Source organism: Leptosomus discolor, chromosome 18 (assembly GCF_034619465.1).
Source record: "Leptosomus discolor isolate bLepDis1 chromosome 18, bLepDis1.hap2, whole genome shotgun sequence".
Taxonomy (NCBI): domain Eukaryota; kingdom Metazoa; phylum Chordata; class Aves; order Leptosomiformes; family Leptosomidae; genus Leptosomus; species Leptosomus discolor.
In genome coordinates this window covers 14,100,314-14,606,449 of record NC_141408.1, presented here as the reverse complement: position 1 = coordinate 14,606,449, position 506,136 = coordinate 14,100,314, and the positions used below count along the sequence as shown (strand labels likewise).

General features: G+C 47.9%; 7 protein-coding genes and 1 long non-coding RNA gene across 17 annotated transcripts; 3 read left to right on the top strand and 5 right to left on the bottom strand.

The window, feature by feature from the left end:
- Positions 1 to 31,369: 31,369 nt before the first annotated feature.
- On the bottom strand, positions 31,370 to 40,551 carry WSB1 (WD repeat and SOCS box containing 1). Of its 3 annotated transcripts, XM_086475214.1 has the most exons (9): positions 40,422 to 40,551; positions 39,262 to 39,430; positions 37,989 to 38,257; positions 37,275 to 37,406; positions 36,780 to 36,880; positions 34,423 to 34,595; positions 33,927 to 34,040; positions 33,040 to 33,147; positions 31,370 to 32,505 (listed from the first exon to the last, which is right to left on the bottom strand). In XM_086475214.1, the coding sequence occupies exons 1-9, from the start codon at positions 40,459 to 40,461 to the stop codon at positions 32,346 to 32,348; spliced, it is 1,266 nt and encodes a 421-aa protein (XP_086331340.1). In that variant the 5' UTR covers positions 40,462 to 40,551; the 3' UTR covers positions 31,370 to 32,345. The 3 variants fall into 3 exon arrangements, with proteins under 3 accessions (XP_086331340.1, XP_086331341.1, XP_086331342.1); XM_086475215.1 differs by lacking the exon at positions 33,927 to 34,040; XM_086475216.1 differs by lacking the exons at positions 37,989 to 38,257; positions 39,262 to 39,430.
- A 23,054-nt stretch (positions 40,552 to 63,605) lies between these two features.
- On the top strand, positions 63,606 to 156,989 carry NF1 (neurofibromin 1). Of its 3 annotated transcripts, none has more exons than XM_086475304.1 (58): positions 63,606 to 63,665; positions 71,600 to 71,743; positions 74,299 to 74,382; positions 76,648 to 76,838; positions 79,155 to 79,261; positions 79,513 to 79,580; positions 79,818 to 79,893; positions 80,416 to 80,573; positions 81,230 to 81,403; positions 81,586 to 81,708; positions 82,007 to 82,081; positions 83,207 to 83,338; positions 86,400 to 86,534; positions 87,094 to 87,207; positions 88,229 to 88,308; positions 89,629 to 89,752; positions 91,239 to 91,382; positions 92,212 to 92,458; positions 92,781 to 92,854; positions 92,966 to 93,049; positions 93,666 to 94,106; positions 94,540 to 94,679; positions 95,260 to 95,382; positions 95,824 to 95,907; positions 96,504 to 96,620; positions 97,177 to 97,358; positions 97,464 to 97,675; positions 98,301 to 98,462; positions 99,474 to 99,577; positions 100,468 to 100,603; positions 105,214 to 105,276; positions 107,224 to 107,382; positions 108,210 to 108,307; positions 108,451 to 108,597; positions 108,985 to 109,131; positions 109,456 to 109,566; positions 133,823 to 134,255; positions 134,485 to 134,825; positions 135,558 to 135,760; positions 136,800 to 136,993; positions 138,534 to 138,674; positions 138,907 to 139,186; positions 140,375 to 140,589; positions 140,808 to 140,869; positions 140,980 to 141,094; positions 141,952 to 142,053; positions 143,016 to 143,156; positions 143,536 to 143,662; positions 144,225 to 144,356; positions 144,585 to 144,720; positions 145,529 to 145,686; positions 146,583 to 146,705; positions 147,407 to 147,534; positions 148,195 to 148,295; positions 148,723 to 148,865; positions 149,093 to 149,139; positions 149,945 to 150,161; positions 156,795 to 156,989. In XM_086475304.1, exons 1-58 carry the CDS (start codon positions 63,606 to 63,608, stop codon positions 156,935 to 156,937), a joined length of 8,502 nt encoding a protein of 2,833 aa, XP_086331430.1. In that variant the 3' UTR covers positions 156,938 to 156,989. The 3 variants fall into 3 exon arrangements, with proteins under 3 accessions (XP_086331430.1, XP_086331429.1, XP_086331431.1); XM_086475303.1 differs by having other exon boundaries at positions 92,179 to 92,458; XM_086475305.1 differs by lacking the exon at positions 105,214 to 105,276.
- On the bottom strand, positions 119,932 to 121,348 carry OMG (oligodendrocyte myelin glycoprotein). Its single transcript, XM_009948475.2, has one exon. The coding sequence runs from the start codon at positions 121,346 to 121,348 to the stop codon at positions 120,029 to 120,031; it is 1,320 nt and encodes a 439-aa protein (XP_009946777.1). The 3' UTR covers positions 119,932 to 120,028.
- On the bottom strand, positions 124,144 to 126,527 carry EVI2B (ecotropic viral integration site 2B). The gene is made up of 2 exons (XM_009948476.2): positions 126,471 to 126,527; positions 124,144 to 125,236 (listed from the first exon to the last, which is right to left on the bottom strand). Exon 2 carries the CDS (start codon positions 125,204 to 125,206, stop codon positions 124,340 to 124,342), a length of 867 nt encoding a protein of 288 aa, XP_009946778.1. The 5' UTR covers positions 125,207 to 125,236; positions 126,471 to 126,527; the 3' UTR covers positions 124,144 to 124,339.
- Positions 129,192 to 130,213, bottom strand: EVI2A (ecotropic viral integration site 2A). The gene has a single exon (XM_009948474.2). The coding sequence runs from the start codon at positions 130,205 to 130,207 to the stop codon at positions 129,449 to 129,451; it is 759 nt and encodes a 252-aa protein (XP_009946776.2). The 5' UTR covers positions 130,208 to 130,213; the 3' UTR covers positions 129,192 to 129,448.
- A 3-nt stretch (positions 156,990 to 156,992) lies between the features above and the next one.
- LOC147414199 (uncharacterized) lies at positions 156,993 to 164,340 on the bottom strand. Its single transcript, XR_015183951.1, has 4 exons — positions 164,211 to 164,340; positions 161,829 to 162,150; positions 161,132 to 161,425; positions 156,993 to 161,012 (listed from the first exon to the last, which is right to left on the bottom strand). It is a non-coding gene; the product is annotated as an uncharacterized LOC147414199 (long non-coding RNA).
- Positions 164,341 to 177,544: 13,204 nt separating this feature from the next.
- Positions 177,545 to 188,119, top strand: AKAP1 (A-kinase anchoring protein 1). Its single transcript, XM_086475202.1, has 10 exons — positions 177,545 to 179,192; positions 181,153 to 181,286; positions 182,675 to 182,801; positions 183,121 to 183,251; positions 183,887 to 184,064; positions 184,759 to 184,909; positions 185,555 to 185,622; positions 187,059 to 187,132; positions 187,848 to 187,913; positions 188,060 to 188,119. The coding sequence occupies exons 1-10, from the start codon at positions 177,545 to 177,547 to the stop codon at positions 188,117 to 188,119; spliced, it is 2,637 nt and encodes an 878-aa protein (XP_086331328.1).
- A 28,686-nt stretch (positions 188,120 to 216,805) lies between these two features.
- Positions 216,806 to 474,048, top strand: MSI2 (musashi RNA binding protein 2). Of its 6 annotated transcripts, none has more exons than XM_086475062.1 (14): positions 216,806 to 216,867; positions 217,080 to 217,120; positions 217,309 to 217,390; positions 217,791 to 217,875; positions 222,100 to 222,141; positions 309,527 to 309,619; positions 378,465 to 378,513; positions 422,307 to 422,389; positions 431,254 to 431,368; positions 438,873 to 438,947; positions 453,067 to 453,090; positions 454,283 to 454,390; positions 472,020 to 472,228; positions 474,007 to 474,048. In XM_086475062.1, the coding sequence occupies exons 1-14, from the start codon at positions 216,806 to 216,808 to the stop codon at positions 474,046 to 474,048; spliced, it is 1,110 nt and encodes a 369-aa protein (XP_086331188.1). The 6 variants fall into 6 exon arrangements, with proteins under 6 accessions (XP_086331188.1, XP_086331187.1, XP_086331191.1 ...); XM_086475061.1 differs by lacking the exon at positions 453,067 to 453,090 and adding an exon at positions 439,267 to 439,313 and having other exon boundaries at positions 438,873 to 438,951; XM_086475065.1 differs by lacking the exon at positions 453,067 to 453,090 and having other exon boundaries at positions 454,283 to 454,345; positions 472,074 to 472,228.
- Positions 474,049 to 506,136: the final 32,088 nt, after the last annotated feature.

Here is a 506,136-nt window from a genome sequence, read left to right as displayed (position 1 = left end):
GTTATAAGAGTAAAAATAATAAATAAATAAATAAATAAATAAATAAATAAATAAATAAATAAATAAATAAAGTCCAGTGGCCCACAGTCTGGCAGGGAGGGGGTATATACTGTGGTGGAAAAAGCAGGCTCATATTCCACAAGAGAGCTTTGTCAAGTGTATTGCATAAGGAGATTACAGCCCTGAGTCTGAAACACGGCTGAAGGTTTTAGTTGGTTTTGCTGCTACCTCTGTCATTAGCACACTGCTGAACTGCACCACAACAGCCCCTCTTTCATCTGCATGAAAAAAGGCTCCAGCTCCATCATTACATTTTTCAGAGCTGTTACCCCACGTGGCTATTAGCTTCATTCCCCCAAGCCCTTTCCTGTTGTTTTAAATAAAGGCAAAGGAGTTGGACGGGTTAATCATCTGTTCACATTGTACGCTCTGCTCTTGGATTCATTTGATGTGACAGGCCTGTAGAAAGGACACAAGTCCAGATTCTGCTGTGCACGCTCTGTGTAAGGCTTGTCCTGCACGCGGGGGTTTGGCAACGTAGTTATGTTGGTTAGTTAAATGAGGAAAAACTACTCACCCCCATGTCCTGCACTTCTGTCAGCAAAACTCTGGCTCAGTGCCAGTTTTGCTGGCAAAAGGAGAAAACCCCCAAACTTTTCCTGATGCAGCCTCTTCTGTATGAAAAGAGACTTTGCCACCAGTTCTCACACTGGTCTGTGGGAGGCCTCATTTCCAGTTCTGCAACCCTTCTTCCACATCTATATGTGCAGTGCCTCAGAAGTGGGGTGACCGCATGCATTTCCCAAGCAATTCATTATGTCTTTCATCACATACCTAGCAAAAAGGCTGTCCTGGGATCAGCAGGGCCTGCTGGATGATCCACATCCCTTTCCATGGGAGGAGCAGGACCACAAAGACCACTAGATCCAACATCCGCATTCTTCCCAAGATTCATCTGCACATCTGATGTAGCTGCGTCCCCCCACTGTGCATGGTGGGACCTGGGAGGAGCTACTGCCATCTCCCACTTGTGAAACACCCGTGAAGTCTCTTTCCCTTCAGCATTCCGGTGCACATGTCCTGTAGCTCTGTTATGTAGTCATCGCTGGGGAAAGCCTGGAGGGACTAACATCTCTGGTTTAGAAGAGCTGCAAGAACCCCGCAGTAGATAAAAATGGAAGGAGCTGGCTTTCACAGCTTCCTAAAAGTTGAGACGCTGTAAAACAGGCTGGGCCAAATTATGTAAGTGGAGGATTAGCCCAAATGCATCTGATCGGCGTTGCCTGTTGAGTTCCTTCATAGGAGGAACAAGCAACTGCCTGTGCGTTCTGGTATTCCTCCTGGTCAGACTCTTGGAGACCAGGTCTGTGAAAAGCCTGCAGATAGTCTAAAGAAAACTTGCAACATTATTATGAATATTTAAAAAGTCAAACCTGTCCCCTGCAAAAAACTGTCTCAGCTGTAAGTCATTGCAGTGATGACAATAGAAAGGACATTTTGTTCATCTGTCAATCATTCTATCTCTTTATGTGTTGAGAATTAATCTGCAGAAGAAAAAGCAAACACAGATCTTTTGTTCCTTCCGATTCAAAGGCCTTTGAAATCAGTGTCTTCCCAGTCAGTGAGTTTTGGATTAGGTCCTCATTCCGCCTTCCTTTCCCTTGTCCCTACAGTACCATGAAAATTCAGGCTGTTTCTCTTTACTTCCTTCCTCTTCATAAAATGTCTAATAATCAGCCATCTGGTGTCCGAGATGCCTTGAGTATTAGGGCATTTCCTTTATCCAGGGGAGGCTTGCGAGAAGAAAGATAAATGTGTTCATGACCCATCCCTGCTGCTTGCTGATTAGGGTCTGGCATTTTTTCTTTGTTCGCAGTGATTACTGTAGCGCTAAGTTGTTGGGTAGGAAGCACAGTTAAAGGAAGAATCTTAGTTTCTGATCTAGCAGATTTCATGACATTACTTAACTATTCCTAACTAGAATTCTATAAAACAGTATAATACTTGTAATATATGTTGAAGACAGAGCGGGATTTTGAAGGGAAGAGGCAAAGGGAAATCTATAGAAAATACTGGGTATCCTAAAGAACTGCAGTCTGGATTCAGTCTCATTTTAATTCTAGCTCACAGTGGCACCCTATTTTTCAGAACTAGCTAAAAAACTTAACCCCTTCCTTTCATTCTGTATGGCAGACTAGCAGCCAGAGACCCAAAGCTGTGATATAAGCTGTGTGCAGGGCTCTGTTCAAGTCAGGGGCAGCCCTGGGGAACAAGGGTTTTCTGTTCCATACTGTATAAAACTGGGTTAGGTCTCAAGGTAGCCAATGGATTGAGATTCAAGTTTAAGAGGAAAATACTGAAGGGCACAGAGAACTGTGACAGAGCATCCACTGGACCATTGCGTTTTTAAAAAACAAAGCCTGGAGGGAGAGGGCAAGTCAGACTAAAATGAAAACAAAAGCAGCAGGAAGAATCTGCCATCTTAGCTCTGAAGTAGAAGACAAAGAACAGAACTACCCCTTTTATTCCGTGATGACTCGTGGGCCAAATTCTTGACATAAAGGAGGTTTTGAGTTGTGAGCCCTTAGGAGTTGCAAATTTTTTCTTGCCTTGACTATGGTGCCATGAAGAGATGCCAGTAAGGTATTGTTCATATTCACAGAATGATGCTGCTTTCCCTTTAGGGTGTGGACAGTCACTAGACATTTGTACCAGGAGTCTTCACTTGATGGTATGTTTGTAAATACTAAACAATTTTGGTCGAACAGGAGTTTGTCAGGTGAAAGAGAAGTAAGAAGAAATGTCCTTAAAATACCTTTAGGCTGTTTCTGTACACCTTAGTTGTCAGCAAACAAGTCTTTCTAACTTTTTTTTCCCTTGGAAGTCAACTTTAAGGGCATGTACTATCCAAATCCCTGCTTGAACCCTGCGTACGGTTCAGACTGTGGATGACGGTAGTTGTACCATATTTAACGTATTTAGTGCACCCATGAATTAACCGTGTGATAGCACACATTAGTGGAGTGCAAGAAGAATAAGATAGCCTAAACTTTCTGTGCAAGACTGTGCAAAACTTCCTTTAAATGGAAACATCTGTCTCAGTCAGTGCAAAGAGCCAGGGCTTCATGCATATTCTTAACTTCTCACACAGCAGATAGTCGCTGCCCAAACTACTCACCAAGCACAAATGTACGTGGGGATAAATCTTTTTCTGATGATGCTACAGAAAATAGTGAACCACATATTCTGCAGTCTACTCAAACACATTAAAAGTGTTTATAAAATCCAATGGGCATAATTTTTGCATTAACATTTGACTTAAGTTTCTCATTTTGAAAGCATACCATGGTAGAAATCCTCTCTGTTTTGGTTCTGCAGTTATAATGTAGGATATTACTAAACATGTGATCATGATAGTCAGACTAAAGTCTTGTGGAAGAGACCATTTCAGACAAATGGAGGCAATTTAAAACCATACTCCCAGAAGGCTGAGTTTTGATCCCTTTGGTGTCAAAAAGCCTTTGAGCTGTTTGTGCTGACACTTTTACTAACCTTTTCCTGCAGCAGGCACTAGCAGACACTATTAGTCCGTTATATTTATGGCTGATCATTTTAAGTGATTCAGTGCTGTGGAACATTCTGGGGAGGCAGGATGGATAAGATCTAGACAATCTGAAATCCTGGGCTGTAAAACTGAGATGCACCGTGTTGTGTTAGAGCTCCCGATACCGGCCCTGACTCAGCCAAGATTTTTAAACACAAGTTGTGGTGCTGAAGTCAGGCTTGGAGATAGGAGATACACTTGTGTGTCTTGCTGAGTCAGGGCACATACATATCAAGGTGATTTAGAAATCCAGCTCTGAGGCAATTCGCATTTTGCAGTGGTGAAATTTTGAATCCTGAGCTGCATTCTACAGCTTTGGTCTGGTGCAGGCGTGCTGCAGTCCCACTGCAATCTCAGTGCTGCAGTCCTGCTCTTCTGCCTGCTTCCCAGCAGGGAAAAGCATAGCCTGCTGGTGAGGCTCAGGCACATACTTGGGATGGGGGGCGTTGCTCTGATTTTAGAAAAGTCTCCTTAGACAGAAAGTGCTAGAAAGCACAGCCTGGCTCACTACCCTATTTCTGTCAGTAGCTGCTAGTGTGGTAGGGCTCAGCTGCCCCAGTTCTGCACAAATGCACACTCTAATCTTGCTGATAATGTCCAGAGAGAGAATGGTCATGGCCAGTTCTTGTCAGCATTTGAATTCAGTCTCTTGGTTTTCTGCTAACTCTTCTTCCTCAGTTTCCATCACAATCATCGACTTTCTCAATAACACCATCTCTGGAAATGGTTTGCACCGGAAGCAAGATAAGCAGGACATGAATGCTCGCAGGAGCTGAGCCAAAGTTTTGAAAATTCTGGCTCTCACCCCACAGCACCAAATAGGAAGCCCTTTGTATTCATGGCAGACAAATGTACAGGAAAGGACAAAGTAAACCCTTACCACTTTCCCTCATATTTGAGCTTAGTTTTAACTGATCCAGAGGCTCACACGTTTCTTTACCTCTGCTCTCACTGCAAATCAAAGAATTCAGAGAGCTGAGAAATAGTCAGCTGGCCCTGGCTGCTGCCTGCTTCTGCAGTTCACGAGGTAAAAGTCCCCATTGTTTTCTGATGGGGAATATTGCCTGACGAAAATGGGGGACTTGATCGCAATAAGGACAGAGGTCTCAGCTCAGGAAAGTGCTTTTATTCAGGACATTGCATAAGCATAGAGTTAATTTTAAGTCCATACATAAGTGCTACAGCAGTCAGTATGTCAGAAACATTTACACTGAAGTCAAGTTAGTATCTGATCCTCATTGCTACTGTAGAGGCTTTGCTAAGCACGCTTTCAGGTGCTGCCTTGGAAAGGAACACAAGCCAGCACAGGCTTACGTGAGGATTTTGCTAAATCAGAGGTTGTCGTAGTATGTTTTCTCACTCCGGATTGTCTGTCTCCATTCATGGGAGAAAGGTGGAAGAAACCCAGCTTTTGCCATTAGAATGATCCCTGTGCACCCCAAACTGTAAGTTATTTTCATTAGAAGAAAAGGCTGACTTGAAGAAGCTATCACAGAAGACTTCATGCTTCATAGGGAACTGGTCTTTTCAGTGTGTCTGTTAATAACTGTGTAGATCCAATTCAAACCAGCGGAGAAAGTCCCCTTGACTTCAGCTAGTTCATGATCAGGTTCTGAGCAGAAGCCACAAGGCTGAGTGACCTTCTTATCACTAAATAGCAGATGATTCACAGCTTCTGACTGAGAAGTCAAGAATTCTGACTGTGGGTCCTGAAATTGGTGCCACTATTTTCTGAGCATACTAACACAGGAGAGGCAAATCTGTCTGAAGGCAGAAACTTGTAAAAAAACATAGAAAATAATTGTCTTAAGAAAATAAAGCTTTTCCATCTCTCCCATGTGGTATGACCTACACTTACCTGAAGGGAGACAGGACTTTTAGTCTTAGCTTGATCATCATGAAGAGGCAGTTGGGAAGTTGGATGTCTGTACTTAGGGATGGCAACCAGTTTACACAGACCTTTGCCTCTCTGGAATGCTGTCTCTCGTCATACGCACCGATAACAAACCCCCAGTGTCAGGAAGTAATACTAGCACATCCTCTTTGCAAAGCTATCTAAAAAAACAGGGAGGAATTTGTTTCTGACTGAAGTAGAGTGACAGCAGTCCTACAATAGCCTTCCTTGTTTTTATTTTCAACTCAATGCTTCCTTCCTTGTTTTTATTCTCAACTCCTTTTATAGCCAATATTTCCAAACATGCTGCCTGAGATTCTGAGTTGCCAGCTTTTGCAGTTTCCAGTCACTTGCATTGCACTAATGCAAGTATTTGCAGCAGCCCTCCTCATGTATGATTTGCCAATACAGCTGGAGGAACCCAAAGCATGAACACTAAGCCATGAGAAGAAAGGGGCAGAGTACAAGGCATCAAATACCTGGACTAAAGAACCAGCAGATCGGCATGGTGTCTCTCACATCTCAGGTGCTAATGTTTCCACCATTCGATGCATTTTCCTGTTTGTTCTTGCTCAAATCAATCCCCCTCTTCCCTATGAATAAAATCATAGTTGTAGGGAAAGGAGATGTTGGCACAAAGCAGCGTGCTGTGTTTCTTTCCCATGGGAAAGTCCTGTACAATAAAAATTGAAAATGGCTTTCAAAAACAACAGATTCATCTTGGTAAATCTGTCTCGTCTTCAAGTCAAACTACATTTTTATGCCCTGAAGAACTAAGGGAAATGTTCTGAAACTGTATTTAGGAAGAGCAAGGGAAGAGCCCGTAACTGTAGCTAGCAGTTTATTGGGAGTACGTGTTTCCACTGCTTTGGCTTCCAGTCAGTATAATCATGATTTCAGAAACCATTTCAAGGAAGGGAATGATGACCCTGTGGTTGAGACATTGAGCCTAGACCAGTCTGGTTCAGTTCCTGGCTCTTTCAGAAAGTATAGCCATGGGCAAATCATCTAATCTGTCTGCCTCCCCCATGAAGTAGAGATGAGAATGTTTCCTCTGTCTGACATGTCTATGTAAACCATATAGAGCACTTACAATTTAAAATTGCAAGGATGAAAAGGGTAGATGTGATCCACATCTCTGCTTCCCAGAATCCTTTTCAAAAGGTCAGATTTTGCCCGTTACAATGGGCATAATAAAGAATGGTTCCATTGGTTTAGTGGAGTTACTCCACGTATTCATTGAGGTAAATGAAGTCAGAACTTACACCACTAGATCTAAGTGCTTCACGTTGTTTCTTCTTTGATGGGATTGCAGTCATAGTTATTTGAAACACAAAATCTCCAGCTCCCTTCCATCCATCAATCTCTTTTCGATTTCAATGTGTTAGCTCTGTGGTTCTGCATCATCTCTGAGATTCGCAAACTCCTCCAAGTCCAAAAGCATGATTCAGTCATATTGCCCATCTTTTACCAAAGCATGAAACAAAAAAGCTCCCCTCAAACACCAAACACTAATCTACCCAAAGCTATTCACATTTCAAATAGGAAATCTGAAATACCAAGCCCGCAAGCATTCAAGTGTTTCCATGAAGAATAATCTGGACGTTGGATTTGCTAATAATTGTATGTAGGCGTTCAAGCTATGAAAGAACCCATATGGTCCTTTTCAGTTCTGTATTTCTGTTAAAAAGTGGTATGTCTGTAGATTTTAGCAGTTGTTGGCTGTCCTAGAAATCTTCAAAATAGCAGGTGCTGTTCACCTATGCTGTGAGGCTCGGAATTTTAGTCCAGCCACTGCATCCCCCTACATCCCGACCGCTCCATACCCTTCAAACTGGGAAAGTTTCACAGTCAGAAAGGTTCGTACAGAAGTTTGCTCAGCTCTGCTTATCAGCTTTGGCCCATCTGGAAAACAGCAGAACTGGGGCTGCAAGTGTCCTTCTGCTCACATCCTTCCCCCACTCACATGCCCCAGAGCTACGCAATGGGAGAGCTGTTCAGAGTATCATAGCGGAGTTTTGCCTACAGCTCTGTGCTGAGCAGATACAGCCATCTGCAAAGAATTCACATTTCGAGACACGCCAGTTCCAATGTATCTGAAAATCACAACCAGTCAGCAGGAATGGATGCAGTCTGCATTGCTAAACGCTTGGGCGCACTCATATAATTGCATAATTCAATGTTGTGAACTCCCTCTTCTCAGACAATGTGTTTTAGATATTGACTGCACAGAAGGTCAGCTTGTGCTAGAAAAACAAACAGGCTGCTTTGCTTGGTGCAGCAGTATAGGGGAGGCTGGGAATAGGCTGTGACAGGAGACATTTAGCCTTGTTAATTGTTGTTACTGTGATGTGGTCAAAGCATTTCAACCTAGCGTTTAGCAGGCCAGACTTCATGCGCTTTTTTTTTTCATACAGTGATGTGTAGAGGGACTAATCCAGATTGGCTTCTGATTACATTAGTCATCACACAGACAGTTCTCAGTCCAAACCAGTGACTGTCTAAGCACATGAGACATGCGGGTGAGAGGTGAACTGGGCACCAGAACATGGCGCAGGGGTGCACGAACTTCTGTTCCACGTGCTGCCTGTCCTTCTGACAATACTGGATACACCAAGGCAGCTTGTGTGGCTCCCTAATAGGGTATTTATTGATTTAAAGAAAATTTCATAGAAGGGTGACAATATTAGAGATAATTAAATCCCTACATGTTTGGGGAAGATAATCTTATGATGAAAGTGTCAAGCTGTACCATGAACTCATTACTGAATGGACGCCAAAGAAAAGTTCTCATCCATGTCCTGCCCCTAAGAAACGCTGTTTGGAGCATGCACTTAACCACAAAATCCAAATTGATTTTTGCTCACAGAATTATTGGATGCATCTGAAAGGTTATGCCCAGGCAGCCCAACTAATCCTATAGGCCACACAATCATTCAGAGGTAAACTGGAAATGAGAGGCTGCCCCTCTTCTGCTCGTTACTTCAACCAAGTTATCCAGGCGCTTGCAGTCAGCACAAGCTGGCATCCCCAAACAGAGAAGCTTTGCTCCCAGGGAAGCCGTCGGGAATTACAGAGGGGAAGAAAAAGCAAGGTTATGCATTAGCAGCCGAGCTGAGGATAGAACATGGTTTTGTCTGCACCTTGAACAAGGAAAAAATAACCTTGTGGACTGCAATGATCGGGTATGCTACGGAGTTGTCTGCTGTACAGAATATTTCCAAGGGTCTAAGGTTCTAAGTATTCACGTTTCTTTTCTAAATGGATGCAGTTAGAATGACACAGCCTTCCCTCACTGGGGACACAAGAAGAGCAGAAAAAAGTGCTTAATTAAGGCATAATTTATCTTTCTCCTCTGAAGGGGCTGTTGCTATTTTGTGAGACAGATAACACAACACATCAGAAAGGCACAGCAACTGTGCTGCTAGGGAAACCTGACTTTTGTTCTTGTTTTGTTGCTGCCTTTAATCCTATGTACGGCATTCCTGCTGAGAGCAGACTGGTAGAAGCTTGTGAGTAATGGAGAGGCATAACACTTAGCAAAGTCATTGCAACGCGCATCTGCTGCACAAGTATTTTTATTTAACTCTTTCTTTTTAATAGGTGCTTCAAAGGTATATACATTGAGGCAATTACATGCAGAGAAATCAGAAAGATACCACAACAACAAGTAATAAAAACACCAGGAGATGCAGAAATAGTAAATACCTGCTATGGTTGTGGCTTTTTTTCCCCCAGGGTATCTGTTTTCTAGGATGAAGTGACAGTTATAAACATGTTAAGACAGCCTTTTTTTTTCTTCCTTTGGAGAGATGAGAAATGCTATCTAACTTGTGTGATGTAGGGAGAACACTGCCTGAGCAGTCCGTCACCTCAGCCTCCTGTAACACCATCCGTCTGGAAGATACATTTTCTTTACACACTTCTCAGGAAACACAGATGCCCTGATGAAATAAGTTAAAATATGGCAGGCAACAGAAGATACCCCAATATATTAGGTGTTTCCTTGATGGCAGGTGTGATGGTGGGGATGGAGCAGTATGGGGAAAGCAGTATGGAAAAACAGACTGAAAAGTAACAGGGCATGGAGCCCTGTGCACGTGTATCTGTGGGGGAATGAAAAAAAAGCTTTGCAAATGATGAGAATTCTCAATTCAGATGCTTACAAACCAGCTGTAATTGATTATCCTCAGTGCTCAATTAAACTGCCTGAATTGGGGGGGATGCTGGGAGAGCTTGTAGCTGGAGGTCAGTCTGATTTATTGTGGTGCTCGTTGTGAGCCCCACCAAGGTGCAAGGCAGGTTTAGTAAGTGCCGCAGTTTCTGTAGGCAAGGATGGACTAACCCCTCACAGTCAAACGCAGTTCAAGTGCTAGGACTGCCTCTTCCAGCGTGTTTTAAAGGAGCAATATCTGTACTATAGAAAGGAGAAGGAAAGAGAGGGCTCTTCTGAGAGAATGAGGCCCTGGTGATGAAGGCTGGTTTTGGAGGCAGTGCACTCTGGAGATTACAGCGTGGCAGTAGGAGAGGAATGCAGTCCTGGCTTGCCTTCTGGTTGTGTATGATATGTAGCTTTGGGCAGATCTCACAGGTAATCTTGTGATCTTGTAAACTGGGGCTGATAAAACTTACCTAGCTATCTCTTTCACAAGGTTTTGAAAAGGTTGATTATTTAATTAGGAGTAATTTATCATGATGACTCCTATTTAGAGGAACTTTTCAGAGGTCCTAATAGGCCAGGCCCTAAACTGACTTGAGAGACACGGGCTGTTCAAAGCCATGCAGGACCCAGGAAGCAAAGCTAGCTGTCTGTCTTAAGATGCAGGTTACTGGCAGAGCTGAAAGTGGACTGCAACTGTTTCATCTGGTAGCCTGGGAAATGCTCTGTAAGTGCGAAATGATAAAGGAATTGCTGGCTCTGAAAATCAGGAAATAGAGTGGACTGGCTCGTCCCGCACGTGACTGGGCGCTTGATTGTTACCTGGGACCGTGATAGCAAGGAACAGGAACATGGTCAGGGTATGGCAGGAGGCTCTGACCTGGGCTGTCCAGATGTGTGCTGGATGGTCAGAACAACTCCCTCCTGTGAAAACTTAGATGAAAAGCAGGGTGACACGCTGCAACTCCCACACAAGCTTTACGTGCCCATAGAAACAATTGTTTGTAGGTCAGCTCTTCATACCAGTTTTGTGATGTGATATTATTTGGCAAAGGGGAAAAAACCAAATGATTGAACACACATCACATCCACCTGACATGGGCTGTGGTATATATGATTCAGCTGAAAAGTTCTAAGCTCAAGAAATAATGACCCTTGGCACTCTGCTAGCATTCACCGAATCAGCTGATTCCCTGTTAGGGCAGGTAAATTAATATCAGCCTGCACTTCAGAGAGCAGGGAAGCGAGGCAGCGCAGTGACCTCCACATAGCTGAATCACAGGAATCAGAACCTGCTGGATGAATCCTGTGTTTCTGGCTAAAACTTTCTCTCCAGCTTGCAGTACTCTTCCATTCTTATAACTAAAATCGAATCCCTGTTTATCTTTGCCAAATCCTAGGCTCCCTGTTTATTTCCTTCAGCACATAGGCAGTGAAGGACTGTCTTCCCACAGAGCTTGCTGTAAGCTCACGGAATTGGTGTTTTCCAGGGCTCATACAGAGTTGGATCCATTTTCATCACGGAAGGATCCTGGTTCCCAGCTTCTGTGTCACAGACACCTTTAACAGAGACGCATTGGCCATTTAAGAATCTGCCCAGCCTTCGACCCTCTGCAGGAGTGCTGGGGAAGGGCTGAGTTGCTGCCACAGGGGGAGGTGTGCCAGCTAACGCGTGGATGTGAGACTTGTGAATTCAGGCTGGGGGTCCCAAGGGCAGTACAGACTCCACAAGCGCTTGTGGAAGCAGTTGTGATCACTGTACTTCCCCCTGCCCCCAGAGCAGCCTCAGAGAACTTTCATATAAACAGGGGGAGAAAGAAAAAGCCACTAGAAAAAAGAGACAACAAAAGCCTCCAGGAGACAGTCACCTTATCTGCAGTTCACACTCAAATAACCCAAAATGGCTGCTTATCTGTAGCAACAATGGAGCTCTTACTGATTTAAAAGTGAAAAAAAAAACAACCCCCCCCCCGAACCAAATAAAAACTGAAACAAAAACCCCAAGGCTGAAGGACTTATCAAGTTACTTAGATAATTATTCTGCAGTGATGTCAGAGAGGGAGTAAATGGTGAGGTCATAGGGAAAATGCAATCCTTTTCTGTCACTGAGAGTGAAGGATCTTGTCTGCTAAACTCGGGTGGAAGTTTGAAATAGTTTGGGAGTTCAGGGCTGAGATCTTACCTGTCTCCCACTTGCAACTGCAGTAAAAGGTTCGACAATTTTCACACAAAATAGGGCTGTTTAAAGATGCTGGGATAAAAATGTATAAACACTTCTGTACTGGAAGAAGAGCTGCAGAACAGATGCCAGCTATCTATGGAGGCTGCTGAGCATGAAGCATTGCTGTTGCAGATAAGAGTAGTGCTTATTTCCTGTTCCCTATGGGCTCCATCCACTGTCTCTTCAAGGCTTGAAAAGGCTCCCAGTTGACTTGTCTCTAAACTGTTGCTCCTTCTGCCCAAGCCAGCCATGGTTCTTTAACCCCTTCTCCTTGTATTGCATGAAGAACCCCCTCCAGTAAGCCAGAGAAAGATGTGGACTCACTGCATTTGTCAGGAGCTAAAGAATACGGTCACACCTCAAACTCCCAGCTGTTTTATACGGCTGGTTTCCCTCACACCGACCACTTAGTTCCCTGCTGGCGCGAGCACTTGCCAGCCAGGAGGAAGCAGGTCACTGTGTGATTCGTTGTCAGAAAGGTGACTGCGATGTGTCCGGAGACAGTCCTTCTCGGGCGGATTATTTTGCTTTCTTCTGCGTTCAGAGGCATGGGTAAGGTCAGGAGTCAGGACAATGTCCCCCTTTCACTGGGTCTGTAGTAAGTATACTGAAAAGCCGTGAGTATGAGCCCCTAAGCCCCTTTTACGTCTCTGCAAATGTTATGAGAGCTCTGGTGCATGGCTATAGCCAGCCCAGGGACAGAGGAGTGTCTGGGCTGGGGTGGGTTACCTCTACATCGGTGTCAGCGTTGCTGTGGAGGTGACAGCCCTTACTGCAAGCTCAGCTCTGCACGCCTGGATTCCGCCTTCCTAGGCAGGACGGCCAGAGCTTACCCGCAGCTGCCAAGGCTTCATCAGCTCTCTCAGAGATAAGCAACATACCCGACTCTTACTGACACCCCCTGTGCCTTGAGGTGACACAACAGCGAGAAAGACAACAGCTACCCAGTAACGTTGCACAATTCTGCATTTTCTCCCAGTCCAGGAAATTACTTAAGTAAGAACTGGAGCTGGTTGGGCCAATGTGTTTATTGCTACTGGTTCTGGCGTGCAGCCACTACCCGGCTGAACCGAGTCCCTCAGGGCTGTAAATCCTCCTCCCTGGCACAGCGGCACAGGCTCTCCCTGGTCCCGCAGCCTCTCCGCGCAGCCAGATGGGCCTGGAGCAGCGGCAGCGTTTCGTAACGGGATTCGGGGGGTCCCAGTAGCGCCGCACAGATCCAACAGATCCAGCTGGCAACTGCAGCCGGGGCTGCGTTCTGTCCCTTGTCCCCACTCCGTGGCTGCAGCGGGATTTCTGCCCGATGCTTTGGTGCCCTCTGCAGCCGGGCGGGCCGGGGGTGCGGGGAGCGGCTGCGGGGCGGCCGGCGGGCTCGGGGGCAGTGGCGGGAAATGAAAAGATGCCATCCTGCCGGAGGCAGCTCTTTTCGGTAGCTGTCGGCTGAACACGCTGGGGTTCCGCCTGGCAGAGGCCGCTGCCTTCGAGACAGGGAGTCGTGCAGCCACCGGGAGTTGCCGTCGTGCGTCCCCTCACGGGGCTGGAGGGTGAGGGTGAATGTTGTTCTTTCTCCCCCTTATGTTCTGTGTTTTCGCTACCCCTCTCCGTGAATTCTGTAACATCAAACCTAGACGTCCCCCACTGTGCTTTAACCGAGCCACGTGCAGGACAGATAAAGGACCTGCTTTCTTTAAATGTACAAAGCCCAAGAGCAGCCCTCTTGCAGCCTCTGGAAGAACAGCAGCATAAATACGCTCATAGTCAGGCTATTCTGCTCCCTGTCCTCTTGCCTCTTGTGTCCAAGCACTGTTCCGCACACAAGGAATACTTACAGCGTGGGCAAATGCAAGCTGCTCTCCCCACATCCAGTCCCTCTGCTTACACAAGCCTCTTGCATCTCCAGTGGACCTGTTATTTATGAACCTAAATATTCTTTTCTTCATCGTGCCATGCATTTATTCATGTTTTTGCTCTAGGAGCCTTGGTCAGGGACTGCTTCCCCACTGTTTGAGGCTAGGGAATATAGTTAGGGGCAGATTTCAAATAAGAAAACAGTTCTTGCTCCAAAACATTTACAATCTGTCTGTATGTGTGTTTATAAAATAGCAGAGGTGTGTACACTTTTTTTTATATATATATATATATATATATAAATAAACCTAAGGAGCAGGAGACTCTAGGGTGCTTAAGAGCATGGAGTAAATCAGCAGTGATCTTAACAGACTTATTGCATAAATCGTTGTTCAATCTTTCTTCTCAGCACTGCTTGTGAGAGTATACAGTCTCTCTTGTTGTGGGCATGACATAATAAGATGCATTCCAGGTGATTTGGGTCAGTCTGAAGGCAGCGGTACCTACCCCTCCACCCCTACCGATCGCTGAAGTGTGGAGGTAAATGTGAGGGGTGACCTCAAACCGTCTCCACTCTACAGCAACAATCTCTCAGAGTTACTCACTCTCATGTCCTGATGAAATGTTTTTTCAGGTGGCTGTTTTAGTGGTTTGAGTCTTATCACTGGAGTCCCATCCTGTAACATATTCTCTGTTGGAGAACTTCAGTTTCAGATCTTTCCCTTCTTTGTTTCCTGTTGTTGAAGTTATTTTTTTAAATACAGCTATTCTAAAATCATTGCTAATGTCCTGCATAAGCAATATCCCACTTTCCTCAAAGGTACAGTTGCCAATAGAAGTTGACTTTGATGTTCTTGGCACAGCTTTGCCTTCAGCCCCTGATGTGTAGGCCTTAGCATCTCTGGTCAGGAAAAGGAGCTCCTGGCTGAAGCACAGGTGTTGTGCAAGCTTGGAGGAAGAGGATGTTGGACCCCTTGGGCCCAGCTCAGAGCTTTGAAGTCATTTCAGGCTGACGGCCAGCGGTAAGCTCCCTCACGACTCAGTGGGTTCATCAGAAGTCTATTTTTAGCAGGCAGATATGTGTCATTCAGCAACTGCAATGGACATGTCTTGCGGATGGTGCCCCCGGGCACTTTTGGCATCTCTCCTTTCTTGGGGGGGTCAGGGATCTGTGGCACCCCATGGGATCCAGTAGTGTAACACCCTCTGTGTCCATGATGGGGAATCCTGATGTAAAGATTCTTCCCGAAGTCCTCAGTCTGAGCAAAACGTTCCTACTTCTTCTGTCAGAAGCATGGAGACAATTAAAATAGCTCCTGCTGCTAGCGATGATTTCATAGGAGGTAAAAATAAATAGGGAAAAACAAACAAGACACAGGAAAGGCACTTTATGATGACAACACATCCTAACACAGAGACCCTAAAATCAGGGGTGTTTATGTATGTGTGTTGAGGGAATTTCAGAAAAGTTTGGCTCCCCATGGAAGTCACTGGCTCAGCATAACTCTGGATTTGGCCTTGTGTACCCATTGAGAATTCTTTTAGATTTCTTCGAACACCGGTGAGATCTAATCTCTGCCCCAACACTGGAAGTTGGCCGCTGTGGCCAGAAACACTGTTGAATCCAAACAGCAGGGAATTAATGATGCCAACTTCATCGGGTTGGATTTTCCTGCGTGCTCAGGTGACCTTTTGGCACCCAAGAAAAAGACATATTTTCTGTAGGGCACAGCACCTGGGGCTGCATCTGTGCTCCTGAGCTCAGTAGCTAAGCAGGCACTGAGCTGTGACTGCTGGAATCCTGGAGCACATCTTCTCAGCTGGACCAAGGTCAGTAGTTAAAAGCAAAATGGCACCGTGGCAAACTCATTGCTGGGAGGGGGAACCCAGCAGTCAGCAAGAAGCCAGTATTTTATTGCAAGCTAAAACTTCAGGGCAGTTTTGCCATCCAAGAACACTGACCCTGCTTAGCCATGAGGAGATTTTGTGCCCTGTAATCCCACATTGATCTGGATTACTTTTTTATTTAAAGAAACTGACCTCCAGCAGCCACACCAGGTCTCTCTGGCCCAGCAAGCGAGTCCTGAGCATAAGTAAAGAAACAAAAGTTCTAGCTCAAAAAAAAAATGGTGGTGACCAATACTGGGCCTTAATTAAAAGGCAAAGCAAAACAGGAGAGCATTATCTTACATAGATCTTAACATTTTATTAGTAGATTTGTTTAACAAGTTTAACAATATTAATTCTGTTTCTCAATTAATAAATTGTGGGTCACCAAATAATCAGCACATTTGCTAAGAAATAAGGCATCCAGCCCCATTTCTTTTGTTTTTGAAGAAAGAATACACACCTCCACAATGCAAGTATTAACCAAAGACACAGGAAACCCATGTTTACATCTCTGATGTGTGTGTCTCTGGTTACCCAAAGTTCCCCAGCTTCTCTGTTTCAAATGTACTCCAGAACTTCTCTGCCTCCCAAAGGTATTGTGGTGTCGAAGCAGGTCATGCTTAGACACCTTGTTAATGAGGCCATGATGGTCATAGTACACGCAGAAGGAAATAAAAGGTGAGAGTATCGAAGGCACAGTAGGTGCTCAGGCACCATTTGCCGTGACTTGCAGTGCATGTCATGCAAGGCACCAAGGGCCCCTCCTCTGTAAACACCACTCTCATGCATTTTCCTAAACATTCCCCCATGCCCTTGCTAATTCTAGCCTTTATCCTCCACTGAGAAGGTCTCTGGCACCCTCAGGTATTTCATGTGACTGTGTAAACTCAGGCAGTGGTCACTTATCCATCTTTATAACAGAAACAAGTCCTAAAAGACCCACTGTTAAACTTCCAGTTTAGGCTTCTTCCTAAAAATAGTCCCTGGGTTGCATGTGGGCTGGAGACATGATTTCATACCTGCTATTCCTGGAACTTCTTTCCTGACCATGAGCACCGCCCGGTTATAACCTCTCCTAAACGCACTTCCTTAAGGAGACTTCTAAAAGATAAATGATGGGTGTGATGTTGCAAGCCTGAGGTTGCTCTGTCAACGAGGAAGGGGCTCTTTGTGTGTATGTGTGTGTGATAACCATTGAGTAAAACACAGCATTCTTGATACAGGTATTCCAAGACACCCTGCACTCCCACCACGCCTGCTTGACATTTTTCTCCTCACGCTGGCAGTGTCTCCTATTATCCTTTCTTAGCAGAGCTGTAAACGTAGTAGCCCCGTGTTGTAAGTCTGGGAAACAGCTGGTCACATCCATGCTGCCATATTGGGAAAAAATACATTTGAAAATACAGTCCTGGTGATAAATGAGAATAATTCTTCCATTCTATGCTCTGGGAGTTACAAGCGCAGTAAAGTACTTTGTAGATCGGCTGCTTGGGCTGTATAGGAGGGCAGTACCTCTGATGAGCACAAAGGCTGTGGAGATGTGATAGCTGGGAACAGAGGGTGCTCTGCTCTCTTCCTTGACCTTCTGCCATACTGCGCTGTTGGGGGGTGCCTACCAAATCTTGATCAAATCTGTGCTCAGCACAGACATTTCAGCATTAGTTCAGGTCAGAGCAGTGCCGTAGCGCCTGGTTTACTCCAGAGACCGTGTGAGAGAAGTGGTGACTACTGGTTACGAAAGAAACATCCCTTGACTTTTTTGGCTTTGATAGGAGCAAACTTCCTTGCCCCCTGTTACTGGCAGGTTGCCATTGCTCATCCCTTGAAAGTGTTTGGTGCCAATGGTAGCCTTTCAAAGGCAACAAACCCGTGACTGCTGTAGCAGCTGTTGGAAAGGTACCTCAATGGTGGGATGGTGTCTGAATGTGAGATGTCGTCCTGATCTACAGACCTTGCCTTTGTCACCTGAATGACTCAGCCCCTCATATTCATCTGCCTGGTCTCATAACTTTACAGTTAGTGTTACAGTGTTTTCACTTTAAAGCCCCATTTCCTGGAGTCACGTGGTTTCACGTAAACCTCAGCTTTCACTTTAATAACAAAAAATAAGCAAATTCTTCATGACCTCAGAAAAAAGAATAAAAGAATCTTGCAGGTGTGACTGCATGGGTCCCAGAAGAAGGCAATAAAGAACACAGTTTTTATTTTTGTTTTAAAGTTAGCTCCCTATCACTTTCCAGACGTTTGAATGCGTGTATTTAACAGGCCATACATAAGGTAATGGGACAGTGTAGGAACTGAGGCACCAGGACGTTAAGGCTGCAGGAAACAGGAAGGTGATTGCCGAGGTGGAAGTGGAATCAAGTTACCTGCACCTTAAGTCCAGCTTTCCCACAGCCGCCTTGCTGGAAAAGGAACTGTTAACTTTATAGCAGTGAAAGATGTTATTTGCAACACTTGAGTTGGGGATGGTGAGCAAAACAGAGCATTAAGATGTTGAAGTTGCAACGAAACGTCAATTCTTTAACAAAATGTCATCTATGTGTGACAGAGGGACAAAGTATGATGAAGCTGGAAGCCTATAAAGTGGTGACTGATGGCTTCATTGTGTTTGGGACAGTTTCAGCGAGCGATTCCTCAGTGCTTGCAGGAAGAGCAGTTTTTCCACTCTTCCTTAGGCCAGGAGCCAGACTGGTCTTTCCCAGAAGTGATGAAAATAAGCAGCTTTTAGCTGGAACTCTCCTGACACTTCCAGCAAAAGGCCTCTTCCAGTACAGCCCCACCAAACAAAAGCATGATTGTTCGCAGGCCCATAAAAATACTGTTTGCAGATGTCAAGTGAGCAGCTTTAAAAGAGGAAACCAAGTTTTGATAGATGCCAGTCTCTAGTCACCATCAGGCTGCCGTCATGCTCTGGTGATTCACACACAAAGTGCCTCAAGAAAGGCCTAGAAAGCTGTGCATAATGTGTGATTTCCTTCCTCTTCCTCTCCAAGGGCAGCAGTTCACATGTGGCCCGACTGACCTTTAGTCTCTGAAGGGGTGAGAGACTAGAGAGCTGACAGAGGTGTGTATTCAGGAAGATAAAGCATCGAAGCTTACGTTTCTTTGGTTTTCTGTGACTGCTTGTGTTTTGTGCATTGGTTCTTTCCAAATTAAAGCAGGGGAAACAAAAAAAGTCAGAGGTTTTTCTCCCAGCGTCGGCAGAACTCTTTTGTACTCAATGCTATGGCTTACATTGCACGCGAGCAGCTCGCCACTGACTAGAAGCCAGGACGCTAATGGGACAGAACCCCCCCCCCCAGCTCATTTTCTTTCTCTAAAGCTGACAAACCCTGTCTGCAGCAGGGTGCTGATGGCTGGTATGATGCAGAATGGAGGTGCAGCAGGAGTCTTACCTCCAAAGCCTGGCCAAAACTGCAAATCCCCTGCCAACACACCCCTGTGGTTTTAGTACCTGCTAAAGAGCTACTTTCTCCACACTGACCTCAGCGTCTCTGCCTTCGGGCATAACCGTGGGGAGGTCACCAGTGAGCTCCAGGGCCCTCTCCCAGGAGCCTGCGGTGGTGAGCAAGCACGCTTGCTTGGGGAGCCAATTCTGCAGCTGACTTCCCGGTCCCCAGCCAGAACTCCGCTGCCTCAAACTGCAGTTCGGGACAGCAGCAGTACAAAGGAGCAGCGTTAATGTTCACAGCTCTGGAGTTACTGAAAAGCCTCTGGGATAGGAGTCGCTGGCACGCTCTCGTGCTCCCACATGTCTCAGACTGCCTGACAGACTGCAGGTTTTGCCCCTTCAGCTGGTCCGTATGAGAATCCCTTTGCTGTCAGTACAGCCTCCTAATACCTTTTGATGGAGGCTGGTATTATAACCATTGCAGCTACTGAAAAGTTATGTTTTACTCCAGCAAGTAAAGCTTGTAGGGGTCGGGAATACACTCCAGGATCTGCTCCCATGGCAGCTGACACCAAGCACATCAGATGAAGAACAGCAGACGTTTGCTAACACCAGCATGCTGTTTTTTTGGCCACATTTCTCTCGTTTGCAAGAGATTTCTGCAGTTACGGAGCAGGTGGCTCCTTGGAGCTTGACAACACAGAGTTCGCCGCTTTTTTTTTCAGAACTATGAGCCAAGGGGATGTGCCTGGAAGGCAGCAGCTCCCTCCGTTTCCATCGACAAGGCTATTTCCATTTCACACTAGGTGAGCAATAGCGTGTGTCACCCAGCAGAGAGCACTGCAGACCCAGAAAGGGTTCTGGTCTGGAGGGAAGAATTCTCACAAATTGATCGTAACAATTTTTAACTGAATTTTCTTTTTTTTTCTTTCTTTTGGAAGAGTGTTTCTTCTTCCTTCCCCGTGCCTTTTTTTTCCTGGCAAATGAACACAGCAACAAGTCAAACCAATCCTAGCTTTTCAGGAGAAGTTGAACAGATCACAGCCAAGGTCATGTGTGAAAGTAAAGACTCATCAGGACACACACAAGGTCAGAGCTGGATGTAGAGCTGCCAGCCGCACTCATCTGAAGCGTGGGGGTCAGTATAAAATGCTGAGCCTATCTTTAAAGGGCATGTGGCTGTAAAAATAACATGATCCAGGTACCTGAGTACCTCTTGATTTTGATGCAGAACTAATTAGACATCATGTTCTCAAACATTTCTCTAGAAATACAACAAAATTTTACTCCTCTTGTTTTGAGAAGAGATTCAGCTCAGGTCAGTTTGCTCTGGAAATTGAGCTTTTAAGGGCATTGATGCTTTGTGAAATCGCAAGACTAGTGTTTTGAAAATCAAGGCAGCAGCAAAGCTACATCTGTGATGAGTGAAGCAGCGGTCCCTGTAGACTGATTTTAAAGAACTGTATTTCCATTTGATATTTGTTCTGAGATGTAAGATAGGTGTGTGCCAAAGGTATTTTCCTCCCACATCAGGGAGGAAAATCAGACTCTGAAGTTGGCCACGGTTTTCCTTGGAGTCCCTTTCTATGCCTCATTTATTTACCTACAAGTGATGGATTCACTTTCTGTTCACAGCTTTGTCTCTTGTCTGTTTAATTTAGGAGTTCTTTGGACTAGAGAGATTTGTTTATTACAGGCTTGGATGCTACAATATTGCACAAATGAAAATAATCCAAACATTTACAGAGTTCTGTACACGCCCTGAATGCTATTATCCTTACTTTTCTCCATATATGCTACTGCCAGTTTGCTTGAAGTATGATTTGGGATGATTGGTTACTCAAAATACTGGTTTATTTCTGAGTAATAAGAAGTTAATAACATCGCTGTTGAAGCAAAGAGCTATTATAGATCCAAGGAAAAAACGAGACTAAAAAAACCCTCAATGCCACTTTTCTTGCTAGACAGAACTGGTACTAAAAAGAGGAAACCCTTCTCTCCACATCACATTGCACAGAACACCCTCCTAGCTGATATATAAGGATCTCTGTTGAGGGGAATCTGGGGTCTGGTGCTAGCTTAGCTTTCTTGGGCAAAGAGCTCCATAGGAAAAGGGAAATTTAAGAAGTTCTACATCCACACAGATGGACATCTTGAATTCATTTCTTTTGCAGTGTGTTGCCAAAAGAGCTCATGATCTGGCCTGCGTACCCTTCTGCAGACAGTAGCAGTTTTGTTTAAATCAAGCCCTCCAGGTCTGATTATGCAGATTAGCTGCAAAGAGACCCTTCCTGCCAAGTACAAAGCTGTCTGTGCAATGTGTGTTCCAGCGCAGCAGGGAGTGTTAAGCCAGGTCGTTTTCTGGTACTGAGTGGCTCAAGCCTGTATCACAAGAGGGTCACATCAGAAGATGCACACTTGGCTTGGCTGAGTGCCATCCTGGCAGCTCCTCACCAACCACAAACCTGTAAGCAGGTCAGTCCACTTGCAGTTTCTCTAATGTCTCATGAGCCAGCGGACACAGTAAATAAACCTTGTGAAGCCAAGTGGTCTTTGTACCTTCCCCTGGGACTCCACGGTGAACACCCACACAGTTGCTGCCTCTCCAGAAACAAGATTATCGTGCCAATGACAGCACAAGTACCCAGCTTCTCCCAGGCTCGAGAAACAAACCTTGGTGGTCAGCTGGGCACCACCGTGTTCGAGTCACACAGGGACACACGTGGATGGAGGCGCTCATCCCCACCTCAGGCCGTGTTGTAGCACAATCCGTGTCTCTCACTGCCCTTTCTTTATTGCAAGTCTCTCATCGCTATGAGTGTGGCTCGTTAGGACCTGGTCATTTGTTGATCAGCTTCCTCTCATGATGTACTCTGTTCAGCTAGGTTTGGTTCATGATGTTGTGTTGGAGTATCGTCAGGAGAGGGTTCTCTAGGCAGTAGATCAAGCTCGCCTACGATAGCACTGAGATCAGAGAAATGGCATTAGCAAATGGCAGGCCAGATTAGTGCTCATTTATACAACTACAGAAGAAATGTGCCACCCACCTAATTCTTGTTTGTTCCCCTGAGCGTGCTAATTGTGGCTGCTTCGCTCGGTTAATAGACCTGAATGAACAGCGCCTTTGGAGTCGGTGTCAAGGAAATCACTTGGCACGTTAGAAACCTCCCTTTGATGGCAGGTGGCCTGTAGCCCTTCTAGGACATCTCGCTGTTTTGCAGACCTGTTGCTGCGGTCTGTAGTCATGGGGGAGAGTCTCAGCTGCCCTGGTCCTGGAGGGATCCTTATTTTAGGAAAGCCAGTGGTCTAACACAAATCAGAACGGCTCTGTGGACTGGGACAGCAGCAAACAGGTATCTCAGTCTTGTGACATGCCACATCAGGATCAAAGTTCTTCCCAAACTAAGTCTTCTCACTGCTGTTATCTGCAGTGGACCTTGGATTTTTTTTCTTTTTTTTTTTTTTTCTTTCCCCAGATGCAATTGAGGTGAAGCAATATTTCTCTTTTAAATCTTTCCTCTGGACGTGTTTCTTCTGCTGTGACCACAAGTAGCTAGTCAATAATTAATAGCGCCATCAAAACATACCCTGATGGCTCCTGTGCAGGTGCACAGGAAGATGTGAATTTACATTGCTAATGGCATACACCCGTACATTTCTTTCCATATAATTTCAATTTCATTTTTCCATCCTAGTATTTATTCTGGTACAAGATGCTTTTTTGCAATTGATGTTACATCATTTGAAAGCAGATTAAGATAGTCTTGTGCTTGTCTTCTGGAGCAGGAGGTGGTAACAGAGAAGGAAGCAGCATCAGTAAAATCTTAGTGGTTTAGTTATGCTGGTATAATTAAAATCAAAATGTGTTTCCACAGGTCATTGACCTGATGAGCTTTCTTATTTTGTCATATACACATAGCACAATGGGATTGCTGTGGCCTAACATAATTGAAATAATAGTAACAAAAAATGCCATAAAAAGAAGCAGAAAAAAATCACTTATTCTAATAGAGCAGTAAATTACACCATATATATACAATTTCTTTTGTAAGTCACCTTTAAATGATCTTTCTAGTTGCTGAATTAGTATTTAGCCATCTCTCTCTTAAACTCTGACATTTATTGACAAAATAAAAAGGTACTCAAAGCTCCTGTTGGATTGCATGACTGCTTCTCCAATTAACCTTCTCTGTAGTGAACTTCTGATCTGAGTAATAAAAATGCAGGCTTAGCGAGTGATGCTTTTAAATTGAATCGTATCCATCAGAGCAGCTATTTCTGCCCTTGTGCTTTCAAGAGATTAAGGGTGAATTCAAGGATGAGACCAGTTGGCATGGCAAAACCACCGTGTTTTTCTGCAGAGTGTACGAGACTTGGAAAGACGATAGATGGGAGAATGCACAGATAAATGGCAGCTCCGATTTTACAGGGGTGGAAAGTGAGGAAAGCTCCCTATGTCTGTCTGTCAGAGGCACAGTGACCGCTTTCCTCTCCACCCTTAAATACTGGGTTGGTTATCATTTCTGATAGGCCTCCTTGAAAGCGCTGGTTTGTACCTTGCGATGGGGGCATAGTTCTGCCCAGCATGGTGTGATTCAGAGCAGTGTAACACGCATTGGCTGGGATGACGAATGGGACCCGCAGGGCACACTTGCATGATTAATACCCGTCATTTCAGTGGGACTCAGGCCAGGTCTGCTCTCTGCCAGTGCAGCCCTCAGCCAGAGTTTCTTTCCAAAGCAACAGTTCAGCCATAACTCTCCCCTTGTGCTTTGCAATTTCAGAAATTTCTGAGCAGCAACGATGCAACACTACTCACTACTTTTCGCCTCAGCTCTCCTGCACTCTGACTCCTTCTGCATTACACAGCTCCTGTGTAGCAACTAAATTCATAGCATGGATGTGTAAGTGTCATCCAGCCTTTGTGACCTTTCTGGGTTTAAAAAGAAAAAAATTATGTATGCATTTTACCCATACCAAGCCCCTGCGATATTTGCCAGACTGAACATCGTGCTTACAACTTTGCCAGTTCAGAGGTCAGGCTGAAAAATGCATTTATTTTAGGTGCATTTTTAGAAAGCAGGTTTGAATCCCAACAGTCCTATAGTGATTCGAGTAGTTCCAGCCCTGAATGTGAACAGAGCTGTTCTTTCCTGGTTCAGTTGAGATTTTGAAACCACCACAGCTTTGAAATATTAGTTACTGCAGGTTTTAAATAATTTGTAATGCACAAAAATGCTTTCCTTTACAGGAGTGGAAATTCCTTTACGTGTGCCTGTAGAGGGAGATGCACATAGGATTTTAATAAGATTTTAAAATTACATAGGAGGATAGCTTTTTCTGGAAAATGCTGCCTTCAGGGCTTGGGGAAGATGTTAGCCCAACTTCTAAATGAATTCTGTACTTGTGCTTAGTGCAGTTTTACACTCAGAATGACTTTTATCCCCTAGATCTGTGCCTGCTCAGTGTCTTCTGGCTATAATTCATTTCCCCCACCAAGACACGCAGCGGCGATTCAGGGAAACTTCACAGACTTTACAGGAGCATGCAGAGCTTTATTGAATTGAATACTCTGCATTTGACTATCTCAGACAACCCTATGTTGCTGGATGGCAGGGAGAAGAGGAGTGTGCTTAGGACTCATTTTTGCCTTCAATTGTGTGCATTAGACAGCAAAAATATCCCAGCAGTCTCATAGCTACCCACAGTCTTGTGCTGCTGCCTTCCTTAGCTGTCATTAGAAAGCAGCTGCCATTCTGCGCTGAGTTTGGAAACACCAGGGCTGCAATAAGACGACTTCACCTGCAGGTTTTTCCACTTAGATTATCTTCTGTCCATGGGGACAGAGAACCATGCAGGCAGGAGCTGTAGTTGGTTTCCACAGGAGTGGAAAGCCGTCCTTAGCTGCCCAGACATCAGCTAAAGCTGTGTTGGCACGTAAGAAGTGTGAAGTGCTCTCTAATTACATGAGATAGGGGTGGTGGTGGGGGGTGTGCGTGTGCAAATTGAGCTCTCTCTAATGTTCTTGTAGTTCCTGTAGACTAAGAAATGAGGTCAGAGAGAGAGGGGATTATGATTTCTGTCATGTAGCCCCAGCCTAGGAACTCTAATATAAGAGCCCATAATATTTTTCTCCCTGATGCAACAAAGAACTCAGCCATCTGGAATACAAGTGAGCAGTCAGGGTCTTCTAATCTCATGTTAGAAATAAATATCTGCCCCAGAACTCGTGTCTGAATTCAACTGGTTACACAAGGCATAACCTTGCTGATAACTAATATTGTTATAATGACTTAAACAAAGTTACTGATTACTTATCTGCAGTTTACACTGGCTTTCTTTTCCTTCGGGTACATCAATAATTAAAGCTGTTCTGAAATAGTTTATTGCAGCTGTGTGGAGTGGTGTTTACAAAACAAAAAGATCCTTGTGCAGAAGCCAGCATCACCCTAAAACTCATTTGCCTCACTCAGGTGGTTCTAATCTGAAATAATTACTTGGATAAACAGCTCCTGCCTGACACCTTTACCAGATTTCCCATGGGGTCCTACATAACCTCTGTCCTTGATGAGAATATTGTAATGTGTAAGGAAAAGGGGTCATGGGATTCATCCTCCCTGTTTCTAAACTCTCCAATGGAAGACCTCCTTCAGTATTAAAAAAATAAATCATGCAAAATACTTAGCAGTGTTCTTCAGTCTCTCCCTAAGCGATTCAACTAAAATGCCGTGTATGAATGTGGAAAATAAATACTGTTTTCAGAGCATTTCCAGAGAAATAGCTTCCTCCTGACTGAAGCTACAGTTTTCTCAAGGACTTGCTTCTCTCTGATGCGGCATTTGGCAGCCACTGCAGGCCAGTGTTTTAGGCAAGGGCTAGTTTGTCCCCTGGGCTCCCAAGGCAGGCAATCTCTGGGACCAGTTTGCACATTGTTCCTGCACCTTTAGGCATTCCTTCGCCCTGCCCCTCATCAGAAGGCCCGACAGGATGGCCTGTGGGGATGGAGCTAGCAGAAAGCTATGCAGAGCTGGATTTTCAGATGAAAATCTGCTAGCTCCGTGGTATTTACACCATGAGAATCCAGCCTAATAATTTTAGGGCCTGTGTGGAAGAGACTTTGGCAGTTAAAGCACAGATTTTTCCAGGGCAGCAGAAATGCTCCTTCCTGCATCCTCTCCATAGTTGTTCTTGGTCACAGCTGCTTGTTGAGGGCTGGGCTGTTACAGCATCTGTCTGCCCAGCCTGCTGCAGCCCTCGCTGCCCTGGCCAGGGCTCCTCCGCAAAGCAGAGCGCCCACCTCAGCGCCAGTCCCTTCCTGGAACATGGGACAGGGGCCTTATTGTTGGCTCAGGTTGTCTTTTTCTTTTTTTCTTTTCCGTGGCCTTTTTTCCCTTCTTCTCCTCCTTGACAGCTGTTACTTAAGAGCAGCTGGGAGGGAATTGGTATCAGCCTGGGACAGGGTTAATTGCAGTCAAGCCCAAGGTCTGTCCTCCTGAGGAAACTCCTTCCCTATGCCTGTAATCCTTCAGCTCCTCCCTCCCAGCTTGCCATGCAGCTTCTATTTCGGTTGGTCTCAGCTAATGAGGTACGTCTTCCCTGATACACTAGCACGAGCCTCAGGAATATCTTGAGTTAGTCATGTAGTGATAGTCTAGAAAAATCCTCAGGGTACCCCTCCTTCCCACAGCTGCGAAGCGCAGCCGTGAACATCTCTAACGTTTACCCGTGCCTGGATCAAGCAGTTGAGCCCCAGCTAAGCTCCCTGGGGTGCAGTGTCCCCCTCCCTGGTTGCACCACAGAGAAGGTACTGTGCTTTGAGAAGTTATTTCTGTATCTCTGGGAGGAGCTGCATGCCTGGCCTTACTGATGGGCTCAGGTTTGTGCAATGGTCAGAACTGGAAACTCATGGAGGATATTGGGGATGAATCAGTTGTGAGCCTCACCTTGTGGTATCCCACCACAGCAGGCAGAGATTCGTAAACATTTTAAATTATTATAAATACCATCCCTAATGAGGTAATCTTGTGTACTTAGTCTAAAATTATCATGTCGTGGGAAAAAGGTTAGAAAAAACAGAATAACTGGTGCAGACAGAGAAGGAGGCTGAGACTTGGTGGAGGCGGTTTCCTTTTGGAATAGCTGCGACACAGTGTTCAGAGTCGGTGAAGGCAGGAGCAAGGCTGTTGTTTTCTTCCTCCACTTCCATGAATCACAGCTCTTAGTGAACACAACCTGAGGGGACCCTGCAATAAGCCTCTGCTATAAGACTCCCCTTATAAGTCACACTGGCTAATTCCAGGACTGGAACTGGGATCTTGCAGAAATAGACTCTCGGGAAGCCTAGCTTTTAGCTCAGTTCACATGGAGGTGCTCGAGCAAGCATGTGTCCAGCTCACGTATGCTTATAACACTTCCATGCCTTTTGAGAAAGCTCTGTAAGCCCCTGTCTGAGAGCACAAACTGTGTCTTAAAAGCTCAGCCTTGAACGTTGTGCTGACAGGCACGGCAAAATGAAAAGCACGACCTGTGTGCTGCAAAGAGGGACAGGCAAATACAAAACAAGAGTCAGCAGCAGGCCAGCCTCTACCAGTGGGTCATTCTTGATAGAGGGAACAAACAGGATTTCAATATTTCAGTTATTTTCTTGTTTGTACTGTGCCAGCCACAGGAAGTCCTGGTTATAGACCAAGACCCAAGTGTGCCAGGCGTGATACGAACATGAGGTGGAGAAGGAATCCAGAGACCATACTGCTTGAAAAGCAAAGTGTTCTAAAATGAAAAAAAAAATTTAAATCTCTCAAAGTTGGCAACATTTATGAAACAATATTTATTCTGGATCATCTTGGACTCCTGATCACCTTTTCTTAATTGTCCTACAATGCCGTGTAGTGCCTAGCGCAACAGAGCCATCATTCTTGCCTGTGCTTTCGGGGGGTGCTTCCGCAGTGTAAGCAAGCACATATGAGCCAAATTGGTATTTGGAAACAGATCTGGGCCTTTCCCTCAGCTCAGGGACACCTGAGGCTGCCCGCTGAGGGCTGGAGGTGTAGGTGTCCTAGAAAACAGAGTCAAGTATCATGGTGACACTGAGGCTTTACTGTGCTCCGGCACAGAGGAATGGAGCAGCTCAGTAAATACTCTGTGTACAACACCCTGCCCCCAACAGAAACATCTGTTCTGTATTGCTGCAGGTGATTAAATAAACAACAACAGGAAAAACCAAACCCCAACTCAACCTTTCTAATAGCAGTGCCCAGCCACAGGGTAAATTACCAAATTCCTCCTCAGTGAATTAGAAATTGCTGCTTTCCTCTTGCCTGTTTTGACTATCCCTGGCTACTACTTTTGTGTTGTTAACATGCTTTCCTTTTTAAAAGAGCTGCCGACCCAGCGATTCTCAATTATTTATTTGTGTCTTTCTGCCTTCTCTTGCTTTATTTTTCTGCTCCTGTCAGGAAATTTTGCAAGCTGTTGCCTCATCCCTTTTTCCTGTCAATTGTCTTTGCTGCCTGCCCCGACGAGGCTGTGCTTGCAATCGCCGGGTGACGCGAGCGTGTTGCAGGACTAGCTCTGCCTCTGGCCCCCTCGGCTCGGTCCCTGTCAAAACTCTGTTGACTTTAATACCCTGCGCTCGCTTTGGTACAGGATTGCAAAAGGATTTATAGACATTAATTACACTCACCACAGAAATACTTGCCGTGCAGAATATGTTTCTAGACGGCTGTGAGCAGGTCTGAAACCTGTTCTGCTCAGCCCCAGCTAGACAGCAGAGCACCACCACAAAGGTGCTACTTTGCTCAGTTCAGTTTTTCCCTATATGAGCTGGTTTTAACTAGGCCAGACTGCTTACAGCACACTTCAGTCTAAAACCAATTCCACCCGTCTTAGTAACACTCTGGAGGGGCGGTTCATTCCCTTCACTCCTGACTGTACACTGAATGGTAATGGCCCCGGCCAATTTTCTGTGTGTTGTTCCAAGGTTGTAGAATAATTATTTCCATCATCAGGCAGAGCTGTTAAGTCCATGCTTTAAAATCACAGCTGTCTGCAGCCATCTGCTTAATCTCTGCTGATACAGCAATATTGGGAACCACTTGCTTTTTGGTCTGGGGTCTCTGATGGGAAGGACTACTGCTGCCTTGGGACAAACTTCCCAGCAGAGAGTGCAGACTGGAGCACACAGTGCTCGAGCTGATCTGAGAAACTGCAATTAGAGGGAGCATGTTTATAGATTAGGAAGCTCCCTTGCAGAGATCTGCATGCCTAATTGCTACTCTTCATTCACCTCTGCATTCAAGTTGCGATGTTCTGGGGGGCACAGAGCTCACCAGTTCTTCCTTCAACTGGACAATGTATGAGAAGCCTTGTCTTAATCATACATGTATTTAGAACAAGCTAATACTTGCCTTACTTAGGTGCAATATTTTTATGAAAAATAGGAGTCATTAAGTAGCATGGTAACACATACATTTTCTGTTTCCTTACAAGCTAGGTTTTAATTCCTGAGGAAGTTCTGTCCCGTTGGCTTTGTTCTGTTGCACTCCTTGGAAAGTGGAAAGTTGATTTATGGTGTTTGGAAACAGTGTCAGGGAAAATCTTCCTGGAAGGCAGGCTTGGTGTCTGGACTGAGCTTTCTAGAAGAGATGATTGCTTGCTTGCTATGGGTGGTTGTCTCCCTTCTTTTGTGTACGTGCAAATAAACTAAGTTATTGAAAAATGGACTGAAATACCCCCTTACTTCTCTGTCACTGAACCTGATGTGCAAGCGTTGCCACCGGACAGTGCTTTAGCAACATAGACCCAGAGCAGCAGGGATGGTCCTCTCAGGCTGTGCTCGGTGCGTTCTTTCTGCCTCGCTGTGGACTTTTTGTACTTCACTCAAGAAAACAAGGACATGATCAGAAAATCCATCTGCCAGTGAGACCAGGCTGTGGGAGCAGAAAAGCACCTTTGCAATTCCGAGGCATTCTAGGCCCTTGAAATGCTAATAGCATGCCTGAGAATGAATGCATTTATTTCATTACACCTACGTAGGAGCTAAGCTGGTGGAAGGCAAGAGGGCATTTAGCATTGTCCAAAGAGTAAAAAGATGTGTTACTGGATCAGGTAGGGCTGGATGGAATCCCCTGTCCATTTTTTACCGATAAGCAGGAGCTGCACATCCTCCTTCCCCACTAACTTGGGTCTGCGATTTGCCACGTGAGAAGCTCATGCAAACCCAAAGGAAGGGAGTTACCAAGGGTTGCAAAGCTGTGTGTCATGGTCACTAGGCAGTTTTAGCTGTACTGGGCTTGATTGGGCTGTGATGATTCAGCATCTGGCCTTGTTCAGATTGACCTTGTCCTCCTGTCCAAATAAACAATACAATAAAGAAAAACCAAACATATTTGCTTTAACAGGTTTGTGCAAACAGGGCATCATCAAAAGGCTGCCTTCTCTGCACAGCACCCTTGCCAGCTTGTTTGATGGGCCACCAGCCCATAGGCAGTACTCACGAGTAACAGTTCTCGTCAGTCCCCTCTTTTCCAGTTTCACCTCTCCTCCTCGGAGCTCTTCACCAGCCACCAGTGCTGGAGCTGCTGCAAGGGCCCCCTCCTCCTAGGCAGGCACTGCTGGGCTGGGAGGAGCACAGCAGCTTTCTGCTTGTTGGAGTGGCAAGGGGAGAACCTTGTTTCTGCCCAGATGCGGGGCTCCCTGCTGCTGCCTCCCAGCCATCATCACAGGGGTGAAATCAGCCCCTCGGGAGGCGCCGGCTGCTTCCCTGGGGCTCGACGCCCAGTTACAGGAGTTACTTCTCATCCCTACACAAGCGCCTCTGTGCTCTGGGGGGATCTGCAGCCCTTCTCATACCCGTCACCACCCAGGCACTGGGGTAGGCGGCAGTTCTGCAGCTCGGTTAATTAGTTAATTAGTAATGAGCCACTGGCCCTGGGAGGGAAAGAATGTGGGTCTCCTGGTGGCAAGTTGCAACCCCCCTACCTGCCACATCATCTGAATTATGTGACACTCAAGCTGAGAAAGGGGCTCACCCAAAGGCTCTGGAAGAGCAAGGGAGCGAAGCGCCACGTTCAGCGTGTGCGGTCTGCACGGCCTGTGGCCCCCACGGACGGGGGCTGCAGTCAGAACTCCATCTCCCACCTTCTGGCCATGCGGGAGCAGGGGGACGCTTGCACCACGTACGCTGCTGACCTTTGCCCACAGGAAAGCGTCGCAGACCTTGCTGCAGCTCCCCACAGCAAGCTTCGCCAAGATCAGCGTACTGCGCTCCTGAAAAAGAAAACTAGAGCCCTGCAGCAGCAGATTCCCACTAGAACTGTTGCAGGCAGATAGCGTTGATAAATCAGTCACCAGATGCGGTATCAGGAAACTTTTATACAAGTTTTTAATAAAAAAATTCAACAAAAAAATATATATATAATCAGGCATTTTATGCAATGCATACATTCTTTATATCTGCAGGTACAGATAAATAACAGAAGGCAAAACCAAGTATTTTGCTTATCTTTGGCCATTAACCGCTAATCACCCCCGAAGAGATATTATAGGGTTAAAGAATAATAAACTGAGTCTGTAAATTTCTCTCTTTACAGACAAAGTATGAGGCAATAATACAGTAGTTAGATTTTAGAAATGTAAGGAAATCTTTCTTTAGCACTGCCCAATACTGAAATTTAACCTGGTTTGCTGCTATGGAACTTAAGGCCTTCTTTAGCTGACGTACAGACAACGTTCCCGGGTTTACATTAGACACGCGCCAACCCTTCCCTGAACCCACTTCCCTTCACCCTACATTGCCCTAAAAAGCCAAGCTCTACCTCTTCACGAACGGACTAGCAGGAACTCGTATCTGCGGGTCAGACTCCTGACCCCCAACCGAAGCACATGCAGACGGAGCAGTTAAGCTTCCTTAAGTCAATCGTTTTTCTAACTTGTGTCCCAGCATAATAGCTAACCTTCCCCTGGACAGCACGGATGAATCTGATGGCTCTACCAAAGCAATATATACATGATACACGTTAAAAATCGTAAAAGCAATTTTTAAAGGTACATTGATAACATGTAGCAGCTTATGTCTATATATGTACATGTTTTCACAGTTATATTTTAGAAAATTGAGACCACCAGGAATACCTCTACTGTGTTTTCTATAAATATTAAAAATTCACCTGTCAGGCATTTTGACAAAATAGTATTTAGGTTATCACTTTAAATAGCTCTTGAAAACCTGTAGATTTTTAAGCTTAAAGGCTGTAAAGTTTGAGGATTCTTTAAAGTGTTTAGCCAGTTTCAGCAGCTGGGCCACCTGCCAGTTTGATTTTATTATTTTTTTAAAATTCAAATCTGGTAACAAAGGAACTCCACCACTTTTGATGGGATAGGCAAGTTCTTCACTTGGCTGGTGGGCATCACTCTTCTAATTGCCATGCGACATAGATGTTGGAGACTGGAAACTTGCCTTGGAGTTGCCCAGAAGTACACGCTGCCATCCTGTGTCCTGCACAAAAAAAAGAGGAAAACAAAAAACCCAGCAGAATTATCCCACCTGAGTGATTCCAACTTAGTACCACCTCTCCCATGCGTTGCCAGTTAGGGGGAATGTGCTCTGGCCTCCCCGTTGCTTAGTCCTGCCTCTTCCAGACTCATTCACGCTCGGTGCCAGTTCTTCTTTTAAGCTGCAGCAGCTCCCCAAGCCACCTGCTGATCAGCTGTGCGACAGGCCTGAGCAGACCTTCCAACGGCTCCCCAGCACACCCCCCAACAGAGAAACTGCCCTTGATAGCTACTGCTCTTTCCCCATGTCTGGGGGTCTGTCTTTTATTTATTCTCAAAGACAAGACATGAGCTTATCAGCTTCTCAACGTCACTGCTATTCCAGGCATGTTTAAACAAATAGTACCGCAAGTAAAACCAAGTCAGAAGCATCAAGTTGCAAGTCACGCTGAAGATTTTTAGAACACTCAGCCACTGTTTTCAGCCTTGTGTGTTACCTTAATATTCTGGGAAGGAAAAAAAAAATGTATATACTTGCCCTGCAGCTAGAACACTGCCATCAGTAGAAAAAGTACAGCAGAGCCCGTTGTTCAGAGGTGCAACTTGTACAGGGTATTCTTCATCAATTCGCCAGAATCTCACCATTCTGAAAAAGGGAGCACAAAGTAGGAAGTCAGCAGAGCAGACATTTAATTCTGCACAAGAAACTAGTCTGAAGCAGAGATCAGGGCATTTTTATAAACATTTTAATATGCAGACAAGGTGTTTCACATTGGGCCTGAAATGCTGTGACTTCTTCATTCCTGATACACACCTTGATCGGTACTTCTGCAACCCTTGTAACTCTGCCACTTAAAACTGCCTTCAGCAGCAGAAAGCAATAACTAAACTATAGATTTAGACAATCTCTCTCTTAAATGTCACAGGTGCTAGGAAATCCCATCAATGCTTGTCTTAATGAAAAAAAACTACAACCCTCCTGTAGATAGTTTAATACCCTTGCTGTCATCTTGAGAAAGCATTCTTCATGTATGTTCTTAAAATATAGTTCTTCAAAGTATTAGCTGCAGTGTTAGCAGAAGTTAAATCCAAGATCACAGAGCACTTTTCTTTTTACTTTGGAATCTACCGCTACACAAAAGACTGACCTGCATTAACTCCATTTACATTTCTCACCGTTTACAACCCCACTTTTTATGTTTTCAGCTGTTACGCACTTAAGTTATTCAGATCATCTACTATGTACACTACTAATTATTTCTACATTCAGAATGAACGTTAATATAGACCAGACAACTCATTTACTTTTACCAAGACCATCAAGAGTCATTTCTCAGTTAAAAAAGAAAAGCTGACTGAGTATTTAAAAGTTCGTGTCATACAGGAATAATTAGAGAAGTCCACCAAACCTTTCCTCATACTTACTTATCATCAGCAAGGCTTGCAATATGCAGTCCATCGTGGCTAAAAGATACTGATCTGACCCATCGGTCATTGGCACCTCCAGCAAATATTGGTGTAGGAGGGGGAAAGAGATGCCTGGAGACAGAGAAATACTTAGCTAAGCCCAGTGTTGCAGAGCTACGGCAGTGTTTCCTGCAGCCAGGGCTAGCAAAGCTGAGGAAGAAAAAATGGATTGAATATGTAACTATGAAATCAGGAGTGGAGCCTGGACTACTGTCTCCTCCGTAGTGCTGAACACTTCAGCTTTGGTGAAGATGTTTACAGTAGTATGTATTGAAGTGTCAGTCCTTCAAATTCTGTCTCAGAAGAATAATCACCACTGCTCGGCCACTTTAGGATTTCCATCAGCCACTACTAAGATTTTTCCCAAGTCTAATTATCAGTGAAATACACAAACCCATTCCTTTTCAGCAGTCACCTTCACTCTAGGAGCAAGTTTCCAGATTTGACTACTTACCCAAATTCCATGAGAATCACTCCAATATATGGATCCCAGACATAGACTCGAGTATCATAAGATGCAGTAGCCAGTAAAGCTCCATCAGGAGAAAACTCACAAGCTACAACATCATTGTGATGTCCTTCAAGTTTCCGTATCATGGAGTATTTATCCATATCCCAGAGAAAAACCTGCAATTAAATAAGCTAATGTTATAGTTCTGCTCTGAGATGCCATGAAGCATTTGCCTTCTTTTTTTTTTTTTTTTAAAGTTTAGCTGCTAGTCTTATTTAGGATTATATTAAAATCAGGCATTATGAATTACTACAATTAAGAAATATGCTCAGTGTCATACTCAGATTAAAATCAAGGTTTTTTAAAAATAATTAAAGCAGACATGCAAGTTCTAAATCAAGTTTGTTAAATGTTATTAACAAAATAAGCCAAAATATAAAGGCAACATAATTTAACCATGTAGCTTACTGAAATTCATGTATTACAAAACTATTTTATTAAAATATGCAGAAATAAATAGGGTTAAACTCTACAGTCCCCTCTTTTCAGTAACTACCAAAATTTTAAGAAATATACAGACAGAAAATGTAAGGTTAACATATTGTTACTCCAGTGGCATCCCTTTCAGTTTAAGATCACTTGTTTACAATTGGCTTGGATCACCAACGTCAGCCTAGGAAGAGAAACAGATACTGCAAGCAAAAAGAATTTTCACAGCCAAAAGTCATGTCTTTGGCAAAACAACAGGGAAGTCTAACCACATTATTAGAAAGAATTTATGCATTTTAAATCAAGTCAACAGTAAAAAACAACATTAATATTATAATTTACCCGGCTAATTGCATATTGTATTATAAAAACGGATAAAAGATGATAGTATTCTGGGATTTTACATACAGTGGTACATTACATATCATCAAAATAAAGCCTGTGCAGAGTTACTTAATAGGAACGATCTACATACTGCAGCATTGTTGTATAGAAAATATAAGTCTTTAGCATAAGATGCTATGTCCCTACGAGAGCTCATTAGGGTCCTCGATTTCTCCCCTGACTCTGTTTTACTGCACAGGTTAAATACTGACATCTTGGATAAAGTTATATGCTTGACCAAAGCAAACAGAGCCTTAGTGCCTCACAGGCTTGCTAAAACCGAACCATTTTACAATCAGTTATAAACGTGTTGACCAATTCTCCAAGGAGACGCCAACATTCCATAAAACTGGAAACTAAGTTTTAGGAGTCAGTGCGTTTCACTGCTGTGAAAATTATTAAAAAAAAAAAAAAAGAAAGAAAGAAAGCAGAAAGTGGACATCAACCAGCACCTGCGTACGTACAGTACACCCTGCGGTCGAATGCAAGGTTACTTCGTCCTACGGCAAAGTTCGCCCCCAGCCTGGTAGCCAGAGATGCCACTCTTTCTGCCCAGCTAACACCATTGTGCTCCTGTGTGAGTGGTGCCAGCTTAACCTCAATCACACCAATATTGCTGCCACCACCTGTGACAGGGAAAGCAAGAAGCTTATGGAAAACACACAGCCTACAGATATCAATGTATACATCCACATCTGCTCTAGTTAAAGAGAAAACAAAACCCAGGCCTCAACTATTCTCTATCAAATCTGCACCGACATTTACGTACAAAATGCATGTGAACAGTCATCCCTGTGAAGTGGTGCCCAAGGACTGAACTGTGCTTTTCACTCGGCATCGCTAGGCTTCGGTAAACTACCTACAAAGCCCCTGCCCCTAGACTGAATTCCCCTTCCTCCTTCAGCCTAATTCTTCAGTGCCAAGAAAAGCAGCTTATGGCCTATGTGCTTTACCTGCACTGCTTTCAGTTCCCTAGCAGGGCATTACAACACGGAGGAAAACAGAACCAGCACGCTCTTCTTCATTCTACATCTTTTAGACAAGAGTGCCATTTGTACTGGGAAACATGTAGAAACATTTTTGTTCAGCGGGAGATACCATGACTGGCTCAGACTTTGAAAAGTCCTTTTCATTGAGCAGGAAATAGAAAGGATAAAATCAAGAACAAAATCGTTTTATGCATTAATCTAAGTATCTTTTAACACTGGAAGCTTTAGTCTTCTTTGGTTTTATACTACAAACATATGCAGATGTGTAGAACTATTTCTCTCAGAACGCTTACAGTTTCTTCAACTAAAAGCAGTGCAAGTTCAATTCACAGATCAGTGTCTCAATGCACCATTGGCTAGTTTAATTTCATGCACTTGTACGTCATCATAAAACATTAGAAGTTCACGACACCGAGCACAAGCTTAATATTACTTAGATTTAAAATGATTATGCACACAATTCAGTAGGTTTAAGGAACAAGAAACTCTGACACATACTGCTTTACTAGCTCCAACAGAACAGAGAATAGAAGAGTCTGGAGAGAACGCACAACCATATACCCAGTTCTGATGTCCTCTCAACACCTTCATCATATTTCCTGAAAAGATAGACATTTCTGTAAGAATGGATTAAATATGACAAATTCAAATTGAAAAGCTTTTCCAAATGACTACTTCCTTTATAAAATTTTATACTGTTTTTCCAAACACCTTGCAGAGTCCTTCTACACAGAAATAAAAACTCTGTCATGCAGCCTCTGAATCCTGTGTCCCTATTCAAAAAGGTCACTTCGTGCATTCTTTCAGCTTGACCCAGTACCAGCTTATACCTGTAGGGCACACCTGGCTAAAGGATTTCAAGAAAGCAGACAGAGTGACTAATAGAACAAAACTAATTTCTTAAGAAATCCTGACCTCACTGAGTTTATAGCAATAAAAGAGTCCATGGATCTCTCTCCTACGTATCCCAGCAGACCCACACAGAACACATACCATCATCTTTCAGGTCCCACACTCGCAGCGTTTTGTCTCTGGACGCAGACACTAAAATCAGGCTGCCATCTGGGGCAAAGGTTAAATCTCTAACAACTTCTGTGTGGTCCATCAGGTTAAGGAGGAGTTTTCCTGTTACGTGAAAACACCACAATTTAAAATGAAGGACTCTCATTCAGATCAAATGCTTTATGGACACAAATACAGAATGACAGCATGTAAAGCCAAATTTTCTTTGTAGAAATGCTCCCTGCAATAAGAAGCATGTGTCTCCTTTTAGACTCTTCTTGAGAGGCAATTTCCTGAAAAGCTCGTAAATCTGTACACTAAAACCATGTCTCAGAAACCAGGCAAGACTGGTTTTTGATAGACATCTCTGTTCTAAGCTTAATTTACAAGGTAATTCCAAGTTACTCAGTAGTCATTAGTTTCATGTTTTTAAAGCTGAGAAGTTCTCTCCCAACCTAGCAGCTGTGCTACCAGCTAAACTGAGATTCCCTAATTTCAGATTCAGTCTCTTCTGAACAATTATTTACTCTTAGAAAAAAAATAGAAGGTCCTCATCAATGTAATCCTCATGCTTTTTCCCATTACATAATTTGCATTCAAGGTTCAGTTCCCAATTAAAATCCTGTAAGCAATTCATTCTGTGTATTAATGACCTCACTGCTGCATCAAGTGACAATGAAGTGCCAACCTCCTCCCACGCTCTACCTGTATATACATCCCAGATCTTGATGCGCCCGTTGTTCAAGCCTGTTGCGAGCAGAAGCTGGTCCTGCCCGAATTTGAAACGGTGCCATTCTATATTGACACAGCGGCTCTGCTTCTCAGGCACTGAAGACCCAAAAGCAAGACTCCAGACGATATCACCACAATCTATGATATGTTCACAAGGCTTATTTTTCTGGCCGTTGTCACTGTTCTGCCTCGGAAGTCTTGTACTGATAGAATTTGCAACATTCTTTGTGCCATGCAACAAGCTGGGAAACAAACAAAAAATACAAAAAAAAAGAAAAAGCATGAAGTATCTTGAAAAATAAACAGAACAAAAAGGTCTTTAGGATGTAAGGAAATCTGTGAGTTGCCATAACATACATTTTGGAGGGCCATAATAGTGCATCTTTACTTTCGAGTTATACAAGAAGCTTTGTCTTATAACTGTCAAAACTTACTAACACCTGGAAACCTTTGTACACAATATAATACTAATACTATTTTTACCCTATTTATACTAATACATATTTTTACCTCTGTAGAGAGCAATATATTTATTGTTAATATAATAACCACTGTGAAAAACATTTTTAAAGCATTTAGAAAAAAAATTCATTACAAAAATCTCGGAGACTTTCTGTTAAATGAGCAAGATGTTCCCCATAATTCACTTATGTGTGTTAAATAATGGGAAGAGATACTGAGACCAGCATATGGCAACCAGTTAACCCACCACTAGAAAGAGGAAAAAATAAAAGGGAGGTGGGATTTGCTGGGAGGGGAAATGTACCCAGCTGCAAAAACACAACTGCTGGTTACTAACTTCGTTAAAATGCAACCTGCAAGTGAAAATAAAATGTGTCTTTTGGAACTTAACTTGCATTCTAATAGAACGAGAAGGAAAAAGGTTTGCCTTTAAGTAAATTCCTAAAATGTAAAACCAGATAGCTTTCTGATGGGAAATTTAAAACTCCAGATCTGCCCAAGTCTTTAAATTTCCTTTCATTCTAACCTTCTCTTATTCTAGAGCACCTGACTCAATGAGTAAATCACTCCTCCATGGCCTCTGTGAGGTTGCAGTACAGTCTTTTCTCTCGCTGGCCACAGCGAAGAGACAAAACAATAGCTGTTACTTTAAAGAGTGAGTTTTTCCCAAAGACATCAAAGCCTAAAAAGCCAATACATGCATTTTAACCCATTAAAAGCCATCTCCTATTTTGAAATTCTTAAGTTTTTCAGGTGAAGTAAAAGCCATATGGTTTTGTCTTACAAGTTATTAAGGCACTGAGACCAGGGGACCAGTTTCACTATGCGATGCCCTTGTGACCAAGCAAAGTAAGATCCATCGGGAGCGAATGCCACAGTCCAGTTTTCACGTCCACACTTCTTGTCAAAAGGAGAAGTTGGGGCTAAGAGTTCTCCTACCGCGCGTGATCGTGCTAAAAGGAAAACAAAGAGGAAATTCAATGTTTTAAAAAAAGACAGCAAATTTCCAACGGTTACAAGGGAGCCAGGCAATATGCTCATTATTTTGCTTTTATTTAACGACATTTAAAGTCATTCAGGAAGGTGTCTTATTGTCACTGTAATCAAAAGGCTAAGCCTCAGCTGCAAAAGAGACCGAGTCACTGAAAAGAAAGTGTTAAAACGTCCTGGTCATTGCTAAGTAATGTCACATCTTGGTATCAGAAGCAGAACTCAAACAAATCAAAAATTTACCGAAACCAGCTATTCAATTATTGTAACTATAGCTCTAGAGAGGGCAGTAGAACTATGCTCCAACTTGACCGGATACTTCAGTGTTCAGCAAAGACGCCCAGTATTTTTTTTTTAACCTTTAAAGAAAAAGGTGAGTACGCTTGCACGTCGCAACACCTTGCCTTCCTTCAGAAAAACTGAATTAAGCAACAGCCCTAGGAAACACCTACCGCCGGGCGGTCAGAGCAGATGGCTTCCCCGCCTGACGAGGCGCCCGGGTGCCCCAGCCCTGCCTGCCGCCGCGCTCCGGACACCGCACCCCTGCCGCCCGCCGCCCTTCTCAGAACGCGGGCACAAGTGACTCTCCGACCCAGGAGGACCGAGGCGGTTTTCTCCCCGCAAGGCAAGCGGCCGCGGCGACCGCGGGATCGGAGCGGGAGCGGAAGGCGCTCGCGTCCCGTCAGCGCTGCAGCCGTGCGCCCGCGCCCCGCCACGGCCCCAGCCGCTCCCCGCCCGCAGAGCCGGCGGCTCCCGCAGCCCGGCGGCCAGCGGCGCCTCCTCTGCCCCGAAGGGCCGAGCGCGGAACCAGTCCCGCTCACGGAGCCGCTGAACCCGCTCACGGACGGCGTTAACCCCACCCGCGCCCCGCAGCGGACGCCCTCCCGGCCCGGCCCGGCCCGGCCACCCCAGGCCCGAGCCGACTCCGCTCCCCCGGCCGCGCCCGTCCCTCACCGATGAGCTTCTCGTTGACACTCAGGGGAAAGCTGGCCATCTACGGGGCCGCCCTTCGGACCGGCTCGGGACCTGCAACGGAACAAGAGCGACCGCCGCTCGCCGGAGATGCAGGGACTGGGACAAAATGGCGGCGGAGGCGCGGGGTGTAGCGAGGGGCGGGGAGGGGCGGGCGGGGACGCGCCCTCCCTCGCTCCTCCCGCGGGCTGGCAGGGCCTCCGAGTGAGGGGGCCGCTGGCTGAGGCGCTTGGCCGCGGGCGTCCCCGCCGCCCATCTCCTCACCCTGCCCTTCCTTCTGCCCTGCCGCGCTTCCTCCCGCAATTTCATTTCTGCTCCGCGGCCGTACCGTTGGTCTCGTCCGGCTTTGCGATCGTCCGCCGCTCCGCTGAACGACAGCGCTCTGGTGCTCCACGCCCGGCAGCGCGGCCCTGGTGCCTCCTCCTTTCCGCCCCTGCTGGCTTCCCACAGCGCCGTGGCTCTTCCAGCCCTATGGAGCTGGGCCCTGTCCGCCCTGCAAAATCCAGCCCTACGCTCCTGGAGGCGGTGTGATAAGAACCCAGCCTTTGCTGTAAAACAGCTTTCTGGGACGTGCTTAAAATACACCCCATTCCTTTTGCGTCTGGGTGAAAAATGGGACACGGCAACGCGGTAGCAAGGCTTGGGCTGCGATGCTGCCCTGGCAGGGTCTGCACTTACAGCCGGTTTTAGCAACATCTTCCAATCCCATCTATGCCAAAAGATGAGTCACATTTTAACTATGCTGAGGGGCTAAATCTGTAGTGACCTGGCTCCCTCAGAACGTGGGGGTTCGCAGTACGGAGAAGAACCATAGGGACTCCCCCAATATTGCAATCAAAAAGCTTTTTATAGCTGCTGTTATGGGGATGTACTCGTGCATGAGGTTGGGTCGATGAACTGCAGAGTCCTCAAGTGGATAAGAAACGTTGTTATGTTGCTTGAATGCCCAGCCAGCAGCAGTTAACATTCCTGCCACAGTGAGTTAGATAGAGGTTGTCTCCATTATCTTTTAACCCAGGTTGTGACATCCTTGGTGTCTGTTTGACCATGGGACTACAAGGCAACGCGTAAAACAAAAAGTATGCGAAAGCTTTTATGGCTGCGTTGCAGAATGTTTGTAGGACGGTGACGTGTGCACTTGATTTCAACTTCCCTAACCAGGGGCTGGAAAACTCTTGGGATTTTCCGACTCTCTGATGTTTCTTTCTAAACATGTATAGTTCAGCATCTAAATCCAGCAAGATCTGGTTTGTGATAAAGTTTTGAATTTACTGTTAAAGTTAATGGAGTTGTCCGTAAATAAAGTGGAGAAAGAGACCCTGAGGCCTTTTCATTTTCTGTGTGATTTTGCATTAATGTCGGTGTATTCGCCTATCTATCTCCTTCCCTTTTCCTCTTTCTTTCTTTCTCTTTTTTCATATCTTAAGTTCTGCCCCTCTTCTAGACTAGGTGACTCTTCCTTGCTTGCTCTTTGGACTTCAGCAAAGCACATAGCAGGATAATTAATGGCAGATAATAACTATGATTTCGTCCCAAAGTAGTGGCCTAGCTGGCAGACGCACGGAAATAGCTGTATGGGTTAGCTATTCAGCTGCAGCAACGTCCAGAAATTACCCTTATGCAATGTAAGCAAGGCCAGTGAAGCATTTTTTAAGTCATGCAGTGAGACAATGTCAAAGAAAGGAGCAGGAAGAAGTTTTGAATATTTTACGTGGTCCGAGCACTAGCATGGATTAACGCTGGTTTGTATAAACTCTCTTAGCACATCATAGCTCTAATTTGACACTAATTTGCAGTAATTTGACTAATCCTGCTCCTGCTCTATCAATCTTCAGCTGCCTGCAGATGGAAAAGCCCTGAGCAGCTATCTTCCCTTAATCCCTCAAAAACTTCTTATAACAAGGCAGATTTGTAGGCAGTGAATATTGTGAAACGCTGCTCCGGAGTTACTCATAAGTTGTGAATGTTCGAACTAGGCCATCTCATAGCTGAGATGACTCACTTTGTAAGATTTCTCCTGAGGGTCTGAGCCTCACGTACAGCCAGAATAAGGGTGGGTTCGTTTGCTTACCTTGCTGGGCTGTTATGGCCGGGAAAGATAGCAGTGGAGTTACGCAGCTTTGTAGGAGTGTTACCACGTTGCTAGTTTTTTTTCTAAAGGAGCAAAGTATTTGGCAATTTATTGTTTCTTTAAGTCCCTGTATTTCTGTAAGTGCTGCTCCAATAGTTGGCGTTTCTTCCTCAGTATGCTTTCTGCTCATTAATGTAATAGATTTGAGGGCCAGAATAGACGATTAGCTCATTTAGTCTGGCCTTTGTATAACAGAGGAATATAGGTTAATCTAATTTAACGCACCTTCAAACAGTGAGGATTTCCAGCAGTTACGCTGTTGTTCAGCCTTTACAACACTGGAGTCCAAATGCCAATCTTTGAACTTCCCAGTCCATGTTTTGTGTGTTATGGACACAAAGGCAAATGGGGATATGTAAATTCCCAGGGTTTTGCAAGTTTATTAGAAATTGTTTGGTATCACAGGCTGTTCTGGAGACATTACTAGCACCTTCTATTTTCATGCCTGGCTGGAAGGGTGGTTGTGTCTGAAGCCAAAGTAGGAGAGGTGGAAAGCTGGGCTCTGCCTGCAAGCTACCAACTCAACCATTCTGGTCAGTAAAATGTCTCTTTCTAAAATTCAGTCAAAACTCGAGGAGATAAAGAATCCACAGTTTCCTTTCTCAGCACCCTTGTTATGTTTATTTTCCTCATAAGTGAACCACACTGGACGATTTTTCGGATGATTTTCACTGTTCTTCACTGGTGAGACATAGCTGTGGAATCACGGGTGGCACCAGGCTGCATACCTCACACAGTCACATGCTGCAAGGGCCTGCAAGGCTGCACGAATGACTTGAGGCTGATTTATGTGTTTTCCATTATCTTCCTTTGTGGATGCAGCTGCCAAGTCTGCACAGCGCTGTTCAGCCGGGAAGCTCATAAACTCCGTGCCATCTTTCTCCATCAAGACTTTACACACTGCAATAAGCTTTCACAAATGAAAGGACTTTTGTTGTCTGCCTGTCTTGGAAATACTTACCAAGATCCAGGTTGTGGAGCTTTTCCCCGGGCTGCTGAAGCACCAGGACCTGCTTATTTCACGTTCTTGTATTTTGACATGGTGAATCTAGTTATACCCATTTCATCTGTTTTTTCTTGTCTGATTTTTTTAACTGATTTGTGACTGTTGAAGTCTTTTTGACTCAGTCAGTCATCAGAGTGGACTAGGAAAGCTGTCTGAAATTAGTGTGTATGCCAAATAAGGGGCTTTACTGCTTTTATAGAAATGGGTTTGGGTGCTGTTTTCTCTTTGTATCCCTTTGTAATATTATCTGGGGTTTGTAAAACGAGCCTGTGTGTTTGCCTCATGCGTTTCTTCTAGCTACTTGCGAGGCTCTCAGCAGTGTGCTTGCTGTGCTTCATTTCCATTGCTGCTGGGAGGCTTCCACCACTGGAAGGCTGTTCATTCCGCTTTATGAATCCTGGTATAGCTCAGCAGTGGATTTAGATCACAGTTTCTGTCCAAGTTCTTCTTGTTGTGCTGTTCCTTATTCAGCTGGCGCGAGACAGCCCAACGAGGTTGTTCTGTTCAGGGACCGCCGAGGCTATTGGTTTCTGTTAGTTGTGGCTGTTGGGATTGTACGGCCAGAGCTCTGGAAGCTGGATCAGCGCAGTAAGTGTCAAACCCATAGCAAAGCTCTAGGAAAGCCCACGGCGCTTTTTCAGGCCCACAAGTTACGTCCCCCCTCTTCACAGCTGTCACTCTATAAAGCACTCCTGACAAATGAGAGGTGAGGGAACCATTAAGGCCAGTGACGTTAAGACCAAGGTAGCTGATCTGTGCAATAGTGCATGCATCTTGGTGGTCTGGCTGTCATTAAAAATTACGCTATTTATAGTCTACACTGTTAATAATTCACAAGCTCCTGTTTGTTTTGAGTAGCCTCCTTGGGACGGAGAAAGTTCAGCATGAGTTTGTGGAGGCAAAAGAGAAGGTGAAAGGAAAAAGCAGAGTGGAAGAAAGGAAGAGAGGGCAAAGAAGGTTGAAGAGAAGGAGGGATTGTAGTGAAGAGAATGGTGAGCAGCAGAGAAGTTAGAGAAAAAAGTGCCGTCAGAGTCCCAAAATGGATTAGCTGCCGTTATTGCCCCGGTGCACACTGGAAGACTCAACATCGAGTGACTAAGGATTCCAGGGGCTGGGGGAAGCAGCGAAAGCTTGAACGTGGCCCGTGAGAGGCTGGGCAGGCGTAGCCCTCACAGGTATCGCCGGGAGCTGCATCTGCCAACTGCCATGTTGACGGAAGGGCTACCCTGTAGGTACAGGCCTACGCTGAGAGGACAGCAGTCTGCCCTACGTGACTTCCCATTTGGCCTTTCTTACTGCAGTTGTCACTACCCCGTCCCACCTCTGGCCTCAGCCGAGTACAGGTCTCTAATGGGCTCTTACTGTGAGAGGAGGGAGCCCTGTGCTCGGCGTGTGCAGGCCTTAGTGGTAATCTTCCTTGAGAGGAAAACATTTAAAGAAGGATGGATTATTGACTTGTGAGAGAATGTAACAAGGGTCTGACTCTAACAAAAAGTTATTTTCAAAAGCACTGAGAGTTGTGTGCTCAGTGCTTACTGAATTACTAAGGGAATCGAGTGAAAGCATTCCTTTTTCTGTTGGAAAACTTTAGGCCAAAATAGCAGGTTAATGGTCCTTCCAAGCAGTGATTAAATAGCACTGAAGTTCAGCCGAAGGTGAAGGTGGTCTAAGTAAGAGCCCCACAAGCTGAAGGGTTAAAAAACCTTGACATACAAATAAAGCAACACCGCAGCTCAGCAAGAAACTGTTCCGTGTATGAGACCTTCTGTACTAGGCTTTGCAATTTCATATACTGTAAATATATTTTAAAACTCTAGGCAGTCTTTGCCCCTCTCGATCTTTCCCTGCCACCCTTGCTGGAGTGTGTTCCTTGCTGTGAAATGCTGCTGTGGGTGACTGTAAGTAATGCTGGCACAGTTCAGCTGCTTAGTGTGGGACTTCTGGTCCTGAAGAGTTTGCAGTCTAAACAGACAACACAAACATGCTCGGGAGGGGAAGCAGAGATGAGGCCACTTTCTCAGGGTCATCATGGAGCACAATCTTCTGATTTTCCCACAGGCACCTCATGCACTAGAGGAGACTGCCTCCCTTATTGGAATCCTGAGCTGTCATTTCTCTGTCCCCTTCCCCCATTGCTCTGTAGCTTATTCACCATTGCTTATTGTGAAAATTAGAATTAGTTTTCTGTAGATGGTCATAAATGGATGCACATCTGGTACCTAAGGGGTTAATCTGTAAAGGTCTGCTAAAAGAGCATGCTGTGGAAAAGTTGCACAGATGGAATAGCAGAGATAGACTAGAGTAATTTCTTCTCTGCATTCTTTTGGTCTCTTTGGGATTTTATAATTTTTGGACCACATCTTTGGGTATAATAAATAGCGCAGATGGCTTAATGTGTGTGGTGAATTCAGCACTTTCGTGATGAGTAGCTGCACTGGAATAAGGGAGACAGAGGTTTGGGGTTATTCCTTTTAGGTTCAAAACCATTCCTTCTCTGTAAGCTAGCTGTGGCTGCCTTGTAAGGGAGCTGCTTTCAGAAACATCTGCGCTAAATTTACCCGCTGCAGCTAGAAGAGCTGTTATCTCAGATGGCTGAAGGTCATGCTGAGAGTTTTGAACTTGAACTGCCCTAAGCAAGGACGGTAGAGAAGGGTCCCTGTATTACAGGGAAAGCAAGTCACCCTAATATACCTCAGCGTAATCTCAAATATCACTGACCTGTACCACACAACTACTCCACTACTTCTTTAAAAAATCCTTCCTACAACATGCTACTTTTATGTGTTCCTCTTCAGCCTGTGTTTTCCCTGAACTCAGCTCCTGGTAACTTCAATTTGTTCGAAGGCGTTCGGGCTCTTCGCAGGAGGAGCGTGATGCCTGGCAGGCGCAGGCACTCAGTCTGCAGGGTTTCCATCTGATTTGAAATGACATTCTTTTCCACTGTGCAGTGAAAAATGTTACCGAGCTGTTTTGTATGCCTTTGGCTTCAATTCCCTCACTCTGCTCTGCAATTATATCTGATTATTCACAATGGTGCAAAACACCAAGTCTCTCATTATAACCAACGTTAAAAACGTTCTAATTGGGTCGTTAAAACCAGAGAGGATACAAGGCCTTGTGGCCAACGCACGGGATGTAGAATCAGAAGCGTTAGCTTCTCTTCCTAACTTTGCTGCCTGCTTCCTACGTGAATTTGGCAAAGTCATTAAGCCCAGACTTAAACCACACTTCAATACAACCAGCTCAGTTCGGGACTGGTAACACAGTGCTCTGAGACAGATGCTCGGTCTTACGAGAACTGCAAACTGCTACAACTGAATACTGAATTTTGTGGATCAGTTTCTTTTCTACCCTGTAGATTTAGAAGCCTCCTACATCCAAACAAAATGTATCATGAGGGAATAATATAAATTAAGGCAGAGGTGTTAAACAATAGCAAATCAGGCCTGGTGACATACTGGTATGCATGCAGCGTGAGGACAGGGACAGTGCCCTTCAGCAATCACCATGTGCCATTTGACCAAATGCGGGGACACTCTGTGACACAGATTTCTGCCAATGCTCGGGAGGGTTTGAGCAAAGATCCAGTCCTGGCCTGCTTGCTGTTGAAAGCACATAAAAGAAATTCAAAGCTTTGGTATGGGCCTCTTCTCTCCTGCCATCTCACCCACCACAAAGCAGCCGAGGCAGGCGGCCCAGGAGCTGTTTGAGAGACCATGCCTCTGGGCCCCCTTGCCTGTGCCAGCCCCGCTGCAGCCTCCCGGCAGTCACGGCTTGGCTCTTGTTTGGCTGCGGAGAGCTACGCTTCAGGCCCCTCCAGTTTCGGTTCGTTTTGCAAACTTGCTCCCCTTCCTCCCCCAAGATGCCAGATTCCTAATTTGACTTTCATCTTCAGGGCACCAGGGTCTGGCTGGCAGGGCTGATCAACCAGCTCGCAGCACAGCGGTGCTGGCAGATGAGACAGACCCACCTTGTGACAACAGTCATTTCACTTTGCTGTGCAGGGGCAGGACCTATCCACATCTGATGTTCTGGTCTGCAACGAGCTCTGTCTGCCAGATTTAAAAGAACCTTTCTTGGACTGCTTATTCTTCTGTCCCGCTTTTCGTTCCCTGCTCCTGGTGAGTACAGCACAGTTAAATATTCCAGCCAGAGCCTGCTGGAGAGGAGAGGCTGGGGCAGAGGCCCCGGGCGGGCGGCAAGGCCAGGCGATGAGGAAGCAGAACGTGTCTCTGCAGCCCTCGCTTCAGCCCGCTGGCGCTTGGGGCCAGAGGCTGTTCGCTGGCTCCTCAGCCTGCGCCGTGCTGCAGGGAGAGCGCCCAGGAGCCTTTGGTACCTGCGCTGCAGGAGCTGCGTGTCCCAGAGGGCAACGAGCTGCAGCTTTCAAAGCAAAAGTGCTGCCTCCGCCAGCGCTAGGGGATGCGTGCTGTCTTCTGCCTGGGGCCATCCTGCATGAGCCAAAAAGGGCTGGGATTGGGAAGCTGAGGTGAGACCAGAGGAATGTCCAAGCAGGCGCCTAACAAGTCACAATAAGGGCTGACTCTGAGCGTACCAGGTCACAAGACGGGAGGGAGTGTTCTGAGCCGTGCCAGTCCCATGCACTGTGGTGTAAATGTGAAATAGCCACCTTTTTTTTTTTTTAAATACCTGACCTGAGGCAGAAACATACAGGGGTTTATGCTAACCTTGGGTGTAGTCAGTAATAAACTGCTGAACACGTTCACAAGAGGAAGTGTATTTTTTGCTTTTTCTGAAATTCTGAAATTTTGGCTTTGGACTAGCAGGATTATGCAGAGGGAAAATCAGTTGCATGAAGGGTGTCATTGTAAATTTCACTAAACTGTCTATAAATTTGATTTCTAGAAAAGCAAGTTGAGTTTAATAGGAAAAATGAAAGGGAGAGACTACCCACATTCTATGAAGCAATAAAATAAAAAGAACAGAAAAAGCCAGTGCGTTGGGGAATTACAGGTTGTGTCTGACAGCTCTTGCCTGGAAACAGACACGGCTGCATTCCTGCTGCGGCCGAGTTGGGAAAGAGCAGGTTGCTTATAGATAAAGAGTGTTTGCTTCCAGATCAGAGATGGGCCGGAGCTGATGTGGAACTGAGCTTGAAACTATTTGGGTGGCTGGTATCCCAGGCCTGTTGCTGCCGGAGCTGCAGAAAAGACGAAGAATTTGAGAGAAATGGAGGTTCTTTGAGCTGGAGGTTGCACAAAATAATTTCTTAAGACCTCTTCTAGCCCCCATTTTTGATGGGTTGTAAAAGTGTGGGAAATAGGTATAAGGGTGAGGGGAAAAAATGGGAACTTGCTCCATTTGCAATGGAGCCTTTTATGTTACATAGAGCGTGTGTGCTGGTGTTTGCCCAGTGTATACGAAGTAAGAGTGGTGTGAAGGAGTCTTAAGGTAAATATTAGAATATGATTTTGAATAAATAGTAGTGCAAAGACAGATATTAAGACAAACAAAAAGTAATGCCATAAGGCCAAATTGCTTTCTTAGGAAACATGTATACCTCTCATCGCTTTTAGGAAAATTCCCACAAACCCATCTGCAGCTCAGAGGGCAGAATTTCTCCAGGCAGGCGTATTCAGAATAAAATACACGTGGGTTAGTAAAGGTAACTAGTGACATGTGAGTAAAAGTCAGTATTCTCAGTTATGTCACTGCCTCAGAACTCACATTACTAATAGACACTTACAATCTTGAATCAAAGCATGACAGGGGAAGAAGAGGGAAAAAAAGTTTAGGGGAACAGGAGTTGGTCAAGATTAGAAAAACAAGATTTTGTATAAAATCTGGCAATGATTTGGGACAGTTTATTACCAAAAATGAACGTGGTATCTTATTGTAACTTTTTTGCAAGAAATTGTTACTCATTTTCACAGTAGCAGGAATGTCCAGCAGTGCGATCTCTTGGTGTCTTTGCAGTCGGAAGAGAAGGCCATCAGGAAGGGTATACTGAGGAACTGGGGTAACATCTAAACGCTGAAGAAAAAAGTAGGAAGAAGATATAAGCAGCAAAGATTTCAAGGAAATGAGCAAAGGTCCATTAATAACCAGAGGCAGAAAGTGTTTAGAAAAGGTTTATCTAGTTCCTTTCATAGGAATGGGTTAGCGGAGCTTCCTTCTCACCGTCCATTTTATCCTTTCTTGCCAACACCGCATTCTGCAGGCTACCAAGGAGCCCCTGGCCTAGAAAAAGTCAGTATGTGGTAACACCGCTTCTGCGGACACGTCGTGACGTAGTTTCAAGAGCAGCTAGCCATGTTGAGCCTTTCCGCAATGTCATCTTCAGTTCTTCCTTCCCCACCAGATCTCTGTTTGCTTTATCCGTATTTCTGGCCGTTGAGCGGTGCCATTTGGCAGCTTAGCGAGATCTGGCAAGCCCGAGTGCCAGCCTGCCGACAGTTACCTGCCGTTGTAAGGAAACCCGTCTGGGGAGCAGCAGCAGTGAAAACCCTGCAGCTGTCCTGCCAGCAGAGCTGAAATCAGGTGAGCACAGCCCGCTCCTGTAAATCCAGGGCACGGGCTGTAGCGGTACAACCGCAGCCGTCCCGTCCAACCGCTCCCACCCTGCAGCCTTCGGTCCCTTAGTTCTGTCTCTAACAGACCCGGGTACAGAGGCACCAGAGCTGTGACCGTTGTAATTCACCTCCCACATTACTCTTTCCGCCACTGAAGCATCACGTCTGGCCCTGTGATCAGCCAGGCAGGGTCGCTCCAGTGAATCTCATAGCTTTTAAGGGAGGGACCCGCTCTCTGCATTGCTGTAATTACAGGTTATTTGTGAGATTCCTTCCATTTCTTACCTCCTGAAGGCCCGGCACAGAAATCCAGCTTTAGAATTTGAGTACTAAGGAGTGGCTGGATGTAATTATGTGCCTCATTATTCCAGCAGCCGCTGTAGCACAAAAAGTAAAAGATCAGTGTTGCCATTAGTACTGAAAATACACAAGCTGGTACATAATAACTACCTTGCGCAAGCGGTGCAGTGGGCAGTGTGTACACAGGTATGACTTTGAGTTTAACTAGGGTCTATTTCGTACTGTTTATAGATGTTTCCCAAAAGAGACTGATGAGATTTCTAGTTCTGCACTTATTATATCCCTCTTGAAGTCACAGATTGCACGGAAAATGTGAAATAAATAGCAATAGGTTCCTCACTGAAGCAAAGCAGGATTTTGAGGGAGCACAAGTTACCTTTTGGTCGGATGTCATTTTGGTGACCATAACCAGGGCGAACGAGATGTACGTGCTCAGACCTACAGACAGATTGATCGGCTGCAGAACAAATGTGATTGCGGCTGAACATTCTGTCTCCCCGCAGCTGCGTGCTGCCTCTTCGGCTCTGTGAGTGGTCTGGTCACTGGTGTTTTGAACGGGAAAAGGCTGCTGTTAAGTAAAGACCCAGGAAAGAGAGAGTATTCCTGCAAGGCCTGAATTTCAGCCAATATGCAGACATGAACAGGAAGTACATGTCCTAATTCGGTAACACGCTGCACATTAAAATGATGCACTGTAGAATTTGGGCCATAAATTCTGCTTTTCAGTCGGACATCCTGTGCCATGACGGTAACAACACTTTGTGCTCCTGCAAACAGAAAATTATTACATTAAAGATTTAAGGCTCACAGTGGCTTTGAGTACGGGTTATTATTAGTGTCATTTCATAGATGAATACACAAATTCAGACTGAAGGTCAAGGATTTACCAAAGTTTGTATGGAATAGTCTATAGAAGAACTAAAACTCCTCCAGAGCCAGAGTCCAGTCCTTCAACCCAGGGACTACCTTTCCATCCCTACTGAGGCTGACGGCAGGAGCTTCACACGCGGAGTGCTGAATTGCGTGGGTTCTGGGTACTCCCAGCAGATCTCCTCAGCTCGTGCTTCACTTCAGGCCGGAATCTGTGCGTAGGGCACGCTGCTGGAGCAAAAAGCACTAGTGAAGCCGTGGCTCTCCCATGAAGGCAGCGAACACCAGCAACGTTCCTGCAACAAAGCCCCGCGTGGGGTGGCAGCTGGTAGCGCCAGCGCTGCATGGCCTTGACCAGGGTGATGCAGGTGGAAGGGGACTGTGTGTCCTCTGTCTTCTCTGGTAATGCCCAACCTTCCGAAAGGCAGGTTGGCTTCTGGCCCTCCTGCCAGCTGGGGACAGGGGGGATGTGGCAGTGGCTGTTCTGGGAGGTGGCCTGTCTGGGCAGCCCCTGTCATCTCCCCAGGTCTCCTTTTCAGCTGAGACCTTTCTGTCTGCTGCGTGGGCACCTGCTGGGTCAGGCAAAACCTCTGCCGTGTGACATGCCCAGGGTCACCTGAGAAATGGCAAAGGATCAGCTCAGCCCTGCTAAGAGCGAGGGTTTTAACCACAAGACCACAAGGCTGTCCTGCCTCTCCCTTCATGGAAATAGCAGGTGGGAATTTTAAAGAGACCCAACCAGTTCACCACCGCTGCAGATGTGCGGAAGAGCAGCCGCTGCGCGAGGAGAGGACTCTGCCATCTGCTGCTGCTTCGCTGGAAACAGAAACCAGGGCTCTGGGCGAGCGCTTTGTCCCGCAGCTCGTGTGGTAGAGCTGATGCAGGACGTAACGCCATGGCATCACGGGACAGCGCCTCGTCAGGCATCGGCGCGATGTCATGCGGTATAAACATCCTGTGCCACCAAACCCCGTGTACAGGGCAATTAGAAGGCCGAGAGCAGTGTTGGTAGGAATGCACGAGGGTGCCTTGTCAAGCAATACGGCAATACAAGGGTAGATCTTGATGATAAAGAACCTTCTGCTGCTGCAGCAGTAAATAAAAATGGCTAAACTCAGTTTTATTGCTATAGTGTCCAAATTAGAAGCTACTCCGGAGTGTTTCTCCTCACTTGTGCTGCTGAGCTCCAAGCCTACATTCGTCTAGAGACAATTCAGCTGTTCTCTGAGGAGCTGGTGAAGAGGCAGTTTTCCAGCAGGAAGGCACTGATCTGGGAGCCAGGAGACCACCACTGTCCCCAAGGCTGTGTGGCTGACTTGCTGCATGACCACTGCGCCACTCGGAGCAGCTTTCCGTGCTTCTCTTTGCCCTCTTGGCTTTTGCCTGCTTCATCTGTTAAGGTTGCAAGGAAGGGATTTCTTTTTAATCTGTATTTGTACAGCACCTAATATAAAGGGATCTGGGTTTCAGTGGGAGTCCTTACACGCTACTGCAATGCAAACAGCACATAGTAAAGAGCTGTGTTACACAACTTCGGTGTGAGGGTGATAAAGCCGCCACGTGGAGGCTGGGCAGACTTACTCGTGCTCAGTTTATGTCGTGCAGCTTCTAATCTTCAAACAGCAATTAGAATCTCTTCCATGCTGGTGTGATAAAGCCTTCTGTCTCGCAAGGCAGCCCAATCAGTGCCCTTTTGGTTGATATTTGAAGGTTGTACTACCATGACTGTACCAAGAAAGGGTGTAATTTTTTTTTTAAACTTTGCTCAATGTGCCAGTGATAGATATACAGCTAGGCAGCTGTAAAAGTGCACAGAACTGCATAGCATTTTTGCTTTTCAGAATAGAAACAGACCTCTATAGCAGTGTAACTATTTCTGTATATGGCGGGAGAAGATGAATTGACCACTTCAATTCTGCCAGTCTAACACAGCAAAGGATTTTAAGTGCAATTCCATGACAGGATCAAGCTGGGGGAAGTCAGTGTGTTTCAGAGGTGTAACCTTGTCTTTTTCTTTCCTTTCCTTTCTTTCTGAGCTAGGAAGTATTCTTCCCTCTTGCCTTCTCTCTCCTTTCCTTAGGAGCTGGCTTTTCCTGTCATACTACATACTCTTGAAAGATCTTGGCTGTTTTCCCTGCTCTTTGCAGCTTTGGAATGCTTTGTTCCTGTTTCTCAACTCTAGTTATGACTGCAAGTAAGGCAGAGGTGGGACTGCAAGTAAGGCAGAGGTAGAGTCTTTGTTTCACTGCTGCTTTTAAGTCACGTGATGGTATTTAGGAAATCTGTGGACCTGCAGTACTGCAAGATTACACCCGTAATGAAAAAAAAATTACAGAAATGCAAAATGGGTTAATGAGTGCCCAGAGGCTTAAAGGGTCAGGTTCAAGTTTAGGGCAACAATAGCTACCATTGGGCAGCAGTTTGATTCTCCAACATTTGCACTGCCTGTGTGGCCAGATAATCAAAAAAAAAAAAAGGAAAAGAAAAAAAGAAAGACTGGGCCTATGTTTGGAGACGAGCTGAGAGTACACCAGGGAAGTGCAAATGTAAACACGGTGTTCACAAGAGGGCCACGGCTCTGGGGTCCTTCACAGGCCCAGGTCTGCTGTTGCTTTAAGGATTAAAAATAATTAGATGCCCGCTGTTCTCAGAAACAAGTAACACCCCTCAACACGTCCAACAGACCCTGCCTATTACGCTTTTTCTTTGTGGCTTCGTCTGTGCAAAAGAAAGGATGGCAGAAGGTGAGAAGCCTCTGCGTTGCTTCCTAGAGTTTGGGTAAGAAAGACGTTACTGGGAGGTAGCAGGCGGGCGGTTAATTATTACTTCAGGCTGAGGTCTTGACATCAGTGCCAGCCGGGTCACGGTTTGCCATTGATAAACGCGTTGTGCAGTGCCAAGTATAGCAATGCTGCAAAGACAGCGGCAAATATGGCATCGCCGGTTGCTTAGCAAGTACCTGTAAATTTAGGAAATACCCATCGATCTACCTAGCTCTAACCCAGGTAAGGGTTTCTCCTTATGTATTTTCAAATAGTAGTACTGTTACTTTCCTGTCCTAGGAAAGCTTCATGCTCCATTTTCAGCTCCATCTGACAGCAGCTCTAAGACACTGCAGCTGAGGCCTCCGCGCTGTTCGGCATTATTTGGAAGCGCAGCAAACCAGCACGTATCGTACCCCAGGGCGGTGCCATACACCACCCGTTCAGCCCGCTTGGTGGCTATTTCAAATAAGCTTTTTTTAAATTTTATTTTAGAAAACCTTGTGTGCGCTTAAGCAGCAGTTGAAATTAAATAGGGCAGCATAAGCTAATAGCGTGACTCGTGGGAAGGAAATAGAGCAGCAGTTGGTAAAACTGTTCAGGGGCAAAGAGTGTTTCTATTCATAAATTCATACAGGCTAACATGAGCCTTATGAAAAGGTTGTTTAAGAAGCAGAAAACTAAATTTCGGTCTTGAGATTCTCCCATTTCTTAAAGACTTATCTTTCCACCAGACACTTTCCTTTCCCTCTTCAGTCCCGCTTACACACCTGATCACTTAAGGAGAGAGGAGTTAAAAAAGGCATTCTTTGGTGGAGGGGCTGGTCCAGTGGCATTTCTGCGTGCTGCACAAGTACCTGTGTTTAAAGGAAGTTAAAATAAAAGTACAGATACACCCACTGTGAATTTATGCAGCTCTTTGCTAAACCATTGACTCATACTTGTAGACGTAAATCCTATGTTTCTGATACCAGCCATTTTGTCACCGCTGAATTGAGCAGGAGTGCGGCATGAATGCCGTTGTGTCAGCAGAGCTTAGACCTTGGACGCTGCAACAAAAGACATACTTTATCGATGAGCTGATGTTACTGAATCCAAACCCTGGCTCTGAGACTATGTGATTATAATCTAAAATCAGCTGATCTAACTGAGAAATAATTCCACTGAAGTTAATGGAAATTACACAGGCTTTTATATAGTGTCCAGGGAAAAAAAAAGTATCAGGCCCAATCTTTTATTGTGCCAGTTGAGACTGGTTTTAATTTCACAGTTCATCTGAGTGATGGGCACTCATCTGTGGCTTGTTGGGTAGGTTGGTGTGGGTGTGAGTCGCCTTTGACGCAGCTAATCATGAGGCACTAGAAAGCTTTAAGAAGAAAAGCGCTCAAGCAAATACAATATGATTTTATGAAGAATCCTGCCTGGTAAAGTGAGGCTAAGGCATTACCCAGCGGGAGCATTGCTTACGGTGGAAACACGGTGCGGGTTACACCCTGCAGAAATGCAGAGCAGATGGGGATGTAAGCAAGCTGAAAGGAGAGTGAATGTGTGTCATCCAGCCAGAACCAGCCCAGAAGAGCTTACGTGTTCCCAGGTGGGCCATGCTGCAGGAGGATGTGCCCTTAGAGGGGAGCTGGCTCTGCTACCCGGTGAGAGAAGTGTGCAAATTTAACAGATTTTGCTTAAAAGGCATCAGACAATTATGCCGACAGATTTAAGGGGGATGTTCTTAGATGGATACACACAGAATGCTTGAGAACAGGAGCGTGCCTTGCATGAGTCAGTGGGTGAATTTACTAAACATGTAGGAGCATCCAGTTTCTAGGAAGGGCTGGAAGGATGCTGGATGCTCAGGCAAGAGCAATGGTCAGCAAAATACTTTATGTGAGTTTTACCATATCTGACAATCTGCATTCAGGTAATAAGACGTAGTGGATTGCTGCAGAATTCAGAGAGTTCAGCTCTAAATGGGAATGGAGCATAGGATGTCCTGAGGGATACTCACAAACAACAGGAGAGCAGTGAACAGCGAAGGCAAAGGGCTGCTGGAAAAAACCCAAAAGACCTAGGAAGGAACATGTACCATTTAGTGCTTCCTAATGAAACAAGAGTCGGGGCCTCAAACAGAGATTCACAGAGTGGAAAACCAAGACTGCTTTCCCTGGGGAGCGGTTTGTGTGGGCAGTTAAAAGGTCCCACGCCACAGACACGGTAAGGACAAAGATAACGAGTATCGTTGGTCATCACACAGATGACCATATGCTATCGCCACCCAAAGCTTTGGCTAGAGGCAGCTGTCCCACATCGCAATAGCACACAGCAACACAAGGTACAGATAAAGATTAAAAACATAGGAAGACAATTAATCACAGGATAACCAAGGTAAAAGTTTGTGTTATTTATAGTAACATCCACTATAGGGAGTTAATGGGGAGTTATCTGTCCCTTCCCCGTGACAGAGCTGCGATATCTGCAATGTTCTTGGTTTGTTATGAAGGTGAAAAACAACACTGGAGCGTTCCAGTGCCATTAGGAAGTAAAGTAGAATCACTTCACCTGGAAGACTGAATCTGATGAAAACACTTCACAGGGAAAGAGCACAGGAGGTTCATGACTGGCCTGCAGCCCTTACTGCAGTTTTCTCTCTCCTGGTCTCATCCCAGTGACTCTCCAGACCTCCAGCTTCCTTCTGCGACTAGAACTCCTGCCCTTTCTATGAGATCACCCCGAAAAGAAGCCAGAAAACATCAGCCAGTACGAAGTCACAAGGTCTACCTGGTCTTCCCCTCCTGTGAAATCTCTCCTCTTTTTGACCCCTGTTATATGATAAATGAGTAAGGAAACAGAATTTCAGGGAGAGGAAGTGATAACCTTGAATTATCCTTTGGGGCAATGTGATAGTCTAGGCTGAGCTGATTAGTCATCCAGAACAATTAAAATATTGCTTTATGGTATTGAAGTGACTTAACCTCTGCAAATGACATACACCACCCGTAATATCAGGGAAAGGCACTGCTTGGAAGAAAAAAGTAGATACAGAGAATGATCTTGTTCCTCAGAAGTTTTAGAACACAAACAGATACGCTGGGAGTGATTGTGATCAAACAAACTTCAGCTGGGATTTGACACAGCTTGTTTGTACCTCTGAGGCAAGATGGCAGGCACTAGCTTATACGGCTTTATCCACGTCTGGTGCGTGGCATGAGCCTCGGTTTCACAAAATACTCTGCTCCATTCGGTTCCTTCAGAACATCTGAGCTCTTATGACGTCTTGATAATGGACTATTTCTTTGTATCAGATCAAGTAGGAGGGATTAAACTCCTGGTGTTTTGCATCCAAATGAGAATTCTACTGGAACAGAAATATTTGCATTTAGAAATTGATTGTGTGAAACAACGTGCTGCGATTTTAATTATCCTTTCCTGATTAGACTTTCCAGGATAAAAGTTCCAGTGTGACTATTTGGTGTAGAATCTCTAATTTCTCTGAAGTATAATTCATCGTTCTGTAATTACTATTAATCTAGTCAGATCAGTTGCTTGCTCTGCTCATATTTAACAGATTCTATTGCAGTCAGGGGGGAACCGGGAGGCAGAGAATACAAAAGAAAATCCATGGCTTAATCTTTCAGAAAAAGTTTCTTCACATTTTGAAATCTGTCCAGCACATGTCAGGTCAGTCATTAAGATACGTGTCATGGAAAGAACACAAAACCACCACTCATTTGTCAAACAAAAGGAAATACGGACTATTTTCCTCTCTATTTTGTTCAAACTTCAGGGATTTTAGTGGCCTCTAATGCCCTCTAACGGGCAAATCTGTTGGAGCAACGTCCTCTTGGCGGCCGGCAAACACCCAGGTGCCTCAACGGAAAGCGCTGTAGCGCTGCCAGAGGGTCTGCCCAGTTCCCCTGGGAGCCTGCCAGCGCTCGGGTTAAACCCCGTGTTTAAGGTGTTTGTAGCTTAGAAATATTAAGTCACCTCTTACCAAAAACTTGGCAGACCCTTTCCTTCCTCCTTTCCTTCCTCAGTTACTGAAGTTTGTTTGTTTGGCTTCCCTTCAGTACGAAAGTATTTGTGACGCTGACCCCAGGTTTGGCCCGTTTCCTGCAGAATGATGGCCTGTCCATCAGGAACGGAAAGCTAACACGTGCCTTACAGAGGAATGCCTCTCTAAGGGGCAGTAGGTTTCCGGACCAAAGCTGATAAATAGAAATTAAAAGTATCACTTAGTGAATCTGAGCCGCTGCTGGGGTGTTTGATGAACGCTGATGAAAACGAGAAAGTGGGATGAGAGGAATAAAGAGAAGAAATCGAAGTATGAAAGAGACTTCAGTGAGTAGGAGAAAAAAGAGGTGGGTTAATAAATAAATAGTTTGAGTTGAAAATACAAAGTAGAGAAAAGCAAAAGAGAAAGATGTGGGAGGGGAAAATCCATATTCTCTGGCAAGAAGCCAGGAGAAGTGTCCCCTCCGAGAGCCAGTTCAGGCGGAAGAAAAAAAAGGCCCAGATCTCCTGCATAAATTGTAGGTGATATCTAGAAAATAACTGAATCTTAAAGGGTAAAGCACATCAGAAATAAAGGAACTGCTTAAGGGCTTCTGACTTTAAAGGGAATTTCATTGGAAGTCGTGTTGTTAAATGATGCTATCGAACGACGTGGGATCCACACCTTTTCTCTGGAGTAAAGCACAAAGCGAGTGAGTTGAGAATGAGTGTGGATTTCACTCCAGATCTGGCCAGGTCATTTCCTCTGGGTGCCTCGACTTTCTTAGCTGGTTCCCCATCCTCTTACTCAGGCAAAACGCAACAGTGCCGGAATACCTCCAAGGAAGTGATTCAAGTGGCCTTTTTCGGCTTGACTAGAAGCATTGGTGTCTGGAAATTTTATGAGGGGGACTGTTCCCACATAGATAAATTTCCAACTTGTCTTGTAGTGGCTTGGCTCTTCAGGTTTTAGCAGTTCCAAAGCGAAGCTGAGAAGGAACAGAGGACAGAGCAGGGACTTTCCTCTTACATGTGACTCCTACCACTAGTGCCACTTTGACAGCCACAATGGGAAATTTTTAGTGAGGAAAACCCATTGGCATTCACACTAAAGCCTGAGAAGACTTTGTGGATGCCTTAGGCTGTAATTTCTTATTTTAGTTTACATGTAAGCTTAAGGAAGTGCATTAAGAAGCTCTTAAAAAAATCCACCAAAATAACCAAGAAGCATGAGATTGTCAAGAGCTGCTAAAGAAAAGGTCCCACAACTCAGAAGTTATCTGGAGCTAGGGAACTTGGAACGATTTCTCTTCAAATAATCGCTAACTAGAGATGTAAAATGTCATGTGTCTGTCCTGTTGAAGGACAAAATCATGTGGGTTTTCATGCATCCAACAGACAGGGACGAGCACAAGAATTAACAGTAGAGATTCTGTGGTTTTTCTAGGAGAGCAGATCGCGTCTGGGATAGTGGGTCTGAGGGCACTTTGTATTGAACCTCGGAAGAAGAGGAAACAATTAGAAGGAAGCAGAGAGCACTGGGAAAGAATGATGTTGACCAAGTACTGGCTGGAATTTTCCAAAGAGTTTGGGGGAAAACACTGTGAGAATTTCCAACATCGCCATTCAACCTCTGAAGTTTCCCGCCCATCTAAAACCTGGGAATGCCACAGCAAGCCATGTTTGCTTTTAGGGAACGGATTTGCTTTGGGAAAAGCACTACGAGAAACAGGAAGGAGCACTGTTTGGTTTGTTTAGTAAATTCTGAAGGGAAGAAAGAGCGTGTCTTTTTCTACCTAAGTCAAGTGCTCCCAAGATGCTTCTCTCTCAGACAGTTGTGCCACCTCTGATGTCTTTCTGGCTTTTGAGACATGGCTTTCATAAGCATGTCAGGAAGCTGAAGCCCTTTCCTGCCCCCTACATGAATTATTGTCGTTTAGATTATGACAGAACATAGAGATCCCTTTGAAGGTTGTGGCTGTATTGCCTTAAGTGGTTGTTATTCCTGCCTGATTGCCGTGAGATACTTAGAGGTCAAATATACAAACAGCTGAAAAAGGAGATTTGACAAATTCATGGAGGAAGGGCCCTGCAGGAGCGGTTCTGCCTCCAGCAACCCCAGAACTGTTGTCTGCGGGGAATTTGGAAGGTATGTTAGCGGAGGGAGTGCTCTGCTTCCACTGCTGTGCTGCATAGGCACTGTCTTGGTGGGAAAAACAGGTAGCTGTTCTGAGGCACGCTCTCTTCCCTACCAACGAGCCAACTCCGAGCCAACTCCGTGAGGAAGGTGAGGACGAGATAAAGCTGGCTGACTTGGCCTGCGCCAAGAGCACGGAGCGTTCACGCAATCCCTCCCAGTGGCAGGAGCTGCTCAAGGACAAGCAGCGATCCCATCTCCGGCCACACCAGTGCTGGCAGAGCGCGTACCTCTGCGGCCTGCGCAGGGCCTCGCTCTGCACCGATTTGGGCTGATTTAAGGCCGCTGTTTCAGTGAGACCCCTTCCAGGCAGCGCTGGGCTGGCCACAGGCGTTCCAGTTTCCAGCTGTTGGTCACTGCCCCTCCACCAAGTGCAGCTGCTCCGACTTCTCTGCCGGCCCAAGGGGCCGTGGGAGGAGTTACTGAATACGGGAAGGGGCGAGAGCTAGTCCTTGGGGGGCTTTAATGAGAAGTTCCTAAACAATCCCAGGTAAGATCTTTGCTCCACTGGATCCATTGGGTTTTTTGTGTTCGTTTCTGCTCTCATGCTCTTTGTGACAAGTCTTTTCTGTCAGTCCAGACAGTTTCTGGATGCGTACTGGAGCAAACCAGACCCTGGGATCTTGGGGAACTCGGTGTTGGCCCTGCTCCCAGGCACCCTGAAAAACCCCTAGAAAGCCCCGAGGGGCGGGAAGTCTTGGGGAACAGACCCCTACCCTCACCCTCTTTTCCAGAATTTGAAGTAACCGTTTGCCTGGTCAAGGGAAATGTTGAGGAGAGTAACAAACACTTATAAAACGGTGCAGTGATGCAAACTGCTCTTTTGCCGATGCGGTTCTTGGCGGAGCCCTTCTGTGTGCTCAGACATACAAACACGGTTCGAGAAGGTTCCAGGGACCAGCTTCATTCGGCCTCTCAGTTAAGACTTTGGTAATTAAGCACTCATGTAGGTTTGATTTGGATATGAGTCTATATAACCAACACATTAGACGTCTTTTCTAGAACGTAAGAGGACATTTAGTTTTAAAAATCTTTTTGAAACATATTCATGCTGACCATTATAGCGCGCTCTAATGCAAAGGAATCAATAGCCTTTACCCACAGCCAGCCTGTTGTACGCAGCAAATGAATAATACAAAATTCAGTGCACTTAACAGCCCAATATGGGACTTCACAGCCTGTATAAATCAGAATGCTTTTTGCATTTCCTGAAAGATGGTACCACAAGTTGTGCAGGTAGAAACCTACTATTTATTCTTCAACCAATTAATTTTTTTTTTCTTAAATAAAATATTTGCAATTGATTTTCATCTTTTTATAAAACATCTGCCTTTTCAAATACTTCCTGTGAACCAAGTTCTGAATTTGTGGCTAGAATGCAATGGAATTGTTCATACTGTACATCTGAATTACAGGAATTCTATCCTCTGTTATTTACAGGGAAAGCGACCTGAAAATATAGTTCATTGTTGCTATTGCTGGTAATAATTAGTGTGTGCTACGGTAATAGCAGGAGTCCCCAAGCCAAATCATGGCCCCTGCTGAGAGGAGTACCAGAAAGAAAGTCCATTTTATTCTCCAGTTCTTCACTCTGCATTTGACAATTTGAAACCCTGTGTTCAAGAGTTGCACCTTTATTGTCAGAATTCTAACAACTCTAGCACGTAAGGACATTATTTTGTGCTTCTGTCTACCCAGCAGGAAAACAAGCGCACATTCCCAAGAAGGAAACTGGAAGTGGATGTTTATTTGTCTTGTTATCCACGTATCCTACTTTTCTGAGCACAAAGAGTAAGCAGCTGGCTGGGTACCGTGTAACGAGGTTGAGGAAGAATTTTTGTGGGCTACATTTCATACTTTTAGTTACTGCTAGAATTCTGCAGTAGAAGCCATGAGATGGAACAGAAGCCATTAAACTGAAATAAACTAATTTATAAAAAGGATAACCTTTTTTATTATTATTCAAAAGGTAACATACAGCTACGCATTCCCGCCTATGTATAATACCAAAATTGTAGATCATCTCCATCAAACACAGCGGTTTTGAAACGGCCACTGCCACTTGAATAAAGCCAGCAGCCGCCAACCGGCTCGTGTCTGCCAAGAGAAGGCGTCAATCGCCGTGTAAAGCCCTGCTGCACTTCAGATCAACGCACGCCTCAAGTTCGGAGGGGTGAAACGTTCCCTTGTGATCGGTGGTCAAAGGATAGAAATAATTTCTCGAATACATAATTTCAAGGGGGACTTTTAAAAGAACCTTTATTTTGAAGAGCAGTTTACGCTGTTACGGTACTTTCTACCTCGGGAGGGTTTTTCCCTCCCTCTTTCCCGGGCTCCGCAGGGTCAGCGGCGGTGAACGCCTGCACGGGCGGTGCCAGCGGGACACGGCCCCTCCCCGGCTCTCCCGGCTGCAGCCTCACGCACAAGCGTGTCTGTTCCTTCGGAAGGGAGACGAACCGCCCGGTCAGGCCCGTCCGCGCTTCGCCCAAGGGCGAGCCGGCAGGTCAGGCGGCGCCTCCTGCCAACGGGCGGGTCGGCCCCAAGATCCACCCTCCAGCCTCCTGCCCGCCGGGCACCGGCTGCGTGAGCAGCGCTCCAGGGCCGGGCTGCGGGCAGCGGCTGCCGCTCCGGCGGCGCGGGAACTCGGAGGAAGGACCGCAAGTGGCCGGTGCACCCAGAGCCGCCTCCCGGGCTCCCCTCCGGCGGCGAGACTGCCCGGGCAGACCGGCGAGCCCAGGCCCGGCCACCCCTCGCCGGGACCAGCCGCTCTCCCCACCGCCCTCAGGGGCCAGAGGCGACACCCGGCGGGTTCCCGCGCTGCGGCGGGGCGGGGCCTGCGGGGCAGGGCCTGCGGGGCGCCGGGCTCCCTCCCGCACACACCGGGGCAGGGAAAAGGCAACCCCGGGCCCGGCCGCCGCCGCCGCCGCCGCCGCGCACCCCCTGCCCTCCCAAAGCCCCGCCCCCGGCGGACAGCGCATGCGCCACGGCCCCTCGCTGCCTGCCGCTTGGCCCCTCTGCGGCGCAGGCGCAGGGGCGGTGCAAGTCGGGCGGGGGCGAGGGGCGCAGGCGCAGCGCGGCTCCTTCCCCGCGGCCGCGCAGGCGCCCTGCGTCCCCACGGCCGCGCAGGCGCCGCCCGCCGCCGCCTGTGTCTCGGCGCTCCCCCTGGCGCGGCGGCCGCGGCGCTGCTGCTCGGGCGGGCGGGGGCGGCCTGGGCTCCCGCTTCCGGTGTGGTGTCATGGCGGGCCCTGGGCGCTGATGGCTGCGGGGAGCTGAGGGCCCCGGAGCGCGCCAGGGATACGGAGACGCTCCCCTCGCCCGGCGCCTCTCCTGCCGCCTTCCCTGCGGGGATCCGCCCCCCTCCCTGGCCGGGCAGGCGGGGGGACATGGCGGCCCACAAGCCGGTGGAGTGGGTGCAGGCCGTGGTGAACCGCTTCGATGAGCAGGTAGCGGGGGCGGCTGTGAGGAGGGGCGGCGGCGCGGCTGCTCCCCCCCCCCCCCCCCCCCCGCCGCGCTGGGCCGGGGCCGGCGGGGGAGCAGGGGCGGCGCGGGGAGGGCTGGGGCGGGCCGCTGCCGGGGGCGAGGGGCCTCGGCGGGGCCGGGGGCTGGAGGCGCGGGCCGCTGCGGGCGGGAGGGGGCGAGCGGCGCGGGAGGCTGCCCCGCTCCCCGGGCCGGAGGCGGCGGGTGGGAGCGCTGCCTCCTGTCTTCTTCCCCGCCGCCGGCTTCCTGGCCGTGCCGGGGGACCGAGGGAGCTGGGCCCCCCCAGCGCCCGGCTGGGCGGCGGGTCCCCGCTCAGCCCCGGCTGGGGGGCGGCGGCTCGCTGCGCCCATTGTGCTGGGCAGGGTGGCTGGGTGGGGCCGGGTGCTGCCTGCCGGTCTGCTGTCCCTTCCCGCCGACCTGATGCTTCCTACATCTCTCTGGAGGGGGGGATCCCAGTCTCAGTGGTGGGGTGGGCTCCGCCGTGCCAGTCTGCTGAGCAGCAGTGGCGTATCAGTCAGATCTGTGCGGGGAGTGGAGGGGTGAGATGCTCGGTTCCTCTTCGCTTCTGCTCCCCCACCTCTTCCAAAAGTGTGTTTGCTTTTTGTAGACATTCCTGTGAAATTTACTTCCTCGGTTTACATCATCTTGTTCATCAGAAAGGAGGTGAAGCTTCAAGAATGAGTTTAAGGAGGACTGCGTGGAACTGCTCAGGCAGTGCTGCCTTGTTCCCCATAGCGTGACGGTGGATGTCAGGGTGAAATTTCATCCACATCGCTGGGAGCACAGTTGTGTGGGACGGAGAGGGTTTTCTAGCCAACGTTGTTACAGTGATAGATATGGACTTCTCTTCACAAAAGTCAGTGCTAGTAGTTTGCAGGAGGATTTTGTGAATGGAAAGAAGAGGGATTTGTTGGCCTTAGGCTTCGTATTTCTCTGATCCACACGCAGGAACTGCTTACTGGGATTAGGTGGCATGACTTTCTCAGTGGGGCTAAGCTTGGTGCTTAGACTCTGCATTTTGCCTCCCAAGATGCTTTCCTGGCGTGTGAGCTCGGTTTAGGCTGAACAATCCGTTTCTGGGTTGTCTCTCATTTTGCTGTGCTGTGAGTACAGCCTTTGTGCCGCCCCAGGCACAGCTCTGCGAGACCCTGCGCGGTGTGACAGCGACCAGAGACGTGAAGCTGGCTCTGTAGGTGACTTCTGTTCACCTGCTCTGGGATCATGCGACCCTCTCAGTGACGCTTGGCTTTTGACAACCCGCAGAGGGATTGTGGCCTGGTTGTGTAAAAAGAAGCCGTTCCTTTTTACATTTATATTAAAGCTGCTGTAAATGAAGCTTTTTTTTAAAAAAAAGAAAATACCAAACTTTGTCTTTTGACATTAAAATGATGCAGATTTTTCCAATACATTTTGGGCATATTTGCATAGTTAACTTATTCCCCCCCCCTTATCTTGAGTCATAGATCATTTTTTCCATAAGCTTAAAAAGCATGGTACTGATTATGCTCTCAATAATGCAAGAAAATATTTCTTTGTGTACTGGTGTTAAAGGGCCCTAGGCTTTGTCGTTGGCTTTGTTATGTATATTGTGGAACCAGGCTTGCCGACATCTGTTAGGAGTTAAGAACTTCAGCTTTTTAAGCAGAATTATTTCTCTCTATACATTTTATGGGATAATTACAGATAGGTGTATGGGAGGAATCCTGTCGTGGTAGGAAGAAGGCTGTTCCGATTTTTGAGATGCTGACACACGGGAGGCGCAGGGATAACTCACCTCAAATGCAGTGTTGGCTGTTGCAGTCGTAGCACAGCTTGCATGGTAGGTGCTCTTTACAAAATTTTGATTAGCTTGTGGCGTATTTTTGTTTAACCAGTGCAAATTTTTTTTTAACCATTGTGTCACCAGGTGAATGAAGCAGTGAAGCAAGGATGAGGCATTAATCCCCACCTTTTTGTGAGAAGTTTTCTCTCATTTATTAATTTCAACTCAGCATTCTTAATTTTGCTTGTTTGCTTTTAATACATCATTTCCTCCGCCTTTTCTAGCCTGACAGTGATCTTCACAGTGGAGAGGTGGCTGCTGTTAGCTGAGTACCCAAATGCCAAGTAGTTGTGGCACCGTCAGTCACTGCTGGTATTTAAGTGCTTCTGGTGACTCCTTAGGTCTGTGTCGCTGTTGGGGAGTCGCGTGGTTCTGGCGTTGCCTACTTGCTACACTTCAGGCTGCTTGTTTGAGCATCAGGTTCATACTTCACAAAAACATGATGAATACGTGCATGTTCTTTTAGTGGTGATAAGGAGTTCTTGAGTTGTTGGACACTATGTGTGCCCTTCGAAAGGCAGGACCTCTTGGTTCAGCACTGAGGGAGCCACTAGTTACTCTGTCATCAGTGTGTTTGAGTGAGGCGGGGAAGCTCATGTTTGTTGTGGGTTGTTCAGGGTTTTGGGTTTTTTCTGCGTGGGAGAAGACAAAATTTTTCAAGGTTTCTTCCTTCCTTTACAAAAGAGGGAAGTGTAACCATCTTTCACTGAGATTTGTAGATATAGACAGGCTTTTCATTCATTTGCTGAGTGCTTGAATTCGTTTTAAGCCAGATGAAACACAAAGTGAGAGAACGCTGATCTGTATTGAAAGAAGAAAAATCGGTGCAAACCAGCCTGTTTTTGTCTACCCTTGTTTATTGTTGTAACTGCTGCTTTAACCAAAATCTGCTTTTGTGTGTAGAGTTCTGTGGGCCTGCAATGACTGGCAAGCGTGGTTTGGTGCCTTGACCAGGGGCTGGCTCACTGAGGGCACTGCTGGAAGACGCTGCCCGTCTTGCCCAGCTGCACTGGCTCCCGAGGCTGCCCCTGCTGCAGCGCCCTCTGCTTCCAGCTCCCCTGGAGGCTGCCTGAAGGTTCCAGCTGGGGCAGAAAGAAGCTGCTGATGATACATGTGAGGCCGGGCGCGTTTCTTACACAGCACACGTGAAATCTCTTGACTGACTTTGTGGGTGGTGCTAGTTACTCTGTTTTGATAAACTTTCGGTGATGAGGATAGAAACGGGCTGCCATAGCCCGAGGAGGCTAGGCTCTGTTTTAGTGAAATTCTCGGTGGTTTCAGACATAATCAGGTCCTTGGAAAATAAAATTCTCTCTTTCCGATGGAAATGTTCACTTGCAGTTTGATGTACTGTATTTTTAAACCTGTTGCAAGCTGAAATCGTGGGAAGGCTGATGCAGTAGTGAAATAGTTCTAAGCATAGTTAGAGAAAGCTGACTGCCTAAACCATTTAAATCTAGACTGTTTAAAACTGTCAGGTATAATAAAAGGTATTAATCCTGTATAAACTTGTGGCAACTTAAGTGATTATGCTGTGCTTTAAAGAAAGAAGCCCTTTATTATGTGGATTATGGTTAGGCTCCCTGTTTGTAGTTTGAGATATGATTGCTTTCAGTTAAGACAGCTTTTGTAAAAACTGAAAGCCAGTAGGAATTTGCGATTCTTGCTCTAAATTAAAACAAATATTCCCTCCTCCTGTTGATTCTCTCTGCAGCATTTGAAATCTATACAGAATCAGAGACCTGAAAAAGCACTGGTTGCAGATACCAGCTTTGTCTTTTTCATCTTGGCTCTATTAAGAAATCAGTAGTAGCAATAAGATGTATTTTAAAGTGTTTCACATGAGTTCTGTTGAGTGTGCTCCCCACATGAAATGGCATCTTTTGCTGTGAGGTGAGGCTGGTCCCTGCAGAAGACAGAACTTTTTTCCACAGCTGCTCTGTCTGCAGCATTTCCACAGGAGCTGAGAACCGAGACAGACCGTAACACTGCTCGTAAGCACTCCGTGTGCTATTTCATCTTTCTCGGACATAAGCTTGAAGCAGCTTTGATCTTATTTTCCTGAAATAGCGTGTGTAATGTGTTCAGAACCAAGTGCTACACTGCACGCAGATGGTGTCCTAAAGAATAGGTAAGGGAATGGCCCATGTGCAGCAGATGTTACTGGAGTCCGTTAATGAGCTGCTGAAAACCACTGGGATGGTTTCATGGTCCTTCCTTATTTAACGCGGTGGTTTGTGTCAGCAGTGGGGGTAAATACAAGCTTGTGCACGGGACCAACTTTTAGTTAGCCTTTTGGAAATGGGTTGGTGGTTTTTTAGAGCAACCTATATGAAATATTTTCAGAGCTCCGTGTTCTTCTCAAGGCTTAGTCGTGAGGTTCTTTTACTAAATAATGCCTCTTCGGAAGGTGACGCAGGGCATGTTTGTAGTTGGGAGGAAGGTGCCTGTTGGTTTTTAAAGGGCTTCGTATCTGGTTCTGACAGTGCTGATGCTGAGGAACAAGGGGTGCCGTGTGTATTTTGTGTCTCTCGCCAGTACATCCATGTGTTAAGTCTGCTGAAGAAGTTCCAAGGGATTGTTTGGAAGGGAAAAGCTGGGTAGGTTGCCGTGCAGTTAAGGACAGTGCTAGGGATCTTCTTCCCCGTGTCACGTTTGTTAGCTTGTCCTGAATCGGAATCGAGGCACAAGGCTCAGGTGCGTTCAGACATCTCGAGTCGCTCACTGGAAATGATGAGCCTGTTATCAACCAGCGGAGAGTTCCCTTCCCCGAGGTGGATCCCCTGGGGTGGTCTCCCACCTTTCCCCCTCCGAAGGTGGTGTAGAGCTCGGCGCTTTTCACACGGTGGAGGCAGCGAGAGGGCTCTGCGGCCTGCTGCCACTGTCGGGTTGCATTGCAGAGTGCCTGTGCGTGGTTGGGTCTGTATGAAAGGTCTGTCAGGATAGTGGTTTCCTCAGCTGTCATTCTGAATCCTGCAGCAGACTGGGTTCATCTGTCAGATTTAGAATTCTTAAGGTTCTGCAAAGTTGTATCTTGCAAAAAAAGTTGAAATAGTGGCTTTGTTTGCGGTGATAAATCACTTGCACTTGCTCCATAACCTCTGAAAATAAGAACATTAAGTACAGTCTTTTACTGAATAGAGATAATAGAACTTTGTGTTCATTAATTATAGGTGATAAAGAAAAATCCGTGGCTTAATGTTAGCCTTTCTGCACAGACTGAGTGGAATATTTTACAGATGTCCAAGCCTGTTAGTGTCACGTTAAGTCTCTTTTTTTGATGCTTCATCTTACGGGTTTGCTTTTCTCGTTGTTTCAGCAATACCTGGCACACACGATGACTTGTGTCCTGGACTCAGGATACACTGGGGCTTGTACTGTATTATTGCAGCTGGCAGGCTCAGCTGCTTAATGGCTTTTCCTTGTCTTTTACAGCAGTGTTCTTTCTGAATTGATCTTAAAAGATTTAAAATTTGGTAGTTGGAAAGAGTCCAGATTTCATCTACCTGTTTTGTCTTTGTCTTTGCTGGGTAAAGTAAGACCAAAATGCCATTGTTCCCTGTCGCTGATGTGGCACCGTAAGGAGATGCAGTCAGACCGGGTTAGAGAGACAGGGTGTAGGGCAGCGCGCCCCCGGGGGGTTGTGCGGGCACCACCGCAGTGATAAGGTTACTGAATGTTGCTGCTTATTTCAACAGCGAGACCAGCCTGACTGGAGCAGTGGGCTATCCCTTTGCGAAACGGGGTGCATGTGGTCATGGTTTGGAGCTCCAGTTAAGTTTAAGCTTTGTGCTTTAACTTCTGTTTCCAATTCAAATAGAAGCCATACAGGGAACCATTTGTGTCAGTCCTGCTTTCTAAAAGAAAATCAAAGGCAGTGAAAGTAAAATTTTGCCTTTTTTTGCCTTTTTTTTTTTCGTTTCGTCTTTAGTAATGTTTGGATTGGTGGATATTTGTATAGAACTTGAATAGCTTCTTTTTGATCACTCAGCGCTGGCACTGCGTTTTGTTAGTGGACATGCGATGCTCCTGCGTGGCAGAGTGCACAAAGGAAATAGCTGAGAAATAAAAAAAATCCCAAAACAACACTGCTAATATTTCCTCTTTGTATGGTTTCCTATTTTAAGTGGTAGTATAAAAAGCAGTTTTACTTCTAGGTGACCTTGTTGCAGTGGCTGTTGTGGCAGGAAGCTTCAGAAGTGTGCGATGCGATGTTTCTATGGCATGGAAGCATACAGAACTAGATCTATGACACAATTTCTTTGAGAGGCACTTCTGAAGTATTTTATCACTCAGTGGTATTGAGATTTTCTGCTGTTGTCAGCACAGAGACTTGAAAATTCAAATAAAAAGTACTAGTAATGGTGAAATTTTTAATTAAATGTATCTATCTTCCACTAATGACTTCCGAAAATGTATTGTAAAAATAACATCCAAAACCAACGCTTGAGTCATAAATGCTGTTTGTTCTGCTTTTCCCGGTTTTAAAGCGAGCACATGGAAAGGCACCGTGCTGCTGGAAAGCATTGCAAGCTGAGCCCGTGCAAGAGAGTTACAAAATGAAGGGGAAATTACCTCGATTGCCCTGTAGGCCTTGTTGCTGTAGGAGGCTGTGCAGGTGAAAAGCCTCGGCCCTTCTTATGGAGGGGTGGTCCCTTCGTGGGGTTCCCTGGATGCAGCCCTTGGTCAGAGATCCCCAAGCTACTGCCTGAACTGAAAGCAGGTGTTCCTCGTGGACCGTGCTGTGGCTGTTCCGTCTTTGGTGTGCTCCAGCGTGGCAGTTCGGTCGTTCGAAGTCAGGCATTCTCTTAGGGATAAACCAGCTGATTTCCACAGTGATCTGAGCCCGTGGTACCAAAAAAACTGGTACTTAAAACCCAAAGCCAGCCGCAGTTTATACGGAGAGGGAGTTACACTCGGGCATAAGAACTACGTGGTGTCTTACAGGGTCCGTTTAAGTGTCAAGTAGCCTGCATGTCATGATTCAGTCCAAACCTGAAAAATAATGTTCCAGGTTTGGGGCTCTTTAATACAGCACCTCTAGCATTTTGCATACGGGCCTTTAAACCTTTATCAGCAAAGATGGTCACGTTAGACATGTGGCAGAGATGTTTTAAAGTACAAATCCTTGGTAAAAGGAATTTTTCCCAGGAATTGCTTCTCACCTCGTCGCGTGGGGGTTCGTAATGGGCTGACTCCAGTGAGGAGCGTGCAGGGGACGTGAGGGCCTGCTTGGGAGGTGACGGGTTTGCGACCCTTGGCGAATCTGGGTACAGCATGGAACCGAGTGCCGGGTGTGCGCACAGTGGGAGGAACATCTCGGTTTTGTGCAGGCGCTCTTATCTTCCCTGGACAAGTTGCGGTTCGGGTCTAGTTTTTACCACGGGATGTTGGGCAGGGGTGGATAACGGGGGCTCGCGGGTTGTGTTTGGCTCGCAAGTGCTTGGGGCGTGTTTGAGGCTGAGACTCCGTCGCCTGGCTGGTGGTGGGGTGTGTTTGGGCACCCCGAAGTTACCCAAGTCCTTGGGGCCTGCGGAGGCTGTCGGTGGTTGTTCCTCCTGGGACGCAGTTGTGCCTCTTGGCCAGCTCTGTCCTGTGAAGGAGCAGAGGACAGAACCACTGGTACCACCTTCCAGCTCACCTGCTTTCTGAGCTACTGTGATTTTGCCTCCTCTCAGGTTTCAAGATGCAGCTTTTTTTCCACAGCTATTGGCCTTGTGAAGAGTTTATGTATCGAATGAGCCAATTTTTGAAATAAGGAAACATTTCTTCTTAGAATTATATCTTGCATTTTTCTGCTCCTTTTGATTGCCTTGATATTTGATTTGTAGAAAATTTATCACAGATGAGAGGTTTAGTTTCAGTTCAGAAAAAGGAATAGGGGGGCTTCAGTGCTTCGTTTTCTAGATAACTAATAGAAAGGTGAAGGTAGAGAAAATGAAATAATCAATGTGTTTGTAGGTGTCTCTTGTGGAACATTTTTCAAGGTTGTTTCTGGTGTCTCAAAAGTTTTTAACCCATCTTTAAAGATATAAATTCCAATGTAAAAAAGCTCATAATACTTGTCTCTTTTTGCAGCTTCCAATAAAGGCTGGCCAGCAGAATACCCACACCAAAGTCAGTACGGAGCACAACAAGGAATGTCTCATAAACATTTCCAAGTACAAGTTTTCCCTGGTCATCAGTGGTCTCACTAATATCTTAAAAAACGTTAATAACATGGTAAGTTTCCTAATTTTGGATTGTTTGGTGATTTTTCAAAGTGATTGTTGTTTATCCATATTATACAATCTGCAGAGAGTCTCTTGAAAATAAGTCAATTGTTGCTTGCCTTTTACACTTAATTTTTGTTAATTTTCATTCTTGTGCTAAAGCACTGAGCTGTGTTACATATGAAGGCGAGGAGATAGTGGTGGCAGAGAACTCTAAAGGCAGGTTGGTGGTGAAGGGGAATCTTGTGTTAGTCCTGGGAACGGTCCGTAGCTGGGAAGGCGCGTGGCTGGCTGGGGAGGGGGTACAGGAAGGCACCTGGTGCTGCGCTGGGTCTCTGAGCGATGGTTAGATCCCAGCAGAACGCGCTGCTTGTTGGGAGGTCGGGGAGAATGTTTGCTGTCGCCTGGAAAGGTGCTTCAGTGACATGGGGGAGCAGTGCTAGCAAAGGCTTCAGAGGAGGAGCGCAGCAGGGCAGAGGAGCTGCTGAGCAGCAGCGCTAGGAAGGTTTTTTTTTTTCCCCATCATCTGTTCTGCCAGAGCATGACCTGCCAGGAATCCTTCTGGGAAGGGAAGAAGGGAAAAGGATTTAAAACTGAGGCTATTTGAATTTTCCAGGCTGTTGGGATGGTTTAGCATTTGTGTGTGTAGACTGTCTATCTGTTAACGACCAGATGAGTTTCAGACAGAACCTTGTAAGAAAAATCTTTGAAAACAGTCTTTTGTCTGATACTGCCACTATAGACTCATACCTTACTAGTCAGTAAGGAAAATGAATGAAAAATGTGTGGGAGTGATACAAATCTCTTCCGTTGATTGTTTGATATGGATTGCAGCCTCATTAAACCACTTCGTGTTGGTACTTGAGGGCAGTAGGCTGGTGTGAAGGCATGAGATTCAAGGGGCTTTTTCTATAGGTTCCTGAAGAGAAATCTTTAGAGCCAGGTGTCTTAGTAGGTGGTTTCCTTCTGCAAACTGGTTTTCTCTTCCGCTTTCAAGGGAACCATAAAATGATTCCTGAAATCCATCAAAATATTTGACTCATCAGCATCAGTAAAACCATCATTTAAAATAAACCTCAGTGGAATGAAAGAGAAGAGAAACCTAGAAAAGAAATGAATGTGAATGTCATAGGGTAGACTCTAGAAGAGTAACTGCTACCATCAAGTCGGGTAAATGGAAATTTTAGGAATCCTTTATGAGGAGAAAGTTGCAGTTTGAATTTTTTTCTTAATGGAAGGTCTGAGTTTGGGTTTTTCATGAGCAAAGGTTAGTTCATTGAGTTTTGAAGCAGTGTGATTTGTGAGCATGTGGAATCTCCACAAACAGGTAACAAACTGGCCGAACTCTAACAGTACTTTTTAAAAATGGTTTTAGTAAGGTAGTTTGCAGTGAACTCTTTTGGATGTCATTTGTATAGAGATGTGCATCTGCTGAAAGACTACAAAGGATTGATAAAATCAGAAAAAAGGTTGCCTGCTGCTGGGGATTTTAAAGCTACCTGTAATCCCTTTTGAGAGATAATTTGTTTTAATGAAACTCCATAGGCATGAAGGAATGTGTGGATGTGTAAGGTGATTGATAAATGACAAAACCATACAGTTAAAGCAGTTTTCTGTGTATGAACCGTAGATTTGGAGAGGAAAGACCTAGTTAAAAGGCAATGGAAAAAGTCAACGTTTGCTTTGCGCCGAGAAGCAAGACTTAACATTTTTTATGTTTAATGGACTGAGCTACTTATGAATCAGCAGTGTTTTTTAAGCATTTCTATAGCTGAAACAAACCGGACCGATAGACTGGCGTAATGGTCTTGGTTTAGAAAAGTCTTGAGGGTTTGCGCTCTGCTGAACCTCAGAGGGAGCTGAGCTGACCCCTCCCGTGGTTTAAAGTGCAGCTTCCTTCGGGTGACTTCTGCCTGTGTTCTGTGTGTAGGCAGAAGTACCAATATATTTTTGGCTAAATCTTTTCTACTTTATTTTGCTGTCTTAATGTTGCTGGAACTAGTCACTATTGTTGGCAGTAAAACTGGGTGCCAGCTTAAACACCCGATGGAGTTCTGCCTTCATCCTGTTTCGGAAGTGCGGCGGCATCTTGGAGGGTCTCATGTTTCTTCCCATGGTCTGTGCTAAATTCTGCAACGCTCTTGCTAAGCCTGTCGATATGGGCTTGTTGTAACGTCAGTTCTATTGAGATGTTGGCAATGAAATATGTGATTGGAAGAGTCAGCAGTAACTGATACCGAAATAGTTTCTGAAAAGATGTAACCTTCATTTCTGAGTGAATTACGGGCCTGAGGAAGGTAAGGGATGGCAGTGTACCTCCAGTCTTACTTTGTGGTACCTCTTTGTTCCTTATTAGATTTGGCATCACAGACTGGACAAAGGTATTTCTTCAGTGATAAGGTTTTAATTCCTGTTTTGATCTGATTTGTACTGGCTTTATTTCTGAACTCAAAACCAGAGCAGTAAAGGAGCCAGAACGTATTGTGCCGCTTTGCTACGTTACTTTCATGTGTTACAAGTCAAATTTCCATGTCTCAGATGAATCCATGTCCTTTCTACTTTTAGAGAATATTTGGAGAAACTGCTGAAAAGAATCTATATCTATCTCAGCTGATTATCTTGGATACACTGGAAAAATGTCTGGCAGGGGTGAGTAGGCTTGCATAAGCAATTGCTAAGCTGGAATCAAAGGAGTTAGAGAGTACAAGTCAAGTGCTTGTGTGTCTATTATTGCTGGTACTAAAGATAAAATTTGTCTGATTTAGAGCAAAGTAGGATTAACGCCATTTAAAAGGTACTAAAACTTCCTATAAATGCAAGTTATTGATAAGGATTTGTGGGGTGCTTTTTTTCTTGCCTAAAATTAGTGATCTTTACTTAAGCCCATTTAGCTGAAAAAACTTCTGAATTTGCCCTTCCCACTACTCAAATAATTTGTGGAGGTATAAATAATTATTTTCTTTTAATAATTTGTTAAAAAGGATTGCAGACAACTGGACAATTGTACTCGGAGACGAGTGTGAACTGGAGTAAGGGAGGACACGAACCCAAATGAAGAATTAGATGTGGTTACGAAGCTGTGCTAGGTTTTTATAAGCTTTGAATGCTTGTGGCATGTTCTGCTCAGTATTTTCTGAATAGATGCATCAAAACGTTTTTATCCTATAATTTAAACAGGAAAAGTAATGGGATGGTAAATCATGTTAAAAGCCGCAGATAATTCAGTACAAGAATTTCAGTTTTATGCTACTGAGTTATGCATACAGGGTTGGTTTTTCTTTAAATTTCTTAAAACTTTCACTTGTTGAAGTGTTTTTTCATGTACTTGCATATGCAGCAGAAACTTTGCTGTCACTATTCTAAAGATGACTTTTGCAGGTGTTTCCTAGATTACATTAGTTAACCACGTCCAAACTTCCACTGGGAGTCCAGTCCTGAGGTTTCCAAATAGAGCCGTGCTGCGAGGCAGCCTGCTATTGCCTTGGGGATGCGAACGGTTGTACAACTTACTGGGCTAAACTGTGTAATTGCAAAGCCAAACTTCACTGTGAGCAACATTTGCAATGGTTTATTCCTTTAACAAGAAAGGAATCTTTTTTTTAAAGCTGTATTCCTGGACGAATGTCATGAAATCAACTAAGCTCTTTGCTGTTTCGCTGCAACAGCTTTTGAAGGTTCTTTCTTTATAAGGTAATGACCTTATTATGGTTAGATTTGTCAAGCGGCCTATCTTATGTTACAGTACTAGAACATTCTGAATAATTGTGGATTCTTCTAAAGTCACAAAAGATACAGGTAAATACATTTTCCAGAAAAATTTTCAGCTTTTACAGCTGAGGTAAATATCTCTCTTTGGCACTTCTTGTGTCTTTGATGCAACAAGTCAAAACACCTGTTTTAATTTCAGAAATTAATTCTTTTAAAATATTTCTTATATGCATATTGTTTGAAATGTTAGTGCTTTTTTCCTGATAGATGACAGTATTTCAACAGCCTGGAATTGTGCTGAATGCTTCTTGCTGGGTCAGTTTGGATGAGGGCAAGCTGAGGCAGTATATGTTTAATGAGACTGAGCCAAAGTTCTATACAAAGAGCGTTGTGTTCTGCGATATCTTCAGACGTATTTCTTGCTCGCTGTTCTTGCTCAATGTTTCGTCAAGTTCTCATGGCAACAGGACTCAGGTCAACTAAGTGGGAGTCTCTGAAACTTCCCAATTCCCTATGGTAAATTCATTGGTAGAATTTTAGAAAGCTTCAATGCTGACCCTTCTGTTAAAACTAGCTCTTAGTAGAGCAAAGTTTCACTTTGAATTCTTTTGTAAATAGTTTCCTTATGTCTCATACTGTGCAAACTGGCAAAAATTAGATATTTTTTTTTTTCTTTTGCAGGAAAGTCAAGCCATTTTTTACTCTTATAGAGCAGTCCCAGGCAAGAGCAAGGGAGAAACACTTTTTTGGTTCTTTTTTTTAATATAAAATATTTGCTTTCAAATACAGTGGTTAGAATACTACTCAAAAGAGAAGCAGGGGTGGGTCTTTGCCTTTGAGCTTCCTTTCAAAGCCGAGGTAGTTAATGCTCTGCTGCTAATACTTTACACAGATCAACAGCATGCTTTCATCAGAACAGAAATGTGGTTTACTTCAAAACTAGCTTGATGACATTGATCAACTTGGTGTCCAACGTATTGTGGAGACTTAACTGAAAATGTAGGTGGTTTGAATGGTACAGGTTAATGTTCAAATGGGAAGAAGCCTTTTCTGTGTAGAGTGCTTGCGCTACGGTCAGTGGTAGCCTGCAGGCAGAATGAGGAGTTTAGGTTGCGGTCCTGTGCCTGCTAGTGGCAGATGCTTCTTTGGTTTTGCCTCCAAACCTACAAAACGGCATTTCGTGAACTACTGAATGTTTATTTTTAGCAACCAAAGGATACCATGCGACTAGACGAGACTATGCTGGTAAAACAATTGCTGCCAGAAATCTGCCACTTCATCCACACTTACCGTGAAGGGAACCAGCATGCAGCCGAACTGCGTAATTCTGCCTCCGGGGTTCTTTTTTCTCTCAGCTGCAATAACTTTAATGCTGTGTTCAGCCGCATTTCCACCAGGTAGGTGTTTTTCGGTAGCCTGGCTTAGTGTATTAGAAGATTTACTGCATACTGGTGTCTAGAACGTCTGGCATGAGTTGTGGTCCTCCTCATTTCAGACCAGCTAACTGTTTGAATGGTGTTTAACAAGACAGGTCCTAAGTGAAACTCCCTCTACCTGTCAAAATGTTACTGGAGTTTGAGGTTACAAAATCAACCTGTTTCGTATCCATTCTAAGTCACTGCCAGCGTCTTTTCTGTGAGCTGCATTTATTGCTTTTTTGATCTGCTTTTATAAGTACCAGTCAAATGCTGTCGTGGAGTGAAAATAATGGTAACTGAGCTGAACAATTGCATAAGTTCTTGTGGGTGCAAGGTGTTTAGGGAAAAAAAGGATGGTGAAGATAATGGGTTGTATCCATTTACTTATGAATTTAGAATGCAGAATTTCTGATTGTGTGCAGCTCTGTTGGAGCCCAAGGCTGTTTTTCTTCCTAATTTTTCTTGCTTGTAAACTTTTACATTAAATTTCTTATTCCTGAAGGGGACAAAACAGCTGGACTGTTAGTTGTTGGAAAAGACCCATTTGTCTTCTGACTGACTTGAGTTTCACAGCACATTTACTGAAAAAAGTAACTCTCTTTTCTGCTGTTCTAAGGGAGAAGAGAGTACAGGCCCAAAGTTTCCATCTGTTCTTTACTCTTTTTGAGTAAAAATCTGTTCTAGATCCTTCTGATGCTTCAGCATTTGCCAGTCCACTGGAGTTGTGTATTAAGCTTTTAATTACTGAAATACTTTGATGTTTTTTGAAAGTTGCTTGAAGTAGCCTAGCTCGTGTCTCACATTCTTACAGCTAACATCATCCCTGATTTATTAGAAGTGGAGCTTGGGCAGCCTTATGTGGCCGCATAGCAAGGAGTGTGCCAATTTAATTGAAACAAAGGTTTATATTTTCGTTATAGTGTAAAAACAGTTCCACTCCAGTGTTTTGGAAAATATTTGCATTTTTGCAATCCATCTAAAATTATTTAATAGTTTAAAATGTTAAGGCTCTGTATAAGTTTTTTAAATACTTCAATAACGTCTGTTTCAAGAACATAGGCTTGGCAGCTGGCATGGAGGATGTGGTTTTACTCAATAGGTTGATTATGTTTTGCTGCTTATAGAAATGGAAACAATTTCTTTTCCTCCTTTTATAGGAACTATTTTTCAGTTGAGATTTTTTGTCAGTCTTTGAATCTAGTCCATGGGTCTATGTGTGTTTGTATGTCGGTAGCATGGTTTAGATCTTGAGCTCCAAAGCCCTTCTTACCATCCCTCTGAGCTGGAGCATAGTGCTTTTTCCCTAATCTGTTCTTCATTTCAGGGTGGCTTGTACATAAACAGTTAAATATTTGACCAATTGTTGCTGATCTCCACAGGGGTCAGCTTGCCGACAGTTAGCATTGCTGATCTTTTGACCTGTGCTTCCTGTTTAGGCATATTTCTAGGCCTCGTACAGCAGCTGGGGGATTTTTGGCACGAAAAGCACAGCAGTGGGGACCTTCCCATTCCCAGCGAGGGCTGTTAAGTTTCCCTGGCGTTGAAGAAATGAAGAACTGCTTTTGTGTGTAGTACTAGAAATCACATTCCATGTCTAAAACACATCTGCAGCTTTGGAACAAGACATGGCAATCTTTAGTTTGTGAAAACATATGATTTACTTATTAGTGGCTTAGTGTCTGATGAGATGTTTAGTAGATCATCTAATACCAAAGTGTGAAGAGACACTGTTGTGTTTAAATTGGTGTGATTAAAAGTCATCCTGTTTGCCAGGCCAGGAGAACACGAACCTTCTTTAGCTGCAAAGAGGAGTTGTAGCTCACTTCAGCAGCACTAGATACCATCTGTCAGTGCTTTGCTCTTGAGAAATTAGCTGGGGCAAAACTTGGTGTAAGGAGCAGCAGTCTAAAGGTGTTGTGATTCCATGAATTTAATATGTAGTTGAAAAGATGGCAAGATCAGTGCTCAGTAGGGTAGGTAACAGAAGGATTTAGGCAAGTCTTGGGCGTAAACAGACCATCCCCAGATGGTATTGGTAGTTGTGTAAGATTCATCGCTGGTATTTCTAGAGCCATTTTCAGTATGAGGATGGAATAAAACTGTAATATTAACTCTTAATCATGCAAGATCTCTCTTTCATTTTTAAACCTGGAAAAGTTAATTTGAGGAGATTGTATTCCATGAGAAGATGGTATGATACCGCCCTGCTGTTCAGATGTATAGAACCGTAGGGGTATGCTCGTACCTGTCTGACATAATCTGATTGAGAAGTTAGTTCACTTTGCATATTTTTAGATTACAGGAACTGACTGTTTGTTCAGAAGATAATGCTGACGTTCATGATATTGAACTTTTACAGTACATCAGTGTGGATTGTTCAAAACTAAAACGACTCTTGCAAGGTATGATTTGAGCCCGTGTTTTATCTGAATGTGGCTAGTTATTGATACCATTGTGTCATCTCTATGTATATCTCTTTATTGCTGGGTTTTGCTCCAAATAGTCATATATTTACCAAAATATTTAAAAATACTTAAGTAGCATAAAGACATTGGTTGAAATGCAAAGCAATTTTTAAAACGTCTTTTATAATCTGTGTTGCTTTTTAGAACCAAATTTCTTTTCTAAATGCAGAAATGTTTTACCTTCACAGAGACTGTGTTCAAGTTTAAAGCCCTTAAGAAAGTAGCTCAGTTAGCTGTTATCAACAGTCTTGAAAAGGTAAGTATTTTAATATTTATCTTCTGTTTCATTGCTTGTTTGCAGACTTTCTCTAATTTAGGAATACTTATATTTTATAGTGAATTGTAAGGTGGTGCATCCCTTTGATGCATATATGTTTTGCAAGAAATGTGGAGTGGTTAGAAGTAAGAGTGAAGCCTCTCTTCATTGAAATACGTAATTCAGAAAAAATATTTTTAAGCTCTGGAATGTAAAGCTGTTTTGCATTATCTGCAGGCGTTTTGGAACTGGGTGGAAAACTATCCTGATGAATTCACAAAGCTGTATCAAACACCACAGACTGATATGGCTGGTAAGGCATAACGAATGACATAGTGTTCAAAAGTTCATTTCTCAGACATCCCCACATTCACTTGTGTTTTGTGCCCTCTTTGCGTCTTGTGCGGCCTCCAAATAAGAAACACGTTTCTGTCAAGCTCTGTCAGGGCAGGCAAGGATGCATTGCTTTCTCTTTTCTCTCCCGACTCACCTTCTAAAGAGATTCATTTTGTAGTTCACAACACAAAGAAATGAAACCCAAAAGATCGAAACTCTTTAAATACATATTTTTCATCTTGATACAGGAAAAAAAACTTAGAGAACATCACCTGTATTCCTCTCTAGTCAAAAAAGAGAGGAAAATTTATATTTTCAGGTAAACCATGTCTTTAACTGGGTTGAGACCATTTTATCCCCAGTAGCATGCCAGTAATGTGCCCAACAGAACTCTTTTTTTTTTCTGTGTAGGTGGAGCTATCCCTCTGCTGGTTTATATCTATTCTTTACCTTTTCATAATTAAAATTGATGTTGAACTTGGGGTTCTATTTTATGCAGATTGCGCAGAGAAGTTGTTTGACTTAGTGGATGGCTTTGCTGAAAGCACAAAACGTAAAGCAGCAGTTTGGCCACTGCAAATCATACTCCTGGTCCTGTGTCCAGAAATAATCCAAGATATAGCAAAGGATGTGGTAGAGGAAACTAAAATGAACAAGGTAAGAGAAGAAAAGTATCTGAATTCTGGTTCGCATTTCTAGAGGATACTTGGGTTTTGCTTATTCTATGTTTCAGGTTTATTTTATTTTGTTTTTCCTTCCCAAAAAACACATTACAGTTCTTCATGTGAATTTATGCACCCTTTTTAAGTTCTCACCTAACACATGTTCTTTCATTGTCCGTAATTCATACAGATAGTATGTCCCAAACAATGTTATTTCAGAACTTTTACTCCTTGGAGATTTGAATCCCTGTGTTGCGATTCCCCGTCTTCGCCGGTAGCAAACTTGGCGTTGTTCCCAGCTGCCCTGTGTGGTGCTGGTCTGGGTTTCTGCAGCGTGTGTGCTGTGTGGTCCCTAACTGCGGTACCTGGGGCAGCTGTTGAATTTGATGTGGCTGCAGACATGGTGGTTAACAGTAAACAACCGTCATCCTCGTGCCATTCCGATTGCCCTAGATCGTTCCAAATGAATGTCTTTAATAAACATAACGTTGCTCCCGAACGCTGCATCAAGTTGGCTTTTGCAATCCCAGTATCCATCGTTTCTGATCAGAAAATGCAGCGTTGTTTGGTTTTAATGTTTAAGGATCCAAGAACCCTGACCACAGATTACCAAAGCTCTGGCTGTACCTATTCCTGATTTGAATTCTGCAGAAACTGTTCCTGGACAATCTGAGGAAAGCACTTGCAGGCCACAGTGGGAGCAGACAGCTGACTGAAAGTGCTGCTATTGCTTGTGTTAAACTGTGCAAAGCATCTACCTACATCAACTGGGAAGATAATTCCGTCATTTTCCTGCTAGTGCAGTCCATGGTAGTAGATCTTAAGGTAAAAATATCTGTTTTCTAATTGCAAAGAAGAAATTTCAATTTCGAAATGCTGAAATAAACTTTTAATTTCTCCTTAATTGAACACCAGAGTGTTTTTCAGTAGAAAGTTTTGTATTGAAAGTAGGCAAGAATAATTTTGGTGTCTGATTTATATATTTATATATTTTTTTTAATATATAGAATTTGCTGTTTAATCCAAGCAAACCTTTTTCAAGAGGCAATCAAAATGCAGATGTAGACCTTATGATTGACTGCTTAGTTTCCTGCTTCCGCATAAACCCTCATAATAACCAACACTTTAAGGTAAGAACACTACTTACTGGTAAGTCATTCTCCACATACTGTTGATGATCTGTCAGTTATAGAAGATATGCTGCCAGCAGCTGGAAGCTCACAAATAAGTTCAACTGTGTAAGTATCCCTTAGTAATAAATCCCTGCATGTTTTCATAAATCTTTTCTTAGCTGATTAGACTTTCTCTTGTTTAGATTTAGCAGCTTTGTCAATTTAATATAAGGGCTCCGATACGTTATTCAGTGTGATAAGAAAGATGGCAAAGACAAAAGATGTTCTAAGTGGCTTTTATGTATTTTCATTGTAGATCTGCTTGGCACAGAATTCCCCATCGACCTTTCATTATGTACTGGTAAATTCGCTCCACCGAATAATCACAAATGTAAGTTCTCCAAGTATTTAATCAGCCCGGCAATCTGCGGCCTCTCTTCAGATCAGTGTCTCCTTAGTAAATATGACTGGAGTAGTAGCCCAAATCTTGTTGCCTGTATCCATGCAGCAGTTCCTTGCTAATAAGGAAGGACATACAAATCTTTGTTCACACTGTCCACTGGTTGGATTCCCAGTTTGAGAGCTTTTATTCCAGTGTAAAATTTCAAAACAAATATGTTTTGATACCTTCTAATGTAGGATGACAAATGAAGCTTCTGTTCTCTGGTGGTATAATAGGTACTGCTTTATTGATACCTGAAAAACACTCTCGGGACATGCATCGTCACAGCACCTTCTGCTACTTGTAGTGAATTGACATGGGGACTTAGGGCAAGAGCTGCCCTTACGGTTTTGCTCAGGGATTTGCTCCAGTATGAGTTTAAATAGTGTATTATTGTGGTAAATGCTGAGTGCCAAAAATATTTTGAAAGTTTGTGCAGTTGTTCATCTTCAATTTGTTAATGACTTTAATTTTTAGACTGGTCAGAAATACTTTCCTGATCACTACGAAAACAGAACCATTCAGTGTTGAGCAACCAGCCTTGCTTAATTTACGTAACATTTTCTGTTTCATTTGTCCCAACATCGTAATGAAAATGCTCTATTTAAAAAACAAAAGTATCGGGCACTTTGTCAAATAGTGGAGAAAGTGCTGCTGTAGATGTATCTGTGGTGGAGAAATACAGCTTTTCAGATACTACCAAGCACTTAGAATACCAGTTTTCCGTTTTGTTTAGTGCATCACAATGAATTGAGTGTTGGTTTGTTTTCAAGTATTACTTACTAGCGTTCAGTATCCTGGAATCTACCGTGGTTTCCTGCATTTATGGTTTCAGAGTTTGTTCAGAAAGAAAAGCAATGTAGTAAGCAGCTAAGTTGAAAGTATTGCTTCTGTTACGACTCCTTTAAATGTGATTTATGGTGAGAATGCAAAATTAACATCTCTGTAATACTGTGTAAAATACTCATGTGTAAAGGTGAGTTATGCTGCAGCTTTTATAGGTCTGAAATAAATCGTCATCTAACTCCTATATTACCAGTTGAACAGTTGAGCATTTCTGTGTTCTCATTGTAGTCTGCGCTAGACTGGTGGCCCAAGATCGATGCTGTGTACTGCCATTCCATGGAGCTTCGCAGCATGTTCAGTGAGACCCTTCACAAAGCTATTCAAGGCTGTGGGGCACATCCAGCAATTCGCATGACTCCGGTAAGACTTCTAAAGGAGCTGCTAGAACACAAACCCACTGTTTTTCCTGTGTCTCCATTCCATTCCAGCTTTTTTATTCATTAACTTTAGACTGGAAACTAGAGGGGGGAAGAACATTGCAATCCAAAAAGCAACAGAGAGCCATACATGCTCTGTAAACCTTGCAGGTTCTGGTGCATTGACTGTTTCTAGTCAGCGGTGTATGTTCCTCAGTTTTCATGCTGCTTTTAAACCAGCAACATAGAAGTGTTTCTTCTGTAATTGTCCTCTGTGGCTAACTGTTCATTTTAAGCTTTCTTGCTATGTGACTAGCTAGGTAACATGTCTATTCTCATTTAATCTGAAAACCAAAAGCATTCTGTATGTGAAGATGATTTCTGGAGACCGCAATGCGTTTACCATGATTGGCACGAGCATCTCTTCGTTTGTCTTGCTTTCTGTTGAGCAAGTTGACTGTTTGGTCTCGGTGACAGCAACAAAGTAAAAGATTTTTCAAGCATTATGAAAGCCAGTGTTCTTGGCTGTCTTGGAAAAAGTCTTGAGTAAATTTAAATTTGTAGTTCATCCAAATTGTTTTAGTAAGTTCACATGCAGCTGCATTGCCTTTCTTCTGAACTTTCCATTTCGGACTTCCGACGTGTCAAGTGAACTTGCTTGGTTGGTGTTTTAGAAGGCCTAAAATGATCATGAAAATTTTCCTGTTTGGCTTCTCAAATGAAAGCAAATGATCGAAATACCTTTAGTTGAAAGCTACGACATGTTTAACTTGCTTTTTACATGTATGTATTCATCTGTTGAGAAAATAGCAGGGGTTGCAACTCTGACATTGATTGGTGGTGCTTTGTCTTCTGCTTCTTATTTTCCGTTCTTATTGGCTGCTGTCGCTCACATGGTCAGATGCCAACCAGTCACTGTTTTGCATGGCAGTGGGCCTCTGTTGCTGTAAGTATGACCCCTTGTAACTACCGCAGAAAAGCCTTTCCTTGCTCTGACTTTTCTGTGCATAGTTACCGCTGCAGTCGCCTCCCGCCGTCTGGGTGCCGGAGGCAGCGCGTTTCCCGTCAGGACGTGGGGCTGGAGGAGACCTCTGCAGCGCTGCCCCTGGCCATTGCAAGGCCATCCCTTGCACAGCCAGTTGAGCTCCCTCCTAGAAGGAAAGGCTTTTTGTTGGTTCTGTGCTTTTCTTTCTGCCCCTACTTTCCCATCACGATGCTCTTCCAGAATCTCCCCACTCTGGTGGTTAGAACTGTTGTCTAATTTCCAGCCTAAACTTATTTATGTCTGACTTATCCCCATTTGTTCTTGTTCCAGTTGTCTGTTAGCCTCAGACCGGTGTTTATCCCCTCGCTGTATCTCCAGAGAGCAGTCATGTCCCTGTCTTGGTTTATCGATAGTCTTTTGTTTTGAGTGTGTGAAGTAAATAAATGGCTTCACAGAAGCGAATCGGCTCCTCTTGCTATGTGCCTCCTCTCAGAGTTCCCTTAACGGTAGCAAACTCAGGTTTAGCACAGAATTAGTTACCTCTGCCAGTGTGGTATCAATTTCTTGATCGGATGCTTTTTGTGTAGTAGACTTTATTCTGTATATTTTCACAGTAACTATTTAGCGAAATAGTGTGAGGTTCTGATTTCTCGTGGATTTAATAATATGATGTCATATCTCTTCTTCAGTTACCCTGAGGATGATTTCAAGCTTGGGTTTTTTTGTTGTTGTTCAAAACGTGTGAGTTTAGTGAAAATGAAAAACAAGTTCATCTTATTGAGATCTTTGCAAATAATAAACTAGACAAAATAGTTTAAAAGCTGAGTTTCTGAGGCGCGTTGTGTTCTGTCTTGTGTTGAGTGTCCACAACGGCAATTCTTTTTGTCCAGGTTGCTATCTCATAACTATTTTGGTAGCTATGAGCAAAAATACTATTAATCCCTGCTGATAAAATATTAAAATTAATGAAAATATAAATTCTGTAAACTTGCTGGAGAGAGATGAAAATATTTTGTCTTTGGACGTACTGGGGACCGAGCAATGCAAGTTCACGTTTCTGTAACATACGTGTTTATGTATGTGTGTGTGTATATACACATATACTCTTATACCTCTCTCTCGTATTTTTCACACTTTGGCATGTGTCCAGATTGGTTTTGCTGGGATGAAGGAACGGCAGTTGGTTGCCGTGCAGTGGGGTAGCTCACTTTGAAGGGCCGTGCACACCGTAGGATTGAAGCATAAACCCAGTTTTTGGAATCCTTACAACGAGTAGCAGCCACACACGCTTGTTTCCCAGCCAGCGCTGGGTGTGACATTGGTGTTGGTCATGTTGCTACCTGGATTCTGTGGTGTGAACAGCAGTGGTGGAACGTGATGTAGTTCCCACTGGAGTCCAACCAGATTACCTCCTGTGAACTCCCGTGCGTACCTTAAAATGTCCTCCGTTTCACGTAAGGAAGTCGCTTGGCGTACCATCGGTAGCTTACTGATTTATTTAGGTTTTTTTAGGTGAAGTTAGTTTTGGTTTTTTGTTTGTGGTTTGGTTTTTTAAGCAATGCACTGTGTGCCTTAGGAAAACGGAAAGGTTCATTTTTCAGACATCTTAGAGATGAAGATGCTATAACCTGGACTGTGATTACAGTAGAAAATAAAGAGAGTGTTTTGCCTTTGGAAAAAAAGTTCCCTACCCTCTAATGTACTGAAGCTTCCTTGGAAACATTTATTTTTATTTATTTCTCAGACCAGAGAAAACCCTTGTAAATTCTTTATGGTCCTTTTATCAATTTTTCTTTTGCCACAGTTTGTCTTATGCAAAAAATTTTCTTACATCCACATGCAGCTCACTAAAACAATTCTTAAGGAAACTTTAAAGATACAATAAAGTGATAGCATATGCATATGTAATAGGGGATTTTTAAGTAGAAGGCTACATGACTACACTGGAGTGAATTTTCTATACTTTTAAACTTTTTCATGAATTATAGATTATAAAAGCAATATACTTCATGAGATGTTTAATTGTAACTACTATGTAGACAACCTTACTGACAATGACTCTGATTTTTCCTTCCATCAGAGTCTTACATTTAAGGAGAAAATGACAAGCCTTAAATTTAAAGAAAAACCTACTGATTTGGAAACCAGAAGCTACAAGTTCTTGCTGTTATCCTTGGTAAAACTGATCCATGCTGATCCAAAGCTTTTGCTGTGTGTAAGTATATCGTACTATTCAGTCACAGTAACATTTACTTCTGAAGCTACTAAATGAATAAGGATTACAAACATAAACCTGGCATCTGGGATGCTTCCCTACTTGTTCTTTTTTGTGGTTATAATGCTTCTGTGCTTTCAAAGGAAAAGGACAAAACCAGAGAGGAACTGTAAGAAATTTTACAGAACCAGTGCAACACAATGAAAGGGAACATAAAGCTCTGTGACTCTCCAGGGGGTGGGGGGAGGAGAGGGGAATACAACAAGAAAATTAAAATAAGGGGTGGGGGAAAATTAGTCATCATTTCAATGAGTAGAAAGACAGATGCAGTCTTAGATCTTCCATTTTCTCAGGTCTGTTTATTGTTTAATTTAAAAACCTTTGAATTCTATCAAAGATATGATACGCAAGGGGTATCATAGCTTAAAAAAAAAAAAGGGTACTCAAAGGTTCAGAAATCCACCTAGTCTAACTGCAGGGATGCCCCTGTAGCGGTCAGTAACGTGGTCAGTCATGAGGAAATTTTACGACTAAACGCGTGTTCCTTTTTGCAATTTAGAATCCAAGGAAGCAAGGGCCCGAGACGCAAGGTAGCACGGCCGAATTAATTACGGGCCTTGTACAACTCGTTCCGCAGTCCAGCATGCCAGATATAGCACAAGAAGCCATGGAGGTAAGGGTTGATGTTCTCTGTCCCGAGCGATTAGTGCACAGACAAATGAAGGCTTCTGCAGAAGCTCTGAAGGGTTGATTTTCTGCGACGTTCTGTGTTGCAGAGTTTGGCCTCCATTGATCTTTTTCTAAACGTCCCCTGCAGTTTTACAAGAAAAACTTGTAAATTTTGTAAGAAAATTTAAAAAACCCCATTCACGCTGCCTCGTGTGACTGCGCTGCACCTCTTTGGTTGTTCATCCCTGGTGTTGACCAAATACCGTTTGACAGGTCCTCTGTCCCACCTTTGCAGAGAGCACCATTAACCTCGCCTAACGCAGCGGCTGGCCCCCTCTCCGTGGTGAATCGGGGGAGGCTGTATGTGGGAGGGGTGGATAGGATACTTTGAGGCTACGGAGATCTTCTTCCCGCCGGCTTTGGCTGAAGAAGCTAACAAATCACCAGAGTTGCTTCTGATTTTTAGCCTTCCGATGTAAAGTTGCCGATTCTGTGCCTTTGCCAGTTCAGTTGCAGCGTTTGTGCGTGCTTTGCACTATGGTGGGTCTCCAGAGGACTTCACCTGCAGTGAAGGGAGGTTCAGCTTCTCCTGCGTAACGGAACAGAAAGAGTTTGTTCTTGTTTCAATCCGTGGTGCCTGTTACGTTATCCCGTCTTTCGATTCCCATTCTAAAAAGCGCTCAGTAGCGCACGTGCCTCACTGACAGCTGTCATGTTTTTGGTTTTCATAGGCAGGCTGAGAAGAGGGTTAACTATACCTGTAGGCTGTTAAGGCTTTACAGAAATAGTTGAATGTTAGTAGGTGAACGAAGGCTTTTGTGTTAAACCTTGCCTCAGTAAGAATTGCCACAAATAGTGTCAATATTCTGCTACCTGTCAATATATGGAATACAGATTTCTTGATAGTTTAATGGTAGAATTCAAGAATGTTTCTTGTGTAAGAATAATCCTGTTTCTCTGCCCGTGCTCATGTACTTCATGTAAATTTCTGCCTTTTGAGTGAAACTACTTTGGTTTGAATTTAGGCCTTGCTAGTTCTTCACCAGTTAGACAGCATTGACTTGTGGAATCCTGACGCACCTATAGAAACATTCTGGGAAATTAGGTATGTAGTTACCTTCTGTAAATGAGAGAAATAGCTGTTTTGATTTATCTTCTCTTTGGAAATAGCCGTGAATGTTTTGGGAAACATTGGCATGAATCTGCAGTCAAAATTATTACGTGTATTCATGAAAAAGTTGTATCTTCCTTATACTGTGTGAATTCAACGAAAATACAAAACCCAACATTTTGCTGGCTTTCTTAATGACTCTCTTCAGCCTGATGTTAAGGTGTAGAAATGACTATTAGTGTGAAAGGTTAGAGACTTTTCCCCCTCGTTCAGATGTTTACTACTTGTTTAAATTCTGTTTTATCCTTCCGGGGCTGAGGGAGGGTAGTGCTAAGCCATTCTAGAAGTGTGGATTTGCTAAAGAAGGCAGTAGTTTGCCCTGACCTGTGATCTCCACAGGTCTTTCCTGTGAATTTAATTCATTAAAGTTATCTTCCTTTTTATAACTTCACAGCAGCTGTTGTGGTTGGTTTCTTGGAGAATATTGAGGGAAAAGAAGTTCCAAAAAAGTCAGAATTACCCAAAATGCTAAACCAAAAATTAGAAATCTGTGAACTCAGAATTCTAAAAACTGCATGAGCTACATAATTAAAAAAAAAAAAAAGGTGATCTGATGTGATTTGGTAGTGATGTTTGTTCTAGAAGAAAGGGAGCAGCGGCCCAGGAGGAGCGCTCGTACCAGCATCAGCAGCTCGGCCTGCCTGGCTGCTGAATATGGCTCACGGGGCTTGTGGCGGGATAGCTTTGGGGTGAGCCCTGCCTGGATGGGCAATAGCTGAAACTCGCTGCTGTGACTTCTAGTAGTAGAAATGAGTTCGTGGTCTGTTCGGGCTGGGGGAAAAACCCGTTACAAGTGACACTAATTTGGACCCTTTGGCAGTTTTAACAGAGAGTGTGAGGCCTGAATGGATATGAAGAAGGAACATCCCTAGATGTGTTCCTTCCAGAACAGAGTTGAGAGACGTTGTCAGAGCAGTGTAGGTAAACTTGTACTGCCGCTGTCTGTGCTGTATCTGTTCTGTGGATCAGTGGAGGACTTCTGAACCGACAGCCCTGGCGTCCGGACTTCTAACAAGTACCCAAATTGCTTGACTTCCTCTAGGGAGCGAAAAAGGCCAGCTGGGCGGTGGGAAGGGTCCGAGGGGAGCTTGTCATTCCAAGCGATATTATAGCGATTATACATCTTAAAAGTTGATGCTAGTATACGTATAGAATTTCCATGCTAATTGCCTGTTTCTGTGTAAAATGTAATAATATCTTCAAAATCTTTATTACTAGATTATAAAGCTAATGCTGAATTTCATTTTGCTGCAGTTCACAAATGCTTTTTTATATCTGCAAGAAACTAACTAGTCATCAGATGCTCAGCAGTACAGAAATCCTCAAGTGGCTGCGAGAGATTCTCATCTGTAGGAATAAATTTCTTCTAAAAAACAAAGTAAGTAAATGTTCACATCTCTGTTAGAATCATTAAAATGAATTGCTCTCTGTTCTGTCACTCTCCTTATTTACCAGGTTATTTTCATGATTGGAAGAGATTTAATAGCTACACCTACACTTGCTGTTTTCTGATTTCCTCTCTGCTTGAGAGATGGTGCTCTGTGAGGCACCCTTGGTTGGAATTGTTAACCGAAGTTAGGGTTAGGATTTTTTTATTTTTTTTTTTTTTTTACTTTATCTACACCGGTTGTTTTACTTGCCCTGAAAATGTATGTTTTGCAGAAACCTGGTGCCTGATACCTATTTGCCTAATACAAAGGGAAATAGTCCACAAGGTGAGAAAAAGGGAAAGTTAGTTATGACAAAATATACTTCTTCGTTGATGAAATAATAATTTCTTTCTGGATCTCGTGTTCATGTGAGTCCTGGAGTTCTGACTTGCTTCTTTCCAATAGTCTCAGGAGACTTTTTCCAAGCCAAACGCACATTGTAATGCTGTACTTGCTAGAATTAAAACCAGACTTGCTATATCACTTTCTGAATTAAAGATCTACTAGGAAAAAAACCAAGGGTTTCTGCTTTTTCTGTCTGACCTGGAGATAGCTGTGCTAACATAAGGAGGATACTGTCTTATGTGTGCTTAAAAAGTCCTCTTTCAGCGAAAGGATTTTTACCTTTAAATTACTTTTTTCTCTTCTCTTTTCAACTTTGGTAGCTCTGATACTGGTGGACACTACTTTGTGTTGATAGAGTAGCAGGGTTTCTCCTTTGATACCTCCAGTTTAAGATATATTTGTAAAATACAATCTCGGGTATTGCAGCTGAAGACCTTAGACATTCTGTCTTTCTGTGAATCCAGGAAGACTTTTACATTTGGCCTCTAAGTGGAATAACTGCCCTTCAAATAGAGAGTATGCCTAATATTATCGTTCTCCTTCCAGTTAAGTAGTAATTAGTTGTTTTTAAAAAATCTGTTTCCTCATAGTACTTAGAGGATATTCATTAATATCAGGACCACAAAAAGATGATAATTGTTACTAGAGCTCTGCTTCACCATCTCAGTTCCTGCTTTTTTCTGATCAAATATAAAATGTATGGAATAAAATCTACAGTACTCCTGACCTTGGCTTCTTTAGACTTAATTAAATCTAAATTATAATTCTGTTTATGTTAGTGTGTATTCTGTGGAGTAAAACCAAGAAGCCTATAGAGCTTTCAGGAGGCTCCAAGGAATGGAGGAAAAGGCATCATTTTGTGCTTACCTCATGGTGAGGTTTTTTGAAGATGATTCTCCAGATAATTTCTTAAGGGGAAATGTCATTCTAAGATACCATTAATATGAGTAACTTTATACACCCTGAGAGCACCAGTGTGAAAAGTACTGTGTAAATGCTGAAGAGCTTTTTACCTTCCCAAAATCTATCCTTTTCACCCTTTATTAAAAAAAAGTTGATTTTTAAAATTTTTCTTCCATCTCTTTATAGCAATCAGACAGGAGTTCCTGCCACTTCCTCTTCCTTTATGATGTCTCTGGAGGTGGAACTAGTCAAATTTCCCTTGACCATGAAGAGATGATACGCTGTGCTCCGGGAGCTACCCTCAGGAAAGGGAAAGGGAATTCTTCCATGGTGAGTAATATATGATTTTTTTAACACTTGGGGAGAAAAACCTGTATGCAAGTAGAAATTAAATTGCTTTGAGAGTAATTTTTAAAAATAACATTAGTTATTTCTGAGGAGGAAGACATCTGCATCCTACATAACGTAGGTATCTAATATGCTGGTTAATAATGATGTTTCGAACTTGAACAAGTCGCGCCTTTTTCAAGTTAAAATGTTGGCGACTGTTTTTTTCTTAGGGTTGCACATGGCATCCCTACACATTAATTAATTGTTAAATCTGAAATCCCACTTTTTAAAGTATCACATGCAGCTTGAATGTAGTGTGAAGGATCATAGACTCACAGAATGTACTGGGCTGGAAGGGACCTCTAAAGGCCATCTAGTCCAACCCCCCTGCAGTGAGCAGGGACATCTCTCACTGGGTCAGGTTGCTCAGAGCCCCATCGAGCCTGACCTTGAATGTCTCCCCTTTGCAGGACAGCTTTCTCAAGCCTAGTTTTACTACTAGTTTAGCTGCAGGAAAAAAATGAAGAGGACATTTAGAATGTATTTTATGAGCCAAAGCTTTCATTTTGTTTTTAAAGTACACTTTTGCAGTATCAATAACTTTTTCTGGAGTACAGGGCTATCCTGAGGGAAGGAGCAGGTTCTTAGCCACTGAGCAGGTTCTTAGCCACTGGGCAGCAGCATACATGAACTCTGATCTCATTTAGGATTGATTATTCCTACCAGAATAAAAGCAGTTTCAAAGAACAATTTGGATAAGGCTGAATTTTAATAAAATTGCCATATTCATATGCAATATTACCAAATTCGGAATTCTCTGTTTCCCAAGGAAAGCACAGCAGGATGCAGCGGAACACCGATTTGTCGCCAAGCCCAAACAAAATTGGAAGTCGCCTTGTACATGTTTCTGTGGAGCCCGGATATTGAGGCAGTCCTTGTTGCCATGTCCTGTTTCCGTCACCTCTGTGAGGAAGCAGATATCAGATGTGGAGTAGATGAAGTCTCAGTGCATAATTTTTTGCCAAACTATAATACTTTCATGGAGTTTGCATCTGTTAGCAATATGATGTCAACAGGTAAGAATCACAGATCTGTAGAATGCCTTTCTGCCTGTATAAGACGACTAGTATTTGAGTTCTTTCAGCAGGTTGCGATTCTTGATTTGATTGCTGCTCCTGCTTTCAGTGAAATACCTTGATCTTCAGAATTGCTAGACAGAGTCGGGAATTGGGGTGACTGAGTTCATGAGGATTTTAAAGTGTAACAAGAAGAATCCTTTTCTAAACGCTTTGAGGGGATATGTTCCTCTGTTAATTTAATAATTGCTTTCAAAGATCGCTTATTTGATGTAGTTGGGTTTTCAGAAAACTTGGTTCAATGTTCTGTGCTCCTTTGCAGGGAGAGCAGCTCTTCAGAAAAGGGTGATGGCGTTATTACGACGCATTGAACATCCAACTGCAGGCAACACAGAGGTAAACTTTCTTCTGACTTTATATGCTCTTTGCATGCATTTTTTTCTGAAAATAGAAAATGCTGTTGCTACAAGTAGTTTCAAAGTTAAATCTTGATATCTCTTATTTTAGGCTTGGGAGGATACACATGCAAAATGGGAACAAGCTACAAAACTGATCCTTAACTACCCAAAGACCAAAATGGAAGATGGGCAGGTGACTATGAATTTTTCCATAGGTTCAACCCTTAGAAATTCAAAATAGCTATTGAAGCTTATTTATTTTAAAGAATTGAATTTTAATCTAGAAAATGAGTCTTGTAGGCAGACTTAAGCTCTGTGAAAGTATTCCAGAAAAATAGTGATAGTCAGTTGTCTGCTGTGCTTACTAAGAGAGCAAGAAGCAATTTGACTTAAATTGCTGTAAGGGAGTTGGAGGCTGAACTTAAAAATTAAAAAGAAATTGCAAAAAAAATAGGGAAAACTCTGGAGTACTACTGGAGAAATTAGGAAATCCCTTTTGCTGGAAGTTTCTAAACAAGCTGCTGGCTATCGTGACTTAAATATGCTTAGTCCTGGTGCAGAGCAGGGCATGGACTGGGCAGCCCCCTTCAGTCCCTTTTAGCCCTGCTTTTTCACCTTCTCTGAAACGGTGCCTCCGCACAGATTTCTGTTCATACTGTCACAGAGAACTATAAAAGGTGAATCTTAGAAAATTCTTGAGACTGGACTTGTGAATGGCAGGGTGTGTTACGGAATACTTTAAAATTCTGATCTCTCTCCATTAGTTAGGTGTAATTGAAGAGATTTCATCTTCAGATGTTCCTTTTCAGGTCACTGAAAGTCTTCATAAGACAATTGTTAAGAGAAGAATGTCACATGTCAGTGGGGGAGGCTCCATAGACTTGTCTGACACAGATTCTCTTCAGGAGTGGATCAACATGACGGGGTTCTTGTGTGCCCTTGGGGGAGTGTGCCTGCAGCATCGCAGCAATGCAGGGTTAGCGACCTACAGCCCGCCGATGGGCCCTGTCAACGAGCGGAAGGGCTCCATGATATCCATGGTGTCCACCGAGGGAAACACAGAGACTCCCGTCAGCAAGTTTATTGATCGATTGTTGACCCTGATGGTCTGTAACCATGAGAAGGTGGGACTTCAGATACGGACGAATATTAAAGATCTGGTGGGGTTGGAGTTGAGCCCAGCACTTTATCCAATGCTGTTTAACAAACTGAAGAATACCATCAGCAAGTTTTTTGATTCTCAAGGACAGGTAAACTACTGATACATTCCTTCATGTTTGTGTCTTAAGAAAAAGCGTCAGTCTTGTCTTTCATGTAGGTAATTGAAATTGGTACCTGTTTGTGTTTGTACAGAAACCTGCAAGCATGGTGCTTGTATTTCACAGCGTGCGTTCATGGTGACTGTATTTGTGATTACAGGCTAGATTTAACATCAAGTAATTGAGAACATACTTGAATTCTTAGTGAACTCTGGGTACAGAATCTGTGAGAATGTTTTCCGAATCGTTATGGCTGGTAGTGTTGACATATTGAATCTTGACATGTATTGGAATTCTTTTGGCTGGGTGATAACTAGAAAAATGCTTGTCCGTTAGATTTTTGAAATGCTGCAGTATATTTGATAAATGCCCTCGTTGTGTTTCTGCACGTAGAGAATTAAGACCAGCAGTTTTCTTCCTGTAGGTTTTGTTAACTGAGACCAACACACAATTTGTAGAGCAAACCATCGCTATAATGAAGAATTTGCTTGACAATCATACAGAAGGGAGCTCAGAACACCTTGGGCAAGCCAGTATTGAGACAATGATGCTAAATCTGGTTAGGTAAGAAATCCTGCTTACCTTCCCATACAAAGTACTGCGTTTAAGGAGTCAGGTAGAGCCTTCTAGCTTGCACCCATGGAGAAGCAGCAGCTGATTCTCTGATCCTCCTCCTTATGGTTCTTGCACCTTCAGTAATCAGGGAGATGACGTATACTGTACCATAAAGTACACTGATGGAGGGTGACTTCTTTTGGTTTTGATGGTTTGGGGTTGTTTTTTGGTGGTTGTTTTTCCTTTTTTTAAAGAACTAACTGTTCCACAGGTTGGCCCTGTTCTTGTAAGCATTGCTGCTTGTTTTTCTGTACAATGGTTTTAGTGGTTAAAAACCAACAGAAGGGCAGATTTCCGTTCAGTTTTATACTAATATAAAACTTCTTTGGCCAGAAGAAATTTGGTGTCTGCAGCTGATAAAGGGGCTGCCTTATTTCGGGAGGGGGGCGAAATGGTAACCCAAACACTTGCTAAGCCATCATGCAAGTCTGCTGGGTTAGCCAGCGTGTAGAAGGCTTGTCAGATGTGTGGGCCTTGTAGTATAAAGTAGCATGAAGTGTTTAATTCAACTTTATGCCTTTTTCTTTAGGTATGTACGTGTGCTTGGAAATTTGGTACATGCAATTCAGATAAAAACTAAGCTCTGTCAGTTAGTAGAAGTAATGATGGAACGCAGAGATGACCTTTCGTTTTGCCAAGAAATGAAATTTAGGTAAGTATTGCATTGTATAACTTCTAAGATAGTGTAATGTGGACAAGTGTAATTTTGTTTGGTTGTATGTTTAAAAAAGTAAACCAAAAACTGTCTCACACCTGTATTCCTCGTATAGGGTTAGTACCCCTGTCTCTGTCTTCAGAATAATTTAGAGCCTCGTGCTGCATTAAAATTTTATTTTGATTGTGGGGAAACCAAACACAGGTAAGAATTTTGTGTGTGATACAGACAGGGGTGTTACTGGGTATAATAAAGTTAGTTCAGTTCATCTTCAGTGTGTGATGGTTCACATAGTTCTTGCACTGAGTTCGTAATAGCTCAGAATGGCGCCAACAGTAGTAGGTGTGTTGGAGGGAAGGGATATTGAACAAAACAAAGGTGAAAAAACCAACCCCTGAAAAACCCACAAAGTTGAAGCAACATATTTGTACGTAACAGGAACAAAATGGTGGAATATTTGACAGACTGGGTGATGGGAACATCTAATCAAGCAACAGATGAGGATGTGAAATGCCTGACAAGGTAAGAACGAACCCGTGTCTCAAGTTGCTAACGGTGTTCCGGGTGGCGTTTGGTATCCACAGAGGAGCTGGCTCGTGTGGACTTCCTTTACGGTAGTAATTTTAAGGAAAAGACAAAAATTGACACTTACGTTTCGGTGAGCAACAACAGAAATATATTTAATGCATTGTCTTAATTAACATGGCACTTGAGGTGTGGGGTGGGGTTTTTTACGTCTACTGGGTTTATTTAATTCTTTTAATACCTTTTCTGATTTAGCATTAGGATTGAACGTTTTATTTGCTAGAGATGTATCTTTATATGATGCATTCTGAAGAATAGAGTCATCAAACCTTGTAGTGTTGAATTTATACTTAACTGAGTTCTTTTGATGACAAATTTGGTTTGCAGTTCTTGTCCTTAGAACCTGCACCACAAAGTGTAATAGCTGTTTTCCTGATGGACTGAGCTTTACTGGAATAACTCTAAAGATTGTTTTCACCTGCAGTTAGGTAGAGAAGGAAAAGGGACTTGGTACTAGGTGAGAAAATTATCAAGGGGAAGGGGGACTAATTCTGCTGAACTGATTCACAGCTGCTTAAAATTTTATTTTTCAGAGATTTGGACCAAGCGAGTATGGAAGCAGTGGTCTCTCTTCTTGCTGGGCTTCCACTGCAGCCTGAAGAAGGAGATGGTGTTGAGTTGATGGAAGCAAAGTCTCAGTTATTCCTTAAGTAAACAGTGACTTTTAACTATTTTTTAATGCAATGACTCAAAGTAGATGTACCATATGACTTTTATTACAAACTATGTTTTTTCTTCGAACAAAATCGTTTTGTTATCCAAACAGGAATTACCTGTTACGTATCCCATTTCACAAATCTTGGCCTCCTAGGTTTATAGAAACATTTTCATTTAGAAAACAATTTAAAAATTTGGCTTTTGTGTCTGCTTAATGCAGATGAAAGCTTAATTCATGAGAGGGATTAGCTTGCTTTGATGCTGTGTTTTTATCCATGAAATTAAAATCTCTTTCAAGGCATCTCTTTGTAAAGGCACACCTGTGAAATTCACTTGCTTGGTTTGAGAAAATTTCCATACAAATTTTAGGACAGTGCCTTCTGGTTGTTACAACACGTTTGGGAGTTTGGACTGTGCTGCAGGAAAGATTACTTGGGGCAGTTACGAGGTTTTTTAGGAGACTTATTGTCTCTCTGCTGCTGTATGCAAATCTTTTCAGTTGGTTGGCTTTGCAGGATAGGTTTTACTTATCCAAGTCTTTTTCTTTAGATATTTCACACTGTTCATGAACCTCCTAAATGACTGTAGTGAAGTTGAGGATGAAAGTGCGCAAACAGGTGGCAGGAAACGTGGGATGTCTCGAAGACTGGCTTCGCTGCGGCACTGCACCGTTCTTGCTATGTCAAATTTACTCAATGCAAATGTGGACAGTGGGCTGATGCACTCGATAGGTAAAGTGGTTAGAAATAACTGTGCGTAAATGAATACATAGTGAAGACATTGGTATTTCATTTATTTTTACATCTTCCTTAGTAGTTCTGGGTTTCTTTAATCAGGCTTGGGCTATCATAAAGACCTCCAGACAAGAGCTACGTTTATGGAAGTCCTCACCAAAATTCTGCAGCAGGGAACAGAATTTGATACGTTAGCAGAAACAGTGCTAGCAGATCGGTTTGAGAGGTTGGTGGAGTTGGTTACGATGATGGGTGATCAGGGGGAGCTTCCTATTGCTATGGCTTTAGCCAACGTGGTGCCTTGTTCTCAGTGGGTAAGTGATTCCTGCATTTTATTTCCTGCATTTTTGAAAAGACTAAGACTTGAAATAAAAATTAGTGCAAACGTTAAGGGTGTAACAGCAGTCTGCCAAAGAGAGATTAGAGCTACCGTTCATGATAGCTACCCTCTCTTAGTGTATTTTTGAAAAGCGTACTGAATCTAATTGTCAGAGATCTTGATTATAAACTGCGTTTTTATTGTAAATATTCTGTTAATGTCTAGGAATAATTTATATACATTTATTTTGTAGTAAAAGCATCTGTTTGGGCTGGTTGTTTTGTGTGCTGGAATGCAGACAAATAGAACTGTATTTGCTTGTCTAGATTTTAGCAAGATGAATTGGGCTTTGTTATCCAGCAGAATAACTGCTTATTTATCTGGACTAACCATTACGAATTTGTGTGACTGGGTATCATGGGGCAGATTTTTAGACAAGCAGTAGCATAGGAAAGACTAAAAGAGAGACTGCAGATGCTTAATGTGGTGTTTGCGTGCAAGACTCCCTAGCAAATTTAAAGCATTGGTACAAACTGCTTGGTGTTTTGTTCATAATTCTTTATTTTGTACTTGCTTTGGCTCACTGCTGGTCTGATTAACTTTCCGTTGCTTCTTTTAAGGATGAGCTAGCTCGTGTCCTGGTCACGCTCTTTGATTCCCGGCACTTGCTCTACCAACTACTCTGGAATATGTTTTCAAAGGAAGTTGAACTAGCAGACTCCATGCAGACCCTCTTCCGAGGAAACAGCTTAGCCAGTAAAATAATGACTTTCTGTTTTAAGGTATATTATCTCATCTTTCTCACTGCTACAGTTCACTTCAATAACAGAAGTTTAGTAACATAAAAATACAAAACTATCAGTCTTTGACGTTAAGCACTTGAGTAACCAGATTGGGTGAAGACAGTACGGAGTTGCCTTTGGGTCTTGGTTTAAGTTAGTCTCAACTCTCACATCTGTTAGGTTTAGGGAGTTCTGCTTCTAGTGTCTTAACATTTGATGAACTAAACCTTCTAGATCTCTTACGCTGAGGTCCAACTGGAAAATACAATTCCTCCTGGAACTAACCTTTTGCCAGGACTTCATGACTCGACCAGTTAGGCTTAAGCTTGCAGTTAAGTCCTCCTGAAAGTTTCCAAGGCAATAAATGTTTCATCTTGCCTATGGTCTCTATGTTCTGCGTTGTAAAGAAGAAAACTGGTCACAGTAACAAAAATGTTTGCAAGATTTGTAGATTTCAGTAAAGGCTACTGGTGATTTAGACGACACAAACAGCTAAACATTTGTAAAAGTTGTAGTTACCTTAAAGTCCTTTCCGAAGTAATCTGCAGTCATAGGAGGGGTCTTCCAGCTTCTGGCTAGTTGAGTTGTACGAGTTAATCTGGGGCCAGTACGAGCTTGGAGACTGCACCTGGTGGTCTTTTTGTAACGGGCAGTTTAAAGATGGGAGACGAAGTCAGAGGTCTTGTTTATGGCTAGATTTCAGTTTGTAAGGCTGGGTGCAAGCAGAGATGAAGTGTTGAGTCAGTGTGCTCCTATCCCACCGGGTTTTGGTGGTTATGACAGTGACCTAGCGTCTTCTCTAAATTGGAAATGAATTGAAATGCTTGTAGAAACTGGTCACAGTTGTGTTTCAGAAGGGAGAGTGTAATACAGAAACGCCGATCTTACAGCAGTCTGGCTTACGCCAAAGCATCAGGTGTTTTCAGGCTTTTGAACGCTTACAGAATTTTGGAGTGTTCCCCGAGTTGCTCTGTTAATCTGGCCACCTCTTCTGGTTTCCCTTCTACACAGGTGTATGGTGCTACGTATTTGCAGAAGCTTTTGGAACCTTTACTAAGGACTGTGATCACCTCCTCTGAGTGGCAGCATGTTAGCTTTGAGGTGGATCCAACAAGGTTTGAGATTCAAGGGGGGGAGAGCAAATGTATTTATTTGTAAACGTGATTCCCAGTTATTGTAAATATAACAGGATTCCTTTTTTCTTGTTGCAAATATTTTTCTCATACCTTTATACTTTTCCACTCGTCAATTTATCAGACACGTTAAATGTATCTGCAGGCTTTATACCCAGGGAGGATTGTGCAGAGCTGACCAACACAGCGAGATGAGTTTTGCTGCATGTCCTCTAAGCCCTGAGCGAGTAAGGAAGATAGAGAGCTCTTGCAGGACCTCTTCTACTCGCTACTTCATACTTTTATGTTGGCCACTAATGTGGGGATTTCCAGTAGTACCAGAAAGCATCTGCTTTAGGTCATTGAATTAATTACAGCAGCAAGATGGAATGTGTGCATGTTGTGTGTGGTTTTATTTTTTTTTTTTTGCTTTAATTTCTCTTATATCACTTCAAGACTCGGAGATAGTAGCTGTTGCTCTGAATTATCTCTAACTCCTAGAAAACCTTCAAGTATTCATGTTCTACGGAGCTTACCAAAAGATAGGCCTTCTTATTAATAGTTTAACTCTCAAATATCTGTGTCTACCTCAAAAATTCCTTTCAGAGAAACCAACATCAAACTGATAATGGAATTATCCGTTGGAATTCTATATGCATGTCTGTATGGAATGGTGTGAGAGAATGCCACTTAACAGCTGTCTGTTTATTACTGAGTTTTAAATGACCTTGTATTTGTAACTTCTGTGGTTTCAAATATTGATGGAAACTTTTGTGTAAAATACTTCTGGAAGATTCCTATTTACCCTGGGAAATAAGGTTACTACCAGACATGTAAGTACAGCTAGTACCATTTATTTGATTGCTGGCCATACATTTATGGGTCTGTTTCAGGCTGGAGCCTACAGAAAGTCTTGAAGAGAACCAGCGGAATCTCTCGCAAATGACTGAAAAATTCTTTCATGCAATCATTAATTCTTCTTCGGAGTTCCCACCACAGCTTCGCAGTGTGTGCCATTGTTTATACCAGGTATGCCTGCGGTGGTTGCCTGCCCCTAAACTTCGGGTTTTGTTTCTACAATTCTGTCTGTTTGGGGCTTGGTCCAGTCGTGGGTGCGTAGTGGGCGTTTCTTAGAGGCTGTCTGTGGACGTCTGTTAAATAACAGGGATCCAAATGTAGGGACTGGATGGTGTTGTAAGACTTGGGTTGGCAATCAGGAGGAGACTAAACAGTTTTTTAAGGAGTCGAATCACAGCTAAGAACTCAGACCTAATGAGGCAGCAATGATCTCTGCTTTAGCATCTCTGTGGGAGACTAAAAGATCAACGAGGGAGGTAATGGTTATACTTGCTTTTATCAGTTTGTCATGTGGGCCTTCTGTAGGGAAAGCAGCGAAAGGGGAAGAGTAAGAAAAAAATACTGCTGAGTTGAGAGGATGCAAAACTGTTTTGAATGTAGAAACAATGTACTTGTTTACTTCTTATACACGTTCCATTAAATCAGAAATAAAGTCAGTTATCTAAAAGTCTTACGGATTATGCCTTTGATAAACCTTAACTTTGTGAATAAAATAGCTACTGACTCTAGATAGTTGTTCTTCGCATAAAAATACAGGCAATTTCTTCAAGACCGTTTCTCTCTGAAGTGAATTTTTACAAAAATTATCTGTGAAATGTGATATTCAGGTCATTGCTCCAGGAATATTATTTAGTTGTCTGTTACAGGTGGGGCACCATCTTGTACTTTCTGCCCTTGATAGAAAAGCAGGTTAAAAAGGGTGTAAGATGCTCATAAGAAAAAACCTGTGTGTAGATCAGTGGGACCACAGTAGTTACAAGTCCTGAATGTTAGAAACTGGATTGAAGCTGAGTATAATGGAACGAAATAGATGTGTAAGATGCTGTTGGCTGTGTTTGGTAGAGAAGTGTTTGATTATATCTGCTTCCCTAAAGGAGATCACTTGTGGGTGAGGTCAAGGCACTGCATCATTCAAGGCTTTGTTCTGATCACGCTCGGTGTCCTGGCTGGGAGCCACGTTCTGAACGCAGGAGTCCCTGGGTTGCTGGGGACCGCTGTAAGGAGCGCCACGAAGTTGTGCTGGGAGGGAGGTCTGCTGGTATATGAGTTGGTGAATAACATTAGCCTTGTAACTGGGGTGCTGCAGATGCTCTGTACCTCTGAGGGTGGTAGGTTCCTGTATTTGAGAGGTAGAATGACACCAGGAATACATTTCAGTCTACGAAGTAAAATACCTTCCAGCTGCTGTGGGCACCGCACTCAGGTGGAGGTGCTGTTGCTTGTCAGGTGCCTGGAGTAAGTCATTGTCTGCAAAGGGCTGCTCTGCTTCAATTAAGTGGCTGACCAAACACCGAGTATTGAGAAATGCAGCAGGTAAATAGGAGGAAGAGAACCTGGAAGAGACAGATAAATATATTTATAGAGTTATTTCAATGAGGCAGATTACTGAGACTGACTTCTGTCTGTGGCTAAAACTTCAGTGCTGTCACACAAACTTTGGAACCAAGTTACCAAACTGGGACCACCCTGTGCTCGCTTGTTTCTGGTACCATTTATAAAGGAGGCTTAAAGAGGAGAAGCTTTCCTGAGTGGCGCACTGTCCTCTGCAGAGCAGGTTCTGCTGTAGTGGTGCCCTCCTGGCCGCCTCCCAGTCGAGTACCTGCGTTCCCCGGCCTCCATCCCCGACTCCTCTGCCCTGCCCCGTTTCTGCTGCTCTCCAGAGCAGCTCCGCAGCCGGTTGCTGAGCCCAGTCAGCTTGTAGGTGTCTCTGTTGCTCTTTGTGTGTTTCTGATGGATTCAGCTGCTGCTAAAAATTCCAGTGGGGGATACTCCTGCAGCCCTCAGGGCTCAATGGAAATACAATTTCTAGTCCTGATGGAGGACTATCACAGAAGAGCTGTGCATGACAGAGCATTTGAGCTGTGGTCTCAGTTAAGTGGTCTGGAAGAGCTACTTTTGGCCTTTCAACCGTGGAGTCTGTATCTCAGGTCTAAAGCAAAGCAAGGGAAATAGAACTGAGCTGTGCAGGCTAATGATGGATAATAACAAATTCTACGCAGTGTAGTCTAGTCATATTTTTCCAGCGAGTGCTGTATTCATAAATGCAACTGCTGCCATTCTCAGAACTTGGGAGAGAGGAACAGTGAATTGTATGTTGTGACTGTTGTGGATCTTGGGTTGTTATTGTGAGCTGTGGGAATGAATTAGGTGAGCAAACGAGGTGCCTTTGTTTCTGCTCAAACAACTTGTATAACTGGCTTCCAAAGTCATCGCTTCTCTTTCTGACAGTGGTTGCATTCAGATTGGTGGGTGGGGATTTGGGGGTTGGGGTTTTTTTTTAGGTTGTTTTTTTAAATTGGGAAGTGAGGGGGACAAGTTGGTTTCCTTCGGGTTCAAATGGCCGCAGCCGGCAGGCGCTGACTGGGGGCGTGTTTGAGTGTTACTGAAAGTGTCACACGCAGCCTCGGTTGTTGCTTCCGCTGTTTAATGTTCTGTTGTCCTGTATCAGCTCCTAGAATAGCTTTTATATGCTGTTACTAGGATGTACCAGATTTGTTTCCATTTTGGGGATACGTCGCTAGAAATGCTTCTATGCAAACCGGTTTTAATTCCGACATGAAATGGAATTACTGAAATGTACTCAGCAGTGGGCATTGCCAGAGATTCTTCTGTGGAAGCATAGCAAGTCTATTCTTGCCTTTATGGGTTTTTTAAATAACAAGGGTAATTTTTTCCTGAAAGAGATGATTTACTGGCAAATATATAAGTGGTATTAACTGATACTCAGCCTCGGCATTTACTACTTTAACTGTTTCTAGTAGCACATATATTTGTGTACAAGTGTGTGTTCATCACAAATAGTGTAATAATTCATTCTGTACTTTCAAATTCCAGAGAGTTTTGAAGAGCCTGACCTTTATCTAAGAGAAAGTACAAATAAAATCTGAATTTTTGGGGGTATTAATCCATTTTTATCATAAGAACCAAATAGGTGATTTTAATAAGGTAACCTAATTTTTTTATAAGGTGAATGTGTTCCATCCCAAGCAATCACTTAAAAGGAAATGAGACAGAATCTTGTGGTGTCTCTTTGTGCTTGGGCTTTTAAGGTAAATGTGTCTGCAAAAGATACTCAGCCGGTGTGTTCAGTAAATGATTTCTAGCTAATTTTAATCAATGTAGCAACACTGTGGAAATGGTGTATTTAGTTGGATATTGGGGTCTACGCTGGCTGGCGTTTCTGTAACCGGAACAGAGCCCTAGTAAGTGTTTTCATCTGGACACCTCATACAACTAGTTGCTGGGACAGGTTCACCCTTGCTCGTTTTCAGGTAATGTATGTTCAGGAGAGGTATGTGGTCACGAACAAGCCCGATCAAGATCAAAGTAACTCATACAAAGAATTTGTGCTGGCTGTTTCATGAAAAACACAAACATACCTGATTTTGCTTAATAAGGAGAGGTGGAAATTGTACTTGCTGTAAAGGCAGTCGGAATAGAGCGTGTGTACGACTGCTGCAGAAGCTGACTGTAGAAATTACACAGAGCCAAATTTGGCAGAGGCACCATTGTTTAAATATTAATAGGTTCTGCACAAAGTAGAACTATTTAAATTTAGCTTGGTTAGCAGAATAGCTTTTACTGACTGGGTTTGGTTTGTGGAAGGTTTTGTTTTGGTTTGTAAGTTGTAGAAATTCTCTTCCAGTTCCAGTTTGTGTGGTCCTCGACAGATTATTTGCACTGTTGGTGCATGCTTGCTCTCAAACTCCTAAATATTTCTAGCTTTCTATTGATGCAGCTCCAGGTGTTGCTTCCTGTAGGGCTTCAGTGATGCTAATTTACTGTTACAGCTGACAGTGGGACGTAGGACTGAGCTCCAAGACCGAAATGTGCCTCTGTGCAGGGGAGCCGTGCGCAGGGCTGATGTGCTGTAGCTTTGCTCGAAACCTGGTGGGAAACACAGGAGAATGGGATGCTGCTTGGTGGGTCCCTTTGCATTTAAATGAAATGCAGAAATAAGCATGGTCAAGTCAGGTGTCGTGATTTGGAAGTCTATAATAAATTGATGTAGCCCCGCTGGCCTTTTTCTTCCTTTTTCCACAGAGTGTTTTGTGGCAGTGTTTAGCTATCAAAGTAGTAATAACCATGGTGATTCACAGATCTAACTAAATTGAAGGACACACAGAGAAACATTGGGAAGATTTAAACCTCTAAATTTATTTTAAAAGTAATATGTATTTCAAAGGTATAACGCTTTACTATTTTTTACTACTAAAATTATTTGGGGATGGTGAAATACATTGGAAAGCTGACTATACCACTTGATGCCAATATTGTGTATCATGAGCACATAAATGTGGTTTGACTTTTAATCTAGCCAGAAATAGTAGAAATGATTGAAACGCAACATTTGCTTGTTTTGTATTTAGTGCTTTGTAAATAAGATGTAATAAAATTGTGGAATAAAAACTCCATCATCAGTCTTTAGTTTATATATTTCATTTTCTGTTGGTTATGTTTGTTACATTTTACTGTGTAATTTACGTACAAGTCGACATTGGTTTTTTGTTGCTGTATGTAGTTGGTGCTGTGACTTGTTTGTGCTCATCTCTGTTCTGTAGGCAACTTGCCACTCTCTACTGAATAAAGCTACCGTAAAAGAAAAAAAGGAAAACAAAAAATCAGTAAGTTTGGAGACCTTTTTATTAGCCATTTCTTTCAAAGCACAACGGAAATCTTTTGCTGTTTGTTCAAAACATCTTCACTTCAGTCTATTTGACCTCACTGTAAAATCATTCTACTAATTCTGGCACAAAATAGCTTTCATTTCAATTAACACTGGAATTAAGTTATATTTAAAATATTCTCTGTGTGCCTATTTGAGTAAACAAAAGACATTTTTAACATTACTGCTTAGTATTTAATACTCTGATTCTTCTACCCTTGCCACCATCTTCAAATTAAAAGAAGTGCAGAAGAAAAATGTTTTCTTTGGTTTTGGGGAAGATCGGAGTCTGTTTAGCTGTTTAACACTCTGGCAGATAACTTGACTTCAGCTTGCATCCTGGGAGGAGGACAATTAATGTATGTGGGTTACTGAAAAGAGGCTTATATGACTTGGTTCTGATATATTTTCTTTTGTTTGCCTTGTGACTAAGCAATAAAATTTAGCACTTGTATTTATTCACTGAGAAAAGCAGATTTCCCTTTAAGTAACTTGCTGTGTTAAAGAGTTTGGATCTGTAGATAGAGTGGTGTCATTAAAAGTTAAGACTTATCCTTTTCTTTAACAGTGACCTCAAAATATAAAGTTTGATAAAACAGAGAACGGAAGTTCAGACTTTTGTTAAATACCTTCTTATTTTTTGCTGCAACCGAGTAGAATACTAATCACGTTTAAATGCAAAATCTATGCAAACTACTATTTTACAAGAAAATATAATCAGTAATTGCATCACAAGGTAACTGAATGAAGCTGCTACTGAACCAAAGTGATTCTTGCTATATGATGTCTGTACTAATGGCTTTATCTGTTTTAAGAAGCATGATTTGAGATTGCACTAGTTATGTTTTGAAATATTCTAGTAAAATGGTGTGTGTTTGTTTTTTATTTATTTTAAACAATATAACTTAAAATATGAAGCTTGCTAATTTTGTTCTGTGAAAAGGTAGAATCTGGCTTGTTTTGATTAACCGTTATTACTCGTAAGGAATTACATGTGTAGACATTGAATCTTTGTAGAACCCATGTAGCATATTTAAGAACTTCATTTTTGTCAGGGAGCTTTGACTTTTTGAAGTCAAATGACAGATATCTAGAGAACACATAGTCCTCTTAGTAATGCATGGTTCATTTCCAAAAAAAAAAAAAAAAAAAGAAAAAAAGAGGTTTTTTTAAACAACATTTTCAGATTTTTTTTTTCCTAAGTAGTAAAGAACAATATTTCAAATCTGTAGTTCTTCTAGCAAATTCCTGCTAAATGATTTCAGACAGTGCACGTGTAGGCAGAGAAGTACACTGGCCACTCAGCTCTGGCTCGTTCTGTCTTTCCTCCTTCGGCAAATTGTCAAAATGTGATGGTCTGAAGAGGATTTCTACAAATACCTCCTTCCCACAAATTTAAAATTACTCCTGAAAGCTGACAGCATAAGTCTTGCTGCTGGAGAGGCTCTTGGGATCAATAGCGAAATTATAAATACGCAAAGACCCCCTAATTTAAAAAGAATTACCTGTGTTTGATGGGAAGCCTGCGCGCACCCGAGTACGAGCACGCGGCGTTTGCCTGCTTTGCTGTTGGTGGCAGCGTCCTGGAGTTGGGTGGTCAGTACCTCTGCAATGTCCCTCCTCACCTGGGCCCGGGAGCGGCTGTAGCAATTCCACCCTAGCGAGGAGGTTGGTACAAAAGCTGAAGTGAAGCTGGCTAGTGACTGATAGCCCCCTCGCCCCTTGCTCTCGTTCCCGATGGTCCTGCGGTGCAAGACCTGTCAAGGCAAGAGAGCCCTACGCAAATGCATTGAGCTCGATTGGTATGGAAAGAGTGCTCAAAGTTGAGTTACCGTTTGAGGCTTTTCTCAGCTTGCTTTCCCTTTTCTTTGTGCAAAAACTTTCTTTATAATTCTCAACTTCGTAGGTTGTTAGTCAGCGATTTCCTCAGAACAGCATTGGCGCAGTTGGAAGTGCGATGTTCCTTCGGTTCATCAATCCTGCGATCGTCTCCCCTTACGAGGCAGGGATTTTAGATAAAAAGCCTCCACCGAGAATTGAAAGGGGATTGAAACTCATGTCAAAGGTGAATCCATTAACGTCTTTCTTTGGCCCTATTGTGTGTTCTGTCTGATTTAGTTCTGCTCTTTGACCAGCATGAGGAGATTCAGGTAAACGTGCGGTGTTTTGTAGCCCCCGTCATGTTTATTAAAGTGCTGTTTCCGTACTGTGTTTGTACCTCGGGGTGTCGATGGTAGAGCTCACAGCAGCGTAAGCGTGGGGAGCAGTCTGTGGGGAAAAACCCCACTGTGCCCCAATGGTGTGGAAGAGAACAGAATGCCTTCTGGCTCTTCACGTGAACTGATAACCTTGTTGAAAACCAGCGAAACGAGTGTGCTTTGAGCACAGTGAGGATAATGGCAGCCAGGTATTGATTAACTTCCTACTGGCACTAGAGCAGTGATTTTTTTTTTTCTATCTTTGATCTCATTTGGTATTATTTCCTGTAAAAATGATAAAAAGGTTTAATGATGGTGTACAAATTCTGTGGCCTGTGCATATTACCCATCTTAAATGTTGAGAAATTAGTTTTCTTTACATAGGCATATGCTATTGCTTTTACAGGTCTGTATGGTTTCATAAATGGTGGGTTTGCAAGGTGATTTATTTTCCTGGTCTAAACCCAGATAAAGGTCGTACATAAGGGAAGTTGTTTTCTGGTATTTAAGAGTACGTGAAAAGAGATATTTTGAAAGGGAACATATTTTGAGTTAGTTGGCTTACTGGCCTTTTTCTGTCTTGAGGTTTCACGACAAACTAAAACGAGTATTTCTGAGAGTGAAGTTACACTGACTGCTGTAACAGTTAATACATTAAACCTTTGTGTGTCTTTACCATTTTCTTCTTATTTAGATACTCCAGAGTATTGCCAACCATGTCCTGTTTACAAAAGAAGAACACATGCGGCCTTTTAATGATTTTGTAAAAAGCAATTTTGATGCAGCACGAAGGTAGGCGCTTGGGAACTTGCACAGAGTCTGTGTCATGTGTAAGGAGTAAGCGGAGAATGTTCTTACAGCCCTTTAATTTGCATTGGGTCTGCGTGGCAGATTCCCCTTACGCACTTACGGTTCTTACTGGTTTTGAACTCCAGGTTTTTCCTTGACATTGCATCTGATTGCCCAGCTAGCGACACTGTCAATCACAGCCTGTCTTTCATCAGTGATGGCAATGTGCTTGCCTTGCACCGGTTGCTGTGGAACAATCAGGAGAAGATTGGCCAGTACCTGTCCAGCAACAGGTAGGACTTCAGAAATATTATGGAGGGAGTTCCTGATGGGAAATGAGTATTTGGGAATACTTGCAGGTGCTTTTGTTGTTAGTGCTGAGAGGAATATCATGGCTGAAAAATCTTACGTTTGGAAACTTCTGTCTTATCGACCAGCCCGTACTGGGAACATCCCTAACTGCTTTGCTGCCCACCCTTTGTGCAAGCGTACGGTTGTCTTATGTTCTGTGTAATTGTTCTGTGTGTAACAAACATTCTTATTTCTCTTTAAATTTTAATCTTTTTTAAATTTTAAAAAAGAAAATCCAGCCTGTTCAGTATAAGGAAGGGTAATGGGCAAAAGAACAGGAATTGCTGAGTAAAGAAGGACTTTTCTTTGAAGTAATATGCTGTTTCTAGGGACCACAAGGCTGTTGGAAGACGACCCTTTGACAAGATGGCTACTCTTCTTGCCTATCTGGGTCCTCCTGAGCACAAACCTGTGGCAGATACCCATTGGTCCAGTTTAAATCTCACTAGTTCCAAATTTGAGGAATTTATGACAAGGTAATGGGGTTATTGGGGAGGGGACACATGTTGTGGGTTTCTAGACGTTAGGCAGTATAAGTAGTTACTAAGCCTCCACCTTTTGTTTTGAAGGGAAGTTTAAAAAAGGTGGGTCTGCACATACCTTTTAGGTTTCTGAGTAGATTTGAATTTCAAAAATTACATAGAGAACCAGAGATGGCAGTAATGTTGGGGGTTTGACAAAGGTTCAGTGTTGTGTGAACTTATTTTTTTTTAAAAAGATGCAAATAAAGAGGGTTTGGGATTTTTTTTTTTTTCTGAAAGGCAGTTGTGAAAAGTTGATGTCAATGTCCTGCTTTTTAGGCATCAAGTACATGAAAAAGAAGAGTTCAAAGCACTGAAAACATTAAATATTTTCTACCAAGCTGGGACATCAAAAGCTGGCAATCCTGTTTTCTACTACATTGCTCGGCGGTAAGGAATCTTTCACCTTCCCTGTCTGAAATAAACATGTAAAATTGTAAGTGTTGAGTGTATGTAAGAGAGGGACACCAACCTTCTAACAAACAAGAATCTGAAAATAGCTTATTTGTCAAATTTTGGTGACAGTATTTTTTAATTGAGTTGTTTTCTAAAGCAGAACTGTCATAATTTTTCCACACAGGAGTATGTGAGTATCTGTGGAAAAATACCTAAAATTTTAGATATGTATTATTAATTTTTCACTGTCTCAAGTAAACTATATCTACACCACATTACTGTTAACCCTAGATCCACGATGTTAGCGTCTTCATTTTCTGAAGTATAAAGTGAGTAACAAGCTAAAACAAGGGATAAAATTTCTCAAAATGGTCCCTTTGTCCCGTTTTAAAGAGTAATACAAATATTTAGAAGTTGCACATACAGGGAAGACCATGATGTTACTTCAGCTTCACCCTTATATTCTAAGTGACAATAATACCATGTTTTTGGAAATGATTGAGATCGGTGGAAATATCACTAAAGTCATGAGAAAAGCGGCTGTTGACGTGTGAACTTTGCAAAAGACGGTGGTTTTCCAGTAAGGCAAAAGTTTGAAAGTTTTAATTCCTCCCTACTCTGGAAGGTAGTGCTTCATAACAGGGAGTAACATATGCTGCAGTAGTGAAGAATTTGGGAAGAGTATCCCAAGATCAACGTTGGTCAGTTTGTGGTCAAATAAATCACAACCCTCTCTCTCTTAAAAAAAAAAAAAAAAAAAAAAAAAAAATCTAAAATGAAAAAATTTAAATGAACTAGTTTTATTTAAATTAATATAAAGCTGCAGCTAGATTAAGAATATAACTGGAACTTTTAACTTAATAACCGCGCTATAAAATCCACAGAGGGCAGCATGTTCAAACCAGCTTCCACAGTAGTGAGGGTTACTGCTGAGAGTCGTTCCTAAGGAAAGGAAAATCCTCGTGCTCACAACCGGGCGCGCCAAGGGCAGAACTGCGAAGACAAGCTTAGAGATTAGAGCTGTTCTGCCTCGCCCTGTGCTGCGTCGGGGGTGCCTCTGCCTTTGGTGGTGGCGTGGCTGGCAGCAGGGGGACCCTGGCGGTGGCACCGGCGGGGTGCGTGGCGGTGCTGCTGGGGTCTGTGAAGGTCTCGCCGGCGCTTGACCGTGGTAGGGAGAGCGCCGGTATCAGCGTGGCACCTGAGGGCTGCCGGCAGGTCCGGTGTGGATGTTCGTGCTCGGATTAGTGCCGGTGCGTTCTGTGCCAGTGGGGCTCTTGGTTTCGCCGCTGTTGCTGTCCAATCCAATCTGGTTTTTGCTGGTGCTGCTGGTGGTAGCTGTGTCTGTGCTGGTGGAGCTGCCTGTGGCACCGGTGCTGGTTGAGTTCTGTGGTTGCTTTGGCCCTTCCTGGTGCTTCTGTTGCTGGTGGGTGCTCGTTTGTCGTGCCAGTTGAGGGGTTGGTGCACCAGTGGGGTGCTTGCTTTGGTACCCTTGCTGCTGCTGTGCTTGTCTGGGTGTGGTTAGGAATGGTTGTGGTCCCTGGGGAGCTCCTGCTTGAGCTGCTTGTTGGGGTAAGGCTGGAAGAGAGCTTTCGGTGGTGGGGCCAGTGTTGCTGCCCGTGGTGTGCTGCGTGCTGGTGGTGGCGCAGCTACTCCTGGCGCCAGTGGTGGCAGCTCCATGGACGGTGCCACTTCCAGCAAAAAGGTATTGTCGTGATCCAAGGAGATGTCCTCAGTGGTGAACCTCCTGCAGACCTTTGGGTTCGTGTAAGAACGTGAAAACAAGCAAAGGAAACCACTTCTTTAGCAGCATCCTCTGTGTGTATTCAACAACTTAAATACACGTTTGCAAATAAGGCATTTCTTCGTATTTCTAATGAAAATCATACCCAACAGGGATGTAAGATTTTTTCAATTAATTAAAATTTTAGATCCTTAATGTTTTAATTGTTTTCAGTAGTGCTTTTTACTCTGTAGACTGAGTTACAAACTCATCTTCCTGCAAAATCTGTGCTGTGTTCTACTGTGTGTCTTTCACCATTTCCCCTCAGAAATTTTCAGAATTTCCAAATTTTCAAATAAGGCACAGATTTATTGTTTTAGCACTGGATAATAAAAATACTTTATTCAAAAATCAGGTTGGAGGCTAAAATAATGAGCAAGCTTTGAAGAACCTTTCCAAATACAACCTCTAATTTGATAGTTGAATTCTGCTGCTTAAACATGGTTTCCTAGCCAGGATGCGATTAGAGATCCAACAAATGAATGTATCTGTTCACATTTCTTTTATTATGTTTTTGATTTTCAGAGCAACAAACAAACAAAACTTCTGTTCAGTATCAATGTGAAAGGTAAAATAAATTTCAAAACTGTTTCCTCCTTCTGGAATTCTGTAGAGGCGTGCCAAAGGGGTTTTTCATGCTTCAGAAAAAGCCCCCACGAAACACTTGCTTTCAGGGTGGTCATGGAGGGGGGAGCTGCTTACATTCTCTTAAACTTGTTGCTGTGAAAGTTCTCAAACACCTGCTTTGCCGCTAGCTCGTAGGAAGGCTTTGTGTGTAGGGCAGGCCAGAGGAGGCGCAGGGTGGCTGGTGCCGCTTGGAGATGACCTTTGTGTCTGTGAGAGCAGAGTGCCCGTGCTCGTTGTCAGTTCTGCACTTAGTGAATCTGTAGGCTCATGCTAATCAAAGGAATGCTAAATAACACAAAGAAAGTCTCATTACATAGAGGTAGGTAAGAAAACAAAATTTATCTGAATTTTTTTCCAGTGATTTGTAGCTCTGAGAGGGCTGTAGAATCTGTACCGGAGAACGTTTGTCTGAGGCAGCCTTTAGCTGTCCCTTCCTTTTGCTTGGGAAATTGTTGTCCTTTCACTTGACCCCTTTTCTGCATTTTCAACACCCTTGACTCTTTGGATGGAGTGGAAGAAAACAAGATGAGTAGTGCCACTTGTCTTCTGTCCTAATTTTCTGTCTTCAAAAGCTGTACCACGCTTCTCTGCCCTCTTCGAGGTCTTTGAGTCACCTTTGAGCCTATTGTGTTGGCTGCAGTGGGCCTTTGTAAAATCTTATGTGAAACTTCAGTTTGCAGTATAAATGTTCATCTAAGTTTCTAACAGTAATTAACAATTACTAGGTTGGTTATCGTGTGTATCTTTCACATGTTACGACACTGTGGTTGAGAAGAGGGACAGCTTCTGGAAATGTTTGTTTTGGAGTGTTAGTGACCGTTGTTGAAACACAACCAAACCAATTTTGGTTTTGGTGAAACACATATCTGTGCATGTGGCGTCTACTGCTGTTTTCTGCTGGTCAGAAAACACGGAACAGCACATGACTTGTAGAGTGACTTTACTGGGAAATCTGAATGTTCCATGTAGTTCTGTACTGGGAACAAACTTACTGAATCTTAAGTTTGAGCATTGCATTTATGCTAGGCAGTAGAAGAAACATTAGTGATGTGTTAAAGATTCAAAGGGAACACAGAGGGTTGCAGTGAAGTGAGTGTATGCAGTGCTGGAGCTGGAATTAGCCTGCCTGCCTTCCGTCGGTGTGTAGGTTCGTTTTTCTGTAGAGATTCCTGACACTCAATCTGCACACAAAGTTTCAAAAGTTTAACTAAGAACACATTTTAAAATGCTGTGTTGTGGAGGGGACTAACTTATTGTGCACACTTAAATTACATATCCTTGGATTATGATTTTTGCTAAAGTTGACCTGCATAGGCTTAAAAAAGGATATGTACTCCTGGACAGCATGTACCAGCTTAAATAAATGTCTTTTAAAAAGCATGCTGAGTGTTTTAGACGGCATAACCTTATGCAGTTGAATGTCAGTAGATTTTTGAAGGATATATAAAGTATTATGTCCAGACCCCTTCTAAACTAGCTGTGCTGCTGTCACAAGGAAAGACCGATCGTGAAAATTCAGGAATAAAAATGGATGTTTGGAAACTCAGCTTTTCTCCCAGATGTGTTTATTCACTGTTGTAATGGAGTAAGTTTGAAAAAGAAGATGCCTGCATTGTTATCCTGTCCTGTTCTGACAAGAAATTAGGCATACAAATGCCGAGAATAGTGATAACCCATCTTGGAAAGTTTACTGTGCCTGGCAGTGATCCAAAGCATCTTTACGTTGTCTGTGCAGACTTGGCATGCGGTTTGTTTTCTTCATTTGCAGAGCACGAAATAGTTACTTCATCTGTAAAGAACAAATTTCTGGAAATAAATTGATTCGGAAGTGTGCAATACAGGCGTGCTGGGCCTAGATGGCCGAAAAACAAAAATAAAAGGTCCGCAGCTGGCTCACTTGATAGCAGGGTTGTATCTGTGAGGAGGTGGACAGGCACGGTGGGTAGGACCTGCTGATGAGTTCATGTGGAAGTGATCTCGGGAAAAATGTGGTGGTGTTTAAATGCTACGAGCTACCTCAGTATTTTGAGCTGAGGCCTGCAAGCTGTACATCTGGCATAACTGGAGGTGCCCTAGTGGTTGTTTTGTGCTTGTTTCAGTGTTTGAAACCTTGACATTTTACTGTTGGCTGATCCAATGCGCGGTGATATTTTAAGCGTGCTGTTAGAATGTTGGGGAGTAGAAGGAAAGTGAGTGTTGGTGCATGTTTCTCCAGGCATGCGGAGAGGTGTTACCGATACGTAGTGATTGTGACCCCTCAGCAGCACATGGTTTGCATCTCAGTTTCTGGGCAGCAGAGTACCTGAAAAGGAGCCGAAAGAGCTTCAGCCTTAAGTAGTCGCTCAAAATTCTTTCTTGTTTACTGGGGATGCCGTAGGTTGAAGGTAACATACAGCAGCTGTGTGAGATACCTGTAAATATTTCTTGGGACTACGTATGCTTAGGAAACGTATCGTTCTCACACAATCAAACGCTGGTATCAGCAGCAAGGCTGGGGAATCGATGAACCGCTCCGTGGAACTTTGTTATACACATCCAGGGATCCAAGAACGAAGCTGGTGACGTGTTTACAAAAGTATATAAGGTGACGCTGAAATAGGCTGTGGTATCATTCACTTTTAAGTCTATGTACTGCTTGCCACGTGTCATGAGTGAAGCATGCTGTGAGCTAAAAGAACAGGGGCAATACCTGTTCGTGTGGGGCTGAATTCTGCAGAATATCCAGTCAAGTGCAGGTGAATCTGCTTTTCGTAATTCTGCATGAGGGCTGTGGATAAGAACTATGAGACTTTATGACCGATATCTTCATGCCCTTTACTTGCAAATGATTCAGATTATTCTGCTTGCTTGCTTATCTGAGGAAGTGTATGATCATTAAATGCTGGTGTGGTTTGTGTATGCGATATTCCTTGGGAAAAGGTGCGAGCTCAGTGGGTGACTGTACACAGATGTTGGAGAGGAAACCTTTCCAAGTCTGGACAAGCCAGTAATGGGCCCTAATAAAGCCAGTATAGAAATGATAAAGGAGGATGCCACTTGTTTATTGTGTCAGGAGCTACGGAGTGTAACCACAGCAATCACAGTGTTGCTCTATCATGGATGTATATTGAAATTTGGCTGTGAAATACGTCCACAAGAGCATTTGCCTGTTGAGACAGCAGATGTAAACACTGAAAAAGAAAGCACTGCGAAGTACTTCTTAATTATCAACTTACTAGTAGCTGATCACGCTCTGAGATAACACAACTTTAGAAGAAAATTATAGACAAGTATTTTATCTTCTGACTTGCCCAAAATATTATCTTCACCTCTCTTGAATATTCTTGTGTTAAGTAGTAGCTGTTCAGACAGCATAAAATTCCTAGAACGGGAACTCTTTAGTTCTCTGTGTCTCTCTACTATGTATACAATTCTGTTTACATCAATATGAAACTTTAAAATACCCAATCTCTCTGTAACTCTGAATTCTAAGTTGTTTTACTTGGCAAATTAGTATGGATCGCTGTGACCTTTTATTTAGTAACTGATGCTTAAGGATTGTTGAATTCAGCAGAAAGGAGTGGGTGACTAAAAATAGAGCTTGAACGTCAGACAATAGTGGAAGTGAATCCTCTTTCGTAACTGGCCCTCTGGAAGATATTTGGAGCAAGTGTTTGTGAAAGTTCGCTGTGGCGTTTTTCTAGCGCTGCTTTATGATCTGTGTGCCCCGCCCAGCTGGTGGGTTCAAAACTCAGCAAACTGTCTGCTGCTGAGTTGTGCTTTTGGGGTGAAGAGGCTATAAATAGAAACGAGCTCCAGGATGGCCTCTGATCTCTTGCAGATCTGCTGTTCTGCAGTCTTACAAGAATGGAGATAATTTCCCTAGTTTAGTGAAACTGAACTCTACAGAGAATTCTGGTATTCTAATCATTGACCGAGTTACCTGGCAGTTTAACAATCTGAAAAGTTGTCCTCAATAAAATAACTTTGTAAACTGCGTCCCAGGGATTTTTGAATGAACACAAACCTCAGTTCCTCAAAGGAAGATGAAAAATTACTGATAAACCGTAGTGGCCATGGTACAAGTCAGATGTGCATTCCTGCATGCACAAAGGGGTGCTAAGGAGCGGATTTCTGTACAGTTTGCCCAGGTACAGGATACTTAATGGAAATGCTGTTAGACTTTGACATAAGCCTTGCTACAGGGTGGAATACTGCTTGCCTTTACCTTCCCTTTTATTGCCTGGTTTTCAGCAGCTATGCAGTTCTTCACTGTTTCTCCGTGGGGCTGCCTTTTCCAAGCTGGCAGGTGGAGCTTTGCTCTGCAGTGATGCTCTGACATCTTCTCTGCTCCTCGGGATGCGGCTCAGTGGTGCTTATTTGGGGCATTTGTCTTGTGGTTCTGAGCCGGGTGTCGTTTTTTAAGGTGTGAAATGTGGAGAGACTGTTTAGATTGAAGCTGCCAGGATGTTTGAGGGCTTGCAGCAGGCTGGGGGATATATGGTTTGCTTGGTTTTTCAGTAGTTTGAGATCTTGTTGCTAGGGCATTGTTGAGTCATTGACTGGTATATCTGGATCAGTTTATATCCTTCTTGTGCTGTGAAATTTAATTCCTTCTGTCATTTTTCTTCACATTTTGTTTCCTGGGCAACAACCTGGCTTCTGAAGCCAGTGCTCTTCTGTTTTTAATCCCTACGCTGTTACTAAAATGATCAATAAATCAATAAATACTGAAGATCCTGAAGTACTGCCATTAAGTTTTAAAGCTGATCCCAAACTAATTAATAGGAATACAAACCTCTGAGTTATTGCTTCGGACCTTTCAAAAGCAAGCACGTTGCTGTTACAGGATGTGCTAGACCTTTTTGGGTATTTTGAATGTTGTCCTGAAATGCTAAGTACTTATTTTGGAATTTAAAAGAAAAAAATAATTTATCTGAGACTAGATTGTTTTGTGTTTATCATGGACCGAACGACCAGCATGTTGGAAACACCACAAACGGCGCTGTCGTGTTCCATCCGTGCCCGTCGGTTTTATTTCGGTTTGGCTGCGCTGTTGCCAGGCGACAAGTGCACGACTCCCACGTTTGCCTGCCTACTCGCCGCTCCGTTATCAGCTCATTTGTATTCCAGAAAAATACAAGGAAACCTGAATTTTGGTCTGCTTTGCTGGAAGCAGTCTGACTAAGTCTTGCTTGCACCCACTGCAGGCCAGGTCTGGGGAGGGAGCGTAGCCCTAGCACTTGGGAGGGCCAGCGTCCTGTTGTACCCCTCTGTAATTCTTTTTGTATCCTGGCTTCCCAGTCCTGTACGTGCATCTAGAAAACCCCACAACCCCGTTTCCACTTCCAGGCTTTTATCGGCAAGCTTAAGCCTGTGAAGCCTGGGTAGCAAGTCGTTCCGGATGGGGACTTGCAGTTTGCCCCAAACAACATCTGGAAAACGGTATTTTTTTAATAGTTTCTCTTCACTGCATAGTCTCATTACGGGTGAAGCGTTCTCAGACCATTTAACGTTGATTCCACGTAGGTCTCTGGCATGTGGTAGGGTTGGGCAGCCTGTATCGACTCGTTCAGCAAAGACACCTGTAGTGTTCCATGTAATTTCCTCAGCTCAAGGCGGTTCAGTCGTAGCACCTCATTTTGTGATCTCTGTCCTACCGTGCGAGCTGAGCCGCCTTCAGCTGCGTGGGATGAAACCGTGTGGATGAGGTGATCGTAGGGAATACCTGGTTCTGAGCACGGTACGTAGGCTGGTGCTGTTTGAGCCGGTCGGTACGTAGCAAATACCTTAACTGTCCCAAGGGAGCGACAGGCAGGGGCTTCTTTTGCGTTGGTCCGAGTTAATGGAATTCACCAGTTCCTGTCAGATTATTTGACCTGGGGAAGACACAGGGAACTCGTGCAGGTGGGCAGCTCTTTCAGGCGGCTGGGAGCTGCTTTGCCTGATGAGGCACTTCTGGCCCCTGAGGGGTCTGTGCCCATAGCAGTGCTGAGCCAGGTTGTCTGAACTTTGCCTGGGATACCTAGTTCTTGTCTGCCTGAAATCTAAGTGAAGTGTCAGTCTTTGGTTTCGGGGATTTTTTAAGTTTTCTGTCCTGTTAAACGTGGAGAGTCTTTTTTTTTTTTGAGAGGGAGAAGGAGCTACCTTTTGGTGGTGGGCAGAGCTAGGCCTTAGGGGTTCACAAGTTCTGAGGGGTAGGAAGGGGAAGGGTAGATCCTATGTTATATCATCTCATCAGCTTATTAATAAACAATATTAGGGATACATCAGTATCAAAATAATGTAATTTGATAGAACCATATTTTTTCCCCCATAAGACATGAAGATTGAGCCAAATGTCTGCTTGAAATGGCTTTGTATAATGAAATACTATCTGCTCAGTGATGCTACTACACTTCCTTGAAAAGAAACACGGTCACCAATCCAATTCAATACAAACATAACTTTATTTTTACTTAAATGCCAATGAAATAACTGTACAAATTCATTGTGTAGCATTTACTGTTAGAAATTAAAACACGTTTCTGGTCATAGAAATACTGTTCACAATTGGAAAGTTGTGATTTCTCTGATACCAGTGGTTGTAAATGGTCTACAGCCCTCATTGATACCTAGGAGAAATAGGTAGAGGACTCCAGTCTCAGCAGTGAGGTTTTCTGGGTTTTGCAGCACCTTCATGCTACAATAACTGGAAATTAAATGGCCTGAAATGAATGAAAAACATCGTATAAAGATTTGTAATATTAAGCGAATAATACTTTTTCAATGAACTTGTTCTTCAGTTTTCATTTCATGCTGTTTGCAAAACTTCATCTGCAGTATGTCAGGTACCTTTGCCACATAGTTTAAGTTATTTTCCTAGAGAGGACAGAACCATGCGTGCTGCTATTTCTACTCACTGATGGTGCAGATGTCAAGGAGAATAGCATTCATGCTCGTCCTTATAAAGCAAGGATTTGGGCATGTTCAGTGCCATGGACTGAATTAGTTGGGTTTTTTTTTTAAGTCACAGGATTCAAGGATTGTTTCAATGACAGCTTGACAACTAATTGCTTAATTGATTTGTTACATAACTTGCGTTAGAAATTGGCTGATACTCAGTTTACTGGTCAAAAAGTAGTACTTTGATACATTCTGGCTGATTCGTGATATTCTTTTAAGCAGAATATATTCCCATTTCAGATTTTTGGATGTCACTTGAAATAAAGTTAAGGAGTTCCATTTCATTAATTGTGTGGGTAACTCCTTGTTGCTGGAGGGTGTCATGGCATTGAACATCTTATGTTTTCCTCTACTTTCATCTTTTTTTTTTTTTTAAATGTGGAGAGTGAGAAAAAACTTGCCTGCAGTCTTTAAGTCAAGACAGAGCAAAAAGAGGTATCAGCCCCTACCGCTTTCCCATGCTGAAGTTGGACCATGTTGCCTTCTTGGTTTTCACCCTCTTAGGAGACATCATGGCATTGTCATATTTAATTCCTAAATTCAAAACTGCTGTTCTTCATATTTAAAATACCCTAATATATATGAAGCAAACATAGATACACATGCTAGCGATTTTTCTCAGGAATAACTTCTGATTAGTGAAACAGCTAGGTTTAGTTCCTTTATTTTTTTCCCTTCCTTTTGCGCGTCGTCGTAACTTACAAAGAATCTGTGCTGCTATATTACAAGAGTTGCTCACTGGCAAGTCAAGCAAGACAATGCAGATATGATACAGGCCTTCTATTTTTTTTTTCCAGTTGTTTAATGACAAAATCATACATAAAATCAGTACTTAAAATTCTGATGTTTTATTCTGTGCAAGTAAAATTAAAAATTTAAATACAAAAGAAGCACAGTTTTAAAAACAAAATCATAGGTTAGTTTTACTCAATTAAGACATATTAAAATAAGTAGCAGCTTAGTATCAAGACGTTAGTGTGCACTCCTTTAAGAACTGTTATTTTCTTTAGATCAGAGTCAGAACTCTAAATTTCTCATATTTTGACTCATTATTTCGACTGGATGTCTTAGCTCCAGCTATGTATCACAGGAGTAAACTCAGTAATTTTCACACGATACAAGCCCTTAGCCAATAAACTTTGCCACCGCATTAAGCATTACAACATAAACCAAGTATATCTCACAGGTACTTGCTTTGGAGGGCACACGAGTATTCAAAATATTTGTCGTGGACTCCTCTTTCCTTAAGGTAGCAGTTGTGCTTTGAGGCATTTTGGAGTAGTTTGTTGGCATTCCACTGGTGATACTTAAAGTCATAGGAGTAGTGGATGATCCTGTTGAACGAGGCAGGCTTGAGTTCACCTCGGTTGAATCTTGGATGTGGATTGTGTGTGTGGCCGCTGCTTCTTGGGAGCTGACCTTCCTCGTGGTCGTGTCTTCTGGATAGAGGAGGAGGGGTCGGTCTGTGCTCGTAAACAGTACAGTTTGGCTTAAGGTGGCCAAGGTCGTAACTTCCTTAGCTTTAAACTGTTTGTGCATTTTTGTCACTTTGGTTGGTTCAGTTGCCCCTGGAGAAGTAGCTTTGTCCGCTGCCTTCATTCCTTTAATCATGAGGCTGGAGTCCATAACTGTGGGAGCCGCCGGAGCTGGTGTGGCGTTCATCCAGAGCGCGGGTCGGTCAGCGCAGGGAGCCCCTACAACGCTGGCAGCTGTCCCCTGCACCCATTTAAGCAAGTAAGGGATATTCTGTGTGTCGCTGCAGGACCATGGGTTGTTATATAGTGTTACTACTTGCAGCTGAAAGAGCTGGTCAAAAGCTTTGTCAGGAATGTATGTGAACTTGTTGTTGTGCAGGTAGAGACTCGTGAGATGTTGTAGTCTCACCAGCGTTCCTGGGAGTATCTGGGACAAGAAGTTATTGGATAGATCCACCGTCTCTATGTTGTAGGGCATATTGGTTGGAACTGTCCAAAGTTTGTTGCTGCTGAGATTGAGAAACTTGAGGCTGCTCAGGGTGTTGTTGATCAGAACAGCTCTTTCCACCATATTCCTGGAAACATCGAGCACTCTAAGATTCCACTGGTAAGCTGTATCAAGTTTCTGAAGAACCTTAATGTTGTTGTTTATGGCATATAATTCCCATAAGGACTTGGGCAGATGAGCAGGAACGTTCTTGAGCCAATTATTTGAAATATCAAGGGTCCTCAAATTGGTGAATCTCGTTAGCTGATGATCGAGATCTACAAACTGGTTAAAGGACAGATTTAAATATGTGATGTTGTCTTGCAGTCCGTGTGGCAGTATAGTTAAGTTTCTGCCTGAACAGTCCACATTCCTGTCGTTTCCTGAGCATGTACAGTTAGAAGGACAGACACCCAAAACAGTGGGTATGAAAAACAGAAGGACCAGCAGACAGGTAGCTGTATTCAATATCTGGTATTCCATTGTTGCCTGAAAATAAATATACCAAAATGACACCCTTGAAATTCATGTAATATATTTTATTTCTTTATAAGGGTTGTCTTTGCAATGACCACTGGCAGGAGAAATTAAGTAAAAATATCAATAAACCCCTTTGTGGCACGGTCCTTTTTAGAATTGTTCAAGAGAGACTTTACAAAGCATCCCTTCATAGACTGTCATGTTGTCTGGCAGAATGAGACTTGTTTTTTCATCTCCCTTTCCCCCTCAAGCTCAAATGAGGGCTTTCTTCCGAAAATGCAAGTCTCTTCCAAATGTTATACAATGTCTGCTTCTTGTTTTTAGTGATTTCAAGCCTATATTATGTTTGGAATAATGTGTTCTTTTATACAGGATGAAAAAATGGCTGTCAACTGGATCTGCTTTACAAATCTCTGCAGTCCCCCCCGTACATGCATTCTATTTGCTTAAGTAGAATTGGTTAAAACATATCTTAAATTGTTAGGAATTTAGTTTGAAACCCAAATTCCATGTTCATGCTAACATGCACATGATTATTTTTCCTTGTTATAGTGTTAATTACATTCTCAAAGCTGGTAACACATGTTTGAAAGCTGAATTAACGTTAGTAAGAAATCTCTGACACTGCAGCAAATTTCTGGTGCAAGCCTCTGTCATCAACTAATAATTCATTCTTGTTTCTGTCTCTAATTTTTTAGTAGGTTTTTGTGATTAAAATCAAAACCCGCAAACTTACCGTGATCTCTTCTGCAGTATCAGCACATCATTCCTGTGAAAGATTTAAGCTTAGAGGTCGTCTTGTTCTAGAGGGTGGCTACAGTTGCTGTCTGTGGATTGTGCTTGCCTCTTCAGCTGCATCGTATTGCTGCTAGCTGGGGCTCTGCAACCACCTGATCTGCACTACATTGGAGGACTGCAGAGCTGTCGCTGGTGCTGACTCAAATTTACTGCGAAGCGAGCATATTCAATAAAATAGTTGGGTTTTATAATTTGAATCAGTTAGCTTCTCCGTGTCTGTGTTTTATGCTGAGTTAATGCCTCAAAACGCAGCATGTCAGCTTGCCTGCATCAACAGTACCGGATGAAATCGCTGTGGGCTGTTTTAGCTGAAGCTTTGATTCCCCTTAAATGTTCCTACTTAAAAAGTCACGTTAAGTTGTGTTCTTTTTTACCTTCAATTAGCTTCTCCTCCTGTAATAAAGGTTGCTGTTAGTTTAGGCTGCCTGTCTTAAGCTTTTTTAGGCTACACTGCCAGAATATCTTTTCATAATTTTAAACTGTTCGGTTTTCTGCTCCTCAGATCAGACTATGACTGTATTGTCAGGTATAATATAGCTCAGCTTGTAGGATTTCAGATTGCTACAGGAAGTCGTTACCTGAGTTTTCCTGAACAGCATGGTAAGGCTGGATGCAGTTTACAGTGCTGTTAATTTTGATGTGGTGTAGTGCAACAAGCCTTAAAAAAAAAAAAAAATCTCAGTGTATTTGGAATGCTGTTCTTTAGGCACGCACAATCATACAGCTCATCTAACCGGTGAGGAAAAATTGTAAATATCTTTACCGAAGTCCATTGTATGCACAGCAGCCCAGAAGTGTATTTGCATAACTTATGACTTTAGTTTTTAGCAGTAATTAAAAGATTTTGAAGTCTGTTGTTACAGTATGTGCAAACATGTGCTGCATGCAACATCCACAAATATATTCTCTCCCCAATCAAACTCAAACCTACAAACTCTTTGCCATTTTGCAGAGGTGTCGTGGAAAGCTAGCTTCAGCATCTGGGGGCTTCTTTCTGTCAATCTAAGCATTGCATACTGGTTAAATAAAAATAAAAACATTTACTTCTGAGCCCACCCTCCTGCTTCCCACCAAAAAGTCAGCCTATAAAGTGTGCGGTTTTAGACAGGACGGTGAGCTTCGCTGGTGCTCAGGGCCCACAAAGGAATAGGCCAAACGCTTGGGCACCTTGAGTTAAAAGGAATTTGGCATCCCTGCAGCATTAATTTTTAAAGTTTATGTTGATAATACTGGGGGCATTCTGAAAATACTGCTTCAGAGGAGGAAATTAGTGAATGCGCACAACTGATTCTGCTGATCGTTTGTCTGGTGTTCTGCAAACTGTTTCTGTTTTATCCGTAAAACTCAGAAGTGCCTAGGTAAAAGAAAGCCTTTTTGTGCTTGTTCTTCAAGTGTTTGGAGCCGTTTCAGAGCTGTAGTGACCGCTGTGTTAACTGTTTACTTGCACCGTTCTCCGCTTTAGCAAGCAACAGTGTGAAGTGGCCGGGGGGTTCACACCGCTGCACTTTCAGGCAGTATTTGGTCTAAAGGAAATCTCACTGCTATTAGTAAAGAACAACCGGTGGCTGTTAGGAGGATTTCTTTCGGATCCCTGTAATCCGTTGCCACCAAGTTGTTACCCTGTTAGATGCAGAAAATGGGCCTTTGTATGACAGACGATAGGAATGCATGTCGAGGCATTCAGACTTTGCTCTGAATTCAGAGCTTTGTATCTAAGCCAATATTCGGTTGTGCTTTAAGTGACCAAAACATCTTTGAATCAGAAAGCTTTATTAAAATTAACTTGAATTCATTGCATTCGCTTGTACAGCCTAGCAGAACGAACAATTTCTAGAAGCCCTGAGTACCTCTAAAGCTGTGCTGTCTCTTGAAAGCTCCGTGCCTACGTGTATGTTATATATATGCAGGTACTGGCACACAAAGGTGTGTGTCCTCTGTTCTCGGTAGTCTCCAAAATCCAGAATCACTAGTTACAGATAACTAGTGGACACGATCCGTATTGTATTTTGAAAGGATTTGCTCCAGGCAGAAGCGGGTTGTTCCCTTTTGTGAAAGCTGAAGTTAAGAAACACTGGGGAAGTGCTCGTGCTGTGGTCTCGCTGTTCTTGCCTGGGCCAACTTCCCCTTTTTTCACTTATTTGAAGAATACTTCATTTAAGAAAAACGTGAAGTATGCTGGAAGCCCATTTTGGCGGTCTACAAGGGGTGTTCTGGCTGGGGCAGCTGGGGCAGTGGTTCATGAATCTCTTGGATAAGTAACTCGGGTGGTGGGGGCAGTTGTTCCTCTGATTCTGGGGGAAATTCCTGGTTCTTGCTGAGATCTGAACAGTGATCCTCGGTTGGTTCCCTGAGCCAGTCAGGTGGAGGTGGCAGATCTGGGGATTCGGGTAAAACCGCTGGCTGAGAACAGGAGTCACGTGCACAGCTTACTGCTTCCGAGGTGGGAGCTGGAGATGCCTCCGTGCTGGGGGCCGAAACGCTGGCTGCGGGGCAGCCTTGGGCCGGTGGAGGCAACGGGCTGTTCTCGTCACCGGCGGAGCAGTGGGGTGGCTTCTCTGGGGCGGGGGGATCCTGCTGTAAGTTTGTGTCTTGTTTCAATTTCCAAGGCAACATAAACAAAACCGATGAACGTTTGGTGACCTGGTCAGAGTCCATCAAGACATCTGGTGTGTCTCCATCTGCAAATGGAGAACGACCTGCCCAATTTGAATCGACTAGAACTGGCCTCTTGCAGCATTTCCACAGAATAATTACAATAATAGCCATTATCATACTAATCAAAATTATGCCAATGATCAGTGCTGCTATCCAGCTTCCATCGCTGCGTTCTGCGTACGCTTTGGGGAACTGAGGTGGTGTCGTAACAGTCAGTGCTGCTCCAGATTTGTGCAAACTGGGTCCGCTCGCTTGCAGTTGGTATAGAGGGGCTTTGTCTTCTGTTGGACTCCAGATGCTGGTGTATGCGTTTCTTCTGTTCATGGAAGCGTTTTGAGGTATGGCTGTAGAAAGTGATTTCCAGATTTCTCCGTAGAAGAGAACCAGTATTACTTGGTTGCTGGCCATTTTGAGCAGCCTCTTTAAATACGTCCTCTCCTACAGCAGGAATAAAATAGAACATACTGACTTGAAAACTGTGGTGGTTGTGCTGTTACACTTCACTGACACCAGACAGTTTTTGGTTAATACTATAGTGGTGAAAATAATATTAGACCCAGTGTTTGAAATTTCATGCCTGTTCCCGTTTGCATAACCAGCGGGTTTGTCACTGCCTGTACAAACAAGAAGTGGATTTCCAACATTTATTGCTCATTCTGACCAAGTGACTTTTTTGAACAGAATGTCTTGGTTATTATTACCTTTTTTCACCTTATCAGAAAGAGGCATCAGCACAGAAGTCCTGTCAAGAGTTTCAAAATAACAACATTTATCAATAGTATAAATAGTTCTGGACCTGGAACAAAATATGAAACGCTCGCAGCAGTATTGACAGCCAGGATTGTCATGAGTAAAGAAAATCGGCTTGCTTTGATGGGTATAAGCTGAGACTGAAGTAAAAGGCTTTTTACAGTTCTCTTAAACTTTTATTTCCTGTTCTTGCCTCTCTTCAGCAGTTAAGGGTAGAGCATAGTAATTTTTTAAAAGTTTCCAAATGCTGTAATGGAACATGTTTTTATAAATAAATTCCCGTGTGTGGAGCACTTTTTGTAATGGAGGAGATTGTGTTAATCTTCAGTTGTTGGCATGAAACAGATTTCTTTTTTTTCCTGTGCTGTTTAGAGTTCAGGTCTCTGAATGTCTCCGTATGAAATAAATGGTATAAAATACATCGACTACATCGCAGGCTTCTATCTGAAGTTACTTCCGTGCAGTTTGAGCTAATTTATTAGTTGCTATAGTGCTGGTCATGTGAAGCTGTTTCTGGGAAATTAATATGCACAAATCTTTGTGGGTTTACAATAGGCAAAATGAAATTTCAGCTGCAGCAGTGTAAACACATGAGTAATAAACTAATGCTTCTTGAGGACGTTACGATCTAATGATCCAAACTCTAAGGTTCATAACAGGTAAAAATGATTCCATTTCATTTTTCTTCTGCCCCCTCTCTTCCAAATACAGTCAAATAATACCTGGATGTAGAGTTCATGATAGCTCAGAGTAACAACATCGCATGTGTTTGAAACCCTCCCGCAGTTCAGATGCAGACACTCAACAAGAGCTTTGCATACACCCTGCAGCCGGGGCGCAGGCGGGGCCGTGCGCAGGGCAGTTCTGTTTCACACCCAATAATACAAATACGAAGCGTTTCCATCTTGAAGTTGATTCTTACCTGCGCGTTTATCTTCCATCAAGCGAGCATCGTCTTACTCTTTGGTTGAAGCCTCAGGAAGACAGACTGTGTGCTGGAAGTCAGGCAGCTTGAAATGGCTCGGTTCATGTTGAAGTAGGTCTCTGCAGCTGAGGAGGAAGTTTACCAACACTTGCTGCCGGAAGCGTCAAGAGTGGGGAGATTACTAAGAGCTTTACCTCAGAGTTCGTGTGCTTTACGAGCAAACTTTTCGGCACTGTTTCTATAAAACTCAAATTTTGTGGCTTTTGTCTGCTGTGTGCCTGTTACATAGAAATTCATAAATGCTTGTTTGCTTGTCTTTGAAAATAGTTATAGTTACTTCTGTGTGAGTCAGAAATTATGCAGGTTTGGACTGGATTTGAATCTTACTGATTTAATTTCAGTGGTGGGTTTGGTGCGCTGGTATGTTTATTAGTGGAAAAGCAACCTTAGGTTCGTTACAGTGAGTCATAGAAAGCGATCTGATCACGGGATGCTGACTTGCTTGCGCATCTTCTTTTGTGTAGTTGCATTAAAAGGCAAATAACTACAAATTTCACCCTTCTCCTGCACCCATGTTATTGTCCTGTCTGGACAGCTTTGGTAGCTGCTGCCATCGTTAACAGGGGGTTGTGCGCTCTCAGCAGCTGTTTTCCCACTGTCTGTCTTTGTCCATACCAGCACTGTAACCCAAACGACTTTTCTTTTGTCTCCTTGGGCATTTTTGCCTGGAAAGGCTGCGTGGCAAAAAGAAACCTCTCACAAATATGTGCTCCCAGCATTTTGCAAGTGTATTCTGCCAATGCCAAGCAGCTACTGCCAGATCCTTCTGCAGCTTCATCGTCTCCTGCTGTTCCTGTTGTGCCTCCCTTCTGATGGCACTAGTTCTCTTTCTCAGACTCTCCCCGCTCCTCCAGCAAACACGAATCCCGATCCCACACTTACGATGTAACTCGTAGTTTCTTGTCACATTCCTTCATCTCATCCCCATTCTCTTCAGCCCTCGTAGTCTCCGCCTGTCTTTTGCCGCAGTTCCCACCTCATTGACAGGTTGGGTTTTTTCCTTCCTTTCACCGATAGGATCACTATTCTTTCCTTTTTTGTTTGCTTATTTCATGACCCTTCTGGTTTACCCCTTTAACCTGCTGCCTGCTGGCAGCTTACTGGGCTCCTCTGTGCCGCCTGGCTAACTCTTACAGATTCATCCTCCTGGTTTAGTTCTCCCGCTTTCCTAGCTGTGAGCGGTTTTACACCAGGTTAGACTCTCAGATTCTTTTTTTAATACTTGCACGGCCTCTGCTGTGTTAGTGGTCATTTGGGGGAAGGAGAAGGTAACTGCAGTGCGACATCCCCCAGCCCTGCCCTTTAGCTCTCTTTCTGTCACCGATGTGCGATGTTCTCACTTCAGCTCCTCTAAGCCCTAGGTTGTCACACTGATCTGTTACGGTTTGCCCTTATTCTTCTCCTGGCCTTTCTCCTCGTGTTTTAGAAATGCCTGACGTCATCCCCTGTCCTCCCATTCTACTTGTGTCTTGTCTTGTACCTCCTCCTTTGAGCTCTGAGGTCTGAGTATGTGGTTTATGGCAGATTCATTGGAATTTGCCCTGTACTTGGTTTAGTTTGGTTTTTTCCTTCCATCTCCAATGAACTTATTTTCTAATGACTCCCAGTTGTGGTCTAAACTTGCAAACCCCTTCCAGCTTCACCTTCCTTGCTACACCAGCCACCTTTGACGTGGGCTGTTGCATTGTTTTTATTTTTGAGATCTTGTGCTCTCTTGGCTTCCATGACGCTGTCTTCTTGCTTCGCTATCTACTTCTTAACTTGCCCCTTCACTTAAGTATATGGGTGACGTAATGGAATATGAATTGGGGATTCAGTCTTACGGCATGGTCCTGTCATACAACCACCTCTTGTGTCAAAAACGTTTATTACAGAAGCACAGGGCGTTTAGAGCTTTGTCATTAGGCAGTTTGAGCACTTGTAACCATGGTGCAACAGATCTTCTTTAACCCGAGTAGCCTGTGAAAAGCTTCCCATGTTTCCTTAAAATAACAAAAGCTCTGCTGTAGTGAGACCAGACACGGAAATCTCCCCAGAAATATTGGAAAATCTGGTCTCTATGAGAATAAAGAAACGAAAAGTTGTGGTGGTTTTGAAGAAATTTTTGGTGTGTTCTAAGTAGTTGTATTAGGACGAAGTGGAGTGTGTTTCCGGGATGCAAGAAATCACAGCTAGTCATCAGAGAAGACCTTTACTGACCTTCAGCAAATGTTGTATGAATATCATACTCCAAAATGCCTTTCTGTGATATTTTGACTTAGAGAAATAGTATCATGTAAGGCAAGTTATTTAAAAACTGCTGTTGCTAGTTTATTGGAGGTAACAAATTGAAACAGTCCTTATATTCTAACATATACAAACTTCATATATTCATACACAATGTTAAAACACAATAAATACTCTTGAAATCTCAGTCTGGTTCAAAAGATGGTTTAAGACATTCTTGATGGAAAAACCTGAAAGGGCATTTTGAGGGGGCCTAGTTCCTGATTCAGTAATTGTGTCCAAGTTGTGACTGAATGATGTTTTTCTTAAAAAAGCAACTTGGTTATACCTTTGTAGCGTATTATGGTATGGTGTATTTGTTTGACTAACCTTTTTTTTCCCCCTAATGATCTTTGAAAAAGGGCAGACTTCTGTCCTTTTGTTTTATCCCCTTCAGCTCCGATCATCGTGATTTCTGGTCAAAGGAGTAAAACCACTCTTGGCACTACAGAAAGCTATTTAACGCAGTCTTGCTCCCTTCTAGATCTACAAGTTGCTACAGCATTCCCACCGTCATAAAAGTAAAAAAACTTAAGATCTGAATTTAGCTTTCTTATGTCAGAATTCATGTTGTTACTTGAAAGCTGAGTTTTTGCCTTATATTAATGATGTAAAAAAGGCAAAAGGTGGGTTTTTACCTGAGCATTGAACTAAATCTCAACTACAAAATTGGTTAAAATGGGTTCGTGTGACTTTGGTGCTTTGCTTTCCTGTTCGTTATCTGTTTCATTAGTGAGTTTCTCAGTAGTTCCATCTTTGGTTTTCCTTTGGATCGCAGTATCTCTCCCTGATATTAACTCTTGCATTATCAAGTCAGTTCCAGTCTCCTTAGGCATCCTCTGCCACGTTCCTGCTGTGGTTGGCCATAAGCTGTTACTTGCCAGAATATCGCCGTTGCTCCTGGGCCGGCGCTTTCCTTGCTGAGTTTTTTTGAGATACGACATTTTGTTTGCTATGACGACTGTCGACAGGAACAAGAAGGTGCAGACAAGCACAAGTACTGCTATTATAACGAAGCAAATCAGTATCAGAGACTTACTGTCTTCACATGTTTCTTTTGTGACGGTACCCTTGGGTTTGCTGGTATTCCCAGGTCCCGCTGTGGCAGAAACAGCACTCGTGGCAGGGAACAGTGTTGAATTTTGGGCCGTTGTGGAGGATAAGGGTTGGAGGGTACTTGTCTGCATTTCGAAAGTAACCGTTTTGCTGCTGAAATTGGTGCTCAGAGGAGAGCTTGTTTTGGCTTCTGGTGTGTTCTGGCTTCCATTTAGGTTTTGGCCGATAGAATTCCAGGTTGTGTTTATAACCCTCGGGTAGTCGGTGTGGTTTGCGCTTGTTCGCAAACACAAAGAAAAGATTATCGCAACAGGGAAGGCCAAGTGTGGTTTGCTGTGTCTCTTTGTCTTCATCTTCCTATTTAGTCGCCTGTAGAAATACAAATTGTGGTATTAGTTTAGCAAATGCTGGTACTTAGAGGTTTGAATCGCACTTCTCAGGAAATAGTAGGCAACAGCCTTTTTGATTAAAAAAAATACATAACTTGACCTCATTTTTAGTGGATGTAGGAGGGCGAGTTCAGGTGCTTGGTACTGTGAAAGAATAGGTTGTCCTGAACATCTGACACTTTGAGGTTTGTGGAACATATATGAAGATTAAGAAAGACCTTGGAGCAAACAGAGAAAGGAGAGTGTTTCCTACTGACTGCTCGGTGACGTAGAGGCAGACTGTGGTAGTTCCTCCTCTTTGGTAGTTCCTCCTCTTTAAAGCTGGCCATATCGCAGCTTTTAAGTTCATCGGTTCTGCTTTCACACAGCGAAAGGAGAAACCCTTGTGAAGGTTACAGGTTACTGCTTCTTGCTTTCCTGTGTTCCCCTGAATGTGGGACATGTAGCCATGCTTGTAGAGACGGTCAAGTGAGAAACTTTTTTTAATCTGAAATGTTCCTGTAAGTGACAGCAGTAGCTTATTTGCAGGGTTCGTATTTCTTAGCACAGCAGTCTGGAGTATTTCATAAATGCCTAGGAAAAATCTTTGGTCTCTAATTTTTCTGCTTTATTGTACAAAAGGCTATTTGTCACAAATGTACCTCGAGTCTTTCTGACAAACATGTTACAGATTGTGACATTTTCTTTAGAATGTCTGAGATAATTATGCAAATGATGTTACCATCAGTATGTTCTGCTTCGCATTTGTGTAGTACTCAGATTTGTACCTGTTGAATTTGTCGGGAGGGCAGGAAACTGATCTTTGGGTCAGTCTGATACTAAGGCAATAACCTTAAAATAATAGCGACAAATGAAACGAGCAGTGAACGACTTCACCACTGCTTTGTCCCGTTTGCACATGTGAGACATGTCCAGAGATTAATAAGCCTTATTATTATCCCATCCAGTGTCTCTTTCACCGATCTCTGTTGACAGAAGAAAATGTTTCCTCTGGATGTTACAGACTACATTTGGTTCAAATATAAATTCTATAGAGAATGGCCAAAAGTGACAGTGCTGTTTTTATAAATACCTCTGTTCTTGAAGCTATTGCTTTAAAGGTAACAAAGCGTATCTGTGTGTTTCTAAGATTAGGTAATTTTGAAATATTCCAGACAATGTTCACTTTTATCATAGTCAAGTTAGTGTGCCTACCAAAGAACTTAATATACTCGCTCCCAACAGTCAGAGGGGTGAACATACAAGTCCAAAGGGCAGCACTTTGAACTGCTGAAGTCCTCCAGGAGAACGAAAGAAGTGATGTGCCTGGTGTGTAACCAGGGGACAAACGATGGGTGTCTCTCCTTACGTGAAGAGGAGCAGCAAAAGACATAGGTGTCTTTTAATTTGCAGTCACCCATAACATAAAATCCATTCTGAGATGAATCCTTATGGTTAAGCTTGAACTAGAAACCATCTTGGTGATCAGCTACAGCTCAGGTAGAACTTTTATCTTTACATGTAAAGGCTGCTGGGAGGGTGCCCTGTAGCGTACTTTAAAAAAAGAAAAGAAAACAAAAACAGCAAAGCCTTTTTCTTTTTTTTGGAAACAAAACACTTCACATCAAGCTGCTGCATGACCTGCAGAACTGAGGTACATTGGCCGGTACAGACACACCCCAGCGTTTGGTGTCGCTGCCCCAGTGCTGCAGCTCCCTTTGCCTGCTGCCTCCAGGGCTGCAGCAAGGCCGGTGTTAGCGGGAGCGTTCTGCACCGCATGGGCTGCTTTTAAAAATAAACAGGCTGATGCTGTTAAGGGCTTCACCTAAAATCATGAGAGCAAAGGAACTGATCATTAAAGAGCTGGTTTTTCTTTCTTAGTTCAACCCTTTGTGCCTTGGTATTGATAGGGTCTCCTGTCAGCACGCACTGAGATCCACGATACACAGGAACAACAGCGCTGAGCAGCAGCTGTCACTGTTAATCCTTTGGAGTCCGATTGTGAACAACCTTTAACATTGCTAAAAACACAGTTGTATCAGCTTCCTTATTTCACTTGGAGATATTTCTACCCATTGTTACTATTTTTGATTTACTTAAACTTCTTTAAAAATACTTTCACATACAGTTTTCTACAACATCTAAGAAACTTTGAAGTGGAACTTAGAATAGAAGAAGGAAAATGTGTACTTACCTTGCCAAGATGTAGTCAAAAGAAAATTGGTGTTTCGGCTATTTAGTCCTTTAACAATAGAGTTTCTGTGTGCATATATCTGCTCGCGGCGTGCAAACGAACATTAATGTAAAGCAAGCAGATTTAGACAATGCTGGTATTTTTTTAAGCAAATCTGTAGCTGAAATGACATGCCGTTCAGTCTAAGTGGAGAACTAAAACCACAGAGATGACACACTTCCTTTGTGTAACAACTCTACCGTGACACGTTAGAGGGGGGAAAACACCAACGTGCCCAAATTAGCTCAGAACAACAGGAAGTAACACAGGGAAAAAAAAGTATCTGCGACAGACCAATATTGTACATTTATGAAACTGATCTCCTTGGTTATCCTGTGCTCAGGTGATTTACCTCAGATGTTACCAACAGCGGTGTCCCAGTACGCTCAAAACTACGTACCTGCTTACCGTACTTGTTAGCTCTTTCTGTAGCCTTTTGGTTTGCTTGAAGGAGTTGGCGCTAGGTTGAAACAGTGATGGGGATTGAAAAGTGCCGCAGGAGAAGTGCCGTAGGTGTTGGCGGGCTGCTGCCGAGTTTGATTTTCAGTTCATTCTTCCTGGCAGAATTCCGTCTGCTGCGCTGACCCGGAGGCTGGGCTTAGGCAGGTGCGCCGAGCCTGCGCGTCTTGCCGCGTTCAGAGCATCGTTCAATGAGAACGAAGGGTTCCTGACGTGTTCTCTGAACGGTTTTCTGGAGAGAGTTATTTCGCAGACAGATCCTATGTGCTGCTCGGAGGAGTGACCGGTCTTAGAACCGCTCCACCGCGCCTTAGTGTGTGCTGCAGGGTGTGGCCAATGAAGGGAGCTCGGGACCCTTTTAAAAAGTTGGTATGTGGATGCTTAATTGGTCTTAATTAAGACTTACGAAGAAAATGTATTTTTCCACGTACAAAAATAGATATGATTTGAGTCTTTAAGGAAGTTAAAAAGTTAGTTTGAGGAACTTGCACTTTGCTTTTGTTTTTAAAGAAACTCTGGGCCCTTTTCGTGTAGTCCAGTTTTGATCCAATGGATGCACCGTTGCTCGCCAGCATGGATTTTATTTTTTCTTTTAGCTGAATAAACGTCCTGCCTGTCTGGAGGTTCTTTGGCCGTGGCACTTCGTTTTGAAGTTAAGTCCAGAGTCCAGCATCATCATACTGGGCAGTGAACGTGGTTGGAGCGTGAGCTGTGACAGACCGGTGACAGATGCCTTTGGGCTGGAGCTGCCAGTCCAGTCTCGTTGCTTTGGCTCGGTGGTGTTTTTAGAACCGTGTGAGAGGCCAGCCTGGTTTCCTGTAGTGGTAGTATGTGTAATACACTGCTCGAATGCTTGTAACGTGGATCGAAAATGCAAACCCAGCGATGTCTGTCTTGTTTTCTTACAGATTCAAGACTGGGCAGATCAACGGAGATCTGTTGATATACCATGTACTGCTAACTCTGAAGCCATACTATGCAAAGCCATATGAAATTGTAGTGGACCTCACGCACGCTGGCCCCAGTAATCGCTTTAAAACAGACTTTCTTTCTAAATGGTTTGTAGTTTTTCCAGGCTTTGCTTATGAAAACGTCTCAGCGGTTTTTATTTATAACTGTAACTCTTGGGTCAGAGAATACACCAAATACCACGAAAGGCTCTTGACAGGTTTGAAAGGAAGCAAAAGGCTTATTTTCATAGACTCTCCAGGGAAACTGGCAGAGCACATTGAACATGACCAGCAGAAACTCCCAGCAGCTACCTTGGCTTTGGAGGAGGACTTGAAAGTGTTTCACAATGCTCTCAAACTGGCTCATAAAGACACCAAAGTTTCTATTAAAGTAAGTAATTTTAATATTCTTCCTAGTGAGTTGTTACATTTTTGTAAGGATTTGAATATGACTACTGTCTCTTAATTCTCCTCTCTTGTCTTGAGGAGAATTCACAACTTACTAGCATGCCTCTCAGGAATTATAAGATTTCATGTGTGTGTCTTTATACGTGTCAGGTGTTTCTCTCCTTGCGTTGTTAACAGCAGGTGCTGAACTGTTTTTCTGTTCTCTTTCGAAGGTCGGGTCGACAGCTGTGCAGGTGACATCAGCAGAACGAACAAGGGTCCTGGGACAAACAGTGTTTTTAAACGATATATACTATGCCTCCGAAATTGAGGAAATATGTCTTGTTGATGAGAACCAGTTTACCTTGACCATTGCCAACCAAGGCACACCACTCACCTTCATGCACCAGGAGTGCGAAGCCATCGTTAGGTCCATCATTCATATCCGGACACGGTGGGAGCTGTCACAGCCAGACTCCATCCCGCAGCACACCAAAATTCGTCCTAAGGATGTCCCTGGAACGCTACTCAACATTGCACTACTCAACCTGGGAAGCTCAGACCCCAGTTTGCGGTACGGACCTTTAAGTTAATGCCAACTGTGATTAAAAAATGTGAATTCTTTCCAAGGTTTAGCAAAACTCCCTTGAACAAAACACTTTTTCTTTCAGCACAGCTCTGTAAAATGTACTTTTTAACGTAAAGGAAGATTGTGTTTTCTGTCGGCGAAGGCAGGCGTGCGTGCTGTCAGAGTAACCCAAGGCCTGTAGGAAGCTAATTTCTCTGTATAAGGAGAAGTACTTCTGCTTTGCAATGCACGTTTGTTGGGTACAATTGATTCTCGTGGCGTTGAACTTCTTGTTGAGTAGTGCGGGAGCTGTACCTCCTAGAGCGGGCTCTCGAGTGCCGTCGGGACTGCCGCGGGCTGGCTGCTGGCTCGGTGGCAGCTCCCGGGGCCCTTGGCAGTCTCTCTCCCAGCAGCTCAGAGGCACCAGGGAGCATTTAGCGTTTCCTGGAGCTGGAGGTCCGGTACAGAGTCCTTGGGGCGTACTCTGTAACCTCGTCAGAAATGGTTCAAAGCAAGCGGAGGGGTGACTTTGTTCGTTTCTCCAAGGCAAATGTTTTTGTCTCTGAATCTTAACTGGCGCAGGGAAAAAGCTCAGGATTTAAATGTAGTCTTTTGTTATAGCAGCATTGGTTTGATTTTTAAGATGTCAGTACTACTACTGTGATGCCTTGGTGTAACGCGTGTGTTTTAAAATGTACAAGAAAACTATTACAAGTCACGTTGCTTGCTTTGTTACAGGTCTGCTGCCTATAATCTTCTATGTGCCTTAACCTGTACCTTTAATTTAAAGATTGAGGGCCAGTTACTGGAAACTTCAGGTCTGTGTATTCCTGCCAACAACACGCTATTTATTGTATCTATTAGTAAGACCCTTGCAGCTAACGAACCACACCTCACCTTAGAGTTCTTGGAAGAGTGTATTTCTGGATTTAGCAAATCTAGTAAGTAACGCTAGTATTCCTTCATGCTAACGGTGAATTTGAAAAGGTTTCGGTGGGTAGCTGTCTAGCTTAGTCAGTCCAGCTTCCCCATGTTACTGAGTCACAGTGAGTTTAAATGGCAAACGCTTCTCAGAGCTGGTCTGGCTGTTTTCAAGACTATCCGTTTATAGCTGTTTCTTAATAATCTGAAGCCAGGCATTTTTACAAACTGGAATGGCATCTGTTGGAACAAAAACATTACTTTTCACATTTGAATGTGCCCTTTCCTTTCTCATGAAGTAGATTTAAAAAAAAAAAGAAAAAAAGGCAACTGCCTTTTAAACTTGAAATGAATGTTAAACCAAGTTCTGCTAGACGTCTCGTGCATTGAGAGGATTAAGCTGGTTCAGAGAGATCACAATCCAAATGGTTTGTTTCCTGTCGCTGTTGATAGTTTGGTACAGTGAGTACTTGGGATGGATTTCTGTCAGGCTGTGACTAGTTCAGCAGAAGTGGAGAATATTGCAGAACAGAAATCAAAATTTGATGTCCATGGTAGCGAAGGTTTGACCCCTGGACTGTACATGCACAGAAGAGTTACAGGGTTCTCCAGTCACATCGAAGTTAATCTTTTCAGATGGATTATATCTCTCAATTGTACGTCTGGTTCTGTTGCGCTGCTTCTGTCATCCTTGCCTCGCAGGCGCGATACAGCTCTGGCTTTGCTGTTGGAAGCTGTTTAGAATGTGTTCTGAAGATTAAAAGAAATTAATCTGAAGTAGTCCCACTTAACGCGGAATGTACGCATCTTTGTCACATCTCCTGAAAGATATTAAGATGTCAACAGCTCCTTGCCAGATTCCTGCAGATGTTTCGTGGATGTCATTATTAGATTCTGTTTCTTTTTGAAGCTTGTGTGTTTGCCCAGTAGTAGTTGCTCGGCTCTGATAGTAATTATTTTAGGCAATAAGGCTGAAAAGAAAAATGCTCACAAATAAATATTTACTTACAAATAGAGACCAGTGCTGATTCTGTGTTACAGAGTGAATTTTTATTTCAGGTATTGAACTGAAACACCTTTGTCTGGAGTATATGACTCCCTGGCTGTCTAATCTGGTCCGATTCTGTAAACACAACGATGATGCCAAGCGCCAGCGAGTCACTGCTATCCTGGATAAGCTTATAACAATGACAATAAATGAAAAGCAGATGTATCCTTCCATTCAAGCTAAGATATGGGGAAGTCTTGGACAGGTACAGATCCTGCGTAATTCATGGCAGTTTGTTTATAAGCTGATTATAGAGTTTTGAACCACTGAAATGTTAATGCAGAGAGAGAAAACAGATCTCGACATGACCTGAGCGTGTTAGCTGTGTGGAGTCGGGGTCAAGTTCTTCTGAAGGTTCTGTTCTATAAAATACTTCATAAAATCATTAACGAGCTCTGGCTTCTTGGAATGCGTTCCTGGCCCTCACTGGGAATTGAAAATTAAGTCTTTGGTGTTAGTAGTAATTGTTCTGTCACACCCCCTGAAGGTGGGGGTACTGAATGGAAAGAACCAAGTACGAGCGTTCAGAGGCGTATTAGGCACGGGGCATTGGAAGAACTTTTTTTTTTTTTTTTCTTCTGTTTGCCTGTTTGAAACAGACACGTTTTGATCACAATTAATAGAATATCAGTCCTTCTGTTGATCATTAGCTTAACTCAGCCAAATTCTGTCCTCATCCTCCCTGCAAAGTAAAGAAAATTTAAAGAACCCAAAGCTGATGTCAGATACGCCGTTCGTGAAGGAGGTGTCTAGTCAAACGGGACCAGGCTTACCTGCCGTGACCAGGCTTGCTCACAAGCTTTGTACCAACTTCCTCATTGTCATCCTATTTTTATTTCTTTTTAACGGTCGTTCAGACTGATGCAGCCCAGCATCACAAAGCTGCTCTTGGAGAACGTGGGAGAACTGTCAAATGGCTGCATGAGTGCATTCTCTTGCTTGGTCCAGTTGGCCAAAAACCCCCCAAACAACCCAAAAAGCAATGTATTTTGAAAGCTTAAATGACATTGAGAGCAATAGGACCGTTCAGTCCGGTATGAAAGTCTGTTAACAGGTAAATACGGAGAACGCACAATTGAAAGATTAAATGTTCCACAGCAGTCGGTGGAAATTTTATCATTGACTTAGTTGACCCATGATTGCAACCGATTTTCATAATATAATGAGCTGAATTTGAACCGTTGCTGAAATGGCATTAATCTTAGCCTGCCCGTTGCGTTTGAGTTCTCTGTGCACTCGGACAGATTCGCTTCTTACCTGCAGGTACCGAGTGTCTGTCTGTTGGGGGGTGTTAACATGAGAACCACCTTGTTTTACTGGTAGCTGTATTCATGCACGGCTAGTGCTCTAAGCAGAATCGTTGACAGATGAGATCTTGCTTATTTTCTCGGAAATATGTTTTTCCTCCACTTCAAATGCAGTTTCTTCTTATTAGGCTCAGCGTTTTATGAATAGTTATACTTTAAAATGGAAAATAGAAGTAATGAAAACTAAATTAGAGCTTCCCCATGGGTCTGAAGCTCTTCAATCTGGAGTAAAACCTGATGGAATTCAGCTTTACACTTGTGAAACCTGCAGTAGGCTTTTTTCCAAAAGGGTAACAAATCACTAAAGCTGATGCTTCGGTGGATGGTAGCTGTGCATCATCAAGTTAAAAATGAACGATTGCTGATTTAAAAGGTGGTTTGCTGTGGGAAAATAAAGTTAATCTGACTGCTAAAAAAGAACTTGTGTTTCTCTAACAGATAACAGATCTCCTTGACGTAGTGCTGGACAGTTTCATCAAAACCAGTGCCACAGGGGGCTTAGGATCCATAAAAGCTGAGGTTATGGCGGACACAGCTGTAGCGCTTGCTTCTGGGAATGTGAAATTGGTTTCAAGCAAAGTGAGTTCCCTCTTTGCCTTGATTTCCTTTTATATAATAATTTAAACTTATGTAATAATAACGTGACCCTGAGATGCTTTCGGATTGCTCGGTACAGGCAGTAATGCAATAAACATCATAAAATAGGTTCCAAGCAAGAGGATAATTCCGATGTTAAATTGTAATGGGGTTTGCTGAAATTTTGAGCTGCGCTCTTCGATGGAGTAAGATAAAATGGTTGCTCTCTTCTCAGGTGATTGGAAGGATGTGTAAAATAATCGACAAGACTTGTCTGTCTCCAACTCCTACGCTGGAACAGCACCTGATGTGGGACGATATTGCCATTCTAGCGCGTTACATGCTGATGCTCTCCTTTAACAACTCTCTGGATGTGGCAGCACATCTTCCCTACCTCTTTCATGTAGTTACTTTATTGGTGGCCACTGGTCCCCTTTCTCTCAGAGCTTCCACTCACGGGCTTGTCATCAACATCATTCATTCTCTTTGCACTTGTTCCCAGCTTCACTTTAGTGGTAAGTTGGGTTTTTTTTTCCACATTTCCAATTAAACTGATTGCTCCTCAGTTGGGTTAAAAAATACTCAAGTGTCTTTCTCTCTTTAAACTATTTTGAGGGTTTGAAAATACCATGTTGCAGTTGAGCTTGCCTCCAAGTCAGAATGAGGATATGATCTGCAACACATGAGGATGGAATTAAAAAACCTACTCTCTGGTTTAGAGCAGGTGCATAATGTAAATTGTTTGTGTAACGAGTTTTAGAAAAAGAGAAGAAAGTACCAGCCAGTTCCGGTAGTGCAGAGAAAGGAGAAAATACGTCTGTGCTAAAACTGGCTGATGTGCATCTTTTGAGTGGTTGCGTAATGTGGTAACAAAAATATCAATTACATAAGGGAATTGTGAAACTATACTGTTAAAACAGGTATTTTGCATACTGCTGTATTTTGGCAGTCCTAAAATAATTGGTATTAGCAAATATGTAGCTGTCACTTCTTACCACAGAAGTACAGTACAAAACTAGGCTGCATTTTGTGCAGAAAAAAATCGAAAGTTTATGTAATCTTGTCTCTTTTTTTAAGTATCTGAGAGCTCATTTTATATCTATATATATCAACAGAGTGTGTGCGAATGCACACACACACACGCACGTTCATGTGTAGGTCTAAAGAAAAGCTTTGCTTTGAGGCACAGAGAGAAAGGCGAGCCTTCCTGGTAAGCAGTGAATTTGAAGTACACTGCAATGAGCTGGAAGTTCAGAACTGTAAAAGTACTCTGTGCTAGTGGCAGGGCTGTCATTTTCTTCTGATTGAAGTGGCGGTCGGCATTTTGGTGCCAGAGCCGAAAGCAGAACCCGATTGCAGTTTGAACTTCCAGTACTGTTGGTATTTCAAAGCCGGAACTCTTCAGGTTTCCATTTTCTGAATCCACACGAGGAGAATTCTCACAGAACCACGTCTGTAAACGAGTTTCTTCCTACCTGTTTTTCAAATCTTCCTGGGGACTGGTTTCGGCAGTCTGTGCAACACACCGCGGGTGGTGAGGCATCCTCTGGGAGAAGCAGCAAGGAAAGCAGTGTTGGAATGAGCAAAGGGACGTGCAGGATGACTGTCTGCTTTGTATTCATGGGAGGGTGAGCCTCAGGGGGTCTAAAACACGGACTGAATTTCAGTGCTTTAAATGTAATATGTAAAAATTCATTCAACAGAGGAGACCAAGCAAGTTTTAAGGCTGAGCTTGACCGAGTTCTCTCTGCCCAAGTTTTATTTGCTGTTTGGCATCAGCAAAGTGAAATCCGCCGCAGTGATAGCGTTCCGATCCAGCTATCGAGACAGGTCGTTCTCACCCGGGTCCTATGAACGGGAGACTTTTGCACTGACTTCGTTGGAAACTGTTACTGAGGCTTTGTTGGAGATCATGGAGGTACGTGGCTCAAAGCAGCAGAAGTGATCCGGAAGGGAAGGCGGCACAGCGTGCGCCCCGCAGAGGGGAGCGGCGCAGTGCGCTGAGCCTCCCGTGGCGCGTGTGGCAATGACTAGTCGCGTAGCTGGCTCCTGAGAGCTAGACTGACCGCACGTTCTGAATGTTAAAAATACTTTTTCTTCATGTTACGTATATTCAAACTATGTAATTCTTTTCAGGCTTGTATGAGGGATATCCCAACGTGCAAGTGGCTGGACCAGTGGACTGAACTAGCTCAAAAGTATGTCCTAGATCTCCCAACATAACCCGCGCCTGCCTGCGTAGAATCCTCGACTTTTCCTTGTACAGCCTGTCTGTCTGTCTAATACAGTGTGCTCTGTTTCTTCACAGGTTTGCATTCCAGTATAACCCATCCCTGCAGCCAAGAGCACTCGTTGTCTTCGGCTGTATCAGTAAGCGTGTGTCTCATGGACAAATAAAACAAATAATCCGAATTCTTAGCAAGGTAGATGGGTCTATGTCTGTTTGCCTTTGTGACTCATAAAATAGCGATTTGAGCCATTTTTAGCTTTATCTTCCTGCCAAATATAGAACTCGGCATCATTTGAGGATAAATATTTTTTCCAGGCCTATTCTTGTATAGAACTAACTGATTGGAAAGTCACTTTTTGTAGGCCAGGCTTTTAATTTCAAATTACCTTGGTGGCAGTACGTTTCATCACTGCTGCGACTTCTAGAGTGACAATTGCTTTCAATAGTGAGTGTAAAATTTAAGACACTGAGATTGATCCAGAAATCACTATTTAAATAAATGAGAAATTCTCTGTTAAGGCATTTAGCTGCGTACATGTGATGAACAACTTTCTGGTTTTAAGGACGTTAATAACCTAATGTGTTGTAAATAAATGCAATAAAGAGCGGGACATTCCTGTAAGAGAACTTCGGAACAGCCTGCCCAGTTTGGAGTGACGTTCTGTATTTCTAAAGAAAGTTGTTGTTCCATAGCAAGTAAACAGCATGCTAAATATGTTTGCTTTAAGCATTTTGTTAGTTTTATGGACATAAACTTTAATTGAAGAGCACCTGAATTGTCAAAGAGCCACTCTCTTAATTCTTCACCTTGTCCTGCTCCCTTACTCTTTTAAAACAGATCGTGCAGTTGCTTTCAGCAGCACGTGTGTCACTTCCGTGTAAATCTCCATTTGTAAAAGTTCTTGAGAATTGGTTTAAAATGAGCTCAAGCTTTGTAATCTAATTGAGAGCAACGATTATTGCTTACAGCTTTGATCTTTTTACAAAGCAAAATCTAATTATGGTTGTATTTTTAATTACTCTTTTTTTTGTTTGTTTTCCTACAAAAAGGGACTTGAGAGCTGTTTAAAAGGCCCCGATAATTACAATAGCCAAGTTCTAATAGAAGCTACAGTTATAGCACTCACCAAGCTGCAGCCTCTTCTTAATAAGGTAAACTGGCTTTTTAGAGAAAACAGAGAACGTAGGTTGTAAACGAAAGTTACAACTACAGGTATAATCTCAAAAATCTGTGTGCTGTGGTGTCTGAACTCACACTTCCCTGCAATGGCTCACGCTCGGCAGTGCTACGTCTGGGGAGTGTGTCAGGTGTTGTCTGAGACCTGTGCCAAGGCTTGCAGACGCCTTAGAGCGTGCTGCCATGCTGCGGCCGGCGGGGCCAGAGGCAGAGGCCGTACCACAGGCTGTCGTATTTCTTCCCAAAGGATTTTCAGTCCTGGCTTTCCAATGTCAGGTTGCTAATACATGCCTTGCAGGTCGTGGCTTGTGATAAACGCTAGTCTTGCCCGATTTGCTCTTAATTTGGCCATCTGTGTGTTACTGTCAAATTCGTGATTTGAGCAGCACGCCAGTAGGTACCACCAGTCATGAGGAGCCTCGGGTACCTGCTGTTCACACACAAAACTTGTTCCTAGAAAAATCCGCTGCTTAAGAGACGTGGGATTCATTGGATGCCAGTTCCTCCTCCGTGCTCTTTTGGTTTGGAGAAGAAATTGCCTGGCCGGTCACACGGGCAGCGTTGCAGCCCGCTTTCGGCGTGTGCTCTCCAGTTGCTAACCAGAGACGTGCTGCTGTTCAGTCTGGCGCGGGGCAGCGTCTGCCTGACGTGTTTGTGAGCAACGGGAGGAGTATGAGAGAGGAGGAATGGGGTTGGGGGCGGGGCGGGGAGGGGAAGGCTTGAAATCAGTTTGCTTTCTACCATTCGCCTGTTGAGCGCATGAAGGCCACGAGTTCATGTGAGCATCTTGTGTGGCTGGAATGGATGTGGCTGAGGAGAGGACGTGCTGCCAGGAGGACAGCAGTGCGTGTCCAAACCCGGGCGTCAGTCCGGTCTGTCGTTCCTGTGCAGGAGCTGACTGGAAAGTGAAATCGCGGCTTTTTCGTTTTCCTTCTAGGACTCTCCTATGCACAAGGCCCTCTTTTGGGTGGCCATGGCAGTGCTGCAGCTGGACGAAGTGAACCTGTACTCGGCAGGTACAGCACTGCTCGAGCAGAACCTGCACACCTTGGACAGCCTGCGAGTGTTCAATGACAAGGTAAGCCGTGCGCAGTCAGCCGTGGCTGGCCCTTCGTTTGCATAAGCAGTTAGAGCTGTTAAAAAGGAAAAATCCCCTCCTTGTCCTCAGGGACACTAGTTAAGCCACTAAAACTGAAATGTGCCGTAGAACTTGTTTCACTTGGGTAATACCAACAGTAAAACGAAGATGGGGAGATGAAGCTCTGCTTACTCTGTTCTAAACTGGAACAGAGATGTACGGATGTGCTCTGTTCAAGTGTGTGTTTGATACTTTCATGTAAGCTCTTAAAATTACTGTTTTGTCACTTTTAAAAAACAAACAACCAAACAAACAACCTTGAGGTATGATGTGTCACTTTTTAACAAGGTTCTCTTGTGTTGTATTTTTTCTGGGTCAGAGCCCAGAAGAGGTGTTTATGGAGATCAGGAGACCACTCGAATGGCACTGCAAGCAGATGGATCATTTTGTTGGGCTAAATTTCAACTCCAACTTCAACTTTGCACTAGTGGGACACCTCCTGAAAGGTAAGAATACGTATTGCTGTTCGCTTTAGATGAACACCCTTAGTTCAGAAGTAAAAGCAAGTCCGAGGATAAAGGGGAAAAAGTGGGTGGTGGATTTTAAGTAACTTGTATTACAGAATAGATACAGAATTCAATGTTCTTTGACCAAAGGTCTTTGCTAGGTTTCCTGTGTACGTGTCCTGTGAGGGTCTTTAGTGCTAATGATACAAATTCCGAACTGTCACAGGACGTGTGGCTTCATTTGCTGCAGATCTTTACTTCTTCCTCCAAGAATGCTGGCTGTCTGTGTGTTTGCCCGTGTTCGGGCTCACTGTTTCTGTTAGGAGACTGATTTCTGAGGTAATCGGTATAATACATGCACAGACATTTGAAGTGATGTGATTGGGGGCGGGACCAGAAAGAACTAGTCTTGAACGGGCCATTCCTGCTAGCATTCTGCCTCCTTACCCTTTATATGAGAGAACATGCTGAAAAATACTTGTAAAGATTTTCAAAATATTAGGGCTCCATAAAGACACATTCAAACATTAACTACAATATATTTCTTAACCTCATTTCTTAGGGTACAGGCATCCTTCTCCTACCACCGTAGCAAGAACAGTAAGGATTCTACATACACTACTAGCTCTGGTTAACAAACACAGGAACTGTGACAAGTTTGAGGTGAACACCCAGAGCGTGGCTTACCTAGCAGGTAAAACCAACCAAACAAACGTTCTTTTGGATTTGTGCTGACTGGGTGGGGAATATCATTCTTTTTAAACGCCCCGCGTCTAATCGGTGCGTCCCAGTAGGGTGTAACAGCATCTCGGTGGTCGTCCTTGTACTAAGTAAAAAATTTAAATTGGTGGAGTATTGCTGACGTTCTTCAATCCATTCCTACTGTGTGGAAAACTTACGCTAGCTTTCTTTGAATTTCTAGCTTTGCTGACAGTATCTGAGGAAGTTCGAAGTCGTTGCAGCCTAAAACATAGGAAGTCTCTCTTGTTGACAGACGTTTCAATGGAAAATGTTCCTATGGATACGTATCCCATACATCACAGTGACACTAGCTATAGGTTGGTGGTCTAACTTGGATAAGTTACCCAGATTTCAATGCCTGTTTCCTGTAGTAAGTTACCTAAAGGTAACCTGTGGTATATTGAAAACTGAAACCCAGTTCATCCAGCAAAGTTAATGTTCTATTACTGGTTCCAGAGCAATGTGCTACTTACACTGTGATCAAGAGCCACAGAGGAATTTGTGCATCAAATTCATGTAGATCTAATTTTAAGATCCGTAACGCTATTTCAGAGCTTAGCTGCTGTGGAGGTTGTTTACTGGCGTCTTTCTACAAGACCTAAATCAATCTCATTTTTCATTTATGTTTTAGAAGAAAATTTTGTTTGTCCTTTTAAGAGCTTCAAGGCATGTACTAAGTAATCGCTTGGTCCATGTGGGGGGAAGTCTTGGCACCCGATAGCCTGCCCATAAGCAGCCGCAGAGATACGCTAAGAAGTCAGCCGAGAAGTGACATGGAGAGCCAGTTCCTCTCAACAGGGAGCACTTTACTCAGTATCTCTCTTTGTAGCATCCAGTATGGAGTAGCTGATTATTAAATAGCTTTCATCTTGCCTCCTAGGCTGATCTGCTTGTGTTCTTGTCATTGCTTTATTTTTTATCTCTTCAGCATTACATTCATGTCAGATTGTTAGTTTTCAGTAGCTCAGATATTTTTGCAAGCAAAGTAATAAATATGTGGGTTTGGGAGATTAACCTGTTAGGAAAGATGGGTTTAATAAAGGATAGTTTGGCTAGTTGAAGAATTTATGCCTAAATGTGCACGGTTTTAAAGATTTTCTTAATTTAATTTCTCTGCACTTTCAGGACACTAAAGGAAAATCAACCATGGTCATCACCAAAGGGGTCAGACAGACACCTGGCTGCCAGTTACCCGACAGTGGGACAGATAAGCCCTCGAACACGAAAGTCCATGAGTTTGGATATGGGGCAGCCTTCACAAGCGAACACTAAAAAGCTTCTAGGTTATTAAGATAACTAATTTACTAATTTGCACAATACCCCAGGAAGCGTCACTGGACAAAAATTATGCCTGTATTTATTCGGACTTTAAGTGCTTATTCCTGATGCAGAGGAATAGATGCCGTTTCTGCAAAACACCAATTACAGAACACTGTGCAGTTAAAGAGGACTAGCTCAGTTCTTTTGATCGTAATGGGGGGGGAGCAAGAGTGACATTCAAAATGTGTGTGTTGAAGTGGAGAAAAAAGAAAAGAAAAAAAAAAAAGATTCCAGATACTAAAGGTCCATAGTGCCAATTTTCTGCCACCAGCCCTCTTTCAAGAAACCGAGAAGCTGGATCCCTCAGCTTAGCTACTGTATTGAATACCCTACCTAATGCTAGAAGAGGTGGTCCCAAAACATTTTAGATGTTTTGTAAGCAATCTGATTTTTATTCATGGCTTCTCCGTGCATCATGTTTACAAGCAAAGTCTTAATATCAGAGAAACAAGATGAGTTGCTTTGCATAACTTGTGTTGCCCTCTTACGTTACATGGTCTGTGTGGAAGCAGAGGGGCATTTCTTTCATTACGATCCTGTTACTGCTTCCTTTTCAGTAATCACGTTTTGGCATGTTTATTGGATATGATGTGTTGGCCGGGAAACCACAGCATGCCCACGGCTTGCGTGTTTGACTAAACTGCATGCTTTCCTCATGTGTGTTGTGAAGCATTTTGGAAACTGTGATGGAGAGCGGCATGGTGTGATCGTACTTTCTCTGCCATCCCTGAAAACGGTGAAAATGTCCCCAGGTTCCTGTCAATACGTTGCAAATAGGAGAGTAGCTTGGCCAGAAAATGAGAAGTTAGAATATGGATTTAGCTTTAATGTTTTTAATTGCCTGATAAATTGTTTTTAGGTACAAGGAAAAGTTTTGACCATTTGATATCGGACACAAAGGCTCCTAAAAGGCAAGACATGGAATCTGGAATCACAACGCCTCCCAAAATGAGGAGAGTAGCCGAAAATGATTATGAAATGGGTGAGAAAGAGGACTACCATTTTAAGAATACTACTCATTATAAATGCTTTGTATATATATACAAAGAATTATTTCTAAATTCAGCGTTTATTTGCCTAGGTTACTACCAGGTAAGGGAGAAACACCTTTCTTAGCAGTGGCTTCTGGAGAGTACAGTCTTCACTGGCGACTGAGGCTGGAGTTAGGGTTGCTCAGTTTGCAGATGCAGAGTAAGGGGCAGCTATAAAGTCCTGCAAACAGGAGTGAAATGACAGAAATACAATCTGGCTTTTTGTGAGTTCGGAAGCCCTAGCTGCAGATTTCTGCAGGAGATGCAACGTAACCTGATGCCCAGAATGCCTCTCTTCATCTCCTCCCCCATCCGCTGCCTGTGCCCCCATCCCCAATTGCAATGCAAGACCAGGGTTCTTCTGTTGGCTCTGATGTCAGGCTGCTGCCGGACCCGCAGTGCGGTGCTGCCGCCCCTGGGCCTGTATTTCACCCAACAGGAAATTGGGGGTGTTGTTTTCCATTCGATGATACATCCCATGTAGTGCTCTAGCGCTGCTGGTGTTCCAGCGTAGTTCTTGCTTTTACACTTGATGACAAGGCTGGTGAGCTCTGAAGTTTGCCTATGACCGAATTTGTTGTGCAAGAGCTAATTCTATTTTGGTTTGGCTTTATTTTGCTTTGGATGAGTTGGTCTTTTTTTTCTGTGGCAGAAACCCAGAGGATATCACCGCAGCAACACCCCCACCTTCGAAAGGTTTCTGTTTCTGAGTCAAATGTCCTCCTAGACGAAGAAGTTCTGACCGACCCAAAAATTCAAGCACTGCTGCTTACAGTTCTTGTAAGCTTTCTTCCTGTGTGTTTTCTGGTGTTCTCTTGGCTTCCAAAGATGCACGTGTGTTCCTTGCAGTGACGTGCAAGCCTATTCCTTTGTTGTTGTTCTTCCAACTTTCTAGGAGTCACTTTTAGAAATGTATTTACGTGCTCTTCGGGAGCAAATACTGTGTTTTCATTACTCTGTATTGTTTTGTAGAACATGTCCCTTTTTCCTCGCAGATTTTCATCACAAACTGCTTTTTTATAATAAAAGGATATGAATATATTATACTTAAAAATTTAAGAAGTGAAAATTGTTGGAATCCTAACATAATTCCATTTAAAAATTAACCAGTAATATAGGTACAGTATGGTAGTGCTTTCTTCAGATGTACCAATAGAGTTACCATTCCTGGTACAATTCAGAAAGACTCAGTTGCCCACTTTTGTCAAAATAGCCAAATTTTTTGCCGAAAGAGAAGCTATTGCCAATGTTTTATATTGTTTCCCACATGCACATAAAATAACTTGATTCCGTGCCCAAAGGGGACATGAATCGATCTGTTGTAACGCTGCTTTCTGCTATTCAGAAGTCTTAAAACCTTAAGCTACCAGCTCAGCAGAAGCCTGTAACTACTCCCATGGCACGAGAAGCACGCTAATTTACTCCTTTACCTTGTGACAGGCAACGTTAGTGAAGTACACTACTGATGAGTTTGACCAGCGGATTCTGTATGAGTATTTAGCAGAAGCCAGTGTTGTCTTCCCAAAGGTCTTTCCTGTTGTGTAAGTATCTAAAACTCCGTTGATGATGACTCTGTACTTGGCCCTTCCTTGGGGAAAAACCAAACCGTGCATGAGATCTGCAGGGGGGCTCAAGTGAGGCACTATTCCCACAAGTTTAAAAAGCTGCTTTGAAGTTCCAGCTCTGACATGTACATAGATCCGGTGAATAATTTCTTGGTAGAAGGTGATTCCAGTATTTGCAGTTTGAAGTGGTAGGTGAGCGCTTCAGTGGTTATGTTGTTCGTGCCATTTTTGAAAGTGTTGCACATCGTAGGAGTCCCCACTGAGCACGTACAGGAATTGCGTTCCACTGAAATCACTGAGATTTTGAAAATCTCACCTTAACTACTGTTGGCTAAAGTCAGCTGGGAACTGCAGATTTATTTTATTTAATGAACAAAAAATAAGCCACTTCTCTTTTCTTCAGGCATAATTTATTGGATTCCAAGATCAATACCCTTTTATCGCTGTGCCAGGATCCAAATTTGTTGAATCCAATTCATGGGATTGTTCAGAGTGTTGTCTACCATGAAGAGTCTCCACCCCAATACCAGACTTCTTATCTACAGAGTAAATATTTTTCCATTTTTTACAGCTCTTAGGTATTTCATATACAAATTAAAATGCCTTAATTTTGTTACGTGTGGTTTGAACAAAATTCAGTGTCGCATCTCCAAATCAAACTGTTTCATTTCCATGCCTAAGTAAATCCCGGTGATGTGCTGGGTGTACTTTCTAGTTGTTTTCTGTCAGTCAAGAACTGTGTTTTTGTGGTAACATTCGATTTGTCATTGTAGGTTTTGGATTTAATGGGTTGTGGAGGTTTGCCGGCCCGTTTTCGAAGGTAAGAACGGTACACTGTGTACAAGTTCATGGGTGGTTTGCCTTTGTCTTCTGTGTAAAGCACACGGGTGCTCCAGGAAAGGTGCAGATAAAATGATAAGTCATAGAATTTATATGAGCAAATTCACAGTATAAGGCTCACTTCTGTAGCTAGAGCAGTTTTTGCGCCTGCATCAGGTGTTTGGTAGACTCGGGAAGCTCAAATTGGCAGCCACAGCCTGGTGTGTAAATGCACCTTTTGCTGCTCCCAGGTTCCCTGACGTACAGCGTCGTTCAGGAAGTCCTTAGTTCGTTACGTGTATCTCACAGCGTAAGGAGCTCGTTTGACAGGAGCAGTAATTCGGTAGGGTGAGGTTTTGTGCGGCAACAGAGCGACTCGGCGGAGTGCTGGCCGTCTGTGCTGCCGTTTGCTGCCCCCAGTCATCCGGCCCAGAGCCGAGCCCGCAGTGCCCAGGGTGTTGGGCTCTGGGGACACGGGCAGTGCTCTCAGGGGCAGGTCAGGCGCTGGCAGCTGGGGCAGTTCAGCGCCCGGTGAACCGGCCCCTCTCTCCTGGCCTGGGGCGTCCGCTCGCTGCGGAGGTTACACCTGCGAGCGGCCGTCAGTGTGTACGTTGAGGTCAGTTGGAAGAGACCACGAATCAGTCTGTACAGACACATCAAATGCTTTTTAAAATTTTTGGGCAAAACTAGTGTGATACCGGACTGAGTTCTGGGGCAAAGCTCATATTGACAGAAAAGTAGAAAGAAAAGAATCAATCTCTTATTTTTTCTTTCTTTCTTTTTTTTTTTTCTCCCTGTCACCACAGCAAACACAGATCCCAGACTATGCTGAGCTCATAGTGAAGTTTCTTGATGCCTTGATTGACACGTATTTGCCTGGAATTGATGAGGAAACCAGTGAAGAATCTCTCCTGACACCCACATCTCCCTATCCTCCCGCAGTGCAGAGCCAGCTTAGCATCACTGCGAACCTTAACCTTTCCAATTCCATGACCTCGCTGGCGACATCCCAGCACTCCCCAGGTCAGTGGCTGTTCCGGTACCACACGGGTGAGAGAAATGTGTTGAATTTACCGTTCTTGCAGCCACTCAGCCTCGTTATCTCTTTGGATGTGTTTATGCATCAAACGTCGTTGCATTCTTGAGTCAAATGAATATGAAACCATTTACTAAGCTCTTACGCTGGGGTTTCAGATGTTGGGTTTTGTCCAGCACAAAAGCTGCCTTCCGAGTTGCTCTGCGTGAAGGAAACAGCGTTAAGTGCATCAGAATGAATAACAGCTGCATCTTAACATGGAACATACGCAGCAGTGGAGCCTTGAAAATGAATAAATGTAGATCTATAACCATTATATTTGGCAAGGAGACTACTACCTGTCTGGGCACACGTTAGGAAAAATAATCCAGCAGCGTGCCGTGGAAGGGTGTGTCTGGGCTGACTCTGTTTCAGTTGACCATATGATTGAAGGCCGATGCTCGTACAGGCAGCATCGTGCGGAGGTCGTATGGTCGCTTGAAGAAGAAAAGGTCTTTGTGTAGGTACGTACGGAATGCTGGGTCAGTCCAGCCCTTGCATCGCCAGAAATGTGCTGGTGGGAAAATGAAGGTGTTCAAGGAAAAAACAGTCATCAAAGGCAGTAAATGGATAAAACCACTAAATTCCTGCTGGCCTGGAGAGATGGGAATTACAGGGAAATGCAGAGGTTAAATTTAACAGCACAGGGTTTCAGGGTGAAAAATGAAAAAAGAGTAAAAATGATTCAGTAAGCAGATGAAGCATAAGCTACAGGAAATTAAATATAGGGAGAAAATGGAATTTATGTCAGAAATCTGCATGAAGACTCTTCCTGAAGTCATTTCGGATTAGCGTCTCGTATGTTGAGGGAGCACTTTACTCTTCTTTGTCACGGCAGTTGCCCTGTGCGATGTTTCTGAAGTGGTGATTTAACTGCTGCAGTTCTGAACGCTGGCGTCAATCAGCCTGTTATTTCTGCTTTGTTTCTCGCTGTGGTGGAAGGCTAGAAACCACCCGCTGTGGGGTGGTTTGGGTTTTACCCTTCTTCACTGGGTTTCTGCTAGCCCTGAAATAAGCTCCCCTTATGCTGTACTTGGCTCTGTGCAAGGAATCTGCTCTTCCAGGTGATGGCTTTACTCCCAGATGCCGTGCAGGGTTTTTGTTCAGTGTGATGAGTATTGCAGAGGTGCAGCAGGGGGTGCACCCTGAGCTGAAGGTTATCCCTTGAATAATTTGGGCATAGTGATTTCTTTATTTCATGCAGGGAAAAGTGGTTACAAGTTGCTTCTTTCCAGTATGAGAAGCCAACTTAAATTGTTGAAATCTGGGGAGGTCACCTTCTTGAAATATGCTGTGTTCTAGGATTCCATTTCAAGACACCTGTCAGTCTGAATACACCCAAAACAAGACTTGCTTTCCAGTTTCCTGACGATTCCAGATGATTTATTACGTTAAATAATGTTGTCCCAAGTGAGGAGAGAGTGTGAAGCGTATTTTCCACGTTGTTACCTCTCTCTCTGATACTTTGGTAACAGCACTGTTTAAAAGCCTAAAGAGGAGACAGCTGTTGCCGTTGCTCCCTTGTTTGGTGTCCTGCCCGAGGGCAGGTGAAAGCACTGGCCTGAAAGGGACCCGCTGGTGCCATCCTGGAATCCCTTTTGACTGACTAATAAGAACGGGTAAAAGTTGAGTTTGAAGAAGTTTGAGAGACTGCTGTTTTACAATGCCCGTTGTGTTATGACTATACAGTGCAGCACCCCCTGTGTTCTGTTGTCACGCAGTTCTTCCTGTATATAGAAATATTTCTGAATAAAAACTCCTGACAGACTGCTGGTAGAGATAGCAACCAAGGTTATGGAGAAGGAAAGTAGTTTGATAGAAGCTTTCTTCATTAATATACAGCTGAGATTTATCTGTGACGCTAGGACAGGGAGGAGGATAAAATTAAAGGGAAAAAGTAGCCCTTGGTGTCAGTGTGAAAGTACGTACGTTATGGGCAGCATCTTGCTCTTTAGCATGGGGCATTGGTGGCAACTCCAACAGTTCTTTTGGCAAGGATGAAGTGATGATGCAGGATTAAGCCCTCTACAAGCAAAAAAAGGCATTTTGCTGTGTAAACGGCTTCCTTCCTTATGCCTCACTTTCTATTCCTTCTTCCTTTGTTAGCTAGGAGGAAGGAATTAATCCAGCTCGACAAAAATTTGCTTTCAGGTGTTCTGCAGGCAGATGGCTTTGAGCAAACGCTGGTTAAAAGCCCATCTCCACAAAAGGAGCTGGGAACGAGGGAACTTGTCCAGGATACCAGTGAGTCTGTAATAAAGCATTTGTGACACTCTGTGCGTGATCGCTTGGAAAGTAAATTTTAAAAGACCAGTACGAAGGCCAGGAGATTACTAACGGTTGCATTTTCTTCAGTCAGCCTTTGTAGGTGTTGCCAGCGAGTGTGGCACAGCCTCAGTGATGACTACTCCATGGAAGCCTTGTGCTGAGTGTTTAACCTAAGTGGTATTTTCCCATCATCTGTTAGTGTCTTGCCTGCTTCCTTGAGCAGTCTCGCTTCATTCTAGCAGTTTGTGTACAAGGACTTGGGCTTTGATCAGGGGATCTCCAGCTTTCTCAAACTGTGGACCAGGTCACAACGTGGAGCTTTTCATTTTGCTCCTTCATCCCACGTTGATTGTGTTGCTCCCCTTCGATCCACGTACTGGTTTAAACTGGCGTGTTAACCTGCACGACTTTGCATCAGACACGCTGTGCTTTTTAAGCTCTTTCATTGTCTTAACAGCTTAGTTGGTCTTCTGGCACTTCATGCAGCTCCAGAGCTGCGCGCGTGGATTTTGCGTTCTCGCTGACTGGGCCCAGAGCTGTGATGGTGCTGTCAGCGCGGCGGAGGCAGGAGCGAGGGAGGAAGCGGTGGAAGAGCTAGTATCTGCCAAGGTAAAAATCATTGGCGAAAGAATTCTAGCATATGACGTGAAGGTGGGCCAGAGGATTTCCTGAAGGAGCAAGGGATGTGGCACTGCTCAGGGATGCAGATCTATCATCCCCTTACTCTGGTTTGAGAGCTACTGAACAAGAAAATCGAGTATTTAGCAGGGCTGAGCTACTTCATCAACGTGAGCTAAAGGAACAGTTTCAGCCACGTGAGTGGTTTGTTACGGTTACAAGTATATTCGGTTGCAGATACATCAAAAGTTCTTTTCTTGCATCTGGAAGCAACTAGGCAAGATCATTGTTTATAAATGTTTTGTCTGTCATCATCTTGTCTCCTTTCCCTCCCCTTCCCTTTGTCATGGACATTATTAACTTATGGTTTTTTTCTCATTCTGTGTCTGTGAAGCTTCTCTGCCTTGCTCTAAATCTGCAGTTTTCACGCAGCTTCCTCATCAAGGTACACTCTGCTTCCATCGTATTTGCACGAAAAGCTGCTTCTTCTGCTGTAGGGTTGGGCTTGTGGCATGAGGAGTGGTTTACCGATCCTTTTGACACGGGAATGGTTTCGGTGTAAGTGCTCTAAGCTGTTGCATTTCTCGTGTGATGCTAACAGTATCTGATGCTAGAGCAGGCAAAGTCAGTCACATCCTTAAGAATAAGATAAATTCGGTGATAGAGAAGTGGATGCTTGGTATGTGGAACTACTCTGCTGCAGGTGTTAAGCTAAAATGGAGAACTGTTTTGTATGAGCTCTTCAGAGTCACTGGAAGTCAGCTTCAACTTCCATTACACGCCACTGGGAAACAGGCACAAGTTCTTTGGGCTGAACTGCAGCAGACAGAAGCTCCATAAAAGGGGAACTCAACACCATTTGATTTCTGCTTTGGTATGGAGAAGTAAGAAGAAGCTGCAGAAGAGGGTTTTTTGCTCACACCCGTGGGTTGCTTCCTATTCTCATCGTAGTTTGTGGGTTTTATAAGCTCACACCCACACGAGGAGAAGGAAGGGCGATGTGGCCTGCAGCCAGCTTCTGGCTGGGGCTCGGCATTGTCCCTACGTGTGTGAGAAACGCGGAGCGTGTTCTTTATTCTTGCTAATGCCAGTGAGAATTGATTTCTTGTAGGAATGAGACGTAACTGGGGGAGATGTCATTTATAGTAATAGGATTTTGTTCTAACCTTTTTATTCACTGTCAGACATCCTAATTTTTGCTGCTGGTTGTACTTGTAGCCTCTCGCATAAAAACACCCTTCCTGCTGCTTGTTCCAATGCTGCATGGGTACCCTAAGTGTGGAGAGTGGTGTTGAACACCCAGCAAACACGCGTGTTGTTGCAGAAACAAAGTGACAGCTACACTGAGGTGTTGCTGCAGGAATTATTAACTCGTAGGAGTGTCAGTGTAATAGCAATCATGACTGGAAGCATGTCTGCATTAAACAGAAGTCTCAGCTTTTGTATCTTCAAATCACTGACTGTGACCAAAGCTGTTAAGGGTAGCGGCTCATAACCCAAGGCTTCCGTGTGTTGTCAGCACGAGTTTGCACTAAAGCAGTTCATTTTTGACGTGTGTTTGATGTGATTCTTTTAGCAAAACAAAGCGGAGTTACCTTGTCCTGCAGAGAATGTCCCAAGCTTTTCAGAAAAGTCTGTGCCCTTGGGTGTAAAGCCTGTCCGGTTTCATCTCCTCTTGTTCTCCACAATCCTCCTCCTGCCTTCGGTGGAGCTGAACGTACGCGATAGTGGTTCTTGTGAGGATTTCCAGGCTCACCTGTCCTGTATCTGTGTTTCCTGTTAATGCCCTGCTTAGAAAACTGTTTTTTTAGTTGCTGTTGTTAAAAAAGTTAATTGTTGATTCTTTTTTTCCACTCTCAATTTGCCAGGGTTTAAATCATTATGATTAGTGTCCACACTTTGACCCTTAACTCTTCAGGTGGACACCTGCACCAGTTCCATTTCTGCTGTGTGCGAAACAAGCCAGCTGAGCCTTCTGTTCCTCCTGGCAGTGAGATGGAGTCCTCCAAACATTGAATTGTACGTCATGTACTTCTACCGGTCTTTATTTGTGAGCCAAGATTCAGGGTTGAGGGGAATGTAGGCACTTGAACACACGTGAATCCTCCCTGGTGGCAAGAATCAGCCTCCGTCATTGCGGCAGAATTCTGCAGGTGCAGAAATGAACCTTCCTCGCTCCGCCGTTCCCGTGCTCAGTAGCAGTCATTGATTTTTGGCTGAGAAGCAGCCCCTGGATTTGACAGTCTGTCAGTTCTTCCCCTAGAGAATGCAAAAGCCAGAAGATACTTCGAGTCACACTTTCATGTGCTCAGTCTGCTCAAAACTAGAGCCAGAAAGGGCTTTGTGGCCTGGGAGACTTCAGTGTTTTCAGTGGGCACGGATGCATTGAGGATGGAGGGGAACCCTTCATCTGCCGTGTGAGCGTTTAGGTGTGCTGTTCCCCATGTAAGAGAAAATTCCCATTTCTGTTTTCAGAGCTGGCGAGGTGAATTTGGTGAACTATTCCTACCCCTGTCTGTTGTCATGTTGTTTTAGGAAGGTAGCATAGATGGAAACAGATCAGCCAATGCCCAGAGGCCAGAACATTCTGTCATTTGTTGTTGGAGACAGATTAAACGAACAGCGAATTCCATCTGCAACTTTAAGGGGGGGGGTGTGTATATTATTTGAGCGAGTCCTGTTGAAACGTGGTGTGCATAGGGGAGTGTGTAGATCTGTGTGAGCAGGCATGGCACTTCAGCACGTGGAGGCGTTGTATCGGGTCAAACGCCAGGCTCTCACTGCACACAGGGTCGCACGTCTGATCCTGAAAAAACTTGGTTTTCGTACTGCAGAACTGCAGTGAAATAACGGTATCAGATTTGCCGTTGTGAGACGTGGGCAGTAAGATTGTGTTAAATCAGGCTAAAACGGTGTCCTGGGCCTGGCCGGGGCAGAGCTGAATTCCTCTGGCGTGGGGCTGTGCCTCAGGTCTGGGACCACGCTAGTGCTGAGCAGTGTTTGCGCAGGGCAGGGCCCGCTCTGCTCTGCACCCAGCCCCCGGGGAACGGGCAGAAGGGTGGAGGGGCCTAGCCAGGCAGTGACCCCAGCTCACCAAGGAGTGCCTCGGTGCTGCTCAGCGATGGGACGAGGGGCGCTGGGGATGTTGGCCACCCCTGGCCTGGGACCTGCGTGCGTCTGCCCTTGGGGGTGCCGGGCAATGGCCTTTGCATCACTTGTTGCGTTTTGCTTGCTTTCTTCTTCCGCAAATCCCTCGCTTGACTGGGCTTCGGATTTTTATTTTGCTCAGGACACCCGTGTTTGCTTGAACTTTCCTCTCCCCCTGTCGCAGAGCGGGGTGGGGCGAACGAGCGAGCGGCGGTGCGGTGCTGACCTGCCGACCTGGCGCAGCTGCCACAAACCGTTCGTTATCCTGCGTTAAACCACCGCAGCGCTTGCCCGGGCAGGTGGTCCCTCTTCGTCCAAACCGCGGGCACCAGCTCGGGCGGGTCCCCGGCCCTTCGCCCCCCGCCCGGGGACCCCGCGGAACCGGGGAGCGGGGGGGGGGCGTGCGCCCCCTGGCGGCGGCGGAGGGCGGCTCTCTCCCACCGCTCCGCGGTGTCCGGCGGGACAATCCACCCCCCGAGCGCGGAGTGACCGACCCCCGGCCGGGCGCAGCGGCGGGGTTGACCGCGGTCCTTTGTGTCTCCCCGCAGGGATCGACAAGGAGAACGTGGAGCTGTCTCCCACCGCCGGGCACTCCAACAGCGGGAGGATGCGCCACGGCTCCGCCAGCCAAGTGCAGAAGCAGCGAAGCGCTGGCAGCTTCAAACGCCACAGCATCAAAAAGATCGTGTGACTGTTTCTTTTTATTTTCTTCTCCTTTTTTTTTTTACCTTTTTTTTTTTTTTTTTTTTAATTTTGGAAACTGACTGACACACGCGGGCCCCTCGCCCAGGGCCCTCGCCGGTTGTGATGCTGCACTTAACCTCTGAAGTTCCCATCCTGTCAGCCGTGTTGCCAGATGATCAACTCTAGAAACGTTGCCTGAACTTTAACGCCTTCGTTTCTTTCCTTCTGTTTTCGGTTTCAGCCAGTGTTTCAGAACTGCTCCTGTAGATCCTGACGGACTTTGTGGCCAAAGGAGGCGCAGAGTTCTGTAACGCTGCAGCACCCTGCCCTGGCCAAACACGAAAGCCATTCCCGTAGCCAGCTCTACCTTGCTTCTGTTGCCTGCCGTGGTTGTCTCTCCTCTAAAGGAAAGTGTTCATCCGTAATCCTGTTCGCACACTTTTCGAGGTAGTGGCTTTAAGAGCCAGGGGAAGTTACTATGATCCTGGTTTTAATTCAAACCTGTAAGATTTTTAGCTGTGGACTTTTTTTTACCATACTTAAAAGGAACTTACGACAGCCGCAGTACAATAAGCTTAACCAGAAGTGGTTGATTAGATTAAAGTTCTAGTAACTAGCAATAAATTTGAGAGGACAAGGAGGCCGCATGAGTCTCTCTCATTCCCCAGACCGTAGCTTCACATACTCGGACTGCGTATGGACCAGACTGGACAAACTGGCTTTTTTTTCCAAAGCAGATTTTTTTTTTTTTTGCTGTACTTTAACTGCACTAAAAAGGATTGTAGAGTGGAAAGAAAACCATCGAGAACTGACTGTTACGCTGTCGTTGTAGCGGTGTTGAAAGTTGATCGCTTCTTTCTTCCATTTAGCATTTACTTTAGTTTTGCCCTTCCCAGCAATGTGCACCTTCGAGAAATTCCTGGCAGAATAACCAGAGGGGCGCGGAGGGGACCACGTAACGAATGAATTAACTTCCAGCTCTGGGAGATTTGTGTTTGGCAAAGCTGCTTGTGCGCTGCCCGAGCAGCGACCTAAGAACAGCAATGTTTGCGTAAGGTACATGAATTTAAAGATAACTGACACTGCGTCACGTCCCGGTCACGTCTGAACATTTGCGGTGCAATTCCTGGCGGCGGCGCAGATGCCGGCGCTCCAGCCTGTCCTGCAGAACTTCCCAGGGCTTCAGTTGGCGAGAGTTGGTCCTGGGGGGTTACACCCAACTGAAATCACTGTCACTGTGAAAGACTTGTCGGCTGCAGTCGCGTGCCAGCAACGGACGACTGTGGCGACACGCTGCTACGCTGGCGCCGTGCGGAGGCGCAGCGCCGGGTGCTGCGGGCACTGCCCGCGCGGACTGGAAACGGGCCGAGCGCTTGGTCTTGGGGGCGAGCAAAGTTCTGGCAAAAGGGCCCGTCGCCCGTGGGAGGGCTGTGAACGTCTGCTGGAGAACAGCTGAGCTTCCCAGTTTCAGATCCCTGATGGATGTTAGAACTAACGATCTGTAAGTGGCTTTAAAGGAGAAAAAAAAAAAAAAAGGTATATCCACTGCATAAAATGAAATCCTCGAGTGCAATTTCGTTAGTGGCTTTCAGTAAATCAAACTCCACAGCTAAATTGTTAGAGAATGGTACAATTAAGTGTTCAGATTTTGTTGATATAGCACATAACTCACATGTATCCACGCAGTAACAATGTAACATTTATGTAAATAAAAATACCTTTATTGTATTGATTCATAAAATAACAATTTAATTTCTTTAATTTGTTTACAGTCCTGGAAAAACTATGAACACAAACTTAATATGCAAATAGTTTGCCAAACCAAGAGGAAAACTGAGAATTAGCAGCCTTGAAATAGACATGTTGGAAAATACGAGGACTCGTGCAATTAACCAAATTGTTTTATTCTCGGCCGCGTAGGAGCTGCAGTAGAAATGGGGTTACTGAGCTGACACAGCACTAGAGGGGGGGTTGTGAGGCCAGGACTGAAGGTAGGAGCGGAGCCATGACTGTGCCACGTCCCAGGCTGCTGCGCGGGTCGGACGGCGGGAGTCCCTGATGTAGAACCCTTCCCAGCTCACACATCAAACCGCCACGAGCCACCTTCAGCGTCCCTGCCCGCGAGCCACGCGAGTCCCGGCCCTTTCCGCTTTGCTGAAGACAATGAACTGTGGAAGCCCGAAGATTTGTAGGTAGGAAGCGAAAAGAATCTCTTGTAAAGGTAACTTGCTGTTAGAAAACCGTCGTTTCCAGTTTTCTCCTACGAGCAGATTTTCATTGAAGAGAGATCGTAATTCCAGGTGACTTCCCGCAGCAGTTTTGTCGGGACTGGGTGCGTGTGACAGCACCTCTGTCACTCGTTTGCGTTGCCTGCGTTAAAGTGTGCCTCCGTTAGAACTGACGCGTTCTTTGATGTACATACGATGCGAAGTCAGAAGGGACAGTGATTAAAATTGCCTCCTGGGTGAGAACCGGAACTACTCCAGGCTCTTGGTCCCAGCTGAGAAAATCTGGTACCTTCATAAAGTCAGTCAACAAAACTTCATTTGTTCTGTTTCCTGGCAGAGGGGCAGTCGTGTAACGTTGGCTGCATGGTTCAGTGAGAGGACCTGAATGTTCCCAGCGCAGGGGTGTCAAACGCGTTAGGCCACGGGGGTGAATCGGGGTGTAACGACCGTCGGTGGCCAAGGTTTAATCAGGCGCTCGTGCGCCCCGACGCACAGAAACGGTCTCTCCCCGTACCAGCAGTGGGAGGCTTGTGCTTAGATCACGGGGGAAACACGGCCTTTCCGAACGATGAAACTTCCACCCGTAATTAGCTGTTCAGTGCCTTACTGTCACATTCATCACTTAGCCTCTCCCGTAACAGCCACGGCTGTTACTCGGCCTTTTCGTTTTCTTTCTCGCCTCCTCCTTCACTTGTTCTTTTCCCCCTCTGAATATTCTCCATCCTGCTCCGTTTCGTTCCTGTGAGCACTTCTCGGTTCCCAGTGCAGCTTCCCTCCTCCCCGCATCCCATTACTCCCTTGATGCTTGTGGTGACCAGCAGGTAGTTGCTGGTGACGATGTGGGCTGGAAACGGCTCCAGCGAGCGGGAGAGCGAGCCAAGAGCTCCGGCCTCGGAGGCGCTGTTCGAGGCAGCCGCCTGGCTGCGGGTGGTCCCCGCGGTGTGGGCTGCTCGAGTCGCTTCTTGAAGCCTGGTTCTGCAGCCGTGGAGTCTGTGTGCTCTGAAGTGAACACTTGAGATGCAGAAAAATCTGATTTTTAACATGTGGACCATACAACTACATCACAGGGACTGTGTGTCTGACACCCCTGTTTCGGAACACGTGATCCGTCGCGCACTAACTACAGTGAAGTACTGTAAAGATGATGAACGTTTTGTTTGTGTTTGTATTTTCCCTGGCTTAAAGATAACTCAGTAGTATTTGAATAGTGCATAACCGACCTGTTAATTATGCCAATGTTTCTGCTTTAATGTGCATGAGGTTTCCAAGAACAGGAAACGTTTCAAATAAGTGTTGGGGGCGGAGCGCACTGGGAGCATTCCAGGGCTCCCTTCCTGCCCGGGTTGTAGGTTTTAGGGCTTTTTCTGTTTCATTCTAAGGTTACTTTTTTCCAGATGTAATGAAGCACGTCTTATTGTTATGCAACAGACTTACCACAGAGTCACTTTTCGTGTTGGTCCCACCGTTTTTTTTTAATGCAGTATATTCACCTGTAAATAGTTTTTGTGTAAAATTTGACAGAAAAGTATATTTACTACACTGTAAATACATGTGACAATATATTGTATTATTTTGCTTTTTTTGTAAAGCAGTTAGTTGCTGTACATGTATAACATACAAATTTGGTTATTCTAGTGTTAGTAACTGGTAACTACTACTACTCCCTCCTGCTGTTGCGTTACGTCATTTAAAAAGAAATGCTGTGTACTATAAACTCACACTGTGTATGATATCTTACTCTTTCCATTTGGGCCTCGACTTTGAAAACGTTCCCTTGATCCACCGCCCTGCTCACGTTGTAAGCGAGTGTGCCACAGCTGGCAAGAGCCCCACCGGTTCCAACGCAGTTGGTGACTGTAGGTAAAAGGGGAGAAACCTGGTTCCAGATAACTGTTGTTCACCCCGTTTCCCCTCATTGTATGTACTCCCCGCCCCTCCCCCCTTTTTTTTTTGAAGTAAAATGTAAATTCAACCTGCTTTGAGTCGTTTGAAGGTCATTCACTTGAGCTGCAGGATGACATTGGTGTAATCTGAAATGCTCTTTCCGCTCCTTGCGAGGTGCGGAGGGGTTCTGCGGGTCTGAACCAGGGGCCCCATGGCAGCGGGTACTGGGTCCAGTCCCCGACCTGAAAACTCCCTTTCTCCAGGGAAAATTAGAATGAAGTTGAAATCCAGCGTCTCAGAGTTGTCTTTCCAGAATGGTGCTTCTCTGTGTGTGTGATCTTGCACAGTTCCAAATAATGGCAAAACCAGTTGCCTGTGGATAACTGAGGGCAGAATTTGGACAGAATAAAGCCCATTGTCATGAATTCCATGTCACTTCACTAAGATTATCAGAATTGAATATTAAATCAGAATATTTCTTTTTTAAATGTAAATTTAATATTTTAATAAAACAGCTGCTTGGTCTTTAAAGAACATTTCAGTATAATTTGTCTATTTGAGCTTTTCTAGCTTAGAAGCTTGAAATTTCAACTGTCAGGCAACTTTTATGACAAATGATTAATCAAATCTATTTTTCTTTTAGGGGAATATATTACTTTCCTATTAAAAATGTATAAGTACTTATAGTCTGGCTTTGTGAATCGTAAAAGGATGTAAAACCACATTAAAGCGTGACTGCATTGACTCCTTCTGAGACATCTGCTCGTTCCTGCACACCAAACGTACCGTTAGGCCTGCGCAGGTGAGGACAGACAGACGCGTGTGCTGACGGACCAGGTGCCTCATGCAGGGCTCCCAGGGCTGGGCCGCAGGAACGGAGGAGCTGCAGCATCCGCATGGTTAAATGGCAGGAGCACCCGTGCTTCACTTGAGAGGAAATGTCCCTGAGCCCTCCATCAGAAATAGCAGCAGGGGCTGGCGAGGGCAGCGGAGCCACACGGGAGAGGTTTCCTGAACACCACCTACTAAATCGCTGCTGCTAAAAACATTCTTGAAGCTCCTCTTCTGGACAGCCGAGCTTCCCTGCTACTTGAGATCACAAAATACCCTGTAGCCACAGTGAGGGAATGAAAGGAGAAAGAATTTTATTTTAGTTGTGTTTTTATGTAGTTGGAAAAAAACCTGTATTTAGGGAAAAAATTGCACCCTTGGAGCCAGCGGTTCTGTCTTGGGAAATAGCTTCAAAATCCCTGCCCAGCTGGTGCTGCTAAAATATTTTAGAAAGGAAAAAAAAAAAAGCAAATTAAAAATTCAGAAGCAGGGGTATAAATTCGGGTCCAGAGTTAAGTAGGGCAACACTGGGCAAGGCAGAAGAGAAAGGAAGTTGTTATTCACGGGCGGCAAGACTGACTGTGAGTGGCCAGTTCCTAAACTTTAACCTGTCTCTCTGACTGGCAAAAGAGTACCTCTGACCTGGAAGAACAAGTCTTCACAATATGTCTGTTTTAGATATCCCAGAAGTTTCATACTAATCTTCAAATTCCCTTAGTAGGAGAAGGGAAAACACATCAGCTGCAGTGGGAAACGGCTGCCCTGTCTGTCGCAGGGAGCTGCTGCCCCCAGGGTGGCGCAGAGCCATTGGCGACCACGTCCTGTCAGGGGGGAACTGCTGCTACAGCGACACTGACGCCCACAGGCAGGAGACAGGTGAAATCTGGCCCTTTACATCCAGCCACAGGGTTGAATTCCACTGCATGTTGGTCACTTCAGCCACTGTCAAATGCTTTTTCTTCCTCTACCCTCCCCTTAGGCCCATCTGTGGAGGAAAGGCGGACAGAGACCACGTGAACCCAAATATATATAACGTGATTAGTCACTCGGTGTCACAGAACTAGAAGCTGAAGCCAACCTCTTGTAGCTAGGAAGGGCGCTGCTGCCATTTCACAGCAACCACGGTCCTTGCCCGCTACTGAAGTTCGTGATTTATAGGTGTGATCCTTTGTGTCGTGGAACGGTGGTTTCTTCAGTTGGCTGCTGCAATGTTTAACAACCTCTCAAATGAAAATAAATCCCAGGGTTGTGTGGGTGTAGACTAACATCTCTCATGACGTGACTTGTTAAAGCAAGTACAGGTTTGTTCTTCAAAGGGATAATGAGAAAGTCTGATGACTGCATCGTTAGGGATATTCAAATGATAGCGCCATAAATAGCAATGAGTGACTAACTGTATGTTCAAGAAAATCCCACTGAACTAATAAATTGTATTTTAATGTATTTTTCTCAGCATACTGTCCCTCAGAAAAACTAGAAATATCTGTTCCACGGCTTCCACCCCCAGGTCGCGTACTCAGAGAGTGAGGTCTGCCCCCGAGATCCGGGTGCTCAGTAGAAGACGGTGCATCAGCTGAAAGAGAACTGGTCATCCAGACCTGCCCCACGGCCTCTGGAGGCACAGGAAGGTGAAATGGCCGGGTCCACAAGAGGTGGGTCACGGACAGGCCTGACTGCGAGCGAGTTCTCCAAGCTCTGGTGTATCAACTCTGCTCCTGAGGCTACTTATCTTCAAGACACAAGATGCCAAGGGTGAGCAGGGGGTGTCTCTGCCTCACCAGTGCTGCACTCCATTCCCTTGGCCCTTACTGGCTTCCTATGGAGTTCCTCCCCTTGCTGGCTGTGCTCCCCAGCTCCTCGCACTATCACCCACGGGGGTTTTTTTCCCCTTTCTTTGCAATTCCCTTTACCTATACTAACTGCCTCCTGGAGCTCGCTGCGAGACAGCCATTCCTGAGGCCTAGAGTGCATTTAGTACGGCACGAGGCAAGGAAAAGGGGTCGCTTTTGGCTCTCCTCGCAGCGGCAGCACACCCAAAGAGGGCACAATGAGCAGTCCTGCCCAGCGAGAGAGACAGACCCACCCGACTGTCTGGAAATGGGCATGGCTGAACACGGGCCAGAGACGGTGCAGGAGCCACAGAAGAGGCTGGTTCAGAGCGGTGCCAAAGGCCCCACAACGCAACCACAAGGGAGGCCCACTGGGGTGGTTGAGGCAGCACAACAAAACAAGGGGAGGAATTTCTGCATTTACCCAAAACGTTTAGCATTTAGGTGGGATCAAAGAGCAAAGGCCGCCTCCATGCTGCTGAATCCTGCTCTGTGTTGGATTACTCACAGAAAGAGGAGAAGAGGCCACCGCCAGCTCTGCATACTTGTCCTTCCGAAGGCTGCGCTGGATCTTTTTCTCCAGGGCCAATCCTCCTCTGGTCTCCCCCCGCAGCCAAGCCCATCCTGGTCTCACGCAGTTCCTGGAAGAAGGAAAAATTACTGCTACTCCCCCCGCCAGCTGCAGCGCAACCATGGCTGCGCCACTCTGAGGCAGTCCCGGCCCTGGAAGAGACCCAGCCGCTCGCCCGGCGCAGCTCCCTGCCGGCTGTGGGACAAGAGGGCTCTGCCGCGGCGGTGGAGCGGGACACAGCACTGCAGTGGCTGGCCCCGCGCCGCACCCCTTGCTGCTGGCAAAAGCAACGAAGAGAGCGGTTACAGCGAGGTGACAGCAGGCTGGCGCGGGGCGCGAGGAACCTGCTGTAGCTCTCGGAGGGCCGCATCAAATGCCCTGCAAAGAACGCCGCAGGTACACCTCTGCGGGCCTTAATTTTCCCCTTCTGTTTGAGATGTTAATGGCTGTGCCTGTAATTTACAACAAAGCAGAATAAATTGGCCTCAGGGATGCTGACATACCTTACCTGTTCTTTTCTCGTTTTCAGCCATCCTTTTGCTTTGTACAGTGCCAATTTTTCTTGCTGGGAACATTTGTTTGCTTTTTAAATCATCAAGAAGATGAACTACGAGCAGGCTGGAAAGCTGTTTCCCACTTATGAAAAATTCAGAGACATGAACTGCTTCCATAGGAAGAACGTGACTTGTCAGACACAGAAGCAGTTCATCGTTCTGTTGGCAGTGCTTGTTTTATTTGACACCAGTATAATTTTATTTTTACTCAATAGAATACATTTTTCCTTTCACTGCAGTAAAGCTGATGGACTTTGCTGGGCGAGCTCAGCTCTGCGCTGCGCACAGAGCAAGATACTGGTTTTGTCCCAAGAGCGTACAGTACTTATGGGCACCGTGTGTGTCTGACACGGGCTGTCCTTGGGCAAATCTCGTAACGTCTTACAATCTGGGACCATAAAGATGTGAATTGCCCAACTGCAACAGCCAAGGGTGGCCGTCAGTTGGCGGAATCCTCAACCGCCACACTTCTGAGAACGTCAGATTAAAGACATTAAAAGCGCAAAGTCTTTGCACTGTTTTTTTCTGGCACAATTTGTAGTCTTTAAGCAGGTATTTGTTATTACTTTCTGACCGCTCTAAACAAAAAGATTGAGGCAAATCGGGAACCTTCCACAGAAAAATACATACACAAATTAGTAATTTAGGAAGGCCAGTCCTGCTCAAACACAATTCTGTGACTTTTCTAAGTTACTCATTTACACTCTCCAACGTACTAACTGCTTGCTGCACACACGTATAAATAAACAACCCCGGCCAGCCTGGTTAGTTAGACCAATAAAACTCCCCTGGTGTCCCGCTGCTGAGGTGTTTACAACAGAAGATTTCCTGCCTCATTACACGGCGCAGAGCTGCCTACAGCCAGGCACGCTCTCAGGAACATAAAGGGCTCTGCACAATGAAAGGCTTGGTTACTGGAAAAAGGAAGGAGGCTAATTTTGCAGTAATCTACTACTTCCAGATGAAAAGGAAGATCAGGCTCTCACAGCTGTAAGGAGACCGATGCTTCCCTACGCTGCTGCCGCTCCAACTGGTTACCACGAGGAATCACTCTGGTTTATTCCCTCACTTCTCCTTGCTCTGCTGTGCCCTGCTACCTCTTCTTGCCCCAAAGCACACTGCATGAGCCATCTCTCCCTGGCCTATTTCTTCCCTTTGACTTTGCCTCCAAGTTTCCAAAACGTAAAAAAAGAGCCCAAGTTGTTCCGTTGGGAAATCCAGAGCCATCCCAGTTACCACAAAGACAGGTCCCAGTGACAAACCAAGAACAGTTTCCTCTCCGTTGCACTCAATGCAGAACCAGACCCTAAAATGTGCCGGTACAGCAGTGTCCCAGGGGCCACCCCAGTGCCCAGACGCAGCAGGTGCCCTCCGATTTGCAGCAGAATACACTGCCAGGCTGCGCAGGAAGGAGAAGCACCCAGAAAAAGCTGACTCCTGCGACTCTGTGCCTTTCCACGCAACTGTGCTGGATTATTCAGAGAGGAGACACCACCCCCAAACTGCTCTTCCCACACAGACCCAGCGTGGAGGCCAAACTCCTCCCCACCGCAGTGCTCCAGTGTTATTAACACAGAAATTAATGATTCCCCCCTAAAGGTCAGCGCAGAACTTTTCCCAAGGCATGGCCGCTGCTCAGATTGCTCCAGCCACACCCCGTATCCCTTTGCTCTTCCATACCAGTCTGCTGTGCGAGCTCCCAAGCTCCTTGAAGAACTATTTCCCACGGTCGCCTCCAAGTGACTTGCCCAGGGCTGTCCTGAAAGCTCCTGTCAAACAAGCCCCTGCACCCCAAAGCCCTCCAGCGCCACCAACAAGCCAAGCTTTTCTACTGTGTGTCCCCCCAGAGCCTCGGAGATTCCTTGGGACATAGAAATCACTTACACACCATATTCTCTTTAAGGGTGCAAAAAGCTCTATGGGTAAATGTCGCAAGTATTAACAATAAAATGAAAACAAAAGTCTCCGTTAATTCCAACTTTGTGCTACTGCAGCTAAGCAGTAACCTCACCTGAATACAGGTTTTCATTTTTCATTCTCACTCAGCCTTGGCAGATAGAGCTCCTATCCCGCACTGCTGTAGCTGCTGGCTAACATGTCTGCGTACTGTTTTGTTGTCAGCTAAGCATTTGCAGCATTTGACTGAAACTTTGTATAAAGGACACCTTCACCTCTGTCTGCTTGTCTGAACTGCACGGTGCAAGCTAGCAGCGTCTGGCTGCGTTAGGAGATCATCAAGGGCTTTGGCTCCGGGGCTGAGATGAGCCCGATGATCCCAGCAGAGAACAGGGTTGAGCAGTTGGAACGGATGAGGGTGCTCAGATGCAGCCTTTAAGGACCATGAGAGGGAACAGGAGCAAAGAGCCATTCCCAGCCCTTTGAAGAGGTGAATCAGATACCCAAGGAGCGGCCGAAGCAGAAGACACAGCAGGTCCTGCCAGCAGCAAAGGAGGCAGCTCGCCGCCTCGCAGGGACCTCGGGGCACAGCGCCGCGGCCAGCCGGGCGGGGCAGCTGCGGGCGGGCAGGGAGCGGTAGCCACGCCGCCGGGCTGGAGGGGGACCCGGCGGGGCTGCGCCACGCCAGCAAGTACGAAACCCTCTATTACAGCAGCTCCCGGGCTGCTGGCAGAGGCTCGGCCTGGCGCCGCGGCCGCTTCCCGCCCGCGGATGAGGGACACCACAGGGGCCGGCCCAGCCGCCGCCGCCAGCAGGGCGGACTGAGCCTTGGCAGCGCCCCTCCGCTCGCCTCCATCTGCGCCGGATCCCCGCGAACACCGAGCGAGAGAGGGAAGGAAGGAGGGAGGGAGGGAGGGAGGGAGGGAAGGAGGGAGGGAGCAGCGCGGCGGCGGATCCAGCCCCCCCCCTCTCCGAGCCGCGGCGACGAGAGCGAACACCCACCGCAATGGCGGCCGAGCCACCCCCTCAGGGAGGAGCAGCGGAGCGCGCAAGCGCGGCGCTTTGGGGGGGAGGGGAGGGCGGGTCTCGCGGGAGGCGGCGCTCTCGCGAGAGGGGCGGGGCGGGCGGGCGGGGCGGCGGCAGCCGCTGCATGTCCCAGCCCGGCGGCCCGGGCGGGCTGCACGTGGGCTCGGCTCGGCGCGGCGGCGGCGGCGGGGGCGGGCGGGACCGGGGCCGGGACTGGGACCTGCTGCGGGCACCGGCGTGGAGAGGGCGGCGCCGCGCCGGACCATCCGTAAGTACCGCCGCGGGGCCGCCGCCCGACCTCTTCGGGAAGCGGCGGGGCCCGCTACCCCGGGCTGTCAGCCGGCCAGCTCCCCGCCGCGCCGCGGGTCTGGCGGAGGCCGGGTGGGGGGTGCTGGCCGCGCCGTCCTCCCTGTAGGCTGCCACTCGCTGGGCCGTGGCTGCAGCGGGAGTGGTCCCGCACAGCTCGGCTGCGCCCAAGGTCAGCGCCGCCACGCTCGGCCCCCGGCCCGGCCCGGAGGTCACCCCCGGCTTTGGCGGGGCCGTGGGGCGGCTCCTGCTGCCGCCCTGCCGGGATGCGGGGCCTCCCGCAGCCCCCCCGGTGCAGCGGGCCGGGCTGTGCCGGTGCCCGCCGGGGAGCGGAGCGGCCGTGCGGCGCCGGGGGGCTGCTGCCGGTAAGGGGTGCAGCGGCCGCCGTAGCCTGGCAGCGGGGCGTGAAGGCTCGCTCGGCGATGTGAGTGTCAGTCCGGAGTCTTTCAGCGTTTTGAGGTGTGTTTTACTGCTTATTTTCCGCTCGGCGATAGTAGTTAGTGCATTCGTGAGAGAAACAGCCGCGCAGGCCAGAGGAGTTGTGAGTTGGTGTCAGGTGTGGTTCGTTCCCGCTGTAGCCGCTTCGAAAGGAAAGCGAGAGGTGACAGAAGTGTTGCAGGCTCGGTAGCAAAGACTAAGGATGCTTTGTGTTGTCTCTCACGCGTCTGGTATGCCGAGGCTTGCTTATGTTATGGTAATAGCCAATAAAAACTGTTATTAGCAAACTTTGCTTCTGTTGCAGTGACTTCTATTTGTAAGCCAGGGTGGAATATAGTCAGGAGCAAAGGAATTAAATTATATGGCTACTGAGGAAGTAATGGTTTAGTAGTCTTGCTTCCCTGGAAGAATCCTTCTTGTTTGACTTTTTTCTTTTTTTTTTTTTTTTCCCTTTCCTTTTCTTCTCTCTCCTTGAAGCAAGTAGCATCGAAGTTACTCACCTTCCAGAGTTGGGCAACTTGATCTATGTCTGGGTAACTGCAGTCTAGTAATTTATACCATGAAGCAGGGAACGCAGCATGAATAGGCACCTTGGTAAGCGCATCCTTTTCGTGGAAGTTATCTGTAATAGCAGGAAACAGCAACAAAAGCTGTGTTTGACCACAGTCCATCTGTTATGGAAAAGTAAGGGGCTGCAGCAGGGAAGTAATTCTGACTTTCTGTGTTTCCAGGATCATGGGCTGCCTTGGTCAGGTTCGTGGTTGTGCTAACTCCTGCTGAGCATTATCAGAGCCTCTGTGGACTTTGTCTCAGGTGAAAGGAAATGGCTGTTGCTGGGGATAGTAGTAGCAGGAGACAGTAACTTTACTTTTCTCCTGTTTGCTTTGTGCCTGTGAATGATCTACCGAGTTACAGCCCTGTGCGTGTGATGGTGTAGCCAAGAAGAGCATGTGGTGTGCTGGAGTGCGGCGCAGCTCACGAGGGAGGTACGGCTTTTTCTTGGTAGCACATGGACCAGAGCTGTCAGAGCAAGTGGCTGAGCTTCCTCCTCTGCCGGGGGGGTCACTGTGTGACCCAGTTCAAGTCACTTAGCCTCCTCGTTCTTTAATGAGCTTCCAGCGTAAAGGGTGAAATACTGTGCTGGCGTCCGCCGAGCTACAGTACCTGTCACCTAGTAATCTCAGTGTGCCTGTGATTCTGGAAGAGGGTAGCACAGCTTCACTACATGTATCTTGATGTAGTTCTTGATGAACTGGTTTGCTTGGATGTGCTACCTAGTGCACTGAAGGAAATGACAACTTTCTGGTAAGTTAAAAGGAGCAAGGAGCCTGTAGAACTTGTGCTTGAAGCTTGCTGGAATTCACCTTCTCATTGCGGCGCTTGCTGTCCTGGTACCACTCATCTGACAGTCCCTCAGCTTCTGTTTCAGTGTTCCATTGAGCACTTGGAAGACTTTGAAAAGCTCCAGTGGGACACCAGTGCTGGGGGATTTGGGCAGGTGACTGTCATCATGGTTATTGTAACAGGCTCTTGTACAACAGGGCTACAGCCTGTTTGCTCTTGGACATGAAACAAATTGTGTTGTTACCTTTGGTGGGTCTGCATGGATGGTGCTGCAGGAACCCAGTTGTTGTGTGTTCTGGTAGCTGCTTCTTACTTAGGTACACTGTCCTTCGTGGCACCGGGTTTAGACACCCATCCTAGGAGCCATATTCCTTCTTGAAGTTCTCAAGATGCTTTGAGGTGCTAATACTGAAAATCCTGAACTGCCTAGAAAGCCTTGGCTTTAACCTAGGCATTCCACAGTGCCTCCTCACCACCTGGCCTGTGAGATGAAGGTTCCTGCAGTTCAGATCCACCGCTGTACGTGGGTTCCCAGTTCCTGCAAGTTCTCTTGGGAGTTAACTGGGACAGGAGTTTGTTTTTGAAGGTTGCAGCCAAAGCTGTCCAGAGCCAGCAGCAGTTGGTTTGCTCTGTTGAGTCTCTTGTGTTCGTTTTGAAAACATTGCAGGCTGACTTCAGGGGTGTCTGAGAGCAAGTACGCTTTTGCAGTAGTACGTTATCTGAAGAGTATAATGTTTAAAAGCAGCACACCCCACTTGTCTATGGCTCTCATCTTTCATGTGCACTTAACTGATGTGAAAAAATTATTTAAGGTATTTCTGGTGTCCAGGGACACTAATAAGGTCGGGGCCGGTATCCCAGGTGCCCTTAGCAACATCTAGAAGTAATAAAAAACATTAATTAAAACGTTGATTACTTTAAATTGTTTAATGTTTCAGATCTAATGACTGGCCTTTTTTAAATTCTGATTTCGAACTACAGTGCTTCTGTGGAACTCTCATGCAAATGGCTGGTTAAACTTCATGAAGTGATGATTAACTTTGGGCAGACACTCTCAGATACTTGGAAGAAGCTGTTTTATTCAGCAGGTGCTCAGTATTTCCTGGAAATGAAGGCTGTTGAGTTTGCTTCTCATGGGGATTGCTGAAGGTGGTATGTTTGCATGTCACTCACTGCTTTTACAGATGATCTTGGGGTGGGTTTTTTTTATTGTTCCACTACACGGATTGTGTTTAACTTTGCTGCTCCTGCATTTTGTACCCTGGCTGGAAGCTGACTCTGAATTTATGGGCCCTGTACATTACTGTCAGTAGAGTTGAATATTTCATAGAAGATCGTTTAAAATCATTCTTCAGCAAACAACCACTGCTTGTAGGCCTGAAGAGGTCCTGATTGCCTTTGACCTCTGCTGCCACCTGGCAATGAGGACGAGGAACTTACCATGTGCTATAGCTGATTTTTGACTCCCTGTGTATAAATAGCAGCAGTTCCTGGCAAAAGCTCATGATCTGCATGTGCCTCTTGTATCAGGGGCGTTAGTTTTGTGTAGGGACAAATCTGTGAATTGGAAACCTGAAGTCTCCGGACACTTCTGGGTGTGTGTCCCCATAAATCTTAGGGCTGTGACCCTGCAGCTTCACTTTCCTTAAAGAGGAGCCTTTTTTGTGATGAGCTTGGACTTGTATTCCATTTCTTGTTGAAATGCAGGGCTAGGAAGGATTTCTTGGTGTTCAGGTGTGCAGGAAAGAAATCTGCACATTGCTTTCCTAAAATATTTCCATTGAATGGAGTATGGTGTTCTGTTTGCTGTCTGGTAAAGAGGATGGGCTCCAGTCTCTTGAGTTGGAGTACCTGTTTTCTACCCCCTGTATTTCCTCCAACTTGGTGTGACTGTAGGGAGACCACTTAACCTGTGTCTTGGCTTTGCTGCTTAAAAAATGGGGCTGCCAGCGCTGAGGAAAGGGGAGGCAGCCTGCAGTCTTTGGGGGAAGCCTTTCTGTGTATGAGAACAGCCCCCAGCATAATTTGAGTGAGAGCTTGTAGGTGCTGCTGTAGCAGGGATCAAAGTGAAGCACGTCTCTCTCTGATTAGGTCTCCAGCACGTTGTAATGTCTTGTAGCAAGCTTGTTATAATGCATATGAGTTACCTTCCTGCTTGTGCAGTCTAAATGACTCTTGGTGAAACCTTTGCTCTCCCTTCCCAGTGCAGATGAATATAGAGTGCCTTTTTCAGATGTCCTTCCTCTCTGTGTGCTTCTGCAACTTATTCTCAGCAGGCCGAGCGTTGGGCACGAGCTTCCAACTGAACAACACCGCTTTTTGCTGTTCTGTTGAAGTCTAGTGCAGCTTTTGTTTTGAGAAGCTGTTTATCAAGGTCTCGTAGCTTTGCGCAGTAAAACTCCTAGTGAGTGAGTCTCGGTGCTGTTCTCCAGATACCTCTTTGTCTCAGCGCTGTCTCTTAACATGGTATCAGCGTGTTGTGATGTAAACCTCACCCTTCTGTCTCCTTGAAAATTCAGGTCTGTTTTTTGGCTTGTGTGCAGAGTGTATTGGAAGTCTTTGGTTAGTTTAGTCTCTGCTCCTGAGTGTTGTGCATGCCTGTTTGTGGAGATTGATACAGATGCCAGGCATTTGACTTCACTGGTTGCTTTTAAATTTTAATTATAAGCTGCACCTGTAGTGGACACTACACTGTTGCCTGTATCAAGGGCTGCATTAGCTTCATTGGTGTAGAAGCAAACTTGAAATGCTAAGTATTGGGTGTATTTTTCCTGAAATTGTGGAAACTAATCTGTTCTCTGGCCTGGGTGAAAATGCAGAGAGAAAGACGATAAAATGTGGATTTGGGGAAAACTTCTGTAATGCGTTGATAGATTATAAAGTAATAAAAGTTGCTTTGCCTGTACAGTGGAGGACTGGTTCTCTTTAGTCTTCTGGGAGAAATGCCTTCAGGAGAGTTGAATCTGGACTGGTTGAGGAGATGGCTGATCAGAAAGAGTCTCACCAAGTGATGTCTTAACCTCTTGGCTGTGAAAGTGGTGTTCATTCCCTGGTCAGGGATACCTGTGCACAGAGTGAGGTAGTCTGAGGGAAAGGACTTTCTCTGCAGTTTAAAGCTGGGTGATAATAGAAAGGTCGTGTGGCCTCTGGCTTCTGTGCTAAACTCTTGGCTAGCTTGAGGAAGCGGAATGTTTGGTTTGACTCCATTTCTGGTGCAGACTACAAAGCTAGCAAAAAAAAACCCCAACTCCCCCAAATTCCAAGGCGTAGCCAAGAAAGATAAAGGTGGTATTGGTAAAGTGGCACAGAAGTGGTTTCTGAAGTTTGCTCCTGTATCTGAGAGAGCTTTCTGGCAAAGTGGTGAAAAGTGTCTTCCTCTGCAATAGAGGATTCACAGGGAGACACTGGCTTAGTCGGGGAAACTATAAATAATGAAACAATTGGAGCGGGAAGGTAATAAGATATAAAGTGCAGTAAGGGGCTTGATAATCTGATAGGGTTGATGTTAATGACAAAGTGTAACCTGTGCCTTACTCATAGCAGAAGTGGTCAGCTCGGGGCTTTATGTTAATCCATGAGGCAGTGCAGGTGGTGAGGGTTGGTTGTGTTTGCATATAGATGAGCTTCTTGGTGATTTCCAAAACATCTGTGGAAAAAAAAAACTGAAGCAAACCAAACAAACAAACCCCCCCTGCAGTTTGGCTAGGCTGATACTTCTGTTATAAACCTCTGCTTTTGAGTGTGTCAACAGAAACTGTTCTGAGTCCTGCTTTGGCCTCGAAGCAACGCTGCTGGAGCTGCGGAGCTGTGCTGGGCGCTGTTTGGCTCCCGAGCGGGAGAAAATGCACAGAAGCAGCGACTCCGAAACGAAATACTAATAAAGGCTGGGCCATCAGTGCAGCCGCCTCCGTTGCCCGGGAGGGGAGCGAGCTGTTGCAGGGACATCGGTGAAGCTGATTACAGCGAAAGTGGTTTTTATCTTGGAGATAAAAGACAACCTGGCGTTGGTGGTGTTTCTTGTTCCAGAGCTCTAGTTCAGCTCTGCAACAACCAGCTTTTTCAGCCTTTTACTTGTCGTAATTTATCCCTCTGCAAATAGGGCTGTTGGTTCTTAAATATTTTTAAGGTTGTGGAGCGAGTGGTTGCTAAACTCTCCTCTCGGACCTTGAGAATGAATTATCTGGCTTCTCTGTGAACCTCGTGCTGCAAACATTTCTAACCTTATAAGGATGTGTATACTGAAGGGTTGTTTGTCCTGGCTAGAGAAACAAGGTGGCTTAAAACTGCTCTGGGACCCTGGTGCAAACAAGTAGAATAAGTTTACTGTCCTTGGCTGCGCTTTTTTTAAGGCAGTCAAGTGCGTGTGTTCATTCTTGTCCTCATCTCCCTGATCTTTACCAGGAGTTTTCCATAAATAAAGGCAGGATACAGATTTGGAGAGCTGACTGACCCCTGCTCTCCCCTTGGTGTCTTAATCCTGCCCTGACCTACCGTGGGGATTATTTAGCAAGTTGGAAAAGTCTCATGTCCTAGCTGCAGCTCTCCGGCCGTGCCTTGGTATAAGGTGTGACATTTAGACCGGATTCCTGACGTGCCAGAGGGAAGTGGAAGTGGCTGGTGGCGCAGGGCGAGCGCGTACCCTGTGTGAGCTCCACACTATTTTTGGTGCAGGACTGCACGGGGCCCTGCGTGTTGGGAAGCGGCACTGGGGCACCCAGGGCTTCACACTGGTTCTGGCTTTTACAAGCTGCTCGTCTGCGGTCCAAAGTCTCCAGAGCTGCTGCATTTCCCTGGCCCGGAGAGTGCAAGGGCTGTCAGGCCAGGCTCCCTCCAGTTTGGCAGAGCTTGAGGCCATGTGATTTGACAAGTTGCCATTTTCTGTTCTGCTGCTGGCAGGAAAATCCCAGGCTTTCCCCCCCCCCATGTGTTTAAATGATCCCGTTGCCCCTGCAGTCCTGATCTGGCTGTCACATTGGCAATGGAGACGGGGTTTTGTTGCTCTTAAATGTGCTGGAAAATGGGTGTGGGCTGTAGGAGCTCTCCTGTGGAGGAAGGGAGAGAGAAGCCTGTGCTGCCTCTTACAACCGTTCGGTTAGGCAGGTTAAAAGTCAGCCATCTTCTAGGCATCACATAAAAAGCGACGTTGTGACCAGCATATCAAAATGAGGCCACCAAAGTCTTCCCATCGTGTTTGTGAGGAGATGTTTGTTGGTGTTAGCTGTCCCCTAGCCAACCCAGTGCTCTAGGGTGTCTGCTGGCATCTTGTGCAGAGCCACTGCCTTTTATCCCTGTCTAGGTGATGTGGAATTCCCATTTAACATGATCACTCTTGGTATAATGCAGCTCTTGCTAAAACTAGCCAAATTAAAAACGTGAAATTAGATGAGCTTTGCAAGGAGCAGTCAGCTAATCCACCAGTCCCTGCTGATCTAAAAATCACAGAAGAGTGAAGAACTTTATCTTAAATTATGTTGATGTTTAAAATGACTCTTGGAACTGTTTTGTCTGCCAGGCTTTGGGACAGGCCTGTCCCTCTGTGGGGCATCCTGCTACTGTCTTCCTGCGCTGCAGGGTTGTGTGGGACTATTGTTCATACAGTTGGTGCAACTTAATGGGGAATCGGATAATAATAGGGCTGTCTGTTTAATCAGGAAAGCTTGCTGGGAATGGACTTATGTGAATTACTTTAATTTGAGTTTGTGGTACGCCTGTGAGACAGCTTGTAGGGTGCTTCTGCATTAATTACAACAACTTAAGCAGACAGCAGATGAGCATTCGTGGTGGCTCACAATGTGCCATTGTGCTGGGGAACATAAATGTGAACCTTTTGTCTTGGGAACGTACAGGCTTCACCCTTTCCGTTTACCGAGTTCCAGAAGCCAAACATCCAAATTATTGCCTAGATTTGTTGGGTTTTTTTTTAATTCTGGATCTCGGATATCGCCATTACCTGAAAGTTCATCCTTAGCAGTGAGCCCTGCTACCTGACTGTATAAAGCCAGCTGGAAGTAACTTGGATTTGAAAGCTATCAGCTATGAATGTGCCAGGAACAGAGACTCAAGGTTCCTGGTAAATACCTCATTTGTGATATACTGGAGATGTTACTGGATTTCCTAAATCACGTCTGCAGCTGACCTTTGTTTTGGGATCAGGCAAGAAATTTTCTAGTCCCTGGTTTTGCCATTCATTTACTTATTTGCCTCAGTCATTGGGACTCTGCAGTAGACAGCAGGGAAGCAAGGCTGGCATCCGAGCTAGCTTGGGTAAAGCTGTGTGTTTGCTGCTGTGGGGTGGGAGGGTGCGGCTGGAGGAGGTGAGAAATCTGGAGTGAATATTAAATTATCTGAGGCTTGGATGCTTGGTTTGAGCCTGAGGGAGGCATGTTTTTGTCCCTCAGCTAGAATGTAATCAGCTCCTTGTGAAAATCGGGGCCCCGAAGGAGAGTTGTATTTGAAGCTGTGGTCAGAATGCTTGCTCTGATAACAGAAGGTTGGTTTTTTTGGTTGAGACAGACTAAGCATAGTTGACAGACTGACGTGATTGTCTTCTCTTGTCTGAGAACTGCTATGCTTCTGAAGAGGAACTAGATAATACTCTCTTCCAGTGGGTGGTTCCTATTTCTAGGACTTTGCTATCTCCTGAAAACAATCTTTGTTGTTGTTGCTCATTGGCAAAAGTCTTTGAGGCCTGTTTGGAAAAAAAAGTCTGTGGTGTAAACATTGTCAGTGGTGGTTTGCTTTAATTCTTGCTTAGTGAAAATATAAACCCTAAGTTTCTGTTATGGGGAAGGGTTCACACGCTTTCTGGGTTCAGGTGGCTTTCAGCTCTAGAAAGTCAAGACGAGAAGCAGCTGTCAATGCAGTCAATTTAGGTGTAGAGCAAAGTTTGGAGCTGTGTTCCTCAGTAGTAGTGTCTCTATCCAGGCTGCTTTTGCTGGCAAACTGCTGCTGTTCTAAGGGTGTTAGAATTTATTTCCCATCTTCACTACTGTGACATTTTTTTAAAGGGGCTTCTGGTTATTGGGGGGCATTGCTTCATCAGGCTGTAGTTGCTCTTTGTTTAGGAATTCCTATGCTGCGCGTGCAAAGGTAAATGGAGTAGCTGCGTGTTGCTGTTCAGCTCCTACTTAAGGGCAGACTTCTGTCCTGTGCCTGCACACCAGCCTCTTGCAGTGCTGGGGGTGAGAACGTTTGCAAAGCACTTCAGTTTGTTGTTTCAGAGAAGTGTGTTGTCAGCCTAGGAAGCTCTCAGGAATGCAATGCTGCCTTTCGAGCGGAGAGCTGGGCAGACCTGCCATGTATCAGTCAGTCCTGCAGTGCTCATGGTACAGCTGCGCTGTGAACCCAGCCTGATGCTGGAGAAACGCGCGAGTGCTGGCTGCTGCCCTTGTGGGCAGTCCGGACCTGCAAAGGTGAGGCAGGAGAAAGAAGGTGAAAGTATTTGAAGCGCGAAGGTGAGGTGAAATTGCGAAGTGTAAGAGCGAGAAATGCCCAGCTCTCCCTAGCCTTGGGTAAGGGTCTTGTTCTGGGGTCCGCTGGTAGAGCGGAGATGCCAATGTAAAGAGTGACTGGGAAACGAGCCTGTTCGTGCTGCTAGAAATACCTCAAGGCATTTATGAAACTTCAGCATTCCTGTCACCTTCCCTGTGGCTACTTTAACATGGTTTCTGTTTCTTCTTCTAGATATAATTGCTGAGGCTCTGTAAAATGGCTTTCCGCTTCCGTAATGCCATCCCCTATGCCATACCTGGAGTGCTGGCACTTCTTGGCTGCTGGTGGATGTATTCCCATAGAAAAAAGCATGCAAGCTATCACGACAAGCAAACAATAGCCACCGAAGAGGAGCAGCAGGAAGAAGTGCCAGGGAATAATTCCTCACCCAAAACGGAAGCGTGTGTTCCTCGAAGACTGCTTCACTCGTCAGAAGAGGAATGCCCAGAGAATGAAACCTCGACCTTCCTGCTGTCAGCAGGGTCGATGACGCCCTCTCTTCTGTGTCAAACTCACGAGAGGCTAGATCTCTCACAGGACTTTTCAGGCCTGTCAGTAACGACGATTCAGCCCAGCACCCTTGAGGACGACAGTGAAAAACTAGAAACAGTAGGGTCTCAAGATGAAAGCAGCGTCCCTGCTTGTGTTTGTCCCCCTCTGATCTCAAAGAGCACAGTGTGTCACGGCAGTGCTGCAGTGAGCCTTACACAGGATTCGGGCTCTAGTGGAAGCCTCCATCAGTGGCCATCGGCACCACTGACACCGACGCAAGAGTCTTTGGGCATCACTGAGGAGATCAGCAATGCAGAGCAGTCAGATGATTCTTCGTTTAAGCCTCCTAAGGAAGTCCAGATGCCAGAAATTATGCTGTCGGATACTGGCTCTGTGGCATTCCTTTGCTTGGGATTGGAGAAAGAAGCCAATACCGCACAAGCCTTTGTCAATAATGAAGTTGTATCGAGTCACAGGGATTCTGCAGTGAGCGTGTTACCACATCGGTTGGAGTCTGCCTGTTTGGAGCAGTCCAGGGAAGAAGAGTCAATTGCCAGTTCTGTACCTGCGTGTCAGGAGGAGGACGTGCAGCCAAAAGGAGATGAATTGGGAAGAGCGAAGGTTGGAGGAGTGAGTTTGGACAAGGAAGAAGTTGAGAAAATTGAGCAAGTAGCAATACAGATAATTTCCAAGGTCATTTTGGCAGCAACTGAGGAAGTGCTGTCTGGTGCTGCAGGTGACGTGTCCGCTTGCATCTGCCAGGCCACTGCCAGCCGAGTTGAGAGACCTTTGGAGATGGCCGGTGCTGTTTCCTCTGCTCAGATGCTTGCAGGGGAAGCTACAGGAGCCAGTGAGAACATTGCTGCCGAGAGCGCTGCTGCGGTACTGACATCCCCACAGACAGAGAAGCAGGATCAGTGTGTGACAGATTCCGGCTGTTTAACACGTGGCTGTTTGTCCAGCCCTGTTCAGGGAGACACAAAAGACTGTCGGATGAAGAACCGTGTGTGCAGTGAGTCCCAACAAGTTGGTCGGACTCCTGTGGAAAACCATGGAGGGTCACTGGAAAAGTCACCTTTGGTTATGGGGGACTCTGGGTGCAGCGTATATGCATCTGAAGGTGGGACAACTGGGGAGGACCCACTGCAGAACACAATGCTGTCTGTCGCATCAGGCCAGCATTTGGACTCACTGAGTGTATCTGCTACCCAAGACATGTCTGCTGAGCAGAGCTCAGTACCAAGTGAAAAATGTCCTACTCTGAAGCTACCTGAAGGCAGCGAAACGCCGTACAGTAATGGGATACAGGATGGTCCAGACTCGCATCACGAGTGTGGCAGGGCAGCAGGGATGGATGGAGGTCACTCGGGAGGTAAGGGTTTTGAAAATCCTCCCACAAAAAACATGGTGAACAAGCATTTAATGTGCTGTAAGCCTTCTGCTTCAGAACATGTTCAGAGAAATCCTCTTCATGTTTAACTTCCCCAGCAGATGAATATTTAGCCTTCGTGTGCAGGTGGGTATGCATTTGCTCTCAGAATTCCCATCTCTGTAGGATCCAGCGTCTTCAGGGTCTACTGCAAAGGAGTGAACAGGCTGGTCCCCTAAAGCTAAGCGTGTGCTCGAGTAGCTCAGTGGCATGGACTGTGTCTGGGTGTTGGCTGTTGACACCTTGCTGGAGACCCGCTAATACAAATGGTTTCTGCTTCAGCTCAGGCAGCCTCTAGTAAGCACTGGGTTTGTGTTTCTGGGCTGCTGCTGAAAAGAGGCTGTAAGGCAGGTTTCTGAGGTGCTGCTGGATAAACCAGGGAAGTGCTCTGATGAATTGTGATAAAACCAGTTGGTGGCAGACCAATTACCCTGAAGCGTTTTTGCTTGGAAGGGTAGGTGCGTGCCAAGACATCCCAACAGGGAGCAATGTTCATGGAGTTCCCCCATCTGTCTCCGTGTTGCTTTTGCCTTCTAGATCCTGGATGATGTGTGCCTGGCAGCACACAAAGCTGTCTGAGCAAATGTTAACCCGTGTGACCTTGGGGATGGATGTTAAAGCCCTTTATAGGACCCTGTGGTGCCAACAGCCCTTAATGACAGGATGTCTTTTGTAATTGCTGCAAAGTAGTTGGAGCGCTGCTTGTTGCAAGACATGGGGATTGAGTTTGCCAACAATTAAGGACTAAACCCACAAAACGTATTTACTAGTGAGAGTAACTGTAGGAAGAAAATGGTTTTGCCTGGCTGTGAATGCTGGTGTGACAGGAAGGTACAAGAGTGTGTTGTGGAGCCTGGTGATGATATGGGCTACAAGCTCTGCACTGAGACAGCTGAAGGGTGGGGAGAGGGGATGTAGCAGGTAAAGCTGATAATGTGGCTGTGTTGGATAAGAGGTCGTACAGCTGACCTTCACACCCAGGCTGTGAGACCTGCATCCTCGGCTGCGCTGCTTGCCTTTGACGTTCTAGGCGTCTGTGCTGTGTTACCAGTTAAGATGTGGCAAATGTGAAGCAGCTGTTGGGTTTATTTTTCTCTTTGGTCTTGCACTGCATGGTCTGAATACTTGTGAGCAAGTGAGGATCTTCATGCTCCTGCTTGTTAATCTGGAGGAAGGATCAACCTTGTGTTACACTGACTGTATCTGGGAGCTGACCAGGAGAAAGCTGTTTGAGTTTGTCCCCGTCCCAAGTAGAAAAGCTCCTGCTATCAGCTGTCGGTTTGGGAACAAAACATAGCTCTGGCGCCTTGTTTCTTCAAGCATGTGGCATATTTGGGCAAGAGGCAATCCTCTACCACAACTAGTAGTGGGCACAGCAGTCACTCGGGTCACTGTGCAGCCCCTCTTGGGGCAGGAACGTAATGTCAGTGCCAAAAGCTGATGAACAGGTTGCATGTCCCTCCCAGCACGCCAAGCTCCCTGTGAAGAGCCCTTTTTAAGCCATGGGGGAAAATGCAGAATGCTTTGCTGCAGGAGCAGCCCCGTGCTGTTGTTAGCATAGCTCTCATTCGGCTGGTAACTCTGGCTTCTGGTGTCTTGCCTCTGCTGTGTAAGGTGTCACCGTGTTTAAAAGACTCCCGCTGAACTTGGGCCTCTTTCTGTTGCATTCACAGAGGTGTGCAGGTTTTCCTCCAGGAATAAAAGGAAACTTTCAGTAGGCTGTGTGTGACAGGGCTTTACCCTTTCTGAAATACTGGAGAACCTGATACAGGAACATCCCAGTGGAATGCATAGGAAGAATTCAATCTAACGTCTCTATGAAATGATGTATTTCCATGGCCTCGTGTCTGGTGGCTGGATTGTGTGGGTTGTCTGAATGCTGACACGTGTGTATGTCTTGTAGGTTCGGATGTAAATAGCGTGGATTTTGTGGACAGTGGCTGTGCCATGAGAAAGACGATGACTCACCAGAACTCGAAGCTCGGAGGAAAATCCAGCAAGTCCGACTTCGTTATCTGGGAAATAGAGGTCCCAAAGGTAACCAGCCGCCAGCCTGCTCGCCCATCCTGCCCTGCCCTCCATAGCCATCTTCTGGTTCTTCCAGGCTGGTACTGGCCCAGGGAGATCAACAACAAACCAACAAGGATTTCAGCATTTAGCTCCTGTTAGGACTCAACAGGAGTGAGGGTACACAACGGTAAACAAGAGGCATGTCAGGGCTCTGCCCAGGGTAACGGTGGCTGTTGGACTCGTTATTCCCCATTATCTTCCACTCCAATCTGCTAATCTGATGCTTTGAAAGCATTCAGAAGGCTTTGAGGGTACACAGTTATTAAAAGCAAGTGATGATTTTTTTTTTCTACTACGTAGGAGGGTTATGTTTCAACTGCCCATCCAAACCCTTCCTCGCAAGCTGAACGCTCGTCTGAGCTATTCTGTGGGGCGGCTGTGTCTCTGTCTTTATAGTGAGCTTTCTTCTGGCTGGAGAAAGAGATTGTGGGTTTTAGGACTAGGTTCATTCCTCCTTCCCTGCTTTGTATGTGCAAAATCGCCCGTGGCTGTCCTGCACAGCATTGCTCTTGCAGTTCTGCTGCTCGGCAGACCTGAGAAGACCTCAGCAGCCAGCAATGTGAGGCAGCAGCTGCTGGCAGGACGAGCAGGCTGCCTCGAGTGCTTGGGTGCTGTGAGCCCAGACTTGTAACACTCATTGTAATGGATCAGTACGACCCAGGCTAAGGAGGCCGTTCGACAGCAGCAAAGTGCATTTCGGTGGTTAGCGCAGACAGACGGGCTGTCACTGTTCCCGACGTAGCTCGCTTTACACGGTGTAGGGTTATCCGTGCTGACTCGGGCCCAACACTTCTGCTCTGGTGTCTGGTCTCTGACAGTAAGTGGTGGGAGGTGCCAGGGGAAGAGTGGAAGTGACAGGGCTTGCACAGGCATCTCTTCGTCACCCTGCACAGCTGTCCAGGGACTCTAGTCTAACAGGCATGAGAGCCTGTGAATTTGTCTGCTGCCTTTCTAATCTAATTAGCTTGTTTAACAATTGCTAAAACTATTTTGTATCAGAATGAAAAAATGCATGTGGCATGCTTTAAAAAGAAAAAAAAGTGGTGGGAGATTGGCTTTGCTTGACTGTAGGAAGACAGCAGCCTTTAGCAGGCCCAGTTTTGTCCCATCGTGTCTTTGCATTCTACAAGATAGAAGGTGGATCTGTTGAAGTGAGCTGTGCGTACTGGCTTGTGTCCACCTTGACTTAGCACAGACCGGCTGAACTCTGCACTGCTCCGGTGTTGCCTTCTGTTTATCCTGCCTGGCCCTGCGCTACAGGAACTGGGAATGTGGGTGAAATAAGGCGCAGAGAACAGCGCTGTTTGAGCTACGTTTCTCTTCCTGACTGTTGCTTTCTTGTCCCTTTCATAAAGGAATTAGTTGGCCGCCTGATTGGCAGACAAGGAAGATTCATGAGTTTCTTGAGGCAAATGTCTGGTGCCAAAATCTATGTCTCGACACTACCTTATTTCCGTGACTCCCAAGTCTGTCACATCGAAGGTAAGTGGAATGTCCCTGTAGTCAAAGTCTAATATGTGTCGGCAAATGCAGTGTTGATTGTGAAGGATGTTAGATTAATTGTGGCTGAAAAATATCTGCCAGTGAATTGGGCTCGTACTGGAGGCTAAAGCTGTTCAAGCTGGGGCCTGGCAGTCTGAGTTGCTCATGTTGGTCTGATACCAGGTTACCTGGCCAATGTAGTAAAACTTAAGTTGTGGATGTAGCACAGAAGGCTTCTGGTAGCTATATTGCTTCCTGGGGGTGGGGGTGTCCTCAGCATTTCTGTGCTACAGGCTTCCTTGGGATTTTTGTCTTCCAGGCTCCACGCATCAAGTAGAAAAAGTACTGAGCTTGATTGGCAAGAAGTTCAAAGAGCTGTGTCTCACCAACATCTACGCTCTGCCTCCACCAACGCCGATGACACTTCATTCCCTCCTGATGACTGCCTGGGTGAGTGCCAGCCTGCTGGCTGTGCTGATGGCTGGGTGGAAGGCTGCTGTTGGTCACTGCCGTCGTAGTATGCCGTATCCACGGGGGCTGGTGCGCAGATGCCCTCCAAACCAGCTGGGTTTTGTGTGGCTGTCTGTGGTCCAGCTCACGTAACTGTTAGAGACCAGATTTATCTCCCTGTTCTCACACTACTCTTTCAATTCTGCCTGAGCAGAGCAATGTAGACTCCGAGAAGCACTTGGGTTGGAAGACCCCTTGGTGTGTAAAAAGCCCATGGGCAGGGAATCCCTGCGAGTTGCATTATGTTGATAGCGCAGCATGACTTGACCGGCATCATTTCTGACTCTGCTCACTGGTCTCTTGGGTAAATAAGTCTTGGAGCTGCTCTGTGCCCACAGTCTTTTTGTGTACAAGGTTGGCCTCGCCCCAAGTCTGATTTCCCTTAGAACAGTGTGAAGTACCAGTGAGTAGCTTTTTGCTCCTGATCCAAAGCAGCCTTTGGAAGTGAAATACCAGAGTGCCGGGGATTTTCCGCCCCTGGCTGTAAACCTCAGGAGCTTCTGGTGGAACACGGAGCTGCTGACTGAAGCTGGTGTTGCGGTGAACTCTGAGAATTTCTTTCCTCCACGTGGCAGCTGTTCCTCCCGGATGGAGTCACTGTAGAGGTGGTCGTGGCGAACCAAGTTGATGCAGGCCACATGTTTCTCCAGCAGCACACACACCCCACTTTCCATGTCCTGCGTAGTCTCGACCAGCAGATGTATGCCTGCTATTCTCAGCCTGAAATTCCAACCCTGCCAACTCCAGTAGAAGGCAAGTAACTTGGTTGCTCACACGTTGTTCAGTTGAGAAACTTCTGGGGTCATGCGGAAGCCTGATGCCCCTGAGTTAAACTCGTGACGTTTCCCACTGGATGAGAATGTGATAGTTCACTTGTCATTTCATCTCTTCTTTTCAGCTGCTGCCAGAGTGCAGATGTTGCTCTGCTCTTCCTTACCCCACTCATCCCTGGAGCATCCCCAGCCACTTAGTTGCATGTTGAAATTCAGAATGAGATAAAGTCCATCTCGGGTTATTTCTAATCAACTTTGGTATCTGGTGTATTTCTGCTGACAGTGTGGAGCTGCTCCCAAATCCTCACAGTGTCACTGTCTGCCCGTGGTGTGAAGTGGAGGGTGCATCCCCTGGAAAGGGGTTACTAGCGCTTGCATTCCTGTTTGGAGACAGACCTCGCTGTTAGGGAGCAAAGGCTGGGAGGGACCCGGGGACCTGGGTAGAACAGGGTGGTGGTGACAGAGCCGTGACGGTCCAACCCACCTCTCCTGTGTCCCAGCTGCTGGCCTGGTCTGGTGGGGCCGTGGGTGGTGTTGAAAGAAGATGGAAGCAGCATGAGAAATTCTGTTGATTCACAGGAGATAACTGTGCAGCACTCCTAATGCCTAAAGTGCTGATTTCTGGAAATCCACTTAAACTGAGCCTTTCTTCTCTGTGCTCTTATGTTTTGCAGTTGGTATTATCTGTGCAGCTCCAGGCCTGGATGGGGCATGGTTACGGGCTCAAGTCATCAGCTACTTCGAAGAGACCAATGAAGTGGAGCTCAGATACGTGGACTATGGAGGATATGACAAAGTGAAGGTTGACACACTCAGACAAATCAGGTCTCTAGCTCCTCTTCCATGGCCTGAGGCCATATCTGGCTCGAATTTTCATCAGAGGCGCCCGTACCGTTTGAATTGCTTATAGGTTTTTCCACGGCTCAAGTGGGAAATGGTAGAAAGATTTGCCTCGGCAGCAGGTGTGGACTCCTTGGGAGCACAGCAAGCTCTTGCAAGGCTTTTTTGAAGGGGAGGGGAGAGCAGATTGAAACTTCTGCCGCTTCAGTGTGAAAGCTGAGCAAAAGGATGCCTTCAGGAGGCCCCGAAGGGTAGTTAATGATGAGCTAGGAATAAGATTCAGATTCTCCATGCCCCAGCTCCAGTGGCTGGGAGAGCTGTATTGGATGAGGGTTTTCTTACACAAGCCCATTAAATACTTGATTGTGCCCCAGAGCGGGGAGAAAGGCAGTACGGCCTCCATTATGGACGTGATTTTTTGCTGGGAGCCCAGTCCAACTTGGCATGCTAATCAGGCAATTTACTGCTGCTGCTTAGATTGCTGGGAGAATAGTCTGTTGGTTTTTTTTTACTGTCATCAATTTTAAACTGAATTCCTGTTAGAGCAATTGATTAATCAATGTCAGCTTAAAGAATACAGGAGTAACTTAAAGCCATGTTCTTATTCTGATGGATTCTTTTTGCTTTAAGGTCTGATTTTTTATCACTACCCTTCCAAGGAGCAGAAGTTTTACTAGACAATGTGGTGCCACTTCCAGGTAATGGAGCTCTTGAGACGTGCTGTTGGCGCTCCTCCTGCAGGTTTAAGTGGATGCCAACTGTGTGCAAGCGATGATTCTGACTAAACCTTCTCCCTCCTATTGCAAGCGCAGCCTGTGATGGGACTAGAGCAAGGATTGGGAAAAGCCTGTTTTATTGTTCTAGATGTGCTGGCAGAGTACTTGTCAGACTCCAGGGGAAAGATGATAAATGTCCAGGCGTTTTCCTGCATGGAAGAGAGAATGCATTACTCTCCTAAAGAGCAAGTTGGCAGGACTGGCAGGGTCTAGGGGCGGTAGCTGTAACTACTGTGCCGTAGAGTAGCTGTAAAGGCGAACCTCGTTTTTAATGTGCTGGACAAATACCTGACGTTTTCCTGCTAAAATGACTGATGTGTATAGTTCTGTGTTCAAAAGACTCCCCTCCGAGCACAGGGAGAATGCCAGTCATTGCCTAGAAATGCTTTCTGTTTTGCTTTTTTCCCCTTTTCTAGCAGTGCTGGAGGTGCATGCTGTAATGGTGTCTAAAAAGCTGCCCTGGGGGTGGAAGGGGTGGCTGTAGGGGTCAGGGCAGGTCTTGCCACTGGGGTTTGTGGCTGGCGGGACTCCAGGAGGTACAGGCCCTGCCAAGACAAGAGGGGTGGCAAGGTTTAAGCTGCTTCTAGCAGAAGTCAGTGTTTTGCCTGTTCCCTGAGGTAGATGAGCTCCTTCAGGATTTGTGGGGTTGTAAGGAGCTTGCTTGCTGCTGGATATGGTCTCTGGGTTGGGAGCACGAAGGAGAAACCTTCTTTTGCAGCAATTTGGTAGGAGTTGAGCAACTTTTCCTCCAAAATGAAAACACGTGGCATCTCCAGTGTAGATTGTGGCTGTATTGCCTTGGACACAAGGGTTTCCTTCTGCATTACAGGTGTGGAGTTAGCAAGAGCACCCCCATAAGCTGTGCAGGCTGCGAGATTGGAGCTGCCAGGGCTTGCCAAGAGTGCCTTTGGCACTGGTGGGGTGCCAGCCAGCCTGTGGTGCAGAGGCTTTGGAGTTCCCAGTCAGTGTCGCACTTTGCGCGGGGTCAGTGAAGTCTCGAGGCCCCTGAGCTTAGTTTATTAAGGATCAAAATACTAATGGCAGCCCAAAGGTACTGCAGAGGTACACTTTTAAGTCTTTAAAGCCTCCTAATTCATCAGCCGCTTCTGTTCGTGTTAACTTAGCTAGTGGCTTTAGAAAGCGCTTCGTCCTTTGCCTTCAGCAGCGCAGCAGGCATCACACTTGTGTGATCTCCAGCTTAATAGACTGGCTTCAGCAAACGTGTACAGCAGCAGTGGGTGAGGATTCTCTGGCCGAACTGACGTGGGAGGTCAGACAAGATTAGCTTAGTAGTCCCTTCTGGCCCTTCCAGCCTGTGAATCTCTCACTTGTTTTCTCCCTCTCTCCTCTTTCCAAAGATGAGGATCGCTTCTCATCCGAAGCAGACGCCGCCGTTAGTGAGATGACCAGAGGCGCCGTCCTAGTGGCGCAGGTACGTGAGAGCTCCCTGGAAGCGTCCTGTGGCTGGTTCGGCGGCCGCCCTCTGCCCCCCAGCGCGCAGCGCGCGTTCAAGCCAAAGGCAGAGCCTGTCAGCCTGGCTGCTGGGCAAGGCTCTCGTTGGGAAGTCCCGGTGCTGAGGGTTCCCTCGTGTAGCGTCAGCCCTGCCCAGGGCTGCGTGCCTGGGAGGGGTGCGTGTTCCCTCCCGTCACTGATGCGGGCGGGAGGAGGGGGGGCGCCTGCAGGGTTCACAGAGCACGAAGCGGCCGACGGTCCAGCGGAGCCAGCCGGCGCCCGGGTCTGCGCTGCTTCGCCCGTCTCCACTGCCGGTGTCTGGATCCGGCCTCTGCCCGGCCGGAGGGAGCAGCGAGGCTTCTGGCGGTGGCGCAGAAGGAGCCACCAGGACGAGGCGCTCCTCCCCTCTTCTGCAGTGCTGCTGGAGGTGGCCGTGGCTACCCACGACCTAACTGGGGCGAGTGGGAAGCGGATCGTGACGCTCAGTCTCATCGCGGTGCTCGAACGCACCGCTAGGTCTAGCGAGGGCGCGGAGGGCAGCTGCTGGCAGGGTGTCCCAGCTGCCTGTGCTGTTGGCTGCCTTTCCTCCAGCCTGCAGAGGTTTGAGGATCCGATGTGCAGTGGGCGAGGCCAGCCTGGCATCCTCGGTGGCTCGGAGCAGAAGTGCTGCACACTGACGTTTTCTGTGCTTCCAGGTCACCAATTACGACAGTGCAACAGGGCTGCCCCTGATACAGCTGTGGAACTTGATGGGAGACGAGGTGCGTTCGTTGACATACCAGTAGTTTCAACGCTGTTAAGAGTTCATGATTCTGTGCTTTTTTATTGTTGATCAGGAACTCGCTGATGTTTCACTCTAGTGGTTTGTTCACCTTTCTACTTCTTTTCTGTTTCCACCTCCCTTTAGGTAGTGTCGATAAACAGAACTCTGGTGGAAAGAGGGTTTGCTCAGTGGCTTGAGTACTAGCAGTGTGCTAGAGGCCTCGACAGCTCTTCTGCAGAGAAACAAAAGAAGAAATCTTGGTTTTGCACTGTTACAATTTGGTTTGGCAAACTCATCAGAAGACTCGTTTACATCTGTGTGCAGAGTTGTGTGGTCCATGGAAACTCCTTTGGCTCAGCTGTTACCATTTCACTAGAAACACATACCTCATCTCAGTGAAAGGCAGGGTGTTAAAAGCCATAATGACAGATACTACTGTAGCTTTAAAACAAAGAAACTCCTCCCTGGCTTCTACGCAAGAGTTGAATGGAAAAAAAAAAACCAACTTAAAACTTTGGGGCTTGCTTGAAGCTAGCAAGTGCCCCTGAAACGTTAACTGTGGTTGCATTTTCGTTCGAGCTGTGTAACGCCCCATGAACTCTGTGTCTGCTTTTCCTAAAAGTTACATTGGTTGTCCTTTCTAACAGGCGCTGCCTATGAAATGAATGAATGTTATTAAGGAATTTAATGTTCAGTTATGGGTTTTTCTATATTGTGCCACTAACTTGCACAAACAACATTCATCTTGTGTTTTCCTTGTGCCAGGAGGCAGATGAATTGCATTCGGTGCACTTACTGTGGCGCGTGTCTCACTGCAGTCATGGTTTTTAGGCCTGGGATGTTTAAGGAAGAAGGCTGCTCTCTGCAGATGCTTGAAGTGCTGGATATGTTACCACTACATTTTTTTGCTCTGAAATGTCATGTATTTAAAGAAAAGAACTGATTGCCAAGCCCAATTGTAGTTTATATTTTTCTAGCTGTGCAAGTCTGTAAATATATATAAAAAACATTGTAATATTTTGTACAAGAAAAACACTGGAAACAAAGGGAACTTTACAGAAACTTTTTCACACCAAAATGTCCTATGTAGGTAGAACTGGTTTGGAGTGCATTAGCGTAGCTGACACATTTGGAGCATCTGGATGTTGGGAGTGTTTCAGCTCTGCTGTCTACAGGATTAGTATTCCCTGAGATTGCTGTCTGGTTTGAGTTGTGATCACTGCGTTCTTTGCTATGTTGCTGTACAGATCTGTTTAAAAAAAAAAAAAGTAACAACTTGGCATTAATATTGCAGTGGTGTTCTCAATTATTTTTGTTGCTCCTTTTTAGATTTCTATTACATATTTAAAATTTTGCTCAAGTAATTTAAGCTGACTTAATACTCTTAAACACATGCCCTCTAATGTATATCCTTTTAGATATGTATTGAGCTGGGTTTTATTGCTGGCAGAGAAGATACTTGCCAGGAAAACGTTGATGTAGTCAGTCCTCAGAAGTTTTTTTTCAGGTGGACTCAAGGATGTCCTTACATCCAATGAACAGACATGTCAGTGCGTCACCCATTTGGGGAGTTGCCTACAAAAGCGTTTGGTCCCATCCCTTCTGATATGGTATGGTTATGTCCCTTCTCTTGAGTTCTCTCCGATTCGGTGCTTATGATTCAATGTTCATGTTTGCAGTCACATCCAATGAAAACTAAATTTGGTAACTCAGTGAAATCTATGAAACATATATCCTCTTGGAATGTTTCTTTCCATTTCAATTAAAGCTCGAATTTTAAGCTGTCTTAATCAAACCGTGATGACTAAGAGCCTTCATTTCCTGACCTGGTGTGATGTAGGGTTGGGAAGGGAGCTCCATGGGAGAAGCAGGTGAAAGAAGATCCCGGTGGTTTTTCAACAGATGCAGAAAGGTTTCCTTTTACTGCCAGCTGAAATCTGGGTTTGCTTTTATAGTGGAAGCCTTAGCCTGAGCACTGGTACTCCAGGCTGTTGAAACTGTTATGTTTGTGGAATTAATTTACTCTGGACTTAGGGCATCCCTTTTGTCACACGTGTGTGTTGAGAAATGAAACGTGGGAGTCTGTTTCTATTGTGCAAGGCTATAAAATCTCCTCTTTAAAATGTTGCAGGTTTCCTGTTCAGGCCAAGCAGCGCAATGATGTGAGCGGTTTGTCCTTACCCTGGCCTTGGAGCACCTTGCAGTGGGGGAAAGTCTATTCTTGCTGTAGGGTGTTGGCACTCCCTGCGTGGAGCAGCAGCGGAGGCGCGGGCTGGGCTGGCCACACCAGGGCTGCGCCGGACAAAGCGTGTTAAGAAACGCTGCCTTGGTGGTCTGTGGATGTGTGCACGTGCACGCACTTGTTCACAGTTCCAGGTATCAGCCTTCCCCTTCTCCAGGATTAAAACCAATCGCTGCAGAATATACACACGACCGGTAGGTGCTCCGGCCTGCCACTCCGCTGCTTAGGCAAGCGACAGGTGAAGACTAAAATGTGGGGATTTCTGGTGGGGCGGTAGCGGGGCTGGAAGTTGTTGGCAAAGTTTGAGAACATCCTTTCTTCTCACCCCAGGAAGAGGGTTTCACTTCACAGGGTTTCTCAAACCTTGCTAGCCTCCGGTATTTGCTGTGGGATGGCTTTCACCCTCGGGCATGATCTCCCAAGGGGAAATCTGGTAGCTGGCTTCTTGCACGGTGGGCGGTTTGCGCCTTACCGGTGTCCTGAGCGTGGCGTGCCGAGCCGTGCGTGCCCAGCAGCTCTGTGCCGCTGCCGCAGGCGGTCTGTGTGAATTCGCTGTTCCACCTTGCCTGCCAGTTGTCTCCCTGGTCAGGGCTTCTGGCGAAGGGGAGGAAAAAGCTGCCGCGTAGCTGTGGAGGAGTTTGTCCTTCAGCTCTGTGGCTTGAGTGGTTCAGCAGCTCAGCAGTGCCTTACTGGGTACCTTCCCTGCTAGGTGAGGTCTCCCCTCATTCAACCAGTGCTGTTGGGCAGGAGCCAACCTCTTGCAGAGGGTTTGCATTTCGGCCTTCAGGCAGTGACGTGATCGCACCCTCCTGCAGGTGTCTGCCGTGGTGGACAGGCTGGGGATGAAAAGTCCAAGAGAAGACGAAGAGCCCTGCGCTCTGGTGCCAGCCTGATGCAGGTGCCTGCAGTGCCCGGAGCAGTTCGCTTGTGTTTCTTCTGAATTTGTCTCCGGGGCTTTTCCTTTGCTCAGGGAAGCTTTATTCCCTGGGGCTGGATTCACACAGACTGAGAGCTACACACTGTGGGTGGTTGTGTGAGGGGGAGAGAATTGTTGCTTTTTCTAGCTGTGACCTTGCCAGAACATGGGAGTATTAAATAATAAAAGCATGGAAGCGGCTGGGCTGGGGCTTTGCTGTGGTGAGCTGCTTCCAGAGAAGGTGGAGCTCCACATGAGGTGGATAATGCCACTCTCCCCCTTGGGAAGGTGGTAGTCCCTCACAAGCATGGTATACAGGCTTTTTTATTCTTTTTTTGAAGCTGATCCCAGTGCTGGACTCTTGCTGAACAGGTGAAATGGGGCTGTTGTCATCTCTGTGGGACATAGGAGCAGGGTGGCTGTGATGCAGGAGCCTGGCTTACCAAAGGTCCAAGTAGAAGAGGAAGAATATAGTTCAGACTGACAACCCTGAGGTGCTGGCGCCATCCCCAGGGAATGCAGACCCTGCACTTGTAGGGTTTGGAAACAAAGGGATCTCCTTCGGCTCTATTCCAGTGTCCCAGAGAGCTTTCCTTGGAATACAGTCCGTAGTCATCAGATTGAAACAAAGGCATGTCAGTTTGGAAGTGGTGGGGTGTTTTCCTGAGGAGCTTAGAGTAGCCCTGGACTTCTTAGTCTGCACCCATGGGGGTGGATGTGGTACTCGCTGTTCGTGACAAAGTTTTAACTCCTCTTAATCTTGGTGGTTTCCCTCGCTTTGAGAGGTGTGTCGAAGGCAGGAATGTGCCGCTGCTGCTGGCAGCTGGGGCAGGGAGCTGTGCCTGTATCTGCTCTGCCCCTCGTTTTCCTCTGGCTCTGCAATAAGGGAAGAATCCTGTTCCCTGTTTGTGCTGTAAGCTGCCTGTGTTGTTAAACTGTAGTAAACAGAATATTGTAGGGTGAGATTAACCAAAATAAGGAGGTGTTGGCAAGTAAGGAATAGGCATCCCTTTCTTTAAAATCAAAATCTCCGCCTGTATAGGTACATCAATAGCTTCAGTAGTAACCCAGGGGGGTGGGTGGGGTTTGTTTTGTTTCACATTCTGGACAAGGGTGAATGACTTCGCTGAGATGGGGGGAGTTGGATCTGGACTGCTTGGAGAAGAGCAGGGGAAAGGCACATGTCACAAAAGGAATGGGGGGGGTTTCAAACAACTTAGTTGTGTTTGCATCATCTTTTCCGAGATGTGGTGGTGCTTTGTGCCCCGTCGGACCTCAGGAACGTGGCCGGGGTGGGCTTTGAAGGGGTCGTGCTGCTCGTAAGGCCGGCCGCGTCCCCAGAGCGGCTGTGAGGCTCGGCTGCAAACCTGAGGCTGAGCGTACGTGCGTCTGAGCGAAGCCGTCCCACGGGGTTGGTTTGACTGAAGCCATTCAGAGGGGCTTTCCCCTTTGAAAAGTGGTAATTTTATTACGGGTAAAATGAATGAGGTCTCTGGAGATGCCTAATTTATAACTTCCGCCTGGAGAGCTTCCCGCCTGCCGTGAGGCACGCTCTGGCGTTCCCCCCGCAGCAGCCCAGACCTCCCCTCGCCGGGATTTTTCCTAGGATGAGGGGTGCTGCCTCCCCTCCCCGTCTCCACATCGTCCAGCTGAGCGGGAGCTGGTCCCTGGGGCAAGCAGCCCCTTCCCTCCAGACCCTCCTGAGCACCAGGGCTGGTCTCCAGCAAAGCCCTGGGATGATTTTCCTTTGGCACATGGACTCAAAGGCCCCTTAGTGAGGGAGGAGGGGAGGAGTGAAGAGCGTGTTTTTGGAGCAGATGGAGAATAATGGTGTCCCTGTCCGACAGTGGCGCTCGGAGCGCTGGCACAAGGAGCAGTTCAGCTCCTCACCTCTCACAGCCACGTCTGCAGCCGGCTCGGCAGGGAACCTGGCTCTGCGGCTCTGTGGTGGAAACTGCCCTGGCAGCGGGTTTTTCCTAAAAAGACAAAAAAATAAAATCAAGCGCAATCTTTAATTTTACTTCTGCTCCATTGCGTCACACAAATCCTTCAGGTCCCATCTTGGTGCTGTCCCCAGGAAGCCTGCCTGTCAGAGGCTGCTGAGTGAGAATTAAAGCACATGTGTCTTGCATTTGGTTTATTGCCTCGGGGGCTGTGTTTTGGCTTCAGTCACCTCTGCTTCCTCTCCCCTTCCTTCCCCACCCCCTTCAAAGGAAAAGCCAGCAACACTGCAAAGTGGAAGGCAAAAATTCTGGCTGCATTGGGCAACAGTGGGGATGATGGCACTTGGGGGAGAGTCTCAGGGCTCGGGCTTTTTGCCAGGGGAAATGTGGATGGTTCTTGGAAGACAGAAGTGCCGGGTGATGGGGCTCTGCCATGTGAGACTGGTCATCGTAGCAATCAGGCTGAAGGTCTGCCTGGCCCCTGCCCGCTCTGGCAGTCCAGATAATTTGGGCAAATGGTACAAAAGAGAGGGATCCCCTACAGAGGGGTTTTGCCCTGACACCCTCCCAGTTTCCAGCTGTGAGCAGTGCAGGGATTTCCGAGCCAAATGCTGCACGCAGCGCTGCCCTTAATAGACACATATAAACTACCGCTGGAGAATTCGTGTAATGGTGTTTTGAGTCCATTTGTCCTTCTGACCTTCACGACATCCCGTGGCAATATGTCCCACAACTTAATTACGCCTGGGTGAAAAAAAAGTACTTCCTGTTTGTTTTCTAAATTGCCCGAAAGCATCCCTGGCTAATCCATCATCCCGATACCGCGGAAGGGTGAGTAATGGCCCTTGCTTTGCCTTGTCTATACTGCCTGCGAGTTTATAGACTTCTCTTCTGTCACCTCTCTCTGTTCCAGGCTGAAGTGTCTGAGGGCTATTTAGCTCCTTAGGCGGGAGCTGGCGGGTACCATACATCCTCCCTGACACCCAGCCCTGGACCTTTTCTAGCCCTGTAGTGCCTTTTCTGAGGTGAGCACGTGCCAGAGGCTTTCCTCCCTTTGCTGAATCGAAAAGATCGAAGAGCTGCTGCACATTCCCTGGTGTGTGTTTTGGTGGCTAAACCCGGGGTTGGATGTTTGTGGTGGTGTTCTCCACTCTCGCAGAGAGCAGGAGGCGATGACAGGAGTTGTGCTGTAGCTGAGGCCGTGCTGAGGCTTCAGCCCCCCCGAGAGAGGGGAGAGGGGATCAAAGGGACTCACTGGTTTGTGCAGTCCATGGCCCAGCTTCAAAACCCTGCGTGTTGTGTGTGTGATGTTCTTTTTTTGTACCTGAGCTCCGCAGCTGGGATTCAAGAACGCTGATGAGATGTTTCATGTCGTTTCAAGTGAGGTGCCCTCATTTCTGGAAAAGAGCGCTTTCAAAGTAATTTGTGGATCTGGGTTTCTCTTCTCTGTGTTGTCTGGGCCTAGAGTGTCTGTGTCTCCCTCTGAGTGCACCTAAACCACTTGTCTGGCCCTCTCAAGAAATGCTCTCTCGTTCATGGTCGCAGATAGCAACTTAAGCCTCTCTTGGTTGCATCGCGTTGCCCTGCTGAGCTCTGCACAGGACTGCAGGAGCAGCTGACCCTGAAGTTCGCTATAGACACTTAGACGCGTGCTGGAAGCTCGTGCCCAGAGAAGATGACAAAATCCCATTAGGAAACAGGTCAGCTCTCTCCCCCGTTTTCCGTGTGCTTGCAGGTCCCCACACCCACGCGGAGGGCAAGGGGCTGGGCTGAGCTCGGGCCAGCCGGCTCCTGCGCTTGGACTCTGCTCTCCCGCACGGACGCCTCTCCAGGAGCCTGATTTCTCTCCGCCTGCTGCCGTATAGTCCTCGCCAGGCAGCGCAGGGTCTGGTGGTGTCCAGAGCGCCGCAGCCCCTGCCAGCGGCCCGCGCGCGGCGCCCCTTTTCCCGCCGTAAGGCAGCACGTGGAGCGAAACGACGGGCGGGTGACAGAGGGACGTTATCGCTCGCAGGAGAGCAGGCAGGGTCCCTCAGCTGCCCCACAATCGCCCGATGTGTCTGCTGGTGCTTCCTGCTGCCTCCAGCCTCCCGTTCTTCCTCAGCTTTCCTGTCCCCGGCGTGGAGGGGATGCTTGGGAGGGACGTGGCGAGCCCAGCGCTTCCCCAGGAGACACTTGTTCTCTACGGGAAGGATGGTTTTGTTGGAGTAGGAGAGAAATGTTTGCTGCCTTGTCAAGTCCATAGCTCTAACCCTTCTACTGTGTTTCTGAATGTTAAAATACAACCTCGCTGCTGCCACCAGGGCAGGCAACGTGGCTGCGCTTCTGTGGTGTAAACCAGTGTGGTGGATGGAGGTACGGGGCGAGGAACTGCGGCGTGAAGCGCTGCAGGTGTCCAGTCCTGCCCCGCGACTCTCGCGGAGGCCAGAAAAACAACCGCAAACGAGTGAGGAAAGAGTCATAGTGGAGAAAAGATGCTCTGGGTTTTTTTTCTTTTGTACCAGCCCTGTCCCCTTTGTACATCCCCCCGGTTCTGTCCTTCCCCAGGAGACCACCAGCGTGTGGTGCATGACCACAGGGACTGCGCAGCTCCCAGGCAAAGCTGGGGCGAGCGAAGCGAAGGCTGTGGCTTGGTGCCATCCTGCCTTGGAGGCGCCGGGAGCGAGGGGAGAGCAGCAGATGGCACTCCAGCATAAGCTGAGCATCGTGCCTCCGACAGCCCATCAGCAAGTCTGACTTGGTTTTGCCTGACTAGTGCAAGAGAAGCGAAGCTCTTCAGGCTCTCAGTCCTTGAAGGCAGACATATCATCTCGAGCCATACAATGCCGCTATAGGGCCTTGATTTACATGCTTTGGGTGTTGCTCTCTGCTCGCAGGTCCAGATTGTATCTCTGCTTGCGCGGATTTGTCCTTACACAGTGTCTGGGCTTGAGATGATAAAGAAAAAGTGTTACTTTTCACTTGCAGAGACTGACCCCTCGTTTGCTTGGGTTTTTTTTCTCTGTCTGTGGTGTGCCTTTCCGCGCAGAGCTACCCCTGTGCACAGAAGCAAGGTTTTGGTTTTTTCAAATCAGATAATTCATCCCCCCCCCTTAGCCAAAATTAAGTGAGCTCATTGCGCTCACACTGAAAAATGGACTTGCAGATGTGGATACTGGAAAACATGGTTCGGTGTGCTTTTTAGAGAGGCAACAGCCTGACAAGTACGAATGAGTCAGGAAAAAATGTTCCTGTTGAGATGCTGCAAATATAGTGCATGAAGGTGTTTTTATTTTGTTTAATTAGCAATAAATTTAAAACTTATTTTTGTATTTCCAAGCCCATTTGTATTTTAGGGCAAGATTGCAACCTGAACATATATCATTACTCTGACATAGACAAACCCAGCACTTTCAGGAGCCTTTTGGTAGGTGGAGGATACCATCCATCACAACCGTCATCTAACTTCGGTTTGTAAGACCTGACAAATATGGTTCAAACCTGTTCTCACTGCTGAGGGAGGAGGAAGTAAGGACTCACAGGGGCCAAGTTCCGCCTCTGCTGGTTTTCCTGAGGAGCCCCGTGCTCGGGGAGCAGCACCGTGAGCCAGGCAGGAGCCACGTGGTGCTGCCCCAGGTCAGCAGAGGGAACGTTGTCCTTCGAGACCCGTCACGCAAACGAAGGGTCAGATATTGCTGGTGTAAAGTCACGTGAAGCAAATGAAGTCAGCGGGGCCGTGCTGGCTTGTCCCGGCTGCTGCCTTAGCCCAGGATTTTTAATGCCTGTTGCGCATTTACTGTTACGGTGGTCCCTTTTGTATTTGGAAGTATACCTTGGCACCCGCTAAAAACAGCGTGATCCCAGGGCCCTCTCCTTTTCCTTTTCGTCCTCCTCCTGAAGGCAGCAAGTGTTGTGTGCTCTGCTTGGACAGACCTTGTGAGCTCCGTGGTAACGGGCACAGAGTGCGGCAAACTGGAGGAGAAACCATCTTGGAGCATGAAGTCTGGCCCTTGCGCAGATCTGAGTCAGAAATTGGGAACCTGCGGTGTTGTTCATGCAGACACACGTATTTGAGGGCTCTCTTTACCCCCTGTAGTGCTCTGTGCTGCTCCGCTCCCCATCGGTTTCTGATTTTCCTCTCTTAGTTGCCTTTGCTTAATGTAAACCTGATCCCTGGGCTGTTGTGTTCCCAGTGATGCTTTTGAAGCCTCCGGGACCGGGGCTCACGGTGCGTGCTGGCCATGCCCAGAGGTCCCCCTGGCTGAAGAGCTTTGGCTCCTCTCTGTCTCGCAGGGGACGGTCCCCTTGGCGTTCCCGCGCTGTTGCTGCCAGCTGCAGAGCTGTCGCTACGCCGCAGGGCTGGCGGTTTGCAAGGACAGCCGAGCTTTCAAGCACACGAGCCCTGAGTCCCGATTCAGACCACGCTCGTCCTCCTCTGGACCCTTGGGTGACTTGCCAGTGGCAGCCGAGATGGGGCGAGACCCCCGAGGCGCGCGGGGCCCCGGCAGCCGCGGGCTGTGCCTGGCTCTGCTGCTCGCTCGGGTTTTGCCCTTGAGCAGGACACCCGGGATGGGTTTGTGCGGGAGCGGTGGGGAAGTACGGGCCCTGTTGTCTGCTGGGCATCTCAGGCTGCGTGTGCCTGCACACACCCCCCCTTATTGAAAATGGGGAGAAAAACCTACTTCTGAGCCCCCAGCTCTATTGGTGCAAGACCCATATAAACACATGGGGTTTTGTTAGTAGCTTGACCTCTTTGGCAGTGTTTTTGCTCTGCACTGAAGAGGTGCCCTCTCTCCTCCGCTTGTCTGACTCCTGTGTAATAGAAGGGCTAAATGCTTATTACTTTTTTGTAGCCTTTTCCAGTTACCAATCAAACGTGTCTGGTTTGGGGTTTTGTTTTGTTTCTTTGTTGCTGTGACTATGCAGGATGCTCTATCTTGCTGTAATTATGGTTCCATCATTGTCTTGGCATGAAAACATCTGCTGTCTCCCTGCAATCTCCACTTCTCCTATTTCTTTTGAGAATTTCGTGGATGATGACCTTCTATTTTCCATAACATCTCATGCATCTTGGTGTACACAGCTGTTTCTCTTGCATTCCCCTGTCTCTCCATTTACCTCCTTTTTTTTTTTTTTTTCCTATCAGCATCTCCAATGCACTCAGAATTTCACCTCATCTGCTTATCAAATCAATATCTCGCTCGCCATCTCCTTTGCGTTGCAACCACTGTAGACACAGCACCTTTGCACCGAACCACCCAGGCTGCTTTCTTCTCTCAGCAATTTGTCTTCCAGCCCTCGTCTGAAGCCTTTGTTCTTCTCACTTAACGTTTTAAAGTTCATTTTCTCAGCCTTTTCCCTTTGATTACGTTGTACTCTCTGGCTGTTGGGGTTTGGGGTCCGTCCGTGCCGCTGCTCCTCGCGAGCAGCGATGTGCTGCAGGACGGATGGAGGGTGTCGCCCTTCAAGGTGAAGTCGCTGCTGGTGACAAACTACAGCAAAGTTAGAGCGTGGCGAGGAGCGGAGCTGTGCTGCGCGCGGGGCGGAGGGAGGGAGGGGGCTGGTACCGCTCGGCAGAGGCAGTGAAGGGGCTGGGGAAATACAGGTTCGAGTATTGGTTTTGTGTGACCTTGTTTAAAGAGCGTGGGGTCCATGGGTGTGATGAACAGAGATACTGCAGGATTTATTCCATTCTAGCATCTTTTATTACTAGGACTATACCAGTATGTCTATTCTCTTTAAAAATATTAATAAAACCCCCAGTCCTATATCTGCTGCAGATGGACTAATAAAACTCTCGAGTGTGACAGGACCTTAAATCTCTTCGCTTTGTTCCCGTCTGTACAAGGTGCATCCCAGTTCTCTGCCTCCCGCTCCCGTGTCTCACTGCCTGCCCTGCTCCTGACAGCAGGACCCCCGTCCTGCTGCTCCTCCGTGCAGCTCCCGGCACAGCAGCCACCCGGCCTGGCCCAGGGTGCTAGATGGTGCTGTACTAAAATGAATCCTGAGACTATTAAAGGTTCATGGGTTTTTAAATTTATTTTATTCGGCCCCAGCCCTTGATCTTGATACATCTGAGCTAGGAATGTCCTGTTCTCGGAAGGCTTTGCGGAGGTTTGGTACCTGAAAGGTGTGACTGAGAAATGGCTCTTCACACGCTGGCAAAGAAGAGGGGTGTTGGTAGAGAGCAGAACGCAGGGTGGAGGTTAATGAATCGTGCAATAACTTCTTAGATGGATGGAAACGGCGCTGTGTGTACATCATGGTTTTTTCCTCTTTCAGGAGTGTAGCTGTTTATGCAGAGAGGGTTTGTGTACTTTTTTATAGAGATATGCGTTATACATCGATACCCGTGTATAAGGAAGGCTGTAAAATCATAGGTTAAGGGATCTATTAATCCAAAAAGAGTTATGGGGCTGTCGGAGTGCATAACGACTGCCTGACTTGGGAGGAAAGTCGCTCGCGTGAAGATGTGAAGCAACGTGTTCGGTGAGGATTCAGCACTCCGTGTCCTTGCCCAGGCAAACCTGCCGGAGCGTTACCGACCGTCTTGGAAAGTCCTGACAAAAGTGACCGGCTGCTCATAGGAAGGTGTGTAATGGGAACAGTTATGTGATTTGAGGGTGGGATTTGGGTGGTTGACCCAAATGCCAAGAGGGCAGTTGAACCATCTGCCCAACGTCCTGCAGGAGTCTTTGCTCCTTTCTCTGATGCAAGGTACCGGGTTAGACACAGGCAGGATGAGTCCTGGAAACCCAAAATTCAGCTGGGAGCCAGGTTACCTGTGCAGCATCCAGCGCCTCATCCTACTTTCTGTTTTGCTCTCGAATCGGCTAAACAGCTCCTGTGGAAGCAGATGCCTCTGTGCCACACGGGCGCAGTGACAGCCGGTACCTTCTGCTGGTGCTTTTGTCTCTGCAAAGGGAAAAATGCTGTAGGAAAGCACAGCAGCGGCTTAGCTCCAAAACAGGGGCTCAGGTGTTGGGCCAAGCGTTGGCCTGGAATGGGCCAAACTAGAGCAAAACAAATGGAAATCGAATAGGGAGTAAATGTTACAGGAAATGATCTCCGTCGCTTAATGACTTTGAGATAATTGGCTGTTTCCTGGGCATATCCAGATGAGCTAAACCGTGTTCTCGCCGTTTCCTTTTGATACTTGTGATCTCCCGGAGACCTGAGTGTTCACTTCTCCCTCCCCTTTTGCCTCTCGAGTCCCCCCTCCCCCAAATTTCTACTGGAGTTTGTATTTTTCCCCCAACAATGTCTCTGAAGAATCACGAATGTGTAATGTGTGTCCCAACGCTTGTATTTTAATAGCGTGAAGCAAACCACATCAGCACAGGCAATTTCACATTCAACACATTATTGCTATTTAAAGCGCAGAGGTATAAAAATGATTGGCAATCCAGCTCTCCCAGCAATCGCAGGCTGCTGCCGGCTGCCAGATTGTGATTTTTTAATATTGGCTGCTCTGTGCAGTCGTTCCCTCACCTTTGACTTGCAGATTTCCTGACGTCGAAATAGCAAAATCATTTTTGGTTGTAACAGGCACATTGCTTGCTGCTGAAAAGAAGTAATTATCATTAAATATATACATGTGTGCATGTACACAGTCGCATCCGCACACCCAGGGCTGAGTGGCTGGTCAGTTTTTCCGGCTGAGCAACCTTTTGCATTTCCCCAGCTTTGCAAATATGTTTTACCTGAGCTTCTGGGTTTAGGAGGGGAGCCGGGGTTAGATGGGCAGGTGAGATATTGTTTTGTCTCTCTGTTATCGTTGTGCAAGAGGGAGGGCAAGCGGGCTTCATCCCCGAGATGCTGATAGATGAGGGCTCATGATTTTCTTTTCATCAGGGCTGTAATAGAGATCTCTCTCTGAGCCGAAAGGTGTTAGTTGTGTCAGTGCTGTTTACATAAATATGTTGCTCTGGGTTAATGTACAGCGCGATTAAAGATTAGACCTTTATGAATTTCTGTTTAAGGCAACCTTACCCTGGCTACATTTAAGTATGAAGTGACAAAAAACCAGCCGTTCTTCCATGAAAACAAGACTTTGCCTTTACCAGAAATAATGGCCCTGGAGTGTTTTTATATACGCTGTGTAAAATCTAGTGAATACAACATAGGTGGGTAGGTTTTTTTCCTGATGTTGCTTTCTGAGGTCTCTGCTCCGTGCCTTGCTGCAGGGTGTCCTGTAGCTGGTTGGATGGAGGAAGGCAGGAACATCCTCATCCTCACCTCTGCTCGAGGAGCTTTGCGGGGAGAGGGAGCCGCTGCAGTCTGCTGGGGCAGGCAGTGGAGCTCTCGGGGCACCCCTCGTCCTTCCACGCTGCCGTCTTCCACACCCAGACCGACGGTGACACGGGGGAAGAGCCGGTTGTGGTGGCGCGGTCGAGGCTGGGACGAGGGCAATGCCGTAGGGAAGGCGGCAGGGACGGCGTCGCTGGGGGTCGACAACGTGGGGCAGGAAGGACAGGGCTCCTCTCCCTTCCCATCACCGCAGGATCAAACCTCTGCTCTTCACCGGGAAGATTTGCCTGAAGAGGGGTGTTGCTCCAGCCCCGGTGGCTTTCCCGGGGCGCCTGCGGAGGGGAGTCCCTGCCTCCCACGAGCGGTTTGCTCGCTGCCCGGCGGGGATGTCTGTCGCCGGCAGAGCTGCCACGGAGCCAACTCGCTTAGCACGGTGACATTAAACAGCGGCCTTTCTCTTTGCTAAAAATACCTATTCCCTCTGGTTCCCCGCAAGCAGCAGAGGAGACAGCGTGCCGAATCCGCCGGCGCCGGGAGGGAATTACTCACCTGCTGCCAAAGCCCTGTCCCTGCCTGCGGCTCTTGGTCCCCAAGCACCTCGCCGTCCCTCCCTGCGCTGGGCCACGCTTGCTGGGGCTGTTGGTGCTGTGGTCAGCAGCGCTGGGACAGGTGAGCGGCTCCCACCCCGCGCCCCTCACCCCGAGTCGCCTTTTCGGGGCTGGGCGAGCTCTTCCTCGCTTGCTGCCGGCCCCAGCGCCTCTCCAGTGCTGGTTGCTGTCTCAATGCTCGTTATGCTGGTCTTGTTAAACCAGTTAATTATTGGCGTGACCGGAGCTGTGTGCCCTGACCTGCCGGCTGTGCTCGGGGCTCGTCTGGTGACGATGGGAGAAGCAGGCAGGGTGTGCGGCTGGGGCTGCGCCGGGGCTGCGGGGAGAGCTGCGAGCTCCGATCGGCTTCTGGGCCGGGAAAGGGGGAAATCTTTTGGGTGATCCTGGTGTCTGGCAAAGCTGCAGACCATGCAAAGCCCCGGCAAAAGGCTGCCTTGGGAGGCAAGGGCAGGGTCAGCCAGGGAGCCAGTGGCAGGGTTTTGTCACCATATTTACACTTCTACTGGCCCAATGTGAAGCATTTGGCTCTCCTCCACTTGCAGAAGGGATTAGCTACTTCATAACATCCAGGCAAGATAATCTCTCCAATTTTGCCTGGAAGAAGTCCCTGACAAAGAGCAGCAAAGCTACAATAATGCCAGATGAAACAGTAATTGAGTTTGCCTTCTTATTACTTTCTCAGCTAAGTTTGTGTTGGTTTTAGTTTTATTTTTTTGTTGCTGTTGATACGGAACAGCTGAATATTGTCCCTCTATTGATTCAAACCAGCAGTGTTCTATCTGTGGGCAACTGCAGCGATACAAGGAGCTGAGCAAAAAGGAGAGCGAGGAGTAACTGTAAAAAGTTTTTAAAACTTCCATGCATTTCAAAAAAAAAAGAAAAGACTTTAAAAGAGAAAGAGCGAGCTTTGATAACTGTTACTGCCCATCACCTGCTCCTTCGAGTGACTTGTATTAACGATGGGGTTGTAATCATGCTTGTGTCAAACAGATGCAGGGGGCTGTCACACGGGGATGCCGAGCAGGGAAGGGACACGCCATCATCCTCGTGCCGGTGCAGAAGCTCTTTGCTGCCCAGAGCCGCTTGGCTGCATGGTGAGAGGTAGCCCTGCTGCGGGGAACTGGTGGAATAACGCTCGAGAGAGGAAGGAAGGGAGTCAGCAGGTGAAATGTGACTTCCCTGATGTCTCTCAACATTTAAAAGGCAGCACCTGAAACAGAACTGAGGGCTTCAACCTTTAGACTGTGGCTCCTCTCCTTCACGTGGTATTTCCAGGACTTTTTCTCGAGCCTTGGTGTGACAATACAGTAAATCTGGATGGAAAGTGCTCAGATATAAGCTCATCATCCTGATCCACCATTTATTCAAAATATTTTGAAGGGTCCATTATGTGTCGGGTGGCTTTCTGGTTTATGTCAGGCTGAATACCATCCATCCCTGTGCCGCTAGAATTGTGTGTGTGGGGTGCTCTCCGACCATGGGAAAATCGATGCAGAAAGAAATGCCTTGGTGTGGGCATGCCAGGATCCCCCCTCTTTTTCAGTCTCCTGTAACTCTCTGTGTTGGGCTGGTAAATTCGGAGGAGGATGAGAAACTCTCAGGGGAAAAGGTGGGATATTTGGACAGTTGCAACCAGGGTTAAAAAACAAAGGCAGGGATCTGAGAGGAGTACAAGCACTAAGGCTTCAGGGATTTCTCCCCTAAGGTGTAAGGAATTTTGTGCCTCTATGGACAGCATTACTCCACTGTTGCCTGCTGAACCTCGCCCCCCTGCACTGCCCCGGGCTGGTGAGCCGAGGGGGTCGGTCTCCTTACCTGCGGTGGCAGTTCCTCCCTTTCCCTCTGGTCCACCCCCCTGTGCAATGGGGGCCACCGTCTGCAATGGGTCTTAGAGATGCACTGTACTAAAATGAAAGTAAAATGGATCAAACAAATCAAAGAACTTGGGAAACAACTCTCTCTTTAGCTTCTGGAGACTTTTAGTCTTGCTGTATTTATCCCTCTGGCCACCAAGGAGGTGGCGCGGAGGCGGCGAGCCACCCCTCGCTTTCATGGCAAAAAGCTTTGTGATCCGAGAGCTACACTGAGGAGCGGTGCACGCCGCAGGAGGAGTGCGTTTGAAGGGAAAGGTTCGGAAATTCGCCTCCAAAATAGTGCGATGAGGTGCTGTGACTGAACTGTCGAGTAGGATTTCTTCATCAGGTTGTACTTAGTCTGCTGAGTGGCTTTGTTGTTGCCTGTTTGCCTGGATGAGGGTTTTATGAGAAATCCCAGAGACACCCGGCAGCGCGCGGGGAGCCCTCGGTGGCGGCAACGCTTCCTCCGCACAGGTGAGGAAGATGTTTCCAGTGAGTCAGGGTCATGCCGGGGTTTGCTCCCAAGGAGACACCAGCAGCAGGAAGGGGGGCCTGAGGGCTGCTCCAGGGGTGTCCTTGGTGGCTGGCGGGGAGCTCCCGCGTTGGGGCAGACCTGCTGATGTGGAAGAGGTGGAAGTCAGACATGACACTGGTCTCTCCCATTCCTCTGACAATCGTGAGCTTAAATATCCCGCTGTATCCAAGCTCAGGTTGCTGGATTATTCCAGATAACAATGTTGTGAGTCTTGAGCAAAAGCCTGCTGGCTTGAATGGGGAAACTGAGGCATGTAGGCTCAGATGGTGCAAACCGAACTCCTCTTCAGTCCTTTGTGCGCAGCGTTTCTCCCCAGCTAAGTACCACCGAAGGCTTTGAGATGGTCTGTGGGGAACATGGCACAAGGAGTTTGGTGTCTAGGTGGGGAATTTGGGTACAAATTAACCCCAGGCTTGTAAGTCCTAAATCTTGGCTTCAACCTACTTCTGGCAGCTGAGGGTCTGAGGACGTTTGTGGGGCTGGAACCCCCGTGATACTTGTTCTTTGGCTAAACTGCAGCCATGACTCCCCTGGGCTGCCAGCGTGTGCAGTGTGAAATGTGAGGAAACCCTGGGTGGTTCCATTGGCTTCAGTTTGTTCCCAAAATAATTTCTACCTTTTAAGTAGCGTGGCACGGTAAAGCCTGTGGGGTGTTCTCCTGGAATGGCAGCTCTTCTCCAGAGACCTGAAAAGGGTACCGCAGGTCCCAGCTGGGCACCCGTAAGGAATTAAGGCTGAGTTTGGAGATAAACAGTGCAAGTTTCCAAAGGTTTTTGAAAATAATAAATTAAAATGTACTGGCTGTCCTGAACATGTTCTTGCTGGTGGACGTTGGGGTGGTGAGAGGCGAACGTGATGTGACGAGTAATGCATCACTGAAGCAATGCTGCTCTGATGATGCATTACACTAATACATCATGAGAGCGATAGAGCTTTAATGATTTATTACTCCAAAATGGCCTCAGTCAGGACGAACAAGTCCAGGAGACACTGTCCATCCCAGCTAAGTATTTTCCAAAATTTCAAAGTTTTTTTTCTTTTCCTTTGAAAGTGCATCCTGATGAGAAATAGCATGAAGGGTAGCTGCTGAGGATCCTGGTGGGCCTCCAGGCGTGGTCCCCCAAATGAGGCGGAGATTTTGCTTTGGAAAGGTGGATCTGAAATGCTCTCAAGTGCCAGCTAAGCAAATGTCACCTTCTGGAGCGCCGCTGCCGCGCCTTTAGCCTCAGCCTCCTCAAGCAACCCTGCACCGGCTCTGCCGGTGCTCTGGGCCTGCGCAGGGCTGGTGGCTCAGCCCTGTGAGCCCTGAACCCAGACAGCACCTGGTCCTGCAAAATTGGGCAGGCAATGTCGCATGCAGGAGGTGTTTGCCAGTACCATGTTATCCCACCAATGTTTTAAGGATAACCTAAGAGGCTGCCGTCAGCCTTGGCCTCTAAGCAAAACATGTCATCCTTACGTCCTTTCTCTGCTCACTAAGTAATAGCCACATAGATTTTTAAAGGGATTGTCCTTTGGACGCTTTTTATTTGTCATCTAGTATCAAAGCTCTAAAGGTCACAATTTTCAAGTTCTTCCCTTGGAGCTTCGAAGACTATACATTTACTTCAAATGAAAACAAAAAACCCAGCAATTTTGGAAAACCACTCCACACCCAGGGATTCAGGAAAGCTCTAAATATCAGCGCCAAAGCTCAGTACTCCCAGCTCAGTTTAGGAGCAGCTTGATTTTGCTTAGCTGTAACCAGTTCACAAGTGTATTTACACTTACACACTGCACATTTGTAGTTGTGCCTGTTCAAAAACAAGTTACCAAAACCAAGTGTTAACTCCCCAGTTCTTATTTCAGTTCGTTAGACGTACAGCTAACTCTGTGCCAGCCAGGTTTAAACTAATGCAGAAAACCTGGCGCAGAGAATCCCCTGGCTGCCCTGGGTTTGAATGTGGGTTTTGCTTCTGTGAGTGCAACTCCCCAGACCTGGCCTGAAGCTGATTCTCCAGCTCCTCACACAGGGCCCGTGCGCTGCTGGGCTGGTGGACGGAATGGACATGATCCGCATCGGGGGTAAATACACAATCCTATTTGGGCTGAAGTAGTTAGGGTGTGCGTTAATCATGTGGAAAAAAAAAAAAGGTTGCACCCAATCTGGCACAACATCTGCCAACACAGTCGTGCCTACACAGTGCTTTGACCTAATGTTAACTGGGCAGCGTGGATTTTGTACTGGTTTGGGTTTCTGAGGCACGGGCTGTAGCGTTTCTGATCCAACACTGGGAGCTCTCAACCTGGCTCCCACAGTTGTAGCTGAACTGATGAAGACAGGTTTTAAAAAATCTGCCTCTCCCGGGTGTGGTACCCAGGGTCTCGGCTCGCCCCAGCTCCAGGCTCTGCACCACCCCATCATCGTGCCGTAAGGCAAACCGCTGCGGGTGGGATGGAGGGACGCAACGTCAGGGCTGTCGCGTTCAGCCGGAACACACGGCAGGGCGTCTATGCCAGCTCGGTCTGGCTGAGTGCCACCTCCAGGAGGACGCACGATACCGAATCTGGCATCAAGTTAGACGGGAGAGAGAGAGAGATGATGCCCAATCCAGCCGAGAGCCCTCAGTGTGAAATTAACCCATCAAAGTAATTTGAATAAGTATGAAGTGGCAGAATGACTTCATTACGGGGCAGCGCTCCACATGTGATGGCAGCATTTCTTGATTTGATATCCGATGTCTGGAAACCAGGTTCACTGTGTTGTCAGCTGTGGCTTACCCAGGTTTTACACACATTTAAGTGTGACTCTTAAGGCTCTACGTGGCAGGTGGATGATGCAGGGAGAGAAATGAAGGACCCAAAGATCTGGATCTGGCTCAGAAGGACTGAGGGTGGCGTTATTATAGCTCTTGTCACCCAAATATCTCTTTTGGATCTTACTTTCCTGTTCAAATTATTTGCATAGCTTGATCTTAATATCGATGAAAACTCCAGTTGAACTTTGGCCAAGAAGGGACAGTTGCTTAATTGTGTTTACATCTAAATTGCCGCCAGTGGATCTTCACTTCCTCGAAAGTGATTTTCCTCTGCTCTTTAATTTCATAGAACAATATGAAAGACATGAATCTTCATGAAACTACTCTCCTAATGCAGCAGAGGCTCCACAGCGTTTGCAGCCTTTGCTTTTTATCACAAGAAGTCCAGGGGGAGGTTCAAGGTAGGATCCTTGCCATCACGGCTCAGCAATCACAGAAAGCCAAATAAATAAAGCAGGAAGTCGGCAAAGCCCTGATTCAGCAAAGGCACGAGCACAAGTTCAGCATTAATCTCTGCTTAGGGTGATTTGGAACAAAAGAGTTAATCTCGCGGCTGCCCAAAAGTCAGACCAGGAATCCAGGACCTTGACAGTCAGCACATCAGTGTGCTAAATCTAAGGGGAGAGGATGCTTAAAGATAAGGAATTTCTTAAATATGGGAAAAGAATGCTCCCTGGTACGAGGACATTTCTGAGTAATGACTAAGGATTGGTTTTTGGTCCATGGACAGACGTGGTGGGCTGGCATGATTTTGGCCAAGGCTCCGATGCCCTGAGGAAGGATGACATTCGGGCGGCAGCATGTGCGGATGGATGAGTCCAGAGGAGGCTGCCGTGGAGCCCCAGCAGCTCCTCCTCACTTGCATCCCCTCACCAGGCTCCAACCCCTGGGCAGCGCGGTGAACAACTGGAGCGAATGGTGGGGTGTTGGGGCAGAGCCCAGCGATGGGCTGCCAGTGCCCGCCCGGCTCAGCAAGCACTGCCGTCACCCACCCCCGGCACGCACGTGCTGGCGAAGCTCCTCGGATGTGAGAGGGACTGCCTACGATTGGCAAAGGTCAATGTGGCTCGAAACGCCCTCCCAGGTGAGGGGTGCAGAGATCTGCCCAGTTTGGGCACAGCGGTTTCACCAGAGGGCAGGTCGGAGCAGAGGGAGGGAGCAGTGGATGCCTTCTGCAGGTGGCGGGGTTGCAGTTCAAACGCCCATGACGTCCCCCCAGGAGGAAGCGTGATGCTCCCCAAGCCCGAAATCTGCTCCATCCCGCGGGCGCGGCGGTGCGCGGGGTTGGGCCGGGTGTCAGCGGGGCATGGCTCCCGCAGTCCCAGCACCGCGGGCGAACACTGGCTTCGTCTCTCCGGAGCTCTTCGTGCTTATCTGATCTGCGCCTCCATAATGATGTGGTTAGAATTAAATTATGGTGTTTTAATGTAGTTACAGCTACATTTACCAGGCACATTTCTTCCTGACGTACAATGCTGGAATTTAAGATATGGCCGGAGGCTGCATATGACTTCTTGTCTCCCAGGCTTGTTGCAGCCTTCCAATGTGCTACGCCAGGCCCTGGCCAGAAAGGCAAACTCGAGAGTCCGGTTCAGAGCTGGAAAGCCAGTGAATTACGTTAAAGGTCAATCTGGGATGGAGGGGATGGGCCAAGAAGCCTTGGTGATAGCCACCGCGTTCAGTGAGCGAGGGTCCTGCACACTGTAACGGGGCCAATGGTAGCTGAGAATCCAGCCCCTTGCATGGAGAGGTTCACACGGCTGGGTCTGGGGCCTGTTTATCCTTCCTTTTCAGCGGCAGGAAGATACCTTCAAAGGTGCGTGCAGGAGCGGTTGATCTTTAGCCAATGTACATTGCTAGTGTAACTACGGCAATTTTATACTCATTGAAGATCTGTGCTGAGATAGTCTAGAGCTTCATGGAAGCTTTCTTGCTCGTGTCTCCTTTGATGTGAACTTAATGGTTATGGAATTTGCTGTATCAGCAATAAGAATTATTTGATTAACTGGAGAGAAGTAAATAAACCAGTTAACTCTGTGAAGTCGGGTGGGGAACACCAGAAACTGCTGCTTTTGCCATTTCCAGTGTGCCAGAGGTACAGGAATGCCAAAACTTCAAAATGGGACCATTGGCCAGAGAAGTGTGTGGCTCAGCGACAGGGGCAAAATACTCCAGCTGGAGAGTAGCGGCCACCGTGGTGGCTCTTGTCTGGGAGAGGGGACGTGTCCTCCCCATGCTCCTGATGGCCAGGCAAATCTGAAAAATTCCGTGTTCTCACCATTAGATCAGCCACTAAATGGAGATGCTTTGGGGCATAATCGTGCAACAGAGATGAGCTGCAGAGCAGTTAACCCTGCAGAATCGATGTTCCCTGTACCTTCTCCTCGGGCCTCGGCACATATGGTCTCCCCTCCTTGAGCCTTGCCAGGTTGCGTGGTGTGTCCAGATCTCGTCATGTGCCCAGATAGCTGGGGTCCCCCAGATAGTCCCTGTCAGTCGGGGTGAACTCCCAGAATCGTGGGGGTCGCCACTGTCTACAGAGAGTGAGCTTTGCTTATCAGCCTTTCAGGGTGTTTTCATCAATTTTGATCTGCCTTCTGGAAATTTATAGCGATGATGCCCTCTAGGGAGTGACTTGTTTTTCCTACCCCCGATTCAGCTTCAGACTTGTGAATTTTAAGTGCATATGCATATACAAATGTGTGGCTGTATTTATACAGATACTGCCAGTGCACGTTTTGCAGTAATTCTCCTTGGATGCTCTTGCTTTCTCCCGCAGTCAATTTTTTTGAATGACATGGAACTGATAATGAATGTGGTTTCAGTACCGAATGATCAGGCTGGCTCATCTCATTCCACCTCTCCTGGTTTTGAGGAAGAATGTGAGGACTTGCCGTGTCTATTTTAGATTCCATCATGAAAGGAATAATTGAGATTGAGATTCTTAGTCACTCAATGCAGAAGGTCAGGGAATTAATGCTGTGTTACATCCAGACCATTCATTTACTGTGCCTCTTTTTTTTTTTCCCTTGACTGTCTGTAGGGGAAAACAAATGTGCCACAGAGAAGGTAACGCATCTTCGATGCTGCACACATCCCCAGCCTCTGATAATACACACTGTTTATCTTTATTTTGGGGGTGTTCCAGGGTAGTTTTATCATCATAATTGATTAGTGGCAACAGGGAAAAAAAAATCCAGGAGTAACAGGAAGAAATGATTCCAGTGAATCCATTGACTCAGTTGTAGCATTGATCTACGTCTGGAAATTATTTATAGGAGAAGATTCATAGTTAGTAATATTAGTTTGGACTTTGAGAACAGTTTATCAGAGGATCTTAAAGGCCTTTGGTAACAATTAATCAGGTAGAAAAATAAGGTAGGCAGCCTCGTTTTGGGAGAGGGAAGGAACTGGGATTCCTGGCATAACTCTGTCCGCCAGTATTTGTGGCCCAAAAAGCACGTCTCCCCATGGTGCAGCCCCAGCAAGACGCAGTGGCATTGCCCAGGCTCTTCGGCGTTTTCTTGGAGCGGGGCCATAGAAGCAGCACGAGGATGTCCTGCTGCTGCCTGTTGCTTGCACCAGGGCACGGTGCTGGCGGAGCGCTGGCCGTGCCGCCGGAGCCCCCGTCCTGCTGCTGCTCTTGGCCTCTGCCCCAGCACGGCCATGTACGGTGGAGCAAGGCCAGCGCAAGTCTGCTGGAGACGGCTGCCAAGCTGCCCTGTAGTGAGAGGCAACGCAAGGGGTAACTCGGGTTGCTCAAGGGTTTCCAAGCGCAGAACTGGGTGGCTGGATTTCCAGCTGCGAGCAACCGGCGTAGTTAAGGAAAGGTCCTTGAAAAAAAAAAAAAAAATCCTCCCTAAACCCCTCCTTAAGATGAAGTAAAGGTGTCTGCAAGCCGGTCACCTGAGCCAGATCAAGCAGAGAGCGCTGCACAGGGACCAAACAAAACCTCTTCTTCCCCTGCCTCTCCTCCCCATTTTGTTTTTGTTTTTAACTTAATTGATCTGTATCCTGCAATCCTACCCGCAGGAGAAATGACACATCTGAAAAAAGCAGGAGGATTTATTTAAAGTGGTCTGGTTGGGTTTTTCGGTGTATATATATAGAATTGCCTGGAAGTAGTAAATAGAATTAAACACTGTAGTTCTGAAAAACAAAATTCTCAGGGCTGTCTGTTGATTTCAAAGCCGATGGAAACAAAGCAGCCTTTGAAATCTTTCCTCACAGAGCTCCCCCCCCCCCCGCCACCCCCTTATCAACTAAAAGATGTGCCTGATAATATTTGGGTTTTATTCTTTTTTTGAAACAGTTGAAAAATGCTGTTTTCCCAATTAAGATGACAATCACGGTGTTTTTAATAAGGTCAATGTAATGTCTTCATTAGCAAGATGCTGAAATAACTTGATGCAGATCTGGAACTTACACTGGGAAAAACTTCAATGTCTACCCCAAAAAAAAGCCTGGAGCCACCTTTGCACTAGGTGTGAACCAGTGTTGCTCCCCTAAAATTTCTGTTTCTGGGTTAACCTGTCTCAGTTTAGGGACTGGCTGCCGTGTTTTGAAGTAACAGCTCCTTTATGCGCGGCCAGACTCAAGGGGCTTTTGTCAGTTTTCCTGGCAGGCTGCTGGAGCAGGGGCAGCGCCCGGTCTGGTACCTGCAGACCCTGTGGCTGCCCAGCGAGCGGGTGTTGCGTTTCGTGGTTTCATTCCATGTGATTCAGCAGCTGGTAACAAAGAGAGGGACCAGCAACCTGGGAAGACGTGTAGAGCTCACCACTAGGGAATGTGGGTGGGTATTAAAGGCTGGACAGCCTAAAATAAACCAAAATAAAAAGCGTCTAACCCGCTAAGTCTGCACTCTTGTTGAAATTTTGCCTACAAATATCACAACAAAGGTGCTGGGTGCTGTGCGCTTGAAAGCCTGTCCTCTGTTACGAACACCAGGGACGCGTAGAAAGCCTTCTCCCAGCTCTTTGGAGATGTGTCCTGTATCTGGACAACCCTCCCTGAACGCTCCCTGACTGCTCTGAAACCACGGCCCCCCGAAGACATCGCTCGCTTCTTCTGTGCTGTATCTTCTCCAAGACAGCGTTGGCAAAGCTTATCTCCCAGTGTGCTTCTGTAGCTTGCTGTAGGCACCGGGGGTAACGCCAAAGACAGGGATGCATCAGGAAGACCAATTGTTCGCAATGTCATATTCTGCATTTTAAATGATCTTTGATTTCCTGGCAGCTCCCCCGTGTATCACCCCTCCGTAATGCTGTCTAAAGAATGTTTGTCAGGTGAAGCCACATCTGGGTAACAGGCAGGCCAGTCCGCAGCACGCTGTTAGTCATCGGGGATTTCCGAAACGCACCGGCCGATCAATCTCAAGAACTTACTAGATGATAGATGGAATATAATATAGGTCATTATTTCTTCCCTATGCATGAAAATGAATTATTCAGTAAAGATTTAGGTCCTTTTTATTATGACACTGAATTTATAGAGCATACAAAACATAAATGCAGATTTCTCCGGCACCAGATAGATGAACTCATTCTCCAGGCAGCGTGAGTTAGATGCAGCCATTCAGCATCCCCGCGCGGTGTAGACAAGATGTCCAAACGGCTGGGGCACACGACTGCAACGTGGGCAATTAGGGCCTACACCTAGCTCAGCTCCCAGCTTCCTTACTTGCTGTAGTACTTCCAGAAGCCCCGAGCTGGTTTAGAAGCCCAAGATCTACGTAGTTCAGAAATCAGGCTCTCGGGACCCGTGCACCTTCGATGAGACTTGAAGTCATATGTCACTTCAGCCTTATAAATGCTTAACAAACCCTGCATCTCAATCGCTGCTCTGAGAGTTGCTGAATACAGAAGGAAATGAGTGAGGCTCCAACCTGTTAATGAGAAGTCAGTGCTACATGAGTACATGGGCAGATGCAGCCTTCCTGAGTTTGGCTGTCTGCAGAGCTACTGTCTAGAATTTGTGTTGGTTTGTATCAATAGCAGTAACTTTCCTTGTTATTGGAATAAATGCTCCAACTTTTAATTGTGCAGCTAGGGAGAATGTTACCACTGACCAGCAGTTACAGATGTCAGCTTCGCAGTTCATTAGCTACTTCCGAAAGTCCGCTGGGAGTTCAGATTTTCAGCATGAACATTAGAGGTCAGCGAGAAGGAGAGCAAAGGGCAAGCCTGCAATCTCTCCCTGTTTGGAGAAAAGGCTGGGGATTGGGGCTGGAACAGCACCTTTGGAGATGGGTGCTGCCCGCTGCCCGAGGAGCAGGACCGGGGGTCCTGGTTCGCCACCCGTGGGCTTCAGGCACTGAACGCACCCCCAGAGCATCCCTGGTGAGGCGGCTGTGGCTTTCCTTCACTGGAACACGGGGCAGTGACGTGCTCAGTCCCTTTTTTTAGGGCTACGCTGACCGCGGAGGGTTTGGGGACAGAAACACGGCAGCGCTGAGCTCTCTTCCGAGCCTTTCCTCTCCCTGCGTCTGCAGGGCAGCAAGGTGGGGTGCCTGTGTCCTCTGCTCTCGGAGCAGGCAGGGAAACTTGTCTCCTCTGAACAAAGCCCAAGCATTTTACTAATTTTACCAAGTCCCTGGGCCAAATTCTGCCCTAGGTAATGTGAGAATAATTCGCTCCTCAGAAAGCTGTGGGGTCATTAACTGTCACGGGTGTGTGCCGACTGGGATGCAAGCGGAGGTGGCAGGTAGGGTAAATGGTCTCACCGGTGACGTTACAGAGGATTGCTGGCGGCTGGGCTGGGTGTGCTCTGCAGATGCAATCGGGTGGTGGTTTGCACTGGGCTGTTTTCTAGTGCTGCAGCACCTACCCCAGGGCACGTCATGCTCTCGGGGAGCGGGCTCTGCTCTGGGGGCAGCAGAACTGGTTTCTGGACACGTGGAGAGATGCGAGGGCAGCCCTAAAGAGAGGGAAAAGCCCTGCACCCGCTTTCCTGGCTGCGCTGCCCCGGGCTTTCTCAAAATCAGTCATTCATGGGATTTTCCTCCTGCAAGCACCATCAAATGGCCATTGCCAAAACACCCGGTTAAGGACCCGGGGGTTTCCAGCTTAATGTACATACACGAACTGCTCAGGTTTGTAAACCTCACCGGGGGCGAAAACAAGCACAGTAATGGAAGGCTGGCTGAAAATGAGCTGAATTTGTCAGTCTCAGCAGCGTGTGCAAGAGAAACAGCAAAAATGACTGAATAGATTGAAAGTGGTCACCTGCCTGAACCCGGCCCCGGCTCCGGGAAAGGCGGAAAAGAGAAAGTACCGATAAAGTCTTTCAAAAGCCATTTGACCTGCAGCGTTCACTGATGGAAGGGATAACAGTGGAGATTTCGTTTTAATATATAGAAATCCAAATTTTTTTCCTGAGCTGTAATCAGCTCCACTGAAGTTCCCTGTGTCCATCAGCAAAATCTGTCTCGTGCTTGTTCTTTCTGGAACCCCTTTAAAATTCTGCATCGTGGTCAGGGAGATTAAAGGGGTAATATAACCCCAGGAACCACACTCCTGACTAGTAATTTCCCTGCGATTATTAGGAGAAATAGCTAGGATCTAAAGGAGGCTCAGAGCAGGGAGAAAAAGACTGTTCTTTAATCCCCCCCCATCCATTTACTTTGCACGTTGGTGCCGCTCGCCCCACTGGGGCAGGGCCGGGTCAGCTCTTCTCCCGGCCAGAGCAGCCGGGGTCTTCCCTGCCCGCTGGTGGAGCCCCGAGGAGGAGGAGCACAGAGGCCCATGCTGCTGAACCGGGATTCAGCACTTCATGATAAAACAAAACCTGTAAAGGGAATTTTAATCAGATTTTTACAGTGGTCGGCATCAAAAAATGAAGATGACCATTTCTCTGGTAGGCCTGACCTACCAGACCCGTGCACGTCCTCTAATTTGCACCTTGTTCATTAGTCAGCTGCTGGAAAGTACATTTACACTCTGCCCCCACCCCAACAAAAAAAATAATAATTGCTGAGCTCGAAATAGTTGGCGACTGCAGAACAGCTCTTGCAGGCAGAGCCGCCAAGCTGGGAGGGCTTCGGTTAGGACGCGCTTGGTCTCGGGCGAGCTGAGCTACTCAAAATCGATGGATGTTTCGGAAAATGTAGGGCAACGTGGCTCAGTCCCGTTGGGCGGGCGGCCTGCGCTCCTGCTCAGCGCTTCTTAATTTAGGTGAAACTGATTGCTTTCACCTTAGATAATTACGACAATACTTGGCAGCCCCATCGCCGCTTCCGTCTGACGCTGCGAAGAGCCGTTCAAACGCTGAGTGTAAAATGTACCAGCTGAGGGTAAACGCTGTCACTTGCGCTGGGCTGTGCCCTTCTGGGGCCCAAGGCTGCAGTGGGGACCCTCAGGGTGCGGGGGCACCGGGCTGCAGGAACCCCAGGGCGCGGGGGCATCGGAATGTGGGAACCTTGGGATGTGAGGGTACTGGGATGTGGGTGCACTGGGATGAAGGAACCCTGGGATGTGGGGGCACCAGGGTGCCGGAACCCCAGGACGTGTGGACACTGGGATGTGGGAGTCCTGGGGTGTGGGGGCATTGGGATGCAGGAGCCCCAGGACGCGGGGACAACCGGGATGCGGGAACCGCAGAATGTGGGGGCACTGGGACACAGGGCCACCAGGGTGCCAGAACCCCAGAACAAAGGGGCACCAGGATGTGGGAATGCCAGAACTTGGGGGCACTGGGATGTGGGAGCCCCAGGACATGGGGGCACCAGGCAGCTGCTCTCTTTGAGCAGCCCTAGGAGGCTGCAGGATAACCCCCGGGGGTTGCAGGGTGGGGCTGGGCGCGGCGCCCAGGCCAAGGGCAGAGCTGGTGCCCATCGACGCCCCAGGTTTGGTGACGGGGTAGGTGACACCTCACAGGAAGGCCTGAACTTCTCCCTAGTCCCTAAAGATTTGGTTCCCTTCGCTGGACACCCACCTCCCCCCGCCACCAGGCGCTTCCCAGGCCCTGGAATTATTTCTTTGACGTGGCTCTGGCCGCGCCGAGGGGGCAGCAGGGCAGGGGGGATGGCGGGAAAGCCCGCACCTCCCGCCACCTTCACCGCAAGGGGACGTATAGATCCCCCCACCTCAGGGCTCTGCTTTGCGGACCGGCCCCGCGGACACGCGCGGGCGCTCAGCGGCGCCGTGACGGGAGCGGTGCGTTACCAACCGCAGGTTCCCGCCGATAGCGGCTGCCGCGCGCGCGGGGAGTGGGGTTTGTGACGGAGGGGGGGTGGTGGGCGCGCGCGCGCGCGCCCGCGCCCGCGCCCGCGCGCGCGCCCGCTCGGCGCTGCTCGCCCGCGGGTGCTCGCCGCCGTGGGGCGCGCGCGGCGGTGACGTCACGGCCCGGGCCACGCGACGGCGGCGGGCCCCGCCCCGTGGCGCGGGGGCGGGGAAGGAGGGGAGGGGAAGGCGCGGGGGGGGGTGGGGTGGGGGGGGGGAAGAGAGGCGGCGCGGGATGGAGGGAGGAGAGGATGGTGGCGGGGGGAGGGAGGGACGGCGCGGCGCGGCACTGAGCTAAGCCGATCCCACGTGTGACGGATCTGGCTGCTTCCCCAGCGCCTCTCCAGTGAGATCCTCCGGTAGCGGAGGGAGGAGGAGGGGGGAAGGGAATAAGGGGGGAAAAAAAAAAAAAAAAAAAAAAAAAAAGGCTAACCAGAGCGAACCGAACCGTAACCGGACCGGGGGGGGGGCGGGTTGGGCGGGCGGGGGGGGTCCTCTCAGGGGCTCTCGCTCGGAGCGGCGCGGATCGCGGTGGGCTCCGCGCGGCCATGGAGGCGGACGGGAGCCAGGCTACCTCGGGGAGCCCCGGCGAGGCGCAGCACGACCCCGGGTAAGTCGGCGGGCGACGGAGCGCGGAGCGGAGCGGCGAGGAGCGGGGCGGGGGGGGTGGGGGGGCCGGCCGACCGGCCGGCCCCCCCACCCCCCCCCCCCGCCCCGCTCCTCGCCGCTCCGCTCCGCGCCCCTCCGCGCCGCCGTGAGGTGCCCCGTCAAAATGGCCGATCCCGCACCGGCGTTCAACTCCGCTCTCTTCTCTCCCTCCAGCAAGATGTTCATCGGCGGCCTCAGCTGGCAAACCTCACCAGGTAAGGACCGCCGCCCCCCCCCCCCCCCCCGTCGCGGCTCCCCCCCCCTCCTTCCCCTTTCCCCACGCGTCCCGCCCCGCGTGGGCCGCGTCCCGCCGCGCCGGGGCCTGCCCGCGCCCCCCCCTCTCGGCCCCCCCCCCCTCCCCCTTTCCCCTCCTCTGCCTCTCTGCTTCTCTCTCTCTCCGCAGACAGCCTTAGAGACTATTTTAGCAAATTCGGAGAAATTAGAGAGTGTATGGTCATGCGGGACCCCACCACCAAGCGCTCCAGGTAAAACCACCGCCCACCCGAGCGCGGGTTGACAAACTTCGCGAGTTGCCGCCGGGGCGGGTGGACCCCGGCCCCTCACAACACACCCACCACCACCCCCCCCCCCCTCTCCCAAGTCCCAATTCCCCATCCCACGCGTGGCCCGTGGGGCTTTTGGGAAGGTTTCTCCGCATCCCTCCAAGCGGAGAGGAGGAAACAAAGCGGCCGGTGGAGGCGGAGAGGTGCAGGGGCGGCCGGGTCGGGGCTGTCCGCCCTCCCTCGGCACGGGAGGCTTTGGGGAAGGGGAGAGGGGGGGAGAGAACAGCGATTTATTTTGATGACTTCTCTCCTTGTCTCTAGTTCTCATCACTGCCCTCCCCCCCCGCCCCATCCCCATCCCCTCGCTCTTTGTCTCTCGCAGAGGCTTCGGGTTCGTTACGTTCGCGGATCCGGCGAGTGTAGACAAAGTCCTGGCTCAGCCCCACCACGAGCTGGACTCCAAGACGGTAGGTCGGGCGTGGGGCTGCCCTTCCTCTGCGGCGGTGACAGGCGACCTCGCGGGGACCCTGCCCTCGGCCGCAGCGGCGACTTGGGCTGGCTTTTTGCGGGGCGGTGTCAAGCTGTCATTGAACCGGGGCTTTGCGTGGTTGGGTTTTTCCTTTTGATCCTATAGTCCGCCTTTAACTTACAAAAAGCGGTAACTTTCTTTTTTTTTTTTTAAATTTTTTTTTTTTTTAAACCCGAATTTACCCATACCGACCGATGGCTCCTCCCCCAGCCTTGTATTTTGTAGAGCGGTGACATTGAAAAAATTGTAGAGTAAAATCCAACTTTTCTCCACTGTTCTGCTGCAGAATGCTTTCTGCAGGGAACTTTCTGCTTCTTTTGATTGATTATTTATTTATTGGTGCGTGCGTTTCAAGGTGGGAGTGACTCGCTGTCAGATCGTAAAAGCTGCTTCTAGTGTCATTTCCCAAAGTCATTTTTTGGAGAGATCCCCCTCACCTGTGATGTCAGGGCCCTTATGAAACGCATTAATTTATGGAAAGCTATGTGAGAGCTCGAGAGTAGATGTGGTAGAGAAGCACAAGTCCTAATTTGTTGTTGTTTCTCCAGAGCTTTTTGCTACACTCAGTCTCCAGTGGATAACATAAAGAAAATGCTCATGAGATTCAGCTGATCTGGGTTTTTTTTTTAATAAACATTACAATTGTTTTTTTTCTTTTTATTTTTTTTTCCCCTAGTAAATAAATCCAGACATAAGTTTGCCCCTTGACCTGATAGGGTATTTTCAGTATTGGGTCAAACAAAAGGCATCAAGCGTGTGTAGCTTTAGGCCCTGTTTTTTCTTCCTGTGATCAAGGCCATGCAAAAAAGATGAAGTTTTGTGCCTTGTACTTTGTTGCAATTTTAAGCCTCAGCAAACCTGGAAGGGGAGCGGGGAAGGACACTGGTAGAGGTCATTATTGCTTTGGTACTGATCGGTCTGAAGGGGGTTGTGTTTTGGGAGGGCAGGATCGTGTTGGTTTAACTGTCTGGCAGAGAGCTTCTGCTGGACCTATCGAATGTGTTCGTTGCTGTAACTGTCTTTTATAGTATGTATTCTGGATCTTAAAGGTTTTATTTTAACATGAGCATGGTGTTAGGAGGAATCCTGTCTCGGTGCTGGAACATCTTGTGTGTGCCTGTGTCTGTGAGATTACAGCTAAATGAAGAGTAGAAGAAGCAGGGAGCAAACATGAGTGTTATGATTTTTAATGTAATGTAATTTATATGAAAACAGAAAGCCCGAAGCTCTCGTAGAAGCAGGTGAAATCTAGTGTTTTAATTCGACCTACAAATTCTGCTGGGCTTGTCTGAACACGTAGCCCATGCTTTCACATGCCTTAATAATTTGATTTTAGGTTTAATCAGATATGGTAAGATAACTGATTCAACTGTGCTCCTGAGATTAAACTCACCAGACTTTTCATGTACAGCTATATTCTCTATGTGTTTTTAAAGATAAATTTAGATAAGAAGAACAAAGGCAAACAGTATCTCGAAGGAGGGTTTAAAAAAAAAAAAGAAAAATCATGGGAGGACACCCTGTCATATTTCTGACTATAATTAGGTCCTCCCCCAGCTTTTTTCCTGTATCACAGTCTAGTCCCTGCAATGTATTAATTTGCTCTTCTCTGGGGGAGGGGTGAAAAGCTTGACCAGGACAAATTTGCTTCAGTTTTAATTGTGTGATAATGATGGAATCAAGCTAAATAGGAAATCGACCTTAGAATCAGTAACGCAGCTTAAAAGTAAAGCATAAAACTAGCCAGGTTCCCTTTCAGCCGTTTATTTGTAGACGTGTTATAGTAACTGTTCTTTAGTATAACATAGCATTTGACTCTGTTTCAACGTTCAGCACAGGAGGCAGATCGGTTGGGTATTGGCATGGAAACGTCGCTCTTGTTTACAGTTACGTTAAAAGCTTTGTTTAGGTAATGGCCATTCATATCAGAAATAGTATTATAGTCATTTCCTAGAGGACTTGTAGATACAGTAAGTAGAATTGTACCTAACTAACTAATTTTTTTTTTTTGGTAGAAGTTTGGTTTTTGTTTTTTTTTTTTTGTTGTTGTTGTTTAAATAGTTGACAGGGATATGCAAAAGGTATGGATTTGCCATGCTGATCGCTAGTGTTCATCTCCAAACGCTGATGGTGTTTATCTGAAAGGTTTTGTGCAGGAAAATTCAGTTATTTAAGAAGAGCTGTTGCTGTGGTGGAAAGAACTCCAGGCTCTTTGAGCTGACCTTCAAAAATGAATGTGTTGCTTTAGAGTTTTAATGGTTCTTCCAACTTTTTACCAGTGGGGCTTTGCAGTGATGTCCTTCTGGTGGGACTGGTGTTCTTTGTTGAGAAAGCTTTCACTTTTGAAGCAAATGTAGAAATGTGCTTATTTGCCTCCACCTTTGGGTATCGCTGTGGAAAATCCGTACCTGTTGTATTTCCCCAGTAGACAAATGCCTAGTCAGTGCTGAATATATTTGTAGATAATGTTAATCTCTATGAAAAGGTTAGCTTTCTAGATAAATAATTTTACTTTTTATGCTTTTTGAACAATAAACTGGCATATAATCGCTCATTTCTCAGGTATGTCTTAAAAAAGATACTACATTTGTATCTGATGTAGACAAATCAGTTTATCAGTTGCACATCAAATGTTCATGATATTTCCAATTTTGACAAATTAATTGAGTAAAACTGCTTTTTAGGAGAGACACGTGGTTATTTATCAGTGACAGGAATATTTATCCCCACAGGAATAACAGTACCAAATGGAAGTGCCTCCTTTTCCTTACCAGGGTTAGCTTGAGAGGGAAAAAAACCCAACAGAAACCAAACCCAAACTATTAAAGAAAGCCTCTGCTTCTGAATATGCCTTAACACAGTCAGGATTAGTTTAATCAGTTTGTTACATAGTCAGAGACGACACTGAAGGCAGTCACAGGTTGCACAGTTGAGGTAGGATTTACTCCTTTAAAACATCCTTTTGCAGACTCTTGATTTGGAACCTGCCTGTCTGCAGGTGCTGCTAAAAACCAGGGGTGAAATCAGGCGCATGTAGGCATTTTGTTGCAATTTAAGCTGGGCAGTTGTTTAAAAGGTACGACTTTTATTTACATCCAGCCATGCCTCTGCGGTGGGGTCTCTTTGGTTTTAAGTGATTTTTTTTTTTTTTTTTTTTGAATGGTAGAGAAGAATCTCTTTTTAAAGATGACCCATGTGGAAGTTGTTTTTAAAATTGCAGAATTAGCATTTTGGAATTGCAGAGTGGACACGCTTTCTAATTTATGCAGCGCAATGGGAGTCAATGCTGCATCTTAAAGCAAGGGCGCGTGGGGTAAAACAAAGATATTTTTTTTTTAAAAAAAATTTTTTTTTTTTCTTCCTTTTTGTCTCTGTGGTGGTGTGCTTCATTCCAGAATGCTTTAGGTAACTCCTTCATGGAAAACCTTTTTTAAGAACTTGATTTCTTCTGGTTTAAAATGCCTGTATGTCTTTTTTGTGTCTCGCTCTGCTTTCTTCCCACCCCTTCCCATAAATGCCCCTTCGTAGTCCTTTGTTGCTCGCATGAGGGTGAGAAACTGGATCAGTTTGGCATATTCTGAAGGATAATCTTGTCCTTCTAATGTTTTGGTTTTAATAATCAAAATGTATGTAATTTGACTTTGTGTTTTGCCTTTCTTTTTTTGCATGCCGTTGCTAGTCAGTTGACAAAACAAAGCAGAAAAATAAAAGAAAAAGTAACCCCAAACCCAACTGAAGGAAGGTGCAGGTGTCAAAACCAACAGGTTAAGATCTCGGTCAGGAGTGCTGGGCCTCTTTCTGTGCAACCTCCAGAGCACGCAGGTAGCGTTTAACACGCAGTTTTGGTGGTGGAGGCAGCACCCAGAGACTAATACAGAGCTCAGGGAGAGCATGACTGGAGATTGTTGCCCAGAAGATGATGTAGGAGGTGTGCTGAAGAGGTGTTGTCTTCCTCTCTTCCCATCTCCCTCCCCCTGCCACCCCCCCTGCCCCAGACAAACCCAGACTGTGATCCATCAGTTCCGGCGTAGTTCTAGGTGACCTGGTGTGCTGAATTACAAGCCTGAGAAATGAGGGATTAATAATTCAGTGATTTAAAACCAAAATAATATAAATTGACAACAAAAGCTATCTTGTTGATTTCCCCTTTCTTTTTCCTCAGATTGACCCTAAAGTTGCATTTCCCCGACGAGCACAGCCTAAGGTAAGTAGGAGGATCGATAATAGGATTTTAGGCACACAGAGAATCATTGTTGCCAGGCAGTTCAGGTTTCAAACAGGGAATTGGCAATGAAAGCTTTTAAAGCCGGAGTGCATGGCGTCTTAAGGGTATCGGCGTATGGCTGTGAAACTACAGGAGAGCTGCTTTGTGCGATATTATGTGTCTCCAGTTTAACCGTCTCCTTGCAGAGTCCCGGTCAGTTGTGGCTGGCTGAAAAGCAGAGACTTCCCTGGTTCTAGCACGAGACTGTCGCTGCGTTACTAGCGTTTGTTATGCTATTTTACGCAATATGTTTTGCATAGTGTTTATGAAGAGCGTTTGGATTAAGTGCAGACTTCAGGCTTGTTTTGAGCTGAGCTTTCAGTTCTGTGGTTGTGATGGATGGGAATATATCTCTGCCTTCATTGTTTGCAAATTTGCTCTTGTATAACTTCAGAGATGTGTTTGGAGACTAATAAGCACTGGATAGCAAGTTTCTGATGAAGCTCTGAACTCTTCAGGCCATGGGGGATTCTTTTGCAAGAACAGTGAAACAATGAGCTTTAAGTCTCTTGGCCGATCAGGCTCGTTGGAGAAGTGACCTTCTTCTTCCAGGGCGCTCTTGCTGCAGCGCGGCCAGCTTCCACGTGGGGACAAAGATGGTTTAGCAACGCGCGGAGAGACTTCCATCTGCGTGCTTACTCTGAATTGTCGCTGGTGCCATTTCTCCTGGAGGAGTTGGTTGTGGAGTAGAAGTGGTTGTTGCTCTTTAGGCTGTGCCTAACAAAACCAGCAGATCGGTTCCAAATCCAAACGGGCGGTCAGTTGTATTTGAATTTTGAAAGCCAGAGGCTGAAAGAAAACTTTTGTAATTGAGTTTTTTTTTCTTTTTTTGGTTTGTTTTTGGGAGTATGTTGGAAGGACTTCGTTTAGCTGCTGTATGCCACTTGTAGACGCTCTAATCATCTTGCGTTACTTCGGTCTTCTGTTTAAAAACTGGAAAGACAAGGCTGCAACGTTGTGGATACAAGTCAAGGAAAAGTGGTTTAAAGTTGGTGGCAGGAGACTACTTGAACAAGTTCAGCCTAACACTTTTATTGCCTATAGCTCCTCATGAAAGCGAGCAGTTTAATAGTGTGTGGAACCATAATGTTAAATATTGTACGGAACATGCATCTAGGAAAAACAATGTGTAATTTAAAAGCCGTGGCATACAGCAGGAGAGGTGCCAGTGATTTCTTTACAAGGAAGGGAGAAAAACCCCAAGAGGACAACAAAGGCCAGCAGCCTACTTGCAGAAATTTTAAACCGAACTAATGTAGTTGAATATTTAGAGTTTCTTTTCTTCATAGGACATATCTAATAACTAATTAGTGAATAACGACATGCCTGGCTTGCTTCTGTGCCAAGCAAAGAGTTTATAGTTTGCAGGGTTTGTGGCTTCTGGATTATGTTGTTGGATTAATGCTGTCTTTAAGATACAATTTAAAGTTACTAGAATTTTGAAGGGTTTCATAATTAAAGTATGAAGATGATCTTGCTCTGTGACTGATGTTCCTTGCCCCCTTCCCAATACTTTTAAAGGCTTATTTACATTTTAAACTGTCTTCCATTACAGTTATCTGTTTCTACAGTGTTATTTGTAAAAGTTTATAGTGCTTACAACAGAGCTGTTAAGCTGTCCCATGTGATTTCTTCTGTAACAATAAAAAAAACCAGGGCATGTCTTACGTTGAGGATATTAGTGAGTTAAATTTTTGGGTTAAGGAATGCAAAATCAGGTTGTTTTTACAAAGGGGATTTTGTTTTTCTCCATGTAGGTGTTTTGTGGGTTTGGTTTTTTTTTTTTTTTTGGTAACGGACATCTTTCAAGTGTGGGGCACATCCTGGAACGTACGCTGGATTCCACTCTTAGCAGGAACTCGCTCTCTCTGGAGAGGTCAGCAGTCTCTGTCTCTGCTTTTTACACACTTGTGCTTTCTAAAGTGTCGGGGTTTCTACTGGGCACTTGGAAAAAAAAAATCTTAAGATTGAAAGGAGCCTTGTTAGGATGTTGGACAAAATCAGATGCAATAAAGAACAGATTATACATCGATTATGATGTATTATTCTGGACAGCATTTAATAATCTGGATTTTTTGTTTTCTGTTTTTTAATTAGATACTGAATTAGGGTTTTGGACTTTAGTTGTTTGCTTATCCCAGTTGAATAGCGAATGCTCAGCATTAAAATGTGACTGTATTTTAATTAACTAGCTAATGCTTGGGTCTGTGGAGAGTAATGGCATTTAATGAAATGTCTTTGTCTCTCTCTAGGTGTGAGGGGAGATACGTGTTTATTTATTTATTTATTTATTTATTTTCCCCTCCTCCTGAGTAGTCTTTCTTCCTGATATGTTTAGCAAAATGGGGACTGGGCTTTTTTCTGTGATCCCCCTGGCAGGGGCTGGGTGTTGAGGCAGAAGCTGAGGTGGAAGCCAGGCGGGGGGCAGGCAGACGTTCCAGCAACCTTCCCTCCCTCCGTCCCCTTCCTTGGGAGCCCTTTTGACCTGCCTCGGCACGATTAACTCTTCAGTGTCTGTGCTGGTTCTTGGGCGGCGTCCGCCTCCTTTGCCAGATGACATGCTCGCTGTGGTCTGCGGGGTCACGCTCACTTGTTTGTGCTGGTTCCTTCCCCCCTTCTGATTCACTTTAATTGGCTAGGCTTCCCCTTTCAAACCATAGCCCAGTAAAATGCTTTCTTTTGGGATTTTTTCAGCTGCATCTCCATGATTTGACACCTCTCTGGTGATGCAAATTGGTTACTGAGCAAGAAGTGGCAGGCTGTAACAGCAGAGCATTCTTCCCTGATTTCCTTAGAATGACCGTCGCAGAAAATCCTGGTGTCTGCCTCCAGTGGATTATGCCGTGATGTGTAATCCTGCTCTCCTTGTGAAGTCCAGGACAACTTGAAGCCATTGTTTTAGGAAATTTGCTGCAGGGGATTAAGTTGTTGAGGTTCTAATATGTGGCTAACAGCTTGATGAGAAGAATATACGTACGCTTTCTCGTGGTTGCTGTTCCTTGATAAAAATCTGTCTTGCTTCCAAGTGCTGGAAGGTACTTTGTAACAGTTGATCATTTATAACTCTGCTGTCTTAAAAAATCCTTAAAAAGCAGCAGTGATGGTGGGGGTTGTAGTCTTCTACCCCCTTTTGAATACTACAGACTACAATAATTTGACTTTTTAATATACATAGCCTGTCAGTTCTGACATCATGTGCTATATTAGGTTGGAGAAGCCTTATCAAATTTAGCATGTTCATTAGATATTTTCAAATGTAAGCAATTTCCTCCATCACTCCCCTGCCTTAGGGATTTATTTAAAAAACAAAACAAACCTGAAGAGCAAAAGGACAGCAGCCTCAGTCTGTGAAGAAGCTCCTTGGCCGTGAAAATATCTTTGTGTGACTTACTGGTATAGAAATTTGGACACTTTGTCATGCAAAGCCATGTATGAAACAGAGGCAGATAAAACTTCAGTCAAAGTTTACGGTTAGCGAGGCTGCCCACGGAGTTGTACTTTGTGCTCAGGTTCCTCCAGGATGGGACTGAAGTGCCTCCCGTTCTCCCCAACACTTACTGCCGGGGAATAATGCATATGGTTGGGAATGGCTCCGGCAAGTCAACAAGCTGGGAGCTCCTTGCAGTAGCATTCAGTGGCATTCGTTAGCGATGTGTATGTGACCTGCTGACTATAGTCTGTGTCCTTCCTCTTTGGTGGCCATTGAAAGAAAAGGCAAGCCAACTGCTGCTGCTGGCTGCTGGAGCTGCTCCTGTAGCTCGCTGGCTTGGGCTGCGCAGTGGGTGTTGGATGTCCAGTGTCCTGTCTGCCGAGGGCCCAGAGTTGAAGTGGTGGTTGTCAAGATTGCTATTTTAATTTGGAATCTGGTCTACGTGGGTTGGGTACCTTATTCTGGTGACCATTTGGTCACAAAACAGCAAAAGGGCTTTATTCAGTGAGGGAAGCCTTTTGTCTGATAATCAGATGGTGATGCCGAATGCTCTTGTTTTTATTAGATGTATCGTATTCTAACAGAGGGCAGTGCAGAACCGATAGCTGGTTCCATCGTCTCTGTGCTCCAGTCAGTCCGTGTGTCTGCGGACTGTGCGTACCGTGTCTGTGGACTGGCTGGTTTCCTGCCTGGCCGGGCACAAGGACTGTCAGAGGTGCAGTTGTGCACATCTGTTCCTTCTTCTTGGGCAAAACCCAGAGTGTCAACAACTCTCCTTTCATGTGAGTCGCTGCTGGTTAAACCCATGTGAAGCTGGTGATTCCAGAGCAGCAAATGGAGGGCATGCCCTTTTGGAATAACACCCCGGCTAAACTGGGATTTTTTTTTTTTTTTTTTTTTAAAGCTAACCAGTGGATTTGGATGTCTGATTCCAATTAAGTTAACTGTGGGTGGGGTGTCTGTGTCCCTTGGCTGCCTGATAAACGTGAGCCAGAGTAGCAGGGAGAGATTTTATTCCAAAGCAAATGATGGACCTTGAAAATCAAGAGCTCTGTTGTTTCCTCCCCTGCTCCTGCCTGTAAACTCCTCCAGGTTAGTCCCACTACTTCCCATCTTATTTTAAGTACTGGGTAGACTTTGAAGTCTTTTTCAAAAGAAGGTGAACTGAATGCACTAGCAGAACTCGGGATTCTTCCTTTCCTGCCACCCTTCCTTCCCCACCAGGCTGTGAAGACCAGCAAGGTCAGACCTTTTCCCTATGATTTTTTTTTTTTTTTTAAATTTTTAAATTCCCCTGCATTTGCAGGTCTGGATGAGTAAGACAGGAAGTATTTCCTGCTCTTGGCACTGGGCATAGATCTGTACCTCAATAATATCGCTGTGACTTCTGCATACAGATTAATATGAAGTCCTTACCAGATGGTATGAGGGATTTCTTTTTATGGTCGATGGCCAGTGTTTGGGCATCTTGTTTGTCAGCCAGCCTTGACGTAGATTGCTTGTCCAGGGTAAGCTGCTCCTAGAATTTGTCTCCCTGTGACATCAGATGGTTAAATGGAAAAGTTGATGAGTCTTGAGTCTTGGCTTATCAGCCCAGGTCTTCTCAGGTAATAAAGGATCAGGGTTTTGGGCTCAGATACTTGCTCTCTGCGATCTGTTCGAGGCAGAGCATGATCTCTGTTCTTGGATGCTGGCAGCCAGAGGAAGAAGTGGCTGTGCAAGGCGTTCTGTGGAGTGCAGTGAGTTTTGTCAGAAGCAAGAGCTGAGCTGGATTTTTGTAATTTTGTTGGTTTTGGAGATGTAAACATTTATTTCTTCTCCCCAGCCACTCAGGTAGACTGCTCACATTGTCCTTAATCCCCACAGACTGTCTTGTACTTGTGTAAAATGTATGTATTTCCATTACCATTGCCTAAGGAGGCCTTTCGTGTTAGGAATAGTCCTGATGTACTTTCCTTCCCTTTGACTTACTGCTAACTAAAAATTAAAATTGAACATCATCTAACATGGGATATTTTTGGTTTTGCTTCTGTGTGGTGGTTTGTTTTTTTTTTTTTTTTTTTTTTTTTTAAAAAGAGGATTCTACATACCCTGTGCTTTTCTGTATTGTTGGATTATTTTTAATGGCGTCTACCAGGTAACTTTTCAGCCCTGAGGCCTTGCTGCTTGGATATGCCAGGAAAGGGTCCGAAATGGGGGGGGTCAGGGAAGTGGAAAATGAACAGCTAACACCCTTGTGCGTTCCTTTCTGCTTCCAGATTGAGTACATCTCATCTGCAGAGTGCTGAGCCTTTATCAGCCTGGGGGTAGGTCTACTAATGACTGATCTAAAACCATCAAATTCATTTATTTGTCACTGGCAATGACAGGCCAGTTAATGCTAATGGATTCTTTTTTTAGCCTGTTGACTCTGGTGATAGTCTCATAAATGTTGTGAAATCCAAAGCATTAAGGAAACTTGTACCTTATTTTTAGAGAACTATTGAAACAGGGCAACGTGGTGTGTGCAGATCGAGGTATATGTTACATTGAGAAGGAAAAAGAACCACTCCTTTATTTCATTAAGCCATACATAGATATCTTTGCTGTTCTCAATAGTTATTTGAGTTTCCGATTTTATTTTAGTGTTCTCTTTAAACATGTTTTGGGTCATGCTATAGAGGGAGAAGTAGCTGTAAATAGAGCCAGTCATCTTGAGAAAAAACGGCTTGTTTCAGAAAATGGTTCATCTGCAGGGCCTGAATCTTCTCTGTCCCTATTGTGTGAAAGCACTTAAGCATATACTTAAGTTGGCATAAGCATGTGGGTAAGTGCTTTGCTGAATCAGGATGGACTAAAAGCACATTATTAAATGCTTTGTTGAACTGTGGAGGCTGTAGCAGAAAAAGATTAAAAGATTACTTTGTGTATTTGACAGTACTTTGTATATGGTCGGTCCTATCACTTCTCTTTCAGAGGTAGCCAGTTTCATCTCTCTCTCATTTCCCCCCCTCTACTAGAGGATCTAGCTCACAAGAAAATACTAATCTGCTGTTTCCTCAAAAAAGTGATTGCAAGGTCAGTGTAGCATCAGTCTTAAAAAAAATTGATAAAAAAAATCATTGTCTAAGTTTAATTTAGACTCTTGCCCTGCAATCACACATTCTATTTGCCTTAGTCGCTGGAATAATTCTGTAAACTGTGTGAGTAGTGTTCAACGTGGCTTAGGTTTCTAAGATATTATTGCTGTAGAAATTGTGGTTTGCTGAGTAATTTGAAAGTTAATGTGAACCTCTGTAGTCAGATCAGCATGCAGTATTAATAAGTTACTTCTAAACTCTGGCATTTTGCTGCTCTCCTGTTGAAAATATTTCCTTTATTTTTTGACTGCAGAGAAAATCTGAAGAATGTTAGGAAGTTGTTCTCCCCTGCTCAGTCATTTCTCGTGCTGGGACATCTGCAGCTGGGTGCATTGTTGTGACTGAGCAGGCTTAAATTAAGTATTAAGAATGTACTTTGGGCACTTTGTGTTATAAAGGACCCTACCCTGCTAAGTCTTAGGCAATTCTACACATGAGGAATAGTTCCAGAGCCCTCAGCAAGCACAGTTAGATGCAGACGAGGCTTCTTAATATGTTGGTGAAATGTATGTGGGATGAAGGGTGAAGGAAAAGAAGTATTGACAGCAGCAGAAAGTGTCGTTCCTTCTGCCCTTCCCTCCCCCCAGCAAAGACTTGCATTAATTTCCCATTGACTCTGATGTACAATAGGGAAGAGGTTTCAAGCTGACTGAAGGGGCAAAGGTCCAAGAAAACTGCTGTAGCAAGAACTGATGCAGAGTGACAGTAATGAGGTGGCCTGGCAGGTGGGAGGGAAAATGGTGAGGTGGGGGAAAGAAACTAATATCTAGTGCATTAAGTAGTTCCCAGGGTTTGAAGTTGTTAAGTCCTCTTGGTTTTATTTTCCTCTGTATGTGCCATGCTGCTCTGAGAGATGGCTGGAGCAAGGCCTCCTTGGCTGAGAATGTGGGCAGGGTCCTGGTGCAGCTCCAGTCCTCGTTGTTCAGGGCTGGGTTTCTGGGAGTGCTGGTGTCGCCCAGAGGATAGGAAATTCTTCTGTCGTGTCCCCAATCCCACGCTGTGCTGTTTTAATTTGTGTTTTGGTATTCTTGAGTCTGAGCTCATCTTTATGTTGTTCTGTGTGTCAGTTTTGCATCAAGGAGAAGGTGAGGAGCATGGGGTGAAGAAGTGTGTTGAAAATTTGATTTATTTAAAATAGGGACTGTGAAGTGCTGGCAAGACTTTGAGCTTCTTGAATGCTGGTGGAAACAGAATGCCTGCTAGATAGAGTCAGTAGAGGTTTTTTTAACAATTGCTGAATAAACATTGTTCAGGAATCTTCCTGAAGGGTAATTTGGTGTAGTGTGTAAAGAGGTTGCAAGGAACTGAGCATTTGTGCCAAGTATCTGTAAATCCCACAGGACTGAGAGGTATCGCTCAAGTCAGAGGCTTGGTTTGTGGCAAACGCTTGTCAGCTGCAAACCCTCAGCACTGACAGAAGGTTTGCTGTTTGTTCTACTGCTGGTAGAAGGTGTTGCTGAAGGGGACATTGCTAGTGGTTTTTCTGTAGTGCTTGCTGAAAGAGTGAAACTTCTGTATAGTTTTCCCCTTGGCCACGTTATCAATCATTTATGTTCAGAGACGCATTGGTGCTGTTCCCTGCTCTGAGCCCGAGCAGTGCATGGAGCCTGACACATGCACTGAGCATTTATCCTTCTGCCAAAGGTTTTCAAAGTGATGTAAATGAGTATAAAGGTGTTCATTTGCTGGTGAAGTTCACCTACTTCTGGTGTTGCATTAGGCAGACCTGCCAAGCCTATAGCAGCGCTGTGTGCTCAGTGAGTTGTGGAAGGGAACAGAAAACGTTGGAAGTATACCTGAAGTTAATGCTGAGATGTGAAGTGTGATAGGAATTTTCTGAGGACATGGGGATATTGCTGCTCCTTTTGGTCCAGGGCTGCTACCGACTGTTTTGTGGGATGGTTTCAGGCTGTTGCTCTCTGCCATGTCGTGAGGATCCCTGGGAGATCTCTCATGGGAGTCCCGAACAAACACTCCTGAGCCAGCTATGTCAGCTGCTTCTCCCTCTCCTCAGTGAGTCTCTAGTATAAGGTGTTTGGGGTTTTCTTGATTGATGTATTTGTACCAGGCAGCTCACCTTCTTCCCCGGTTGCTTTCTGTAGGTCGACTCTGTAACTCCAGCCCTGGATGGGTGGCCTGCCAAATACGCAGCATACCTAACGTTTGAACTCCACCGTGTTCAAATATTACTTGGTGAAAAAGCCCTTTGTAAAACGGACGGTGATAATGTCCCAGGACCACTGTTAGTGGTGGGTTAGTGGGTTTGACCACTGAGGAAGCACAGCGTCAGCGTCAGTGAGAGTTTGGTCTTTCTTGGCACAGCGTGTGGGTGCCCAAATAAGGCCCTGATGGGCCTGGTGCTGATCCTGCCGTTGAGCTTGGGAGAGGCAAGGGTCGGAGGAAAAAAGGGCAGCAGGGGATTATCCAAAGCATCTCGGCGTGGCAGGGAACACAGCCATTTCCTGATGCCCAGGTTCGGTACCACGCAGTAAACGGCCACCTCTGTCTGAGCGAGACGTTGGCAGCGGCCCTGGACGTTGCGGGGGAAGTGTGTGAAGCGAAGCAGTATCGTACACTGCCGGCCCTTTATGCGACTTCTCTTTGAGGGGTTAAGCTGAGGTTTTTGTTTTTTTTTTTTTAACGACTTTTGATTGGAAAATTTATAAGGGAGGCCCTGACTGGAGTGCCAGCGCTTCGGTGGGCGGCGGAGGCTCTAACTGCTGAGTCCTGAGGTTCCTGCCGTACCCTGGGGTTTCCGAACAGCAGCGGCGAGGCGAGGCCCCGGGGAGGAGGAAGCGAGATAAGGATGCTAGGCCGCAGCGTGTGAAAGGTGGTTTGTGGTATGAGTTATGGCTGATGCCGGTCACACGGTGGTTGTAAACTAGCGCGGGGCCTGGGGCACAGGGCTTGTGCGCTGGGAGGCAGCGGGGGAGACTGGCATTGGGTTTAGAATGGGCTCAGCAGTGCGTTGCAATGCAGGGTGGATCCTGGTGCCCTCGGTAATGAGAGGAGAGGAGGAAGCATGCTAAGCTGCAGGTGTCCTGGAGTCCCTCTGCCTCCAGAGAAGCGTTGGCTCCTCTCTTCCCTGCAGAGCTGGGCGCTCAGCCATGCCGGATGCTCCTCCGCCCCCGTGGTCCAGCTCCTGGAAGCTGGCTTTTTCCTTTGTGCTGCAGGACCGTACCCGTTTCTCTCTGTGTGGCCCGTCATTCCTCCTTGTTGGAGCTTGGAGGGATGGCTGGGCTGGTTCCTCTGTCTTACGCAGTCGAGGAGTGTGTCCTGACGTGCTTCCACTGCGAAGAGCAGCACCAGAGACAGGCTGCACTGGAACTGTGTGCCTCTGTTCCCCCTCTGCCTGCCGAGCGGGGATTTCCTGCCCTAGCTGGCCTGGGATCCCCGGGGTGGGTGGATGGCGGTGAAAAGAACCTGGAGAGAGTCTCCTGCCATAGTACCTTTGTGCTTTAAAGTCCTGACTCACCTAATCCCGTGAACTGTGATCAAAGCAGCAGGATATGCATGCAATGTGCCTAGCAATTTATGTATGAAGAGGGAGTTGTGATTATCTTGTGTGATTTTTGTGGTTTTTCCCTCTTTTTCATCTGGTCACATCCTCTATGTCATTAATCTTCCAGATCAAATAAAATGGTAGTTGAAAGTCCTCCATAGTTAGGATTCCCCCAAAGTTTTGTGAGCGTGACTTTGATTTTGTTGTAGTTATTAGAAATCAGTTTAGATTTCTGGACCTCTGTTTTGTAGGTATCTCCGGTGGATACTTTAGTAGAGGCGTTTCTCTCTCAATGAAGTATGTGTATGCAATAGGAAAAGAATAAAATACAGAATAGAAAAAAAATTAAAGCAATTTAGTTACCAGTCCGAAGGCTTTAATGCTAAAGAGCCATGAAGAAACTTTATTGGAACTATAATTGCAGACATAAGCAGTGATTATCTGTCTTCATGCTTTTATAGTCCCCATCACTGTCATCTGAACACATGAAGCTGATGAGAGTGTGTGTAGAACGTAATTCAGCTGATGCTGTGTAATCCTGATCTCTTGCAATATGTGGAAAGTAAAATAAAGTGTCAATTCATTTGAAAATGATGGGGAAAGAAAAAGGTGGGAGAGGACAAGTGTCCTTGCAGAAAACATAACCTTATTTCATCCAGCTTGCAACTGAAGGAATGCAGTTGACAGGGTAAGCATCTTGTATGGATGTGGTCAAAAGAAATTTTGCTGTTTCTTGATGTTTTTAGAGGTGTTCGGCAGGTGCAGCCCTTCATCTTTGGAGGGTGCCTCCCTTTGTTTCCTTGAAATGTTCTGAATTTGCTCCAGCTGAGAGAAGGACAACAGCACCTGTTTGTCTTGTGTTTCTGAGAACTGGAGATCGTTGGATCGAGGCAGACAAATGGATGCTGCCAGGCGCTTCTTGAGGTGGAACAGAGATCAGAGAGCAAGTCCTGAATTCTTGGCCTGATTACTGGTGCTGGTTATGCAGGTGAAAATGTGCTGTGGGCTGTAAAGAGGAAGAGGTAATTTGGTGGTTGTGTGCAAGATTCTTTTCATGCTGCTTGGCAGGCCTAAAGATCTGAAATTCTCAGTATTAACTACCTGGTAGTTTTTGGTGAACTCACTAGGCGCTTCGGAGAGCTGCGTACATGACATGGTGCTGCTCTGCGGTTGGGGAGCTTGTGCTGCTGGTACCATCAAGTGACTCGCTCCAACGTGGCGTTCCTGAGCTGTGATCTGGTGTCCGTTTTGTAAAGAGGTTTTTATGTCTCCACTGCCCTAAGAAATGTTGAGTGAGAGACTTTCCGCTGCTTGGCGGCCAGAGTGGTAGCAGGAGCAGTATATGCAGAGCTCTGGCATTTTGCGTTGAGGTTAGTAATCCAAGATAGGGACAGGCTTAGATGGTTTGAGGTGACTTGATCCAGGCCAGTGTTACTAGTGTCCGCTTGCTGTCCTTTCTGCCCCGGCGTGCTCTCTCTGTTGGTGCTTTTCAGGCACGTGTGTTCGTTGCCTGAAGTTGATTTTTCAGTCTTGTAATTGTCATTGCAGTCACCTGCTCAGGGTGATGTAGGGAGTTGGGGGGAGAAAGGAGAGAGGAGCCAGAAGTCTTGTGATCTCTCATCGAGCAGTATGTGAGTAGTCCAGGGCTAAGTTTGGGCCTTAAGAAGGTAACTGTTTTGTGGATGGTTTTTGGGTGGGGGAGGCACTTGGATGGGAAACTGGTTATGTTTTTTTTTCCTTTTTTTTCTGAAATGTGGAGGCAAAAAGGCAGCTATTTTGAAGGAGGAAAATAGATGCAGAGGAATCCAAAACTTCTAAATCTGTTATTCTTTACTGTAGCACTGAATTAGGACCAGGTAAAACCACACAGCTGACCAGGTATGTTTTTGGTGGACTTTTCTGAATGTCTCAGTGATGATTGTCTTTGCTTTCGTTGCAGTTAGCAGGAATTAACTGCTAACTTCTGTTAGGGCAGGTCAAAGTAAAGCTCCTCAATTGCCTAATACACTCAAGGCCATTTTAAAACCAAAAAACTACTAGTAAAGTGCCTAGATACACAAAGAAGTAGGTAGTGCAGTTTTTGAGGACAGGCAGGCATGTGTCTCCTATTGGAAATCAAAATGAGTTAGTGATGTTTTGAAAGTTTCTGGTCTTCAGGTTAGTGAGCTGCCAATGAAAAATTGGTTCTTGGAAAAATTTTATTCAAAATGTAGTTGAAAGTCTGTGGGATGTACATTCCTGGAGATGTCAGCATCCTACTTTCACAAAAGACTTGCGTGCTGAAATGACTTAAACTAGTTTAAATCTGACCTTTATTCTTATCATATGGAGATGAGGTAAGTGATTGTCATCACCCTTGTTTTATGGATGTGGAAAACAGGAGTGCTGCTCGTGTGTTCTGCAACACTCGAAGCAGTGGGAATTGCTGGTTGTTCTGAACCCGATGTGGTGGCTGGGGCTGCACCCGCCGTGCCTCGTGTTTCCAGGTGTTGGTGAGGAGAGGAGACGTGGGGTTTGGGAAGCTGATGTCCCAGCTGCCCCACGGTCAGTGCCGTGTGAGTAACTCTGCGCTTTCTTCAGTCCCCAAAGGTGACGAAGCTGTGTGTGAAGATTGCCTTAGTGTTGCATCATTGGGGATGAGTGTGAGTCAGTCATGAAAACCCTCTGCAAGAGGCTTTTGTAGCGAATCCTGGCTTATTAGAAACAGTTGTTGAGAATAGGCCTGGTTTCGCTGGGCATTTGAAGCATCTTAAGAATGATGCTAGTGGTGCTCAAAGTCTGAGCAGGGCACAAGCAGACATGGGGGTAGGCTATAGAATCTTTGAAGAAGGAAGAGTGAGCGCCCAGAACAGACTGAATGCAGCATGCCCATCTGATGTCTCCCCGTGCTTCAGAACCTGTAGTCAGCTGCTGTGGTATGGGGCGAGAAAGGGAAGGAAAGAATACAGAGCTGCTCCCTGCCAGGGTTTGAGTAATTTCAGGGGGAAGCTGTGTGTGAGGGGGGTGTGTGTGTGAATACGCAGCAGCACAAAGCAGTGCTGAAACCCAGGGCTCCATGCACGGAGGTGTGCTGGTGAACTTGGGCGCTGAGGAGTTTTGCTGACTGTGTGGTGAGGGGAGGCCGTGTGGGAGGCAGCTGGAGCCGGTGGGAGTCAGCGCTCCATGCTCGTCTCTGAGCGGCGCTTAACCTCTCTGTCTGCTTCCATCGCTGGGAAATGCTGCCTTGACGGCCACCGCTGCTGCTGGAGCTCTGAGCACCCTCAGCAGCCCTCTGCCCGCGGAACGGTGCTGCCCTTCCACACGCAGAGGACTTGCTTGTGTGGCACGTCTGTAGAGGAGGAAGAATTGCAGCCTGGGTTTCTGGATCCCAAGCTGAATACCCTGAAGACTGTGCTGTCCTCCCTCGCCGCTGCAGGCTCCTCTGCCAGGCGTGCTGGAAGCTTTAATTCATGTGCTTTGGGATCCTCTGGCAGGCAGTGCTGTAGAAATGAGGAGTATCATTGTGTTTTATTGTGGCTTCTAAGAACGCAGTGTGTTTGTGCTTCGGGGAGCCCCAGGGGCTTTGTTTTTCACCAGGCCTGAGCTATTCTTCAGTAGAGCCTTCCCGGAGCGTGATCTAGTTCTGCCCATTAGGAGTGAGAGACGGGCCTGACTGATTTCTGCTCCCTGCTGCATAATAAATCTGATACTAAAATTAGTGCTGGTCTCCCTAGGCCATAATTCTTGCTGAGATTATAGAGAATTGTGTGTGCAGAGAGGAATTGCGGTTGTGTGTGTGTTTGGGGTTTTTTTTTTTATAACCTTGAGTGTCCAATTTCCAGGTTTTTTACTTAACCTCACCATCTTTTTCCCCTTTTCCTCTCTTTTGGGAAGTGCTTAGCCTTTCTGTGTATTTTGGCTATTTAAGCCTCTGTCACTGCAGGCAGATGAGTTCCTTGGGAGCTCTTCTGAAGGTTTTGTAATTGAGTCTTTTACCACGGCGACAGGATATTATTAACCTTCAGTAAAGCAATTTATTTCATACTCCTTTGTGGGGATAAGCCTTTTTTCCCCCAGGAAAATATGTATGTGGAAAGGGTTTTGCGTACAGGGGTAGCTGGACTTGCAGCAGTGATTATGATTTTTAAAAAAATATAATAATTTACATGAAAAATAGGCAGTTCTGTTTGCCTCAGTTTAAAGGAAACCTTTGGTCCTGAAGGACTCCCACCCCTGCCCCTGTGTTTTATTTTAAAGAACATACTTTTTGCCTATCAGTGGCTTTGAAAGGAGGTTGTATTTCATTTTAGAGCTCGAGATACTTAGCCCCTGTGAGCACTAAAACATTTTGTTTTCATCTTTGAGACGGCCTTAAAAATGAACCGAGAGCTGGGGGGAGGAGTTCCTTGCGGGGTCTCCCTCTTGGCTTGGCCTTTGCCCTGAAATCAAATGCAGACTAGTCCAGAAGTCGTTAAAGATTGGATAGCTCCTAGAATAGCAATTTCCAGTGAACAAGCGGGAATGCTGGATAAGTGGCCAGCCTGGCTGAATAACTTGTATTTTCTATTGAGCGTGGTGACAAAGGCACCGGTCTGGGCTTCAGGGGATCCGGGCTGGTCTGTTACAGGCTGTTGTGTCATTGCATCTCCCTGCGCCTGAATTTTTAGTTTGAAAAGAGGATGAGGATATTTCTTTCCCATGTCTAGTTAGACTTTGCTTTTTACTTCAGTAGACTGTTAAACTTTAAAATAAATAAATAATTAATTAGCGACACGATCGTCCTGGTTTGTGTCTTTCTTGAAAACTCTGCACTGTCACAGAGCCTGCTTTCTGAGGGCTTCGCCATACCTTGCAGTATGAATATGTTCTTTTAGCAATTATGTTAGATAAAGAGGTGGTATTATTGCCACATTATACAAGAGAGCTTGGATGAGAGTTAAAGTGCTTTGTCCAGAGCTTTACGTTTATTAACACACTTGGATCTCTTGGCGCCGTTGGTAGGCTTTAGTTGCAGAGTCATCCGTTTTCCTGCACTGTGCCTCTTCAGCACGCCGAACTGCTTCTGCCGTGCTATTGAAACGGGCATCCTAGAGAAAGTGTTTTGGTCTGTGAGGCTTTTGGTGACCTTTGTTAGGGCTGTCCTCCGGAGTGGCGGTCTCCCAAGCTGATGTTCCCGCGTTCCACCACTTTCTGATTTTTCCGGCTGTGTTCAGTTATTTTTACCCAGACTTTCTAGCGCCTCTTCAGTGCTTCCACCCCTTTCACATGAGATGGGCTTTTCCACAGGCTGCCCCAAAGCTGTTGCTCTTGACCTGGGCAGTGCTGGCTTGCGTTCGCTTTGGATGCGGGCTGCAGGGCTGCTCTGCAGCGAGAGCACCGCCTGCCTGCTGGCCTGGGCTTCCAGCAGGGGTGCCATGTCTGGCACGTGTCTTGGTGCCAGGAGGGAGGAAGGGCTGCTGGCCCCCTCACAGTGCCCGTGCTAGCCCTGCCATCTCTGGGGGTGGTACGGCAGGAGGGCACCGGGCTCTGCTGGTGTCCCCAGCTCCCGTGGGCTGAGGTTATGCCACCATGGGACAGGGTGGAGCGTGGGGCAGTTGCAGAAAGGATAGCTCTGAGCCTGGGGACGGTGGGCACACCGCTTTCTCTAGGATGTCCTGCTGGGAGAAGGTACCCGTGAGAAACGTGTTTTGTTGGGAAAAACTGGAAGCATTTTGTGCCTGCTATCCTCCGGTCCGTTGAGGTTGTGGTTGTCTCTGTGTTTTACTGGTAGTGAACCGAGACTTTTAAAAACAAAGATAAATGCCCTGACCTTGCTTTTGTACTGCAGCCTTCAAACGCCATCAGTTCGATGTGCTGCTGTATCTTCTGACTTGCCAAGTGCGGTGCGATGGTGGTGCTGCTTCAGGGGAGCAAAGAGGCTTCTCCAGAATCCGTCCTCCCGTCGATGCCTCTCTGTGCCTGGCCTGTGCTCGGCCCCCTTGGGAAAGGGCACTTTCCTGTGTGGTCCTGCAACCTCTGCTAAAATTCCAGAGATGTGTTAAGCGCAACAGAATGTTTTTGTTATCGGAAGACTTTCTGGCCCCTCCACATGCTGGTTTTGTAAAACTTTGCAGCCGGTAGGTTTATTGTTATGTCTTCAACCAGAGAACCTTTTGATTTTAAAAATGCTTGAAGTACCTTTCCCCCCCTTTTTACTATAACTGTTGTTGTAAATGAGCCCCACAATCTGCCAAAAAAAAAAAAAAAAAATTCTTTAAAGCTTGCCCACCAGAGATTTAATTAAAATATTGTGAAAGGCAGTCATTGAAAATGAGAAACCTTTTGAGTGGAAGGCACCCTGATTTCCCTCCGCGGAGCTTTTTGTCACCATAGAGATGAAAAGAGAAGCTCAAAATTGCACTTTCCCCTTGTGCGTTGCTACCGAGGGGACATGGCTGCAGGTAGCAGCTGTGCTGAGAGGGCCGGGAGGACTGGGGAGGCATGGCTGGGGCTGCAGGCTTTAACTCTTTGCAGGGCACGAGCACTGGATCGGGGTTTCCTTCCCTAGTGGAAGTGTTCCTTCTTAGTTTATTATTCTGTTTTAATTTCCTGTACTTCAGGGCTGGAATTTTTCTGGGCTTGCGAAGGGAAAGAACGAAGGCGCCCGTCCTTTTGTCTCCGTAAAAGCATAACTAAGCAACTTTCTGCGCGGCGTGGCCTGTTGGGTCTGCACCAGAGCTCTTCGGAGCAGTCTGTAAATCGCTGCATTGTTCCTGAGGTGTTTATGCAGAAAGCTGGTTAAGTAATGGGCGTTGAAATCCGACTTGGCCTTTTTAATTTTATCACGTTAGTGTATAAATCAGAACTTCTCTCGCTGCTCTGCAGCGGGGTTCAAGCCTGTCTGATTCTTACATAAAATACCTAAAGGTCAGGGCTTTTTTTGGTTTGTTTTTATTTTAAAATAAATGGGTTAAGGGTTTTTTTTTTTTTTTCCTTTTCTTCCAGTATCCCCTCTGGAAGTGTAGGGATTAGTAAACCAAAAATACATGCTGCGAGTGATAAAACTGCTCTGATACAGTTTCAAAGACAGTCACACAAATTGAAGATTATTGGAGGGTACATGACGCTGGGCAGTGCTATGCTTTTAATCATTTTAAAAACAAATTTTTCTCTTTAATTGTATTAAAAGAGAGTGAAGAGCAGGCTCAAGTGGATTCTTGGCACAAACATCTCAGACAAATGAAAGTAAAATGTATATTCAAGCTGTCTCCTGTTGTGTATTTTACACCATACCTGTCTTTGTGCCTGATCTCAAATGGACGTAATGGTTTAATTTTAAGCTGTTTGAGCGAGACCTGTTGTGTTTAAACTTCCAGATAGAAAGTGAACATAACCCATGTAATGGCATTATTAATAGGGAGTATTACTAAATTGTAATTTGCAAATTAATGGTTTAACTCTGAGATTAAATATACAGCTGTGTTCTTGTGTAATGTTACAAGACAAAATTAGATCAAGTATTTAAAAACAGAAGGGCCTCATCCAAAACCAGCGGGTGCCTTCCCAGGGCCTTCACTAAGCTTCGCGTTCAGCCTTTTCCACCCCGCGGTGAGGGTGCGGACCTGTGACACCAGCAAGGTTACTCAGATGTGTATGTGCCCTCAGGAGTGGGCTGTTGACACCTGCCTACCTGCGGTACCGATGTATTCGGAGAAAAATAATAATATTACTTGTTTCCATGGCGGTGGTGACGAGGGCCACCTATCTGATGGTTAGGTTCAGCTTGTACCTGGCAGGCTGATCTAGGCGATGCTGTTGTGCAGATGTATTTGCGTCCTTGCAAAATTATGTATTAATTTTTAAACGAGACAGTATTTGGGAGCTGGGCTCAGCTCTGATGCAATTTGCCCTTGTGCTTTCCTTGACTGTTGCTAATAAGAAGTGCTGGCCTAAATCAGTGTCTTGGAGAATCATCGATTCGCTAATTGCAGATAATCAAGTCCCTGCTCACGCTGAGACCACTTTTGTTTTCTGCCATTCCGCCAGGATTCGGGCAGCGTCTTCCGGCCTTTGACGTAACCAATAAAGTGGGTTTTTGAGCTCTCATGTTGTTAATTCTCGGAGGTGGCGAAGTTATTGGTATTCAGGCTTGATAAACAAGGAGCTATTATACCACTGACCTTTCCCGCCAAAACGGGACGCGAAGGTCAAGGCTTGCCGGTTGGGTTGGGGGAGAAGGGGGGTGCCTGGAGAGCTGCGGCGCTCGGGCTTTCGCAGCGCTTGCCTCAAGTTCATGCAGTCCTAAGCAGTTGTCTGGCTGCGCCAGCCTGCGGAAATTATTCTGAACACATGCGGTAGTTGCTAATTATTTTTTTTTTTTTTTAAGATGTGCTTCTTTCCACTTTTGAGTTCAATTAGGGGGGACGTTTCTGTGTGCTGTGGATTTTGCGGATTATGGTTAAAGTGAAGCAGGGGTTGGTGAAAATGTCTGTGTCCTGCAGTTAGCTCCGTCCAGAGAGGTGAAGAGAGGAGGCTGCTGCTCTGCGGTGGCTTCTCCTCAGTGACCTGTCCCATCGGCGCGGCAGGCTGCGTGTGGATGCTCTGCGCTGTGCTCTCTACGTGTCAACTTCAGCAAGCCACCCTGTGTGCATCAGGCCTTTTTTCATTCCCTGGCTGGATTGAGTCTCACTGAAGGATGTGGAAAGAGAGGGGCAAGAGGTGGTAATGGCTGGTAGGCTTTTCTGATGGCTTTATGTAGAACAGCAGTTGAGCGCAGACCGTGGAAAAAACGGGAGGGAGTAAGAGCCTTTCTGAGGAAGATCTCCGTTAGCTAGTGGGCATGCCTTCCTTTTGTAGGTGTTGGCCTTCTGGGTCAAGGAGAGCAGGGTAAATCCTCTTAAACGCCCCTTGCTTTGCTTTGCTTTGCAGGTGGAGAAACTGAGCATGTTGTCTTGGCTGAAGCAGTTTGCAAAAATAATGAGGGTTTTTCATTTTGTCCATCTGGATGGGAGCGGACGCCGTGTGCAGGGCAGCGCGTGCCTCGGAGGTGGAGGAATGGGTTTGCTTTTCCCAGTGCTTGCTGCAGGGATTTACAAGCAGGATGCAGCGTTGAGACGGCCGAGCAGAACCAACTTGCGCACGTGTGCTCTTTGGTCGCTCGCCGCATGAGACGTGCGTTAGCAGCCCTTGCAGCGCGGGCGAGAATAATGCGGCGTGTGTTCGTGGTGCGCAAAGACGACGACAGTTGTGCGAGTGTCGGGAGCGCGGGGGGACGCTGAGCGAGTGGTCCCCAGGCCCGGTCCCTGCTGGAGCCAGTTGTCAGCCCCGCTGCCGCTTTAAAGCCGAACCAGAGGAACAGATGATCGCTGGGCAGCTTAGGTTACATAATCTCTTTTGGGTTTAATGTCAGGCCTCCCTGAGCCCCGTCCAGTGCCAGCTTCCAATCTGGCTCGTAATACTCCTGAATGCCCTTTTAATTTTTCTCTTTATTAATAGTTCTCTTACTGTAGTGTGCTCTCTCCCTGGCTTTGTGTGGTATGCATGCCTCGGAGTTCATTCCTCTGCTCTCTCCACCGCCCGTGCTTCCTGCTCCTCCACCGGCACAGAGCTTTTCCCATGTGTTTTCTCTGCTGGTTCCAGAGATGTTTTTGAAAAAAACGTTGTGGGGAGGGAAGCGGGAGGCTGACCAGGGACGGAGCTTGCATGATGAATTGGCTGTTTTCATTCATGAATGAAGCTTGTGAGGCTGCGTGGGAGGATGGAGGCCTGGTTAGAGAAGGCCAGCGCCGTGGTGGCAAAGTGATGAAGCTGATGGTGAAGGTGAGATAGGAGAGACCGCAGCTGGCCAGCTCTGGCTTCCACCTGGATGGAGTCCTGCTCTTTGCGACCACAGATCTATCGGCTGGACTACGTTTTTTTTTTTTTAAATTTAGCTTGCTCATTTGTAAAAGGGCTGTTTTGTTTCTGTATTGAGTTTTTAATTTTTGCAAATAATGTTCAAGCTCTTTGCTGTTTTTCTCTGATCACTTGGATGTAGTAAAGACAGCAATTCTGCGGAGACAGAGCAGCTGTGGCTGTGGATGCTAGAGCTGTGCGATTCAGGATGGCAGTGCTTTTTCCCCTCATCCTTAACTCCCTGAGCAGGTGCCTTTGCAGTTACTCTCCACTCCTGCTAGGATTGTCACTAATTTCTTGCATGTGCCTTGATGGCTCACATTTTTCTGAAAGCCCTAGCACCGATTATGTCCATATCAGCCATTATTTAGAAGAATTAACACGATTAAAATATGCCTACATATATATATATATATATGTACACACATTTGCAGAGGGAAGGAGGAATTGAGCTATTATTTCAGATCCAAGTCTAGAAATCGAATAGAAACTGCAAAATATGTGTGTTTAGAGTGGACTTGTGATTTAGCAGCAACCTCAAGCACTCAAGATACTTTTCCATTCACTGAGGCAGCTTCTCTTACATTAGCTGTTGCATAATGTTCTCGTGTCAGTTAAAGCAGTCGAAAAATATTGCAGGGAGAGTATTTAATGCATTGTGAACATCAGTGCATTGTAGCAGCTGTTTAAAAAAATAATAATAAACCCACGAAGAGCAGAGAGCAGTACACAGAGTCTGCTTTCTGCAAACATGTCGGTAGCAAGCTGAACCAAGGGAGAGGATTCTGAGCTCTTGATGGTTTTTGATCTCCTGGTCCTTGATTTATTTTTGCTGATTTAAATGATGGCCTAGCTAGGAGGGAGGCAGGAGCTAGGTGAGGGGAGAAAAAGGTAGGAAGGTGGGCGGACAGGGACGTTTAGTTTCCTTTGCAGTCATAAGCAAGTGTTGCACTTGCCACCTTGTACGCCGGTAGCTGGTACTTCCTAAACTCTGATGGTGAGTGAATTATGAAGCAAAACTGGTAATGCCATCATGATCTTGACCGTGAGCCAAATTGTGCAAAATCCGGTAGCATGTCTGTATGTCTAAAAAAAACCCCAATAAATCGCGAAGTGCTGGTAATACAGTCAGCTGCTGCTATTTGCTAAAGCGGTGGATTGCAGTCTGTAATCCCTAGGTGAGTAAGTCTCTAAATTGCATTCAGAGGTGGTATATGGCGTAGCTGGAGTACTACAGCATCATTTCGCTGCATAACGTGAAGGAGCAAGAATCCAGGACTGTTGTTTTATTTTGTTTGTTAATTTATTTTTTTAATTTATGGGTTGTGTCATTTTGCTAGTAGATATGTGCAAATAGAAGTCAAGACGGAGATGTGTGGGGAACATTAATTTTATTTTGTATATAAATGTATGTATGAACACACACGTAATGGATGCCAGAATCTCTTACATATTTGTGTTTGTTCAAGTGTACAAGAAATGTGATTGACACCACTGAAAAAGGGAGAGAGGAAAGCGAAATGAGTTATAGCTTTTGGTCCCTAAACTGCTATTTCTTACCGTATCCTGGAAGAGCCTTCGTACTAATGATGCTGAGCAATAAATAACACCGGGAAGATTAATAGCCACCTATGGTAGCAAATTATAGTTGATTTATTGCGCATAATATATACAGGTGCAGCTAATTTAATTAAACACGAGACCTTTTTAATGCTGTAAAGACATCCCTCTCTAAAAGCAAAGCAGCACTGTGGTCCTGTAATAAGGCTTTAAGTGAAATAAGCAGCATTACAAGCAGAGCTCTAGTTGGTCTGATCAGCCTCTCATGTACTTGAGGGAGGGAGTATTTTTCCATAACCATTAATGCCACTTTAGGTCAACTTGCGCTGTAACGAAGTCTAATTTAATGTACTGGTGCAAGTTATCCCATCTCCTCTTCATCGTGTAACAGTGGCTTCCATAAAACAGCGTATGTGGCTTGTTATTTTCTTGGCTAACTTCATGGTGCTGTGCAGGGGATGGCTTGCTTTGCAGGGGAGAAGGGTTGGAGCTCTGATGGTGTCGGATCTCACCCTGGGGCTGTGAACAGATAACAAACAAGAAGTCATAGTTCCCCTGGGGACTCTCCACTTGCTGGTGGGTGTCTTCGTTCTATTCATCCCTCACCCGAGACTGAGGAGGGGGACTGTGTTAAATGCTCTCGTAGAAGTGCCCGTACGTAGGTGTGCACAGGCAACGCTCTGGGTTAGCTTGTCTGCACGTTTGCCTTTTCCGTTTTTTAAAGTTTTTAAAGAGACTTTTGAATCTTTCTGTTCCTTTTTTCAAACTAAAAAAGTAAAAAAGTTGAAGTGGGTATCTGTGTGTGTGCGCGCCTGTATGCATAAAAATACAACTTCAGCCTGGCTTTAAGCTGTTCCCTCTGCTCCCTGCTGTTGTAATTTTCACATGAGCGGGGCATGGGGAGCTCGCCCTGCAATGCAACCTTTCTCAGCTCATCATGATGCAGAGTTGAATACTTTTCCCTGCATATAATGGCGAAGATGCTCTGCGATACTTTGCCACCATTACTTGATTATTTGTGAAGGCGTAAAAGGCTCAAGTAGCTGATTGATTAATTTTTCTCTAAGTTTTTCTTCCCTCTGTTGCCTTCATTTGGAATATGTAATCAGTGAAGGAAAATGTATTAGGAGTAGATGGGTATGCATATGAATGCTTAATTTTTTCTAATTCAGGCATTCATGTGGGCACATGTATCCTGATGCATGCTGTGCCAAACAAATCCCTTCCAGCGCTTGCTGGAGACAGATGAGCGAGTTTGGTGTGGTTTTCTTCTTCAATACCGTAGTTTCTCTGTTCTGAAGCACTTGCTGTTGAAGCTGCTCAGGGAGCATGAGGAGTGTCCGTGGGCACGGCTGGAGGGGGGTGCGTGCAAAGCTTGGTATCTCCTAGCACAAATCAAATATCTACTTGACCTTTTTAGCCCTCACCACTGGGAAGAAGTCCAGCAACTCTTTGTCATAAATCTTTCCAGTCCGTTTGCTTTAGTCCAGCACTTCAGTCAGTCACAGTTAAGGCTTCCGGTTTTAGGTTTAAACAGATATTTATTGTCAGAAGCTGGTGGGGGAAGTGTGGAGAGAGGCAGGATCACCAGCACGCGTGCTGAGGTTGGGAGGAATGGGACGTGGTTCCACGTAACCCTCGGTACCCGCAGCCACCTGACAGAGGGGAGAGCCGTGGCAGGCAGAGCGTGAGTTACGTGTGGCTGTGCTTCCAGAGCCGAGTACTGGGAGAGACCCAGGCAGGGTGAATTAAGGTGTAGGAGGAAGGAAAGCCCCAGAGATGCCTGCTTTGAAAACTGACAAATTTGTTATTTTAAATATTTTTCCAAAATAAATGGAATTCCTAAACAAAAACTCTCTCCTGTGTATTTTCCAGGATGTGTCTTGTGTACCTGGTGGTATTCCCGTAGTGCTTGCATGGGGAGAGATGTGTAAATGCAAGTGGATTTAAAAAATTTTATTTATTTTGAAAGGCTAGAAATTATGTTGTCGAAACTTTAGCATCAGCTGATGGCAACTACCAAGTCCAATGGCCTGGCTGTGTGAAGGCAACTGCTTTGTTGGTTGTTGTGGTGGTTCCATTGGAAAGAAAACTTCTGGTTTCTTTTTCTTAAATTATTTTTCTGTGTAGTCCTGACTTTCTGTGTGCATTCTGGATATGGATCTCCATGCCTCAGTTTCTTATCTGTTTAATGGCTAGAGTAACAATCTCACTTCTCAAGGATTCTGTTGTGAAGTGCTTTTGAGAAATCTGGGCTGAAATGTCATGTTTGATAAGGCTGCTTGAGAGCTTCCATAACAACTACTTTTAATCCAAATTACGTTTGATGATAAAATATTGCAAAATGTATTGCTTCCCTCTGTCTCTTGCTCTTCTCTGTGCTCACTTTTTGTGCTAGGACGTGGAAGGGTAGCTGAGAACTTGAAGCCAAAAGTGGAGCGTTTTTTTGAAACCTGTACAGTTACTGTTATGGTTTGGGTAGAGGGGGAAGAATTGCCTGAAAAATTCCCTGAAAGTGAAAATACTAACTTTATGTTTTAATTTCCTACGGAAAAATTAGCAGTGTGTTCTCACTAGGTCCAGTATTTGCCCTTCCGTGCTGTACTAATTCTTCTTGTACTTGTAGTTCTGATTATGTTCCCTCAGCTGCTACTTCAGGAAACGTGTTCGTCTTTGAGCATGTCTGGTGACTCAGAGACGCGTCTCCTTAGCATCTGGTGAGCGTAATTGTCATTATTAATCTGCCCCATGCCAATCTGTCTTCAGAGCAGCGGTGGGAGGAAGGGAAGGTGTTGCATGACTGGGTGTACATCCCTGTGCCTTGTTCTACAGAGAGATGTGACTTTTGAGAAGAGGTTAGCGAGAAGCCTGCGCTTGGCTGATGTTCTTTTCAGTTCCCATCACTGCCTCCAGTACCATCAGAAATAAACAGTTAGTGCTTGATGTTGATTTGATGTTTTTAAAACACGTTTAGGGCATGACGGTATGCAGAATAATTGAAACAAGAGTCTGAAGGGAAATGGGTCCATGTGGATGGAATATTGTAAGAGTTGTTTTTGACCTGTGCTGCTGCTCTTGTTGGTTTGGACTGCAACGGGGAAGTTCTGGTGTGAGCAGTTACACAGACACGCTGTCTCTTCAGAAACTGTTATGGGGTTTACTGGATCCCACTGGGTTTTCCTAAAAGCTGCTTACTTTTCGTGTAAGCCTGTCAATCTCTCTTACAAAGCCACTGCGTGCTGGTGAACGCACATATCACTGAGTGGCTCTGCTCATGTACAGGCCAGCTCTCGTGGCTCTGAAGGAGGAGTTAATTGCTAAAGAGGCTGGAATCAGTGTCCTGCCTGCGTTTGGACATCGTTAGCCAATGCAACCACGTTCTAATTATGGAATGCTTCTATTTTCGATGTTGTAAGTTAATATCTCGCTTTAGAGTTCAGAGTCAGAGATTCATCGGAACCAGATACAACTTGGTATTATCGTCAGAGCTTTGTGCATTTTCATTTTTAAACACAGTTGAATGAAATATCCCACAGTAAAGTCCATCCTTTCCTCTCTGGTTCACGTAAGAGTTCTGCTTCCCTGTGCCCTAACCACAAGGTGGGCAATACATTAGCTTTAAAATCATCTTTTTCCCTAAGCCCAGACACTCTCTTACAATGCCTGTTCTTACAGGAAGGCTTTAAACACTTTTTCTGCTATCTGTCTTTAGTGCTGTAACTCTCACTTCCCAGTTCACATAATCACAGGCTTTTCCTTCATTCTCGTTGTTCATCAGACTTGACTGCCTGCTTAATGCCTTTTATCTTTTTTTTTTTCTTTCTTTTTTTTTTTTTTTTTTCCTGACATGGTGATTTTTGTCATTGCTTCCATTTGTTGCCTTTGGCTTCATAATAAATTGGGGAAATTAATAGTGCATGATTGAGAGCATATACTTTAAAGTAAGTTGAACTAGAAATAGATACTTATTACTATTAAAAATATCTTTTTTTTGTCAGTCCCTTTGTTTTGAGCAAAGGGCACATTGTGCTTTAACAATTTTATCATATGTGTGCTATTGTAATTTACATAAATGAATTTTAAATACAGTTATAAGCTGTGGGAAGATGTTATTGTCTCTGCACAATGAATGTGGAGATTTATGCTGTGCATACATCTTCTGTTAGATTAACATTTGTTCCCTTGTCTCTGTTGGATAGTGTCGTGATGGAGCCTTGAAATCTTTACATAGGTACTTCTCAAGCTTATTTAAAACAGCATTTGAATTATCCTTCTTTCAGCCCATTCATTTCATGTAAATATGCCTTTTGGGTATTTGACTCAATTCTGATGACATTGACAGAAATAACAAAGCTTCTGTTGGAAGCGAGATGGGAGCTGCTGTTAAGGCCCTCCCACCCCCCAAATATAAAACAATTCCCATTTTTGCCAAGGTTTTGTGTGTGGGGAACTCAAGCGCTTGAGCTGTTCCAGTGAAGTTGCTCCAACCATGTGCTTAAACTTCTGTTGCTTTGATGGACTGGGGCCTTCCTCACAGACATTTTCTGCTCTGTTTGTCTTTTGTCCAAAGCCATCAGTGACATAGGTCGGTTCGTCTCTCGCCAGGATTATTACAGTGCTCAGCTATACTGCTTGTGACCTGAAATGAAAGAAGGTTTTCACATGGAGAGGTGGAAGCCTTACCCTGGAAGGTGCTAGGTGCGCGCCCTCCTCTTCGGGAGGAAACCCCAAGTGCAATACAGATGTGCTCTGTATGTCCCAGGGGGAGGTGATGGCAGAGTTTTTAACGGAATTATAGCAATTTGAAGTGAGGACCCACTCTCTTCCCACCCTTTCCAATTCTTGCTTTTCCTCCAAGGAGAAAACAACCTGCAAAATGGCTGTTTGCAAGTTCTTTTTCAAGACGATGTGATGACGAAGTTAAGGTAGTGAAGCATACCATGAAAGAGAGGACTTCTTTTTCCTGAAGATCTGGGTTTGGACAGGATGGCTACATGCACCAAAATGAGTAAGAGAACCTTTCCAGACACGTCTGGAGAGGAAAGCTAACGCACTGCAGCGAGGCTGCTTGCTGACTTGCCGAATGCAAGTCTCTGGTAAATGCTCTTGTGGGGGCAGTTAGCATGCACGTTGTGGGGGAGGAGAATTAACAATTTGACTTGGGGCTGGTGATAATTCTGTTGCAGTGGTTGAATTTCTTTCAACTGTAGTGGTGTTTTGAGTTCTGGGGACGATTACCAGCTCTTTTAGATGTCTCTTTATTTCCACAGCTTAAAAATGGCTGTTTGGGGCAGATCCACCTGAATAACGTGGCTTGCTTTCAAGGCTACCTATTGAATCCTGACTATCAAGAATCAGATTTTACTGCTTCCCTCAAGTAAGGGCCTGTTGCTGGGAACTGGCCGTGAGTGTGTGCGCAGACATGCAGGGGGGTGTGAAGGAAAGGTGTGTGCGTGTTTTCTGTGCGCACTGCAGAGGGCTGGATTATTATTTGTAATTTATCACCTGTACAAGCTTCCATCTGGATTACTTAAAGCAGACTTTGTTGGACAGCTGTTCAATTAATCTTAGTTTGTGTTGGAGCATTGTCTAGAGAAGGGGTGGCTTTTCAGCTGCCAGCGTGTGAGCCTGGGCAGCGTTGTTTCACGTGCGTGGTGGTGGCCAGGTGGCTTTCCCGGCGGTGGATGGAGCCGGTCTGCTGGGGTGCTGAGGTCCTGGTGCCCAGCCGCCCGTGCCTGCGGAGGCGTGGGGGCTCTCTGTCCTCGTGTGCTGCTGGAGCCTGTCCTGCACTGCCTTGCCGCGCTGCAGGTGAGGGCATGGGAAGCCACGTGGCGCTCCCAAGGCTGCCACAGCCCATCAGCTGCGGGAGCGATCCCGAGTCCCGCTCAAACGTTCCCATCCTCCAGCCCGTGCTGTGGGTGCGCTCGGCTGCCAGAACCAGGGGTGGTGGCGTTCTTGAACGGCGCAGCGCTTGGTTTCCTGCCAGCTGGAGTCTTTTCCCATTGTGATTGAAAGCAATATACTTACCATAAATGTTTCCTCTTAAAATAAAAAATTAGAACGAGAAAAGCAAAAAAAGCGTGGGGTTGTGCTGGAGGGCTCCCTGGAGCCGGCTGGCAGCTGGCTCCCTGCTGGTCACCTCCTCGGAGGGAGCAGAGGGCCCGCGGTCTCCTGCGTGGGTTTGGGCGGCCACCGGTGGGGTGGGGTGGGGAGAGGGAGCCAGAGAGACGGATCCGGCGCAGGGGCCAGCGGGCTCGGTGGGCACCGTGTCACAGCTGGTGACGCAGGGGTGGGGGCTCGTTCTTTGTGCGTGCTTCGAGGTTTTGTTTCTTCGGCGGGCGTGCGGCAGGGACGCGCGGCCAGCGGCGCTCTGCTCTACAACCGGAATTTTCTTGGAGAGCTCTGGAGGGAAACGCCGCCAGCTCTGCTTAGTTGAGGGAGTCCTGTTATGCAAAGCCATGATTTGGATTTTTTCAGCAGATTTGGAAGGACAGGGGACAAGAGAGAGGAAGAATATGGTTGAAAAGGGGGAAAATATACAAATAATCCACATATTTTTTGCTTTTGCTGTTTTTCTGTGTAAAAAGGAGTCTACTTGCTGCAGGTTTGAGTAATGACTGATTATCTGCAAAGTAAAGTTTCCTTTAGGGAGTCTTAGAAATAGAAAAGGTTTGGTCTCATGGGGTAGTGTGTTTTGGGGTTTGTTTTTTTTGTTTTTTTTTAGTCTACTTGACTGAACCAATTCTGCTTCTAAAAATGTAGGTGAATGTTTCAATGAGGTTTTTTTTTCGTGTTATCCAGTTGCTACAGGGAGTGTTTTGCTTGCTTTAAGCTTGCACGCTTGCTCTCGCTTTCCGCTCCTGCTCTCACTGTTGCCTTTCATGTCTGAAGAATGCTGTAGTCTTACTTTCTCGTTTTTGGACTGTTACTAGCTTTCATGGGAAAGGCATGAATAACGCTTATTGTTAGGTAAATAAAGATGCTGTGTGGTTTTCCATAGCAACGTGCTCACCTGGAGGTGATTTCAGACTGTTCTAAGGAGTCACCTGGAGGGTTTGGTAAATTAATCTATCGGGAGATGTCCTGCTAGGCAGCTGTGGTCAGGTTCTTGTGGCGTCCCTGTAGCCTGACTGGAGTCACCTCATCAGGGGAAATAATTAATTGGTGATGTGTGAGCGTGTTTGTTTTAACTTCAGGTAGCGGTTTCAATTTCAGCGGTTGGTCCTCTGCGATGCAGGGTGTCTGCTGCAACTTTTTATCTAGATAAGCCATTTGCTCATTGAGGTCTATGAAGGAAGGCAGCTTTGACAAGAAGTTGCTAGGCCAGAGTTGCAGCCATTTACATATGACAGTGTTGATTAAGCTGCTGAAGAGTTAAGTGCCCTGGAACACAGGGATGTTGGTACGCTGATGGTCCCTGCCTTGCCCTGCTGTAGTCATTACAAAAGCATGAGGAAAAAAAATGTTTGGAGTCAAAAGCTGTATCTTCTGAGACAGCGATTGCGCCTGCCCTGCCACAGAGGTACGGCATAGACTGGAAAGACGTGGAGGCTGTGTGCAGGGATGCTGTGGAGACTAGAGTAATCAGAGGGGGTTGGATTGAAAGATGGTGGGAGCGCATTTAGTGTCTTGAACGTCCAAAGCAACATGCAGTCATTTAATCCTACACTGGGAAATTTCACTGTCCGTTCCACCGATGTAGAAAACTAAGGCACGGGAGCTGATAGGTGGTGACAGAGCCTGACAGTCGGTGCCGGAGCTGTATTTAAATGAGTGCCTGGTCTTGAAACCCAAGTTGTGTTATCTAGACTTTGTCATGATTACTGACTTGAGCTCATCAAAACTATGGCAGGCCTACTGAAAACTGTTCAGGGGTCTCTTGTTTTCTTTTCAGATCTGTAACTGAATATGACAGCAGGATGATACTTTAAAGTTCTAAGAGTAGTGAAGCTGAAACCAAAGACCTGCTTTCTGCTCAGAGAGGGAGGGTTGGAAGTTATTGCCATGGGAGCTTGAGACTAGTGCTATGGCTGAGTTCAAACTGCCTGCCTTCTCCCCCTCCCCTTCGCATGTAAATTCATGTTCCATAATGTTATTTACTAAAAATTCAGTGTGACTAGTTGAAGCCCTAACATACAAATCCACAGCAGAAAACAGGAAGAGTTTCTTGCAGAAATGGATCAATGGGCATTGTATGGTGCATAATATAAAATTTTAGTTGCCTTTTTTGAAGCAATGACTTTTTGGTCAGAGACAAAGGCAAAAAAGTAAGGGGTAGATGATTTGGATGTCTTACTATGATAATTAAGCATGCTATAGCCCTCTTGCCGTTGTCTCCTCTCGCAGGACTGCAGGAACGACAGCATGCTTCCCCAACACCTCGTGTTTCAGTGTTCTTTCTTGCCTCTTTCCGTGCTCCTTTTCATGCTTTCATGGGGTCAGAAGACATTGAGATCCTTTGTGTGCAAGAAGCAGTGTAAAATCAGTCATGGAGACGAATGCTGAGTGCACTGGTTAGTAGGGTGGGAAACTGGAAGGAAGTTTTATCTCATTCCCTCATACTGCAGTAGCGGTGTGGAGCTGGTGTTCCAGGCTCAGCACCACACACAGAACTGGAAGATGGTCTCCTTTTCCAAAGACCTTTTATTTTATTGATAGGATGGGGAAAACTTGGCCATTCCCAGTTTGTCCTTACTTTTCTGTCTGCTTGACAGCTGAGGGAATGGCTGAGCCTTGAAGCCTGTGCAGAAATTTTGTTTTGCAGACTATTTTGTCTTTGGTGTCTTTGAAGGTTCCAGCTGGTGTTTCTGGCTGGCCTCACCCATCCCTTGGGAGAAAACATTAGGTCATTCAGACTCCATTTGCAAGGGCACTGAGCAGGGTAGAAGGCAGTGGTTATTTTAAGTGTCTACTGACCAAAGCGGGATTTTAGACAATAAAAAATACTTGTGTTCTGCTGCCCGTTAGCTTCAGTTGTGCAGATTTAAGATTTTATTTCGTCTGTATGCAAGTTACCATGCAAGAGGAAAAAATGGATCATGGGAGTACATTTGTGCAGTTCTGTATTTTTGGTAGATATTTTTAAATCCTTGGGAAAACTTGGCTGTGACAGCCGTGTGGGGTAATGCGGTATATTGACACGCTTTGGGTTGTGCTGAAGCTTTCTGATAGTGAAAGAAACACGTGGCCTGCTCTCCCTCTCACACTGAATACCTGCTGTAGTATTTAGTGTGTATTAATAGTCACATCTCTTCACTTCTGAGTTTTTCCTTCCCTGTATACGGTGCCTCAGATACTGGGGATTTCAGACTGCTTTGCAAAGAGGACTCGACTGTCAAAGATGAGCTTAAGCAATGAAAAGCAGCCAGGGTGAGTGGTCAGCCTGCTGTCCTGGGTGTCTAACCTGGGCTCAGCTCCTTCCTTTGCCTGAGTTAGGGCTTGTCATGTGTCCTCTCGGTGCCTCCAGTATTTCCTGTCCCTGTTTATCTCGTCTGTTCGCGTCGTGAGCTTTCTGGAGCAGGGAGCCTGGCTCTGCTCGCGTGCGGTGCCTTCACAGGGGAGGGCCCTGAGCTCCTCTGGACCTCCGCAGATGCTGGTGTAACATGAGGAAAATAACAGCGCTGATGAAATTGTCCTTAAATGCCATTTGACATGCATGCAACTCATATTCCGCTTATGCCAGAGGAAGATACTGTAGGCAATTTAATCCACAATGCAGGAAAGTGGCAGGGAGTTTTAAAAATATTGCGGTGAAGAGCCACTGATTCCGGATGTGTGGAAATGTTGGGATTGAGAGAAGTTGTATGTAGTTTGATTCACATCATTGGTTGGTTGGTTTTTGTTTGTTTGTTTTTTGGGGTTCCGTTTAGGTCACCTGCTGATGTCATTTCAGGTTTAGCAGAGTCTTGTTGATCCAGGAGTGGAAGTTAAGGGTAGAGAAAGGAATGTTTGCAATTAGCTACTTACGTAATAAATATATATATCACAGTGACTGATCTATCTATCATAATACCGTTTCCATTGCTTTGATATATTTGGGTGATACTGCGGGGAGAGGAAGCTTGCTTTCCCTGAAAAATGAATCTGAAGCACATGTTAATGTTGTTTTCTGTCCTTCCAGTCTCCTCCCTGACAGAGTTTAAAGTTTAGGGGGCAAAGTAGCTTTAATGCCATCACTGTCATTCCTTTGCATCTTAAAATGTTGCTTGCAGCTGCCATCCTACAGATAAAAACTTGTTTCCCGAGCCAGCAGTACTGCTGTTGGAAAATATGATGCATTCCCTTTTCTGGGCACAGAGAATTCTCCTTTCCCTGTGGGTGAGGTCCAAGGACCCTTTGGGTGCCCTGCGAGGCGGTGGTTGTGGTTACGGGGCCTGTTCTGCTGCGTTTGTGTAGTGCTCTTGGCATGGCTAATGATTCCACGGAAGAGTCGTGTAAGAGTAGGGGCAAGTGCTTACTACTGAGAGCAATCTCCAGAAAAAGAGTAAATACTGAGTCCCTCGGTGAGGGGCAGGATGGATTTTGACTTCGTGGAGGAGTCTCCTGAAGTCATGCCAAATGCTGGTACTGCAAAGTAAGGGGACTTGCCTGGCTGCTGTCTGGGCTGGGGGTAGCTTGTAGTCCCCCACTTCAGAGTTGCTGAAGGCTGTGGGCAGTTTTTTTCAAGTGGCTGTAATTTTGGAAGCTCAACCTGTGAAATTTCAAATGTGCCCTGATGTTTAGAAAGTTCAGAGACTCTGTCCTGTGGCAGTCTGAACCTGAAGAGGGAATTTCAGGTTTGGAGCATACAAAAAAAGAAGCAGCAGCTCCTGGCTTAGCTCACCAGGGCTGGAGGGTGAGCTCTGGAGAAGGCAGGCCTGCGTTGATGCTGAGATTTGCCGTTTTGTATGTATGATGTTAAGCAGATAACTTCTCTTCTGCTTGCTGTTTTTTATGGCTTTTCCCTTGTTTAAGAATGGATGCTTGAACTACATGTTTACTGAAATCCTGGTTTGCTGGGAGATCTGAATATTTGCCAAAATATAAACATCAGTGACCTTGGGATTTGGAGCTCTTACTCAAGGAGCCAGGAAGGACAAGGTCTCTGCTGAGATGGCGGCTGTGACGGTACATAGCAAAGTGTGCAGTAGGCAAGCGCTCTCAGAGCTCTGGGTAGCATGAGCTTTAGGGTCCTGCTGAACTTCTTAAGGATGTTCCTTTGATGCACAAGCTGTGTAGTCTAAAAGAGGAAAAGCTTGCTTCCTGGATCAGGAGGGGAATATTGTTAAATGTGCTGCAGCATAAAGGCCATGTCTTGTTAATGAAATTTGAAGGGAAGTTCTTACTGGAAGGAATCTCTTGAGCTTCTTTTAATGAAATGTGAGGAGCAACTTCAGCGCTCTCTTTAGATGGGTTAGCCTGGTGAAAATATGAGAGCTTAGTGGCAGGAGCAGCGAGAACGTATTTTAAGGCCTCAGTGCGAAAAGTCTCCTCTCTGTTGTTCCTTGCCATCTTTAGGCCACCTTGACAGCGTGAGATTCTACTTTTCGTGCTCCAACTCTGTTTGCACAGCACCAGAGTCTCAGCAACAGAGGTCGTGCACTGCCAGAATATGTCTTACTGCACACACTTGTTAACAAAGTGGAGATCCAAGTCTAACCAGCGTGAAAGGGAAGAGGTTGAAGCAAATCTTCCTACCTACCTGATAAAAATGACTGTTTTCTGTCATGGTAACTGGGACGGTGTTTCTCTTCTGTTGACTTTTATAAATTATGTCTCCATAAGCAGCGGTCTCCTCCTCTTCCACAGATAAGCCTTTGATATGGGTTTTGCTTTGGAGCCGAGCGCCTCCATTGCAGCAGGAGGGCGGCTGGCATGGAGAACTGATCGATACTGACTTTTTTTTTAAACATTTCTAGTTTCAAAGATTAAATGTTGTACTAGGCTTTGTGATTTGAGGTCATTTTAACCTCCTACCTCTGGGCTAAGACAGCTCATCTGCCTCTCATTTTTCAGGCTTTGTTACATATGTATTTGAAGCCGTATGTAGAATAGTAAAACCTTGTAGCTCTCTTACGGTAGCGGTTAAAAAGAGGGAGGGAGCGGTGCAAGTGCCACGGGCTGTTTGACAGCTTTGCATCGGAATTCAAAGTAGGTTTACACCATTTGCCTTCAGTCTTATTTTACCGCATTAGTGGTTAACCTCAGCAGAATGCTCCCATATTATTATGATTATTATGATTATTATTATTTTCTTTCGGGAAAATTGCCCAAAGAAAATCAAGTTCAAGTTGTATCAGGCAATTTTTTTTTTTAAGCCCATAAGGGGAATTCCTTCTCAATGGGGCACTTGTGGGGAAGGAGGAGAGGCATAAGCCTTATTCAAAGGAGAAGTAAATAGGGAGGTCTGTCTCCTCCCACAGCCAGCCAAGGCTAGGAAATGTGATGGTGAAAGAGGCTGATATTTGTCCTTCTTTTCCTTTTGCACATCTTCTGATGACAGTAGCTGGAGGAGATAAGTGAAGAATATTAATTCTGGTGCTGCTGAAGTGGGAGGTTAAGACGTAAGCTACCAGCCACTAAGGGTTCCCTGGCACTTACAAACTCAGGCCTTCTTTCATTTCACTTTTTCAATAAAATATTGTCGCCTTTTCTTTCTTTGTTTCTGTTTGTTTGGTTTATCCTTAAAGCAGTGGTTGTGTTTTGCTCTGGAGATGATTGTGTAGATCTGGTCATGCTTCAGCCAGTAAGCTTATTCACTTTGGAAAGCAACTGGGATCCTTTAGGATTAAAAGTCTGAATGAATGACTGAGATTTTTCTGGGTTTGTGCATGTGTGTGTACTTAGTGTGTGTTCTATTTTTGCACTTTTTTTAAAAGCCAAATGCATACATGGTAGTTTCAAGCCTTTTTTTAAGGGGCATTTTACAGAACGAGGTTAGTGGTGGGAGCGTGATGCTGGCCTCTATGCCCTCTTTCTTCTCTGAGTGGTTTTTAGCATTCAAGTAGCAAGCTGTTGTGGATGAGTGTCACCAGCCAAACCTGGAGTGCTGCACAGAGGTGCAGGTGGTTTGTATTGATACATATTTCCATTACTCCTAAGCTGCATTCTGGTTTCAGCGGTCAGGTTTCCGTGTCCCAAATTGGTTTTGGTGATAGGAAGCACTTACTAGAAAAAGTGATTTGCCGTACGTTTCTCTTCCCCCTAAAGGAACATTGTCAAGAATTGCAGGGGAAGATTAAACACTTAGTCTTGCTCTCCTAATCTGAATTGTTCTGTGAAAGCTTAATTTTAAAGAGTACGCTCCTGAACCAAATTTGCTGTTCCCCACTGGCAGTCAGTTTTGAAAGTGTGTCTGTAACATACACGCAGGATGGTGAGGGGGAGTCAGTTTAACCTCTGCCAAGAGGAAAACACAACAGTTGGGAGAGGCGCAATGTAATGATAAATATTTTATTGACATGTTCCAAACATATTGGATGTAAATTTACATGCTATCTGAGATTTGTCAAGTTTCCTTGTCAGTTTTTATGTTCCTGTAAATCCTGGTTCATTAATTGGCTGTAAAGCAATGAACATGTGAGCCAGCCCTTTGCAAGCAAGGAAACCTGTGTTGGCTCTGATCGACAATAACCTCCCTGCGAAGACAAACCCCAGACACCTCTGAGCAGCCCTGCTGTGTGCTCAGCTCGCTCTTCTGTGCACCTTAGGAGGCTCTGGCACATGGGGAGGGAGTGTGTGGAAACCCTCTTGGCTTGGTTCCTCTTGAAAATGCAGGGGAGAGAAGATCTACATTTGTGTAAGTGAATAAAGGATGGGTCAGTAGCTGTAGAAAATTATTTCTCAGCTCCTAAAGAGGGTGGTGGGCATCTCCCTCTTGAAATTGAAATTCAGGTTTAAATTGAAATTCAGGTTTTTCAATTTTAAATTGAAAGTCAGGTTTGCTGTGTAAACTTAATTTGAAAGGTAATGAAATCTTTTACAGTAGTATCTTCAGGCACTGCCGCCATCTCGTTTCCATTACCAGTTAGCCCTGATGTGGCTCCTGTTCAGTCATTTGTGGCAGGAATGGCTCTGGGTTTGGGACATGGCTCAGCTCTTCAGTAGCTGTGGAGAAATGAAACAGCCCTCAGCAGAAGCAGACATCGATCTTTCTGCTTCGTGTCCCCTGTGTTTCCTCCCTAGGACAAGAGCAGAAATTGTGGGGGCAGGAGGAGTTAAGAAAAATTCACAGGGGGTGTCTAGATGGCAAGGTGACCTTGGCTGGGTGGCTGGTAGAACAGTTTCTGGGAAATCTCACCCTCTAACTGCCAAGCCCTTGATAAAGACTGGAGACAGAATTGTCCCCCTCTGGTTCTAGAACCTGAGCATTTGTCCAGAAAGACGAGTAAGAGAAGTTTTGATCAAGTCTGCAGCTTGCTGTGAATGTTGCGCCTAAACGGGATTTTGCAGAGATGCATCCTTCTGACTTCTGTCAGCATCCTCATAATTTGAGGGCTCCCCGTTAGATGTGCAATGAAAGTTTTTGCTCTCACAGCGTTCTGAAAATGTTTTCTGCTGCCTGCCCTTGGATATTGGCTTTCTAATTTGTGATCATTAAAAAGAAAAAGTAAATCCAGTTTTGGATATACGGTTTGGCTCCAAGAGGTTAGACAGCATTTATTTCACTGCAGTTCTTCTAAAATTCCTTTGCTGGAGTGTTTTGAGGCTTTTGTGATTTTTAGTCAGTCTAATTAGATTTCTGGGGCTCAGAGGACTTGGCTAACTCTGCCAGTTGGGCTCTGTCAGAGCTAAGTCTTTGATGCCATGAGGAATCCAGAGACAATAATGATGTCTGTAGTTCAGTCGTTAACTGCAGGGGTTTGCAAGAACAAGCGATTTGGAAGCTGTGGCTTTCCGTCTGAAGGTGGCCTGATTGTTGCTATTGCTCTCCTAAGTTGGTTGTAACATTGGGGGGGTGGGGGGTGTGTGTGTGGGGGTGTGTTCATTCATTTCATAGGCTTTCCAGGAGGGAAATATCCCATTCAGATCCAAGGTTAAGAAAGCAACTTTTAAAAAAATAAGTAAAATAAGCTTGTTTGCTTTAGTGAATCTCCTTTTTGGAGCCTCAAAATAACTGAGGCGTTGTGAAATTTTTTTGAAAGATGCCTCTTGAGAAATTAAGAGCTTGGGTGTGTGGATAAACTGCTGGCAGCAAGGAGGTGCCTTGAACCTGGTGCAGAACATGGCCCGTTCTGCGGCGTACACGTGCACGCACATCACTGCTGCTGTGGCAGGGGCTGTTGAACTAACCCTGTCTGCAGCCACACCTTCTAAATACCAAATCCATAAACTTCTGTCTCATCACCCCAAGAGAGCACGACATGAAGGATTAAGACTTCGGTAAGGCTTTCAAGAGGGTGCTTACAGGCTGGAACACCTGTTCCAGTTAAAATTTAGATGCTGCTTTGTTAAATGTAAATTTTCCAATGTTTACTGAATTGTCACAGGAGGTATGCAGGAAATCTGTATAAACGTGTCTCTTATCCTTCACTTAGTAGCATGTTATGGATTAGAGGTACCTAGTGATAACCCATTTGTTCATGTTGTACGTGGTTTACTCTGGAGCTTTTTTGAGCAAATGTTCTGGAGACTTCGCCTGCCCTGCGCTCCTTGGTGACAGCAGCACTTGTTCTGCCAGCTCGCGCTGCAGGACCCGGTGGGACAGTCCTGGGGAAGCTGTTACAAGTGTCCTGCTGTCTTACTGCTGTTTTCCTGCTGGCTGAAGTTAAGCTTTAGTGTGTGAATGTCCATGACAGTAATGGGAGAATAGACAGTATTACTGTGGAGGCTGTTCTTTTGCCGGCTAGTAAGTGTCAGGAATACTGTCAAAGTCCTACACTGTCGTCTTTTTTGCCTGCCTTCTTTTAGTCAATTTTTTCCATTATCTCTCATTAGATTGGCTGTTGGATTGGATATTAGTGATTACAGTCTCCAGCTCTGCCTTTTGGAAGGAGGACCTTCTGGGTAATCGCAGAAGAACAAAACAATTAAACTTGCCAATAGCCATAGGAAATGTTGCTCGAAGGAAACGGGAAACACAAGGCATCTATTGTTATTTTCACCTGCAACCTTGACTGGAAACACTTTGCATCGTACAGTGTCTTTCTCCTCCATACCCACCTGGGATCTTGTGTAGCCCTGTGGATGATAGGAGTTCATATGCTGACAACTGGGAATGTAGTTCATGGCTAGATCTGTAGCTCACCAAAGAAAATGACTTAAAAAATTCTGTTGAGGAGGATAAAGGAAAAGATCAAAAGGAGCCAACCTTTTGTCATCTCCTAACAAGCAAAACACTCGTCTCAAATGTTAGTTATGGAAATATCCCTTTTACAGAAAGAAGTGTAGTCCTTCCAGCGCTGTGTGTCTAATCTTCACTTGACCTGAACACAGGAAGTCTTTGTGCACGTGGACTTTTTTCCTCCTACATCTGCTTTTATCTTCCTTTAGCTCACCTGGCTTGAGCCTGTCTAGTGGTATGTGCAAATGTGCCAGTGCAGATGTGATAGGACTTGAAGAGAGTTGCAAGATTAGCTGAGCAATGCTTTTTTTCTATTTTGCCATTTTAATCTTGGTTAAACCTCTTAGTCAGAGGGTGATTTCCATTTCATCTTGAGTTACGTTGGGCTTCCATGGCTCATTTCAAGCTATAGCTTGCCTCCTTAAACTTCTGAGGTAACCCCTATTGCTGCATTATCCCTGTGGCTGCGAGGAGCCATACCTACTCCTGGGTATATAAATATTTTCTATTCTTTGCCTTCGTTTGCCAGGCATTTAGGTTTGGTATGAGCACGAACAGAAAAGTTTATGCTTGTTTTAGAGGGAAGGCAACAAATGTTTATCTGAATGATCAAAGCAGAATTTATGGGGAGATACAGTGGAAACTATTCCTGACTGTTTAGAAGCTGATGTACAGGAGTAAGCCAAAAGGAACAGAAATGAGTGTACTCGGGTCTCTTTCTTATTTTTTTCTCTTTTTTTTTTTTTCCTCTTTGGAAGTCAGATTTCTCCTGAGCCTTTTCCTGGTCCTGAACTGCAGCGTGTTTCCACTAAGCAAATGCGTTTTCTTTGCATGTGCCTAATATTTACTATGGATTCGTGATGTGCAGCAAAGGGTCGTGAAAAGCAATGGCCCTACTTCTTGTGAAGTGCTACTTCAGTGGAGCCATGGAAAGTGACATTTTTAGTCTAAATTATTTTATCATCTAGTGTTATTTTATTACTTCTCACTTTCCTCCTTACCTGACGTGGTAAATCCACCGCTGGCTCAAGGCCAACGTGTGCTCCAGGCTCAGGTGGAAACTTGGCTTTTCCTGGGCTCTCTGGGGCAGGCTGTGTCCAGGGCCCTGGTTGCTCCACTGCATTCCAGGTTAATGACCCTAAACTTGTATTCTCAGGCTTTTGTTTTGTGCCTCATCCAAAGCCTGCCCTTCCTGGGATGAGGATAGCATGCCTAGCCCGCTTGACCGAGCTGTCGTCATTACAGCCAGGTTGCTTATCTTGTTAAGTTAACTCTAATGAAGTGTGACAGCCTGACAAGTTCAGGCACCGGCTACTGGAAGGGAGCTGGTTCTGTAGAAAGTAGGGGTTCAAATATGTGCATTACATGGCTTTAGCAAATGCATTTCAACACTTTAAAATATTACAACCAATCTAACGGACCTGATGGGAAGACATGCTTGACGTGAAGTTGTAGCAAGTCTGCTGGTACAGCAAACCTGTAACTAAACCTGATTCTTTCAAATAGATGAGTTCTGTACTGTGTTTTCCTCCTCTCGTTGCATCAGGGAAGCGGTAGGTAGCTGGTAGTCCCATTCTGTGCAGCCTCACAAACAGCAGCAAGGTGGTTTGTAACCCTTCCCAGGCCAGACCTGTTTGGAATGACTTTTCATCTGCAAATGATGATCTGTGTGAGACCTGGCGGCCTCATTCCTTGGCTTCGGCAGTCTGTGGCCTCTCCTTCAGAGGACAGTAATGCCTCTTGATTTCTTGATTACACTTGCTTATTCCTGAGGAAAACTGAGTGGGTGTATAAGGCTCGTTTGGTGACAGAAACCGTGAAGTTCATTTTTCTGTGAATTAGAATCCATTAACTTGAGCCAGCTTTCCTCTGTCGTGGTGATTGCCCTTGGGGCCAGAGGAGTGAGACCCTCTGCCACCACAGAGTGGGCTTTAGCTTATGTTTCACCTACATTGATCTTTGAGTGTGGATATATCAGCTGTGACATATAGCTATGTATATTCATTTCTTGAATATATGCGGATATGTCAGTTATATATCTCTCCTTTCTTGAATACTGTTCCTCCAAGTTCTTGATGTTATCCAACCTGCTGATACCGGCTGCACCCCTACTTGCCCTAGGCAGGGGCATTTAGAGAATACTTACTGTCTTATGCCTTGCAATGGCAGCTTCAGGCTGTTGCTGGACTGGTGAAGCCCTTCATTCTTTAGATGGAAATCAATGTAGTTAATGTCATGCCAGCTAAACCTATGCTGTATGCTGGAAAATTGAAAATTTGTGGAGTTCAAAGGCTTCTGTTGCTTTCTTTGAATTCCCTGGTCCGCTCCATGCTGCTGTGTTTAGAGATAGTCCTGTATAGCTTCTGAGATCTTGCAGAACAACATTCCTGTTGTTGTAGAGCCCAGGTGGGCTGTTCCCAGATGGATATAATGCTTACAAGATGCTAAATACATGAAGAGTGTTTTACAGAGTGGGAAAAATACTTAGTGGTGCCTCATATTTAATGTTTTCATTGTCTTTCAATGACAGCCATAGCCGGTGTGCCGGTGGGTGGTATCGCCTTGTGGTGTAGGAGGAGGCTGAGCCTGTGACTGAGAATTGGTGGAGGCAAGAGCTGTCCGGTTGGCACCCCCTGATTCTCCCCAGTGCTTTGCAGACCTGCCGGTGCAGCGAGACTCTCCGCCACCCTCGTCACGATCTCTTGTGTCCAGCATCGTGCAGCAGTCCGGTTTAGCCTGCTGGGCCAAAGGTTAGCTTGCAGCCTTTCCAAATCAATGATCGTACCATCTCGTTCCCTCCCACACTTAGCATTTTGAACAGCAGTGGCCAATTATGGCCAGGAGACGCTGCAAGAGCTTCACAGAAGGGTCATTATTTTGTCACCTAGGTGACAGTTTGTTACCCTGCCAGTTGTCTGGAGTGCAGCAAGCCACTTCACATACAGCTGACATGGTTTAGACACTTTTTAGTGAACAAAATGGGTAGCTGTATCCTTAGTCCTTGTCTCTCAGAAAAATCAGTTTCCAACTGTGGCATCTGTGATGAAGCTGCTTTGAATTGGTGAATTTTGCAGCAGTTGTCTGCTTTGTCCCTTTCCTGCTCAAAAAGGTGACGTGAAGAGGGTTGTCCTGATTTAGAAGTGCTTTTAGAAACATGAATCTTCAGAAGGCGCTGGGAGATAGGAAGGTGCTGTTCCTGTTTCTCAGATGGGTAAACTGAGACGTGGCACTGTGACTTGTGCAAAACTGCCAGAGGCCATCCAGGGATCGCCTCTTGGACTAAAAACAGGCTTCTGTGTTTATATTAACATATATTTCTAATAGCTCCCTTTAAGAGGCTTCTCCAGACTGTCCGCTGTGGATTTATACTGCAGGTCATGAAATCTGAGCTGGGCAGCTCCCCCGTGGAGATGCCAAGTGTAGGTTCAGTTTTTTAATTCTTTTAAGTTAGATTTTTATGATGCACCTTGGTAACTAATGCTGAAGTTTCTTCTTTGCTGATAGCCAAGTACTGAGCAACCATCCCTTGCTACAGGGGGAAGAAACTACATCTCTGCTGCGCGCCTCTTGCTCTTCAGGGCTGGATTATGTGTGTAGCATTAGAGTCGTGTTGCACATAACATCGTGTTAAGCATTTAACAACTCTCATTGCCACAGGTTGCGTTTTAAAGGAATCCTCTGCTGTCTCCTCACAGGAGGAATGAGATTAATTTAAAACTCTGTTCCTTCAATTTTAAGCATGGGCTTAGACAAGGTTGTGAGACTGGGTAAGACTTTGCTTTGTCCGCTGCCCGAGCAACGACGCTTGTGCTAGTGTTTAGAAGGTCTCCTAGAGCCTGCCCGTCCTTGTGCTCTCTGCCATGTGTGAGGGAAGAGCTCCCACCAAATGAAACCGGTGAAAGAGGAGCCGCTGGGAGTACGGAAAGCTGATAAAACTTGCCAGCCGACTTTTCTAATGGCCTACCCTCTAGCACCTCTTGAGGAGTTGTTAACAAAGGTACTCTCAGCTTGGGGAGTGCACTGTAATCCTAACAAGTCGTTTAAAGCAGTGTAGGCAGTTAAAGATTAATTTTGCATGCAATGACCTCTTTATTTTTAACTGCTTTGCCTCCCGCATCCTTAGAAATAACAAACAAATGCTCTGAACGTACCAACCCCCTTGGAAGACAATGATTTCATTGTGGCTGTGAACATGACATACATTACATAAATATTGGTGCTTACATGCCTGCTGATTCTTTGTCCTTGGATGCTGAGTCTTCCAGCCCCGCTGGTCGTGTTTCGCAAGAGCTTGGGAGAAACACAACAATTTTAGACCCTGACGTTACTGATCGGTCAAGACGGCTTTTCTAGCTTGCGCTGCTTAGCGAGGTGGATGGTTTTTTTTATTAACGTGCTCGGACTGGGTTATCTGTTACTTCAGTTCGGCAGACCACAGCTGTTGCTGCGCTTTTATGCATTTGTCCTGAGCTTTCAGATGTCTTTATGTTGGTTATAGCAGGATGCAAAAGAGCTTTACAAACACAGGTCAAGCCTTGTGTCATCTCTGGAAGAAAAGTAACAAAGCGTTATCCTTTTGAAGGCGGGAGAAGGTAGAGGAATGATGCACAGAGAATTGTCCTTGTAAAACACTTGTGAAATGTGCTGCGTTATGCCCCTTCCTCCCACATGGCTGCTGTACATGGACAGCAGCGTACTCCTACAGCGATGTAGTCATGCTGCTCTTTTAGCACAAGTGATGGGATATTGTGTTAAGGAGCTGCAAGTCCTAGTTTTCAAACCCTGCTGATGACTGGTGCTGGAGGTAGTTTTAATTTCCTGAAAACTACATATAACTCCAGTGGAGCTAAGAGTTGTTCTCTGCTTGTTTCTGTAGCTAGGCCACACTTCCTTGCAGAGAATGAAATCTAAATCTCTACATGATCTAACAGTTGTTTCCGAAAATATGAGCAAAATCAAAGAATGAAGGATGTTTGTTGTTCAGAGCAGCCTGAGAAATTGAAATATTGACTGAAGTAGCTGAGAGAAAAGAAAGTAGGGGGTTTTATGGTTGTTTTTTTTTTTCCCCTAGGTTATTTAGTGTGTTTAATCTTTGCTAGCAAAGCCTTTTAAATTAAGTCAAAGTAATTGTGCATGTGTGCTCTTGTATTTGTAAGGTCACTACCCAGATAGGGGCACCAGAGAGGATAATTTTTGGTGGAGTATCTCACTCCTTGGATCAAAGATACTTTATAAAACTGAGGTGCATGTGCAAGAGAGAACTGAAGTGTAACCTGCGTACAGAAACTTGGGAGTGGGAGGAGAGCCTGGTAGACTTGTTTAACCTTTGCATGCCTCTTGGCTCAATGGCCCTTGGATACTGCTACTTCATGGAAAAAGTTCTAAATATAGTTCTTGTTTGTTGTTGAATAATGACTTTAGAGGGTAGATGCTAGAGTTTCCAGCTCCTTGCAGGGCATGAGCAGTGCAGGAGCTATATACTGTAAATGAGACCATTAATGGGTATTCAGTCCAATACTGCTGAGCACTGACACGATTTACTTGTTGATTTATTTGTAGAATATTCTGTTGAAAGTCTGTTTGTCATAAAAAGCTCCCAAAGGTGAAACCCGAGGCTCATTTTTGCTCTTAGGAGATGGTGCCTTTTTATTCCCTTTTTGCCTGGTATGTGTCAGCTGCCAGGCGTGGGACCTCACTGTCCATACGTAGAGCTGAAGAGATTTTGGAAGGTAAATAGAATGAGCAAGAAATGTTTTGGGGAAAGGGATCAGCAAGATCATCTTCCCCTAGAAGAGTGAGAGACGAAATTTTGGGAAAGGTGAAGAAAATTGCCTGAGGGTCACCCTGGAGGTTTGCGATGAAGCTGGGGTCTGAAACTCTTGTTTTTTGGAATCCAGTCCTTTAACCAAGATGTCATCCTTTACTGAAAGTTCAAAAACCCTCTTGGTTTTAACCACCCAGGGAGTGAATCTGCTTCCTTTGTTGCTCTGTTCTCTCAGAGCTTTTACCTTAGAAGACCCTGCCATCTTGAACAATTTCCCTGTATAATGCTTGCTTCATTGCTGTTTCATTTCACTAACTTTCACTTGAAAATCAGATGCTTCCCTATCTTTTCTTTTTACTTCCTTATACAGCTTTTCCCTGTTGCTGTAGCTCATTAAATTGTGCAGCTGTGCGTTATTTAACATCATAAAGCGTTTAGAGATATCATTCATATAAGAGGATACGAAATGAATGTGCATTGTAATTCTAGTCTCGAGGTAGCAAACTTCTGTGTGGAGTTGTGACTTAACTTTTATGGCTTTGTAGAAGCTTTTACTTACCTTTTTTTTTATTTAGTGCTTTTCTGATTCTTAATGATTTGTGTGTAGGTAAATATATTTATAATGCAGTTATTAAGTAATCTGTATAATTATGTACATTGAATTAATATAGGTATGAAGTTGTATTGAAAATGTCAATTATTTTTTCTTTCCACGAGTTTGGCGGTAGGCAACGTGCTGAACTGGATTGCTACACGCTGGCACAATTCCACATGTATGCCCTGACCTGTGGTCAGAGGGTTCCTGTTCTGCTGAAAACTGATGCAAATAAAACCACGCACCAAACCCGTACCCTCTGGGGAGGCAGGTGTGCTGGTGCCAAGGGGCTAACCTGAGTGAGAGAGGAGAAGATGGCAAAGCTTTGTTTTTCAATTACTTGGTAATGAGGATCTCGCTGGAGTTTTGACAGCGCAGATTTGAAGCAGCCATGCCAGCTCTTATGTGTTGTATTGGGTATTCATAACTCGTGATGGAAATGTCGCTGGCTTTTGCCTCTGCTTTCTTTTTCTTTTTTAAAGCAGGTTACTTAGCATTTGTGGCTAGGTTTTCTCTTCTGAGGTATGGAGGTCATGTATTTCCTCTCCAGGAACAGGGAGAGACTGAGTTGTTGTCAATCACTGATGAAGCCAGGGTGGGTACGATCAGCTCTGTCTGTAGCTGATTTTCCACATCGTTTTGTGTGTGTGTGAGGTTTGTTGTTGTGTGAGCTTGCTTGTTTGTTTGTTGTTTTTAAATTCAAATACTCACTTTGGAGCCTAATTGCTGTTGTTTCTTTATGTGTTCTGGATCTGCGTCAAGGAGTTTGGTGGTAGCTCTGCAAAACCATTCTGAGAGCAGGAGTGCTCGCCTCACGAGTCCCCAGGGAACAGCGGGGACAGCGAGGCAGCGCGGGCTGCAGCCTGCCCTGTTTGTGGGGACCTGCAGCCTTGCTCCTGCCAGGGAGGCAAACCCTCCGCTGCCTTCAGCCCCTGGGCTGCCGGGTGAACTTGGCCATTTTGCCTCTTGTAGGTGTGCCTGTAGCAGCTTGTGCACGTTTTCAAGGGTAGTGGAAACTGTCGGTGTGGAAGCGTGTCCCACGGGGCACGGGCACAGCGCTCTGCTCTTCTGGCACTGCTTTTGAACGTGTGCTTGCTTGTGTTTCCGTGAGAGCTGGTTTGGGGATCTTTTTGCCTGACAGTGGAAATGCCTGTAGCTGTGGTGTGTGGGAGATGGCTCTTTTCGACTCTGCTGTGTGCATGTGAAAGCTGTGCTGTTGGTTTTATGTCTTACGGAGGGAAAGTAGGATGCCTTTAGGAGTGTCCTTGTGTCTTGCAGAACATATTAGTAATACCTTTTCACATACCCCCTTGAATAATTATTAAAAGCATTTTATCTTTTTTTTTTTTTTTTTCTTTTCACCCTCTTTAAGTATCCTGGCCAAAGCAAATAGGATAAGGAATTAGAGCAAGCTGCGGCTGGTATAATATACTAAACCATGACTCTAACAGCAATTAATGCAAAGGAATGAACGTTTTACAGTGCCCTGCAGTTATCCTTAGTTCTTAGTGGTGAACTGAAATAAGCCTGGTATCTATGTACTCACTAGACTAACTGCCGTTTTTATTACGTTACATGGGTTATTGCTCATTTTTTCTTCCATTCTCAGGCCACTCTCCTTCCCCTTTCATAGTGACCCCCAAAGAAGAACATTATAGTTAGTGCAGCTGGTTTGACACAGCCGAGTTCTGATATCGTACGTGGTCTGTACAAGTCAACGTTTGACCGTATGACCCTGCTGCCAGGATTGGAGGTGGCTCAGAGAGCTTCTTCCCTTGCTGGGGGGGAAAGGTGGGGTTTGCAGAGGACGCACTGATTCAGTACGGTCGAAGCTTGCTGTAAGCTCAGGGTAGTTCTTCTGACTTTGCTGGAGCTGCTCGTGTGCTTGGTCAGGTCTTCATCTCGCTACGTCCCAAGTCTGCTCTCAGTGAGGAAGTTATCCCGCCTGACGTACTGTACAAATAAACCCGTTCATAGCGGCGCGCCGTGCCCCAGGCACAAAAATAAGATAGCGCTAAAGCTTTACCACATACGTGTTCAGGTTTGGACTGGCGTAGTAATTTCCAGTAAGAAACTGGTTTTCTTTGCAGTTGTTAAGAAGTAAAAGCGTTAATGCCAGTTTAGTTTCTTTCCCATGGAAAAGGTACTAGTTATACCCTGTTGCTCTCCCACGCTTTGTCTTGGACTCTTTAACTTGCAGTAAGTTTGGGGCAGAAACCGTACCAAGAATAGCGGAATAGGGGAGCTTGTTTTGGTGGTGGCAACTATGAAACAGGTAAGAGCAGAGCTGTTAGTGCTTCCCAGGTGAAAGCTACCACGTCTTGCCCCTAAGCTTTACCGCCTGTTTATGTGGAAAGGAGGAGCCGGGAGAGAGCCTGAGCTTTAGCAACGTGCTGCGTGCATGTAATATTGGTGTATGAAGAAGATCTGTGTGAAAACTTGAGGAAATGTACTCTTTAGGCAAGAAAAAGACTGTGTAGTGTACGAAAACACTGTTACTTAGTAGATTTTTTTGCTTGGAAGCTATAGTCAACACATGCTGTAATACTTCTCACTCATGTGATACGGTAGCAGCACGACACTTAAGATTTATTACTTTTGGTTTCTTTTTAAAGAAGTCCTGAATCTGGAATCAGAAGAATGCTTTTTTCTCTTAAGCTACAGAAGGGAAAATATTTCAAAATGACATAAATCAAAAATATATTAAAGGCCAACAAAACAGATGAAAACTTTTTTGGAAGATTGTCTATAATGTTTGGCAGAAGAAACTAATGTGCTGTGGTTTTTGGCTGATATTATAAATGTGAAGTACTCTAGGGTCCATCCCCTTGAAATGAGCTATTTTTATATATTCTGTCTATATATATATATATATTAAAACAGCAGCAGAGGCGATGTGTGTGTATATAATGTATGTATTAGTGTGTAATTTATGTTAAGTATATATATTATATAGGTTCAGTTACAATTTTGTGTGGAGTATTCAGTTAGAGTATTATTTTTGTAGTGCAAGCACTCAGTTGATGCCTTGATCTTAGCCAACAAGTGCTGTATCCTCTCGCTGACTGCAGGGCTGGCAGTACGTGATGTCTCGTGTCGATTCGTTTCTCTCGGATACGCACATCTGTACATGCGCTGTGTAACAGGTGTGTTACTGAGCGCACGTGCTCGGTCTTTTTCCGATAAACTGCACCATCGAATATTCGGCAAGGTGCGCCAGGGAGTCGCGAGGGAAGCCAGGAGGTTTTGAGGCTTGCCTTGTGTCCCCTAGCAGCCGGATGGAAGTCATCAGGCCGAGTGGATCAGAATGAGTTGGCTCTGCGTGTGTTTGCTCTTCAGTAAACTTTTTTATGACATGTTTCTTCCCCTTTTAATGCATTTTAAAATGTAGTTATGTGGTTGTGTTCTGTGTAACCAAGTCACACCACAAAGGACGTAGTGTGGGATAATCTGTTAAAGCCACCGCTTCCTCCTCTGATGCTTTGGCCTTCTGCCTCTGATTTCTAGGATGTTTCTGACATTTTAACCAAGGGCACTCACCCTCTAGACTGTGCTAGTTTACTTTTAACCTGGGGTGGTGGTTTCAAGTCAAAAGTTTCTGTTGCCCTTCCTCCTAGGCTGGGAATCTGGCACGATCACTGTCCTGTGATACATGCGTTATACAAAGTGGACATCCTTTTCCCCTTTTTCACCCTAAATGGAGACTGTGAGGTTTTGCAGCAGAAGAGATTTAACCTTTATCCCCTGGTCACTTCAGTGATGCTGTCTGGCATGATTTGAACTCCTAAACTCAACTGCAAACTTACGGCTCAGGTCATCTTAGAGGTCTACAAATTTCCATTTTAAAAACTATCACTTTCTATAGGGAAGTGCTGGTGTGTCTGCGTGTATGGCAGTTCCAAACGACTAGAGCAAAGACAAAAGATGTGAAAACAGTTACCAGTTTGGTTTCCAAAACAAATCTTGAGGCTGACCCCCTGGGCATGGCTGTTGGGTTTGGAAGTGACAGCTCTGGAGAAGGTGAAGCCTTCCATCTGCTGCCAGCAGGGCTTTAAGGCGTCAGCAGTTCAGTGCAAACTCTGCTGAAGCCAACGAGTGTGGCAAGTGAACGGACTCCAAAATAGCAGACACTTACCTTGAAACGTTTATGGTAGAATGTAATCAGAGTGGTTAATACCGGCGAGGCCAGGTGCTGTGGTGGGGAGACGGCAGAGCGAAGGCTGGGCTTGAGCCTACAGCCTGGCCAAAAAGGAGTTCCCTTGTCACGGCCGTGGGTGCAGCATCTTCCCTGGTGCTCCGAGCGGTACAGAGCAACGCATTGCAAAGCTGGGCTCCAGTTCTGTGCGTTCATTTTCCTTTCTGCTATAACTCGTTCCCCAGGTGTAGTAATGCTTATAATGCTTCTGAGTTTTGCTGTTTGCAGTGGGGACGTAACAACTGAAAGCTACACGTAAACAGCTTTGTTGGCTACTTTTACTTTCCTTGCTTATATTGTACACCTTAACTGTGCTATTTCTTTTGGCATAATGGCAAAATCGCTGCTTATGGGAACTGCTGTAGATAATACAAAAAGCTCTTTGAAAAGAGCTTTATCAGAGTACAAAGTACTTGGAATTGAAAGCCCCTAGAGGGTTGCTTTATTTCCCCCCTTCATTCAAACTTGTAGTGGTGCAGGATCGAGATACATCATGCCCTATTTTCAGCTGATTTGCATGTTAGAGAGAACGGAGTAATTGGTGTTTAACCAGAACAAAAGAGGATCTGTTTGCTAAAAGAAAAAGAATTCTTGAAGTAGACCCTAATACATATACTGCCTTTGTCTCTTCTCTCATTAAGAATTGAATAGGATGGCCTGGTAATTAGAATGTGGAAGGCATTGCTTTGGTGTTGATGCTTTTTGAGCTAATTGGTTTGAAAATTATATTTGATGTAGCTCTAAGGGATGTTGGCACAACACCTTCTTGGGACATGGACATCCTGTACTTCCATTTAACTGCAGAAACGGGCACTTCGAGGCAGGGATTTGTCTTTTGGGGTTTTTTTATTTATTAAACTCTCATTTACCTTCCCACTTGAATACACAGGATGCATTGCCACATGTAAATAATTCTTCTCTCGCTGGTATGAAAACCTTGAATTCACCTTGGAAAGAGATTGGCTCCTCTTTGCCCAAATAGGTACTTAGCTCAGAGCTTAGTAAAGCAGAGATTGGAGCTAAACTGAGTTTGGGTTTCTGCTCTTCTGCATTCTTGGAAAGGTTTTGTTGTTGTTGCTTGTTTGGTTGTTTATTTTTGTTTTGACAAAAAGTTTAAAACGAGTGCAGTTCTTGAGCAGACTGGAATAAAAGACAAGTCTGGAAACACGCAGGAGGCTTTCTTTGTTCAGCGTTTGTGCTCATCTTCTGCAGTCCCATCTGTGATGGTGAAGACATTAGGGAGATGTTGATTGCCTCTATAGATCCTTCCCTTGGATTCTGGAATCGGATCACTTTAATCTGAAAACTTGAAACTTCAGAAATGTTTTTGGGATCTGTTTAATTGCTGAGGGAGTCTTTGCTTTGGACAAGCCCAGTGGATGGCCTTTTGATTTGTGTCCCCAGCGCGTACAGTGGATTTAGGGTGGGTGGAGGTACTAGGAAATTCAGAGAAGGAAGATTCATTTCTTTGACTGAGAGATAAACTTAACAGTAAAGATTCAGCTACGCAGAATTTAAGTGTGTTTTATTTGATAATGCTACTGTTTTGTAGTACAAATTGAAGTCTCGAACCTGTTGTTGGTTCTCTGCAGAGCCCTGTACAATCATCTTAGCGAGGTATTACAGTGTGGTGGAGTTGTTGTTTTATGAGGATGAAGTGAACTTCTAAAATTTCCCCCAAGGTTTGAGTGATAAAAAGAATACTTTTTAAAATAACTTTAGGTTCTGGGGAGTCTATGTTTAGCAGCGTATTTGTTGTTTAAAAGGGGTTCAGCCTCGCAATGAACAAAAGTTCGCTTTTCTTTACTTTTCAGTAAATCTTTTCTCTCGTCTCGTGGTGGGTAGGCACGTGCCTTTACTCAAGGTTTTTGTTTGGCTGCTTACAAGTGTGTGTCAAGTTAATGTTAAAGTTGCGATCCTGTTCCAAGATTTGTTTGTGTTTATTGTATTACAGTGCCCTGTAGTGTCTTCAGGCTTTACCTTTAGATACCGTAGGTGTTGAGATGTCTTGGATATCTTATCTTTAGATATCTGTATGTGACACTAAACCGTTGCAGGTCTTAAAATACTGGGTTAGAACTGGTGGCCTCCTGGGCCTGAGTGCATCTGTGTCCCAGTGAGGTCCATTGCAAGGTGGTGCTCAGAGCAATATTTTAACTGGTGTTCCCTGGACCTCTGCTGTTCAGCATTTCTGTCTGTCTGTGTAGCTACCCCGTGCTGAGGGATCAGTCTGGGTGGGAGCTGTCTATTAGTGTAATTTCTCCAACAGACACACAAATGCTGGCTGCAAACTGCTTCTGCAGCACCAGCCTCTGCTTCCTGCTCCATCTGTGCACATCAGTATGTCAGGCATCTGCCAGCTGGGCGGCCACAGACACCGGGGCTCGTTCGGGCTGAGGCGCTGTCAGCACAAGATCCTTCCCAGCTCCATGGCTCCCTTAGTGCTTGTTTAGTGACTCATTCCCTTCTGGACCGTCAGCCAGGGGCTTTTCAGGCTGCAGTCGAAGCCTGACGGGTCTGGAGACGCGGTTCGCCGTAGTCGCCGCAGTGCCCTCCCCGCGCTGGGCGCCGGCAGGGGTGGTCCCGGGCGTCTGCTCCAGTGGTGTGTGCCCCATGTTCGGCGTTCCCAAACGAGACGGAGTAGTTTATTTAGCTGGGTTGTACACAAATGCTCTTCTGTTTCGCGTTTACACAGTGCCTCGGCGGCTCAGTGTGGTTTGCTGTGTGGGCTGAAGTCTGGCTATCCACAGGGGCACCGGAATCCTGCTCCTGGGCGCTGGGGCACCCAGCAACACCTGCAAGTGCACTGGGTGGTTTTCTTCCATACATGGCATCTCTATCAGAGGGAGGAGAAGGGTAGGAAGGGAAACTTGAAAGGCCAGACAGTGTAGGCCACAGGTTGATATTTTCTACAGCAAACACCACCCCCTTCCTTTTTTTTTTTTTTTTTTCCTTATGGGTTCTCCTTTTTTAAAAGTGGGCCTGAAAGACGAAAGGTTTAAAAGGGGTTAAATAAAGTGAAAAAACCCTGCAGTGTGTTTCCGTTCAGAGTTAAAACAAGATGATGTGGATTGAGTCAAAATGAAATTTTTTTTTTTTTTTTTTTCTTTTTAAGTTTTGCCAAACTGAAAACATGTTTGTTTAATCATAGGCAAATTTATCCTCCTGGTTTTTTGGTTCTGTTTTGTTTTCAGTTTACCCAGCAAATTGAAAAATGAAACTCTTCTGCCAGCAGTACTTCCAGTTAGGATTGCTCCAAGGAAGCTGTCTGAATCTCCCCCTTTTACACCATCAGAATTTGTTCCCTGATTAATACCTTGGAAACTATAAATTAACCATGTGGAACTACTTCAGTTTAAGTAACTTGTACGTGCTGATGGCAGCTAATCCCCTTAAAATGTGTTTTTAATGACCAGTTTGTTTTCACCTGAGGTTATTAATACTCTAAAAATGGCTGCTAACTGCACCAAAGACACTATATTTTTTTTTTCCCAAGGAGGACGGCTCCTGTGCACCATATTTAATGATCTAATACATTTTATTTCTGCCTTACCTTCCGGATATGCTGGCTTTTTTTTTAATAGCCGTGTTGGAAAAAACCCTGTGTATTTTCTGTCTGCTAATGACGGATCTTCCAGCCAGCTGGCGGGAGCGCTGTGCAGTGTGCAGCGCACTGAAGCGGGAGTGCGAGCGGGTAATGGCTTTGGGCTCGGTGCGCGTGCCGGCTGCCGAGGCAAGGGCCGCGCAGCCCGCTGCCTGCTCTTGCAGGTCTGCGATCCTGTGAATCATAAAGTCGTTAGGAATATTAAAACTTCAGACAATGGGCTGTGGTAATTCTCCTGCCTCCTTCTGCTTAATTTTTGTGCTAATTTATTGCTCCTCTATATTCCTACTTCTGTCACCTAAATGCAAATGCGCTGGCAGCCTGCTTTATGGATAACACTTAAAAAATAATGGTGCAATAATGAGTGGTGAATTGCAGTGGAGATCTTGCCGAAGTGCTTGCAATATCCGCGTTAATTTCAAATGAATTAATTGCAGTTAATACTATTGTATTTAAAACCTGTCAGAAGCCATAACGATGATTAGGGTGTAAGTGTAAAATGTTATTTCAGAGCAGCATCAACACGTTCTAAAATAGCAATATATGGTGTTAAAGTGTGTCTGACCTCATGGCCGTCATCATCAGCTTTTGTGCTGAGCCAGTCTAGGATAGATGAATCAAAAGTATCTAATTGAGAAAAGGGGGCGGACAAACCCATTCATTTTTTTCCCCTGATCAGAAGCGAACAGGTTCTGTAGTTAGGAGCAGTGGCAGGATGAAGGAGGGGTTTTATCCGGCAGGACTTTGGATCCTGTTGATCTCTGGCGCTGGGCTTGCACGTGCTGCTGCTAAACCTCACCTGTCACCGGTGGGTGGTTCCAGCAGAGGCGCGGGGGAAAGTGGGAACAGACTGCCTGTAGCTCTGAAGGGAGCTGTTGTGAAATGTTTATTTCCAGTCCTTCAGAACAAATTGATGCTATGGCAAATGTATTTGTTATTCGGTAGGTAATACTCTAAAGCACAACTGTCCCAGTGCCTTTCACTCGAGTCCTTGGTGGTGATGCCTTGAGCATCTACAGCAGCTCTGTGAGTTTTCCCCTTGGGAATATGTCTTCGGAGAGGTGGATCGGGTGGTTGGTACCTGGCTAAGCCAAGGCTTCACGGGGTGACCTGACCCTGCACTGGCTGGACTTAGAAAGCCTGCAGTGCTGCTGGGCTTCTGCGGAGGGAGTTGCCGAGACTTCTTGCGGGCATATCCCAACGCTCCCAGTGCGCCATGCGAGGGGCTGCCGTGCTCTTCGGCTGCTGGGAATGAGACAGAAAATTGCATGTCTTGGTACAGGCTGGGCGCTGTGTGAAGGTGCTGAAAAGTTAACAGCACTTGGTGATTCACCCTGCAAAGTGGGGGAAAGCGGGACGTGGGCTCCGGTCTCGGCGCTTCCCGCTGCCGCCCCTCCAGCGAGGCGGCGTGGCCCAGTTTGAACACCTCGGGAACCGGAGGCAAAGCACCTTCCGCGTCAAGAAATCTGCAGTGATGCCGCAGGGAGGATGCGCGGTGAAGGGGCCGTGCCACTCGATCACTTCCCTAATTATCTTTTTAGTAAGTTGTTGGCGATCTGTACATCAGCTCCTGTCTCTGCCTCCGGCCCCCCGTTGGCATCGGCTCTGCTGGCATTGGCCCCGTCCGTCAGACCAGCTGTTGGTCCATCACACCTTCATTCCTGCTGCCCCCCGTGAAACTACAGCTGAAATCCCTCCCCAGGCACTTATTGGTGGGGGATCTGCGGTCCTTGAAGTTGGGTGTTTTGGGCAGTTAAGGTCAAAAAGTAATTCTTTCCTTTTTAAGGTGAGGCAGGTGCAAATGGAACTTGATTTAGCGCTTCCCCCAGGGTAAGAGCTGTCAAAGGCTAGACCCAAGGACATGGTAGCACATGGGCAAAAGACCTCTGCTCTGCTGTGGCTCTGTGAAACGTGGAGAGTCAGAAGAGCAGGGAGGCAGAGTGAGCTACCTCTGATGTTTTGCAGCCTCGGTCTCGTTCTGTGCTCCTGCCATGCCATCAGAGAGGCTCTCACATCTTCACACCTGGCTTAGAGAAACAGGCATGTAACTTTTTTTCAGTTTAACCACTTGTATTTCTATTTTAGTTCTTAGTGTCTGGCTTTGAAGAGCACTACACCTGCAGTTTGTCTCCTGATAGTGGAAAGCGCAGAATATAATCGTAACAGATTAACACAGCTGCGTTTTGTTCATCTCAAGCATGTGTTCTGCTTGACGATTTGTAGATATATTTTCCATCTGACACAAAGGTAGGGACTAATTCTGGCATGTGTGGGACTGACAAGATTTCAGGCCAGATCTGTCATTTAAAAAAAAAAAAAAAAAAGCCCCTTGATGTGTACATAGTAATCAGTTTCCAGGTTCTTTAATTAGATCTTTGCTTTACCTGATTTAGCTGCATGTCTCAATACGCAAATGATTTATAAAGGGAGAAGGAAGTGTGTGTTAATCTCCAGTGAGTGATACACCGTGCCGAAGTCACTTTGCACTGTTTGTATTAGATACGCTGCAGTAGTCACTCTTTCCTTTAACAAGGAATTTGACTTAATTTTTTAAAAGTAAAGACAGAGCTTTACATTTGTATCGTTAACAGCTTTTTATTGATGTAGATTTGTATGTATGTTTACATTTATATGTAAATGTAATTATTTAGTGAAGATTAGCAGTCAATTGAGGCCCTATCTTTCCATTTTGTGTGTTACTAGTCATTTGCAAATTCATTTCAGTGTAGGTCAAAAATTATGGTTGCCATTATATTTAATGCATGAAGTATTCCCGATTCACCATTTCCTTGGACAGCCCTTCTGCTGCAAATTTTATCTGATTTCTTTCAAAAGCAGCAGAGAGTTCATCATAGTCTCTCCTGTTATTAATCCATCCCTACATGGTAGTTCAGTAGCTGCTTCCTGATGAAGAAGTCTGGGCTGTGGAACCTATTGAAACCATAGATAACTCCCCGTTTAATCAATTAACTGGTGGTAGAGACATTTGGAACTGCATTAGTGCGTCTGAGCTCTGAACATCTGTGTGGCGTTGGGCTGTGCTGCGTGGGTTTATGGGGTCTGATTGCTGTTGTCTGGTGGAGTTTCTTGGTGATCAAGGAGCACAACTGAGCTTTTCTGTTGGCAGCACACCTTCAGTGTGTGTTAGTGTCATCTCCCTTCTGCACCGAAAGGCCGAGTGGCTGCTGGACTTGGTCTGCGCGGTGCTCCAGCAACGATCAGAACAATTCCGCTTCCTCCATTCACCCTTCTCTGTAGTTAGAAGAGAATTTGGGGCCTGAGGGTATCCTGGCTCTCTCTTGTAATTGCATCATTCCCACTATTAACTAAAGAGAGCAGATTCTTTTTTTAATAAAAGCTTCCTCATATGCATTCTTGAGTGTTGTTTTAGTTTGCAGCTACTCAGATTGGAATGCATCCAGACGCCAAGTCCTTATGTTTCCTTCATGTCCCCAAACTCTCTTATGGGTAATTTGCATTTCAGCACTGCTCAGTTGCACTTTGCTCAGTTTAAGGGAGGGAAGGTCCGTGTGGTAGCGAATGCTGATTTACATATGTTGCTGGTACTAGCTAATTGTAATGTGGATGCTTTGCTTCCTTCAGGCAACCAAACCAGGATATTTTTGCTGTAATATCCTGTTGGTTTAAGGTGAGAGGTAAATCGGAGCTTGCTCTGCGTGATTTACAGCCAGGAGCTTGGTTTGAGGTTTGATGGTAAAGATCTGAGATGCTTGGAGGATGTGATCAAAAAACGGTGAGCTGAAGGGTATTACTTTAAGAGCTGTTGCAAAAACTTAGGAAAATAAATTTTGCGGTTCGCTAACTGTAAATAATAAAGGAGGGGAAGAAACACTACAGGGCACTGTTGAGTAGTAGCATGACGTGTCGTTTGATGTTTCAGCCTTTAGCAAACACCACGACATCTCTAGAACTCCACTGCATGGGAGCCAGTGCCTGTGATAGCCAGCTGTAAAGGTTTGCCATCGGGTCCCAGAGGTTTGTTTTGTTGAAAACAGAAGTTTCCAGGTATCAAATTGTGCTGATTAGTCTTCCATGTTTTTTAACAAAATCAAGATTGGAGGAGGAAAGATACTGGGAAGGGAAATTAATAAATTCTAATCTGTCGTTTCCCAGCTACTAGTTGGCAGGCAGTGGGGTCCTGTCTAAACTTGGAGGGTTTTTTTTGTCATTTTTGCAGCAGAGCTGCATTGATGGGACAGCATCTTGTCATGGGCCAGTGCATAAAAAAATGCACACAGCAGGGGATCCTGCCGAGGCAGCATTCAGGCACTACCAGTATAAAGCTTTTTTGCTTTGCACTAGTTTTGTACCAGCTGGAAGGTTCTTGGAATTTGTCAGATTGAGACCTGCCCAGGTACGAGATTTCCGCTCCTCACCCGTGGCTGTGTTAGGTGCGGATGTTTCTGAAGCCTCTCCTGAAAATGTGTTCCCTGATGACTTTTTGACTTTGGTCTTTCCCTTGCGGAGCTGGTGGGGTGTCCTGGTTGCTGTTCTCCGTGTGTTTCATAGCTACAGCGTGGCTCAGTGACAGAAAAGAGCCTCATGCTGGAACAAAGCAGACCTCTAAACAATCCTACAGTGGCTGCGGGCACTGCCCACAGCGTCCTTCCCAAGCCCTCTCGGTGGCTTTTACGTGGCTGTGTCCTAAGTTTTGTAACAGCAAATATGTTGTTTGTGTTTTGAAACACTCTTCATTTGTGCTGTTAGGAGAGGGACGTAAAAATAAAATGGGACTGCAAAGAGACGTCAGATTGAATTTTGACTGTGCAGCGAGGGCTGCAGATGGTGATGGCGCGGAGCAGTGTGCTGGGTCCTCGTTAATGCTTCTCTCCCCGAGAGCTCTGGAGCAGTTCCCTTGCCAAAATGCTTAGTTTGGGCATTATTGTTATTATTTCTTTGTTTGCAGTGCTGGTGAGTGAGAGGTTCCAGACAGGTGCTCCATGGAGGCCGACCTCTGTCTGCCCACAGCGCGAGGAGCAAGTTTCTTGCCCACGGGCCGCGTTGCCCATGAAGAAGGCAAGGTGAATGCAAGGCTGCGCAGCCATGGCACAGTCAAAACCGCTGCTGTGGTGTACCCGGAACCCAACGGCTTGGGCTGGGGGGCGCTTATGATGCGGTGAACACGTGCTTGATAACTGGCTTGAGCCTTCCAGCTCATCGCAGGGTTCTGGTTTTGCGTCCGTGGCTGCTGTGAGTACGGAGAGGCCTTGGCCAGGTCTGCGTGCTTGGTTTTAGCAGGGAGCGCCTGCCTCCGGCAGCGGGGAGCGGGCAAAGGCGGCAGAGGAGAACGTGCTGTAGGAGCAGCACGTTGCCGATAATCGCTGTGTAAGTCTCAACAAACAAACTGGGTGCAGTGCTGGCTGGATTTAAATACGGGATTCTCGTAGCAGCAAAAAGGTTTCTGCATGCTCTGACTCATGAAGCTGATTTTAAAGAAAATGGGCATTTTTTTTTAATCCTATTTTCCTTCCATTTTCGCCCTCCTTTGATGAAAACACTTGAAACACCTTTTTAACTCTACATTCTAAATGCTTTTTTATAGCCATGAAGCATACCCTTGTGTGGTTTTCAGGTCTTTTTAATTTTTAAAAGCCCTCCTTACTGCTGCTGCTTAAGGAGAAATTTTTAGATTATGGGGAGAAGCAAATGTGACATTCTGTTCCGTATTAAAAGTTAATTTAGGGCAGAACTGAAGACCAAGAAAAGTGTCTTGTCTTTTCCTATACCTCCTTGTAATGTAATTGACCCCTAATACCTCTGCAAGATCTGGCACTCAGGCAGTGGAAACTACCTGCCCAGGGGCACAGTGCTAACACAGCTGAAGGAATTTGCCCAACCGGAATAAAAGTTGCTATATTCAAGGGTTTTAAAGCAGGTCTGCTAAAGCATGTTCTTGTCTAAAGCAAAGCTTGTGGTACCAGATTTGGGCAGCAAGTGAGATGATGTAGGTTACTGGGGAGGGCAGAGCAGAAAGGGTTTGCAGCGCGATTTGCACGGATCTAGAGGGGGCGAGTTTGGCACCAGCCCAGAACCAGGTTCAAAACCTGTTCCTGAGTAGCCTTGATGTACACAGGTACCTGGCCGTGAGGACTGGAAGAACCTCTAGGCTACTGGGCCTGAAGGCAAATTACAGTCTTTGTTACTGGGAGCTATAAAAAACTGCTGCGTCCCGACTGTGCCAGTCCCCCTTGGCCACACGGGGTGAGGTGTGATTTGAAAGGCGTAACTTGTGCCGCTGCCAAGGCTTAGCCCGGAGTTGGTTTGTGTCCTCGTCTCTTACGGGAATACTTTGGTCTCGTGCTGGCTTTGGGCATAGCAGACTGTTAAAAACGGCAAATTAATTCAGCTTGTGGTCACGGAAACAAGGTTTTCCCTCGGACAGCACTTGTTACTGCTGAGATTGATAAAAGCCTTTGATACCGTGAAGCTGGAGAGAAGAATAGGTTGGTTTATACATAGTCATAGGAGAGATCCAGGATGGTCTCAGCCTTATGGAAGACAAAATACAACTTTGCTATAATCCTCATAGTTCCCTTCCTCCCCTAGGAGTGTTAACTGGAACCTCTCTCCGAAGTGCGAGCCCTGGGCCGAAGCAGTCGCAGGCACCTCCACCCCTCCGAGCGGTCTCTCCGCGCTAGAGCCGGGGCTATGGAGGAGGCAGTCTGGCGGCGTCCCTCAGCACTAAATTAGCTGTGTGGTCTTAATCAGAGCTAGCAACTGGAGGGTTGCTACTGAGACTTAATTATGCAATTGTAATTTTCTATAAAATGCATCATAAAACCTATTCATGCCTTATATTGGCTTGAAAGAGTTATTCCAGCCTCTCCAGTTGTAGAATACACACTTTAGGAAATGGCCTAAATCTGTATTTTTCTTGGAGCGGAGCTGGTCGGCCCCACAGGTTGCTAATAAATATTTCATAACCTTCTATGAAGGATTATTAAAATAATTTAAATATCTAAATGACCGGCTCTCCTTGGCCCAGGCAAAGCCCAGAAGCGGGCTTTGGTTCATTGCTGTGACCTCTCTTGACATGCTGTTAGGATGCCCTGAATTGTAGACCCTACATAAACACTGGCTTGTTCTTACTGCCTTTGAATTTATTCTGCCATTAAATCTCTTTTATTTTCGTTTAGCACTAGCAGGTAAAATGTATTTTTGTACTTCCACAATGTTTACAGTGAATGATTTAAAAATAGCTAGCATGTGCTAATTTAGCATGAACTCCTCCATCAGGGTTGAGGAAATGCTTTCCCCGTTTTAGCAGTCAGAAAGGTGGAAGGAGAAACCTGAGTTTCCACCTTTCTCAGTTCTCGCGTTGTGTTTTATCCCTCCCGTTGATACAACAAATAAGAAATCAGAAAGGGAAGCGAGGGAGGCTGACACGGCAGTCGTCACAGCTGAGAAAAGGGGCAAGCATACCACGAATTTCCTACAATTTTTATTTTTTTCCAGAGTGAGCCCCCGCCAATTAAATACAATTAAATCCCCTTTTACCTCTGGAAGAGGCAGTGCCCCTGAGCGGTGCCTGATGTTGCCGTCCCGTGGCAAGGCTGCCCGGGATGTCTGTAGGACTGAACCCCGTAGAGCAGAGCAGTTGCAGAAGTCCCTTGTTTATGGCGGTGTCCAGAAACAAGCGGTTTTGTGGGGAGCTGAGCTGCGGCGGTGTCCCGAGCTCTCGTCCGGCGGCGTGGGTGAGGTGCTGGCTGCTCAGCAAGGGCCGACCTGACAGCCGGGCTCTGCTTTACCGGGGGTTACTCACAGCAGCAAGTTGTGTGCTGGGTGGCGTTTGTAGGCTTTTAGGGCTCTTCATTCTGCTAATTTGACATTATTGAAGTTCTGTTTCCTGAACTGTGCTGTGGGTTAAAGAGAGAATGACAGCTTGATCTTTATTTGTGTGTGCAATATTTATGTATGTAAATTACTGGTATGTTTGCCTTTCTCTCTAGATATAAATGCAAGAGATGTATACAAATATAATGAGGAGGCACAGGAAGCTCAATTTGTTTAAGCAAAACGCAGCACATTAAGCCGTCATGTCCTGACACTTGTTTTGTAGTGGAAAACAAAAAGGGAAGCATCTAGCTTTTGTCGGGAGACATGAAAGTTGCTGGTTCTTTACATATTGGGCATTATGGCTTTGGCATGCTCGACTCATTGGGGTTTTTATTATTATTATTTTTCCTTTTGGTGAAGACTGAAGAAAAGACAAAGACTAAAAATAAAAACCATAATTTTTGATACAACTGTAGAAACATGGTTAGTTCTAACACAGCAGGTGGCTAAGGGACTCAGTCGGCAGAAACCAGCAGTGCTTCCAGTGCAATCAAAGTTAAGTGCAGAAATTTAATTAAATGTGTCCTGGGTTACAGTGTAAAATGTGCCAAAAGAAAAAAATATATTCTATTACCATCTTCAGGAGCTGTTGAGACCAGGTGGGGCGGTGCTCCCTGCCTCCCCCCCCTCTGGACTATCTCCTGTCAATGGGCACAACAATGCCTTATCGCCTGACCCATCGGTAACTCGCTCCTGGGCTATCTCCTGTTAATGGCCCATCAAGGAACTGCCTCACGACTCCCCATCCCATTGTGAGATACTCCGCCCGGGGAGGGGGGGGGAAGGAGCCAAGCAGTCCATGCCAAATAAAAACGGAGATTTTGAACACGCTAGCCGCCTTTCTTCCACTGGATTCCCAGAGGAGCTTTTCCCCCCACCTGAGTTCCAGAGGACGAGAGCTACCTGCCGAACACTGGACCTTCGGAGGAAGACCAGACTCTTTTACCTGATCGCTGCTTCCACAGAACTACACTCATCACTTCAGGAGGACTGCAGCCAGCATCTTATCGGACTGCTACTGCCACCCTAACAGGGTGTCAGGTTGTATTCCTGACTCTGTCAGTGTAAACTAGTGGGTTGTTTGTTTTTTCCCTGCCTTGTGTTATATACATATATATATTAGTAAAGAACTGTTATTCCTATTCCCCATATCTTTGCCTGAAGGCCCGTTAATTTCAAAATTATAATAGTTTGGAGGGAAGGGGGTTACACTCTCCATTTCAAGGGAGGCTCCTGCCTTCCTCCACAGACACCTGTCTTTTCAAACCAAGACAGATTTTGGCGCCCAACGTGGGGCTCGAGGGCATCGAGAGATAAAGGAATAACGGTTTTTGTGCATTGGATATAGATTCCTTGTTAAGTGGCATCATGTGGGCTAGCTTATCCCGGTTCGTGTGGCATGTGGTGGTGGCTGTATTTCTCCCATTTGCAGGCCCTTATCTAAACATGGGTCCTATAACTAAGGCTACCGTGACTGTTATCCAGTTTGTTTTATGGATTAATAAGGTGAGGAATTCATGGCTTATTAACTTCCTCTGGAAGGCGGGCACATGGATTCGGAGCTATCAAACACTAAATGTATGCTTTTGGGGTTACTTTAATAATGGTACCTACTGTGAGGAAATGACACCGGGAGAAACTTTCTCCCAACCCCTAACCCAGCTCTTTGGGTCTACTCCACCAGTTTTCGAAGGATTCAGAGCTTTCCTAAGTGCTAATGATATCATACAGTGGCTGGTGTTGCTGATAATCCTGTTTTATTCAGTATTCAGAGATCAGGGGAGATTGGCTTGGATAACTACCCTGACTAGGAATGCTGCTCCAGAATCTGACCCTGCCTCACAGCTCACATCAGAAATGAACCACTCGGATTGGGTGAAGGAGATACGTGAGATGGGCCAGATGCTGAAGGAGTGCATTCTTTCAGCTGCTGGGAATCCCTCCTCCTGCCTTGAAGAGGGAGAGTCTAATGGTGCAGCAGTAGAACCCACAGACGTTACAACCGTCCAGGTTCCAGCTGAAACGCAAGGGCAGTCAGAGCCAGCAGCAGTCGCCCCTGTGGAAACGAGGAAATCTAAGATGAAATCAGACCACTCAGTTAAGAAAGGAGGGCCCTCAGAACCTGCAGGCGAGCCAGTGGTTGAGATAATCACAGAGTCCCTGACGTACGACAGTCTCCGTAATCTGCACAAAGACATCGTACGGCGGGGGCGTGAGGCTTTTACAACCTGGTTACTTCGGGTCTGGGATCTTATGGGTACGGGTGTGCAACTGGATGGCAGTGAGGCAAGGAATTTGGGACCCTTGACTCAGGACTCAGGTGTCAATCTGGTATTTGTAAGGGAGCCAGGGACCCTTTCCCTCTGGGAGCGGCTTTTAATGAGTGTGAGAGAGAGGTTTGTCCACAGAGAGAGAATGCAGGAGCACCATCATAGAATGCGCTGGAAGACCCTTGAGGAAGGGATCCAGCAGCTGAGAGAAGTGGCAGTATTGGAGGTACTCTTTGGGAGGGATGGACAGCATGGTAATGACCCTGACAAAGTCAGGTGCACAGGGCAAATGTTGTGGAATCTGGCAACTCTAGGGCCATCCGAATACTCCACCTTCATTGCAATGATTAATGCAGATAACGACCGAGAGACAGTGGGTTCTGTCACGAGCAAGCTTAGAAATTTTGAAAGCATGATCAATGGCCCAATGCAGGCTAACGTTTCTGCTGTGATTAAGAGCCTACAAGAGGAGATGAGGGAAATAAAGCAGGAGGTGAGGAGGAGCAGTTCCCATTTGGCACCGGTACAAGTCACAGGCCCCAAAGTCGGAGCCCAACGTCCCCCAGCTAGAGGGAGAGGGTACACCCCACGAGCTGAGCTATGGTACTTCCTGCGCGACCATGGGGAAGACATGGGAAGGTGGGATGGGAAACCCACTTCTGTCCTGGCAGCACGGGTGCGTCAACTCAAGGAAGGAAACACAGGCTTTCCTAGGCGCCATAGGTTTTTGGAGAATGCACATTCCTGAGTACAGCCAGATCGTGAGCCCTCTGTACCTGGTTACCCGCAAGAAGAACAATTTCCACTGGGGCCCTGAACAGCAACAAGCTTTTGCCCAAATCAAGCGGGAGATCTCTCATGCGCTAGCCCTTGGCCCAGTCAGGACGGGACCAGAGGTGAGGAACGTGCTCTACTCTGCGGCCGGGAACAATGGTTTGTCCTGGAGCCTTTGGCAGAAGGTGCCTGGAGAGACTCGTGGCCGACCACTGGGATTCTGGAGTCGAAGTTATAGAGGGTCTGAGGCCAACTACACTCCCACAGAGAAGGAAATCCTAGCAGCCTATGAAGGAGTCCAAGCTGCCTCGGAAGTGATTGGCACCGAAGCACAACTCCTCCTGGCACCCCGACTACCGGTGCTGGGGTGGATGTTTAAAGGAAAGGTTCCCTCCACCCACCACGCCACTGACGCCACATGGAGCAAATGGATTGCCCTCATCACACAGCGCGCCCGTATTGGAAACCCAAATCGCCCTGGGATTTTGGAGATAATTACGAACTGGCCGGAAGGTGAAGACTTTGGCCTCACTGACGAAGAGGAGCAGGAACAAGTGATGCGGGCTGAAGAAGCTCCACCGTACAACCAACTACCAGCAGAGGAAACACGATATGCTCTTTTCACTGACGGTTCCTGTCGCATCGTAGGGATGAACCGGAAGTGGAAAGCAGCCGTATGGAGCCCCACACGACAGGTCGCACAAGCTACTGAAGGAGAAGGTGGATCAAGTCAACTTGCTGAACTCAAAGCCGTTCAACTAGCCCTGGACATTGCTGAAAGAGAGAAGTGGCCAAAGCTCTACCTTTATACTGATTCGTGGATGGTAGCCAATGCTCTGTGGGGCTGGCTGGAAAGGTGGAATAAGGCCAACTGGCAGCGTAGGGGAAAACCAATTTGGGCTGCTGATGAGTGGAAAGATATTGCCACTCGGGTAAAGAAGCTACCTGTGAGGGTCCGTCATGTAGATGCTCATGTCCCCAGGAGTCGGGCTAATGAAGAACATCGTAACAATGAACAGGTAGATCAGGCTGCAAAAATAGAGGTGTCCCAGATAGACTTAGATTGGCAACATAAAGGAGAGTTGTTCTTAGCTCGATTGGGCCCATGATGCCTCAGGCCATCAAGGCAGAGAGGCCACTTATAAATGGGCACGGGACCGAGGGGTGGATCTAACCATGAACAGTATCTCCCAGGTTATCCAAGACTGTGAGACCTGCGCTGCGATCAAGCAGGCCAAGCGGGTAAAGCCTCTGTGGTACGGTGGACGATGGTCAAAGTACAGGTATGGGGAAGCCTGGCAAATTGACTACATCACTCTTCCCCAAACCCGTCAAGGCAAGCGCTACGTGCTGACCATGGTGGAAGCAACCACTGGGTGGCTGGAGACCTACCCTGTGCCTCATGCTACTGCCCAGAACACCATCTTGGGCCTGGAAAAGCAAGTTCTTTGGAGACATGGCACCCCTGAGAGAATCGAGTCAGACAACGGGACACATTTCAAGAACAGCCTCATAAGCACTTGGGCCAGAGAACATGGAATCGAATGGATATATCATATCCCTTATCATGCACCAGCTGCCGGGAAAGTTGAACGGTGCAACGGGCTACTTAAGACTACCCTAAAAGCACTTGGAGGGGGGACTTTCAAAAATTGGGAACTGAACTTAGCAAAGGCCACCTGGATGGTCAATACCCGAGGGTCCATCAATCGAGCTGGTCCCGCCCAGTCTGGACCCTTGCACACAGTGGACGGAGATAAAGTCCCTGTGGTACACACGAGAGGTATGTTAGGAAAGACTGTTTGGATTAATCCCACATCAGGCAAAGGCACACCCCTCCGTGGGGTTGTTTTTGCTCAAGGACCTGGTTACACTTGGTGGGTAATGCAGAAAAATGGGGAAACCCGTTGTGTACCACAAGGAGACCTAATTTTAAGTGAGAACTCTGTGTAAGGTTTCATTGTGTATATATGTATATATGTATCTGTAAGGGGGCATTGGGTTGGGTATGGTGTAGATGGTAATAGAATAAGGGGTGGATTATGTCCTGGGTTACAGTGTAAAATGTGCCAAAAGAAAAAAATATATTCTATTACCATCTTCAGGAGCTGTTGAGACCAGGTGGGGCGGTGCTCCCTGCCTCCCCCCCCTCTGGACTATCTCCTGTCAATGGGCACAACAATGCCTTATCGCCTGACCCATCGATAACTCGCTCCTGGGCTATCTCCTGTTAATGGCCCATCAAGGAACTGCCTCACGACTCCCCATCCCATTGTGAGATACTCCGCCCGGGGAGGGGGGGGGAAGGAGCCAAGCAGTCCATGCCAAATAAAAACGGAGATTTTGAACACGCTAGCCGCCTTTCTTCCACTGGATTCCCAGAGGAGCTTTTCCCCCCACCTGAGTTCCAGAGGACGAGAGCTACCTGCCGAACACTGGACCTTCGGAGGAAGACCAGACTCTTTTACCTGATCGCTGCTTCCACAGAACTACACTCATCACTTCAGGAGGACTGCAGCCAGCATCTTATCGGACTGCTACTGCCACCCTAACAGGGTGTCAGGTTGTATTCCTGACTCTTGTCAGTGTAAACTAGTGGGTTGTTTGTTTTTTCCCTGCCTTGTGTTATATACATATATATATTAGTAAAGAACTGTTATTCCTATTCCCCATATCTTTGCCTGAAGGCCCGTTAATTTCAAAATTATAATAGTTTGGAGGGAAGGGGGTTACACTCTCCATTTCAAGGGAGGCTCCTGCCTTCCTCCACAGACACCTGTCTTTTCAAACCAAGACAAAATGGTAGCAAGGCTGGCAGAAACTTTGTAAAGCAGCAGTGCATTGTCAAATTCAACAATTATTTCAAGGAACACAATCCACAGATGGCGTCTAATTGATAAATTAAGGTTCTGGTGCCTGATTCCGCTTACATTTAAAGGTTCTCTTTTCTTAAACAAAACCTTAAAATTTTAAGACTGCATCACTGTTCTGAAAACATAACGAGCTGCCCTGTGTTTTTTGGGTTGAGAAATGCACGCTTTTCGTGTTAAATGGGGAAGGTGTTTGTTTTATGTTTTCCTTGTCTGTCTCGCATTCCGGAAAAGATGTGGTGTGTTTGTTGGTAAGGCACTTAACTGGAATCTTGGGTATTTAGAGCTCAGCTCCTGTGGACCTCCCCTGTGTGCTGGAGCAGGTAGTAAAATAATCTCTCGCAGCTTTTAAAAGCTTTTCAGCTTGCTTGTCTATACATTAAAGCTGTCTGTCCACTTTTGAACCTCGTTATCAGCAAATGCAAATCCTTCAGAGCTTGGTATCCTGCTTTGCAAGTCCTTTCTAGCACTGGGCTGGTCAACCTAGGGGACCAAGCCTGGAAGGACAGCGACTACTGTCTCATTGCCGTGATCACTTGCGTTCATGTATGTCTGTTGTTTATAGTTTTCTTTTTTTCTTAGGGGATTCTGGGCTGGTTTTATGTTTGCCCTCTTGCTTGGGTGTCGCTGAGAGCTCCCCACTGCTTTGTGTTGGTGGGAGGGAACCCAGAGTGCATCTCCAGGGGTCCTGCAGCAGACCTGGGAAAAGCTTCATGTGACATTCTGGATGCCTGTAGAGTTTAGTAAAACAAACAAACGGGCCCTGTTTCCCCCCTTTTTTAACTGGAGATATATCAGGGATATTTTGTCTCTGTATGTTTTTGATTTCCATGTGTAAATAAAGTTCTCTTTCCAAGGTTTGGCACAGCACTTCAGAGAAGTGGCAGAAAAGATTGAATCCAGCTCTTCAAATACACTTTGCATGTTGTCCTTTAATGCTGGAGAGTCTTTCCCCTAAGCTGGTGGCACTTTCCCTCTCAAGAGTGTTTTGAATAAGGATGAGAGTTGAGAGAGAGCATCAGACTACATAATAGATATAGGCAGTGTATATGTATATACGCACACACACCTGTATATACTATATTCATTTGTCCCGTGCTTAAAAAAAAGGAAGAAAATTTTTGACCTTCTGATTTCGTACTTTCTTCTTCGTTTAGGCAATGTTAGGAGATGAATGGAAGAGGGAAATGACCATTTCATTGTGTATGTTGTAAACCCAGGGCGCAGATTCCCTAATTGCTCTTCTGGGTGTGTTGTTATGTGTCTTTTTTGGCATTGCCCTTGTGGTAGTAAATTCTCCATTAGCTGGATTCTGCGTGATAGAGCTGAATCCGTTCTGAGTGATGTAGCTGAATCAGTGCTTGTTATTTTTGGTTGCTAACAGTATACTTGAATTTAGTAACTTGACTGCTCCCTTCCCCCTTTCTCCCCTCCTGTGCCTAAATATATCCAACCAGTCAATCAGCACTGGCAGGCATCAGTGCTATGGCTGTCAGAATGAGTTAGCTGTGGATAGCCTAAACTACTGGCTTGGTTTTTGGGGCTTGAAAATGTATTCAAATAGTGGCATCATAATTTGACTTGCAAATAAGTACAGTCTGGTAATGGGGCCCTCATATAGAAAGAATGATGCAGCACTTTAGACAAATGTGTTTCCTTCCCATGAAGCAGATTAGAAATAATACAATACACGCTGATGTTTATAGCTACACGCTTAGTGAACAGAGACGTTTTTGAATTTTCATTAATGGTGGATTTTGTAGTTTTTAATGGAACAACAAAAAACCAGTGGAAATTAAAGAAATGCTAATGGCTTCCTGGGAAACTTAGAAAACATTTGGTTGAGAGGCAGATCTGCTCTGGTCATCATTTTCTCTCTTGATTCTCCCCCCCACCGCAATCGAGGCTCGTTGGCTGGTTGGTTGTTGGAGAGCAACACTTGAGTGAACACGCTATCTTTGCTGCTGCTCCTTCCCAAACTAAAGGAACTGGCCTTCACTGGTGACGGCATAGCTATTTCCACAGCAACCAGGCAGGATGTCACAAATTCAGAAGTGTGATTTTACATGCAGAACAGCAGCAGGAGCAGATGGGATATTGGAAACAAAATCCCCACCCCCTCCCTTTGCCTTCTTACACTTCTGAAAGAAATAAAAGCGCCTCTCGCAACGTCTCTCTTTGCAGATCTTCCAGTATGCGGCATAACTTTCCTGGCTCGTTTCCGCTGTGCAGTCGAAAAGCAGCAAACGCTGGGGTGCAGCGTGGTCACCGCGTTTGTGGCAGCGCTGCCTTGACGGTGTCAGGGTGCTGGAACGAGGCGTGGAGAGGAGTGCTGCGCCTTTTTGTTGCTTTGGGACTGACGTAGAGAAAAGGAGCTCGCTTGGGAATTTGGGCTCAGATTTAGCCTGGAAGTTGTTTCGTTAACTTTGGTAGTGGCCTGATACTATTAATCCTGAAGTTAACAAAACGAACAAACCGACCAACCCTCACCCTAGGTATTTAGACACATTTGGTAGCCATCTTGCATAGAAGTTTATCGTAACACCCACCCACTGTGTGGGCAAAAGCCCCAGGAACATATGTGCGGTCTGTTTTCTCAAAAAAGATAATATTGGAAACAGACGCAGAAAGGGGTTTGCACTTAATAAAATTTGAGGTCAGGGCCTCTAGTTTGAAAAACACGGAATTGGTTCAGCATCCCCGTTGAAGACTCCCCAGGAAGCTTGCAGAAGTTACTGTGGGATGGACACGTGCCAAATAAAGCTGGGGTGCAGGAGAAAAACCAAACAAGTCATTCTTTGTGCTCCCTGTTGAAGCCTGACAAGTACATGAGGAGTGAAGCCAGATGTCCACCATTTGCTTATCACCAGGTTGTACGAGTCGGGCGGTGAGGAGCTGCAATAACGTGTCGGGACATCCTGCGCTGAAAGCCTTGCCGACTGTAAGGGGAGAGCGGTCTGTGGTTTGTGCAGAGGGTTTGGGATTTCCTGGGAGTCTTTGCCCCCACTTGCCCGTGAGCTGGTGCTGGGCAGGGGCTCCAGCGAGGGCAGCCCCCGGGGATGTGCAGCCTGTGGGGACCCATGTTGCGCTGGTCGGGTTTCCCGAGACGGAGCTGCGGGTGGTGGAAAGCCACGGCTGGAGCTGCAGAGCACCCACTGGGCACGCAGCCTTCTCGTAGCTCCTGCTGCTGCCTCCCTGCTGGGGGATGCACCGATGGTCTGCCTCATTTTGTGCTTGTTTCAGAAGTCACAGAAAAGGTAAGATCAGTTATAACAACATCAAACCAATAGGTATTTGTACAGCTTGATCTGAGAGACCTGAAGGGGTCTCCTAGTCTTTCCGAATAACTTATAATTTAACAAGTTTTCCCTCATATCTAAGTTGCATCTGCTGGACTGCAGGTTCAGCTCGTGTTTTTCTGTACCCTCAAAGTCTGTAGACTTGGCGATTGCTTTGTGGTTGCTTTCTCTGTAAATGTTTTCCTACAGACTGCAAGACAGCTGACTTTGTCAAGCTTAAGGATTTCTCCTTACTGGTGACCACTGGTGAGCTGTGGATAGTAGATACCGTGTTGCTATTGTCACTCGATGCTCAGCGTGTTCCTTCCCGAGTTACATGACAGTGCTAATGTGCCTGAGAAATACCTGCCTGGTGATGGAGGGAAGGCTGAGCACCGAGAGTGCAGCATCCATCCCGCTGCTGACCTGTGAGCGCCGGTCCTTTGTTGTGGCCACCTCTGACCTTGCGTTTCCTCCTCCTCTCGACGTAACCTTGTCGCTTCTTTGTATAAGCCTGATTGATCTCATGGTGCTGTAATAGAAGTCGTTGGGTTTCCGCAAGCGTGCCAGGCCATTGTGAATGTCAAAGGGATGTGCCTCTGTGGACTTACCGTTGAGGAGAAGCTGGGTAAACCTGAGAGATCTTCTGCCTGAGCTCATTCTTGTTCCTTCAAAGCCTTGGGCAGACTCTTCTGTCAGACTTTACTTATTAGAAAATAGTTCGTGCTTGTGCGTGTTAGAGCCACTTAAATGCTGATAGAAGAAAGAAACAAGACTTAGGGAGTCCTGGATCCCAGGTTACTTGCATAAACCTGGTCATGGGTCCTCAGAGGCTCGTTGTTGTGGTGGGGATTATAGCCTCTGGTCTAGTGGGTTGAGGCACTCTGAAATTATGCTCAAGTTTAAAGTTTCAGAGGAGTTGGGTGTCAAACTTGCACTGACTTGAATGTCAGTAGGAGCTGGGTGTCTATTTTTGTCTTGTAGCAGTAGGATGGTAGCAGTAGGATGGTAGACCATGATCTCCTTGTATTTTTATTTTGTTACTTGACTTTGAAAATACCAGCTGTAATCCTCTATACTATTATTGGTATGGATCACATGAAATTTTAATTAGCTTGGGTGAAGGGAAGTTCTGGTAATTGATCTGATATACAAATGCCCCTCTGCTTTCTTTGGTTTATGTGCTGGAAAGATTGTATTAGAAATTTTGTGTTAGAAGGGAGATTTAAATGCATGTTTAGGATTTTCCTGAAATCAAAAAGTGCCTCTAAACTGTTTAGATGAAAGGTACTATTGATATTTCACTATTTCAGATAAAAGTAGATTATTATTATTATCATCATCGTCATCATCATCATCATCTTAATGGAACCAGTCACTGGTGGTGGAATTTATGCAGTTGGAGGTGACTCAACAAATCTGACTGCTCTTTGGTTCAGCCAGTTGTAAAGCACAATCTCCTTGCCATGAAAGTTACAGCACATGTTTTATTAGAGAGGGATATAAAGCGTTTTCATCTTCTGCGTGCAATAGGAATTCATAAATGTACCATCCTGTTTGTGAAATACAGCCTGACGTTAGTGTCGCAGTCGTTCCCTGCGCCTGAGACTGAAGCAGGAGCACAGCTCTCCTGCTGGTGTCCAGAGTGATTGCTGAAACGTGAACAAAGCAGGAATTAGTGCTGTCAATAATGTATCGTCTGAGGTGTATCCAGAATGATCAGACTGTGCTAATGTCCCTGTGACCATATGCTGCTTTGTGGTTTTTGCTGGTAGTTAATATATTCACCAGGTTTTACACTTGATGTCCCTAGAGGAGCAGTGCACGGGGTAATAAAGTTAGTCTCTGTGGCTTCTGATAAGGTACTTTCACCATCAAATGTGGAAACTTCTAAAAGCCAGACTGTTGTCAAAGAACAAAATTGAACTGCTCCAGGAATGGATGTTTCTTAGCTGATGCAAAAACACGATTAAAAAACCCCACCACCAGTATTTCATATCTTTGTAACACACATAAAATAGTTCTGGCTTTAAAGAGCTACGGTAGCCAATGTGCCTTGCTTTTTATAAGAGGAGTTAGCTTTAACTGTCTGCTTCATCTTGTTTGGTGAGTTGTCTTCCTTCAGAGGGTGCCCGGCAAGATGCTGCTCAGCTGTCGTCCGCACAGAAGAGCCCAAAGCTGAAATGTGTGTAACCTGCAGCTGGTTGCAGAAGTTAGTCGTCCTCTTCCCTCTTTCCTTCTTCAAAACATTATGGGATTTTCTTTTATTGTTACTTTCTCACAACATTTCTTGTAAAGAATGATGTTGTTTTGTTGGAAACAAGAAAACGTCAAAAGCCAAAAACCCCCAAGCCCACGGGGCTTTGCAGGAAAGAAATTTGACCTGCTCTAGTCCATATCTTTCTAGAAAGGGCCGTTCATTAAGCTTCTTGTCTTCCAGAGTGCTCAGAAATTCCCTTTTGGGATCAGGAGACATGTTGTCTTTGATGCTTTGCGAGGTGCAGCTGGTACTGGTCCTAGAGAGCTTTTTCACTTGGGAGGTGCCCTGACAGATCAAGTCAGAAGGACTGTGCTTTCGCAGGCTGGTGCTGTAGTCAGGGGGCTGCTCGCTTGGATCAGGACCTGTCAGGTACCAGTTTCTATTTTAGGAAATTATCCTTTGCTTCCTCCCTCCCCTTTCCTGTTCCATCTAGTATTCATCTGCAGTCCCACTCCTCTTACTGTCATTTCAGTCTTCCTCCCAGTTAATTGACTTGGGAGAGGATGGTAATTTTTCTTGATTGGGGCTGCCACCTTTGCTTTCTCCTATCTAGCATGCACATATTCCGTGTTCACCCGTCTCTGGTTCCTGAGTCTGTAGGCAGATTCCTTGTGCTACAGAGAGAAGAACCCCGGCACGTGATCGTGGTTTCTGCAACAAGTGGTTGCGTCTCTGTGGGCTGACTTTATCCTGAAGGCCAGATTTTACATCTCAGTACAGACATTACTGGCAGCAGTAGGACTTTGTGTACCTACTCAGAGCTTTTGGTCTTTCCTTCTCCCTCTGTCCCTCATGCGCTTAATTTCTGTCTGTCTTCTCTGCATTCTTTGCTTTTGTGCTTCCTAAAAAAAGAACGACATCAAAAAACCCCATCCAAACTCTTCAGGTAAACTAAGAAATACGGCCAACATTGATATTAATACCTGTCCTATCTGGGATAGGCTGTTAGTGCTAGAAATGATCTCTGTTCTCCCCCAGTATTTTACAGATGAGCACTGAAAAGCGTCTTTATTTGGTTTGACTGTTGCTATTATGTGGCGAGGCATTCAATAAAAGTTGTGATTTATGAGATGTGTGTGGCCGTTGTTGTTTTTTTGCTCCATCATCTATCAGGGAGAGAAAAGCCAGGCCTGATAATTCTTGGCACATAGCTTTTTCAGTTAAGAATGTCAGCTGTCAGGCTGTCAAGAGAAGTTATTTCTCGGTTTTTTTTTTTTTAAATAGGCAGAGATCCTGCTTCTTACTGTGCTACGTTGATAAGGGAGTGCTTTCTGTATTGCTGAAAAAGTGTGTCCCATGGTAAGGCCCTTAGTGTATGCCCACTTAAACTTCCAAGGCTTTGTGTTTTCAGTGTGTGACAGCACTTGATTGCTTAATATAAGAATGCATTCAGTTTCTTTTTTGCAGCTTTTATGTGGTTTTTTTTTCTCCTTTCTCTCTTACTGAATGGGCTGCCTTTTTTATTTTAATACCTTCTCTGTGACTAGGTATTTTAAAAGTGCTCTTTTGCAAAATATGTGCACATTAGATAATCTGGTGTTGCATAAAAGCTCTTTCATATTTTGGGGGCTTCGTGCATGCATAAAGTGGACCTAATTGAGGACAGAGACTGTTTGTCACAAATGTGGACATAAGGATGGGGGACGGAGGGGAAGAATTACGTTAAATGCCAGAGTGATGGCATTTTTTTCCTTATTAGTTATTTGCAAAAATGTATCAAAAAGTCATTTTGATGCAGTGTACAATAGTATCGCAAACTTGTGCTTTGCATCCTAAGTGCCTGGTTAGAGCACAGTTAGAAGCTGAAATCATTCCTCGATTAGTCCCTGGAGTCCTATATAAGTCTTTAACTCTCAGCATGTGGTCTGTGATTTAACAATGGATGAAGGATTGCTGAACTTGAGCTGAATGTATAACCTGAAATTTTCGAACCTGCAAGCCCTCTGCTTTCTCCTCTCCCCTTCTTCCTGGAGAAGATCCATCAAAACCTTGCCACAGCTGGCAGCCTGTTTGCCTTCCAGGCAGAACTTTGGAGCCGGAAAGACTGGGGGACTGTGGGTCGTGGAAATGGATAGCAAATGGCTATGAAAAAGAGGCAGGAAAGGTGTCTGGCTGCCATACGGTTCTTGGGTGTTACATTAGGATGTAAGGTATCTTGGAGGACAGGAGGGAATTGGTCCTGACTTACTGCTGTCTTCCTGTGGCTTCATGGGTGCAGCTTGTGATGACCTCCTTATTTTGATGATAGCCTTCACGTGAAAGGAAAATGTTTCCCGTGCTTTAATTCAGTCTGGACAGCTCATTTACATACTTTATATCACTTTAAAGATAGAAGGCTGGAGAGGTGGGATGTAGACCTCTGAAATATTTTGTTGTTAGCCCGTATGAACTATTTTCACGTACAGCACCGTGTGTGTGGTTCATGCTCACATGGTTCATAGGTTGTTTCTTACAAACATTGGAGTGGCCTTAGCCCAGGATCTGGCTGTGCATGCTGAGGCACGGAGCTTCTGGTCTTACGTTAACATTTCCAGTGTAGTTGCAGACCTTGCAGTTTCTGGGGGGGAATGAAATTTCCCGCCACCCTGTAGATAGCCAGGCAGTGGTGTTCAGTTTGTGTGTGGTTTGGGGCTTCAAGCTGAGGTAGGCATCTCCAGTGCCAACAGCACATCTGCCTCGTGACAGGTGACCTGCTGGCAAGGGTGTTGCTGCTTTCCTCCTGGTACTGTATCCTCTGAGTATCTCCTCTCCTGTGACAGAGTTTAAGCTCAAGTTGCAGGAGCTAGCTCCAGAGGTCTTCAGCTCAGTCCCCACGTATTGAGGCGTTACACGTAACGGCATTCAGATTTGGCTTGAGTCAGACTACACAAGTGGCTGTTCATGGGAAGTTGTCCCAGCTTTCCACGTCCTGCCTGACCTGGAAATCCAGTCGACTCAGTGACTTGGCCTTTTTATGTGAGATTTTGGCAGTGTTCTAATGATCTAGGTACTTTCAAGACTTTGATACTGACAGAATTCTTGTACTGGGGAAGATGGGGAAGGAGTCTATTTCCAGCCACATACTTATTTTCAGTAACATAATTATTATTAGACATGTTGATATTACAGATCAGGTAAGAATGAGTCCCTTCATTGTAGCGTCATTGCTCTGGGAGCCAGTAAGGCACCTGTACAGCGCAGCACTGTGCTCCTGAGCCTTGATGGGGAACGAAGAAACCAGCAGCCCCTCTTCCTAGTAGGTAGGAGGCTAAGCTAGTGACCGAAATGTTCCAATTCAGTGATTTCTTTGAGCTCTGCAGGTCTTGCAGCCCTGTGGAGAGGAAGAAATGACGGGACTGTCAACATGACAACAATTTTCTTTTAATCCGCTATCTATGCCAAATTTTGTGAGTGCTGGAACAAGGCGAGCCTCGTGTTTGAGAACAGAGAGGTGCAGTGCAAAAGTACCTGTGTTTTTGATGTCCTGATTTGCAGGGAGTTAATTCTTGCTGATCTTGACAGAGAGTGGGCGAGCATGTCTCTGAAGTGATACCCCCTGGGGTCAGGCAGGCTCAGAGCTGGAGGCGTTGCCCGGTGAGACGTTCAGATCATTTTCACGCTTGGCTGAGAGGGAGCAGGGAGTCTTTGTGAGCTCTGGTGTGGTTTGCTGGCTCTCTGCCTCCTGTCCTGGAGCCTCCATTTCCATGTAATGCATTTTTTTCCCCCAAAAGCCTCACCTTGGAGAGGCAGCTGTGATGGGGCAATGATGAGGGTCAGTCGTACCGTGGTTGCAAGCTGGTTAGTAGCACAGAGCGTGGCGATGTGCCTCGCTGCGTCTGCTGGAGGGCTGAGAGTGAATGCGGGCTTAGTTACCTGGGCCTGAAGTTGGGATGGGCTTAGCTCTTGCTTCTGCAAGTCCCCTGAGCTGCTGTGGGACGCTGGCGTGCTGTGAGGCCAAGCCCGGTGGTGCACAATTCTGGTTGTCCTGGCGCAGCCCCGTGTGGGAGGTGAGAAATGGCCTGTTCTGGTGGACAAAAGTCCATCTGAACCCATCAAAGTCTTGCTTAGATACAGTCTCGTTAAAGCCTGGGTGCTGAGTCACGCTGTGTGTTCTGCCATCCAAATGCCAACGTATAAACACATCCGTTTTCGCAGAATCTCTTGCCAAGTGCTCGGGTTTACAATGTTAACAGCTTTAAATAAATTCTTCCTGGAGATAACTGATTTATTAGGCTCCTACCCTTCTGAAGGCAAAGCTACTCACAATTAACAAACAAAGCAGCATGAAACAGTTATCATTCTGGGTAATAAATCTTTCAGCGTTGGGTACCACTTGCTAATGGGCTTTGAAAGTGAAACTATATGTCAGTCAAAGTGTGCCTTCAGCCTGGGCAGGCAGCGTGTGTAATGTAATAGCTATTAATGTGGCGCACTAACGATTTCCATTTGTGTACCCAGGCACGGGCTGGACGTGGCTGATGGGTTTGCGTTTGGCAGGAGGCAGCTGTGCGGCGCAGCCCCTCGCATCCGTGCCCGAGTCCGTCCCTGCTCCGGTGCTGGGGCTGGCAGGCGCGCCGGCGGCGCGGTGGGCTGTGCTGCCCGTAGGGGTTTCGTGGTGTGCCTGCGCGCCTTGGTCTCGGCAGGACTCTCGGGTGTGGGAACCGGTGATCTGTTTGCTTTAGTGGTGATGGTAGCGGAAGGGCAGTGGGTCATTGGTTTCCTTACTCCAGTGAACGGAAGAAGTATGTTAGCTCTGGGGTTCAGCGTGCTGTGGATAAATGAGCCATCTTGATTCTGCTGCCGTTGTACAACAGCAGCCGCACAAAGCTTGAGGCGGATCAAGCTGTCCCTCATTTTTCTTTAGTTTTCCTTGGCGGCAGCTGGAGTTGGATCTACTTATTTACTCCGGGAAAAGGACGACTATTTGCATCTAGTTCTTCAGAGGCTTTGGGGTGTGCTGGCTGTGGGGCCCATCTGTGTAGAGGGGGTCTGGGCCCTGCCGAGGGGGAGCAGCAGGAGCTGCTGACCCTACGGGAATGAAAGCCCTTCGCAGAAGGGCAGAGTTTGCGCTGGTGCCAGATGAGGCTGTTTAAGCACACTGGTGGTACCGTGTTTGCCACCAGGTGAGGGGTGGTTGGCACCTGAAAGCGTTAGGAGAGTTGCAGGGTGGTCTCAGGAAAAAGTGTGTCTGGTTCTGCGAGAGCTGGAGCCTTGCTCTTGCTCCCGGGTAGTTCACACCGCCGGTGCTCGGGCTCCCGGCCCTGCTGCGCGGGGCGGTGGCAGTGAGGAGCGTCTCTGAAGATGAGGTGGTTGCCACCTATTCGTTGTTCTGTCCGCTACGGAAGGGTTGCTCAGTGGTGCTCTTGGGGGACGTGGTCTGGAAAAAGAAACGGCTGTGCACTGCCGGTGGAGGCGGGGGATAATGGACTGCAGATACGTGCTCGCTCCTCTGTGCTCTCAGGGGGGTAGAATTGCCCTCGGCCCTTACTGCTTTCATTTCGTTTTTATTGATAATCTTCCCCTGCTCCTTTGCCGCTTTTTCTCACGCTCACCCCCTTTCCTGCCCCTGTGTCTTAGTGCTTGTTCCTCTTTCAGCCTGGCATCCTTTTCTGGCTCTTAGTCTTGATGGTACACGGCTGAGAAATGAGCCCTCCAAGTTTTGATCGGTAGTTATTGTGGTTCCCTGATGGCATCTTTGTTTGGATAAACAATTGGTCGAAGACCTGTTAGCATGGTTTCCAGCGTTGGGGAGATATTTCTTGCCAGGTTTGTAAAAATGATCTAAATGGATCCGACATCCTGGCTATAAAACATCTGTAACATTACACATTTAGTTATGTTACTAGAGACTTGAGTTCATTTTGATGGGTAGTATTTTATCTGCTACTTTTCCCCTTCTGAAAGCAAAGCTTTCTGTAGAGGAGGATTTATAGAAATGTATTTCCAGCACAAAAAAAGTCATGCACATTAAGATGTTGGAGTAAAGGAGAAATAATGTCTTTTTTTGGAGACCTTGGCTGATTTATCTCTTGCTTGGTAGTTTGGTATGACCTTCCTAGCTAGGAATAATATTTTTTTATTCTTCCTTTAGTAACAATAACGTCAGTAACAATGTCTTGCACTGTTCCAGCATCTTCAAATCAGACTTTCAGCAGGTTAGACATTTAATGAGTGAAGCCTCTCAGGCTCCATTGAGCTGTGGGGATATATTTTTGTTCTTTTCGTGGAAACCAAGGCACATAGCACTTGATTGTGCAACGAACTCAGCCTAATGAGGCTTCCACAAATGCTGCGAGTTAAAATGTATGCTTAAATGCTGAGCCCTGCAGTCTCCAGCTGAGTTTCTCCCAAGACTCTTTGATACATCAGCCCTGTGGAGACTAAAATGACTTGCCCCGTGGTCAATAAGTGAGTAAACATCACACAAGGGAGACAAGCTCTTGTAGCTGCGAGGTGCTGCCTTCTTTGGAAAAAGTATGAATGTTTTCCCTTGTCTTGCTTCCACTCTTCATTCTTGATGCTGCTCCTCAGGGACCCTTTTATTCCTAGTCAAGGGTTATTTGATCTGCTTTAGAGCGACAACTATGTTGCTTTCATAATGACTGGTGGATTCCCTTCCTGGCAAGGGAAACATCTTTCTTTTGTGAGATGAAGGTGGGAGTACTGTAATTCTTGCAATTCACCAACCCATTCGTGTGGGGGGAAGAGGATAAAAGAAAATGCAGCATTTCAGAAAATTGTGGAAGTATTTCAACAGCAGTAATAGGCAAATCTGGACATTTTGCGAGATTTCAGTGGCCTCGCACCAGAGGGGAAGATCACCCTTGTGAAGAAGCCAAGCAGCGTGTTGCATAGACATTAGCTTGACTCAGCAGATGAAGTAGAACTTGCTCATCAGTAACTGATTGCCATGTGCATCTGTATTATGTAGATGAAATTAATCAAGGCTAAGGGTTAAAGTTTTCCATTTGTTCTTTTCAGAGAAATCATCTGGAGTATGTTGGGAGGGAGGTAAATTACTTTACACATTTCTTTTCCCTTCCTCTGAATTTTTCTTGGTTTAGCAGAACATTATCTAGAATCTTAAAAGAGAGCTCTCATCACTGATTTGACAGGGTTACCATGAAAAATTAGTTGATACTAACTCAGAAGTATTTAAATTATGTCGTGCTTTTGGCACCGTAGAGGCAATAAACTTTTTTTTTTTTTTGGATTGACCTCAGTGTTTGGAGCTGGAAGAATTTATAAACTCTTAACAGAATGTGCGCTTTTCTTACTCTCCGAATTGGACTGTGCTATTGGATTTTGTTAAACACTGTGTTAAACCTCCAAATACGTTTGTTCCTTCTCCTTGTCGTAAGTGCTTGCTTAAAGGAAGGTTCATTGACAGCACCATAAAAGCCGTTCTAGCTGCAGAAGCACGTGCTTTTGGGCATATTGACGGAGCAAGCTGCCTGCATGCTAAAGGCTATGGCTGGCTGAACAGTGTAACTGCGGGTGCGTGCTTTCCTAACTTCCGAGGTGAGTGTCGAGCAGCCAAAGAGGGAAAGGTGCCCACGGGATGAGGGCACGTCCCCTGCAAGTCGGTTAATGCCTGCCCTGTGACAGTGCCTACCGATGGAAGAGGCCTGGGCAGGGTCCCTGTTTTGGCTCCTGGTCGACAGCCGTGACGTGGCAATGTGACTTTGTGGGCCTGGGGAACCCACCTGGTTAGTAGGGAGCAGCTCTAGGTTGAACGTGGCTCTTGCCTGAGCTTCCACGAGTCATTTGGCTGGAGGCTGGCCGGTGGGAATGTCTGCCCTTGTGCCTGCAGCGCCCGGGAGCTGGCGACGCTTCGGGCAGCAACTGCAGCTGTATGCAAATACGGCAACAATCAGAGGTACTTATTCAATTTTGCCTACTGTTTTTGCTCTAACAGATTTATAGATTTTAATTGGGTTGATATGACTCAAATCACAAAAATACTGTGAGGACTCTTGGATGAGAGTTTTGAGTCAATGGGAGCCCCAGGACCTGGAAAAATTAAGCCACTTAAGTGCCTCTGTATGGTTTTTGGCATCGAACTTCAGGCACACAGCTTTTGAAGTTGTTGGCCTGTGTCATCAGCTGTCCTCTGGGGCAGGCCCTCAGCTGCTCCCAATTGTGGAAGCCCCACACAACTCTCAGCTTTCAGCAGAGCTGCAGCAGTGCAGCCTGTACAGGGGAGGCAGCCTGCTCTTCGGCAGAAGAAAATGCCGCTCACTGCTCTGTCCACCCTCCGTGCAGTGTCTGTCTTGCTTCTCGGGTTTGGGAAAGCAGGGTTGGCTGGTTGCCTTCTCCTTACGTTGTTCCAGATTACAACCCAAGGACTTGGGTTTGTTTTGGGAAGCTGCTTAGCTTGGTTTCCCACTTTGACCCACTTCAGTCCACCCTGCTTCACCTGTAGAGCCTTACTCCAAATTGACCTTGAACATGCCCTTGTAACCACGTTCTTTCACAGTTGTATGTTCTGTTGGAGGACACAAGTTTTTTGGTTGTATTTTGGGTATGGCATGTGATGTTTCTTTCTGGAAGACAGTGTAATATAAATAGAGGAATTGATGAACGTTGTAATGGTCAGTTAATGCTATGTTCCCATCAGATATTGCTGCCATGTCTTTGAATGTGAGGTCCCTGGGCAGAATGCCATCTGTGTGTCTCTCTCTTTCTGTCTTTTTGCCTGTGCAAGGTGAAGTTTTGCCAGTAGCCTGTAGATTTAGGACCAGAGTCTTAATTGCTTCCCACTGGGACCTTTGTCCCTACATTACATTGCAAAAATCCCACCCCTAGTACGTAGTCACATTGGGCAGTGATCTCCATTTGTGGTCCTGAGACATATTCAATTAAAAATAATTATCTTCATTTAAACTGATTAATGCAGTTTTTAAGCACTGCTGAACAGTAATCAGGCAGGCATGTTAGGTAAGTTCTCTGCACTCAGCAAATATTTAGAGCTACCTTCCTTACCATACCATGCATGAGAAGCTAAAGCAACTGGGGGGTTGAAATAGATTTTTCCCTCTGCTCCCCTCTCCCTGCCTCTGTCCCTTGCTTCTGTGGCCCATAAAGGAGTTAACTAGAGCACAGTGAAAGGGAGCAGCCCTAAGGGATACGGCACAACTGGTTATAGTGAGGCTGCGGGGCTGGGATCTGTTCCTGTTCTCTGGAGGGTGTGAAGTCTGGCTCTGGTGAATTTTACTGTATCTTTTGATATGGAGCTTGAAGCCAGATTTTGCTCCAAAAAATGCTGAGCTCTCACAGCTGGGGCTAATTTTCAGGAGATAGGATCTCCCATGAAGGGAGCTCTTCGTGGTGGTGCGTGTAAATGCGTTGCTGCGCCTGGAGAGCAGCGGCTGGTTTGCAGGGTGCTTGGGGAGGGCACGGGATGCTCCTGCCCTGACAGCAAGCCCTTCTTCTGGGGAGGGCCCCTTCCTGGGGGCATGGCTGTGGCTTGGGATGGGCTACTGTTGCTTGCCAAGTGACTAAGGGGCTGGTCCTCCCGGGGGAGGGGGGGGGGCAAATGTGAGAGTTAAATTTGGTCATAGTCAGGAAGATGACCAGGAGGGGCTGTGCTGGACCCAGGCCAGATTTGCTTGTGAAACTCAAAGGATGGCTTTGGCTGTTGCTGCCGATTCAATCTGTCATACAAAAATCACTTTGTGTGTTCTGCCTCCTGCTGATAACCATAGTCATCGAGGGAGGAAAATAAAACACCAGCCAAACCCCAACCCTCCCAAAGTTAACAGCGAAACCAAAGACAGCCAGAAACTAGGAATATGGCAGGGACTAAGTCAAGTTTCATTTCTGAATGGATTGGGAGAATACGACCCATCTGTATTTTCCAAATAACTCAAGGGAACTGGTTTACCCCACTGGGAATCTGTGCTGCTTGTTTGGATTAAAGAGCTCTTTCATTGCCGCATACCTTTCTATAGCTTGAGTCGGTTCTCACAGGATGACATTAGCTTACACAGGGGTCAGGCACAAGGTATTTGCACTGTTTAAGCCTTGCTGAAATCCTATTTTGAATACTTAAGCATGTTGGACGTGGCACGTAAAGCCGCGCTGCCTTTGCACAGGACTGAGTTCCTCTTGCTGTTTCAGACCTTGAGAGTCTTAATGTTTGTGAGCTGATGGTACACGGTGCTCAGCAAAACATGTCCGTCGCTTGTCAACTGTACAGTAACACCGAGGAAGGGGATGGTTCCTGGAGTGTTCTCTTGCTCGGTGAATGGAGAAGGGTTGGCAGCTTTCAATAAATGTTGCCTTTTTTTCATCGTGGGCTTTGCATCATGTTTCAGTTTGTTTTTTAATAGCTTTTTGGAACTTGCTGTGAGGATCCCGGAGGCGAAAAAAAAAAACCTGGAGAATTCTTGCTTATGGTTTGTGCTCTGCCAAAGCAGCCTAGCAATTGAGTTAACAAGATCACTTCCCTTATTACATGAGTTATTGTTGTTTTTAATTAGAGGTAATGCTGTAGTTTGAATGTACAACACAATGGGGTATAAAATGCAGTTCAGCATATATACCAAAGATGATTTTTCCAATTATAAACCTATTTAGAAGGCGGATACATTAGAAATGATGAAGTGTCAAACTGAAGATGAGGTGAGCAGGCTGGAATACGCATGCACCCACGCATACGTACCGTCATACAAGAGGAAAGTGCTCTGGAAAACAGTTATATATGCATAATTAGTTTAATCTGAAATTAATGCGAATCCCAACGATTTGCGATGCAGATTCGCTGTTAGCGCTCTAGTCCGCTTTCACCGTGTTGAGAAATCGAGGCTGCGGAGCCTGAATGAATTCTGCACCCGAGCCGAGTTCACACACCGGTTTCCAGGCTGCTCCTTGAGCCTCGTGTGTGTTGGCTTGCTGCAGCGCCTGTCCCTGCCTCCCGCTTCGAGAGAGCGGCTGCTCGGTGAGAAAGGAGTCCTCTTCCAGGCAAAGACGCGGTGGCACGCAGCATATCCCGGCGTTTCCGACTCTGCTGCCACCTACGTTTGCTCAGGTCGTTGTGAGCTGCGCCGGCGCCTTTGGGTAAGCCAGGCTCGAGGCACGTGCTTTTTGCTGCGCTGGGAGACCTGCCGGTGGGGCGACTCGGTCTCTCTCTGTACTGGCTGGCTGGAAGCGCTCGTCCTTCCCAGCAGCAAAAAAAAGGCAGCGTGAGGAACGGCGGGGAAGTGACACTTAAAACCGTTACCCTGAAGTCAAATATGTTAATCCTGCGTTAAACACAGGTTGGGCCTTGGCTCGTCTGAAAAGAGGAGTGGATACTTGTTGCTTGAGATTTTGGAATTCTGGGAATTCTGTAAAGTATTTCGTGAGCTTAAAATCCCCTTTATTCGTTTTCAATGGTCATGATGATAAGACAGGTTCAGTGTGTGTGGGGGGAAAGTCGCCAAGAAAAGAAGAGCAGAGTTGGTGCGTGAGTGTGCGAGGATATTGATGGACACGGAACTGGAGGCTCTAACTCTGCACAACGGCAGTTCCTTCCTTTTACCCGAGTCAGTCGGTTTTAGGTCATGTAGTGTATTGATGTGTTTGAGTGGGATGGGATTTTTATTTCCAAAGACTGCATCTTCAGCTTGTTGTTTAGAAAAGATTTCCCTGATATGCCCCAAACCGATCTAATTACAACCTTAACCTTGCAAAACATGGCATAAAATCAGAAGGCTTGTCTTACTATAAGGCAGGGTGGCTTTTTCCTGCTTCTGCGCCACCTGAAGTGTTTGCTCAGTTTCAGAACACAAAGGCAAATGTGTTTTTCAAAAGCCAAGCCAATAAAGAGATTGTAACCTTGAATGACTCTTCGCAGTAGTAGTCACATGTGTTTTGATTAACTGCAACACTAGCACAGTATACAAACAAAGCAATTCTGCAGGTACTTACAATTAACGGACTTTATAACCAGCGTTAGATCTAACTCTCCCCTGTCAATTCCTTCTGCAGCGAGAGAGAGACACCTTCAGTATGTGAAAGCTCCAGAAACATTTAGTATCCACATTTTGCAGAGCCCTGCAATAGTGAATGACAGATATATTATACTGCAAATGAAAAACAAAGACATGGAGCTGGAAGTATTGTGGTTTCTGAGTGACCTAGACCTCTTGGAGTCATTCATAAAACATGGGGTTGTGATTGATTCACACAGATCCCTTCCTGTTACCCAAACCCTGCTGTTCCCACCCCAGGCCAAGAGCAGGTGGAGCTGCTGCCTGAGGGGCCCAACCCAAAAGCACTGCAGACGAATCCCTTTTGCCGATCATGGGAGTGCCCCCATTGTAAGCAACCTCCAGAAAGCAGATTCTAAATTACTCACAGGAACAGATAGAGATCCTCAGTGGCTTTCATTGGAGAGACTTCAGGCTGGGGACTCTTAGGTTTTGGGCTTTTTGTTATAAGTAAAAAAAAAAAAAGTTGTAATGTGTGTTTTTTTTAGATATATACATAAATGTTTTTATAAAATGTAGATTTTTTTTTTTTTTTTGGTTAAAGATACGCTGATCTATTTTCTGAGCCAAATGGGAAACTTTGATTTAAAAACCCTTTCATTTTTGAGGGAGACTCTTCAGTTGGCTCAGTTCCTTGTGCTTCTCATAATTTGTCATCTTTAATGTTTACTAAACAGCAGTAAGTGTACTTCTTTAAATACTGTTTAACCCTTTGTTTTTCCTCGCTGAAACAAGCACAGAACTGGGGAGGGTATCACAGCGGATAGCAAGAACGTTGCTCACTGAATGAACCAGAAGCCCACTGGTGTTGGTGCCCTGTCTCCTGCTGAGGGTACTTAGTGAGAAATAAGGTGGTCTCCTGCGCCCTCACAGCCGTTAGCAATGAGAGGTTTTGGGACTTTCTAGTTAATGTCCATTTTCTCAGACCTCGTGTGTGAATGTGCCTGGTCCTGGCCATTTGATGTGCTTGAAAATCTTTTTTATTGGTGATTCAGTGGCTGATTGCCTCAGAAGGTGTCCCTGGTGTAGTAAAATCCCCGAGTGAAGACTTTTTTTCACGTCTTTCGACCATTCCGTCCTGTTTGGCTGACGTGTTTGCTCACCTTTGGCTGTTAGCCGTCAGGCTAACGGCGTGTGCTGCAAGTCCCTGGGCTGGGGGTCCGGTGCAAAGCTCTGCTGTGCTCGGTGAGACCCTGGGAGCCCCGGGCAGAGCAGGACCACAGCGCTCTGCGTTTCTTACCCTGATGAAGCCTTGCCTCGTAACTTGTCTGCTTGGCTAATGAGAGCGGGTTTGCAGGTTGGAGCAGGAGTTGGAGACTTTGCTTCCAGCTGGTCCGAGTCCCGACGCAGTTATCGAATAACTGGAGATTGGTGAGGCTGTACCAGCCCTGACAAGTCAGCCGCACGCAGCAGTTTACCCGGCGTTAACGTCTGAGGAAGGAACGGGTGCTTCCAGCACAACCGGCAACTCTTCTCGTCTGCTGGGGCTCTCCTGGGCGCCCCCGGCTCAACCGGAGCTGAGCGTGGCCGCGGGAAGCCTGCCGTGGCCCCGCCGTGGGCGGGCTGCCTTTGTCCAGCCCCGCTGCGCATGTCCGGATCGGCGCGGGGGAAAGGCTGGTTTCCAAACCTGCGCCTCTGCTGCGCCCACGTCTGCTGGGCCGCTGGTGGGCCTCGGGTCGGGAGGTGGGGGTGAGCAAGTGACTCCTGGTTGAGCCCGAGGCGAGTCTGGGGGCGCGTTGGTGCCTCGTGCCAGGGGTGGAAGGAAGGCAACGAAATCTCCTGTTGAGGCACGTGAGGGCAGGAGGAATTGCCAAGGCTCCGCGTTGCTTCTGTTCTTTTGCTGAGGGGACTGGGTGTAACAAAGCGGTTGGACCAACTCTTCAGGAACACGTAGATTGTAAAAGCAGACTTAATTTTGTGCTTCACTTTGGTACCAAAGAGCTGATTTCTGAAACCATTTCCCAGCTCGCAACACATCTCTAGGCATTAAAATGTTGTGAATTTGCTTGTCATTACCAATATTTTCTTTGACTGAAGCTATTGAAACAAAGTAGTCTTTTTTTTTTTTTTTCTTTAACCTTCAATCTTGCTTCTAAAAGAAGTAGCTCTCTTTTTCTTTCTTTCTTGGTGAAATATAAAAATGATGATAATTTCAAATATTGCTTTAGAATAATTGCTTTCCTCCCTCTTTTGTATGACAACAGAAGCTTGGCCTGATCTTAAATCAGATGCTGGCAGGCAGAGGGCTCTTGACAGCCCTGCAAAATCCTTTAGTTACAAGTCGGCTTTAGCCAATTCTTTATTTGTAAATGACAATTTTCTACAGAAAAATATATGCTTGGGCTTCAATTTCGGAGTCCTAGATTGCAGCCAGGAAAAAATAATTGAATTTTTACACTGTTTTTTTTCCCTCTCTTTTCTTCCTAACTTAAAAAAAGAAGAAAAAACCCTGAAGCTCTGTAAAGCATGGTTAGGGGCCAATTGAGGGAAATATCTACCCTGGTTAATTTGAATGGCAGTGGAGACGGGAGGGATGTTTAATTTGTTCTGTGCTGAGAGAATTTGGGGCTACTCCAACCTTTTTGTTCGGAGTCTCCGTTCTGCGAAGGCTCTGCCGCAGCCGCACGCACGGCTTGTCCCCGTGGCTCCGCTCACGCAGCAAAGCCCGGCTGGGCGGGCGCCAGTTTCGGGGGCACCATTGCTCTTGGTGGGTCTGATGTGCGGGACGGGGTCTCGTGGCGCGGGGGCAGAGCCACGTAGGAGCCCCTGGCGTGATGGGGTGGCTGCGGTGACCCCCGAGGCAGCCCCCAGCGCCTCGGTGCAGAGAAGGCGCTGGGCTGCGCTGTGCGACACTCAGCAGCTATCATAAAATGTGAGAAAATGAAGAAGTGAGAAAAGTCCAGGCTCTGCAGTGAGCGGCTGGAGCAGTTGTGTGTCCGGCTGATGGCCCAGCGTCGCTCCCTTTGCATCGCTTCAGCCTTTGCAGGCCGTTACTGAACCAGGCAAGTCCTGGATCTGGAGTTACGGGGCGTTGTTTTCCTTCAGTCTTTGAAAGTTGGTTGCTTCAGCCAGGCTCTGTCATACAGAAAACAAACTGAAGCGTTTTAATACATGAATTTCTTAGTGATGTGTTTGTTGGTTTCTTGAGTTAACATGCAATGTTGACTTCAAAACTCCTCTGTGTGGTGGGCCAGGCTGCTCATCAGTTGTCTCCAGTTGTAAGGGATTGCCTGCTGTAAGCTGGGGCGTTTCCCCTCTGCCCGAGCATACGGGGAGGATTCCCACCCCTTCGGAGCACGCTGACAACATTGTCCTGTACCTGCCTTGATTTAAGGTGGCCCACAAGGGTCGAGTGGTTTGGGATTGGCCCACCAAAACCACCAGCTTCCCCTGCCGCCATTGGGGTTTGGGTCCCTGCGCTGGATCCTGCCCATCTTAAAGGGTTACAGGTGATGGATAATGGATTATCTGATCGTAGGTACTCTGCAGGGAGTCCGGCATCATCCCTTCACCTTGTACAGACCAAACTCAGAAAGAAGACCTGGGTGCTCAGTTGGGGTCTTGGGGAACGTGGAGGGGTTTCTGAAGGGCCTGATCCAGCCCCTGGTGGACCGTGATACTGCAAGCGTTTCAGCTGACGTGGGGTTTGTGGCAGCTAGAGGACTGCATCGGCAGCTCTTGCTGTCTTTCGTCATTTGATTATTTTTAAAGTAACTGTGCGAGTTCCTTTTAAACTGACCTGTGGAAACTTAATAACACATCTCTTCAATTTGATTTAATTACCTTTTGTCTGCCAAAGAGCATGCACTCTTGTCTTTAGGAAAAAAAGGGAGGGGGGGAACGGCACGTCTTTTTTGAGACAGTAGCTATGAGCATATGACACTTGGACTCCTTTTTCACTTATATTTGCATTGAGAAGCACAATAAAAATCACTTATTAAAAAAAAATATCCGGGGGCTAGAGTTGTTATTGAGTGCCTTTACTCAGCCATTTCTCAAATAAAAACAAAACAAGACAAAAAAAGAAGTATCATCTAATCAAATAGAATCTGAATTGCTTTTGTAAAGAAATATTCTCATTAACTGGGTTAGGGATGGCATCTGAAGAATATTTCTTTTTTCCACATATTGTTTGAAATAATCTGGTTAAACCGTATGCTTGTCTTGTAATTTCTTACAGATGGTCACAAGAACAAAGAAAATATTTGTAGGTGGATTATCGGCTAATACAGTAGTGGAAGACGTAAAGCAATACTTTGAACAGTTTGGCAAGGTAAGTTCCTGCCCAAGTGAGCACTACATTTTTTGAATTCCTTTTTTTTTTTTTTTCCCCTCCCCTTTCTTTTTAAACTGTGTTTTGAAAAACAAAAGTACAATGAGGCCTATGCTCAAAGGAGGGCCACATTTTTTTGCCTTTCAGTGTAATTTCTCAAAGTCTCTGGAATCACTTCTGGAATTCCTTTTCTGTTCGTTGCATGTGTATGTGTACAATATTGCCAACAGCGTGTACTTCCATTAAAGAAAAAAGAATCACTGGGAGGTGAATTTGTGTACGTTCAGGAAGAATTTGACGCTTAACTGAATGATTACACAGTTGTCTTCTCCGTAAAATCAGCCTTCTGTTTACCTCTGATTCCAGTGGCAAAAGGAGCAGATAGATGTATTTGAGAGCGCTCATTAAGTTGTGAAAATGCCTGAAGGAACCACGTGAATAGCAAGAGTAATATGGAAGTCACTGGAATATCCATTTAATTTCTTATTAAAAAACCCTTATGCAAGGTCCTGTGGAGATACATGTAGAATCCTGACATCGTTAAAAAAAACCAAAACAAACAAAACACAAACCAAACCCCAAACCAAACAAGTTGATGCACAGAAGGAAACCTGAGCCTGGCCAGAACAGTCTTTTCTTTGATGAAACAGCTCAAACCGCACAGTCCAGGCTCTGGCTAGAGCTTAGTGCCACTGACTTCCATGGAGCTTCCTGGGTCCCCAAGGCTTCTGGATGCTTGGCCAGGATTTCGAGGAGGCGAAGAGCGTGCGGAGCTGTCTGCTTTGAGAGCAGTTCGTGGTGCCACCTTCCATGGGGACTCCTGTCAGCCCTGCTGTCTGCAGGGCTCCATACAGCTCGATTCCTGTCTTTCGGAGTGCATCAGCTGATGATTTAGATGCGTGGCTGCGTGAGGACACAGCAGGATATCCCAAAGCAAAGCAGCTCCCATTCCTTGTAGTTAGTTTATGTTTCTTTTATCTGCCCCGAAAAGCCTTGGCCAGGCAGTATTTTGTTGGGGCTGAGGAGGGGAGTTTATGAATTGTTCCTGTGGTGGATTGATAGTTGTTTTGCAAACCATTCATTTTATTTTCAGTAATAATCTTCGATTCCGGCAGGATGTTTACAGCCTGCTGAGCCTTTTATTAAAGGATTACATGAGCTTTTGGATGTTTCTTCTGTAGTTACTTCTAATTGCAGAACTCTTCTAACCTGTATTTTTGAAGTTAATAATAGTTTCAATGTAAGTGCTTTGCATATTGTCTGGATGCTGTCTTAATATAGTCTTTTTAATTTCACCATCTGGTAGTTTCATGCTTGCAATTTTACAGTCCCCGAGAATGCAGACAACTAGGCTGCATTTTTCAGTAGTGACTAGTGAGTCGGGACGCTTCAGTTCTGCTTTCATGCTCTTCCTTTCTTGAGATAGCTTGAAAGAGGTCTGGCTTTCCAAAGGCAGTGCTTTTGGAAAATCAGATATTTTTTTCAGGTGTCTTAATTTGGAGGCTAAAAAATTAAGGTGCTGAAAATAATCGCACAAGTTACGATCAAGGCTGAAACCCATCCCTCTGGCAGCAGAGCTGGGGTTTGCCCTGCTGAGGCTGCGTGGTCCAGTCGTTACAGTTCGGCTTCTGTAGGACTCGGGCTCACAGGGCTTGGTCCCTGTGATACTGGGTGACCTTTTCCAGTTGGCATCCCTGTTCCATGCTTCCCTATTCTAGCTTGTGAAAAGGAGATGAGTTTGGTGGAGTCGGTGGCATTTTGGAGGAGAGGCTTCTTGCCTGTGTCACTGTGACTTGACCTTCAACGCAGGTGTTCAAGTTCTCTCTACTGCTCTTTGCTGTTTATCAGCTGGGACAGTTTGGTTCGTGGGGTGTTTTGACGTGACTCCCCCCAAGGCTCTAGTTGTGAGAAGATGCAGAGCTGGTTAATGACCCTAGGAAACAAGGACTTGTGGTCTGGCTAAATTAGAGGACTCACTAATATGCTGCAGTGGGTAGGATGCTGCATTCAGATAGAATGACCCAGGATTGGCCCTGTGGGACCTTGTAGGAGCTGCTTCCTTCTCCGTTCCGCCTCCCCACCTTTCCTTGCCTTGCTGGCCCAGACTGCAGACTCTGTGGCAGGGACTGGTGGCACGTCTGTGCACCGCTTAGCACACAAGCCTGGCTCCCCAGTCAGGCCATTGCAATGCAAACAATGCCTCGCGATCCATTGGCAAGGTTTGCATTTGCTTAGCGCGTTCCTAAAATAAAGAAAATTGCATTACACAATTAGCGTGTAGGGGAGCCACCCATATTTGATAAGAGCATCTCAGGTGACTTGCTCTTTGAAATGCTGAGCTTACTTATTGGTGTGGAAAAAATTGCTTACCTACTGCTGCGATTCTTGAAATCCTGTTTGTACTTGCTGCAGAGAAGAGCTTTGCAACCGGGGGAGGTTGTTTTGGTAACTGGAGGTAGCTCTCAAAATACACGACGTGGTTAGAACAGCTACCAGCTTTGGGGCCAGGCAGACTCGCTCATTTAACTGGAGTTGGCAGGAAAGGGCATAAAGTGTTGAATTTGAAACTGCAGCTTTTTGAAAAGTAAACGCCAGAACCTTTTTTCCCCCAATAAAAAGACGACTGCTTTAATAAACCCTCTTCCCTGACTTCACCGGTGAAAATGCCTGCCCGTTAGAGCACCAAAATACATGGTAATGATAAATCCTGAGACTTTGATCGTACGATTTCTGACAGTGGTTATTTTGTCTCTCTGTAAAGCCCAGGATCTGTAGGAGTCCCAGCTTTCATTTTCACGAAGACAGGCATCCCTAGCTGCTGTCAGCTGTGGAGGAAGACTGGGAAAAATAACCTGAGAGAAGCCCAAAGGCTTAACAGAACAGGCACGAAGCAGTGTAATTAACAGCCTCGTGATTGCCGAGTGCTTAGAGCTGGGGACGCTGAACCTGTGCACATACAGTTGTTGTGAGGCTCCCCAGAGAGGCTGGGGGGGGCCCAGGGTGCCAGGGAGGGGGGCCTGGGTGCCAGGGAGGGGGGCCTGGGTGCCAGGGAGGGCTCTGGCTGCAGCCCAGCCTGGCTCGCGGTGCAGGTGGGCAGGGAGCGCAGCCCAGCACCTCCGATAAGGGCAGCGTGGGCCCGAGGCCGGCAGCTGGTGGGAGGCGTATCTGGGCGAGAGTTTGGGGTTGAGGCTTCTGCCGGTGCTTTCGGGGAGCAGGATCCAGAGGAGGACCGGAGGAGGCTAAGCTGGGAAAAAACCCTCCAAACTAAGCCATAACCATTTACAATCAGAAGAAAAAAAAAAAAGAAAAGGCAAGCCGTTGTCTTACTGCCTAATCCTGATAGTCTAAGGCAGTTGTTTCTGTGATCTGCTGTTATTTTAGTCAAAGATGTTTCAAACATTCTTGCAAACAAAATAAATGCACCGTCCGTGTTAACCCATCCAGGGTCTGCAGCCTTGCCTTTGTGCTGATGTGTGACAAGCTGGCTGTTAAGACCAAGTTTTAAAAGAATTTAAATGAGAAAGTGTTAGAAGTGAGAAGATCCAAAGGGAAGCACAGTGGGCCTGTGCTTTCCTCCCCTCTGGAGAGGCTACAAGTGCCCTGAGCCATCAGCAGGGCCGTGGCTGCAGATGTACCTGCTTTATGGCTTTCTGAAAGCGTAAGCAAAATGGTACTGCCTGCGATCAGGACGTGCTGGAGCGTTTAAGGCTTCTGGTATCATTTAAAAAAGGAAAAAAAAAAAAAGCAACAACCTCTTAAAGCCTCACCCACAGGACTGTGACCAGCAGAAGAAAGCCCCCAACAGCTAATGAATTGCACTTCTCTCAGGACGTGCATATTCTGCACCTTTTAAGCTGCCAGTAACTGATGATAAGGGACTTCTTAGGGTTTGTTTTTTACTAGGTAATGCTCCCTTTATAGAGCTCCTGTGAAAGTAGCGTAGTCCTTATTTTGCGACTTGCAATTATACTTCACATGGCGAACTGTGTAATTAGTTTGGAAGACTTATGCCTAGTCATTGGTTTATCCTAATCGGCTTTGGCTTTTCCCAACAACAAAGTGAGCTTATTTTCCTAAGCTGAAACAACTCTGCTCCCTTTGTTCCTCTCTTTTATTGTCTCATTCCTTTCATTCTGTTTTACTGCCAAAGTTTTGTTTCATTAGGCCTACAAGTCATTTCCAATCCAGTGGGCTGCTACAATAAGGCCTTTATAACTCAGCTGCCCTGGTTCCCATGTCCCTCCTGGTCTGGAGCCAGGACTTGCTGTTTGACATGGGATTTTAACCCTTTCGGTGCCCCAGCTGCTAGGGCCCCCCTTTGCGCTGAGGCTGCCTTGGTGTGGTGCAGGCCAGGCTCGCCATGGGGGTTGGTGGGACCTCCTGGTGAGCTTGCGGATCCAAACGATCGCGTGCGGGCATTAATTGAGAGGTTAATGTGGTTGGGCTCCAGGTACGCTTTTTGACCCAATTATCGAAGCAGAATTCTGAGTAAAAATCTTCTTACTGAATTTCTGTAAGCAGTCTTGGTGGGAACAGTCCTTTGAATGAAAAGGCCACTGTTGTCCTTCCAGCCCCTGTTTCCAGCACGGTGGGAACAGAGTTGGGTTGAAGGTATGTTTCTGTTGTCTTGAGCTATTCCATCAGCCCGTAGATGGTTGTTCTTGTAGAAAAGTCATGTTTTCTTGTGCATATGTTGAAATCTATCCTTTTTTGAAAAAGAAGGGTGATTTTTAAAGGAGATGCATCAAACGGTTTTGTGGACAAACGATATTTTTACATATTGTTATTTCAAACTGCTAGAAAAACAGTGCTGGTGTTGGTGACCCCAGCTGTTCTGCTTCTTCTAAAAATCTCCAAGCGGGAGCATTGTCTCTGCATTTTTTCTTTCACAGCAATCTTAAAGTGGCTTTTGGGGAAGGGGTATGTAAATTTTCAGATGAAATTGGAACAGACCAGTATGCATTAGTTTTCTGTTCTGGCTTGCCACGAGGTCCCTCAGACAAATTGTAGGCATGTTCTAACTCTGCTTGGAATATGTCCTTTCCTCAAGAATAGCTTTTAAGATTTGGAAATTTTGGAACAAGACAGGATTTCTGATTTACCTCTCTGGATCCAAAACATTTTATACAGTCACTTGTTATTCCTGCGAGACGCGAAACAGACCAGTGGAATAATAATATCTAGCTTCTGATGTCGGGTTTTCTGCGGTGAAACTGTTGAGCTTTTGAAAACTTGTAATTTTCTCATCTCTTCCTTCTGCAGCCATGACTTAGTGTCTAGTGGCAGTTCAGCAAGTGAGAGGAGAGTCACTTCTTAAACCCTGTCTTTGCTCCAGGCACACCTCAGCAGAGCCGTAGTGCTGTCTTGCAAGCAAAGTAACGCTGATAGCAGCGAGGCTGTGGATCGCAAAATGTGAGGATGAGATTTTCCTTCTTTGGCCGTACAACATCATGCGTTGTAACACAGACAGCAATGCAGATAACGACCAGTTTAACCGTTGAAAAAATAATCCCTTGCTTTCTCTGTGTAAGTGTGCTGGGAGGGGGAAGAGGGAACGAGGTGTGATCCACACCGAGGGTTTCAGCCTAATCGGGTGGTTTACATAACTTGCTTCCTACATGCTTTCCTCTCTGACAGCTGTGAAAATATAAATCAAGAAAACATGAGAGAAAACTCCTCCTTGTTTGGCAAGGCTGTCTGGGTGTGAACGAGTTAATGTGCCGTTGTAGTATTAAGCACTCCAGTGGTTTACTTTTCCCCAAGACCTTGAGTATGGCCTCTGAAGATGTTATTACAATAGAGTTGTTAGCATGAGAAAAGGTGGTTTTCTCACCATGGGTTCATTTGGGGGGGATTTGGAAGTCTGTGTGGAGCTGAGGGTAAGGCCAGAGTCAGGAGCTGCAAGGAATTTTGCCTCTATGAAAGTGAAAGCTCTGTTAATTTAGACTTGGCATACAGTTTGAATTGTATTGTTACATCTGTTGGACATTGATATGTAGATTTAATGGTCAATAGGAATCATGGATGGTCTATTCTAAAAGTATTTGCTTTGCAGAAAAGTAATTTTTTGGTTTGACAAGTTGTTAGCTTCTCACGTTTTTCAGCACTGTATTTCCAGATTCAATATTTGTGAATTGGTTACATTTTATGAAATGAAGGGACAGGTTTCGATTCTTATTTGCATTCTAGTCTGTAATAGCCAGAGTTCCCGAAACATTTGTAATACGCAGTAAAATAGAGAATGTTTGGCATTTTTCAAAGTGCTGCTAACCTCACTGTTCCCTTCCAAAAGCGAGTCCCCGCTCTAGACCTGGTGTCAAATAGGTTGTAGCTCATTATCTTCTTTGTTCCACCTAAGTTACCTTAGGAGAAGTTGCTTTATTTGAATCATTGCACCTCCTTACCACAGAACGAGCAACGGACAAATACATCATTGTTTGCAGCTTCTGATAAGTTTGGGACAATGAAAACCACAGTTTGCGGGGGCTATTCACAGGCTCACAGAATGTACTGGGCTGGAAGGGACCTCTAAAGGCCATCTAGTCCAACCCCCCTGCAGTGAGCAGGGACATCTCTCACTGGGTCAGATTGCTCAGAGCCCCATCAAGCCTGACCTTGAATGTCTCCAGGGACGGGGCTTCCACTGCCTCTCTGGGCAACATGTTCCAGTGATCCACCACCCTCATATTGCTTTTTCCTAATATCTACCCTTTTCTGGCTTAAAACCATTACCCCTCATCCTATCGCTGCAAACCCTTGTGAACAGTTCTTCCCCTGCTGCCTTTCAGGTGCTGTAAGGCTGCTATAAGGTCCCCCCGGAGCCTTCTCTTCTCCGGGCGGAACGACCCCAACTCTCCCAGCCTCTCTTCGTAGGAGAGGTGCTCCAGCCTTCTGATCTTTTTTGTGGCCAGGTGGGGTCTCGTAAGGGCAGAGCAGAGGGGCAGAATCTTGACCTCTCTTGACCTGCTGGCCACACTCCTTTTGACGCAGCCCAGGATGCGATGGGCCTTCTGGGCTGCAACTGTGCACTGGTGGCTCATGTCCAGCTTTTCATCCACCAGCACCCCCAAGTCCTGTCCCACAGGGCTGCTCTGCCAGCCTGTGTTGATACCAGCAGTCGCCCCGGCCCAGGACCCTGCCCTTGGCCTTGTTGAACCTTGGGAGGTTCACCTGGGCCCACCTCTCCAGCTTGCCCAGGTCCCTCAGGATGGCCTCCCGTCCCTCTGGCATATCGCTGGCACCACCCAGCTTGGTGTCATCAGCAGACTTGCTGAGGGCGCACTCAATGCCACTGTCAGTATCATTGACGAAGATACTAAACAACACCGGTCCTGGTATGGACCCCTGAGGGACACCACTTGTCACTGTTTTCCATCCTGACATCGAGCCATTGACCACTGCCCTCTGGATGCCACCAGCCAGCCAGTTCTGTTACAGTGGCACAGAACAGCGTTCAGCCTTGTTCGTGCTGCTGCCTCTGCCCTTTGCTTGTGCTTTAAAGTTCCAGTATTTCTGAATTTCCTTGTTTTAATGTTAGGTCTATGGTATTCCAAAGGATAATGAATGTTCCTTTAAATTTTAGCTTTGGCATGTGACAAAGGGATCGGGGATATAGGGGTCCCTCATGGCCTAAAGCTCTTTTATTTCTTCTCCCTCCCACACACACTGCTTGCTTTTTTTTTTTTTTTTTTTAAACAAACTGAGAAACTTGATCGTTGCTTAAGAAGAGAACTCAGTGTTTTCATTCTGTCATGAAAAGTTGTACACAGGAAGTCAGTTTTTAGGTGGTCTGTAATAAGACACATGCTTTGTGGAAGTGGTTTTGTTATAAATTAGATGGTGGTTTCTACCTGGACTTTATGAAAAGAGGAAACCCTTAGCAGGATTTGTGGGCAAAAGGCCGTATCAGAACTCAGCAGAAGTTTGAAGTGCAGTCTTACTTCCTTTTCTACTCTGGTTAAATGAAATGGCAAGGCCGCTTTTGTGCTCTAGCGCCATAACCCGTGTGGGATTAGGTAATTGTGGCGGAGAGTCGGGGCCCCGAGCATCTGTCTTCTGTTTCCCACTCTGCCACCCACTTGCTGCCTGGCTCTAGGCAAGCTGTTTTATCTCACTTACATTTCCCTGCCTTCCTGACTTTGTAAGCTCCGAAGGGCACGGGAAATGTAAATATGCCAAGGCCCCCGTCACTCGCAGGCTCCATCAGGGCGGACGCGATGCCGGGTGGGGAAACGGCCCCAGTAGCAGTGTCAGGGGCTGGGGCGAGTTCGAGCCGGCAGCACCGGGGCCGGGCCAGGTCTCTGTGCCGGGCAGCTGCTGCCGTGCGGCTCCGCCGTGGGTCCGGCTTCGGCATCCCGGCTCCTGGGAGCTGTAAGGGCAGGGCCTGCATCCTTTGTTTAAAATGGGGTTATTTTAGTATAACTCTGCTACTGGTTTTGATTTTTTTTTTTTTTTTTTTTTTTCCCATAAAGTTATAGCCAGTGCCCTATATTCTGTCTCACATACTTCGGTAACAGTAGGGGCACGCTGCTGATCCTGAGCTCGAGGAGTGTGATACGCCGCTGGGACCCAGAATTGTAACGAGTCCAGATGAAATCAGTAAAGAATGAGCAGCTATGTTTGGGGAGAAAAAAGCTGTAAGAAAATGCTCGTGTTTCCTCCTCTGACATGTGTTTGTAGTGTCTTTGTATCAGTTTTGCAACTCAGCCAACCCCATGAAAATGACCTGTATCTTTTCTGAGACCCCAAGAAAGTAAATTTTGTTTTTCACACCCGCTTTTATTTTACACAAATGCAATAGGCTGTATAAAATACCTAACAAATTTAGTTAATCATGTTTGGAAACGTCTTTCAATTATCCCCGGAGTGTTCTTGGATTCAGCCCCAGTGTGGATGAGTGGAGCTGTAGAACTTCTCTAGAAGGAAACGATGTGTGTTTGTTGTGCTGCGGTAGCAGCTCGGAGCCCTGTTTCAGAGCAGGGCCCAAAGGGCTGGCTGCTCTGCGGAAAAACGGCAGCAAAATGGATTTGCCCCAGCAAGCTGCTTCAGAAGCAAAAGGTAGTGGTGTTAAACCACAGCGATAGGAGTCAGGTAGAGTTTTCTGATAGATACTTCCAATATATGCCGCGAAATTGCATCAGATTCCACTTTGGCACTTGTCTTGAAGTGCAGACTCCTGGACTCTCCGGGAAGTTATTTATAAACGTGTGCACTGCTCCTGACATCCATCGACGTGATGACCTGCATCCAGAGCATTGCTTCTCTTCTTTGAGTAGCTACAACTGAGGGTGCCAAAGCTTTGCCTTGGGAAAACCCATGTTTTAACATCGTGTCTCTAATGAAAAAATAGCAGCAGTTATTTAAAACTCTGTACGGTGTAACTGAAGCTCGCGCTATACTGCTCACAAATTTGGGGTAGGCTTCTCAGCTGAAGTGAGCTAGTTAAAATGTAATTGATTGAAGAGTGAGCATTTGATCGTTGTCATCATACTACATGATAAATACACCAGTATTGAGTGGTGGGATGTGAAATGTGAGGATTTTTTAAATGCAGCTCTGAGTCTATGCCCTTAACAAAGGGGCTTTTAAAGTGTCCGTGAGGAACTTCATATAAATTGTTCCAAATGTGGAAAAAGAGTACACATTGCTGGAAGGAGGTGTAATAATGGTTTTTCCACGTGGGAATGAATGGCCGTAGTCGGTCACTCGTAACCCGTTGAGCTGTCCCCGCACAGGGCAGGCTCTGGTGAGCAGAGGGGTGCCAGGTGCTCCCTCCCCGGCGGCCCCAGCCCCACGCCTGCGGAGCTCGCTGTGCTCCCGGGAACAAAGCCGTGCACTCATCAGCGCCGTCGAGCACTTGTTCCAGCCGTGTCTGCCTTCCGCCCGGCTGTAGAGTGTTAAGGAAATGCCTGGTTTCATCTGCAGCTGGATTTTTAAAACCTTACATTTTCCTGATGGAAAACTTGTTTTTAAAGTGGAGGGTGCTGTGCAGAGCCTGGTGGTTCCTGTTTTGCTTGTGTGCTTGTTCTTTTTATTTATTCCTATGATTTTTCCATCAGGGTGCTAAAAATCCACAAGATGATTTTCAGTCAGTCCTAGAAGTGGAATAACTGAGCTTTGTTCACACATGCAATATTGAGGTACGACCAGTTTGATTAATATGCTAATTCTGCAGAGGTAGAATATGAAATCCATTTGACGTCCATCTTACACATGTGTGTCTCTCTTAGGAGAACTTAGTGTTTTATTTTCTGGGGAAAAAATGTGCCTGAGCGTATTTTGGTAGAAGTGGAGTGGCAGCTGAGCATGGCAGGTTGGTCAACGTCAGTCCTATCAATAATCAACCATTACTGGGTGATACGTGCCTGCCTGGAGAGGGAGAGAGGTGTGTGGTTGTACTCTGTGTGGTACAGTGTAGGTACTTATAAATACACCTTCAGAAATGGGGACAAGGGCAAAGTAGCTCAAATGAAGGGCCAATTAAGATAATCTAAGCAGAATGAGGATTAACTGCCTCTTAATCTGAAGGATACCTAAAATGCGTGTGGCCAGTTTAGATCAAATGAACGTCGTCTCTGTCGGGGACATTTGCAAGAGGTTTGAGGGGAATAGGAATTAACAATGGTGTGTTCATCTTGCTGTCCAGGGCGAAATGTTGTTGAAGTAATGATCTGGGCTCTGATGGGTCCTGCTGGCAGAATACATCACAGACCATACCTGTTTGCTGTACTGTCATCACCGTGGAAGTTTGAAGAAGAGTATTGGATGTACCGCACAGAAATGATTGCTCATATAAAAGGAACTCACATTTTGCAGTTTTTCTTTTCACAGAAAGTTGAAAACACTAGCGAGTCTGTCAGAGAAGAAGCTGCTATGTGTTATCTTCTTAAAAATGAGTTGCAGTGCCCATCGTGACCTTCAGTGCTGAGAGAGGCTGGTCTGAAATGAACCTGTAAGGCGTGTTCGCGTACCACCGGCTGGCACTGAAAGTGAGATTACATTTGCACCCCTGTTCCAGGACATTGATTTTAAACCTGAGCAAATGGGAGTGCGTGTAAGGTTCCACTCGGCACATCTGTTTGTTTTGACGCTGGCGTTACGGGGGGTTTTGGGTCCGTGTTGCCTGAAGGCGCTGGGCTGTAGGCTTGTTCTGGCGGTGTTTATTGGGGAAGAGGGTGTGCCGCAGACCCCGCTGTGGCGCTGCTCCGTTTCGGGGGAAGTTGCTGTGCGAGCGGTGACTTTTCGGGAGAAGGTCCCTCTGTTGACTCTATTACTCTGATGAGTGGTTTAGCGAGTTCAGATTGGTGCCATGTTAATTGTCAGGACTGGGAGGGTGGGAGCAGATTTCACCGGGGGCAATGGAAGAGATCCAATGAATTTCCACTCTGTTTCCCTGCTTGGCAAACCGGCAGTTACTGTCACTTTGCATAAATAGGTTTATTTCAGAGGGTCAGCCGTCACCACTCCCCCTCTTCCCCTCCCGGCCCACCCTCCCCTGAAGGATAGGAGGCCGACGAGCATTTAATTTCCCCAACAGCAGGTGCTTGTCATCCATCTGAAGATAGCTGCCAACATCTGGTGCAATTGCCTCAGCAAACGCAGTAACAAGGCGGCCTGCAGTTCAAACGCAGAGAGAGCATTGCCTCTTTAATGATAACAAGCTGTTGGCTTCCCCTCTGAGATGAATTCATCTCACAGATGTTTGTCTAGTTTTGGCAATCTTATCACTATAGCTTTGGTGATTATGCTCAACTGGAGACTATTACTATAAAAGAAGTTTGAACTTGTTCCATTTTTGCATTATTTATTTATTTATCCATTTTTTTCTTTGCTTTCTGGATATAATTTGTATCAACAACTGTAATGTTGGTCCCATTACCCAAGTACCCTTACGTTTTTTTTATTGCATCTGCTGAACAGTAGCTCGCTACTTGACATTCACCACTGGCGAATGTCTTTCAGCCACGCTGACATTTTTAACATTCCCCATCAACAGCTTTGTGGTTTGAACCCTCTATTTAACACTACATTTTCTGGGATTACTTGGCGCTCGCTCTGTCTGTTCTCTCTAATAACTGCAATACACTCGCTATTTCTGCAAAGCGCGCATCGCCAAGAATATTCTGGATACTTCCGTTCGGTCGGTAGCTCCCTGGTGACCTTGGCAGGGGTTTGTAATGACAACATACAACCGTCGTCGTTGTTCTGTCTTAAACGTTTCCAGCCTCGGCGTGATCGTACGAAACATGGAGACCCGCAGGCTGAAGGCTTCGGTGCTTGTTTGCTGTCGTTTGGTTTTCTAACGTGCCTTTTTGTTGTGGAGGTGGTTGTTTTGCTTTTAAGGAGACATTTTCTCCTGAGCGTGTGGAATTTAATTCTGGTAAATAGGGTTTATTTTTGGAAACATGCTTGTGAATAGGTGACTCATGCCTGAATGAAGATGTGTCACTGTTGGTGGGGACACCACGTATATAATTTCTTAGTCTATAAATAGACATCAGCTCAAGTATTGGTGGCGTGGTGATGCTTTGCACTGACTCCTTAGCTGCAGAGTGGCTTCTGAGGAAAGTGTTTAGAGTGTCAGTCTCTCCTGCTGGAGCAATAATTTCTGCTGGTGCTTAAGGAATAGACATCAATAGCTTCATAAAATACTTTGAGTGGAGTACTTTAATTGGGAGTGCTTTAATTGGCACAATGGAAATCAGAATTCAGGCACGTTCCTGTGCTGCTGTCATGGGGTATACTCGTAGTGCTTCTCTCCTTTGCAGAGATGGAGAAACTGAGTTGGGGAGTTTGGGCACTTGTCAAAGGCCAAGGGTATCGCCTGTGGGGTCCTGAAGTTCAGGAGCTCACATGTGGTCATTTCATGCATACACTCACTTCTGTTACTGAGGGAGATTTTAAGCTAAACGTTCAGGATTAGAGATCACTACCGTTTTCAGATACTGGAAGTAACAGTTCCTTCTTCCCGTCGCTGATGCTAAACTGGTTATGTGTTGTTGATGTTTGCTCAACACCATTTACCCACCAACACAGCACATATGGTTTAATGTCTGTCTTTTTTTCGCTTCTGCTGTAGTTACAGTATTATTAAAAATCCGTTAAATTTTAATGTACATCATAAAATATGTGCTCCTGTGAATGCGAGCACAGATAATTATTTCTGATGAATAAACCAAAAGGACAAGTATGTAAGAAGTTCATCCTGCAGCTTTCAATTTTCATTATATACATCTCCTGCAGGGGCAATCGTTGTGATGTTGCAGCTGGTTATTTCTGTGGCCTGGCTGTCCCTGGAGATGGATGATGACAATGCAAACTTGAACTAGCAGAAGTGGCAATGTTTTTGCGGGCATATTTGTAGATAGCAGGTTTACCAGGGGAGGTAACCTTCTGGAAGGTAGAGGATGTGAAGAGCACTGTAACACAGCAGCAACTTTCTCGGAGTTTTTTTTTCAGTGCGTATCGGCTTGGTGGCATCTTGGAAAGTAACCCAATTATTTCTCATTAAAATAACCCAGAAATCTAGCAACAAGCAAGGTGTCATTGCTAAAACACCACCAGGAAGCTAGGCATGCTCTTCTTGGTTTCCAGGGCCTGTAGTAAGCAAGGGAATCATTAAAAATAATGCATTGCAGTGTCCATGAAGCTTCATGCGGTATATAATGGTCTGCAGGGGCCTCACCTAGTTTTGCATACATGATACATACGTAGTAGTTACAGCTTCTGATTAACTTTGCCACAGCACTGAATATACTTCTCTTTAATACCCCCTTCAGGCTTCATGTTACTTGCCAAGCATTTCCTAACAAGCAGGAACTGAAATATTTATCATGTTTGCTTCCTGTCCCCATCAGGCTAAAGGAGTTGTTGGCCTCTCTCAGATCTGTTTGTTTTCATGTTCCTGAATGCTCTGGACAAACCCCAGCTCTGTCAGGGTCCAGTCCTCTTGCTGAGAGAATTTTCCTAGGGTTCTGCTACTCTGGTTTTGAGAGTCCCCCTCCGATATTTCTTGTGTTTAAGAGCCTGTCGGCACATCTGCAGAGAATTAGCCTTGGTGTAACACATAAACTCTTGCAGGGACCTTGGTCTTAGCAGGAGCACGTAGCCCTTAGCTATCCCACATAAGAAAGCTGAATTATCCCAAGAAGTCCTAGAGATCCCACCAAATCCTCTGTACCTATAGTTTCTTTGCACTTGGGTGTTAAAGCTGCTCAGGACTTGATGGATCCTCCATGGTGACTTGGTTTCTTTTTTCCCAGGAAGGATGTCTTACAGGGCTTTGTACTGCCAACAGTGAGAGTTTTAGCTGAGTTTAGATGAGGTGATGTTGTAGAATCACAGGATGGTTTGGGTTGGAAGGGGCCTTAAAGCTCATCCAGTTCAGCCCTCCTGCCCTGGGCAGGGACACCTCCCACCAGACCAGGTTGCTCCCAGCCCCATCCAACCTGGCCTCGGGCACGTGCAGGGAGGGGGCAGCCACAGCTGCTCTGGGCAGCCTGTGCCAGGGTCTCACCACCCCCTCAGTAAAGAACTCTTTCCTAAAATTTGAGCTGTTTTTCAGCTGATGTGGTCTGCCAGATGAGTCCAGGACTAAAGAGGAGAAAGACAGAGTTATGGCTGTGCTGGGACCATGGTTTAGGAACCTGACTTTGCAGATGTGGCACTGATTTGCTGTGTTATTTTGGTCACATTCAGGTCCCCACCCAAAATCCAGGACCAATAGTGTGGCTTTGCTATTGCTGCTGTAACTGCAGGCTTTTCGGAGGGGAAGTGAGCGTGTCTGTGTGCAGCACCTTGCCGTGACCTTGATCAAAGTCATAGCGCTGCTGTGATACCAAATGATGACAAATAAATTCACCTTCATACAGTTTAGTCTAGCTGGCTTTGTTCCTTCATCCCTGATCCTCCCTGCGACGGATTTTGTTTACTTTTCCTGAAATGGAAGAGGCCCTGTTACATAGTCCTGTTTCAAAAATAAACCTCTAAAAGGGAACACAAAAGAGGAGGAACAAAAATCCAACGTCGTCTGATAATACAGAGCAGATACTGCTCTTGAATTCAAGGCAGCTGGAACCAGAGGTTTGTTTAAACATAACACAAATTCTGGCATTTTTGGACCAATTGAAACTGTCCTCCTCTCCCTCCTGTACTTTCTGAAAACAATCAGAGGACTGCAGTAAAATTCTAGAAGTTATTGATTTTTATTTTTTTTTCTCCTGTTTTTCTTTTCCCCCCGCCGTCATCTTCGGTTAGATGTATGCTCGAAGTTCACAAAGTCAGTTAAGGTGCTGTGGAAAAGCTGTATTTCATTTAACCTTCTGACAGTATTTTGGCTTCAAGAAAGTAAAAAATACCTGGTAAAGACCAGGTTGCATCACTTCCAAGCCCAGCAAGAGATTCTCGAACTGGGAGAAAGGAAAGGAGTGAGAAAGGGAGAAGAGCCTTGTCTGCTGCCTAAGGGACAGTCGTCGTGGCCCACCCCTTGGGGCTGGGGCTCCCCTGCACGCCGTGCTCGTGCCCCTGCTGGCTCCACGCGCTGTGCTTTGGCTGTGCTGTTAAGTTCATTTGTTGTATTTATTTGCTTACTGGCCCCTTGAAATGCCTTATTCCTGTTTGGAGCGTGGAACGCCCTCCTGTCAAAATGGAAGTGAGCTCTCGGTAGTCGGCGACGTGGGAGTGAGCTGTGCTGGCTGTTTATGAGATCTGGATTCATTTACTCGATGGACTCTTTAGGCTGTGATGACTCCAGAGGAGCCCATCGTGTCAAAAGAGAAGCGCTGCAGAGATTAAATGCCCAGCGATAGCGAAAGCAAGTGAATCAACATAAACACCGCTCCGTCTTCGCGCGCTGCCTCCCTGGAATGTGACCTTGGCTGTTGATGCTGCGGGGTCCCCAGCGCCGGCCGTGGCGGGTGCGCAGGCGGGAGCATCCCGCTGCTGCCGTGACCTTGTGCCGCTGCTCGCTGAAAGCTGCCTGTCCTGGGGCCAGGGGTCTGTGTCTGCAGGAGGGGATTTCTGGGCAGAGAGAAGGGGGCTCAAGCGTTTCCGTTAGTGAAGAGTTCAGCTGCTTTTTCCTGCGGCTTGGCTAAGGGCGTGTGTTGGGTTTTTACTAGTAAGGCAAGAACGAGCAAGTAGAATCATAGCCGAAGGAAGCGTGTCTTCTGTGCCGCTGCTGTTTGATGGTTCAAAGCACGCCGCGTAGCACGTTCTGCCTTCCTTTTGGTGGATCGAGGCGGCTGACGCTGCCTCGCGAGGCTTCCTGGTGGCAGGGGCCAGAGCGCGATTATAGCATCGACATTCCCTTTGCTGAAAACGGAGCTCAAGCGTATGCACGTGAGCGGCTGGGACGCTGCTGAGGCGTGCCCGGGAGTGCTCGGATCGCTGGAGTCAGCGTGGGTGACTCCAGGCTCTCTTCCTCGGACGCCACAGCTGCTGGCAGCTGGCTGATCCAAGGCATGGGGCTTGGGTTAGTTGGCAAACACGCCTCCTGAGTGCCACTGACTTAAATACCTTAGCGGCATCAGCAGATGCGTCTTTAGCAGTTTGCAGTTTGTGGTCGCGTTTTTGAAGTGAGTGAAGTGGTAAATGTTGGCTGTTCCCCACCCCCAAAATGGCTGAGGAGGATAAATGGAAACCTCTGTAATGGCAGAACTGCGCCTTGTTCATCAATGATTAGGGTACGGGGTCCTGGTGGAAAGTGAGCTTTGTGCTTAGTTGACTCATAGGTCGTATTTTCCGTCCCTGCCTTTCTGTTTAAGTGGATGGGCTTATATACTATTCCTTGACCTAAAAATTTGCTCCATAAAACGTACATAAGGTGCAGTCTGAGATAATGCATCTTTTGGGACTGGAGGCTTGCTTTTGACCTCTATTTACATGATGTAAATCAAACTGGAGTAGAGCTGTGGAAATAGGACAGGCCAGCTCGTGCGTCAAGGGCTGTTCAGCCTTATCATGGTAATAACGCTGTGTAAAAATGCTAATGCGTAGTACGGTTTTGCCGTGGCCTTTGGTGATCAGGGAAGTGTTCTAAAAATAGAAGAATTAGAGGTATTTGATGATTTCAGCCAGATTGTTTGTGGATGTGAACTGGCAGGGCTCCTCGAGATGAGAGGAGTCGCGCTGATTTACACCCACGGGGCATGCAGGAGTGTGATCCCGGCGTCAGCAGCCCTGTGGGCTGCGCTGGTTTACACGAGCTGCGAATCGGACCCTTTATTTTGAACGGTGTGCGGCTGGAAAAAACGTTCCCGTTGAATGCAGGACCTGCCTGCGCTCTTCCACGTCTCATTCTTCTCTTGTGGCCTCCAGGAGCAGGAGCTGGTGGTGGAGCATCGGTGTCGGCACGCACGGCCCCGGCAGCAGCCACACGTGGTGCCTCCCGAGCGTGTCTGCTTGTTTGCTTACAGCCCGGGAAGAAATCCGTTCATTTGCTTATAACGCTGCTGAAATATTAATGCAGAACAAATCATCCGGTTTAAACCAAACATCAGACCGAGGAGAGAGAAATGGTGTGTGATGCTCTCCGTGGTTTGTTCCTCTGTGCCTGAATCCTCCTGGCAGAGCGCTCTGTGGCGGGTGGGCAGAAGGATCTCGAGCCGCAGGGGTGTCCAAGTGGTGAAAGTTTCGGTCTTTAACCTTTCCCCGGCTTCCTAGGAGCTAAGGTGAAACGGGAAAAGGAGCTGCGCGATTTTGCATCATCTGTGGCTGATTGGGAGGGTATTTGGAAAATGTTAACTGCTCTTGGGACTTTTTCAAGCAGACTGTTTAAAGTAGTTATTTTTCCCAGATGGTAAATATAGGAGACATCCTCAGCAGCCTGCTAGTAATAATAATACTTACATGGCACATTACATTTTCGAAGTGCTGTCCAAGTAGCTGATCTGTCTTGTCTTTTGCAGTGATGTGTAGTTAAACTTGAAGGATATTGGCCTGAATTTGTAGCAGTTTATCAGCCACATCTGTGGGTGAATTTACTTTTCTGCTGTTTCGTACTATGTGAGTAAACTGATTTCTCCTTGACATTGATTCCAGTCTTTCATCTTGGTAGTGAAGAAGATGATCTTTAAGCAGAATGGAGAAGAAAGATGTGTTTCTGTTTATTGCACTACAAAAAACATGGGCACAGCTTTACAGAAAAAGGATGGGTTTTTTTTTCAGCCCATATCGTGTATAAATGAACGTAGACCTTCTTAAAACGAGCGTGCTTTTTTCCTGGGGAGCGACCCCCCCCTAACTCTTACCCACACACCGGCTCAGCACGTGCTTGGCGTACTGGGGTGCAGCTAAGGGCAGTTACTGTTGGGTGTTTCCTTCTAGTGGGGTGAAACCCACCTCGCTCTGCCCGCCGGACTTCGGGCTGGCTCGTCGCCTTCAACCTGGGCGCTGTCGGCAACACCGTCCTCTGCGTTTCCTTGGTTTGGGGATGGGCAGGGCCGGGACAGGCAGCGCGCCACGAGTTCTTGAGGCATTCCCTGCGACCGATGGCCTGCACCTTGTCGGGGTGGGGACGGGGTGGGTCAGAAGAGGGTCCCCGAGGAGCCCAGATGTCTCTGCGTGGCGCGTGGCCAGCCATGGCGGCTCTGCCCTGAATCTTGCGTCACCTCTCCAAGGGTTTTCTTTTCGGAGGTGTTCCCAAGGAGCGTTGGGTGCAGGCAGAGGAAGCAGGTTTGCACACCTGCCTGCAGTTGCGTGGTTTGGTTTTGTGCTCCGTAATCTTTTATGGCAGTCGCAAGGACAGCCTGCGTAAGGTGAAATTGTTCAGCCAAGTGCATAAGGCTTGTGAATGAAATGCTCCGTACCCAACCCTGCTTCCCATTCCCTTGGTGTCTCCGCTGCTTCTGCTCCCTGCCTCTTGCAGGTATGAGCTCGGGATGTCAAAACCGAGCAGTGCCGAGAGCTGGCATGGGCACAAAGTGGAGTGTGGAGGCGTGGGTGCTCGGTGATGGCTTGTGGGAAGGGTGGAGGAAGGGAGAAAACCTCCTTAAAGAAAGGGGCCAGGGGAGAGCGAGCCAAGTTCCTAGAAAGAGGACCTTGCAAGGAATGTGCAGATGACATGAAAAAGTAATTAAAAGGAAAGCCCTAATGGGACGTTAGGGGGAGATGCAGCTGGAACTTGAATAAGCAAATGTAAAGAGGGAATTAAGTTTGTAAGCTTCCCTCTAAGGAACTGGCGGGGAAAATACGGCAACAGCTTCTGTTGATGTAAATCAGCATCGAGACCGTTGCTGAAGAGCTCTAGCCTGTGAGTCTGGTTCGTTTTGTGTTTGCTAGTCCTAAACCTTGAAAACACACGGGGAAAGAGGATGTGATGTTTTGCAGAGGTGACATGAAGGACACTTGATTCCAAAGCAAAGGATATTGACTTCAAAAACGCAGTGAAACTGTTGGTAATGTAGTTTGCCTGTGGCAAATTGGTAGTTTGCTATAAGTAATATTAATTTAAGTGTATAATGCTTTAAATTATCTGGATAATTTAATCTATGTGATTTTAAAGAAATAATTTATCAACTCTGATCTTGAATAAAAATAAAATAAAACAAATGAAACAAAAACCTTCAATTAATATTAGCACTTCTGTTTTACTCTGGAGAGTAATATACAGCAGAGACAGTTATTTTTAGCTATGAAGAATTTGCATGTGTGTTTCCAGATGTATTCTTAGACTTTGTTCTGCTTAAAATTCAGCTACCACAGTATGCAGATCCGAATTTTCTTTTCTGTAGCATTTTGTCTCTGCCACTGTGGATATGGGGGGGGGGGTTATTTTAGGTTTTTTTTTTCTTTTTTTTTTTCTCTCTTTTCCCAGCAGAGGTGGTGGGAGGGGGGGGCGTGTGATGATTAAGGCAGCCAGTAAGTCTCTTAGCTTCCTCTGAACTTTACTCCCCCTGCGAGGAGTGACCTATTTAGATGAGGCCCTTTGATGCAGTTGGGGAGGTCAGGTGAGGTCAGAGCACGGGCCGTGCCAGAAATCCCACAGATGCAGGAAGCAAGGAACTTCTGGAGGATGCGGGTTGAACAGGCAGTTATTTCAGTATGTTCTTTCTCTGCGCGTGCATTTGTTCTCTTCCTAAATCCCTGAAACGGAGAGGGCCGGATCCTCTGCAGTGCAGAGAAGAGCCGTAGTGCCTCCGCGTGTGGCGGGCGGGTGCAGAGTCCCCCCAGACAGCGGTCGGAGGACGGGAAGGGCAGGGGGTGAGGACGCCGCGGCAGACAGCGGTGCCGGAGCTGGATTCTCTCCGGCTCCGATCCCCCGCTCGGTGGGTCGCTCATCGCTAACGCAGATGCATGCAGATTGCAGCCCTGCCTCCCCGGCTGCTCCTTCCCAGACCCATCGGGTCCGTCTCGGCTTGTTACGTGGAGGAGGGGGCTGTGCAGATGTGTTAAATCCTTCGGCCTTTTGAATTTCTCTAATTGCCTTGTGGAAGAAAGGGAAGGAGGAAGAAAGCTCCTCTCAGCTTGGTTGTCCCAATGTAAAATCCCAGCTGAGCAGCTTAAAATAGATGGTCAGCTGGTTGTGAGGGCCAGAACTAGCCCGGAGAGGATGGCATCTGTCTCCCAGGAATGCTGCCTGGTCATCAGGCCGGATAAATTAGGACTAGTACTGGTCTGTGTTTGTGCAAGAGACAGGCTGTACTGAGGATGGGGAGCTGCCCTAAATGTCAGCGGGGCTGGCTTGCCCCGGTCCTCTAACATCTGTCTGGGAATCGATACTTCACTGATCGTGGATGTCGCAGGTCTAAAACGTCGATGTGCCGATGCTGCGGAGGTGCTGCTGCCTGCGCTGCTGCCCTAGCAGCGCACCCTCCTCTTTGCTCTGCCCCAGGAATCTCTGACTGTGAAGCTACTTCTAACGGTACATCTAATAACTGATCCAGCTTAAAAAGGGGGGGAAAAAAAAAAAAAAGATTATGCCTATGATACCAGCACAATGACCAAGTCTGTATTTTACCTTCTGTGCCTTTCCTCCGCATGCTGCTGCCTCCCTCCCTCCCTCGGAGGCCGGGGGCTGGATCCAATGACAGCGCTGCTTTTCCTCAGATGCAGCACAAAACAGATTTTTCTAGTGGCTGAATTTAATCACTTAGATGCAGAACACTGATAGACTGAATCAATTTAATTCCTATTGCTCATGACTGGGAGGGGAGAGAGGGGAGGAGGAAGGTCATAACAATTTAGCAAGCAACAACTTGGCTTAAAAACATAACCAATAGGTCAGTCTTAGGGTTTGGGTTTTTTTTTTTTTTTAAAACCCACCCAGGCTAAGAAATATGGCAACCGTAGGAAGTGGGAAACAGTGCTCTCTGCAAGGTGGGGGGAGGTCGTGTATTGGTGCGAGTGTGAGCTCTGAAGTGCCGGGGCTGCTACAGAGCTGTAGGATCCCCTCCTGTCAGGAAATCCAAGTTGATGCTACCCCCTCTTTTTTTTTTTTTTTGAGGGAGCTGCTGGAAAAGGCGCCTTAGCGTTGGGCTGTAAATGTCTGACATGGCACGTGGTACCTGAGCGTTTTGGTGTCGCGTGTGTTCGCCTCAGAGCGTCTCTGCCGAGGCGGCGAGTGCTGCGCTGTGGGGCTCTCGAACAGTGCCAGATCTCTTTGGGAGACTTCAGTTACCTGCTGTGGCACAGTCTTGCTCAAAGAATAGAAGGATTTAATTGGAAATGGAACAATCTGTGAGTCTTCTTTCAAAATAAGGCCTTGCTTTTCCCACTGTCTTGCAATTATAGTGTGCCTGTTTTATATGAAGTCCAAAGCTGGGGCTTTGGTGGCAGCAGTCTTGTAGTGCCTTTTCCAGGGGTGGTGGCTCTGTGGACCATGGGCTGCGGGGATCTCTGTCCAGCCCCATGCCTGGGATACGGCCTTTTCTGTGCCCACTGCTTTCAGACGCTGTTGTAGTTTCAGTGATCCCAGGAGGTGAAACTCCTGTGAAGTAGAGGTTCCCAGGATTCACCCAGGTAAGCTGTTGATGTTGGATTCGTCTTTTATAAGCATCCCGTCCTCCCAGGAGAAACCTTTGGTGCATCAGCCTGAGTGCCAGCCCCAGGGGGCATTTCAGAAGGATCTTTAACAATTCCTCACACAGCTCTTACCCGGGTGGGTGCTGCGCTGTCACTTCTGCAGTGGGGTTTAGTAACTCAGCAGTGACTCCGCGTCGTCCTTTGCAGGGAAACCACCTCCCTCCCAGGGCCTCCGGAGGTGCCATCCGGCTGGACCGGGCAAAGCGGCGCAGCCCTCCATCCAACTGCTGCAGTCGCCCGGGGCTGGCGTTAGGAGCAGCCGTTGTTCTTGAGCGAGACACACGGTAGTAGTGAAGTAATAAAAGCAAACTTGGCCAGCTTGACGGCAAACTTGGTAGCCTGCCACAGCCATCGGCCCATATGCACAGTGGTAAATAAAAGCTGTAGTTGAATTTCTTTCAAGTTTTATATAACATTTGTTACAATATGGAATGGAGGGGGGAATCCCTCTCGTGAGTAGTCCTACCGAAAAGTAAATCTGAACCTCTCTTGTTACGTAGGCGCGCGGCAAGGGAGCGAACGCCCTTACAGGGGAGGGATGTCTTGTGCTGGTTGCAGCCTCCGCGCTGCTGTGCGAGGCTGTGGTACCTCCCGAAACAGGCCCAGCCCTGCCCCAAACAGCCTGGTGCTCAGTGAAGAGCTGGCAGCCGAGGGGAGCTGCCCAAGGACGCGGCGTGCGTTACCCGAAGGCAAAGCTCGATACCCAGAGTTAGCGCAGAGGCGTTCGCCCGCTCTGCTGCGGTGCTGGAGCGCTGCGTGCACCGCTGAGCGAGGCTGTAAGCCGTAGCGATGACAGTGGGAGCAGAAGGGGGGGAAGTTTGACTGCGCTAAGTGATGGTCAACTTAAAAATAGACCCGTCTATTTATAGCGTTGGCAGCGCGCTGCTGCCCCCCCAGCGAGCGGTGCAGCCTGTCTGCAGTTGCACCTTATATATATATACACACATATACACGCACACGTTTGTGGGCAAAGATGATGGGTGCTTAAACACCCTCCTTCGCTGCGGGGGAGGCAGCGCTCCCCGCGGGGCGGCGTGATGCTGGGGGTGCTGCTCCATCGCTCTTCTCCCAGCCCCTCGCTCGTTCCTCTTGAGCACAAGCTCTCCGCAGGGACTTCTGCCTTGTCCAGCCCCTGCATCGGGTGTGCGGGTACTGGTGTGACCCTCCCGCTGGCCCTGGGGCCGGCACAAGGCCCCTCCGGGGCCTGTCTGCGCGGGGTGCGCCGCAGGGCACCTGGAACCGGGGGAGGGTGCGGAGGTTGGCGGCCCTACCTCCCCAGTGCGAGGAATTCGGGTGTCTTTTTCCTTTATGCCTGTGTTGTGAAATGCCCGGCTAATGTGTGGGTGGCCTCGTGCTCTGTTGCTGCCGGCTAGGAAGGAGGTGTAATGTAAACACCCGTTTAATTGCCACATGTCAATCGCAGGCAAGCCTTCCCGTTTATAGATGGAGGCAGCACCAGGGCCCGGCATCGGTTCCGTCGCGATTGACCAGCCTCGGAGAGGAAGGCGAGCAGGGCCAGGGGTGGCACGCTGCGCAGAGAGGCCGCACAAATTGCCACGTGTGCCCTTTCCAGTGGGGCAGAGCCATGTCTCTCCCTGAGCTCCGGTTGTTTCTCCAATGGCCAGGAGGCGTTTGGCCTCGCAGGAGACCGGGACGGGGGGAAAATCCAACGCAACGGCTCGATGTGCCGAGGCTGGGGAGGCTGCTCGCCCCCGTGCCCCCAGCCCCAGCACTGTGAACTGGGTGTTGCTCGCGTTCTTAATTCATCCCTCCCTTCCTTTTGTTCCTACGCAGGTATTTTTGATGTCATGGATATTTTCCGAGATTACTTTGGGTTTTTTGAGTGTAAGTGGAAAATTGAGACCTTTTTGACCCAGCTGGGCAGAGCGGAGATGGCGGCTGAGCCGAGAGAGGCCCTTAAGATGGCCTGTGTTGGCAGGTGAAGCGGGAAACCCACGGCTCGGGATCGGAGGGAGAGTTTGCTTTGGCTTTAGCGCGCGGGGTTGACTTGCGTATTTTGCCGTCTGTTTTCCTCCCCTGCTGCTGCCCGTCCCGATGGTGCGGGGACCCCTCGGTGCGAGGGCTGGCCGTGCCGGGGAGCCGCCTGGGCGCCTGCTGTCGTGCCGGGGTGATCCCACGCTCGTTCCCCGGGTCTGGCAAGTCGCTGGACCTCTGGGAGCGGCTCCGTCCGCCGCACGCTCAGCGCATCGCCCGGACGGGCGCGATGGGACGGAGAGAAGAGCCCCGGCGAGGAGGCAGGTGCCCTGGTGACCCTCCCTGCTTCGGGGAGCGAGTGCAAGCCCTCCGCAAGGGGTGACCCGGCTGTCGGCGCGAGCGCCCGTGCTCGCGTGCCGGGGATTGCGAGCTGCGCTCGTTCGCTGCAGTAAAACTACGGTTCTTCTGTCCTTTCCTTTGGCAGGGAAGCCGGATCACCTCTTTGGATACAGACCAGGGTAGAGACATCAATTCGTTTCACGTACAGTCTATTCTTAATTGTGAGGGGTTTTTTCCTCCAATTTATTTTCAGCTTCCCACTCTAAATTAGAGGGTATTTGGGAGAGTTTATTCTCATGAGTTTTTGCATTCCTAAAAGGAAACCTGGGCCACTGCTTTCATTACAAACCCCTGCCTATAAAAATATCTGCTCCTAGTTGAAACTTAATCTAATTAAACCTTAATTATATGGGGCCCCAGGACAAGGTTGTGATTTTTTAATGTATGTTAAAAGGAAAAAAGTGTGTCTGGGGAGTGTTTCCTTTGAGATTGTCTGTCCAACACTGCGGAATATTCTGTTTGTTATCTGGATGTTTATAACCAGTTTAATTCTAGGACCTATCAGGCAGGGGTGATGTTTTTGGCTTTTATTTGCACAGTCTCTCGCATATTCAGTTCTGACCTATAACTGGTACTTCTGCAATGGAAATGATCATCAGAACAGTATAAGCTTTTGATGGACGGCGTTTTTAGTTATAAAAGCTAGCACTCATGATGATAAAAGTGTTTTTCAGGAGGGGTTTGAATAGAGAGGATGATCCAGGACCTGGGCTGAGCTCGAGTTTTCCTGTTGCAAAGCAGACGGGATGGGGGATCACGTACAGAGAGGGCAGGAGAAGCTGTGTTCCTCCCGATGCGGCGGGTGAACTCCTGCCGCTTTGATGGGACTGGTGCGGTTGCAGAGTGCAGGTTTGCTTGCAAAGTGGTAGCACTCTTAACCTTTCCAGCAAATATTGACTCTCTGCCTAAATATATTTTTACCTAGAGGACCCTTTACCTAAATTAGACATGAAGGTTCAGGAACATTTTGTGAGGGAGCTTTTTTGCACTTGAAATGAAACCAACTGGTTTTATTCCAAAGAGCATATTGAGGGGAGATTAATGTCTTTCCATACACAATTCATGTAAGGGCAGTTGTGGGTTCTTTTGCGTTTTGGTTGTGGTTTATTTATTCTTGTTATTGTTTATTTGTTTGATTTTTTTGTTAATGGAAGAGAGAATTTATATTAATGTTTCAGCTTTAGACTGCCAGTTCAGGTTTGAAAGTTTGGGCTGCTGTTTCAGTCAGTAGTGTACACTTACGGGTAGAATTTCTGCTTTAGTTTTCAATCTCTTGAGCTTTTGTCGTCTTTTTTTTTTATCACAACCTTACGTGTTATTTAAATGCTTTTTTATTAATCAGTTTTTAAATGCTTTTTTATTAATCAGTTATTCTTTTAAGTGGGCCTAATTGTATAAAGATTATCATGCATAAGAGACATCTATAATTAGAAGGGGGGATTGGTGCTATTAGACAGTGTTTTAGTGAAGAAAATTATAGTGTTCATAAACTGTTTGGAGAATGGAGGCAGCATATATTAACATTCAACAACTTTTTTGTAATCCTAACAGAGGATTGACTCTTGCTCGCTTGGATGAGTTTGGGCTGCTCCAGTGTTTCTTCCACAAGCTTAGTCCTCTGCTCTCTTCTCTCTTCCTCGGCCTTTCCTCCTCGCACAGAAGTGGAAGCAATCCCGTCTGCTCTGTTGCAGTGCCATGGGGGGGCTGACTTGGGGATGGGAATGTTACGCAAGGTTTAGTCCATTAAATAGCAGGTGTGGTGCAATGCTGAATGCTCTGGAGCTCTGCTCCTTGTCAGTGAAAAGCTTCCAAAACTCCCGCTTTTGCTGCGTTTTTTAAATTGACTAAAAGATGCGAGCTCTGATTTGGAAATAGTAAACAAAATAGCTTTTCACTTTTTCTCAAAAGCAGGAATTACTTGCATGCCAAACGTTAATTGGCAGTTTTGGATCAGTTGGGCTCCGAAAGCCTGTGAAGAGATGTGACTGTGGGTGCTCCACTGCCTTGTGCTCTCCTGCTCCTCTCGCTAGTGCCCAGTGGCTGGTGGGGGACCTGCCGTCGTTCAATGGACGTGCCCTTAGGACCGTCCAGATGATTTCCAGCCCAAAGGATTCCGCAGTGGGACGAACACAAGGTGATTTAAAGCCTCGTGGGCTCTTTCCAGACTAAGTTCTGGGCCAGGACTCTTGGAAAGAAAGTGTCACCACTGGTCTTGTTTTCCACTAGCCTCCTCCTGTTGACAGTATACATGTGTGGAAGTACAAGTAAACATACAAAGCTATTGTGATATTCCACGTGCAGGTAGGTAATTTATTGGGAACAATTACTCTGCATGTCATTTGTGAGCTGAAATGATCAGGAGAAGATGGTGTGCATCGGGGCTTGGCAGCCTGCCTGCAGTACGTGTCTTGTTAGAATTTCTTGCCTCCATCTCCTCCCCTTCCCCTCTGTAATGACATGACACTGGGGGACCATTGATTTCTGCTCTCCACGTTGTTAATGAAAAATTCCTTGTTGGCTCCTAGTTCTCTAAATCCTTGGAGACAGCTGCAACAGTTTAGATACTTCATGAGCAAACATGCCAGCCTGGGTGATGTATGACTTTGTGAACTTTCAAGGGACAAAAGGGTAGGCTTTTGTTGGCCATAAAACTGAGAGAGGCTCTTACTCATGTAACAATTACATTTTCTGTAGCCAGTTTGCTGAACATATTTTGGTAACTCAGTACACAATTTCCATCTCAGATGGCGTATGAGATTTATCATGTTTCTTAATGCTTCATAATTTTATTTTGAAGTTTAGATCCAGCCAAATAAGAGCCACGAGTCTTGATGATGCTAAATAAAGCCTTTACATACGTTTCCTAGAACTCCAAATGCAGTCCTCATTTCTTCTCTGCTGCGTATCTCTTTGCCAAGTTAAAGCCATTAATTTTGAGAGAAGGGAAGTATTATTTTAGATCACCTTGTAATGCTTTGTTGCCACATTTTATGTTCCTGGACAGCATGGTAGTGGAACGCTCTCCGTTTATGAAGTGCAGGGTACAGATGGCAACTCATTAAAACTTTAGTGATAATCACCCTTCCTATGGAATTACCACTTAAATCTGGTTAGTAGAGGAGGAGGAGTAGTGTCACAGGAACATGTTTCTTCTGGGTGATTTAAAAGCATATGGGATTGAGTGTTTTATGTGTGCCCCCTTGTCAGGAGTCCTCAGAGCAGATTGCCAGAATTGTTGAGCAGTTAGAGTTTAATGGAGGTACAGGAGCTTTTGCTCTTGATCCCTTTGACAGTTAAGCTGTCGTCTTCAAGTGCATTTAAAAAAAAAAAAAAAGTCTTTTAAATACAGCTTTTTTTTTTCAGAATAAATGGAGGCAAGAGCAAGTATGTGAGGCAGCTGGTAAGGAGCTCTTTGGTCATTTCAAGGTTGGGAAGCGTTCTTTGGGGAGTAATGCATCATTGTTAGACGGCCTCAAAGGAAAAAGGTACTTGCTTGTTTGTCCTCACTTCTGCAGATGGTGAGAGGAACGGTCCCAAGGGCTCGCTGAGAGCTTGGAAGTGCCTGGGAGTTAGAAAAAAATATTTGGATTCAAGTCTCAGCACTGTTACGGATGTTCTTTGGGACTTTGAGCAAGTCAGTTACTGCTTCTCTGCCTCAGTTTCCCATCTGTAAAATCTGGGTGAAGTGTCACTGCCGTTGTTGTAGCGTTGGAGGTGAGGGCGTGGGAGATTGTCAAGTATTTAGGTACGAGCAGGATTGAATTTTAACTGTGGGTAGGCAGAGTCTTGCAAACGTATTTTGCGGCTTAGAGGTGGCGAGTGTAGCTGGTGGAGCCCCGATTCCCAGGGGCGGGCAGTGATGTCTCCTCTTCCAGACAGCTGCAGTCGGGCCCCGTTACAGCGCGTGCCGAGTAGCATCTTCAGTGCACCAACAAATTTCAGCCTGGAGGTGTCTGAAAAGCTCCCCAAATAAATTGCTTTTGTTAAAAATGTCACTGTTTTCTTGTAAAATACTGTTTTAAAATGGATCGTAAGGGTTTGGGATTTACAAGCCTGGAATAGGCGTTCAGAATTCCTGGGCAGTGGCAACGTAGGCCTTTTTCTGGAGAGTGTTTTCCTTTCTGTCACCTGAGCCTCCTTTGTTATTTGCACGTTTGCTGAGAAAAGGGCTTTTCATCCCGTGATAAACTGCTTTGAGTCGGGCAGAGGGGATGAGTGATGCTTTCTGGTGTTACCTGTTCTTCCCTGTCCTCGTCCTCAGCGAATGCAGTATCTTCAAAGGTGACTCGTGCTGGGGAAGGCAGGGGCGCGAAGGCTGGGCGAGGTCAGCACCCCTTGGTGCAGTGCTGTCACGTTGGGGCACGGCTAGCAGTTTGGCCCACCTTGAAGCAGACCAGCAAATTATCCCTTAGAATAACCTACGTGACCTGCCTTGCCTGGGTGATGCAGGTGTCTGAAGGGGGTGGACCTTTTTTCCCAAGGACTCGTGCTGAAGTGTGTCCCCTGTCTGCGCAGCTCTGCAAAGCCGCCTTTTCCTGAATTTCACTGGAGGGCAGCCAGCGGCTGGGCGGGCTGCGTTCGCTGCTTGCTGCTCCTGCTGTTGGCTGCAGGTTTGCTGGCGTGTGCGGGGTTGAGCCACCAGCCAAAATTTGGCTACTGTTTCCTCTGAGTCACATCTGTCTCGTCTCCCTAAAGCAAACAGAAAAGCTTGCCTGCTTTTGGTGCTGCAGAGCCAAGAGCTGTGTTCGAGTCCGCTCCCTGCTTGGCTCTAGCTGCTGTGGTCAGACCTGAGCCTGGTAGAAGCGCTAGCCAAGAGCTTAAGTTTTATGTGCCAGGTAAGTGGTGGATGCTTAGGAGAAAAAAAAATGAAATGTTTCAAACAGTATCCTGCCTTCAATCAATTTTTGTGGGGGAAAACCATGATGCAGGGTGGGACACAGCGAGATCTCTTAAATAGAGACCTTCCTTCTCATTATAGCTGTATTTGAAATGATAATTGTCTATTTAGCGTGTGCTTAAATGAATTCCTGATTCTGTCCTTGCATCTAGCAGTCTGATTGTGGTTCAGTCTCCGCCCTGTACTCCGCTGTCACTCAGCCAGTTGTTGGAGACTGGATTTAAGTGCCTTTAGGTGCTTTTTGCTTATCTTGTAGCTTGCATTTTGCCTCATTTGTCAGCAGTCAGAGCCTCGCTGCAGCCTGAGCCCTTTCTCTGACAGCACTGATGTGACTGAGCGACAGCAGAGGTGACCAGGGCCGTACACACTCCCTCTGATATCGCTGCTGTGACGTACCCAGGTTTTGGACAGGACCTTTGGCCCTGTCCAGACCTCTCCTCTGGCCACGGTAACACGGGGCGAGAGCAGGACACGGAGCTCTTGGGTCAGTGCTGTCCACTGCGTGCGGTGGAGGTGCTCCCCTTGCTGCTCTGGGATCAGCCTAATTTGCTTTGAGTTTAAATTTCAACCTGGATTTTACAGCTTCGTTTTCAAAAGGAGACTAGTAGCTTTTTTTCTCTCTCATCTCCTCTTCAGCAGCCCCTTGAGCTGTGGGTGACACTGAGTGCATGTTTACGGGTCACTGTGGAGTCTGCAGCGATTGCTGGCCCCTTGGGCAGCACCACTGAAGGTGTGTCCCTCTGCAAAGTGCCCAAGAGTTACGGTCTCGGGGCAGCGACCCAGGGCGGGATGTGAAGTTGCAGACAGGTCGCTTGGTCTTTATCCAAGGCTTTTTTCCAGCCCGTGGTGTCACTGGGGTTTTGAGTTCACAGTTTGACTTGCAGCAGACCCTGGGGTTGCGTTTGCTGGGCTGGTCAGGGTGCTGTGCGTGTGCCACCGGCTGCTCTCCTTGCCTGGCGTGTCTTACGTGTGTGATCCCAGGGTCTCTTAGAGACCCCCCTCCCTCCTGCAGCTGTGCTCCATCAGCTCAACCCGTGCAGAAGCAGCAATGTGGCTCCACTGGGTTCCTGGAAGATGGTCAACCTGTCCAGACCAGTGACCATCCTGTGGTGACAAAGCCTGCGGAAGGGGAAGAGTGTTCCCAGCAGCTGCTCTCTGGCCGGGTGGTTTCCGTGCCAGGAAAGGAGAGGAGTCAGCGAATGGGTCAGTGATCCAGCTGACAGCTTGTGTTGTTTTAGGGGAATGGCAAGAGCTGGAGACTTCTCTCAACAGTCACAGACTTGCACCCAAAGGAGTCGTGGGCTGAGCAGAGAGCGAATAACTGCGGCCCCTTTGCCACACCTGGATAGAAAAAAGAGAATTACAGTGGAGAGAAGGTGGCCAAGAGTGATCAGAAGGGCTGATGCAGGACACCTGCAATTTCTTACAACTATAGGAGATAAGAAAAGTAGCCAGTATTTTTTTGGAAGTGCTTGAATAACCGACCAATTCTATTTCAAAAAAATAATTTTTTCTGACGGTAGCTTCGCGTCAGCTCCCTCCGCCCTCCCCGTACCTCACACAACCTTGCTCTGATGTTCAGCACCCGACAATTTAAATGCACATCATGTATCTGTAAGTTCTTGAGGGACCCCAGGACCGTAAGTGGCCCTGATGTATGTTGTGTGCTCAGCATCGTACGAGCTGTGATTCAGCCCTCACTTCTGGTGAGGATGCGGTGGGGACCTGACGGACGGGCTCGTCCGCTGCTTCAGAGGCATCTGGAGGTGCAGGGGAGACCCGTGCCCTCGCCTGGGGAGCAGCGCCTGCCCGCCCCTGCCGACACCGGCAGCTCTTGGCTTGCGGGAGGATCTGAAACCGCAGCCCGGGGGTTGTGGGGCGCTTTGAAGACACGTGTGCGCTCCCCGCTCCCTTGTGAGACACCAGATGGACGTGGGGGGGCTTCAGCCTTCTGTATTCGTATGCAGGACAGGGAAGAGTAGAAAAATCCACCCTCCTGGGAGGATACCATCTCTTAAACGAGGCACATTTGAAAAAGAAACCAATAAAACTGGCGTGCGTTGGTTCCAGGGTCAACACACGCGCTCATCAGCGGCAGATGCGGGGGCTGTGGGGCTGGACACACAAGCGTGCAGCTAGGGCGGCGGCGGGGGCTGAGCAGGGCTGCTGTTGTGTGCGCATGTTGGAAGTAGTTAGTTCTGCTTTATTGCCACCCCCGTTCCCCTCCCGCCCCGGGGGGGGGGAGGAAAAAACATCTGCTAATGCACAGCTTAAAAAAGAGCTGCAAAGGGAAGCCCACTCGCTTCACTGCGGCTGAACTCAGTGAAAAGTTCACAAAAGGGCACCCGAGCTGCTCTGCGGTCAGGCTGCCGAGCGCTCTTGGTCACACCCTGATGTGTGTTTGTGGCACTGCATGTTCGGGTTTGTACGTAGATATAAATTGTAGGTAATAATAGCAAATGCATATTAATTTTTAATAGAAATCCGTAGTGGCTCATGAGGCTGAAATATGGTGTCTCTGTTGACGATTGCTATTTTTGGTGGAAACAAACCCTAAGGCCTTTGCAGTGCTTCTGTGTGTTTATAAACACTGCTGTCTGCAAAAGGGGAAATGTGTTTTTCAGCATCTCGGTGCCGTAAGTAATTTTTCTCTCTGATTTAATGGAAAACTTCAAAGTCGGTTGTTTGGACTAGTGATTGCAGCAGTTGTCCATTAAGTTCCCTTTTGGTCTTCTTGTCTTTTAAATGCATTTAGCTCCTAAGTGCACAGATACCGGCGAGTGGGAGCAATTTAAACAGAGACCCCCCCCTCCCTGCTTTTTGCATGCTCGCTCCAGCAAAATTTGGCTGTGAAATCACAGTCTCAGAATGTATACAGGAGTGTGCTCGGTATCGTGAGTGCGGTGTTTTGCTTGGTCTTTCAGAAGGAAGTCCAATTTACCTTTAATTGTTTTGTGCATATTTCCAACAGATGCAGTTTATTTTCTTGGCGGTTGCTGCCCTTGCTGGGAAGCTGGGCAGGCAGCGAGCGGTTGCGAGGAATGCGGCAGGCTGTTTGCTTACGTGTCCTCTAAGTCGGAGCAAGAGCTGTCTGCCTTCTCCCGGCGCTTTCCCACGTGGTTGGTCCCCAGCGCTAGCTTGCTTAATACTTGGCTGCTAATTGCTTTAGAAGTCGTCACTTTCAAGCTCTTGGTGGGGGATTTTGGGGTTTTATGTGCCTTGTTTGTGGATAGCAAGAAAGTTTCATGTAGCCGGAGTGCTTTGGTGCCAGGTGCTGGGCATTGCTTAGCGCTCCTGTTTGGTCTCAGGTACCTATAGCTGCCTGTTTTAATCGCCTCCTGCGCTTGTAGCCTCTTTCTCGGTGGTCTTGGCAGGTTCAAAGGCATTTTTACCTCTCCCAGGAGCACGAAGAATCCTCGTGGCTGTTGCTGTGGGCCTGGGGATGTGCATCTCACTCTTTTTCTGGTTATAGTAGCTTAAACCAGGAGCTAGTGAGGTCTAATGTGTGCTGGTGGGGCCGTTTTGTGGGTGCAGCTGTTGGAGGCGGACAGGGGTGATGTCCTCTCTGCCACTGCAAGTGTATTGACCAAAACCTCCTAATGAAATAGACCTTTTTTAAAGACAAAATAATTTTTACTCAGCTTGGTACCCAGCAACCCTTGGCGGGGCTGGCCGTGTTGTGGCGGTGAGGACGGTAGGACGCAGTGGGGAAGGGAACGTCCTTGTCAGGCTCCGCAGCAAGGTGGAGCGGACAGTTTAAGGTGGCATCTTAAAACCCAGCGACTCCTCCACCAGGTGTCTAAGCCCTCGGTGTGTGCAATAGAAGGGTCTTCGATATGAAAGGAAAACACGTATAAATCTCTTTTGGAGCGTGGGCAAGCGGTGGTGGTGGCTGGAGTTCGGCTGGCAGGCAGAGAAAGGGCGGCTGACCTGGCTGGCTGGGGCTGGGTCGGAGCAGCCTCCATCGAGGGTTCTCACGTCACTGTTCATTTGTCCCCAGGCAACCACGGTAAACAGACACACAGCTCGTTATTTATGCATTTGATAATTACCTGTTCTTTTGCCCATTTGTCTTCTGGCTTTTACTTTGTTTCAACGATTTGTTCGCTTTGCCTGGAGATGAGAACTTCTCTTTAGTTGTTTTTCTAGGAATTGTTTTCTCCCTCTTCCTAAAAGGCAGTCTAGAAACTGCTGGAGAGCAATACCTCTAGAGAATTTGTGATTGTTTACCAGGTGCTTCAGTCGCTACGGCAGTTGTGGCAGGGAGTTCTTTGGTTTCTGCTGGGTCATCTGCACAGGCCCGGCTTTACCCTGACAAAATTCTGCGAGGCTCTCCCTCAGCACCAGGAGCAGATGCTGCTGTGTTTCCTTGTGGAAGCGTTTGGATCTGGGTACCACTGACTCCTCGCTTCTGCTCCAGCTTTGTTGGAGAGGAGGGCTAGCACATGAATACTGAATTTTTCATGGTGTTGGTGAAGGTGAAGTTTGTGAGTACCCCATATGCGTGTAGCTGCGGCTGTCATTTATTAGACTATCAAGGGGGTTTGTTTTCCCAAATAACCCTCTGAATTATTCTGTGTAATTAACTCGTGAACTTATTTAAAGTGGTAGCGGGGTAGAGAGGAGGAGAGGAGCCGTTGTGGAGCTTAGTAAACCGATAGTATTGCAGCACTTCTCCCCACTGATCGCAAGGTCGTCTCCAACAGCTGTTCAGGCGTAATTAGCCAACCCAGACTTCATGGCTTGAACAATTGAAAAATTACAGGGGTCACTGACTCGGTGTCTTAAATTTTAATAAGTACATAAAAACAAAGTGCTGAGTTATTAAAAATTAATCCTGCTAAGCGGTTGTTTAGGCTTTTTGGAGATGGAAAGCCTGAGAGTGTCCATTTGTCCACTGAGGCTGGAGAAGTATGGGTGGTTATCTCTCTGGCCTGTGCTGCTCTCCAGCCACAGTGTAATGGGAATGTTAAGTTTGATTATTAATTTAATCAAGGTCATACTTTGTTTATGCAGAAGTAGAATGAACTGTGGCCCTCAGTAATCCTTTCTCTCCTCGCTAGCTCAGCCTTTGTAATTCCTATAAGCTGCTCATACGAGCAGAGTTGGGATATTCACACAGTCAAGTGGATATTGTGCAAGTGTTGATTATAGTGTGCGGCTCTGTCTCTTCCTAAGTACAGAGATGTTCTATTAACACGGAAGGTAAATCTGTCAGCATTAACATTAGAAGCCTAATTTTTTTTTTTTTTCCCCCCCCTTTGGGGCTTTAGATCCTGGTTATAAAACTTGGTTCGGAGCTTAAAGCATGGCGAGTGTGCTTTCTTCTCTCTGTGCATTCTTCAAAAAGCATTCAACCGTGGCGTTTATACAAGAACAAATTTGGGGACTTCTGGCTGCTCTGATTTTACAGCTTTGTGTGTGTGTGCTGTTCTGTGAAGCCATGAGAACTTGCTACAGAAGAAGGTGAACCCCTTCTCTGACCCACCTGGCATTGTTTTTTTGGAGGCAATTAAATATAAACGGCATGCAAAGTGGGGAGGATAGGTTAAGCCTGGGGGTGGGTTTTGGAATGAGACGTTTATTTCCTTAAGTTATGTGCAGGAATTCATAAAGGAATCCAGTAAGAATATTTGCTTTTATTTAAACATAAAAGTATTGTGAAGATGCATGCTATCAGATTGCCTGGGGGACAGCCGGGAAAATCACGAGGTGCGTTAGACATATAATCTGAATTTTCAGATTGCTGGAGATAGGATATTGGATCTTTTTCCTCCATCCTGAGTACAGGCTTTTGAGTTAGCCAAGGTCACTGCTGACCAGCTTTCCAGCTTGCATAATGTGACTGTTTTTATATAGCAGTTCTTTAACTTTCCTAAACAACAGCCCCAGTGAAAACTTTGGGGACCTTTTGGCTGAACTCCCCCTGGGAGGAGGAGAGAGCTGGGGAGAGGGGCGTCCTGTGGCTGGAGCTGAGCTTCACGGCCCTGGTCTGCTCCCTGCCAGCATGACCTTGAGCCGCTGAACTGCTCAAATCCACAGCCAGGAATATTAAGATTAAACTGATTCTGATTTTCGTTTTCTGTAATTCACTGGGCTGTAATTTATGGCTGTAACTCGCAGCCGAGCGGTGGCCACGTGAGCGTGCTGGCAGCCGAACCTGGGCGACGGCGGGGGCGAGGAGCCTGCTCGCAGCCAGCCCCGGGGAGCTGACGTGTCCCCCTGGGCCAGCGTCCGCAGCTGCCCCGTGTCGCCCTTCATCCTCTGCAAAACGTGTCCCCCCGCACGGCGGGGCCCTGGGTACCACTAGGACCTGGGTACCAGTGCTGGCGAGGTTGCAGGGCCCGTAGGCGCTTCCCGTTCAGCCTGGTGGATAAACAAGCTGTGTAACCCACCGGCATCACGATGCCTCCCGGTGCGAGGAATCTGCAGGGAAGAACGTTCCCGCTTTTGGGCGACACAGGGTGACGGCAGGGATGAGAGGTGGGTGCCTCTCCAGACCTCTTTTCTCCACACCGCAAAGAAACTGTGAGGTGTTTTCCCCCCCCCCCCCCCCAGCCCTTTAGTAAGGACTAGAGAGCAGGAGACGGCGGGAGGCAGGGCTGCGGAGCTTTCCCTCGGCTGGCTGTCGTTGGCCTGCGGTCCCACAGGGTGATCGCCTCCCTTCGGAGCTGGCTGGCGTGGACCGTCACCTCCTGCTCCCCTCAGCCACCTGCCCTGAGCCGCCTTTAACTGTCTCCCCTTTCGTAAGCAGCGAGGTGAAAGAATAGCAAGAGCCTTATTAAGATGTTTTTAGATAACGTTTGCTCAGCTGCGAGGCGGCAAAAGATTTTTCAGAGTCTATTAGGCAGCCAGTGCTATTGAATCGTAAGGTTGATTTGAAAAATTGGCACCTAATGGTTTACAACTGGAATAAATTTCCGGAAATTGGACCACAGAGAAAAACTTCTTTCTCTGTGTGTGTGTGTGTGTGCAGTGTGCTGGTGAGCCCGCGCCCCTGCGAGGGGCCGCTTCTCGCTTCAGTCACCGCCCAGGATTTTTCCCTTCTAATTAGGGAATGCGAGGAGTTCAGATCAGCTTCTATTCATTTCTCTGTTTTGACAAAGCTGTTTGATGGAGAGAGGTTTGCCGGGGGGAGACTCTCCTCCTGGCTGGAGTCTCTGTCTCCCGTTCCCTCCTCCTGCTGCGTTTTGTAAAGGCCAAAGCCTGAGAATTCCTGAAAAATTAATGGGGCCTCAATAGGTGCTTTGCATCCACTGTTCCCCCCCTCTCCTGCACCCACCACGGGTCACTGCTGAAAAGTTTGCAGCATAAAAGCCGCACAGCAGCTGCTCTTTTGTATGTAAATATGACCTAAAGCGGTGTGGGGAGCCTCTTGGCCACTGTCACCCCCACGGCCGGTCTCTGAGACGCTCCACCGAGATGCCACAAATGTCACCGGCAGCTGTATCCCCACCCCGCTCTGTGGTGCCACCGACTCCTCCAGCACCAAACGTAATCACCCTGCTGGTAAATAATTTAAAGAGCTGCCTCGGAGGAGCTGGGGGTAGGGGAAAAGTCTGTGCCTTCAGAAAATATGAAGTCTCTTGTTTTAGTGTTTGAAATATTCAGAAGTATCCTAGAGGGCTCTGAACTTATAACTGTCTTGCTTTTTTTCCATTATAGAGAAGTCCTGCATGGTTTTCATTACTGTTGTTATGACGCTATTTCCAGTTAGCTGGTGCTTGTTTTCCAGCCTGGCTTTAAAATGAAAGGTGCTGGGAAGGTTTCACTTGTAAGTTGGACCTCACTGTCTAAGTCCTCCTGTGCTGTCTCCTAAGGTTTCTGACTGTACCTCTTCCACCGGGACAGAGCCACTTGCTTCCCTGTCCAGGTTTGGTGCTTAGGTGAGAGCGCTGAAGATAAATCTCTCTCGTCACTTTTCCTTGAAAACTTAACCTTAAAAGTTTCCAGTTTTCTGTAATCATACTTGCTTCCTCCAGAAAAAACCCCGCGAACAACAAAAGCCCAAGCCTGAGCGCTAAGCCGTGTTTATCATCCCGTGCCTTGCACATCTGGGATGGGCCTGCGTGGGCTGTGGTCCTGCATCTCCTGGGCTTGCCAACCCTTGACCTTCTGGGTTAACGGTGAAGGTCAAAGGCCTTCCCTGTTCTCTAAGTAGGTCGGGGTTGTTTTTATTCCCTTTCTTAATATAACACCCCCCCCCAAAGGAAAAAACAAAATAAAGTGAGAAGTCTTCTCAATTTGGCAGAGTGTAAAGGCTTTTTAAAGCTAAACAAGAAAACCAATTATTTTTCTAACTGCTTTACTCCTTCAAATCTTTCACTGTAATGGAGATTTAGAATCCATCACTGTTTAGCTATTATTTCTGTGTAAACAGAGTCATGCCCTATTGCACCAAGCAAACAGTCAATTTTTTCCATTATACTTAGCTGCAAATAACAAGGGTACAGAACAGATGACCCATTTTGGAGCATATTTTTCCCCGTGTGGTGCTCTGCATGCCCATGTCCCCAGAGGAGGGTGAGGAAGGGTTAAAGGGGCTTTGCGTGGCCGTGCTCCTCCTCTCCTCGCTCTCCCTGCCTTGTGCCCAGTGGAAGGGGCTGCGGGGAGGGTGAGGATGGTGGTCCCCGAGGTGGCCTGGAGCTGGGGTGGCAGATGCTTCAGGGGCCACGCAGGGCTGTTCCTGCAGGCTGTGGTCGGGCAGGTCCGATCCTTCTGAGCCCTCCCGTGGAGGCAAGCTTGGGGAGTTCACAGCAGCACAGTGATTGCACCCACACCCCCTGAGCCTGGAGACGCCTGGTGAGGAAGAGCGGGGTGTCCACGGGGAGCCATCGCCGCGGCTGGGTGTCTCCGGCCCTTGGCTCCGTGGGTTGGGAGCTGCCGCAGGCGGGGGCTGCTGCCCGCGCCCTCCCCGCTGGTCCAGGGTCAGGGCGCTTTCTCGGGGCGATGCAGGCAGGGGTGAGCGGGGTTGTGCGAGGGGCATCCTCCCGCGGGAGGATTTCCCCACCCGGCTGCGGAGCAGTTGGGAAGAAGAACCTCGGGAAGGTTGGTTTTCGTTCTCATGATGGTTGGCTACGTCTGACTTTTATTTAAATGCAGGAGACTCTTGCAGGCGGTGTGTGTGTTGTGTGAAAGTGTGGTGCGCAAATATGTAGCCAGCAGCTGTTTTTTAAAATTAAACAGACACTTGGGGTTAAAAATCACTTCCTTCTGTGCTATTAAGTTTGGATTACATCCAAAAACTTGATAATTTTATTTTATGTCATTGAGTCTGTTTGTTTACGGTTTGCATTTCGCTCACATCTCACTGTTAGATTTTACTTTCCAGCTCAGGCTGCGCTGCTGGGGAGCAGTGTGCGCACTGCAAGCTTTCTAAGGTGGGTGGTGCTCCAAATCCAGGAACTTATTTTTATTTTATGAAATGCATTTTAGTGAAAGCAATATCCTCGGCAGCTCTGCGGGATGGGGCAGTAACTGTCGGTGTCCCTGGTGCTCCCTGCGTGCCAGTGGGATGCTCGCCGGGCCACGGCAGGGTGCTGGTGCAGGTGGCTCTGGTGGCGCGAAGCTGCAGAGCATCCTCGTTGCAGAGGAGGATCCAGCTGTCTCGCAGGACCAGCTAGAAATGACAGTGAAGACTCGAATAGTAAAGTGTGATAAATTAGTAGAATAAAACCCCGTTAGGGACTCATTAAACAAAATAGCTTTAGGAGAAGCCTGTGAGGAGGATTCAAGTGTGAAGTGGAACCGCTCTGCCAAACGCCCAGGTCCTCCTGGTAAGGACAAGGAAGGGCTGATGCCTTTATGCAAGGCCTCAACCTGATCACCCTCATTAAGAGAAATGAATCCTAACCGGGAAGTTACAGCAACGGGCTGTTAAGGTGGTTGAGGCAGAAAGGAGGAAGCTGGAAGAGTTGTTTGGTGTAGCGGGAGAGCACGGGGGTGATGCTTCTCCCGAGGCGTATCAGGGGTTCAGCACCCTGCGGAAGATTACTTGACCAAGGAGGAGAGTCAACAAGAGAACCAAAGGAAGTAGAATTAATAGATTTAGCCTGGAGGTTGAAATTAAGTTTCAAACTATTCGTAAGTGAAAGGAATAACATATAGTGGTGCTTAAGACAGTGAAGGACTCTAAGATACAGGATGCCCCTTCCAGCGCCAAGTTCCCATGAGTTTCGCACTTACATTTCACTCCTCTCTTACAGCGTGTGGCTTGCATGACTGAGAAAGGGCGCTTTTTTTCCCCTCCCCTTTTTGTTTTTTCCTTTCTTTTAAAAAATATTTTTTATATAGCCTGTTCCCAATTCAGGCTTTTATTTGAGAAACAAATGCTTCTGGTTAGCTTCTGTGTGGAATACGTCCAGCTTTAAACCATTGCCACGAGCAAAATTCATTGTCAGCAAAAAAAAAAAACCAGAAAAAAACCAACCCAAACCCCAAACATTTCCTGAGATGGGGCACTTTTGTCTGTGGGCCAGTGGGAGCTACTTTCTTAAAAAAAAAAAAAAATATTTTTAAATATATATATATATATAACTGATGTATGTATACACACACGTAGACCTTTGGGCGCACGTGAGGCCGTGGCTGTGCGGCCGCCTGTGCAGGGCACTGGCGTGGGGAGGTTGTGTAAATCCCAGCTGGCTGCAGGGAACTGGGGAAGTACCTTTGTTTGGAAATGGGAAAATGTGTTTTTGGTAACTGTGGTTTGCAGTTAGGGAAGCGGAGGAATGCCCCTCTCTTTTGATGGCCGGCTGTGGGCTGCTGTGACTGCACGGAGGGCCCTGCTGGTCCCGTTTGTGGCGGTGCTGGCATGGTTTGATGAGGGAAGCTGCAGAGCTGGCCCAGCTCCGAGGCACTGAGCGGTTCGGGGAAGAGGTTTGTGTTAGGTTTTTGGTGATGTGGGCTGGTGGGTTTTTTTGTTTTGTTTTGTTTCTTCAACTGTCTTAGCTCAAGGGAGCACTGATCAAACTGGAATCTCATGGGTAGTTGTGTCCTTCTCACGCAAACCTGTTTTCCTCTTTCTTTTTCCTCCCTTTGGGCATGGGAAGAGCTGGCTCCAGTTTTCCTTTCGCTCTCCTCCCTTGGATAACCAGGCAGTGCCTGCAACCACTGCTTTTGCTGACAGCATCTGGTACCAGGGGAGGGGGCAGAACTGGAGAAGTCCTTGTTTAATCTGCCAGGTGTTGTTTTCTGCTCTCACTGATCTTGACCAAAGCCAAGTGCTCCAGCGGAAGAGACCAGCACAGAGCTGTCCCCTTGCAGCACCGTAGGCTCTGCTCCATGACAGCCCCAGAGGGAAGATGCTGCCTCCCAGCCATGGCTGGGTGCGGAGCGGTGGTCCCCAGGGAGAGGAGGTGATCCTGCGGGCAGGACTGGGGTGTCCAAGGGGTGACAAGCAGTAAGGGAAGGCCAAGGAGAATCTCCTCTGGTTTGTGAACTGCAGATCTGCTAAAAGCTCAGGGCTGGACAGCTTGTTCTGCTGCTTTTCCTCCTCCCTCCCACCTTTTCTTTTTTTTTTTTTTTTAATTCCAGAACAACATATTGAGGGGGTTGATTTGGTTTTGTTCTTGCTTTTGTTTTTCCAAAGCCGTGCACATGTTTTAGACAAACATACGGAAACAATTTAAAAAAATAAAAGGAATGGAAATGATGTCACATCAAGTAGCAGAAAAAGCCCCACTATCGGCATCGTCAGCTGTGCTCGTGACAAGGCGTACACTATTTCAGTGTGTCAGACACCCAGATTTGCTTCATCTGAGACCTCCTGGGTGGAGGCACCGCCGCAATGCACCCGCTTCTGGTGCTGTACGAAGAGGCTGAGATGATCTGGGTCTTGGGTTGTGTTTTTGTTTTGGTTTGTTTTCTTCCAGGGTTGTTCTGAATATGATTTTAGGACTGTTTCAAATCTGACGAGCTTTTGATACGGCTTCTGAAACGGAGTTGTGTGAAAAGGAATAATAATCAAAAACCCGAACCCCAGACAAACCTCCCACCTCGCTTTTGGTAGATTTTTTTCCCTTCACTAAGAGGTTGGAAGAAGCGGGCTGCGTAGGTTGCTTTGTCTTGCATTGATTTCCAGTGCGTTGGCACCTCACCTGGTAGCAATGCTGGTTTTGGAAAACCTGGTTTGTTGTGAGGTGTTTACAGTGCGGATTTTGGGCTCTTGAATGGAGGATCATTTTCTGAGCCACCTAGAGAAGCAACTGTCTTTTATCATCGTTACTGTTTGATAGTATTAATGAAGTAAAACCCATCCTGTCAGAAGAATCCTCAGCAAGATGGTTTTTGTTGTTCTTAGGTGTTTTTTTTAAAGGGAAGTAAAATTGGTTTTTCCCTTTTTTATTAAACAATAATGTAGGTTCAGACTGTTCTGGTGAGTCTTTAATTGGCACAAAAGGGCAGTTTAGCTTCATCTTAAGGAAAAGTTGTCAAACAAGCTGGAATTGTTTGCCACTCAGAAACAGATAGAGCTGTATACTGCGATTTGCATCTTCTTTTCAGCCATTACGCAGTGCAGCAAGTTGCCTCATTGGCATGAAAAGAGCATCTAATGAGGACACTTCTCCATCTCGGATGCTATCCCTGCAAGAAACGGAGTTCTTAACAGAAGTCTAGTTTCTGGGCGGGCGATGGCAGATTTAATACCCCGTGTGAGGTGGTGGTGGTGTTTGGGGGCCGGGTGAAGTCGCTGACTTTGGCAGGTGGGTGCTCCACGGAGCAAGGACATAGTGAGCCAGGCTGTAACGTGCTCCGTATTAAATACAGCCCAGGCCTGTGGCGTGTCCTTCCCTTTCCCCATCCTTTGCATCTCCGAAGTTTATAAACCCCCGGATCTTGTTTTGATCCGTGTGTGGGTGTTCTGGAGCATCTTGAATTGAATCAAAGTAGCAAGAAATTGGTTATTGCAAAGAAGCTTCTTAAATGAAAGAATTCCATTATGTAATTTATTTATTTTTTTTTAAATCCATGCAGTAATTCCTTTAAATTCTGCTGTGTATCTCTTGTATAACATAGTGGTTTAGACTATTACTGGTGTATATTTCATTAAAATTGTTTTCTACCTCCTGAGTGTTTTCTGGGGTTCTTCCTCCGGGTTGGAGAGCCGATACCAACCCGTGCTGCAGACACTGACATGGTCAGTGGGTGCTCAGGAGGGTGAGTGTGGTGGTTGCGTGGTGAAGGATGCCTACAGGCAGCCCTCGGTTCACTCCTGGTGTGTAACTTCTTCCAGGGGCCGCCAACGGCCGCAAAGCCTGGCGGGTCGGTGGGTGCTCTGCAGAGAGCCTCTGCGCTGCAGGCCCTGACGCTGCCCGCCAGAAACGGGCCTCTGCTTCAAAAATAGGCTGTGATCAAATACACAAGCAGTTAAACGGGAAACCCTTTTTAAAATTGGGTTTATTTGTTAAAAGAAGCGAACACTGATAAGAAGCCTTGTGCTGCAGCAACAGGTTCCCCCTCCAGGAAGGGACCAGGCTCTCGGAGGGGCAGCGGGGAGCCGTGCGATGGGCTGTCCTGCCCTGTCTGCATCCCCAGAGAGAAGAGAGTGCACGGGGGAAGCTCTGCACGCTGAACAGCCCTGTCAGGGGTGAGAGTACAAATACCAACCGAGGCCTGTGGGTGGTTGCACAAGTCTTGCTCAGCCTGAAGTGTTCGGTGTGAATGCTGGCTAAAACCCATCAGAAGCCGAGGCGTTCTTCTCCACCAAGTTGTTAATTTAACCTTTTGTTCTAATCCCCTTTGTTGCGCTGATGATTTAGTAAAAGCCCAAGACGAGGGGGGAGTGCTGTTATTCTTTACAGGTCAGGACCAGCATTGCCACTGTTGCGTAGGAGGGAAGAGCTGAGGATGCTGGAGAGGAAAGGCAGCGCGTGCTGGCGGCAGAGTCGAGCAGGGACACGGCACGTCTGCGGAGGAGAGTGCTGGGGAGGTGAAGAGGGGCTGTGGTTTAAGTGGCCACTCCATGGCAGTCTGCTTTCCTCCGCGTTGAGTGGGCATGCTAGTGCTTTTCAGAATAATTGCCGCGACTTCTCCATTTTCCCTGGGATTTCTTTCCCGGTTTGGTCGGTGGAACGCAGGGCGTGCTGCAGGAGCCTCATTAGAGCAGCGCTGTCAGCACGGGTCTGCGTTGGGTAATTGGCACCGCGCAGATCGCGCAGCCTGCCCGGCCTTCTGCGGGCGTTGCATGTTTCACTTGCAGTACAGCACGAGCCACCCCGTGTCCCTCCGGGTGTCCTCCAGCGCGGCGCGAAGCAGAGCGCCGGCTGGCAGCCGGCGGCTCCTGGAAGAGGCTGTAAAACCTGAACAGTTGGCCATTTGCTGCAAACAATGCACCAGCGTGTCTTAACCTTTAGGTCAGCTGGTAACAGCAGAGATCTGTCCTTTTGGTTTCACTGAAGTGCACAGCAACCTTTTAACAGCAGAGGAGCTGCAGCGACTCTTCCAGAGTGGGTGTCTGACGGCGCTGATTGATTCGGGGGGAAGGGGGCACCCACTGTGAGTTCAGCCTCTGCTGCTTTATAGCACAGAATTAAAACTTCCCGGCAGAATAATGAAGGGTTTGACCTAAACCCTCTCTGCCGCCATGCTTATAGCTTGAGCGTGTCCCCCCAGGCGTTGCTCTCCTCCCGGGATGTCCGTGGGCTGTGGGGAAGGCTCGGTGGGGGAGCAGCACCCCGGTCCTGACCACTGAGCCACTGCGCTGTCTGCTCCTGCTGTCTCCTGGGGAAAGCTGTATTAAACGCTCACGGAAGTCATCAGCAAAAAATACCCTTCTTTAAAAGAGGCAGGTGTTTTAATTCCAGTGGTTGAGAATTTTGCTTGGAAGGCCTGAAGGGAAGTGATTTTGTGAAGGCTCTCGATGGTTTGTGTTAGGATGGCGGTGCTCAGTGGGCTCCAGGCTTGTTGACATGGGGCTTCTCTGAGTGATAGACCATCAGTGTGCCCTGTGCTGAGAGCAAACCCTTAATTCAGATTTAAACTACACAGTTGGGAGTGGGTAGTGTTTGTTATTTTTTTCTTAGAAAAATAAAGCTAAGATCCATTTTATTTTTGTGGTCTTAGGAAGATGTGAAACCTCTCCTAAAGCAACTGCTTCTGTCCTGAATAACCGTGGCCCTTTCTGGGCAGTGGTTAATGCCGGGGGGATCAGGGGGTGGCAGAGCTGGGCTGGGGTAGAGGGACCACTGAGCACTTGAGTGCCAGTCTCCCTGCCATAAAACATCAAGGCGGGCTGCCAGCGTTGCAGGAGCGAGGGGAAGTGTGATGAATGTTCGTGAAGTGCTCAGAAGTGTCTGGGGTGAATGCTCTGGTCCCATTACACCACTGAATTCCTTTGACTATTTTTTTTTGCTGGCAGCGGGGTGTCTCTGACAGCCTGAGCCCTGGTTCCCGATGCCAGCAAGAGCACTGTGATGCCCGCCCCGCGGTCCGGGGGGATCGGAACGGAGCGAGGGGTTTTATTTGGATGTAGACAGCTTTTGAGTCTTGGGTTTCATTTTGTTGTTGTTACTGTTGTTTTCCAAATTCCCTTCCAATCCATCTGCTCTCCTGACATCCTTTTTATGTTGTTCGGAAGACAGGGAAGCTGTTGCATTGTGAACGTGGTCAGGTCAAACTCCTCACTTTTATCTTTGCTCTCTTGTAGGTGATGGGTATTTGGGGAATAAAATGCTAAGAGCAGGGTTTAACAGGCTTTTGTTTGCTATTGTCCAGCTGTGCTTGAGACAGGAACAGAGATGGGGAACAATAAACAGTGAAAGGAAGTAGATATTTTAAACTGAACTGTTTCTTTTCTTCCTATTCCAGTGTTCCTGGAGTCTGACACATTTTGCATTTTAGTCCCAGCTATATTAGTAAAAACAACAAGGCGAGTGCATTCAGTACAGCTCGGAGCAGTTGTGGGTTTGGCTGTTGCTTTTTTTTTTTATGCCTGCATCTCCATCTGTGTGTATGTGTGTGTGTATGGGGGGGGTGTCTGTATGTTCTGAAGGTGCCGAAAAAGAAGTAATTATATTTAATGACTAACCCTCCTTATGGCGATATATTTACCACATAATCCCCCGTGGTCCCTTGGGCCACAGTGGTTGAGCCTGGGCTTTTGGGAGCACCGTGCTGGAAGCAGCTTTGGAGCGAAGTTTCTTGCCATCGTAGGCAGCCTCATCGTGCAGCCTTTCCAAAACCCCTGGAGTACTGCCCTAGGTGGTGTAGGCATTTCTTATTCTCTCTGATACCGTTGAGAGCTTGTTTGACACCTTGCTGCTATGATGGCTAGGAGCTCACCAAATTTATCACCTCAGTTCATTCGTGGCTGTTTTATACCCACTTGGTTCGCTTACAGCTCCGTGGGAAGCTGGACACCTTCCTGTCTGAGGCTTCTTTGAAAATCCTGTCTCTGTGTCGTGCAGCAAATGCCAAAGTCTTCACTTTTTTTCTACTTGCCACTAGTTAAACCTGTGTTCAGACCCTGATGTGAAAGGGTTTGCATGTTGGTTTGATGTTCTTTGTAAGGGTGTCTGCAGGACGACTTCACTCTCTCAGATCACCATTTTGAATTTTTTCCCCCTGTTTTTTTATCATTTGGTGTCTCATATTTTTGTGGGCTGTTCTCTCAGTCCCTGCTCTGGCCCCTTTCTTTTCCCCGTGCCGGGGTGACTGATTTACGCCGTTGATCAGAAGGTGAAGGAACCTGGCAGAGAGCAGCATTGTTTGGCCAGTTTTATTTGATGAGCCAGCTTTTAGTCTTTTACATATTGCACATGGAGGTAAATCTTTCCCACTGAAACCCTTCTCCGTGTAAGCTTTAGTCTCTTGTTTTGCTCTGCTGAGCACTCGTGAGCATCCCCGGGTGCAAGGCAGCCAAGGGAGGCCGGTGATTGCAGCTGCTGGTTCTTGCTCCGTTTGCTCCATCTCGCATTAAAAAGCCCAGGGCTCCTGTGTAATAGAAGAAAATTTCCTCACTGTTTTTCTTTCAGATCATAAATACCAAGTAAGTAATACTGTGCTATCCCTTTCTTTCATCTCTTTAAAAAATTTAATCTCCAAGTGCTTTCCCTGATAGATGACTGCAGACCCGCGGGAGATGGTGTTTGTGGCTGGGTTCGCGGCAGGCTGTGCCGGCGCCGAGCCCTGCCGGCCGTGCCGCACGGGAGGACCCTGCTTTAGCCGCACGGTGCTGTTGGGTACCGGGCACTTAGGACAAGTTTTAAGGAGGTGCAGGTGAGGCCAGGCTCTGAGGTGGGTGTGTTTGTCTCCCCCCGCCCCATCCTCTCTGGGCTTCATACCCGCCCTTCCTCGTGGGAAGTTATCTGAATCTCCCGTTGAAAATCTCCACCTACTTCAGAAACACTGTTTTTAGTAGCTGTGCTGTTCTTAATTTTTAAACCCCGAGAGTAGCTCTCCGGTAGGAATAGCAGCTGAAAAACAAAGCAATCAAAGGAAAGCTGTCCTCCTCTCCGGGCATGTTTGCTTAGCGGCATCTCAGGGGGTTGCTGAACCCAGTTCTTTAAACCGACGCCTCTCCACGGTGTGAAGGGCTGGAAAGTTGCAGCCCGCAGCATCTTTCAGACTCATCTGTGGCTTGTAATGTATATCGAATGGAGATATCCATTCTGCTGAAGAGCATATAAAAAAATAATCTAACCTATTCCACCCAAATAAATAAGTCTGAAAATAAATCTCCCATCGTACCGTCTTTATAAATATCTTCTAAATTGAGTATGAGTGACAAGATGTGGTTGAGTCACTAGAAGAGCATCTCTGATAGTGTTGGAGAAGCCTTTTCAGATATGTTTTATACCCCGGTTGTCGCTGCAGCCGTCCATACCCTGGCTGCCTGCATTGCCCTTCACTGGCTGCAGGTTTTAAAATGACAATCGGTAGATTGAAGACAGAGATACTCGTGAGTGCTGCTTGGTGCTTCCTTGATTGGGCCTGAATGGCCAGGAAGGGAAGAACATCTCCCTCCAAGGGAGGGGAAGGGGTGGCCGGCGCCGCTCCTCGGCGGCCACCTCCCCGTGCCCCTGGTACGGGGGACCAGGGGGGACCGACCCACGGTGAACACGGCAACGGGCAAACCAGGCTGCGCGTCCCTCGCCCCGGCGTGGGGAGTCTGTGTGTGCTTATTAGATTTTCAAATGTTATTTAGCTTGATTGCAGCCTTTTTACAAAAGGAGTTAAGACCATGGATATAGAGGATAATGGAACTATAAATTGCAAGACAGGTTCTTATGAAATCAGTAAATTATTCATTTAACAGTTCTGTGCGTGCTAATTTCATGTTGCTATGGTATCTCAAAATGGAGGAGGGAGGTCAGCCTGCAAAACACGGGGCTCGCACAAACCGCGTGGATCTTTGTGGAAGACAGATAACGCGTTGCACACAACCTTCAGCTGAATGATAAATTGCCTCTTTATCTAGCGTTGTCCAGGGAGATCCAAGGCAGACAACTGAAAGAGATGTTTCACACTAGCTAATGTTTTTTGGAATTAGACCAAAAATCACACATTTCAGTCTCAAAATCTGTTTAAGTATGCATTGTCTTAGTGGCATCTCTTCTCGGTCTGTCTCTGGAGACAGACAAATCACAGCAGTCTCAAAGCTAACTTTTGGGGCTGCTTCCCCGCTCGTGTGTTACTGCTCCCTGCCGTTTCTGGTGGCCAGCAAAAGCTGCTTGTGGAAGATGGGTTTTCTTCCAGCTACTGTTTTCAAGAAGGGGTCATTGTATTCTGTTGGGTTTGGGGTTGTTTTGGAATAATTTATTAACAGACAGAAAAAATGCTGTGTTCCTGCTAATCCGTAGATGTTTGCCTGTATTGCTTTGTTACACTCGTTGTGCATGGCAGCGCTGGTGGCAGTGGCTTGCTCATTCAGAGGGTGGGACAGATGCTCAAGCGTCAGGATACAAATTTTAGCCTTTCAAGTGCATTAAACTTGCAGGCGAAACAGCAGGACTGGTGGGGATTGTGGGGTTTATAGGAAGGGGTCTCTTCTAATGTTGATGGTAGCTTTTGTTCTGTGTTTGACAGCAGTTACTGGAGGTGTTTGCCACAGGAAGGTGCTCCTGTGGTCAGGGGATGGCTCTTTAGGCTGTTTGCTTTTTGCAAGGGTCCGTTCTTAGGGTTCTGTGTTTCATTCTTGCGTTGTTGGACACTTGCATCTTCACTGCTAGCGCATTTCTGAGGCGCTCAGACCGACCATGCCCGTGTCCAGTGGGCGGTGATGCTGTGCTCGGGCAGCAGAGCCACCCTGGGAGAGGGCTGGCGCTCGGAGCGAGTGGGAGGAAAGGGCAGGTACAAAACTGGTCTGTAATGTTTGTGAGAGCAAAGTCAAAAACTTTAACATGTGACTAAGACTCCGTTTCATTGCAAAACCAGTTGTTTTTGTAAAGTGTGAGTCTTTCGAGCTGTCTCGGGTACAGGAGCCAGGCAAGATGAGTTTTATAGTGTGATTGCATCTTAACAAAAGTGCTGTTTCCAAGGCACGTGGGATGTAGGACAGAGCGAATCCACCAGGGTCATAAAATCCAGTTGGTATGATGATAATCCATTCAGAGAGACAGGACTCCAGGCTGGCATCTTCCCTTTCCCTGCTGCCTCCGCACGCCATACAAGTTCCCAGCCATCTCTAACTGCGCTGAAGCAAATCTGGGAGACTTTGGTACAAATGACCAGAAGCCTGTAAGGCTGCATTACCCAGAGGGAAACAACAACTGTTCCATAACAGTGGTATCTTCTCTGCTGTGCTTGGTTAATTGAGCCCACTGTGAATGTTCCGGAGCATGGGTAGCTAATTTTTTTTCCCCAAGACACCAAATGCAGAGAATATCTGTGCACGAATGGGGAAGTCTTTGTGGTCTTTTGCACTGAATAGTCTTAACTCTTCCTGCTGGCACACGTGCTAACTGCTGCTGCACTTCAGGTAAGAAGATAATGATCACATCATTAAGACACCACTAAAGCTGGCATTACTTGTTAGGTCAACATATCGATCTTGACATTACGCTGCAAGATTTTTTTTTTAGATAATGCCTGTCCATCCTGCCTCTTGCTCGGGGAGGAGGGAAGAAGAGGGCGAGAAGAAATGCAAAACCAAAAGCAACTTGTCACAGATCTTTTCCCCAAAATAAAAGCACTTTGCTCCTTAAAAGATTTGTTCTGCTGCGAAGGCTCCTGCCTTGTTGCTGCTGACTGGATTACTGGCAGATTTCCTTTAAGTCGATAGAAATCCCCAGGGAGTTGCTGGGCTCGTGGGTGGATAATTTGGTCATTCTAAAAAAAAGACTCTCCTTTAGCCTTTTGTCTTTGAGTACACGGTGCCTTCCTGGAGACAGATGCGGCCCCCCCAGCCGGCGCGTTGGAGGGAGGCTGTGCTGGTCTGCCTTGGGGCTTGGCCCCTGTTCCCGCTGGAGCCCCCGCGCTGCTGCCCGGGCACAGCCCCGGAGGTGTGGATCAGAGCTCAGAGCTCCCGTGGTTTAGTAGTCTCGCTTGGTTGGGTTGGTGGAGTGGTGCTGGTTTGCCCCCACCGCGCGCGGATCGTGCCCAAAGAGCTGAGAGTGAGGGCAGCGTCGTGGGCAGCGTCGTGGGCAGCGCCCCTTCAGCTGAAGCCCTGCTGGTATCCCGCGGGTATCCCGCGTGGGGGTGGCGTCTGCCCCCGCGTCAGGCTTTGCGGGGAGAGCTGCAGGGGCTCCGAGTGTGATGGGTGCCCCCACCGGGCAGGCTGTGTGCTCGCCATGGGCACCTGTAGCACCTACAGGTTACTGACCCTCCACAGGTAAGTGATCCGTCAGTTAGCTCCCTGCATCACCTGTCTGTAACTGCCTAGCTTGCCTCTGAAGCTTGGTACACGTTTGCGTTGTACCTATATTCTGAGCATATTAGCAATCTTGGAAATCACCTTCCTGTCTTGCTGCAGAAGAAAACACCTCTCACTTTTTAATAAATTTCTGCTTGTCTTGTTATCTCTTCTGTATTGAAGCTGTCCAAGCCAGTTTTTCTCATTTCATTGGGCTCTTTTTATAGCACACTACTTAAGGCGTTTTGTAAAAATAGCAGTGATTTTGCTTTATATATATATATATGTGTGTGTGTGTGTGTGGTTTATATCACTAAAGCTTGATTTGGTATTTCAATCTGGGCTTACTGACTGCACTTCTAAGGACTTCTAAATCAAAAGTGATAGTTCAAAAAACACGTGACGTTCTTTAGTCTTCGACTCCCAGAGAAGCAGTGCTTACACCGTGCTGAGCTAGTTTAGTATCCCTCTCTAAATATTTCATTAAGAATGGTCCATATGGTGTGTCAGGGAGAAGGGGAATGCAGAGCAGAACCTGTGTCTGCCAAAGAAAACTGTTTTGATCTAATGTTCAGCGTAGTACAACTTTGGGGGAAAAAAAATAAACATTGTCAGATGGGTGCTGCCAAATTTCACGATTTATCAAGAATTTCAGGCTGTTCAGTGAAAATTTTTTTTCTTCTGAATACTCCAGTTTCTGGAGTCTTGTGATTTACACAAGACTGTTCATTTTCGTTTTTAAAACATGTTGTAGAAAACAGCCTCAAAATACGGAACCAGGAAGCTCTGGTGTCAGCAAGTTAATGAAATCCTCAACTGTGTATTTAAAAACTGGTGGCTTTTTAAGTGCATCTCCTGGTTTGGAGATGGTGGGTTGTGGAACGTCGGAGTCCTTGTGAAACAGGAACCGGGAGAAAAGTAACTTCCAGGGGTATTAGCTGTATTTTTTTATTTTGATGATTTCCAAGGTAAATCCGTCCGACTTATTCTTCCGTCCTCTTTGCGCTTCACAGCTTTCACAAGCTGCTCCTCATTTCCCAATAAAAGCAGCTAATGAGCTGCACGGGTGCCGGTGGCAGGGACACACGGGGACGTCTGTGCGTGTAGGTGTGCACTGGTGTTGTCCCGAGGAAGCACAGGAGGAGAGTTGATGTTTTTCTCTGTTACTTTTAGCCAGACAAACCCAAGCTGCTGCATCTCTGCAGCCCTTTGCGTCTGCGTTGGTGCTCTGGACAGATGAAAGTTCACCGTTGTCCTCAAGAGCCACAGTCCCATCTCTGTACTTCCCGTCGGTCTTCAAGGCTCATTTCTTTTAAAGTGGGACAAATTAAAACGCCAGCATTTGAGAAATGAGCCGTTTGCCCTTCTGCCCCCAGCCCTTGCTGACCTGCCCTGCTCAGTGGTGGTGGACGCTGTGTCTTCAGGAGTAAACCCGGAATTTTCTCACCATTTCCTTTAGTCTCATTTGAACTCATCTTTATTTTTTTTTTTAACGCAGCCAGTAAAGTTTTCCAAGTTTGTCTAAGGTTAATTCGCACCAATAAACAGGACCTCCTGTCACTAAAAAGTACAGCATTTTATACCTTGCGGGCTTACTCCGGGAAACGTTTGGAAGATGCCACCTAATTAGAGTCTGGGGATCTGAAGGAGCTGGTTTTGAATTTCTGACACTCGAGACAGATGTGGTTTTGATCCTTATGATCTCCCGGGGGGCCCAGTGTGTAGCTCTAGAAAGTCTGCGAATCCCCTCTTGAACAAGAGAGGTCAGTGACAAACGGGAGGTGGGAGGGTGCCTGCGGAGAGGGGTGTGGGCGGGAAAGCTTCGCTTCTGCTTGGCGAAGGAGAGACCTTGGAGGATCAGAGTCCTCCGGTAGTTTGTTACTGAGTTACGAAGTCAGGTGTTGGAGTTAAGTAGCTCTGACCCTCGTGGTTGAACTTGACCTTGGGAGCGACGGAACGGGCCGGACTTTCAAACAAACTGCCGTGTCTGGGACTGGGGAGCGCTGGCACCAAACCTGGGAAGATGAAGCCGTTCACAGTAACGCTGCATCGTTCCCTGAAATCTGCTTGTTTTGCCATAGTTTGCTGGAGAGACAGTCCATCCAGAACAACTTATCCTGTTAAGTTACTGTATCCTGACGGACAGCAGCTCTGGTTACTTGGTGCTTCGCAGAGCTCTGCAGCGCTGCTCCTGCAGAGGGGTGGAATCTCACGCCGGTTGTGGCAAGCGTAATGTGAAATACGGGGTCTGTTTTTGTGTCATGACTAAATGGCCTTTTATGGCAGTTAAGTATTATAAGTCAGTAACAAATAAATAACATAAAATAATTATTTCCATTACCCCTTTTCTTCCGGCATTAAAGTGCTGGGAAAGCCCTCGGGGGCAACGGTGAGTGCGCAGGAAGGAAAACCATCATGTTTCCTTGAGTTTTGGTGGCGTTTTGGCTAATCATTATAGAAGTTCTTCTGAAGAGTCTCCCAAGCTCTCCCTAAACAGGGCTGGAGGAAGGGAGCGACAAGGGGACTTGCTGCTGAGTGTTACAGAAAAGGGCAAACAAATGGGCACCTCTGGGAGGGGGAAATCCTGCACGAGGCCTGTACGTCGGGGGCAGTTTTACTTCTGGCCCTGATTTGTCTTCTGACCTGGAACGAGTCACTGCTCGCGCTTTCCTCCTCCTGACTTTTTTTTTGGTCCTGTCCGTTTTTTTTTCTTGTCGGGTTAGCTTTGAATTTACTGCGTTGAAGCTAATTTTGCGGGAATAAAATAGGGAAGATTGCAGTAGAAAATGAGCAGAGTATGAGGATAAGGGCTTGTGTCCTACAGCTGAACAGCAGGGTTAAAATCTGGCCACTTCTAGCCCGCTGTGGATTTAGTTGCGAGATCAGCCCCGTAACCTTTCCTTGTGGAAGGGGTATAAATCTCATTTGTCGGGGCGCTTAAAACTGGGTTAGCAAAACCACGAGCGGAACATAGTAGAGAACACTTTTGCCTCAACTCTCCTGGGGGTGGGACAGATCCTTCTACTTTTTCTTAAAAACATTTCCTAGCTCGCAGCCAGCACTTGGAAGTGCACCATTATAAATTTGTGAATCTTCTCATTGCTTGTTTCCAGGTTATTTTTCAGTCCTTTTTCTTTTCCTTTTTTTTCCTTTGCCTATTTTAAGTGTTGGCTACAAAATGAATGCTCCACTTACTACAGTCCTTTATCATGTAATGTTTTCAGCAGACACTCAAGAATTAAATACGTACAATTTCCATAATACTGATTATCCCTGTTTAAGTGCTGTTTTAGAGGGTATTAATTTCTGTTGCAGTAACAGCCGCAGCACTTAGCAGCACCAGCCCAGTTTTCCCTCTGTGCCTGAGACTCAGGCTTGGCACGAGCCAGGATTTGGCCTGAAGTGCCCACCGCCACTGTTAGCCCGGTTGCTCGGGCTGGAAGTGCATTCCTGTGCTGCAGAGAGCCAGAGACAGCCCGGGCGAGGAGCTGGGGCTTGGTTTGAAGAAAGCTGCCTCTGTCACTTTTGATATCTTCTGTTTTTCGTATGCAGAAACACAAAGCACAATTAGAATACAGTTATATATCCTCATAGTTATTAAAGCTTGGATTAACATGACATAAAGTTTTGTCTGGGGAGCCTTTTGCTATGGCTCAGGGAGCATTTTTGTGTGACAGTAATAGGCTACAGTTAATATACTTGAATGATACCAGAATCTGTGTAATAAGACAGAACAAAGGGGGTTTATTTGAAGCTGAATTACAAAGGTGGAATTATCATTGTGAACAATCCACAGAGATCGCAGCTTAATTATTGTATCTTGTGTTATTTTGGCATAATAAAGTGTAGTCAGTGAGGAGAAGTTAAAATACATATATACGCATTTCAGAGGGACATCTTGTCAGTCATGTGGGATTGATGTGTGGACCTGCCACCTTATTCTTAACACCAAAATCCTCTCTTTGCCCCTTTTTGCCGTGTGTTTGATTTACCGAGCCTGTTTGCCATGATTCAAGAGTCTCTTGTAACGTTTCTAGGGGAGATTCATCACTGGCACATAATCCATTCAAATAGCTTTTGGGCAAGAAATAAAAAGTGTTTGAAGCCAAGAGGTTTCAAACAAAACGTTCAAAGGCAGCGGCTGGGCCCTGTAGAGGAAGAGGAGGGAGGGCTTCATTGTTCTCCAGGGCTTAGGGGAGAGAAAGGAGTGAAAAGGTGGGAGCTTCCTTTTGAATCCCGTGTTCTGGCTGTGGGTGAGTGCACGTGGGTCTCTGCAGCGAGGTGTGACGCCCTTCCCTGGGGAGCCCTGCAAGGCTGCTTCAGTGAACAGCGTGCCTTGTTCCGTGGGTAGAACGGGGGGTTCGGTGGCGGTGTTTGGGTTCTCTTTCCGGTTTTACCCCTGATCCGCGTTGAGGGAGCGTCACCTGAATGTGACCAGCCTCCCCAGGAAAGGGCGTCAAGGGGGGGACTGGAGAGCACCTCGATGTCCCCTGGGAGAACATGCCACGAAAGTGCACCTTCTTGTAACGATGACATCAGTGTTTGGTGAGAGAGGACGGCATCTGTGACCAGATGCTGGTTTAATGGCTGAAATTGTCTTTCCCAGATGATGGGGTGCTCCTGCTCAGCTTGTGCCTCCCTCTGCCTGTTCCTGACCCTGCCCGCAGCCCCGCCGCGGTGCCTGCCCGGCCGGGGAGCCCTTCTGGGTGGCTTTTTGGCCGTTTTCGCACGTGGAGTGTTATTCAACCATCTTGCATTTGTACTGGAAGTTAACTCCCTGCCTGTGCCTTGATTCCCCATTGTATGGATAGTAAGGGCAGAGGAGGATCCGTTTATTAATTTTCATTTATGATCTGAAGAAAATTATTTCTTTTTCACAGAAATAATTTTGATGATTTAAGTAGCTCCAGGAGGTTGAATGGTTTCAATGTGGTTTTAAACAAAACAGCAGAAAAATCCACAACAGAAAACACTGGGTTTTCTGCAGTAGGCTTTAAAAGAGTAGTAACGTAGTTCCAGAAATCTGGGTATGGTGATTATGCCTGTAATCCCCGTGCTGTCCAGGGGTAATTAAAAATTGCAGCTGAACCTTGGTTTCAAATGACTGAGTGAGGCTCTGTCAAACTGATGAGAGCTTGTGTTGTTGACATGTGTAAAACTCAATTTACCCACCAATAACCGCGGTTCGTGGGCATTAAATCTCTCTCCAAACAATATGACACTGGGGCACAGCGGGACGCGCTCGCCTTCGAGGGGCTCGGAGAGGGGCTGAGGTGTGAGAGGAGCTGTGCTGAGCCGCAGCCAGCGCCACTAATTGCTTTCTTTTTAATATTGTATTCAGCCTTAATAGCCTGTTCTCCTGCTGGATTGCCTTTCCCAGCATTTATTACAGCATGCTTGGGAGCCTGACCGGAGAGTGGGAAGGGGTGGAGCTGAGGGGAATAAAATCAAGGTGGTACTTTAGAAATCCATCCCGACAGCCCAAACTAATGTTCCAGTCTGAGCGCCCTGATTGAGCTCAAATTAAAGGGGGCCAGGCTGCGGCGAGAGTCCCGAGGTCTTGAGTGATCAGAATGGGATTTCACGTCCGCCGCTCCTCGTTCCGTAACCCCGCGGGGCAGCGCGGGCTGGGCGGCGGTGATTGCTGCCAGAGGGGACTGGGAGCGGTGCGGCTCCGCCGTGAACAGGCTGAACAAGCGCTTTCCCGCAAGCGGCTTTGGGCTTCTGTCTCCTCACCAAGCCTTGCTGCCGTATCTTCAAAGCAGTCAAGGAAGGGTCTAAGCCCGTGAGCAACACAAATGGAGCTGGTGCTGCGTGTGTGCCCGTTCTCCTCTCTCGAGGGTGGGCAGCGTGCTGTGGCGCGAGTGATGTGGGGCTGAGAATGGGGCTGGGAGTCCAGGGAAACCTGTGCTCCCGGCTCCCGTGCAGGGGCAGAGCTCTTGTCTGCTCCAGCGCGTTGTGAAAGCAAGTCCAGGGACGTGTCTTCTCCCGGTTTTGTCGCTAATTTGTGAGAACAATCACTTTTGCTTTCCGTGCATCGGTGCCGCCGGCTGCGTGAGCAGGCAGCCTGCCCCTGCAGCTCTGATCCAGCAACCCCCCCAAAAGTCATCAGTGTAATGAGTTTGGTCTGGGTGCAGTTCTCTGAATCCCCACCTCGTCAGCAGCCTGCGCGGGAGTCAAGGACGTGGGAGCGAGCTGCGCTGGCAGAGCTCCCCTGGCCGCCTGCCTCTGCTGCGCAGCCGGGGGCAGAGAGGGGACTCGGACCTTCCCTGCGTGCGGCAGCGTGCAGCGCTCGCTGCAGCGGGGGTCTGGGTTGCGAGTGTTTTCTCCTTAAATTAAAAAAATCCCTAGGCGTAGAGACATAAGCTGCATTTGATTTGGGGTTGAAGGACAAGGGAGGAGAGAGTTCTGCTTAGAAGAAAGAGCCCTGCAAAGGTATTCTGTAATCCGCCAGTCAGTATATGAAAAGAACAATAAAAGGAAAAAGGATCAAGCAGGAAATAAAATGTAACTTTTTTTCATTACAGTCAAGGGAAACTTAGATGACTTTTTCTTTGCTAATAAACTGCACTGTTTCGTTTTGCAGCTGAGCCTTTTGCTGAAGCTGACTGTGGCAATTGTCCATACTCTTTTTTTTTTTTTCTTTTAAACTCTAGGCAATGAAAAAGCCCTTCATGCATCAGGAAACATAGTAATGCAATACTTGTCTTATCTTCACACTTATTCAGCAGGTATTTACAAAGGGCAGCAGGAAGCTCTTTAAACTCGATCCCGTTCCTTTGCTCAGGATGTCTCTTAATCTGATCTGTTTACCGGTGTCCTGCACTGGGCTTGTCCTGCGAAGGCATCTGTGAAAAACCCCCTTGGTTTCTCGTGAATAGTTTTTCTCAGTATACTCTATAACAGGCAAGGCTCTGAGCTAGTTTTTACTATCTGGCTTAAGGGCACTGGCTGAAAACCTACAGGTTATTGTGGTCTGTTTAGTGGGTAAAACAGACCTGTGCTTCCATGCTGTGTGTTTGTACTCTGCAACGTGATAGCGAGGTGTGAGATTAGGTTATTTCTCTGCAGGCTTTGTCACTGGGCGAACAGGAACTTCTTTTATGCTCAGAGTAACGTGATAACGCAGGGGCACATATGGAATCCTGGTGTGCTGGTCCCTTAGGTCTTGACTTCAGAAAGTCCTTAAAAGGAGAATGTGCAGATGCCGCTGTTGTCTTCAGAAAGCACATCTTGGAAGGACTTAATTGGACTTAGCCGTGTGCTTGAAGTGGAGCCACACTTCATAGTAATTTCCAGTTGTTAGGGGTTGTTCCTGAAATAGTCAATGCGTGATTCGGAGTCCAATGTGTTGTACTTTGGTGTCCAGAGAGATGGTTTCTGATGCTTTTTCTGGCATGTGGCTTTTAATGGCCTCTCTGCATCTCATTGTTTGGCATGTTTGTTTGTAGTAGATAAACCAGCTGCTCGTGTTTTAGTGTTGCCTCAATAGGGAAAATGCTGGGTTTGGATAGAAAAGACATTACCCTGTATGCAGTACAGTTCATCCAAGGACCTGCGAGTGCTCCACAAATATGTGAAGCTCCTTCTCTGCTGAGAGAGGTTGTAGCCTTGTTTATTCTGGGTGTTGCTGGGTCCAGCTCCCATGTGGAGCCCCAGAGGAGGCTGGACCCTGCCCAAACCCGAGGGCTGGTGGGGGAGCTGGAGCCTGCTCGCTCGCTCGCGTAAGCTCGGCGTGGCACGCTGCAGGCGAGAGCAGCTCCGGCAGCGGCCACCGGCCCAACCGCCCGGTGCCACGCGTGGAGGGTGGGATTCGAGCTCCCAGGCTTCGGGGGGGGCAGGCAAAGGCTTCTGGCTGGGGGTATTTGCTGCACAGTTTGGTGGTGGCCCAAAACAGTCCCTTGTGTAGTTTGGGTGGGTTGTCTCTGTGCACTGTAACACCTTCCCCCTCCGCCCCCCAGGAAAATCACTAGTTCAGACATCCTCTGCCTGCCTGTATGGAACAACACGGCGGGGTGGGTAGGGAGGCTGCTGGGTGGCTCGAGGAAGGGGTGCAGGTCCAAGCCAGCTTGGGTTTTAACTGGCTCCACAGCTGTAAAACCCCAGTTTCTTGTATGGAAAATGCCTCGTGCCCTCCCGGCCTGGGAGCCGCGTCGTGTGGCTGCAGCAAAGCGAGCAGAGATAGGCAGAGCAGAGATAGGCGAGCAGAGATAGTTTGAACTGATGCTGTAATTACATTAAATGACAACGTCCCTCTTGCCACAGGCCAGAAAGGAGGATGGAAGTTTAAATTTGTTGGCTTTTCAGGTGGTGATACTGTTCGGTATGGCTAAAGTCCAGCAGGAGAGAGTGTGGACACGTACATTCACCAGGAGCTGCCTCTCCTCTGGCTGGAGTTTTTGACAGTCTCGTGGTTTCCAGAATCTGCGCCAGTCAGGCCTAATGGGCAGCTCCTCTTAAGTATTGTTTGGAAAGGAAAACAGATTGCAACTTTGCAGTGCTAATATGCAAACGAGCACCGTGAAGGGAGGAAGAATTATTTCTGCTGACGGCAGCTAATGTTCCGTGAAAGTAAAATCACAAACCGCCTTGCACCTGGCTTGCTGAAATGCTGAAGGAGCAATGTTCCTGCACTGCCCCCGTGGTGGCATCACCTCTGTGCTGCCAGCGTGGAGGAGAGCGGCCCTTTCCCTGCGCTGCAGCACCTTTCGGGGCGTTTAACTGGATGGGAACATGGCCTGGGAGCACCTGATGGAGTAAAGGAGCCGAGATGAACTTCAGCGTTGACGGCTCTGGTGATTGTGCCTTGACTCTTGTTATATTTGATATATTTAAGCTTCAGTTCGACTGATGTGAGTACGTGGAGCTCTTGGCGTTTGCTTTCAAAAGAGCAGAAGTTCTCCTGCGTTTCAGTGGCAGAAGCTTAACCCTAATGGCTCCTTTGTGAGTGCCAGAAAGAATATTTCAAAATTACTGCGTGTGCATTTAAAAAGTACGGTTTGTGTCAGGTTTTGTGTGTTTGTCTTACGTTTTTATCTGGTGATAACTCCTTCAGGCAGCTAGTGAGGGGACAGGGATGGAGCAGGACAGATGGAGCTTGGGTTCTTCAGTCCTTTGTGGCTCTCGCAAGAAAACACTTAGCAAAAATTACTCGGTTATTGGGGAAATCCGTAGGAAATAATGCAGGATATGTGCATATGCATGTGCACATGTACAGGGAGACAGGGCGCCTGGAATAACTCGATAGACCAGGATGCATGTGGGAGAGAGATCTCCTGATGCTGGCAAAGATTTCCAGGAGTGTGGTTGGCTCTGGGGCCACATACGGGTCACTTAAAATGCCTGCAGCTTGATTTCCCTTCTAGTCCCACCCTCTTCCTTGCCTGTTAGATGGGTAAAACACAAAGATGTTTTGAGGCAGGGTGAATTAAATGTTTGTGAGAGAGTCTGGAGGCTCTCCAGAAGATGTTTTGAACTAGATTCTGTTCTTGCCTCTCCGGTGAAGGGCGGCAGCGGCAGCTCCGTGATTTAACACTGGCTTCAGACTGACCGAGCTCAGAACATGCTCCTTCTCTGGCTTTTTAATGCGTACTGAAGTGTTTTTGGAAGTTGACATGGATGCTAAAGTTATCAATTGCTCCCTGTCTCGTACTGTAGCACGGACCAACTTTGATCATAGAAGAAATTTCTGTGCCACCGATTTCTGGCTGCAGCAGTGATGGAGGCGCTGCCCTAATTCACAAATACGTTTTGTTAACCAAAGGCTACAGCTTCACATAACCACGTGTATCGTGTGGCGTTAGATCTGGCTGCTCCCAGAAACACGTATGGATGTCTGCTGCCTGTCCTTTGTTAGGTTAGTGGGTGCTGGTTTTAAGGGAGGCAGCTTGTCTAGGGCGAGGGGTGTGATGGTGCGTGTGGCAGCAGACATCTGAGACGCTGGAGAGGAAAGAGGGGAGCAGCTCTGCCGCAAGAGACGTGCCCCCAGGAGCGTGGGGTCCTCCCGCTGCTGTCCCCCACGTCCCCGTCCTCCGCAGCAGCTGCCCCAGGCCGCAGAGCTGGCTCCAACTGCAGCTTGGGTTGCCCTTACCTCAGATCCCACCCGTGGGCAAAAACCCACCAGTGCAGGACTGGTTTTAGCTGGCGTGGCACATCCACTGGGCCACTGTGGGACCTGCTTGGCTGCAGGTGGGTTAATGCTGCCGCAAAGATGGGCTGGTCTCCCTGTCCAAGAGCAGAGGTGGCGGCATGTCCCTGGGTCTTGCTGGGGTGTCCTGAGGATAATTAACACAAAAATGCCGTGGTGCGCAGATGCTGCTGTTTGTGGCCAGGTCAGCGTGTGCCTGCTACGCTGGTGGATACAAAAAGGGTCGTCGTGGCAGCTCTTGCTTTGCTTGTGTGGCGTTTGTCATCTCTGTTGCCATCCAGAGATATTTCGGGCACGTAGGAGGTCCCGAACGGTGGCACTCTTGGACCTGCGCTTGTCCCCAGAGGCCGCTGGGGCTGTGAGTGTTTGGGCGCTGGGCAGTGCCATGTCTCTTGCCCGTTCTCAGCAAAAGACTCTGCTCTTCTGCGGTGAAATTTGAAGTTGGTTGCTGTAAATCTCCATCGATGCAGGGCTGTAAGTAGCACAGCATCTAGCAGGTGGTTCTTAGCCCGTCTTTTGGGGTTTGTGTGTGTTGCTAGGGACCACGGGGAGACGAGTCTCGGGTTCTTGCTGCAGGGCGGTCGTGTGTACCCTCTGTGCGCTTGTCTATCAGGATTTCAGAGCACTGAACTGCAGCTGGGAGTTTGTTACCTGCAGTGCTGCTGGCCCGGGAGAGGGGCAGGAGGATCGGGGATGTCTCGCTGGCTCCTGCGAGCTCCCTGGGATGCGGTCTTGCTGTCGGCTCCTCTGACTCTCTTACTCCGTTTCAGAAATGCAGCGCTGGAACCTGTTTTCCCGTCAAGCTGAAGATACCCAGGGGACAGCTGCCTGTGCGCTGGCGGGCATAAATTGTTCTGGGCAATTAGACCTGACTGCAGGACTTGATTGCGGAGATCGGCCCCAGCCCAAGGCTTGCTCTGCTCTGACGGAGGCTCTTCGGTCTCCGTAAAAGCACGGCAAACGTGTACGTGCCCTGTGGCCAAGGAGAGGGTAGCACTGTGATGGTCTTGCTTGGCTCTCTGCGTCACTGTTGTCTTCAGCTTGATTTCCATTGTGAAAGGCATCCCTCAAGTACCTACCCAGTGTTACAGGTAACGGGGAGATGAGGGTCACCTTGTCAGGAGAGAGTAGATGCCAGTGCCTGGATGAACGATGAGCTGTTAATGCCGCCTCCTAGAGTGGTTGGTTCTGCATCCCTGTTTCTTGCAGGGACCCCTGTGCCTCTCTGATGGTGGTGGTCGTGGCTGCATAGGTATGTTGTGCCTTTTGGGGAAGTGTCCCTGGGGGTTTACGCAATGTCAGCCATTCTGCTAGGTGGAGGTCCTGTCAACCCGAGCTGATGTTACACCGTTTTACTGGCACTGGCCTTGCTTCTTTTCCGTCCTGGTTTCGCTGCCTTCTCTGCTGCTGGTCCTGTAGTGGCACAGCAGCCCCTGATGCCAAAGAACGGACTGTCTGTACGTCTCAGAGTTGTTAGTTTGTTGGGGTTTTTTGTTGGATTTTTTTAGGGTTTTTCTGGGGGGTTTTGTTGGTTTTTTTTTTTATTTGCAAGAACCTTGTCTTCCCAGGTGATGGTGTTAGCCAACGTGTGCTGGAAATCTGATGGGGACAAGGGAAGTTCTCAGCCAAGACAACAGGTCAAAGGAAAACTCTGGCAGTCCTCATATAGTTGATGACTTGATCTGAACGTAGCAAAGAGCCTTGTTTTCATCAATACTTCGTGTTATTATTAGTGCCAGAGAAGGAATTAATGAGAAATCGTCTATGGAGTCATCTTTAATTTGTCCTGCTATGGAAAGCTGTTTTTTCTGGAGACCATTAGTCATTCTTACATCCCCCTTGGTAGAGTAAGTGTTGAATAACGTCTTGGTGTTTCGCAGGAGCGTTTTGAAGTCCAAGAGTAGCCACTGTGCTTTTTGGCAAGCGTTTGGGGTGCTCTTTGCCATGTCACGGCTGGTGAGCAAGCCCTGAGATTAACGTGATTGAATGACTGTTTTAATTTCAGCCCTGATGGAGCAGAATTAGTTGCAATGATATGTGTGTGTTGAATAAAATTGTAGTTTTATTAGCTGTAATTGCTGAAGAAGACTTTTTAAAGACTTGACTGCTGGGGGGAGAAATTGCTAGCACTGGAATTTGTTCCTGCACAGTATGGCATTGATTATTATCATGGCGCGTAATGTGTCAGTCCTCGGTTGGTGAGTCCTCGCTGGGAAGCTCTCAGCGAGGGACCTCGCCGTGCGCCTCCAGCCCCCCGGGGAGCGCCGCAGACGTCGTGCCTGATCCACGGAGGGTGTGATCCTCCCACCACGCAGCGGGAGCCGGGGCTACCTAGTGGAGCTGCAGCAGTTCGTGCTTCCAGCCCTGGAGGTCTCCAGTTTGCTCTGCGGTGCGTTGGCCGAGACAGTGGTGGTGCCACCAGCGTGGGAGCGAGGCCCCTGGGGTGGTGGAGCGGGGACCAGCCACGCTCTGGGGTGGGAGCCTGTGGCCCAGTGTGGTCGTTGTGCTGGGACACGGTGCTGTAAACGCCGTGGTCGGGCTGGCTGGGGTGGCGAGGGACCCAGCGAAGGCGCCTGGGTGACGTGCGAGGGTGCCGAGGGTGCCTTGGGACGGGGAAGGAGCCGCGCTGGAGGGGTGGGGCGTGCTTGACGGAAAGGGGGGAAAAGGTTAAAGTATTTGTTTCTTTGTTTAATTCCATTGTAATCAAACCCAGAGGCCTGGTGCAGGGGAGCCATTTTTTCTAACTGCCTGGCGTGCGATATGCATTTGTCTTAATTTATGTGGGGGGAGGCTGTAAATCTGCAGAAGCACGTTGCTGGCGCTTAGATTTCACATGCGCATTTAAAATAATAGCACCTGACAGTTTACTAGCAGCTAAGAGGTTTTTCTGCCTCAGAAAGCAAAATATTGGAGGAGTTGTGCGGTGTGTATAAATAATTTGAGGAATTAGACCAGAATATCCAGCACACTTTTCTTGGGAGAGCAGAAGAAGTGATAGACCCGTAAAGCTGAGGAGTCAGGGATTGGAGGGGGCAGAAACACAACCCAGCTGCGTGTCGCTGAGTGTCGTCCTTCTGTCATTTCTTCTCTCCCAGGACCCAGTCTGAGTTGCCACAGTGCTCGATCACAATGCGTGATTTCGTTTGTCCACCCTAGTTCTTCCCTGCCTTGAAGGGGTGGAGAACGTTGCGCCAGATCTGCTCGGGAGTGCTGGAAACAAGCAGCCCCTCTGTCGCCAGGGGGGACACTTTGGGGGGAATGCAGGTCCGTCTCGACCTGCTCTGGACATGTCAGAAACTTGGGGTTTGGTTCAGGAAAAACTTCCTTGTGCTGGGTGAGGAGGAGCGTGAGGCATAAAGACTGCTGTGTGTCCGTTCGGCATAGTTACGGTAGTTTCCCCATGGAGGTTTTACTCAGCGAGTAAACTTGATTCAAATGGAAAAAAAAAAAAACAAAACCAAACTTGGAGATGTGAAATAGTGGCTGCTGTTACTCCTGTGTGCACGCAGGCACCTTGTACATGAACGTTGGCTTTGGAAGCTGCGTGTCCGGGCACTGGTTTGCCGGTCCGTGCGGACATCGCACGGTTGGAGAAATAAAAGGTGAGGCGTGAAGTTTTCCAGAAAACTTCCTGCTTTGGTCATCTCGGCCTTCGGCGGCAGCTCCCGTTTCTGGAGCAGCGTCCCCCAGACGCTTGCTGAATCGCTGCTGGCCTTTGCAGAGGGCTCAGCCTGTTCGTTAGGGGGTGCGCGGCGATGGGCTGGTGCCAGGTTTGATCATCTCTGACTGCTCAGGACCGCCCTGTGGAAAAGAGAGAAGTTGAAAGTCCTGAAGAGGAAAGTGGGAGGAATGAATGGAGAATATTCTGTGCCGGGCTAGATCAGTTGCGTTAAATTCAGAGCCTTTCTGAGTACAATTAATAGCCATTTTATTTAGGTCACCCTGGTTTTGTTGCTTTACATGCATGCCTCCATTAAAGTGGAAGAAAATCAAATACATTTATCTCTGTGGAGCCTTTTGTGAACTGGTTGGGCATATTTTAAATAACCCTGAGAACTGTTAGGATTATTAAAGCCTTTGGCTCCTCCAGGTTTTTTTCTTTCCTCCTATTCTCCCCTATTCCTCCTTCCAGGCAGTGAGTAATGAAGTGGTATAGCCCTTCCTTTTCTCAGAGCCCCAAGTGGATTGGAAGGAAAAAAAGTTAAATAAACTAAAGCCCATTAGTTAGACTTTATGTAGGAAACTGGTTCTAAATTAGATATATGTATGGGGTATGCTGGGACAGAGGAGAAGTCTGTTGGGCTTAAGCGTCTGTTTGTAACTGGTATTATCTGGCGAGTCTTTTTTTTCTTCTTTTTTTTTATTTACCCTAAGTGCTAAGAGTGTTTGTTGTGTAACACACTCTTCATTTGATGCCCAGAATTAGTTCAGGTTAATCAGCTTCTTTAAGCTTCCATGTTGAGCCATCCTACGTCTGAAAAGAGAGACGAATTTTTGGATTGCCAGCTGCCTTCTGAGCGCGCTGGGTGGGAGGTGGCGCTCTGCTTGGGGGCTCAGCGTCTCACACCTGTACTGGGGAGATCCAGCTCTTTGCTGGTGTGTTGGTTTTCGCCGTGCCCAGAGAAGATGCTTGGAGGAGGCCACTTCAGTGGCTGGTAACAGGGATCAGCTGGCAGCCTGCGGTGGGTGACCGGCCAAGCCTTGCAGGTGGCAGTTGCATCTCACAGTCCTGTTTCGAACCCTGGAAAAAAGTCTTCTCTTCTGTAAGCAAGGTGCCAGTTGCATGTTTTGAGTTGAGACCTGGAAAACTTGCAGTGCAAGCATCTTTGAAACGTTGGGCGAGCAAGGGAGCCTCGGGTTGGAGGAGGGGGTTAACTTTTGGACAGTCACAGCTCCTGAACGTACTTGAGTTTCATCTGTGGGTTGGGTTTTTTTTTCCTTCCCCTGCAATAGGGATCAATTTGCTTACTACAGGGTTTACTGCCGGTTACCTTGACTGTGTCCCTTCTTTCTCCTTGATGAAAACTTGAACAAGCCGCTTGTGTTTGATTCACAGAGAACCGTGAGAAACGGGCTGTGTGTGTGAGGCAGCGTGGTTTTCTCATTCTATTCAGCCCTTTGTATATTCAAATTCTTCTAGTTTCAGTTCTTGCTGTTCTGCCAGATTTCCATACCATTGATGGGTTTTCTGAATTAATAAGTTTCTTTCTCCCCCTCCCTCCCATACCCTCGCCACCTTTTTGCAACTGGTGAAAAGTTTTTCTAAGCGCGCTGCCCTCTCCATATTGATTTTCTTCTCCTGCTTGTCTAACCGGCTCTTAGATGTTTTATTTTGCAAAGCGTTAATAGAATTTTCCTTTTGCCGTTGCACTTTATCTATTCAGGAGGTTTCAAGAAGTCTCATTGTGTCACCGGACTATGGAGGAAAGAGGCTATTCTTCTGTTACAATGGCTGCCCTAAAAAATAACGCAGGGTGGGGTAAACTCAGAAAGGGCAGAGACGGAGATAAAATGTTCTGACCTTAGGAAACAGAAAAGATAACCAATTAGACATTGTTGAAAGGGCACCAGCTGGCTTAAAGAACACCCCACTGATTATTTTTTCTTAAAGGCATGCTTGGTCCGCGTCTGAAACCAGCTGCAGAGCCGCTTCCCCTCTTGCAGGTTCTCAGGCTGGAACTGGCGGGGATGACCCTTTCGTAGGGAGCTGCGCGCCCGGTTCTGATCCCAGAAGTAGGTACCACTGCTTGGAGGGATGGAGCACCCACCTCCAGGGTACCTGCGCTCCTCGGGGTCCCAGCCGGCACGATGGAAATCTCCGGCATTAGCCCGTGCAGGCTGCGTTTGTTACTGCTAATAAGGATTTATTTGCATAAAAAAGATCTCTGCCAAGATCATCATTCCAGCAAAGTGGGGCCTTAGTACACATGGCAGAAAACGTTGTTTGCCCAGAGGACGTGTATCTGTTGGGTGAGACGTGGCACTTTGTACAGGTGGGAGAGGCGCCCCAAACTGTAGATCCCCAGTATGACCCAGGAACTGGACCCTCACCCCCTCCAGTGCCTGGTCCCGTGCCAGGACATGTCCCTCCGCTGTCGTGGCAGCACTTGGAGGAGCAGGATGAGGCTGCACAAGAGGTTCAGACCCGTGGGGGTGCTGCTGCCGGCCACGGCTGAGCCTGCGAGAGGGTTTTGCGCCCTGCAGCTCAAGCTTCAGCCTGCTGGGAGGCTTCGGGCTGAGAAGCGGGGTTAGAGTCGTGTGGTGCCTCTTGTTACATCTCTTCTCCCCCTAACAGCAATCCAGGCAGCCTTTTTAAAGTCCCCAGCAATATCCTTGCAGGAGGGGGTGTCATTTTGAAATGACAGCCCTTTCAGTGCGGGTCCAGCCGGGAGAGCCTGTGCACAGCGGCAGCCTCTGCGTCGGGGGACGAGGACCTCCCTGGGCTGGTGGGATCTGTGCTGCAGTGCGTCCAAGCCCCCTCTGGGCTCTGGTATGGGATTGGAGGCAGAAAGGTTACACTGGAAGAGTTGCCTGTTAAAACTTCTGCGACGGCGACTGGCGCGGGGACAAAAGGGGGGTCAGCACGCTGGCGTGCACCGAGGCGGAGGAAGGAGCGACGCTCCAGGAGACAGCGTTAGGTGCAACATGCAATTTTTGGCTCCAGTGAGGCCAAGACCTGTGAGAATGAAAACTAAAGATTGCTGTGCAAACATAACCCCAGAGCAGAGATAAGCGGTGTTGGTAGGGTGAAGGGGAGCTCTGTCGTTATCTGCCTTCTGATATTACTCACACTTGTGAATTTTCTTCCTTGGAGAGCAGAAAGACAGCAGGGCAAATGGCTCTGTGCTTAATGTGGTTTGGATTTTTCAGTGCATCAGCATCTCTAGGTCTCATTCAAGATGGGTATCGAGGAAGCATGCTGTTCTCCTCCATCTCAGGCCATTGCTGACACGTTTTGCAAACCACTTTGAAAAAGTTCAGAACAAGTTAACCAGAGACAGGTTTTTAGATGAGCTTAGGCGTAGTGTGAGGTTTTGCTGCATTGTATTTTTTTTTACTGTATCCTGGAATATAGCGAGTCCATAGTGAAGGAAGGTTCAAGCCACCAACTTCCCAAAATATGTCTCTGCCCAGCCAAGACTGATACTGTAATTCTGCACAGAAGTACAGAATTATCCTCCCCTGCGTAAGAGGACTACAGTCAAACTGTACTCCCTGAGCCCTTAATATTATCCAGGCGGGACCTTTCAAATCCTGCGGTAATTCCAGGGTCACGTTAAGGCAGCAGGAGCCGGCGCGGCTGCTGAAAGCGGTCCCACCTCCCCATCGCGTGCTGCTGCTTCGCCCTCTGCAGCAGCCGGTCCCTTGCGTCGGCACAAGCGTTGGTTTAGCTGCGCCGGGAAACTGATCTGGCTTCAAACTAACCTGGAGGAGAAGGTTGTGGTTCGTTTTAACCTGGAGAGGTTGCCTGGCTTGATCTGCTGCGCAGGCACGTTGGCAGGAGGCGAGGGGTCAGCACAAAGCAGGCGCGGGCAGTTGGGGTGAAAGGTAGACCCTTTGGTGGCACTGTGTAAGGTGAAGAGAGCATGTAACTGCATTGTAAATCACTTTGCCTAAAATAAATGATTTATAGGAAGCCAGAATGTGAGAATATAGAAGTATCATAAAAATCACGGGGGGGAAGAAACCTAAAAACACTTCTTGAACAAAAAAAACCACCCCAAAACCCACCCCCACAGACAACCCCTGGAGTCTTTTAAAGAGTAAAATCTTTTCTTTAAAAACCTCCCTTCTTGCAACATCTTCTGCAGTTTAGCAGCGACACAGGCTTTCATCAGCCCCTAGTTGACAACGGAGAACAGCAAGTCTGTAATTTCTGCCCCAGCTCCTGCAGCCTCTGAGCAACAGGTTAAACTGTGATAATGCTGGAAAACAAACTCCAGCCCAACATCCTTCTGAAATAAGTGTAAAATTTTAGGTGTGGCTGCACAGATTAAATGGAGGTGGAATAAATCATGCAAATAGTAATGAAAGTTGAAAGCAATTTGGTTGCACTTCAATACGTTTCATCAGTCATCTCTCTTCTGAAGTGGAAATGCCAAGCCTGATGCGAATTAAACTTTCTCCCTCCTCCCTCTCCCCTCTTTCCTCTAGCTTTTCAAAAGGCCTTTTGAAAGCCTCTGAATACCTTTCTTGGCTGACCAGATTTTACCCTGCTCATACTTCTTGTAACCTCCTAATTCTCAGCCAAGACAGTGACTCTAATTTGGAGAAGTCATGGGCTTGATTTGCATCCACGATTCCTCTCTTGGCCCTCCTTTATCTCCCTACAAAAGGGAAAAGGACTGAGATGAGGCACGACCAGGGACTGATGAGAGGTGGAGGAGCTGCTTAGATATTTGGCTTTTTAGGGCAACAGAACTTTTAATGTTCGCTTTTCTGCTTTAGGATCACATGTCAGCTAGGACAGGGGTTGAAAGCAGCAGATTTCCAAAAGGAGGAGCTGACTCTGAGCAAAAGCAAGGAGATCTGACGCGTCGTTTGTACCCAACTGAGACTGCTCCTGCCTTGGTCCCCCCTTCCCAGCTTGTCTGTTGTGTCTTTGCGAACCGTGCAGCCCGTGTGTTAAAGCGTGCATCTCCCCTCTTCTGTCTTGCAGGTAGAGGACGCCATGCTTATGTTTGACAAGACGACCAACAGGCATAGAGGTAAGAGAGAACGGGAGCTCAGACGTCACGTTCTGTGGCAGCTTCTGCATGGTGAGCACGGCCAAAAATGAGTGTCAGCGTGATGACCCGGTGGCTAAAGCCAGTGGTGCTAAGTCAGCGGAGCCGTTTGTGTTTGAGACGGCTCCCTCTGTCCCGCAGGCGTGGCAGAGGAAGGGCTGTTCGGCATGTAGTGCCACACATTGTGTGGATTTTCTTACTAGAGGTGATTTTTCTGGTCAGTCTAATGACTTCTCTTTGGGAGGACTGTTGTCAGGCTCCATGGCATCCCTGGAGATAGTAAAGCCCAGGCAGCTGGAAGTGGTGGGGCAGCAGGGAAGCAGAGGGTTTGTACCACGGTGGCTCATATTAGGTTAAGCTGGGCGTAAGGCCAGTTAAGCTGGCACACCAGGAAATCAAGGTGCTGAACCCCTCTGCTGAGGTTTCAAGCATGCTGGGGTTTTGAAGCTGATAACTGCTTGTCCTCCAGTAATGGTAGCTCAGAATAAGCAGGATCTCCAGAAGAGGAATTTCCCTCCATGTGTTTCACAAGAGAGACGGGGTTTCATCACTGCTTGTACAGTTCTGTGAAAATGAGCTGAGGATTATTTTCAATGTGGGGGCCATTCCCTTCAGTGGAACTAAGCGATGCTCCTCTGTCTCTTGGTGAGCAGTTCAGGTTATCGCTGCAGCAGAGACGCCGAGCTCCAGGCAGAGAGCAGCCTGGCAGCCACTCTGTTCAGCTGGGGAGGGGGTCAATGTACCTGGGCTCTCACGGGGGCACCAGAAACTGCACTGGGGACAAGCTCCAAGACCTTCTTCCCTTCTCTCCAACCGGGATGACTGATTTTATGCCACTAGTCTCTCTGCTTTCACACGGCGCCTGGTTAGAGGCAGCGCACAGAGCCAGCGCGGCTTGTGGCTTCTGCCCCCGTGCGACGGCGCGGACGTGTAGCCCCGAGGTTTGTCCTTTGCCCTTCGCACTCCAGCCTCTTTGTGGGGGCCCTTTTGATTGATGCGGTTGTTGTCTTGGCCATGAATTTGTCAGCTGCTCGCAGTGGGGTGTGTAGCCCATTTGTTCAGGGCGGCTGCCAGAAGGTGTAAAAGAGCCTGCGCCCGGCCAGGCAGCGATGGGAGCCCTGGGAGCGGGAGAGGGGAGCAGCCCCGAGCGCCCGGCCACTGCTGCCTTGCCGTGGCAGGGCCAGAAGACCTGACCTCCCAGCGCTGTCTGAATTATTCACTGCCTTAACAAGCAACTTGGTGTGTGTGGATGGCTGGGTGAGTCAGGCAAACCTCCAGGAGAGTGTTCCCTCCCTCCGGCAGTTCCCTCCCAGGCGCTGATCTCTCTGAAGCCGGGGATCGTAGTACCCTGGAAAATTCAGCAGCAGTGAGCGAAAGACTTGCTTGGAAAGATAAGCCCTTCAGAGCCAGGGAAGGCATGTGGACAGCCAGTGCCCATCAGTTTTGTAACAGGAACCAAGTGTTCAAAACTCTTAGATAGTTTGGAAAGTTCAGCCCCTCACAACTTCCTTTTATATCCAGGGAATTTTCCGCCCTTCTCTTTGCAAGTACCCTTAAACGGGCCATAAATACCCTTCTCCATTCAGGATCTTGGCACCGTCTGCTGGCAGCTGGGCTCCAGGAGTACCAGGGTGCTGTGGTCTCAGCAAGGCGTGCACTCGGCAGATTTGGGCCCTCTGAATGTGTTTCCACTAGTCTTCTGCCTCCTCCTGTTTGTGTTCCTTGGTTTCTTCTCTTGAACTGTTTCTTAACCTGTCAGGTTTACGCAGTGTGCATCGGGTAGGCTGGCAGTGCATCCTGGCGTTCACCTCCGTGCCGTCCTTCTGAGGCTTTTGGAGCGCGATTTGCAAGTCCCTGACCTGCGGTTTCTTGTCTCTGCCTCTGTCACCCCAGGGAGCAGGTCTCCAGTGTCCCTCTGCAGGGTCGCTGGAGGCTCCACATGGACAGCTTGTCCTGGGGGACATCAGCCTGTCCTGCAGCACAACTGAAGCCCATCGGCAGGGCTGGGTGGCCCCAGCAGCTGCCTCGGCCCCAGATAAGGGCTCTACTCCAGAGATAGGGGGAAGAAGTCTCCGTTTGCTGAAATGTCCCAAATCCTGGAGTTTTGCTCCATCTGAAGCTGTTGGCTGTACCTGCGGCGAGCTCTGTTCCTACCCACCAAACTCACTGGTGGTCTCTTCAACAGCTTGTGCCTGCCTTGGCCGGGCTCGCTGCCGGGGTAGGCAGGAGGCTCTGCAGGGACATTAAAAACAGAGCAATGGCGTGTTCGTCCTTCCTTTGCTTCCTGCAACCAAGACACTCGTCTTTTCCTCGTGCACCTCAAGGTGATCCCTCCTTTGTCCCCTGCCGCTGGCGCTGTGCTGCTGTAAGCACTTTCCAAGGCGTGAGGGCGCTGGGAAGCGTTGGTGTTCGTGCTCTGCTAGTGCTGAGCTCTGCTCTAACAGCTCTGGTTCAGCTTCTCTGTGCTCTTCGGGGAAGCTGGAATGCTGCGCTGGGGAGCCCTGGTATCAGGTGTGAGCCTGAGCGATACACCCCAGAGGATGGATTCCTCATCAAAAGCATCTTTCTGCTGTCTTGTCTGGAGAAAAGGTCTGTAACCACTGAAGCTGAGGGCTGCAGATGCAGGGGGCACCTTAGCTGCCATGAAACCTTTTGGTTTTTCCACAAGGGGCTTTTTCCCCACAATGTGTGTTGAGGACAAGAGGCAACAGGTCTTCCTTTTTTTCCCCCCAGGTATTCTGTGAATTTATTTCATTGGTTAATTTTTTTATAGCCCGTATTTTTCTAATGCCATAGCGTTTCTCTGCACGTTGGCATCCTTGTGTAAGCTCCTAGATGAGATCTAAGCAGGGAGAAGCTTAAGAGTCCAAAAGGACCAAGAGCCAACTCCAAGTGCCGTTGGGTGGAGGTGATGTTACCCGCACCTCCTGTTCGCTCCACCAGCGTCAGCATCTGGACCCAGCTCTGTCCTACCTGTTTGTGCCATCCGGGGGGGCAGGGTGGGCTGGAGTCCGTCCGTCCCCCCCCTACACTCCTGGCAAATAAGGGAGTTCTCTGGCACCTGGGAGGGTCAGCTCAGTTTGTGAGGCTGTTTCCCAGGGAACAGGCTTACCCCGTTGCTGGGTGAAGGACAATGCTGCTATGTTTGCCAGGATTAGCCAAAATTCCTGCGAGCGGGTGAAGCCCGGCTGGTGCCGAGAGGCTGTGCTGCTGCGGCTGGAGCAGCTGCCAGAGGGGCAGGAAAGTCTGAGCTCCAGGTCTTTACCTCTGCCCAGTACAGGTGGAAGGAAGAAACAAGTGTAAAAGGCAGGGTAGAGAGTCATCTTGAATTTATCTAGTCTTGTCTGATATTTTTTCCTTCTCTGTATGGGCAGCTACCACTAATCAGGCTAATAAACTGGCTAGTGGGCCTGTTGTGCTGAAGCGAGTTCTGCTGCATCGATCGTTTATAAAATCACCCCAGATTTTACAAATTGTGACATTCTGATTGTGCTGGAAACATGTTTAAAATGCAGTAGCGTGCAGCAACAGTCTTAATGGCAATTCTTAAAACCACTTGCGGGTTGCAATCTGTATCTTCAAATTAGCCCAGGGAAAGAGAAATGGCAGATAAAATATCCGTTGTGGTTTACTGTAGTTAGTCTATGCCTAGAATAATCAACGTAGGCATGGGGAAGGAAAAGTATTAAAATTCACTCCCTACTGCTAGGAGGTGAGATAAATTTCCTTGCAAGCAAATTGAGAATATTTGTTGACGTGGTTCTGGCACGTGTGCGTGTGTATTCTGACGGCGTGTGACTCGCCTGCGCGCACGGCGCTGGACCAGCACCGGTTGGTTAGTGGAAATGCACAGGTTTAACCACACGGAGCAAGAGGCATTTTTCAAAATTGCTCATTGTTAAACAGTTTTATTTTAATACCTTGGGAAGGCTTGAAAACCCCACCCAAAATAAAACTTAATGCCTTGCCAATGGAGCACATAACTTTTACAACATTAAAAATGTCATCAAGCTAACCACTTTGCTGCCTCTGCTGGTGTCTTTTTCTTTTCTAGTGTCCAGCTATTTCTGGATGTTCTCTGAGGAAAGTGAGACTCGGAGTATTGCATTTCATGCCGATCTGTCTAGCCATGTTAAAGGCAGGCTACAAAATCTGTCAGTATTTAATTGAAGTAGTGGTTAATTTTTGTAGGTAAAACAGTCCCTAGCTTCACTGGGCTGCAATATCGTCTTGCAAGGGTTCTCCTAGCCTGGCCACGTAGTTGTGACAGGGGCCACGCAACGAACTAGCACTTAGAAGGCAAATATCTCTGGGTCAGCTTGGTTAAGATGCCATTTCTTTTTGGAAAGAAAGTGTTGGTAATCCTCTCTTTCTGTACCCTGTACTGTACTTTTAGTTCTTCTGTACAGGGAGCAAAACCCCCCACAAAAATTCTCCAAACACTCTAAGAGATCACTTTCATCACTTTCTTCGCTGCCTAAAATTTCATAGAGCTGAAAATTACTGGGTCAGTCTTGAAAGGGTTTTGTAATTGGAAAGAAAAAAAAAAGAAAAGGGTGGTGTTATTTTGTTACCCTTGCAAAGTGTAGATAAAATCTGGAGTTCAGCATTAGTTATTGATCTTCGGGGATGGAGGGAGCCTGGCAAGATGATGATGTCCTTCTAACTTCATTATGGCAGGGAGCTCCAGAAAGCATACCAATTTGCTGCCAAACAGCGGGAGCTGGACGGGGCGGCTGCCTTGCCCTTGTGCTTTGCCCATGCTGGGCGATCCCCAGACCCTGGCTTGGATCAAAGCCCCTGTTTGATCTAAAAAACCAGAGTTCAGACTGAAAGACTTGTGTGTGTTTGTTGTATCCAGCAAAGCTGAGAAAAGACACGATACGTGGCGGGCTGCTTAGGAGGAGGGAGGAAGGAAGGAGTAGATGGAATTGTCTGAACCGAGGGCTGTGGGGGCTGGCTCAGCCCTTCCCGGGCTGCGTTCGCTTTGTGGAAGGGAAAACACCACGGAGTTGAGTGTCTCCCAATACGTGTGTTTGGCAGCTCCCCTTTCTCCCCTTTCTTTCTGCGACTGTTAAGCGTGAGGGTGGAGATGAGCCAAGAGAAGGTGGCGTGTTGGTTCGTTGCTGTAATGGGATGCTCTTGATCACAGCCTGATGCTCTCCGCCGGCGTGCGCTTGTTTCGTGCTTGCCTGTAGCCATCGGCTGCTCCAGAAGCTGCGCCATGACAGTTCCACGTCTTGAACTTGCAAAAAAGACAAATAAAGATTTTGAGTGATTGAATCCCCCGAGCTGTAATTGCCGGTATTGAGTGTAATGCTATATGTTTTTCAAAGCCATACAGCCCCCAGAGTTATTTTCATATCAATTAACTCTCTCACACAGTTAGGAATGGCAGGGGAGAGAGGAGGGAAGTGACAGCATGTGATTTGGACTTCTGTAATCTTAAAACTAAACAAAATTAAAGAAAGGCAAGGCTGTCTGCGTGATACGGACAATATCCTATGTGTTAGAGGTTAAAACATCTCCAAAAGACAGGCGTTGATTGTGGCAGAGATTTAAAATGACTTCCATTTTTGCGGTTGTTGCCAACCTCCCCTTGTTTCCCATCCCTCGGGCAGGGGCTGGGTGGCACCGCTGTGCCTGTGCGAGGGGCTGGATGGCGGGCGAAGCAGGGCTGAGCCGGCAGCTCGCCCCGGGGTGCTCTCCGACCGGGCTCTCCCAAGCCCCCACAGCGCCCGGGGGCTGCCCACCGTGCCCTCGAGCGGGACGTGGCATCGCAGCAGCCTTCTGTGGGGACACGGGAGCCCTGCAGCCCGGTGGAGACCGGGGTGCTGGAGGTTTGGGCTTGATCGGAAAGCACAGAATTCAGACGGAAAGATTAGCGCCCCGAGACCTCACGCAGGATCACGGGGCCTGCTGCGTCCTCCCCACGGTCGCCGCTCTCACGGAGGAACGTGAGGGTCGTGCTTCGTGTTTGCGCTGTCCCCGTCTACCAGATTGCAGCGTGTGAAAGCGATGGTCCAGGTGGAAGCAGTTGGCATAATGGTTGTGTTTATTGGAAGAGACAGGAGTGATGTTGTTAGCGAGATATCGGCTGTGCCTCGGCAGAGGATGCTGCTCTTCCTAGGAGAAAAATAGCCTTTTGTGTTCTGTCCGGCTGCCAAAACCTCAGTTTTGTAGTTGACCTCTGAAGTTATAATTGACATTTTTATAGATGAGATACAAATATAATTAAGAGTCACTGCAATTATTTGTTTATCGGCATCTCCCTCAAGTAAGGCAAGGTCATGTGCATTTAAAAATACATCCCCAGGCAGTTTTGACTAAGGAGTATTTAAAATATATAGAAAGAATTGCCTAATTTGGTCATTTTCGGCATAGCTTTTCTTGGCAGCAGTCTGGCGATAGTACGGAGCGTTTTGAGGACAGCTCGGAGGGAACCTTTTATCTGCTCACGTAGTTTTGCTTTTAGAAGGATGGGGCTAAAGGAGGAGCTGCTGTTTGACCTGTAGGATTTTGGAAAAGCATGCACAAGCACGGTGGTGGTATTTTTTTAGAGCATAAAGTGCTTTAAGGGCTTTGGATGAAAAGTGTGACATAAGATATAAATGGAGGCAGCGTTATTGTTATTGCTTTCCTAGATGAGATGGGCTTTTATTCCCCTGTCAGTTGTATCACTTCGTAAATGGGACTCCAGAGAGTGCGGTTGTTTTGAGGGAAGCGCTCGCTCGGCTCGGCCTCACCGCTCCCTCGCTGGCGAAATCCATCCTGGGGACCTGGGGTCTGCAACACGGAGAGAGACTTTAACCCGTGATGCATAGAGACGCAGAGTGTTCATCTTCTGCCAGAGGCACAGAGGATCAGAGGGAGGAGTAGCTGCAGGCAGGGCGGGGGTTCGAGTAATTTCTAAGCAAATATTTGCTTCAAAACTTCACGAGGGCTGTGAAGAGTCATTAGTTAATATTATTTACCATTTGCAGACCTATCAGTGAAAAAGGTGATGGCTGAGCGATAATACCGTCAGTCATACCTATCTGTTTAGATTGCAGCTATGACATGTGCCGTATTAATATTTTATATGTGTGTGTTGTTAATATTACATCCTCACTTATAAATATTCATGTCGTAGAACACATTAGCGGCTGCGACGCTGAAGAGCAATATTCACCTCTCTCTGCTTCGTGTCGTGAGTTCACCTCCCTCCCGGGTGGAAGAGAGGTGGGAGCTGGGGTGGCTGCGCAGGGAAGGGGGCTCATGGTTTCAGCCCCTCTCTCTGGACCGAGTGGCCGCGACCCACCCGTTCCCATTTGCCATCCGTTTCTGCCCCTCAGCCCCGGCGTCAGGCAGTGGGGACCGTGCACACACACCCCCCCCGGGCCAGGGTGACGGCCACTGCTGGGCACGGTGGCGTGCCAGTGACCCCAAGCTGGACAGGCTTGGTGCTGCTCCCCGCTTCGGTGTGAGCAAACGCAAAACAAAAAGGAAAAGCTGCCAGTTCTTGGATGCGTCTCCCTTGTCTTTTAATTTCCTGGCCAGCACCTATTGCTGCTGCATCAGGGCACCTTACATGAAGTGTAAAAATAAATGCTTTCAAACCAGTATGAGCCCTGCATCCCAGTAGACTCGGTTTCAGAATAGCAAATAAGGCTCCTGGCCACGCTTTTCAAGGCGATTATTGAACGTCTCGGGTGGTTACAGTCATTGTGCCCCCAGCCTCATGCTGGATAACGCCACCTGAGGCTTGGAATAATTGCCCAGCTATGTACTGTCTGTCATACCTTATTGCTTAATTTTATACCAGTAATGAAAATTACATCCAGAGGAGGAGAAAGAGCGAACAGCTGCACTGGCCGGGACGCACCGAAGGAATAGATGTGTGCAAATGCTTCTCTAAAGAAGGGGAGAGGCTCGGCTTGCCAGCAGCACTCGGGAGATGGCTTGACATTTCTATTTTCTTGTTTAACAAACAGATGCAATAATAATAAGAAAAAACATCCCACCAACCTCCAGTAAAGGTTGCAAGCACAGCCCAGCAATTAGTTTGGAAGTCTCCAGTTATGTTATCAGACTTTAAGGTAAATATCAAGTCAAAAGTATATGGTAAAGGCCGGTCGGTTTGTAAAACTCACTTCTATCTTGTCTTCATAGCTAACACGTGTAAACAAGTTAGTTAGTTCCCTCTCCCCAGAGGGAGAGCCCTACACAGCCAGACCTTTTGACCACCTTGATTTACCCAACCTCCTTCCCATTAGCCCTGACGCAGGTGGTGACAAGAGGAGACGCTGACGGAAAGGCTCAGCCCTGGGCGCTCTCCCTCCGCACCCGCGCCGGCACGGGAGGCGAGGCGAGGGCAGGCGTCCCCGGTGGCCGGCGCTGGGTCGCTGCCAGCTCTGCAGAGTGGGTGTCAGGCGCTAACGGGTGCAGGAGGCAGCGTCCTGCTCTCGTTGCCGGGGTGGGAGCAGCTGCCGGCAGGGAGGATCGCAGCCGGGGCGTGAAACCTGCAGGAAGGAAGAGGCGTGCAGGAGGAAATCTAGCATGTTCTGTGGCACCTGTATGTGGAGAGCATTAAATAGCTTTTCAAGTGTCGGTTAAGCTTTCTGGGATGTAAGAAATGATGGTTTTGCAGATCACCAGAGGCTGGTATCCAGATGCCTCAGATGGGGAAGCAGAGACACGGGAAGATGGGAGATGGCAGTGTTGGTCCCGCAACAAGTATCTGCGTGGCGTCCAGGGCTGGATGTAGGCAGGGCCACGAGCAGAAAACTGGGCATTCCTTCCCGTAAAACTGCAGTTAACGGTTGCTGTCTTAAAAACCTTCCCGTTCACTTGGTACCGAACAGTATCGGTAACTTCATGCAGTTAGACTAAGTCGCGTTGGAGAGCGCGAAGTAAATCAGCGGAGCCTTTCTCGTCTCTGAAAGGTTCTTCAGGAAATGTAAAGCAAGAGTTGTGAAAATATTTAAGAGCTTTTAAAAAATTATGATAATGGTTCAGTTGCTTTTGCAGCGAGTCGGTATGTGTGAGCTCTTCTGGGACGGGTGCTTGTGTGAGAAACAGGCAGCGTAATGTCCCCAGCTGAAACTGTTGAGAAGACAGAGAGGTCATTTTAACACAACTTCAGTTTGCCGTCTTTATTGTCACCGCTGAGCAGCCAGTTTGAGTGACAGATGAATTAGCAAAAATCCTGATGACTTCTGAATGGAAAGAAACCCTAAATGCCGTGAATAAGTTCTTGCTTATGAGTCTACTCAGCTGATGAAGCCAAAACCCTTTTCCTTCCCAGAATGCAGGAGCGAAGTGATGAGCAGGTAGTGCTTCAAGTCTTGTGGGACTGTTTGAAAATGTTAATTGAGGAAAGGCCAGAAACAGGAGAAGAACAAAATGCAACATTTACATAGACGGGCAGTCTTAATACAATGAGCAGAATTAAAATCAGCGTGGTGACCTTGAGAAAATAGGCAGCCACTCGCAGCACGCCTGTGCCCAAAAATGTGATATGAAAATATTGAGACACACTGCGCAGCTTTCGCTCCCTGGTGTGTTGTTTTCTTCTCCCAGCAGATCACTGAAAGCAAACTGGGCGAGTCCTCTCAAATATGCGGGGGGGGATGTGCTTTTTCTTTAAATATCTGTGCTTTATGTCTGCTGGTTTGGATAATAAAGGTTTTCATGAAGGTGAGGCGTTCCCAGCAGCCTGAAGAGGCTGAGCGCCAGTGAGCCGAAGCCATTTGGTGTCCCAGAACAGGGGCTGGTTTGCCTCCCTGCGCCCAGTGCCGTCCCCAGAGTAAATCGCCTCCTGCAGCTGCCACCTCGCTCACACCTGGGACCCTGATGCTGCTAAACCCTTTACTTTTACAAGGTCGTTGCCGTATGCCAAGCCTCCTGGTGATCTGTTTAAACAAACAGATAACTCATCCCCTATCCCAAAAATCTTGAGATTCAGCAGAAAGGTGGGTTACACAAATAATGCTGGTAGCGCACGGGAAGGCTTTCACCCCTGAGCCTCCTGTTCGAGCAGGCTCTGCTGCACCAGCTCTCCTCCATCCTCACCATCCCTGCCTGCCATTCTGCTTTTTTGGGTGTTTTTTTTTTGTAAGTGTTGGTAATTCAGGCGGGGGATGCTGGGCTGAGCTGGGGGGGGCAGGTGCCCTCGAGCCAGTGGCTCACCCAGGCCCCGCATTGTGCCCGGGAAGCAGAAATTGCTCCCGGGGTTGTTTCTGCAAGGCAGAAGCTTCGAGCGGCTCTGCTGCGGAAGGAGGGCTTGGCATTGGGGTGTGGAAATGGGAACATTGCTACCCTGCAATTAACGGTTTACAGCTCTTGCGTGGATACATTCCACCTAATCAATCCTCTTGTATTAGCAAATTAGAAGCTGTTAAAATTACCAGCTTAGATATGTAAAACGTGTGCCGCAGTGACACAGCGTCTGGTCTCAGGGCAGGTCCCGCAGAGCCTTCCTCGCCTCCTGCTCCAGCTTCCGCCAGCCGCCGCTTTACCCCTCTCCCCCCTGCCGGCGGGGGGGGCCGGGCAGGTGAAGGCAGGCGGCTGCCTCGGCCCCTTCGCTGGCTCGCGCCCTGGAGCGTTTGCAGCTCAACCCGCTGTCCATCCACGATCCTCTTCTGCCGGGTTTCGGTGGCTGCGTCGCGGCTCCAGCCTGGGGGTCTCTGTGCCCCCGTGAGCCCAGCGGGAGCCGTCTCGCACGTGCCGGGCTGGTCGGGCGTGCGGGATTGAGTGCCCATCGGTGCGGGCAGTGATTTTGCGTGGGAGCCTGTCCGGGGCTTCACGGCTGAGAATATTCTTGCCGAGTGGGCCAAGACAGCCTGTTGCTTTTCTGGGGTTTTCTGCTGTGCCAGGACAGGGCTCTGCGGGTGTTCGGTGCTCCCGGAGAGCCTGCGGACTTCTGCGAGTGGGAGAAGGCACAGGTCGTGGCAGTGCTCCGCAGTCCCAGCGTACCCAGTGGCTCTCCAGCTGGTGGGGACGCCGTGGCCCTGCCCTGTGTCACCGTGGTGGTTGGCAGGTGGTGAACGGAGACACACGGAGGGTTTGAGTCCTGCTGCTCCTCGCACAGAGCCCCGCGGCATTTCGGCGGCTCTTCCTTGGAGGCTCGGCTGCGTCCGTGTGTCCTGCGTTTCAGGGGCTTTTCCGTCAAAAGAGACGGAGAAAATTGGAAGCCCTGAGCCACAGTTAGAGCCAAGTTCCTGCCCTGGGAATTGAACAAATAGGAGCTGCAAGGGCAAACAGTTTGCTGCTGTAAATCGCCGTGTATCTGTTAGCTTTGATGAGCCCGTGGCAAATAGCTGCAAGTGAAGGACAGGGCGCCCTGACTCGCGCTGACGCTACGAGGTGACGGCGTTGTGTTCGGCTCCCGCTTTGTTAGTGAGGAACAGCCCTGAGCGCGGGGCTGGGCCTGAGCTGGGCTTTGCCCTTTGCTTTGCTGGCTCCTTCCCAGTTCTTGGCCGAAAGGGCAGGGATCGATTCCTGTGACTCTGCTTCGCCTCCCCGCCAGCAGCAAGGGACGAACAAAACGTCTCTAAAAAGAGTGGTTCTTCCACCCATCGTCCCCTTCTTTCCTCCCTTCAGATGAGACCCTCGGACCTCGCTTCCCCAAGCGTCTCGCAGTCCAGAGCTCGTGGTGGCGGGCACAGCCTCCCGGGGCACGTGGGGCGTGCGAATGACGCCGGGTGGGTTGTATCGCACGGGCTCTGCGCCGTTTCACATCGGTGCCCTCTTACCTGCGCTCGATAGCGGGTTTCCCAAGACAGTAAGGTTTGACTGAAGCTTTTTTTAATTAGGTTGATTAATACATACTGGCAAGGAGTGATTTTGCTTATTCTGTATGTTTTTTGTATATATAAGCTGAAGTAAGAACATCTGGCACTTTTTTTGCTGGATCCGATAGAACAAGTAAGTTGAAAAACAGCTTCTTTCAGAAAACTGCAGGTCAGCAGATTCGGGTTGTGGTGGTTTTTTCTTTTTAATTTATTGAGTGTTTTCTGGACCAGAAAGAGTACCTTCAACTAGTGTAATAATTCGCAGATTATTCTCCGTTTTAAAACACCTATCTCTGCTAACAGCTTCATCGTTCCTCTGTTTTGGAAGGAGGCCAGGAGCGAGCAGATAGGACACTACTAACCCTAGGCAGCCCTCCCTTGAGTGATTTCAGAGCTCTTTGCAGGCACGTAGCGAATTAAGCCTTGCAACGTGCCGGTGAAGCCGGTAAGGTGTGGGGAGCTGACCTACCTGCGGCTCCGGTTGGTGCTGAGCGTGGGGCCGGGTCTTTGACCACGGCACCGTCTCTCCCTATTTACTCTTCGCGGGACTGTCACCGACCCTGGTGTCAGTCATTTGAGCGTTGTGTCGTTGGCTTCAGTCGCAGCAAGGCTCTGGCGATGGAAACCGCCCTCCTCACCCATGGCACGAGTCACACGTGAAGACACGTGTTCAACAGCACGCTCAAATTTAGGGCAGGATCCGTAGGGAGAAGCCTGGCAAGAGAATACGCTTTCAGCATCGTTTTAGGAACAAATATTCCCCTGTCAGCTCGCAGGAAGTTCGGTTGAGCTCAGATCACCTAAAGGTATTGGAGGCGGGTTTGGCTTTTGCCGATTTCTGTTTCTGCAAGCTTCCCGCCGTTGGGATCTCTGCTCTCCGTGCTGCCAGCCTGTCCCTGGAGCAGAGGGCTTGCTTCCCTGCTGCTGGCAAGCTCCGTCCTGCGGGCACAAAGAAGTAAAAACGTTTGTTTTCCTTCGGTCTCTGGAAGTTCCCTGCAATTGCAGGAAAACAAAACCAAGAAAAGAAATCAGATGTCAAAAATGTGGGATTTGTTTTCTTGCAGACCAGCAGCCCGTTGCCCCGCTCCCGGCGGGGCCACACAGGTTTTGTCCTGGCCGCTGGGCTTGATGTGGCTTTGTCCCTGGCAGGGCAGGAGCACGGGAGTGCTGGTTCTGTACCTGGCCCCGGGGTCCGGGGGGGTTCAGAAGCAGCACGAGGGCGGTTGGGAGATGGAGGTGGGCTGATAACCTGCCTGGCTGCTCGGGGAAGGAGCAGCTGCGGCGGGAAGATGGGAGCAGCTGTGGGTATGAAATTAGTCATTCTATGAAGAAATGGATTTGATAAATAATAAAACAGTGGTATTAACAACAGATGCTTTCCAGGTCAGATGACTTTGATAAAAGCACCCAACAGCCGTGGGTAATGGTATGAAAAATATGTATCTATATTTATAGATCTATCTATATGAAAAGGCATATAAATAAGCACATGTTTGTGTATAGATATCTGTGTGTACGTGCTCACGGATAAAAATACCTGGCATTTTACTTCTGTTTTAAAATGACACTGAAAGTGTCGCTGCTCCCGTTCTTCGCAGGCTGTGAGACTTGCCAAGAAAACCTGAAATCTGATCAATGTCTCCCGAATCCGGCACGCTCCCCCCCCTCCTCTCCTCAGCGCTGGCTCCATTTGTTTTTATATTCGTACCTTTTCATTTTGATAACTGTTTTGATTTGTAAAATACCATGCCTTATACAGTGTTTCCTTTATGATGATTTAGTATGCTTTTCTTATCTTTCACCTTAAATCTTTGATAAGAGCATTTTAAATATGAAATTGCTACCTGACACCATTATACACTCCTGGCTGACTGCCAGCGGAGCCGGGAGCTGCCGAGGAGGAGAGCGGCTCCGAAAAGCCTTCCCGAGCAGCCTGGAGCGCGCAGGAGCTGGGCTGGGTTGCAGGTGGGATGGAGGAGGCTGAGGGAGGGGAGGAAGCACGGCGGGACTGGCCGCTGCCTTCTGCAGCCGGGCTCCTCTCCTTGCCCAGCCCGGCCGCCCGCAGCAGCCGCCTCCACGGCCCCGGTGCCTTCCTCGCGGCGTGGTGGGCGCCGTGCCCTTGCGGGGCGGATCGGCACCAGCCCCATCCTAGCGATGCCCGCGGCCGCCCAACTTTTCCCTCTCTTTCCTGCCTGCCAAATTGCTTGTTGGTCTAATTGACTGTCCTCGCCGCCGCGCTGGAAGCCGAGGGGGCCGGGCGGGAGGGTGGCTCGGCGGTGGGGTCGGTTTGTTTTCCCCTCAAAGCCGTAAAAGGGAACCTTGGAATCGGGGTGCTTTTATAGGGTGACCCAACGTTGCGGGTTTCCAGCACGTCCAAGTAATTGAAGTGGTTTTGGGTAACTGCTGGTTATGCCTGCTGGATGTGATTTGTCAGGGGAGGGCATCGGCAGTGGGAGTGTCGGTAAATGGAACTGTTTGACGCGGCAGGTCGTTTTTATTTTAATACAGTAGATTTAATGTACTCTTGTCTTTATAATTCATGGTGCTTGCCGAATGCATCCGTGTCCCCTCCGTAGTGACGTTAGTTACAGATCTGTCCTTCGTTAGGGGCTTTGCTACGACTGGCGAACTTAACTCTCTCCGAGTTGCAGTGATGCGTTCCCAAAGTGCAGAGGGTTGTCTAATAAATTGTTGCCTTTTACCTTGAATCCTGTTAGTGATAAACATAGCCAAAACCTGTCCCCAGTAGTTAATGCATTGTTAATTATTATTATTACTGAATCTCTTGAAAAGTTGGTTGCAAAGACCTGTGGTACGTGTTTTCCCAGATATTGGGGGCACGTTTGTCACAGTTATTGCCATGACACCTCTCGGTAGTTTGTGCGTGTTCGAGTGTGTTCAGATCAGCGCCGATAGCAGACCCCAAATCTGCTGTCAAGTGATTTAATAGCATTTGTGTCCAGCCTAACCCAATCTATCTCACCTCGCGGAGAAGAAAAAAAAAATAATCCTGCGTCAAAATTACTGCTTTTGGAACTGTCTTGTCTCTTTTGAGTAGGAACTGGAGACAACTAGACAAGCTTCAATGAAAGCGAATAAAGAAACATTACTTTCTGAACACAATCTTCTGTTACCAGTCACTTTTCAACAGACATTCAATCAAAATGCTAATAGCAAAGGCAACAAGGGAGCGAGGTTATTGTAATACTAATTGATAGGCAGCAGGGATGGGTTTTGATAAGTGCTGTTGAAGATATATTTTTGAAATGTGATTCTCTTTAATTACAATGATGCTAATAAAACATGAACAAATGATTTAATGATAGTGTTCTAGGTAATGACTTGAAGATTTTTGTTCGAGTTATTTTGTAGGGGCTTTTTTTTTAAACCAGAAATTATGAAAATCACCTTAAAAATAAAGCCGTAGTGGAAGGTAGTGACTTTATCTAGACTCGCGTGGCTACTTTGCATCAAAATTAATACTGTCAAATCTGAAGCTCTTGAATAAGAAATCCAGTCATTTATTTATACAATAGACTTCGCCGAAAGCCCGTAGCTGATGCCACGTTGCATGTAGGAATGCATTTAATATCTAATGCTTATAATAATTAGGATCAATTATGCCAGCAAGGGTTTTAAAATACATTTTGAAGGAGGGGAAGAATGGGCTGAGGGGTGTTCGCTGAGGTTTTCAAGTGAATCGGGGGTACCAGGTTTGATCACATTAACGGAGGTTATTGACATTCGGTGATGGGCAGCTCCAAGCTAAGACCCTCTTTCCCGGTGCAGCAGCAGCTGATCGATCTTCCGTGTCCCCCGCTGGGTGGGAGAGCTGTGCCGGTGCTCCCGTGGCGCCCCCGGGGTCCCCAGCCAGCGCCGTCCCCACCGCAGCCTCTCCCGCTCTCCGTGGGGCTGCGCCTCGGCACCCGGCGTCCCCTGGGCCCGGGGAAATGGGAATGCAAAGAGAAAGGGCAGATCTGTCACTCACAGGCAGCCTCTGTTTCAGCTAATTTTTGATGAATTAATTGATAACAAAACCAAGAAGGGTTTTTTGGAGGGGAGGGGGGCGTTTTGCTTTGGTTGACGTGGGTGGGGGCTCTTTCGGGGGCAGGGAAGGATGAGCTCTCCTGCCTTTCAATTTGTCAAGCTCTCTCTCAAAGATCTGCCAGAGAAGAAAGGGTAATTAATAGGCTTGAAGTCATTTCCGATGTGTCAGTATTTCTGCCTTGCTTCCAAGTGATAATGTTCGCTGGCTCGAGGCCTCCGGGGAGCCTTCCATCTTATTAACTTGTCTAGGAGAAACAGTGAGTGGGGACAGCTTGGGCCAGTGGGTGACATGAAATAAGGATTTGTGGTGTAGTGAGCTGTAAACACGGGGGCCGACTGAGTAAAAAGTGGAAAGGAAAAAAAAAATAAAGGGAGAAAAATACATTAAAAAGGCCACTGGTCACAAGTACGTGTGATGGAGGAGGTGGGGGAGCGGGTGTGCGTTATTTAGGGCAGCCTGTACCTGATCCAAAGAGCTGGCCCTGCTGTTGTGCTGTGTCACCCACGGCCAACTTTGGCCCATGCTGAAATCAGGCCCTGGTTCTGTCTGGGTCCCTCTGTGTCACCCGTGGTCCAGCACGTGGCTCCCCTGTGCCAGCACTGGGGGGAGAAACCAGCGGTCGGGGCCGCAGCGTTATTTGATTTTAACGAGAGGTAACGTGGAGGTTTGGGGCTGTCTCGTGGTTTTGGCCCGTTGTCTCTGCCGCCCCCGCGGCACGCCGGTGGCATGGCTGCAGGTGGGGGGAGCAGCCGCCGTGCTGGCAGCTCCCGGCTCGGAGCAGCTGGCGGCTGAGGGCTTGCAGAAGTCAGATGTGATTTTTAGGATGCTCAGCTTGAGGCGCTGAAAAGGGGCCTGGTTTTCAGCAGACCAAAGGCTGGGTCCTTCTCCTCATCGCTTCGCTCTGTTTGCCAGGTCGGTTGGCAGCCTTCGTAGCTTTTCTTAATGGCACTTGAAAACTTAAAAGTGTTAAATTTAGGACGCTGATGTGTGAAGACGCCTTCATTTGCGGAAGAACCACAAGGATTAAGTCATCCTGCATCCTGTACAGAGCCTGGGAGGCTGGGACACGTACTGAGACTTGCACAGTAGGATGGAGATGTGCAGCAGCGACAAGAGTGAAATCCCCACTGCTGCCCGGGGTGAGTGTGCAGTGCTGTGCCTCGTGGCCGGGAGAAAGGACCCTCTCGCTCCACGTGTCTCAGAAACTGCTCTTTGGAGCTGAAGCTCTGCATCCTGCGTTTCCATCCTCCCGGCTGTGTCGATGTAGGCTTTATTGCGTTGTTCAGCACAGGACCAGCCTTCCTCTTCCTCATCTCTGTGCTCCACAGCGTGCGGGACGTCACTGGGAAGGGAACGGGGCGCTGCGCAGGCTGGGTTTGGAGGGGAGCAGTGCCTCGTGCTGCTCGGGTTGTCCTTCGACAGCTTCAGCCAGCAGAAGCAACAGTAAAGGGGCAGCTGTGTGAGTGTAGTTGGCAAACTAATTCTTGGGTTTTTGCCCTAACTCCCCATTGTTATGGTAGCTTCAAGGCCTTGCTTGGGGAGGGGATGCACAGGAGAGGAGAGATTTCTCGTCACTGCGTGTGTTCGATAGCTACACCTGTAACCACAGGACTGTGTCAACACAGGATTTTGTGTAATTGCTTTCCCCTCCCAGTCCTGGTGAGATTTAGTTAATTAGAATGAGAACACTTAAAAATAGAGATTATTTTTAAACTGTTTTCCCGATTATCCTGTACGATGTAGGAAGGAGGTCGGGTGGGATCTCGGTTTTCCCAGGCGCAGGATGTTAACGCTCTGCCCAGTGCAGAGCCCGAGCCCCTCGAGGCATCCCTGCGTCCCCGACGGGCAGCGGGTCAGACCCTGCAGGGCGGTGGGCAGAGGGCCCAGCAGGGCAGGGCCCGAGGGGCTTCCCTCGGGACGGCAGGCTCTGTCACCACCGTCGGAGGTGGTTTGGGGTGTGCTGAGTTGCCCACTTGCCTTTGACTTCAGTAAAAAGCTGCAGGACGCGCTGGGAAAGAGGGAGAGGGGGATGAGCGAGTTGTATCCATAAGTTCATCGGGAGAAAACGAGGAGGAGATGTCTTGGAGCGATGTTCTGCGCAGCTGAGCCGCCTTGCGCGGCGTTGAGCGTCGCTGCTGTCGGAGCTCTGACCTTCGTGACAGATGTAGGCTTACGTAAGGGTGATGCTGTATCTACATATTTAACCTCCTTTGCTTTTCTCGTTTTGCTTTTAAATTCTCCTTCATAGCCAAAGTGCACGAGTGGTTTCATTAGCTGTTAAAGACAAACACAATGGAGACAGCGCTGGTCTCCACCACGTACAAGCTGTTCCTTGGAGATTGTTCCCTTTTTTATTTTTTAAAGTAGCAAACCTTGGCGTTTTGGGTCACTGGGAAGGAACAGGATGTCTTTCACATATTGACAGGGTTTTTTTTTCTTCTCTCTTCTTTTGTGATCTCACTCCTGTTTGTCAAGCTCACTTTTCATTTTCCAGAGAAATGATTATGACTAAACATCTCCGACAACCTCTTTGCAAAGTGTGAGAAGGCTACAATGAAAAAAAAACAAGGAGCCACCTCAAAGCTCTTCAGTGATTAAGCTACTTAACTGGCAAGTTTTGCTCTTCTACTGCGGGGCGTGTTTTTGCACAATGGAGTCCCCCTTGCAAGCACTTATTAGGGAGGCACTAGTGTAATCTAATTAAAATTTGTTTTAATATTCTGTGAAAATTAAAACGGAATCCTTCCTGTTAGAAAGAATGACCGTGCATGTATTAGTCCTCTATGTTTTGTTGTTGTTGTTAGCTTATTCAAATATTAACACTGCTTGCATGCTCAAAATGATAGTTTGCGTCCATTAACAGAGCTTAATTCTCAAATTAAATGATGAATGATATAGAGGAGTAGGTGAAAGCTGGTTGCTGGATAATTTTTTTTTATTTTTTTAGTGCTAGTGTTACTTCCTGGGGGTAAATAAGGGGAGGGGATGCTGTGCAATATTATCACTGTGAAATTAAAATAAAACCTCATTATTTGAGGATGGAATTTAGTGGCTGAAGGTTTACTCTTCATCTGAAGCTTCATTCTGAATTCTTCCAGCTAATTGCTTGCTGATTAGTTGAGAGACAGGCATTGCTAATGTTGGCCTTGAGCGTCAAATTAGCTCCTGCGAAGTCTTAGACTCGTAGCACCGAGTGGGAGACCTCGGTGGGGCGCGGGGTGGTGTTGCAAGGGAACAAGAGGTTGGGGTTTTCCCCGACCCCCGTGTTCCCTGCACGGCTGGATCGGGAGCCCAGAGAGGGGGATGCTGTTGCAGGGAGCAAGCCCCTCCAGTTCCTGGTTTCGGTGCCTGGCTCCTGAGCTGCCGCTGGTCCCAGCCCTGCCCGGCGCTGGCAGGAGCACACGTGCCCGGTTTCGGGAGGCCTGCGCGGCGCGGAGCCGTTGTGCTCACTGCGAGTAGGTGGCAGCAGCTTTTGCACATCCTGGCTCCTTGTTTGTTTAATTCACTTTACATTTTTGCATTCATTTACGTGACTTTTTTTTTTCCCTGAGAGTTTTGAGTTCTTTCTGGTTAGAGGACCTAGGTAGCCAGGGTAGGTGTATTTGGTCCATGTGTGGAAATGGAGAAAGTACTGACCTCCAAATAACAGCAGCTTCCCTGCGTTTTCTGGTCAGATTTAATTCTTCTTTGGGGGAAGAGTTTTTTGGGGAGGAAAAAAATGCAGAACTTCAAGCTGCAATTTATTAAAAAAAAAAAACCCTGTTGTTTTATTCTTGCACTGAAAATGGAAAAAGTACCAAAATGCCAGAAGACCTCCAGATATCTGAATATTTCCCCCTCTTCCCCTATCTGTCTTTCTGAGCTTGATTCGAAACATGGCTGAAAATATCTCTGTTCCTGATCTATTGAAAGTTTCCATTATTGACTAGCAGAAAGGCTACTGTTGTGTGCGTCTCGCTTGTGGGCAAAAGATAATTTTAAAAAGCACCATGTTTATCTGGAGAGAGCAGTGTGGTGAGGCAGGAGCCCCAGGCCAGCTGTGATGATGGATCAGAAAGTTTCTCTGCACGGGGAGCGAAGATGGGAGGATCTGCCATGAAAGGTGGTATGAAAATCCCCTCGGAGCAGGCGAGGAGCTCGGCAAAGTCCGCGGCCGGCGTTGGAGGCGCTTTTGCACTCGGGCAGGGCAGCGGTGTGCCCCTTCCCCTCTGGGATCAGCGCTCTCCACACCCCGTTCCCTCCTCCTAGGGGAGCCGGGCGCTAATGAAGCTGTGCCAGGCTGAAGGGACCGGTAAACAGTGCTCTGTAGCGATGGCAACTCGAGGAACAAGAGCTGCTCGGAGTATTTGGAAGGAGAGCCCTTATTATCGGGAGTTTAAAGGGAAGGTGCTTAAAAACGCGGAGAGGCTTGGCAGGGTAATTAGGCTTGCCGCTCTCAGAGTGAACGTGTGGCCTCACGGAGCGTTACCGGTGTGTCCGGCCGCTCGCTGAGAAATGTAGAACCAAGAAAATACAGAACCACTCAGCAAGAGCAGTCGGATCCCGGGCTGGGGTGGTGCCGACACCAGTGGGTTTTCTGGTTTGTGCTCTTACCTTACCAGCTGCCCGCTGCCGTCAGCCGGTCTCCTAGTGTGTCTGCAGACTGTCTCTGCTGCTTTTGGGGGGAAATCTCGGGTTTTCTTGGCCAAAGACGTGGTACGGATCAAAGACTAAAAATTGCACCTGGGTCCAGGTGCCAGGAGCAATTATGTACTGGGTCTTGGGCGTAGTTTGCTGGGAGCTTGCTTCTGAGCTCAGCGTTGCTGGTGGTTTCCAGATCTTTTTGTGGCCCACCTGTAGACGAGCTGCGAGTTCCTGGTGGCCAAGTTTGGATATTTTTAAGTCAAAATACAGTCAATAAATGAGTTACTGTGTGATGGCTTGTGCCAAGTCCCTTGCGCCCTCATCTCTGCTGAGCTCCTGTGTCAGCCAGCTCAAAGGGAGCTCCAGCTTTGCTGCTGGTTCACTCGGTGCCTGTGGCAAACCTCCTCGCAGCTCCGTGCCTCAGTTTCCCATCTGTGCTGTGTGACTGGTAGCGATGCGCTCTCCTCTTGTCAACTGCCTGGAGCTCTTTGAAGGATTTGAACGGCGTGCAGGTGCCAGGCTGTGTTGAACAAGGAGGAGCAATGTGATGCTCGGGTGGAAGAGGTGATTTCCATCGAAAGCAAAGGACCATTGGCCTCTGCTTTTCGTCTTCCAAAATGGTGCAGGAAAATTAGTACCGGTGAAGGATGCTGGACTGACAGCCAAGAGACCCCAGACCTCCTTTCCTCCTCCTCGCAAATGGCGCAGCCAGGCCACGAGCCTCCAGCAACCTCCCGCCTTTGCCGCGACCTGCCCTCCCGGTGAAGGAGAGGGTGACTCGCTGTAAGGAATCCCGGTGCTTTCGTTAGACAGCCTTGTGCCCCTTCAGCCTCCGGCTCCTTTCCTCCAGCTTCTGGCGAAGTTGCCGGTTCCTTCCCTGCGTGTGATGCGTGGGGCGTCCCTGTAACACCCAGCTTTGTGGCCCATATTTCGCGCCAGCTGCCAGCCAGCGTTCGGATGGTCACGGCTTCCAGTGGCCACCGGATCCGGCTGGACTCGGGCTGGTGACGGCGAAACGTTCCCTTTTCTAGCGAGGGAGCGCTGTGGCGAGGGCTGGCTGGGAGTCGGTGCTGCCGGCTGTGCCGGGTCGGCGCGTTCCCGCAGCCTCGCCGGGCGTTCGGATTGATGGGGCTGGGGGCGGCTCGGGGGATTAGGTGGGGTCTGGCAGAGTGGAGATAGCATCAGCTGGCCTTGGTAGATGTTGGCATAATCAAATGAATCAGTAGCTTTTGGTTTTTTTAAATACTGTTCCCTCAGTCACACAGCCCGTTGAAGGAGATGATTTTCACGGCTTGCCTTGAGCACGCCTGGCTGGAGCGGTAGCTGTGCAGAAACCTCCGTGGTGGCTGCGTTATTGCTGAGTCCTCTTGGCAGAGGATGAAGTGTGCATCCTTGGTTGGATGAAACATGGTGTCAGGCAGATGTCAGTCTTACCTGGCTGAAACGACACCGGAATCATACAGTGGATTGAAACATTAAGTCTTTAAAACCATATGTTGGATGTGTCATATCACAAGAGCTTTGTGTTCTTGGTGATAACGATCCGCAACGCCTTATCTGTGGTTTCTTGCTTGTTCGTTTCTTACAAGCTGATAAACTTTGAGCTGGATGGGAATCAAGTGTGCCTCGTTGTTAATGTCTTGATCAGGGCCGGAATAGCCTGTTTGGGGGTTGATAACAGAGAAGCCCAGGAACTGCTGTTCTGGATGGTGCTCAGCACCTCTGGTCCAGGTCCTCCCTCTAACGGCAGTGGGCACCGGGCGTTTTGGTGGTCCTGGCAGCCCTGCCCTTACTCCACAGCCAGGTAGCTGGTGTGGCCAGCAGAAATAAATAAATAGCGGTGAGCGTTGGTGTTTTGGAAGAGGGATGCTTCACTTCACTTGGCATTTTAATTTCTTCCAGCACTAGGTTGGAATAAGCACTTTTTTGGCATGTGGTGATTTATTTTGTTAAAAACCAAGGCATTATTCATAATTATGCAGTTTTATGAGAGTATACATAGCAGTATTCTTCCTGTGGTAGGCTGTGGGAGCTGGCATAATATTTAAATAAGAGCCCTGGGGAAAGGACACGCTTGCATTCAGAGCGGGGCTCAGTGCAGTTGCGGGCTCAGCCTATTGAACTAGCGTATAATTACCTCTATTCAGCACTGCCGCTCCAGTTATCAGCCGGCCGTCAGGGGGAAGGCCACCGTTTTAAAATGACATAGATTGTTAGAGAACATCAAACTTTTTTAATACAGTTAATGATCCTCAGCTATAAATAGTCTGTTCCCATTGACTGGCAGTAAGGCCTTTGTACCGTGCCTCGCAGAGCTGCAAGGCTTTTCTTAGTTTGTTGGGTTTTCTTTTTTTTCCCCTCTGTATATACTGTAGGTCCTTTCGTCCCCATTTGCTTTACAGGTATCAACCCTTCCCTTTCTGGGAGGTGAAGGTCCTGCAGAGCAGGAATTTGCCCAGGGTCGTGGTGGGGGGTTAGTGGATGAACAAGGTGAGGGACTGGTAGCTCCATCCTCTGCTCATTCGACTCTCATCCTCCCCCAGGGACCAGGACAAGGGATGGGGACAGGCTTCTCTGGGGCCCTCCACCTCTCCTGTGCCACTGGATAGTCTCCTGGGAACGGCCAACCCTTACTTTGTTAGAAAGACAGGCAGCTTTTGCGTATGCTGTGCCCCAAAAGTTGCCTTGGTACCTCTCGGGTTGAAATACAGCTGTAGGTTTGTGGAGGAGAGTTTGGAGATGGGGCTTTCCGAGCTCGGTGGCTGGTACTGCTGAGGCAGCAGCAGGAGCCGCGCTTTTCAGCTGCAGCCCGAGAGTTGGAGGCAACAAGGGCTCAGCCCAAAGGAGCCCTTGTCCTGGCAGTGCCCTGCTCTGACACAGTAAATCCTTGAGCAAGTGTAAATCTGCAGAGGGGAATTGTCTGTGAAACCTGGCGGGTGCATTTTTCTGTGCTCGAGCTGCATCCTGAGCAGTTACTGTGCTGAGCCTGCACACGGCTCCCTGCAGATTGCTTTACCCTTTACAAAACGTGATTTGAACAAGCCAAGAAGTCCGAGAGCAGCACTTGAAAGCTCCGAGTGCTGCAAACACTCCGAGCTGGTTGCTGGAAACAGCGTGTGAGACTCAGATGGGATGTCGGGCTGAGCTGTTGCGGTGGGTTTCCAATCCTCAGCCCTGGTTGAATATCCCAGCAAAGTAACACCAACGAAAAAACGCTCAGACCCTGAACCGACTCCCCAGCTTCCACAGCAGCGGTTAAATGGCCGCGCCTCCCGTCACCCAGAAGTTGCGGTGAGATTCAGCTTTGTTCTCCACTGCCTGCAGACACAATAGGAAAAGGTCATTGCATAAACACCGCTTCTCCAAAGGCAATTTCTTTGTCTGTTTTGAAAGCCGGGAAGCAAAGGGTATTCTAATTTGAACTGCTCCGCCGTGACAGTACTGGGAGCGCCTCCTCCCACACCTTCCTGGTTTCAGGCACATCTTCAGGTCAGGAGCCTTGCCGGCGCTGGAGAAGCACACTCGATCTGCGGGGTTTTGGCTGCTAATAGGTGGCATGTGTTTGCTCCCACTGCGGGTGAGAACGGAGGCTGGTGGGCTGGGTATGAGCGCGGGGGGGGGGAAATGCAGCAGGAGGTGGCTTGAGGTCTGGGCCAGTAGCACCCAGGCTGTGAAAACACTTCAGGGAATGCTCTGGTGTGTATAATTAGTTCACCTTTTCCTTCGCTGTGACTGCTGTTTTGTTTTTAAGCATAAAGATTTCAGCGTTTTCCCCAATGGTTTGAACAAAGGTTGAGCGCGTGGGGAAATCCATAAAACAATGTCACCAAAAATGCGAGGAGGAGAAGAAAGCTTTTAATAAAGCACTGCTGGGTGTACGTGCCTCGGAACAGGGCTTGGATGGATTCGAACAAGAGGGAGGCTGTTGGAGAAGGTCACCTCTGAAGGTGGCAGATGAAAAAGCAGCATGGCCCGCTCTTCTCGGGCGAGCTTTGGCAGAAACCCATCGGTCTGTAGGTGTTTGGTTGACCCGTCCTCTGGCATGTGATTTCCCTGGCATCCCGGGGCTGGGCAGGGCAGCCGTCCTCAGGAAGGTGCTCGCGCTTGAATTGGGGCAGGGAGGAGGTGGAGGGGAGCAAACTTCAAGGGAACCATCCGCAGCAGGGAATGACTTGGCTGTCGCTGCCCCGCTGGGCTGTCAGGGGCAGTGAGAAGATGGCACTGAGGTGCTCGGTGATGACGAAAGCGTGGTTATTTGAGGTCCGATGCTCAGTAGGGAACGTACCTCTCTTGTTGCCTCATCTATCCAGGCGCGGTCTTGAAAAGCAGCTGCAGAGGAGGGAAAGCATCCCCTGTGTCCGAGGAACATTAGAAAGCATGTTGAAATTATAGTCGTGATTATTAGCAAAGGGCTCCAGATTTTGTGCCTGCAACGTGCCTGTCTGAGTCTTGTTTTCCTTTTCCATTACCAATAGATCCGTTTTATAGAGCTGTTCGGCTCTGTGTGGTCCCTATTAAAAGTTTTCTTTCCCAGGGTGATTCTGCTCCTTTGTTGCCTCTGGTTCTTGAACACTTTCTACTATCAAACAGCAAAACTGCTTTTATTGATGCGGCAAAGAACAATGGGATCTTTCCAACAGTGCTCCCAAAATACGCTCTTGGCTTTTTTTTGCGCCTGGCTTCCAACAGTGGAAAAAAATTATTAAGATGTGTAAGGTTTACTCTGGTCATTTCAACAGGAGATTGGTAATACCAACAAACAATTCCAGTAAATGGATTATCTCCTCTCCTCCAGCAAGGCTGAAGCGATGTGTACTTGCCCTGTCCGTGCTCTTTCTGCGAGACAGACAGCTGAAAAAGCAGAAAGCATCCACAATTTAATAGAGCGCAGATCAGGTTAGGCAAAGATGATGGCGTTGGGCTTGTGTCGGGTCACTGGAGTGTGATTGCAAGCTGGTCGGACGTGCGTGGTCGCTGCTCATACAGCGACTGCACCCGCCGTGGCCTGGAGCCTCACGCTCGGCTCCTCCGAGATGCAATTTCCCGTCGGTGCGGAGACGGGGAGCAGGGAAGGCGGAAGAGGCTGAGCAGAGACGTAAAACCCGCGCTGCTCTGCGTGTGTGAATGGAGCTTTCCTTAGTGCCTCCGTCCTGGCTTTGGGTTTCCCATGTGAACAGGTGTCAGGGTACGTGTATGTCTGCCATGTAAGAAATACAGATGCCGTATTAAAAATCTGTGTCTGTCTATTTTAATGGCCACTGTCAGTCTTTGCCCCCGGCCATGTGCGAAATCTGATGACTCCTGACTCTCTGGAGCTGTTACTAGAAGAGCGAAGCTGTTTGCCCTGTTTCAGACGAGTACGGAGCTTTGGGTGGATGCTGGGGCTGAGAGCGTCCGTGGGCTTAATGAGGCGATGCTGCAGTGGCCACCAGCACTGCGTGGCTGGGATCCTGTGCTGTGTTAATTCACGCTAATTAAGGCAACCTCCTTGCCAGCCATTATATACCCTCCTCCAGCAGCAGGGAGGGCTGAGAAGTGGGTCTGCTGCGTAGGGATCTTGCAGAAATACCTGCCAGCTCAGCAGAAGGGGGGCAGAGACCCCCTGAGGGGTGTGTGGGAAGGGTCCTGCGAGGCTGACAGGCAGCGGGCCTTGGGGACGGCCGGAGGGGCAGAGAGTCCCCACGGGGAGGTGGGAACAGGCGCTGGCGGAGGCATCCCATCTGCAAGTTTTGGCGGGAATAAAGGCTCAAGGAGGGCTCTGCCTCCGGTTAGGGGAGCCCGAGAGGAGTCTCGGGAGCGTGCGGCAGCAGCTGCTTCCAGAAGTATCCTTTGGTTTGTGACAGTCTTTAAAAAAATGGTCAAAACCAATTAAAAAAACCCCAAAACATGAGAGTGAAGTTGTGTTTAGGCTGCATGGACTTGGCAGAAGAGCACGTTTTCCAGCCTCAGGGAACATACGGGTTTTTAATTCTGTGGGTGCCTGTGCTATGTCATATTTTGATTTATTTGTCAGTTGTTTTGGAGGGCCTTGTATAGGCTTTCTTCTTCTTCAGAGGTAAGGTGCTTGTTACAGCCCTTTGCTCACCTGCCTTCCACTTCTAAACTGTGCATTTCCACAGCAGGTTGCATCTGGCTTACTGGGAAAGAAAAGAGTCTATATACAGTGATTGAAGATTTCTTCTTTATATAGTGCCTTGAAAAAAACCAGAAGTGTAGTGCCATTGAAATCAAAGCCCGGCTTTCTACGATAAAGGGCCCTGCAAATTGACCGCAGGGTCTTTCAGAAAAGTCTGTCGCCTTTTGATACAGACATTGCCGGGGGAAAAGAAAAGGGAGAAATAGGGTTGCCGGTGCTCGGGGGAGTAAACAGGTGAGCATTGTTCCTGTGAGTCCTGAGGAGCTGCCCTGCCTGCTCTGCAGACACTGCTAATGCCGCCGCTTCAGTCGTGTTTACGTGCGTCTCGGCTCGCAGCAGATTGTCGCCCCACAGAGATGCCGCTGCTTTCGGCGCGGCGGAGTAATGAAACGTGGCTCGGTGCGCCCGCTGACAGCCGGGGAGGGAAGCCACCCTCGGCACAGCCGCCCGGCGCTCTCTTAGACCTTAAAGGTGCCTCTGGGACAGGTCCCTTAGCAGTTACATCTACAGGCGGTTCTCAACTTGTCAAGTGGAAGCTGACATGAATTTCTAAATGGCGTTGATGTAATTGATGAGGGCTTTTCCCCCCTATACCAACTCTAAATATATATGTAAGAAAGTGATTATCTTAATGTAATCCATCATTTGCTTGAAGTGCATGCTAAACCCGAACCTGTTCGCTCTGATAAGCATTTATGTACTGAAGGAATTGATGTTATCTCTCTTTGCCTGTGGTCTTGAACGAAAAAGCAGACTTCAGGCTTATATTAAAAGGGGGTCACTTCCCCCCTCTCCTCTATTTCTTCCGATCGGAGCGTCCCTGGGAGCAGCACACCAAAGGGGTCTGAACTTTTTTGTGGTACTTAACCCATGCGCACAGGGGAAAAGCTTGGGTATTTCGGCATTTGTGGGGATGTTTGAGGCTGTATGTCGCACCCCCTCGGCCAGACTGCAGCGTGCTGACCTCTCCTTGGTGGTGGGAGCTGGTTTCCAGGAATAGCTCAGCAAATACTTTGCTCTTTCCATGTGTATCCAGAGGAACAAATGGTGCATATATTCAAAGCATCTGTCATAGCCAGACACTCTTTCTCACAGTAGTGTGTGTTGTTTGCTTAGGCAAATACTGATACGGTGCCTGAGCAGCAGGGAGGGAGTCCTGGCCAAGGATATTAATAATGTCCAGGAATGTTGCGTGCTGCCTGAAGCTATAGCCTGGAGGGGCCATACTGCTCAACTCCAAGGTATTATTTTAACCTGAGGCTAAGCTTCTCGATTTTACTGGTATTTCCCTTGACCCCAGTCAGTATTTATTTCAATTCCTTGAATACTTTTTTGTTGTTTGGTGCCTAATTCTTTATTCCTTTGCATTACGATCTATAGAGTCAGCAGGGCAATGGAGAGTCCATGCTCTCCTTCCCAGCCAGGGTGTGCAGCGCTTTGGGATGCAGCCCAGGGTGAGCAAAACGTCCGTGCAGACTGCACAGACTTGTCAGAAAGCACGCCATCGGGTATTTCATCGGGTTTTTGCGTGCAGCAACTTTTGGCCTGGAGGTGAGACGCAAATACAGCCGGTAGACCACAGCTGTGAAGAGCAGAGTGATGAAGACGGGGGACTTTTTGCAGTGAGGGTCCCTCTGCGGAGGCGCAGCCCGTAGAAACGTGCCCTCGCGTGCTCGTTCACGGGAGCTTTGTGTTGGCGGTTCCCGTGGCGGTTTGGAGGAGCACCGAGCTCTTCCAGGCCGTGATGCTGCACCAGTCTCACGTTGGCTTTCCTGTCCCCACTCCCGGTGCAGGACCAGCAGGGAGGGGGATGTCTCTGCCGGAGCGCAGCCCTGGCTGGATGCTCTGCCCGGGGATGGCAGCGGCAGCTGCCGGCGGCATCGCCGCAGCCGGCTTTCGGAGCGTGCCCGTGGTAGAGCGTGGCCTTTCGCCTCCTCATTCATCTGAGCTGATGCTTCTGGGTTAACGAGAGGAAAGACGCCTCCGTGTTCGCAGCACGGTGTCCTTCGCTTTGCGTTACATCCTCTGCAGTTTCAGAGGGAGAACTTCGTAACCTCCGCTGGCAGCCGGTGAGCCCAGGGGTGGCGTGTGTTTGGGGGGGCACCGGCACGGTAGGTCTGTGTGGTCCCCCCCAGCCCTGAGCTGTCACGACGCTGCTGCAGCAACCAGGTAGGCAGGAGTCACCTTGAGCGCAGCTTCTCAGCTGCTTGAAAAATTTCCCCCTGCGAAGTCAATTCTGGAGACACACCATTTCTCTCGGGGCGCCTCTGGCAGCTGCTGCGCCCCTGAACTCTCCGGCGGTGGTAATTAAATTCCGGAGGCGGGAACAAGGAAGCAGGTTCTGGGTTTGGCTGGTGCATTGGAGCGGAGTAGTGGTGGTGGCAGGTTTTGGCTTCGTTCCTTCGCCATGGAGCTGCCTGGCGTTTCTCCTCCACTGGCTGAAATCAAGCGGAAATCCCTGTCTTTGCAAATCCCTTTTTTTTGTCTGGAGGGACTGGTCGGCTCCGAGGACACAGGAGCTGAGCAGGGGCTGCCACGCTTGGCAGGCGCTGGCTTACCAGGGTGCTGGTGAACCGTGGCCCCATCACCAGACCTGGGGTGTACCCACGCCAGGGGACACTGATTTACCGGTGCCTTTTGGTGGCGGGTTATCCTGTGAAAGAGGCTGAAATTGGACCGTTGCTGACGTGTGGCACAAATGGGCCTTGATGGGGGCAAGCTGGGGGTCTGCCCCTCCCAGCAGGGCACTGGCAAATGCCCCCATCACAGGTGGGCACCCATCGTCCCCCACTTTGCTGGACCCCAGGGGCCATCCCAAGGACCCCAGGTACATCTCCTCGGCGCACCCAGCCGGGGCACAGCTGGGAGGAAGAAGAGGAGCTGCTGTGCGTGCTTTTGGGTGCTGTGGGACACGTGGAGGCAGGGGGCTTGTGCTCCTGTTGAGGATGGTCGGCCCTGGTGCTGTGCAGAGCCCCACCAAAGGGTCCTGGCGGGGGGGACACAAGGGTGGGAGGTCTCCATCTGCGGGAGCTCTGCCTTCAGCTCCGTTTCTCAGGGGTGAGGAGGGGGGTGACAGCGTCTGCCTCGCTCGAAGGCACGCTGAGGGTAGCAGGGCTCCGGTGTGTCCCACTGGCTGTGCGGGACGGGTAGGGGTGCAGAGCCCTTTGGAAGGTCGCAGCAAGCCTGTAGCACTGTGGGCGCACCAGTTTTCTCTTCTTTTCGTCACAAGCAGAACTACTGCGGTACTGATGTAGAAACCATCCCGTTCCTCGTGCCGTTACCAGTCTGGTTTTGCTGTGTTTGCCGACTGCACCCGCAAAATACAAAAGCACTTCACAGTTTTACGCTCTACTTCTGCAAAGGCACTAAATACTGAAAACTTCTGCTCCCGAGATCAATCACTGTGATTTTTTGGAAGGGAGTGAGCTTTTCTGGGCTCTTTGTCGCAGAAGCAGCAGCTCTGGCAAGGCGTACTTCCATTTTTTTAATAATCTATTCCTATAATTGAAGGATTTCAGATTTCTTTTGTAAGAGCAAGCGCCTGCTTAAACGTGGAGACAAATACAACCAATAATATGTACTTGAAATTTAATGCAAGCTAATTCATTTTGGCACAGTCCCAGATATGCTGATTAAATGGCCTGTGAAGTGCTACAATATCTTGATAATGTACATTCTACATTTGATTATATAATCAATTATGTTGCACCTAATAAAATTTAAAATTAGTGAAAAAGCTGTGAGCAGATTGTATCAGATGCAGACTGGGTCTTGGGCAGCTTTAAAGAAACTTCTGCAAGCGTATGCTGTGAAGGAGCGTGCGTCTGTATCTTCAAAATACCCGTCTTTAGTAAACCGGAGATTGAGTAAAACATTCCTGTTGATTTAGTGACTTGATTTAAAATAAAATAAAGTGCCTACAGCTCCTGCTAGCCTTGCTGAAACGCGGGGAGGGTGTGTGGCCGCCCTGAAGAGGTGACCGTGAAGTCGGTGCACGGTGCGGTTCTTGCGCGAGGCTCTCGGCCCCCACCTCCTGTGGCTGGAGCCGGTTCCTCCCCGGCTTCTGGAGCGCGGCCGGCAGGGCTGGGCACCGGGCTGGGCTGCTCCTGCCCGGGGTGCTCACTGCATGGTTGAGGGGGCGAGGAAAGAGGGTGCAAAACCAGTCCTCGTGCACAACTTCCCCCACGGCTCCTTGGGTTTGCTGCCGGCACATTTATGGGTGTTTTCTGTCAAGTGGTGGCCTTGCACCGCCTTTTTCAAACAGCTTAGGTGTTCTTTGTGGTAATTCCGTGGTGGCTTTAGAAGGGGCGTTCTCTTGGCCAGCCCCAGAGTTCAGCTCTGCGTATCGGGGTTTTCCTGCACCCATCAGCAGGAGCCACCTAACGGTGGGAGCAGAGCCACCCTTCCCCGGCTCTTGGCTGCCCCGGGACCCTGAGTGTCCGTCCCTGGGGAGGACGGTGCATCCCGGCCAGCTCCTCCGTCACCTGCGGCGTTTTCACTTGCTTCTGATTTCAGCCACGAGCACTCTCTGCTCACAGGGATGCTGGCTCGCCCGCCCGGGGCGGCTGGGGATGCTCAGCGCGGCGGGGAGCCCCGGGCATCCCCACCTCAGCTGTGCACCGGGGAGCAGCCGTGACCGTTTGGCAAACGTTTCTCATTCCGTTCCGGGAAAGTTAGCGATTTCTGGGTGACTAGCTACAGCAGGTTAGGGCGGATTTGGTCTGGATTTTATGGCCCTCCGGTAAGAGCGGGTTGATGGGAAACAAATGCGTTATGGCCCCAGACAAGCTGTTGCTACATTTTTTGTTTCATTTTAAAGCAGCACTATCAACCAGTTGGAATATAGGCCTGGAGTATCGCGGGGAGTAATCTAATTAGTATGAAGTCAATTCACTAGTTCCTTTTGTATCTCGTGATTAAATAAGTGGGAAAATGGCTTGAAAATTAGGTGCTAGAACAACCCAATTACATTTCTGTAGCTTTTTGTATTCAATTTCATAAACAATTTTGCTCTTCGCTGGTTAATCAGTGAATGCCTTTTTCCAGTTTGAAAAGCACTTTTGAAATTATAATGCAATTAAATTGTGTGTGGATGTTCTGGCATAGCGAGTGTGAAAGCTGGGGGCCTGGCAGCCAGCCATGTTGTACCTTGACAGTAATGAGTTCCTGAGCTGGCAGCTTGCTGGTGTCATTCATAATATCGTCCACGCTGGGTTACTGTAAAATGCAGCCGCCTCGACTCCCTCCCAGCCAGGGTCGCCAGGATCCAGGCGCCGGATCCTCTCCCTCCCTCTGCAGAGGCCGCAGCGCCGGGAACAATTCCTGGGGCAGATCCACCGCCTCTGCGGGCGCAGAGATCCGCCTGCAGGACGCTGCGTTGCGCTGGGCGAGCAGCCCGAGATGCGCGCAGGCGCGCGGTGAAGTTCGCTGCAAAGTCGTCGAGCAGCTGCGTGCTCGCTTTGGGGTTTTTCTTTTTTTTTTTTTTTTTTTTTGCTCTTTTTTCTTTTCCTGACGTGAGTCTCCGTACGACTGAAGATGGGCAAGGGGGATGGAGGGGATTAAGTGTTATTTTCCGGGGTGGTGCATAACTGGGGCAAGTAGGAAAACATCTCAACGTCTTGCCCTTCGCAAAGTCAGCGGTACATCTGCCCCTGGCCTCGCCGCAGCCTCGCTACCTGACAGCTCTTGGCTCAGGGAAGCACAAAGTCTGAGCAGTGTCCTCTCACCGGGCAGGCTGTCCCCCAGTGAGCTCCCCCCAAGCTCCCGCGTGGGCTCTGAAGCTGCTGGTTTACTCACCGGCCCCAAAGTCCGTAAGGGCTGGGGTGTTGTTCAGGCTCCTCTCTTCACAGCCAACATGCCGATGTGAATCCCATTCAGTGCCAAGTGGCATCTGGTCGGATGCCAGCTGCAAACGACTTCCGAAGGCCCCCCCGGCTCTTTGAGGCCACCGGGCTGTGAGGACCTCTACCTGCTATGTGCTTTTGCTCTGCCGGCCTGTCTCCGCGGGCCTTTTAAGGTCAGAGGTTTCCAAAGCGTGCTTTTTATTCTTGTGGGGTATTTGTCTCGTGTTCAGCCTGCTCATGCTGAACGGGAGCTCAATTCAGCCTCCTGGGGAAGGGCGGCTGAGTCTGCGTGGTCGCCACTTCCCGTGATTTACGGCCAAGCACCACAAGGGGAAAGGTAGAAAGCTGTGTTAAGAGAAAAAGAAATAATGTTAGAAATAATTACTTGCTTGGCAGGCTTTAACAAGTTCGGTAATGGTATTAGGTGCCCTTGGCTCAAGATAGTAACCTCCTCTTAATGATCATTACCTGGCTAATAAAGACCTCAGAGCAGGTCATTACAGCTTAATTTAGACGTAGCATCCTGTTTGGTTTGCACAGCGCTGCCATCTTTCAAGTTGTTGAATCTATTGCCTGAACACCCTGGTTGTGAGTTGAGGTTTGCTGGAGACTTTCCTCTCCCAGCAGCTTAACGAGGAACTGAGCGTTCGCTTGGTCTCGGTGGCCCTTCGGCTCGGCTGCTCGCGGAGGTGGGGATGCGCGTGGGCAGGGGAGAGGACGAGGGACTTCTCCAGCTCGTCGCTTCAGCTCTGCTTACAGCTCGGGGGTTTCGTGAGCGTTGATTTAGGGGAGGGCAGGAAGAGGTGATGAGAACGGCTGACCCTGTTTGGGAAGGCTCTTGTTTAATTCCGCATCTTTTTCAGTGGCGTTTAAACGAACGCTGTAGGGCTCTGCCCCGTTCGTGTTGTTTCAGAGAAACTGGCTGTCAAAGTCTTTTAGGTAGTGCTCAGCCAGGTGACTCCTTCGTATGGGGAACATCTCCCCCGATATCCCGGGACACGCCAGGGGTGCGCACTTTTCCTTTCCCAGCGTCTCCCTCGGGAAGAGGAGCTGGTTTCAGCGGCGAGCGACTGCAGCCAGGCAGGAGGGTGTGCAGGAGCCGGGGTCCAGCCTCTGCTCACTCGCAGATGAGCCGTCATGCTTCCCTAACCCCAACAGCAGCACGTTTCAAATGCAAGTAATTATAATAACCAACCCTCACCCGTTATTAATATTTTGAAGACATCTCTTTGATAAGCCCATCTTTTCAGCCAATTTCCTATTTCTACTGAAAGCAAGCAGCTTTCCTCCTGGTATTGTAAATCTGTTGTTAAAATGAAGAAAAGGAAATGGAAAAAAGGCTCCCCCAACAACAAAACTGTAACACCAGGCTCGGTGCTGCACCGCCTTTGTCAGCCCTGGATAGAATTATGCATCATGAATAAAAACTGCTGTCAACATGCATTGGTTTCAAAACATTAGAGCATATGGTATGTGATTATCTGTATTGTCAAATGCAATAAAGTGAATTTGGATATAATAAAAAATGTAATATTTTAGAAATTTGGTAATAAACTGTGGAAGAATTGACAGGCAGAGAGTATTTGACGCCCGTAGGCAAACAGATAAAGATGGCAGGACTTTGTGCTCGGCGAGCAGCGGCTACTGCAGGCACGTTAGGAGCAGCTTTCATTTCTGAAACCGGGTTAGCTGGCACCCGGGGAGCGATGGCCTGCGTCGCTGTGCTGACGAGACCTGCCTTCTCACGGCCACTCGCTGCTGCTCCGCTTGCCCTTGTCCTCTGCCGCTGGCGGGCAGGGGACCGGGGTCCACCGCTGGGTCCCCGCTGGCAGGTCCGCACCCTTGGGCTGCAGGAGAGGTGGCGAGTGGTGTCGCAGGGGTAGTGACCGTTTCCGTGGCTTGCCTCGTGGCGCAGTGGTGAGGGGCTGCGGGGGGCCGGTTTTGGGGATGGAAATCAGTGTTCGGGTTTGTCGCTGGCTCTGTGTGCTGCGGGTCTCGCTAACGAACGGACAGACGCGTTCGCTTGAAGCACGAGGTTCTGATTCTGGTTGCAGGCAGATTAATTGGGTTTTACAAGCATTTGGGGGGTTCTTCTTCGATAGCAAAAAGAAATCTGTTAGATTGTGCCACGCTTCCCCGACCCAGCGGCACTCCCATGGTTTTTGTACCACCAGCTCGTTAGAGAGGTGGGAAATCCGTGCCTGAACTGAAAGGAGCAGTGAAAAGCGGTGAGGAACAAAGGTGGGTCTGCTCCCAAACGCTCGAGGAGCTGGAGTTAAATACTGCTGAAAAAGCAAACGCTGCCTGAGATAACTTCCTCCTTCAGTATCTCATATTTCAGCCCAATGCTTTAATTCTCAAGCCCCTGACAAATATGCGCCCGTTGAGACATGATGTCTCCAACGGAGAGGAGCTGAGTCGGGAGCAAACTTTGGGGCCTCCTGTGTAGGAAATTTAGATGCAAAAAATGCAGATGTAAGTGTATCACACGTACATGCAATTTTTCTTAGGTCACCGCTAATGCTTCTAAATGATCTGTGAATGCATTAATGGTTTCTGTTAATTAATAATGTGATAAAACTGGCATTTAGTAAGTTGCTGTGTAGAGAGCGTTTCAGTCATTATGTACTCAGCGCTTTGGTTTGATTTCAGAACGTTAATAGAATAAAATTTTAATGAAGATTTGTTGTTATGAAAAATTTATTACGAAAAGTTCAGGTACCGCTTACATTAGCACGGTCCGTGACACGCGGTGGGGTTCCCCGTCCGCAGCCGCGCAGCCCGGCACCGGCGCTCCGTGCCGCCGCGGGGGCTTTGGCCAGAACTGTCAGCCTGGCCCCTGCGAGGGAAGGCAGACGTGCCCCCCAACCTGGAAAGTCTCTGGTCAAAATGGGTCGTTTTAGAGAGGGACCCTTTCCTTCCACCAGGGAAGATCGTTCTCCAGAACCAGTTTGGGTGGATTTCCGCCTGTTCAGAGGGGCAGGCTGCTACGTGGCGCAGCGGCTGCTCATCCAAAGGGGCCTTTTTTTTCCTTCTTCTCTTTGAGCGATGCTCCCTTTGGAAATGCCACGCCGTCGTGGGAGGACGGAGCAAGGAGCCTGAGCCTCGCAGCTCTCCGGAACAAAAGCAAAGGAGTATCTTGCTGGTGCCCTTTATCCAGCTGCGCGGCTGACCTCAGCTCTTTGCTCTCCTGCCGCGCTGGTATTGAAACGCTAGCACCTTGTATGGAGGTTTTGATCTAAGGCAGTTGTCTGCTGATTTAATTTTGAGAATTTGCTCTCATGTCATGGAGTATATATTGACACTTTAAACAGCAGTAATACCTGCCTGTGTCTGCCAGGAGAACCCGACTATTTTCCGTACCCACCCAAGATGCACGTAAACACTAAATGGATGTGCGGGCTAATCATCTGTCTTGATGAGCATCATTCACAGAAGCACTGCTAGAGAGCACACTTTACAGTTAAATGAGGCTGATATTTTCTATCCTAGACCATAGGTATTAACCTTCTCTTTCCCCCTTCCGTCTCCTGGTGCATCCCTCTCCCAGTGTGGTTGTCCCGAGGGTGGGGTGAGATCTTGTTCTCCATGGAGCAGGAGGCACCATCAGGTGTGGTCATCGCTCTTCCCGGCAAACCCTGCCGTAGAGGTAAGGAGGTAAAATCCGAGAAGTGCGTGTCTCGGACTGTATTCTGTGAATCTGGAGAGAGTTACTTGTTTGGAAACCGAAACCTCTCCTTCCGCCTGTTTGCAGCACGGGAAATGGGAATAACGGGAAATAACGAGTTGGAATTGACAGCTCTTGTCCTGGCCGGTTTTGGTCTTGAACCAGCTGAGTTGCAGTATGTCAGGTGAAAACTTTGAGGAAGGGACAAGGAGGTGGAGGGGAACAAACGTGGGACCTGGACCACGAGGAAGATTTAAGCAACTTCTCCAAAGACAAAACAGAAGGAGGCGGCAAAGTCGGGGCTGAATTTTCATGCCCTGGCTGTTGGGTTCTGGTGCTGACAAACAAACGGCTTTTCCCAGCGGCACGATTAAACCCACGGGTCCCCGTTCCCAGACTCTCTCAGGTGATGACTTGAATTAACTTCGCAGACGGCGAAAAAAGTTAGAAACATCCGTGGTTCGCTGTGTGAGCCATTAAGATGTCCCAGCCCCTCCGCTCGGTTCATTCTGTTTGTCTGTAAGGACGAGATTTGGTGGCAGCGATTACAGGACGTGGTTTCATGTCCCCCTCTCCACCCCTCCCCTGCGGGTTTGTGATTATTACTATTATTTTACAAGGTGGCTCGGCAGTCTGGGATGCGCGGTAGCTGACTAAGTAACTTTTTCCCCTCTGATTACAAGGGATGTGTGAATAAAGTAGAGCAGTATTGATTCACACCAATCTATGCATTGAGTGTGTGGGAGCCACTTGCAATTCCCAGCAGCACCAGAAAGCTTTGCAACAGGGAGAAATATGACCAGGCAAGTTGAGAAAATAAATTAAACTAGTGTCAACTTTTCTTGTTTCTTCCCTCATTATTAATGGATGGAATGGGGCTCGTTTATCAAGAAGAGGAAAAATTAATTGACACGGGCTTTAATGTTATTATGCCTGGCTTGTCTGGTCACATTTCTTCATTTTTAATTTTTTTTTTTTCTTTTTGAAAGCCATTTTATTACAGTTTACAGGACCAGCTGCCAAAAGCATTGGTATAAACAAGAAAGCAGGTGCATAAATAATGCCACAGCAGGACTGGACCTTTCTCTGTTTCAAAGCTTAAGTAACTTAAGTATGGGGAGAAGAGAAGAGGCATGAAGCAAACACAAACGAGCAGATCAGGTACTGAGACCTGACACAAAAGGGGGATGCAGCCTGAACTAATATTTCCTCATTACGATGCTGTGTGCTGCAGCGGGTGTCAGGCTGGATATTCCCATCCGTCAGCACAGCCGTTCGTCAGGCAGCGCCCGCGCCGGGGGCCGCTGGGACTGCAAACCCCCGGGGACCCGGGGCCGTGCTCCGTGCGCGCACCGTGCCGGCAGGGTTGGGAGCCTGGAGCAGGACGGTGCCGCGGGAGCTTCTTTCTTCTGTAAGAGGAGACTGATCCTGCATTAACAAGAGCAGCAGCAGGAGACTGTCGGTTTATTCTTGCCTAGCAGCAGGAGTGAGATTTAAGCAGAGCCCGCATCGCTTACTGGTATGATGTGGACCATGTAAATCTTCTCCCTTCTCCTCTCTGTGCTCTTGTCTCCTGCCCCGGGTCTTTGGGATTATTGTGCAGGCACAAAAGAGCCTTGGTGATTACTTACTTCCCAGAACCCTTTAAGGAGCTCTCTGGTGCTTGGGCACGTTATAAATGCAGCAAGAGGCCGTCCCAGCTGCAAAGACCCTACAGTCCACCCAGACGATGCGGGCACAGCTTGGGTGAAGAGCAGCACCGCCGATGAGATGAAGTGACTTGCTCCACATCATCGGGTGACCCCGAGGCAGCCTGGGAGTTGAAACAGGCTCCTCCGCCCCCCCTGCCAGCACCTTCCTCCACCAGAGCACCCTTCCTGGTGGCTGAAGAGCCTCTTGGCAGAGCAGCGGTGCCCGCGCGGTACGCGGCGGTCTGTGTGCCTCCGGCGAAGGCGGTTTTGGCTCAGGGGCCGGGCTGCGAGCTGGTGATGGAGGTGCCAGCACCCCTGGCGCTGCCCTGGCTGCGGGGGGGTGGTAGGCACCCCACTGCGGCAGGGGTCCTGGTTTGTCTGTCAGAGCCCTGCGGGGGCTAAGCCCAGCGTGAGCCTGGGTTTAACCCTGCTGGCGCAGGATGCGATCACCTTGTTTTCATGCGTGCACAGGCTTGGAAGAGGGAGACCTTTAACCCGATAAGCTGCTTTTGTGTAATTCTGCTGACGAGTGACGTCCTCTGTGTGTGCAAACACAGCTGCGATGTATATCGCTGCGCGCACGGATAAAACCCAGGCTGTGGGAAAGTCGCTGCCAACCAGCAAGAGAAGGTAGATATATTTCATAGCGATTGTGTCGTCATCTCAACTGTATTTTACTGAGGTTGATGTAAAACCTCTCAAGTGACGACGAAGCTGTGAAATATAGTTGGTTCGAGCGTGAAAAAAACAGAATGCAGAACACAGGAGCACTGACTTCTGGTATCTTCAGTACAGCTTCTTAATATTATTTATGGTTTCTACTGATTTTTTAAAAATTATTTTAATCTTTTTCTGGTTTGCGTCACTTTCTCTGAACAGTGTTTCTCTTATTTCTGGAATACAGTGGCAGAAAGTGCTGCAGCTGAGCTCTGCTTTGCTGCACGGAGCCGTCCACCCACAGGCCTGGGCAGCTTTCTTGGCTGAACAAGGCTCTGGATCAAGGGAGGCTTTTTGGTGTAACAGAGGTGTGTCGGGGGATGCGTCCTGTGCTGTCGGATGTCAAGAGTCTGGGCTGGCATCTGGAGGCGCATTGGAGACGTTTCCAGGGGAACTCAGGGTTGTTTGGATACTTGAGACTGACTTGCCTGGCACTAAGAAATGTATTTTGCCAGATTTTCCCTCCCCTGTGAATAATACACTTGTATCTGTTTCCTGGTGAAAAAAATCCCCTTTTGTGAGTCACTGTTCTGTCAGCCAGCCATCCCGAAAGGGATCTGGTCTGCAGGGGTACTGAGTACCTCCCACTTGGTTTACTTCAAGGGAAGGCAGCTGCGTCCTCTGGTAACTGACCCCCAAATATTTCAGCTTCAAATTAGCAGATGCAGAAAGTCCCAGTGAGTAAAATACGTCACCTGAAGGATGGACTCCTGTTCAGTTCCCACCACGTGTGGCAGGAGCAGTCGCACAGCTGGGCCAGGCTGGAGCAGAGCGACTGCCCGCTCGGCCATCGGCACTGCCGGAGGACCCCACGGCGGCGAGGGGATGCGGGAGGTGAGCCGGCCTCTCACCAAAACCTGCTGCCACGGGAGGCAGCGAGGTTGGACCGGGGAGGGGGGACCTCCCTGGCGCCTGCCTGGGTGGCACTTCTGCCGTCCTCTTCAAGAGCCTTCATCCTCATCCCTCCGAAACGAGGCTTTGGCATCTCCACATCTTTGTGGGCAGTAGGAGTGGAAGCTGCAAAGCAGCTGTGAGCACAGTTGTGGAGATGAAACAGGGTGGTTTGGTAGATGTCCTGAGTGCTTTGGTAGATGTCCTGAGTGCTTTGGTAGATGTCCTGAGTGGTTTGGTAGATGTCCTGAGTGTCTCTGTGTTGGTGTGCACTTGGGGAGGTAGGAAGGAAGGAAGGAAGGTGCTTTGGGGGGGACGGGGTGAGAAATCTTCAGCCACTTCTCTGAAATTGCAGGGAATTTTCAGGGAAAAGCCCTCCTTGGACACCGGAGGGCTGCCGGGCTAGAGGGGCAGCGGGTGAACTCGGCAAAGAGCAGAGCTGCCACCCTGGGAGGGGCAGCTCCGGAGACCGCTTGGCATCCGGCAGAAGAGGGACCCCGAGCAGGGGTAGGACACGCCGCCCCGTGCCGACGGGCCGCCCGCGCGCCGGCTGCCAGGGCTTGTTGGGGCTGAGTTGCTGGGCCTTCCTACGCAGAACTGCAAAGCAGCTTTTCCGCCGGACAGCCCCCTCCGTCTCGGATCCTTCCTGGTAATTAGCCGGAGCTCCGCACGTGCGGACGCCCGTCCTTTCCCAGAGCAAAGCCTTCCCTTCAGGCGCCGGCTCGCTCCCGCTGCCGGGGCTCTGGCAGATCCTCGCGCGTCGTTTCGGTGCCCATTAACCAGCGGGTGAATAAGAGTGAGATGACTCCCTTTTTCTCAGCAGATGCTGAAGGAGGGTTTTCTCACCTGAAGGTCGTGAATACATCTCTGCTTCCTTCAGTGATCGCGCTTGGCTCAGAGCCTCTCGTTTGGGGGCATCTGTTTGCCTCTTACTTTATTTTTTCCCTCTTCTTTGTCTTTTCTTTAACAGAGAAGATTATTCAAATGAATATTCAGTTTTATTCATTTGAATAAAAAACCCAACCGTTTGACTCTGTTAAATGCTTATCTCTTAAATAGAGCTTGTTAGCTTCCAATAATAGCTTCATTCAGAAGGATGCGGTATAATTTCATTTTAAAATGTGTACTCCTTGACAACCGGAATCCTATTTATGTCACCATTTTAAACAGCCTTCTTTGTTTTGTGTTAATCTTTTTCATACACTTTCCGAGAACCATTTTTTTGTTGACTCTTAGAACCTCTCAGAAGAAATAATTGTCTCTTTAGTCCAGGAAGGTTTCTGAGAGTTTTAGTAATTTAAAAATGAGCATGTATTCATTATGCTAACTAATAAGGCATGCATGCAGTAATGTTGTTTTGTGTGTGCAATTATTAAAAGTTGGAATCTGATATTCAAAAAGTGAAACAAAGAAAAGGACCCATTACCCATCACTTTTTTTGGAGTGTTTCATTCTGGGGCATATGATCTCTGGGGGATTGTTCATTTAAGGAGCGATAGCATCTCTGGAATAGTATCCTATGGATTTGAAGTGCCTCTATGTGTGCAGATTAAAATCCTCTGGTTGCTTCCCAGTCAATTAAGATGTTGTTAATTGTAAAGGTAAAATATTGGGAGCCTTCGGCTACGGATTGAGTGTCCTGCGTGGGCCCTGGGCCTGAACCTGAGAGCCCCTCGTCCACTGGAGCTGCCTGCCCTGCCCGTCTGCTGCCTCCAGAGAGGAAGGAGCAAAAGGTGGTGGTGGGTTTTCTTACAGACCCAGTCACGTCTGTTTTTTCGTGCCAAGCCGGCACAGTGGCATAGATCCTTTAAAAACCTGCAAATGAGTGTTGACACCTATGGATTGTTATTTTATTCTTGTTATAAAATCTGTAAATGCAGAAAGCTGGGTGGCTATCTGATTTAATCAGACAAATAATTTCTTGATAAACCTGTGTTTAAGCCATATGGAGTGGGATGAGAATGGGAAACTTGTTTCCAAGTCCAAACGTGTAATGACTGCAGTGGGCTTTCTGGCGGCGTTACGCATATTAAGGCTAATCTCCTCTAAACTCCCTCTCTTGCCTCCATCCTGGCAGTGAGACCTGACAAAAGTTGAAAGAGAAATCCTCAACTGCAGTAGTCACTAATGAGTTACTAATGATGAAGATGTTGCTGGTGCTCGAACAATTAATGACTTGTAGACCCGGACTGGCCGTCTCATTGCGCTGGGCAAAGCTGCTCCCCGGCGGCGCGCTGCGCCCAGCTCCAGTAATTGCCCGGCACAGCGTGCTCTGGGATTCCTGGGATGCCGTATTCAGCCAGTTAACCACAAAAATTTTAGTTTTAACTACAGGTCTGTTTAAGGTAGATTTAAATGGAGTAGTTTAGAAGGCAAATGAAAGACTTGAGTTAAATAAAATACTTCAAGCTGCTACATGCTTGAAGTGCAAAGTAAAACAGTGTTGGGAGCGCTGGGTTGGAGTCTGATGTGCTGTCGGATGATGTGGTATGCCTTGGAGGAGACCTAGAAACCATTTGTGGTGGGTTTTCCCCCAGTAAGAGGGTCCACAGGGGGATGGGAGCATTCCCCGTTGCTACACATACTGTGCATTCCCAAACGAGCCGTCTGGGAGCTGCTCAGACCTCACCTTGAAATGCACTTCACAGCTGCAGACATTGCAGTATCTGGTACCTGTAGGTTGCCAAAAACCCCTGTGCAGTTTTAATATTTTCTGCTGTGCCCCATCAAAGCAAATCTAGTGCGTGTTTGAACCGATGAGGCATTGCTTTGGGACCCCAGCACAGGAACTGCCTGCTGCTGGGCGCTTGCTGGGAGCACTGGGCCTGGCAGGGGGAGCAGGTCGGGGGTGACACCACCGGGGCACTCCCCGCTGCTGAGGGGCAGCAGGCCCAGGGCACTAATTGCGGATGGGAAGTGCCAGCAGCAAAGTGGGCTTGAGATAAGGCTTCACGGCTGTTCCCAGGCAGCCGGGGGGCTGGGGTGGGCAGCACGGCACGGACGGACGCGGTGGCAGGCGGGAGCCAGCTCCTTTGGAGTCAGCAAAGGCAAAACTGCTTTAAAATCAGAAAGCAGCGTTGGACAGCACTGGTTTCCCCTCTCTCTTCCTGCCCCTGATGCCCCAGCCAGGGGCAAAGGCAGCTGCTGGGGTTGCCCCGGCTCCGGCTCGTTCGGCTCAGAGCCGGTGCGATGGCGACGCCACGTGCCGTTTCACCAGCCTCGAGTCCAGCGGAGTTTTCAGCGCAGTTTGGGGGATGAAGTTCATCCTGTTGGTACATTTTTAAGATCTCATTAGCTTAATCGGTGTCGATGTTGACTCATCCAAGCCTTTGCCAGAGATGTAGCACATCAGATTGGTTTTTGTTTGTTAGCTTGATTTTTTTAATCACTTTTTTTTTTTTGAGGAAGGAGCCGAGAACATGACTGTGTGTAGCTGTGGTGGGCTGCCAGATTCCTTTAGTGTGGCCCCAGCAGAGCAAATGCAGTGTACAGCTGCAGGCAGGCAGCAGGCATCAAACGACCCTAAACCAGCCCAAATCCACGGCTCCTTTGAAGCAGCAGCAGAGAAGAGAGGAATGATTAGATCAGAGGCTTTAAACGTAATGGTTTCTTGGAGGCCTCAGGATGTCCTGATGAGGTATTAGAGGAAGTAATTCAGGAAGAAAGGGACAAATAACCACCTCCGGAGCCCGGCTGACCCACGGGGCCGGCTGCATCCGTGCGGGACGGAGCTGCGGTGGCTGCGCTGCCGGCCCCGGCACACAGCAACGGGGGCGCTTGGTGTTTGCTCAGAGCGAATGGAAACACGGTGCTGCGGCGTGTTTGGGGAAGGATTGGTATTTTTTTCCTCGCCAGGGGTAAATGAGGAATCATCTTCTGTCTTCCCGGATTTTTATGGGGTTTTTGGGTCGTGTAATGAGTCAGCTCTAATGGAGAAGTCCCGTGGAATTAAACAAGAGATAAAATCAATATGGTTCCATAGAAATATAATTGGGTTTTGTAGAGATTGCTCTTAAAAACCTATAAGGTGTAAAAGAAAATACAGCCTTATTGTAGTTTCTGAGCCATCATGTAACTGGGGTGTAACTATCCATTAAATTCTGCAGGATGGATCAAAAAATCCATAAGGAGGTTTTAATTCTCCATTAAATCCCATGGAAGAGCTGGAACAGAACCGTATTAATTTTCCCCAAGACAATGCTTCTTCCCTCCATTAGTCTGTAATAAGTTCAGCAACAGCTCCGTAGGCAGCAGGTGTATTTACACGTGCGTATTTTTATGAAAGTTTTCCAAAGTCCCAATGGCTAAGTGATGCTGTATTGAAATGAAATTCTTCAGCTAATATTTTCCTTTCCCCTTCCTCTTTTTGTGTCTTTATTAAATAGGATTCGGCTTCGTAACTTTTGAAAACGAAGACGTGGTGGAAAAAGTCTGTGAAATTCATTTCCACGAAATCAATAATAAAATGGTAAGTTGTTTTTGTCCCGCAGCGCGCTTCGGTGGCAGCCAGCTCTCACCCTTTGTCACAGACATGTGCCTGGGTGGTGGCCCTTTGGGACAGCCTTCTCCGTGAGGTTGACTGGGTGCCGGGCACACCGCGCCTGGCGGAGCTGTGATGGGAAGGGGATGCTGAGCCTTGACCGCGTCTTGCTTGGCCCCTGCTCCTGTCCCCCCGCCAGCAGGACGGGTGTCTGTCCCCCCCGTGAGCACAGGCGCTGTCTGCAGGCTCAGGCACCCGCCCCGGGGCAGGTTTTGGTGTGGGAAGCCAAAGGGCTGACGATGGCGTGACTCAACCTGCTCAGCTGCTTGCCCAGCCTTGGAGAAGCCCTCGTCCTCCCACCCTGCTCTTGGGAAGAGCCGCGGCGGCTGCCGAACGGCTGCGTTAGGGGCTTTCAGGAGGCAAGTGTGTTGGAGTAGCTGTTGCAGACCCTGTGCTCCCAAAATAGCCGTTCCGGTCGAGCTCCCGAGCCTGATGCTGCTCTGACGTTGCTGCTGCCTGCTGGACTGCGTCCCCCGGGGTGTCGTGGCTCTCTGCCATCGAGCCGCAGTCACGTTCCACCCAGGCCCGACCCAGGAGCCAGACCTGGGTGAAGTTTCTCCTAAATGACAGTCAGGTCCCAGGTTGCGAGTTGCCCTGTCAGTAAAGCCACTGAGCCAGATGAAAAAAGGCATTTGTATTTCAATTGATGCAGTAACTTTGATATTTTCAGCTAAAATATTCTTTTTCCCTTTGTCAAAACATCTTTTGCTTCTCAAATGTGTATTCAGATGTGCATTGTATATTGGTCTGATATGTGTTCACAGACTTTAAATTCAATAATAGAGCTTTTAGTGTGGATAAGATCAAAGCAATCTCCTTGGCATATGCTGGAGGCCTGATTCAATATTTGACTTGCTAATTTTTCCCAGGGCACTGAAATAATATTCCTCATATTGTTCCTCACTGCAATATGCATCTGAAATAAAAGTAAGGGTCCCCTTGGCAAACTGAGCGGTGGGATGGCAGGGAGGGCTGGGGCAGTTCCCCTTGCTCTGCGGGAAGCCTCTCGCACCGTCTCAGCTGGGCGCCGCGGGCTTTGCCTCTGCCCTGTCCAAGCATCTCTCCGCTTCCCCAGCCGCCTCCTGCTTCTGGAGTCTCCTGCCTGCCACCAGCGATAGCTCGCCTGGGATACGCGTGGGTTGTGGGGGAGGCTCGTTCCCCTGTATATAGTTACGAAGTGCTGATTAATCTGTCTTAGAACAAAACAAAAAGAACGAACCCCAACCACCCCCACCCCAGCATCCAGACGACAGACCCAGCAACAAATTAGAAACGCTTGGAATGTAAATTTAGGTAAGATTGACAGTTGGGAGGGAAGAGCTACAGTGCCACGCTCCAGGATTTTCCTGCCGCTTCATCGTGGGTGTGTGTCATGTCGTATTCCGTAGCTTTAGTTATTTCACACGATGGGTTTTTCTCTGGAGCAAGGCCTGGCCCTCGCCTGGCGCAGATCCGTGCTGCCCAGTGTCGCCCTGGGGAGGTGCTGGGTACAGGCTGGAAGGAGCAGCGGGGTGCTGGTGTGTGTCCGGGCAAAACCGGTGCCAGCAGCGGGGCAGAGCACAGTGTTTGATGCTTCCTGGCGGGATCTGCGCTCCAGCACTGTAAAAATCTTACCCGGGTGTTTGCAGCCCCCTGCTAGGGGAGGAGCGGCGGGAGAGTTGTCGGGAGGGTTTCTTCCCAGGTGAAAGGCTGCACGGGAAGGTAACAGCGGTGCCGGGGACGTGGAGGATGGGACAGGGTGAAAACGCTTGAGGAACATCACAAAGAGCGAAAGGAACAGCGTAGGCTCTTGGTGTTTTGTTGTCGTGGATAATTAAAAGATATTCTTCCCGGCTCTTTGGGCCTGCTTGGTGCACGACCCAGGTACCACGATGCTTTGAGCTTTCTCTTCTTGTCGCTTCTTCTGCAGCACTAATTTTAAAAGCAGCCCACGAGGGAGGAGATGAGACATGATCCTGTCTTGGGACTGACTCATCCTACTGCTGATGTGTCTGCAGATTAATTACCGAACCCACGCAGGGGCAGGAGAGCTTGTGCGTGCGTGTGTGACAGTGAGCTGGTGCAGATGGCCGGAGGTGACACACAGCCGGCTGGGGGTCGGAGTTGGGCACGGACGTACTTTCCGCAGCGCCCTCAGAGACTGGCCCCTCCTGCTTCGTTTTCAACGTGCCCCCCTCTAGCGCTGAGCTGGAAGGGGACGGGTCTCACAGCCCCAGCTCGAGGCAACGGGGTTTGCAGCCGCTCGGTGAGCTGCCCCGTCTCCATCCCTATCCCCGGGCTGCTTGGCTGGGGCAGCCGCAGCTCTGCGAGCACCGACTTGCCCTGAGCTCGTTCCTTCTCGTCTCCTGAGTGCTGTCATTTCTCAAAACGCAGGGGCAAGCAAAGGGTAGCAGGGCTGCTGTTGTTCGTGAGCCTATTTCTAGCCTCCCGTTCTCCCTGGCAGGCTATTTTTAGCCCACCCATTCTGCTTCTGTTGCCATCTGTAAAGCTTAGAATGTCAAATGTAGTATTAAACGAGCAGTGTGAAAGTGAAAAGAAAATGCCAGCGAGGTATTTAGTACGTGAAACTTGGAATTTATGTGGGAGGTCAAAGATGCTCTCCAAACATTGCAGGGGGGAGGGCAAATAAAACCCAAATAAGCTGTTCCCAGAATATTGTCCCTCTGAGATGAGCGGGCTGTTTTGCAAAGAGAAACCTGGATGCAAAAGTAGCTGGAAAAGAAATGTGATGGGGTAATTTATTTTCCTTTAGATCCCACTGTGGTAAGGTCGTCCACGTCACAGGTACAGTGGGACAAGCGCCGGGATGGGCTGAGCCTGGCCCAGGTGCTTTGCCCTGAAGTCAGGATCCCAAGTCAGGCTCTGGAGCAGCTGACAAAAACATTAGGCTGTTTTAAAATAGGCTTTGACGCTGCCTAGCACCTGTGGCTGTTCCTCTGTCTTGTGGTGGGATTTTGTGGGGTTTTTAATGTATCGGCCCTCCTCAGGCTTCTCCGCAGACTGGCAGCCTTCGCTGTGTGGTGGGGTTTTAGAGATCTGTGTCACACACCGTGTGCCTTTGGGTTTTCATCCAAGTGTAAGGTACCTCCATCCCTGGAAAGGCTAAACTGTACACCACGTGCAGAAGGGAGCACAAGACCACCGGTGTCCGAGGTCCTCGTAGGAACCGGGAGCGAAGGAAACGCGATGTGCAACCAACACACCACCTCCAACCTTGCACAGGCATTTTGGGAAGCCACGGGGTTCTGTGCCAGCTGGACGCCCTGGAAGGCAGAGGTCAACCCCCAGACGTGGTGTTGGGCCTTGTGCATGATCCTGCTGCCTCTCCAGTTGCTGTCTCATTGGTGGCAGTGGGTTTGCTGGGTGTGTTGGGGGGCGATACGTGGAGTGTGGTGTAGGGGTGATGCACGTGGTGCTGCTCTGCTGTTCACAGGCGTGACGCTGGGCTGCAGGCGTTCGGGGTGCTGTAGGTAGCTGGTTCTGAAGCCGATGTCTTCAGGGAGGCTTGACCAAATGACCCTGCCATCTCTGCGCACAGAGCATCTGGGTCAGGGAGTGGCTTAGGGCTGGGAACAAGATGTGGCGTTGGCTTGCCTGGCAGGCACGTCAGGGAGGGTTAGAGGACATGAGAGATTTGCTTGTGGGCATGGGCTTAATCTGGGTCCAGAAATCACCCTTCTCCCTTGTGAACAAATCGGTTTAGTGCTGTAAGCATGTTCTGATGCTTTTGTCCCACGTCTGCAAAGCACCCAAGCTCGTCACACCTTGTCACCCTCTCACCCCGCCCAGCCCCCCGTGGGGGCATTAACCCTCGTTTTGACACTCAAAGCAAATAAACACGAGATTTAAGAAACAACCTCCAGTGGCCAGAAATTAGATGTGACAGCTCCAGTTCGAGGACTCTAGTCCCTGGGAAACTCTTTGGAGCTGGAGATGTCCCTACCAGAAGCGAGCTGTCGTTGTGAATGGGGCGTACGGGCGCCAAGGCTGGAAGTGCCTGGCCGTGGGGGCCTGGTTGTCAGCAGGTTGCAGGGAAGCGTGGCAGCTCGTTGTTTCGTACTGTAGGCTCGCTGCCAGCTTGTGGAGCTGGAGCCTGACACGTGGCGTGTCGTTGTGGGAGAGCGTCTGCAGGCGCTGCTGGGAACTGCCGCGCCAAGAGGCCGGTGGTCGTGGTGACAGGTTCTCCGCAGGGGGCTCGTTGCAGCGAGGGCGATGGGACCTGTGCAGGACGGTGCTGGGCAGGCGGGTGCGCAAGGTGTCGCTGGCGTTGGTGGTGCTGGGGAGAGGCTGAAGGTACGGTAGCTTTGGAAACTCCATCTGTCAGCTGAAGGACACTGCAGACAGCTTGCAGGTCGGGTGCGTTCCTGTAGTGTTGTCTTCAGTGTGCCTTAAGTGACGTAGCTCGTGAGCTGTGCAGTGACACCACCCTTGCCCGGTTCTCCGAGGGTGGCTGGGTTCTGCAGCCCGCACAGGACAAGAAGAAGCTGCTCAACGCTGGGTGTTATCAGGTGTTTGGGGGTCAAATTGAATTGATGAATCGCAAGAAACTCCGGCAGGCTCCTCCGCTCGCCCGTAGCTGCCGACTTCTCCTCCTGCAGTCTGAGGACACGACTTCCCGTTGTCCCCACCCCACCTTCGTCAATGATCTGATGCATTTTTTAAAATACGCTTAGAGCCTTTCTTCTGTTGCCGGGCGCAGCCCTCCCTTTGCCGCAGGACTGGGTGAATACCGGTTTCTCTGTTAGCGGAGCAATAGTTCTGGCTTGCCGTGCCATGAACGACATGACGTCCCCGAGGTGATCGAGTCTCCACTAGCTGTGAGTCTCACGTTGCTGGCAAGACAAAGTTGCCTTGTCTTTGGGTGGTAAGATGGCTTTTTGTGCATTGTGAATACGTGCGCGTTCCGCTTTCCTCAAAATAGCCCTGGTTTCCCTGGAAAGCTGTTGGCCACGGGGTTTTTGAGACATCCTGGTGCTGAGAGCTGACAGCCTGTTTTGTTGCGCTGGGTATAAGAGGCTTTTCACTCCCCATCTCAGCAGTCCTGGGTTCTAGTGCCTTTGACTGCTCGGCTTGACCCAAGAGTACCCCAGTGTAATGTTAATTCTCCAAACTAGACTAAACAAAAATAGTGAATTTTAGTTTCCTTGCCTTTTTTTTTTTTTTCCTTTTTTTTTAGCCTTCAAGTTAAAACTTTCTTTGTTAGGCTGCTGAAAGCGAAGCACATCCCTCATACAGGGGAGGTGGAAAAAATCTGGAAATTATTAAGATGCACAGAAATGCTGAACTGAAAGTTTGTGCAAGATCCAGATTTATGTACAAAGCGCCCGCATCGGGCAGGCTCTTGGGGGTGATTCGGTGTGGAGCTGAGCACTGACTCGTAAATCCAGATACATTCCCTCCTGGAGAAGCCCCACGGCACATCCCGCTTTGCCGGCACGCCGTGACGTCCCTGCTGCCTCCAGGGTTTTACCCCCGCCGTAACCGTGGCTGCGGGATGGTTACGGCCGTCTCCATCCTGTTCCCCGTGAAGGAGAGCGCTGGCTTCTTGCAGAAAAGCAGCCTGGCCCCTTTTTTTTCCGCTTTTGCTGCATCTCTTGGTGAAGAGGCGCCATCCAGGCCCTCCACCGGTCCGCTAACGTGGTGCTTCACCTCCCGTTGCTGCTTTTTCCCCGTTTGCCGATGGGCTGTTGCGTGGAGCTTCTGCGGAGCACCTCAGGGCCTGGCGATGCCGAGCGGGGAGTGTAAAACTCCACCCGAGGCGCGCTGGCGGGACTGGGGTCACGCAGCCCCATCCCGAGGGGTGGCAGAGCCAGGGCCGGGGCTCCTGGTCCCGTATCTTGCGTGTCATCCCTCCCGGGGGAAAGAATCTCTGCTGGATAACGGAGAGTATTTTTGCCCTCATATGGGGTGTATTTGTTTACAAAGGCTTAGGAATTGTTTTTCTTTCCTACTGGTGACTTTTTCTTCCCCTTTAAATCCCAGTTAAAACTTCTTTGCAGCTCACTGCCGTTCCCTTTATATCCTCGTGTGCTGTGAAAATCATAAATTACGCTGGTCTTTCAGAGAGCAGCGGTAGGCTGTTTCGTGGTTGCAAAAGCTAATTACTGGGTTATTGTTTCTAACGGTGCTAATCCAAACTTCATTTTCCTGTTAATTGTCCGTCGAGCCAGGCTAGATTGTTTTTATCATCCTGACTGTTTGCAGCGCGAGGTGTAACCAATGCCGCCGTGACATTTGGAGTGACGGCGAACCCGAAAAATGCGGTTGCGAAATGAAATGACACACTTCTGGTGCTCACCCCCGGTCATTTGGCTGGAGAAATTAGATTGGCATCCTCCTGCGAAATGCCCTTCCGATGAAAAATAAGCAAAGGGCCGTTTCAGAGGGTATTGGTGTGCGGGGCGGCGGGGCGGGAGGCTGGTGCTCAGCGTTTCGAGCTCGCTGTGTCCCTCGGGGTTGATGGAGAGGGGAGGCAGCGGCACGCCGCTGGCTTTGGGCTATGGGGCTTTCTGGGGGCACCAAGGTTTTGAGGGGGGACACAGCCCAGTTAGGCTGAAACTCACCATCAAAGTTCAGGCTCCAGCCTCCCAGGGAGGCTCGGAAGGCTGCGTCCCTGCGGGGCAGGGATGGGGCTGGGCACTGGGCACGTGGATCCTGCCCTGTCCTCGTCCCCAGCCCCGCTCCCACAGCAGCACCCCAGCGTGTGAGCGACTGCTTGACGAATTCATTGCTGGGAAGTTTTCCGTTTTCTGGCTCTTTTTGTCTTAATATCAGGGCCCGGGAACCCTACAGGAGTCTGTGCATGTGTGTGGGTGTGCAGGGGACAGGGTGTGTGGAGGTTGGTGGCCCCAGCTGGAGGACGCAGCGGTCCTCACCACAGCTCTCGGTGGGATGTTTCTCTCCCGGAGGACTTGCTGCCCTGACAGCGCTGAAGAGGAGACAATCGCTGGCCCTGTTGTGGCTGTGCCCGAGCTCCGGCATGTCCGGAGGGCTGGTCCCTTCAACACCGCTCTTGCTCTTGCTCCTGCCTCGCCTGTTCTCCCCGTTTCCCCCGCACAGCAGTGTCAGGGCTATGCATACATGCCTTCCCAGCCCAGCCATCCCCAGTCCCTCTCTGCCTTTTTCCCGCTGCCTCCTGCAAGGACCCAAACACTTCTTGGCAGAAAAGCAGCAGAAGTTGAACTCCAGGAGAGTTACGCTCCAAACTCGTTGGGGCAGCTTGGAAGCAGCGCGTGTTTTGACAGCACGGCCGGTGCCTGAGCGTTGTAGCTTGGGGAAGCGTTGCACGCGAGCGAGGTAAATACAGTCTGCGGAGGTTTGCGGCAGAGAGGGGAAGAGTAGGTGGTTTTGTTTAAAATACTCCCATTACAGTCAGTTAACCTTTACGTTACCTAAATGAAAATTGTATAAACCTGAAATTTTCGCTGATCGGGTTGCCTAGGAACAGGCGGTTGGTTTTCATAAGACAATGAACACACAGTCACTGAGCAGGCTATTAGGCACCGAGACGTTTAGCCGTGTTGTCGTACATCCCCGGGTTTGCCCGGGGTAGCTGCCTGCCTGTGCACGGGGCACACGCCCGCCTTTGCCTGCTTGTGCGAGCGATGGAGGTGATGCAGGAGACAGGACCCTGCTTGGAGCCAGCCCTCCCAGTCTGCCCATTCCCGTGCCCCAGCTGGGACGGGAGGACTGAGGGCAGCGGGGTCGCACGTGGCTGTGGCAGCACGTCCCCAGCTTGTGGCACCCCTGCTCCCACCCTGCTCTGGCCAGGCAAGGGCCAGGGGGAGCATAAATGTGGAAGGGGGATCAAGGAACTCGTTGAAGAACAAAATTAGAGGCATAAAGCTCCAACTTCTGGGTTCGACCCGAGAACCTTAGCCTTAGACCAGCGATTCTCATCGTGCAAACCGTACAGGTGGGGCAGGCGGTGGCTTGGGGCTTCCCCGTGCGGTGTCTGCACATTTTGCTGTTGCTCAGAGCACGGACTAAGGTGTAGAGCCGTAGAAGTGGGTTGGGATAACTCTGATTAGCTCCAAATCGGCTTACCAGCACGGCCGTAGGGCCAAGGAGAGTGCAGGGGCAGTCTGCTGGGGGGGACTTGGCAGTGCTGGAGCTGGAGAACATGGAAAAGTGCTTTATTTCTCCTTTTCCTATGCAAAAAAGAGGCTGGGAACCAGCACGTGGTGGTGTGCCTGGGGGTGCTGGGGTCCTGCCACCAGCTGGGCTGGGTCGCTGTCTCTCTCAGGGTGTCGGCGGAGACTCGCGATGGGGTTCAAGTGGCATTAAGCGACCTCAGAAGGCAGCAGGAGTAACTGGAAGTGAAAGAATGCAGAGCGTGTATTAATAGGGTTTACAGAAATTTTCTGCTGGGTAGAAATATTGATTCTTTATTCCTATTTTAAAAGGAGCTTTTTGTAATGATCACTGAGAGTCGTTTTCTGTTATTGATTGCGATAGAGCTGTGCTGGAGACCTCCCTCCATTCATTCCACACCCGCGAGTACCATTGAGAGGGAACGCAGCACAGGTTTTCCTTCCAGGAACACGGCAGCTTCTTAAACCGGCATTTCTGTCATCTTTCCAGTGGGGTTTTGCTATGTGTGTTTGAAGAGACATACCCGTTTGCTCTTTTAAATCCGTTTACGCTGTTCTTAAAGTTCACCTTTGAGGGGGAGGCGGTGTGGGGAGGCAAATGCTAAAAATAAAACTCCCCCCCTTAAGTAGATCAGTTCTGCATTTGACATTTACATGGAATTCATTTGCATCTCATTTGTACATGTTTCTGCTCAATAGGTAGAATGTAAGAAAGCACAACCTAAAGAAGTGATGTTTCCACCAGGGACGAGAGGAAGGGCACGTGGATTACCGTATACCATGGACGCTTTTATGCTAGGGATGGGAATGTTGGGTAAGTGCCGTAGCCACCACACGTCTCCCGGAGCCAGCGGCTCCCCTGTTGTCTCCCTGATTTCTGAACGCTTAAGCCGTAGGGGTGAGAAATCCCTGCACCCCTGGGTGCGCGTCTAAAACTTCAGCAGGGGTGGGGTGGGGAAAATAATCCTGTCTGTGGGAAATGATTAACACCCCCACCCCCCCCTTCCTGGAATATAAAAATTTGCATTTAAATGGGTGTTTTAAATAGCCTATTTTACTCTTACTCGCAAAAATAGAATGATGAAAGATGCAGTGTGTTCATTCTGACTAAAAATGATCTCTCCCCTTTTTTTAGAGGAATTGAGTCACACATTATTCCCCTTCTTTTAAAGGTATCTTTGACAGTTCAGCATAGATAATTGAAAATCTTGCCGGTTCTTAAATGGCATGCAAGATGGGGAAAGCAGGGAGATGCGTAACAGTATAGGTCGCAACAATAATTACAAGTTTCAAGGAGATGGAACGGTATTTCAGTCCAGAGTATTGTGTCCAGAAAATACTCATTAAATGGGATAAATGATATTTAATGGCAAAATTCTATTTGTGCGTGAGGTCTATTTAGTTATAATTGGTTCTCATTTGTTTCTGCCTAGATAGTTGTTCTTTCTACGTAACGTGACAACTTCTGGATACTCTGTCCTCAGATTGACTAAGCCAAAACACTGCTAATCCATTGCCAACGTATTTTTGTTAAACCCCGTGTATTTTTGACTTCCTGCTCCCTTTGTATCACTGGGCTTTCCCTCGGTTGTCACCTGCTGTGTCCGTAACGCACGCATGAGCGAGAGGGCGTCTGGAGGTGTTGCCAGGCAGAAATGAGCCTTTCCCAGGCCAGCGTCCCTGGTGCGTGGCCTCCCTGGGATGCTTTGAATTTTCTGTCCTGGGTTTAGGTGATCCCAGAAACTGAGCACAAAAACCAGCCTTGAAAGCTGGTGCTCGGTTGTCCTGAGCTCTGCCACGGGCTGAGATGCTGGAGGGACCACAGGGCTCCTGGAGTGGGCGTCAGGTCAGAGGACTCGGTTCCTATGAGCGTCAGGCTGTTACGCTGAGATGTCTGACTTCAGGCACCGCTTGGTTTGATAGGGAAAACTTCCCTGCCTGTTTGCTTTATCTCTGAATTAATAGTACTTCTGTTCGTGTGGCTGGAACGATCCATTTCTGGGATGTGTAATGCGGTTATTTCAGCTGATCATCTATTTTGCTGTCCCCACACTCCACCGCCACCCTGCCCCAGAGTGTTTGGAAATTACATTTTACGGTTAAAATATTTATCTTGTTCTAGTCAGCCTGTGACTTCGTTACCTGTATGTTCCCGGTGTGCTTGAGCTATGTACTGTATTTCTGTTCTTTCTCTCTTTTCCGCTGGTGGTGCCTGAGGTTTGGGGTGGTGGAGGTGGCGGGTGCCGCCTCGCCGGCCAGTCCCACCCAGCTGCTGGAGAAAGGAGCCCAGGCCACCCTGGGTAGGCAGAAAGACCCAGGGCAGCATCCCTCTTCTGCTCACCATGGCCAGAGTTGCCTCAACCCTTCTCCTCGCAGCCAGGCAAGGAGTGAACGGAGCCAGGGTCCACCCCAGTGACCTGAAGGGAAGATTCAGCCCTCAGGTGCGGCATGAGTCGTTCGCACCAGGGCTGCGCCTCTGGAAAAAGATTGTTTCAAGCCTCAAGAAGTAAAGGAAGAAGGCCTCAGCGAGCGGATCTGCTTCTGTTGGCAAATCCCCGTCCTGCTGTGGTCGGGTGGGTCGGGTCACCCCGACCGGCTCTGCTCCGGCCAGTCTCGCAACATGCTCTTATTAGATTTCAAATCAGGGTGACTCGCTCAGAATTAATGATTGATTCGTGTTGAAGGCCAGATGCTTCATTATCTGCTCTGGCTGGTTTTTTCATCTTCCAAGTTCCTGCTTGCTGCGGTGGCACCGTGTTAAATAATTAAGTGCTAAACAAGGAAATGGCAACACGCGAGAGCAGGGCTGTCTGGATGGCCATTATAAACCCTCGTTTTCAAAGGCTGCCTGTAAGAGTTGGCTTCAAGGGGCTGATGGGCTGTTGCTCAGCGGGGAGCCCGAATCTCTCCTTCCCAAGCCCCGGCAGGCAGCTGCATGGCGGCGGTGGGGCCCCGTCCCCGCAGGGAGATGGGCATAATTAACCCATCAAGTGACGAGGCGCACGGAGTAACGTACCGCTGGCGGCAGCATCTGCAGTCACCAAGTGTTTTGCCAAGATCCCAGGAGGCCGGTGTCAGCCCTGCCCTGTGCCTCCGTTCAGATGCCTAGCTGGACTGGAACGGAGCGGTTGGGACTGCTCTTGAAGGACTTTTATACCTGTTTCTAGAAGCCCTTGTTCAAGGTCACCTTCTCCAGACACTGTTCATGGGCAGAGGAGGAAATCGGAGGAACGAACGCACGAGACAGCCCAAAGGAAAGAGCAGAGAGCAACTCCCTCCAAAGCTATTAAGGAAGTTGGTCTTTTTCATTAATCACAGCCTCCCCAAGGAGCCTGCAGCAGCCGGGGTCTAAAGGTGCGTAGGCAGCCGCTTCTGTGCTGATTTGGTTGATTGGAACAAAATTAAAGTGTTCTTCTGAAAGGATTTTTTTTGACTCTGAGAGCGCAGGCAGGCTGAGCCTTCTGCCAGGGCTGCTTCTGGGCTGTCTTGGGCTGTGTCTGCTGATGGGACACGCACGGTCTCGGGGGGAGATCAGGAACATTAATGAGCCACCCTGCATAAAGTGCGGGCTGGAGTGGTTTCGGTTCCAGTGGTCTCTCTCTCCCTCGCAGCCCACCTGGCGGGAAGAGCTGCTCCCAAGCCCCATGGAAGCTCGTGAACAGGCACCGTGTCCCCCCTAGCAGGCAACGCACACATTTTCAGCAGAGTGGGAGTGATGTGGTGTCCAAGAAGCTTGCCATGCACCCAGAAGCCTCACCTCTGTCACCTGGTCCTGATGTGCAAACCAGGAGCCCCGTCACCCAAGGCGTGTGGGTGTCACTGCATTGCCCCATGGCTTTTTGCTCTCCATTCAGGTCTGTACCTGAAAAAAAGAGAGAAAAGAGAGAAGAACACAACTGAGGAGCAGCATCAATAATAGATGGCCGCCTGTCTGCCCTCCCATCTGTCACGGTCGTCCCGGTGGTGACACCCAGCCCTGGAGGTGGCGGCTGCGCTGCTTGACCTGAGCTGGGGCCCTGCAGCACTCGTTTCTTTGGGCGATGGGCATCTTAGATTTGCTGGTGTTTAATATTAAAAGTTGGGCTCTTTTTAACGTGCAAATCCCTCCAGAGACAGGAGCGCTTGGCCCAGGAAGCTTACACCCCCCCGACTGCCGAAATGGTGCCTGATGTGAGCGCCAGATTTCGGGAGGTCTCCAACCGGCTTCGCGAGGCAGAGCGGGGGCTCTGCACTGCTGCACACCTTCCATCTAGGTAGGCTGAACTCAAGCATAAACAAAGCTTGTGCCCTTCAAAGAAAGTCATTCCTTTTTTCCATCAGACTCGTTTAACAGAGCAGCACCTGCCTCTGAGGCAGGGTTCGGGAAGGGGGAGCCTTTGGTTAGCACAGGCTTCCCGGGAGGCTGCACCGCCTCCCGGAACCCCCCGGGGCTCCCGCAGCAGCACCCGCTGTAGCCTCCCCTGCCGAACGCGGCTGCGGCCGGCGTTGGCTGAGCCCCTTCGTTCCCCTGAAGCAGGAGATTGGGCAGATTTGTTGGACCAAGGGAGAAGCTTCTGCAGCAGATGAGTTTCTTCTCCATAGCTGCTCCCTCGTACGTGACCACCCGCTGTGTCTGCGGGAGATGGTTTTTGGTTTGCATTCTCTCATGCCGGAGGTGCTTATGTCAAGGTCACAGCACGTTTGTTCTGAGAAAGACCCTGAGCCCTTTTGTTGGAGCCTGGGGCTATGCTTTGGCAGAAGGACCGTGCCCTTCCTTGCAAAGGACCCGGCGTTCCGTGCTCTGAGCAACGTTGGGAGACAATAATTTTCTTGCATTTACTGGAGCATTTGGATTCATTTTGCAGAGATCCCCGGGCTGCAGTGTGTTCACTGTTCCCACGTGTTAACCATGAGCTCTGGCCATCTCGGATCACCGAATTTAAAAATGAAAAGACATTTCCACAGCCTGGTTCAGTGCTTGGGGACACTCTCCTGCGTGGAGCAGAGAAGCTATTTTCTCCCTCTGGAGGTGCTGGTGGGATGGAGGGGAGTCAGGAGGCCAGCCTGGGTCTCCTGCCTTTCCAGAGACCTCGTCCGTGTGCTGTGGCAAGCTGCTCGGCCCCCAGGGCCACAGCTCCCCTGTGCAGAATGGAAGAGAGGGCAGTTGGCCCAGTTTCCCCTTTTGTAGGGTGCCTGCCGTCCTCAGGCTTTACCATGGGCCCGCCAGGATGGGCTTTAGCACCATCTGTGGTGCCCTCAGGTACACTGTAAGTAAAAAGGTCAGTGTTACCTGCTTGCAGTCGTTTTCCTCCTGGAAGCAGAGCCTTTACCTTCCCCTGGGAGACCGTCCCTGCACCGAGCGGTCGCTCGCACGCTGTGATGGGAACGGCCTCCGCGGCTGCACCGAGAGCGTGCCAGCCGGTGGAGCGTGACCGTAGGGCGGGCAGCGTGGTGCTTCAGCAGCCATCGCTCTCGCCTCGCATGCCAGCGCTGCCCTGAGAGCATCCAGGGCAGGGCAGGGTCTGGTCTGCGGTGAGGCTCCGGCACGTGGGCTGCTGGAAGTTCACCCAGCCTGCGGGGTGGGTGCTTCGGGCCCGCTGCCGTCGATGTCAGAGACGGGAGCTGGGTGGAAGCGCTGGTGCGAAAGCAGTTGTGGTTGTCGGTTCGAGTTCTGCTTCCACGGACAGGAGGGTCTCACGTCAGAGGAGGCCATCCAGGCAAAACTTGGATTTTTGGTTTAGCAACAAGGGATAATTAGAGAGATTGATCATTCCCCAGGACTGCTGAAGCAAATAAACTGTTCGGTGCCCAGTGCAGGATGAGAATGGCATCTAATGGGAATGGTGGGTAGGTCAGCATGGCCATAATTTGGCTTGATGAAGCATCCACATGGGCATGGTGTTAATGCGCTATTGATATTCAGCCAGGCAATTTCCCCTGCGCGGATCAGGCTTTGACTCGTTAGAGCAGAGCTGGGCACTGCAGCAGTAAATGAAGAGGAAAATTGAAGTAATGTTGTATTATAAATTTATGATTTCATCTGCCTGACCTAGAGAGCGTTGAGCGCTGGCGATGCAGGCGAGAACCCCCCGGGCAGCTCCGCCGGTGCCGCTGCCGTCAGGCACCGCCGGGTTCAGCCGGGGAGAGCGGGGCTGCTGCGGTGCTGCTGGCGTTGCAGGCCAGTGCACCGGGGCAGGAGCATCGGAAGAGAGGGCGTCCTGCACCGCGCTGCCAGCTCCGAAACCACCGTGGTCACGTGGGCAGCTGCCACCCACCGCTGTGCTGGTCCGGCTGGGCCCACGGGGGTCACACCAGCAGCCCCCTGCTCCCCAGGGCAGACCTCAGGCGCTGCCCGGCGCGCCGGTTCCCTGCTGCCCCGAGAGTCGTGAGCTGACAGATCTGCTTCAGGGTCGTTCGAAGCAGAATAAAACTTCATTTTTTCCACTTGGTGAGGAGAGAGGCTGCGGTCGGACGCCGCAGAGCGATTTTTCATGGTGGAGCTTGCAGTGGTGTTAATGGCGCTGCTTACTTAGCAAACAATCCATTTATCAATATTGTTGTTTTAAAAAAAAAAAAAAAAGAAAAAGAAAAAGAAAAAAGGTCTGTAAAGCTTAACTCTGAAAGATCTGATTTAATGACAGAGGTGATTAATTTCTGAGGGAATCCAGCTGTTGAGCTGTGAAATAAATACGCAAGGGCTAAGCGGTGTGTACATACCGCTGAAAGCCGCGGCGTGCTGTCCGGGGATCGCAGGGCTGCTTTCCCCTGGCACTGCTTAATCCCATAATCAAAATTCATCCAAGCATCTTTATCTTCCAGTTTTAGACGATGATTAGTAGTACGTTATATGTATATATAAATCCAATCAGAAGCGGAGGGACTTGCTGCGGCAGAAGAATAGCTGTACGATGTCTGGGCGTGTTAAAGAGTAAATAAAAGCAGAGACAGGAGACCCCCGGAAGAACCGTTCGGCTGCTAAACGTGTTCTCGGGGTCCAGCCCAACTGCTGCTGTCGTCACTGCCGAGATTTCCACTGACTTCAGATGGCCTGAGAGCAAACTCTTTGCGATGGTTTCTTGGTCTGGAGAGGTCTTTCCTGGAGACTGGAGGAGTCTGGGCAGACGCTGGCGGTCAGCGGGAGCGTTACGCAGCGTTTGCGGCGCTGGGCTTGCAGAGGGTAGGTCCTGGTTTTAAGAAAACGGCGCAAGGAGATGCTGAGGAGCAGAAGTGAGGTTACAATTTCGGGAAATCTCCTTGGGGTACAGGACAGCTTGTGTAAACAGCCGCGGTGGGACCGGAGAGGACGAGGATAAGGGCTGGGAAGTTAAAATGGCGGGGGGGGGGGCGGAGGGGGGTGTCACAATGTGTGACCCCTTGGCCGCTGCCAGCCCCGGCACGTTTAGGGACCGCCAGCACACAGGCAAACCTTCTGCTGCCTGAGGAGACCTCTCCCCTGGCCTGGTCCCAGGGTTAATCACCGGTGATGCCGGCGAGGGGCGCCCTGTGCAACGCAGTGAAACCCTCGGCCGAGCACCCGCGGGGCTGCCGTGGTGCCTCGGCACCCACCGCCCTCCGAGGGCTCTGCCCTCGTGCCAGCCCTGCCTGCCGCTGCGCTAGAGCGGGCAGAGTTGCCGCTGAGCACGTTTCCTCGGGCAGCTCTGCTGACAGATGATCTCCAGCGGGGTTTTGCTCCTAATAAAACTTCAAAAGCTGCCCGAGGTTGGATGCGTTTCTGCGCCTGTCTCAGAAATTGCTTTAGGAAGCGGTTCTCGTAGCTGGGTTTTACTTTCCGGAAAAATTAAAAGCTCTTTGACTCTCTGGCTCATTGCTGTTGCTGCCTCCAACTCTTTGATGTGTTAACTGTTGTCCTTCACACTCCCGGGATAAAGAATTACTACTACCTTAATCTCCAACTGTCAATAGCTCTGAAGCAAAGTACATTCATTGTAAGCTCTCCAAATGTCAGAGCAAACCTGTGTTATGTGTTTAGCCTTAGCATTTGGCATTTACTCTTCCAGCTAACAAGTATGCACAGTCCTTGGACTTCAGATACCAAAGTGCATGTTAATTACCTGAGTGACAGGTCTCACGCACAAAGCCAGGCAGGCGAGTGAGCCGGAAAGCCGGCCAGCTCTAGGTGGTTCTGTTCAAGATCATAATGACACCTTGCTGCAGTTTTGCATGAGCGGAATAAATCTTGGGGCTTCATACTATCTGTAGAATCAAGTCTTGCCCATCCTCCATGTCGTTTTGCATCATATTTTAAAACAAAAAGCCTTTATTAATCTTCAAACCTCTCTCTCTCTCTCTCTCTCTCTGTCTCTTTTTCTGTGGTCAAGGTTACCCGAATTTTGTTGCAACGTACGGCCGAGGATATCCTGGATTTGCCCCAAGTTACAGCTATCAGTTCCCAGGTACGTACGTTTCGTTTGCAGATTTACTTTTTTCCCCCTCTTTCCTTCTTTATTTTTTTCCTTTTTTTTTAAATCCATAGCTGCAAGCCGAGACAGGCAAGTCTGCAGGGAGCATCTCACACAACAACAAATTTTTTTACTATTTTAAAATTGATATTTATTTTTTTTTTAAATACATTTTTACTAATGTGTAAATTGGTACTGGTTATTTGAAAACAAACTTCTTGAATTAAAACATAAAGCAGAGAGATAATTTAAGAGCTATTGCCCTCCCTTTGGTGGGTTTTTCCTTTCATATATGCTCTGGACATACGCACAGACACACACGCACGCAGACTCGCACACACGTTCCCGTACTGTCCTGTGGTAAGTGTCTGTTCAGTACGAGTGCAGTCTTGGAGTGAAAAGTCCAACCTTCCTGTGTTCTTTATCGATATCTCTGGTGTCCTTCACAGAAATAGTTTCTAGCTGTGTGTCCATGGTTCAGTTTGGTTTTGGTTTGGTTTCCCCCCTTTCCTTGGTGTGGCTGCCAGCTGCCGCGGCGGTGGGACCGGGTCGGGGCGGCTGCACGGCCCCCCCAAAAAAACCCCAACACCCTCATGGGAAGGTCCCGTGGGACGGGTGAGGATGTGGAGGGATGCTCGGCTCTACCTGCGGCACACTGGGGCGAAGATGCAGCCTTGCGTTCGGCACTAGGTCAGTAGGATGAAGCACACGTGTCGTGAACAACCCCTGAGACGAACAGTGTCCTTGGGGCGGTGGTTTCTGTGCAGCTGGTTTCGGCGGCACCAAGGGGAGCAGCGCTGACAGGGGGGGTTGTTATTTCGGTTCACAAACGCTAGGGCTCTGCGTAAAGCGCATCTGCCTCTTCCCCACCCGTGCAACGCCCTCCCAGGCTGAGCCAGGTCCAAACCAACCGGGGCGTCAGGGCTGAGAGCGGAGCCGCCGGGGCGGCGTGCCGGGCAGGGAGGGGCGGCTGTCGGCGGTGACAAGGCAGCTGCCCCCGCGGGTGGCACCGCCGCGGGCTCCGGCGGCTCGGCTGGAGCCGGTGGGCAGGGGTCCAGGCTGGCGGGATCGCAGCCGCTGGTTGAGCGTAAGGAGGCTGCAGAAGGTGTTGGCGTGTTGTCTCACACTTTCCTCCTGGGTCCTCGCGATTCCTGGTGCCAGCTGATTCGTATGGAGACAGCTAAATGAGAGACACCTTTGATCAGTTAAATGATGGAAGTCGGCAGAGCTTAGACGACTTTAATTACAAACGTGTCTAAAACGAATGTGTCTGCCAGCTGGCAGCAGAGGTACCGTTTGACTCTAGCCCTCATTATATATATTTTTATTAAGGGCCTGGTTTTTCCAAACAGGCCTTCCAGTAATTTGCGAGTTATTTTCAGTCTCTTGCAGAGATTGAGCATGCAGAAGAAAACCAAAGTGGATTGTCACCACTGAAAAGCAGGTGCACGTGACTGCGGGCACCAGTCGTGCCTTCAGGGGCAGATGCTGAGAGTCCTCCATCGCCTTCCGTGGATTTCCCTGCCCTAAAGCTCTGCCTGTGTCGTTTGCTCCACTCCCGCTCAGATAATTTAATCCTTAACAGCACTGGGAACCACTCGTAGGGTCGTTAGGAGGTTTTTCTCAGGTGACTTGGGACTCTGATCTCCAGAAACACAACCCGTCAGAGCGGTGTGGCGTGTGCGGGAGCCCTCCCTGCCGGGAGCCACGGCAGGACGGGGTGTCCCCCTCGCTGGAGGCAGGAGGGCTGGGGCAGAGCACCCTGTACCATGGGAGCACAGCTCGGGGCGCGAGGGAGCAGGTCAGGGTTTGAGGACGGGGACGTGGAAGATAGTGTCCCTCAGGCGGTTGTGTCGTGCCGTGGCTCAGCTGCCCCCGGGGCTCGCCCTGCTCTCCTGTCGCCCCTCGCTGCTGCAGGGAGCCGTGTCCTGCAGCACAGGCTCGCCCAGCGCGCGCTCCTCCAGCCACCCCTGGGAAGCGGTCGGGTAGGCATCCCCGACCGGCCAGCCGTGGGGCGAGGGCGTCCAGCGCCGCGGGAGGAATAGCATAAGCACGGTTCAGGCACGTAGTCCCCCTCCTCAAAAGAGCCCGAACCCCCCAACCCTTCCCGTCGCGTGTTTTGACGCTTGCAGGAGGGCCCGTGGGGCCCGCGGTGCGGCTGCGGCTCGGAGCGTGAGGTAGGAGCCCGTGCGAACCTGACGGAGAGAGATCTGAAATCTGCTCTGTTAGTAAGTTGTCGCGCCCCAGCGCTCGGCGTCGTGATGCGGAAAGAGAAACGCGTGGCGGTTTCTGCGGGAGCGTCCCCGGCGGCGCGCCCCAGAGCTGCCCCTGCCTCCCGGCTCCGCGGCGCCGCCGCCGCGCCGAGGTCGGTGCCTGCGGCTGCCGTGGGTGCCGGTGTGCGGCTGCGTTCCTGGGGCTCGTTAGAGACGAGACCTGGCAGCGCGTTGTGCCGCCGCGCGCGGTTGTGCCGTGAAAGCTGTTCTGCCCCGGCACCGGCGCTGCCGTACCTCAGCCCGGCAGGGCGGGCTGCAGCCGGGGGGTCCCCGGGGCCTCAGCTGCCAGCGGGTGTTGCTCTCCGCGGGTTATGCTCTTTACTTTTTTAATCATTAAAAAAAATAATAAATCTGCATTGAACCGTCCTGTTGGTATCTACCGTTGTCCGAAACGAGGCTGCAGATGTCACAGTCCACCAGTTGCCTTCCCGTTCCCGTCCCGGGGCGCCCCCGGACGGGCCCTCTCCCGCATCCTCCGCTGTTCCCCATCGGCAGGGCACGGCTCCACGGGCGAGACACACGCACTCACTTTGGCGACTGCTCTATCTTCTCCCATCACGTTATTTTTTTCCTCTAGGCCTTTATAACTCAGTACGTAGCCTTTTTTTTTTTTTTTAATTGCATCACTCCCTTTCTGTGTCCTTTTTTGTTGGTTTTTTTTTTTTTTTTAATTTCTGGGACTTATCTTTTCAGTTTAATCTATTAATTTCTGTTCTTATTTCACTTTGCAGACTATTTGCCGATTTCACAAGACATAATTTTTATCAACTAGTTCTTAAAGATGCATAACAAATTAATCGGGGTTTACTACAGTGCTAATGAGAGAGAGACAGACAGAAAAAGCCTGGGTGGTCCATGTTTAATATCAATGTCCACTGAAAAATTGCTGCTCTTACTGGCTGGTTTGATTGACTGGACTTTTAATTTTATTTTTATTTTTTTAAAGGCTCCATATCCTCACTGCTTTGAGTTTGCTTTTTATTTTTTTATTTTTTTTTTTAAATTTTTTTTCCTCCGCTTTGTTATGAGTTTTTAATGCCCACTTGGAATGTAACTCACAAGGATGGGGGTTAGGGGCGTTACGAAGGCATGACTTCTCACAAACTTTTCAGAAATCATTTTATCGAGGAAGCAAAAACGATGACGGGGTCTCACAAGCAGCCCCAAAGAGAGAGAGACTGGCGCTTTTTAACGGAGACACGTGCAGCAGAGGCACGAATGATGATTAGGGTGGAGCGAGACTCGCGTCTCCTCTCACTAGGATCATTAGCCGCGCAGGGTTTAATTATTAAATCGAGGGCCCTGCGTCCGCAAGTGGGACCCTGCGGCGCCGGCGGCCGCGGGTGTAGCAGCCCCCCGCCTTGGCTCCCGCTCCATTTGCTTTGGCTCTTCCCAGAGCTGCCGTCATCGTGCAAGGGCCAGGGCCAGCAGCCGCCCAGAGAGGGGCTTAGATGGTCCCTGCACCTCCCGCAGCGATCCCCGCCCAGCTCTGAGCCACTAACCCCCCTCGTCTCGCAGCCGGCGATGCTCTCGCATGCTCCTGCAGCCGCTTCTACTTCCGGACTTTGCTTGCAAATCACGGGCAAATGAGTTAAATTTGGGCAGGAGGGCCGAGCCGTCCCCTGCGAGCTTAAGCTGTATCGCGCCTCTTCAGCTCCACCCAAATTGCAGGAGAGCTGCAAACCTGTGCGGTAATGCCTTTCTCCATTGGCTTTGTTTTTAACAAGACCGGATTCTGGACTTTCGGGTAGAAAACACACGTCGTATTTAAATTCTGTTTCTCTCTAAGAGTTTCTACCCATTTTATAAGTTTGTGAGAAGTAAACTGCATGCTTACAGTAGAACTGTAATGCATTTTAATGTTTGTTAATCCACTGTTTAAAATGTCGGTGTCAAAGGCTCTACAATACACGGCTGTGCTGTTCATTTCATTAAAGATGCTTGATGTAATAATTGGTTAGTTTTCTTTTTACTTTTCTGCAGGCAATAGCTTTTTTTAATCTGTATGGCTTCTTATTATTTTGTTTGGGTTTTTTTGCTATGAATTGCTTTGCTTTTGTGAACTTGTCTTAGTGTGCATGATTTGCAAACATTTCGGCTATTGTGAATTTTCTCATTTTTTGTAAATAGTCCATCTGTGCTTTTCTTTTTTTCTTTTTTATGACTTTTTTCCTGTAAGTAACCGAGGTAGAAAATAATAATAAATTGTTTACAACGGACATGCTGTGTTGCTGCTCTCTTAGCTTGCAGTTCTAATATTTTGGTTTGGACGCACCAAATAACCAGTACCAATGACAGTTTAATAAACGAATAAAACAACCATCACTCAAAGCGTGTGACCCAGTGTTTGAAGAATCCGCAGATGAACAGTTACCCACGAGGTGTGCTTACTTAAAACCAAAAAAAAGACGACAGTGTGCTTGTAACTGGGGGTGGGGGAGTGGTTGCCGTATTCCCAGCCGTCTGACCGTCCACCACGGGGTCAGTGCCGGCCGCGCCGGCGGCCGCGGTGGCTTTAAGCATCAAACCCGTAAGCGTAATAGAGACCCTTGTTGCAAACTCTGCGGCGCTGACGTGCAGGCATCTCTTTCTGCTGTTTGGAAATCGAGGATGAGGTAACTCTGGTCGCTGTGAGGAGGTCCCTGGCCAGGCTGGCAGCCGGTGGCCTTGGTGCAGAGCCCGCGGTGGCACGGGTGCCTGCAGGGCGGGGACGTTGCCATCGCTGCGTTTGTCTCAGTTGTACCTTCTCCCATCGTTGCCTGGATGTTTGGGGATTGTCAGAGTTACTTAGAAGCCTTCAGCTCAGGAATTTCAATTTTTTTTTTTTTTTAATTAAGGGTTTGTTTGCTTGTATGTTTGTTAAAGCTTATTAAAACCTTTGTATATGGGGAGAGGTGGGAAAAACAAATATTTTTGCAAACTTTTCAGAGCTCAGGGAAATACACTTGCTTACTAATAATGGTACTCCATCGGCCGCAAAGCCCCGCCTCGGGTCACGCTCCTGGTGCTGTGAAAATGCAATGCCAAGATCAGTTCAAAGTCTAACCTGATGGTTTCCATTATTATGAGAGCATTTAAAGCCAACTTTCTGTTCGTCTATAGAGCTTAGTTTAGTTTCTTTCCTGAGACCAGTCACAAGCTGTTCACTTGTCGGCCATCAGAGCTGGGCAGGAGGGTATGCTTGTGTAAGAGACCTTTGTGATGCTTGCCGAGTCGGTCTGAGTTATATTCTGGGTCAGGAAAAGGAGCTGGTACCAAAGACAAGGGCAATTATTATAATTATGACATGATTAAGGCTTCTTTTTCATAGTGTCTGAGAGAAGGAGGTGAGGTGAGAAGCCCCTGCGTCTGTTCTTTAGCGCGCCCAGCGATACGAGGAAGCTGCAAGTTGCTCCCGCAGGTCTGGCTCCGGGTTCGTAACCTCCTCAGGGGGTGCGGTGGGAACGGGAGGGAGAAGAGCGCGTTTGTGGCTTCAACACGCCGCAGAGCTGACCGTTGCGTCCGTGGCAGGGTGTGGTGGTGCCAAGCCATGGCCCTGCTCGGGGGGCGCAGCTTGGCCTCGTCGGGTGCCGCCTGGGAGCTCCCCAGAAGGAGCAGAAGGCAGATCCCCACCAGGGACTGAGCTGTAATTGTGCCGGGTGACACCAGCCCAGGGCTGGCCCCCGGCGCGATGCGCGTGGTGCTTCAGCGGCCCCGAGCCACCTTCCCGTGTACGCGAGCACCCAGCTGTCTGCTCTGGTGGTGGGTAAAGCGATTTTAAAGCGGAGGTGCTGCCTACACGTGGCTGCTTCGCCAGCAGGGAGTAATGAAATTAGTATTAATGAGTCAACTCTGTAAAGCGCTTTTAAAATGCTGTTGCATAAGTCTTAGGCTTGTGTAACGTTTAGTAATGGGAGCGAAGTCTGTCTGGTCATGATGCTTCAGTGATCAAACTGAACATGGGGAAAGAAGGAGAAGTTGCTGGTGGCTGCAAAATAGGAGGGGGAAACACAAAGTATATTTTAAATTGTCTGTTCAGTTAGTTAAGCCTTGTAACAGGAAGAGATGTGGAACAAAGCTGGAAACGTTTCTCTCTCCTTCCTCTAACCCTTCCTTAGCTGCTTACAATCTGCTCTGATCATCCCTGCGCTGCATGCTTGTTTTTTCACCTAAAACATACTGCTGCATCTGCATGGCATAAAATGGTTTACAAAGTGCATTTGAAATCTGCTGGAACCACCTTAATTACCACTCTTCAAACCTCTCCGTTTCAGCTGCCGTCAGTGAAAACAAGGACTATAGACTGGACCTGGTTTAAAATTAAGATTTTGGGTTTCTTTTGCTGGCGGAGGGCAGGCTGAAGAGGGACCGTTCGCATTGCAGGTGCCCCCCTGGAGTGAGGAGCAGCTGGAACTGCAGACAGCAAACTGAGAAATTAATATAGCAAAGCCCATAAATTTCCAGCCAGAAGGTACTTCTTCAAGTTCTGCTCAGATGACAGTAGCTTTCGGTTTGATGCAGGAAAAAAATGGGATCTGAAGCTGTGTCCGAGCAGAGCTTAAGCACCTTTGCCTCTTAGGCCTATTTTTTTCTCTGCTGATACCTTAAATAACTGGATGAGCACTAAGAACATCTTGAACATTGAACTTAAATGCTGATTGTCCTGTTCTCGCCTGCTCGCTGATCCATGCGTGGAGTTTGAGACGGGCTTTAAAACTGCGGGGTCGTTGCCCTGAAAATGAGCGTTCGTAAAGGGACAGGAAGGAGAGAAAAGAGGGAAAAAAAAACCAAACCTATGAGTCTTTCAGGAGCTCTTTGTGTTTCGGGGTGATACTGCAGCAACAGAGCTCCTGAGCGATGGTTTCTGCTGCGAACGGGCCACAGCTGCAGCAACTGGGAAGTGTAATGAGAATAATTATTCACAAGAGTAAAGAGGCATAACGCAAACACACATGTATGGAAGAAAACATGGATAACCCTATAGAAAGAAGAACGTGAGCTGGTAACGCCAGTCCTGCCGTCAGGAACTCTACGTGTCCGAGTTAGCCGGAGCGTGATGGCTAGCCTGCTCTTACGCCTTATGCCTCTGTACATACGGTCTTTAACCGTAAAGCTGTAAAAACTGGGAGCTGGGGGTTGCAGAGAACATGAAGAGATTAGTCTCCTTAAAGCACAAAAACATTAAAATGTGAATGTTTTTCAAATCACACGTAGCAGTAGGATTTCAAGCGGAGAATTAAGTAGCTTCCAAGTCCTCCGTTGCCCAGAAGCGGTGATGTGTAGTCGCTGCAGTGATGCCCTAAAGCTTTCTGGGCTCAGCACCACAATCCTCTCCTCTGACCTTTTTTTTGTAACGTGGATTATGAACTACCCGGTGGCAGTTCCTCCTGCAGGAAGTTCCCCGTCTGCCAGCGACGGCTGTGGCGCTCGGTGAGCTGCAGCGTCTCGCAGGGGCATTCGCTCGCCACTTCGACACACGTAGGTAGTGAAGAATTCCCTGCCCTCCGATAACCTTGTCCTGTGGTTAATTATCTTCTCTTTTACATAGTTGCCTCTTGTCTGCGTTGAATTTTTCCAGCTCCAGCCTCCAGACATCAGTTCTTTTGATGCCTTTGTTCATCATTGAGGGTCTGGCTTTTAGTCATAGTTACTCAGATAGTTTAGATCGTTCATAAAAATTTAAGCAAGCGGTTTAACCAAATAGCTCATTTTCTATTCCATCGAAGCAACTGAAGTGAGGCTTGAAGCACATCAGTGCCACTTTGCTGAACGTTAAAGATACGCCCTAGTGCGGTTCCCTCTAACCTGCCCTTGTTCGTTCAGCAGCAGGTGACTGAAATTCAGAGCTTCTGTGCTGCCTGACAGCTTGGGTGCAGTGAATTCACGGGCTTTCCTCCCCCTGCAGTGATCATCTCATTTATAGTTACCTTGTTTATTAAAAATCAATAGTAAATGTTTGGCTATGGGCTCTGAAATGAGAAATGCTTTCATTGGAGCGATCAATTTAGTATTAAACGGAATTACTTGCTTTTAGGAAGCGATTTGTTTGAGGTTCCCTTTCATCCACATCAGCTGCATTCACTTGAAGCTCATAATTCTCTGTGTTTCACCAGTTCCTAAATTAGGGAGAATCCAAATTACATAGTGAGTTCGAGTGGTGGGAGGTAGAGTTTCCCCAGGACACGTTTGAGAAGTGCAGCGGACGCCTTGAGGCTGCTATGGGATAGGAGCGGTTTTTAAGTGGAGTAAACAAACCGAATCAGCTGCCAGCTTTTAGGGTTTTGGTTTGTTTTTTTTTTTTTTTTTTTTTTTAATAAATAGTCTGTTAGAATAAACTATTTGCCTTTGAGAAGTTTCCCAGTTTTCTGTACAGTGAAGTAGCTGCAAAAGGGTTATTACACTTGAAACGACACAGAATGATAATTTGGAGACAAACAAGGCTTTGTCTCACTGATGCATAAAGTAATTACTGGGCAAAAGTGCATCATTCTCATTTTAAAAACCGTGGCCTGAGAGTGGTAAACAGCTGAAAAATGGGTCGTTTACTGTACATAAAGTGGAAGTGCCAAATTCTAAATTAACTATATTTGGGTTTTATTGTTTTGTTGAAATTCCAAAGCAGAAATATTTGTTCATAATAACATCCATCTGCAAACACACATCGGGTGTGAAGCGCATTACGGGTGTCTGATGTTGAGGATTCTACAAAATCTTGCCACGCACCGTACATTTTAAGCAGCAGATGACTGTGCCTTGAATAACGCAGTGGGCTGCTTAATGAGGTTTCCGTTATGCATGATGTGCTGGATCTGAAGTTCGCTAATTTTCTGACCTGGTGAAATAGATTTTAATAAGCTTGGTGTAACACAGCATATAAAGACAAAGGGAAACACTTAATGGGGCTGTCACAATAAAGGACTCTGTGCGGGCTTGGAGATGCTAAAAGTGTTAATAGAATTGATCAAAAGCTGAGGGAGAGAAATTCTCCGTTCCCAAGGAGGGCTGCTCTGCACCTTGCTTGGTCCCTTCCGTGGGCTGTCGCGCGCACGGCGCCGTCCCACTGCTCGAGAGACAAACCAGGGTCGCTGGTGGGAAGCGGGAGACAGGTCAAGCAGGGCTTGTAGCTGCCTCCGCGTTCGCTTCCTACGGACTTCGGGGGAGCTTCGGTAGAGTCTTCAATCAAATCCCAAAGAGTTGATCGCTACTAAGCCGTGATAACGAGTTGTGAATGATTTGCTAGAATCCCGATCGTTCATCAATTCCTAGATAAACTTTTATTTCTCTGGGTATATAGTCTTCCCTAAATATTGAGCGTTTAGTTGTTAATCTAAGGCTTGCAATGGTAGCAGGTGGGGTTTTTTTTCTTTCTCATTCTTGTTTCCTTATAGAAAGGGAGGGGGAGCCTGAGACAGAGAGGCCTGAAAGATGAAGGTTTTAAACATAAAGGGATTGTTTTGGGATGGAGCTTTCCCTTGTGTGTGCTCACCATTAAAGACTACCTTTTTGTCCAGTAAATTGGACCCACGCCTGCCTGCCTTCAAAAAAAAAAAAAAAGAAAGAAGCTACCAGGCTCTTCTGCTTCATGGTTTTGAGTCTGATACTTTTGAAATGAAGCCTAAAGATCCTACAAAGGGGATAACACTGCCTAATGGAAAGAATAATGCAAGCGAGAACCCATTTGAAATGACAGCTGTGAGCCTCGCGAAGCTTTTCTGTGCTGATCAAAGCTGCTGGTAACGTTGTTTGAAAAGAGGGTATCGGTTTCCCCCTCTCCTTCTCCCACTCAACCTGCAGACGGTTTTATGTTCCAGGCTTTGCGCTGTTTTCCTGGGAGATCAAGCGAGCCTCCTCAACGGCCCGTGTTCACGTCAGCGCGCTGGGGAGCGCCGTCGGCGTGAGAGGCGAAGTGTTTGGGGGCAGATGTGGCCTCGGAGCTCGACCCCCCTCGTGCGGAGGGCCCTCCGAAACGCCCCGCGTAGAGACCCCCTGGCTTTGCGAGAGGGAGCTGCGGTGTTCGGCTCTCCTGCCCGCGCGGGCGGCTACTCCAAGCGGTCCGTGAACAGAGAGGAAGGGGTTGGCTTGCTGGGCGCGCTTTTATGGTGGCTTTTATTTTATTCTCCCTGCGCGTCCCATGATTTTGGTTATTTTCTGAATTCCGGTGCTGGAGCCTGGTGGTGATTTGAGCATCTCAGCTTCCCTTTTTATGCTTGTTTTAAATCCCTGTGCTTATTGCTGAAGTCTAAACATGTGACCTCGTGTGCCCCGAGTGCTTTAGCTGTTAGAAGCAGAGAAGATTCTTTGCATGATATTTTTTGATGGAAGAGCTAATTCCATGATTTTCGTGGCTTCTTTTTGGCTTGATTCCTGTTGTCTGTCTGTTTGTAGAGGATAGGGTCTTGCATCCTTTGGGGATACAAGATATTTGGGGTCTTCAGGGGCTGAACGGAGCAGAGCAGGTCTGAAGGAGTCAATGATTTCTCACCGGGAAAGCCAGGGCTGCACGCAAAGGATTCCTGGCAGCACGCGTGGAGGAGGGGGGTGTGAAATGTTGCTTGTGTTTTTCATTCCCTCCTGGTTGCCTTGTGGCCAGCTTAGGCTGGGATAAAGGAGAAATCGGTGGTTTGAGAAGGGGACGATCCCACTGGAGCCGGGCACGGAGCAGGGCAGAGACCCGTGGAGGGAGCGTGCCCTCCGCCGGCAGCCCTCGAGCCCCCGGCCCCCGTGAGGACCGGCCCTGCTCAGGCAGCGCAGCTCTCGCCAGATTTGTTCACAAAGCCCCTGGAAGAGCCGCTAAATCCCGGGTGCTCGGCGTTTCGTGCTCGGTAAGGCCGAGTGCGAGGCGGCGGGGCTGGGCGCCGCCGGCCCAAATCCAGCCCTGCTGCGCCTGGGCGTGTGCGGCCCCTCGAGCCCCCCCTTCTCCCAAACTCATTTGAGCCTTGGAGGAGGCAGTTGCTCGCCGCCAGCCGCTGCCTGGATTTGTGACCTTGGGGCAAAGCGTTCAAAACCAGATGTGTCCATCCTCCCTCGCACGAGGCTGCTTCGGTATTTAAAGTGAAACGATTGATGCAGGAAGGAGAAAGATTTATCTGTGGAAAAATTGAACTCCAAACGCTGGCTTGAGCTCGTTCAGAGCAATAAGAGAGCATGAAATTGGTGTGAATCCTCAGGGCTTTCCTGGACAGCGTGTGAGCCCATGGCAAAACATTTATTGTGAGATAGCTTCTAATTGCGATGCCGAAAGTGGGCACTTTTGTCCTTCTGAACAGCTTTGGTACCTTGCTTTCTCCAGGCAATTACAAGCGGCGGATACACAAAGAGGGACAGGGATCGTTTCGGCAGGAATCGGAGCGCCTTAAACAAACGTGGCGGATGGGTCGATCTCTCCCTCCGCCCCTTGGGATTTCCCGGTTGACTTCAGAGCAGAGGGCTCGGAGGGAGCCGGGCCGGTGCCGCCTGCGCTCCCTGCCTGGCCGGCGGTGGGCTCGTCGCCGGGGTGGGATCCCCAGCGCGCTGCGGTCGATGCTCCTGTCGACTTCAAGGTGCTCTGGTCCGGGTGCCCGTTCCTGGCACCTCGTTACCTCCAGGGCTGCCTGTTAAAAATGAACCGGGGGCGTGCAAGCCCCTCGGTGGCTGGCTACAGGGTGCAAAGAGCCTGCTGATACCCCCCCCCGCCCCCCCTGTCCCTTGGGGTCCCCCCCACACCCAGCAGTCCTGCGTCTCCAAAGCCGCTGCTCTGTCTCCCAGAGAAGCCTGCGCTTCCCAGGCATGGCTAAGGGAAAACAGCGGCGCTGGCGTGTCACACGCTGGGCTCTGCTGGCTAACGCTTCTCCTTGGCCCCTGCTCCAGCCCTTGGAGGTGACCCCGATGCCCCGTGCTGGGGCCCCTGTCAGTCAGAGAGGGATGGATCGCATCCGTCTCTGCCGCTGCCCGGGGAACAGCACCCGGAAAGGCGCTGCTGGGACTCGGCAGCTGCAGTTCGCCCAGTTTTAACACCCTGATGCCAGGGAAGGGGAGTGTGTGCGGGTCTGGGGGACCAGCAAGAGGCTCCGTGGACAAGCAGGTTCCTTCTGAGGGCCTGGAAACCAGCAGAAGTGCCTGCTGGTGCTTTCCTGTTCGCTCAAGAGCTGCAGGTACCTCAGCTCTCAAATTTTAATAAAACGATGTGACAGCACAGGCAGAGGGGTGATAGAGGCAGAAGTTCCTCGCGGTGCACAGAATAGTTTCAGCGTTAATTGTACTGTCACCGTGGTGCTGTTCTTCGAGTCTTCACTGGTGCAGAAGTTTATAAACAATGGGAGGGAATAATACAACGTGACCAAAGTGCTTAAATAACGCCATGGGGTTGGTGCGAGGGGAATTACGGAGATTAGCGGTGGATCTTGAGACCAGGACCTGCGAGAGCCCGGCTGCACCCGTGGCTGTCTGCAGATGTCTTTCTCAAGTCGTTTTGCTTCTTTGTGCCTCGTTTTATCCCACCTGTGACGTGGGGACACCGTCGGCTGCCAACCACGGCTGAGAGGTTGGGGAGCAAACAGCCGCCGAAGTCCAGAGGGGCGTTGGCGCAGTTGCGAGCCGTCGCCGGCGTTAACGCGCTCAGCAGCGCGGCGGCGGGAAGTTTGTTCTCGGCCGAACGAGCTCGTTAGTGCAGTGCCTGGCAAGCGGGGTGTCGGTGCGGGGGATTGATTAACTTCAGGACCTTGGCTTGATTTAGGGCTCCAGCCTGTGGGTCTGTATTGGTAAGCAGGGTTTTGCCAATCTTGGTGATCAATCCCCGTTTCCATCGCGGAGGGCCGGGCAGCCGCGTCGCTGCCGCTCCGCAGCCGCCCGCCCGGCCGCAGCGTTCCCGGGCAGAGAGCGAGCAGCCGATCACGCTTGAGTGGTTTGGAGTGCCATGTCGCCCAGATGCTTTTATCTCAGAACTGGGATAATGGCTTTCTTTGGGGGTGGAGGGATTAATTTTTCACACATCTGTCCATTGAAACGCAATAACAGATCCTTTGTTCAGGCTCTTTCTGTAGAGTGCCTCCTCCACCCTTGTTATTTCATTCTTCTTTTGCATGGCAAAACTTTTTGTCCTGCATTTCAAATAGATACTGAGCGTCCCTGGCAGTTGAACAAGAGAAACAAACTTTCCAGCCCTGGTTTTTATGCTGTTTTCAGGGGGCGCTGGGTGATTTGAAGGGTATTTGATTGGTTTTGGCAGAAGCATTTTATTCCGTGGAAAATCCACAGCTCCTCTGATCCCTTACGGATGGTTTGGGGAGCCCCTGGAGCCTCCAAACGAGAGATCCGCTGGTGGCCAGCTGGTCCTGGACGTGCCATGGGAACGCTGAGGACGCTGCTCACGGAGCGTGTGCTGTGGTGGGCAGGGAGCGGAGGAGGAGAGGCTGTAGGGACGGTGCCAGCTCTGCTCCCTCCTAACCCCCAGCGGGAGGGCTCGGGGCTTGGCCTGGGCATGGCTCTGCATGAAAACGAAGCCCCAAAGCCTGAGTCCTTGTCCTGCAGCTGCTTTCCCTGCACTTTGGTGTAAATCTAACGCTGAGTTCTCGCTCCAACATACCACAGCTCCGGCCCTAAACGTACGTTGGGGGACCCAGCCGGGGTTGATGACTCCATCATCAGCCAGAGGGAATGTAGCGCTTGGGTATCTGGTTAAAACATCCCCCGGTCTGGATGTGCTTCTTCCTGCATCCCGGTAGCAGTTCATCGACATAACAAAACCAAACAGATTCGCGTCGGCGTTAGGGAACAGGATTTGCTGGGCGGCGCGTGGGCTCTGCGCCTGGGGAGCAGCAGCAGCCGCAGCCTGGGGTAGCTGTGCATACATTTACCTGTGCTATTTTTTTTTTCCCCCCTAACAGCCCTATTACCATACTTAAATGCAAGTATGTCTTTTTTTAATTGTTTTAAGTAGTTTCAAGTCACTCTAGCCTAGTTGTTCTCTGCTCCTTTCCCCCTGGTAGATTACCCGTAGCTGAGACGGTAGTGCTAGAGGTAGTGGGCTTGTAGTCTGCTGACTTCTCTGGGTCTCACGCTCTGATTTCTCTGGGTCTCGCTCTCTGATTTCTCCGGGTCTCGCTCTCTCCGTTCCTCTAGCTCGCTGTTCTCTTTTTTTCTGTTGCCTCGGTTGTTTTTCTGTGGTTCCTCAGCATTGCAAAGCAGCTGTGATCAACGTCCTGGAGCCTGCGCAAGGGGCAGGTCCCGTGGTGGTGACTACCCCCGGGGTTGTGCTGTCGGGCGCCAGGAGCAGTCGGAGCTCCCCAGAGACCAGGAACCTCCGAGGGTTTTGTTGACTTTGCAGCAAGGGGGGTTGGGGTTCTTGCTGGTCACCTGGACCTTGCCATTGCCCTCTTAAAACACGTATATTTAAAGTCAGAGCCTCTGGCAGATCTTTTGAATACTAATTAAGTAAAGAAACTAAATCTGCAATCTCACTAGCAGCATTTCATTCGTCTGCAAGGGTTCGGTCCTCCTGTAGCAGGGTGTATGTCTTAGAGCTCCTCGATCTGCGGCTGGTTTGCTTTCAAGAGCTTTTTTTCTGTCTTTCTTTCTTTCTTTCTTTTTCAAATTACATTCCAGTGAATTTTTTCTGCTTGATCCCAGCAAATCTGTGATCTTGACATGAGGACCTCCTCGTATTTTCCATTACTGCTATGTCTGTAGATCAGCACGTTATTATCACTTGCAAATAAGCAAAGAAGAGAATTCCCCCGTTGTTTTGCGAAGCGGTCTGACCCCAGCCGTTTGAGAGTACGGAGACGTAAGCTGAGCGCTGCCGGCTCTGCCGCCAGTCTGTCCGCCCCGGCACCTCGGCTTTCGCGGCGTGCCGTGGCCAGGCGCGCCGTCAGCGGCGTTCCTCTTCTGCCGAGGGGGTTTGGGCCGCCTTTGTGCCGGCAGAGACCACCGTCAGCGGGCACCTGGCGAGGGCTCGGCTCTTTCTAAAAAGGGTGCCTGTTGACGGCACGGAGAGCCGGGACGGTGAGCTCTGGAAACGCCGCGCCCTCGGCGGCCGCCTCGCAGAGACTCGCGGTACCCACTGGCTTCTTTCTTTACCCTTCTCCTTTTCTCCACGGCCAGGTTTTCCGGCAGCGGCTTATGGACCAGTAGCAGCGGCAGCCGTGGCGGCAGCAAGAGGATCAGGTAGGGGGGCCCGTGGAAGAGCAAACCCTCAGAGTGCAGGGTCAGGTAAAAGCTCTGTCGGTATTCTGTGTGGCTGCAGCTCTCCATCATTTCTCTGATTTTCCTCACACTTATCCTGGGGACCTGAAAACAAACGATCAAAAAAAAAAAAAAATTATATAAAAAATAAATAATCCCAAACCAAACCCAAACTACAAGCAGAGGCCACGGGGCCTGGAGCACCTTGCAGGAGATTGGCGTAAGAACTGCCAAAACCAGGGTAGATATTCTGATTTGTTTCTTTATTTATTCCTTTATTATGTTGGTTTCTTTGTTTCTTTGGTTTAAATTCGAGGTTAATAAAGGACACCCCAAAGAAATCAATTCGTGTTTTCGAAAAAAAGTTTTCGTTCCTCATGGAAAGCTGGTGGCGGGTTGAGGCGGCAGCGGCAGCCCCGGGCGCTCCCGCCGTGCCCGGAGCCGCTCTCGCCTCCTCCGCCGCGGCCAGCGCGAGGGTCGGCCTTCGCGGGGCACCCCGGCGGCGAGGGGGCCGCGTCCCCTTGGGGACGGCCTCTTCTGCCCGCGCGGGGCGAGCGGCCCTGCCCGCTTCGACCCCCGGCCTGCTTTCCTGAGGAACGCCAAAGCTTTTCTTCCCGTCCTTCTGAAAACTTTTTATTTTTTTCCCCTTAAGGGAAATAAATAAACCGCTGCCAATTACCGTCATTACCTTAGGTTTTAAATTTAGCGAACCACGTGAATTAGCGCTTTGCTCAGGTAATTAAACGTTCAGGACGGCCATCGGTGAGCTGGTGGCTCGGCAGCGCCCGCCGCCACCGCCTCGGCCGACATCAAGCCGGGACGGAGCCGCTGCCGGCCCCGCGCCTCCTGCACGGCCCCTCCGGCTGGGAGCCCCTCGCCGGGCCCGGCTCGCCGGCAGGCACGGCGGAGGTGCCGGAGCGGAGGACGCGTCGGGGGCAGCGGCTTTCCAGCTCACTCATGGCGCAGTCCTGAAGTGGGGGTTTCTCGGTGGCTTTTCTGGCAGCCCCGGTGGGTTTTAACGGGGCTCTCGCCGAAAAGACCCGACTGAACCGCTGCGTGAGGGGTTACGAGGAGGGCGCAGGCCCAGGTGTGTCTCGAGTGCGAGCCTGATGCCATGGAGGCCAAAGAAAGACACCAGGAGAACTCCGTTCCATGCAAACTGGCACTGCTTGCAGGCTACAAAGGATTATCTGTACCAGTTTCATCTTGTGGCATGTAGAGAGCGCCTAAGGGGTGACTTGCCAGACTGGTTGTGGGAATTCCCCATCTCCCGGCTTTTCCTACTGCCCCTTCATGGAGGGGGAAAAACAAACCCAAAGAGAAAAAACAAAACAAAACAAAACAAAACGAGAACAAAAAAAAAAAAAAAGAGAGATTGATTTTGCATACGATTTCGGGAAAAGAGACTTCATTGTTTCTGCCTCTTCCTCATGTTCTGCCCTTCAGGTTTCGTTTTACGTGCAAACAGACCTGGTGAGTTGCCCCTTAGCAAGGCACAGAGGGTTTGGCTGGATTAACGTTGCTTCCCTGATTATTATTTATTTTTTTTAATCGGAGTGCTTTTGGTGCCCATTACTACTGAACTGAGCATTGATCAATTCTGTGCCTGAAAATCATTTGTCTTTAATTTGAGTGTTTTTTGGTTTGGTTTTGTTTTGTTGTTTTTTTTTCTGTTGGGTTTTCTGTTTTGTTTTTTCGTTTTTATTTGAACTTGCAATACGAAACTAAATCTAACCCCAAATTAACAACACCCTTTCTGGCAAGTTTAAAGAGCAGTATGGTGTTTGGAAATGTCTTTCAAGCCTCAAAATTGCCTGCGTGCACAAAACTGGCAAAACCCCAAAACAGAATCAAAAGAGCCCCCGGCCCCTGCCCAGCCCCGAGATCTCAAGGAGGAAGATGGGTTTGTCACCGGCCCGGCCTGGTGGCCGCTCACATTTGCAGCAAAACGTGCTCTGGGAACAGTGGTGTTTCACGTAGAGTCATTTCCATCCCAAGACGGTTTTCTGAAGGGACATCCTGGGTTCATCACTTCCATCCAGCAATGGTAGTGAATTGTATTCAGGAGCAGTAGAGTACGATCGATCTTGCCCTACAGTGTATGGGCCCGATTCATTACAAGAAAAATGGTTGGGGTTTTTATTTTTCCTTCTTTTCGGTTGGGTTTTTCTCTTTCCTTTGCAAATTCGCACAGCCCTGCTTCACGCGTGCCTAATCCAAAAGCACAGAGCGCGGCACAGTTGGCCCTAACTGGCCCCTTTCTGCCAATAAATGGAAAAGAGCCGGAAAACGCCCGGGCGGGCGCATCCCACCATCCCTCTGCTCACTGGGGAGCGCTTTGCCCAGGGGCTGCCGGAGACGCCTCCATCGCTGCTGCCCCTTCTGCAGCGTTCCGGCCCCGCCGGCTCACTCCAAATTGTCCTCCTCTGCTCTCCGGCCCCGTCCTGCCGGCTCTTCCCCACCTTCCTGGCATCCCTGCCAGCGCGGTGCCTGTGCAGCACCGGAGCTCGGCCCGGGCGCCGGTGCCCACCAGTGGGGCTGAGCGCCTGTGGGGAGCATCCACCTTCGGGCGTGCGTCTTGGTCTGCCAAGGAAGCTGCAGCCCTTGCGCTCCAGCCCCGCGGGCTGCCGTGCGTGGGCACTGACCGCCTCGGTTTCTCCCCGGGGTGATGTTCCTCCTCTTAGTAAACCTGCACGTTTGCTTGACAGCCAGCGAAAGGAGCCCACGGGGGGGCAGTTACTGCACGGGGGCAGCGCCCGGCCCTGGTTCTGCGCTGCCTGGTCTTCCCTGCCCTCGCCCATTCTTTTTCTGTCGCAGCGTGTGAGGATGCAGTCACCGGTTTACCTTGCTGGAGAAACAAGGTCTTTTGTCTGTCACAGCGTCTCTCTCCTACAACCAGCAGAAAGGGACACGTCCCCCTACTCGGGCTCAGTGCCGCTCACAAAGTCACGTCCAGCTTAGCTGCTCGCGTGCCGGCAGGGTGGACGCAGCCACGCTTCTCTTTGTAAATCACGTGCCCAATCGACGTCCCAGCGACGAGGCGATCGCTGAGGTCCCTCGGGCAGACGGAGGGGTTTGGCCTCGTCCGTTCACACCGGGTGGGACTGCGCTGCCGAATCCCTCAGCCGGTTTTAACAACCTCATCCATTCTTGTACTTTTTTTAATGAATTGGGACCTGAGCCACAGAAAGTGAGCAAACTTAAAAGCCTGAATGCTGCAAACTCCTCCTAGACAACTTCACTATCAATGTCACGTTTCTTTTGAATCCACCTGACATATTTTACGTGTGAAACATTTTTGTCGTGTAAATGCTTTTTTTAAAATACAGTCATGGGGGGGGGGCACATTTTTATCCTGCATTTGACATGGGAGGGGATTCATTTGGCAGGAGAGCGAGACAAGGAAAATTTGGCAGGAGAGGGTTTTCGTTCCTTCCTCTTTGGTTCATTGACAAGCCTGAGATTTTTCCAGTTCCCAACCTGTTGCCACCGACTATTCCTCCCTGAGGACTGGAGACAAACCCCATAAGGCCATCCGTAATCCAGCCCGATTCCCGCTGCTCGGCACCGGGAGGAGCCTGACCCAGGCCAGCGGCGCCGGCTCCCACGGGCACGCTACGCCCGCCGAGACGGCCGCCGGCAGGACAGCGCGGTGGGACAGCGCGGTGCCGCGGCGCCAGGAGCTGCTCCCCCCCCGCTCCTCCCCGACCCCCGGCACATCTGGATTTTGGGCGCCAGTCCCGGCTTGCCAGTGCTGCCTTTGAGCCCTGCGCCCCGACAACCCCTTACTGTACTTTATACTTGCCAGCTATAACAAATCTCGTAACGTGAGCTACTGACCTTGATGGTGAGTGTGAGCAGTTATGTTTTGTTGTTTTCTCTCTTGCTTGGTTGGGGCTGCTGTGAGAGAGGGTGTCTCTGAGGCATACTTTCCGGCCTCTCTTACACTCGGACGTGCACACCTCCTCTCAAACACTCTTCTGAGCGCTCTCAGCGGGAAGGTTTGTCCACACCTATTAATCCTCTCTCAGTGTCCAGCTTCTTGTTAGTAGCAGCTGGTTGCATGTTTTTTGCTTGTTCGGACGAAACGGTTCAAGAAACGACTCATACCAACTCTTGAGAAATGTCTCTATTTTTTTGTACACTTTCTTTCTTTTGATGTTTTTATTAATTTCCCTTACTTAAAAAACAAAACACCTGTCGTCCCGTAAAACATTTCACATCTCCCCTTGCCTGTTCTTAGAGTGTATGTATCTGTGGGACTGAACTAAATGCATGCACTGTAGTAGTCGTACTGGTAGCAGTAGATGTAGTTGTAGAACATGCATTGTTGAGTTGATATTATAGGTATCATCAACGTGAACTAGCGGGGCAGTTAAAAGCATAGCCTTGGTCTGATCGAAAGCGTAGGGCTATCGATACAGCAGAGAGCTGCTAACGGCTTGGATCCATAGTACCCTATTTGTTAAATCCCATTATCTGGAAGTTTAAATTGAAGCCGTCTGTAGGCAACCTACACCCTCTGTACAAGAACCCGCACATGCTGTTATGCTGATAGTAAATTTGCCATTTCTATTTTTCAAATTAAACCCCTAGGAATCAAAACACTGACTCTTAACTATATTCTCTTATTTTTGTTTTGTATTAAAAAGAACTTACGATATTTTTAAAATCATTTTACAATCATGGTTTCTTCATCAGCCTGTTACTCGTCCATATTAGCCCATAGACTCATTCGTTGGCAGTCGTAGACCAGATGTGCCGAACGCAAATCACTCCATTTGGGTATCTAAATAATGCCGCCTGTGCCAGGCAGCTTCCCGCAGACTGTCCTGAGACACGAAGCGATTGTTTTGAGGTCATAAACCTTAAATCTTGTTATGCAACAGAGAGCTCGTGGTGGGTCGCGCTCATTGCCATGTCACCCAGCTTAAGGGAGCGTTTTTAAATGAAGATTTAACATTTCATAAATATCAGCATGGGGAGTTCAAGGCAAGTTCATCATCTTTGCCATTGAGCCAGCAAGTGTCTTTGCTTCTTGTGCCCAGGTTTCTGTGCCAAACTGCTAAAATCCTTTCACAGATGAAGCTGCAGTCAGTAAATTTAACAGATGGTAACTGAGATCCCGAATTAGGCTTTTCTTTATTTGTTTCGTTTGTTGCTTGTCAGAAAACATCCTGCTGGGAGCAGAAAAGATACTGTACGGCGCGGTCACACCTTCCCTCCTCCCCGCGCCCCCCGGCCGTCCCCGCCAACCAGATGTGCTGAGCTGGAGCGTCTTCCTGCTCCGCTGGGGATAGTCAAGGCAGTCTTTAGTGCGCTTATTCCAGCAAGTGCTTTCAAAGGAAATAAAATATCCAGAATGGGCTTTCAAAATGTAATTAAGGATTTGTATCCGCTCCTTACCTCTAATAGAACATAAAGTAAATCAGCCAAACAGCCGCTCGGATGGGGCTGACGCCACACAAGCCTGAACAAGGCAGTCTGAGCCGCCCCTGGTACTTTCCTTGTTGCTACCGGGGAGCTGAAACGCTTGTGCATCAGGGGGGAGAATCGTTTCCCCCTTAGATCTCAATCTGCCAGGGAGACGGGGGGGACCCACTGTTTAATGTGCCAGGCGTATGATGGAGTGAGGAGTGTGTCTGAAAGTCAGCAGAGCGACAAATTGCATGGGGTTTAGGAAGCCTTGTCTTACACTTAAAGAAGGTGCTCTAAAAAGTTAATCTTGTCATTAGGCACCCGTAGCGTTAGCGAATTGCGGCCATAAAAAGCGGGACAACGGTTGGTCTGTGCGTGCGGAGGGGGAGACGCTGCCACCGGCTCGCAGCAGTGCCGTAAGGAGGGGCCTTGCAAAGATCCAGCGATGAACCAATTTGGGATTTATACGGCCCATTGAGAGGACTCCCTTGTGGCACGGCGCCTCTGATGGCACTGCTCTCCCCCTTTCATTCCGCTATATAAAAGTACGTAAAGTTTAATCCGAGCTACGTAATCTCAAAAGCCAGAACCTAACCAGTGGACCACTTGGGAGCAGCAAGTGGGCTGAAATTTCTCACTCCGCTGGAACCGCTGGCGATTACGTGACAGAGCCTGGCAGCCGACGCGTCGGTGAATTAATGGCTGCATCAGATTTTATCTTTCGTTTATCTTCGTAGCAGAGGCGGCCTGGCAGGGAGGGTGAGGCGGAGGGGCCCCGCACGGCGTGGGGCTTCAGGGAGGGGTGGCCACAAGGACGAATGTCGCGCGTTGAACAGAAGCGACGGCCGCCGGGCTCCGCGCGGGGCAGCTGCCTGGGCGGCGGGCGCGCCGTGCGCCTCTGCTCGGCGCAGCACGGCTCGAGGGGAGGCCGCTCCGCGGTTATCTGTGCGTGGTGTTGGCCTCGTCCCTGGCAATATCTTTGTTTTCCTCTCTGAGTGCTGCAGTTGTTTTTCTGACTACGACCCCAAATTTAAAAAAAAAAATAAAAAGGAAAGGGGACTCGTTTCTGTTCTGGTTCAGAAGTGCTGTGCTGGCCCAGGGTAGGAATCACTCAGGTCCTTTCCAGAACCCAGGCTACAGGCAAAAAACACTTGTCTCATTTTACTGTAGGATGACACTTTTGGATCTTTTTGATCCACAAGGGACTGAGCTTCCTGCAGTGCCGAGCAGAAAATTCAGTAGGTCCGAAACAATTTGGTGCTGCTGCTGTTAGGCCTTGACCGCAGCAGCGCTTGTTTTACGGGGCTCCTGGCTGAAGTCTGTTGTGGTTAAAATACATCAGCTTTAATCAATAATTTTGTCGCAGGAAATCTTGTGCGCTTGATAAATCATCTCCAGTGCAATTAGTGACCACCTCTGAAGTGCAGGCTTAAGTACAGTGGAAGTTAATCTTTAACGAATTTAGCGGCTAACTTTTAATAGTCTTTTCAATCAGGAGAATTATTTTCAATGGGAGAACACTCCTCGGCGGAGCTCATCCCAGCTGCTGCTCTTGACACACGGCACGCGGTGGCGGTGCGGCCGCCGCCTCGTGCCGCGGGCAGGCTGGTGGCCCGTGCAGGGACCGGCTCGCTGGTGCACAGGACCCACGCCACCCTCGCGGGGCAGCCGCGCTCCAGCCCTGCAAAGCCCTGCAACAGCCGGTTATCGGTGGGTTTGTTTCCTTTCTGCCAGCAGAAGCGGCAGGACGGAGCTCTTGGCTGTTGTAATTAGAGTTTGTTCCACGCAAGGTGCAGACGGGTCGTTGTAAAGTTTTGAAACGAGGCCTTCGGCGTGAGCTCTCCCGTGCAACGAGATAGTCGAGCACATGAGCCCGTCTCGAGCATTTTAATCACTAAACGTGGAAAGCGCTCGCTGAGCTGAGCGGTAGCTCGCCTGTCTGGCAGCAGTCGCAGGCTGTTACCCATTAATGGAACAACTACTAAATGGGACAGAGCGCGCGTTTTACTGCCATACTGTTGTGAGTATTTTCATGCTGATTCTCTCCCCAAATGCTTTAAAAGTAAATACATAATTACAGTTATTTTTTTCTCTCTCTCTCCTTTCTGAAATAGAAAACTGAAAAAGAAGCAGTGGAGTTTTTCCTTGCAGCAGATGTTAGCGTGCATCTGGCTCTGGATTAGCTTGAGGAGTGTGGTGGATTAGTAGTTGCCAGAGAATGCAAAATTGGTCTGCAGGTATATAAACTTGAGCTATTAGAAAGTAGTACTCTCCCACAGCTGGGTCTTTTTAAGGGTGTTTCCTGATAGTTAAGAGACCAGAGGCTTGTGCTGTGAGGACTCTCACATGTCTGTGCCCAAACCCTCCCCACCCGAGGGGCTGGGGTGTCAGCTGCCGACAGCAGAGCTGGTGCCACCAGCTCTCCCCCGGACGCCGCGTGGTGGGCAGCAGCTTTCCTCATCGATGAGCTCAGGTTTGCCTTTTTGGGGGTGTTATTACCGTGCCGTGGAGGACCCCTCACTCTGCTTCGCTGGGTCGTGGCCTTGGCGCCTGTCTGGCCGGGCAGGTCTCCTGGAGGTGCCCAGCACCTCGCAGTGTGCTGGTGCCTGGGACAGGCTCTCCCGCAGGAGAGGATCATTGCCCGGAGGGCACCGGGGGTTTGTGAGCTGGATTTCTGCTCTGTTACCTGGATAAAACCCCGCTGTGCTCCTGAGCATCCATCCAGCCCGTGGGGGTCCAGCAGCAGCAGGAAGGTGCCCCCCGGCAATGCCCTCCCGCTACAGCAATTTAGAATATGCAGCGAAACAAAGACCCGTTTTTGTTTTAATTTTCCTCCTGTATTGTCTGTTATTGTACAAAAGGCTTCAATTTAAAATTAACAGGAGTGATAGCCAGTTAATGTGGTACAGTGGGAGGCCGGAGTTTCTGTTGCTATGGCAATGGAGTTCGGCTCATTTGTTTTGTAGATGAGTAATTACTACGCAATTAGAGTAGGCTAAAAATAAAGGGGCCTTTTGTTCCCTGTTACTCATTAATATTAATAAAAGACCTGTCCGGGCTGTGGTAAACAATTAATGCAGATGTGGTTGCCCACGGTAAAAGTAGCAACAGCTTTCATGTTACCCAGCGCGAGGTGGAAGCGCCGGCGTCGCCTGGCTCAGCTCTCCCTTCGTTTTAAACAGAAAAATTACTAGAGAGGTCCGCGTTAGCGCAGCGTCACGAGCTTCAGCCCGTATTTGCCAGCTGGAGGGATGGTAATAAGTGTTAAAGCTTAATGTGCAGGCGCAGACAGCAGGTACAGCGCTGGGGTCAGACCCTGCGAAACAGCCCGCGTCCGCAGCCCTCCGCGCTGCGTCGGGGGGAAGCGCCGCGGCAGCAGTTCCCTGGGGCAGAAATCTCTTCATTTATCCCCCCTGGCCCGGCCTCGCCCGAGGGAGGGTGCAGGGCCGTGCCGGTGCCCTCTGCGGTGAGCAGCGCCGGGTGCGGGATGCCCCAGTGCGGGGGCACTGCAGAGCAAAGAGTTTTGCCCAGAAACCCCGAGCGCATGGAAATGCGAGTGTTGGTGCTGCTGAAACGGCTCCGGTGCAGCACGTTACCAGCATCGGGTGCCAAAAAAGAGTGGAAGAAAACGGTCCCAAGCGCTTGATGTGAAGTATGTAGACGTTACAGCACACCAGATTTTAAATTCACTATAAAACCAGTTGAATTGATGGAGAAACCTGTTAGGAAGATGACTAATGGGACAGAGCTTATTTGCCTCTGTTTTATTTGCTTGTCTCAATGCAGCCAGTGAGCATCCCTGGTCAGCGGGGTGGGTCAGCGGAGCAGCACAGCGCTGGGCTGCGGGTGTGGGGGGCCGTGGGGTGGTCACCCCCCTCCGCGCAGCCCCGGGGTGCTCAGCACCCCTGGAAAACGCCGTCAGTAAGGTGGAACGTCCCCAACGGGCAGCAGAGGCACCCGAGCGCCTCAGCCCGAAAACCCTCGGTGCCGTGCTGGGGGGGCGGGCTGCAGACAAGTGGGAACCGCATCCCTCCCAAACTGTTTAACTAATGGAGGGAAACGTAGCACAGCCTTTGTAAGGTCGACATTTGTTTGTTGTTAAGGATCTAATTAGAAACATGAGAGGGAGCTGAATGGCTGCTTGCTCGGCTAATTAGCGACATGCACGAAGACCACTTTGAACTTCAAGGACACAAAGCTATTAGCGCTTACATCAAAAATGGATTAAACTTCTGTGCTTTTATAATGATTAAAGATGAGCCGCTCGAGAGGAAATCCTTTTGTAAGGCTGTGACAAGAGCTGGCTCCCTGATTGCAGCTTCTACAAGCGAAGCTTTGTGTGGCCTCCGTGTAGCACTCGGCCCGGCGCGAGAGTGACACCGCTAACTTGCAATATGGAAAATGTGATTAGGCAATAAATACTGATCGTTCGCAAAAAATTACAGCCCAGCTGGAAAGTGCATTTATTTGTCCTACTACATAACTGCAGGACTTAGAAAAGCTGGGCTTGAATACGTTGAATTTTGTGTCTTTTCTTCTGCAAATGGGTGCACATCAGCGGCTTCCAGACGTGGCTGATGTTTCGGCTGCGTTAACGGCAGTGTTGAGCAGAAGCAGGCGCTGCTGACGTGCCTGCCGCGTGCACGAGGGGGACGGTGGTGGGTTTTTCAAACACCTGCACCGCTTGAATTTTTAGCTTGCCCAAGCTTGAGGAAACCGCACAGCTCCTCGAAGGTAGCTTGGCAGTTGCTCTCCGCGTCCACGCCGGTGCCGGAGCAGAAGTCCCCGTGCTGCACCGCGGCAGGAGGGCGCTGGAGCGGTTGCCACAAGATCCCAGTTGCCATTATCGCACCGACGTGTCCAGCTCGGTTCCTAACAGCTCGGGCTGCTGCGAGGTGGGGGCCGGAGGGGTGTGAATAATTGCCAGCAGCCCCGCGCAGGGGCAGGGGCAGGGGCTGGGTGCTGGCAGCAGCAGGGACAGGGCTGGGCAGTGCTCCCTCCCCGTGCTCTGCTCACTTCCAGCAGTAATTGCTGAGCCGGGAACCTGCTCACCACCCACTGCTTTCTGTCGTTATCCCTGCGATATTTTGATGTGTGAAGCTGTTTCCGAAGGGGCTGCAGAGGCAGAACAACCTTTTAAAGTGTGACTGCAGATAGAAAATAACGTACAAATAGTACCTTGTTACGGCAGATAGCTGCTCTCAGTGTCTCTTGGCCTCATCACCACTTATTTTACTGATGAGCCCGACAGTTGTTTTATTTTCTCTTTTTCCCTGCAGGGCCAATATAGCTGCAGGGGAGGGACAACTGCTGCCGCTAACCCGGGGCTGCCTGGCTGCTCCCCATTACAGAGCCGTGTCAGGGGCGACAGGGAAGGCGCAAAGCTCATGGTTTGGTTTTCCAGCGTCAGGACTGAACCGGCTGTCATAAGCGAAATGTTTACAGCTCTCAGTACTTGCAGGGGAGCTCTGTCACAGGCTTCTCACCGAGAGCTGTTTGCTTTTCAAGTCTGCCTGGGAAGAGCCGGAGCAAAGTGCTGCGCCTTGCAGGTCCCTGCGAGAGATGTACTAAATGGCACCTCTAATTGTGACGCCGGGGTTATTTGTTTCTCTGCTTTGTCTCCCACTTTCTGTTTGAGCTAGTTGGGAGCTGTTTGTACGTTGTTACTCTCCAGAATATCTGAGTGTTTTCAGCTCATTATGTCTGAGATATTTCTGAGTTTGAGCATTGATCTGAATTTGAGGTGCGCTGCGTGCTGCCTCAGACACAAAACAACACTGTACGTGAAAGCGTTGATACAAGACAGTGATGCTTCCCATAGTTCAGCCTGACCACAGACGGACGTGTCTGCCTCTAGCTGGAGCTGCGTGCGGTGATTGGTATAGAAAAAAAGAGCCCAAATGTGAGCATTTAATTCTCAGCGCTGTGCCTGGGCGCTCTTGCAGCCTGAACAGGCCACCGAGAACCAGGAGCAGGGACGTCTTATTTCAGACTGGCGTTAATTTGTACATCCAGTCTTGGGTAAATCACATCTTGGTTGTAACGTCTCTGAAAATCAAGGCACAAGCTCCCATTAACTTCGGCCGAGAATGCACAAAGAATTAGCTTTGGCCAAGCTGTCTGCAGCGTGGATGCGGTGCTAGCTAATGATGTTTATAAGGCTCTAAGCACTAATGATGGAAGATTTGCATGCGGTGCTGAAGTTTTCCCACAGTCCATACCGTGGCTGGTTATTTAAAGTGTCAGCATCACGCTGTGGCTGCTGGTCTGTTAGTCATGCACGCTACGACGTGGCCATTAGTGCCCGTGCTTCAGGACACGTGGGATCCCCGAGGAAGGGCGAGATCTTCCCTGCAGCAGTCGCCATGGTTTTACCGTAATGTCCTCTGCAGCGTTTCTGCTTGGGTTGTTGCGAAGGCAGTACAGCAGGCTGGAACGTTTAGGTGACAGGTGATATTCCCTCCGTGAAAGTCTTGTCTGAAAATCCCAAGTGACTCAAATTAAAATGCCTCCAGACTGCGGTGCAGTTCCCTGTGCTGGCTGGGCTGCTTGGGACCTTGCCTTGCTGAACCCATCGTGGGCAGAGAGACGGGCCGCGGTGTGTGCAGGTGAAAACTGGCCGCTTGCTGCTGCTGGTGGGACTGGGGTGCCTGCTCTCCATCGGCTCGCCCCGCCGGGCGGCTGCCGAATGGCACCTCCCTGCCCTGCGCCCCCTGTTCCCTGCCTGTTGCCGTCCCTGTCAGCAGCCTTCAGTGTTATTATATCATTTGCTCCTTCGAGCTGGAAGATGATGTTTGCAGCGTGTTATATGAATTTTTCATAAAGATGGAAAAACAGCCTAATCTTGTGAGCTTTGAGTCTTGGTAGTGGGTAATGGCTTTGATTTAAAGCATTTTGTCTTAATGATAGTTATATTGAAAATTTCCTGCTGCTTTCAAGCACGTGTAGTTATTATCATAAACATTGATGGTAGAAATGCCTGCCAAATTGTGCGTGGCTGTTTATGGTAGATGAGAGAGTCATCCAGACATTAGAGCGCTGGATCAACAAGTTGTCAAGGAGCCTGTTCGTACAGAAGGCCACCCCGGGGCCGGTGGGACAGGGCAGGAGCGAGGAGGGCCTTGGAGGAAAGGAGGTGCTGGAGATGACCGGCACTAGGTGTAGTGAATGCTTGGCATGAGATTAAAAAGCGAATTTCCCATGAGGAGAAGCTGCTTTAGAAGTTGAGGAGCACAGTGGGGGGCAGTCCCAGCGCACATGCAGCCGTGGGGTCCCAGTGTTACTTGCAGACGTGTCTCTGTGGGGTGCAGGCAGGGAACGGGGGCGCCTGCGGATGGGGAGAAGCTGGGGCGGCTCCAGCCGGCTCCGTTCCGCTCTCAGCTGCTCTCTCCAGTGTAGAATGTATTTCTGGCTGTGATAATGGGGCACTATATCTCATCCTGAAGTATCCTGCCTCTGCTCCAAGAGGAAATCCAGTATATCAGGTAGCGGTTTCTTTCAGACATGAGGTTTTTCTTGCCTGTGCTCTGTGGCTGGGAGGGCAGCCATGAGTTTCTCCAACCGTGTTTTGCACCGTCCTTCACCTTTCTTTTTTTTTAAAAGAAACTCATATCTGTTACGTGTTTTTAAAAAAAAAAAAAAAAAAAGCCAAACCACAGTAGTTAACCATGAAGAGACTGCTGTAGGAGCCAGACCTCCCCCCACAGTGGTGTTCAAGTCTTTGGGGTTCGGTGCTGTAGGAGAGGGAAAAGCGTCGTCACCGAAGGCTCCCTGTGGGCTGTGCGCGGGGGACAGCGATCCCCGTGCTGTGCCTGTCTTCCGCCTCTGTACACATTTCACCTGGTTTGTTTCCTCTGAAATACAACACACTTCAGTGGCGCTTAGGAGCGTTGCTTTGTCATCACGTCTAATTTACTAGGCCCTGGGGGACTGACCATCAGCCCGGTGCCATGCAAGTGCTCCTTGCAGGGTGGTAATGTCAAAATCCTTGCATTTCTTCTCCCTTTCCCTCCCTCTTCCCCTTCACCATTCGTGGCTAAATTGAGCTTATTTGGGTGGATTCCAGCATCCGACTTGTTGTGCTTTACCCGGCTGCCCTCTCCGCCCCCGCAGCGAGGCATTTGGATCCTCGTTAGCGTAATACGCCCTCCGCAAAGGCAAATGTCATAATGAATCCTGACTTAGAAATTTCTCAAGAGTTCATCGAAAGAGAGTTTATCTTTCAATGGTGACCTTTCTTGTTGAACGTGAATTAATGTATGAGCAGGGTCTGTGTTAACATGGCAGTTTGGAGGAGAAGGCAGTTGATAAGCGAGCTCCAGCGAGCTCCATCCCTGCTCCCAGCAGAGCATTTCACACCACTGAGCCTCCTGCCTCTGCGTGAACCTGGGCTGCCAGGTGCCTTTTGGGCTCCAGCTCTTGGCTCCTTGACATAAATCACTTGTTGTCCAAACGTTGTGTCGAGAAGCCTCTTACACACACGTTAAATGTGAATAAAGGCGGCCCTGCTAAAGGGCACCAAGAAGAGTTAGTAATAAAATAGCCTTGCTGAGAGCATTTTCCATAAGAAAAAACACAGCAAATTCAAAGTGAAGCAAGCAAGACATTAACCTTCCTTGTTCCCATCACTGCCACATCTCTTGGCTGCTGTCTCTTGATCTCCATCGGCATAGGAAGGAGCTCCTGTAACCCAGAGGACGGGAGATTGTTGGGGCTGGAGAAGATAAAAGTTGGTTGGCTGTGACTTACAGGCACATCTAATCTTTTCCACATCTCTCCTGACCTTGATCTATCACAGGGCTTCCTGGTGACACTAGGGATTGCAGATTATGCCTTGAGGAAACCCTTGAGTTGGAGGCACTTAGCCACAGTCTCAAAGCTGTGGAAATGTCCGGTGCAGGATGGTTTCCTGTGTAATTGGTTGGTAAATTGGACCTGAACCTTTCAGAGCATGTTGGAAATGGGTACTTTGACTACCAGGACTTCCTGAGTGCTGGCAATCCTTGGAAGGGGAGGAGATGGCCCTGCCAACCCCCAGGCAATGCTGAATCAGTCTGGTGGGTCCTCCCAGCAAAACGAAGTCAGGAGATACTTGGTCAGCTCGGCCAGCACCTCTGCTGGGACCAGGCAACAGGTTGGGCTGTGCTCCTGGTCTCCACTGACTGGCATCAAGACATGGTCGGTGGTTCCCTCCCCTTTCCTGGGACAGCTCAATCCCCTCATGGTTTTTCAGCAACGTGCTTCTGAACTAATGCCCTTAATTATTTCCTGTTCAGACCACAGGATGTCGGTGGCTGGGGGAAAAGTCTCAGATTCCTCCCAGCCTGCAAGGCATTAATCTTAATGCTCTGCAATTCCTGCAGCTCACAGCGGCCGTGGCTCTTGGACAGCTTCTGCTTCCTCCGGCAGCTGAGCTGACATCGGGAACTTTGTCATAAAGATACACGTCTCCAAAGAGTCTTAGATTTTCTTTGAGGACTGAAACCTTATCTGGAGTCTGGGGGATTTGGGAGGTTTATTCTTCCTCATTTTAGTCTCAGATTATTCCAGGTTTGGGTAAAACAAAGTCGTTTCCAGTCATTTCTTACCAGACCCCATCATGTTTTGCCTGTTGGGGAAGTTGATCGCGGTCCCTTTGCTGTTGTTTCAAAGCGGTGGTAAAAGCCCCTCTGGCTCCAGGTGAGCGTGGAGCAGCTGTTGTAAGGCAAATGTTAAGCAACTCGTGTATTTCCAGTCTTCTTAGAGGTGTAAATGGCAGTGGCCGGGGTGGGATGGCCGAGGGGGGACAGAGCGTCTCCCTGGCTCCTCAGTCTTCGTTTGCTGTTCTCTTTGCAAGGTTTCGGGACGTGGCAAAGCACGTCCCCTCGTGCCCCGCGCACCGTTCTGTGGTTGCGGGTTAATGGCACAGCACTCCCCCTCTGGATGCCACGGTGTACGTCTGTCTGTCCTGCCAGCCACGGCATCGCCGCGGCTCGTCAGCACGTGGCGTGCGCTGCTCCTCCCCGCGGCGGTGGGTGGCTCTGGGCATCGCGTGGGCAGTTGCTTGGGGCCGAGGCTGGCCCTTGCTCCTGGCCCCGAGGCGGTGGCAGTGCACTGGGCTCGCCTGGCACTGCCAGGGGTGCTGGCAGGAGTATTTTACGAACAGATCCCTCCCTTGCCTGGCTGTGTCCCTCTGCCTGTGCTCAGAGCGGCCCACGGGGTTTTCTGTGTGACTTGGCAGAAAAACTCGCCTCCATTTTATTGAACTAGAAGGAAGAAAAGGGGGAAAAAAAAGTGCTAGCTTAAAGTAATAAAGGGCTTTTGAACATCTCAGCTGGATATTTTTTCTTCACGAGTGAGAAGGCCAAATGTTATCTTGACATTTAATCTTTAATAATAAAAAAAGGCGCTTTGTTTGCCAGTGAATTCCAAAATCTGTTTACCCTCTCATGCCTTATTTCTTTTAACTTGCTCCCTTAGATGTCCTACTTACTTTCCCCTGCTACCAATTCAGACCTGCATTAAACCATTCATTTTGTAAAATTTACTTCCCTGTCCTCGCAGAGGCGACAGCTGCCGGGTTGGCTTTTTTTGAGCAGTTCCTTCATTCCTTTGAAAAATGGGGACCTCTTGGGAGGGCGGTGCAGGGGGAAGGGTCCAGGGCAGGAGAGGTGGTGGCCCAGCAGCAAATCTGGGCTGAGCCCACGTAAGGTGCTGCCAAAGCCTTCCCTCGGGCGCCCTGGTTGAGTGAGCAGTAGAGTTGAGTGACCCCCAGCAGAACCCTGCGGCCGGTCAGCGCGGCTCTGAGCCGCGGGCTCGTGGCCGGGGGCTACTGCAGGCCGTCAGCCGTTACAAACCCTTTCTAGTGCCTTGGGAAGGTACGCGGGAAGTTGCAGCCGGAGGAAAAGGCTGAAGAAGGTGGAGGCGACGGGATCTGCCGCGGGTCGGGTGCCTGGCGGTACCGATACCTGCAGCGCCCGGCTGGGGCTGCCGGGGCAGGCTGCGGTGTTCGGCACCGCGGCTGGGCTTGTCCCGTCCCCGGGCGTGTGGGCGGCGGCGTGCTCAGCCCCGGTAACCGGGCGGCCCGAGGCCGGCCGTCAGCCCTTGGCCGTGTGTCTCGGCGCTGCCGGTACCGGCACGCGGGGGGAAGGCGCTAGTTGGCGCGGGCAGGCCGGGCTCCGCGCGCTCCCGAAGGACCTTGCGAGAACCACTCAGGTGTAGCTCCAGCTTCCCGCCAGCCATTTCCATCCAGCTCCTCCCAGTCCGCTGACTTTTCTTTTGCATTGAAACTTCTTACTCATAAATTTTACATCCGAGAGCAACCGTGAGAAATGCCAGAAGCCTGATCATCTAACATGCTTTAATATCTAAACTTATTCTTTAGTATCATTCTTATTTACATTGTTTTTCTGTCTCAAAAAAAAAAAAAAATAAAGGGAGGAAAAAAAAAAAAATTTTCTTTTACTTCCACGTTAGGAGGTGAGTTGTCATACACCCTCTGGAATTCTTTTTTGCTTTTGATCTTTATTTATTTGTTTCATTTTGGTTGATGTCCCAAGCATGGTTTTGGAGACGAAGGTAGGTCTTCGCTCTCCAAATCAAAAGGAAAAAAATTAAATAAAACAACAGTCTCCTTGGTCATATTAAAAAAAAAAGAAATTCCAAACTGTTCCATTCCGTACCATTTAAAGAAAAAAAAAAAAACAACTATTGAACTATTTCTACAGCTTACTGATTTAAAAGGGCGGGTTTTTTTTTTTCAAAAGTATCGAATGGATCCAAAAACGATTTTCCTAGACACGATTGAAGTTATTTGCTGTCAACATTTTAATATCAATATTACCACAATGTGTAGTCTCAAACTAGTTCCTTTGTAGTTTGCATGGGATGTGAATGCTGTCTCGGCGTGCCCAGACCTAGAGAACTTGTTACTACTGCATGAGCATCAAGTCAGATGTTGAAAAATACCTATTATATTTTGTGATAATTTGGTGAAAATGAGCACCTCCAGTCTCTGGTTGCAGTAGTGTGTTGAATGATTGTTCTTTTTTTTTTTATATATATCCATATATATATTTTTGGAGCTCTAAGCTTCGTAGTAGTACGGGCTGACTCTTATCCAGTACTTGCTCTCCTATCGCATGGCCTTGGTTAAGTGTTAGAAGTTGGGCCTAGGCTGTTTATTCTGGTGTTTGGCTTTGTAATAACGGTGCATGCCCGGCGTCTGGCCTCATACCCAGCTTTATTCTCTGCACACCAGTCTTGAATAGCTACAGTGCTCAACCGAATTTTGGCGCACCCGCTTCCCCGGCAGGCTCCAACCCAGCCCGACCCGGAGGCTTCCCCGGGGCCAACAGCCCAGGGCCCGTCGCGGACCTCTACGGCACGGCCAGCCAGGACTCCGGCGTGGGTAACTACATAAGCGCCGCCAGCCCGCAGCCGGGCTCCGGCTTCGGCCACGGGATCGCCGTAAGTACCGCGTGTGCCGGCGCCGCAGCCGCCGCCCCCGCTTGGCGGTCAAGGGCGGGGGGGGGGGGTCGTTGTTTAATGACACTGGAGGGGCGAGTTTATGTTGGTTTATCGTGTTAATCGTGACCTGACGGCGAGCGTAGCGCCTTGCTGCTGTAGCCTGCTGGAGCTGTGCCCGACCGCTGGAGCTGCCGACGGGCCGCGCCGCTCCAGCTACCAACTCGGCTGGAAACGCTCGTCTGGCGCCTTCTGCGGTCCAGACTTGACGCATTTCAAAAGGAAATATTTAATAATTATGGGCTTTAAAGTTCCTGCTTGTCTGTACTTGGGCTTCGTATCAGCCCAACCGCTCATCCCAGCCGATGCACCCACTTGCAGACAGCGGACCAGTCCCTGCTCCCACCTGAACAAGCAAGAAACGGCTCGTTAATTCAGCCGGCGGGACCCCAGGGTTGCCCACAGCCACCCCGACAAGGGGACGGCCATCCCTTCGTCCCGCTCCCCTCCACCCCTCCCTGTAATGGCAGCGTCCCTGGGGACCAGGGGTGGCCGCTGGCGCTTGCCGACCCCCTGGGTCACTTCCAGCCGGTTACGGCACCGCTGACAGTCCTGAAAATCCGCAGGTTACAAGTAAGTCGCTTCCGTCCCGGTGTCAGGTCGCTGGAAAAGTGCCTCTTAATGCCGCGCGGGTCTGCCGCCGCACTAATGACGGGCAGCGGAGATTCGCTTAACAAAGCTGCATGTTCTTCAGCCCGCGCTGTTTTACCTGTGTGTGTTAGCATGAATGGGGTTGGACCTCTTTGGCGGCTGTCAGTCTCCCAAACAGAACAACTGCAACTGAAGTTGGTTCCTTTTTTTTTTGTAGTAAAACGATGAGGTGTTTTTTTTTTTTTTTTTTCCCCTCTTGTACTGCAAACGTGGCGAAGTACAGAGGGCTCCCCCAAGATCCCTCAAACTGAGCGGAGAATTTCCCTCTCTGACCAAATTGGGTGAGTGGGGGGAGCGGGAGCGTAGTGCAGACAAATTTCCTCAAATTGCATTTCTTTTGTTGCCTAAGCAACTGGTATCCGGAAAGACAGAAAACCCTGCTGCCTCCGTTGGTGCCCTTGTGCTCAATTCCCGTCCCGGTCCTGCCCGTCCCGTGGTCACGCAGGGACTGACAATCCCTTCGGATCAATTCTGGTACCCAATGCGGAATATCGCTGCTCTGCTAAGAGCTGCGTCAGTTTAAACTGCCATCTCCCTGCTCGCCAACATCTCTTATTTCCATTTTTCACCTAAAGAGAAAGACCTTTTAGTTCTTGAAAACTCGGGCACTTTGGCCTCAGCAACATCCCAGTTTTTCAAGTGGTAGGATACGAGGGGCAGGCCTGGCCATGCGGATTTGTCTGCACTAACTCTTCTCCAAAGAACGATTTTGTATTTGACTTGCAGATTGGCAGCCTCTTAATTTCCCCCAATAACTGCAAAGAATCCCATAGCTTTTTTTACGTCTATATTTATTTAACACTCTCCATTTACTAACCCTGGTTTAAAAATAAAGAAGGGAAAACCCAAAGCTGGTTTTTGCAGCTGGGGGAATGAGAAGATGATGGTCTTGGAAAGGTAACCGTAGGGTGCAGCACACCGAGTCACTGGTGACCAGAACAGCTCTCGGAAATACCTATTCATGCTGGCAACACAGTCTTTCAAGTCCTTTGATAATTTCTTGCCAAAATTAATAATCATCTGTTCCCGTGTATAGAGCACTGATGAACTTAACAATTGTGCAATTTTAGGGACCTTTGATTGCAACGGCTTTTACAAATGGATACCATTGAAACGTTACACATGGTTGGTTGCCATCTCACTTGGAGGTATTACAGTATATACCATTTGTACTTTGTGCTAAACTACCATCTCCCCTATATTTACTTTTAAGTGAACAATTTTTTATCTTCATTTTGTCTTTCCTTGGCCTTTAATCATTCCTTTCTGTGATTTGTGTTATTCAAATCAATCTCACGGGTTGGAAACTGGAAGACGGATCAGGAGCTAAACACCTCCCCCCCCCAAAAAAATCATATTTTCATATTCATGACACTTAGTGCAATAATTTGGAGAGCCAAAAACCCCACAGAAAAACCAGCGATCCCGGAAACCTGTGGGGAAACGAGCAAGGGCCAGCGGCCAGCATCCCCAGTGGGGGTTAGCGGGCGGCTACCGATGCGCTCGCCTAAAAACAGACGAGCCCCACTGCTTTATTGCAGAGAAAGCATCGTTCTTAATTAAGTGCTGTACCAAATATTACAGCTAAAAGATAACATTGTAACTAGTAGCCATAGAGCAATTATCAAGATTAAAAAAAAATTAAACCTAAGCAAATTAAATTAAAGATATTACCTGAGTAATGCATCCTTGGATCGCTGCCAGTTTCCTACCCTTTGAACTAAGCTCAAGTTAATTAAATGTTTAAAATTTTTTTTATTATTTTTTTGGCCTTTGGCATATTCATCTTTGCAAACAAATACTCTCACACCAAGAACAGAGTAGATTAGAAAATTCAGTCAATGAAAAACAGAAGTTACCCCATTAAATGGCAGAGGTTTACCTCGAGGGCTCTTAGTCCATACCGACAAATGTATTGGATGTGACATTTTATTTCTCTGCCTTTTGCCCAGCACCACCTGATCAATGTCATGTGTTTTACGTTCAAAATCGGTGTATGAAATTAGAATTACAGTTAGTCGAGGGGCTGGGAACTGTGGAAAACGTTTGGAGGCTTTAAATTGTATAAAAATAGATTTATACCCGAGTACTAGTGAATAAAGGTGTTTTCTATTTACTCTTCACCTACCCACATACACCCAAGATTACCTGAAATTGTTCCGTCAATTGATTTGCTCCATCAAGTATTATTTTTATTGGAAAGAAAAAAGTGGCCCAAGCACTCTTGCTTTAATGCCAGTTATTATTTGCACGTCTCGGTGTGTGTTCAGAGATCAATTTGTCAGAATCCCTCACGTTTTGTGGGCCGTCAGCCTTTGTAACAACGAGGTGGTGCGCCACGCCGGCTGGAGACCTGAGCAGAACATCATCATTCACGCTAATAACGCTGCAGCGAAGGCAGCGCTCATCAGATTAATGTGCTGTAATCATTTTACACTTACCACAACACATCAAACCGTAACCATCATTTACTGGCCAGTATTAAGACTCAAACCATTAATGACTTAAAAACAGAAAGTGCTTTTAATGTTGCTCATTACTAATTAAAATAGATTTTGAGAGGAGGAAATGAGCCTTATTATTAATTCCTCAAGGACCACTGAGTTTGAAATTTTTATTGCGGCGGCGCATCCCGAGGGCTCTGGTCCCTCGGCCGCCCCCCTCCCCGGGGCAGGATGCGACCGTAGGGGATGAATTTGGCCGAGCTGCGTCTCCCCGGGGCAGGGACCCACCGTTCCTGCAGACCTGCGGGGTGCTGGTGGGACCTCGCCCTGGGTTGAGGACGCGTTTTGGAGGTCACCCCCAAAAAAGCGCGAGCAGGGCGCATTCCTCGCCGCAGCCAGCCCGGCGAGCGGCCGCCTGCAGAACCGGTCCCCGGATATTTATTTCCACCTCAGCGCTAAGCACCGGGCAGGAGCAGAGCGTTAGAAGCAGAAGCCTCTGTTATAAAATAAATCATCACCCCTCTGCCCCTGTAAAAGTTGTTACCTTTCAAGTCCTTCAGCCGTGCCTTTAGAAAAAACTCATTTTACCGAAGCTGTGTAAATTCCCGGCGTAACAGATGCCTGAGGGACAGTTTTTGTGCTCCTGATACATCAAGTCGCACGTTGTTGTTCCCAAAGCAGCCCAGCAGCAAGCTAAACCCAGCCTGCCCGGGAAGGCGCTGCCTGCCTCGGGTCCGGGCTCGGCTGCCCGGCTGCCTGCCGCGGGGACGGAGCGGCAAAGCGAGCGCAGTAAATGCGCCCGACGCCCTCTCCCGCGGCGGCCGCCCCAGCAACGCCTCTGCCTTTCACCCGGCTCGCGCCGGCTTCCCCCTTGGTGGGGGTCGGAGCGCGCTGCGGCTTCGCACGGCGTTGGCCAACGCTTGGGGGTTTTGGGGGAAGAAATCCCGATGGAGCTCAATTAACGCTCATCTCCTCCGTGTCCTGTGTCTGCCGTCTCCTCCCCGCAGAGTCTCTCTGGATGTCCGGGCAAGACGGGGCGAAGTTTCTGAGCGGGCCCATGTTTGGGTGATCTCATCAGACTTTGAGCACTACATCATCACCGATAACGCAGACAAACTGGAGGTGGCACTCGACGGACTTAGGTTGTTTAAAATCTCTCTCATCATCTCATGAATCTGCTGTACTATAAAAACAACAGCTTTTAAAAGTATGTATATAAAATCCATTTCTTGTTCGTTTTATTTTCTTGATGGGTTCCCCCCCCCCCTCCTCTTTTTAAACCTCTCCAAACCACATTTTTTCGTAGCATTTTGACATAGTCTCGTAGCCACGTAGTTCGAATTCTTTGTGTATCTAGCGAGAGCCTAACCATAGCGTAACTGTTTATATTAAGGGGTTTCTTTCGTTTTTCTTTCCCACCTCCCCTCCTTCTCCTTCTCTTTTACGTAGTCGTTGTTGCTTAAAGGATGCTGAGATGGTGACAGGAGTCTCAGCCGCCGGTACCGGCTCTGCCGCCGCCGAGGGTGGCGGGGGGAGCAGAGCCGGCGGCGGGCACGGTTTCGGGGTGGCCTTGCAGGGCGCGGGGGGCGCGGGTGAGCAGCAGGTTCTCTAGCCCTTCTTTTCGTTTGTGGCGTCTTCGTTAACCTGATTCTATCTATTTTCGGCAATAAGGCAAGGGCGACAAACTTTTTGTGCGTCCTTTTTCTATAAGTGCTTTTTTTTGTTGAAAGAGGCGATATAAGGTTTTTTGAAATTGTGAATTCTGAAAAAAAAAAAGAAAAAAAAATACTGTAAATACAATTCCATTAACTACATAGAAACTATTAAGAAAGAGAAATACAGACCTATTTTTGTGATGGAGTCAGCCTAAGGCAGTTTCTCTATGAAAACGGAAGAAAAAAAAAAAAGAAAGTTGTCGACTTTTTGACCAACTGCCGGAGCTGGCCCGCGGGCGCTGGGCGACGCGCACACTGCTGCTTGCTCCCGGGGCGGGGTGGCCCTGCCAGCTCTCCTGGCGTCATACCAGCATCTTCGCTCTCAGACGTGCACAGCTTACAAAGGAACAGTCTCGTGGTATTTTTTTCGTTTCAAACCTGCTTTTCCCAAGACTGAAAAAGAAGCTACGGTTTTCCTGTTTAACGCATTTACGGTTCAAAGCACACCTTTTTTTGGTTGGTTTTTTTTTAAATTTTTTATTTTTCGTTGTTGTTTTAAACTAGATCAACTTGCTGTCCAGTCATTTCAGCTGCTCTGGGCACCCTCCGCCGAGGCTGCAGGCAGAGCGGCTTCAGAGCTTGCGTGGTTCCTTTTTTATCCATTACTTTCTGTATTAACAAATTAGAAAAGCAACTTTGGTTTTCTTTTGTTTTTTTTTTTTTTCTTTTTGGTTTTTTTTTTTTTTTTTTTTTTGGGAATACCTCAGTGCTACAAGTTTCACCCTAGAAGCAACGGAAGATTTTAATTTATTGTAGTTGTAAACAGAATTTAAAAAAAAAAAATAAAGTATAAAACATCATTGCACTGTGACTGGTAGGGGAAAAACTGACAGTTTCCTATTTGCACATGTTTAATATTTGGCTGTTATATATATGGTCCTCTGTTGGGGGAGGAAACTTATGAAGGATATTTTTTAATTTAATTTTTTTAATATTGGTAAATAGGCCTGCAACAGCAAACTAGAAGTACAACATGGTAGGTGGCATTAAGAACATACTGTAGTGTGGATATATTTCTTCTTTTTTTAACGTAATATTGACAAGTTTTATTAATATTTTTTTAAATTGTTACGTTTATAAATTTGGTACTTTAGGTACAGCCAGTATAAGACACTGAATGCGACATTTGTTAAAAAGAGCTGCTGCACTCCTATTTTTGTAAATTTTACTAACAAGTAGACTAATGTAGACATTCAATAGACAAGGTAGAGCAAGGCATCTTTAACAGAAACAAGGCACCATACTGCTAACCGAAAGGAGAAAACCTTGTTTTTCTTGTTTTTAAAAAAGAATCATGCTTTTTATGTAATATTTTAGGTTTTTTTCTTATTTCAGAACAACCAGGTTTAAGCAAAATGCTGGACGCTTTTTAAATATTGAGACTTGATCAAGTAATAAAATAAATAAAACAATTCTTTAAAAAATAAAAACGAAAAAAAAACAACAAACCAAATTCCCTGAAATTCAATGTACCGTCAGGGAATTTTTTATTGATATTTTGTCAATGTTGATGATGTACTGTACTACCAGTTGGTTTTCCTCTCCATTCCCTGTCACCTCATAGAATATTCTTTGTTGATCATTGTTGTATGTTAATAGTGTATAAAATGGCTATCTTGTAAGAGTGCTGTCCTGATGCTAGTGTAGTGAATTTTTCCCCCCCTCTTTCTCTCTTCCTCTTCTAGTACATATTGGTAGGTGTATCGTAATTAAGGTTAAAAATTTAGATGTAGTTATTCAGATTTAGGACCAGTAAGGATAGAACTTTCTCTTATTTAAGAAGAAAAAAAATGCTAATAATTTTGGGAAGGTTTTCCTTTTATTTTTCTTTCCTCTTTTCTTTGGGTTTTCTTTCCTCTTTGTTTTGTTTTTTTTTTTTAATTTTGCTGATCTGATGCGGTTTCAACTAACCAAAGGTCTCACAATGTTAAAAATGCTGGCAAACTCCTAAGGCATTTGTAGATCCCCACCCTTGACTAAGGGGATGTGCCATACTACCTTAAATGCTAATGCTAGATATGCAAAACTGGATTTTTTTAATTTATTTTTTAAAAGAGGGAGGCACGGTATATTAAAACGATTTTACTAAGAGAAAAAAAAAAATATTTTTTTAAGAATGCTCAGAAGAAATTGCTAATCTGTGTGAATATGTTTTAGATGTTTATATACCTTTTGAGAAGTCCCAGTGGCCCATAGCACAAATGTCGTGGAATCCGATATGTTTTGATGTGGCTACCTAGACTAAGTTCACGTTAGTCCCCCACTCATCTAGAAGTCCATTTCGAAGGGGTTTTTTTTTTTCTTCGTCCGTTTGTTTGGGGGTTTTTTGTAAATTTTTCAGCACAAAGGTTCAGCTCCACCTTTGTTTTAGTCAAGCACCGCGAGTGAAGGGCCGTTCTGAGGGGTCTTGCCCTTTCCGCTCCAAATAGCCCGGACGGACCCGCTACCCCCGGAGCGACCACAACGAGAGAGGTTTCCATCTCCTCGTGTGACGTGGGCACCCAAAGCGCCTCCCCGGCGCGGGCAGGTTCTCCCCCTGCCCGGGGCGCCTGGCGCCGCGCCGCCCCTGCCGCGGGACGGGCTGTAGCCCAGCCGCGGGGTCACCCGGCGAGGAGCTGCAGCAAGCCCCAGGAGCTGGGCTTCCCGCCCCCCTTCAAAAGAAAAAAGCCCTTTGTGATTGGCTTGATTGAAATGAAGCCTGATTTGTCCTTTTTTTATTATTATTATTTTTTCTTCATTAATGTTCATTTTAAGTTGAATTTGTAGCTTGGACTTTAAGGTAGCATGGCTCTCTTTGCTGTAAGTTTATTTTTTTTCCATTGTACAGCAGCGTACCGCTGGTGAATGTCACACATCTTGCTAGGCTAGTTCAACCATTGGGTAATTGTTGGTAATAACGACCTGAAAGGTGTTCGGATTTCTTTTCTTCCCTGCTCTGAAGCCTAGGATGCTGTTTTCATCTGTAGTGTGAATGAGGGCTAGCGACTCCAGCCACAGTTACCTTCCTGTTTCGTTTCTGCCATTCACTCAATGCAACATAATCAATACTAAAGCAATATAGTTTACTACATTTTTACTGAAGGCCAGCCATGGTTATGTATGATATTGCATATGAAACTGTTTACAAAAAAAAAAAAAAAAAAAAAAACCAACACTAACTCCTAGCTGTCTTTTATGCTATGGAAATGTCTCTTGGGTGGAATTTTCTGAATTATTTTTTTTAGTGGTTTGGTTTGTTTTTTTAAGCTAAATAGTTCAAGCAGAAAGCTGAAGTTAGTGTAGGGTGAAGAGACAGGATGCATCGAAGACACACCGGCAGATCCCGGTCTGCGCACAGACACTGTAGAGTTTCATACGTACAGAATCCAAGTCAAACCCATTGCCGTGTGCGAACACTACGTGAGGAGATTCTGTAAGCTAAGCAATACTTTAATACTGTAATAAAAATTACCAAAAAAATAATAAAAAAAAAAAAAAGTAGTTTGAGAAAGTAAATCCTCGTGATCGGTTCTCGGTTCCCAAACAGTCCGACTGTGTTGTCTCGAGAGAGCTCCGTGTCCGAGCAGGGTGAAGCCCCGGCAGCCTGGGGGGAAGCAGGACTCGCCCGTGCGCCCGGCGCTCTGTTCTGTACATACTCGTAACACCACGCGTGGGCTCGTGTGTCGCGTCGACCGTCGTAGGTAGCAAATCCCCGTCATTCTCTGTTGTACGAGGTCTGAACTCCATCAGTACTAGGATGCAAGTCTAAGCATTTCAGGTGGTCATAAATGTACCTAAATAAACTATGGCACAGTGGCAGGCCTAGCCCTTCCTTTTATACTTTAGTATGAACTGATGAGAACTTTGGTAGTGACTTTTTTTTTATATATATACATATATATATGTATCTATATATATCAAGCATCTTTCAGGTCTCTGTGTATGGCTTTCTAAAGCCCTGTTGTAAAATACTATGTGGATGGGGGTCTCTCACATCACAGATGTGGAAAGTATAATTTTATATTTGTATTTTCAAATAAATAAGTTTGTGAAAGGTTTCCATCCTCTACTGTGGTCCAGAAATCAATGTGTTTGTCTGACGAAAAAATACAATAAACTGTTTTGAACAGATCCGTGGAGTCCCTTTCATTCGGGGGGGTGAAGCGTTCATTCCTGGGGCGGGGCGGGGGGGGGAGGCCAGCCCGCAGCCCCGTCGCCCCTCCGGCTCCCGTGTGGCAGGGCTGGCCCAGCGCATCCCTGACCTCGTCCCCGGCCCTGTGCCCCTGCGCAGTGCCCCAGGTCTGGTCCCTCGAGCCGTGCAGCGCCAGGCACCTCTCTGGCATCGCGTCCCTGCCCAGGGACCGTGCCCTTGCCCGGAGAAAGCCCGCGTTGAGGAGGACGTGGCAGCGTTGCTGTACCGCTGCTGCCGACGCTGCCAAACCCCCCCCCCGGCGCATCAAATTGTCGTAAAAATAACCCAGCGCAGGAAACATGAGGTGAAGGACGTCGGTGATAAGTGTCACCATTTTTAATGACTTTCGCTCAACCCCACGTTGCCAACACGTGTCCAAGTGGCGCTCGGCAAGCCCCGGCGGAGGGGAAGGGCTTTAGTTTGGCTTAGAAGGATTTCTCTCCAGGCATCTATCAGTGTGTCTATTTATCAATCTCAGTGTGTCTCACAGAGATATTTGGGGGAAGAAAAAATATCATACCCGCTTTGTCCTTGCCCTGCCTTTGGGGGACGGGCTTGCCTTGCCTTGGCGGGGAGGGGGCGGCTGGCTGGGGGGCACGGAGCAGTGCATCTTCGGAGGGAAAAAACCCACGGAATTTCCTGTAAACAGCGGCAAACCCACCCATGTGCCTTCGAGAGCAACCTTCGGCAGGGGGGCTGCAGGAGGAGGACGATGAGTCTGGAGGGTTTGGGTTGGTTTTCTCTACAGACCTGGTTTTTGCAGTGCAGGGCAGGAGGGTCTCCCAGCCTGGTCTATCCCCATCCCTCCTAGATTAAAGGTTTCTGAGCAACTTTCACTACCTGGGGAGGCTGCACCCCTGGGCCCTGCCGAGAAAGGAGAGCAAAACCCTCGCAGGGGAGAGAAGGAAAACCAGCCCCAACCTCCCCATCCCGGGCTGAGCTCCGGGCCCCCGCGACCAAAGGCAGCCGAGCCTCCCCGCGGCGGCGGCGGCGCTCATCCCGTTCCCAGGAAGGGCGGCGGGGGGCAACGTGTTCCCAATCCGGCTGGAGAAATTCCTCGGCCCCGCACACGCACTCGCTGTTGATTTTTCTCATTAGGAGCCGCGCGCCTTGCCTGGCTCCGCACCCTCTTCGCGGCTCAGATAGTTCACCAGACGATGTTTTACTTTGACGCTCGGAGTGGAGCGGGGCCAAGACCCCCCCGTCCTCCTCGGTGTCTTAAATATTCACGTTATTTCGCCCAGGATGACACAAGTCCCCGCAGGCGGGGGCACGGCCAGGAGGTTGGCATGCGGGTTTGGGCTGCCATGGAGGGGACGGTCCAGCACCCACAAACCTCTCCATCCCACAGGCATCACCTCCGGGTCCGGCCCCACCGTGGGGTCCCGGGGGGCGGCAGCGCGGGGGCTCAGCCGCGATGGTGCCGGTGAAGGTCAGCGCGCGGCGGGACGTGGGACGGGGCTCCTCTCTGGAAAGCAGTCAGCACATCAAGTCCTTAATGGGATTGATGATTAGTGGAGCACCAAGGGGAAAATTAGATTAGAAAAACAAATGAAAATAATTTCGGAAGTAGTGTTTATTCGGGGTGGAAGGCTCTTCCACTGCGAGGGCTGCAGGAAACGATTTGACTGCAATCCAGAAGAAAAGGAGCGCAGGTCTGGAGTACATTAGTGTGGTGGGAGGCCGGGAATAGCAGCCACTTAACCCTGTCATTCAGCAAACATTAGTGAATTATGAGCGTATTATACGTTGGGTTATGTGTTTTGTGAAAAGCCCGGAGGCCCGCTATATCTGCACTAAAATGTTAGTGGGGGTCTGTGTCAAAATGTAAATTTTTATACCAACTCTGGAATAAAAATAAGATTTTGTGTTCGCCTCCCAGCTACTGAAATCAAATTGCAGCCAAAATCAGAGTTGTAAAATAAGCAAAAATTTCCCTTCCCTGTCAAATTAGTGCCCCGATAAAGAAAACAAGGGGTATAAATGTGATTTACTTCCTTTCCTTCCTGTCGTAAACATTTATGACCGAGACGTAACGATGGCTTTCAGGAGGCAGCCGGGGCTCTTTGGGGCTTTGCGGTGTAACCCACACGCAGGCGGCGGGAAGCAGAGCCCGGGGGAGCCCACGGGGGGCGGGTGAGCCCCTGCATCCCTGTGCCCCCCTTGCTCCCCTCCGCCCCCAGCCCTGCGCCACAGGGCCATGGCTGTGCGATGCCCCACTACAGAGGAGGCTGTGCCGGCCGCCCCAAGGGCACCGGCGATATTTCCCGGGTGTATCAGCCTGCGGCGCGGACACAAGTACCCTCCGCCGTTTCGGCAGAGCTCTGTATCCCCCATCAGGCATCTCAAGGCTGCAATTCAGCAGCAGAAACCAAGCCAGCATTTATTAATTATAAGCTTAAGTACTTCCTTTCATGGCTATTTACAAGGGCCTCCTCATTATTAATAAAGAATAATAAAATAGAGGGGTTTTAAAGCTCATTTGTTCCGCTGGGTACTGATCCCTGCGGCGGACGCGAGCCCAGATGCCACCCAGCGCGCAGCCCGAGCGCGGCGAGTGCTGAAACCTGGATTATAATGACACCCCCACCCCCCTCCCCAAAAAAAAAAAATTCCCCACCCTTTACACCATTCCACATTTAATTTTTTTAAATAGCATAAGACATGAACAATTACAGCAGGCTCCACATTTCAAGGGTGCCTGGCTGCGGTTTGCAGTTGGTCATGAGGTGATGGCGGCTCCCGTGTGGAGAGAGACACTTGTAATTCATTAGCTATTTGCAAAGGGCACCGGTACTTGACTGCGTTCCTGAATCAGTCGAAGGCTGATTTCCCTGCTATTTACCTCCATGGCAGCGGCTGTAATTAGCGGCGGCGCAGGCTCCCACGGGCCGGGCTGGTGTCTGCCGCTCGCGCCCGCCGCTCGGTCATTTCTGGTCTGCGGGGCGAACAGAGAAAATTAAAGTTTCTTTTTTGGCAGGAGTGGAAGAGCCCGGTCCTCAAAGCCGCGTTATCCCAGGCTGGCAGCAAGCCCGGGTTCACCAAACCCCACACCCCCGGCTTGACCTTCCCAACATCAATAACGAACCCACGAGGGGGTCGGGGCTGGCGATTCTCCAGAGCTGGGCACCAGCCGAGGTCCCGGTGCGGGGCTGGTGGCAGTGGCGGTGTCCAGCCCGCACCCCGCTGCCACCGCTGGGTGCCAACTGCCGTGACATGTTGAGTGGCACTCGGCCGGGGACGGGGAGCGGGGAGGATCCTGCGCACCGCTCCTGCTCGCTAATAATTACTGATTAAAAACTAGTTAAAAAGGCAATGAAGACGGAGCCGTGCATTAACCGGCTGACCCCTGTCTCGAGCCAGCCGCGGAGAGACGGGAGCGATTACGAAATCGTCACTCGCAGCCTCTCCAAACACCCACCAGCGGCTTGAATTTCCCCAGGATTGATGGCGATGCCGGGAGGCTCGGCCACACCGCAGCTCTCCCACCCACCGCATCATGGTGGGAACCGGGGCCACAGAGCCGGGGAGCCCGTCTGCTTTCGGCCTGTGCCACCCACCCTTCGCTCCGTCGTTCTCAAAGCAGGCAGGGGCGCGGTGAGCGGGTCGCTCATCCCCCTGGGCGGGAGCTGCTCGCCCCCCTGCAGGCACCAGGGGGTTGCGCTTGCTGCAGCTCCGGGTTTCACCGCTGTCCCCCCCCCCCACCCCACCCCGCGCCAGGGGCTGGGGGTGCCCGTTTGGGTACGACCGGCTGATTTGGGGTGATGACCCCCATGGCCACTTCGGAGCACCTCGCGGCCTCGCTGCCCACCAGTGTTCAGCCTTTGGTTTTCCACTAATTCGGAGCACAGCAGTGACCGAGACCCAGCGAGCTCTGACAAGGCGAGCGTGCGGTTGCATGGAGTCTAAATAAACCCCAGGGGGGTTCGTGGCCAAAGGAGGGCTCTGGTCCTCGCTGCCTTGTGGGATGTGCACGTGGTCCTGGGCATCCCCGTGCCCAGGGCTCGCTCGTGCCGTCCCGGCCATGTGCCAGGGCAGGGAGAGAGGTGAAGCCCTGTAGTGACAAACCAACTCGACCATGTGCTGCAGCAGGTAATAACAGCTTCATCCCCCACTCCAGGCTGCCACGAAACCAAGGCGGCGTTGGCAGGGGACGCAGGAGGAGGCAGGCGAGGTGGGAAGGGCGCTGCTGCCTGCCCCTTGATGGGAAAATAAAGAGAGAGGCAGTTGCTGCTGTTTCTCACACTGTAATTTTAAAAAAATCTACCGTGTGGTTTGGCAAATTGGACAAAACGAGCCTCCTTTCTTCTCCGGCTCATCCATCGGCACCTCATGCACAGCAGCCGCCCCGGTGCAGGGCCCAGCCGTGGGGCAGGGCTGTTCCTGCAGTGACAGAGACCACGGGGCTGGAGGGGCATAAAGGGAGGGAGACACACACCCCCCCACACACACACACCAGTCCCTTCACTCAGAGCTGAAACTCCGTTCTGCTTGGGAAAAGCCACCAGGAGCTGCCCCTCACTGGGTCCTGCTTTCCAAAACCAGCCTGGATTAAAATCATTTTTCCTTCCCGGTTACTGCACTTCACTCGCAGCTCCTGACAGCTTTGAAAATGGGCCTGGCTGAATTCATCATTTCGTATTGATTCGGGGTTTTTTCTCCCCTGCCCTGGCAGCTTGGCACTGAGGGTGTTTCCAAGCGTGGCTGAGGGAAAGGCCACGCTCACCCTGCAAAGCCCAGGCTGCTCCCCAGCCCTCCCTCCTCCCCGTCCTTCCTGGGTGTCCCAGAAGCCATGGCAGCGGGACCAGGCGATGATCCTACAGGTCCCCCAGCTTTAATTCCTCCCGCAGTAACCCAGCCCGCACGCCTGCCTTGCCGGGCTCCCCTCAAGTCCTTCGCACCCCAATTTTTCAAGCCCGCTGATCACAAAAGCAGAAGTTTTCTGCTTGAATATGTTTGGCCATGCCTTGGAGCAAGCAAGTTTGAATCAAAAAGATATTCAGCGTGTGTCACAGGCTGGCTCCCCCCCTGCCCTCCGGAGCCGGGGTACAGGGGACACCCCCAGTCCCATCTCGCAGAGGTGCCCCGGTGCTTCCCTCCGCCGTGGCCCGGGCTGTACCCCCAGCCCTGCTGGGGCACCGCTGCAGCCCCCTTCACAGCTGGGCAGTGTCACACCCCCCGTGTCTAAAGAGCATCGAGCACTTGTGGGCACTGATGTGACGTCAACACCAGCAGGAGAAAGTACATACTTCTGCCTTTTTTAAGCCTGTGGTGCAGCTGAGCTACTAATAAAACTGCTCAAGACTTATACAGGGCTTTGCATCTTCAAAGCAAGGCAGAATTCTGTTCCTCCCTTTCAGCCAAAGATCCAAAGTGCTTCCTTCCATTCTTTCACCACCTTTTGATGGGTGGGGAATTCCTCTCTTCATCTTGAAAGACTGAGCCTGAACGGGGCTGTGGGCTCCAAAAATCTCCCAACTGCCCATGGTAGAGCCTGAGCCACATCCCTGTCCCCCTCCACCCCGACGGTGGCTGGGTATCCGTTCGGAGGACGCCTGAGCTGAGATGCTAAAGGGCGATGAGCACCCCAGCGGGATGCAGCACCCAGGGCCGGGTTCAGCATCACCGCCTGGGCACCGGGCTCGAGCCACCGGCAACCTCCCTCCCCCGCAGCACCGCAGGGCTCTGGGCACGGGCGGCCACTGGGGCATTAATAACCCGGCGCTGACAGCACACGCCGGGCCGAAGGACACGCGGCCGAGCTGTCAATATTGATAGTCGTGACACTGTGTAAATGCAACCTCTCTGCTTTATGCCACGCTGGCCCTATCGATCCGAGCGTGCGGCAGCGCTGGAAACATCCCAGGAGCATGGACATTAGTAGGTCAGGCGGAGGAAGGTCACCGATGCAGCCCAGCCCCGGCAAGAACCGTGAGCCTTTGGTGCACCGGCAGCCTGGAGCCCAACCGAGGGTCCTCTGGGAAGCCCACGGTGGAAAGCCTGGCTCTGCGCACACCCCCCCCCCCCCCCCCCCACGCCCGGTGCGTTGCAGTTTGCATCAATCAAAATAAAACCAGGTCCCCAACGCTGCCCGTAGCGAGCGGGGAGATGAAGGTATTCCACCCCGAGCCTTCGGAGACGGTGCTGAACAATGCTGTGCCATTAGCAATCAGCATATCGGCGCGGCATCGCGGCCCGCTTCATAGAAAATCAAGAGGCAAAATAATTGAGTCAATAGCGGTACGAAAGGATTGCTCCTTCAGCCCTATTCTTGTGCTAACAATTCTTCTGCAGGGCTGAAAATTCAAAAGCTCAGGGAATCAAAAAAAGAATTGATTTGATTCAGAGCTTCAGCCCGGGCTGTATTTAACACATCATTTTTTGCTTGCTCTACATATAATAGAAACTGTTTGAAGGCAGAAGGGCTGCCTTCCGCGGCGCAGAGACGGGGGAGAGCGGGAAGCTCGGGGGCAGGAGAATGGTCTCGGTTTGCTGCTTTTCGAAGGGCGGCTGGACCCACGCCGTCCCCGCAGACTGCTGACAAACCCGGGGGACCCTCCCCACGCAGTGACACCCCCGGGCTCTGAACCCCCCGCCCGAGCATCCCCCAGCTCCGGCATCTGCTGAGTCCAGCCGGGCCAGGGGGTAAAAAGGGACCAGAGAAAATGAAGGGAAGCAACTAGTGATGCGGATCGGTGCTCCGTGTCCTCTCTGCTTCACCGGAGCCGCTGCCGCCTCCATCCATCAGGCTCAAGGGCAGCCGCTGCGGTTTAAGGGCACAGGACGCAGCGCCGGGGACGTTTCCCCTTGCAAGAAGCAGAAGGTGCCTTTTGACACCCCCCCCTCCCACCATTCCCAGGCCCTGGCACAGGGTCACAAATAACCTTCCTCCCGCAATCAGGTGGCAACAAGCAAAAACGCACGATTCCTACCCAAACGGGTGGGGACGCATGAATTCGCGGTGCGGGCTCGAGCTCCCCAGCAGGTCTGTGGGTGCTGCAGCGCCCGTTTTCTGCTCCCCTCCCAAACCACCACCTCCCCGGATGGCCGCCACCATCACCCAGCACCGTGAAACAGCGGCAAGTCTTACCCAGGGCCAAACCAGGCTTCATTTCACAGGAGAGGAGCGGGCACGTGCCCCCACGTCCAGACAAAGGATCTGCCCGGGAGGGATGAGACGGAAAAACTTTCAGGGTTAAGCTCCTTGCGCTGGGAGCTATCTCTGACAATCACCTGACTTTTGGAAAACACCCAAATATATTCTCATGACATCTGAAATCTTTTTAGGGAGCCCCTCGTCCCCTGCTTTTTATCCATCAGAAGGGGCAAAACAAACCCCCGTCCTGCTCCAGCATCCCACCAGCACCCCGGTCACAATGGAGGTGAACCAGTATGTGCACAATTACCCTGGATTCCAACAAACGGGGTGGCAATGACCACTTGGAGAGGTCCAGCGACAAGAACACCCCCCTACCCATGTACAAAACACACGCACACACCACGGAGAAGGCGTTAAAACACCAGCAGCTCCAAGGCCGGTCAGGGCGTTCAGTCTTAAGCACTTTCAGAAAAATCTAAATTAACTGCAGAATAAAAACCAGTATCAAACACCCCGGGCAGGGGAAGGGGCAAGCACTGAGATCGCCCCAGCAAAGCACATTTCTCGGCTCACCAAGTAGCACAAAAATGTCTTTAAAGTCCCTGTGCAGGAGCCCCTGCACCTTTAGGGCCCTTATACCCGTATAGCCCGGCTGCTGACACAGTGGGGACACCCAAACCACCACCCAGGCAGCTGATTTGAAGTGTTGACGAGCAAGTCATGTTGCTATAATAAGGAGTGTTTATTTGAATAATAAGGTCAGGGAGTTAAGTAGTTGGTATTCCACTCGTATGAAGCAGTTTGCACAGTGTCACTAATAATTAAAGGGGTTTTTTTGACTAATCTAGTTGCTCTTCCTAAATATACTCTACTCTGTTCAAGAAACTCATCAAAGCAGCAAAGTGATCGTCGAGGTTATTAATCTCCTTTGCTCCACAGCTGGAGCAAATTTATTTGCTTGAATTAGCATGTAATAAACTTATAATAAAGCTGCCATATCCCTCGCTTTAGAGATATAGTTTGTGTAATGGGTAGTTAAATCTAGGTAATGCAGCAATAGTCTTTAGGCTCAGCGAGCAGAGGGAAGAAGTAACGAAGTGTATTGCTGTGTTATTGCCGGTGCTGGGGTTGCGGCGGGATTTCTTCCAGGTCAGGCTGCCAGGAAAAGACAGCTTTGTGAGCGAGCACCGGAGGGAGAAGGGGGCAAGTTTTCCTAGTGGGAATCCCTGGCTTTGGCACGGAGGCAGCGCTGCTCCAACCCGCATCGCCGGACGCTCCTGGGTGGGTGCCTTCAGGAGGAGGTGGTGGACCCCACCGGCAACCCCCCGAGAAACAGAGCTCAGCGACACCCCGAACCCAGCCGGGCCTCCCAGCACCCCATTTACTCGCCTCTCAACCAGGAATATTTGAGAGCTGCTCAGCTCCGCAGTGCAAAGGAGGGAACCCCCCCGCAAACAGGCAGGTACCTTCCCCAGCCGCAAAAAGCGAATTAGCCCCCCCAAAAAGGCACCCTCAGGGCTGGCAGCGAGGGGCAAAGCCCTGGCCGTGGCAAAGACCTGACGGAGCAGCAGCGGGCGCCGGGGTCGGCACCGGACCCGCTAACGCCGGCAGGACGCACCGAGACGGAATGGTTTGCATCGGGCTGCACTCGGCGCAGGGTGTCTGAGGAAGAGCAATTGATTTGCTGCAGTTCGCCGAGTTGAGCCTTTACAGGCCGCAGTTTCCCTCAAACCATAAATCCTCTCGCTGCTTCTTCCTGCGTGAGCGCTCGCTGCGCGATCTTTGAACAGCGAGAAACGGGCAGAGGCAGACTAATGTGGGGAGATATCAGAGTTCAGCTGCACAGGGAAGGCTGGCCCCCACCCTTTCTCCTCAAAGGTTATTATTCACAGAGCCTGGGCAGTAAATAATTTTTCTCTCTCTCCGTTTTAGCTCTTTTCTGTTTTTTCTAGAGCCGCTCAGTGCTCGAGAAGGGCCTGGGCATTAGCCAGAGGTGTCAGAGGTGTTAGACAAGGTATTAAGGAGGTGTCAATTTTGAAATAGCTGGGATTACAGTAAAGTCTAAATAAGGTGTAAAATAAAACCAAGGGTGATAAAGTCGTTGATAAGAAAAGCTGGAGAAAAATAGGAGAGCAATTATTTTTCATCCTGGTTGTTCACTCTTGCAGTGCATTATCTGTGGCTTTGCAAAGACTTAAATAAGATTTTTTTTTTTTTTTTTTCTCCCAGTATATGGTATTCTCTCCGGGCAGTGCTGTGGCTCACCGGCGCTTGCAGCCGGCAGCTCCGCGCAGACCCACAGGCACCAGGCAGGAGCGCTGCCTGCCGAGGAGATGCTAACGGGCTGCGCCTTCCCAGTAAGCCCTACTGGGTTTTCGGCAGAGGCTGCTTGAACTGGGCTTGTCCTTGCTCTCCAGCCAGACAAGCGGTATCTGACAGTGTGTGAGATAAGCCCATGAAATTCCCACATCCACTTTGCCAAACCTTGGCTGCCCCATCCACACGTTCGTAGATTGCCTCAGGTTTGAAATAAACGCTCGTTCCAGGCAGATTTCCCTGCTTTTCAGGTCTTAGGAAAGATCCCCTCCAGACCAGCTGGCCGTGGTCCCACAGAGAGCAAAACCCAGGATCTACTCAGTGATTTCAGGCCATATTTTTGCACTTCATCATTTATTTTCTCGTACAAGGCTCCTGTGGATGATCAGTTGGAATTGCTGATGTTTCTCCTCACTCCTCCTAATTAACATATTTTAAATTCATAGCTTTTAAAATAATAAGCGCTGGAGCATCTGTTCGTTATATTCTCTGGGACAGATGCCCCTTCCCAAACACCATATGAGTTTCAAGAAGCACCGAAGTCCCCTTCCCCCCCCGCTCCAAGCATTGGTGTTACCCTGGGAAAGGTCTCTGGCATCAACCTGAGGATCTTCGCGCCTTTTGCCCTTCTCCATAGCTTGATGCTCCCCACCTGCTTCCCCGCAGCAGAAGGCTGGGTTGGCACCCCCCTCCCCTCCAAGGAGCAGGGCGCTGCCCACCCAAAAATAACACTGAGGAGCTTCTGCAGAGCCGCCGAGGCCAGGGGTGCCCTCCAAGCATCAGGAGGTTTCATCCACCACGTGCCACTGGTGTCGGATGTGGGGTTTTTGCTCCTCTTTGCAAAACCCACGACAGCCTTCAGGGGGGCTGCTGCCCTCCCCGAATCAACGTGTCCCGTGGGAGGGACGGGAGCCCCCGTGCACAGCCAGCCCTGGCACCTGGGTGGCTCTGGGGTCCCAGGGAGACCCAGGCGAGGGGTCCCTCCGTGCCACATTCCCACACCCCCCCCCCTTTCTTCCCACACAAAGCATCCTGAACAGTCCCCTCCTCTCCAAGCACGCTGCCGTGCTGCTGAAACACTCGGAAATTGCCCAAGCAGGGAACACTGAGCATGCAACAGTTGGAAAAAACCCACGAATTTGTTATTAAAACTACCTCTGGTCGCACATTTCTTTCCCTCTGACACGTGCTTTTAGGCTCTGCTGACACCCAGAAGGGCAATATACCACCAGGAGGTTTACACGTCTATTTGTAGGACCGCTGCCCCCAGCCCTGGCAGAGGCTGGCCTGCAGCCCATCCTGCCCTCCTCTTCCTCGTCCCTCAACCTGAAATGGAGACGTCTCAGCACACCTCAGAAAGGCTCAGCATCTTCACAGCCAGTGATTTATGTTCTTCAGAGAAGGAGAGGGACCGGGACACAGAGCTGTGTTAAAGGCTCAGCCATGGGGCTGCTGGAAGGGCTCACCTGGTAAGGAGAAGAAAAGCATCTGCTAGCAATATCTCCACAGCAAAGCCCAGCCTTTGCCCGAGAAGATGCAGCAAAGTCAAACAACCCATCACTGGAGGGTTTTCCCTTTGGCTCTGCCCTCTGAAGGCCAAGTGCAGGGCTGACCTCGCTGCTCCAGTGCTCTCCCGGTGTTGAGGACCCCCGTCCAGCAGCAGTGACGGACCCACAAACCCACCCTGCGGCACGATACACGTTATTTCAAAAGCCAGGGGAGGGGGGGGGCAATGTCTCAAGGAGCTACACGCTGAGCAACAAAAATGGTTTAGTTGCTGCATGTCAAAGTGCCATTATTTTGTTTCCATGTCAGCTCTGGTGTCTGAAGTCCTCTGTGACGAGCACTCGGCCCGTTGCAGCTTGGTTCCATCAGCTCCTCCCTTTGGGGTGCTCCAGACGCCCTTGTTCGAATGGGCTCGGGCGATGCAGCCCCCACTTGCCCTTCCCAAAGTGCCTCCACCAAGGGGGGGTCGTGTCCACCCCCAGCCCAGGGAGCTGCCCAGCTCCTTGGGGACCATGGCTGCACTCACACCAGCCCTGGGTCAAGACACAGGTCTCAGAGCACCCCGCGTGTTTCGCGTCGCCATAGCAGGGCATCCAGCCCCGTGAGCATCGTGTCTGAGCCATCCCGGCCCCGAGGAGCTCCACACCCCAGCAGAAGATGCCCAAGCACAGGTCCCACCACACCATGACCACCAACGGTCGACAGCTTTGATTTCGCAGCAGCTGGAAGAGCAAGGCTTGCTGTTTGACCCCAGGAAAACCACGTCGCCTTCGCGTCTTCGGAACCAAACCCCTTCGTCCTCAGCCGGAGGATGGACAGAGCCCTCGCCCTGCAGAGCCACAGTGACCTGCTGCAAGGGGCCATCCCCGACCTTACCAGGGAGACGCCCACCCTCTGGCTGCCTCCCCGCCAGCCCTCTCCTTGTCCAGTCCTTCTCCAGGCATCAAAGGGGCCGTGCTGGGGAGGACGTCTGAGTTTCGGAGGCTTTTGACCTTCGCAGGACGCGTGCTGTCACGCAGTGGAGAGCACAGCCCTCGCCACCAGAGCCACAGCCCGGTGTTGTCCGGGCTGGGAAAATACCGGTATTATTTGAAGAGCAAGGGCCGATGTCTGCCTGGCTGTCAAACCCAGCTGTCACAGCGAAGGGACTCACCTTCTCCGGCAAGAGCACATCAATCATCCTGACAGCCCTTAATCAGGCAGAAGGAGCTTGCTCAGAGGCTCGGCAGAGGATGGAGGGCTCGTGCTTCCCCCCACCCTCCCCAAAGGCAGGCAGCAAATTGTGTAGGGGGAAAAATATAATGCAAGGAACGAATCCCGATGGCAAATCGACAAATTAGCCTTGATTACTATCCGGGTCTCAAAACCTTCTTCTTCTCGTGCTCGTCAGCTCTGTCTGTCGAACCTTTTTGCTCCTGCAGTGTTTGTTGCCTCGCCGGGCAGCGGGAGCTCAGTGCAGCATCCCATGGGGGGGACCACCCCCAGGGTCCCAGGCAGGGGGTCCCCACGATGCTCCAGTGGGACCCTCCTCTGGCAGCTAGAGGCTCAGCAGGGCCACCAGCGAGGATGGAGGTGCCTTTTCAGGACCCGAAATGGTGCGGGAGGAGGGAATGGCAGAGCTCCGATAAGAATCCCCAGCTCCGGGCTTTGAAACCAGCAGCCCTTTGTGCAAGATACAAACCAAAATGAGGGTTTTTTTTTCCAGTGAAATTCCAGAGGAATAGTTCTGGTGAGGAAAAAAAAAAAAACAAAACCTTATTTAAAAACACATTCATCTGCAATTCTTCCACTGCCTTGAAGTGTTATTAACTGATTGGGTTTCATCACATCTTACTTTGCTGCCGCCGAGGCTGATTGTCCTGTATTTGCATTTCTCTTGGACAAGCAGCTCCCACGCTCCCGGTGCCCCCCCGCCGCGGGCCCACTGCTCCCCAGCCCGAGCCCTGGGACGGCCGCGGGCGCTCAGCTCCGTCCTACCGCGGCTAAGCCGTCAGGAAGGGGTCTACAAGGAGTCCTGGGGTCTGTGGCCATCCAGGGGTGCCGTCCCTGGGGTTCCCCCTTTGCTCAAAGCCCAGGAGCTGGGAAGCAGCAGCATTTCAGACATGAACTTTTTTGGATTTGTTTTGATTCTTTTAAATGGCGCAAAACTCCCAGGCAGTCTGACATCAACAGTGAAGGTATTTTAAAAAAATGGATGAAAATGGATGAATACAACCAATAGATGGATGTGCTGGTCGGGTACAACCCGGGCGAGATCAGGTACATGAGCCTGGCGTACTTCCCTGGTTATAGTCCTCATTAATTACGTCTTTACTCTGAAGCTGTTCCCATCATCGCAGCTTTGCAATACCGGGCACAGCACAGCGCGCCGCGTCCTGCTGCTATTTCAATCTTCTTGCAGAATAAGCAGCAAAATAATTGAGATTAAAACCCAACAGAAAGGAACAGCCTTCGATTTATTAGAGGGGGGGAGGAGTTCCTAAAGCACGTGTTAAACCCTGAGATCCCTGGCAGAGGAGGGGACGTGAGCAGGCGGCGATGGGATGGCGGCGGAGGCAGGGGCACACAGCACCTCCCGGGACCAGGGGGGTTGGGTGGCCTGGTGCGTGGCGGTCATTAGAGGCGTGACATTAGGCGACACGAGGAGGGGCTGGAGACCTGTCCAAGCGCCGGGAGGGGCTGCCGGGAGCATCCCAAACCCCGCGGCGCTGCACCCCTCGGCCCCAGCAGCTTCTGCTGCAGCCCCAGCCCCGGCTCCAGAGGAAACAAGATCAGACACAAAATAAACCTGCGCCTCGCTCTGCTCGTCCGTCAAACCCTACCTCCTCTTCCATCTCCAGATCCACGGGTGGGAAGTGTCTGTGCGTGGGGAGCACGGGCACCAGCTGGGCAGGGACAAAGCCCAGGCTCTTCCCAGCGTGGTGCACAGCCCCTATTGCCTCCCAGCGCCGTCACCACCTCCTCTTACTGGGCAAACCTGAGTTTTACAGCGGGAGGAGCGCCTTCTCTTCCAGGGCAGCAGCGACGTGTTGCAAGTGCCACTTGTCGCGGGCAGCGCATGCCGAAGGCGGCTCTTCAGCACTTCAGGGTGGCGTGAGCTCGTTGAGATGTCACAGCTCCTCTCCCCAGCATCCCCAGGGAAGCCGCTTTCATTACCAGGGACTGGAAACCGTCTTGGATTTTCAGAGAAGAGGTGCTGGGGAAAAAAAACACGAGTTGCTATCAAAAAGGCCGAGGAAATGACCTGTTTGTCCAGGTTCGCGTTAGCCAGGTCTTACACGAGCCATGTGAACGGCTCCGTCGCGGCACACGTGTCCCCCCACCCTGCCAGCCCAGCAGCCTGTGACCCGCCACGGGCTGGGCTTGTCACCCAGCGCCCCCCACCCTCGCCCACACCGCGCGGTGGAGGGAAGCAGCGATATTAAGTGGCTGATTTACATGGTAATCTGAAGGGGAGAGATGTGCGGGGCCGTGGTTCAGCCGTAATCATAACACTTGTCATATTTGTGCTTCAGTTTGAGGGGGGAGGAGAAGGGGAAACAAGTCCTTCTTTTTTTTTGCATGTTATTTTGTGTGGAAGCAGGGACCTGCCGCAGGAAATCGCACCCGGCATCCACCAGCACGGCCCCCACCGATGGCTGGATCCCAACAGCCCCCATGGCCCCGGGGCCACGCATGGCATTCGGGGATGACCCCATGAGCTGGGGGTCCCACCCCACCCGCACCTCTGTGGCAGGGGGGGTCTCATCCTGCCACCCCAGGCCAGCCCCAGCCCCACGGGGCAGCGGCAGAGGGGCAGCGCAGCCCAGCCCGGGGGGCGTAAGCAGCGAGGGGGGCTGCAGGGCTGAGCAGAAAATCACCAGCATTAATGTTTTTGGTTAAACCTCACTGATGGGTTTAGCAAAGCATTTCCACGTATTTTTTTTTTTTTCAAAATACAAAAATGTTCGTATTTATGAACAGCTCTGTCACTGCTGCACGCTGTGCTCATTTTCCATATACGAAACAAGCTGTTTTCAAACTTTTTAATTATATAAGATTAGGCAATGTCTTAGTAGAACAATTAGATAAAGGGGAGGAAGGGAAATCATTTCTTCCCTTCATATAAGCAAGTGCAACAGTTTCTTTCTCGCAAGGGCTGCAGGGATGGTTCAAATTCAGGGCCAGATCTGTGGTTGCCTCAAGAGGAAGGGGATGAATCTGCTCACCACCCACCAGCACTGCCGGCCCCGCGCCGAGAGCCTGGACTCACCCCTGGGCTCTGCGACGCTGAGCTAAGAAACAACAAATTTAGGAGCTGCGGTTTTGCCTTTCCAGCCACGAGCTGCCCCAGGTAAGGGGGTGCAGAGCTGGCTCAGCCATCACCGGTGAAATCAGAATTTCTGGTGAAGAGACCCAGCTCCAGGAGCCGGTGCCCACGGCAGAGCCGGTGCCTGCCCCACCGTCACCGGCACAGAGGCAGGCGGCGCCACGCCGGGTCCTGTCTTCCCTTGAGCACCGGCGTAGGGGCAAGCTCGGTACCAAACCCGAGGGGCCCGGGAGGCAGCGGGCACCTGCAGGTACAGCCCAGGGGCATCAGCAAAGCGGGAGCCGCCGCCTCGTCCTGCTCCTGGCCCTGAACGATCCGGGCTGTGCGGTTTCTTTTTCTCATTCAAGCCTGAACTGGTTTTACGCAGACAAGTGCACGGGGAGCTCTGGCCACCTGCGCGCCCCTGGACGCTCCGGTGCCGGTGGAGCCATCCTTCACAGCTCCAGCCCGTAAACCGAAAAGTCCCCGCGCTCAATCCCACAGCCCGGTCGCTCTCGTGATTGCTGCGTTCGCCACCTGAATCAACGCAGATCAGCTATTTCAAACCTGTCAGCTCTTATTAATGGAGCTCGCAGCGCGAGCGAACCGAGATAAACCAGCAATTTCATTAGTCGCTGTGTGTGCGCCTATTGTGTGCATGCATAATGTCCCACCCCGGCCTCGTGGCGTTGGGAGATTAATAGATCACAGCGAGAATTTGGGGGTGGGGGAGAGAATTGAGCCCGGTTCCCAAGGGCTGGGACGGCTGCGTCCCTGAGCAGGCAAGCGGCACAGCACCGGGGTTCTGCAGAGCACCCGAGCCGGGTGCAGGTCGTGGAGCCTCACCTGGAGGTAAATCAGCCTCCCTAAGGAGACGTGCGCTGATGCTGGTGCTGTGGGGGCACACACAGGGGCGTCCCACCTGCCTGGAGCATGCTGGCACGGCTGGCACACACCGGGCACACCGTGAGACTCTGCTTCCCGAAACGGCTCCGGCTGCCGGCCCCCGGTTCAAGGGCAACCCCCAAAAAGGAGCCGAGCTGCGTCCCAGCACCGGCTGCGTGAGCCCCGTCAGCCCAGGGGTGATTAATATTGAACATCAACAAACAAAACAATTGAAAAGTCAACAGTTTAGGGGAAGAGAGGGCTGCAGCAGGCCCCGCAGTCCTAAGGATTATTTTAAATGTACGAAATGCCATGTCTCTAAATAATCAAACTCTACTGCTGCGACTCGGAAATTGCCACCTACGGCTAATGCTCCAATTTTAAACGCATCCTCCAGTCGATCTTGGTAAATTCCACATTAAATATTGATCAACCCCAGAGAGGGCTGATACCGCGTGTTTAGCATAGACGTGCCAAATTCCAACAGCAGCGGCTGAGCCTGAAAGTTTGCCCGTGTCCCGTCCCAGGCCACGGGGACTGTCACAGGAACTGCTCCGCACCAGGGAGGCAGTGGATGGGGGCAGAGAGGGGTCTCGACAGCGCTTCACAGCACAAGTGGGACCCCAGTCCTGGTCCAGCAGCTCTGCATTCAATTGGTTTTCATAGAATAATTACAGTAATAGCAATAACAGCACGAAAAATACCACACGGGAGATTAAAAAGACCTGGACCATCACAGGCAAGCAGAGAAGAAAAGACCAACATGGTCATCACGCTGCCAGACAAGAGCAGAAACCTCCCAGGCCAGCGACCAGGAGCACCCGCAGACACCGTCCCGATGGGAGGCCGCCCTGCCCGGCACTCAGCCGTGACCCCACAGCAGCAAGGTGCCGTAACCAGAGGAGAGGGCCGGCAGCTTGGACATCGCTCCTGGTTTTTCCTCTTGGGGTCGGGGCTGCACGGGACCCCCAGAGCCCTCCCGGAGGTGTTTGCAGCACGGAGGTGAAGGGTCCCCTCCTGCCAGCCCCCCGCCGGGTGCTGGGGTTGTATCGCATGGTCCCCACATTCAGGAGGACGCTGGATCTGCTCTCCCAGACCGTATCCTTAAGGTCAGCCCTGCATGAGAAGACCAGGAAAGGTTTCGGCCACCTCTGACTGTAAGAGACTTGATTTCCCCTACATTTTGAGGATTTTCTTGCTTTCTTTACAACCAGCATCCGCAGCCACCGAAAATACCACGGCCATGGAAATACAGACACTGGTATTTGGGCACACACAGACACTGTGTGTGAACATTAACAACTCAGTGGGCCCAGCCATCGAGGCTGCCTTCACGGGCCACGAGAACATCAGAAAAGCTGCGCTGGGCTGAACCCACAGCCCGTCTGCTCCAGAAGGGGGACTTACCGGGACAAGCCAATGAAGAGACTTCCACTGATCCCAGCTGGATAGAGGTGATGCCCATATAAAAATCCCCATCTCACCCGAAGCCTCCAGAAAGAGAAACAGCATCATTTCTCCTTTCACTTCTTCAGATTCCACCTGGGGCCGAGCCCAGCACCAGGACCAGTGAATCTCGCTGGCTGGGTTGCTCTGGTGAGGGCGGCCACAGCCCCAGGCAGAGCGCTGGAGTGACAGCAGTGCCACCCAACAGCCCCGTTTCCCTGCAGGTTACGCAGGGAAGTTGCCATCTCCAGGAGGACGGATGACCGTGATGCCGCATCCTGGTGATGCTCCATCCCACCAGGCTCTGAAATTCACACCGTAACTGAGGGGCTCACAGGTCTGAGCCGCAAACATTTCCAACGATCCCATCGAGAAGGGCTTTAAGGAAAACACGGCTGTTGGGAAATGATCCCTTTTATTTCTGAATCCCCAAACACCGCACGTATACCTGCCTGCAGTATTATGAAAATTGTACTTGAAACCCAGATTCCGACTCCATTTCCCAACCACTCATATAAAATTTTCATTACAGATTACTGCCCTGTAGTGGAACAGAGGGCAACTTTATTAGAAGACGCAGCACAGCAGCCTGGCAGCAGGAGAACAAGCCAGTCGACAGCTACAGATACTCCTCTGCGAGATACGGCAGAGTGCTGGAAATGAAACAGATTATATAAAAAAAAGTAATTCAGAGCAATTTCTAGTAAAAAGTCAAAGAACCATATAATTCAACATTTATATAGACAAGGCTTCAAGGGACCGCTTGAAAAAAAAAAAAAAAAGGACTGGAGGTAATGGTAAGAAACTCTGCCTTGATTTTTCCCCTTTTTTTTATTTCCCATTTAATCAGCCCTGCTGGTTTGTGCCATCCTTGGCCTCCAGCAGCACCGGCAGGAAAGGTCCCAGCTCTCAGCGCCTGTTTGACTGCTGCTGCCTCCCCTCCTCTTCCTCACCCCACTCCCTACCTGGCACAGGGGCAGGTCCTGCCTTCCCTAAAAGCTTTTGCAAGCCAGGCAGTAATGTCTTCGTGTACAAGCCAGGGACGGGGTATGATCTTCCCCAAATGTGCCCACATGCAATTTGCCTCTTCCTCATCTTCCCTCCCTCATTTATCGTGCTATAAAAAGAACAGAAGAAAAGACAATCCTTTTTTCTCCGTGATTAATTAAGGCCGAAGTGGGACCCCGAGGCAGGGAGCAGCAGCGATACCTGTATCATTTCCAAGGTGCTGCAGCTGCGACAGCGTGCTGCAGCCCCGTGACTTCCCCCGCTGCCGTTTGTCATCGCCTGACACTGATAAAGAGCTTCTCCAGCGCTGTGTCTTTGCGAGGGAACATATCCATATCAAAGCTGCTTGGATCATCCTTTTGCAAACTATCTGCTGCGTTTCCTGGCCTAGTTTCCTTCCCAAACTCTTGTTCTTTCCCTCCATGAGCCCCCGCAGGGGCGTGCGCCACCCCAGCCTACCCCGGACCTCTGATGCTCCTCCAGCACCGAGGGCTTAAAGGCTCTTGGGAAAGGGTAGCGAGTCACTCAGCTTCCACTTTGCCCAGCGTGACACCTTTGCAAACGCCGATTATCGTGGTGCATCAGCCACGAACACGCCCCTGCAGTTGAAGCCGGGTGCTCGTTGCCCGCCCTGGGATGCGCGCTGCCCTCTGGGCGTTGCCGCCGGCGGTGGAATGCTCTCCACTCTCCGTACATCGAGCACAGCTTCTACAAGCAAAAGTCCGTCAGCGCTGGAGGCTGGCGTGAGGACCACCACTTCTGAGCTTCACCTTCCCCGCGGCAGCAGGGGGAACCGCAGTTTGACACAGAGGGGAAAACAAGCGGTCTGAGCAGACCAGCTCTGCTGCCCTACCTTGGTGTTACAGTGGGTGAAACCTCCCCGCAGCCCAGGAGAAGACGAGGTTCTGCATACCAGTGTCCAACCAGGCATGGCATCCACCGTGGGGGGCTCGGCTGGCAGCTCAGCAGATCCCCGCTCACAGCAATCCGTGTTTTGCAGGTCCAGGCGCCTCTCTCCAGCTCACCCAGGTGACATGGGATGCTGAGAGGTCCTGTGACAAGTCAGGAGCCAGAGGGGATTTCTGGTCAGGCAGCAAGGTTACGCCACGCAATCCGCTGGAAGAGTTACAGATGGTCTCTGGATATTATTAATATTCCAGAACTGTTATTCATCTGCTTGCACCAGGCTCAGACTGCTGAGGGGTCGCTGCCCACTTAACCTTGGGGTGATGGGTGTTCTGTTCTGGTACCTGCAGCCCCAGGTGGGTGTCTGGAGACTGTGGCTCCGTTCCCAGGTAGGCACATCCTTCAACTTCTTTTGTGCCTCAACGCTTCAGTCATTTAAATGGCATTAATGATGGTTCCATGTGCAATGGAGACTCATTCTCAGGCAGCATTCAATTCGACACGGGAGAGAGCTCCCCGGGACATGGAGATGGTGCTGCAAGCAGGTACGTGGAGCCACAGCTGCTTGGGGGAGGTGGCCTTGTGGAAACAGCACCTAATTCTCAATATTTCCTCGAGTCGCAGTGTTTCTTAGGAGAAAAGCAAACACTCACCTCCCCTGAGATGCATCACAGTTGTAGGAGCAAGTTTGAGCAGTCAGAACATGAGCAATGTAGTCACAGCCACTAGGTAAACCATCTCCTGGCTTTCAAATGGAGCAAATTTCATCTGGAAGACTCGGGAAGGGAACAACAAGGAATTGCAGCATTTTTTTTTTTAATAACGAGATGCTTTTTCTTTATGATGGCACTTTAACAAGAGCTTAATGAACAGCATTTTCTTGTTTTTGAGAGGCACAGGCAGGCCAGATAAAGCTACCAATTCATTAGCATCCCATCATGAATGTAGCCTCCGTATTCCCCAGCCATATGGTCAGCACGGTATGCTTCCAAAAAACAGGGACATCTACAAAGGCTTTATTACCATCAGCCATTGCGTCAAAGTAGCCTGTGGTTATATGGAGATGGAGAACATCTTATTTCAGGATCTTTTGGGTGTGAAGGAACACAACATGGACTAGGAGGCAAGGTGACGTTGTAGGACGTGAGCATCCCTCTTACCGCAGACAGGATTTTAATTGGGATCACCTCTTGGTCCTCAGCAAAACACAGTCTCCAGAGTGGATATACATCTCCAGGAGCTACCTGCCCAGGTGGGAGACACAGCATCTGCTTCCATCTCTCTCCAGATAAACTCCCCATATGACTAATTAAACCTCCCAGCAGGCTGACCGGCGTGGCCAGCAATTTGCCATATCTGAGCTGAAACCTCGGCCATGGAGAACCGAGAGGTTCCCCCGTTCCCGACACGTGCAGCCCCAGCAACCAAAAGCAGCACCTGCTGACGGTGTTGGGTGGCCACGGATAGATGCCAAGTGACCGTACGCAGCTGCTGAAAGCAGTGATTTGTAGGAGACCCTCCTCGCTCCCACCAAGGCAGGCATGGCACCTCGTAAACCCCCATGATAAAGCACCCAAAACCAGCGCAGAGGGCAGTGGCCTCCCAAGGTGACAACAGACCATGGGGGGGGGGGACTTTTATGGGCTTTCTTGGAGGAGCAAAGGAATTTGCTGTGATGCACATGGACCAGCCCAACCAGCTGCTGACCCCTGCAGAGGGGCACGCGGCCGAGCCCGCGCCCCACCTCCCTCCACCCACCCACAGCCCGGGGACACTCGGGTGTCCCCAGGTGAGACCCCCCCAGGTCCCACCCCTCCAGACACCAAACCACCTCCTCTTCTCTCAGCACCACTGAAATCTGCCTCTGGGTTCCCGGCACCATGCGTGTGTTTTCTAACAAGCAAATAACTTCTTCCTTACTCCGGAGCTCCGTCTGCAATTCAGTGAGACGCAGCAGGAGGGTTTGCGCTCCTCCCGCGTTAGCCGACCTGTGTCAGCATTTTATTCTGCAGCTCCGTAGGATTTTTTAGTTACAAAAAAAAAAAAAAAAGAAGAGTTTTCAAAGCTTTAATGGCTTTAAAAACAGCACGGAGAGTTCTCTTTACTGCAGGAGAGGTTAATGATCTCCCTCTGCTACAGAACTAAACTGGACATCATAATAAATAATCATAATAAGATATAAAGTATCACCTGGAGTCATTCAATACAGAGAGCGGGTAGGAGTTATGATGCATTTCCATTATTCAGAGTAACTGCTAGGTGTGAAATTTTCAAAGTGAAGGTAGTCAATTAAAAAATGAAAAGCCTGCAATTAAAGTATTACTTAAACAGAAAGAGATTATGCCTTCTTTTGCCTGGGAAGACCAAACGCCTGGGCTCCTGGCTGGACTGCAGCCCTGAGGCTGCGATGCACAGAGGTCCCTTCTCCTCGCCTCTCTCCTGCTCCCTGCAGCCCACGCCGAAACGCCAGCAGCGTGACGCCGTGCAGCCCTGCCACCAACACCCACGGTGGCCCTGCAGGACCCGTCTGCACGCCCGGAGCTGAGCATCTCCTCGGCACCAGCCTGAGGTGGCAGCTCCAGGTTGCTCCGAGCTTGACCTTCAGGCAGGGGAGCAGAGGTGCCGCCAGCCCGCGGGTGCCCTGGCACAGCACGTGGGGGCAGCCCCATCACCCAGGTCACCACGGAGCTCCCGGCGAGGCTGATGTTCCGGGGTGCCTCACCTGGGCTCTGCCTGAGCACGTCTCGGAGGGCCTGATCTTCAGAGGGCAGCGAGGCGCTTGCAGATGGTCCTTTCGGACGTCTCCTCTCCCAGCGGTGCTGTCTCCAGCTGCTCTTGGAGGTGCAACCTCAGCTACGGTTCCACACAGGGGTTTTATTCAGGCACATCCAAAAGGACAGTTACATTGATTGCCAGCGGGTTTGGAAGAGATCTTACAGGAGCATCCCTGTCGGGGTTCACAAAGATCAGAACCACATTGCCCAGGCTCCACAGCTACTCTGCCCCATCCCTGCGCGAGAGGCGAATGCGGTTTTGCAAAGCCTGGGGTGGCACGATGGGTACCCGGACTCCAGCGGAAAGCAGGGTTCGAGCACGGACAATAAAAACTCCATCAGAAACGTCAACTGCAACACGGGGAGCGACACGACCTTACAAACCTCAGCACAAGTCAGGGGTGACAACCCAGCTGCCACCACCCTGCCTGCTGCACCACACGCGCAGACCGGGAGGCAGGAGTCAATCCATCACCGGCGGCAGGAGGTGCCCCCAGCGCGATGTCGGCGAAGGGAGGGGGTCGGAGTTTGTATCAAATGGCATTAATCACGTTTCCCGAGGCTCTGCACACGCTGGACAGTCCTATTAATCAGAGGCATATCAGCCCTCCAGCCTGGTCGGGGCCCCTTTGTGCGGGTCCCTTCCCATCACAGACAGATAAGATTATCAGTGACGAGCGAGACACCCATTGAGTAACACCCGACTGGAAGAATGGGATCTTTTTTTTTTTTTATTTATCCCCCTGTCTCAAAGATGAGCTGTTTCTTGTCTTGTCAAACCACATCCTTTTCTTTAAAGAGCCAGCTTTAAGAATCCAATTTGTCAAGCTGGACAATCATTTGAGAATCCATAAAAAGCCTCAGTGACTTTATCAAAAAAAATAAATCAGAAGGTTTTAAATGGTAACTGAAAGGGATTTGAAAATAGGTTGAGTGGCCTACATCAATTAATCTTCAGAGAGCCAAGGCTTTGTGAAGCTGAAGTGGCAGAGAGGTGTCAAAGGCTAGTTACTGGGCTTGAGGAGATGGAAGCTATCGATATTTCTCCTCTCCTTTTTCTCTCTTTTCTTCTTTCTCCGTCTCTTCAGAACCTTGTAAGGAAATATGCCCTGCAACAGGGCACTGCAAAGCCAAGACGAGTTGGGTGGTCAAGCCAAGAAGGGCTGGGTGCTCAAGCCAAGAAGGGGTAGGTGATCAGGGCCACTCTTTCCTGGTGAGATTTTTCTGCGGCCATTCCCAGTATCAGCCAATGAGGGCCAGACCTGTTCTCCCACTGCAGTTTCGGGTCCCTCACCATCACTGTCAGCGGGTGCTGGAGCTCTCATCTGCCACAGCTGAAGGGACAACCCTCGAAGGAGCCATCAGACACCGCTGACATGGACACTTAAAGGCAACTGGGGAGTCCCGAGGCACATTATGAAACCTGAGGGTCCAGGCGCCTCCATCACCAGCTGGGGCTCAGCTCCCTCTGAGGAGGGAGAAGATAGGGGAGAAAAAGATTAATAGCTTCGGTTTGACCCCGGGGCCTGAGCGAAGCACTGCAAGCGGACAGGAGGACCTCGGGGCTTGCAAAACAAAATGAAGAAGCTGGTAAATGAGGTATTTGGCTGAACAGACACAATCCCCTGGCACAGCGACGGATTTCCTCACAGGCATAATGAAAGCAGTCAGCCCCTATCGCTCCTCGCTTTCCAGCTACGCCGCCGCCCCGAGACGCACACGGTCGAGGGACGGGGCGTAAAGATGCTGAGGCCCAAGAAACACAATCAAGAATTAGGGAGACTTAGGGGACACATGGATGAAAACAACAAACTGGAGAATTTAGTCCAAAAAAAAAAAGACCTTGGGAGAAGCCAAAATGCTGCATAGAGAAGGGCCACGCTGCCACTCTCCAGTACTGCGAGCAGGATGCGAAGAGCTCCAGATGGCTTTTTGTTTTAGTGTAATAAAAAATTTAATCTGACAGGCGAGTGTGGGGCTGGATGATAATAATACTAACACAAATAATTTCCTTTAAAAAAAAGTGAAAGGCATCTAACAGCTCCAAGATATCTTTGTTTGCTGCAAAGAAAAGAGAATGTCTGTTACTTACTGCAGGTGGGAGCACGTTCACGAGCTTTCAAATGGTATGTTGTTGCAGAAGTGTAATGTAAGGCCACTTTACTCGCTTTCCAGTCTGGGGAAATAGATCTGACTTGGAAATCGGCCAGAAGGGCTGTAAGTTAGGGCTCTGAAGTGAAGGTGATAACTTTGCCAATTAAATATGGATGTGATTTTTTTTTCCCTCTCCTTCCCCTGAATACTTTTGCACTGTCATTAGGTGATGATATAAAGACAGAGGCCTCCTGGTGCAGCTTAATTGCTCATATATAGAAAAATGATGAGCTCCATTGCGCTGCTCGAGTACTGCCTCGGCTACTTGCTGCCTTATTAATAGGTGATACCAATGCGAGTTTAATTCTTCTGCCCAAGGAAAAACAGAGAGATAGCAAAACCCCCGCTCAGCAAAGTGTTTCAGCGCTTGCTAAACTGCCTTGCTGAACGGCGATGGACTTAAGAGCAAGCTTGTATTTAATCACACAGTTAAAGTGTTTTGCAGAGTTGATGCTTGGTGCGCCGGAGCCAGGAAGGACTCCTTGTTA

What these genes read in the sequence shown, in the direction of transcription:
- WSB1 (XM_086475214.1), bottom strand. Translation starts at nt 40,461, where the DNA reads ATGGCCAGCTTTCCCCTGAGTGTCAACGAGAAGCTCATCG. An exon ending in GATCTGGGATGTATATACAG is followed by an intron (nt 37,407 to 37,988) that starts GTAGAGCGTGGG and finishes TTCACGTAACAG; the next exon opens with GAAAACTCCTCCTTAACCTG. An exon ending in GTGGGACCTGAAAGATGATG is followed by an intron (nt 36,881 to 37,274) that starts GTATGTGTTCTG and finishes CTATCTTTTCAG; the next exon opens with GAAATATGATGAAGGTGTTG.
- NF1 (XM_086475303.1), top strand. Translation starts at nt 63,606, where the DNA reads ATGGCGGCCCACAAGCCGGTGGAGTGGGTGCAGGCCGTGGTGAACCGC. An exon ending in TGAAATTGGTTTCAAGCAAA is followed by an intron (nt 138,675 to 138,906) that starts GTGAGTTCCCTC and finishes CTCTCTTCTCAG; the next exon opens with GTGATTGGAAGGATGTGTAA. An exon ending in CTTTGTTGGAGATCATGGAG is followed by an intron (nt 140,590 to 140,807) that starts GTACGTGGCTCA and finishes AATTCTTTTCAG; the next exon opens with GCTTGTATGAGGGATATCCC.
- OMG (XM_009948475.2), bottom strand. Translation starts at nt 121,348, where the DNA reads ATGGAATACCAGATATTGAATACAGCTACCTGTCTGCTGGTCCTTCTG.
- EVI2B (XM_009948476.2), bottom strand. Translation starts at nt 125,206, where the DNA reads ATGGCCAGCAACCAAGTAATACTGGTTCTCTTCTACGGAGAAATCTGG.
- EVI2A (XM_009948474.2), bottom strand. Translation starts at nt 130,207, where the DNA reads ATGAAGACAAAGAGACACAGCAAACCACACTTGGCCTTCCCTGTTGCG.
- AKAP1 (XM_086475202.1), top strand. Translation starts at nt 177,545, where the DNA reads ATGGCTTTCCGCTTCCGTAATGCCATCCCCTATGCCATACCTGGAGTG. An exon ending in CCAAGTCTGTCACATCGAAG is followed by an intron (nt 182,802 to 183,120) that starts GTAAGTGGAATG and finishes TTTGTCTTCCAG; the next exon opens with GCTCCACGCATCAAGTAGAA. An exon ending in CAATGTGGTGCCACTTCCAG is followed by an intron (nt 185,623 to 187,058) that starts GTAATGGAGCTC and finishes CTCTTTCCAAAG; the next exon opens with ATGAGGATCGCTTCTCATCC.
- MSI2 (XM_086475061.1), top strand. Translation starts at nt 216,806, where the DNA reads ATGGAGGCGGACGGGAGCCAGGCTACCTCGGGGAGCCCCGGCGAGGCG. An exon ending in ACGAGCTGGACTCCAAGACG is followed by an intron (nt 217,876 to 222,099) that starts GTAGGTCGGGCG and finishes CTTTTTCCTCAG; the next exon opens with ATTGACCCTAAAGTTGCATT. An exon ending in GCTAGGGATGGGAATGTTGG is followed by an intron (nt 431,369 to 438,872) that starts GTAAGTGCCGTA and finishes TCTGTGGTCAAG; the next exon opens with GTTACCCGAATTTTGTTGCA.